The sequence below is a fragment of the Leptodactylus fuscus genome, chromosome 2 (genome assembly GCF_031893055.1).
Source record: "Leptodactylus fuscus isolate aLepFus1 chromosome 2, aLepFus1.hap2, whole genome shotgun sequence".
Lineage (NCBI taxonomy): Eukaryota > Metazoa > Chordata > Amphibia > Anura > Leptodactylidae > Leptodactylus > Leptodactylus fuscus.
The window spans coordinates 182,671,627-183,248,342 of NC_134266.1; the positions used below are offsets into that span (position 1 = coordinate 182,671,627).

The window sequence follows — 576,716 nt, forward strand, 5'->3', positions numbered from 1 at the left end:
CCTCCTCCTCCGCCACCGCCTCCTCCTCCGCCACCGCCTCCTCCTCCGCTGTTAGATTGACCCCAGCTACGAGTTGGAAACGTTGCAGCACTGGCGTTGGTAGACGTCAGCAGGCTGTGCTGAAGCTGATCAGCTTGGGGGACAGACAGCACACTGCCTCCGAGGTGAGGGATGCCCTCCTCGATGAGACGGCAATATGGTTTGAGCCGCTGCACCTGGGCCCAGGCATGGTCGTTTGTGATAACGGCCGGAACCTGGTAGCAGCTCTGGAGCTTGCCGGACTCCAACATGTTCCATGCCTGGCCCACGTCTTCAACCTAGTGGTGCAACGTTTCCTAAAGAGCTACCCCAATGTTCCAGAGCTACTGGTGACAGTGCGGCGCATGTGCGCCCACTTTCGCAAGTCGACAGTAGCCGCTGCTAGCTTAAAATCTCTCCAGCAACGCCTGCATGTGCCACAACACCGGCTTTTGTGCGACGTCCCCACACGCTGGAACTCAACGTTTCAGATGTTGAATAGAGTGGTTGAGCAGCAGAGACCTTTGATGGAATACCAGCTACAAAACCCTAGGGTGCCACAAAGTCAGCTGCCTCAGTTTCACATCCATGAGTGGCCATGGATGAGAGACCTTTGTGACATCCTACGGGTCTTTGAGGAGTCCACAAGGAGGGTGAGCTCTGAGGATGCGATGGTGAGCCTTACAATCCCGCTCTTGTGTGTTCTGAGAGAATCCCTGATTGACATCAGGGATAACTCAGATCACACAGAGGAGTTAGGGATAGCATCCGATCCGTCACAGCTGGAGAGTAGGTCCACACATCTGTCCGCTTCACTGCGTTTAATGGAGGAGGAGGAGGAGGAGGAGGAGGAGGAAGAAGAGTTGTCCGATGATGTGATGGTGATACAGGAGGCTTCCGGGCAACTTCGAATCGTCCCATTGTTGCAGCGCGGATGGGTAGACATGGAGGATGAGGAGGAAATGGAGATTGAACTTTCCGGTGGGGCCAGAGGAGTCATGCCAACTAACACTGTGGCAGACATGGCTGAGTTCATGTTGGGGTGCTTTACAACCGACAAGCGTATTGTCAAAATCATGGAGGACAACCAGTACTGGATCTTTGCTATCCTTGACCCCCGGTATAAAAACAACATCTCGTCTTTTATTCCGGTAGAGGGGAGGGCCAATCGCATCAATGCTTGCCACAGGCAATTGGTGCAGAATATGATGGAGATGTTTCCAGCATGTGACGTTGGCGGCAGGGAGGGCAGTTCCTCCAGTAGGCAACCAAGTTCTCACCGGTCCACACAAACGAGGGGCACACTGTCTAAGGTCTGGGACACCTTGATGGCACCCCCTCGCCAAAGTGCCGCCACAGAGGGTCCTAGTGTCACCAGGCGTGAGAAGTATAGGCGCATGTTGCGGGAATACCTTTCCGACCACAGCCCTGTCCTCTCCGACCCCTCTGCGCCCTACACGTATTGGGTGTCGAAGTTGGACCTGTGGCTTGAACTTGCCCTATATGCCTTGGAGGTGCTGTCCTGTCCTGCCGCCAGCGTCCTATCTGAGAGGGTGTTCAGTGCAGCCGGTGGCATCATCACTGACAAGCGCACCCGTCTGTCAGCTGAGAGTGCCGACCGGCTCACTTTGATAAAAATGAACCACCACTGGATAGAGCCTTCATTTTTGTGCCCACCTGTGTAAAGCACCCCAACATGAAACTCCATGTCTGTACTCAACCTCTCCAATTCCTCCGCATCCTCATACTCATCCACCATAAGCGTTGCACAATTCTGCTAATACTAGGCTCCCTCCACCCTGATTTCCCCCAACTCTGCTGGTTAGAGGCTCCCTCCACCCTGATTTCCACCAACTCTGCTGGTTAGAGGCTCCCTCCACCCTGCTTTCCCACAACTCTGCTGGTTAGAGGCTCCCTCCACCCTGCTTTCCCACAACTCTGCTGGTTAGAGGCTCCCTCCACCCTGCTTTCCCACAACTCTGCTGGTTAGAGGCTCCCTCCACCCTGATTTCCACCAACTCTGCTGGTTAGAGGCTCCCTCCACCATGAATTGGTCCAAACTGGGCTGTTTAGCGGCTCCCTCCACCATGAATTGGTCCAAACTGGGGTTTTTAGAGGCTCCCTCCACCATGAATTGGTCCAAACTGGGCTGTTTAGAGGCTCCCTCCACCATGAATTGGTCCAAACTGGGGTTTTTAGAGGCTCCCTCCACCATGAATTGGTCCAAACTGGGCTGGTTAGAGGCTCCCTCCACCATGAATTTGCCCAAACTGGGCTGTTTAGAGGCTCCCTCCACCATGAATTTGCCCAAACTGGCCTGTTTAGAGGCTCCCTCCATCATGAATTGATCCAAACTGGGGTTTTTAGAGGCTCTCTCCACCATGAATTGGTCCAAACTGGGCTGCTTAGAGGCTCCCTCCATCATGAATTGGTCCAAACTGGGGTTTTTAGAGGCTCCCTCCACCATGAATTGGTCCAAACTGGGCTGGTTAGAGGCTCCCTCCACCATGAATTTGCCCAAACTGGGCTGTTTAGAGGCTCCCTCCACCATGAATTGGTCCAAACTGGGGTTTTTAGAGGCTCCCTCCACCATGAATTGGTCCAAACTGGGCTGTTTAGAGGCTCCCTCCACCATGAATTGGTCCAAACTGGGGTTTTTAGAGGCTCCCTCCACCATGAATTGGTCGAAACTGGGGTTTTTAGAGGCTCCCTCCACCATGAATTTGCCCAAACTGGGCTGTTTAGAGGCTCCCTCCACCATGAATTTGCCCAAACTGAGCTGTTTAGAGGCTCCCTCCACCATGAATTGGTCCAAACTGGGGTTTTTAGAGGCTCCCTCCACCATGAATTGGTCCAAACTGGGGTTTTTAGAGGCTCCCTCCACCATGAATTTGCCCAAACTCTGCTGGTTAGAGGCTCAATCCACCCTGATTTTCAAAACAAATGTTGGTGCCAACCTCAACTTACTACAAGGGCCAAATTCACTGCTGGTGACAAGCTCTCCTCACTGCAAGTGCCAAATACACATGTTTCAAGGTGTTTTCCTACTGTCAGAGAGGTGGTATTGAGTGTGTAAAGTGTGTAGTTGTTAGGCCGTGATGTTGGGGTAATAGAGGGTCTTTGGTGTGTTAGATGCCCCCAGACATGCTTCCCCTGCTGTCCCAGTGTCATTCCAGAGGTGTTGGCATCATTTCCTGGGTTGTCATAGTGGACTTGGTGACCCTCCAGACACGGATTTGGGTTTCCCCCTTAACGAGTATCTGTTCCCCATAGACTATAATGGGGTTCGAAACCCGTTCGAACACACGAACATTGAGCGGCTGTTCGAATCGAATTTCGAACCTCGAACATTTTAGTGTTCGCTCATCTCTAGTACTCGCTCATCTCTAATCAAAACCTATAAAAAATAAATTTTATATAGCTAAAATTATATATCGAACAGGATACTGAAATTACTTTGAAAAAAACAAAACAAATAAAACTACTAAATATTTTCAAAATAAATACATCAACTTGAACAAATACATCAATATTGAGATACATATAAGAAACCACCCAGCAATATAAAAAATAACAAACCACAAGAATATCTATACATAGCCACTAAAGTACACAATATACTATATTTATAAAGCAATCGGTCTTTCTTTTTAATTCTATCATCATCATCATCATCATCATCATCACATGTAAGATCACTAATTTTCCTAACGTCATTAACGTGTTTAAGCACCATTGTATGTAATTTGCCAATCACCTGCTACGACCACCACAACTGCACAGTGCACTGAGCAACAAGCAGATAGCTTCATACATTGTGTAATGGCCACACTTCATTAACCTGGAACAACCACTACACGGTGCACCGAGCTGCCTGTGCAAGCTCAGTACCCTATCATAGTTCCACCAGCTCCTAAGTGGGGGGTGTCAGATGTTAGACCCTCATCAATCTGGTATTGATGACCTGCTCTAATTTGCTGTGATACTACAGCGATGTCTCTGCTAAACATTCCAGCAGAGGGAAAACAAGTTCCATTTTTTGAGATGTGAACCTTCTGGACCTACCGTAGATGATGTCCTCTCAGAGCTTTTGTGAGGAATAACTGCACTGAAATTTCACATCAATATGAGTTGACTGTAAAGAAGTTCCTTCATATAGACAGTATTTGACCATATGCTCTACTAGGGCATATAGATTATTTAGTTCCCTAGATAGGACTCTGTATGAGGCAGAGCGCTACCTTACCATATTCTGACACATCTAAATATCTTTTCCATTTTTTCTTGAAGTAACACAATAGCTTTTCTGGATTTTTAACTCCATTCTCTCTACATTATTCATGTGAGCATTTTAAATGGCATTTTAGGTTTTTTTTTCCTAGGCATGTATGTCTGTTTTTTGTTGTTTTTTTTTTTTTTTTTTGAACAATCAGAGTATTTTTTTTAGACTGACTGTGAATAACTAGAACTTGTACTATCTTTGCATGTTTTTCCGGCCTGATGGACCCAATATGAGTCTATGGAGTAAATTTTTGTTTCACTGATGTCAGAAACAGATAAGTGGGTTGGGTCACCAAAAAGGACCAATGAATATATGAATATATATATATATATATATATATATATATATATATATATATATATATATGAATATATATATATATACACACATAAACTTCTTAATACATTGTGCCACTGAATAGGTCATAATAGACCTTTGGGGGGGGGGGGTGCATTTTTACATTGTGTTTTTCTTTGCTAATTTCCCTGGTATTAGCGCTAGTTACAGGACCCAGCAGCTCCAGCAGCATACACATTACTCACTGAGTGTGGCGTATACTAGCTGCTTTTTTCCTATTAGCTGACATGGGGTTGTATAGCTGGCAGTGTAGCTACAGCTGGCATCAACAGATAATGCTCTGGGCACAGCTTCACTAAGACCTAACAGTAAGGTAATTCATGGGAGTGACCAACTTATAGTGAAGGACTTTTACAATGTGGGTGGTTAAAGGTTAGTTACATGTCCTAAGCAAAAATGTCACCCTTCATGCTTTTATTAGTAAATTACCTTTGAAGGCTATTACATTATTACAATAGACACGTCAGTAAATATAAAATATACTTTTATTCAGGATAATTACAACATCATTGACTTGGGAATCTTGACGTTAAACTCTAGACACAGCAAAACAGATAACAATGTAACAATTGTGATTACAACGCTAGGACTGATCCATTTGCATATAGTTCTTAAAGAGGACGTGTCAGCTCTCCTATTTCTGTAAATCTGCTCCATGAACTAAAAATTCAGAAGTGTTTTCTTAGTAGTCGTGTGGGTTGTGCTGCATGAATAAATAAACTACCAGCTGGGTGTTACTATTGTACTTGTCACCTGGGTGTATCTTAACCACTTCTGTTTTTTGTATTTGTAAGCCAAAGTAGGTAATGAAACACAAACAAATATTATAAGAAGAACTACTAGGCCTCTTCTGTGTGCTGACGCTTTGTTTTGGCTTGAAAATATTTATCAAATTACAAAGTGTGAATAAGGCCTGACACTGCAAGCTCATATTAGGCAGTGTCTAACTGTATAGAGACATATCCATTATCAAGGGATATAGAAACATATTTTTTTTTTCAATTGATTCATAAATTTCAGTGAGGAATAATGGATGAATAGCACAATGCAAACTTAGAATTAGAGCACCAGCATTGGCATCCCTGACAAGTCTGTATTAGCAAGTACTTGCACTCCCCATTAAATAGCAATGTGTCCTCCTTCTTTGCTCTATCTTTCTGTAATTTGAAATTGCAATAGATTATCTCCATTTAGACAATCGCTTGCAGAATTTCCAGAGCCTGGCAAAGTCCTAGAGTTAAAGAGATTGGGACCAGCTGATCGTGGGGAGACCTGTTGGCAAGCGCAAGATCAATTCTTCATTGAAGAAATTACTAAAACACTAAAACAAAGGATATCCAACCATGTGGATACCTGCACCTCTCCAGAGGGACACGTTGATATTGCTCTTGGTTGTCGTACTGGGGAGCGCCTTTATAAGGCCTTATACGTATTTAAAGGGTTTTCTAAACCAAACCACATCTTAACTGTATCATGCTAGCAATGTCGCTGTAGCTGTTATCTATATATTGTTTGTACAATTCTTTTATCATCATCTCTTGTCCTGGTCATCATAACATTGCTGAAATATTTACTAGCAATGCATATATTTGGTACTAATCTGTAACACGTCTCTGTTAATTGATAAGAAATCTGGTTCAAATGGAAGAATATGCCTTAAAAAACCGTACTACTAGTCACAAAGGACAGTGCACTTTTTTTCAGTGGCAGAAATTTTTAAGAAATATCAATTTAGTCCAGTCAAAGGGATCCAAATTATAACATGAAATCCTACTGTGCCAATGAGTATGTTTATGTGTGTTACTTAATAAGATGCCAGAATAATCATACATATTTGCTTGCAATAGATGTAAATTGTTTATATTGTAAAAAAGGTATTGGGCCTGTTCATAAAAGCTTGTTGATGCCCTCTAGTGGACAACATTCAGCATTGTTCTGTTGTGTAGTGCACAACACATAAATATAGCTGCTAACACTGAATATGGAATTGACTATATATTAAGGTCCAAAACTGAAGGCAATGTCATGTAATGTTACATTCATTTTATTTACACTTTTTTTTAGTAAACTCTATGTACAGTATAGAAATTGCATTTGCTTATTTTTTTCAGTTCAGCTAGTGCTGCAGCGACCATGAAGTGCAAATGATCATACTAAAATGATACAAGTTTACGTAAGAAACAATTCACATATAAAAAAGTAAAGATTTATCAGTACAGTGTTGCAAGCACTATGTAAGTACATAATGGTAATATCTGTCAGCAGTAAAAAGAGATATGTTGTAAATGAACAAACTATAACCAGGGTGTTGTTTTCCTGTGGTCTCTGGCTTTTCAGTCTAAAACAGGAATTTTTTAAGCCCTTCTTTAAGCAACTTTCCTTAAAGGGGTTCTCTGCAAATTTTCTTTCGATACTACAATTGTTTGCCAGGCGTTACCTATGGGCAATAGAGAAGTGAGAGTGGAATTTCACATGGGCCGAGGAAATTCCTATAGTATGTTACACCACACAGTATTTCTTGTTGGGAAAGTGGAATCCACCTTTTGACTAAGGTCCCAAGTGGCGAAATGCAACTAAAAAACACTGTGAAAAAACTGCAGTTTTTTGTAGACTTTTTGCTGTGTCTTTTTCAGATTTTTTCTTCCTCTATTAAATCTATGAGAAAAGTGCTTGCAATTTTGCAGGTAAAACTAACATGCTCCTCTTTTTTTCCACAATGTGTGGATGATATTATCCAAAATCTAATTCATTTTGTTGGTACAGTAAAATGCAACTTATTTTTTGCGTTTCTATCACTTTGCTATATCTGTAATGTAACTACATGTTAGATATTGGTCATTCACCTGGATAAACTTTGGTTCTACAGAACTAAACATAAACTACAACAATATTCTATAGTGCTCTAACTTTGGTTCAGATATTCGTTGTGGCTTTTCTATGGTTGTGTATTATGTTTTGGTTTTCACCCGCAACAGATATTATGTCATGGAGCTGCATAGGCAGCAATTCTCAAGAAATATTATAATAAGCTTTTTCCATTTACAATCAGAAATCCAAAAATACTTTTGTAGTGACATCAAATTCTCTTCTTTATAGGCACTGACAGAGGCTGGTGTGATACATATCTAGTGAATGCAGCCCATTGACAGAAGAAAATTTGATATCCATGATGCTTACAGGAAACCCTGTAATAGTTTCTATATATCACACACTGGTTCTAGTCAATATAAACCAGAATAGAGGAGAGAACTTGTGAAGTGCATCAGCCAGTTCATTCATGTCTTACTTGATTATTTTATTTTCCGATAAAAAATAATTCAAAGACCTTGCAGATAAAGTATAGGTAAAGGTATGTATAAATGGAATTCTGAATGATATTCTCTGCAATGACATTGATCCCAAAGGAATTGGTTAGCAAAAATAGCAATGACAATAGTTTAACAAATGTGAAATCAACTAGTGAGGTAATAAGTTAAAATTGAGCACCAATAATACATTTGTTAAATGTTTTCTTATAAAAAGATAATATACATACAATTCATTTTACAGATTTTTCATGCAAACTTGGCAGCGGCTTATATGATTTCGAATCAGGCCAGCTTTCAGTGTATCAGCAGATGGAGAGCTCTGGAATGTCTTGTCAATCGTTGTAAGCCAGAAACTGTATTTATTAGCAAAATAGTGGCAAGTTCCTCGAGCACCATTGCATTCAATGAATGGAGTTGCTCTGAAGTCTTCCAAGCAGCTGCCAGGAGAAGACAGAGATTGTCCGCCTCCCTCGTCACCTGCCGCTGTGTGCTGAGATAAAGATAGAAAAGTTACATTACATTTAGCAGCTTACAGTGTCAAATATTTTACAGCTGTGGTACGTATATGTGATAGCCAGGTTCCATCAGGAATATCATCTATTCCCGAACTTAGGCTAATTATCTACTTTAGCTGTAACATTCTCTCCTGTTGAACCCTATAAGGTGGAAACGCGTAGAGTAGTGCTGTCACCATACTCTCTCCAGCTGATTTTTGCATGTTTAGGCTAATACATGTACAAGCTATAGCCTGATAGGTGAGCATTTGTATCTGCCTTTGCTCACCTATATTCATTATTCGGCAGCTCTAATCCAAGCTGTGCTAGTTTAGTTCCCTGGTGAGAAATTACTTTTTACAAGAACTGGTGATCATTTTTCTGAGCCATCTCAGATTTTGACTACTTTTTGAGATCTTTCAAGAGTTGATATGTTTCTTTTCTGACCTAGTCTCATCTACAGTCAATAATGTCATGTTCTTGATATTCTGTGGTCAGAAAAAAAAAATTTAGGGCTCAATATAATATTTGTGGCTAGCTACACTTTTTGCGTAGTCACATTACCTGGCTCAGGAGCATGCTTTTAACTAATTGAAATTAAAAGTTATGCTTTATTTATTTCTTCCCAATTTTCTGTGAAACTCATGAAAAATGTGTTTTACATAAATGGACTTGCAGTTATATTATATCTATTTTTTATGTAGTTTGTGAGCTCCATATAGGACTAATAATCTACATTTTTCCCTATCAGTATGTCTTTGGAGTGTGGGAGGAAATCCACGCAAACACATGGAGAACATACAAACTCCTTGCAGATGTTTTGTCTTTGGTAGAATTTGAATCCAGGACTCCAGCGCTGCAAGGCTGCGGTGCTAACCACTGAGCCACCATGTTGCCCCATAATTATATTATATTAGCAAGAGAACATGTAGTTATTACAACAGCATTTCACCAACTAGAAAATACAAACCATAAGGAATGAATATCCAATCCACAAACTTCTCCAACCATCAGGACAGAATGGGATGGAAGCATCTTGGCTATGGACAGCAATGGCAACAGCAGGAGCCTCACAGACAGTACAGCGACTTATGTATGGTTTAATTTCTTCTTCTACTAGAGGCATCATTGGAAGGGGAGCTGTGGTTGACAGCCAGTAAGATTTGTCATTACGACTGGCATAGTAGCACACATCTCCTGGGTTGCAGTATAGGAAAGGCATTGTACTGAAGCGCTGCAGACAAGATCCAGCCAGACCTAGAGGAACAGTAAATATGATTATATAATGGGGATGCACGCATACCTGTTATCTTCAGGACAGTTCACGCTGGTGATGTCTACACAACAGAATCTGCCAGACTGTAGATTAACTCCACACACAATAATTTGTATGAAAGCTTTATATTCCAGACATCCTTTTTTCCACATATCAAGTCTAATAATGAAGAAGCTCAATAGCTTGGTGAGAGATATAACTAGACCATTGTAGAGTATTTCTTACATTTTACATTTTCAGCAGTCTAGCTGTTACAGTTAGTCTGAAAATTCAATTAAAACCTCAATTTACCTAAGTCTTGGTTGTGTGCTTTCTCCTGTCCTTCAAAATACAACAGACTGTAGCCGCTCCACAATTTACCCATGCCAAGTGGGCACATGGGCTCTTGGTCAGTTTGGCTGTGCTTCACCAGGAGATAGCCGATGTTCACACTTCTTCCCGGCATACCTGGCAACCCAACAGCACCTGGTAATCCAGGGTTTCCTGCCAAATAACCAATCTAGTCATCAATCTGTGCATTGCTGATATTGAATACCTCATTTAAAAAACCCCAGGCAAGCCCATAAGCATCTCTGCAACCATATATTGAGAGCTACAGGAGTCCAACTTCAGCATCTATATAGTAATAAAATAATAATAAGATTACATGTTACTGCTTCATCACAAATACAGATAATGTTTTGGCCTTAATAAGCCAAAAAAAGGACCTTATGGTGGATGATGGATCAGTAAAGATAGTATTTTATTATACCTTTATAGTCTGTACAGTACACAAATACAGTATGTTACAGTTAGCAAATAATGAATGTTATAGATTCAAAGAATGAATCTTTACTGCTGTATATACTAGTATATACATTGCACGGAACTTACACTACAAATCCTCAGCATGTGATTCACTCGCTCAGTTTTCTTCTCTCAGGGGGTGTTCACACTTGTGCCGCTGCCCGCCTTCTGTGATTCTGCTGAAAAACCAGCAAAAACTGCTTGGGGGATGACTTGCCAGTGGCCAGTTTAAAAACCCATTCATTTCAATGGATTTTTAAAGCAAGCCACCAATATCTGTATGCAGCCTCTTTTTGCATGGAAGCAAAGTCTTGCATGTTCGACTTTGTGTCTGTGCAAAAAAAAAAATGGTGTCACGACATGGAGGCTGCATACGGACACCAGTGGTTTGCTTTAAAAACCCATTCAAATGAATGGGTTTTTAAACTGGTCACCAGCAAGCCGTCCCCAAGCAGTTTTTCCTGGCTTTTCAACAGAATACCAAAAGGCGGGCAGCGGCACAAGTGTGAAGGCCTCCTTATTCAGTGTACTATATTAATATCATTACTATTTTTTTGTTTTTTTCCCCCACTTTTACTGCATTTTCTTTTATGTGTGTGTTTATTTTTCAAAGGAGTTGACTGGGCATAAAAAATATTTTTAAAATATGTCAGGGGACGTGAAACGCCCCCTCACCAAAACACGCTCACTTGTGCCCACTGCTCTGGTGCCTTCTCAAGGTGAAACTGCTCGCCAGTTGTGATGTCCTGAATCCCTTCGGCTGAAGCTAGTTGCCGCACATAACTGCTAAGGCCAATCAGCGGCCTCAGGAAGAGAACCCAGGACATCATAGTTAGTGACATCTCGTGCCCTTCGCTGATTGGCCTTAGCAGTTGCGTGCAGCCAGGATTTCTGCTGGAAGATAACAACAGACTGGACCGTGCTGGGAGGCATTGGAGCATCGGGAAAAGGTGAGTTTCATTTTTTTTCTTTTTTTTTTTCACTACCCCAGCTGATTGGAATAATATTTTTTTTTGTCTGGATAACCCCTTTAATGCAAATAGGTTTTCCTGTCATTTACAAAAAACACACAAAAAAGAATGACAAGGATAGGCTGCAAAGTTTGTAATTTAACACTTTGTTGGAAGCTAGAACAATTTTTGGTAGTTCCTTTCCACATTTATAAACATAAAAGCTACAACTTTTTTAAAATTTTTTCATAAATATCATGATATACGGTCTTGATTTTTTAAAAACAAATTAATACTTGAAGGAAAAGGCCATATACTTCATTTGTTTGATCTGTTGATGTGGTGTCAATCTTAAACCCCAGGCAAGATTTGTCCAGAGAACTATGGGGTTGCTAAGCTAAGTGCATTACAGTTTATCCCATGCAGGTCTACAGAGATGGCAGTCACTTTAAATGGATAACCTTGGAGCCATGATCTTTGTCTTGTTTTAAAGCCAAGAATCTTATCTGATCAATAAAGACCAAGGTCATGTCTGTAGCCTACATAGATTTTGAGATATCACTGAGTAAAGTGAAGCTGCATATACTTGAAGTTTGGCTTTAACCAATATACAGGAGAACACGTGCAGCTTACAGTCTGCAGGAGGGGAGATTGATTTTTTATTCTCCTGTCTCTACCACTTCAGATAACTCCAGGGGGATGAGATATAATGAACATCATAATAAATCCAGCCCCCTATTATTAGTTAGAAATTATACTTGCCATTTAACCCCTTATACGGAGCAGTCAATGCTTACTGCAGCACCTAAGTTGTTATTTTTAGTAACATTATATAAGTAAAATGTACTTTTACTTTTCTTATTTCTGCACCTATAATGTACTGACATATAGAAATTTAGTTTATATACCAGCACATTATGCTGATGTAGAAAAATAATAATATCACTGAGTTTCTCAAAGACAAAATTGCAGTCCTTGCTAGTGTTTCTGCCACCCCTGCTTGGTCCTAGTTTTGAGACCTGGAAGGGATCTGATCTAGTACATTATTAGTAAGCTTATTTACCTTTAAATCCTAAAGGACCCCTCTGTCCTATAGGCCCTTGGTCCCCAGGGAAGCCAGGAGCTGCAGACCTTCCAGGTATACCTGGCACACCTTGTTTACCTGGAGGACCCTGTAAACCTGGAAAGCAATTACATTTCTAAGTTAGATTTTGCTAATACTTGCATATAAATGGCATAGCATACAACCACTGTAAAATCCATTCCGTCCTACCAAATCTACCATTGCAGTGGCATGTTACTACCATAGCTGCCCAGGTTTAAACATTCCCTTTTTCAAATGTGAAATTTACACCGCTTAGGCTGGGTTCAACCACAGTAAAGGGCTATGTTACAAATAAGTATTACCTATGCAACAAAGTATGAGTCAAATTTCATATTTTTATTTAACAATAGAACATAATAAATTAACAAAAAAGGACCAATTGACATAAAATGTTAGGCAAATATGTCAAATGTAGCAAATACAAGGGACAGTTCATAACAGGCTATGTACATACCTCACAACACTTGACCCGAAGGGGTCCATCTCATATATTTACTGTATAGTAAATGATTTTACCTGAATAGGTGAATTTTTATTGATGTATCATGTTTAGTATGATGAATGTTACAAAGGTTACAAAGCCTCCCATTGATTTCAATGTGTAGAGCACGTAAGCCAGCACACATTGAAGTCAATGGGATCTATTTTGAAGCGCCTTGCTCTGACACGTGTTTAAGCAGCTTTCAGATGGAGTTTACATTGAAAGCAATAGGTAAAAAAGCCTCCCATTGATTTCAATGGGTAGCCCACGTAAGACAGAACCCATTTAAGTCAATGGGATTCTGTTTTACATTGCTCATTCTAAACGTGTTTATGTGTCAGAATGAGCGGAGCGTAAACTCCTTATGAAAGCTGCCTTACGTGTCTAAATGAGCGGTGCGTTACTCCGTGAGAACGGAGTCTTACAAAGATAAATTTGATTTATACCTTGGTGTGGTATTGCTAATTTCTGTTGATTAATTTACAGATGAAGCAAAGATAACCCAAACTTCTGAAATGAATTAAAGGGGTTGTCTGGGCAAAAATGTAATTTTTTTAAATAGGCCGGAGAGATAAAAAAATCTTTTAAAAAAATCATACTCTCCTTTCTATGGTGTCTCCCAGTGTAGTCCAGTCCTGCTATTCCATTGTTGTCTTCCAGTGGAAATCCCTGCCGCACGTGACCGCTGAGGCTGATCAGTGCCCTCAGCAATGAACATGTGACGTCTCTCCCTGAGGCCGCTGATACCAATCACCGGCTTCATTGGAAGGAATCCAGGATGTCACAGCAGAAGTTTCACTTCAAGAAGGTGCTAGAGCATCAGGACCGGACCACACTGGAGGACACTTGAGCACGAGGACACGTGAGGATGATTTTTTTTTCTTTTTTACCTCCTCTGGCCTATTTAAAAAATATTTTTTTTGCCTGGACAACTTCTCTAAACTGGTGCAGCATAATCATATCACAGAAGACAACAAAAAACAACAACAAAAAATGATGACATGTCATTGTAAAAATATTTCTCAAAGACTTTTCATTGTTTTTCTCCCTATCAATATGTCTGGAGTGTGTGAAGAAACCCACGCAATCACAGGTACAACATACAAATTCCTTGCAGATGTTGTCCGTGGCAGGATTTGAATCCAGTACTCCAGTGCTGCAAGGCTGCAGTGCTCACCACTGAGCCACAGTGCTGCATTTTTTTATTTTTTTATTTCTGTGATAAGATATCATGCTGCTGAAGTTTAACCAATTGCAGAGGTTTGGGTTAACTGTGCTATATTTCTGTATTTCTATCTTCAATGGCAGACCAACTTAAAGAGGTTATGTGGGGAAAGTACATTTTTGAGAGTGCATTCACTGCTCTGGAAACTCATTTTTGCTCATATAGATGAGGGTCTGCTGATATGCTGATTATATTTGCAAAGCACAATAGGAAGTTCGAAGTCTCGTTCCTCTGGCCCACATATTGAGGCTCTGACTCTCAGCTGCGTGAATGACCTTGCTCTACTCTTTGTAAATGCAGCTTGAGTAAAGCAGTGTCACAACATCAAGCCAGAGTAACGCCAGGAGAGGCTGAGCATAGAGATTTCCTGCACTCCACTACAAATCTAATAATTGGAATGCCAGGAGACCCTAATCTATATCAGTAAGAATTTTAATCCAGTGCAGTGAATGCCTCTGCAAATAACTAAGTTATCTGTTGGATTGGTGGTGAATATAAGTTTAGCTGTGTCAGAAGTATGTGTAAAAAGAAAAGTGAGGCAAATTTATCTCTGATGGCATACAGCAACTTAACTGCTCCTAAACAATGGAAGCCTAAATAAGCATGGTATCCAGCAGGTAGTCTCTTTAGTCCAATAAGTTATAGCACACAAACCCATGGTACCATGCAATTTGTTACTCTGGTAGGCTCATACATAAAATAAAGTTTTACTTCTAATATTTGTATTTTGATAACACTGCTGAAAATAGACAAACCTTTATCACCAGCAGGACCTAAGGGTCCACTGTCCCCCCTGATGCCTTCAGGCCCTATAATTCCTGTTATACCAATGGGACCTGGCTCCACATTCATTTTTAATGGTTCAGCAGGAAACCCAGGTGATCCAGTTTCACCCTGCACACCTGTAAAAGATTACAAAATTTAGATCATCCTAACAAATTCTCCATTACTTTGAAGACAATACAGTTCCATTTTCATTAACTTTACTGTACTGTACATAACAACTGTCATTACAGACATTCCAATTACAGCAGAGATAATTTATTTGATGAAAAAATAGAAAAAAGTTGGGGTGGGCATTCATCATTCGATAGTCGGCTGATGATACTTGACACTTCTCGTATGTAAAAACAAAGTCTTTTATTAAGTGCGGATAAAAATAAACATACAGGGAGGGAGAAAAAGCATTATAGGCACAAAAAATGGCAACAGCCGTTTCGCGTCTAATCTGACGCTTTTTCAAGCCAAAAATGCAAAGATTGCGTTTTTGGCTTGAAAAAGCGTCAGATTAGACGCGAAACGGCTGTTGCCATTTTTTGTGCCTATAATGCTTTTTCTCCCTCCCTGTATGTTTATTTTTATCCGCACTTAATAAAGGACTTTGTTTTTACATACGAGAAGTGTCAAGTATCATCAGCCGACTATCGAATGGTGAGTGCCCACCCCAACTTTTTTCTATTTTTTCTTTGAATAACTATGTGCTATGCATTAGGGGTTGTAGAGCACCACCTTTAGCGATGTGCAACTGGCATATTTAGCCAGGAAGAGGGCCTAACAGAGGAAAAGGAAAACGACCCAAGCTATAATGCTTTTGTATTATATATAGCTGTGCCTTTCAGTTTCTCTCTTTATAACAAATAATTTATTTGATACTCACCCTGTGGTCCCTGGTTACCCTTTGGTCCTTTAGGACCTTTTTGTCCTGCAAATCCAGGTACTCCGGGTACACCTCCACTCCCCTGCTCACCAGTTTGACCTTTTCACATAAAAAACTAGCGTTATATTAACAATATTATGCAAGAAGTACCATGAAGTAGCTGTGAGAATGTCATATATGTTACCTTTCCCTCCAGGATAACCATGGATACCAATAAATCCTTGTTGTCCTCTGTCACCTGGAATTCCTTTTAAACCAATCTGTCCTTGTAACCCAACTGGTCCTGGCTCTCCTTTAGCACCAGGGGGTGAGGGCATACCTGGTCTTCCTTGAGGGCCTGGGTAGCCTGAAGGTAAAATAACATTGCTGAGTACCTTTAGGGAAAAAAATCATTACAAAACTGAAATCCTAAGATTTCTGTTAGTAAAGATAGAAATACCTTGTTGACCTGGGGGACCCGATTGCCCAATATCTCCTGGGTTCCCTGAGTAGTTAGAAAAACCAGGAACACCACGAACACCAACTAATCCTGGTAACCCCATAATACCAGGGAAACCTAAAAAAACAACAGAATAAAAAACTTTTTATTGCTTTTTTTTGGCATATAAATATAGACAAATAGTTAAATTGCAATACATAAAGACAACATTTAATAAAGTAAGAATGCTAGTGGACTTCCAGATTATGCCATGCAAGAAGAGACTTTCTTTTTACAGTAATCCTCCAAAGCTCTGGTCCAACAAGCTTATGGCCTTAGAGTGCTAGAATACTAGATTTTAGAGTGTAGGTAGCGCCGCACCTCTAATGAGGCGAGGTGAGGCACCTGCCTCGGGAGGCGCATGGGAGGGGGGCAGCAGTCCAAGCGATTTTTTTTTTCTTCTTCTTTTACTTTTTTTTCTTTGAACCAGCGCAGGAGAGCTTCCGCTCTCCTTGCGCTGGTTCAAACGTCTACGTATAAGCGTAGGCGGCGTCATCACCGCTGGAAAGTCATCATACCACTGGAAAACCGACAGTGCGCTGACGACTTTCCCGATCTGTGCCCCAGGTGAAGAGCTATCGGTGCCGGTACCGTAGCTCTTCAGAGTCAGAACGGCATTCCTGACAGTCTGTCAGGAATGTCCTTCTTCCCAGTAGCACCTATAGCGCTGTACAGTGTGAGCGGGGAGGGACGCCCCCTCCCCTCCTGATAATACTTGTCTATAGATGAGCACTGTGAGCAGAAGGAGGGGGCGTTCCTTCCCGCTCACATAGTACAGCACTATAGGCGCTGCTGGGAAGAAAGACGTTCCTGACAGACTGTCAGGAATGCCCTTCTGACTGTTAAGAGCTACGGTACCGGCACCGATAGCTCTTCACCCAGGGCACAGATCGGGAAAGTTGACAGTGCGTTGAATTCAGCGCACTGTCGGCTTTCCAGCGGTATATAGAACTGCCTTTGCCCAAACCCATGAAAGGTCCTCTTTAACATCGGATCCCGGAGAGGTGAATAACAGTGTTTATCATGTTCCCTCATCTCCCCTGGGGCTCCGATTATTATACTCGGGGGTTTGAAAAGACCCCCGAGTATAATAATAGAGCTTCAAGGGTCCACTGTGGCCCCTGTAACCTCTATTATGCCCCACAGCAGCCCTCCTGCAACCTCTATTATATCCCACAGTCTATTGTGCCACTGTGGGGCATAATATAGGTTGCAGGGGCCGCTGTGGGATATATATATACCGTATTTTACGGACTATAAGGCGCACTGGACTATAAGCCGCATTGCCCATGAGTGCCTTATAGTCCGTCTCGGTTCATATATAAGGCGCACCGGACTATAAGCCGCAGTCCGGTGCGCATTATATGTTATTGAAAGCGGCGGCAGGCAGACTTTGCCAGCGGCCGCTTAACCCCCCGCGTGCCAGCCGCTTCTATTGGAAGCGCTCGGCAGGCGAGGAGGGGCTCTATCAGCAAAATCATGCTGATAGAGCCCAACCGTAAAAGTTAGATTAAACTACCCCCCCCCCCATTTTAAAATAAAAGCCTGAAACAGAATGTGAAACTTACCGAGCGGTGCAGGGTGGGCGGGCATTCAGGCCTCCTCTTCCTCCGATGTTCCGTCCACCTTCTCCGGCGCTCGCTAACTGATAATGGCCTGGGCGCATGCGCAGTAGCCATAGTAGAAGCATTATGATATTGCACATGCGCCCAGGCCATTATCAGATCGCGAGCGCCGGAGGAAGTGGTCAGGACATCGGAGGAAGAGGAGGCCTGAATGCACACCCGCCCGCCCTGCACCGCTCGCCCGCCCTGCACCGCTCGGTAAGTTTCACGTTCTGTTTCAGGCCAGCGTGACAGCAGGGCTGCCGGACACTTCCCATTCATTTCTATGGGAGCCGGCATGCGAGCGCTCCCCATAGAAATGAATGGACTGCTTTTTTCCATTCATTTCTATGGGGAGCGCTCGCATGCCGGCTCCCATAGAAATGAATGGGAAGTGTCTGTCCATTCATTTCTATGGGGAGCGCTCGCATGCCGGCTCCCATAGAAATGAATAGGAAGTGTCCGGCAGCACTGCTGTAACGCCAGCGTGTACGGCTGTGATACACGCCGGCGTTCCGTAGTGTGAATGCCCCCTTACGGTGCCTTTTATGTATGTATGGAAGCGGCACGCAGACTTTGCCACCGCTTCCATCCATATATAAGGCGCACCGGACTATAAGCCGCACTTACGATTTCTGAGGAAATCGTAGGTTTTTATGTGCGCCTTATAGTCCAGAAAATACGGTATATATATAAATATATATATATATATATATATATATATATATATATATATATATATATATATATATATAGGAGTTGGGTGCGCGGAGAAGTGAGGAGTCAAAGATGTCTGTGTTTCAAACTTCACAGAGTCAAGTCACAGCTGAACGAAGTGGTCATGGCAGTCCAAAGGGAAGAGACGGGAAATGTGGGGAGACATCTCCTGTGAGTATTACTGCATTGTATTTATTGTAATGTTCCCCCCCCTCCCACTGTCTGAGGTGGACGATCAAAAGATGAACAGCACCCCCCCCCTGGACTCAATCCAGGGGGGGGGGGGGGGAAGGCTCTTTCAATCGTCCGCCACAGGCAGCAGAGAGGCTAGGTTCACCACTGAGTGTAGAAAAGGTTTTCTTACTGGATTGTGACATCTTTTAAGGCCAACCACAAGTGTCTCAATCCACAGTTACGTAGTACTACACAACACAAATATGATACATTTAATGGCCTGATGCCACCCTGGGTAACCAGATGTCCATGTGCACTTATTTACACAATTAGACTTAAACTTGGCAAATCTACAATAAACTTTTGGCACCATTTTGGACAGCAGACCTTTAGGTTTCATGCTATTTTTCCAGTCTAAGCTTTTTATTGTTTAGTATTATTTATTGTGTGACACTGACCTGGCGCTCCTTTGTCTCCTTTAGCACCTATTGTTCCAGGAAATCCAACAACATTACTGTGCTCACCCTGGTCACCTTTTTCACCTCCAAGGCCTTTCGAGCCTGGTGAACCAAATGAGTCTGTGCCTGTAATAAAAATTACCCAAAATTTACATCTGGGACAAAACTGGGCGGCAGTAGTAAATAAAATGTTAGTTATGTTGTTTTTTTTTCATTCATTGTTGCAATTAGGAGTTTGGCTCAATGAGTTAATATGTCTGGCTAAGTTTGAGTGTGTCCTGGGTATAGTAATTTGCACAAACCTGGATTGCAGTTGGTCAATTAAATCCTTAGTGTTAATTCATTTATTGTCAATCTAATTAACAAGTCTTTGTGTGTAGCTAACAAAGTGGACACCAAGATTGCCTTCAGTCTGGCAGCAAGCCAGGCCAAAACTGTATAATAAACAAATAGAGAAATATGACATAGGTGTCATAATTCATGTTTTATAATCATTCATGTACCAAAATATCGCCATGGAACCCTAACCAGAGACTGACACTGAAAACCTGGACATTTAATATGAATAAACACCTCAATTTATCTCTGTAACTCTCTGAAACAGAGTATGAGTTAATCATCATGTTTGGTATGCCTGGACTTGCAAAATCATTTGTCATTACTTGCCGGTCATATCATACCTAAAAAAGGTACCAATTCAGAGTCATGGCATATTCCCAAAATATGTCCTATCTCTATGGATTTGGTGCATATAATTAGCCAGCCCCAGTCACAGATGTGATGTTGCAGAAAGGAGGCCAGATTAAGGGTCCATTCACATGGAGGAAAATGGTGAGGAATTTGGTGTGGAATTTCAGTGCTGAAAAAAAAGCCTCCCATCGACTTCAATGGGTTCTTTTTTTTGCTAGCAGAAAAAGAAACCCATTGAAGTCAATGGAAGGCTTTTTTTCAGTGCTGAAATTCCACACCAAACTCCTCACCATTTTCCTCCGTGTGAATGGACCCTAAGGGTCCTTCAAAAGTGGATTATGGACACAGACCTCTTGGTCAGAAACTTGAAGATATAGCCCAGTCTGTACATCTGTCCAATACTTCAAGCTGTACTCCATGGGCAAACTTGTAAGCAGCCTATATTTTATTTCATTCTTATTTTGTATGCTGTTTGCTTGTATTTATGTCTTTTTATTAGATCTTTTTTTTGTGAAGCCTTATTTTTTTATATTAAATCTTAAAATAAGATTGTGCTAGGCAATTGCCCTAAATGCCCTCACAAGTCTGAAGAGAGTACGGTAAATATCACTTAGGCTTGCTTCTTTTTTGTCACTTTATTCTTTGTTTGTCACTGTGTACCAGAGGGCACAGGTGTGAGTGGTCTGCGTATATTGGGTGTCTTGCCTATCATTATAGGTGGGTAGTAACAGCTATTTGAGTGTATATGCAGATTTTGGGGTTGCTCCTTTGTAACCTAATGTGATAGTTGAGCATCGAAGTGAGCATGGAAGCAGAGTCTCCCTTTATGGTCACATTCTGGGGGACATATCCTTGCATGATGGTTGGGGTGTATGGAATCCGAACTTGAGCCATACCAGATGTCCCTTGAAGTCCTCTTGCCCCCTTTAGACCTTCAAGTCCAGGGGATCCTCTGAATCCTGGAAAGCCTACAAAAGAATGAAATATAGAATTGTTCTTAACACAAGGTAAATTATCTGAAGCATACAAACTACAGTACTTCCATCACATTGAGATAGCGGATATGATGGTGCTTTCTATTTCTAACAATCCCAACCACATATAGCATTAGAAGGTGTTTTTTTTTAAGCTGTTGCATATAATGTTTTGTTTAATTTCCACTTTTGGCTACTAATATAAATTTATTTGCATTTCTTTTAAATAAAACATTCACTTTACATCAAAACTGCATGAAGGCGCCTGCTTGTAAACAGTATCAATGGCATTTTAACAATGTTGCAGGTGTCTACTTTCAGAAAATATATAGGTATGGGGGATTAGTGTAATTTTTAATGCTGCAATCTATGTTTTATTTGTTCATCTCAAAACTGAAACTTGCCCTGGAACTCAGAGGTGCAAAATAGCCAAAACCACCAGGAAGTGGAAGGGTTAAAGGCTATGGACACATTTGCATGTGAAAAATCAATGAACACATGTTTTACTAAGTTCCTGGAGTAAAAAAAAAAAGTTGCACTAATTTTTTTTATTTATTTTTTTTATTTTTATTTTTATTTTTTTATTTTTTTTGGGGGGGGCATTAAGCATTTCCCTTATTATTAGAACTGTGTGTATTTATGCACAGCAATGGCGTTCTGAACTGTACAATGCACTGCATGCCTAGCAGAGGGTTGTTTATAATAGGGGAAGGTCCTGTCTGAGGTCTTTTCTTCTGATAACAGGACATGACAGATTGCAGTATAGCAAAATATGAAAGATGCAGAAGACAAACTGTAAGAAATGTTTAATGCAAAACAATCTGAAAATGATTTATATTGTAATGGGCGCAAAGGGAAAGAAATATTGACAACGGTGTTCATCGCCTAAACATATTTGGCAAACACTACCATATTTGAATAATGACTATAAACTAGATCAAATACAACCATTGTCCAAACTTTTCTAAGATTAGCTTGCTGACATCATATAACTTATGTTTTATCTTGGACAATATCCGATATTGTTCTTTTACTACAGCAGGATGCTTTTTACCTAAATGTTTGCAACCACCCATGAAACAAACCCAGTTCAAGTATAGGATAAATTGATTCTCATTTCTGGGCATTAACCCCTTAAGGACACAGCCCAAAAGTGCGTTAAGGACCAGGCCTATTTTTTCAAAACTGACATGTGTCACTTTAAATGGCAATAACTTTGAGACGCTTTAACTTACACAAGTGATTTTGAGATTGTTTTCTCGTAACACATTATACTTCATGTTAGTGGTAAACACTAATCAATATTTTTGTATTTACTTATAAAAAAACAACAGGAAATTTGATGAAAATTTGTAAAAAAATTGCAATTTTCAAAATGTGAAATTCTCTGCTTTTCAGGCAGATAGTCATACCACCCAAATACATGAATAAATATTATCTACAATATCTCTGCTTTATATTGGCATCATCTTTTGATTGTATTTTAATTTATTTTGGACGTTACAAGGCTTACAAATGTAACAGAGATTTTTCAGATTTACAAGAAAATTCTCCAAACTCATTTTTTAGGGACCACTTCAGTTCTGAAAGGAATGATAAAGGCCTATATAATAGAAACACCCCCAAATCACCCCAGTTTCAAAACTGAACCCCTCAAATTATTCAAAACAGCATTTGGGATATTTTTTTAACCCTTTAAGCTTTTCATAAGAATAAAAATAATATGGAGGTGAAATTTAGACATTTTTTTCACTAATACATTCATTTAGACCTAAAATTATCACATTCACACAGGGTTAAACTAGAAAATGCATCTGACAGTTTATCAGACGTGCATGTACGTGATATAAGGGGTTAATGGCCAGATTAGCCTATTGTAAGAGAAACATGACAAATCTTATGGTCAAAAAGAGGATACATGGATGTAGACTGTATGCTGTCCCCACTAATATGTTATAAGATCTTCTTCTAAGAGAACTGCAATGTGGGTAGATTGCAATTCAATACATAAAATGAATAGAAAAATCAGTCTGTACAATGTCACCTACTGTAACTAGGATCTCTCTTTATGCATTCACATATCTCATACTGAAATGTTAAAAACTGAGAACTATGCTAAATGTTACCTTGTTGCCCAGGAAAACCTGGAATGCCAAAACTTCCTTTATCACCTGGAGCGCCAGGGAATCCAGGATCACCCTGTGGTCCAGGTAAACCCAGAAGACCTGGTAAACCTAGAAAAAGAAATAAACACAAACACTAAATACTTCAGCAAGTCAAGAGATCTGAACCTTACTAAACATGAAAAGACATCATATATAAGTTATTACTATGAACACAGACAATACCTATGCTGCCTCTTTCTCCTGGTTGTCCTGTTACTCCTTTCATTCCATCAATGCCTGGAAATCCTACAATTCCTTGGAATCCTTTGTCTCCAATTGTTCCTTTCAGTCCTGCAAAATTAAAATGAGTCCAGATATGCACTAGGTTCACGTCAGGCATATGCAGATTGTAAGTAATATATAAGCAACTTTTAACATTGATTATATATAAGGGGGCGTTCACGCTAGCGTCGGTGTCCGACAGCTAGTGTCCGATGCTAATGTCCGCGCAAAATCTTATATTTTATAAGATATAACCTTATATTTTGCATTGATTTAAATGGGACATCGGGTGCGTTCTTTATAGTCCGTGTCTGTCCTTAAGTGTCCGTTCACAAAGATGTCCGACTTTTCAAGCGGACAGCTAAATCCTACATGTATCTCAATGTATCTCAATATTATCATCTATGGAACTAATTTCTTCCATTTCTGAATACGGTAAGCTGTTTTCAATTTGTTGCTTTTACAAACAGCAAATTATTCTTTTAATCTTCACAATTGTTATGCATATGTTATACATATAAAATGGACATCCTGTTACCAGAAATATTCCAGTCATAATGTGTCATTAGAAGGAACATGCATGCGTAAGGGATATCCTACCCTGTAGATTTAGTCAACATACAGAAAATGTGCTTAAGGCTGAGGCCCCACATTGCGGAAATGCAGCTTTTTTTGTTGCAGATTTCGTTGCGTTTTTTTGTACCAAAGCCAAGAGTGGCTACAAATGGAATTGGAAATATATAGGAAGTCTTTATACTTCTAACTTCTGCTCAATCTAGTCCTGGTTTTGGTTAAAAAAAAAAACACAACAAAATCTGCAACAAAAAAAAGCTACATTTCTGCAAGCTGGGGCCCTGGCCTAAAGAGGATTTTTCGCCACCAGGTTCTTAGCATCTGTTAATAGATGCCACTCCATGGATTCCAGCATAATTGTAATTTTCTCTCTAGTCTTCACTGTTAGAAAGTACAAGAACAGTTAGTTTTGGTGCCTGATTCCTATTTAAGCTCTGTTATGTCAGAAGGGCAGTGTCAGGCAGGTGGGTGTGATTCAGAGCTCATATCAGAGAAAGCCAGTGTCAGAGCTCAGAATCACACCCCTTGTCTACTCCTGCCTGACACCGCCCTTCTGCCTAAGCAGCATATAAAAGGGATCAAAACTAACAGCACTGACTGCTCGGGAATGGTGGGGGCTAGAGAAATAATTCCAACTATGCCAGAATCATAGGAACATCAATTATTAATTGATATAAAGAGCTAGATGACTTAGATGTGGTAAAAGGTCCTCTTCAGCAGCTGAGAAAATCTGTGCCCACAAGACACATTAGTTTTCCTTCACTCCACTCCATTAAAGTCTATGAAATTGCCAAGTACAGCACTCTGTTATCTCTGACAGTCCCATAGAATAGGAAAGGTGGAACATAATGGCTGCAAAACATCACCTTTTCGTTCTCTGACAGCCACTATATAGTCTGTTACATATTCTGGTATGATGAAGGGTCTCACAGTAAGTAATATCACTACACCAGATACTTATACTTAAAAATTCAACAGGAGTTATTTTAAAAACTGTTATTTTCTTAGAAAAGTTTGACAAGGTAATGTTACTTTTACACAGTGCAGCACCAACCTGCTGGGCTGTTCTTGAAAGAACAATATGACTAGAGATCCAGTACCTCAGGTGTTTGGACTAAGAACACTTTTCTTTGCTATAAGGATGATTCATCTGCACCAATTGGAAAGTCTATTATATCCTTCTATTGAACTGTGTGTTCTGTGGAACGTTTTACTAAATGCAGGACCTGCATAATGCTACTCTATAATATCCTGGACATTTACTATGTCCATAACTTGCATATATATTTAGGATGTTGGATCATTATTTGTCGGGAAGGATTTTTTTTCCCCTGAAATCGAGCAATTGGCATAAGCCTCATGGGTTTTTTTTTTGCCTTCCCCTGGATCAACACTGTAGGGGATTGTAGAGTTATAGGTTCGATGTGATGGACTGATGGCTTCCTCCAACCTCATCTACTATGTAACTATTTGCTGCTTGCAGAATATGAGGATAACAGATAGAATTAGATGACGTTTATCTACATACCATATGATTATATTACTTTTGGGCATTGATTGGCATGTACCTGGTAATCCACTGTTTCCTGTCAATCCCTTGATTCCTCTCTCTCCAGGCATTTCTATAGTGTCTCCTTGTTCTCCTGTAATAAGAAATGCAAATCAGCAATAAATAATTTACCATACACTCAATTTTATTGTTACTGTAGTTCCAGAAATACCAAATCTAGATAGATCTTACCTTTATCTCCTAAAGTACCTTTATCACCTGGGAGGCCAAAAACACCAGGCATACCTTTCGAACCCTGTGCATGAAAACAATGAAGGGCAGTGCTCATGTCATATCCAAGCCTCATATACAGCTTTTGTTATTTGTGCATGAACAATATACATATGTAACACATCAGCTTTATTTAAGTTGCTCCTCCTGAGCAATCATGGACAGTGTTGTAAAAAATGTAAGCCATGTTTTGTACACCTATCAATGAGATGAACTTACTCTGGGACCAGTAAATCCTGGAAATCCACGAATGCCTGGTGGGCCAACTTGGCCTGGAACTCCTGGAAATCCAGAGTGTCCAAATTCTCCAAGTTCTCCTTTAATACCCTTGTCAAAGCTGGGCATTCCAGGTAAGCCAGGCTGTCCTGGCTGCCCAGGATGACCTGGCATACCTTTAGATCCTGAAGAGTGACACACATTTATTAATTTAGGTTATTCTTGTCATATTATAATACTGAAGTCAATATTTGTCTATGTATCCAAAATAAAATATTGTATTCATCATGTTTATTACATAATTGTCCTATACTTACCTTTAATCCCTGTGTATCCTTTCACTCCATAGTCACCCTGATCTCCTTTCTGTCCTTTCATCTCCATTAACATTTCTTCATCTATATGAGGTTTAGGTCCTGGTGGGCCAATTTCCCCTCGATTACCTTATGGATTACAATAAGAATAAAGGTTAACTTTTTCTTGTCACAGTATTTAGGCCTTATGTTCAGGAATCTAATTGATCTTAAAGTAGATGCCCAGGACTATGATACTGAGTACCACCTTCTTCTCAGGAAGTGACATCCTGTCCATGCTGCATATCAGTCCCATTCTAATAAATTGGGCTGAGCTTTAACATGGTCATGTGCACAAAGGTTGCGATGTCACTTTAGATAATTTGGTCAGCTAAGTGCACCAAAATTTTGGCTTAATTGCATCAATGTTTGGCTGTGCTGTGTAGTGAATAAAGAAGCTAAATCACTCCACTAACACAGAAGCTTCAAACAGCTGATCTGAGGGGGTGCCTGATGTAGGCCACCACTGATCACATATAGAAGCATAATATGAATACCCCACTTCAGCTGTCAATGACTGACCGAGAGAGAATTACAATTTCTTATATGTAGATATTTAATACTTATGCAAAGTGGATGAAAGACAGCAATAAAAGGTGTGGTAGTATTTATTCCATCATTTTCACAACTGACCTTTTGGCCCTGGATGCCCTGGAATTCCTTTAAGTCCTTGTATACCAACATTGCCAGGATGTCCTTTTGCTCCATTCCATGCAGTTCTTCCTTTTTCTCCTTTCATACCTTCAAATCCGGCCATGCCAGGGGAACCCTTTGAACCTATATAAAGTTTACAATGAAGTTAGAAAGATCCACAATTTGGGCATTTTTCAGACTATATCAGTGGATCACTTGGGAAAATAAATCCACCAACAAGTCTTACTTTTTAATTTTAGTAAATACTTGTATTCCTCATGAAATAACAATTTTGGAACAATTCTCTATATTGTACCATTGCTCTGTAATTCCTAGTAGACATTTACATATAAATTATTTAGAATATATTAATGGATCGCTTAGAGGGAACTTGTTAACAAATTCTGACTTGACTGTTTGTAAATACTTGTATTGCCAATGAAATAACAATTCTGCAGCATTTCTCTACATTATAGTTGGCATTTCTGTATAAATTGACAACTAGGAGTTACAAGGTGTGGGTGTGTCCCTACACAGTTTCATAATCTCCATAATCCGACTCACCAGTGCCAAACAGATTGGGGACATACCCCTTACACATAGGTACACCTGCTATCACCCAGTTGTCAATATTTATAAATTTCTAGTATAAAAAACACAGATAAATGGCATAACACAAAGTTATGAATAAAGATGCAACAGAACAGGACAATACAGGTAGTTATTAATTAGAAATGTCAGGATAGATGGAAAATCCTCTGTAATACAATGAAGAAGAGTAACATACCAATACTAAAAGTGTTTTCTAAGTATCTGACCAACAACATCACAGTGAATTGCAAAGTCAATAACATTTACCACATAAGTTTTTCTTAAGTTAATTAGATGGTAAAAAAATACATTAAGGCTGACTTCATTTACCTTTTGTACCAGGGTGTCCGTCCATCCCAGTCAAACCAGGAAGGCCTGGATCGCCAGGTTTTCCTCTTATACCAATAAATCCTACATTTCCTACATCTCCTGGTTGCCCTTTTATCAATGGTTGTCCAGGGTAACCTTTGAAACCGTCGTCTCCTCTAAGTCCAGGAGGACCTGTTAATGTGAAATGAGGTATAATGTAATCATAATGCAAGTATGAGACTGTAGACCAATGGTCAGGGTAGAGGTCACAGCATCATACATGTAAATCAGGTAATATTATACGGAGTAAATATTACTGAGCACAGCATATATCCATCATTAACCCCTAATAGAAGAATAACCAAACACATATTTCCCAACACAAAGACCATGAAATAAGTCATTACAGGGAGCGTTTCTTAATAAAACTTACACTGCATTATATTGCTAAAAAGCAGTATGGATTTTATGTCTAACAATAATGGACACTAGTCATAAGGTAGAGAATGTACGGTACATGTAATTGCTCCTACAGCTCTCACGTGTTTATGAATTGAAAAGTAATTTTGAGTCTTTCATACCATGATCCTGGGGAATGGGGAAAAGAAGGGAGGGTGAAGGCTGTTTAATATTACAGACAATTTGGGGTATAGGGAAGGGATGGCTTTACTGTGCATTGCACTTTCCTCTTTTCCTTTGAATTCAGTCTAGCTAAAGTGTGGCACTTAAAGGGGTTGTCCCATCACAAGGATCCTATCTATACTGCTAGTTTATGTGGATATAAACCTTTTCCTAAATGCATTGCTTTATCAAAACTGCTTTGTTTGGCCGCTATCTTAATTTATTCACTTCATTGTTTACACTCTGTTTCTATGGCCTTTGGGATTATCTGCTCATTTGTCAAGTGATGTAGCTGCCTGCTCTCAGGGGAGGAGGGAGGGGCTGGGAGCAGCTCTGAGCTGTTTGTGTCTGATAGGCGAGAGATAGGATTTCTGAGCTCTTATCAGTTGGTTTAATTGAATTTGGCTGATAAGGGCTGAGATAGGTAGTCCATTACCTCTGTATGTAATGCAAACTGACTCAAATCCAGCTCTGCTACATCAGCTTCAAACTGTGGTAATTCATTTACAACCAATCCCGTGCAAGTGAAACCCCGCCCACCTATGTACCGAGTAAAGCAGGAAGTGAAGAGAGCACAAGAGCCTGCAGGTTAGTGAACAAGTGTCATGGGAATACCCCTTTAAGTAAAGCAGTGATCTTTGATGTCCTCATCATGACTCGTGTCTGCTTTAGTTTTAGATTGTAGCACAACAGAAGTTGAGCAAAAGAACTTCTTATGCCTCTTAGACAAGAAAGGAGGCAGAACCATGACATCTCACAAGCAGAGAATTAGTTCTGGGGATGTCCACAGCTGGGATTCTGTTCCTTTTGGAATAGATTTATTGGTTTGGGAAAACCTGGCATAAACAATAGGCTTGTTGAAAAAGCCATGCATGAAGTTTAAGAGGACTACCCCTAGAGGGCAGCAAACAGAGGCACTGTTTTCCTATTTACAGCTTGGAAAACAGATTTGCATATTTTTTTCCCATAAGCAGAGATTTAGTAATTGTCTGTCTGCTCTCTGGTCACTGCTGTCTGCAGAGGAGAAATCTGATCCTGCACCAACCAGAAAGCACAGAGCTCACAGTCACTACTTGTCACTTCAGATGATTCTGCTCTGATGAATCTATAAAATAAGTGACCTACTCTTATGGACTAATTGTTTACGCTCTGCTATTACATCCTCCCATATGGTACAGTGCAAAGAAAATCTGTAATGCCTAAAAAGTTGACTCAGTATTACACTTTTAGGTTAAGGCCAAATGCTGCACGTTTAAACACCAAGGATAGGTTCACAAAAGACTTGTATTCTGTAGATTTGCTGACACACACTTGCATGGAATATTTTAAGAAATGTCATCCACACTCTGCTGGAAAAAAAATACTGTAGCTTAAACTAAACTGTGGTATGTCAGTTTATGCTGCAGGTTTTCCCAAGGGTTTATTCAGAAGAATAAGCAATTATGCGGGGATTTGCAACACTATGAAGGTATTATTTAGTCAATGTATAGAAAGAAGCTATTGTGTAGGGCCCCAGAGATCAAAGGGGCCCCATAGGGTGGAGTGTGTTATGGTCTTGTTGTCCAGCATCCAGACATGTACAGTGCCCCCTGGAGGCCAAAATGTAGGCAGCCTAAAACAGCAGCAAAGCAGAGGGGTGGGTGAGTGAATACCCACTTTTACAAGATCAAATATTCCAACAGGTAACAGCCTAATGTTGAGCTTTAAAAGGGAACAATGTACTGTGTAGGGGCCTTAAAAGGAGACAATGTAACATAAATTGAGTAATATAGTGTGTGGGTGTGTAATATACAGTTAAGAGTGCCATATACTGTGGGGTCAATAAATGGAGCATTGTATTGTATGGAGGCCAGCAAAGGGAATACTATACTGTTGGGAATATAAAGGGGGATTTTATGAACTGAAAATAGGTGGGGTGTCCAGGTAAAGAAGGAGTGTGGCCTGAGTATTGGATATGATATTGTTAACTAGTTTCTGTATGGGGATGTTATTCTATCATAGTATGGTATGGTGGAATAATCCAGACACTGCATGTTGGTGTTATTTAGTCAAGGTATATGTTGTTAAACAGTTACAGTATAGGTCTGTTATCAAGTCATAGTATGGTGGCATTTTTCAGTTACAGTACGGCAGTATTATACATGTATGATATGGTAACAGTATTATTTACAGCTGTATGGTGATAAATTGTAAAAATTGTTTTTAATATTATTTGGGATTGTGGCTAGAGCCGTTTTGATACAATAGGGGACCGTGCTTCAAACTTTTTGCAAGTGGGCCCCTTCCACATAATTTGATTTCCCCTTAAGTAGTCCAATATAAGCCCTCCATTCCCCTCAACCAATGTTACACACAAAAAAACAAAACCAAAGTATACTAGCTAACTTTGATCCCAAAGACCTGAATGCTCAGGCTGTAATGATGTCTGTGGCTTGGCACTCATAGCTTCTCTCTCCCACAGACAACATCAGCTGAAGGTTCAATATTGAAGCACCGAGCTATCAGCTCTATTGTGTTCAACTGATAGAGTTGAAATCACTGCTTGCCCCCCCCCCCCCCCCAGAACAGTGGGACAGCACCCTATATGCTGAACTGTCCTGCTTGATCCGGAATGGTTGAGGGAGCCCCTGATATCACGGTTGGCCCTATGGTTAAAGCAGCCCTGGATATAAATATGAAATGTATAGAGATTACAGACTCTGCTACATCATAGAGTGCCCTGTATTTCCCAATAGAACACAAGACTCTTGTGAAGTACAGTCCACAGTACTGAACATCGGGACCTAGTTGTGCTCTGAGCAACAATAAGCAGCAGGTATAAAGGTCAATGAGAGGCATTAAATGTATTTATCATATCAACAATAATAGTTTTTTTTATTAGATTATTTTATTTTTCACCTTTTTTAACAATGGTCAATTTTAGTACAGCTCAGAATCAAGTAAATCATGGAGATAATTGGCAAATGTTAATAGGCCTGTTAATGGGGTTTATTCAGGCTTAGTGTCTACCTGCTGAACTATACATGCAATCTGAAGCACTGACTTTACACCAACTTCGAACGGACCTTTAAACAAAATATGTCACCATGAAATACAGTGCAACCTGGACGCAATGTGCTATAGAGCAGGCAGAGCTGAGCAGACTGATGTACATTTGGTTTTGAAAAAAATTAATTTAACATATATTTATATTTATTTAATTTAAAACACTGCTGTTTAAAATGAAATAACATAGAAGTAACACAGGCAATGATATTCAGCTACTGTCAAGCACATTCTCAGTGTATTAGGTTTCCCTTTAAATCTAGGTCTTCACCTTCCTCTATGTCTGAAGTTGTACTTCTAGTCACTCCTAATTACATAAAAACCACATGCACTACCACTGCATTATGTCATCTTCAACCATTGGTAATGATCCTGCTCAAAATACTCACCATCAGCCTTGCCAATACCATTAACCTTATTCTGCTATTACATTTCTGGCTATGTGCTTGAAGGGACACTGCTGAGAAATAGTAGATACAGTATCTCAGTTACAGTGACACTGCCTGGAAACAGTGGGCACATAGTAGACCTCTGAAGGTGGGTACAGAAGGTGTGAAAACACATAATGATGTACATTTAGTGGTCACTATAATCTCAATTTTGGCATAATTTGTAATATATCTTTGGTATAATCTCCTTTTATATGTGAAGAAATTGATCTGTAATATATAAAATAAAGTAATCTCACCTGGAAGTCCAGGGAATCCGACTGTTCCTGCTGGTCCCTGTTTTCCCTGCATTCCCGGAAATCCTCCATTACCAGATGGTCCTGGTAAGCCTGGAACACCAGGAATTCCAGCATCACCTTGATAACCTTTCTGTCCTGGGGTCCCAGGTATACCATTAATGCCTAAAGAAAACAGTATAGTATCTCATATTGGGAACAGAAATGTATAATGTAGTTACAAATGTAATATTGATGACTATTGTGAGAATAAACAATCATTATAACATTGTTTGGAGTCTGAATGCCAGCGCTCCTCTTGGGCCATGATATAATCCCACCACTGCCTATTAAGATTGTGATGTCATGTCCATCTGTCAATCAGACAAGTGAATGAGAATGAGCAGCAAAAAAGAGGCACACAATGTATGGTGTCTAGAAATGAATAATGGCCACAGGAATGCTGCTACCCCTTAAATTGCAGATCAGTGGTAGTCAGAAATAGGTCATGAACATTAAGGGGGTTGTCCCTATAAGGATACTTACCTCCTATTCACATTATAGGAAATAAGTGTCAGATTTCTGGATGTCCAACAGACTAATTGATCTCTTGGAGGCTACAGGAACTTTTGGTGTAATTATTCTTCTGGGATATTAAGAGTCAAGTGCAATATCACTTCTTTGTTTCTAGAAAAGCCTATGCCAATCTACATGGGGATCTAAGTGTATATACAATCTGTGCGCATCTTAATAGTTCTTTTGACATAGACAACTGCTGGTTTGCTACTATGTTTGATTTGCCTTGATATCTTGGGGCGTTGGCAAGCACATTGATAATAAGCTCCGCCAAGAGAGACTGACACTAATGAAATTCTTATATTCTCTATGCTTGCTTCTTATTTTACCAATTCATTTATTTATCACTTGAAAATCTTGTTATTCTTTTGCTGTATTTGTGTAATATTTAGTAAAGTTGGTGTATTTTACAAAAATTACTGGTGTATCTGTATCCTTGATTGTTACTATCCATTGAATTTTCTATAGAACAAATATTTAGTTGTAAACCAGTAAGATACAAAACTGGGGTGGTTATGTAACATTTTGGAGAAATGTTTGTTATTTAAAATGATATGAACGAAGGATGATATACCTTGTCGTCCTGGGAAACCTCCTTCGCCTTGCTTGCCTTTTGGACCTGGGAAACCAGGAAATCCAAAATCTCCTTGAGTTCCCGAAGGTGCGCCCAAAACATCACCTGGACCACCTTTCTGACCATCAAATCCTCTTACTCCTGGATTACCCTCTAGGCCAGGTAATCCAGGCAATCCTGGTAATCCAGGAATACCACGGTTTCCTCTTATCCCTGGAAATCCTGCAAAAGAAAGAAAAGGTAGTGATACAACTATATTTACAAGAAAATTCTTAGTACATGAAAGCAGTTATTGCAGTGCTATGGAAACCTATTAAAAATAATGCTGATGAGAATTAGTAGAAACTTCTTGTTGACCCCAGATGCAGGAAAACATTGCATGAGTATGGAAGTGCTATGTGGGGACTACTGGATAATGGACTTTATTATGGTGGCACTGTAGCTGTTATGGCCATTTAAGGCATATGGAGGCTGACATTGCTATGAAGGCACAGTAGTTGTTAATTTGCTTTGGTTTCCCTATGAATGAAGGGCAATTGTTGCATTGTAAAAAGCATACAGACCACTATGCAATTTAAGCATAACATTTTTAGTCATTTCTATACACTGGAAAAACTAGACAGCAGATCACGTTCTTGTAACTTGGTGCTAGTCTTGATATTAAAAGATAACACAATGGTTTCCTGCAGTAACAGCTAGACAGGAGCTTAGTGCACACTGTGTTATCATAGCTCTATGTAATACTGTATGCAGATAACTACTAAGTTACAAGTAGCCAGCATGTTAAATTTACATTGATGCACAAGACTTTGGACTCTAAATCAGAAAAATGCACATAGGCGATGAGAAAAGAATCAACTAGCTAAAAAAGAAGCAATGCAAACAAGTTCACGTATATAACACTCTACAGTAACAAAATAATATTACCTTGTGGCCCTGGAAAGCTATCAGGTCCAGGATCACCTCTGTTTCCTTTAAAACCTTTCATGCCATCTAGACCACTTGGTCCCTGCTGACCTTTTAAGCCTCTGATACCTAATGTCATAGAAATAAAACACATATATGACAAATATATATATCACACTGAATCAGATTTTACTGCGCAGTCACCAACCGAACTTACACAACATAAACTGTTAAAAGTGTATGGAAAGTAAAGCATGCAATAGCATTTTAAAGTTCCTAGAGATGTTATAGTTCTTGTACACAATCCTCTATGGGGTGATATTTAAAAGGCTGGGTAAAATCAATATCTTAGAGAGAAATGGGGGTAGAATTTTTGTTTAAAACATGTTATACATAAATACATAGGTAAAGTAATGTTCCTACCATTGAATCCTGGTAATCCGGGTGGTCCTACAGCTCCTGCTGGTGCAGGTGGTGGCATTAAAGTACATCCATTATCTGTAAATACGGAGCTACTGTTATTTTTTGCAAATATTTTTAACTAATAAGATACAGACATTTCACTATGACATGCCATAATTATGTGATTGCTGGGGGTCTGATCTCTGGGACCCTCACAGATCTTCAGAATGAAACAGCCGCAGCACTACATCCCCATTTAAAATTTTCTGCACGACAGTTCTTTTTGCCACTTGCTATATTTCCCTTCCAAGATGGATAGGGTTTCCCACAGGTTGGGCTCCCACTTATCATAAAATGGTAGCAAAAAATTGATAAATCACATATTCTAAGAAGGTTGGACAGGGTCAGAGCTTCTAATCTTTATACTTTTATGATTCTGCTCACTCATCAATGTACACTAGCTTACCTGTTTGCCCATCTCGAGACTCCTTAAAGCAATCACCTGTAATATTAAATACAAGCCATTTTAATGTTGCTGGTGAAAAGTGAACAAATAATTCTTATAATCTTTATAACCCTTTATTTTTTTTTCATTTCAAATTTTTATTGCAAATTTTTAACAATACAACAGGGTCTGAAATAAAACACAAAGAAACACACACACACACACACACACACACGGATACACAAATATACAAACAATACCAACAAAATGGTTTGGGACCGTCAGAAGGTCCCAGGACGGTCCGACTATGGAAGGTGCTGAAGGGCAGAAGAAGAATGGAGAAGAAATGGAAAAGGCAGAAGAAAAAGAGGAGAAGCACTAAGGTGGGAGGAATAGAAGGAGAAAAAAAGGGAAAAAGAAGGGAAAAAAAGGGGGGAGGAGGGAGGATAATTAAAGAGGTTCTCCCATCTCAGCCTTTCAGCCAGGCTGTATGTAGTGTCTGCTTCTTACTTCCTGTATCTCTTTATTTACAGGACACACAGAACTTCTGCAGTTCAGATAGTCTGCAGATTCTTGTATAGAACGGACTCTGTGTTATCTGTGTGTTTACAAGGTGAGATAACAGACCAGGCTTTATCAGCAAAATGCAATTAGCTGAACAGATTGTCCTGGCGGCACTGAGTAAGTGACATCACTTATCCTATCTCCAAGGTCCGTGGTAATAGCAAAGCAGTGTAAAGAATGAGAGGAATAAATTCACATACCAGGGAAACAAAACAGAACTTCTAAAGCAATAGCTTTAGAAAAAGGCTTCAATTTACATAAGTTACCAGTATAGATAGGATCCTTGAGATGGGACAATCCCTTTAAGGTAGTGCAAATAGAGGGGGTGGGCAAAAGACAAACTGACTACAGGGTCCATGCTTGGTGGACTGTAAATCCGTTGCGGGAGAGCACAAGTCAACAAAACGGCAAAAGGAAAGTTGCATCTGCCTGTGACAATCACAAACAGAATGCAGTTCACAGGTCTAGGAGGAAGGTCCAGAGCCCAGGAGCGTCTGATATTCACCAGAGTGTTGAAATTCAAACCAATAGCCGTGCTGGCTGTGCGCTCAGCTTGGCTGCATCTCCGGAGTTTCCGAGCTGAGCACACGGCCAGCACTGCTACATGTAGGCATAGGAATGCATTGACCAGCGTTGATTGGCCGAATGCCATACAGAGTACAGCATTCGGCCAATCAACGCTGGTTCTGCTGGAGGAGGCGGAGTCTATGATCGGTCCACAGCAGTCTCCATTCTGGTCCGATCTTAGACTCTGCCTCCTCACAGACAATCAGCGTTGATTGGCCGAATGCTGTACTCTGTATGGCATTCGGCCAATCAACGCTGGTCAATGCCTTCCTATGGGAAAAAGTCAGCTCACGCATATCGCAAGCTGACAGGCATCCCGACCAGATAGATCCCCAAAGAGCTGTTTGAGTAACATTCCCACCTAAATAAAGGTAATCCCTAGCTAACCCTGCCTGTAGATCTGTCCCTGTCTCACAGTCACATAGTTCACAGTCTCAAATTAACCGAATGTTAAATCCACCATTCGTATAAATTGGAGGTCATCTGATTTAGCCAGCCAATTACTTTTTCCGATTTTTTTTTCAATGTCTCTGTTGTCGTAGTTCTTGTCCCACCTCCCCTGCGCAGTTATTGGTGCAAAAAAAGCGCCAGGGAAGGTGGGAGGGGATACGAATTTCTAGTGTGCTTGCCTCGTGGTATTCGATTGGAATCGAATACCTCGAACGGGCTGATATTCGATTGAATATGTATTTGATCGAACAGTGTTCGCTCATCTCTAGCCTCTGACTTTAAGAAGTTGATCTTAAAATTAAAGAGCTGCGAGTACTCTTGGAAGGAGGACATTAAAATGTGAGACATGGGAGGAAAAGAGGAAAAACACCAGATCATCCAACTTTATAGAGATGGGCAGAGTGGGCCACGCTGAAATATATGGATTTGCCCTAACCTATCACTAAAAATAATTAAAATAAAAGGCATAAGAACAGCAATATTTCACGGTGGTTACTTCGTGTATACTGCGGGTGTTATGGTGCAGAATAAATTTGATAGATAGCCCAAAAAATGGATCAAGGTTTAACTTGACTCCAATGACTAAAGTTCCTAATTTATTAATTGCTTGCTCTATTCATTGTTTTGCAACTAATATATATTCTTTTTTAATGTGATCTGAAATATGGACATGGATTAGATACCTAATTCAGTGATGAGTTCTTAAAAATAATTCACATAATGTTTGTGCAAGCATATTCTACTTGATGTAAAAAATGCACCAATGCAACAATTCTGTAGTAGGAAGTGGAGAGGGAATTGCAACAATTTAACAATTATGCGACAGTTTCATAAATCTGTGTGAACATAGTAGTGTGTTTTTCTTTGACAAGTGGCTAAATAACAATGCTATTGCTACCACTGGTTACAATGCCCTGCTTACAGATGAACATATTTTTCACTTTATCAGAATTTTGGTCTTTGGTAATCCGTTTTCTTCTTATCAGCCGGTAAGACGTTGGATTAATCAATCTGACAATTAATTGTGAGGTTTTTAGGAGAATAATGGGTTGTATTGTAAGGACAGACAACACAGCAAATCTGGCAAATCATCCAAAATTCTATTGATCAGAATGTACCTTGCTAAAAAAAAAAAAAGCATGCCCTTTTGTTATTTATTTATTGTAAGTTGGCACAAGTAATTTTCCTTCTTGTTTTGCCAAATTTTCTGGACATATGCCCATCTTGCCAATAGCATATGGACAAGATAAAGAAACTGCTATGCGTCAAAATGTGGAAACACCTTTCTCAAAATTTGAAGATAAGGGCTTGTATGTAGTATGTTATTACTAAGGTGATGCTAGGTTCACACTAGCATTAGGGTCTCTGTTCTGTGGTTTTTGTCTTCTGCATGCAGAAGTCGTAAACCTGTCAGATCGGATCCGGCCATGAGCGCCGGTGAGCGTTTTATGCTCTCCGCCGCGAAACCGTTTTTTTAAAACCGGACACAGAGTACTGCATGTCCGACTTTTAAAAAAACGGTTTCGCAGCGGAGAGCATAAAACGCTCACCACCGCTTACGGCTGGACATCTTTCAAACCCATTCAAATGAATGGGTATGAAAGAGTCCTGCAGGTTTCTGTCTCCTGCCTCTGTTTTGTGCATGAAATGGAAACCTGCAGAACGGAGACCGGGCTGTCTGGTTTCTAACCTATTTAATTGTTATAATAAAAGTATTTTTTTTTTTTTTTTTTTTTAAGCTAGGACCCGCTGCTTTGCATTGACTTTATCCACAACCTAGATATGTTACATTACTAGGTTAATCAGGACTCAAGCAGTTAAAAACTAAGAAGCCTATGTTATTTAGTTTCTCTGTCATGACTAATGTTATTCCCTAGTTTTCATTACATAATAACATTTTCCCACTTATGCCCAGTTAACATTAGCGTTCGTCCTCTGTCCGCGAGGAGTCAACATGAAGACCCCCCCGAACGGAATACCAACACTAATGAAAGTGCTGTGCAGTTAAGCACACGGAGCCCATAGACTATAATGGGCTCCGTGTGCTTGCCGCGCACTGGCCGCACAATTCATTCGTGCGGGCAGTGCGCGGCAAGCACACGGAGCCCATTATAGTCTATGGGCTCCATGTGCTTTGCAAGCGCATCGCTTGCAATTGCGATTGCATTCCATCCGGGGGGGTCTCCATGCGGACGGAATACAAGCGCTAGTGTGAACCAACCCTTATCTCAGAAAATCCCCCTGTGTGATGCAAACAAATCTATTGGCCTAAAACTTATTTTATCATACATTCAAGGAAATGAAAGTAAAGGACCAATACAGAATCAATGAAAAATAGCACTTGCAATTCATACCTGGTAAACCTGGCATTCCTGGAATTCCTGGCAATCCATTCAGCCCAGGAGGGCCTGGAAGGCCACGTATGCCTTTAGGGCCTGGAAATCCTATACCTGGAAGGCCAGTCTCACCTCTGGCTCCCTCAGGACCTGGAGGTCCTGAAAATCCAGGGTCACCAATTGGTCCTTTGGCAGCATCACCCTATAAGAGACAAGTGTTACAAGATTGTATGAATATTCTAAACATCTCAATGCTCTACACAGTTGCACACAAATTATAAAGAAAATGGTAGTGATAATACAAAATACAAGGTATTTAAAAGGGTTATGTAACTTCCAAACATTATCTGCAAAATGCAACTACAGCAGTGCTATATACTCACTGTTCCATTGTGCACCCTTTGCTTAGCTTTATTTCACTTGCAGATCCTTGTATCACTGTTATTTGCATGCAGTGAATCTGTAGAGAAACTACATTTCCCATGAATCACCTGCCTGCTCTGTCAGTGTACCCCTCCTTCCTCCACTCTCCCGTGTGCAAATTCCCTCCATGCTAAAGAGTCTGATTTGTGTCAATCGTTCCGTCCAGGGCCACTGCACTGGGCTCTACAGTACAGTACAGGGGCTCTACAGTACAGCATATGCTGTCCTTCCAGGCTGCCTCAGTTGCATACAATGATGAAGTAGGAAAACATCCGCTCCCTGCTTCACCATGTACCCTGTTTTCCCCTGGAGCTGCAGGCACGATGTGATGACTTACATCACTAACATCATGCCTGCAGCTCCCTGAAGACTCTGGACTGAGACAGCAGGGCAGTGAGGGGAGGGGAGTATTAGTGTTTTTTTTATCTTTCTTTTTGGACATTAAATTGTGGGGACAACTGTAAGGGGATGTATAAAACATTTTTGACAGATGGAAAAGTTCTATCAGTCAGATAACACATTTTCAACCACTGGAAGCTTTCAGATGGGTACGATAGCGGGTGGTGATGGGGTGGGGGGCCCACTTATGAAACCTTTACACTGGCACCACCAATCTGTTAAAATGGCCCTGCCTCACTTCTTCGGTCCATGCAGCATTGTGCTCTTCTGCGTATCTGATTAGGTAATATATCACTCCCAAATGCTTGCAATGCCTCTTGATCTTCTCTTTTGACCTTGTGTGTCCTCATGGGAAATGGATATTCAATAGTGTTTTTTTTAAATGCAGAAATCATTTTATTGGTCACTGTATACATACTGTATATATGCACATTTATTGCATAAGCAAGGTTTCAATAAATTACACTTGATATTGCAGCCACATATTCATCTCTATAGTCTAGGAATAATTCTGGTATCCTATCATGTGTTTGCTTTTGTTTGTTTATTAACTTTTGTTGGTCTACTCACAGGGAGACCTGGGACGCCAGGAATTCCATAGGATCCATCTTTTCCTGGAGCTCCTTCATATCCTGGTAAGCCAGGTAAACCAGGGTTTCCTGGGGCACCCTTTGCACCTTAAGGAATATGAAGTGTTTATTGTTACTTTAAGCAAACTTACCTACAGTACATACCTTGACAACACTCACTTGGTGCAATGGACAAAGCCCCCATTCACAGTACAAGACTAAGTACTGCCAACTTTGTAATGGTATATAAAATTTCCTCTCATATCAATGATCCTTTTTAAAATGGCTCCAGGTTCATGTAGATAGCCCATATAGAGCCTGAGATATTGGGAATTAAAGTGTTCCCTGCAAGCCTCAGCCATAATCTCCCAAAGGTGTGAAGAAGGAGGGTGGTGGGGCAGATAAGCTGATATAATGCAGAGAGGAGAATGAGAATAGATCCTCCTCTCTGAATAAATTATAAGTGACCGCATGGGAAGGATAACATGAACTTCTGTCACCTGTCATGCTATTACCTCTACTATACTGTACTTTTGCTCTTGGATTGTGATACATAGTGCTAATAGACTTTATGTAATAAACCCTTGAGCCTATTGAGACAATTTATTGTTGCATTGACCTAGATACTGTATTTACCCACTTCCAGATTGCACCAGCATGCAGAGTTGCACCAAATATTTAAATTCAACTCTGTCCCTATGTACTCTGTACCTGATCTTTATAGAGTAAAAGGTGCTGACCACCTCTACGTTACAAGCTACAGCAGAGGAAAATATAATACATTACTGGCAAGCGGAAAAAAATTCATTTTTTTGCCTATGTTTTTTTTGAAGAATACCTCCTTAACCACTTCAGTACCGGGCCAATTTGTGGTCCAGGACCAGACACATTTTAGGTTTATTTTGCATGTGCGGTTTTGAGGTCTGTAACATTTTTCCCGTATGTCTCAGTCAATTAATTTTTGCATCTTTTTTCGGGGACACATAGGACTTTATTTTTATGTTATCTTTATTTTCGAATGTGTTTTAATTTTTTTTATATCCAGGAAAATATAAACAAAATAGGAGGGAAATTGTGTCTGGTTTTCAATTAATTTATTTTTTTAAATTTAATAACACAAAGTGTCACTGAAAAACTTTATAATATAGTTTTTCCTCTCCGTTATGGTAATTTTTATTTTGTATGGTGTTGTTGGGGGTGGGGCTATAACCTTTAATAACGACGTTTTATTAGCGTATTATTTATTTATTTTTTATTATTATTTTATTTACATTTTTTTCAAACTTTTTTATCATATTTTTATTATTTTTTTTTCCAGATTGTGTCCCCATAAGGTGATAAGAGACCTTTGGGGACATCTGATCACTTATTTTTTTGTACTGGAGGCTGATTTCTCCTATAACTGGGGCTGGTACATTTAACCCCAGTTGCAGGAGAAATCCAGCCTCCTGCACACTGTATACACAGCTTACTGAGCTGATCTGGGGTCCTGTAGGACCCAGCAGCTCTTGTAAGACTCTGCTCCCGGCGGATCACGTGTCCGCCGGGTCAGAGGGCAGCTGAATTATGGCAGCGTCCATAGCTGTGTATACAGCGCTCATTGAGCGCTGTATACACAGCGATCGAGAAGGCAGGGGAGGTAATAAATCTGCCCTGTCTTCTCTCTGGGAGCTCTGGCTGAAGTTACAGCCGGCTCCTATTGAAAGCAGCTGCACGATCTCTGTGCAGCTGCTGTGTTCTGACTGGACGTACAGGTACGTCCTGTCAGAACTAGGCAACCACTTCCCGGACGTATATAGTCTATGGGCGGTCCGGAAGTGGTTAAGACAGCATCTGAATGAACATCCCATTATTTTTATTTAGTAAAAAAAAACAAGACTATATGAAATTGGACAACAGTGCAGATAAAGGGGCTCTATCACTTGCATGGCCTTTAGAAAGGTTATTCCATACATACCTTTTGTATGTAAATCACCTCAGTAGTTTTTGAATAAGTCCGTTTTTATCCATATGCTAATTAGCCTTCTCCGTGCACTCCAGAAGAGTCTCTGTGTCTCTGTTATTCTCTACATGTATGAGAGCAAAGAGATGAGTCACCAGCACAGCAGCCTCTGCTGTACATACACATAGAGAATAGCAGAGAGGGTGCACACAGACACTTCCGGTGAATGGAGAAGGCTAATTAGCATATGAATAAAAAAAAAAACTGACTTATTAAAAAACTACTGAGGCAGTTTACAAACAAAAGGTAGGTGTGGAATAGCCTTTCTAAAGGCCATGCAAGTATGTGCTTAGCTAAAAATGACTTTTCCCGATGATATATAACATATAACCCTTTAAAGGTTATATGGAGCCACATAATACAGTTAGGTGGAAGAGGCTAGTATGAGATACTGTATATAATACTAATACCTGGAAAATGTCAGACACCTAGGAAACCACGCTTGTAAACACTTAAAATTCAACATATGGTTGCACAGAAAGCACTTTACTTAAATGTAATATTTTTGTAATATATGCACTAATGATGTATCAGCATCATATTATTAACATTTCTCCACTACCCATCTTATCTTAGAATTATTCACTGTTGTATAAAGAATCATCATGGACATGCACAGTAAGTGTATACCTTTCTCTGTAGCAAACACCATGTCGCCCTTCTCTCCATCAGGCCCAGGAAGACCACTGAGTCCTGGAAGTCCCTTTAAAAAACATTGGTGAAATAATAAATTAAGCATGTTTATATTTTTGTATACTCACTAAACTTCACACAGAACTATTAAAATAGGAAGCAACAGGATGTCTAACTTGTTGCACCTTTTGCCATTGACTTCTAGTCTAAAAAAACAGCATGCATACCTTTTAACAGTGTGCAAAAATGTGTTGTTAAACCAAGCCTAAAATACCTGTAAACCCTAATTAAATATAATCCATATATAATACATATAGTGAAAATTAATAATGATAGACTAACCTGGGCTTGATTTTACTATTTTCTTTTGACACAACAGAGTATAACCAAAAGCAAGTCTCACCTCTATACCAGGTGCACCAGGCAAACCGGGAACTCCTCTATCTCCTTTTACTCCTTTATGACCAGGTTCACCAGGAGAGCCTGAAAATCCTACAGGTCCAGGCCGTCCAGCAGGCCCTCGTGAAGCCTCATCACCAGCAGAGCACCTACATTCACCTTGATCCCCTGTAAATCCACAACACTTTACAATTTACGTACACCCAAAATCACACATTACAGCTAAGTTCACATTTGCACCGGAGTCGACTCCATTGCAGAAACTGCCAGGAATCGGCGGAGAGAAAAGTCCTGTAAAACGGCAGACACCCGATGGATCCCATTATAGTCTATGGGATCTACCAGTGTTGACATGTAACCACTGGTTGGCCGGTCTTAGGCTAGGTTCACATCTGTTCTGGGATCTCCGTTGTTGGGGTTCCCCAAACAACGGAAAGCCTAGTGCAGATGTGGGTTTAGCCTAATAGTCTACAATTTATGATGACATTGGGTTGACACAGAGATAAAAGTGCTTGTTTTGTACAATGGTCCAGAAACCCCCCCCCCATAATATCAGAATATCGCACATAAGGCTACATGAACCAGCTGCATGCTTTAAGGCATAACTAAACTTTCAGGAAACTTTTGATTTTCTGACAGTATCTGTGTCATTAATAAATTTTGTAATATACTTTATTACATTTATTACATTATTTTTATTTAATTAAATTTTGGATCCTTTCTTTGAAATCCTGCATGTTGTCACCCTTTCCCTTGTTTCTGCATTGAGAGCTCACTAAATGTTACAGTGTATGGGACTATGGGCTGTGTAAGTGGTAGAGAAAATGAGGGGAGGGTTACCTCTAACAGTTATATCTCACACATTATAAAATGTACACACTTACTTTATTTGTCATAAGGAAGAGGAGATTCTTTTCTTTCATATGACACTACGTGCTATCTAAATTATTTACAGAAATATTACTGGTTGAAAACAGTTGGGATTGGGATTTTTATATCATATATTATACAGCTTCATAGAAATATCATAATCCCTACCAGTTTCTCCTCTTTCAAATGACACAAAAAGCAAATTTATACATTTTATAATCTCTGAGATATAACTGTTTGAAGTGACCCTCCTCTCATTTTCTCTACTATACAGCCCCTTCGCCATACACAGTAACATTTATTGAGGGGCAGGACCAGCTCTCAATACAGAAACAAGGGAAAGAGTGACAAAAATGCAGGATTTCACAGAAAGGATCCAAAATTTGTTAACAAAGTATATTACAAACTGTATTAAATGGGCTCTATCAGCAAAATTATGCTGTATGAGCCCCACATATGCGTGAACAGCCTTTAAAAAGGCTATTCAGGCACCGCTAATGTTATGTTAAACCTCCCAGCCATTTTAAAATAAAACAATAAAAACAAAGATGTGAATCATACCTTAGCGTGCACACTGGGCAGTGATTCACGATCTGACGTTATCTTCTGGCACGCCTTCCTCTTCTTTCTTCTTCTTTCGGCGACGCCCTCCCTTCCTGGCTCTTCCCCGGCTTCATCATTGTCTTCTTCTGGCGGTTCAAATCCGATTGGTTGAAATCCGGTGCCGTGGATTTGATCCAATTGGATTTGAACCACCGGAAGAAGATGACGATGAAGCCGGGAACGGAGGGCATCGCCGAAAGAAGAAGAAAGTGTGCCAGAAGATGATGTCAGATCGTGAATCACTGCCGAGCGTGCACGCTAAGGTATGATTTACATATATGTTTTTATAGTTTTATTTTAAAAACGGTGGGGGGGTTTAAAGTAGGATTAGCGGTGCCTGAATAGCCTTTTTAAAGGCTATTCACACATATGTGGGGCTCATACAGCATAATTTTGCTGATAGAGCCCCTTTAATCACATAAATAGTGCAAAATAATCAAAAGTTCTCTAAAAGTTTAGTTACGCTTTAAGGTGCAAGGAATGGGAGGTACTGTTGAATGAAGGAATCTATTTCTCATGAGTAATTTAAAGAGAGGTAAAATTAAGGCAGGTTGGGAAATGTGATAGGCCTGCCTGTGTGGGTGTGGATTAATACAGCTAAACTGTTGGAGGAACAATGACCATTCTATTATCATGGATCTTACAGTCCATAAAAACTGGACATGTTCCTTTTTTGGTCTTAGTCAAGTGAAAAATGGCCATGTGATGGCCATTTTCTGAATGACCATCACATAACCTTTGTAAAACTCATGACAGGCTAAGTGTGTAATTACAAAATTTCTGTTTTTGTATCTGTCAGTTTTTTGAGAGACGTTTAAAACAATCTGAAATCAATATTGCTATGTGACATTTATTTAAAAAATGGATGGCATGCAGCCATTATTCACTGTCGTGTGAATGTCGCCTAAGGGACTGCAAACAAGCACTGATAGACCCAGCACTTAAAAATTTAAGGTGGTAGATAAAGATGATGTGAATATAGGGATGCAGCATCCTGGAGTAGCTGCTATTTCCGTGTTTGTCTATTGTGCCTCCAGGTTATGTTGGTATGTCTTGTCTTATATGTTCTATGTTAAATGTGATTGTTATGCAGTTTTCCCTGTTATTTCGCCCCCCTTGCAGTTTGAAACCAGTGTCTTGGTTCAGCCCTGGCCAATCACAGGCCACTGGGCGGGGATATGGAAAGACTATAGTCTTTCCTGCGACCATTACAGGTCAGTCTAGAGATAGCAGCCACCCTGCACATCTCAGGTGGAGCAGACTGAGCTGTGTAGAGGGAAGACCCAGACTGGACTCTAACGGCTGCCAGTACAGCCTGTAGGAGGACTTCTTCATGCCCCAGGCTCATCCAGAGACAGCCGTGAGTCAGGGAAATCAATTGTGTATCTCTGAGAGACATTTGCCAGCCATGCCAGGAGGAGCAACGGAGTATCCTGACAGGAGTAATTCGTTCTGGCCTAGTATCCAGGTAACCAGATCCCTGTCAGGACTCCTTGCCCAGCTACAACCTCCATCATCTTCCATTGGGAGTGGCATGGGAGGAGTAGTGGAGGACTAATATTAGAGAGACTGTAACACCCCTGGACAGCCTCCTATGACCAAGGCAGGGGGATTGAACTGCAACTACTACCCCCATCAGCAAGCTGCTGATTTACCGTTTGTTCCAGTTAATAAACAGTTATCCCGTTTTCACTGAAACCTGGACTCCTGAGTCATGTCTGCTTCACCATCAGGGCCCTTCTGGACACCATCACACTGGCTCAGAGAGGAGAGTTGCCCTCTCCCAACTAGAAGTGCCCTGGGGAAATCACTGCTACGACCACCACCATCTAAAAGTGCTGCAGGACCCCCCTCGACTGTGTCCGGCTCTGGAGTGGGACTGTGATGCATGTGGAGTGTGCTCGGCCTTGCAGGTAGCACAGCCAACACCACTACTAGTCACATCCTTCGGTCTCCTCCACCGGGTTGCGGAAGGGAGAGAAACACTGATGACAGATTTTTTTGGATGAGAAAACATAAGTTAAAATAGTATTCTAAAGTGCAGCGACTGGCACAGGGTAGATGCATTGGTGTAATGACTGCACCGAAAGCTGAGATGTGAAATACCACACATATCTGTACTTTTTAACTGTAGATTTTTCTTCAGTTTTTCTTTTCAAATTACCTTTGATTCCTTTAAAGCCAGCAAGACCAGGAAATCCATTTGGACCAGCTTGTCCCTGAAGTCCAGGTGAGCCCTTGCGTCCAATACGTCCACCTATAAATATATACAAATAAAAGTAACTTAAAAAGAGCAATTTTTAAAATAATTAAAATATGGAAAAAGAAATTAACTATGTACTGTAAAAAGTTATTTTTTATTAGTTAGTTTTAGTTTTGTTCTCTAACAAAAGATCTGCTAGGAAACAAATCCAGGAATGAATGAAGAGATGGATATACATATATTTTGGGAGCAAAAGAAGCAGGTGAGCGAGATCTCTGACTCGCCTGGCAGAATGGAAGTCAGGAGATTCCAGTTTTCCTGATGCAGTCCAAGAGGTGGTTCCAAAATACCATACATTTATTGCTCATCCTTTGAAAATGATGACCTTTTCAGGTCGGAGCCCTACATAGTGGGAACGATTTGGCCGCAGCGTTTTACAGTACCTTCAAAGTGGATGGGATTCTGGATAATCCGATCCACACAGTGCAGAAAAATACTTGCAGTGGAAATGCTGCGTTTCAAAACTGTTATGTTTTTGTAATTCGCATTTTTTAAATTTGTCATTGATACCTACAGAAAGGCTGGCAGTTTCTGTAAAGGTACAATAGAGGTAGAAAGTTTTCTGTTAAAAACTCCATAGGAAAAAACATGATGCAGTTCTGTGTGGTATTTTCCACAGCATTTTTCAGTTGCAGCTCACTATGTGGGGCCTTAGGTTCATAGAGTTTAACACCATTATCTACATGAAATGAGAAACTACTACAACTATTTATATTTACCAGGGTATCCAGGTTCTCCAGGAGGTCCTCGTTGTCCAGGTTCACCAGGTTCTCCATCAAACCCCGGCTGAAAGGCAGAAAAGCCAGGATCCCCTTGATATCCCTTTTGACCTCTTTCACCTTTTAAGCCTGGATATCCTGGTTGTCCTATAAAAAAAAAAAAAAAAAAAAAAAAAGGTAAAATTTGCAGCACTGACTTAAAGGGGTTGTCCCATGAAAAGCATCCTATCTATACTGCTAGTTTATGTGGATTTAAGACTTTTCCTAAGTACATTGCTTTATCAAAACTGCTTTGTTTGGCCGCTATCTTAATTTATTCACTTCATTGTTGACACTGCGTTTCTATGGCCACTGGGCTTATCTGCTCATTTCCCAAGTGACTAGCTGCCTGCTCTCAGGGGGGAGGGAGGGGCTACAATCAATGGAGCTCCTCAGATAGGGGAGGGGGGAGGTGAGAGCTCTGGGATTACTGTGCGGTCTATCTTCAGCTTTTCCACTTATCAGCCGGTTTAATTGAATTTGGCTGATAAGGGCTGAGATAAGGAGTCCTTTACCTCTGTTTGTAATGCAAGCTGACTCAAATCCAGCTCTGCTACATCAGCTTCTACTTCAGCTTCATACTGTGGTAATGCATTTACAACCAATCCCTCATTACTGACTGCAAACAGCAGATAGCAGAGCAAGTGAAACTCCGCCCACCAATTTGCCGAGAAATCCAGGAAGTGAAGAGAGCACAGAGCCTTCAGGCTGCAGAACAAGAGTTATGGGAATACCCCTTTAATAAGATTATGAAAACAATATAATGATAATAATTCATATTTACCAGGGTATGGACTTGGTCTTCCCATTAAACCTGGAAGTCCAGTATCTCCTTTGTCGCCATTTTCCCCACCAAGACCAGGATTTCCAGGAAAGCCAACATCTCCTCTTGATCCTATGAAAAAGAAAAACAAAAAAAACTTGAAATGTGCCCAAACAAATCAAGATTTTCTGCAAAGAAAGGAGGAAACAGTAATATTTAGTAGAAACCTGTGTATGGGTAAATATCAACCATATCTTGTGCAGAATCTTCAGGTCATGATGCCAAAAACATACAAACCTAGCAATATACACAGGATAGAAAATATTTTCAAGACTTTTACGGTGTTAAATAAGAAAATAGAAATAATTTTGCTTTTGCTAATGGACAGTACTGGGGCAGTGTGGTAAAGTCTTTGGCTGGTTTAAAGGGGCTTTCCAGGCAGAAAATCTTTTTTTTTTTTTTTTTTTTTTAGAAAGGTGTGTTAGCGCTAGAGACGGGTTAATAAGTACACCCATATACCTTTAGCAGTTATTGGAGTGATTTCTGAGTGTCTCTGGTTTCTGCTGCTTCCTCTGTGCTTGTTTACATGATGTTTGCAGCTTCCTTTGTAAGCTGCTGCACTAACTCCCTCTCACTCAAATCGCCCCTCCTCCTCTCTCACTCCATCTCAGTAGCCTATTCCCTCCCACCTTGCCTGTCTTACCAAACCTAGCCCCTCCCACTCTCACTGACTAGTGATCCTGCCCATTTACTAGCCCTTCCCACTATCCCCGTCTTCCTAGCTAAGCTATTCCACCCACTACTAGACGACAGAAAGAGGGGGAGGAGCTGTTCCCCGGACACAGGAAGGCTTGGTAAGTATTGCAGGGGATAGGGCAGGGGAAAGGATGATAGTGTCATTCCATTTCAGAAGTGATGAAATGAAACATCACCGGATTATCAGAAAGAGTCCCTGGATCGGTCACATGACCGCTCCAGGGATAATGGTAATTAAACATTTTTTAATTGATGTAAACTAGAAGTTAGGTGGGGTGGAGGGAGTTTAGTTTAGGGGTTAATTTTAACTGATGCCATACTTACCTGTTAAATATGCTTCATTCCAGCATGGTGGACAACATCAGTATTTTGTTTAGTAAGCTGCAGCAATGACATGCTGTCTACACATACACTGTAGCCAATATGGGTATACTTTCTCAATCCAATTGTGATGCAAAAGTGTCAATATCTAAAAAGAATGGTCTTCCTCAGTGTTATTGTCAGAAACATCTATTTACCTTTTCGTGTTCCAGCATCTCTAATATACGTAATAGGACCTTGAGCGCCTATTCCACCACGTTCTCCCTAAGGAAAAGTAGCAAGAAACATGTTTAAAACAACAGTAATATTCTCCATTTGATTGGTGTCTTGCAAAGAATAGGTTCAGTACAGTTTTTTTTTTTATATATAAACATATAAGGGACGTTTTGTACTGTTTTATACTGTATATTCATTGTCACTGTGTTGTGTGTCATTACTATTTAGCGTAGTACCGTTCTCCTAACCAATGTAAGCTAACTTATATCAAGATCTTTTCCTTTCTGTCTGTTCTTTTGCATTGAACAGGAATCCCGTAGCTTGAGGCAACAGACAATACATTCTGACTAACGCTTTAATCATTTGTTCTACTCTATGTAGTTTATTAATTGTCTGTAAAAAGACAGGGGATTCCCAGAACACAGAGATCCCTTTGAAATATCCCTTTAATCAGACAACCAATAAACCTATTTTATTATCTTCTGCCTATATCCTGCTAGCAACTAACAGACCCAGTGAAGATTATGCAAGTAACTCTGAAATGTCCTGACGGAAATGTTAATACTGCCTGCTCGAATACATTCACCATGATACCTCCTGTGTCTCCTTCTTCCGCTAGATGAGTTACATATGGTTTAGTTAACCACTATGGCTCAAGGGGATTTTGTACTTTAACATGTGTTCATAAAACACATAAAATATAAAAGTCCTAGAATACATCTTTAGACTAAGGTGCCATGTTGCAGAAATGCAGCATTTTTGGCTGCTGTGTAAACACAGTAATTATAGTACCAGCAAAGTGAATGACACTTAATAAATCTTGTCCACACATTGCGACGGAAAAGTTAAAGAATAGCAAGCATTTTTCTTATATATAATATAGGGGAAGAAAAATACAGAAGAAAATGCATCAAAATTTGTAGAAAAATGCCACAGGAAAAAAAAAAACAATCTTTTAGCTACACGGGGACTTAGTTTCCAATGGTTTTAAGCTAAATAGGTCACCAGTGTCTCATTGGTGGGGCCCAGCAACCAAATCCTGCCCCAGCCAGGTGATCCAGCTGCCTCCAAGCATCAGAAGTTACTACAATGGACAAGGCCAAAAGCAGCTCTGCTCTTATTCACATAATAGAGGTGCAGTCTGTACACTGTATAGCAGTCATGCTAGAGTAATGCAGCTCTGCGCCTATTCCTTGAATAAGAGAAGAGCTGCTTCTGGTCCTGTCCAATGCAGCAGCTTCTGCCACTGGGAGGCAGCCAGTTCAGCTGGTTTTGGGTGTCAGATCCCCATCGATTGGATACGGATTTCCTAACCTGTGCAAAAGTCATCAGTAAATACCTGGGGGCTCGAAAATCTCTTTAAGAAATATACACCTAAAATGTACAACATATTTCTGGGGAATATAAAGCTTATGCATGTGATGCAGGTGACTGAGGTCTTTTTTTTTTTTTTTTTTAAATTTCCTATGCTTTCTATGTCTCTTGGTCTGTGAAAAGCAGATCACACATAGAAGCATCTGTAATGCATCAGCATCTGTGAGATCAACCAAACAAGCTGCCAAGCTGAACATGTTTTTTTTAAATAAATAAATAAATAGATAAATAAATAAGTAAGTACATCAAAATCAGGGGATATGTATACTAGAGAACTGACCACATGCTACTTAACACATAAGATAAAACATTTATTGCATTGAAAATGAATATAATCCTATTTACCTTCATTCCTCTGAAGCCAGGTGAGCCGGGAAAACCTTTTAATCCAGGCAGTCCCTATGAAGGTAGAAAACAATGAAAAGTAGGTGACTGGGTAACGCCTGTAGCTACATCTGAGACAAATGTTATAGTTCATCAGGCAACTTTAAATATCTTACATTTTGCCTGGATTCACAATAAGTATTTTGCTGCTTTTTCAGTTGCATATTTGTTGGTATTTTTGTGTCAAGATGTTACTTTAATGTCTACAGTCAAATATTGAAAAATGTACATACATAGGGAATTTAATAAGAGATGTATCTCAGAAAACTAGAGTAGATTTGCACCAAATACTCACTACTTGTTTTTCCATCCTGCTAACCACTTTTTAAGACGGCAGGCAATCAAGGCGGGATAGGGCAAGAAAAACAGCCAGAAAACTGCCTGGCTAGTGTACATTTCCTTTCTGGCACACAGCACTTCTCAAGATGTGCTAGTAAAAGACCAGATCCCAGCCATATTGGAATAAAACAAACATGTTTGGTTGTGTTTGATGCAGCTGGGAGTAATAAGGGCCCACGTTACAAAAAGCTGCTTTTTTGTTGCAGATTTTGATGGTTTTTTTGAGCCTAAGACAGGTGTGGATTTAGCAGAAGTATGAGGCTAAGGCCCCATGTAGCATCCTGCAGCAAAAAAGAAATGCAGGAAAAAATCCATCTGCAGACTTTCTCAATTATATCTATAGGGAAACCAACAGCGTTTCTGTAGGTATAATTGATATTCTAGGATTTCAAAAATTGCAACGGTTTTGCAAATCACAGCTTGTCTGCAGCGCATATATTTTTGCAAAGTGTGGATGGGATTCCCTGGAATCCCATCTCCTTGCAGTGACTGTAAAAAGCTGCTTTTATTCGTGGTGTTTACGTCACGTGTGGCCGCCAGCTTTAGATCTTTCTTTATATTTCTCATTCCTTTTGGAGCCACTCCTGGGTTTGGCTTGTAAAAACGCATAAAAACCCCCCTGCTTTTCTGCACATGTATGCATGTGCAGGATCCATGGAAAAACGACATACATGTAACATGGAAGATATCCATGTGCCATTCATGACTTTCATGAACCCATAGATTTCATTAATAAGTCAGGGCTGAAACATGGACAGGAACAAGCTTTTTCCTGAGTTCTGCTCCTGAGCTCATAAATATAATGGGTAATTGTGCTAGACATTAAACACACGGCTAGAACACGGATACAGCACACAGTATTAAAGTATAACAGCCTGGATGGTACAGACTTTCACTTTTTGAAAAGAATTATTGCACACAGAAAATGTCTATTCATACTATAGTCTGTACTATACAATACAATTTTATAATTTTACATGAACAAATATAGATAACATTGAGAATGATTGATACTTACATTATTTCCAGGTTCACCAGGCTGTCCATTGTTGCCAGAAAAACCCTACAAAAAGTATTGTTATTAGTAGTATGTTCAACTAATAGTGCAGATCATTTCTACTGTTTTCATTTGCTAAACTTCCATGAGTAGCAACAAAATATCCAATAAAATCATCCAAAAGCCACCAGAAGCAACAGCAGTCAGAGGCGTAACTTGAAGTGCCAGGGTGAGGGGTCCGAATGCAAAATTTGTAATGGGGCGCTTATGATATCTTGAGCCATTTAGAATAGTGATATACTTCATGTGGCAGAGGGACTTTTGGAGCCCCCTCTGCACCATCTATAGCTACACCCCTAGCAGTGATGCCTTTACCTGTTTGAACAGGTTTGTGGGGATTCAACAGCAAGCGTCAAGGTTGCTCGTTCAGTGAAAGGTATTTATACAGTAGTAGAATGAATTGTGAGTGACATTTCAGCTCTTGGATTTTCCTTAAAGGGGCTCTATCAGCAAAATCATGCTGATAGAGCCGCACATATGCGCAGTAGCCGTAGTAGAAGCAGCATGCTACTGCGCATGCGCCCAGGCCATTTTTTTTTTTTAGCAATGTCAGTTCGCGAGCGCTGGAGGAAGACGGGACCCGAGGACATCGCAGGAAGAGAAGGCGTGGATGAAGAAGACGGCGGACCCTGAATGCCCGTCCACCGTGCACGATGGGTAAGTAGATCACATTCTGTTTTAGGGTATTATTTTAAAACTGGGGGGTAGTTTAATATAACTTTAGCGGTGCCTGAATAGCCTTTTTAAAGGGGCTCTATCATTGGAAAAAGTCATTTTTAACAAAGTACATAGATAAATACAATAGTTTGGGAGTTACCAGCCGACCTTATATCTTCATTCCTTCTCCCCATTCAGAGCACATGGATACTAAGTCAAGCTGAATGTGTATGCTATAGGGTTTTGTGTACAACTATTGGTTAAAAGAGCACTCAGCAGAGAACTATCTTATGTGTATGGTCATTGTTACAGAGCTTCTCCAATTTCTATTCCACCAGACACACTGGTATGGAATGACAGAAATGTGACAAGGTTTACATCTCTGCTATGATGTGTACATTGCTTTAGGTCTTATTTTTATATTTTATATATATAGTATATTTTGATATACTGATTTATTTTCTAACTTATGATTTACCCTTGATCCTGGGAAGCCCATGACTCCTTCTTCTCCCTTTTCTCCATAAAAAGCACTTCGTCCCTTAAAACAGAAGTGTAATATAAATCATAAATACTGATTATTGCTATAACATTTTTACCCAAACATAGTATAATGTATAGTATAGTACAAAGTGAAAATAACAATAAGCAATATAACTCTACTTCTAAATATTATAATCACATAATATAAAATTTATACTTGAAAATATATGTAATTATACTGTTCTTGTGCAAGTCAAAGTTGAAATAGTAAATCGTTTATATGTATATTGTATTTATTTGCAGAAATTGTAAGATTTATCTTTGCGCAAATGGATTATGTTATTATATTAAATCATGAATGTGCTAGGGCCCCTTCACATGGCTGATACGCTGGCTGCTTTAGAACGTGTAAACGTTCCGTAGCAGCGGCGTCTAAAGCAGATCGCATTGTTTTCTATGGGAGCCGGCAGACGCGCGCTCGCCATAGAAATGAATGGGCTGCTTTTTCCATTCATTTCTATGGGGAGCGCACATATGCCGGCTCCCATAGAAAACAATGGGAACTGCTTTAGACGCTGCTGCTACGGAACGATTACACGTTCTAAAGCAGCCAGCGTATCAGTCATGTGAAGGGGCCCTTACACATGAACAGCAGGTAATATAAAATTACATAAAAGAAAACATTTAAAATATTTATGTGAAAGCAAATGTCTTACTTTGAATCCAGGATTTCCTTTCTCTCCTTTTTCACCCTTATCTCCCTAGAAAATAGTAACAAATAGACATTTCATTAAGATGAACTGTTGTCCATCTTGTACATGTGGCACATATGTAGTTGGTCTACAAACTTCACACACATTGTACTAGTATTAAAGGGAGACTTAAGGCTAAGGTCTAGAGATGAGCGAACACTGTTCAGAACAGCCTTTCCAAACAGCACGCTCAGAGGCACACTCCCATAGAAATGAATGGAAGCGGCCGGCACGCGGGGGGTTAAGCGGCCGGCTGCCGGCAAAGTCTGCGTGCCAGGTGCTTTCATTCATTTCTATGGGAGCGTGCTGTTCGGATCGGCTGATCCGAACAGTGTTCGCTCATCTCTACTAAGGTCCCATGCAGCGAATCACTGTAAAAAGAACACTGCGGAAAAGACTGTGGCAGAAACACGTCATGTATCCCCCGCAGCATTTTTCACAGAAAGTCTGCAGTTTTCCTTTCCAGACTTTCTGCTTCTATTATACCTTTACCGCCAGCGTTTCCATAGATGTAATTGACATACTGTGATTTGTGTTTTTGAATGGGATTAGGATGGGATTAGCCAGAATCCCATCAACTTTCCGGATAATGTAAAACGCAACATTTTTTTTAGAAAACATTTCTACCTACTTGATGACCATTTAATAACTAATGGTATGTTGACAAGCAAATTTGTTGCAGAAATTGAAATTACATAATCTGATGGGGATATGTCCAGTAGCATGTCAAACCCCATTCTGATTAATTGGAAAGTCACAGAAACTTCTGTAACAAAACTGGAGCATGTGAACATACATTAGGTTTTTAGCATGGCTTAAAGGGGTATTCCCATCACGCTTGTTCAGCAGCCTGCAGGCTATGTGCTCTCTTCAATTCCTGGTTTTCTCGGCACATTGGTGGGCGGGGTTTCACTTGCTCTGCTATCTGCTATGTTTGCAGTCAGTAATGAGGGATTGGTTGCAAATGAATTATAACAGTATGAAGCTTATGTAGAGGCTGATGTAGCAGAGCTGCATTTGAGTCAGTTTGTAATACATACAGAGGTACCGAACTCCCTATCTCAGCCCTTATCAGCCAAATTCAATTAAACCGACTGATAAGTGGAAGAGCAGGAGATAAGAGATCAGAAAAATTGGAGCTCTCACCTCTCCCTTCCCCTATCTGAGGAGCTCCGTTACTTGTCTGTGGCAGAGACATACACAGCTCAAGCTACTCCCAGCACTCAGCCCCTCCCTCCCCCCCTGAGAGCAGGCAGCTAGTCACCTGGGGACTGAGCAGATAAACCTTTGGTCCGGGGCCCGTGGTCATAGAAACGCATGTAAACAATGAGGTGAATAAATTAAGATAGCGGCCAAATAAAGCAGTTTTGATAAAGCAATGTATTTAGAAAAAGTCATGTATCCACATAAACTAGCAGTACAGATAGGATCCTTGTTATGGGACAACCCATTTAAGGCAAATATATCAAGTAAATTGTAAATGACAAATGCCTACTACTATGTGTACTGCTAAATATGCATATTTCAGTTAAGACCGTAATTAATTTTACATTGTGATCATCATGAAAAACACATTAATGACCTGAACCAATTTAATATCAAATGAAATAAGGGTCTTACCAGATAATCTATTAGGGATACGTCAGATGGCCTCACCAACTCTAGGTGGCATGGTGCGCCTGTGGGTCCTGTGGCTCCTGGTTCACCCTGCAGAAATCGGAAAAAAGAAGTGTTGTCCACATTTGTAGTATTGTTTTGGGACTGTATCATGATAAATAAGCAATTCCCTCATGTTTTTATAAGCAAAGAAAAATGTTTAGGAAAAAGTAAAAAGACAATGGAATGCAAATTAAAGAAAAAAACAGTGAAAGCAGATTTCATTGTGACAGTGGGGGAACTGGTACTGCAAGTAGCTCTATATCTTTTAAAAACTTCTTGGGAACATGGGGATTTTTAGTTTTTGTGTTTTCATTTTCCCTCACAACCTTCCAAAACTAATTTTTTAAAATTTTTTCTCTTCACAGTGTTGCACAAGGCTTATTGTTTTGCAGGACAAACTGTACTTTAAAAAGGCACCATTTCATATGTGTTGCAACGTACTGAGAAAATAGAAATTTGAGAAAGTGGTGAATTTGGAAAAAATGCAATTCTGCCATTTTTTATTTTTTTTTACATATTTCTCTTTTACAGCATTCACAAAATGGTAGAAATTACACATGACCTATTCTATGGGTCAGTATGATCACAGTAATACCAAAATTCTATAGTCTATTCATAATGTAATACCCTTATTACAATGATAAACTTTGAAAAAAACAAACAAGTGGATATGTCTCTGTGTAGATGTAGTTTTTACTGGCACCACTTTTAGGGAATGTCTGACATTTTCATCACTGGGAGTCACAGTGGGAAAAACACATCCAATCTTATATTTTTACTGTACCATTCTCCTCATGGGATAATATGTTCATATTTTATTAGTTCAAGCATGTTTTTGATTATTTTTATATGTATTCTAGGAAAGGGGTAATTGTTTTAATTTGTATGTTTGTTTGTTTTTTATAAATACGAATGTAATTACTATTGAACCCTGCCACAGCTTGAGTAAATGTTAAAGTAACTATTCACATGTCATGGTTACATCTGACCACAGCATTTGAGGAGTTAAATGCCTTTGATCAAAGACATAACTGATCACCAGTCCTGTTGCTGGTGATATGAAGTGGATATGAAATACGTAGATGTGAATGTAGCCCTATTTAAGGCTAAGGCACCACATTCCAGAAACACAGCATTTTTTGTTGCAGATTTTGCTGTGATTTTTTTGTTTTAACGGAAGTCAGGAGTGGATTTAACAGAAGGGAAACATATGAGAGCTTTCTTTATATTTTCCATTCTTTTTCAAGCCACTCTTGTCTTTGCCTTAAAAAAAATGCAGCAAAAAAGGGTCTAAAAGGGGAAAACAGCAGTAGGGAAAACAAATTGCCATTGACCGTCCTCCCAGGTTCACTAGAACATTATACTGGCTTTTGCAGGATCTGTTATGGACACTTTCACATGGACTCTATTTGATCAGTATTTTCCATCAGTGTTTGCTAAAAGTAGAAGTAAAAAAGTATGATGGAAAGTTTTGCACCTTTTTTGTCTTTTGGGCTCACTACTGTTTGTAGCTTACAACAAATATTGAAGTAAACTACTGATGAAATCCTGATCATATGATAGTTACTGTTAGAGTTAAGTCCTCCATCTTTGTATTTTGTCAGCCATCTTGATACCTTTTTTCATATAAAGTGTATGAGTATGTCTGTTTAAAGTTCAAGAGGCCATTTTTGGGTGGTTAAGGAATGCTGTGTAGATGAATCCTTATCTCTGTCTATCTCAAGGGTCTCATCTTTTGAAGATGCAGCTGACTATTTGTATATCTCTTATCTCTTTTACTCGATGTATACACTTAGAGTGTGTAGAGTGTATACACTTAGAGTTTATGTAGCCTATTCGTTATCTTCAAGGTTGGAATTGATTGGCACCAGCATGTAATCTTCTCTATCTTGCCATGATATATACATATAGACATAGTGTGAGATGTTAGTTCACACATAAGTATTTTGAAACTTTGTGTTTAAGGACAAAGTCCATCCTAGTCTGGAAAGCTGTAATGAGATGCAAAATACATTGGGCCTTTAGCCAATAGTCATGTGCCAGGTTTATGTTAAAACTACAATGTTATGTCATTAGAATAGTCCAACCTACTTTTGTCTGTATTGTATTTAAACTGCCTTTTTGTACTATTAAAATCAGAACTCACTTGATACACTATCAGCTGTGTGTGTGTGTGTGTGTGGCTTCTCCAGACCCAATGGGTGGTAGCCCATCTAGGCCTGTTAATTAATTATTTAATTTGGAACCCTGCAACATACTCTTATTACGGGGACCGCTTGATATCCCCAACAAACCTGACGCTTCCACCGTGGGGCTTGAGAGATAAGGAGAAGGTTTGCTGATCCCCCGGACGACCACAGAAGTTCCTGGAACCACAGATCCAACAAGGTAGGAGCTTTTCTCTTACCAGTTTGATCTGTGTTTCTAAAGGGCTTTTGTTTTTCCTGTCCGAGTGTGAGGTAAACGCATATGTTCCTTATATAGATATCTCAAGCTTTTATGCAAGAACCTAAGAGCAGTATGTTGTATGGGTGTTGCTAGATGGAAGCTTGGGCTGAAGTTAGCTTGGTGATCTGTTGTATTTTTTGGTATACATGGTATTTCTCATTTGTGTTCTGTGGAAAGTAAGTAGTCACGTGACAAAAGGGACATAGTGATCCCTGGAATCCTCTAAATGATCGTTAAAGTCTCCATTGAATAAGATACAGTATATGTTGTACTGAGGAAGTCTTATAGGAATTTGGGGCAGGATAAGACAGTGGGAAGGAGGAGAGAAAAGAATTCACACAAGAACAAGATGGGAGGGATACAGTCAGCCAGTTTGGAAATCAGCCCAAGTGATAGTAGAAGGGATAGAAGTAGAGCCGTGGAGAAAGGCTGTAGCAAATTGTTGAAGTCAGAATGTGGTTGTACTGGACTTCTGAATAGTATTCATTGATCAGGAACTGGCTCCACTCATGGATAGTTGGATAAAATTAAGTAAGGATGGTTACAGAGATAAGGTATTAAGTGTTTGTATATTTTCCTTAGTGTAAGGAAATGCATAGTGAGCACCCACTCACAGTCCAGCTAAAGGGTTAATGTGGTCTGCACATAGCATTGTGTTGGTAATTGCTATTTGAATAGTGACTAGATAAAGATATAGGGAGAACTGATTGGACATAAAATGTGTAAAAGTTTTGCTATGCAAGTGGAAACATGATATGTTTTGTGGTGAGGATCCTGCAGGTTAAGTGTAGGTATGTGTATACATATATGTATGTATATAGGCTTGAGTGTGGACACTAAGGAATTTCTAGAATGTCTATAGTGTCTTTTATTCAAGAAAGCTTTCCCAGTTTAAGATTTCTCCCCTCATGGTAATGTCTTTAAAAATTGGTGAGAAGATGAAGCCTATAACTAACTATGTGCTTATTTGTAGGAAAAGAAGACTAAGATTTGGCCGTCCTGAGACAATAAGATTTCTCACTGTACTTAATATTTGAAAAATTTGATTTTAGTTCAGACAAGTTCTTTTTGATTTAATGGACATTTGTTTGGTTTGTCTGGAGCTCCAGTGTGAAGTTTGTGTGTTTGTATGGAAGGTTCAGAGAAGTGAATGGGCCCATGTCTGTCAGTTTATGTACATGTTACATGTGTCTGCTATATGTACATGTTCTATTTGTCCATGTCTGTATTGTTACATTTTCAGTCTCCACAGGGAGCAGATGTAGATATAGACTGCTGATAACCCCACAGCGGTTGGTGACAAGTAGATCTGAAAGAGAGATAAAAGTTCTTTCCAAATGTTGAATACATATATGTGTGTTTTGGTCAATATGAGATGTACCTGATATATCATGTACATGTACTATGTACTCAGTTTTTATTGGTGCTTGTGAGTATCAAGTATATCACATGGGCTTTACACTTGTAATATAAATATTGGTTATGGGTTTATACTATAAATCTATGAATGTTAACAATCGGGAATTATTTTGAGGAAAAAGTTGAATCTAATACTTGTACAATGTTATTGGTCATTGTTATTCAGATGATCCTTCTGGTATGGGATCAGGCAATACATGTGAACTTTCTTACCACTAGGGGCACAGAACACCCCTAACATGTACATGCAGGTAAAGGTAAATTGAAGGTCTGCAAAACTAAAGTGGTGTTTCTGGAACATTGTTTGTGATAAGGTGCTAGATAGCTGTCTAAGTAAATTAGAAGTCACTCACATATCTGATCTGTAATGTGTTTTTGTGTATAAATTTTAGACTTGATCCCTTATTTAAAGCCTCTGCCTTCTCTGCTGATATATTTTTAGCATTTACTTACCTTAATGAATTGTTTGTAATTCTGGAGTGTTTAGAAGTTTTAGAGAACTGAATTTACTTGGGATTGTATAAATAAGCTGCTGGGATATGTAGTACTACAGGTATAACAAGTTTGGGAAAAGCCAAGGCAGCTGCTTCCATGATAAGATACTGGGTAATAAATTTTGCAGTGCAAACAAAGATAACAATGGCTCAGACTGCAGTGTGTCTTAACTACGTTTTCTAATGTAAGCTTTGCATTCTGTGCTGCACTACAAGTCCCATCTAAACCTGTTAACAATAGTTTCAGGGGAGGAGGGAAAAGTCAGATAACTTAAAAATTAATTTTATTTTTTGCTGATTTGGTTATGTAAATGATGAATCTATTGTTAACTCTGATGAGAGTTCTTTTATTTTAGATGATTCTTGATTTGGGAATGATGGTGGATTCTGCACCAGATATGTCATGGTCACTGAATATGAGGTAAACCAAGGGTAAAACCAAGCACAAGTAGAACCATTATAGAACTGTATGGGTCTCAGCTCATGAAGCTGAACTAGAAGTCATCACTGAGACAGGGTACAAGGCCTGAGGGTAGGTGTTTGATATAGTGGGACTATGGTCCAATCTGGAGAGCGAGAGCTTTCTGTAGGGTTAATGTTAAGCCTAAAAGGATTTCCAGGCTGTTCAGATAGTGATGGACCCTGCTGCTGCCCCCACACAGGTGGGTATAGTCAGAAGTGAAGGCACACACCAAGGCTGATATGAAAGAAAGTAGAGGTAACGTGTGGGCAGACACTGCCACTAACCCAGTTGCAAAGGCCTAGGGGATATGCTTTACTGATAATTGGTCATTATACTAGGCCCAAACCCGTTTTAGCTCTCTTTTCAGGTTTTACAACACTGAGGCACCAAAAATGGTCCAGGAGGAAAGAAGCCTTGGAAATAGCAAGGATCAAAAGAGAATGAATAACTCCTGGTGTCTGGTGGTAAGAGAGTATGTACTGAGAGCATCGTCCCCACTGATGGCATAAGCAGATTATTATTATTAAGTGTACTGTTTAGTAGTAGCCACGTGTGACCTGGTGAGCGGAGGCTGGGTGGCGGCAGGATTTAGCATCACTATAGTAAGATATGTGTGAGCCTGCATGACGTGTTAAACATAATATAGACCAAAAAGTAAAAAGTTTCTGTGAGCCATGCCCGGAGCCCTTGTACCTGTTCCAGAGATTGCAGGATAACTATATGATATAATTATAACTTTAGTAACTACTAAAGGTAAGGCGGTATAAGTACGTGCTTGTGTGTATAGTTATTTCTCTTCAGGATGGCCCGGGGCATATCTGGTGAAGAAAGCCATCACAAACGGGCTGCAGATAGACGGCTACTAAAGAAGTAGTGTGTCACTTGTATTTATATTTTCTGTAAGGTACCCTCCTGACAGAAGAATTGGTTTTAGCCCATAGCAAACTTACTTCGGGTCAGCCCCTAGGTTAGAGTTGTATTATGGTGTACTGACTGACTATGTGATGTCTTGGCAAAAACATTTGACTAATGTATAGTTTTGAGTTTTCTCTTCCCTCTCAGATTTTAAGTTAGTGGACGGGACCTATTCGTTTGAGCCAAGAGATTGATGGTGATAAAGAGACACATGAGAAAAACCTTGGACCCGAGAGTTGATGGTCCTTCCAAGTGCTGCTGATAACCAGTGTTTCTATGAAACTTGAAGGAAAATCTAATTGTATCCATGCTTCACATTACAAGGAAGTCTCCACACACACAGCGATGAAGATTCTCCTGATGTTACTGTTACAGATTATTCTGGCGATAAGCCTGCATAGAACATTTGACAACGAGTGGGACAATAAGTTTCTTAAACATCATATGATCTTGAACGAAGATCTGAATGTGTTAGATTGTAGAATATGTACTCATAGCCCCATATTAGCCTCAGTCATGTCATATAACTGTTTTCATGACACAACAGGAAATGTTTGAAGTATGTAGTTAAGAAGATACCACCTTATATTTTAGGAATGATACATAGTATAAGCAAGTGAATGTCAGTAAAGTCGCAGTAATAATCTTATGTTTCTTTTGCTTGTTTAAACTATTACAGTGTTTATGCAACCGGATGAAAAATACAAAACTTGAGAGGCCAGACGCCTAAGAAGGATTTTTTGAGATTCAGGTTGAAATGCAGAAAATACATGTAGGGAATCTGGGAAAATCCGGCAGTAGACATTAGGTCACTGAAGTACTTACATGTTAATTTCTGTATTCAACCATCTCAAAATGGGGGAAATGTTAGAGTTAAGTCCTCCATCTTTGTATTTTGTCAGCCATCTTGATACCTTTTTTCATATAAAGTGTATGAGTATGTCTGTTTAAAGTTCAAGAGGCCATTTTTGGGTGGTTAAGGAATGCTGTGTAGATGAATCCTTATCTCTGTCTATCTCAAGGGTCTCATCTTTTGAAGATGCAGCTGACTATTTGTATATCTCTTATCTCTTTTACTCAATGTATACACTTAGAGTGTGTAGAGTGTATATACTTAGAGTTTATGTAGCCTATTCGTTATCTTCAAGGTTGGAATTGATTGGCACCAGCATGTAATCTTCTCTATCTTGCCATGATATATACATATAGACATAGTGTGAGATGTTAGTTCACACATAAGTATTTTGAAACTTTGTGTTTAAGGACAAAGTCCATCCTAGTCTGGAAAGCTGTAATGAGATGCAAAATACATTGGGCCTTTAGCCAATAGTCATGTGCCAGGTTTATGTTAAAACTCTACAATGTTATGTCATTAGAATAGTCCAACCTACTTTTGTCTGTATTGTATTTAAACTGCCTTTTTGCACTATTAAAATCAGAACTCACTTGATACACTATCAGCTGTGTGTGTGTGTGTGTGTGTGTGTGTGGCTTCTCCAGACCCAATGGGTGGTAGCCCATCTAGGCCTGTTAATTAATTATTTAATTTGGAACCCTGCAACATACTCTTATTACGGGGACCGCTTGATATCCCCAACATTACCTAAAAGGAGGTCAGGGAATATCACCATGTGAAGATGGCCATCAGAATTTGTTACGTGCTATTTCCATTTATAGATGAAAGTGTCATGAATGGAGCTTATTGTCTCAGTTGACTACATTTTTCCTATTTATAAGTTAGGCTTGCTTTCCTGTCTTTTAAATATTCCTCTGACGAGTTTGGAAACTGATCATTTTAATGGCTGTCCATTTATTACTACAAATAATTCAATGATTAGATGGAACAGAACGCTATATAATAATATTATACTATTCACAGAACTTAAAATGTCTTCTCATATATATTAATTGAATACAATGTCATTTTACTGTTATAATTTTCATATTATATCTTAATTGTGGATAAAAGGGTTAACATAGGTCATCAATATCAGACTGGTGGGTGTCTGACACTAGGCAACTGTGTAGTGGCCATTGCTATTTATTACAGAACACACAGCTCCTATTAAAGTTAATGGGACTGAGCTATAATAACTCTGCACATCATCAGTACACAATGGAAGAAATTGTACAACAAATACCCAAGATAAAAAATGAAAGTGGCACACTGTACATAATAAATGAGAAATAAAAGCATAAACAAAGTGAAGATGTGATTACCAATAATTGGCATGGAAGGCCTGGGGGTCCGGGTCTGCCTGGTTCACCCTGTAAATGTAAAAATTAATATAATGAGAACAACTTCTTGAGCTAATATTTCTAATAACTTACTAAAACAAAGCGGGTTTTACTATTAATAACACCCATTCCTTACCCACAAGACAGGGGATAAGTGTCTGATCACTTGGGGTTCAACCTTTAGTATCCCATCAAGAAACAGGGTTTTCCGAGTGACTCGTGAATTAAGCGGTGGTTATCATACTCAGCCACCACTCCATTCACTTCACTGGGACTTATATAAGAGCAATCTCCATCAATCTTATCAAGGTCTCAGGGGATCAAACACTTAGCCCATCCTGTAGGTAGGGGACAAATGGTAACAATAAGAAAAATCCAGACAGGCAATTACTTTATGTCTTCAAAAGGACACATCAGCATCTTAATGTTTTATGTTCCAGAAAATGCAATAAATAAACCTAAGAACAGTAAAAATAGTAACCGTATTATTGTAGCTGAGAACCGAACTGAAAAACAGTAACTGGTCAGTTACTGGGATGGAGAAGTACTTTAAAACTGAGGCCCAGTTCACATCTGCATTCAGCAAATCAGTATTTGAAATCTTCAAAAACTGATTTTCAACTGTTCAGATTAGCCAATCGGGTTTAACCAATCCGGCCGGTTTCCGTCGTTTGCCCCGTAAAACTGGACAGGAGAAGGAAACCCGGCGGTCAGCTTTCAAACCCATTCACCTGTGTGGGATTGCAAAGGTGACCGCTCGTGTGCGTCTTCTGCCTCTCTGTGGGGAAACTGTTTTTTTAGCCGGACACAAAGTGCCAAGTGAATGGGTTTGAAAGATGATCACCGGATTTCCATCTCCTGTCCAGTCTTGCAGGGCAGAAGATGGAAACCGTCCAGATTGGCTAAACCAGAGACTGGGCGCACATATGAACCCGATCTTACAAACTGTTAGCAATCAGTTTGTGTCCGTGTAATCCGTCTGTGCATGCTCAGAATGAAAAAGGGAGAAGGAAAAAAACAGATTGGTCAAAAATGGACACAAACTAATTACAAACAAACAAAAAGTCGGACATGCAGGACTTTCTGTTTGTGCAAAAAAAAAATAAAAAAATAAAAAAAGGTTTTACTGTGGAGAGACTGAATACGGACACCAGCAATTTGCTTTAAAAACCCATTCAAATGAATGGGTTTTAAAACTGACTGCCAGCAAACCGTCCACTATCCAATTGCTCCGGCAATTAGGATGGAAACCCAATGGGTGGACAGGAGCGCAAGAGTGAACGCCCCCTAGTGATCGTCAGAAGCGTCCATTGCAAGATTTTAGCCGAACCGTTAAGAAATCCGTTAAAATTTCCATTCATTTCAAAGGGATTTTATGTTGTGTCCGCTAATGTCCGTTTTTTTCACAGACAATAAATCTTACATGCAGGACTTTTGTGTCCGTTAATAAAAATGGTTTCATGACTGATGGCAAGCATCTGTTATTTTTTAACATTACAGTCTATTGGAAAAACGGACAGGTGTCCCTTAGTGTCCTTTTTTTTACTGTTCGTCTTTTTCTGCACATGCTTAAAAAGCAGAAATAAAAAAAAGGACAGTAAAAAAAATGGACACTAACTGATCGTAACGGACACGAATTGATGCTAAAATGTTTTTTTTAATTGATCCATTAAATGGATCAGTTAAAAAGATGGTCACGTTAACATTAGATAGCATCACTCCGCACAGAGAATGAAATGATCCTGAAGTCTCTCTTTTTCTTCTTAGTTGCTAGGACTCCTACTGTAGTATCCCTTTCTATCTGCTATTCTGAGCTTGTATGTGTTCTTTCTTGAATATATTTTACTTTATTATCATGCTGCTGTAACACAATGAATTTCCCCATTGTGGGACAATTAAAGGATAATTTTATCTTATCAGTTAGCGTTTATTATTGTCTGTTATGATAGTGTCCAATTTTTTTTTAAATGGACACTTACATAACAGAATCCAGTAATCCAATGGTAGTGTGAACCCTACCCAATCAGTCTAAAAAAATGATTTGTGTTTGCAAGCAGTCAAATACTAAACGCAGATGTGAACCCAGCCTGACATTTCCTATGCTTCTCTTAAGGCAATCCACTGCTAGTGAGACATGCAGCAGAATTATTAAGAAACTTTGACCTTTTAATAACTCTGGTACAGCTCAAACCAGTTTGGTGGAATAAGTAATAGTAAATGTTATGGGTTGAAACATCCCCATCCTGCCCAACTACCTACCTTGCTCCACCCACTGTCATTTCCCACTTTTCATCCATTCATCTGCTGGCAGGAAATGCACCAGAATTACTAAGAGGCTCAGGCCTTTTAACAATTCTGGAACATTATGTGAGGTCCCATGTGCTTGAACTGAAATCTGAGCTAATTTTCAGGAGTAAGTAATTGTGATAAGCTGAGGCGTCTCCGCCCCCCAGATTCTTTTTAGTTCTACCCGCTGTCTTAAAAAGTGACGAAGGGGGCAAAAACCATTCCTATGCACATCTTAGGTATAAGTCATAGCACCACTACTACGACAGTTTTCTGGCATTGCAACAATTGCCACCCCCACAGACTTTATTTTTATATATACATCAACCACCCACAATATTAAAAATTCAAAACTGAGTAGGTTCATGTCACCAAATCAGCTATGACCTGTCAAGCTATGGGCTCAGTAACCCTGCAATCAAATCAAATCATTCAAGTTTCAGTCATGAAACTCTATGTGTTGGCTGGATTTACAGGCCTGAACAATATGTCAGGACTTCTATCAATATAGTTATCTATGCTGCCTATGGAGTCCCTGCCTTCCAGCGACATACTGCCCTATACAATAATCAGTACAGGACAATATGTCACTGGGAGATAACTATACTGGATGATGTATCTCCCCCCACATATTGTTCAGGCTGGTAAATCCAAAACATGGGCAGACTTTGCTCATTATTCAAATCAGTGTATCTGGGACACCCTTAACCTTATAGCAAGTTTAAGAGTTGTCTTTCCCTGGACCACATTTAGTAAGTACTAATTAGAGATGAGCGAACACTAAAATGTTCGAGGTTCGAAATTCGATTCGAACAGCCGCTCACTGTTCGAGTGTTCGAATGGGTTTCGAACCCCATTATAGTCTATGGGGAACATAAACTCGTTAAGGGGGAAACCCAAATTCGTGTCTGGAGGGTCACCAAGTCCACTATGACACCCCAGGAAATGATACCAACACCCTGGAATGACACTGGGACAGCAGGGGAAGCATGTCTGGGGGCATAAAAGTCACTTTATTTCATGGAAATCCCTGTCAGTTTGCGATTTTCGCAAGCTAACTTTTCCCCATAGAAATGCATTGGCCAGTGCTGATTGGCCAGAGTACGGAACTCGACCAATCAGCGCTGGCTCTGCTGGAGGAGGCGGAGTCTAAGATAGCTCCACACCAGTCTCCATTCAGGTCCGACCTTAGACTCCGCCTCCTCCGGCAGAGCCAGCGCTGATTGGCCGAAGGCTGGCCAATGCATTCCTATGCGAATGCAGACTTAGCAGTGCTGAGTCAGTTTTGCTCAACTACACATCTGATGCACACTCGGCACTGCTACATCAGATGTAGCAATCTGATGTAGCAGAGCCGAGGGTGCACTAGAACCCCTGTGCAAACTCAGTTCACGCTAATAGAATGCATTGGCCAGCGCTGATTGGCCAATGCATTCTATTAGCCCGATGAAGTAGAGCTGAATGTGTGTGCTAAGCACACACATTCAGCACTGCTTCATCAAGCCAATACAATGCATTAGCCAGTGCTGATTGGCCAGAGTACGGAATTCGGCCAATCAGCGCTGGCTCTGCTGGAGGAGGCGGAGTCTAAGATCGCTCCACACCAGTCTCCATTCAGGTCCGACCTTAGACTCCGCCTCCTCCGGCAGAGCCAGCGCTGATTGGCCGAAGGCTGGCCAATGCATTCCTATGCGAATGCAGACTTAGCAGTGCTGAGTCAGTTTTGCTCAACTACACATCTGATGCACACTCGGCACTGCTACATCAGATGTAGCAATCTGATGTAGCAGAGCCGAGGGTGCACTAGAACCCCTGTGCAAACTCAGTTCACGCTAATAGAATGCATTGGCCAGCGCTGATTGGCCAATGCATTCTATTAGCCCGATGAAGTAGAGCTGAATGTGTGTGCTAAGCACACACATTCAGCACTGCTTCATCAAGCCAATACAATGCATTAGCCAGTGCTGATTGGCCAGAGTACGGAATTCGGCCAATCAGCGCTGGCCAATGCATTCTATTAGCCCGATGAAGTAGAGCTGAATGTGTGTGCTAAGCACACACATTCAGCACTGCTTCATCAAGCCAATACAATGCATTAGCCAGTGCTGATTGGCCAGAGTACGGAATTCGGCCAATCAGCGCTGGCTCTGCTGGAGGAGGCGGAGTCTAAGGTCGGACCTGAATGGAGACTGGTGTGGAGCGATCTTAGACTCCGCCTCCTCCAGCAGAGCCAGCGCTGATTGGCCGAATTCCGTACTCTGGCCAATCAGCACTGGCTAATGCATTGTATTGGCGTGATGAAGCAGTGCTGAATGTGTGTGCTTAGCACACACATTCAGCTCTACTTCATCGGGCTAATAGAATGCATTGGCCAGCGCTGATTGGCCGAATTCCGTACTCTGGCCAATCAGTGCTGGCCAATGCATTCTATTAGCTTGATGAAGCAGAGTGTGCACAAGGGTTCAAGCGCACCCTCGGCTCTGATGTAGCAGAGCCGAGGCTGCACAAGGGTTCAAGCGCACCCTCGGCTCTGATGTAGGAGAGCCGAGGGTGCACTTGAACCCTTGTGCAGCCTCGGCTCTGCTACATCAGAGCCGAGGGTGCGCTTGAACCCTTGTGCACACTCTGCTTCATCAAGCTAATAGAATGCATTGGCCAGCGCTGATTGGCCAATGTATTCTATTAGCCTGATGAAGTAGAGCTGAATGTGTGTGCTAAGCACACACATTCAGCTCTACTTCATCGGGCTAATAGAATGCATTGGCCAGCGCTGATTGGCCGAATTCCGTACTCTGGCCAATCAGTGCTGGCCAATGCATTCTATTAGCTTGATGAAGCAGAGTGTGCACAAGGGTTCAAGCGCACCCTCGGCTCTGATGTAGCAGAGCCGAGGCTGCACAAGGGTTCAAGCGCACCCTCGGCTCTGATGTAGGAGAGCCGAGGGTGCACTTGAACCCTTGTGCAGCCTCGGCTCTGCTACATCAGAGCCGAGGGTGCGCTTGAACCCTTGTGCACACTCTGCTTCATCAAGCTAATAGAATGCATTGGCCAGCGCTGATTGGCCAATGTATTCTATTAGCCTGATGAAGTAGAGCTGAATGTGTGTGCTAAGCACACACATTCAGCTCTACTTCATCGGGCTAATAGAATGCATTGGCCAGCGCTGATTGGCCAGAGTACGGAACTCGACCAATCAGCGCTGGCTCTGCTGGAGGAGGCGGAGTCTAAGATCGCTCCACACCAGTCTCCATTCAGGTCCGACCTTAGACTCCGCCTCCTCCAGCAGAGCCAGCGCTGATTGGCCGAATTCCGTACTCTGGCCAATCAGCACTGGCTAATGCATTGTATTGGCGTGATGAAGCAGTGCTGAATGTGTGTGCTTAGCACACACATTCAGCTCTACTTCATCGGGCTAATAGAATGCATTGGCCAATCAGCGCTGGCCAATGCATTCTATTAGCGTGAACTGAGTTTGCACAGGGGTTCTAGTGCACCCTCGGCTCTGCTACATCAGATTGCTACATCTGATGTAGCAGTGCCGAGTGTGCATCAGATGTGTAGTTGAGCAAAACTGACTCAGCACTGCTAAGTCTCTGCATTCGCATAGGAATGCATTGGCCAGCCTTCGGCCAATCAGCGCTGGCTCTGCCGGAGGAGGCGGAGTCTAAGGTCGGACCTGAATGGAGACTGGTGTGGAGCGATCTTAGACTCCGCCTCCTCCAGCAGAGCCAGCGCTGATTGGTCGAGTTCCGTACTCTGGCCAATCAGCGCTGGCCAATGCATTCTATTAGCCCGATGAAGTAGAGCTGAATGTGTGTGCTTAGCACACACATTCAGCTCTACTTCATCAGGCTAATAGAATACATTGGCCAATCAGCGCTGGCCAATGCATTCTATTAGCTTGATGAAGCAGAGTGTGCACAAGGGTTCAAGCGCACCCTCGGCTCTGATGTAGCAGAGCTGAGGGTGCACAAGGGTTCAAGTGCACCCTCGGCTCTCCTACATCAGAGCCGAGGGTGCGCTTGAACCCTTGTGCAGCCTCGGCTCTGCTACATCAGAGCCGAGGGTGCGCTTGAACCCTTGTGCACACTCTGCTTCATCAAGCTAATAGAATGCATTGGCCAGCACTGATTGGCCAGAGTACGGAATTCGGCCAATCAGCGCTGGCCAATGCATCCCTATGGGAAAAAGTTTATCTCACAAAAATCACAATTACACACCCGATAGAGCCCCAAAAAGTTATTTTTAATAACATTCCCCCCTAAATAAAGGTTATCCCTAGCTATCCCTGCCTGTACAGCTATCCCTGTCTCATAGTCACAAAGTTCACATTCTCATATGACCCGGATTTGAAATCCACTATTCGTCTAAAATGGAGGTCACCTGATTTCGGCAGCCAATGACTTTTTCCAATTTTTTTCAATGCCCCCGGTGTCGTAGTTCCTGTCCCACCTCCCCTGCGCTGTTATTGGTGCAAAAAAGGCGCCAGGGAAGGTGGGAGGGGAATCGAATTTTGGCGCACTTTACCACGTGGTGTTCGATTCGATTCGAACATGGCGAACACCCTGATATCCGATCGAACATGTGTTCGATAGAACACTGTTCGCTCATCTCTAGTACTAATCAAAGCCACACAATATCTTAGATTTTGGACATTGTAAAAGTCTCTCAGATCAATTACAAGATAATCATGTTATTAACATAATGTTATCACTTTCTGGTGTATATGTAGGTTATTTATAACATTTCTAATATTGACATTTCTTATTTGCTCGGTTTCAATAAATTAAACAGACAATTAGTTTTTTACAAAATCACTACATGATATGCTTTTTAAGCATAGACCAAAATAATTATTTGCGTAAAAAAATGTTGCCTACCTGTTCTCCCTTCTGTCCGTAAAATCCAATACCTTTACTGCCCTTAAAAAACACAAAACAAACATCAAATTATAATGGAATGGTTCCTAAGCATTGACCAATAATAGTGTAAAATGTAAATATGGCTATCTTAATAATGGGAGAACCCCTTTAATCTATTCTTGTTATATTACAAGTAGCTGAATCCAAATCAATTAATCCAATGTATTGCACAAATATCACCCGCTTTATAATAATCCTCATAATTTATGCTAAACAGTTAACATGCTGTATGGACTACAAGCTGCTTCCAAGTTCAGTATTTTACATAAAGTAGGTTGTAATATTTTATGTACACTAAAATATTTGCTTGCAAAATGCAAAAATGAAAAGGTCTGTAACATTTTGATGTTCTGTATGCTAAATATCTTTCAGAATTTGTAGTTTTTTCACAGATGTGTAAAATAGTTATAACTGTTGCTTATTTTTATTGTAATGCTACCACAACAAATAAATGTGATGTGTGTCCTTATAGAACTTACTTGTGGTCCTGGTGGTCCTGGAGGACCTGGTGGTCCCTGCAGAGAAATCCAATGGTTTGTTATAATGAACAGAAAATCACTAATTGAGATTGAACAGATATGCAACATATTTAATCCCATCATTCATTCATTCATTCATTCATTCATTCATTCATTCATTCATTCATTCGTTGGATCAGGCAGTTCATGCATCTCGTACACATAAACGTAAACTGTATTTGAAAATACTTTGCTTTTAACACAATACATTTTCTAATAATATGTCTACATAAAAATTTAATTCACTTTGGAAAACATTTGATTTTTTCTATCTTATAGCATGCCTAAAATTGACTCTGGATAGGTGCTGAAACATTGCACAGACTTAGGGTGCATTCACACTACGTAACGCCAGCGTGTATCACAGCCGTACACGCCGGCGCTACAGCAGGGCTGCCGAACACTTCCCATTCATTTCTATGGGAGCCGGCATACGAGCGCTCCCCATAGAAATGAATGGGCTGCTTCTTTCACTACGAGCAGTCCCATTGAAGTGAATGGGAAGTGCTGGCGTGTACGGCTCGGCATGAGCAGAGCTTGCCGTATACGCCGGCACTTCCCATTCACTTCAATGGGACTGCTCGCAGTGAAAGAAGCAGCCCATTCATTTCTATGGGGAGCGCTCGTATGCCGGCTCCCATAGAAATGAATGGAGCTGCTTTATACGCCGCTTATTCTGAACGTGTTTTACGTTCAGAATAAGCTTCAGTATACGTAGTGTGAATGCACCCTTAGGTGAAAAAAGTACTGGACTTGTTCGCTGGAACTTCTTTTGGGTGCTGCCTGTTTCCTTTATCTTTTATTAATAGAGTAGTACTATATTATCTAGAAGCAATTTTAAAGAGTTCCCTCATTTACCAATTTTATTTTGGAACATTACTATTTTTGCCTGGGTCAAATGTACTTACAGCAAATCCAGTTAGACCCACTGGGCCAATAAATCCTCTAACTCCAGGTGATCCTCTGGGACCCTGAAAAATCAAAGGATTAGAACTGAAGAGAAGTAAACAACCGGAATGAAAATGTAAATTCTATAAATATTAGAACTTACGGGAACTCCAATAATTCCAGGTTCACCAGGTACCCCCTAAAAAGAAACACATTAATCTATAAGTAGCAACGACTGCATTAACAGCTGCAAATATACTGTGACAAAGCTTAATTTATTACTTATACATTTTGTGACATATTATAACTTACTGAATTTACAGGGAATTCTCATCTGTGCCTTTTATAGCTGAGACAAAAATACCCATTTTATGTCGTGGCCATTGGTACAGAAACAATCAAGTGGATTGTTCCGCACTTTCTCCATGACTCTCATGGGGGTACATAGGCAACGTAGAGCAGCCCACACTGCTTCTGTTCACCCAGCCACCTCTGACTGGCACTTACAGACTGATATTCCAATCTCAGCCACGGAAGGAATGCCCCTACAACATAACTAAGTATGCATTATAGCTCATCCACGTTAGCTCTTGTTAGTATATTTTTTGACCTATGGTTGGCCAAAAAAAAAATCATAATGTAAAAAATAATTTGACGAATCCTATTCATAATATAAAAAGGTCGTCAATGACATCAGTCTGGATCACTTCAGCCAGAAACAGATTTTGTTTTTACAATTCAATATGTGTCCATGTCCGGAAACCAAGTCTGATAATATTTTGTGCATATGATGATATTATGGGTCCCAAATAAGGCACCCATAGGGGTACATAAAGCAGAGACAAAGAGAAGATATTTCTCCTGGATTCTGTGCAAATTAAAAAAAAAAATTGTGGCATGCTTCAAAGCATACAGAATTATGGAGGTGCCATAGAAATATCTTGCAAGGGGACACAATACAGCAGCAGTAGGAGTCCCTGCTCTTCTATGTGGCTATAGCCTTTAACTATAAATATTTCTCAGAACGTATACTGTACATCAGGACTTTTCAATCTTTTTTTGACTCTGGCCTCACTAGTCAACCTTTTATAATGAACTTGAAGAGTAATCTGAGGCAGAAGACCACCTCAAAATTCTCTTCACTTTCTACCATGCGAACCTGGCCTTGGAATCCATGGTTTGTGCTGAAACTGAAGCTGACACTGGCAGGAACGTGTGCTTCATGAGACAATATGCTCCTCACCACTGAGGATTGCCTCACAGTTTGAGAATCGCTGCTGTACATAACTCAGCTTCACAAATACTGCAAGTACCACAAAGGCTTTGTAGCTGTAAATGATGCACTTACCCTAAGCTTAAGTTTCAAGTCAGCTGATATATAATAAGGTTCACCTTTCTGGCCTTTGGGACCTTGTTCACCCTGTAATAAAAGAAGTTTATATTTAATATATAGGAAGCAAACAACACAAAATTCTACTTATTAAAAACAAAACCAAACCAAGGTCATAGCACTTACTCAACTGCAAATGCATAGAAGAAGGGGCTCAGCATACAAGGTAGTAGTTTAATCACTAGTGGTTTGAATGTGATATGCTGTAGCATATTATAGAGCAGGAGATGCTGAGGTAGATATATGGTTTATGAATATTTAGTATAAATGGATGTCTTGTATATCTTAGCTTTTTCTAGGCTTAGAAACAGTGATCTAGTCGTCAGGCTGATCCTGTCAGCGATTGACCGCTCTTCATGTATGACTGTGTGTACACCTCTTAATCATTGATAGGATCACCTTCACGACTAGTTGACTAAGCATAGAAAGAGCAAAAATATAAATGAATAAAAGACAAGTTATGCTGAATCTTTTCCCACAAATATATACATGACAGTCACCCTTTTGGAAATAGCCGCGTGCACGCAGTGCGAATTTTAATGCAACTTGGGTATGGGATTCGCTAGAGTACTACTCACTTTGCTGTGACTGTAAAACGAACTACGGAGTTTATGACATGTGGGGCCCTGACCTAAGGAAGTATTATCTATGAAAATAATTCCTTGGAGAGAAAAGAGGAACTTGCTGTAGCGCTACCTTTTAAGTGATACAGCATTCCATTGGCTCTTTCCTTGATTTACTGTAGAAGGGTGAGGAGTAATATGTATGTAAGTACTGTTCATCTTTTTCTACGTGAGACAGTGTACTGCCACTACCAGATTTTCTTCTGTCAGTCTGATCTCTTTAATGGCAGGGTACCATTAAAGACAATCATATACTGTATTTTTTTTTTTTCTGAATAGGGTATAAACAGATTAAAAGGTACACAGAAGTATTGTGGTAAGTAAATATCTTAGCATTGTTCTAAATGTGATCCTTTATTTTAAACTAATTCCTGAATTGACATGGAAAATATTTCATACCATTACAGATTATAAAGTACTTACAGAATAGCCAACAGAACCACTTGGACCTCTTGGCCCAAAATCGCCAGCATCTCCCTTTGTCCCATTGCAACCATCCAATCCTGGTTTTCCTCTAGGACCGCCTTGTCCAACATGACCCTGTGCACATTATAATATAAAAACATTTACTGCAAACAGAAATCATGGTAAAATGCACATTTCAGTTCTGTTTTAGGAAAAGTTATTAAATTGTAATAGAGAATAATGTCATACGTACAGGCACGCCATTTGCCCCTGGAAAACCTGTGACACCACTTTGGCCCTGAAAGAAGAATTAAGGAGTCAGCCAATAAACGTTTGTACATCAGTTGACAAAATCAGATTTTATAACTAGTAAAATTAATCTTGGCCTGTTTAATATAACTGGTCATTCTTGCCTCAGAATCAATTATTTTATACTAATTATGAGAAGGTGAAAGTGCTGGAGTCCTGCTATATCATCCCCAGATTCCTGACTTATGTGTGGTCCAGTGCGAGTCAGGAATAGGTTTCAGCTCCACGTGTGGGTCCTGAGGCTCGTTACTGGCCCATAACAGATTGCAGAGCCTGCCCTTCAGAGTGAGTAGAGGCGTCAGGGTCTGTCCTGTAACCCTGAGTCCGGAGAGACAAATATTGTGCTTGTTTTTCATGTGGCTCGAAGTAATCCACATGTATAGTTATATTACTTCTGTTTATTTAGTCACTCGGACAAGCAGGAATTTATTTTATTTTTGCCTTAAGTTAAAGCTGTATTTTGTTTTGCTCATTTTTGCCTGAAGTCAAGGTTTATTTATTTTCCTGTTTTTCTAAATAAACCAGTTTGCTGCATATGTAGTGTCCCTGTCTTGACTGTTTGGGTCCTCACCACTGCTTCTACCAAGTTAACTTCCCCACATAATTTATTGGGTGTTATGTTTCATTCGTCCGAGAAAAATCGCTTAATGGAACTACCCCACCTTATTTTCATAGTAGAAGAACGATGCTTTACAATAGAATCAATCAATTTCTGGATGATTCTACAGAGAAGCATGTTTAGCCGTATGTTACACAAAAACGAGTACACTTATTTACACAGATGACAACAACCAATAAAAAATTAAGATGTGAAAGAAATTCAGTAATGATAGCGTCCCATTTTACCTTATCTCCAGTTGGTCCGGTGACCCCTGGATAACCTCTTTCACCTTTGTCTCCTTTACGACCTGGTACTCCTTCTATTCCAATAAGTCCGGGCGGCCCTGATACGCCTTGACCACCAAGTGATCCTGGTTGACCCTACGTAAAAAAATAAATAAAAATCAGCAATATGTTGTCTAAATAATGTTTTGACCACATATGAACAGGCAATCCTATAACATATCTACATTTTCAAATCCACTAGGACAAAACAACAATACACAGCCATTGTTTCAATTGCACCTATAAGGAAACTGCCAGCATGTCCATAGGTATAATTTACATGCTATGATTTCTAAAAACGCAACAGTTTTGGAAACTGCAGCATTTCCATAGCACATATTTTCCTGCAATGGGTGAAAGGGATTCACTAGAGTCCCACCCACTTTGCATGGAGTGTGTAATTTACGCCACTTGTAGCCCTGGCCTAAGAAGAGATGGCAGCATCCTCTTCTGATAACCTCACTGGATTTATTGAACTATGTTTTAGCTTAGTCTTCTAGCCTCAGTGTAAAATGGCTATCTCACATCCCTAAGTCTGTTATCCATCCAAAAGTGCCTGCAACTCTCCATCAACCTATTACACAAGTTACATATGTATCTGTCTCTATATCAGTGATGGCGAACCTATGACGTTAGCAATAGGACGCTGCACAGGATGCTGACATCATCAAATGCGTCCATATAACCTGAAATGTGCTGCTACGTTTATACACTGTGGTTGTCCCTGCTACTTTCTCCTTTTTCATGTAGCAGCCTGATCCTCATGCTAACAGTTATATTATTTATTCACATAGCCCTGTGATGGAGAACCTCAAAAAATAAAAAAATAAAACAAGATTAGATAATAAAGGGAGTGTTAGTAGCAGTACAAGCCCCTTTCAAGACATATGGACTGAGGTGTTTGGTATTATCAAACTCTCCCCCCCACCCCTCTGCTTTTCTTTACTAACATTCCCACTTTCTTCCCTCACTCTTTATTTGTAAAATTGTTGGTTTAATTTCTGCCTGGTGCAATATGCCGATGGACCTGTACTGTACTGGCTTATAAACTGTTCATATTGACTGTTTCTCTGGTATATTCTTAAAAAACTCAGAATGATCTATCTATCTCCCTATCTATCTATCTATCTATCTATCTATCTATCTATCATCTATCTATCTATCTATCTATCATCTATCTATCTATCTATCTATCTATCTATCTATCTATCTATCTATCTGTCCTATTTCGTACATCTGGATATAGTAGCATTCCCAAGTAATACTACTGCAGTTCTATTTTGTGCCAATAGATGGCAATGTAATATAACAGCACTCCAGCTTTCTACTACCTGTATATGTGTCAGCTCTAATTTGAAGGTATATATGACTTGGGGTGAGACTTTTTAGTAAAAAGAGTCAATCCTGACAGGACTCCTAACATTGAGTCCTCCTTTCTCCGCCCATACCCAATGACCTGACAGCTTTCCATTTATCAGAGCCTAGCATCTCTCCCTCTACAACATGCAGCCATCAAACAGGGCAGAAATCACTAGTTTTCTTTAACCACTTTAAGACTAGTCAAGTTTCCATGGTTTGGGACCTGAAACAAGGAGGGGCGTTTCTGGCTGACTGTCAGGAACGCCCTTCTGACATGAAGAGCTACGGTAATGGCGCCGATAGCTCTTCAGTGGGGGAACAGAATGGGAAAGCCGATGCACTGAATTCAGTGCACTATTGGCTTTCTACCATTGTATTACACCGCATGTGCCCGGACATGACGACATAAAGGTCCTCTTTAAGTTAAAAACATTATAGTATCTTTATTTAAGTAGGCTTGATAAAGGGAAACTGTAACTCCTGAAATATTGTACTGTTGCACTTAATAGATAGATGTTTTCACCTTAAGACATGTGATGGTGTGACCTCTGTCTACTTTTATGGGGGACTACATCCATGAGGTGCCATGTATTGGAGAATGCCACAGACCATGCAAAAGTATAACAGGGGCCCCTAAAAACATCTGACTGTTGTATTTAATCTTCAACTAGGATTTATGACTCAAAATTATAATATTTCTCAAGTATATGCATGTGTACCAGCCCTTATTCTCCCTTATCACACACATTCAATTGCAATTTCTATGAAACATTTGCTCAGCATACAAAAGATCTGATGTTCATTGTGCTGTAACACTTTTCTGCTTGCTCAAGGAAATTACACAATTGTTAGGCTATGTCTTTCAGATAGGAAACTCTAAACAAGGATTAAACTAGTTCCAAATCTCAAAATATCATGTTTTTCCCACATGTACAAATGGAAACATATGTAACCTGAATTTGACTTCTATAGCAAGTCACTATTTAAGGTTTGGATTTAAGACTATTTTAGATTTGGATTTAGTTTATACTTGTGTGAATTAAATTATTTATGAGGTCACGGCATATTGTATTAGAAAAGCAGGGACAGGCTGATACATGGTGAGAACTCCTATAAGAATTATAATGGCGTTCATTTCCTCCTTCTGTTTTTGAGAAACAATGGAGGAACTCAAAAATGTATTTTTAAACTATAGATTACATAAATAAGTTTGTATGTTGACATACTGTCCCGCAGCAAAAAAGTGCTATGGGAAGTAGGGGCAACATGGTGGCTCAGTGGTTAGCACTGCAGCTTTGCAGCACTGGGTTCAAATCTCATCAGGAGCAACATCTGCAAGGAGTTTGTATGTTCTCGCTGTGTTAGCGTGGATTTCCTCCGATTCTACAAAGACATACTGATAGGAAAAAATAAAAAAAAGTACATTGTGATCCCTATATGGGGCTCACAATCTACATTAAAAAAAAAAAAAAAAAAAGCGCTATGGGAAAAACGCATCACGGTTTTTCCTTCATCGCTTTCCTCTGCGGACTTTCTGGTTCCATTATACCTATAGGGAAACTGTCAGCGTTTCCATAGGTATATAATAGGTATAACCGCGACAGCGTGTCCGCAGTGCATATTTTTCCGCAAGGTGGGGATGGGATTAACTAGTGACCGTAAAATGCGGTGTTATTTTCCACTGCATTTCCACCGCGGACAAACCTCAGTGTTTACACCACATGGAGCACCAGCCTAACAGGTTATGACAACATATAATACTCTTCTATATAAAGGGAACATGCAGTCCAGTTAGCTAGTAGCATGTCTTAGAGCAGGAGGCGCAAACTGATATATACATTATAAAGGGAAAGATAACTTGCATGAGTGCTTAAGAAGTGTACCTCTTGGTGAGAAATTGTTGACTCCTCAAAATGCCTCTCTGACGCCCTCAAAGATTTTTGCCTAGTTGACAGCAACATTGTACTGATGTTAGCAGGATGATCATTTCGACAAATTGCCCGTCTTCTGACCTAGCTGTTAGGACGTTTTGGGTGCATTGGTTAGTGAGGGCATGCACACATGAAGAACAAGCTCCAGACAACCAGCACAGACCACCAGTAGATCCAAGCATTAGCACCTCCCACAGTTCATTGTCCTCCATATAGATAGAGGTGACATCTTCATTACATAGTACTGTCTCTGCGCAGACCATTTTAGATGCTTTGCCAAAGTAAATTTGGTGTCACAATGCTCATTATATGTCCTTCTGTTGCCAGCCAGCCACCATTCTGCCAATGACAGCTAGCAACTGTGTCGTGAACAAGAAACCTGGACTGCTATGGATTATAACCGTATTGTCTTTAGCAATGAATCCAGGGGTCAAGTATGGAGACTTTGTGGTGAGCACTTCAATCTTGCCTGTAACAACAAACTGTCCCCACTTCTGGCGTGATGATCTGGGGAGCCATCATATATGATAGTCACCTCTAGCAGTAATATGAAGGACACTAACAGCTCATCAGCATGTGCAGAACATGGTGAGCTTAGATGTGTTGCCTCTCATGGCAAGTCTTCCAACTGGTGTTTTTCCGCAGTACAATACTTGCCCATAAACAGTAAGGGTTTCCCAGAAACGTCTCTGCCAGATTGCAAAACTTCTTTGGCCTGTCCAGTTGTCAATTTAGCATTTATAGGACCAGCTGGGACACCTCCTACAAGTATGCTGGATCTTCAGGCCCAGCTGCAAGATGTGCCACAAGACACATTATAGAACCTGTATGCCCTCATGACAGATAATATCTCATCTTGTGGGGCAATATGGTGGCTTAGTGGTTAGCACTGCCACCTTGCAATGCTGGAGTCCTGGGTTTGAATCCTGCCAGGAACAACTGCAAGGAGTTTGTATGTTCTCCCCATGTTTGTGTGGATTTCCTCCCATTCTCCAAAAACATACTGATAAGAAAAAAAGTACATTGTGATCCCTGTGTGGGGCTCACAATCTACATTTAAAGAAAAAAAAAAAAAAAATATATATATATATATGTATATATAAAAAAGATATCTCATCTTGTATCCAGGATAGGGTTGGCGCAATACGATACTACAAGCTCCTTTCTGATGTACAGTGTTTCTCAATAAATTTATCCTTTCAAGAAAAAGTGAATAAATTCAGAGTTCAGAGCATCAATTTAGGTAAATATTCAGAATACCACTGAAATTCCTGGTCATGGAGTTTTTGCTGTCAACTTCAAGCTGGATCTTATCTGATTTGGCCACAACGTATACGGCAAAACATTTCTGTTGCTTCACTCATATATGCTATGTTAAGAAGATGCTTTATATTAAGGTATGACTGTTCCAATGTGTATACAACAGACAGGATAATATCATTCTGAATGAGCCATGTAGCTCATCCGCATACTGTACAATGTATACGTATTATCATCTGTTGCCCTAAAGGTCGGTTCACAAGACAGCCTTGATCACTTTTCTTGCGGATTCCATGGATGATTCAGTTACAGAATGAGAGGTGCAAGGCTCAAGCTTATTCGCTCCATTGTGTCTGGTGCTAATGGCCAGCAAGTCCATGGCGAAAAGCTGTTTTAGCTTTCCATTGTGGAATCCACAGAGTCAGTTCAAGAGGAATCTGAGGCAGAAAACCACTTCAAATTCCTCTCCAAATTCCTTTTGTGTATGCATATGCTTCATTTGTATAGCTCTCATGTAACTTATGTACAGAGCACAAAAGGCTTTATCTATGCCGATAAGTGAGCAGAGAGGGTCTGAGGTATTCTGTACTACAATGCATGCAGAAATCACTTCTGTGAGGGCTCAGCCAGACCCTGCTATAAGCTGTCAACAAAAATAAACCACAGTAGATAAGATTAAGAGCTAGTGAAAGACAGTGTAGTTCATACATAGAAACATAGTACATAGAGACATGGAGTGCTGACGTCTAATGAGCACCAAATGGATTATTAAGTCTATGCTATTAATCCCAAAAGAAATGAGAATATCAAATAGTATATCTGTACCAGTTTAAAGGGAATTTCTGGGTTTTTGTATACTGATGATGGCCTATACTGTGGATATACTGGAGCTTATAAGCTCAGAAGGTCTCTTGAAGCCGGGTCCCCACATAGAGTAAACAATGCAATTTGGCTGTATGTAAAGGAGATGACACCCTAATGTGAATGAAAGAACCAAGCAATCCCCAGTGGTAGAACGGATCTCAACCTGCCAGGACCTTACCCCAAGAAGCGAATACCATTAGCAATGACTAATGCATCCTATTTCCCTTTTACCGTTGAAATAAATATACAAGATTTATTGACCCAAGATTGCATTTTTATAATGAATTAGGGAGACTGAGACAATCTTGTCCTCCTTCCCTGTTAAATATATACTATTCACTGCTTCTGACACACTATACTGCAGAATCCTCCAATGTTTAAAATCTACATATTATTGTCAATTTCTTCAAAGAATTCCCTTTTGGGCTGAACTGCAACAAAAAGAAGAAAAAAAAAAAAGCTATGCTTTTCTAACCTCATAAAAAGCCGCCACAGCCTATTTACATGCAGCAGTTACTTTTAACACTGTTCACATTACTTTTTTAGTTTTGTGTCAGGGAGTGCACTAGTTTTGATGCCAACACTAGACAAGTAGTCTGCAGATTTTTATTGTCAGGACCTGGAGAAAAACCTAACATACCCCAATGTAAAGCAATAGGAACTGTCAGGATAATTCTATATTTGGTTAAAAAGATCCTGCATTTAATAGCTCTGTTATGAACGCTGGTAATGACTGTAGTGTGGACAGAGCAAAAACCAAAAAGATGTGTTAAAAAAAAGTTTAGCCAAATGTAACAGTAACTGAAATAAATGTGAAATATGGTGAATGGCTGAATGGTATACAATAAGATTCCAGTAAGCAATTGCCATCCACTCATTGACCATATACATCCAGGCAGTGACTATTTAAGGATATGACCCCAGGTAATGAGCCACCGCTAAAAAATACTGTGGTGGAAATGCACCATATATTAATTTCCACAGCGTTTTCACAGAAAGTCTTCAGAGTTTTCGTCTGCAGAATTTCTGCTTCTATTATCTGTAGGTATCCGCGTATCCGTAAGTATAATTGACATCCTGTGATTTACAAACACGAAATAGCTGCATTTTGGCAGCGGCTTTTTTCTGCAGTGTGGGTGTCTGCAGCTAAAATTGACATGCTACTTTTTCAAAAATGCAAACAAGCCAATTCACTGTGCAATGGAAAGCCACAACGGAATGATGATGCACTGCATCCACCCATGTGAGCTGGGAAAAGAGTGGAGGCGAAAGGCAGAAAATAAGGAGGAATCTGAGGCCTCAAATTCCTCTTTACTTTCCGACGTCTGAACAAATTCTATATAAATCTATTTATATGGCATGATCCACTCCAGTAGGTCTGGCTTAGCAAAAACACATGGTTGTATTTTTACTGTGGTGCGCAAAAGGGACCCACTGAGTCTCTGTTGCCTAAATTGCCCCACCACCTCAACCCTGAAATCTCCCCACCTCTGACCACGGCAAAAAAAAGTGTTTTGTTCCATCATGGCACATTTAAGCCACAACCCTTTTATCTGACACTCCACACCCCCAAGTCTAGCATGGCAAGAATGTTTATACCGGCGTCTACATTAAATCTGGGCCAATATGTATCTCCAATCATACAAAAACCCTACATAAGTTTACACCAACCTTATAAAACAATACATTTATAAGTAAATGGACGGCACAGTATATGAAATACATTGAAACGTGAGAATTATTTTTCACGGTAGCTCCATGGTATTTAACCCTACACCTGTTCTGAAGACGCAAATTTCAGTAACAGACTGAGAAAGCAGTTCTGCCAAGCAAATTGTTTTGTAGTAGTGTGTGGGAGGGTTCTCAAGCACTCACAAAACATCTAGCAGATGTTTTCTGTCAGCAGGCGTTGGGAGCTCCAAGGGCTACAGTACATCTGTCCTGGGTTTGATATTTGTGAGAACATTCTTTTCTACCAGAAGTGTTCCCTAATGAAATTTTAAACATCGCCAGCGCACAGAATGATAGCGAGATTCTCAAAATAAGAAATACTCGGATGACTAAGTCACTGCGGATGTGGAATGAGAAAAAATCCCTCAAGGAAAATGAAAACGGAAATGGGATTATTTTGAGGCAAAACCCATTAACCTTTATAGAACGATATGTGACGTCCTTGCACTAAGGGAATAAAATGTGGTAAACGCGATCCTTAAAAAATATGATCAGGATGTTTTCCTTCGAGTATTCCAGATCTAAAGATACAAAAAGAAAGAGTAGCACGGTTCCCATACTTCATGTGTCTGAGTCTCAACCATTTTCTTTCCATTTGGATTTTGCCGCAATACTGTCCCACCATCCTCAAAAAGGATATATGCTGGTTTATCTCAGCGGACCACACACAACTCTTGTACACAGCAGATTTGGAATTAAGACTTTGAGCAAAGTGTCCTGCAGAGTTTCATGTAAAACAACTCCAAACACAACTCCAAAGAGAAAGAACACAGTCACGAAACAATCACAAGGCAACTAAAATAACTTTTGGGGGATCTCAAGTAGTTGAACAATAAACTTTGGCTGGAGGTTAACTATGTATAGCAACTTATTTTGTGTTTACTGTCATTGTACCATCAGTATTATTATTATTGCTTAATTTCTAGTTACGGTAGTTTCTTGCCCTTGAGCTCAAAAATAGTCACAGCCTTCATGGTTAAAGTTTTGAAGGACATGCACAACTAAATTTGCATATAGATATGAAATCTCATGAATACATTATGAAAATTTTACCTTTTAGTTGGAGTTTACCACACATACCTTCCAAATTGAGCTTGCTGCCCTATTGTTCAAGTGTAATGGTATGTCTGACTCAAATATCTTCCATAGCTGTTGTTAATTCATTGGCATTCAGGCAATTTCTAAGTGCTCTGTTCATCACGGAGTAGCATAACCAAAAATCATTAAAAGACATGTACATGACTACAGGTGGCTCCAGTCAACTTGTGGATACGGTACATTGAAGAATAATTATAACTCCACCAACCTGAATTCTTTAGCAGTTATTGACCATAGAAATTTTATAATCAACATCTAAGACATTGGCTAGCTGCCGGCTAACATCAAATTGCATAGTGTGAATCCTGTCTTATTTGCTTTTTAACAATAGCGCCTTCTATTTTATGAAACTTTTTTACTTTTGTTTTGTTTAACTCCACTTTATTTTTTAACATTAGAGCTCATTCACACGGCGACACGGGACATGAATCTGGGACAGAGATGGAGGGGACATGAAACTAGGGGCAGAGATGGAGGGGGGACATATAATCTATGGGTGACTGTAGGAGGATTATACTGTGTGGGGGCACATGGAAAATGAATGAGAACGGGCGGAGTCAACATAAAAGTGGGTGGAGCTAAATTTGCCATGGCACGCTCCCCGCGCTGCACATTTTGTCCCTCTTTCAGTTCTTCCAATGTTGGGAGATATGTAAAGGGGCCATCCAGGACCTAGCTAATAATACTGTGTGCTGGTGCCACTATGGGGTAATAATACTGTGGGCAGGGCCACTATGGGGTAATAATACTGTGTGCTGGGGCCACTATGGGGCAATAATAGTGCGTGCAGGAATGCTGGGAGGGAGTTGGTCAGTCGGGGTCTTCGGCGTTGGGCGCAGGGGGTGGGGGGGCAGGTTAAAAGTTTGCCACGGGGCCCCGCCATTCCTAGTTACACCACCACATACACTGTTATGTCTTTCCCTAGTTGCTGTCATACACATTTGGTAACTTAGAGACAGGTAAGGGAAAGATGGAAGAAAATATTACTGTGCAAAGCAGTCTGTACTCATGGAGATCCATATATCTACATAGGACCCATAGTTATGATTTGTTGGGATACTTTTTTTTTATCAAGACTAAGTGGCTTCATTTGTTATTCTAAATGCACTGAAGTAATAGGAAAGGACATTAAGATACGGTATTCATAGGTTTTAAAGAACATGATGTGTGAGACATACAGTGGCTTTCAGCTTTTTTCTGATGCGCTATTGAAAGTACAAGACTGGACTAAATTGGGACAAAGGCAGGTGTAACGTCTCTGCCTGTTTGGGTCTCTGCGCCGCCCTCTGCTTGCACACTGCGTAAGAGGCATGTTCAGTTTGATTCCTTACTTAGGGTTTTTGTTGCTCTATCTGAACACTGCCAGATTACCTCTTCTCTGTAATTGAATTTCTGCCTCACCCATCTCCTGCACCTTGTTTCCCTCCGCTCCCCAAACAGTTAATCTTAGCCTTACTTGTGTAATTGACAGCCTATTTGCCAATCAAGCCTGGTGCAGGTTCTGGACTTCCTATAAACAGGTCATCTGCCCACACATGCTTGCTGGTTATTGTGACTTTGTCCTATCTAAGCTTCTACTTTCTCTTACTTATTGTAAGAGAAATCCCACATCATTGCAGCAAAGGCCTCTGGGAAGGTCGGGCATGATGTAAAAGGGAGCTCCCTCTAGTGGGTAGCATGACTGAGGCACTGTTTACTCCTATTTACATCATGGAAGACAGATTTGCATATTCTTCCCATGATCCCTGTCAGTGGAGCGCAAATGACTTAATAAGTCTCCACACACCTACATGGTGGTCTCTCCCTAAGGAGTGAAGATATCCCCTTCAGCAAATAAGCAATGCTTTCTTTGTTATATTACACCCTAGCCCTCCTTTGTCCTAATTTTGTCTATTCTTGGACAAACACCTTACAATGTCAAAGCTTGTCATGTTTGTCATGACAAACTAATTTGATGTTGCTGTCCTCAGTTAGCTTAAGCTACAAGTCTGAATTTGATCCTTGAGATGGAAATAACCATTTACAGTTAGGCAAACTGTATGGGTAGGAGTGGGATAGACTAGATTGACATCAGTTAAACAGGATCACTGTCAACTATGATGATGTCTACAGTATGTTTATGAAGAATATACTGTAAATGGATGACTACAATATGCTAACAAGAGGAAAATAATTTTCTATAACATCCTCATGGTATACTCTGCTTTTTGTATTACTTTATATTTACATTGAGTATCAATGCTAATACCTAATATCATAACAACAAGGCTCTTTATTTATATGTATATTACAAAATTTGTATTATATTCAGTTAGAAATAAGATGAAGGTACTGGAAGACCACACATGCCATTATTTTTCACTGTTTTTAGGATAAAGCATGCAAGACCTTGACTGTTATCATAATTTTCCCATGTTCCTTTTCAATGATTTAACTTTCCATTTCCATATAAATCACCAATCCAGCTGAAAATACATTACCCAGATTTAAGTTTCTCACAGAACAAAAATGAGAAATACTGCAAAAAAATTTCTTAAGCTACACAGTCAGCAGAAAAGTGGAACAGGAAGCAAAGCAGTTATTGGCTACTTTGTACAAAAGTATTCACAATTTCTCAATAAAATACTAAAGTGCTACAGACTCTCTACACCATGAGATCTGAAGCATATCTCCTGGAAATCTTTTGTCTTAAAGGGATTCTACCATTAAAACTTTTTGTGGATAAGATGTCGGAATAGCTTTTAGAAAGGCTATTCGTCTCTTACCTTGGAGACACTTCTCTGGCAGCGGTGGGGACGCCCTCATCGCTGTTTGAGCGCTGGGGCCCGCCCCCATCGCTGCGGGAGAACTCATTTGCATACTGGTGAAAACTGGTATTTCTAAGGAACGGCGCGGCGGAGACCACGTCTAAAGGTAAGAGACGAATAGCCTTTCCCTTTAATAAAGGCTGTATCTGGTACTACAGTGTACTGCATCTCAAGGAAATGGGACTGAGTCAACTGAAGGATCATGTGAAGTTGCTAAAAAAATGGATTGTTCTATGTCTGGTGATAAGTGCTGACACTCGCTTATACACATTTTAGGCTAAGGCCCCACTGGGCGGCAACGCAGTGCCTTAGCGCCGTGGGAAGTACCACGGGGTGAACGTATTGTGGTTCTTCCTGCACTGCTTTCAACAGAAAGTTCTGAGTTTTCCTCCGCGGACTTTCTGTTACAATTAGATCTATAGGAAAGCAGCCGGCGTTTCGGTAGATATAATTGACATGCTGCGATTTTCAAAATCACAATTTTATGCCTGAATAGCCTTTAGAAAAGTTCAGAGCATCACCAATCACAACCAACGCAACTGAGTGTCAGCCAAGTGAATAAGGGACTATAAATACATTCTGAATCTTCCAGGGAAATCTGAAGCCTAAAAGATATATCATATGCATTACTAATTCAAGTATGCAGGACTGAATTTTTCTTTTCTTTTTGAGCATGGCTCACACTATAATTGTTAACTACATTTCCGGGACTGTTTAAAAGCAGCTGAATGTATACCCAGGAATACTAAATACTGAAGAGGACATACATACAGGTCTTCCACACTCTTATATTTGAACCTGGGCTAACTAGACATTCTTGATAGAGTCCAACGTATATGTGTCTGATGAAGAGTCTTTGTACATGAATCATTTCTATATTGTAAAATTATATTTACACTTTAAGCAATCCAGAAATCTAGTGCTGTTTGAACTGGATAGCTAGTGCTCAGCCCACCTGGAAGCAGCCCCCATTCTTTCAATTACTGAGAGTTATGTTGTTCCACATAGTTTTCCTGACTATAAAACATTGGTTGATGTTTTCCCAACATAAGACACCTGATACTGTGGCTAAAATTTTAAAATATGCAATTTTATGCAAACAAATTTCAGCACGATTACTAGTTTAGGTATTCTGGAAATTGCGTCAACAAGACCCTGTTATGGAAACTTAACGGCAAATAATTTTGACCCTGCAGAATTTTTCTCAGTTTATATTGTATTTAGATGCTACTGTTTTTAAGAATAACAACTGCCTTCAAAAAAATATTGCTTAGTTTGCCAATAAAACTTGCTATTGTAAGCAGTCTTTATAACCCCAATTTATATATGAGACCTCCAGAGAAATCAATGCTCCTTGTACATTGTGAGTTTTGAGAATTTTAGTTTATGACATTCGTCCTTTGTCTCTCTCACTTTATTACAGGTCTGCCTTATCAACAGATCTCATAGCATTTGTTATGACCCTTGTGAATCTTGTAACATTCCTCTATTAAACACGATGACCTCCATTCATAAAGTACAACATCTGCACAGTATGATATCCAGAAATGTCAAACAGCCCACACAGAAATTCCTAAAATACTTACAGTAGGTTTTATCGGCCTTCATTGCTTTGATGATTGGTGGCCTGCTATTTTGATTTACTATCATAGGGTCATTTATATGATGGTAATCAAACAATAGAAAACAAAATAACTTGTCCGTTTCTTTTCCTTATAAGAGCTTTTAGAATTTCCATTTTGGTTAAAATTTTTGATGATTTGACATTGATGTCAGACTCCCGTGTCCTGAGCTTTAACCCCTTAGGGGGCATTCAGACTACCGTTGGTGACTGTCAGTAGTGTCCATAGCTATTGTCTGTTACAAGATTATAGCAACGGACACTAGCTGAACTGTCAGAAATCCGTTAAAATTTCCATTCATTTCAGTGGGATTTTATCTTGTGTCCATTTGTATCCATTTAAACCCAATCTGTCAGAAGTCCATTTTTTCAAAATCCTACAGGCAGGACTTTTGTGTCCATATGAAAAATCACCAAGTGTCCATTATTTTTTTAACATTGAAGTCTATGGGCAACAGACTTAAAACGGACAGTAACTGATAGCCATCTGTTACTGCCGTTATTTTGTATCCGTTGTTATCTGCACATGCTCAGAAAGCAGAAGCAAAACAAAAAAAGGAGAGTATAAAAAAAATGGAGACTAACTGATGCTAACTGATGCTAGTGTATTGCCTTCATAATGGAATACGATAGTGTGAACCCAGCTTTATGGATTTATAATGGACAGTAACTGATCCAAACTCATCCAAAAAAAATGACACTAACTGATGCAAACGGATGCTAACGTATCCGTTTTTTTTTTTTAAATGATCCATAAGTTAGTGTCCGTTAATGTCTGTTTGTTATGATAGGTGTCCGTTTTTGTTTTTTTAACGGATACCTTCATAACGGAATGTCTTACTGCTGCAACCAGTTTTGGCCTTTATAATGCAATCATTATTTTCTATTTTTCCCGCCTACCAAAAGCAATAAGTTTCTAATTTTATTGTCGTCATAGCTGAGTGAGGGCTTTTTTGTTGTGTTTTTTTAATGGCATAATTTGGGGAAACATAATGTATTAAAAATATTTAATGTTTTGTAGTTGGGAATAAAAAAATCCAGCAGTATGTGTGGTAGATTTTGGAAGGGGGTTAATATGCAACCTAACTCTATTATTGTTGAAGAGATATTGGCTTCTTAATGATTTATGGTATATGCACAATCACCTCTGTTACCTATGCCCAAAACAAGTGTATCCTTGACCCACCATTGCAACACTAATACCGAGGTGAATGAAGAGGCGTTATCAGAACTCCCATTACGATAAATATGCCATAAATATCTGAAATGGGAATATTCCTTTAAAGTTACTGTGTCAACCTGGATAAGCTTCTGTATTCAGAAGTTCTCTGCTTTGGTCAATCAGCAGCTGAGGAGGAATATATAAGATCACTTCCTCTTGACCTAGGTGCTGACTAATTGTTTACTGCTCCTGGTTTGGCTACATTACCTGTTACATTCATTGCTTCATACTGGCCCCTTGGCTTGTTCTCAGATTTCACTTTGCCTCTTGATTCTGATTGTGACGTGCCGTTTATATTAGTAAACCTTGGCTTGTTTCCTGGATTTCGTGTTTCTCTTCTGATTTGGTCTCTGGTATCATCTCCTATTACTGACCCATGAGTGTACGACTTCTCTTGCCTACACTGTGTAAGTGTTTGTGGATTTTGTTTTGGGTTCTGCAGTAGTGCATTTATTATTGGTACATCTATCTGTTTGGTGACAATTCAGATTCACCGCAATGGGAGTTGAGCTGAAATAGTGTGGTATGGCCACTACACAATGTTCATAGACACGGCAGACAATACCCCAAATAAGTAGATGACAGACCAGTTGAGGGAAATTCTACCCATGAAGCCAGAAGATATTAAGGTGCTATTATGATGGCCCCCAATCCTGAGGAAAGCTGATGAAGACACATCCTAAAGCTGTGAGACAGAATGAAGATACGGAGAACACTGGTAAACTGCATAGAGCCTATGTTAGGGAATTGCTTAGATGACAATTCCCCAGTAGCTGCTGGAGAACCCTAGAGGAAAGGGCACAAGAGACAGAGCCCTAAGCTGAAGCCCCCCACTGTCCCTTCCTCTTGACAGGCCCTATCCTATGTAATAGGCGGCAACTTGGAGACGATGCCTTCTTATATATGTGACACACAAAACGCAGACAAGACAAACAACAACAAAGGGAGGTCAGCTAGGGTTCGGTAGCAGTCGAGCAATGCAGTTCCAAATCGAAGTGCAAAACAATAGTCAATAGGAAAAGCCAAAGTCAGGAATAAGAATACAAGTAAAATAACATCAAGATAAAGCCAGCAAGCACAAGTGTGAATGTGAGCCAAGACTAAATAGGGGAGGATGAACCCGCCCTGGACCATGACAGGAAGGCAGGCTGTCAATCACAGGGCAAGACCAAATTTAACTACTTCATGGACAGAGGCAGACAAGGGCAGAAGACGGGTGTGGTGCAAATTCAATAAAAGAACTAGAGCCGTGTTCACACAGTGCAACCAAAAACTCTAAGGGTCAGTTCACCGCGTCTCTCTCTGGTCAAAACCCGCCTGCCACGACCATCGCGGTCGCGGCTTTCCCCTCCTATGTCGGCTCAAATGAATGAGCCAACACAGGAGGGTGCTGCCGCTAGGCAGAATCTGCGGTCCAGCGTGCTGTGGTTTCCGTCTGAAGATAGGACATGTCGCTTCTTTTCTCCGCTAGCAGCAGCCCGCTGCTAGCGGAAAAAAGAAGCCTGGCGGTCTGCATAGACCACCATTGTAAAGGGGCGGATTTTGAAGCGAAATCCGCTGTCAAAATCCACCCCTTTGCCCATGTGTGAACAAGCCCTAAGCAAGGAACTAAACTGCACACGCCTCCTGCACCACCGCATGCGAGCAGAGGGTGGCGCAGTGACCTGAACAGGCAGAGATGTTACAGCCTATGATTTTGTCAGACTGGTAGATTTCGAGTTTACATGGCTGTATAGTGTCTCAATTATCAAACTATTAGTCTTTTTACTAAAGAAATAAAGACTCCAGGTGTTCCAGGGATTCTATCTTTTATATTATTTGAACCTCTGCATCATACACTAGGTACAGCACAATACATGACATTTTGCCTGAAGTACTTCTTTAAAAAATGCACATTGTATTAGTGCAGTGTGTGAACAGAACTTGTTAATCCTCAATTGCTTAACATATTTTCATTTCATAGTAAAATGTATGAAAAAAGTGTAAAAAATACAACTTTCTTTATCTATACTTATAGTCTTAGGAAAATAACGAAGAATAACATGATATGATGTGAAAAATTCATAGAAATGCTCTCAAAAGCCTAGGACTGTGTTCAATGATTTAGATTATTTTCTTTGAATCTGCTGCTTTCAACAAAGCTTTGGTTGGCATGTCTACAGAAAAGAGTTCGCCAGTGTAGTATAAGCAATCTTTCTTGTTTTTTTTTTAATGGAGTCTATTACATCCTCCAAGCATATTGAATTGGAGAAAAAAACCTTGAAGTCTTATGCAAATTAGACAGTTTTTGCACTGAGGGTGGCCCTTCATCTCCAGGAGCACTGCTATTGCCACTCAGACCCTTACCATCCCAGGTCTGCTCCTGCCCATGCCGTGACATCACTCATCACTCCCACTACTATGAAATCACCCATCCTACCTGAGCAGCAAGACCAGTGATCCCAGGGCTGAAGGCCCATCCTCGGTGCACCAACTGCCTCATTTGATTAACCTTTTCGCTGCCAAGGGTCTCTGGAAATTTTGCACCTCCAGTAGCCAGAGCAATTTTCACAGTTTTGAGATGGACAAATCAAACCTAAATTGCAACATTAAAAAAGCATCCAACCCCCCATACCTATATATTTTCTTAAAGTAGACACCTGCAGCATTGTCAGAATGCCACTTGGTACTGTATACGAACAGGCACCTTCATGTAATTTTGATTTAAAGTGAATGTTTTATGAAAAAAAGCAAATAAATGTATATTAGTTGTTAAAAGCGGAAACCAAACAAAAAATTAAATTCACCAAACCTCCTAAAAATAAGAGTTCAACATGTGCAGAGTTCATACATATCACTATGGCCTGAACCCGAATGAACATGTCATCAGAAAATAGCTAGAACTGGAAGGAACAAAATTCTGCTTTGAAGCTGGAAATGTTAAAAAAGTATCATCCTATAAAATGTAGGGATTACACACCATGAAAAGTAAGTGAACCCCTAAAGCCTATATATTTTTTGAAAGTAGACAACCTGAAGATTACAAATGTCTTAATGGGTCATCGATAGCCACATCCACCTTCATGCAACTTTGCGACCAACACAAATAATTTTTTGAAAAAATACGCTAAAACACATATTTGCACCTAAAACTCATGTTCAATCTCACATTCATATACAAAATACTTTTAAAATAATAGCTTATGGTGTATACAATGTGTATATATACTATATGTACCGCAAACATCAACTACAACAAGAGCTCGGACTCCCAAAAACACAAATACAGAAGACAAGCAGGATTTTGCTGTTGTTCACTAATATGTTAAAAAGCTATACTGCACCTACCAAACTGTGACTGTGATACCAAAATCTAACTTTTTTCAGAGTACACAGCATACCGTATATAAAAACACAATTTAATAGTTTATATATACAACCACCTTCATTCAACTTTGCCGCAAACAGAGATTGCTAGCAAAAATTGCGCAAAAATTCAAATTTGCCACTAAAGTGCGGCTCAAGAAATCCCTTTCTGCAAACATAATGTACTGTCCATAAAACTGCAATATGTGAGGAGTTCATACATACCACACATGTATATATTTACAGGGGCGGGTGTTAAAGAAACGCCAAAATCGCAGAAATGCGCCATCCCATTTTGTGCATGCAAATTAAATAAGACTTTACATAAAAATGTTATTTTCCATCCCCCTATAATTATTTTAGCAATCTATACGTTCATCTCTAGTGATAATCGTTATTACTATTATTTTAGTGTGTAACGGACATCACTAGAGACGTATTTTACTGTAGAAAGCTCAGGTATAGACAGGACAGGGATTGGGTGAAATGTAAACTTTATTTGCGACTTTATGTATATGTTGTGTAAGTGTTTGGTGCGACTTTTTTTTTGGCTTGCGACCTGGACAATGGTAAACGTCTGGGTCACAGTGCCAAGAAACTTCCTGGTTATGTTCAGGAGGTATAACATAAGAATACCCCACTAGTAAAGCTCAGGGGGGAATTGCATTATAACTGTATGTGACAATCAGAGACAAATGTATAGTATACGCTCTGATTGGCAGGAGAAGGGTTAATAGGGACAATAGAGTCCCTGCCACCCCCCTCCTGCTGTCACATACAAGTTATGCAGAGAGAGAGATCTGTCTCTCTCTCTGCTGCACTGCTCCGTGTCCCTCGCAAATTGCTTGCTTAGACAGGAAGGGGGGACACTTTGGAGCTCTATATCTTTGGACTGCATCAACATATCTTGATGCTTTCAATTGCATTTTAAAGAGGAGAATCTCATCTTTAAAATGATATCAAAAACTCGATGATTGGATGTACAGTTTTGGAGAAATTCACTGTTGAAATGCTGTCGGGAATTGAGATCTGCAGTTGGATCTCAATGCCAAATAGTGGTTTCAACAGTGAATGGCTCCAAGACTGTAAGTATAATCATCAAGTCCCTGGTATCATTTTAAAGATGAGAGTCTCTTCTTTAAAATGCATTTTAAAGCATCAAGATATGTTGATGCCGTCCAGAGATATCGGCATTAGTAGGGAGGACGTACTAAGTACGTCCTCGGCTACTGAAGTGCCACCTTGGGAGCACGTACAGTGTACGTGCCTGGCAGCGAAAGGGTTAAGACTTGATTATATTAAAATTTATAAAATCTGACATACGTAACATGCAGTATTTATCACTGTAATATGCCCTGTAATGTGGCGGTAGCAGTTGAATATGCTTGACCGAGGTGGTAGACTCCCTTTAAGATATGTGTATGAAAGCGATTAATTAATTTTCTCATGCACAAACTTACGTGATTAAGAAAGACATAAAATTCTATAGACTATAACAGACATCTGGTAGTCTACCAATCCACATGTTCTCATATTTGATGAGGGGGTTGACTATGTTGTAGGGTGATGTTACGCTATTTAAAGACATGTGCAATGTGAATCGGAGGCTCAGAGATCACTATTAGTTCCTTGAGAGTCTGCTGAGTCGCACCCAGCATCCTTCATGAAACATGTAAAAGTCCCATGAGCCAAGTATAAAGCAAAGTTAAAGAAGATTGATCTTCCCTAAGCTATTCTTTAATTCATTGCAAACATCTTCCCGGTGACATGTAGGCATTCATAATTGCTGGCAGGAAGTCACATCTGCTCTATGCTCAGATACAATATCATGTAGCAGCTGAACTATGTTTCATGTGCTTAAATTCTTCTCATTGTCATGATTTTCCCACGTGTTAACAGTTGCTCTAAAAGTTTCCAGGTGTATGCACGCAACTTTGGTTTCAAGATTTAGAATACTAGCACAAGTAATTATCTTCTTTTTTATGGCCCTTATACTCAGATATTACATCATACACAACACATTTCTTCTTTGGTAAACTGTCATACTGTCTGGAATGTGTGGTCAATCAAGTTTTGTAAAGTACAGGCCTCACTTATCTATAGGAAACCTTTAATACTATTACCCAGTGCTCTGAAACATGCTATATAAAATCACAGTGACTATCAACAGGACAGTTCATCATGGTTGCTGATTCTCATCCTTCCTGAAAAAAGTTGTCATCCAAATGACAGAAAATATGTATGTAGAAAGCAGAAAGGAAAAAATGTAGAAAGGGAACTGTACTAATGAGACTCTAATGAGACTGCCTCCAATACACTGACCTACATTTTTATACATAACAAAGTACATTGTAAAATACATTACAAATTTGGCTGCATGCAGAGGTTAAACCCCAGTTCAACTCACAAAAACGCTTTCCTTCTGTCTAAGAACAATAAATGACCCTGCTGTTGCAAAAAGACACTTTCTCTGTATGTTCTGCTATTGTGCTCTCAATAACGTTCTGTCTTCTGTGACTATTCTGTTTATAATAGACACAACAGCTTTATAAAAATTAAAAAAAAAAACTTGAGAGTCTTCAGTAGTTGATACCTTTTTTAATGGCTAACTAATAATGATGACAGATTACAAGCTTTCAAAGCTCTCGGGTTCTTCCTCAGGTAAATTTAAAAATAATTTCTTTAGTCAGAATTCGAGTTCGAGACTTTCCCCAAAAAACTGTGATTCTCACGAGTGCAGTATTTGCTGTACTTACATATAAGTGGGCATTCTTGCTTCAATGTCATGGCTCACTAAGGCAGCTGTGACTGATAAGTTGGGGAAGATTTGTAGTACAAAGCATGAAAAGGTTGTAGATGTTTGCGCAAATAGGGTCTCTGCACAAACATTTGTGACTTTTTTGGCTTTTGTGCTGCCCTCACTACCTTTCTGGAAGGAGGCACGGCGAAGGGCATGGCAAGGCCAAAAGTCCTACCAGATTTATTATCCTTAACACTAGTTTACTGGTGTAAATAATGCCTTAAATGTACATCAGTCACAAGCTGGAATACATTTCAGTGCAGATGTGCAGCCCAGTGCATCTGATTTATGGAGAGGCTTGAGCGTTCTCATAAATGACGCACACCCTCCACCTCCTGAGGACCCTACGAGATCTTCGCCTCATAGCTATGGTTAATTTGGTTCTAGAAAATCCCATCCATACATTGAATGAAAATACATGCAACAGACATACTGCTTTTTCCAAAACCATTTTGGAAATCACAGCATATCAATTACACCTACAGAAATGCCAGCGGTTTCTCTATAGGTATAATGCAAGCACTGTTGCCACAGGGCTTTTTTTGTTGCGGGCCCGCTATGTGGGACCTTAGCTTTAATGTGCTTCTCTAAACAACTTGGTTTGGATAACAGGACCTTTCCCTTGCGGACTTTCTGCTTTAATTATACCTATAGGGAAACCGTCTGCAGTTCTATAGGTATAATTGACATGTTGCGGTTTCCATAAATGCAAGGACAGTAACATTGCGATTTTTGCTATGGCATTTCTACCATGGCTAAACTGTAACATTTACAACACGTGGGGCCCTGGCCTTAGTTGGATTATCATCATGAAACACATTTATTAGGTCATACCCAAATAATGAGGTCACTAGGAAGTGGCTATCTTTAGGTAGGCAAGGGGTGTAGGTGAGTTGTATGGGTGTCTAGTCAAGGGTACTACTGGAGTAATACATATAATGCACCTATAAACAGAAGTAATGATTTTATCCCTAAACTCAGCACTTACGCAGTACATTAAACAGTAAATAGTTCATTTTTTCTGCCTTAAAACATTCCATATAAATAACATTTAATTCCCATATAATATACATGGAATACTGTGGTGTCTCTGGAACAGTTAACTACATCACAGTCTGTCATTTAAAACTACGCCCACACACAATTCCTATGTACTCCCTCATTGATGTTTACCACAAAAGACTATTCATGTCAGGCAAACTCGTATGAATACACCAGATAATTCAGAAATGCTCCATCCATCCAATGTTCTTCCCTGCTAAACAACTTATTTTGATATAACTGTGGAAAATCTGCTTCTGGCATATCCATTTATTATTCTTGAAGTTCAGCTACAAAAAATATTCTTGCATAATACTAGTAATTCTAGTTAATTTTGGACAAGATTTTGGGTATCCATATTGAAGCATTTGCATGCAGTAATTTTATAAACAAGGGTGTAGTAGTAACTTGAATGGGTGGTGTGTGTGGGGGGTGCTGCTGTTGTATGTCCACAGGAGACTCAGACATTCATTTGTTCCTTCTATTCTTTTTTTTCTCTACAGTAAGTCTTTATAGCAGTGACATCATTGTCATGAATCCTTATGTCTAGCTTCATTGTTTGCTACCTTCCATTGTATCTTCATCCCCATTTATAAAGCAGCCAGGACCCTGTCTCTTTAATACCACTGATGTTAGTTACCACATTTGAAATGCAAGCACCATACATGAAATAAGCCCAGCTCACTGTAGGATACAATATGTGGGTGGGCTATGCTTTTGGGGGACATATGTGGATGGATCTGCAGGCATGTTAATACTGGATACAGTATGCATCTGTGGCATGAGGGTCTATAAAGCTGAAACTGTAGGTGAATTTCTGTCTGATGTGGGGGTATATATAGCTGGAACCTGAAAGCATATGTGGCTGGAACTCTTTGTGACATCTGTGTCTTGTGCTCTGCAAAAACAAACATTCATGAAAAGACAGTGAAAGCAGAAGACAACAGTTAGAGAAGACAACAACTGTGAGTCACTGCATTTAATTGCTGCTCATTCGGCTGCTGTCTGTTCTTGATCAGTACCATATTCACTTGTAAACTGCCAATAGTTAGTCTTTATAGTGATGTTATTCAGTCACAGTATGGAGGTATTATTGAATGTTATTAATGTGATAACACTTATTCAGTGTATAACTATGGCTCTGTTCACACTTTTGTTCAAGTTTCCTGTTATAACAGAGCAGCAGAAAAGGGGACAAAAAGATATACCAAATGGCAGAAAGTAAAATGAGACTCCAAATGACAATGTCAAACATTTGTAATGTGCTTTTCACACAAAGCGACTCAAACTTAAAGCACAGGGAGAATTGTGGAGCAAGGGAGTTAGTGACTGCCATACAGGTGCTCATCCCCAACACCCGCAAGGATCTGGTGTTTTATAGGAAGCCAAATATTTTCCTATAAGTACATTTTTGGCATGTAAGAGGTAAACACAGGAAGAACAAACAAAATCCATCCAGATGTTGCCCTTGGAAGGATTCAAACCCAGGACCCCAGCACTACAAGGCAACAGTGCTATCCCTGGGATGTGCCGTTAATGCTCAATGGATGCAGGCTTCATACCTAAGACCCACTCCTATTTCCAGAACAGAGGTCCATGACCCCCATTATCCACATGAGGTAAAGGGAGAGAGCTCTGTGAGAGATGGTTGTGCATGCACAGGTCTCCCCATTCAGTTGTATGGGAGTAACATGAGTAGTTGAGGTTGCCTGTGTCTGAGATAGGTGTAATTCCCAGAAGTGTGACCCACATTAATCATGCATTTAAGGCAAATACTACGGAAATACCCATAAATGCTGAAATGGGAAAGGCTCTATAACTATACATAATGCAATGAGTTTGAGTTTAGGCAAATGGAAGTTTCTTCCCTGTGTCTTTTTAGAGTTCAACCTATGGGGAAATGCTTTAAGATACAGTTTGGGTAGTCTGTGTTTTATGTCATTACGTTGTAGCAGACTTTGGCAATAATGTTGGTGTTAATATATACTTAATTTGATTCATGTGGCAAAATGTTGTCTAGAAATTGGGATACAACTGTAACATATAGTGGTTGTATTTCAGTCCATATTCAACAAGCATTCTTTCTAGGAAGAAAAACAAATAGTAAACCCACTTAAAACCTAAATAACAACAATAATGGGATGTTTATATTAGTGAAACAGAACAAATTTTCCTTAAGAATAAGTAAAATTAATGACACACGTGTTATGAAGTAAACAGCTGGAATATTTGGAAGCAGAGCAATGAGAGGATAATTAAAACCAGAGGCAAAGGTTGGACAAGGCTGCAGGATCCCATCCAATAAAAATCGAGATATTCTGAACAGTGGTTCTGTTTTCCTTGGCCACTCAATTGTTGTGACAGATATTGGTTCCTTTAAAACCAATTTTTACCACTTTAGGTCAATATAAGGTAATGGACTCGACAGCAATGACTTACTGGATATTGGATTATTTTTACAGACTTTTTACAGAAGAATATGGACTGTTTACATGACAATGATGTGGTCTAACAAACAATATCGTTGAGTGACAATATATTTCTTTCATCTCAGTCTCCATGTTTTTTCCATCATTCCCTGATTAAATATTGGTGTGAAGCCATTTACAAGCATTTGCCTTTTACATTAGGATCCCACAGTTAAAAATCTTAAAGGGCTTGTCCAGGTTTTAGGGTAGGCCTAAAATATTTGATCAGTGTGAGACTGACAGCCAACCCCTGCATTGGTCAACTATATGGAAGGGCTTTCGATGTCAATGGGAGCTGAGCTGCAGTACTGACAACCCAGCCATTATGTGGGGCACAGGGTTAGCTGCTTCTGGCCTTGAATTGTATTGGAAGTAGCCTGTGTGGCTACTGATCAGTGTGAGGGCCGGCTATTAGCCCTCTACCAGATAGTTAGGGATAGCAGTAATGCTGTTTACTGTCCTGTATGAATGTTTACTGAGGGTAGCCCTTTAGGTCTAGTCTGAATCATCTATGCAAAAAAAAAATCCAAAACAAATACCAATATTAGTGATGTTTTAAATACTCTTAAGATATTAAATGGTTCCATTATGAAGTACAGATTGTCCTACAAAAAGCTATCACAGTTCTGGGAACAGAAAGATTAAAAAGTTATAGCATTTGGAAGGTGGGGAGTTAAAAACCCTTTTACGCCACAGCCTTTTTTCTATTTTTGTTTTTTTATGATAGCTTTTTACAGGACAAATTGTACTTCGAATGCTGCCATTTAATAGTCCATACAATGTACTAGGAAGATGGAAAAAAACTCAGAATGGGGTGGAATTAGAGAAAAACTGTATTTGCACATTTTGTGTGTACAGAGTCAAACCAACACTACCTATATTCTTTGGGTTATCATGATTACGGCAATATCTAAATTATGTAGTTTTGGTATTGTTTTAGCACCTTAAAAAGGTCTAAACAATTTTTTTTAATTTTATTTTCTTGTATGCGCCATATTCAGATGCTCATAACTTTTTTAAAATATATTTTCACATATGGAGCTGCATGAGATATCTTTTTATGTGGGGTCAAATGTCCTTTTTAGTTTATACCATTTCGGGGAATGTCTGAATATTTACTAAATTTTTTTCTTTTTAACTTTTTTTCACCCCTACAGGTAGGTTCAACCTTTGATCATTAGACTGTTTGTCTGTTTGAAGAGTCACAGTATAACTACTGAGGTGTGCTAAAGTACTTACATTTCTCTGATAGGCCTAACTTTTGCTATTCAGGAGCAGAATTAGAAGGGTTAATGCCAGTTATTGGAGAGGACTCTTACTGTGGGCATTACTCCCGGGTCTCTGCTTTATAGAACAGCGGAGACCTGGCAGCTATATTGGTTGCTTTGCTTCAGAGCACATGGCATATTTAAGGACATCCATTGTACTATTATGGCATATATTGGGAAAGGGTTAAGTGGCTTTGCAATGTTTCCAAATTTGTTTTAATAATCTGAACTATGATGGATCCTTTTTAAAGTAAATCTCAGAGGACTTGGGAGGAAATGGCTACTTCTGATGTTACTAGATAAATATCAGGGCTATAGCTAAGTGTTTCTTCATCCTGGAAAATGTTTTATTCAGTGCTCTTAAATTATACATTTAAATACATAAAAATGGATTGTCGGCACCCCTTGAAATCCAGCACTAGGGCACATTACTTATTGCCCCTGCTCAGTGAATACAGTCCTTCCCTACTGTACATATGAAAGGAAAATAAAGCAGGATGTCCTATGATAAATACATGACGACTGGCTATTAGCCATGAGCCATGTGCTATCCCCAAAACATTAGCAGTTTGTTAGCAGCTGCCATACACCTTCAGGATACCAATGGACTGAAAATAAGAATGTATGAACTTAATACAAACATGAGGATGTTAGTTTGATCCATAATATACATAAATGGTTGTTTGGAAAACTAGTATAACAAGTGTATTAAGCAATGAAGAGATCAGAGAAATTAGGAGAATGCTGACATTCATATAGTTTAATCTGCAAAGGTGCTTTATTTTTTTAATGAAACTTATTTTTCAAGGCTTTCAGATTTCATTTATGTCTCTTGTCTGCTGAGATGCCACAGATACCAAGACATTTCTAATGTGCTAATGTATTGCCATATATAGAGCTCACTACTACTGTACTTCTATAAAAGGGATAATGCGTGTATGTTGCTTTATTACAACCTTTCTTAGAACAAAGATGAGAAGGATTCTCACTTAAATAAATAAATAAAAGTAAATGAGAATGAAAACTATTACACAACGCTAAGTTATACATAGCTTTGGTTCATTTAAGTTTACATGAAAATAGAGGCAAACTTACTCATTAGTAATGTCTGGATTTCATCACATTGTATGAAGGATTTTTACTATTTCAAAGCAGGTTAAGGCTGGAAACACACATGCAGTTTTTAGGCTAAGGCCCCACTGGGTGGAATTTTGTCTAATCCTAGCCCCACACTTCAGAAAAAAACTGCTGTGGAAAAGCTGTGTTTTTGTTTTTTTCAGCAAAGTGGGCATGGGATTCGCATGAATCCCATCCTCTTTGCAAGTACTACACAACGACGCAATTTTTCCCGTGGGGCCCCAGCCTAATATAACAGAGGACCATAATTCCTTAGGATTTTCAACATAGCCTTTCAATTACCTTTATTGCACATGAGAAATTTGAGCAAAACATGATGAAAAACTCAACAGAAAACTGATATGAATTTTCGCAGCACAAAACTGAAAAACGCGATGAAAAACGCATGTGTATGTGCGTTTTTTTCCACAACAGAAAATGTATAGTTATTCTTCTTGCTAGATACATTTCTGCCTTTGACTCCAAAATCTACATAAAACAGCACCTCATTCCTCTTTAAGGCTGGGGCCCCACGGGCCGTAATCGCAGCGCTAAAGCGCTGCGGAAAGAACCTAGGCGTGAACGCATTGCGGTTCTTTCCGCAGCACTTTTAAGAGAAAGTTCACAGAGTTTTCCTCTGCGGACTCTCTCTTAACATTATATCTACGGTAAAGCCGCCGGCGTTTCTGTAGATATAATTGACATGCTGCGATTTGCAAAGCCGCAATGACTTTGCAAAACGCAGCGTGTCCGCACTGCAATTTCTTCCGCAAAGTGGACATGGGATTCGCATGAATCCCATCCCCTTTGCTTGCCCCGGCCTTAAAGAGAAATGAGGTGCTGTTTTGTGTAGATTTTGGAGTTAAAGGCAGAAATGTATCTAGCAAGAAGAATAACTATAAGTCTTGCCCTTACATTACACATTCATTTTCAATCCACTTGTTTTTGGATCAAAGCACTGCATCATATAAGAGGATTATGAAGTCTAATTCACAAATATGTTCTTTAAAGAGAATGCATCATCTATATTTATTTCATGAATTACCCGAGGTGCTAAAAGCAGTGGCGGATCCAGGGTTTGCGGGGCCCTGGGCAATTGACTTTGGTGGGGCCCTACGCGCAGCGCGCCGCAGCAAATTAGGCCCTGCCCACTTTTATGTTGACTCCGCCCATTCTCATTCATTTTTCATGTGATTCCACACAGTATAATCCTCCTACAGTCACCCGTAAATTATATGTCCCCCCTCCATCTCTCCCCATTTTCATATACACCCTTCATCTACCCCTAGTTTCATGTCCCCCCCCTCTATCTCTGTCCCCAGTTTCATGCCATTCTCCCCCTTTTTCTGCCCACAGTTTCATGTCCCCCCCGTCTCTGCCCCAGTGTCATGCCGTTCTCCCCCCTTCATCTGCCCCAATGTCATGCCATTCTCCCCCCTTCATCTGCCCCAGTGTCATGCCATCCCCCCCTTCATCTGCCCCAGTATCATGCTATTCTCCCCCTTCATCTGCCTCAGTGTCATGCCGTTCTCCCCCCCTTCATTTGCCCCAGTGTCATGCCGTTCTCTCCCCCTTCATTTGCCCCAGTGTCATGCCGTTCTCGCCCCTTCATCTGCCCCAGTGTCATGCTGTTCTCCCCCCTCCATCCACCCCAGTGTCATGCTATTCTTCCCCCTTCATCTGCCTCAGTGTCATGCCGTTCTCCCCCCCCCTTCATTTGCCACAGTGTCATGCTGTTCTCCCCCTCCATCTGCCCCAGTGTCATGCTGTTCTCCCCCTCCATCTGCCCCAGTGTCATGCTGTTCTCTCCCCCTTCATCTGCCCCAGTGTCATGCCGTTCTCCCCCCCTTCATCTGCCTCAGTGTCATGCTGTTCTCCCCCTCCATCTGCCCCAGTGTCATGCTGTTCTCCCCCTCCATCTGCCCCAGTGTCATGCCGTTCTCCCCCCTTCATCTGCCCCAGTGTCATGCTGTTCTCCCCCCCTCCATCTGCCCCAGTGTCATGCTGTTCTCCCCCCCTCCATCTGCCCCAGTGTCATGCTGTTCCCCCCTCCCCTTCATTTGCCCCCCAGTTTCTTTGGGCCCCCTCCATCTTTGTCCCCAGTTTCATGCCGTTCTCTCCCCACCCCCTTCATCTTCCCCAGTGTCATGCCGTTCCCCCCCTCCCCTTCATTTGCCCCAAAGGTTCATGGGCCCCCTTCATTATGTTCCACCTTAATATTTAATACAAAACAAACACTTACACTCACCTTCTATCACTCACCTTGCATCGTTCCCCCGACGCTCCTCTCTCCAGTCACATACGCGATTAAAGCAGCCGGAGCTGTGATCTCAGCTCCTGCTTAGCTCCGGCCCGGCTTGCGTGTGTAAGCGTGATGTGATGACGTCATCGCGCCTACACACGCAAGCCGGGCCGGAGCTGATCTCACAGCTCCTGCATCGCGTATGTATTCAGCTCATCGGCGGACGGACGCCGATGAGCTGAAATCGTGACAGGCAAGTGCCGGGGGGCCCTCAGAGGCTCTGTGGGCCCCGGCACTTGCCCGGCTATGCCGAGGCTGACCGGGATCATTTTGTTAGGGCCGGGCCGCGGGGCCCCGCTAAGCGCGGGGCCCCGGGCGGTTGCCCGGCTCGCCCGGCCCTGGATCCGCCCCTGGCTAAAAGTATTCAGACACATGCTTTACAGTAGCATATGAACTAGACTTGGTATACTTGTAACCTGTAAAAAGGTGGCTGTGAAAGGAAGGAATGGAAAGGAATCTATTAGCCATCATGGAAATAAGTATTCTACAACTGCAAACTTATCAAAACATGGCCGTCCACCTGACAGATCAAGCAATGAGAGCACTGGTCAGAGAAGGTGCAAAAATCCAGAGCTCAGGTGGGAGAATCTGTCCACAAGACAACTACAAGTCGTGCACTCCACAAATCTGACCTTTATGGAGTGGCAAGAAGAAAACCATTGTTGAAAAAAGACATAAGAAGTGCAGTTTGTAGTTTGCCACAAGCCAAATAGAGGACACAGAAAATATGTAGATGGTTCTCTGGTCAGATGAGACCAAAGCTGAACTTTTTGGCCTAAATGCAAAGCGTTATGTGTGGTGGAAAAGTAACGCTGCCCATCAGCCTGAACACACCATCCCCACTGTGACACATATGGTGGCAGCATCATGCTGTGGGGAGGCTTTTCTTCAACAGGGACAGGGAAGCTGGTCAGAATTGATGGGAAGATGGATGAATCTAAATACAGGGCAATCCAGGACGAAAACCTATTACGGGCTGCAAAAAACTTGAGACTGGGAAGGAGATTCATCTTCCAGCAAGACAATGACCCTAAACCAGGGGCATAACTACTGGGGTAGTAGCAGTTGCGGCTGCCACAGGGTACGGGACATTAGGGGGCCCAGCAACAACCGCTACCGCTGTTTTTTTTTTTTTTTTTTTAAAGTAGGCCGTTACCGGCTGGAGTAAAAAAAGGCCCTACTTACTTACCCCTCCTTCCTCCAGGCAAGCTTCGGGTCTACTTGTGTGACATCTCTGACGTCACATGATGGGGCCTGCATCATTATGCGTTGCGATGCAGGTCCCGGGACACATGACGCCCTATACATTATTGAAGATGGCCGACATCAGCAGGGAGTGCAGCGAAGCCAGAGAGAGGTAAGAAACAATATTTTTTTATGTTTGTATTCCCCCCTGGGTCTCCGAATATTATTATCTGGGGTCTTTTCAGACCCCAGAGTATAATAATTGTTCATGGGTGTCCATAATGGGACATAATACTGTGTGCAGGGGCCACTATGGGGTATCATACTGTGTGTGCAGGGGTCACTATGGGGCATCATACTGTTTGTGCAGGGGCCACTGTGGGGCATCATACCGTGTGTGCAGGGGCCACTATGGGGCATCGGTCGGTCGAGGTCTTCGGCGTCGGTCGGGGAGGGGGGCCATGTCAAAAGTTTGCCATGGGGCCCCACCGTTCCTAGTTATGCCACTGCCCTAAACATACAGCTAGAGCTACAGTGGGATGGTTTAGATCAAAGAATATTCATGTGTTAGAATGACCCAGTCACAGTCCTGACCTAAATCCCATTGAACGTCTGTGGCAGGACATGAAAACTGCTGTTCACAGATGCTCTCCATCCAATCTGGCTGACCCTGAGCTATTTTGCAAAGAAGAGTGGGGAAAAATCTCAGTCTCTAGATGCCCTAAGCTGGTAGAGACATACCCCAAAAGACTTACAGCTGTAATTGCAGTAAAAGGCAACAAAGTATTGATATAGGGGGCTGAATACTTTTCACATGACAGATTTTTAATTGCTTAAAAAATTTGAAAACCATGTATCATTTTCATTCCACTTCACAATTAACTGCTACTTTGTTTTGGTCTAGCACTTAAAATTTCAATAAAATACATTTAAGTTTGAGGTTGTAAGGTGACAAAATGTGAAAAAGTTCAAGGGGTTACTTTGCAAGCTACTGTATAATAGAGATTTTACTTTTCATTTCAATTTTTGTTATGATAATACTAAGATGATTAATGAAAGGTTATCACTACAGAAGCTAGGCGGATCAGAGGTTAGAGTGAGAATTGTAGATTATTATTTTTTTTAATGTAGATAATGATTCTATTTTATTCTATTCTATATGATTGATGCTACATTGTGTATGCAGGGAAGGCTTCCATACATTGATAAGATGGTTTAAATTATTTCCAAGTTCAGAATGATTAGGATGGGTTCATATCTGCACTCGAGTACTTGGGGATTCCATTCTCCATTCTGCTTGAAAATTCCACAAGCAGGGCTTTTCTCTCTGCATTGTACAGGTGGAAAACTGGTGGACTCCATTATAGTCTATGGGGTCTGTGGGTTTCTGCAGCTAACCGCTTTTTAAGAGGATTGGGTCTCTGTTTTTTGGGTCCACAAGTGGACCGGAAGAACACAACCTGAATGCAGGTCTGAAGCTGCCACAGAAACACAGTTTTTTTATGCAGGTTTTGCTGTGTTTTTTTGTGCCAAAGTCAAGAGTGACCTGGAAAGGAATGGAAAATATAAGGGAAGTTCTTAGACATTTCCATTCTGTTAAATCTACTCTTGACTTTGGCTCAAAAGAATGCAGCACAATCTGCAACAAAAAACCCACTGCGTTTCCTCAACTTGGGCTTTGCGGGGCATTCACAGTACCAATATTAATGTCTATTGCTGTCTTCCATCATAGGATGATAGTAATGGATATTAAACTGTTGCAGAGAACTGACACAGACTGATTGTGTCCGTTCCCATTGACACTAATGTAAACAACATGATGCTATCTTCTGTCATGTTTGTCTAACTTTGTAATGGAAGATAAAGTCCTGCATGTACAACTTTATCTTCTTTATCTATAACATACCTTTGTTAGCACTGTAGCATTGCAGCACTTGGAGTCCTAGGTTCCAATCCAACCAAGAACAACATCTGCAAGGAGTTTGTGTGTTCTCCCTGTGTTTGAGTAGGGTACTCTGGTTTCCTCCCACACTCCAAAGACATACTAATAGGAAACTTAGATGTGAACTATGCTTGGGACAGTGTTGACAATATCTCTGTAAAGTGCTGTGGAATATGATGGCGCTATATAAGTAAGCTAAATAAATAAAATACACTCACCGGCCACTTTATTAGGTACACCTGTCCAACTGCTCGTTAACACTTAATTTCTAATCAGCCAATCACAGTGCATCGCAACTCAGTGCATTTAGGCATGTAGACATGGTCAAGACAATCTCCTGCAGTTCAAACCGAGCATCAGTATGGGGAAGAAAGGTGATTTGAGTGCCTTTGAACATGGCATGGTTGTTGGTGCCAGAAGGGCTGGTCTGAGTATTTCAGAAACTGCTGATCTACTGGGATTTTCACGCACAACCATCTCTAGGGTTTACAGAGAATGGTCCGAAAAAGAAAAAACATCCAGTGAGCGGCAGTTCTGTGGGCGGAAATGCGTTGTTGATGCCAGAGGTCAGAGGAGAATGGCCAGACTGGTTCGAGCTGATAGAAAGGCAACAGTGACTCAAATAGCCACCCATTACAACCAAGGTAGCCAGAAGAGCATCTCTGAACGCACAGTACGTCGAACTTTGAGGCAGATGGGCTACAGCAGCAGAAGACCACACCGGGTGCCACTCCTTTCAGCTAAGAACAGGAAACTGAGGCTACAATTTGCACAAGCTCATCGAAATTGGACAATTGAAGATTGGAAAAACGTTGCCTGGTCTGATGAGTCTCGATTTCTGCTGCGACATTCGGATGGTAGGGTCAGAATTTGGCGTCAACAACATGAAAGCATGGATCCATCCTGCCTTGTATCAACGGTTCAGGCTGGTGGTGGTGGTGTCATGGTGTGGGGAATATTTTCTTGGCACTCTTTGGGCCCCTTGGTACCAATTGAGCATCGTTGCAACGCCAAAGCCTACCTGAGTATTGTTGCTGATCATGTCCATCCCTTTATGACCACAATGTACCCAACATCTGATGGCTACTTTCAGCAGGATAATGCGACATGTCATAAAGCTGGAATCATCTCAGACTGGTTTCTTGAACATGACAATGAGTTCACTGTACTCCAATGGCCTCCACAGTCACCAGATCTCAATCCAATAGAGCATCTTTGGGATGTGGTGGAACGGGAGATTCGCATCATGGATGTGCAGCCGACAAATCTGCGGCAACTGTGTGATGCCATCATGTCAATATGGACCAAAATCTCTGAGGAATGCTTCCAGCACCTTGTTGAATCTATGCAACGAAGAATTGAGGCAGTTCTGAAGGCAAAAGGGGGTCCAACCCGTTACTAGCATGGTGTACCTAATAAAGTGGCCGGTGAGTGTAAATTTACTAGGTACATTTTCTCTTTAACATTCCCCTATTACCTGACTCCCCAGGAGAGCAGTAGGTGAAATAGGCAATTCATTTATGACAAAGGTATTTCTCTTTACAAGGAAAACTGACTAAAGTTTGTTGTAATATATAAAAACTAAGAATACATCTTCTGTACAAACCAGATGCTAATGCAATAAACTGGGAGACATATGCTTTGCAAAATTCTCACATAAATCCACCAACAGAGTATTGCATTCACCAATAGATTCCCATATCTGGAGTTGGGTATTGCATATTTTGGTATACTGGTTTACATCAAAAAGTAGTATTTAGAAATATGTCTTCAATGATGACTACTCTGCAGCTGTGATGTTAATTGTTCCCAGTTCTCTAGTTTTTCCTTCGAGGACATTTAATTCTCAACAGCAGAGGTAATGTACATGTTGCATAGTTCAGATGACCCATGGCGACAAGGGGCTAGATACTGTGGGAATTCATAACTAGTAGAATAATAAAGCAACAGAGAATAACTGTTTAACCTAAGCTAAAATGCAGTTGTCTCCATTTTACGTTTCTATCTCTGATATAAAGAATCCTTTTGTTGAATTTATTCCAGGAATGTGACAGTCTGAATTAAACCGAGGAAGTCAAAGATCATGAGAATCTACTGTCAATTCCCCAATGGATAGCTAAAAACCACACTACTGTGCAGTGAATAACCTGAAGAATTCTGCAGAACATGATGCCATTCAAGTTACTTCTATGGTTTCTGGAAATCTATAATGAAGTGAATGAGCTTTAATTTACAGCTATCAAAATGATACTATGCCATTGTAAAAATCATAAGTTCATCATTAAATAGTTTTTACGGAACTCGGATAGGACATCAGTATCAGATATCTGACACCCAGCAGCCCAGACAAGCAGTTCATGAGTCACAAGACCTGTTTGCAGCTCAATACAACTAGACAATGTGTGGCACTGTTCTTGGTAAGCAGTAACAAGGCCGCAGTGCTTATCTCAAGGCTGCAGTGCAGTGCTCATCCAAACGCTTATTAGCCATGGTTCCAATGCAGTGACATTGATAGGGAGTTGGACACAACATCAGTGTGTATGTAGCATCATTAAAGTGTACTAAACTACATGACAAAATCAGCACTGGCAAATTGAAATGTCAACACTCAGCATGTGGTTGTGTTATTTTGCTATAAAGAACATAAAATGTGAAACAATTGTGTAAATTCTATGTAGTCTTACAAGCAATTATTTTTGCCACATGCAAGATTTTTGTGATTTGTGATCCATCAGATGTCAGTCTTATTTAAACTGGACACAGTTTTGAATTGTTTCTGATTTTCAGTCTAGATTAGGTCAGAGGCATTATCCATTACAAGAATCCAAATTCTATGTCTCTCATTTCAAATAAGAATCCAGTGCAAACAGATGGGAGAATCTAGGAGAGTTTGCTGTGCACGGGTGTCGTAACTTTTCCTTCTGCTCTGTGGAGAGTTACACTCCATCACACAATTAATATATGAGGGACACAGGCCAACCCCTCTCCCTGCATAGTGGCCTCTACATACAGTATCACAGAGTTCAAACACTCTCCCATAGAAGTTAAGAGGTTGTGAGATGGACCACAAGAGTCCCACACATTCACTCTTCTCACGTTATCTTTCACTTTTATAATCATTCTTAAATCTAGCAGTAAATGTTATTAAATCTGTCTGACAGACCTGGAGTAATTGAGTCCTCTTGACAACTGTTTACAATTTCATTAAACTATAAAACTAACAAAACTACCTTCCATGTAATGTTAATGCGTCTACGACATTAGCATACCACCACCATGTGCTCGTCTTCCTCAGTCTGACACTGTTTAGCCTGAATAGAAAAGACGTAAGTCTTGTCTCAGCACATTCCTTCCAAGAATATTCATGTGTGTGACAGTCTGAAAATCTGCAGAACTGAGATTCCCACTTACAGAGTACATTCAGAAATTCTTGCTACTTGAACTGGTAAAGACTGATGCACTTTGCCAGATGCTTCAGAATCCTTCCCTTTTCTAGTAATAAGTGATGCACTTATCCTGCTTTCACATAGCAGGGGCTTTGTGTCTCTATGAAGGAATGACTTAGAAGTCACTTCCTAACTGCAGGCGCATTTCATGAAGTTACAACCTTTTCTACATTATGTTACCTACAAGCAAATATCAACATAGAAGTGGAAGAACAATCTTGTTATCAAAATTATTTTATTATTTACCATGAATCTAGCAATACAGTGACAACTATTTTTTACATATACAGATTTTTTTTTGCAAATATGTCCAACTACACTATACTTAGTCAATACACAGTTAAAATGTTTCAATGAACATATTTCTTTAAATACTCTCTTTCACTTTCCAACTACTTTGTTTAGAGCCTAAGTACTTTGTTGCCACTTGTACTGTAGTACAAGGAAGCGCAAACCTGGGAACCTCTGGTAGTAAAAAGCTATAGATAATGAAGGTAATTGACAAATTACAACCAACAAAACTGGTGATACTAAAACCGATAGCATAACTGGCTGGCCAAATCAATTTCAGAAAGCAAGAATAAAATGTCAGAAAATTAGAATATTATATAAGACCAACTCTAAAAAAAAAAAAAAAAAAAAAAAAAAAATTAACACAGAAATGTTGGCCAAATGAAAAGTAAGTACAGTGAATGCCCTCAATACTTGGTGGGGGCTCCTTTTGCATGAATGATGGCATCGATGTGGCAATATGGCATGGAGGAGATCAGCCTGTGGTACTGCAGAGGTGTTATGGAAGCCCAGGTTGTATGATAGTAGCCTTCAGCTCGTCTGTATTGTTGTTGAAAATCCCATCTCCAAAAAGCTTGTGGGCAGAGGGAAGCACGAAGTGCTCTAGAATTTTTTTTGTAGACGGCCGTGCTGACTTTGGTCTTGATAAAACACAGTGCGACTACACCAGCAGATGACATGGCTCCCCAAACCATCACTGATTGTGGAAACTTCACACTAGACCTCAAGCAGCTTGGATTGTGTACAGCAGCCTCTCCACTCTTCCTCCAGACTCTTGGACCTTGATTTCCAAATGAAATGCTAAATTTACTTTCATCTGAAAACACCTTTGACCACTGAACAGTCCAGAACTTTTTGATGATATTCTAATGTATTGAGATGCACTAGTAGCTCGAGTGTGCAAGGTAAGGTTATTAATGATTGAGAACTGTAACAAAAAGGATAAAACGTGATCTGTGACTTTGACTGAAGAACATTAGTAAAAGAGGAGGTGATTTAAGCACCTCAGGAGCTTACAGAGATGGCTGTGGAAAACATTTCCAGCAAGCTTCATTTCTGTAGGTAAACCCCATGTTAACAAGAAAGGTGAGAGGAGAAAGGCCACCTCACCACAATAAGAAGCCAGTGACAACAGAATTATGCAGGTATGCAAAAGTAATATGAAGGGACGGGTCTCAGAATACATATGGTAAAGCTTGATATTGAACCACAACAAAATTATACAATCAAAATAAATAAAGAGTGAGAAATTGGGGCTACAATATGCACAGCAATATCCAGGGGTTGGGCTGAGTAGGTAGGGAAGGCCCGTGATTGTTCCGGAATCACAGCAGCTCGCTGGGATGCCATATAATGAGAGTGTTGTTGGCATTCATGACGCCCTGAGCTCCACTTGAGGCGAAGTCTGTTGACTTCTGACTATCTTCATAGCTCTCATTGTTTTAAACTTTTGTGACAAATTATATTTTCTTTTTCCCACCATGTGTAAAATTGGTAAACTGCCAATTTGGATTAAAGGGGTTTGTTAGCATGCTGCCTGGAGAAGATCAGATAACATGCAGATCTCTTGTACACAATGGACTCAGTGTTATCTGTGTGTTTACATAGAGAAATAACAGATCTGGTTTTATCAGCAATCTGCAATTAGCTGAGATAATGCTGCTGGCAAGAGCAGTTTAATATAGTATAGGAACATAAATTCATAACAGTCATGAAGCCTTGTCATTTACTGTGATAAAAAGTAGCCTATGTGTTAATTGAGGTTACAAACTATCTATGTGCCAAATTTAATCCAAATCCGTTCAGCTGTTTTTGCGTGATCGAGTAACACACAAACATCCAAACTTTCACATTTATAATAATGCAGACAAAATGTCAATCCCCAGATGTGAATGAGGTGAGATGGGGATTGTTAACTGGTGGTTTAGAAACAATGAGACACATAATGAGGCATTTATTCAGAGCACTCTAATAGCCATACACAATAACTTGAGTGGAGAAGTAAAGAGAGGATTAAAGTAATAAAAATGCAGCAAGTGTGTGATGCTCTCATATGAACATTGACCCAAAACTTAAAAGAATGTTTGCAGCACGTTGGTATACTCATGCAGAAGGGAAATGAACATGTATACTACAATTTCTGCCTACAACAATTTCATTTGTAGACCATTGATTAAAATATATTTCAACAATTTTTGTTTATATTAAACACTTTCTCTTACCCTCTTTGTCTATGTAATACAACATATTAGGCAAATCAAATATGAAGAAAATTGACCCCTTCTTCTCAACACAGATAGATATGTGTACACATACAAGTACTGGGCCACAGTCCCAGTTTTTAGATTAAGTCGAGGTTCTTATACTGGTCTTCTATAGGGAATTTAAAGAGACTGAGACGATAAAGATGCTTGTTCATCTAAAACAGGAAATATTAAGTAACTGAATGATGACCATTTCTGTGTGAAATAAATGACCTTGGAATATCTTAATCCCAGCTGAATGTCTAAAGAAAAATATTCCTTTGTTCCCAATGGAGAAAAGTTCTTATGTCAAAAGACATAAAGTACATACTCAAATCAGACAGTCTTCATTCAAGACAGTACAGATACTGAATTTAGAAATGTCATGTAAGGACATTCCTCATAAAATACAATGTTATATTCGGCAAAGAGTTGTCAGGGAAACATACAAAATGCTAAATACTCAGAAAAAGTTAAAATTTTAGTGCCTTTGCTCATCTGCTTGATATTGGTAATAATATGTGTCCCATATTATGTCTTCCATTTTTGCTAGAAATAATGGATTACTATTTAAGTCCATATTTCCATAGCTATATATCAGCATGGCTCCTCTCTGATCATCTTAACATTTCTAACCAATATTGTAACATCTTTGCCCACTCAGACTTCGGTGCCATCCTCTGGTAGCATGCTACGGCACAGGAGGCATGTCCATTTATGATCTTCTGCTCCTGTTGTTTTAGCAATATTCAGCCAGTGCTATGAGTTCCTCTGGGTGATAAGGAGTTAACGCTAGTAGCCCTTTGACATTTTTCCTTGCCAAACAATCTTGGGGCAGATTCTTGTTATCCTTTATTACCCTCCCTTGCTTGCATGCTATAAGGCTCCCTGAGTGTGCTAAACATCACTCTGTTTCTCTGATTATCTAGTTCTGACCTTGCTTTTCCTTTTTGACTTTTCTTCTGGATCAGATTTTGTACTGTGCTACTCAATTGGTTCTGACCTTTGGCTCTCTTGATTACCTGTATTTGTTTGTGTTGCCTGAGTTTTGTGTATACACTTGTATTATAGGAAGAGACTATCGCCCAGTTGTCCTCTACTGCTTAGGGTAGTTAAGATAAGTAGGTAAACTTAAACGTGAACTGAAAAGTAGTATTCTAGGACGGTGGTCTTCTTATGGTAAGGTAAGCATAGTATACTAGTAAACATAGTATATGGTGGGACTGGTGAACCTCTCAAAGAGGTGATCTCTTGGAGAGATCTTACTGTATTATGCATACTAACCATCTTCTTTGACCACCCACCAGAAGACCGCTTTTTTTTAGGTGACTGTCTCAAAGAGGTTTTACTGTATAATGACTTAGCAAATTTAAATTGGTCTATTTATATAAAAACATAGATAGAATAGCAGTTTCAATAAACCCTTTGCTTCCCTAATCTGGAGTTTAGTATACATCTTCGAATGATATGGGCTTTGATATTCCTTTCTTACTGGCTCCAGTACTGAGCAGAAGTTGGAGAGATGTTTTTGTTGAAATAATTTCAAAGTCGTAAAATTCAAATTATTTTTTAGAAAATTCCTATTTAGAGAAGATGACAACTAGAACTAAGGAAATAACGATGTTGTCCATATTCAGCTTTTAATGCCAAATCCTGATTTTCTGGGGACTTGCTGTGACAGACAGGGCACGGGAATCCAATTCTTCTGACCAGTAATGAATGTGATGTAATAAATTCTAGTTCACACGTGAAAAAAGCCTAGCTGATTTTGTCACTGATTTTAAAGTGTCGCTTTTTTTGGACACTGTTTTTTGCATTGGACGCTGTTTTTGACACTGTTTTTGACGCTTTTTCAGTCACTGTTTTTTTAAGCTTTTTTTTGCACTACAAAAAAGTACATGATAAAAAACTGCTAGCAGTTTCAGTCGCTGTTTTTGCCAAAACAGCTGCAAAAATAAGCGACCAAAAACCGCTAGCGGTTTTTTCAGCGCCCCATAGACTCCAATTTATTTTTTCAGGCGTTAAACGCCTGAAGAAAGGTCATGTTGCTTCTTTTTCTGCCAGCAAGCTAGCAGAAAAAAAAAAGCTAGCAATTCACATAGGGCTACATTTTATGGAGGCTGATTTGGCCGCAAAATCAGCTGTCAAAATCAGCGTCCATGTCCCCGTGTGAACTAGCCCTAAAAGGGCTGATTTAAAATGATGAACCCAGGAGGAATACTCCAGGCTGAAACTATATTTCAGGAAAATAATACTAAGGAGATCAAAGTATGCATTTACTTATTATTATTATAATTATGTTCACATTGTACTATTGAATTTGGATTATTTCTCAGGTTGCTCAACTGGTCATATAGCTTAAAGATATAAAAACATAGCCCTTACAATATCTTCCCACTAGAGGTTTAAGACATACCAATAAAATATACCATAAATATTATAATGATCTAACTACTTTCCAAAGGTCAAATACTTCTGCTGGGAAAACCGCTCATATAAACCAAGCTGGGTCTATTTTAGCCATCGTCTACTGTAACGTATACATACAGTGTGAGATCAGCAGACAATATTAATAGATGATATACTCTTCCCCAACTGTTATTTGAGATGTTAATTTGTTGTTTACCTCACTTAACTCAAAACTGATCTAGATATCTGGCTAAAAGAGGGAATTAGAAGGTTGTAGACTAGCATCACAATATATGGAATGGACATGTACTCTAAGCCTCCACAATCATGCACAAGCCTCTCTTTGGTAGTAATGTGCCTTATAGGTGCAATCTGGGATTTATCTTAATCCTTGTGGAGCTGTAGGGACCATGTTCCATATCTGATGGAAGATTTATAGTCATTTTTTAAAAGGTCTTTGTCACTCAGCCACAGAGGTCAAGCTCCCAAATTAATGACAAGAGACTCATTCAGCGCACAGTCTTAGCCACTAAGATAGTATTGTAGAACTCCACTACATTACAAAAAACCCCTGCATACTATGAATTACAGAATATTCTGAATAGTGTTCAAGCAAAATTCAAACCAGTATGGATTCCCTGGATGTTTTTTCCTATGGGTTTTGATGCATTGTGGACATATTGTACGTTAGACAGATGAATTCATATGGATACTTTATGAATTCTTTTCTACATGCTCTGTTACAATGTTTACCCATCTCAACCAACAGTTACGCACAGTTACATTCACAGAAAAAAAAAGGTTATAGCTACTTTTATTGGACAACAGAAGACTGTACAAATAATTTGGCCATTAAGATATAGGGTGGTCATTAAAGAGATAAAGATTTTTATTTCATTCAGTTAAATGCTTTGAAAATTCACATGTTGGTCCACATTTACTAAAATGCTTGCACCTGAATCCTTGGCAATAATCAGTTTAGACAAATTTAGAAGAAGAACAGACCCTTGTTACTTCCTGATCAATTGGTTTTGCCAAGTCTTATAAAATACTAGATTTATTATTAGCATGGGGAAGTTTACTGGCACAAACTAAAGACACCAACTACATGGCTCAAAAAGAGGAGAGTATTTAGCTGGATGTACAACATGCAAAATCTATGACATAGCTATCACAAAGTTTGCATTCTGACTTACTGATCTACCTCTATGCTGTCTGACTGTTAGAGCAGGACGCATAGGATAAACATGCTGCAGAATTTCCTGCAGAAAATGTATGAACAATTAATCATAGTTCTTTCAGATGAACAATGGTAGTCTTAAATCTAATATATATGGCCAGCGTAAGTCTTATACACAGTGCTGCAAACATGACAGAGGATTATCTGCTATGCTAGCAAGCTTTTTTCAGTGTTTTCTTTTCCTTTTTTTTACACTGTCACTTTAAAATTGCTGCAATAAAACATAAGTAAAACTATATATGTATAGATATATGTATACAGATACAGTTGTGTTCTCCCTTACCTGTCCATTGTTGTGTGAAGAGTTCACAGTTATGTGATGGAGAAATAGGTGCACAGCTCGTTACAGTCAGGGCTCAGTAATAAGAGCTCTGTCCTGTAACAAGCTGTGCACCTACGTGTCCATCACATGTCCATAGACTGTCCATCACATGACCATTGACTAATTTTTCACCTCTGGAAGTAAACAATGGATCTATAAAACAGTGCAGAATTAAAACGTATATTGGAAAATTGTATAAACTTTTATTATACAAACAATAACATGTATTTTCTAAAACTGAATGTGATGGACTGTGTATATATTGTACTGTGCAGTTACTGTATCCTGTGTACATTGTACTGTGTAGTTATGAATTTTGTTCATTGTTGTGTCTGATTATAGTTTTCATCTTGTATCCGTTTTGCCTGGTTGTGTGTCTAATATGTAAGGTAATTCCAATTTACAATCCCACTGCTTCCACCAATGTTGTCTGGGATCTGAACACCCACACGTAACCCTGGATGTAACCTTAAAGTAACCAGACCCAACTATGTGCAACATTCATAACTGCACAGTAAAATATATATACAGATCACCACACCGAACAACCTCTTTGAGTATCCTATCTAAACACAACATGGTTTGATAACAAGTTATCACAAAGTGATATACCAATGATCCTACATATGCCTCTCATGCCCTTTGTTCACATGTCACAATCTATGTTAAAGCCCTCCATATTATTCAAATGTATTTTATCTCAATCTCTAAAACAAGGTTTTCCACCATTAACTTCCCTTTCAATACAGTCTTTTAAGAGTCAAAATGGTCAGTCTGCAAGTTCTAGATATAACTTTGTCAATGTCATGAGAAAGACTTTGTGAAGTTTGGAACAAAAATAAACATAAACAAAATATAGGCAATGGAAAAACTAAAGTCTTCTATGAGGGTTATGAAGGCAAACCCTATTTGAAGAATTCTTCTTTTAACAATCAATCAACACATTTACAAAACTGTTCCAGACGACATGAAAACCAGGCTCGCCACACCCACACAATTTTTAAAAAAGAGGATTTATGTGGGAAATCTTAGTCAGTTCTTCCACATCCTCAAAGGCATTAGCAAGTTACATTCACATGCTTCCTAGCCCATAGAGATACATGATAATAAACAAGTGATGTTGTTTATTGCAGAAAGCATTTAATCCTGAGGGAAAACATTTTAGAATACAGAAAGGCAGCGTTTCAGATTTCTGATAAAGCAACCAATACAATACAAAGAACACCTTAAGACTACATTCACATTGGCGACAAAGACTCCATCAATGTCAGAAGAGTCCTGCATGCATAGCGTTTTCATTCGCTGCTTTCACACAAGATGAACCCCATTATATTCAAAGGGGCTTGTTGGGCTCTTTATAGATCTGGCATTTTGGCCTTCCAACGAACCACAACAACAAACAGCAGACACTAATATGAACATCGTCTAATCCACTGTGTGCACATGTGATACTTTTTTTCCAAAGAATTTCTACTATTAAAAATAACCATAGAAAACTTTATTTTAAATTGCAACCACAAGTTGCATAAACAAAGCTAAAAACACTGGGGGAAAAAAATCAAAAACAAAGCAGAAACTCAGTGGTCAAACACAAAGCAAAAACTCTTGTTTTCCCACTGCTTTTTACATTTTAGAAAAAGCAGCATTTCCACTATGTGTTTTTCTGCAATGTTTGGATGATATTACACAAATTCTCATGCTCTTCCCTAAATGGAGGAGGGAATCGTTACTTACAGCATTGAGGCACTAATATTGAGTTTTCATCTTGAATAGAATATTTAAAAAGTTATATGGGAAAGCCACATACCTATATAACGTGCTCCAAAATTAAATAAATACTCAAGATCACTGGCAGGCTGACACCTGGTCCCCACATGGATCAGCTGGAGATGGCAGGGGTTTGAGCTGTTAGAGCAGTGACCTAGTGAGGTGAGGGCCTGCCCCAAGTGCACCAACTGCCTAATTAGCATAACACTGACATACATAACAAATCACTGTACTGTTCTCTGTTACAAGGTGGTGTCAACTGAAAAAGCTTGGGAGAAGTGGTAGACTCCCTTTAAAGGATTTTTCCACTATAGAACAGTATACGCCACCATTTCCACAATGGTGGCGTTGGCGAGTGGTCATCAGATTACCAAGTGACCCTTAGAAAAGGCCATATATATCTGATCATTGAGGTCTGACAGCTGGTCCCTGCACAGATCAGATGGGAATGCATCCAATCTATGTACTATACATTGTACAGAGCCAGATGCAGATGGCTCCAAACTCTATTTAATGGCAAGTTAGTGTTACTGCATTTCAGTTCCCATTGACTTCAATGAGAACTTAGATGCAGTATTGCTGCATGACCATTATACAATGACTGGAGTCATGTACTTTCAGCGCTGTATACTGTATAGTACGGAGATTGGATCCAGCCCCAAACAACTGATCTGTGCAGGTGTTGACTGTACAGCAACATGTTTTCTGTAAACGATTTTTCCCTTTTTCTCTTGCACCTATTCAGGGACCTGCAACACCAAAACAATCCTTGACCACCGCTATGCAGGTAAAATGTCCCTTTCTTTTTCATTGTTGATCTCTGTATAGTAGAAATGATCTGTTGTACTTAAATGCAACAAACAAGGGAGCGGTCACTGTGAGCAAATGTTTCTAGGAACACATCCATTCCCGGTCATTGTCTGCTAGGTCAGCTGATGTAAAAGGGCCTTACAGAATGTGACGTCACATGGATTATGAAGTGGAAGTGATCGTTTTAGGACAGGCATGAAGGCTACTTCAAGATGTATATGTTTTTAGCCAAAAAAATGCAAATATATAAAGTGGTAGAACAAAACCTAAAGAGCATTGAAAATAGTTGATAAAGTTTTTGGATGTGTTTTGTATTATGTCATAAGTAGAGATGAGCGAACACTAAAATGTTCGAGGTTCGAAATTCGATTCGAACAGCCGCTCACTGTTCGAGTGTTCGAATGGGTTTCGAACCCCATTATAGTCTATGGGGAACATAAACTCGTTAAGGGGGAAACCCAAATTCGTGTCTGGAGGGTCACCAAGTCCACTATGACACCCCAGGAAATGATACCAACACCCTGGAATGACACTGGGACAGCAGGGGAAGCATGTCTGGGGGTATAAAAGTCACTTTATTTCATGGAAATCCCTGTCAGTTTGCGATTTTCGCAAGCTAACTTTTCCCCATAGAAATGCATTGGCCAGTGCTGATTGGCCAGAGTATGGAACTCGACCAATCAGCGCTGGCTCTGCTGGAGGAGGCGGAGTCTAAGATCGCTCCATACCAGTCTCCATGCAGGTCCGACCTTAGACTCCGCCTCCTCCGGCAGAGCCAGCGCTGATTGGCCGAAGGCTGGCCAATGCATTCCTATGCGAATGCAGAGACTTAGCAGTGCTGAGTCAGTTTTGCTCAACTACACATCTGATGCACACTCGGCACTGCTACATCAGATGTAGCAATCTGATGTAGCAGAGCCGAGGGTGCACTAGAACCCCTGTGCAAACTCAGTTCACGCTAATAGAATGCATTGGCCAGCGCTGATTGGCCAATGCATTCTATTAGCCCGATGAAGTAGAGCTGAATGTGTGTGCTAAGCACACACTTTCAGCACTGCTTCATCACGCCAATACAATGCATTAGCCAGTGCTGATTGGCCAGAGTACGGAATTCGGCCAATCAGCGCTGGCTCTGCTGGAGGAGGCGGAGTCTAAGGTCGGACCTGAATGGAGACTGGTGTGGAGCGACCTTAGACTCCGCCTCCTCCAGCAGAGCCAGCGCTGATTGGCCGAATTCCGTACTCTGGCCAATCAGCGCTGGCCAATGCATTCTATTAGCCCGATGAAGTAGAGCTGAATGTGTGTGCTAAGCACACACATTCAGCACTGCTTCATCACGCCAATACAATGCATTAGCCAGTGCTGATTGGCCAGAGTACGGAATTCGGCCAATCAGCGCTGGCTCTGCTGGAGGAGGCGGAGTCTAAGGTCGGACCTGAATGGAGACTGGTGTGGAGCGATCTTAGACTCCGCCTCCTCCAGCAGAGCCAGCGCTGATTGGCCGAATTCCATACTCTGGCCAATCAGCGCTGGCCAATGCATTCTATTAGCCCGATGAAGTAGAGCTGAATGTGTGTGCTTAGCACACACATTCAGCTCTACTTCATCGGGCTAATAGAATGCATTGGCCAATCAGCGCTGGCCAATGCATTCTATTAGCTTGATGAAGCAGAGTGTGCACAAGGGTTCAAGCGCACCCTCGGCTCTGATGTAGCAGAGCCGAGGGTGCACAAGGGTTCAAGTGCACCCTCGGCTCTCCTACATCAGAGCCGAGGGTGCGCTTGAACCCTTGTGCAGCCTCGGCTCTGCTACATCAGAGCCGAGGGTGCGCTTGAACCCTTGTGCACACTCTGCTTCATCAATCTAATAGAATGCATTGGCCAGCACTGATTGGCCAGAGTACGGAATTCGGCCAATCAGCGCTGGCCAATGCATCCCTATGGGAAAAAGTTTATCACAATTACACACCCGATAGAGCCCCAAAAAGTTATTTTTAATAACATTCCCCCCTAAATAAAGGTTATCCCTAGCTATCCCTGCCTGTACAGCTATCCCTGTCTCATAGTCACAAAGTTCACATTCTCATATGACCCGGATTTGAAATCCACTATTCGTCTAAAATGGAGGTCACCTGATTTCGGCAGCCAATGACTTTTTCCAATTTTTTTCAATGCCCCCGGTGTCGTAGTTCCTGTCCCACCTCCCCTGCGCTGTTATTGGTGCAAAAAAGGCGCCAGGGAAGGTGGGAGGGGAATCGAATTTTGGCGCACTTTACCACGCGGTGTTCGATTCGATTCGAACATGGCGAACACCCTGATATCCGATCGAACATGTGTTCGATAGAACACTGTTCGCTCATCTCTAGTCATAAGTAAACGTAGACTTATATTCATTACACAAATTATAATATGAGACTTTGTATAAAATTACAAAGTAATGCAAAGTAGAGAATATTCATTAACAGTCTCAGGCTTTTGGACATTACTTCCCCACACGCTGACACTAACAAAAAGTTCAGCCATAAGGGACATGACAATGCAGATGCACATTTACATCTGTGTGTGACTAATTTTGTTGAGAAATCTATACTTTATGTGTTTTCCATTAATGTGATCAACCTCCGGCCTGTTAAACAGGTGCCTTCACACACACACAGCAGTGTCCCTGAAGATTATACAGATGATGCAGACTGTTCTGCCAGAAACTGTGAACCATGAACTAGAGTTCTGTAACTCACAGTCCACACCCATTTATTAACATGCAGAACAGAGATAGAGACTGGTGCAGAAAAAATATACAACAATGTTTATACACTTATGTGGTATCTTCACAGAGCTTCCCTACGTCTTCATCTTTCTGTTTGCTTTCCTCAAACGCATAATAGAGCATATTTGTAGAAGTATTTGTATATGGTATTACCATCAGCTAAACTGTTAGAATCATTAAAAGCAGCTCAGTTTTTGCTGTGCATTGCTTATTCCAAACGTTACAGATACTAAATACAGTGAAACCTCTATGAGCCAACCACTCAAGTTTACACAGAAAATGTTCTTTTGTGGTGGTGGTGGTCTTCTCAAACAAAAAAGTATCTAGAATGCAGGTTACCAAATAACAAAAGAGCCCCAAATTGTGTATTTTATGCTTAGCATCACATCTGCATAACACCAGGATTAGACTGACCCACCGGGGTCCAGCACCTACTGGCCCGGAGCTGCTTTTATAATAGGCTGTTACTCAATGGATAAGTCCAGCTGGTAAAGGCCACTATCAACTTACCGATCCCTGTTCCTGCCCACAGCCTCCTCCACTACCTCTTCAGACCCTACAATCAATTACATTGGTGGGCCAGAGACATCCCAGTCCATCAATGCATATCACACAGTACAGACAAACATGCAGATGTTATATATGCTGTATTTTTTCCATAAATGATTTTGGTGTAAAAAAAAATGTTCCGAGTTTCTGATGATTATTTTCATGTCAACAATCCCTAGGGAGGCGCTCCTTTCAGCCTAGAGGAAAAAAATATTTTTATGACTGGATTTGCTCTAAGTGGAATTTACTGATGCTGCTGGCATTCACACAAAACTATTGATCTTTTTGTGTTCTATGTCCAGACAGGATTATGAATCAAAGGGCCTTTTGGTACAACAGACAATTGAGACTTGGGGCAGTTGTAAATGAGAGTCTGGGTCAGTAGAAGTCTTGTTTTGTTACTGTCTGTAACAAGGCAACATGTTTAAAAGAAGCTATGGAGTTTCCCATTTTGAGCCTCTGCTAACTATGTAATAGCTCTTTGTGTTACTTTCTAAGAAATGTGAAATATCTCTTTATCACTAAAGTCAATAAGTGTCTGAACAAAAATATTTCTGTATCCTAGAATACCTAATCCATAAGTGTCAAGCACTTTACTCTTAAAGGTTCATACACCCCAGCACGCTCTTGAAAATGAGTCCTTTTAGATCATAGAATGAGTCGTGGAAAGATAATTTATTGGCATTGGGTTTTAAGGCATGTTTGTACAGGATTACATGGCATTATGTTAGAAAATGGCATCAAATAACTATTTTAAGAAACTCAACTGTATAAAATACATACAAGTAGCAAAGTAGTAAAAACCCAGTAATTTATCTTTATACTTAATATTCTCCTTGTCTTCCATCATATTTTATGTAGGTATCAACTATAGTTCTAAATGTTTAGGTTTCTTTGTAATCACAATGATAATTACCGTGTAAAAGTCTAAAACCATATACAGTACTAAGGAACTTTTGATTATTGCTGCTTAAAGTTATTCTCCTTGTTGAATGCTCGCCATACAACTTCTCTTTAAAGCAAATCAGCCTATTATCATAATTGCTTTAAGGCTAAGGCCCCACATAACAAAACACAGCACAAAAAATTCTGCGAAAAAAACAACGCCTGTCCACAGCAGTTTTCATTGCATTTCTGCAGGAAATTGACCTCCTGCAAAGTGGATGTTTTTGAAAATGCAGCTTTTCTGCTGTGGATTTTTTTCTCTAATGTGATGCAATGTGATGTGTTGCAATATAAAATGCAGCGTTTTTCGGAATGTGGGGCTTCAACCATGAAGAGGTTTTCCAAAAGTAGCAATTTATCTCCAACCAATCCTATGGATAGTATATAAGCTGTAGATAGGTAGGAAAGAGACCGATCACAAGAGCAGGAGGGTTTTTCTACCATGGCTGAATGAAGACGTAGTCAGAAAACACTCCTCTACTTGGAGATATCTGAGGGCTGGACTTTACCTATTTCTGAAAGAAAAACCCAGAGCCCCTGTTTATACGAGATGTGTTGCTGACTCTGTAAAACTCTAAACAAGGAATATGTGTGTATAATAATTGTAATAATGACAATTTACATCTAAAACTAACGTTTCAAACCATTTATTGATAATTGGTAAATCATAAAGGGAGAAGGAGGCTTAAAGGGGTCGTCCAGGGGGAAAAAATTTAATCAGGCTCAGAATGCATTAAAAACAAAAAAAAGAAGCATTACTCACCTCACCTAAACCTCTCTGCTTCTGTTCTGACACTTACCAAGCCCTCTGCCGGCCTTAATTTCCTAGTCCCAGATCAACTCATAGAAAATACCAATAAACACACACTGAACCAATAAATGGGCACAGTTTTGACTGACCTCAGCAAGTAATTGCCCAAAAAGGAATTTCCTGTGTGTCAAGATGGAACAAGGAAGTAGAGCCCAAAGAAAATCTGGTAAGCATCAGAAAGGGAGTAGTGGAAATCACTGAGTATTGTTTCTTTTTAGATTTTAAAACATTCTGAGCATGTTTTAAAATGTTTTTTCCCCCTGTGTAATTTATTTCACACAACTGGTAAAGCAGTTTTCCCACATTCTTCTGTCTGCAAAGGTAACCAACAAATCTTAGATCTGCTGTTAGAGGAATGAGATTGTGTGGTCTCTGTAATATTACTGGTAAATTGCCATATTCGGACATACAGAGGGTTTGTGTGTCCAAAATCCCCCTCTATAAACCAAAGTTGCTTGATACAGTCGCTTCCTCTTTGGAGGACTCAATGTGACCGTAAATGACAAGGTCCCCCTAGGCCAGCTGTTTTCTAAAAGTGGATTATCCAGTTGAATGGTGAAGCCATACAAGGACAGCGCACTTAGATTTACCCAGTCACATCATTATACAGCAATTTTATTGTAAGCATCTTCCTGAAATATCCTTTTCTTAGGGAACTCTGCACAGTTGAATAAACACTATATTGCATAGAAACTATTTACATGTCACAACACTGTAATTCATGTGAACTTATTAACTTGCACTTAACTAAGTAAGTGGGATAGCTTGTAATAATCTGACATCAATAGTGTTTAACTTGTGATGCTTCATAATATGTCATGGAAGAATTTTCAGTTCTTTGATATTTGTTTATTCTGGGAAGCATACTACTCTAAATTTCTGCCAACAGGACAAAGTAAGAGTTTGTGAGGAGACAGGGACTTCCTTGCATGTGTCTCACTTATGGGACTGTCACAGAACATTTCCCACAGCTTATAATAAAACCCCCAGCTTCTTGGCTATGAGTTAAGAACTGACTTAGAATTATGCTCTTATACATATTCACTATATTTTATAAACTATCATTCATTTTCTATTGAAATACACAATGCTGAAAAAGGTGAAAGACAGAACTATATTTTTTACGTAAATGATCACTAACTTTTTAACAAACTTCATATAAATGAATAACACAGGAGACAATAAGAAACTTTGTAATATATCTTATCAGTGTGACTGATCTACTCATGTTACCCGATTTCTTTGCTCCCACCCTCTGCTAAGCTGACTTTCACTCTACAACCAAAATAATATACTCACATCAATACAAATCAGTACTTCTCTATATATGTCCTGCATGGTCCTGAGCTGTTTCCTAGTAAGAGTTATGAAGCAGATTCTCCTCTATTTATTGTATTGTGAGCGGTGTCTAGGAGCCAGTTTCCTCCTCTAGCTGAGAGAGAAAACCAAACTATGGATAGCGCATGCAAAGCGTAAAACTTATAGAACTGCAGACTATAAGTAATTTAATAACTAGAAATTGTTTTACTCCCACGCACACAGTACTATTGATTTATGTAAAATTTTTTGAAAGGTTAAGTGAATTTTAAGGTGCCCATATATCTTTGTAGACAAACAAGCTGTGTGAGTAAAATGTAGGCTTAAATGTACATTATGAATATGGCAGGCCACACATTTTTGAGAGCATTAGTTGAACCCTCATTCAGTCAACAGCTATTCCTCCTTACTTCACCATACATGCTAGAACCAAGGCGTTCATGTATTTAATATTCTGATCTAACTATATTCTAAAAGAAACACCTCCTTCTAGGAAAGCAACTCGTTTTGGCTGAGCAAGATTGTGTTTTTAATGGAAGTCTACCACCAACGCATTTGATTCTGAACCTCTTAAATACTGTTGTAGGGACCATTATTGATATAGCGATCATACCTTTTTTCACGTTAGTGTTTGGTTTTTCGCCCCAAAAAATCAACTTTTAATTTATATGCATACTAACTGGTACCCGTGACTTCGTCTGCGGTGATTGTAGAAGTGGGTATATACAGGCGCGGGTAAGGTTTTCATACTGTGTATAAGGTATGGGATATGAAATGTAACTGTGTATCTTGTTTTTGCTGTAATTCTGAGAGCACATGAGACTTTTGTGTTGAATGTAATTTGTATTTCAGCTGCTATACGGTGTTGGTATAAACTGTACATAGTGTCTTTGGGACAGAGGTATTTCAGGTTAATATACTTCGATATACGACATTGTATGATTTGTTATTTTCCGCCAGTACATGTCAGTTTTGGGCACAGGATACTCTAGAGCAGCCACATAAAGTCTGGCCCTGTGCATGACAGTTTAGTAACTCCATGCGCCTCTTAGTAATAGCAATTAACCCCATCATGTCCCTCACATTAACCCTTGTGTAAGAGTTACTGATATGTGAGAGACTTGGAGGTAATAGTTAAGTATCTTCATTATTGAGGTTTATTAGTAACCCTTATATGGGGCCCACAGGGGTTAATATGAGGGACATGATGGGGTTTATTCCTATTAATATGAGGCACACAGGGGTTAATATGAGGGACATGATGGGGTTTATTCCTAATAATGTGAGGCACACAGGGGTTAATATGAGGGACATGATGGGGTTTATTCCTATTAATATGAGGGACATGATGGGGTTTAATCCTAATAATGTGAGGCACACAGGGGTTAATATGAGGGAAATGATGGGGTTTATTCCTAATAATGTGAGGCACACAGGGGTTAATATGAGGGACATGATGGGGTTTATTCCTATTAATGTGAGGCACACAGGGGTTAATATGAGGGACATGATGGGGGTTATTCCTATTAATGTGAGGCACATGGAGTTACTAAGACTAAACTAATAACCCCAAATGCCGGACATTAATGAGAACAGTAATCCTATGTACCTGTGTGTTTTTCAGTGTCACTTTGCTAGCAGCTTCCTCTTCTCCTCGGGGAATGTTAGCAGGATGCAGACCACTATAGCAGGCACAGACCTGAGCGATTAAGCTCCACCCCCTGGGTTTCCTGCACCCCTCTCAAAGGGGAGTGTCCTTATGCTTGAGCTCTAGCAGCCCACTGAAGAGACTCGGACTTAATTTAACTCTTGCAGTTCCTGGGCTGCTGGTGTGCCAGTGAAATATGGCAGCCAGTGCCACTCTTGGCATGCTGACCTCTGCTGTAGAGGGTAATATGAATTTTGTGGCTTGCTATGGTCCAAAGTATGTGAGATTGCAGAAATAGTGATGTGAGTTTGGGTTTTGTGGGGGTCCTGGGAAAAACGTATGTGTGCTATTGTGACGAAAAGTAGCCTATTGCGCAATCGAGTGTAGTGACTATGTTTGTGGAAAATTTCAGCCAAATCGGTGGAGCGGGTTTTGAGTGATTGAGGAACAAACATCTAAACATCCAAACATCCAAACACACAAACCCACAAACATCCAAACTCACAAACTTTCACCTTTATAATATTAATAGGATTGCTTCTGTGGCATGGCCACACCTGCCTATGTCCCCATTTTCACCTTTTGTTGTCACCCTGCTCTGTCCCCTAACATAAAAGTTGTCAAGCCTCTATGTACTGTGATCATAGGTGAAAACAAATGCTCCTGCAGGACCAGCCAAGTGTTGGTTTATTGAACAGTTTATGATTGTACCAGCACAGCACAGGCTTTAAAAGCATTATCACTAACACTGGCACGTGGAATTCTGCCTGAGAAAAATAACAAGATGCAAGTGACTTTATGAAACTATATTCTAAAATAGTTAATTCATCATATCAGTTATATTTTAAAGGGAGTCTACAGTATCATTGGCTATATAATTTATTAAATAAACATATCTTTACATAACCTTTAGAAAGGCTATTCTAGGCAAACCTTTCTTTCATTGATTCTCGCAGTCGTTTTTGAATTGGCCCAGTTTTCTTGATATGCTAATTACTCTTCATGGAGCACCAAAAGCCTTCTCACTGTTCCCCAAGCACAGTAGCATAATCAGCCTTCCCCAGTTCTCACCCCTTCTTTACAGACGATCCCTCCTCCTACAGTTCTTCACCTCTTCCTTCAGAGTAGCTAGTCTCATACAGCGCGATTAAAATCTCGCACATGCGCTGTACGTGACTAGCTGCTCTGGAAGCAGTGAAGAACCATAGGAGAAGGAATCATCTGTAAAGAAGGAGGCAGTGAGAACTGGGGAAGGCTGATGATGCTGCGATGCTCGGGGAACAGTGATAAGGCTTCTGGTGCTCCGTGAAGCATATCAAGAAAACCGGTCTAATTCAAAAACAGCTACGCAGATCAATGATTGTAAGGTATGCCTAGAATAGCCTTTCCAAAGGCTATGTAAAGATATGCTTATTTAAAAAATGATATAGCCAATGATAACTTCCTTTAAAATATAAATGTTACTAATAATGAATGAACTATTTTTAGAATATATAGTTTCATGAAGTCATTTGCATTAATTTTCTCAGGCAAAATTCCACATGTCAGTGTTAGTGATAACGCTTTTAAAAAGTCTGTGCAGTGCTGGTACAATCATAAACAGAGTGCCAAAATACAAGAGTCCTGCATACCATAAATTGTAAACTGTCACCACTTACTTGAGATAGGATGGCATTAAACAAACTTAAGACATGAAAGAGAGAACAGATTGTTTTGAATAGCTAAAGAGAAAGGCCTCATGAACACAATTGAGTGCGCAGACCGAGGTTCTTCTGATAGAGTGTCTAGTGCTCCATTTCAATCTGATGATTGTAGAGCTGGTCCTATGCTGCTCTGTGACATTGGAATGGAACCCCATTGAAATCAGTGGGGGACGGAGGCACTTGGATGACACTCAGGGCTGAGCTGTGAGGAACACCCCCTTACCCCCGACTGTACGGAATGTCTCCTCTGACAGTATAAGGCTATGAATGAGTACTGTAAGGAAGGGGGTCTTCCTCATTGGCCAGTAAGATTGTCAGGAACACCATTCTGACAGGGGGCTGAGATCGGTGCAGAAACTAACAGCACCAACATATTCAGCCCTGGGGCATATAACGAGAAAGACGTCAGCGCACGGTTGGCTTTCTAGTGGTGTATAAAACCGCATGTATCCAAGAACATGGAAGGTCCTCTTTAAATGCATCAAAATTCTCGAAGTGTCTAATGCTGTTTGATAAATCTGTTAGACTAACTAGTCTTACATTGCACCACTTATTAGTTGGCTTAGTTGAAGTCAAGAAAGGGGTAAAAATTTTCATGCATCTTTGGCACACATTGTAGTGCAAGGCAGCACATATTAAACCCTTTTCACATAAGCCACATAGCCTTCTCATACAAGCTGTAATTGTCTAAAAGGGTATTTAAAATACTTGAACAAGGCATGTTAAATAGTTTTTAGTGTGAATCACATGATAATTTTGACTGACTTTGCTTAGCACATCTCCACTAATATGTGTAACTGGTATATATAGGTATCACATGTCAATTTATGGTAATATATAAATTTACACCAGGCATATAAAATGGCTGCTAAACCATCAGAAATAGTACAATACTTTCATAAATTCTACACCTCTCTCTCATTACAGAATACACTGGAAGTGGTTGGTTTCTGGAACTGGTTATAGATAGAGGGTTTAGGTAAATGGTCAGCTAATTTATAATATTGTAAAAATAGTGATGTCATTCAAGAATAAGATGGTTCAGGAAGGTTTCACAATATTGAAATGACATGAATTAAGGTTTCTAGGTTCATAAAGGTCAACAAAAGCTGCACAGTAATACACTGAGTGAGGATCACGTTCTAGTGCCAAACTGAGGAAATAGTGGAAGGCTTCCTGCCATTTTGTTACAGCCAGTGTTGTTCCATACTCAAGACCATTTTTGATAGTTTACTGTCCTTTTAAGAATACAGAATGAACAAATTATCAAATACTTAATATCCATTGTTTCCATGGGGTTAACTACAGTATTTGTCTCTGCTCGCCTTTAAACTATCCATTTACTTGTGTGACTGACTGTTATTACCCCGGACAAACCCATACACTTGCATGCTCAGATCAGTGTGCATTTTACTGTCATTGGAGGAGCCAAACACATCTACTGCTGCCCGTAATATTAGAGTATCTAAAGTGTAGGCTAGCTTAAAGTGGAACATGGGATACTGACAGAGACTCTACTTGGGTCCATTTATATTTTTTTTTGCGGAATGTCACCATATACAAATGAACAGTCGTCAGCACATTTCTATAAATTAAAAAAAACATATGGCTACCCAACAGTAATGAAAAGAACACACTGGTAAACAGTGCTAATATGTTTGATGCATGCCCTAGGAAATTTCCATTTCAGTGCAAACAATGAATATGAACTGCAAATGTAATGTGAACATAGCCTTATTTATTTAAAGGGAGTCTGTCGCCCAGGAAACTCAATATCAAACTACCCATAGTGCTTTCTAAGAGACATTATGCTGAGTACCATTAAACCTTAAATAGTTCAACAGTACGCCATTCCTTTGAAAAAGCAGTTTATTAAAAATATACAAATGAGGTTCAAGTGCAGGTGGTGCATGTCAGTTTAGGTTTGAAAAGCTAGGGCTCTGACACGCTCCTTTGCATTGTAAGCTCTTGCAAGCAGGGCCCTTAATCTCATTCTGTGAATTGACTCTTCAGGATATGCTATAAATGCCTAATAGATTCAGGTCCCATCTCTGGGACAACTATCTAGATAACCAGGGGTCTCCTGATCCCCATTTGCAGCAGCAGTGAAGGGACACAAGTCTGTTAAATATGGGCATGAATATACTATAAATGTACCAAAAATAGCTAAGCAGGCAGACGTGTGGAAGACTTGTTACAGAAGGAATCCGCAGCAATTCTGCCTCTCAACCTAACATGTTTTCAGTTGAAAATCTTAATGCTTTAAAAACAATATAAAAGTAGACTGTAAGGCATAAAAAAAACTATAACAACATTTTGTGACATTAGTACTTACACGGCTGCCCTTCTCTGGGTAACACTGGCATCCTTCACTACAATCTCGTCCTCCACAAGGTCCCGTGTATGACTTGCCACCCTAAGAACAAAATACAATATTTATATAAATCAATAAATCAATTTATATAAATCAATTTATATAAATCAATTATATAAATCAATTCTTCTTATATCAAGCAAATGTATGCTAATATATAACTTTTCTTTTCTAGATTTCTCAGGACACACTGCACATAGAGCATGAGAATAGGGTTGGGTGAGTGCACATACTACCATAATAATGTTGAATTGTATTTTGTAAATGCACGTATAAAAAAATATTAGGATGTTGTTAAATGTACCATTTTATCTCATGTTAGTGCACGTGTTTCTTGAAACCACACGTGTTTTGCATTTTTTGATCTGTGTTAGTTTCTAAGGCTTAGTTCACATCTGTGTTCGGGCCAGTCCGTTCACTTCTCCACATGAAAAATGTGGAAAGAAAAGTCCTACAAGCAGCACTTTTCTCTCCACATTTTCGTGCGGAAACCAAGCAGAAACCACACGGACCCCATTATAGTCTATGGAGTCCACATGTTTCCTTGGGTAATCACTTTTTTATGTGGATTAGGTTTCTGTTCAGGGGTCCCCAAGCGGACTCCCCGAACAGAAACCCATGCGCAGATGTGAACTGGGTCTTAGACTGTTTAGGAAAATACAGAGAAAAGGATAGTTACACTGCCCCCAACCCAACATTTAGATATAGTACAGTTTTTTAGATGTCCATGTGTTGTTGTGAGGCATGTGAAGCATCATGGGATTCCTAGCAGAGTAAAGAGAAAAATAAATGTAAAAACCAAGATGATGTCTGATGAGAAGCTCTGGAGATGCTCACTTGTAGGGATATGAGAGCAGTATATTTGGAAGAAGCCTGAAGGGTGACACACAATCAGGTGATGGAAAGCGTGTTTCAGCTTGAGTGCTTCTTTAAGAGGGCATATGGTAGTAAATTACTTCAGTTACAGCATCAAACATAGTTGTACTGTTGACTTCTGCACAATGTAGGGATATCATAGTTTATACCCCAACATATTACACCTAAGCAAAGCCCAGCACTATAGGAAATGTAACAATAAAGCTAACTGAACAAATCTAAAAAGTTACTGTATCTTATGTATGTGAAGTATGAGGATAGGTAAAATAAAGAAATGTCATAAGTTTATTCTTCCAACATTCTTTTATTAATATTGAGGTTCTACTTAAGGTATTCAGAGCAACCATAATACACAGGATGGTTAAACCACTACACAGAAGTGTACATAAAAGAACAAAGCATGTCTATTGATTCTTGTTTTCTGTAAGAATGGCCCATTGTCTTTTTGCTGACTTGAAATACAATGTGTGAATTCAAAGTACTAAATATTATATCTTTAAGGCACATAAACTGTAATTTCCATGGTCTTGGTAAGAGGGGAGTACATTTTGTTCTATTATCAAGCCTTTATGAGTTGTCTGGAATTGTCTATAAATACTGCATTCCATGAGAATAGTATCCTTTATGTCATAAAAAGAACAAATGTTATAGCCAGAGTTAGATGTTTAGATCATGTTAAAATGTTTTGACTGTCGTGTTTGTTATAAAGTCACTACGAGGATGAGCCTAATTTATAAGTTGCATGTGCCTTTTTTATGTTTGGAAATGTTTATTGAAGATTTCACAAAAAATATGGCCACAATGTTAGAATATCCAGAGCAGGGAGAAATTGGAGCGGAGTGAATTGTTGCAAAAAAAAAAAAAAAACGCTGCGGAAAAGACTGTGGTGTATATGCATCATGTTTTTTTTTCTGCAGCTTTTTTCACAGAGTCTGCTGAGTTTTCCTCTGCGGACTTTCTGCCTCTATTAGACCTATACAGAAAAAGCCATTGCCGCCATTTTTTAAATTATAGCTTTTCCGCTGCAGATTATTTTCTGCAATGTGTGGATTGGACCCCATACATTTGCAGGTAATGTAATAGGCAGCATTTATTGCTGTGGTGTTTTTGCCTTAATACAGTAAACTGGCCCAATTTGCCCCATTCTCAGTTACTACTACCTTTCAGTTAGCTCTGTTGTGTTTACAGCTGGCTTTAGTAGCTCCAATGACATTATATATCATATTTTGGGTGGAACCCAACACCCCCACTCCAAGCACACCACGAGAGAAACCTCACTGTATTATTATCACTCTAACTCTTTGGAGGAACCTAAATCATATACATAAACTGAGGTCTACCACATCCACTTTGATCCCTGTCTGACCTAACATGGACGTTGACCCTTGGTTACAGCTCTCTTAATTCAGTTGGTAGACTTAAAGGACTAATGCACTTCTACAATATTTCCTCAGCTGAGTCAAATCATGCCAACAGTTTATTACAAAGTATAGTCCCCCTAACTCTAAGCATTACCATCTCTCCAATACCATTCACTTCGTTCAGTTAATACTAGCCCAAAAGACACCAGGTATCATCTCAACCTTACATGACCATATGACACTTCAAACTGAGATGGAGTGGGAAAGGAACTTAGATAGATGTTGTTATTCATATGGCAGCATTGCTGCACCACCATCTCTGAAGGAAGCCACAAGGTCTTGCTCACCAAGTGATCTATTAAAGCCATTCATAAAACTTACTTTGTTCTCTCTAGACCTAACCACATATATCCTCATGTATCACTTAACTGCTTTGAAGACAAGACAGGCAAGAGCCAAGATTAACCCTCCGTAAATGGTATGCACATGCCTTTTAGTAAATAAGGCACACTTCTACTCCAGAACACATGGGATCTAGAATGGAGTAGGAAATACCAGTCTTGATAAATGTCCCCCATTGTAATAAATCTATTACCTGTAACCATCATTTAATTTGTGTATACATGAGAAATGGCAATACATATGATCATTATATGACTTGTATTCTGCATTTTTCACCAGTTTTCCCTATATTTCAGCTTCTAATTGTTAGTTTTCCTTCAGCTCACTTATCAGCACAGTAATGGTTACAGTTATCATTTATATCTAGATAAGATACAGAATATAATACAGAATACAAGTCACAATAGGTGATTTCACAGCTTACCTATTTACCTATCTATACAATGACCTCTGCTTAGGTCACAGGCAAACTCACACTCAAATGAATAGGAAACAGGAAGTCACACAGTATTTTAGGCTTAGTGGCAAAAGTTGCAATTGCAAGATTTTTAGGATTTTTTTTAAAAAATATAGATGTTACTTTTGCAAAATGAAAAACAACACTATAATTCTTAAAAAAGTTGTTTGAGATAAAAATGTGATTTAATGAATAAGTAATTTCCTGGCAACGCACATTCTCTTTAAAAAGTAAAATGAGTGGGAGCTGAGTTGCAAAATAATAAAAATATGCAAGAGTTCCTCCATATCTGGGTAATTCTAAAAGTTAAATGTCATTAAGTATGCCAATAAAACTGTATATACTATCCACACTAAGCTAATAAAATTGCGAAAGTGAATCACGCAAATGATATATCGCCAATAGACCTCAGGCCTAGTAGTACACATCAATGTAAAACACTTGTAGTACAGTATAATCTTCTTTGGCCAAATAAGGTGTATTAGAATTTAATCATTTGTCCTATGAGTATAGCCACTGAAAATATCATATGTGGATATACTGTAATGTCCTTACTCATAGGAAGAAAGAAAACTGTGTGTGCAAAAAATGACCAGACAATCCACTGATCAATAAAATGGACCTGGTGCCTGTTTTATATGGTAACTAGCTTTTACCCGCGACTTCGTCTGCGGTGATTTGAGAATTGGGCGGACACAGACGTGTGAAAGTAGTTTAAAAATGTTGGTGGGCCAGTAAATGAGATATTGTATATTGTGTATGTAGTAATACAGACTATTGTTATAGGGTTTGAACCTGCAATCGTTTGAGTGCAAGTCTCCATAGGAGGCAGTGATATGTATATGCATTACAGTAGTTTTGTCCGTGTGTTAGTGATGTGTGATATGTATATGCATTACAGTAGTTTTGTCCGTGTGTTAGTGATGTGTGATATGTATATGCATTACAGTAGTTTTGTCCATGTGTTAGTGATGTGTTTGTGTCATTTATTTTATTCTTAGTTGAAGTTTTTTTGAGTGCCACTTAGGGGTTTGAACCTGCAATCATGTGATTGCAAGTCTCCATAGACGGCAATACACGCGTATTGCCGTCTATGGGAGATTGTGTCCTGTACTATTATTCCAAGCACAGACGTGGGAACTTGCAGTATGCTCCCGGCGGTCAGCGGAACAGGTCGGCTCGTGGGAGGTGAGCAGCCAGGAGCCGGCCTGCAACTTAGAAGGTATGGGAAAGGGGTCATTGAGGGGGGGGGGGGGGGGTTAAATGTTAATGGCTGCAAACCTTTGATTGCAAGGCTTCATAGACGGCAATGCACGTGTATTGCCGTCTATGGGAGATTGTGTGTGGGACTATTATCGCGGCTGTCTATAGCCCAGCCGCGATAGTAGGATTTAAAGTACAGACGTGGGAGCGTGATGTGTTTGTGTCATTTTATTTTATTCTTAGTTGAACATTTTTTGAGTGAGTGCAAGTCTCCATAGACGGCAATACACGTGTATTGCCGTCTATGGGAGATTGTGTGCGGTACTATTATCGCGGCTGTCTATAGACCAGCCGCGATAGTAGTCTTGTAAGCACAGACGTGGGAGCTTGCAGTATGCTCCCAGTGGTCAGCGGAACAGGTCGGCTCGTGGGAGGTGAGCAGCCAGGAGCCGGCCTGCAACTTTGAAGGCATGGGGGGGGGGGGGACACTTGTATTGTAAGGCCTCCGGGTGTAGCAGAGAGCCAGTTACTCTTTGGGGATGTTGTGGAGGGCCTGCCCGTATGGGCTAGCCGGCGGGCTGTGGGGAAACGCTAGGGCGGAGGAGACTGGAGAAAGAGCAGGAGCATGTGTGCCTGGAACTTACCGCTGAGCAGGCAAAGCAAGGTAGGGAAGGCAAGTTTGAGGGTCTGGGATGAGTGTGGAATGCCGGCATAGACTTGTGGCGGGCCAGGCTTTCTGAGCACTGTAGTGATGTGTAGGCAGGAAGTGTGCGTGTGGCCTCCTCAGTGCAGTGTAGTTCGCCTGGGGCTAGGAGTCCTGCTTTTGTGAGTGTCCTGCTAGGAAGCCATGTTGTTTAGTGGCACAAAAAGTAGCCTATGACTCAATCCTAAGGGAAAGCTAGGTTTGTGGAAATTTGCACGCAAATCCGTCCAGGCGTTTTAGCGTGATTGAGGTACAAACATCCAAACTCACAAACATCCAAACACACAAACTTTCACATTTATAATACTAGCTTTTATCCACGACTTCGTCTGCGGTGATTTGAGAATTGAGCGGACACAGACGTGTGAAACTGTAAAAGTGCTTTAAAAAGTTTGGTGGGATAGCAAATGTGATGTGTTATATTGTGTATGTAGTGATACAGACAATATGATGTGATATATTGTGTATGTAGTGATACAGACAATGTGATGTGTTATATTGTGTATGTAGTGATACAGACAATGTGATGTGTTGTATTGTGTATGTAGTGATACAGACAATGTGATGTGTTATATTGTGTATGTAGTGATACAGACAATGTGATGTGTTATATTGTGTATGTAGTGATACAGACAATGTGATGTGTTATATTGTGTATGTAGTGATACAGACAATGTGATGTGTTATATTGTGATGTGAGTGAGTAGAGTGAGGGCTACTCCTGAGGTGACAGTAAGAAGTGTGCAGGCAGGTTGAGGCAGGAAATGCCAGGCAGTGTGTGTGAGTCTATAGCTGATGTGTTATATTGTGTATGTAGTGATACAGACAATGTGAATGTGATGTGTTATATTGTGTATGTAGTGATACAGACAATGTGATGTGTTACATTGTGTATGTAGTAATACAGACAATGTGATGTGTTATATTGTGTATGTAGTGATACAGACAATGTGATCTGTTATATTGTGTATGTAGTGATACAGACAATGTGATCTGTTATATAGTGGAAATCTATATGTAAATGTGAGTGAGTAGAGTGAGGGCTACTCCTGAGGTGACAGTAAGGAGTGTGCAGGCAGGTTGAGGCAGGAAATGCAAGGCAGTGTGTGTGAGTCTATAGCTGGGGCTAGGAGTCCTGCTTTTGTGAGTCTCCTGCTAGGAAGCCATAATGTTTAGTGGCACCAAAAGTAGCCTGTGACTCAATCCTAAGGGAAAACTATGTTTGTGGAAAATTGCATGCAAATCCGTCCAGGCGTTTTAGCGTGATTGAGGAACAAACATCCAAACTCACAAACATCCAAACACAAACTTTCACACTTATAATATTAGTAGGATTAGTAGGATGATATCCCGCATCAATGTCTATAGTGCGCTCACAGGGAAGGAGTTATCGGAGCATCCATAGTTTCTGCCTCTTCACAAAAACTCCCCCTAATGTGCACAATAAGCACACTGAAAAATGCCACTGTCACATTTCATCAATCAGAAACTCATTAGGTCCAATGAATCATTAGAGGTGTCTTTAGTAAAGCAAAAAATAAGATTTAGAAGAGCAGCATAGTGTCCTCTGCCCCTTCCCCCCCATGAGGATGTTTATGCAGGAGATCTCACATTCACAACCCCACACAGAGGCTAACAAACTAACTATAGCCAAAACGAGCCAAAAGATATTGGAATATATGCATAGCATTATAAAAAAAACATGCATATGAAATCACTTCATTTAACCCCAGGGTTTGACCGTTTATAACAGAAGAGTCCATCTTGTTTCATGTTGCAAAATCTTCCGGTGAAAATCACCCCCCTAGGTGAGGGAATAACTATTGCAATCCCCTGGAACTTCAGAGCTGAGCTGCATTAGCAAAGTATAACCTCTACACAATGGACAAAGCCATCTGTTTTCAGTTACATACACTTCCGTACACTAAACAGACATTACCTGATTGGTTGAGATACTTAGAAGGAATGTATTGACAAATTATTTATTTATTGAAAGCAGATAGTGAAATGTATCACTGTCTTCTAATCTGTTTTTATTCTGTTTTCTGTACATGATTATGGGGCCTACCAGCTTCTCCTCTGCACTATTAACAGCATTTAGTGATAAGCTGTACAGTGTAGTCATGGCCATAGGCAGTAATATACTGGAGCTGACTTACTGGAGAGTTTTCTAGGCATGTTCTGTATAGGGAGGGGTAGTAAATGAGCTGTAATATCATCTATCTATCTATAGTGAATATAATAGTGATTCACTATTGGTGTTATGTGTATATATGTGAAGTTCTATTGTGATCCTGTCTGTGTTGTTTATAATGTAAATGAGGTTGCCGATGAATTAAAAAAAATGCTACAAAATGCCAAGTGCAAAGCTACTATTAGGCTTTAGTGGACAGAGTGAATATTGCATGATATTGTACTTTTTATCTATTATATAAATTTATAATTTAAATATTCGTACTTTAAATATAGTGAAATGGACACATGGCCATCAATATCAACTCTTGGAAAGTTGCTTTCAAACTTAAACTATTTGTATGGTGGAGGGTAGTTAGCACTGACACAGGCTATAGTTTGCTGACAGATCCTCAAGAGTAGCACAAGAAATATGAAGTTTGCAGCAGGCCTCTTCATAAAATCAGAAAAAAACACAAAGAGCACCGCGCAATACCTAGCGCATTATCCCTAGATAGTTGAAATCTTAATCACTGATTAGGGCAATAAATAATCACCTTGTGATATGTATTTAAAATGTAAAACAACAATATCACTCAAGAGGGTTGTTCAGCAGTAGAGATGAGCGAACACTAAAATGTTCGAGGTTCGAAATTCGATTCGAACAGCCGCTCAATGTTCGTGTGTTCGAACGGGTTTCGAACCCCATTATAGTCTATGGGGAACAGATACTCGTTAAGGGGGAAACCCAAATCCGTGTCTGGAGGGTCACCAAGTCCACTATGACACCCCAGGAAATGATGCCAACACCTCTGGAATGACACTGGGACAGCAGGGGAAGCATGTCTGGGGGCATCTAACACACCAAAGACCCTCTATTACCCCAACATCACAGCCTAACAACTACACACTTTACACACTCAATACCACCTCTCTGACAGTAGGAAAACACCTTGAAACATGTGTATTTGGCACTTGCAGTGAGGAGAGCTTGTCACCAGCAGTGAATTTGGCCCTTGTAGTAAGTTGAGGTTGGCACCAACATTTGTTTTGAAAATCAGGGTGGATTGAGCCTCTAACCAGCAGAGTTTGGGCAAATTCATGGTGGAGGGAGCCTCTAAAAACCCCAGTTTGGACCAATTCATGGTGGAGGGAGCCTCTAAAAACCCCAGTTTGGACCAATTCATGGTGGAGGGAGCCTCTAAAAACCACAGTTTGGACCAATTCATGATGGAGGGAGCCTCTAAACAGCCCAGTTTGGGCAAATTCATGGTGGAGGGAGCCTCTAAAAACCCCCAGTTTGGACCAATTCATGGTGGAGGGAGCCTCTAAAAACCCCAGTTTGGACCAATTCATGGTGGAGGGAGCCTCTAAACAGCCCAGTTTGGGCAAATTCATGGTGGAGGGAGCCTCTAAAAATCCCAGTTTGGACCAATTCATGGTGGAGGGAGCCTATAAACAGCCCAGTTTGGACCAATTCATGGTGGAGGGAGCCTCTAAACAGCCCAGTTTGGGCAAATTCATGGTGGAGGGAGCCTCTAACCAGCCCAGTTTGGACCAATTCATGGTGGAGGGAGCCTCTAAAAACCCCAGTTTGGACCAATTCATGGTGGAGGGAGCCTCTAAACAGCCCAGTTTGGACCAATTCATGGTGGAGGGAGCCTCTAAAAACCCCAGTTTGGACCAATTCATGGTGGAGGGAGCCTCTAAACAGCCCAGTTTGGACCAATTCATGGTGGAGGGAGCCTCTAACCAGCAGAGTTGGTGGAAATCAGGGTGGAGGGAGCCTCTAACCAGCCCAGTTTGGACCAATTCATGGTGGAGGGAGCCTCTAAAAACCCCAGTTTGGACCAATTCATGGTGGAGGGAGCCTCTAAACAGCTCAGTTTGGGCAAATTCATGGTGGAGGGAGCCTCTAAACAGCCCAGTTTGGGCAAATTTATGGTGGAGGGAGCCTCTAAAAACCCCAGTTTGGACCAATTCATGGTGGAGGGAGCCTCTAAAAACCCCAGTTTGGACCAATTCATGGTGGAGGGAGCCTCTAAACAGCCCAGTTTGGACCAATTCATGGTGGAGGGAGCCTCTAAAAACCCCAGTTTGGACCAATTCATGGTGGAGGGAGCCTCTAAACAGCCCAGTTTGGACCAATTCATGGTGGAGGGAGCCTCTAAAAACCCCAGTTTGGACCAATTCATGGTGGAGGGAGCCTCTAAACAGCCCAGTTTGGACCAATTCATGGTGGAGGGAGCCTCTAACCAGCAGAGTTGGTGGAAATCAGGGTGGAGGGAGCCTCTAACCAGCCCAGTTTGGACCAATTCATGGTGGAGGGAGCCTCTAAAAACCCCAGTTTGGACCAATTCATGGTGGAGGGAGCCTCTAAACAGCTCAGTTTGGACCAATTCATGGTGGAGGGAGCCTCTAAACAGCCCAGTTTGGACCAATTCATGGTGGAGGGAGCCTCTAAAAACCCCAGTTTGGACCAATTCATGGTGGAGGGAGCCTCTAAACAGCCCAGTTTGGGCAAATTCATGGTGGAGGGAGCCTCTAAACAGCCCAGTTTGGGCAAATTCATGGTGGAGGGAGCCTCTAACCAGCCCAGTTTGGACCAATTCATGGTGGAGGGAGCCTCTAAAAACCCCAGTTTGGACCAATTCATGGTGGAGGGAGCCTCTAAACAGCCCAGTTTGGACCAATTCATGGTGGAGGGAGCCTCTAAAAACCCCAGTTTGGACCAATTCATGGTGGAGGGAGCCTCTAAACAGCCCAGTTTGGGCAAATTCATGGTGGAGGGAGCCTCTAAACAGCCCAGTTTGGGCAAATTCATGGTGGAGGGAGCCTCTAACCAGCAGAGTTGGTGGAAATCAGGGTGGAGGGAGCCTCTAACCAGCAGAGTTGTGGGAAAGCAGGGTGGAGGGAGCCTCTAACCAGCAGAGTTGGTGGAAATCAGGGTGGAGGGAGCCTCTAACCAGCAGAGTTGTGGGAAAGCAGGGTGGAGGGAGCCTCTAACCAGCAGAGTTGTGGGAAAGCAGGGTGGAGGGAGCCTCTAACCAGCAGAGTTGTGGGAAAGCAGGGTGGAGGGAGCCTCTAACCAGCAGAGTTGGTGGAAATCAGGGTGGAGGGAGCCTCTAACCAGCAGAGTTGGGGGAAATCAGGGTGGAGGGAGCCTAGTATTAGCAGAATTGTGCAACGCTTATGGTGGATGAGTATGAGGATGCGGAGGAATTGGAGAGGTTGAGTACAGACATGGAGTTTCATGTTGGGGTGCTTTACACAGGTGGGCACAAAAATGAAGGCTCTATCCAGTGGTGGTTCATTTTTATCAAAGTGAGCCGGTCGGCACTCTCAGCTGACAGACGGGTGCGCTTGTCAGTGATGATGCCACCGGCTGCACTGAACACCCTCTCAGATAGGACGCTGGCGGCAGAACAAGACAGCACCTCCAAGGCATATAGGGCAAGTTCAAGCCACAGGTCCAACTTCGACACCCAATACGTGTAGGGCGCAGAGGGGTTGGAGAGGACAGGGCTGTGGTCGGAAAGGTATTCCCGCAACATGCGCCTATACTTCTCACGCCTGGTGACACTAGGACCCTCCGTGGCGGCACTTTGGAGAGGGGGTGCCATCAAGGTGTCCCAGACCTTAGACAGTGTGCCCCTCGTTTGTGTGGACCGGTGAGAACTTGGTTGCCTACTGGAGGAACTGCCCTCCCTGCCGCCAACGTCACATGCTGGAAACATCTCCCTCATATTCTGCACCAATTGCCTGTGGCAAGCATTGATGCGATTGGCCCTCCCCTCTACCGGAATAAAAGACGAGATGTTGTTTTTATACCGGGGGTCAAGGATAGCAAAGATCCAGTACTGGTTGTCCTCCATGATTTTGACAATACGCTTGTCGGTTGTAAAGCACCCCAACATGAACTCAGCCATGTCTGCCACAGTGTTAGTTGGCATGACTCCTCTGGCCCCACCGGAAAGTTCAATCTCCATTTCCTCCTCATCCTCCATGTCTACCCATCCGCGCTGCAACAATGGGATGATTCGAAGTTGCCCGGAAGCCTCCTGTATCACCATCACATCATCGGACAACTCTTCTTCCTCCTCCTCCTCCTCCTCCTCCTCCTCCTCCATTAAACGCAGTGAAGCGGACAGATGTGTGGACCTACTCTCCAGCTGTGACGGATCGGATGCTATCCCTGACTCCTCTGTGTGATCTGAGTTATCCCTGATGTCAATCAGGGATTCTCTCAGAACACACAAGAGCGGGATTGTAAGGCTCACCATCGCATCCTCAGAGCTCACCCTCCTTGTGGACTCCTCAAAGACCCGTAGGATGTCACAAAGGTCTCTCATCCATGGCCACTCATGGATGTGAAACTGAGGCAGCTGACTTTGTGGCACCCTAGGGTTTTGTAGCTGGTATTCCATCAAAGGTCTCTGCTGCTCAACCACTCTATTCAACATCTGAAACGTTGAGTTCCAGCATGTGGGGACGTCGCACAAAAGCCGGTGTTGTGGCACATTCAGGCGTTGCTGGAGAGATTTTAAGCTAGCAGTGGCTACTGTCGACTTGCGAAAGTGGGCGCACATGCGCCGCACTTTCACCAGTAACTCTGGAACATTGGGATAGCTCTTTAGGAAACGTTGCACCACTAGGTTGAAGACGTGGGCCAGGCATGGAACATGTTGGAGTCCGGCAAGCTCCAGAGCTGCTACCAGGTTCCGGCCGTTATCACAAACGACCATGCCTGGGCCCAGGTGCAGCGGCTCAAACCATATTGCCGTCTCATCGAGGAGGGCATCCCTCACCTCGGAGGCAGTGTGCTGTCTGTCCCCCAAGCTGATCAGCTTCAGCACAGCCTGCTGACGTCTACCAACGCCAGTGCTGCAACGTTTCCAACTCGTAGCTGGGGTCAATCTAACAGCGGAGGAGGAGGCGGTGGCGGAGGAGGAGGCGGTGGCGGAGGAGGAGGCGGTAGAGGAGGAGGAGGAGGGGGGTGTTCTTCTCGTGTCCCTGCCAGGAATGTTAGGCGGGGAGACGAGGTACACCGGGCCAGTTTGGGAAGCAGTCCCAGCCTCAACTACATTCACCCAGTGTGCCGTCAGTGAAATGTAGCGTCCCTGTCCGCATGCACTTGTCCACGCGTCGGTGGTCAAGTGGACCTTTGTGCAAAGCGCGGAACTAAGGGCCCGCCTGATGTTGAGTGACACGTGCTGGTGCAAGGCGGGGACGGCACACCGGGAGAAGTAGGGACGGCATAGCGAGGTGCCGCAGTTGCCATCAGGTCCAGGAAGGCGGGAGTTTCAACAAGCCGGAACGCCAACATCTCCTGGGCCAGCAGTTTAGCGATGTTGGCGTTCAAGGCTTGCGCGTGTGGGTGGTTAGCAGTGTATTTCTGCCGCCGCTCCAATGTCTGAGAGATGGTGGGTTGTTGTAAAGAAGCGCCTGATGGTGCCTTTGATGGTGCAGGAGAAGGAGATAAGACAGGAACAGGGGAGGATGAGGGAGAAGTCAACAAAGTGGCGGAGGCAGATGAAGTGGTGTCCTGGCTCGTCCTCTGGAGTGCATCGCCAGCACAGTCAGCAGTGGCAGTGGCAGAGGCAGAGGCAGTGGCAGAGGCAGTGGCAGTGGCGTGAACGGCAGGCGGCCTTTGTCCTGCCGTTGCTGCCTGCCACTGATTCCAGTGCTTGGATTCCAAATAACGGCGCATTGAAGTGGTGGACAGGTTGCTCTTCTCAGAGCCCCTAATCAATTTCGAGAGGCAAATTGTGCAGACAACACTATATCTGTCCTCGGCGCATTCCTTGAAAAAACTCCACACCTTCGAGAAACGTGCCCTCGAGGTGGGAGTTTTTCGGGGCTGGGTACGAACTGGAACATCTTGGGAGATTCCGGGTGTGGCCTGGCTTCGCCTAAGCTGCTGACCTCTGCCTCTGCTTCTAGCTACCCTTTTTGGTGCTGCACCTGCCTTAACATCCACACTACTTTCCCCGCTTGACATCCCCCCTGTCCAGGTCGGGTCAGTGTCCTCATCATCCACCACTTCCTCTTCCAACTCCTGTCTCATCTCCTCCTCCCGCACAATGCGCCGGTCAACTGGATGCCCTGACGGCAACTGCGTCACATCATCGTCGATGAGGGTGGGTTGCTGGTCATCCACCACCAAATCGAACGGAGATGGAGGAGACTCTAGTGTTTGAGCATCTGGACACAGATGCTCCTCTGTTAGGTTCGTAGAATCGTGACGTGGAGAGGCAGGTTGAGGGACAATGAAAGGAGCGGAGAACAGCTCTGGGGAGCAGGGACAGTTGGGGTTATTGTTCTGTGAAGCTTGGGAATTTTGGGAGGAAGGAAGACAAGACTGTTGGGTAATAGGAGGAGAGGAGGCAGAGTCTGACTGGCTGCTGGACAATGTGCTGTAAGCGTTCTCTGACAGCCATTGCAAGACCTGTTCCTGGTTCTCGGGCCTACTAAGGTTTGTACCCTGCAGTTTAGTTAATGTGGCAAGCAACCCTGGCACTGTGGAGTGGCGCAATGCTTGCTGCCCCACAGGAGTAGGCACGGGATGCTCTGTGGCTTCACTGCTACCTTGCTCCCCAGAACCATTCCCCCGACCTCGCCCACGGCCTCGTCCATGTCCCTTTCCGGGAGCCTTGCGCATTTTGAATTCCCAGTTAGAAATTGGCACTATATACCAGTAGCAAAAATTGTGGGTGCACGTAACCCCAATATATTCTTTGAATTCCCAGTCAGACAATGGCACTATATACCAGTAGCAAAAAATGAGGGTATTTATAACCCCAATATATTCTTTGAATTCCCAGTCAGACAATGGCACTATATACCAGTAGCAAGAAATGAGGGTATTTATAACCCCAATATATTCTTTGAATTCCCAGTCAGACAATGGCACTATATACCAGTAGCAAGAAATGAGGGTATTTATAACCCCAATATATTCTTTGAATTACCAGTCAGAAACTGGCACTATATGGCAGTAGCAAGAAATGAGGGTATTTGTAACCCCAATATATTCTTTGAATTCCCAGTCAGACAATGGCACTATATACCAGTAGCAAGAAATGAGGATATTTGTAACCCCAATATATTCTTTGAATTCCCAGTCAGACAATGGCACTATATACCAGTAGCAAAAATTGTGGGTGCACGTAACCCCAATATATTCTTTGAATTACCAGTCAGAAACTGGCACTATATGGCAGTAGCAAGAAATGAGGGTATTTGTAACCCCAATATATTCTTTGAATTCCCAGTCAGACAATGGCACTATATACCAGTAGCAAGAAATGAGGGTATTTGTAACCCCAATATATTCTTTGAATTACCAGTCAGACAATGGCACTATATACCAGTAGCAAAAATTGTGGGTGCATGTAACCCCAATATATTCTTTGAATTACCAGTCAGAAACTGGCACTATATGGCAGTAGCAAGAAATGAGGGTATTTGTAACCCCAATATATTCTTTGAATTCCCAGTCAGACAATGGCACTATATACCAGTAGCAAGAAATGAGGGTATTTATAACCCCAATATATTCTTTGAATTACCAGTCAGAAACTGGCACTATATGGCAGTAGCAAGAAATGAGAGTATTTGTAACCCCAATATATTCTTTGAATTCCCAGTCAGACAATGGCACTATATACCAGTAGCAAGAAATGAGGGTATTTATAACCCCAATATATTCTTTGAATTCCCAGTCAGACAATGGCACTATATACCAGTAGCAAGAAATGAGGGTATTTATAACCCCAATATATTCTTTGAATTACCAGTCAGAAACTGGCACTATATGGCAGTAGCAAGAAATGAGGGTATTTGTAACCCCAATATATTCTTTGAATTCCCAGTCAGACAATGGCACTATATACCAGTAGCAAGAAATGAGGGTATTTATAACCCCAATATATTCTTTGAATTACCAGTCAGAAACTGGCACTATATACCAGTAGCAAGAAATGAGGGTATTTATAACCCCAATATATTCTTTGAATTACCAGTGAGAAACTGGCACTATATGGCAGTAGCAAGAAATGAGGGTATTTGTAACCCCAATATATTCTTTGAATTCCCAGTCAGACAATGGCACTATATACCAGTAGCAAGAAATGAGGGTATTTATAACCCCAATATATTCTTTGAATTCCCAGTCAGACAATGGCACTATATACCAGTAGCAAGAAATGAGGGTATTTATAACCCCAATATATTCTTTGAATTACCAGTCAGAAACTGGCACTATATGGCAGTAGCAAGAAATGAGGGTATTTATAACCCCAATATATTCTTTGAATTCCCAGTCAGACAATGGCACTATATACCAGTAGCAAGAAATGAGGGTATTTATAACCCCAATATATTCTTTGAATTACCAGTCAGAAACTGGCACTATATGGCAGTAGCAAGAAATTAGGGTATTTGTAACCCCAATATATTCTTTGAATTCCCAGTCAGACAATGGCACTATATACCAGTAGCAAGAAATGAGGGTATTTGTAACCCCAATATATTCTTTGAATTCCCAGTCAGACAATGGCACTATATACCAGTAGCAAAAATTGTGGGTGCACGTAACCCCAATATATTCTTTGAATTACCAGTCAGAAACTGGCACTATATGGCAGTAGCAAGAAATGAGGGTATTTGTAACCCCAATATATTCTTTGAATTCCCAGTCAGACAATGGCACTATATACCAGTAGCAAGAAATGAGGGTATTTATAACCCCAATATATTCTTTGAATTCCCAGTCAGACAATGGCACTATATACCAGTAGCAAGAAATGAGGGTATTTATAACCCCAATATATTCTTTGAATTACCAGTCAGAAACTGGCACTATATGGCAGTAGCAAGAAATGAGGGTATTTGTAACCCCAATATATTCTTTGAATTCCCAGTCAGACAATGGCACTATATACCAGTAGCAAAAATTGTGGGTGCACGTAACCCCAATATATTCTTTGAATTCCCAGTGAGACAATGGCACTATATACCAGTAGCAAAAATTGTGGTTGCACGTAACCCCAATATATTCTTTGAATTCCCAGTCAGACAATGGCACTATATACCAGTAGCAAAAATTGTGGGTGTATATAGCCCCAATTCTATTGCTAGGGGACTTGCAGGGTATTTCTGAGGTGAAGGTGGGGGGGCACACCGTTGGAACAGGGATTTGGGGTGTATATATGGGGTATACGGGAATACACTGTCAGTGTGTTCCATTCAGGATCCTGGGAAAGCTGGGTTGCGGCGATTGAGCCCGTCAGTGCCACGTTACACTGACAAGCTTCTCCCTGGAATTGAAGTTATATGTAAGCCCAATATATTCTTTGAATTCCCAATGATACAATGGCACTATATACCAGTAGCAAAAATTGTGGGTGCACGTAACCCCAATATATTCTTTGAATTCCCAGTCAGACAATGGCACTATATGGCAGTAGCAAAAATAGTGGGTGTATATAGCCCCAATTCTATTGCTAGGGGACTTGCAGGGTATTTCTGGGGTGAAGGTGGGGGGGCACACCGTTGGAACGGGTATCGGGGGTATATATATCGGGTATACGGGAATACACTGACAGTGTATTCCATTCAGGATCCTGGGAAAGCTGGGTTGCGGCGATTGAGCCCGTCAGTGCCACGTTACACTGACAAGCTTCTCCCTGGAATTTAGCTCTTATAAGAGCTGTTGGTTGTCTTCTCCTTCCTATCCTAGCCTGTCCCTGCCTACCCAGAATCTAACCCCTAGCTAACTGGACGGAAACCTCCGTCCCCGGCGAATTGCAAGCTCAGAATGACGCGAAGCTGGGCGTCGCTGTTCTTTTAAATTAGAGGTCACATGTTTTCGGCAGCCAATAGGTTTTGCCTACTTTTTTCAACGTCACCGGTGTCGTAGTTCCTGTCCCACCTACCCTGCGCTGTTATTGGAGCAAAAAAGGCGCCAGGGAAGGTGGGAGGGGAATCGAGTAATGGCGCACTCTACCACGCGGTGTTCGATTCGATTCGAACATGCCGAACAGCCTAATATCCGATCGAACATGAGTTCGATAGAACACTGTTCGCTCATCTCTATTCAGCAGCAAGGATCCCCATAGTAAACAAAGTGCAATCAGGACCAGTCATCCAAATGTAAATACACAGGAAAGACGAAATAAAATCAATGGATCCGCGCTTACCCTTCCAACGATTTTTATTCAGCATACAATAGACAACACACAACGCGTTTCGGGACGCAGCCCGTCCCTTTCTCAAGTGTCCGTTTTTGTCCTTTTAAAACATTAGCAAAATATGCTCCTTTTATAGCAATATCGAAATACTGGAAGTGATTTGTCTCCGTTTCACTTCCGGTAAAGATCCTACCCAAGAACACCAAAAACAACTTCATATGCTGATAACACAGGGATTTCAAACAGGGGTATTGAATACCAAAGAAAGGGATTATCTCTTGATTAAGGACCCAACACCGGGTATATTTTACCACCTTCCCAAGATCCATAAAAATCTTGAGAACCCCCCGGGTCGCCCCATTATCTTGGGCATGAATGCCCTGACACGTAATCTGTCTGAATATGTCGATCTTCAACTTCAAAAATTGGTGAAAAATCTTCCGTCCTATCTGCGGGATTCATCAGCATTGATAAGCAATCTATTATCTGTTAAGTGGAAAGCTACATATTCCTGGGCAACGTTGGATGTTGCAGCTTTATATTCGAACATCCCACACGGAGAGGGTTTAAGTGCTATTAAGAATGCACTTGATACAAAATCTACACTACCAGATATTCAAAAGAACTTTATAATAGATGGAATAAAATTTATTCTAGAACATAATGTGTTTCAATTTGAAGAAAAAACTTACATACAAACCTGTGGCACAGCTATGGGGACTAATTTTGCCCCTAGCTATGCCAACCTATATATGGGGGAGTTTGAGCAAAAATTCATATACGACAACCCCAACTGGCAAAAACACATAATGTATTATCGACGATATATCGACGACCTCCTATTTATCTGGGAGGGTACGGAGGACTCCTTTAGCGAATTTATGATATATCTAAATGACAATAAATGGGGACTGGAGTTCTCAGGGAAAATAGAGAAGTCAACCATTGAATATCTTGATTTGGTTCTTATGAGTTCTGGTGAGAAAATAGAGACTAAGACATTTTTTAAAAAAGTAGACTGCAATGGTCTGTTGGAATATAATAGTCTCCATTATGCCCAATGGAAAAAGAACATTCCTTTTGGACAACTGAAAAGAATTCGTAGAAATTGCACCAAAGAAATAGATTTCTATGAACAGAGTGAAATTATGAGTAGGAGGTTCCAGGCAAAAAATTACCCACGCCGAATTATAGAATCGGCAAAATCTAGGGTAAAAAGGTTAACACAATTAAAGTGTTTAGCACCCAGGGATAAGACAACAAAGGTAGACTTGAGATGCAATTTTTTAACTACTTTCAACAGCCGACATGACACTATACGTACCATCTTGACGAAACATTGGCACATATTGCAGAGTGACCAATATCTTAGGAAGATTATCCCGAAAAAACCTAAGATGACCTTTAGACGTGCTAGAAATGTCAGAAATATTATAGCACCCAGTAGATTAAAAGCAGTCACCGTTAATCATCTACCTGAAGAACGAAATATTGATATAAATATAAATAGGGGTAGTTTTAGATGTGCACACTCACGTTGCAAATGCTGTGACTGTATTAGCCACAGTATTACTAGAATAACAAGTCGAACTACCGAAAGATCCTTTGATCTCAGATTCCACATGGACTGCTCCAGTAGGTTTGTTATCTATCTGGTGGAATGTCCATGTGGTTTACAATATGTAGGGAGGACCACTATGTGCCTGAGGACCCGTATCAACAAACATAGGTCAAATATACTGAATGGCTACCCGAAGCATAGTGTGTCCTGTCATTTTGCATTAAAACACAATAAAGATTTCGGTGGGTTTAGGGTTACACCTATAGATCATATTTCGGCAGATGAGCCCAATAGGTTCAGAACACTAAAATGTAGAGAGATCTACTGGATATATCAACTTAATACTTTATGCCCAGAGGGTCTTAATGAGATGTTAGAGGATGTAACGTTCTAACTCCTCCTCCCTCTTTATACTTTTGGGGTTAGTTTTATGTCCATTTAGTCCAATATAAAAATTTATATTTTTTGTATTATGTATGTCTTTTATGACGCTCATTATGTATAGATAACGTGATATTAAAACTGACTCTATGGTTTTCAGATGGTTATTTATATGCACTGAAAATAAGTCTAGAATCACGGGGTCCTATTACAAAGATGGCTAGCTATAAATTTTGAGAACAAGTTTAGAAAAATGAGGTCACTTTTTAAAGGTACGTTTTTTTATATCTTTATATCTTTATATATTTTAGTATCTATTTTTAATAGTCATATATTTTGACCTGAAAGGATTTATATATTTGTGGGTTAAATATTTGTTATTATGTGACAAACGTATGTGTATGCGTGTATATATGTGTGTGTATATTTATATATATGTATGTATATATTGCATTATGCTTTTTATGCTTTTTAAAGAACACTCAAAATATGTATAATTGTAAGTATTTATGTAGACTTGAAATACTAGGCAACTATTTGCTTTATTAGTCATATGTATTTGAGTCATATAAGATATGGTTAAATTAATCAATACTTTGGGTGTTCAAGCACTTCTCCTGATGCGCTTTACCTGTTATCTGGGAGTGAGTCGGTTATTTGTAGTTTACTTCCGACATATGTGCAGATTTGCATCATTCAGCTTAGCTGACTGGCGCATGCGCAGGTAGTTGGGGCGCAGTTGCGTTCCACCAGCCGTATGGTGAAAGCCGGACGTATACAATCTTCTTCCGGCGCATGCGCTCTTGACACTTCCGGTTTGGTGGAGCGCATATGCGTTCCACTGCGGACCCGATGGTGCGGTTCGCAGTGTATGTAGTGCTTGAGGGGCTTGTTGTAAACATACCCTCAGAATGAAATTCCGGAATGCCACCAATGAAGGTATTATACATTACTAAGCCATCTGTCTGATAATTTGAATTTGTGGTAAATGTTTGTATAGTTTGTTTACCGGAAGTGAAACGGAGACAAATCACTTCCGGTATTTCGATATTGCTATAAAAGGAGCATATTTTGCTAATGTTTTAAAAGCACAAAAACGGACACTTGAGAAAGGGACGGGCTGCGTCCCGAAACGCGTTGTGTGTTGTCTATTGTATGCTGAATAAAAATCGTTGGAAGGGTAAGCGCGGATCCATTGATTTTATTTCGTCTTTCCTGTGTATTTACATTTGGATGACTGGTCCTGATTGCTCTTCATAAAATCAGACACACTCCCAAGCAACAGAATGGAGATCTACACCAGTTAGGAACTGGAGTAGATTTCAAGTACAACACAGACACCAAAAAACTAGCGTGAGTTCTAATGAATATGTTGGGCTAAGGTTCCCTGGCTCTGCTCCACCTATATTCATGCAGTATTGTGAGAGTGTCACAGAACAGGGGTTGTGTCACATATTTGATTAAAGAAAGGGTCTTGCGTCAAATATGCACCACAATAACATCCCTCTATGCAAGAAAACTGTTGTACAGGGATTGGTAAATTTCCCCCATTCGATTATCCTGACCACATTGCAACAAAAGTAGCCATCACTGTGCAAAAAAGGGTTACAGGAGATAAAGGTTACATGTGACCCCAGCTTCCATAGTATCCTGAAAGAAACATAACCTAAAATACTCTCCTTCTGTTTAAGAGAACTTAAAGCTGCACTATGACAACTTAATAATGTTTTCAGTTTCTCAAAGGTCAGTTAGCTGCATAAACTCGGCGAAGGTACAAAACAGCTGTGAAAAAGGCATGTTTTTCACAGCCATTTTGCTTCTGAGGGGCACCTGTTTCCATGGATCCCTCATAGAATACAGCATATTCCTACAGGGATTCCTAAAAGCAGGTAAAATTTGGACATACACATGAATGTATTTTCATCATGCAGTCAGGTGACACCCGTTAAAAAAAACCTTATTACATGGCTGAGAATGATGTTTGTGGGAATGTAGGAACACTCAATAATGTCTTAGAACCTTTCAGGCTGGGTTCACACCACGTTGGCTCTTTGTACTGGAATTCCATTTCATTTTTTGCTCTTTTCGGGCAGAAACTGAGTGGAAGCCACAAGGGACCCCATTATAGTCTATAGGGTCCACGGAAACCAGGTTACCGGGTGAGTGGATTAGGTTTCCATTCGGAGGTCCTCAAGCGGACCCACCAAACGGAAACCTGAACGCAGATGTGAACCTAGACTCACTATGTGAATACAATTAATCTGTAATGTTAGATAATGTGATTGAATAAACAAATTTACAGTTATTATACAAAGCAAAAAAAACCCAGAGGGCTCTCCAGCATGAGATTTGTGGTTCTGCACAGGAACCAAGAATGCTGTTATCACTGTGCAAACAACTTGAACAATAAGATATAAACACATAAATATTTAACTTCCTCTAGGTTATCCAAATTATGTCAGCTGACCCATCTTTCACATCCATTTTATTAAGCCCTCGTCCTGTATTTATTTTGAGAATGTTTTCCATCACGCAGCTAGCAATAAACATGCTTGACAAACACCTGTATAATGAATAATAAACTATACATGCAGTAGACCGCAGCTGTGCTTCTGACGGTGATTTTGTAGGCAAAAACTAAACAAGCATCTGTTTCTTGTGCTCAATAAAATATGCCTTTGTTTGTAGCAGGATTATGTAATGTAGAGTCTAATGCTGGATATCGGATCACCCTTATTGCCCAAATTACCATGTACGGATAAGTCTTATTCCGGGAATATACCAAGAAAGTGACTCTGTTTACTGCTTGTTTATTGTCAAATGAAGACAATATAAACAGTTGTCAGACACTTCTAATGTCCCTTGAGGAACAAGAAGGAAGAAGAGAGATAATGTTGCATTTTAAATGATGTCCAACTGCTTCAATATTACCCCTCACATCTTAGCCTGGGGCCCCACTCAGTGTTTTGGCCGCAGTGGAAACAGTGCTGCGAATAATACTGCAATTTACATGCATCTGCATCTGGCATATGGCTTTATCCCATCCACACATTGCAGAAAAAAAATCTGCAGTGGAAAAGCTGGCACTTTTGAAAATCTCAGCATGTCAATGATACCTACGGAAACACTGGTGTTTTTCATATAGGTATAATAGGATCAGAAAGTTTTTCTGTGAATAACACTGAGGAAAAAACACAATGTCTTTCCACTGCAATCTTTTCTTTCCGGCTGCGTTTTTGTTGTTGTTGCTGTGGCTCTCTATGTGGTGCCTTGGCCTTACTGTGGGGCACTCATTAGATTTTCATGCATATCTGTGACATCTCTGTCCACTTGGTAGTTTCTTGCAATGTTGCTTTTTTATCTAATATGTTTAGCTTCTTGGTGGACCAGGGACGTTACTGTGCTACCTAGTGCAGCCATCCCCCTTTGCTATACCTGCACAAGCCTTAACATTATTCCAACTGCCAAGTCTTCTGTAAAATCTTACATATGAGCCAACCTATGCAAGTGCAGTACTTTGCTTCATTTTGGCATAGCATTACAGTCCAGTGCATGTGTTGGATTTGTAACATTCAACACATGTGCAAGATTTTACAGAAGAGAACAATGACTATGACTTGGGGTACAGCAAACACTGATGTGTGTAAATATAAAGATTGTCAAGCGGAACTATATAAAAATATTTCAGTTCTTGGCATACATGCTTAGCATTTATAATTTAAGTGTATCTATGTTTTTCCTTTGGATATGACTATGAACTACTGCTCTGTCTATGGTAGTATCACTTCGACCTTGCCTCTAGCAAATATACTTTATTAGTGCATGTGCCATTTTGTGCACCCAACTGGCCCATTGAAGGGGGCTCAGAGTTTGGGCGCAATTGCAGTCACTATGCCCGCTCAAAGGAAATAAATTTGCATTACTGGACAGAGAAGACAACTAATCATTAGAAATGGAAAAGCCCTTTGACGCAGGGGAAACTTTTTTGTTTGTGTTGAACTGAGGAAGACAAAAGAATAGGTGATCAAATACCTTTAAGGGTTATCAGGAGGTATCTTCCAAAAGATGGCACTAGATAAAGTTTTCCTTTTAAAGATTTCTAAAGAACACCAGCCAAGATAGGCCAGGTCATGTTGATGGTGGGGATGTTCTTCGAGTATGGACGACACATTTATGATGCTGAGGCTTAAACTTGACAATTTTGTTTTTGCTTCCACATAGCTGAACTAAGGATAAACCTAGAATGCTAAAGAGCTGTGCAATGCATAAGCTAATGAGGATGGTTGTATATGTATTCTATATAGGACTGCCAGCATGAAACCTCTGAAATGTAAAACACACTCCATGCCTGTGGGTCCTAACCACTAGAAAATCCACACTCAAAAGCCCATTTTTATTTATTTATTGAATTTAAGTTGTACTATGCTGTGAAGGTTAAGCACTCTGTCTACAATGTCTGCTATACCCTGTCTGAAATATGAATAACAAGACATATCTGCTTGTCTGCCAAAAATAAGGATTATCAGGCTTTCCTAGAGAAAAAAGGAGTCATCTGTTGTCTGAGTTTGTTTTTAGTCAATATTTTAAATACATCGGGAATGAAGATAAGAACATAAGGAAATATATTTCAAAAAGTAACAAATAAGCCATATCTCTTATTTGTACAATGTAAAATACGTGTGCACTATGGAAACTCATTGCTTATTTAACTCATTGGTAATAAGTTTAGTGCCAATGACCTTGCCACTTATTTCCATGATAAAATTGATAAGATCCGTCAGGAAATTACTGCCCAAGCCCCAGGTGGCAATGATTGCATCACCTACCATAGTAATGATCCCCTCACCAACCGCACTTCAGACCGTCCATTCTCATCTGTTACAGAAGAGGAAGTCTCCCAACTACTTTCTTCATCTCGCCCCACAACCTGCAGTAGTGACCCCTTCCCCTCGCACCTTCTCCAATCTCTGTCGCCTGCTGTCACTACTTACCTTACTAAAATATTTAACCTCTCTCTCTTCTGGAATCTTCCCATCCTCCTTCAAGCATGCTGTTATAACCCCCGCTTTTGAAAAAAAAAACCCTGGACCCATCCTGTGCTGCTAACTATCGACCCGTCTTCATCTCTAAACTCTTGGAACGCCTGGTCTATTCTCGTTTAATCCGCTATCTCTCTGCTAACTCTCTGCTTGATCCCTTACAATCTGGTTTCCGCACTCTGCACTCTACTGAAACGGCTCTCACAAAAGTCTCCAATGATCTCCTAATGGCTAAATCCCATAGCGACTTCTCTCTCCTTATTCTTCTGGACCTCTCTGCAGCTTTTGACACTGTTGACCATCAACTCCTCCTCACTATTCTCCGCTCAGTTGGCCTCAATGACACTGCGCTCTCCTGGTTCTCCTCTTATCTCTCAGACCACACTTTCAGTGTATCATTTGCGGGCTCTGTTTCTTCCCCTCTTTCCCTTGCTGTTGGGGTTCCTCAGGGCTCGGTCCTAGGCCCCCTGCTCTTTTCTCTCTACACAGCCCCCATTGGACAAACCATCGCCAGATTTGGCTTCAGGTACCATCTTTATGCTGATGACACCCAATTATACACATCTTCCCATGACATCACCCCTGTGCTCATACAGAACACCAGCAACTGTCTCTCTGCTGTCTCAAATATCATGTCCTCACTCTATCTGAAACTAAATCTTTCCTAGACTGAACTGCTACTGTTTCCACCATCTAACAGATCTGTCCCTGATATATCCATTGTAGTCTCAGGCCTTACTATAACTCCTAGGCAGCAGGCCCGCTGCCTCGGGGTCATGTTTGACGCAGACCTTTCCTTCACCGCTCATGTTGAATCACTCGCACGTTCATGTCATCTCCACCTCAAAAATATCTCCAGAATACGCCCTTTCCTTACCAGAGATACACTAAAGACACTTATTGTCTCTCTGATTCATTCTCGCCTTGACTACTGTAACTCCTTACTAATCGGTCTTCCCCTCACTAAACTCTCCCCTCTACAATCTATTCTGAATGCAGCGGCCAGGCTCATCTATCAGGCTAGACGCTACAGCGATGCCTCGGGTCTGTGCCAGTCGTTACACTGGCTGCCTATTCATTATAGAATAAAATATAAAGTTATCACTCTCATCCACAAGGCTCTCCATAATGCCGCACCTCCATACATTTCCTTCTTCATCTCTGTCTACCGCCCATCTCGTGTTCTCCGTTCACTCAATGACCTAACACTTACATCCTCTATTATCAGAACCTCCCACGCTCGTATACAAGACTTCTCCCGAGCTGCACCACTACTCTGGAATGCTCTATCCCGGACAATCAGATTAACTCCCAATTTCTACAGTTTCAAACGCAAACTGAGGGTGAATTCACACTGAGTAAACGCTAGCTTATTCTGAACGTAAAACACGTTCAGAATAAGCGGCGTCTAAAGCAGCTCCATTCATTTCTATGGGAGCGGGGATACGAGCGCTCCCCATAGAAATGAATGGGCTGCTTCTTTCACTCCGTGCAGTCCCATTGAAGTGAATGGGGAGTGCCGGCGTGTACGCTCCGGCATGAGCAGAGCTTGCCGTATACGCCGGCACTCCCCATTCACTTCAATGGGACTGCACGGAGTGAAAGAAGCAGCCCATTCATTTCTATGGGGAGCGCTCGTATCCCCGCTCCCATAGAAATGAATGGAGCTGCTTTAGACGCCGCTTATTCTGAACGTGTTTTACGTTCAGAATAAGCTAGCGTTTACTCAGTGTGAATGCACCCTAAAGACATCTTTTCAGACAGGCCTATCACAATTTCTAACGTAAACCCTTAACCCTCCTCTGTCCCTGCTCCCACATTTCCCCACATGGTATGATGTCATCTCATGCTAACTTCATAGGTCCAAGCTCCATCCACATGTTAAAGGACACGACTGTTGACGGCTCATAAAGTTTTATGTTTGTGTCAGACACAAAAGTGTCTGACCTCTGATAAGCAATGCCGCCCCTGCTACCTCTTGTGTCACCCCCTCTACCTCATAGATTGTAAGCTCTTGTGTACGATTATCCCCTGACCCTGGTCTATAGTCTCTCACTCTGCCAAATCAGTATCCCTACGTTATGCTGAGTATGGTCCAATAGGCCGAAACAGCGCTGTCCATAGCTGGGAATCTGTCCATTTTGGGATAGAAATACTAATTTGGCAATTAAATGCACATCATGATTAAAAAGACTTTTTAACTGAGTCATGCATGATGTTAAGGATGTTGCCCTCTAGAGGGCTGCGTACAGAGTGCACTGTTCTCCTAATTACATCCTGGAGAATAGATTTGAATCCTCTTTCTGGGGATGCAGAGAAAAATAGCAATGCCACCAGTTTTGTTTGCGTTATAAATTTTGTACTGTTCACCATACAGATTATGATAACCAATATTTATAGTTTTTATGTAGTTTATAGTTTTAGGGGTTTTTTTTATTGAAAAAAGTTTCAGTTTTGAAACAGCAATTACCCAGTGGACCCCATTATAGTCAATGAGGTCCACCATTGTCCATGTGTAACTGTTTTATACCAGTGTTCAGTCTTTTGTATGTTTAGTCCCCAGCAACCTATTAAAATTTTTCAAGAACATTAAGGTACTCTTTAAAGCCAAGGCCCAAGGGCCGCAGTGAAAAAGCACTATGGGAAAAACCGCGGCAGAAACACCTTGCAGTTTTTCCCAAAGCGCTTTTCACAGAAGATCTTCGGTGTGGACTTCCGCTGGAAGACAACAACGGACCAGCAGGACAGGTTTTGGAAATTGCATTGTATCTGCTGCGTGTATTTTTCAGCAATGTGTAGATGGATTTCACTAGAATCCCATCCACTTTTCAGGGAATGTAAAACACATCACATTTTTTTACTGCAACGTTTTTCATTGTGTTTTCACCACATTTTTTTCTTCTCTTACGAAATCTTTAAAGGTGATGCAAGTGTTTCCGCAGATTAAATTGACATGCTAAGTTTTTTTTAAAAACGCAGCTTTTCCCCATGGGATTCTGGGATGGTATTAGACAGAATCTCATTCACTTTGCTTGTATGGTAAAGTGTCTGTTCTAATAGTGACCTAAAATATCACTGAGCCTACTTAGAGGCTGCCTACATTTTTTATATGTATATAATTTTAATCACTGAAGTACAACTAAAACATTTATGTTGCAGAAAATTACAGGCAAGTATCAACAGTCATACATGGATGGATAGCGATAAACATATATAAAATCAATACAAATTCCCTGTTTATGTAATGTAATGCAGGTCACAGGGTTTACACCGGTATGGAAACAATTTCACTGTGTGACATTCATCATAGCCTGGGATACCTATGTCTATATCAACAAGAGCAAGAATTCTCAGAAAATGTAATTAAGTATACAGAAACCAGATGTAGTCATGATAAAGCTTGCTCAAGAAGATTTTCAAAACATATGTCATCTAGAAAGGAGAAATTTTTTTTAATGAACAAATAATCTTAAATTTAACAGGTATGAAATTACTCTATGTTACAAATTAAACAGAGTGGCCAAAAGCTTTTGGGTATGTGACATTCTGCAAGTTATCACATTAGCATTGTATTAGATGTACCACTGGAACAGGTGCTCAAGCAGGACCCTGAGGTACATATAAACACTGTAAAGATGCAGTAGTCAAGTGGTCTAGTTATAGGATCACAAGTCAAGTGACTAATGGTCCACTAATCCCCATCTCTGTTTATATAATGTTCAAGCCTCAGGGACCTCTTCTGGTTTCACATCTGGGTCTGGGTTCACATCTGCACCAGAGTCTCCATTACAGAAAATTCTGAAAATCAGTGGAGAGAAAAGTCCTGCATGGAGGACATTTCAGTCTGCTGGTTTCAGTATCAAAGACACCCGGTGGACCCCATAGACTTCATTGTCTGTTTTAGCAGTCTGGCAGTCTATTGTTCCGGTCCCTGGTGGATGATGGAGACCCGTGCACAGTCCTGGTTCGCATCTGCGTTCAATATTCCATTTGGGGAGTCCACTTGGGGACCCCCCAAACGGAAACCTATACACATTAAAAAGTGGTTATCTAAGAAACCACACAGACCCTATAGACTATAATGGGGTCTGTGTGGTTTCCGCTCGAAACATGCGGAGAGAAAAGTTCTGCTTGCACTTATACTCTGGACATGCAGTGTATGTGGACTCACACTGATGCAACATGGTTGCAACAGAAATGTAAATACAAAAGATGGCAATGGCACACTGCTAGTGCCAACAACATAACTGTGATACATACTATATATAAATACAAGAAAATTAGGCACAGATTTTGCTCAATTTGTATGAGCCCATCGTCCAGCAACATGATAACCTCTTAAGATGGAACCCTACACTACAAAAACTACCCTCTTTGTTTTTTTTTGTCGACAGTGACATATAGAGTGACATACACCCTGTTAATTATAGTCTACGGATGAGTATATGGTGTGAATATCAGAGCGATTTATCACATTTATTATACCACTTTTGTAGCGTAAAATAGTAGCAAATCACTGAGAATAGGTAGTTCAGGGTCGTGACAGTGTGTGGACGGCGTTTCCGCCCCAGTCATGTTCACTATCATTTTAGCCACAAATCTGATGTAAATGACAGCAGAATCCATGGCAGACCATGGGCTTATATAGATTTGTACCTTGACACAAAGTTGTTGAGGGGAAGCTCCTAATTCCTAAAAAGGTGCAGCCTCAACATGATTTAAGAGTGTCCTCCGGCTGATGCAGGGGACATCATGGCAGGCTTGCTTTTTGTATAAATATATAACTATTAGAGATGAGTGAACACTATTCGAAACAGCCATTTCGAATAGCACGCTCCAATAGAAATGAATGGACGTAGCCGTCACGCTTCCATTCATTTCTATGGGAGAGTGCTATTCGAAACGGCTGTTTCGAATAGTGTTAGCTCATCTCTAATAACTATGCGTTTTCTATAAAATTCTCCTTTACTAACATGCAACTCAAAGCTAGGTTTTCTACATGTCTGCATCACGTATGGAAAGCAACTATCTGAGATTCTATGAATTTCTACATTTTAGTGCTGTTCATATGTGGACATAAAAAGGGTAGACCCAGAGTTAATAAAAGTTAATGCAAACATAGAGAGGCATCCTTAAAGTGTGCCAGATATATCACATATTAAATATTTGCATTTTTAGATTGTCTAGTTTAAATTTAAATCACCTTTTAGATGGTTGACTTTAAGCCAGAATTTAAGAAACAGTATTGGCGTATTTTGGTGCTTTCGAGCCATGACCTCTTTTTTTGGGAAGCAATAGTCACATTTCTAGAAAATTGGAAACATTTTAGTCCAAATTAGATCAGCCAAAATACAGCAAGATCTTCTTAAGATGTGCCACAATTACATCACAGTGTCTTGTAACCACAATAGTAAATCTAAGCTAAAGTGTTTGTGGATTCTAAATGAATGTAGGTTTAGAATAGGAGTAAATGGGTTTGATCAGCATGTTGTTGCAATATGTAGATTGAGATATTTACTTGGATTTCACTTTTATGTCTTAACAGAGGGCATACATTTTTCAGAGTTGATTTCTTGTATGTTCATTCTATCAACACACAAATATGTACCCAAAGGATAAAAGTCACATCTTTTATATTTCAGTCATGAACCAGTTCAATATTCACCAATATTAAAAGTTTATAATGAACAAGATTTAACTGTTTGTAGTTGTCCCAACCCCCATCTTTCCTGCACTATTCATAAACCCGTCTATTCGCACTCCAAGTACAGTATACATATTTCAGCTAGCAATAAACAGCTTAAAGTGGATTTCAGAGCAGGATTTCTCAGAAAGGTACTGATATCTGTTAGTGAAGTATACACATCAGTTGCAATATTTATTAATGTTACAAATTGTATAACTTGATTTATGCCAAGTTTACACTTCACACAAGCATTTTCCATAGTGTAGTGTCCCAGTAGGACACTATAAGTGGATAAATAGCTGATGCTTTATATGTCTTAACATTTTACTGTATTTACATGAGCTTGCCTGGAGTCTCCCAATCTAGACATAGTTGTCCGCATTGTTATTTGCACTGCTAAATATTTTTTTCTGAGAAATATATTGTACTGTGCCTTTAATCCCTGGGATACATCATGTGGGTAAATGTACATCATTTTCTGAGAAAGGGAGTAGTAGAGGAAACTGCAATCTGTTCGTAAAAAGTAAGTCCTTATATGACTCTAAACTGAAAAGTAACATATTGTCCCAAATACAAAAATTGGCCCAGTCTTTGAGGGGTTAAGAGATAGGCTTTCCTTGTTCTGGTCAGTTAGTCAATTCTGAGGAGATGCATGTGAGAGGAAAAGAAATAGGGATCTGGGCTTCATACTCTTGACTAGGCCCCCACACTATTGGCCAGGTCTAGTGGATTAAGCAGTTTATAACATTGCATTTGAGGCCTGCACCTTGCACCTATGAATTGAAGGTTAGGATTTAAAGATTGGCACCCGGCTGTTGGAAAATGCTTATTAGCATATTGAAAGGAATATATTCAGGTAAACAAGTGTGTATTTCCAGCTACATTAGAGGTGAACCGCCTATCGACTGCACACTAACAGAAGGGGCACCCCATCTTCTACCAGCCTGGAATCACTATACTGGGTGTGCTCTGGGGGACTACTATAATATCTTAAGTCCAACCCTCTCTTTGCTGTGCTAGCTCTGCAAGTGAGGGAGGTTTATTAGAGAAAACCACTATTAGAGACAACCATTATGAAAATCATGATTCTAAGAAATGCTGACAGATGACTACTACCTCCATTCTGTCTACTACTACTCCCATCCTTTCCAGAAGAGAACAATGAAAGTTGAATTTTTAAACAGTGCTTGAAGGGATCCTATCATTAAAACACAATTTTTTTGTGATTAACATGTAGGAATAGCCTTAAGAAAGGCATGCCAATTTGTTTTCTTTTTTATGTCTATTGATGCTAATAATGGGTTAAGAAATGTACCTATATACTTTTTAGTGTGTTTTGAGTGATTTCTAGGTGTCTCTGGGAGCTAATGTCTCCTACCTTTGTTTACATCTTTCTGCCTCCTGCTATGTAAATATACATTTTATTATTATTATTAAAGGGGTTGTCCCACGTCACATACTTACCCGTCTTCGTTCCTCTAAAATCTTCTGTCTTCCAGCTTTGTCTCGTCATTGGTGGGCGGGTTCACGTATGCAAAGCCAAGCGGCGAGATGCCGCCGGCCCTGCGTGCGCGCTCATACACCAGTCTACCCTTCACAATGCGAATATAGACCCGACACCCTGCGGGTCTGTATTCGCATTGTGAAGGTTAGACTGGTGTATGAGCTTGCACGCAGGGCCGGCGGCATCTCGCCGCTTGGCTTTGCATATGTGACCCCGGAGCGGAACAGCATCGCTTCTGCCGCTGCTGGCTTCATGCAGGGCAGAAGCATAGCGATGTGCCTGTGCCGGCGTCTAACAGTCCCCAGCATCCGCCTATTACAGCGGAGTTAGATGCCGGCATAGGTGAAGCCAGCAACATCGCTATGTGCCTGCCCTGCATGAAGACAGCAGCGGCAGAAGCAATGCTGTTATTTCGCTCCTCCAAAACAAAGGTATAGTTTTATTTTCACTCCAAACAAAACAGTGCAGCAGCAAAAGGAAACAATACAAAAAGAAATACCTGCCCGGCTAGGCTCTAACTCAACATAGGTTACCTCACCTATAATAGCAGCCTCAATAGTAAACTGCAACAACCAGGACTTCTCCAACCATGTGACCTTCCTGCTAGTTCTCCAGCCAAGCTCTGTCCAAAGTCTTGCTGCTGGAGCTGACCTCTTAAGCTTCACTGATGAGGACAATTCACAGCAGCTGACACGCTGCAGAAACATCCACAATGTGTGGACTGGAAGAGGGGTGGAATGACAGGTCCCACTACCAATCCTACCTACCATTCCTAAAAATCCAGCCCAATACTGAGCATTTACCAAAATGCTCAGCAGACGGAAGTTGTCTGCTGAGAACAAACATAATTCCTGGAGTTTTCTCATCTCGCCCACCTAAGTAGTCTGGGCGAGATGTACAAACCCTGTATGGTAAAAATCCAAAACTAGAAATATTTCTCATATCCAGTAAAAAATCCTATTATTCTTGACTTAGGAATCTTTATTCTAGTCATCTTGAATGCAAATGTTTAAGATCTACCCACACTTATTATTATTCTAGTTTGGGGACTGTGCAAGTAATTCCCAAAAGCATAGATTTGTGTTTCTTGAAGTAGTTAAAAAATGGTTAAGAAGCATATTGAAGATTGTTATTTTGGTACATTGGTACATTGGCTTTGTTGATAACTAGTGAAATCCATTATTCTCTTTCTCAACAAAATATTTCCTGTGCCACTGGCTGCCACAAAGCACTAAGCAATAACATATCAGCAACATACAATAAAAATATTTAATATGATCAGAATCCTTTTCGTTTACATCCTGCATAAGCTGGTCTTTTGGGATCATAATAATAGCTACTACTTTATTAGAAAAGTGCTGGCATCACTGACTATCAGGACATGTGTCAACAATATGAGGTGTGAACCAAAATATAACCAAGATATTTTATTATCTAGAGACCACTGGCCTGTATTTAGACTTTGCTTCATACTTGGAAATATGGATTAGATCACATAGAGAAAACCAACTTTCCATGTTCCATGTTGAGCTATTAAAATGGATGAATGGCTTCCAAACAGCGTGTCCATGTCTTTTCTCTTCCACATGACATCTAAAATTCAGATGTGATTTGTTTTTTTTCTCATGATATAATCTGTGAAAGTCTACCTGCCCTTTAACATCAGCCAGCAGCGTGCTCTGCTAATATAAAACAGAAGTTAGTCAACTGACCTGTAAGGTTAAAGATTAGTCCTGTCTTCTAAAGTAATTTATTTCCTGAAGAAAAGCAACTTCAACTCTCATCATTTACCTTGCACATTATGAAGAAACAGAAATCTGATTTTCTTTTCTTGTTTACTATCCATTACTCTTCTTTATCTTCTATACTGCCAAGCTCTTGGATTCCAGAGGAATCCTCATGTAACCCTAACGGAAAAAGCCTTTCTGATCCCATAATAAAATGGGCATCTTTACAGCAATTTAACATCTTGTCCTTTATAGAGAGTGTTAGATATCTACTGTCTGCTCTATTTCTGGAAGAATATATAATATATAAGTGATGAGATAATATAAGTAGGTTGGTAGCCAGAGAAGCAGAGTATAAATATAGAATCGCGCAACACCATAGAAAGGTTTGTAGATGAATACCATACATTTTATTCTAAAACGAATAGGTAACCGAGGTGTGAAAGTCCTAAAGACACTCAATATAAATCATGTATTGATTTACAAAGAAAAGTCAGCAGTATTGATAATGTATTTACAGTTAATAGCAGGACAGAAAATATTTCCAGTTCTCTGTCACCAAATGCGATATCATGTCTACAGGCTTACTGACACCACAGGATCTCATAGACACGTGCAGTCAGTCCGTATGTCCAATCAAAGAACAATTACAGCATGTCCTAACCTGTACCATTTATCATGGATCACTCATACACTAAAGTCTATTGGGATCTGTGAAAAACAGGATTCACATGGATACATGTTCCTGTGAAATGTAAACCAGCCTATTCATGTTGGATAGCCGAGAATAAGTCACAGTTAATAGTCAAGTTTTGAAATTAAAGTCAGGTAGGAAGTCCTGCAATACAAACTGTGCACGCCCAGGGTTGATATTCCTTCTCTCACTCCTCTTAGTTCCCTGTTAGATATGTATGAATGCTTGTTCCCAGGCTTGGACTTCCTCACAAGGGGTCCTATGCTGGCAACCCCTGCAAGAGTGGTACATGGCACAGTACATACAAATAGCTAGCATAAAGCTTCTCACGCAGTTTATGCTCCTATATAACAAGCTAGGTAGAATATATAACAAAATAACCAAATTATTATATATATAGTAGATGAGGCAGGTTAACCACTATCTTCTCTCCTGGACCCTACCTACCTCCTTACAGTCACTGCAGGGCCCCATCACCAATCATCTTGCTCAAATAAACAATGGGGACTAGTCTAAGCCAAGAGCAAGTCATCAAGCTGCTGAGAGCGCTACAGGACAGAAATGGTCCAAGATAAGAGCTAAGTAGCAGACTAATAGTGAAAAAAATGTGTGTCAGTGCAGTTTTAGGAATTTGCGAATGGGAGGCAAGGAATAATTGCATTTAACAAATACTAGACCCTGTGGGGAATCGCTCAGGTAGATGCTTGTAGCAGTGCAGGAAACAGGGACACAGACACTGGATTGCACACGAGTTCAGGCTTTATTTACTTGTAGCACATACACTGCCTTTGCAGAGGCACAGAATAAACAAAACAAAACCCTTCTCCGCTGAGAAAACTAACTTAAACCTAAGGAAACTTTTCCCTGACTATACAGGAGACTGCCTACCAGTCTCCCACCTTGGCAACAACAACGGGTGGCACAGTACCTGCTTTGGAGGTCTGGTCTGGACAGTTCAACTCTGTCTGTGTGGTGCCACACTGCTAGTCTTCACACACAGACTATTATCAGGCCTTGAGTAGTCAGCTGACCTCCCTGATGAGGGTCTCACCATACACCCTTTAGGTGCCTGGCTGGAATATACCTGTCTTCCCAGACCACACCCTTCTCTCTCTCACAACCCCCAGAGTAAATTTAACTGGTGGGTCTTTATCCCCCCCCCCCCCCATCCAGGCCCCCCAGTCCAACACAGCCTATAATAGCAGTTCACTTGGAGAACATAGCTCTCTGTAATGAGAAGGCTTTGCTGCTGGTAGATAATACAAGTTTATGCTCCTCCTGCATGTCCTCTGCATCGACCTGTGTAAAAGGCCATTGCTAAACAAGCACATTTTGTACTGAACAGCGATTGTTAAAAAAATCATCTTGTCTAATAAGGTCCTTAGTCTTCATTGCTTAGGGGGCGTTCACACTACCGTCGGTGTCTGACTGCTAGTGTCCGCTGTTAATGTCCGTTCAAAATCTTGCATGGACATTAGCAGCGGACACTAGCTGTGTCCGTGACATTTTGCATTGATTTAAATGGACATCGGGTGCGTTCTTTTACTGTCCGTGTCTGTCCTTAACTGTCCTTTCCCAAAGATGTCCGACTTTTCAAGCGGACAGCAAAACCCGACATGTAGTTGCTCCCTTTTGCGTCATGCTCGACCTTCCAAGAGGCCTTTGTTTTGCAATGACGCTGGGATTATTACCAGGTATAGTCTCTCAATCGAGGACTAAGGAGTGACAATATCCCCTTAACACTTATAATGAAGTAATTTTTTGTGTTTTCCTCAGATCTCATGAGTTTTTATAGATTTTTTTTGCAAATGTCTCAGACAATTTGAGTCAGTGTCAAACCTGTGGCATGTACAACATATACTGTGGGGCTACCTATCTAACTCAAATTTCAGAACTTTAAGGCTAGAATGGTAGCACAAGATACTGACTTTGAACAACAAAACTTGGAGAATAGTATACCACAGAGGAGTACAATATATTTCATACTTAAACACTTAAGCATTTCACAAGGCCTACTGCAGCAGCTTATTGCTCTAATGAAGTCTTGACACTAATAGGATATAGGGGCAGAGGCTTTACTGAGCAGACAACCGCTATATAAGCTAAAGCAAACCTTTTCTCATTCTATCTAGTATTTGATGTCTGAATTTTTGTTGTTTTCCTCTAGTTTCCACTGCTGCAGTCACTGTCTGATATGGAAATTAGGCTAGAGTAGAAAAGAGGGTGTGATTGAGAGTTCTGACATTATCCACCTCTGACTGAACAGTGTCCAAGAGCTCAGAATTACATCCCCTTGACTGCTTCAGCCAATTGACAATGAGCTGAGGCAGCAATGCTCCCCTGGATACTGCAGTCTCTTTATGCAGCTCACTGGCAGGGGTTCCAGGTGTCGAACACCCACCATTCTTCATTTGACGACTTATCATTATCCTTATCGATTAATAAGCCTGGGTAACTCCTTTGAAGAGGGCCTTTCACCACCTCCAGCAACTCCAACTCTATGCATCCTTCACTGAGTGCCAATCTACTGACTGTTGGAAAATAATTTCTAGCCACTGCTGTTGCTGAGCAATCATTTGTGCAACTTGGCTATCCAGTGTCAGGTGGGAAATCCAAATTAGGACCACCCACTTGACAGTGGAAGTCTAATTAATCTATTGGTTGCTGTTACTAATGGCAGTGATTGCTCAAAAACAGTACATTCTAAAGAAAATTTTCCAACTGCACCAGAATGAGTGGAGTTGCATGTATTGAAGAGTGTAAAGAGTTGGAGTTGGTAGAGGTGGTGAAAGGTCGTCTTGAAGTGTCACCTATTAAAGGCTGCAAAAATAAAGAAGTTAAAGAGGATCTTCATCACCTCCACCAGCTCTAGTTCTTTGTATCAATTAATAGGGACAGCTCCACTAATTCCAGTATAGTTGGAATTTCTTTTTGAGCTCATCATTCCTGAGCAATTACCGTATTTTTCGGACTATAAGACGCACCGGAGTTTTAGAGGAGGAAAATAGGATAAAAAAAATTTGAAGCAAAAAATGGTAAAATATTTAATATATGGGAGTTGTAGTTTTGCAACAGCTGCAAGGCCACATTGACAGGTGACCCTGCAGCTGTACGGGGACGCATAGAGCGTTAATTTTGCGGGGCCAGATGTACTTTATAGTTATACCATTTTGGGGAATATCTATTGCTTAAATCACCCTTTATTAAAAAAAAACCCGGCGGTTTGGCACTTTTGATTTTGACGTTCACCATACAGGAAAACTATTAGACCGGGCATTTTCGGACACAGGGATACCTAATGTGTATGTGTTTGACATATGATTTTCTACTTTTGTATGTATTCTAGGGAAAGGAGGTGATTTAGAACTTTTATTTATTTCATTTTTTTATTATATATTTTTAAAGTTTTTTTTTTTTTTTACTATTTTATTGCCCCCCCCCCCGGGGGGTTTGAACCTGCAGTCATTTGATTGCAAGTCCCATAGACGGCAATACAACTGTATTGCCGTCTATGGGACATTCTGTACATTACCATTACGGCTGGTCATAGACTAGCCGCAATGGTAATATAGCGATGACAGGCCTGGGAGACTTCATTAGACTTCCGGTTGTCACCTGAACAGGTCGGCTCCTGCGATGTCGCCGCGCAGGAGCCGGCCTGCAACTTTACAGGTATGGGGCTGATGGGGACCGGCCCCGGGGGTGGAGGGGGGGTAGTTTACACTTTGGGGGCAAGGGGCCGCCAATACAGACCCGGCATCCGCTGTAATAGAAAGGCGGATGCTGGGGAGGGTTAGACGCCGGCGGCCTGTGGCATCGCTATGCTTCTGCCCTGCAGGAAGCCAGCAGCGGCAGGAGCGATGCTGCTATTCCGGCGTGGGGGGAGCGGAGGAGCGGAATAGCAGCATCGCACCTGCCGCTGCTGGCTTCCTGCAGGGCAGGAGTGTAGCGATGTCGCAGGCCCCAGCATCTGTGCCGGCGTTTAACCCTCCCCGGTATCCACCTTTCTATTACAGCGGATGCCGGGGCCACATTCGGACTATAAGACGCACCCTTCTTTTCCCCCCAAATTTTGGGGAAAAAAAGTGTGTCTTATAGTCCGAAAAATACGGTAACACTGTTAGTTTTGCTGCCAATTATCGCTAGGTTCACACCTGGGGCTGGGTTTTTGTTTATCATTATTGATTGCTCAAGAATGGTGTGCGCTAAAGAAAAAATCCCAACTGTGCCAGAATCAGTCAAGCAGTGCCTATTAAAGGATGCAAAATGCTGGTGGAGGTGGTAACAGGTTCTTCTTAAAGGTCTTTAAAACCTGTGGTTCTTCACCAAAAATACAGCGCAGTATTTATAATAAATCCATTCACTACTATGCAGCTCAATGATTTTGTTTCTATATAGAACCTGCACATTACCTTTAATTGACACAAAAATTGTCACTTATTAATTTCACACTAATGTTATATTTATTATTACATACTTACAGCATCAACAGTCTTGAACGCCAACACTGCTAACATAAATGAAAAGAGAATCCTGAGAAGAAAAAAAACAATAATATATTTTACAGCAGGGCTGTTAAAGGTCACTATTGCACTGAACATTTATGTCTTTACAAGTATCTTATACAGTATATTCTTTAACAAGCAAAAAAAAATTGAAAAAAAGACATTTTAAATCACGTACATCTAAATCCTGTACTATATGCAACAATGCTACTTAAACCTATTTATCTATTTCATTTCTTTAAATTAGTGCTAGTTATGAACCTCCACTTCCCTTTATAAGTAGATAAAGCTTATGGGGGGAGCATTTCCAAAGCAGTAGGTATTTTCTAATGCAGCATCCATAACTGCAGATTACACATGGCACTTAGACAGGGAATAAGACAGACAAACCATGGAAGAACACCAGGAAAACTTGAACCCAAAACAACAAGCTTAAACATATGGTATCATGGAGCTGCGCTGTCACATATTATCTTAGCAATTGTTTTCTTGCAGATCTCCCCTCCATCTTTACCACCAGGGCACACTATCCATACCAGACCCTCTCTTCTTTCTTTTCCTATGTATAGCTCTCACACACTTTTCACTCTCTTTAACCACCTTAATCCTTTTACTTCTTTTAGCAGTGAAACCAAACATAAGCATCCACATAAATCACTGAACCACCTTTGTCCTTTGTCCTGAACCACTGTCCATTTTGCTCCTATTAGCTGCTGGGGATATCTCTCCAAATCCTGGCCCTCCTCCTTTCACTAACTTTTCCTTTTCCTGCTAGTAGGAGCAAAATGCTCTAGGTGTGCTGAATATCTGTGGAGAATATCACGTGCACCTGCAGACTCCCTCCACTTCAAATTTATGACTAAAATGTATAGTTCTGCCCTTTACCTCACCAAACAAACCTATTTTACTGCTCTCATCTCTCTCCGGTAACCATTAAAGCCTCTTTGAAACATTTCACTCCTTACTCACTCCCAAGGTGCAGGTGCCATTTACAGACCTTAGTGCAGATGACCTGGCCACTTATTTCCTTGACAAAATTGATAAGATCCGTCAGGAAATAGCTGCCCAATCCCCAGGTGGCATTGATACCCTCACCAACCGCACTCCAGACTGTCCATTCTTCATACTGTCCTGCAGTAGTGACCCTTTCCCCTCACACCTTCTCCAATCTCTGTCACCTGCTGTCACGACTTACCTTACTAAAATATTTAACCTCTCTGTTTCTTCTGGAATTTTTCCATCCTCTTTCAAACATGCTGTCATAACCCCGCTATTGAAAAAATCCTCGCTTGACCTGTCCTGCGCTGCTAACTATCGACCCGTCTCTAACCTTCCTTCTCCAAAATATTGAAACACTTGGTCTATTCTCGTTTAATCCGCTATCTCTCTGCTAACTCTCTTCTTGACCCCTTACAATCTGGCTTACGCACTCTGCACTCTACTGAAACGGCCCTCACAAAAGCCTCCAATGATCTCCTAACAGCTAAATCCAATGGCGACTTCTCTCTTCTTATTCTTCTGGACCTCTCTGCAGCTTTTGACACTGTTGACCATCAAATTCTCCTCACTATGCTCCGCTCAGTCGGCCTCATGGACACTGCACTCTCTTGGTTCTCCTCTTATCTCTCAGACCACACTTTCAATGTATCATTTGCGGTCTCTGTTTCTTCTCCTCTTCTCCTTGCTGTTGAGGTTCCTTGGGGCTCGGTCCTAGACCCCTGCTCTTCTCTCTCTTCATATCCCCCACTGGACAAATCATCACCAGATTTGGCTTCTGCTACCATCTTTATGCTGATGACACCCAATTATACACATCTTCCCGTGACATCGCCCCCTGCACTAATACAGAACACCAGTAACTGTCTCTCTGCTGTCTCAAATACCATGTCTTCGCTCTATCTGAAACTGAATCTCTCAAAGACTGAACTACTACTGTTTCCACCATCTATTAGATCTGTCCCCGATATATCCATTGCATTCTCTGGCCTTACTATAACTCCTAAGCAGAATGCCCACTTCCTTGGGGCTGTGTTTGAATCAGACCTTTCCTTCACCCCCGTATCCAATCACTTGCACGATCATGTCACCTCCACCTCAAAAACATCTCCAGAATCCGGCCTTTCCTTACCAGAGATGCATTAAAGACACTTATTGTCGCTCTGATTCACTCTTACCTTGACTACTGTAACACCTTACTAATCGGTCTTCCCCTTACTAAACTGTCCCCTCTACAATCTATTCTGAATACAGATACCAGAAAAGTAGAGTGGGGGCACTCAGCATCACCAAATTTCATATAAAAATAAAGTTTATTAATATCCAAAAAGGGAACACAAACACAGAATGAAAAAAATGTGTCAAGGCCACAGGAGTGGACATAAAAACGTACAAATGGGAATGGAAGTAGGGAGGTTGCAAGGTGGAAATATATTTAAACAACAGTGTGTTAGAAACAACAATAGATATAAATTATACACCCCACGTACATGTGGTATGAAGTAAACAGTAGATCTTGATATGAGCAATGGTTAAAATCACATTATAATGTGCAACTAGAGGAATGTACCCTAAATGACAGGGAATAACATAGTCCAAAATCAGATACATAGTCACAACAGCCAGTAACAGCAGCTCAAAGATCAGTCAGTCAAATAATAACCACAGTGCAACCAGACAAGTGATGAAACCTACTCATAGTACCCATACCCCCGTAAAGGACCCCCGGAAGAAGGCACGTAGCCGAAACACACATTGGGGCCATGTGTCAGAGGACTTAGGTGTGGAGCCATATGTGTGCTATGAGTAGGTTTCATCACCTGTCTGGTTGCACTGTGGTTATTATGTGACTGACTATGTTATTCCCTCATTTAGGGTATGTTCCCCCTTTGCAGAAGAAGGCTAATTAGCATATGAATAAAACGGACTTATTCAAAGACTACTGAGGCAATTTACATACAAAAGGTATGTGTGAAATAGCCTTTCTAAAGTCTATGCAAGAATGTGCTTATCTAAAAATGACTTTTCCCAATGATAGAGCCCCTTTAAAGAGGACCTTTCATCACTTGGGACACATGCGGTTTTATTTACCGCTAGAAAGCTGACAGTGCTCTGAATTTCTAGCTTTCTAACGGTATATAAAACCGCATGTGCCCCAAGTGGTGAAAGGTCCTCTTTAAGATATTATTCGTCATCCACATGATAGGTGGCAAATGTTTAATCTGGAACGTCAACCGATCAACATCCCTATGTTGTAACTCCTTATCAGTCATAACCTACTTTTCCTTGTTCCACAAGGCTATATAAATTAAGTTACCTTGAACGATAATGCTTTTGGTTAGTGGGTGCAGGATATATATTGATACCAACATAAATATGTGTAGTTATATTGATTGTGACTACAAATGCTTCATTGCAAAAGAAGATACTAAATAAAGCATACATGATATCCAATATTATTGTTGAAAGAGTCATCTTTTTTTTAGGATCTGCTGTATTATACAGTGGTGAACTACTTTTTAGCAGGGAAGATGCATTACAGGACACAACTGTTCATCTTAGATTATTTAGAGTTCTATATCTGCTTACCATGACAAACTCTTCCATTGCTGATGGGTCCTATGGCATCTTCTAATGCCTCTGTTAAGCACCATCCTGCTTAAGCTACTTTTTCTTTGATTATCTATCAGACAAAAGACAGTAGAACACATAGATATTATTTAAATAACTTTAGTATATTTCCCCTTTATGGGACTATTAAAGGATTATCTTATTTTATATAACTTGAACATAATAACACGTATTCATACAACTAAAGAAAAGATTTCCATTATTAGCCAAAGTGCTTTAGGTTGCTGTCACACGATATAACATGCGGTGCTTCTCAGCATACCAGAATGTGACTGGTGGTTTCACTTAAAGGGATTCTATCATTAAAATGCTATTTTTTGTCCCTAACACGTAGGAATAACATTAAGAAAGGCTATTCTTCACCTATCTTTAGATGTCTTCTCCACGGGCCTCGGGCAGAGCCCACTGCGCATGCCCATGGCCATTTTTTTGTGGCCGCGTACCCCAGCTTACTGTGAAGGCAGACACAAGAAAATGGCCGCTTACACCAGTTTACTGTGTAAACGGCCACAGGAAAATTACCGTGGGCATGTGCAGTTGACTCTGCCCGAGGCCCGATGGCAGAGTCGACTGCGCATGCCTAGAAGTTTGAAAACAGCACCGGAAGAAGACGCAGGGAGAGGGAAATCCAGGTGAAGAGAGAGACGGCGCTGGAGAGTTCTCTCACAGCATTGTGGACGCCCCCAGTGCTGCGAGAAAACTCATTTGCATACTGAAGAAAACTGGGAATTCTACCGAACGGCAGCGAAGAGAAGACTTCTAAAGGAAGGAGACGAATTGCCTTTCTTAAGGCTATTCCTACATTTTAAGGGCAAAAAATAGCATTTTAATAATAGAATCCCTTTAAGTAACTGAAAGCACTATTTTATTATGGGTTTTCACTTATTACTGGCCATGGAGTAACCTGCAAAACCGCACCTAATGAGTAAAAACCGCGAATCACAGCTTTCACTTACTGATCCCACCCTAGAGTACAACTACAGCACTGCACAGCACCTCATAAAGAAGTTCCTCAAAGACAATCTAATTTTTGTTCAAAAGAACACAGTGTCTTGGGCATGCAAGTATGTTTCGCACATCCCATACCTCCAGTGGCGGATCCAGGGTTTGCGGGGCCCTGGGCAATTGACTTTGGCGGGGCCCTACTTACCGGGGGGTCTCGCACTTCTAACCTGTGCCTCCCAACTGTTAAAGTCTAGAAAGAGGGAATAAAACGTGCGGCGCGCTGAGCACGCCGCGGCAAATTAGGCCTTGTTCACTTTTATGTTGACTCTGCCCATTCTCATTCATTTTTCATGTGATTCCACACAGTATAATCCTCCTACAGTCAACCGTAAATTATATGTCCCCAATCCATCTCTCCCCCATTTTCATATACACCCTTCATCTACCCCTAGTTTCATGTCCCCCCTCTATCTCTGTCCCCAGTTTCATGCCATTCTCCCCCTTTATCTGCCCACAGTTTCATGTCCCCCCGTCTCTGCCCCAGTGTCATGCCGTTCTCCCCCTTTCATCTGCCCCAGTGTCATGCCATTCTCCCCCCCTTCATCTGCCCCAGTGTCATGCCATTCTCCCCCCTTCATCTGCCTCAGTGTCATGCCGTTCTCCCCCTCTTCATTTGCCCCAGTGTCATGCCGTTCTCTCCCCCTTCATTTGCCCCAGTGTCATGCCGTTCTCCCCCCTTTATCTGCCCCAGTGTCATGCCGTTCTCCCCCGTGTCATGCCGTTCTCCCCCCTCCATCTGCCCCCCGTGTCATGCCATTCTCCCCCCTTCATCTGCCCCAGTGTCATGCCATTCTCCCCCCTTCATCTGCCCCAGTGTCATGCTGTTCTCTCCCCCTTCATCTGCCCCAGTGTCATGCTGTTCTCCCCCCTCCATCTGCCCCAGTGTAATGCCGTTCTCCCCCTCCATCTGCCCCAGTGTCATGCTGTTCTCTCCCCCTCCATCTGCCCCAGTGTCATGCCGTTCTCCCCCCTCCATCTGCCTCAGTGTCATGCTGTTCTCCCCCCTCCATCTGCCCCCGTGTCATGCCGTTCTCCCCCCTCCATCTGCCCCCGTGTCATGCCGTTCTCCCCCCTTCATCTGCCCCAGTGTCATGCCATTCTCCCTCCTTCATCTGCCCCAGTGTCATGCTGTTCTCTCCCCTTCATCTGCCCCAGTGTCATGCCGTTCTCCCCCCTCCATCTGCCTCAGTGTCATGCCGTTCTCCCCCCTCCATCTGCCTCAGTGTCATGCCGTTCTCCCTCCGTTCATCTGCCCCAGCGTCATACTGTTCTCTCCCCCTTCATCTGCCCCAGTGTCATGCCGTTCTCCCTCCGTTCATCTGCCCCAGCGTCATACTGTTCTCTCCTCCTTCATCTGCCCCAGTGTCATGCCGTTCTCCCCCCCCCCCCCTCATCTCATTATTTTCCACCTAAATGTTTAACACACACAAAAAAACACACTCACCTTCCCTCTCTCCTCCGCAGCTCTCTCCCTCATACACATATTGTAGGCGCGATGTGACGTCATCACATCGCGGCTACAAGTGCCGGAGCTCAGCGTTAAAGCGGGAGCTGACAGCTCCTGCTTTAAACGCCTATGTATTCAGCTCATCGGCGTCCGTAAGACACTGATGAGTTGAAATCGGGACATGTGGACCGGGACCATTTTGTTAGGTCCGGGCAGTGCCGCGGGGCCCCGGGCGGTTGCCCGGCTCTGGATCCGCCCCTGCATACCTCCCATAGAAGTAAATGCAAAGACCTGTGCATATATATAGCCGCCCCTATAATCATTCTACACTTGTATGTAACAGTAATCTCACCAGGAGCAACTGGGAAATGTCATAAGTATCTGTGATAAGAATGAGAGAAGCTGCTCATGACTACTTTCATGATCCTTTTCCATTTGAGGCAGACTGTTGCTAGGTTGATCCTGCATTATGATATTTCTGCAAACTCCACCATAAGCATTAGTGGAGGTGAGTTAGTGCAGTTGCTGTTAAAGGTTTCTAGTCAACATGCGCTATCACTCTTCTCACTTGGGGCCAGTGGACATACCGTAATATGTATGAGTTTAAGTCAATGTCAGCAGATTTGCTTGGTTTTTCTGACATGTATGTCCAGCTTATTGCATGCCTAAACCTTTGGACTGGTGCCCCACATGGCATAAATACAGAAGTTTGGCTGCGGTGGAAATACTAGTTTTTTTGCTGCATGTGGTAGCTATAATTGAAGCAGAAAGTCTGCAGAGGAAATCTGTCAACTTTCTGTGAAAAGTGCCGTGGAAAAAACTGCGATGCGTTTTTTCAGCATGGCTTTTTTTGCTGCGGCCCACTATGTAGGGCCTTAGCCTTGAACACCTTTTGATTTTCTGGCAGCATTTGTGACATTAATTACTATTGCAGTATAATTTCTTAATTCATTTTTGATACCTTTTCATGAAAAGCTGTGCTTTTTTATCCTTTTCCTTGTTTCTCTATTGTGAGCTTAATCTGTACATGGCTTTTGACCAGAGTACAGGTGGGTGGGGTCTACTATAGTCTATTGCCATATACTAGAGTTTAGTATAATTCAAAGAAGCAGAGGTTTGGGGGTCACGTCAAAGAGTTATATAACTGTTTAGCCATCAAACTTAGAAAAATGGTTATGACGTTATCTGAAGTTTTATTTCCAGAAATACAACCAGTTAAAGACCAGTTGGGATTGTGAGAAGCTGCATATAAATTTGACAATCCCAACTGTGTTTTCAACTAGTGATATATGTGCAAAAAAATACAGTTTGTATCCTGATCTTGGTGATATAGAAAGATAAGGATACCGTCTTTCGCATGACATCAACTTATTCTACGTTTTACATTGTTCAGGATATAACTTGGGATATAACAGGATATAAGGGGTTTGACATAACCCCTCTAAGCCTCAGCTTATACAAGAGCATTTCCATACCCCAGTAAGCAACAGCGTACAGATTATGCTAGGTTCACACCTGCGCTCGGGTTTCCATTCTTTGGGCTCACTTGAGGACCCGAAAAGTGGAAACACAATATGCTTAAAGGAATCCTATCATTTAAACCGAATTTTTTCTGCTTATCACGTAGGAATAGCTTTAAGAAAGGCTATTCGTCTCCTACCTTTAGATGTCTTCTCTGTACCACCGTTCCGTAGAAATCCTGGTTTTCGTCGGTATGCAAATCAGTTCTCAAACAGCACTGTGGGTGTCCCCAATGCTGCGAGAGAAATCTCCAGCAACGCCTCCATCTTCTTCTGGAACGCCTTCTCCTTGTGTCTTCTTCCGGTGGTGGCTTCCAACTTCTAGGCCTCAGGCCTAGGGCAGAGCTGACTGCGGATGCACGCCGGCCACAAGAAAATGGCCACTTGTACAGCATTGTAAGCGGCCATTTTCTTGTGGCTGGCGGGCAGGCACAGTCAGCTCTGCCTTAGGCCTGAAGCCTAGAAGTTTGAAGCCACCGCCAGAAGAAGACGCAAGGAGAAAGTGTTACAGAAGAAGATGGAGGCGGCGCTGGAGAGTTCTCTCGCAGCATTGGGGACGCCCCCAATGCTGTTTGAGCGCTGGGGCCCGCCCCCCATGCTGCAAGAGAACTAACTTGCATACCGGCGAAAACCGGGATTTCTACTGAATGGAGGAGTGGAGAAGACATCTAAAGCCTTTCTTAAGGCTATTCCTACGTGATAAGCAGAAAAACTTTGGTTTAAATGATAGGATCCCTTTAAAAAGTGGTTACCTGCAGAAACCCACGAATCCCCCCCCCCAGACTGTAATGGGGTCCATCGGGGTTCCACTTAGAAAATCCATATTTTTCAAGCATAATGGAAGACAGCAGCGCAAGCGCAGATGTGAATCCAGCCTTAAAGTAAAGAAAAATAAAAAAAGGCAAGAGGTAAGGGATAGAGGTGGATTAAAACACTACATTTCACAGAGATGAGCCAAAGCGTGCTAATAAAGTATATTACAATATTTGTATGGGATATGGTGTTGGTGTTGTATGGGATATGGTGTTTTTTTTTTTAGACATGCAGTTTGGTAACATGTTTTAAGTAACCAATCTGTTACCTGTAACCAAATCACTCAAGCCAGGTCTGATTTGGCAAGGCAAGGGCAAAAACATTCACTCTTTACAAGGCTGTGTAGAAGTTTTAGCACTGTAAACTGTAATACCAAGAGCAGCCACTACACAGCCTTTGAAGGGATTTTCTACCTTTAATCATTATGGGGGAGAATTACTAAACCTTGTACATCAGTTTTTGTGATATACAAGACAAAAAAGTAGTAATTTTTTAGTGCAATACATGGTTTGGCACAAACAAATGATAACTTTTTAAAATCTGTGTTGCCTTCACTACTTTCCTGAAAAGAGGGTGTGGCAATGCTTAGAGGGGGCAGGGAAATCTGTTTTATATAGCGGGGGAAAATGTATGCCAGATATGAGCTGGTATGCATTTTCTCCCAGGCACACAGGCAGAGCATACATTTATAAGGATATATATATGAGATGTACCCTCTGCTGGCTCCAGGGCTATGTCAATTGGCATGAGTAATGACTGATTCAGCTTCAATACAAAATGATTATTTTATATTATATCAAATCATTAGTGATATTGTATAATTAATTAGATGCAGTTCAATCACTGTCTTTTTTGTGAATTAGAAGAGCTTTTCTGCTTCAGTCAGACCATGGCTACCACCAGCCATTTTCTAAGGAGTTGGATTTGGAGTAGGAGTGAGGTTTTGGAAAAATAGATCAGTTGGAGTCATTGTTTAGGCCTACTGTCACCATAGCCCTGCTTATACCTGGTCCATAAGATTTATGTTTGGGGTTACAGTGTTTTTGATAGAAAAAACAATACGCTAGATTATGTTATAAAAACCACCTATCTCAGATGGAAAGTAACACAGCAGTATCATCTTTGTGCTATAACAGTGAGGTACATTTTTTAAGACTGGCGTGTCATACACTGATCTTATTGCATCACAATTATTAAAAAGTGCACACCTCTTATTAATTGTGTTGCATCTTGGGCCTGAGGGTTCTCCAGAACTGTAATATAAGACAGTCGCATACAGTAGAAAAAATTTGTTGAATGAGACTAGGGGGCAACCCCCCCCCCCCCCCTCCAAAAAAAAAAATAAAAATGTTGATTTTCAGGTGCAAGCCATACTGTAATGGAAATATCACATATCTCGTACATTTGGACAGATATATAAGTCATATAGATCATGTGCTGGAGCCAAGAGCAGGTAGAACTCCCCAAAATCAAGTGATCACCGTAGACTGAGGTATCTTTACTGGGCAACCCCTCAAATCGATCCATAATGGAATTTTTTTTGTACTATTCATAAGCTCTAACCTGCTCAAGACCTAGTTCTCACTTTCACTGAGCTGCAGCTTGTTACAGTGTACCAGCCTTCTATAACCAGCCAGAATATTATACTGTATATTGGTTACACACCACCTCCCTGACTACTGTATATGACCCTTGGGGTCGGTAGTGGTGGTATACATATATCCTGACTACTGTATATAACCCTTGGGTTCGGTAGTGGTGGTATACATATATCCTGACTACTGTACATAACCCTTGGGTTCGGTAGTGTCGGTATACATATATCCTGACTACTGTATATAACCCTTGGGTTCGGTAGTGTCGGTATACATATATCCTGACTACTGTATATAACCCTTGGGTTCGGTAGTGGAGGTATACATATATCCTGACTACTGTATATAACCCTTGGGGTCGGTAGTGGTGGTATACATATATCCTGACTACTGTACATAACCCTTGGGTTCGGTAGTGTCGGTATACATATATCCTGACTACTGTATATATCCCTTGGGTTCGGTAGTGGAGGTATACATATATCCTGACTACTGTATATAACCCTTGGGTTCGGTAGTGTCGGTATACATATATCCTGACACCTCACATGCTGCTCTCGATAGAACAGAGTGGTCCATTGCGCCTTGTGCATTTACCTCACACCCTACAGAAGCGGAGGACATTACTACTACATCCCAGTATGTGAGGGACAAGTATAGCCCCCATCCCACATAACACAGCTGCACAGCTCCGCTATGGAGAAGCGCTCCGGGGTCCATAACCTCCCGGGGCAGTCACTTACCAGCAGCCTCTCATGTCAGCTCAGCCCGGGCACTCTGAAGTCTTCCCAGCTGTCTTGCGGTTCGCTCCGAGCTGCTCAGTGTGTTCTTGTGCTGGGGACTTGAGCTCTTCAGAACAGACTGGGGGTTCAGCTTCATTGAGGTCCTGTGTGAGGAGGGTGGGGGATGCAGTGGGAGGGGAGCTAGCGCCAACAAACTGCGAACTTTCCTCCGCGCTCATTTCACATTGCGCTCTTACAAGAGAGCAGGAAACTTTGTCAGGAGATGCTGCCAGGTCACTTACTGACATCTTATCAATACTGAGAGCCTAGGTACTGCTGCCATCCAAGAGACCCCCGTGTATGTGACGGTACAGAGCATGGCAAGGCGCTGGACCATGGGCTGGAAGCTGCTGGCACTGCTCTTCCTTATACTAGAGCTCATCAGCTGTGGCGAGGCTGCGGTAAGTACATGTCCTCCTCAGCCCTATGTCCCTCACTGGCCGCACTGACCACAGCGCTGACCACTGGCTGCACATCAATGCAAACCCCTAGTCAGGGTGCTACATATGTGCTAATAGGATCTGCAGTGCACTCATATAGACAGCATTTACATGCATTGGTAAAGCGAGAGTTACTGTGGCTGTCACTGACTGTAGTGATTTATATACTTGATGTTAGTTTTGTAGTAACTTTTTACAGAACAGCTGTGCAAATAATTATACCACAAGAAACTGAAACTTCTACTAGATATTGATCAAGCCTTGTGTAATGTTTATTTAATACCACTGTGGGCCATAGTGAACATAAATCTATATATAAGTTAAATGGATTACCTACTTTTTCATACTTTCCTATCCATAAGCTAGGACGCTTTGTGAAGGTCTGTTAGGACTGTCACAGATCAGCTGTTTTCCCTGTGACTGCACAAGCTACATTGCTCACTTGCAACCCTATCAATAGCAGTGGTTGTTAGTAGTGCAGCCTATGTCCTATAGACTTGAATTGGACACCTCTGCAGTACTCACCACTGTTACTATTAAAAGTGAACACTACAAGAAAAGCAGTTGATCTGTGGAGACCCCAACAGTCAGACCCCAGTGTTTTAAGATTGATGCCCTATGACATGAATAGGACATCGGTTTTGAAAAAATAAATAACCCCTTTAAGAAAGTTTGTTAAAGGCTCTGTTCACACTTGCTTTATTTTTTTACTGTCAGTTTTTCTTTGCCTTGCAATGGACAAAATAACAGCATTCTGCAATATTCTTTATCACTGATCAATATTATCAATTATAAACCACTGGAGGATACTAACCAACCCTCCAAATTTATCTAATGTCACATAATGTATGATAAATTTTGCACATCTACAAGTCTAGCAATTCTGTTCTGTTATGTTAGTCACCTTTTTATGCCACCCACTCACAGGAGTGAGATTTCGAGATTGCTATAGTTTTTGCACCTTTTTAAATAGTCACAGTTGATAAATCTGGAGTACAGACAGCTATAGAGATTAACCAAGCCCACTTTTCCACTCACTTTTCAAAAGTGAAGTGAGTGATGTAAGATGCAAAAAACTTTCAAAATTTTAGAGCAAATGAGCTCAAAAAGTCAAAATTCCTTATTTTGTGACTTTTTTTAACATCAGAATACTGGAGTGCAGAACTTAATGAATTACCCCCAATAGGTTTGCAGCTTTCTTTTGGCTAATTACACATCAAATGAAATGTTAGTTTTAAATACTCACCAAATTTATCAAAAAAATCATGCGCAGTTTGATGAATTTGGTGAATTTCCAGAAAAACTTATATTAAGACTGGGGTCCTAGATTGTGAAAATGCTGCGATTTGGCCATTTTTGGCTTTTTACAGTACCTGCAAAGTGGATGGGATTCTAGCTAATCCCATCCACACATTGCAGAAACATATCTGCAGCCCTTTCTCACTCTCAGCCTGCACACCCATGTACCCCTCTTGCTCACAGTCTGCACTCCCCATTCCCTCCTCTTGCCCACAGTCTGTATCCCCCCATTTCCCCCTATGTGAGCAAGAGGAGGGATGGTTGTGCAGGCTCTATGTGAACAAGAGGGGTACATGGGCATGCAGGCTGTGTGTGAGTAAAGAGGGTGATGTGGGGCGCAGACTGTGTCTGAGAAAGAAGGGGGAATGGGTGGTACAGGTTGTGGGTGAGAAAGTGTGTGGTGGAATGGGGGGTTACCCGCTCCACATCACCCTCTTGCTCGTACACAGCTTGCACCCCCATTCCCCCCACTTTTTTGCACCCCCATTTCACCTCTTGCTCATACACACCCTGCAACCCACGTCACCCTCACATACAGCCTGCATGCCCAAGTACACCTCTTGGGGAGGGGGGGGCATGTCAAAAGTTCGCCACGGGGCCCCACCATTCCTAGATACGCCACTGAATATAACCAGACTCATATTATGAGGCCGTTGAATTCTTTCAGCACTTCAAGTGGCAAAATGGCGCATTTTTCTGCTCTTTTGGCCACTAGTAGTTTAGACCTGTAGATGTACAATGCCATGCAAAAGTATTAGACAGATGTGGAACAACTGCTACAAAGTAAGAATGTCTTCAAAAACAGAAGTGTTAATAGTTTATTTTTATCAAATTGCAAAGTTGAGTGAATATATTAAGAGCAGGGGCGTAACTTGAGGTGGTGCAGAGGGTGCAGTTGGTTGGGGTCCAGGAGCCTTAGGGGGCCATAAGCCCTGGCATTAGTATTGAGATTGCAGCTTCCATCTGGCCATTAAACCAAGGAGACCCACAGATTACCCTAACCACACTAAGGTTGATTAAACTCCTTAGCACCCGTAACCATCACTATATAATAGATTATCAATAAAAATGAACTAGAAAACCCCTTTATTAAAGACCAATGATCCTACTGTATTATGCCTCCAAAATATTCATAAAACCCCCTAATGATCCCTTTGATGTCACTTTCTCTTTATAGTCCACTAATGACATTATAATATAATAATGCCCTATAATTATACCCCCAATTGCCCTAAAAAGAAAAAAAATAACAATCATACTCACCTACCTCTGATCCCTTGATGAATTGAGCTGCTTAAAAAGGTATTCCTGGGGCAACACGGTGGCTCACTGGTTAGCGCTGCAGCCTTGCATTGCTGGAGTCCTGACTTCAAATCCTGCCAGGAACAACATTTGGAAGGAGTTTGTATGTTCTCCCCGTGTTTCCGTGGATTTCCTCCCATTCTACAAAAGACATACTCATAGGAAAAAATGTACATTGTGATCCCTCTATGGGACTCACAATCTACATTAAAAAAAATAAAAATAAAAGGTTATTCCCATCTCAAGGATCCTATCTAAACTGTTAGTTTATGTAAATTCGAGAGTTTTCCTAAATACATAAACGCTGCTTAATTTGCCTACTATGTGAAATTATTCTTCCCATTGTTTACACATTGTTGTCAAAGTACCCAGCTGGTATCTCTCCTTATCTAGTTTTTTACTATTATAGTACGGGTGACATGACTCAATGCTCTCTAGAGGAAAGCGGTGGTGAGTTCTCAGGATTTTGCTTGCTCCCATAGCAGCTATCTCTGGCTTTTCGGTCTGGGCTATTAGGTCAGCTAATTGCAGTTTGCTGATAAAGGCTCAGACATTGTCATTCTCCCTACGTAAATGCTAAGACAACACTGTGTTTAAAGGGGCTCTGTCAGCAAAATCATGCTGCTAGAGCCCCACATATGCGTGAATAGCCTTTAAAAAGGCTATTCAGGCACCGTAAAAGTTATATTAAACTACCCCCCCGTTTTAAAATAATAACCTAAAAAAGAATGTGCTCTACTTACGGATCGTGCACGCTGGGCGGGCATTCAGGGTGTGTCTTCATCTTCATCCACGCCTCTTGTTCCTCCGACGTCCTCCGGTCCCGTCCTCCGGCGCTCGCGAGCGGACACTGATACTACTGGGCGCCTGCGCAGTAGCCATAGTAGAAGCCGCATGCTACTGTGCATGCGCCCAGGCCATTTTTTTTATATCAGTGTTCGTGAGCGCCAGAGGAGGATGGGACCGGAGGACGTCGGAGGAAGAAGAGGCGTGGATGAAGATGAAGACACACCCTGAATGCCCGCCCAGTGTGCACGATGCGTAAGTAGATCACATTCTTTTTTAGGGTTTTATTTTAAAACGGGAGGGGGTTGGTAGTTTAATATAACTTTTACGGTGCCTGAATAGCCTTTTTAAAGGCTATTCACGCATATGTGGAGCTCTAGCAGCATGATTTTGCTGATAGAGCCCCTTTAATGCAATTCCTGGCAGTATGTAATGGGTTTTTTTCTATCCAAAACTGGGTAATTTAACATTTACTGTGCTTATTATTTGATCTGCATTTCTATTAGATTTTTAGTAATCATACTAAATAATATTTCTTGTTAAAGGGGTTGTCCCGTCACAAGGATCCTATCTATAATGCTTATTAATGTGAATGTAAGACTTTTCCTAAATACATTGCTTCAGCAAAATTTCTTTGTTTGGCAACTATCTCACTTTATTCATTTTTTTGTGGCCACAGCCCTGACCTAGCTGCTCCTGAGTCAAGTGATATGTCTGCCTGCTCTCAGGGGGAGGGGCTAAGTACACGGGAGCGAGCCCAGAGGGGAGGGGGGGTAGTTTACCCTTTGGGGGACAGGTGAAGCCAGCAACATCGCTATGCTTCTGCCCTGCATGAAGACAGCAGCGGCAGAAGCGATGCTGCTATTCCGGGGCGGGGGAGCGGAATAACAGCATCGCTTCTGCCGCTGCTGTCTTCATGCAGGGCAGCCTTCACCTGTGCCGGCGTCTAACTCCCCGGCATCTGCTGTAATAGGCGGATGCTGGGGACTGTTAGACGCCGGCACAGGCACATCGCTATGCTTCTGCCCTGCATGAAGAAAGCAGCGGCAGAAGCGATGCTGTTATTCCGCTCCGGGGTCACATATGCAAAGCCAAGCGGCGAGATGCCGCCGGCCCTGCGTGCAAGCTCATACACCAGTCTACCCTTCACAATGCTAATACAGACCCGACAGGGTGTCGCATTGTGAAGGGTAGACTGGTGTATGAGCGCGCACGCAGGGCCGGCGGCATCTTGCCGCTTGGCTTTGCATATGTGACCCCGCCCACCAATGACGAAACAAAGCCGGAAGGCAGAAGATTTTAGAGGAACGAAGACGGGTGAGTATGCGACGTGGGAGTACCCCTTTAAAGGCAATTTCATGGCCAGTTTTAGACCGGTTAAGTGTGGCCCTGGACCCCAAATGCTGATATACCAACTGCACCATCATATTCAGTTAATTAAGAAGGCAGTGCAGCACTTTCAGTGGCGACCCCTTTATTAATGCCACCTTTCTGCCCTCAAATCAGTAATAACCAACCCCCTTATGCAAACACAATTAATAAGACCACCTTTGTACTGCCTAATAGATTTTTGCATCAAATCATCAATTATTATAGAGACGCCTTATAAATTATAGTTTCTACCCCTTTTAAATAATTGTCCCCTTATCTGTAATAGTTCCCTCTTATCATTGACAGTTACCCCTTAAAAATAATTCTTCTCCCTCGTAAATATTTCCCCCTTATTAATAATAGCCCTTTCATAATAGTCACCCTTATAAATTTTCCCCATAGGTGCCATATATAATAGGTCGCCATTTTTATATGTCTCTTATAAATAGTTTCTCTCTTATAAACAATAGCCCACCCTATAAATTATATTTCACCATAATAATAATTTCCTTTTATAATAGCCCCATATACATAATAGTTTCCCCTTATAATAGCCCCCCTTATATTTAACAGTTTCCCCCTTATACGGTATATATAGGAGCCCACCCTTATATATAATAGCACCCTTTATATATAATTGTTCCCTCTTATATAGTGTTGGACTGAAGGGCCTAGGGCCAACCAGAGGAGCTTGTTCTGGGGCCCACCCAAGAGCTTCCTGCTAATAGCCTACAAACGTGGCTCCTTCACTGACATCTTACATATGTACTGCCTATCCGCCATTACTGAGTATGTCCCCAGTATAGTCATCCCCTGTAGTACTGTGGAGGCCCCAATAACTCTATGGCTGGATCATGCACATAACTGTATAAGGAATGACACAGCCACGGAGCAATACACATATGTGCAAGGTTATAGTGAGGAAGCTATGATGAAGATATTAGCACACAGGGCTGCCAGCTGGAATTTTGAACCCCCCCCAATACCCGTACTATATAATGTTACACAGTTTAAAATGCTCCCCTGAGCAACCCATATTGGCCCCACATAGTATATAATGCTCCACAGGGGCCCCACACAGTATAAAATGCTCCCCTGAGTCCCCATATTGGCTCCACATGGTATAGAATGCTCCACTATGTTTAATATGCTACCCAGAGCCCCCACACCGCATATGCTTCACAGTAGCTCATACACAGTATAATATGCTCCACAGTGGCCCCCTACATAGTATAATATGCTCCTCAGAGCCTCCACATAGTATAATACTCCTTAGTGGCCTCACACAGTATTACATGCTCCCCAGCAGCCCCACACAATATAATATGGTCCACACAGTATAAAAGGATCCCACAGTGCCCCCCAATATAATTCCCAATAGTAGTCCCCACACAGTATAATATGCTTCACATTGCCCCAGTATAATGCTTCAAAGTGGCCCCCACACAGTATAATATGCTCTACAGTGGCCACATAGAGTATAATATGATCCTTAGAAGCCCCACACAATATAATATGCTCCATAGTGGCTACACACAGTATAATATGCTCCCAAGAAGCCTAACACAATATGATATCCTCCATAATGCCTCTCATACAGTAAAATAGGGTCCCCACAGTGCAGAATAAATCTCACAGTATAGTTGCCCCCCCACACTGCCCCCCCAGTATAAAGATCCACAGTTGCCGCACACCTTTATAATGCTCCATAGTGACCTCTGATAATATAATATGATCCTCAGAGGCCCCCCCAGTATATTGCTCTACAATGGCCCCACACAATATAATATTCTCCCCAGAGGCCCCCCCGCCAGTATAATATGCTCTCCACAATGTTCCCACACAGTACAATATGCTCCACAGTGGCCCCCTAAGTATAATGTTCCTCAGTGACCCCACACAATATCATATACTCTACAGAGGGCTCTCAGTATAATGCACCACAGTGGCCCTACACAGTATAATATGCGCTCTAGAGGGTTCATCCGTAAAATGCTCCACAGTGACCCCCCGCATTATAATATACTTTCCAGAGTGCCCCAAGTACAATACTCCAGAGTGACCCCACACAGTAAAATATACTCCCCATATCCTTAAGCTGCTTCAGGCGAACTTCTCGAAATGCGTTTTCACAAAAAGGCCTCAGCGAGGACGTCCAGAACACATGGCGTCAGCCACAGGCCAGAAATGGCCAGAAGATGGTGCTGGATCACCAGATGACAAAGAAAGGTGAGTAAAAATGTTTATTTTCACAGACCTCTCTGGGCAGGCATCTATTGGAAAGGGGCCATGTGGCACATGATGCTGGGCCGCTTTCTGTTATTGGTGTGGTTAGGCCCCAGTCAGATGCAGATCTCAGGGGCCTTTTTTTGTAACTGGGGCCCTGGGCAATTGCTGAGTCTGCCCCCCTAACACCGGCCCTGAATGAAGGAATTGACAGGTTCAGACAACTTTACTGCCATGTGTATGGACATCTTCAGATCACCAAAGGTGTGAAATCATTTAAGATAAGTAAGTTGCTAGTTTTAGAACTGTACTTAGTTTTAAAGGTAAATCTTATTCTCTCACAGTTTCTGTTGTGGACACTGCAGTAGCTATGTGGAAGTACACTGAGTTCCGGTCTCATCAATTCTTAATACATGATTTGGCTAGCATAATCTAAAGCATTGCCAAACATTAGATACTGGAGTTTCCAGTGCATCCTTCCAATACGTAAAGAATGATCTCATCTATTGTTGATATAGACAGCAAGTTGTTTTATCCCTGAAAATAATTTTATTATTCACATTATGTAAATTATGCTTTCAAAAATAACAATTAGTAAAAACGCAACAAAAGAAATTGAACAAAACCGCAACAAAATAAGCATGTGTGAATAAAGCTTTAGAAACTAAAATAATAAGAGCAAATATTGTATACTGTTGTTACGCTTTGGTGTTCATGTATTTGTATTGTATGATCTATATCTGTTAACTAGCCTAGCTGCACCTAGTATTCGCAAAAGCCAAAATATTAGGAACGGTACACACTTAATTACTGATGGTAAAACATTAATAGGTAATATATGTAAAGCATCCTAAGGTGCTAGCTGTAAAATGTAACAGGCCACTGGACCATGAACTAACAGTTGATTTGCAAATAGTTTTTCCATTGTAAGCAGTTTTAAAATGTAAATGTTCACGAAAGATTCCATTGTAGGTGCATTCAGAAAGCCATTATTTGTTACAGTAGAGTGTGCAATGATCACATTTTAATAAATATACTGTTAAATACTTTAAGTATAAAGAATTCCGCATTTGTATAAATGATAAAATGGTTATAGAAAGTTATGCAGATGTAAAGCATGTAAGGAATGTTGCATGTGTTTAAAGAGAACCTTTCATCACCTCCAACAATTCCAACTCTTTGGATTCTGCAATACATGCTGCTCTATTCACTCTGTAATTTGTTCTCTAGTCCCCACTGATCCTGAGGTATCAGTGCTGCTAGTTTGCTATGATCATTAGTCTCTTTACTGTCAGTTGGGTGGTCTTGGAACTGGAATAGACAGAGAGAGCCCACTTGACAGTAGACAGCCTAATTATATTTGGTGCTGAAATTAAAGGGGCTCTATCATTAGATTTTGGCCATTTGAGATAATCATATGCCTGAATATGATTATACCCGAGATTTCAATTTCCTACCACCAAGAATAGGGAATGCGCAGTAGCTCCTAAGGGAGCACTGACCTTCCTGCTTCTGCTGGACCTTTAGAAAATCGCCTATGCAACACAGCAAGATGGGAGATTCCGGGACTCTTTGCTGGAAATTAGCAGCTCTGGAGGTGGTTGGGCACAAAAACAAGGAGCTGAGCTTACTCCAAACTTACACTCGGGCATGCTACTGCGCATGCCCAAGATTTAAATTCCCTACCGCCAAGAATACAGACGCTGGAGGCGGTTCCTCGCAGGGAGGAGGACGACGACCTAGAGCACAAGCAATAGAGGTGGGCGTGAGGAAAGTATGACGCTGGGGAAGGGGGGAGGGGTGCAGGAAAGCCCAGGGTGCACGGGGGGTGGGGGGGGGGGTGTGTCTTTGATAAATTAGTAGCACCTGAATAGCCTTCAGGCATATGATTATCTCAAATGGCCAAAATCTAATGATAGAACCCCTGTAACAGAAATTATTGCTCAGGAATGGTGGAGAATAGATAAAAATTTCAACTGCGCCAAAATCAGTGGAGGGGCACTCTTTGAAGGATGCAAAGAGTCAGTGTGAGTGGAAATTATAAAAGGTCCCTGTCACGGGATGGTTAGAGTCTATACTATAGGCAATGTGTAATATATATTTCATGTGGAATGTATTCTCTAACCTGTTATATACATCAATGTGTAGTTGGCTGATTAGGGTCTAGTGTGTTAGCACATTGTATGCAGATACATCTAACTAGTGAGGACCAGTGAGGACAATGGGTGGAGATAATCTGATCAGTGTCTCCAAGAAGATGTTGGATGGTGCATTGTCCATAGTAGACAGGGAGTCTGCTCTCCTTGGTATAGGTGAGGGGGGAAGGATCTGTGACTCAGCTCTTCCCACCCACAGATATAGGTGTAACAGTCTTAGTATATAGTTGTAGCTAGCAGTTAGTATGTGTTAGCCGGCCTGTGCACAGCTCTGCAGAGAGCCAGGATTTAGTTACAGGACCAAGGAGCCAAAGCTATCATTGGATTGTGACTTCTGTGGACTTATTGTTATTACGGTTGATGTGACCGCCACCGGCTACTAACTTTGTGGATTACAATAAATTGCTGTTGTCTCCCGACCTCTTACGTCCGTGTTGATTCAAAAGACCATCCGGAGGAAGACGTGTATACCTTCGCTCCGTGACAACTGGTTGGCAGCGGTGGGATCAACAGCGGACAGCGAGATGGACTACAGCAGCTCAGCGATTAATGGAGCCACAACCTCAGAATACAGGAACTGGACTATGGCAAGTCTACAAGTAAGGGCCCGGGAACTAAACCTGAGTTACCAGGGAAGAACGAAAGATCAACTGATCGAGGCACTGGAGGAGATGACCCTGCAAAGCGACCATGAGGAGGGCTGCCCCCAGGAGACAGTAGAGATACGGGAGTGGCAGGTACAGACCCAAAAGAGCAGATGGGTTGTTTTGTATGAGGAGGAATTGGCAGTGCTGGGGCTAGGAGCAACTGCAGAGCAAAGGAGTAGAGCATTACAGAGGGCTCAGGAAACGGAGAAGGAGGAACAGAGAATGGCGCATGAAAAGGAAAGAATGGCGCATGAAATGCGAATGGCTGAGATAACTACGCGGAATTATAATCAAACGTCGACCCCCAGCCCAACAGTGAGAGAACCACCATATGTCTCCCATAAACACTTCAAGACCTTTGATGAAGCGGCTGGGGATGTTGATGGATATTTTCAGGACTTCGAACACCAGTGCCACCTGATGGAAGTCCCAGAGAAGGATTGGGTCCGGTATCTGGTGGGGCACCTACGAGATGGGGCTGCGGAAGCTCTCAGAGCCATGGACCCTAGTGATCAGCGGGACTATGAGGCCATTAAAAGAGCGGTGCAGAAGTATTATGCAGTCACTCCAGAGACCTACCGAGTTCAGTTCCGCTCTTTGTCTTACAATGGGGGAAGCTCCTTCCACATGTTCGCCCACAAGTTGAAGCAAGCATGCAAGCGCTGGCTAGAAGGAGAGGAGGCTGTCACAGTCGATAAGGTCCTCCAAGTCATACTTAAGGAACAGTTCTTTTCCCAGTGCCCCGCTGAGATCCGTGAGTGGGTGCTGGAACGGAACCCAGCCACAGTTGAGCAAGCTGCTTCCCTTGCAGATGAGGGCCTGACCATCAAGCCGCAGTGGAAGAGGTTGTTTGCAGAGGAGCGGAAAACTACCACAGTCCGCCAGACACCCTTCATCCAGCCACCCACTTTTCGTGCCCGGCCTCAGGATTACAATTCCCCCTCTACCCCTGCCCCAGCCCATCGGCCTCCAGCTATGAACAACCCTGTCCCTAGACAACGACCTACTGGAAGAATGCTAGAGCGCAGATGTTTTGGGTGCGGGCGGCCTGGACATTTGCAAGCTAGTTGCCCTGTTAACATGGGGGCACGGGCCACCGTGGCATCCCGACCTATTCACTACCTGGGAACCACCCCTAGGACAGAAAGTTTGGCCCCATTTCCAGATGACTCCATGAATGACCCATCTGTTCCACCTCCAGGGGTCTATGGGATTCAGCCTTCCGCCACACATCCCGCAAACCTTCAGCGGAAGCACTTGCAGGAGGTCCTACTGGATGGCCGAACAGTTGTTGGATTCCGGGACTCGGGAGCTATCCTAACGGTAGCGGACCCCCGAGTGGTTCGACCCGAGGCCCTAGAGGAGGGCCCTGGCCTTTCTATCGAGTTGGCAGGAGGTACTCGGAAACGTATTCCTAAAGCTACCGTGGAACTCGACTATGGTTATGGAACAAAATGATGCACAATTGGTGTGATGAGCGGGCTGCCGGCCGATGTTCTGTTAGGCAACGATATTGGAAATCTACAGTGCCACTTTGTGGGAGCAGTGACCCGAAGCCAAGCTCAGAGAGACGCCAACATGGATCGACCGGATTTTCTGCCAGATGCCAGCCCTTCAACCCTACAACTTTACCATTCAGTACCGCCGAGGGAACCAACACCAGAACGCGGATGGGTTATCCCGGCAGGAGGACATATGAGCTATAGAGACTGATGTGCATTCCCCAATTTACCTGTGTAGGCCAATTGTGTCATGCACATGTTTTGAGAGGGGGAGGGGTTGTCACGGGATGGTTAGAGTCTATACTATAGGAAATGTGTAATATATATTTCATGTGGAATGTATTCTCTAACCTGTTATATACATCAATGTGTAGTTGGCTGATTAGGGTCTAGTGTGTTAGCACATTGTATGCAGATACATCTAACTAGTGAGGACCAGTGAGGACAATGGGTGGAGATAATCTGATCAGTGTCTCCAAGAAGATGTTGGATGGTGCATTGTCCATAGTAGACAGGGAGTCTGCTCTCCTTGGTATAGGTGAGGGGGGAAGGATCTGTGACTCAGCTCTTCCCACCCACAGATATAGGTGTAACAGTCTTAGTATATAGTTGTAGCTAGCAGTTAGTATGTGTTAGCCGGCCTGTGCACAGCTCTGCAGAGAGCCAGGATTTAGTTACAGGACCAAGGAGCCAAAGCTATCATTGGATTGTGACTTCTGTGGACTTATTGTTATTACGGTTGATGTGACCGCCACCGGCTACTAACTTTGTGGATTACAATAAATTGCTGTTGTCTCCCGACCTCTTGCGTCCGTGTTGATTCAAAAGACCATCCGGAGGAAGACGTGTATACCTTTGCTCCGTGACAGTCCCCTTTAAATTTTGTTTCATTAAGGGGCTCTTCTCATCTCAGGAAAGTGCTGCCTGGATGAGAATCACTGTTCCAAGTTTCGACCACCAGGGTGCAATTTAAGTGCTGAAGGAAACAGATATCCTTAAGAGGTTGTCCAGTTTCAGACCAGTATTTAGAGACAAAGGTTATTATGAATGATGAAAAGTTATATGATTATACAATATACTTTCTCTATCAATTCCTCATGGTTTACTAGGTTTGTGATGTGATAGACACACTGACTTTTATCTGGAAATAAGCAGAATTAATGACAGCAAGCAGAGAACTAGAAAAGTGTGAGGCTTTGACACAGAAATAATGTTGGAAAATTGTATACCCTTTCATTATAAAAACAATAACCTTTACCTCACAATATTGGTATAAAACTGGACAACCCCTTTAATAAGGTATGTTAAGCTATGACTAAGGGACGTATCATATAGTCCCGAAACGCGTAAACTCCTTTTTATACATGTGTGGGACCCATGTTCATGTATTTGTAACCTTTTGAATTAAAAGTTATCTTTTAAAGTGGCATGCTGGAGTAACTTTTCTACCTTCATGTTACTAAACCTCTTATTTTCACCCATTTTATTCAATTATGAAAATTTGTTTATAACTGAAGGGTCGTGACTTTTTATATATTTTCCCATCTCTAACTTCCTTCATAAGTTTTTTATTGTTAACCTATATAGTCAGTATAAAGCCCTTCTATTATGTGCCTCTCCTTTGTGGACGAGAGACCATAGTAGAACTGTCTGCTCCAGATTTGTACCAATCTATTCTATGGAGAACAAACAGAATATTGCCAAAACAAACTCAAACCAACCATCAAGTATTGCAAATTGTTGGATGTTTGGTGGTTTGGAGTTGTTTATACTGGATTATGGTTGGTCATGTAAATTCAAATTGGATTATGTGAAAATAGAAATATACTAAATTTAATGGAAACTATCAGATCCAAGCTTAATGTGATCACGCTGAATTTTAAGTTAGAAATGTTTTGCCGTCAATACAAATGGAAGGGAATTTGCATTTTAGAGTAACCTTGTAAAGTATTGTTATTCAATAAAAGTTTAATTACAGAAAAATTGAATTATCAGCTTGTGATTGCACCACCTAATGTCTAAGGTCTGTACAAGTTATTCTAGTTTCATCAATAGTGCTATTTTTATGAGCTCTCGCTGCTTTCCTTAACCCCTTCCCGACATGCGCCGTAATAGTACGGCGCATGTCGGGTCTGTAACTATGGCGACCGCCTGGGAGCCGGGCGGCCGCCATAGCCGCCGGGTGTCTACTGCTTTAAGCAGTAGACAACCGGCTCTAATGCCTCCGATCGGTCCCCGGACCGATCGGAGGCATTAACCCCTCCGGCGCTGCTGTCATTAACCCCTCCGGCGCTGCTCCAGGGCCGACCCCCCGTTGCCATGACAGCCGGGAGCCTTGTTAAAGGCTCCCAGCCGGTCTGCAAATTCTCTCTTTTGCAGGCTGGTGTATACAGCCTGCAAAAGAGATGATGATTTTTTGCAATGCATTGCAATGCATTAGCATTGTAATGCATTGCATTAGTGATCAGACCCCCTGGGGTTCAACACCCCTAGGGGGTCTAATAAATGCAAAAAAAAAATAAAAAAAAAAAAAAAAAAATATAAAAAAATATAAAAAGTATTAAAAGTTCAAATCACCCCCCTTTCCCTAGAACAAATATAAAAGTAGTTAAAAACTGTGAAACATATACATGTTAGGTATCCCCGCGTCCGAAATCGCCCGCTCTACAAATCTATGAAAATATTTTTCCTGTTCGGTAAACGCCGTAGCAGGAAAAATAGTCAAAAGTGCCAAACCGCCGTTTTTTCACTGTTTTAATTCTGATAAAAATTTGAATAAAAAGTGATCAAAGCAATAACATTTCCCGAAAATGGTAGAACTAAATATTACACCCGGCCCCGCAAAAAAAGACGCCCTATGCATCCCCGTACACCTATGTATAAAAAAGTTACGGCAGTCGGAATATGGCGACTTTTAGAATAAAAAAATTTTAACACCGTTTTGGAATTTTTTTTAGGGGTCAAAATGTAAATAAAACCATATAAATTTGGTATCCCTGGAACCGTACCGAAACACAGAATATAGGGGACATGTCATTTTGGCTGCACAGTGAACGCCGTAAAACCAAAGCCCGTAAGAAAGTCGCAGAAATGCATTTTTTCTTCAAATCCACCCCATTCTGAATTTTTTTCCTGCTTCCCAGTACATTATATAGAATAATTAATGGTGGCATCATGAAGAAAAAATTGTCCCGCAAAAATTAAGACCTCATATGACTCTGGGAGCGGAGAAATAAAAAAGTTATGGGGTTTAGAAGGAGGGGAGTCAAAAACGAAAAACGAAAATCAAAAAATGCCATCGGCGGGAAGGGGTTAATGGAGGCATGGCAAGGGATGGGGCATGAATGGGGCCTCATCAGATATATGATCATTTACGCCAGTTTACTTAAAGGGGTATTCCCACAAACATAAGCATTTTTAAATTTGTAGATAATTAAAAGTTAAACATTTTTACAAATATAAGTAATTAAACATTTTTCAGAATTTTAAATATTTTCTCAAAATACCTTGAAGTTACAAGTTCTTGTCTTGATCAGTTGCCAGTGGATGCGACCATGATTTCTAAGGTCAGAAAATCAGCCATGATTTTCTTATTGTGGCTAAGATATCTTCTGATACATGTAGTGTCCCTGTCTGATCCCCAGCTACAGTAAGACAATCATGGCTGGGTTTCTGACAAATACCAGAGCATAGAAAGTTCCTGCATTTGTGGTCGTATCTATTGGCAACTGAATATGACAACAGACTTTCAACAGTGCCCTTTAAGATAGAGAAAAACTTTAAAATTCTGCAGAATTTTTAACTACTTATATTTGGAAAAATGTTTAACTTTTAATTATTTACAAATATAGATATGATTATGTACATGGGAATACTACTTTAAGTAAACAAAGCGTAAAATCTACACCAGCCATAAGCTTGCATAAATTTCAGTCGAGGCACACCGTCCTGTTAAAATATACTTATAGAAGTGAGGGCAGGTTCACATCTGCGCCCGGTCTGTGGGTTCCATCTTCTGCCGACAGGAGACGGAAACCTTGCAGTCAGTGTCTGCCCGTGGGCGGCCGTAGCATCCGTGAGCATCTTCTGGTCTCCGCGGTGAAACGTCTCCTGTCCAGTTTCTCGGGCAGAAGACGGAAACCTGAAAGTGGAGAGCGGGCGCAGGTGTGAACCCGCCCTAAGGTGCATCTTCAGGTGAGGCAGGGATTATCAAGACCATGCAAATCAAAAGCTTTTCTTGAAAAATCCCCCTGCTAGAATTTCCAAACAACTGAGTTTACTGACATCTCAATTTGGGAATATGATTTTCACATGTTCTAAAATACTACAGCATATATTTTGCTAAATCAAAAAGTTTTCAAAATAGACAAATTATCTGGATTCAGAAATGGAAAATTGGACTGTGGTTTATGATTTAGATGTGCCAGATGAAGTTTATTTGTGTAACAGGGTCTTTTTTTCTGTTATAGTCAGCAAAAATAATAAACAACGTTCATTTAAAAAAATTCTTTTTTTTTTTTTTTTTTTTTTTAGATCTGTTGCATATAGACAGAATTTATTTTATGCATCTATCTTTTGAAAAACATTTTGTAGAAAATGGAAAAAAAGGCTTACTTCTGCTATCAAAAGTAATTCTAAAAATAAAATGTGTCCATATCTATTTACAAATATTTGTTTTAATTAGAATTCCAGCGAAAAGCTGTCATATACTGTGATATACAGTACTGACAGTGTCATATTTTGAGAAAAAGAATACAGGCCTTTCACATGTGACTAAAAGGTATGTCCACAAGCAAGATGAGTATTATCTATTACCATATTGCAAGCAGATGGCCATCCGCTTATATAGACTCAGTGTTGAAAAACAAGGATGCATTCATGTCCATTTTTTTGTCAGACACAAAAAACATAGTGGATCACATGTCTGTGTCCACCTAAATATGTCTTAATACTGTGGTTAAAGGGATTGTGCACTTATTGATAAGTGTTCTGACTGGAGTGTGATGTTAGGTGTGGGGTGCTCTTGATTTTAAATGGATTGTGCCATTAAGACAACTTATTCCCTAGCGACATGACAGGGGATAAGTGTCTAATTGCTGGGTCACCCTGATCCTTCTGATAAATTGGTATTTAGGATCCCCAGTGATGGGATACTTATCTCCTGTCCTGTGGATAGGCAATACGTGTCCATAACAGCACAACTATTTTAACGTCAAGGGCACTCCAATCCCAACATCACACATCAGTTAGGATACCACCACAAGAGTATGCCCCAGGAACCTATAACCACCATCTTCACCATAAGTACACCACTCATCTATCACAGCATCGTCCCAGGCCTGTAGAAAGCTTGGTGGTAAAACACATAGCTGCTTCCATGACAAGACTGTGATCAAGTCAGAGTAGACTTATGAGAGTTGCCATGTGTTACTCCCACCATTATCACACTATGTTCCTTTCTGGGCACTGTACATGTGTATGGGGCTGTCCCATTTTTTCCCTGACTGTGTATGTAACGAAAAGGCTGAGGCCCCACATTGCAGGAAAAGTTGCTTTTTTGGTGTAGATTTTCTGCGGTTTTTAGAGCCAAACCTAGAACTGACTACAAAAGAATGGAAAATATAAGGGAAGCTCTTATACTTCTCCTTTCTGTTCAACCCACTCCTGGCTTTGGCTCAAAAAATGCAGCAAAATGTGCAACAAAAAAAGCTGCTTTTCTGCAACGTGGGGCCTTAGCCTATGGGAGAGTTCTATGTGTTTGGGAGGAGGGGGTGTCAAGAAAATAGTTATTAACTGAATGAGGGTTCAGCCAACAGCTATCTAGTTTGTATGGACCTAGTTATAAAGTATATCCACTGGTCTGATGACTGTAGTTTACAATCCTGGTTGTCTGGAAGTGATGATATCCCTATTGTCATACATGTGACCACTTCAGAAATCACTGGTCATGGTCACTGATCATGGTCAAACAATGACTGACCATTTCAAGTATAGGTCATTTCATTATTTAATAGGGTTTTCCAGCGCTTTTTTTTTTTTTTAAAATAAGATCTTAGACACCACCTTGAACCATGGAAGTACCATCTTTATAGAAGCCTTATTTGTATGGAGGTGTAACACTAACCATTCCCCCCCTTCTCTTGTAACTTGTAAGGGAATCTAATCCCTCATGTATAGGTAGTGAAGTATAAAAGTACTGCTACAGCTATTCATTTGAGAATGTCTTTTGTGACCTGGCCCAGTAGTGTTGCTGTAACATCTTTAATATTTTTAGTTAGAACCTGGTTTGCCTGTCATCCTTAAAGAAACTAGCTGAAAATAATTGATTTACAATACAGTTGTCACAACAAATGAGTTTACATGGAAGGATGTCATTAGTTAATGATGCTTTTAAAGAAACAGACTTGTAAACTAGAGTGTCTGGAGTTTGTTTCCTATCAAAGGCATGCAGCTTCTGTAGGCCAAGAAGCATGAGTGCTGTGTCTTTAATGTGGGAGAAAAACCTCCCACGAAAGCCGACTAATTCACATGATTCATTTTATTCCCTGAGTTGTTTTCTTTATTTTACCGCCTTGTTAAACACATTTTACATGAGTTTTGTACAACATATGTCCTTTCTTTTAGCCATGTGCTATGCATTATCAGATACAAAAAAACTGAGGTAAAATACATTTGATGGTCCTGGGCACAGGATGTTGTAAAGGGGACAGTTCAAGTTACTACAACCATGTCCCTAACATTATCCAGTTCACCTTTGGTCCCACCTTGTCCCTTGTGCCTCCAAGCAGTAAAAGTGCTTACTATACCTTTGTACAACACTGTATAATGTCCCCTTAGTGGCCCTCATACAACATAATGCCACTTTGTGCCCCCGACCCCCATATAATACTCCCTGAATGGCTCCCGTGCAGAATAATGCCCTCCTACTACCATAGTGTCACACAGTATAATACCTCCTTAGTGCACTCATCCACAAAAAATGCCCCTTAGTGTCCCCCAAACATAAGGCATGCCATAAGAAAACATGCCTTTCTTTACATGACTTAGATTTATTTTAGTTTTACTCAATGCCAACAAGTTATCACTATTCACTTGTTACATGTTGTGAATATAGTATATATTCATCATTGTTCACTGCACGTTCCCAATGGCTACCTGTAGCTTATAATTTGGCAATGGTCTAAGATCATTGTCTTCTGAAAACTTGGTAAGCAGGAAGCTGAAAATTTATGATTCTAATACAGTGAAGTGGCAGAAAGTAATAAAATATCATGAGGAAACATTTATCACAAGAGCAGTATGTTCAATAAACTGATCTAATGAGAATTAGTAGGGAAATAAATATTTCTCAGTAGTTGCTATGTTCCCGTTTGACATACAACTTTATTAATGACAAATACATTTTAGAAGTAATAGCGTTTTAAGTTATTTTTTCCAGCAGTTTTTCCCTCAGGACTTACTTGCGTAAGAAGAATTCAGGAACAACACCCCCATGTAATCTTGGCCAAGCAACCGGTGGTATTTAAAAGGGTTTTTTTTTTTTTTTTTTTTTTTTTAAAGGATTAATAACATTTTTTCACTGTACATCTAGAAAGTTCTACAACTTTCTGATTTATTTCATGTGTCAGATCCTCACCATTTTCAATATATAAGTTTGGTGACAGCAAATGAGGACACTATTTTTGACAGTCAGAGGATGAAAATCCAATACGTAGCTAGTCCTGCTCTCAGCCGAGAAGTGATACAATTGCGTCCAGTACTGACAATGCTCTGTAAGCTAAATCCACCAGCAGCAGTTGCATAAATCTTACTGATAGTTTGCTATTATGTACTGTATTAGTCTGGAGCCCATGCAATTTATCACACAGAGCATTGTCATGAAAATGTATCTTTGTGTCGGAGATATTTCAGAAGATATAAAAGATGACAATTGACAGTCTTCAGTAGTTGATACCTTTGAAGGGCGAACTTTTTGCCACCACTAAAGAAAGCGCGGATGTTCACTGCTATGTTATTATTTAGCTTAGTAATAACCAGTTAAGGCTAGGTTCACATCCGTGTCGGAGAGTCTGCCACAGAATCCACCAAAAATCGTTGGAGAGAAAAGTCCTGTACTTCGGTTTTAGTATAACCGGGTAGCCACTGTTTTAGTGCATGGGCTCTTCGTCGTTCTGGTCCACTGGAGCAAGTGTGACCCTAGTCTCAACTCTAAGGCGCCCTTCATTGTTAAAGGCAGACAGCCACGTTTTATGTTTAAAATTTGTGTCTGGGGATTTGGAGTTTTATATAAATAAAACTGTAAATTATTTAATAACTTGGCCGGTGCTAGGGTTTGTTACACAACAAAAAACATAAACAATACTTTCTGGTTTTCCCAACTACTGCCTCTAGAGCTGCATTCCTGTCCGCCACGCTGGTGTTTGCTTGCTCATATGCAACATGTCAATGCAGTGGCCAATCACTAATCTCAGCAGTCATGTGCCATATACTGCTATAGACAATAGCTGACTTAAGTTGAAACTTGCAGTATATGGGCACATCACTACTGCAGCCAAGAAGATAATGGCATTGCTATAGTGGTGGAAAGGAACAGAGCTGTAAGTGATGGAGGTCCAGTAAGTATTGCTTATTTTATTGTTGTATAGAATTCCCTAGATATGTCCAATGTCGTGAACAACTCCTTTAAGAAATTATACACCACAACTTTATGAATTTATTTAGAAAAAAAAAGTAACATGAGGAACATTCACTACACTCCTGTGTGATACAGAAATCTGAGTCTAGGGTTAAGGCCGCACGTATAGACAAAAGCACTGTTGGAAAAACCACAGCGGAAAGGCATCACGATTTTTCACACAGCGCTTTTCACAGAAAGTCTGCAGAGTTTGGGGCTTTTTGCTTCAATTATACCTATAGGAAAACCATAGGCGTCTCTATAAGTATAATTGACTTGCTGCGATTTCTAAAAATATGATGGTTTTGGAAATCACAGCATGTAAATTATACCTATGGAAATGCCATAGGTATAATTGAAGCGTGAAAAACCACGACGCGTCTATTGCCCACTAATATACTTTATCCCTATTCATAGGCATTGAATGAAAAATTATTTGATATCTATCTATAAATAGAAGCATGCTAAATCATTACTATTTCATTCTATTTAGCATACTTGGGGATATTTTAATGAATCATAGAGGATATAGATTTACTATACAAAATACAAAATAAAGCCTGTCCCGGATGACTTAGATCACTGTACTACCATAAAATGATAACAAGACTTTACTTTTTTTGTAACAAGAGTATGATAATGTGCCCATGTAGGTTGGGGTCTTAGCAATCCCCTGTAACATGAGCAGCGAGCATATGCTTGCAGATATTTACTTGGCCTGTTACCCCTTGAATTTCACCCTTATGATTACGTCAGTCTCAGGAGTAATACTGGAATCTATATAAATTTATATATCCAGTATAAACAATGCACCTTTATAGTTAAGACTCCTCAGATCTCTAGCAGACAAGTTACAACATTTCACTTAATATATGATATTCCAGTACCCCTATCCTGGCAAGAGTTTATTCCATGTCCTTATGTGAAAGTGTGCTGAATTTAAGAAAACAATAGAAAATGGATTATGTTTGATGTAATGCAAGAGGCGAGTTCTGGCCTGCAGTTTGGAAGTGGCTTTCCCTCAAACAATATCCTTAGCAGTACAAACAAACCTCCATTTTATTTGTATAAAAGCACAAAGGAAGCTCTCAGTATAGAGAAATAAACAGTTGTTCAAAGTTGGAATGTAATGTGGGGGCACAATTTGTATTGTACTTTCCGGGAGTCGTAATAATTCATTCCCAGGAAGGCTTCAAGTATGATTTTATTTCATCTGTCATGTGACATTTATTTTATTGTCACATGCTCTATGTCAGCTGCTTAAAGATTGTGATTAAATAAAACTTGGTCTCAAGTGAGATTGGATAAGTAAATTTTGTTATTCTGTAAATCTAATGAGATGACTAATGACATAAGAAATAAGATTAGCCTTCCGTCTATTGACATCCTAGTCACAACAGATTACTCCACCCATGTGATGCAATGCTAGGTGATAAGTCATGTTTGCATTTCTGCAAGGACTGTTAGATCAGTGTAGCTTAATAAAAATTCACAAACATCCTTTTAATGCATTTTATTTGAGCAGATGACAGTATATAAACATCTTTGTGCATATTGACATAATATACAACCAATTACATATACAGTTTTTGATGATTTTAGCTGACAGACTAACCGCCTCCCTACCAGGGGCATAGCTAGCAAAGACTGGGTCCCATAGCAAACGTTTGACTTGGGGCCCCCTTCCCCCAGCATAATGCCCCCTTTCCTAGCCCCATTTACACACACTATAATGAACCAAAGTGGCCTCCAGATGGTACAATGCCACATAGCAGCCCCTGCACACAGTATACTGTCACATAGTGACCCTTGCACACAATATAATGTACCATAGTGGCCCCTTCACTCAGTATTATGTCCCATAACGGGCCCTCCATTCCCCTGCAGCTGATGGCATGGGCACTGCTTTTTGTGCCTGTGTCATCACTTTTATCACTTCAGTGTATGATTTTGATGTACGCAAACATAATATATATTCTACATTTAGGAAATGTAATAATAAAATAAGAAATATTACAAAATAAGGTGAGGGTAATTATTGCCATCGATAAGACTATCTGTTTTAAAGACCTTATTCTATATGCTGTTAAAATATTTGGTTTCATTTACTGGAAAATTTTATAACCTGAAAATATAAGCTTTTAAACTTGTTAGAAGAATACTGTAGGATACTCATATACATAATATTACTCCTTGTGTAGAGCCTGATAGGGATTTGAGCTAAAGATCCTTGTGCCATAAGCCACTACTGGGCATAACAGAGTTTCACCTGAATGTTCCTTTAACAAAAATGTCCTACTACCAGTGGCGTAATACCACTGTAGCAGCAGAGGCAGCTGCCACAGGGCCCGGGACATTAGGGGCCCAGTGACAGCCGCTAACGCTGCTATCATTATACTCGGGGGTCTTTTCTGACCCCCGAGTATAATGATCGGCGACCCGGGAAAGGTAAGAAACATAAAAAAACACTATTACTTACCTCTCCATGATCCGGGCAGGCTTCGGCCTAGTCGTCTGACGTCTCATGACCCCGGCCTGCGTCCTGGGTCATTTGACATCTGACGTCAGGCCGACAGCGTAGTTGCTAGGAGATAGGTGAGTAACAGAGGTTTCCGATTATTATACTCTGGGGGTTGAAAAGACCCCAGTGTATAATAATTGTTTATGGGTGTCCACAGTGGGACATAATACTGTGTGCAGGGGCCACTATGGGGTACAATACTGTGTGCAGGGGCCACTATGGGGGATAATACTGTGTGGAGGGGCCACTATTGGGGATAATATTGTGTGGAGGGGCCACTATGGGAGGTAAAACTGTGCTGAGGGACCACTTTGGGGGATAATACTGTGTGCAGGGGCCACTATGGAAGATAATACTGTGTGGAGGGGTCACTATGGGGGATAATACTGTGTGGAGGGGCCACTATGGGGGATAATACTGTGTGGAGGGGCCACTGAGGGACATAATAGTGTGTGCAGGGGCCACTAAGGGACATAATACTGTGTGCGGGGGCCACTATGGGGGATAATACTGCGTGCAAGGGCCACTATGGGGAATAATAGAGCGCGCAGGAATACGTAGGAGAGGGTCAGTCAAGGTCTTTGGCATCGGTGTGGGGGGGGATGTCAAAAGTTCGCCACGGGTCCCCGCCATTCCTAGTTACGCCACTGCCTACTACCGCTTCATATAGTATAACTATCTGATTGTCGCAGATTCAGCTTCTCTCCTTTGTCACCTGCTAGCTCTGAGTGAAGGGAAATCTACGAAAAGGTGATGTAACATGACTGGGTGGCCTTCATAATGAATGTTCATTCATGTAATACATGGATGTGCTGGGTCTGCCTGAACAGTTTTGTGTAGAGTAAGGTCCAGATCTGGGGTTCTCACTTTATGAGGTCCATATTATCTATTAGTGCATATGAGCAAAGGTTTTTGTCTTGAGAAAGCAAATTTAAGTTTGTTCAACTCTGAACTTTCCACTGAAAATTTTCTGAAATATGACACAATAATGCATTGTCAATGTATTTACTGCTGTAACAAAGCAGCTGTTACAGTACATTTGTCATGCTATGGCAGGCTGTAAAGTGACTGCTGTGATCGCAAACTGGTCTCTGTCTTATTTTCTGAATCATCCTCACTTTAAAGCTAAGTTCCTGTAAGTTATTTTAATGTTGTGATGCGGTTGCTTGGTTGCTGGGGGCTAACAGCACATGCTACCTAGACATCTGAAAAGATTTCCAGATGCAATAGACCAGCTATAATTCCTACCAGAGCATATGCCTTTCTTCAGATTACTTGAGACCCCTTATTGGGACCCCTGTGAAAATATTGTCTTATATTTCCACACAGGACACCACCTGAATTAGGCTAACTTATATACACAATAAAATAGATATATAACATTGCTTTACTAAATATCATGAGAAGGAAACAAATGCTCCCTGCCCATAGGGTTTATATGAAAAAGGTGCATTAGAGAAAACATGCAAGAAATGGCTATTTGGGTGAAAGAACACTGACTAATGTGTTTCCATGAAACTGACTGAAAATTTAATACAGATGTTATTGAAATCTGTCAAATAAGTTAATTGCATTATATTTCCAAGAGCCGCTCTGGCACGGAGCAGTAGTTCGCACGAGTATTTCATTTCAGGCACTTTTTTTTTTGGAATATCAGCCAAGTCGTGTTTATAACTGAAGTGCAGTTTATAGTATTATAATACTCTTACAATGTGTACATTTTTTATAATATAAAGAAAAGACAGCATGATTTCTAGTAATGTAAATATATATATATATATATATATATATTTACATTAAATAATAAATCTCTTCTGCCAATGATTTAGTGAAATAAAGCATTAGTTTAGGTTTGTCTCTCCAGATAGTAAAACATACAGTATTGTAAAAATAAAAGTAATACCGTGTCTTAGGCTTCGTGTACAATGCTGTATTACAAACTCATGATATTACGAAGCCTATAACTTGTTTTGGGGCCATACTTTACATTCATGTGTTTCTGATTTTACATGGAAACATACAGAGGTTTTATTTCTCACAGGCCTATCCAAAAAAAAAAAAAAAAAACAATCGGCCACATTCACCATTGCATGCCTTATTAAGAAGATTTATCTTCATTTAGTAGTATTATTTCTAGGGGAGGATATGGTGCCCCTCACTAAGGCACCATATGTCAGTGCACAGAATGCCTACAGGATCTGTCTACACGTCAATGCTAGGAGTCTTATTTCAATAGTCAAAGATTTCTGCTTTTGTTTTATGGATATCCTTATGGCAATTTTCATTCTCATCTCTGGAACTTACTACTTATGGGTGGGTTAACATTATCATTATTGAATGTCTGTTGCTTTCATTCATCAATGTGTGAGAGCAACGGACATTAAGGCTAAAGCCCCATGTTGTCGAAACACAGCTTTTTATGCAGATTTTGATGTGGTTTTTTGACCCAAACCCAGGAGTGAATTGAGCAGAAGGTAGAAGTATAAGAACTTCCTATATATTTCACATTCCTTTTGTAGCCAATCTAGGCTTTGTAACAAAAAAACGAAGCAAAATCCACAATAAAAAAAGCTGCGTTTCCACAACATGTGGTCTTAGCCTTACAGACAGATTTAAACAGAACACCCTCTGTTGGGTTTCTGTCTTCATTCACCCACATGTAAAAAACTGAAGTTTTTTCTAGCATGTTTTTTACTTTTCTTCTGTTAAAGTGGCCATCATATTTTGTACATTGTAGTTAGTGTGAAGAGACAAGATGGAGCCATTTCTGTCTGTGTGCGTTTGTCTCCTATTGTAGGTCCTCAGCCTTTGGATATGTTCACACTACCATTATTACAGTTCATTGCTGTCATCTGTCATAGGATGACAGCAGCAAACTGTAATAATGGTAGTGTGAACATATCCAAAGGCTGAGGACCCAAGTTGTGGAATAGCTACTATTTTGTTGCAGACTTTGCTGAAACAAAAAATAAAATAAAATGGGAAATATAAATGAAACGCTTATACTTCTCCCTTCCACTCAACACACTCCTGGCTTTGAAACTGGATCCTTACCATGAATTCACACTGGTATAACTTGGTCCGTGCATTAACCTATCTGAACATCATGCTGGCAGAGGGACTTCTTGTATAATAGTTATCTATGATGCTAGGAGTCCCTGACCCCAACAACATGCTGTTTCATACTATAAACAATACGGGAAATTATGTCACAGGGAGGCAGGGACCCCCAGCATCATAGATAACTATTATGCTAGACGTCCCTCTCCGAGCATGCTGTTCAGATAGGTAAATCCACCCAATACATCAACCAATTTTCATGGGTGAAACTAGATTATATGAATTTAGGGTTAGCCTTAGGGGTCGTTTACACATGGCAGAAAATGAGGAGGAACTGCAGGGAATCTGCATTCAGTTGTGGCTTTTTGCTGCTGTTTAGACCCAGAGGAATGGGCCTAATGAGAAGGGAGTTTCAAGCTACAGACTGCACGGCAAGATCGAGCAGGATGCATTCTTTGTCTCGGCGAAATCTGCTGCTGATTTGGGGGTAGAATCCGACCCCAAATCAGCGTCAAATTTCTAAATGTGAACGACCCCTTAGTTTGAGCACTTCACAACAGCTGATACTTATTTTGTTCGGAAGGTAACCAGCAATGGTCAATGTTGACTGTAGTGGGTACTACAAGATAGAGAAAATGATGAGAATTATATGAATGAACTTCTAATAATCTTTTCCTTTGGGGAAAGGTTGGGGATTAATTTAAGAATCATAATTACAGAAGTAAAGCAGTAAACTAGTTCCATATGCTGAGTCTGGTAACTATAATATCAAAAGTTCAAAACTGGGACAGCATATTTCATTGTGAGCGAGGCCTCCAGATGAGTGTAGTGGAAATTATACTATTATATTTACATGTAGTTTTTCTTTTTAGTATTGTCAAGGGGCAGTTCAAATGTAAAATACATTTGAGAAATATTTAAAAAAAAACATTAAAAACATTCTGACCTCAAACATGTATGATTCCTTATTAGGTTAAAGAAGATAGTTGTTCTTCCCTTTTGTACTTTTTTTTCTGAAAGATGATATATTGATAATATTTTTCAAAAGTATTTAAACGTCTCTTTTTGAGGCTGCTGACACAATACACTTGATGGTTGCTACCCCTAACAGATGAGGCACAGAATCTTTTTGGTTTCAATTATACTCAAGGTAATGCTGATGTGTAATGTTGCAGAACACACCTATAGATTGAAATACTATTAGTAGTTAAAACCATATTCGAGAATTAGAATTTTATGTGCAGAATGTTATAGAACCAGAGATACAGCCATTTGAAGTGACCATCCCCTCCTTTGGTAAATGCTTCAGCTCTATACGCTGCATTGAGTACAGATGCAGGCACTGAGTCTCCCTGGCGATGCTTAGTTACAGCATTGCTAATGAGAACTTAACAGCCTGTTTTCTATTAGCAGAAAGTTTGAGAGGTTAATTACAAAAATGTTCACCCCCCTACCCCCGCAAACACTATTGCAAAAAACTAAATAAAATGGGAGTTACACTTTCAAAGCTGGCAGAGTACTAGATACAGACTATTTGGTTCATTTTTTCCAAAGTCATGATAAAAAAAGATCAAGGAATGACATCTGTGGGGAACAGTAATATCATTAGGCGAGTCATAAGTTCTAAAGGATGTGAAGCTTAAAGAGGAAAGGCTGCTAAACGGCTAAAGCACTTAATATGTGAATAGAGGAATGGGTGGAATAGGGTTTTAAATGGCAATACGTAACAAGTCTACATTTTTGGCAATAAACAAAAATATGCAGCTTGCTTTAGGGCAAATGTCACAGAACGTTTTTGGAAAGATCTTGCGACAATGTGAATCAGGAATTCCCTTTAGTTAGACACAACAATGGAATACAAAGAAGCTTTATTAATAGTACTAAGAGGAAATGTGTCCTGCCATCAAACACAATGAACTCTTATTCATGGCTTGGTACATCATTATAATGAAAGGAGCTAACCTGGTTACATTATTATTTGAAGTCAAGCTGAAAGAGTGTTTTGTTTTTTTAATTCCATACATCATTATATCCAAACTTGCAAAAAATGAACCTATATTTTTATTTTGAATGAATAAGTGATTTTATTCTCTTTAACGGTCAATAGATGATGCTGTAGGGTGCCGACGGACAGGAGACAATATATGACAATGTATAGACCGGAGGCAATATATGACCTTAACTCTTTCTCTACTAAAGATGGTTTACTAGATGTACTTTAAAGGGATTGTATCATTAGAATACCCTTTTAAAAAAAAAATACATGTAGGAATAGCCTTAAATGAGTTTTCTCGCAGAACTGGGGGCGTCCCCTGCACTCAGACAGCAGTCCCTAGCAGTTCCCAGTGCTGCTTGAAAACTCTCCAGCAATGGCCTCTGTCTTCTTCTCTGCCTCCGCCTCTTCTCTTGCTCCTCTTTTCTTCGTCCAAAAGCTCTGACTGCACATGTCTTTCAGCCATTTTCCTGTGGCTAAACTGGAAAATGGCCGACGGACATGCGCAGTCGGCGCTGTTGGAAGAAGAGAAGAGGCGCGCGAGATAAGAGGTGGAGAAGAAGACAGAGGCCATTTCTGGAGAGTTTTCAAGCCGCACTGGGAACACCCCTAGTGCTGCGAGAAAATTCATTTACATAAGGAAGAAAGAAGATATTTCTCAGGACCGCCTGCGCAGATCAGAACAATAAATATAAGAGAAGAATAGCCTTTTAAAGGCTATTCCTACATGTATTTATTTTAAAAAGGGAATTCTAATGATAGAATCCCTTTAACAGTAACAACAAACACATTGGTGCATATTTACTGTGTTAAATTGGAATTGTAACCTAAATTTGTTATAAGAATCTTCCCTGCATGCTATGCACAACATTGCACAGTGGTTAGCACTATTGCCTTGTAACACTGGGGTCCTGGGTTAGAATCTGACCAAGGGCAGCATCTGACATTTTATGTTCTCCCCATGTTTGCCTGGGTTTCCTCTAGGTACTCCAGTTTCCTTCCACATGCCAAAAATATACTGATAGGTAAACTGGCTCCAAATGCAAACAACTTCCTCTTGTGGGTGATGGGCATGCGTGTCTATATGGCATCCACTAACTCCCTACCCCACAACGATCTCTGGGCTTTGAGTCTCCACGAGAAAAGCACATTACACATGTTTTCCATTGTAATTTTATAGTCTTTTTTTTTTTTTAGCCTTTTATGACATAAAGGCAGGGATTAGCAGGAAATTGTGAGCCAAAGGTGGCTGGAAAAAGGGTAAGAGCTCAATATGTAACAAAGTTACCCATAATTGTAGAAAAAAAATGTGCTACAAATCTTTGTTGCAAATAAAGTCAACTAAATAGGTGATAGACTTAAACTAGACAATCCATAAATACACCATATACAGTCCTATGAAAAAGTTTGGGCACCCCTATTAATCTTAATCATTTTTAGTTCTAAATATTTTGGTATTTGCAACAGCCATTTCAGTTTGATATATCTAATAACTGATGGACACAGTAATATTTCAGGATTGAAATGAGGTTTATTGTACTAACAGAAAATGCGCAATATGCATTAAACCAAAATTTGACCGGTGCAAAAGTATGGGCACCTCAACAGAAAAGTGACATTAATATTTAGTACATCCTCCTTTTGCAAAGATAACAGCCTCTAGTCGCTTCCTGTAGCTTTTAATCAGTTCCTGGATCCTGGATAAAGGTATTTTGGACAAACAATTCAAGTTCAGTTAAGTTAGATGGTCGCCGAGCATGGACAGCCCGCTTCAAATCATCCCACAGATGTTCAATGATATTCAGGTCTGGGGACTGGGATGGCCATTGCAGAACATTGTAATTGTTCCTCTGCATGAATGCCTGAGGATTTGGAGCGGTGTTTTGGATCATTGTCTTGCTGAAATATCCATCCCCGGCATAACTTCAACTTCGTCACTGATTCTTGAACATTATTCTCAAGAATCTGCTGATACTGAGTGGAATCCATGCGACCCTCAACTTTAACAAGATTCCCGATGCCGGCATTGGCCACACAGCCCCAAAGCATGATGGAACCTCCACCAAATTTTACAGTGGGTAGCATGTGTTTTTCTTGGAATGCTGTTTCTTTTTGGACGCCATGAATAACACCTTTTTTTATAACCAAACAACTCAATTTTTGTTTCCAAAATGAAGCTGCCTTGTCCAAATGTGCTTTTTCATACCTCAGGCAACTCTATTTGTGGCTTACGTGCAGAAACGGCTTCTTTCTCATCACTCTCCCATACAGCTTCTATTTGTGCAAAGTGCGCTGTATAGTTGACCGATGCACAGTGACACCATCTGCAGCAAGATGATGCTGCAGCTCTTTGGAGGTGGTCTGTGGATTGTCCTTGACTGTTCTCACCATTCTTCTTCTCTGCCTTTCTGATATTTTTCTTGGCCTGCCACTTCTGGGCTTAACAAGAACTGTCCCTGTGGTCTTCCATTTCCTTACTATGTTCCTCACAGTGGAAACTGACAGGTTAAATCTCTGAGACAACGTTTTGTATCCTTCCCCTGAACAACTATGTTGAACAATCTTTGTTTTCAGATCATTTGAGAGCGGGCTGTCCATGCTCGGCGACCATCAAACTTAACTGAACTTGAATTGTTTTGTAGAAAGAAATGGTCCAAAATACCTTCATCCAGGATCCAGGAACTGATTAAAAGCTACAGGAAGCGACTAGAGGCTGTTATCTTTGCAAAAGGAGGATGTACTAAATATTAATGTCACTTTTCTGTTGAGGTGCCCATATTTTTGCACCGGTCAAATTTTGGTTTAATGCATATTGCGCATTTTCTGTTAGTACAATAAACCTAATTTCAATCCTGAAATATTACTGTGTCCATCAGTTATTAGATATATCAAACTGAAATGGCTGTTGCAAACACCAAAATATTTAGAACTAAAAATGATTAAGATTAATAGGGGTGCCCAAACTTTTTCATAGGACTGTATATCTTACAACATGGTGCTTCATAAGATTGTGTAGTCTAAAAATAGAAAAGATCAGTAAATCTGCCGCAGCATATTGACACAGTGTATATACTTGCTCGAAAACAACAACAGAAAAATATTCTTAAGGTTATAATAGTATCTAAAGATAGCATTTACCATAGGTTAAAAGGGTAAAAAGTCCCAATAGTGTAATTAAAGACCTCAACACAAGTAATGGAGTTTGTCTCCATTGCTTCCCAGTGCACTCAACATCTTTGTTCACCAGTTGCCCTTTTTCTGTGGATGAAGCCTATCTTTGTTTTTAGAGATACTGTTGCAGTTCCTTTCTAGAGCTCCCGTAGGCCCTGCTTTCCCCCTGGAGCTCTGGTATATGACTAATTCATACATGGTATGCTTCTGATATACACTACACACATGCATTAATAAACTCCATAGTACTCACTGCCTCCCTCATTTAGTTTGAGTGAATTTTCTTCCCCAGACATTGAGGCTAAATTTCATGGCCCTCTGCTGTGCATTACAAGACATTACGAAATAGAGTGGCAAGTCAACCAAAAGTGGGGAACAGCAAGAAAGAACTTGTCTGGAACTGGGCATTGTCAGGGACCTTCTTCTATTTCAATTATATTATGGCACTGAATGCGGTTTTATACAGTACAGTTTTGATACCACCTTGACAGTAGGAAGTGACTGTATGTTCTGTTGAAAACCTTTAAAAAACTACTTATACCCAATGTGATTCAGTGTCATGAAACAATAAAAAAGAGAGAGATCCTGCTTGATGATGTTACCCTAGAAAACAATGAGTTTTTGTTATAAATGACATATATTAGGGTCGGTACGTGTAAGCATTATTAATGTACTATGTGCAAGACATTTTCTGTTGCATAGAGGGTAATTGTACATTGCACTTTCTAAAAGTGACCATAAAGCTCTTCATTCATTAACTGGGAAATCTGTCTTTTGCAGTTGAATTGCCTGTTGACCTTTATGGGAAAAATTCACCCTTGGCCATTTTGTAAGAATGGATGCAGCGTCTTTAAGTCTGAGATATAAATGGTACTTTGTGTTAAATAGGAGATGGAACATTCCAAAATAGTGTTTGCAGAATGGGAGTAAGGAATGGGAGTAACTATGAATTTTTGTGATAGATTGCTTTTCAAAAAGAAAAATCATAATTGGATTTTATACATTAGTTCCATTTTAATTCACAGTGCATTGTCACCTAGACTAAAATTATACCAAACTATAACTTAGGAATCAAATATGTTTAACATAATATTTCTGGGTTTCAAAAGTTAGGTTCAGATATTCTTATTTGCAGTAAAATGTACTTGTTGTATTGATTCATGCTCTTTGCCTAAGTTCCAGTCTCCTAAGGCCTGGTTCACATCTGCGTTCGTTATTCCGTTCAGGAAGTCCGCTTGGGGACCCCCTGAATGGAATACCGAACGTATTGACAAGCGTTGCGCAATGAAAGCACATGGACCCCATAGACTATAATGGGGTTCGTGTGTTTTCCGTACGGTGTCCTCAGAGAACATGTGGAGAGAAAAGTACTTCATGAACTACTTTGCATTTTGCATGACTTGTGTGGATACCACATGGAGAACACACGGACCCATTATAGTCTATGGGGTCCGTGAGCTTTCATTGCTCACCGCTTGTCAATACGTTCAATATTCTGTTCAGGGGGTCCCTAAGCAGACTCCCCAAATGGAATACCGAATGAAGATGTGAACTAGGTCTCAGTTACTCTTAATTATTGTGAATGTAACTCATAACTATAGTGTTATATACAACTATAAAAGTTGGTGGAATTCAGAAGAACTATGCAGAAACCTCGTAATGTATCAAAATAAAACAGAATCTTCATTTTTTTTGCAAACTAGAACAGATAAATATAAAAAACTATTAAAACCTATTGTTAGGAACCTGATGCAACAAATAACTCTATAAGTCTTGGGCAACCAGAATCCCCAAGTGCTGGGGCAAAACCAGTCCTGGGTGTGCTACGCTCTCCCAACCAGAGCAGAACCATGCCCCAGAGTTCTTCACCAGAGCTCCTGATGGTGGAGTTGAACTTGGTAAAAGTCCAAGGCCTGGATCCGCAACTTCTTAGAGAACGACACACCCCCAGCGAACCCCAAGTAGGAGGACCCAGAAGGACACAGACACTAACCTTAGAGTGAAGTCCAGAGTAGTAGGATGGCTCAGGATGGCAGGAGTGCAGGAAGGTAATCCAGGGAAGGCTTGCAGCAACCAAAGGAGCAAATTCATGGTCAAACAAGCTGAGTCATTGACTGGAGGTCACGTGGTAGCAGAGGGAAGAGGCAGAAGCAAAGTCAGGAGAGCCGGGTCATTCACAGGAGGTCAGTTGGATAGCCAAATCAGGATCCAAAAAGGGAAGTCAGGAGAAATCCAAAAGGTCAATCAGAATCACGAAGAGGAGGTCTGTAAAGCAAGCCAGGTCAACAATCCAGGGAATCCAAATATAAGGACAGGAGACAGGTGACAGGGAGCAGGAATGAAGCAGGAGAGGCTCGTCGCTAGGGAGCTGATACCATGGGGGAAACGAATAACCAGCGGCGGGCCAGAGCCAGAATGAGGCCTAAATAGCCTCTGGTCCGCCGCTGACCCCCTGAACCCGGAAGTCTGGTCCCAGCACTAGAGGGAAACCAGAACCTCCGCAGACTCAAGCGGAGGCTCCGGCCTACCCCCTGCCAGGACCAGCCGCGCCATTCTGGCGCTGGACGCAGTGTGGGCTGGAAGCCTCCGCGCAGCACAGCGGAGGTCCCAGCCCCTCCTAACACCTATACTATAATTACCATACATGTATACCATTCAGAGCATAAGTAGATACCACATGCACCAAATACATATACCTGACCTGAATTACCAGGCACAGTCCATATACAAGAAATATACAGTCCTATGAAAAAGTTTGGGCACCCCTATTAATCTTAATCATTTTTAGTTCTAAATATTTTGGTATTTGCAACAGCCATTTCAGTTTGATATATCTAATAACTGATGGACACAGTAATATTTCAGGATTGAAATGAGGTTTATTGTACTAACAGAAAATGTGCAATATGCATTAAACCAAAATTTGACCGGTGCAAAAGTATGGGCACCTCAACAGAAAAGTGACATTAATATTTAGTAGATCCTCCTTTTGCAAAGATAACAGCCTCTAGTCGCTTCCTGTAGCTTTTAATCAGTTCCTGGATCCTGGATAAAGGTATTTTGGACAAACAATTCAAGTTCAGTTAAGTTAGATGGTCGCCGAGCATGGACAGCCCGCTTCAAATCATCCCACAGATGTTCAATGATATTCAGGTCTGGGGACTGGGATGGCCATTCCAGAACATTGTAATTGTTCCTCTGCATGAATGCCTGAGTTGATTTGGAGCAGTGTTTTGGATCACTGTCTTGCTGAAATATCCATCCCCAGCGTAACTTCAACTTCGCCACTGATTCTTGAACATTATTCTCAAGAATCTGCTGATACTGAGTGGAATCCATGCGACCCTCAACTTTAACAAGATTCCCGGTGCCGGCATTGGCCACACAGCCCCAAAGCATGATGGAACCTCCACCAAATTTTACAGTGGGTAGCAAGTGTTTTTCTTGGAATGCTGTTTCTTTTTGGACGCCATGCATAACGCCTTTTTTTATAACCAAACAACTCAATCTTTGTTTCCAAAATGAAGTTGGCTTCTCCAAATGTGCTTTTGCATACCTCAGGCAACTCTATTTGTGGCGTACGTGCAGAAACGGCTTCTTTCTCATCACTCTCCCTGACAGCTTCTCCTTGTGCAAAGTGCGCTGTATTGTTACCGATGCACAGTGACACCATCTGCAGCAAGATGATGCTGCAGCTCTTTGGAGGTGGTCTGTGGATTGTCCTTGACTCTTCTCACCATTCTTCTTCTCTGCCTTTCTGATATTTTTCTTGGCCTGCCACTTCTGGGCTTAACAAGAACTGTCCCTGTGGTCTTCCATTTCCTTACTATGTTCCTCACAGTGGAAACTGACAGGTTAAATCTCTGAGACAACGTTTTGTATCCTTCCCCTGAACAACTATGTTGAACAATCTTTGTTTTCAGATCATTTGAGAGCGGGCTGTCCATGTTTGGCGACCATCAAACTTAACTGAACTTGAATTGTTTTGTAGAAAGAAATGGTCCAAAATACCTTCATCCAGGATCCAGGAACTGATTAAAAGCTACAGGAAGCGACTAGAGGCTGTTATCTTTGCAAAAGGAGGATCTACTAAATATTAATGTCACTTTTCTGTTGAGGTGCCCATATTTTTGCACCGGTCAAATTTTGGTTTAATGCATATTGCGCATTTTCTGTTAGTACAATAAACCTCATTTCAATCCTGAAATATTACTGTGTCCATCAGTTATTAGATATATCAAACTGAAATGGCTGTTGCAAACACCAAAATATTTAGAACTAAAAATGATTAAGATTAATAGGGGTGCCCAAACTTTTTCATAGGACTGTATATTTTTCTAAACTTGTGCAACCCCTTAATAGTATAAAAACAATTGATACACCAGATAAGATGCCTAATGTACATTGCATACGTTGCTCATATACATAATAAAAGAGAGTAATACATTTAGCAGGTATTTTCTAGAATATACACTGTATTCTTTAGTTGTTATTGAAGCAGAATTATGCTGGGAATACATCTGGTGGTGAGCTTTATACTGCCAAGTTGGAGTACACAGTGAACTTTTCAATTCTTTAAGGAATCTTTACAGATGTCCTGGCAGAAAATAAAACCACACATTTTGTATGTTAAAGTGTAATGTCTAACATTGAAATGGACAAATGAGCAAGAACATAACAGTGAAAACCAGAGGTCATGCAGATAACTATTATATTATAGTAGGGACATCAGAAAAAAAAAGGTGGGAACCAGCGTACCTTAACGGTGAGAACAATAAAAAGACCATTCCCTTTATGTTTCAGTATAGATTCAGTATGTAATTTAATAGAGATGAGCGAACACTAAAATGTTCGAGGTTCGAAATTCGATTCGAACAGCCGCTCACTGTTCGAGTGTTCGAATGGGTTTCGAACCCCATTATAGTCTATGGGGAACATAAACTCGTTAAGGGGGAAACCCAAATTCGTGTCTGGAGGGTCACCAAGTCCACTATGACACCCCAGGAAATGATACCAACACCCTGGAATGACACTGGGACAGCAGGGGAAGCATGTCTGGGGGCATAAAAGTCACTTTATTTCATGGAAATCCCTGTCAGTTTGCGATTTTCGCAAGCTAACTTTTCCCCATAGAAATGCATTGGCCAGTGCTGATTGGCCAGAGTACGGAACTCGACCAATCAGCGCTGGAGGAGGCGGAGTCTAAGATCGCTCCACACCAGTCTCCATTCAGGTCCGACCTTAGACTCCGCCTCCTCCAGCAGAGCCAGCGCTGATTGGCCGAATTCCGTACTCTGGCCAATCAGCGCTGGCCAATGCATTCTATTAGCCCGATGAAGTAGAGCTGAATGTGTGTGCTAAGCACACACATTCAGCACTGCTTCATCACGCCAATACAATGCATTAGCCAGTGCTGATTGGCCAGAGTACGGAATTCGGCCAATCAGCGCTGGCCAATGCATTCTATTAGCCCGATGAAGTAGAGCTGAATGTGTGTGCTAAGCACACACATTCAGCACTGCTTCATTACGCCAATACAATGCATTAGCCAGTGCTGATTGGCCAGAGTACGGAATTCGGCCAATCAGCGCTGGCTCTGCTGGAGGAGGCGGAGTCTAAGGTCGGACCTGAATGGAGACTGGTGTGGAGCGATCTTAGACTCCGCCTCCTCCAGCAGAGCCAGCGCTGATTGGCCAGAGTACGGAATTCGGCCAATCAGCGCTGGCCAATGCATTCTATTAGCCCGATGAAGTAGAGCTGAATGTGTGTGCTAAGCACACACATTCAGCACTGCTTCATCACGCCAATACAATGCATTAGCCAGTGCTGATTGGCCAGAGTACGGAATTCGGCCAATCAGCGCTGGCCAATGCATTCTATTAGCCCGATGAAGTAGAGCTGAATGTGTGTGCTAAGCACACACATTCAGCACTGCTTCATCACGCCAATACAATGCATTAGCCAGTGCTGATTGGCCAGAGTACGGAATTCGGCCAATCAGCGCTGGCTCTGCTGGAGGAGGCGGAGTCTAAGGTCAGACCTGAATGGAGACTGGTGTGGAGCGATCTTAGATTCCGCCTCCTCCAGCAGAGCCAGCGCTGATTGGCCGAATTCCGTACTCTGGCCAATCAGCACTGGCTAATGCATTGTATTGGCGTGATGAAGCAGTGCTGAATGTGTGTGCTTAGCACACACATTCAGCTCTACTTCATCGGGCTAATAGAATGCATTGGCCAATCAGCGCTGGCCAATGCATTCTATTAGCGTGAACTGAGTTTGCACAGGGGTTCTAGTGCACCCTCGGCTCTGCTACATCAGATTGCTACATCTGATGTAGCAGTGCCGAGTGTGCATCAGATGTGTAGTTGAGCAAAACTGACTCAGCACTGCTAAGTCTCTGCATTTGCATAGGAATGCATTGGCCAGCCTTCGGCCAATCAGGAGGCGGAGTCTAAGGTCGGACCTGAATGGAGACTGGTGTGGAGCGATCTTAGACTCCGCCTCCTCCAGCAGAGCCAGCGCTGATTGGTCGAGTTCCGTACTCTGGCCAATCAGCGCTGGCCAATGCATTCTATTAGCCCGATGAAGTAGAGCTGAATGTGTGTGCTTAGCACACACATTCAGCTCTACTTCATCAGGCTAATAGAATACATTGGCCAATCAGCGCTGGCCAATGCATTCTATTAGCTTGATGAAGCAGAGTGTGCACAAGGGTTCAAGCGCACCCTCGGCTCTGATGTAGCAGAGCTGAGGGTGCACAAGGGTTCAAGTGCACCCTCGGCTCTCCTACATCAGAGCCGAGGGTGCGCTTGAACCCTTGTGCAGCCTCGGCTCTGCTACATCAGAGCCGAGGGTGCGCTTGAACCCTTGTGCACACTCTGCTTCATCAAGCTAATAGAATGCATTGGCCAGCACTGATTGGCCAGAGTACGGAATTCGGCCAATCAGCGCTGGCCAATGCATCCCTATGGGAAAAAGTTTATCTCACAAAAATCACAATTACACACCCGATAGAGCCCCAAAAAGTTATTTTTAATAACATTCCCCCCTAAATAAAGGTTATCCCTAGCTATCCCTGCCTGTACAGCTATCCCTGTCTCATAGTCACAAAGTTCACATTCTCATATGACCCGGATTTGAAATCCACTATTCGTCTAAAATGGAGGTCACCTGATTTCGGCAGCCAATGACTTTTTCCAATTTTTTTCAATGCCCCCGGTGTCGTAGTTCCTGTCCCACCTCCCCTGCGCTGTTATTGGTGCAAAAAAGGCGCCAGGGAAGGTGGGAGGGGAATCGAATTTTGGCGCACTTTACCACGCGGTGTTCGATTCGATTCGAATATGGCGAACACCCTGATATCCGATCGAACATGTGTTCGATAGAACACTGTTCGCTCATCTCTATAATTTAACCATTTTCTTTACTTGCAATGAGCATTACTCAAAGCCCTCAGTGAAATCTTTAGACCTTACAGACAACCTCTGTAGACTCATTCACCCCTGAGTATAATTCTACGGAAAAACTATATAAATGTAAAGGATGTAATTCTAAAAAATACCCAAATTATTATTATTATATTATTATTATTTATTTATATAGCACCATTAATTCCAAATTCGAAGACTATATATTATACTATAAAAAAACCTGCAGCTCCAAGTGAATATTCATAAAATTTACTTTAAATGATCGTTATAAAAAAAAAATCACATCATGCATGGGGAAGAAATCCTTGCGTATTTTGAGGAATTTTTTAAAAATTTTTGTTTATTATTGTTTCATAACTTCTGCTAATCACTGTTTTAGAGTCCAAGACAATTTTCCATCCACCAAGCAAAGTCCAAAATCTCCATCGGACTAGTTTATGTGAGGTGAACTGTTTTTTTCTCTTTGTCACATCTAATCAGTGACCCCCTGTTCTGCCTGAGCAACACACACATTAACATCAGTTTCAGTTAGTATCCGTTCATGTCTGTTATGATAGGCATGCATTGTTTTGGTTTTTTTTAACTAACACTACAAGAATGGACATCCAACGGTCGAATGCCCCCTCAAGTTAAAGGGGTAACATTGACATTGTAACTTGAAATTATTGAGATATGCCCTATTGTATAATAAATTAGTAATTATATGAGGATGGAAATAGCAAATCTGGCACTTCAGTCCAGTAAAATTCAATTAATTTTATTCATATTTTCCAAGTATTTCTGATAAAAATTCTTTGGATTTAACTAGACTGGTGTCAGATTTTCCCCTTTAATTATTTAGATTAGTGCCAAATGGTTGCCTAATTTATATGCACCACTGGTTTTGTGTATTTAAAGAGTCATCATGGGGGTTGTAGCTGTATTTTCAGACATAGGATGCCCTAACCCATACCTTGCAGTATATATATATATATATATATATATATATATATATATATATATATATATATATTTATATAATTTGACTGCTGTAAGTAGTGGCATACAGATTCTTCTACTTGTCTTCATGGCATTGTGCCAACTCCAGTTGAAGAGAGAAAAGAATAGCATGCACAAACTAAGTTTCTAAATTACTCATTGTAAACAAGAATGAGCAATGTCCTAAAAAACATGCCAAATATTCCCATAGAGACAAAAGAGTATGTTTTTAAGACACAATAAAATTTAGCCAAATAATGATTCAGATAAATAGATTGAAATCTTGTCACAAGCAAATAAGCCATCGTTAAACCATGCACGTAAGATAATTGTCAGCTGAATGCTCATTTTGCCAACAGCTATGTCTCTCTATTCTCTCATAGACATGCATGCTCAGCCAAGTGTGTATGTGTTTTAAATGGGTAGAGGGTAGAAGGTTACTGCCAGGTGGCTCTAGCAGTTTATGTCTTCAATTGAGAACAATTGAAAATGCCCTTGACTGGAGAGAGTCAGGGGATCCCCATACACTTTAGTGGCTTTTATCATTAATCTATTGTGTATGTGGACAGCTTTAGAGCTGCCTATGTGATCATATTAAACCAAAATTATCATGATGTTTTAAAACATAAATAATTTACATGTATAATCTATATATTATATCATCTATAAATGTAGGAATCTTGTTAACGTTTTGGTAAATGCTAGAAGAGGATAATATGCAGAAAACTCTTGCTAAGAGGAAGCTGTAATAAAAGATAAAGACATCCTTACAAGTGGCTACCAGATAGAAAATCACTGTTTGACCTAGATCATAATCGCAATTAATTGGACATTTTATCTCGATAATAATTACTTAAAGGCAGCCCCCCCCCCTTTTTTTTTAAAGACATGGCCGTACAGTATAATTAGTGGAGGCCCAGGTAGGTGATCAAAGCATGAGCTCCAGTGCAGGGGAGGTGAGTAACACTCTTTGTTATGTTTGCTCTCTGAAGAGACCCCAGACTATGATAATAGTAGTCCTGGTTTGGGCATGTTCAGTCTTAAGAAAACTGCAGATGGAGCCATGTGAATACTGTAATAACTAAACAAAATTACCTAATATTGCTTTAATACTGTATATTTTGTAGCTTTGTATAACAATTCTTTACTGAACCCTTGTCCCCAGGGGGTAATACTGTATTATTACCCTAAAACACATGATGGGCTCAGTGTGATAATGTGTGAACTCAAATATGAAGAAAGCAAAATCTATAGATGTTCTATCTGAATTTAAAGGGATTAAGGAGGACCGTGATACTGCACACAACTTCTTTTTCTCAGGAGGTGACACCAGGTCCATTGGTCACATCAGACCATTCAGATGAATCGGGCTGAGCTGACAGATGGCATATGACCAATGGACATAATGTCACTTCCGGAGAAGAGGAAGTGGAGTGTAGTATCATAGTCCTGGATAACCCTTTTAAATGGCCGTCCTGTAAGACAATGCTAGCCAGTGAATTATCATGTAGTCAATGACTGAAATACTGTACACTACATGTGTTTATACTTTTATATGCAAATCTATAAATAAAGACTTGTTTTATAGTTTTTTTTTTTTCTTTTAAGTCAGGTTCTACCATTATGAGTCAGGACCTTGGACAGCAGTGATAAAACCACCACATGGCTTAGCTGACCAAGTGTTTATTGGTCTATTCTCCATGGTGCCTTTGTTTTATATTATTTAAATTATGCAATGCTAAATCCAACCTTGGATTATATTTTGGTAACTATACCAAAGATTTTAATCTGTGATTTTTAATAATTGAAGTATGTAAGAGCTTTGTGGACTAGAGAGATAAAAACAGTCTTTCAACTAGTCGTGTTGTGTGTAGAGCACTCCAGTATACAGCATACATTTCCTACAAAGGAGTTCAGTTTTGAAGCGGAGTACATTGTCAAATAATAAAACCCTAACATATTTCCTATTTTTTAATTTCATGTAATGTATATTGGGTAACATTTTATTCCATGTTTAAAAAATAAATAAATAAAAAAGGCAATACCAAAATGATTGAGGAAATAGTGCCAGGAAAGTTAGGTTTATGTCTGCATTTTCTACAGTCACTTGAGTATACACAGTTCTTTTTTCCTTTTTTATGATGTTCCTTTATTTACATAGAAATCCCTTTGATTTTGAGTGAAATATTTTGATATTTTCCGGTGCTCATCAGAACATGGTTGCTCAAAGCTGAAGATACTATGAGTCTCATAGTAATGATTTACATAACACTTATTATGTAGAATGTGCTTGTATTCTCTGCGCTGGAGGTCTTGTTGTTTTCCTTACTTGTAGGTCAGAAAAACACATGTATTTATCTATACACATATGGAAACCAGCGGTCTACAGTTTAGTGTTATGTAACAAAGTAATGTTAACCCTTTCCCGCCGTGGGCATTTTTCGATTTTCATTTTTTGTTTTTGACTCCCCTCCTTCCAAACCCCATAACTTTTTTTTATCTCTCTGCTCTCAGAGCCATATGAGGTCTTAATGTTTGCAGGACAAATTTTTCTTTATGATGTTACCATTAATTGCTCTGTACAATGTCCTGGGAAGCTGGAAAAAAAATTCAGAATGAGGGGGATTTGAAGAAAAAGTGCATTTGTGCGATTTTCTTACGAGATTTGTTTTTACAGTGTTCACTGTGCAGCCAAAATGACAAGTCATCTATATTGTATGTTTCAGTACGATTCCAAAGATACCAAATTTATATGGTTTTATTTATATTTTAACCCCTTAACAAAAATACAAAACTGTGCCAAAAAATGTTTTCTTTAAAAGTCGTCATATTCTGACATCCGTAACTCTTTTATACTTCCATTTACGGGGATGCACAGGGCATTTTTTTTTGCTGGGTCAGGTGTACTTTTTAGTTATACAATTTTGGGGAATTGTTATTGCTTTGATCACTTTTTATTCAAATTTTTATCAGCGGCAAAACAGTAAAAAAACGACAGTTTGGCACTTTTGACTTTTTTTCCCGCTACAGCGTCTACCGTATAAGAAAAATATTTTTATAGATTTGCAGAGTGGGCGTTTTCGGACACAGCGATACCTAATATGTAGGTGTTTCACAGTATTTAAAGGGGTATTCCCATGTACATAATTGTTTTTTAATTTGTAGGTAATTAAAAGTTAAACATTTTTGCAAATATATGTAATTAAACATTTTGCAGAGTTTTAAAGATTTTCTCTAAATATCTTGTGGTCACTGTCTGTTGTCTTGATCGGTTGCCATTGGATACGACCATGAAAGCAGGAACTTTCTAAGGTCAGAAAATCAGGCATGATTTCCTTATTGTGGTTGGGATATCTTCTGATACATGTAGTGTCCCTGCCTGATAATCCGTCCACAATAAGAAAATCATAGCTGGGTTCCTGACAAGACTCAGACCATAGAAAGTTTCTGCATTAGTGGTCGTATCCATTGGCAATCGATCAAGATAACAGACTGTCACCACTAAGAAAGTTAGAGAAAATCTTTAAAACTCTACAGAATTTTTAATTACTTATATTTGCAAAAATGTTTAACTTTTAATTATCTACAAATATAGATATGATTATGTACATGGGAATACCCCTTTAAGTACTAGGGAAAGGGGGGTGATTTGAATTTTTAATACTTTTTAATTTTTTAAATATTTTTTTACTTTTTTTTTTTTTTTTTTTTTTTTGCATTTATTAGACCCCTAGGGGTCTTGAACCCCAGGGGACCTTATCACTAATGTATTGCAATGGATTGAAAAAAAAAATCGTCATTTCTATTGCAGGCTACATAGAATAAGAAAAGCATTGCAGAGGGCCGGGGAGCCTTTACAAGGCTCCCGGCTGTCATACCAACGTGACGTCGGTCCCAGAGCTTGCTCCAGAGGCCGGCGATCACAGGCAAAATGGTGACGGCAAGGTTAATGCCCGCGATCAGTGCGGGCACTAGCATATGGTGTCTGCTGTATGAAACAGCAGAAACCAGGTGGCTATGGTGGCCACCCGGCTCCCGGCCAGCCGCCATAGTTAACACGCCGCATCCACCGTAATAGTACGGCGGATGTTGGGAAGGGATTAAAAGGCATTGTCTGATAAACAGATGCAGATTCTTTAACTTATTACAAACCATGAAATTACAATCTACTAGTATATACTTATTACTTCTACTTATACTCCCTCTAGTACCCCATCAGTGCACATTTGCAGGGTGTCCATGGGCCATCATGGCAGTCATTGGTCTAAACAAGTTCTGCCATATTGTAGTGAATACTTAATTTTATGGTTAAGTCTTCCAAAATATATATATAATATATTAAATCTAAATATTAAATAAATGTTCAGTAATATATACCGTAACTTATTAATACTTTTACTTTTTGGTAGAGTTGGAAGGGACCTCAAGGGCCATCGGGTCCAACCCCCTGCGAGTGCAGGTTTTCCTAAATCATCCCAGCTATATGTTTATCCAGATTCCGCTTGAAGATTTCCATTGATGGAGCGCCCACCACCTCCCGTGGCAGCCTATTCCACTCTCTCACTACCCTCACTGTCAGAAAGTTTTTCCTAATGTCTAATCTGTATCTCTTTCCCTTTAGTTTCATCCCATTGCTTCTTGTACTTCCTTGTGCTACAATGACATGGTAGCGACACTTTGAGAGGTAGATTCCCTTCCCGAAATGATGGACCTTTATTGGACTTGCCACAGTCAGATCTATTCACAGGACAAGTGAATGTTCTGCTGCATCTATTTCATGACACTTGTTTACTTCTAGACCCCAGCCTGGAGTAAAGGCAGTCAACCATGGTTCTTTAGTGGTCACCTCCACTGGTTTTTTTTCTTCTCCTCATTGATGAAGGATGACTGTTTGTGAGTCGGGATCACTTCAACCGTAACAAGCTATTCAATAGAGAAAATCCAAAAGTTTAGTTACCCTTTAAATGATATTTCTTATTTACTAAGTGTTTCATTACCTCATTGTTGCAAGATATTGGGGCAGTAATGCAACACAGCACTTCAGTAGCATGAGACATTTAATGCTATGACATAATAGTGTCCTATGAAAATAGTCATGGAGGCCATTATTTATGTTGGGAAGTTTTTGTAAGTTTGCCTTCCTATTCTTCTAAGAGGAAATTTCACATTCCTCAGGATGCAGGTGGAAGTTCCTTCCTCCTAATACAATTCTATTTTATTTGTTTAAGTCATGTTCTTTGGTTTTTCTTTATATGGCTAGTTAGCAATAGGATCTTCCATATATGCCCTTAATTTTATGCACTGACTAGATAATAAATAATACCACTATTAACAGACTACATGACTACACGTTTTCCATTATTCAGGTTTTCTTTTCTTTTTTTTTTCTCTTTTAAACAAAAGTTGATGTATATTGCAGACAGTATACAGTAAGCTCCCCTGCTCCCACCAGTGGTCAGTGCTGGGGATTTTAGAATGAAGATCAGTGGTTCTTAACTGGGGTTCGATCGAACCCTAGGCCCTACGCACGGTTCATTTTGTGTACCGGTAAAAAAACATATACCTATGTCTTGAATTTGGAAAAAAATCATATTTGATTTATCACTAAAGAAAAGTTCGGTGAATGTGCATATGAAACTGGTGAGTTCGGTACCTCAAACAAGGTTAAGAACCACTGATTTAGAGGTTAAAACAACATGGGGTTTAAAAAGGGAGATTCTCTTTAAGGTTAAATTCACACAGGTAAGTTATATAATTATATTATGTCAATGTTATTAGAGATTTGTCTGCAGTTAGTTCCAGCATAACTGCAAAAAATAGGGTACAACTAAAACCCACTACAGATTTTTTATGATGTATTAAGGCCATTATGGGATTAAGCTAATGGATATTTCACCCTGGTTCTTTGAGAGCTCAAAGGCTTTTACTTTTGTTCATATACTATACAGTATTTTTATGTCTTTTTTAGCATCACCTAATACTGTCTAATATTGTTTATAGGAATGGCTATTTATGAGATGGAAATGTATACAGTATATGAACTGACAGACACTTTCAAGACTTAAGGTCATAAAACTAACAGCTGGTTTCAAATATATGCTTATTCATGTATGTTCATTTAGCTGGCAGTATGTCACAGTCACTAAGACTGTTAGCATTAAATAAACAGTAAACTATAGGGTCAGGAGTCTATACTGTGCTTATAGCAGACTAATGTATTTAGGTCTGATTAATACACCTATAAACATACAGTGCAGAAAACATATAGAGTATATTCCATATACTTCACTAAATGTATTGATTTAATTTGCTATTATAAAGAAACTGAACTTTATTTAAAGAGGACCTGTCATGTCCTCATGAAAGTGCAGTTTTATATCCCGCTAGAAAGCTGCAGAATTCAGAACACGGTCGGCTTTCTATATATGTACCCTAGTGGAGATTATATCGGATATTATATCGGGGATTATATTTCGGCGGTGGCTTCAAACTTCTAGGCCTTGGGCCTAGGGCAAAGCCTACTGCGCATGCCCGCCAGCCACAAGAAATTGGCCGCTTACAATGCTGTGCAAGGCCTAGAAGTTTGAAGCCACCGCTGGAAGAAGACACAAGGAGAAGGCATTCCAGAAGAAGATGGAGGTGGAGAGTTCTCTCGCAACATTGCGGATTTCCCCAGTGCTGTTTGAGTGCTGGGGTCGGCCCCCAGTGCTGCGAGAGAACTCATTTGCATACTGGCGAAAACTGGGATTTCTATGGAATGGTGGCGCAGAGAAGAGATCTAAAGGTAGGAGGTAGGTAGGTAGGCTATTCCTACGTGATAAGCAGAAAAAAATTCGGTTTAAATGATAGGATCCCTTTAATTGGATCTTGTGATAGCTGACAAATGGTCTGGGAAAAAGTCTTATTTTCATGGGAGACAACAATTCCAAACATATAGGGAAACCGCAGAGGAATGCCTTTATAACAACATGACCCTGTATCTTTACATAAAATCTAATAGAAGGGGCCACACGGTGGCTCAGGGGTTAGCACTGCAGCCTTGCAGCGCTGGAGTCCTGGTGTTCAAATCCCACCAAGGGCAAAAAAACATCTGTAAGGAGTATGTTCTCCCCATGTTTGCATGGATTTCCATCCCATATTCCAAAAAAGACATACTGATAGGGAAAAATGTACATTGTGAGCTCTATGTGGGGCTCACAATCTACATTTAAAAAAAAAAAATCTAATAGAAGACCTATTTTTTATACATCTGGACAAATTGGCATGTACTATAATTTTATAAATATTGGCCATAGATAAAATACTGAGCATCATTGTATCACACAGGGGTGACTGATCACCTACTTTATATATGACTAGCAGAAGGACCTGGCTTCACACGGGTATATTTAAATTTTTTGCTTGTGTAGTGGCCCCATAACAATATGTTAGTTGCTATGGAAACCTGGTGTAAAGCTGTTTATATGTGAAGACTGAAGAACCTGCGACTTTCCATTGGTCCACAAGCATCATATGATCATGTGTATCTCAGTTTGGATGTCAGTGAAAAACCTATGATCGGTTGATACCTGGAGTAAAGCCGTGTGTCTGTGACCTTGTGTACCACTGTCATCCACAGCGCCCCTTTAACCCCTTCCCGACATGCGCCGTAATAGTACGGCGCGTGTCGGGTCTGTAACTATGGCGACCGCCCGGGAGCCGGGCGGCCGTCATAGCCGCCGGGTGTCTACTGCTTTAAGCAGTAGACAACCGGCTCTAATGCCTCCGATCGGTCCCCGGACCGATCGGAGGCATTAACCCCTCCGGCGCTGCTGTCAAAGGCGCCGGAGGCGCCATCTTCCCGGCGGCGCATGGGCGCCGCCATTTTGGCAAGGATCGCCGGCTCCTGGAGCATGCTCCAGGGCCGACCCCCCGTTGCCATGACAGCCGGGAGCCTTGTTAAGGGCTCCCAGCCAGTCTGAAAATTCTCTCTTTTGCAGGCTGGTGTATACAGCCTGCAAAAGAGATGATGATTTTTTGCAATTCATTGCAATGCATTAGCATTGTAATGCATTGCATTAGTGATCAGACCCCCTGGGGTTCAACACCCCTAGGGGGTCTAATAAATGCAAAAAAAAAAAAAAAAAGTAAAAAAAAAAATAAAAAAAATATTAAAAGTATTAAAAGTTCAAATCACCCCCCTTTCCCTAGAACACATATAAAAGTAGTTAAAAACTGTGAAACATATACATGTTAGGTATCCCCGCGTCCGAAATCGCCCGCTCTACAAATCTATAAAAATATTTTTCCTGTTCGGTAAACGCCGTAGCAGGAAAAATAGTCAAAAGTGCCAAACCGCCGTTTTTTCACTGTTTTAATTCTGATAAAAATTTGAATAAAAAGTGATCAAAGCAATAACATTTCCCGAAAATGGTAGAACTAAAAAGTACACCTGGCCCCGCAAAAAAAGACGCCCTATGCATCCCCGTACTCCTATGTATAAAAAAGTTACGGCCGTCGGAATATGGCGACTTTTAGAAAAAAAAATTTTTAACACCGTTTTGGAATTTTTTTTAGGGGTCAAAATGTAAATAAAACCATATAAATTTGGTATCCCTGGAACCATACCGAAACACAGAATATAGGGGACATGTTATTTTGGCTGCACAGTGAACGCCGTAAAACCAAAGCCCGTAAGAAAGTCGCAGAAATGCATTTTTTCTTCAAATCCACCCCATTCTGAATTTTTTTCCTGCTTCCCAGTACATTATATAGAATAATTAATGGTGGCATCATGAAGAAAAAATTGTACCGCAAAAATTAAGACCTCATATGACTCTGGGAGCGGAGAAATAAAAAAGTTATGGGGTTTAGAAGGAGGGGAGTCAAAAACGAAAAACGAAAATCAAAAAATGCCATCGGCGGGAAGGGGTTAAAGAGGGCCTTTCACCGATTTGGGCACAGGCAGTTCTATATACTGTTGGAAAGCCGACAGTGCACTGAATTCAGTGCACTGTCGGCTTTCCCGATCTGTGCCCCGGGTAAAGAGCTATCTGTCCCAGTACCGTAGCTCTTTACAGTCAGAAGGGCGTTTCTGACAGTCAGTCAGGTACGTCCCTCTCCACAGCAGCACCTATTGCGCTGTACAGTGTGAGCGGGGAGGAACTCTCCTCTCCCCTCCTGATAATACTCGCCTATGGACGAGCACTGTGAGCAGAGGGAGGGGGCGTTCCTCCCCACACACACTGTACAGCGCGATAGGCACTGCAGTGGAGAAGGACGTTCCTGACAGACTGTCAGAAATGCCCTTCTGACTGTAAAGAGCTACGGTACGGAGACTGATAGCGCTTTACCTGGGGCACAGATCGGGAAATCTGACAGTGCGCTGAATTCAGCAGTGAAGAAAAATGGCTGGGTTGTTATGGAAACCTGAAGTAAAGCTTTGCGCATTTGGAGACTAAGTGCCTGCGAGCTTCTATTTGCTGATAAGTGACATGTCACTGTGTGTATGGCAGTTGGAATAGCTTCTTTAGAATAATGCAGATAATTTTTTGAGAATACTGTATCTCAGGAATGGTACGTCCTAGAGAGCTGAGGCCCAGTCTAAAACCCTCCTGGATACCTGATGTACCTGTGTGCCAAATTTGGTGAAGGTTGGTCTAGTTGATTAGTCATGCATAAAGAACAAACAGACACAAAAGAAACAGACAGAAACTCATATATATATATATATATATATATATATATATATATATATATATATATAATGGCATAATCTTCATGATTGCTGTAAAGAAGAAAAAAAATATTTTGGTTAGAAATGCACACCCCAAAATTTACTGGCATTTACCTCAGTACTATATTTTTTTACTGTACTGTGACAATCTGATAGTTGTATCTCTTGCTGTAACTATGGGAGCTACAGACACAGCATCCCAGTTACTTAGGCAGCCATATAATATTCCAGGTCATTACTTTGCAAGAATGGCTTTGGATGGTATAGGGACAAACACTATTGATCACAATATTTAATTTGTCCCCAGTAACCACCTAGGTTGTGTCTAGTTTTTGTCTATAGGCAAGATGCATTGTAAACTAAGAGAAACTAGATATCCTTCTTTAGGTTGTTGAAAATAAAAATGTTCATAAAGCAGAAAAAACACATAAGCGGCACCACGTCTGTATTATAGCCTAAACCGCCCACTATAAACCGTGCCCAAATGGTAATGTCAGGTGCTGGATGTTCTTTTTACTTGCTACCAACCGGATGGTGCTCACTGCATAAAAGATGTAGAATTATTCATGCACAAAAAAATAAATAAGCAGGGCGGTGAGTGTCCTGCTTATAATTTTTTTTTTTTTTTAAATAACTTTTCTTTGTTTATGGTACACTACATAAAACTTTATATGATATCATTTTACAATGGCCTAATGTCAATCTAATTCCAAATGCAACAAATGTACAAAGCTTTTTTTTTTTTTTGTTACAAAAGTCTTGTCTTGTACAAAGTAATCAATCCATAGTAAAGAAATCCATAACAGTATTTCTATATATGTTACTAAATTTCTAGAATAATCATATTTAACTATTTCTGAACAATATGAATAACATATCCTTATCCTTCAGCTGAGAATGGCTTACCTCTTTAGGTACGCTGTCATTTACTGACCTTCACATACAATTATTAACAGCGATGACCTCTGCTCCCATTCCGCATCACTGAATGTTTTAATATGCAGTCGTAGCAATGTATTACTCAGCTGTTTATTTGGAAAGCATGAGGAGATTGCACACATTTGTCCTTCAAAATGTTTCTAGTTTAATGCACTCTCAACTCATAAACTGTATATATGCTTTGGCATTGACATTTTAATAATCTGAGATTTCTTCAGTCTGTACACCGAAGTCTAAATCCCTTATAAGTGTGCTTAAATCCACACTCATAAATGCAGGAATTTTCTATGGTCTTGCACTTGACAGAAACCCTACCATGATGTCCTTATTGTGGCTGGGTTATCTTCTTGTCCATGTAGTGTCCCTGCTGATAACCTGTCCATAATAAGGAAATCATGGCTCGGTTTATGACAAGTGCCAGACCACAGAAAGTTCCTGTATTCATAGTCGTATCCCCTGGCATCCAATTAAGACAAAAAACTGTCGACACTAAGATGGGTAGAGAAAGTCTTTATAATTTTGCAACATTTTTAATTAATTACATTTGAAGAGCTCAACGGAAAAATGACCTAAGTCCAAAAATCAATATTGTGAGAAAAACGAAATTTAAAGTTTTAGCCTAAAGCAAACGGGCATTATTGTGGAATATATCTATCCAATGTAATCAGCTAATGAACACCGTTAATCCTAATCATAAATTGTATTATTTATTAAAAAAATTGCAGCTTCATGTATAAATATATATTATTTATTTAATATTATTAATTAATTACTACTATTATTTATTATTATTATATAATAATAATAATAATAATAATAATAATAATTGCATAACAGAAATAAAGGCACATCTTAAATATGGCTTACACATCGAAGGCGCTACAGCACACGTATCTTTATGGTTGCCGCAGCAGTCGGCTTAAGTGCAATCTTATGCTAATATCGTCAAATATACCATAAAAATTATTAAACGATGAAGAATAATAATTACCTGCCTCCCTTTTCGGCGCTAAATATGTGCAAAAGTCGATTTAGAGCCTTTTAAACAATAAGACAAAGTTTTTACACTAATATAAACAACAGACCGGAAGTCACGATTTCAATGAAAAAATGACCAACGAGAGTGAAGTAAGTAAGTTTGTATTGGACTTAGGCCATTATTCCATTGAATGTAAATTCTTCTGCATTGAAATATATGGACTTAGGTCATTAATCCTAGGTACCTTGTAAACCCAATGCATAGAACGAGGTACAAAGAAGCTTTCTAGGTAATAATTTGAAATATGACAAAATGTGGACTTAGGCCATTTTTCCGTTGAGCTTTTCATTTGCAAAAATGTTTAACCTATTATCTGTGGTTACGTTAATGGGAAAACCTCTTTAATACGTGTATCTCTAGTATCTACTGCCTTTCCTTAAAGGGGTTTTTCCAGGCAATAAAACCTTTTTTTTTTTTTTTTTTTTTTTTTTTTAAAAAAAAGGTCTGTTGGTTCTACTATTAATGGGTTAATAAATGCAGTGTTTTGAGTGATTTCTGGGTTTCTCTGTGAGCTTCGGGCATCTGTTTACATGGGTAGCTTCCTGCTGTCCTGTCCTACAACAACCATAAGGCATTGCTCTTCACTCAGATCCCCTTCTTTTTCCCTCCCACTCCCTCTTTCACACCCCCCTCCATGTTTCCCTAGCTAGCCCATGGACTACTAGCCTTACCTAACTAATTGCAAAGTCTTGGGAGGCTGGCTCCTTCTCCTCTTCACATTCAGCGCACTGTCGGCTTTTCCATTATGTGCCCTGGGTCTGGAGATATCGGTACTGTTACTGATCTCAGCCCACTGTCAGAAGGGCGCTCCTGACAGTCTAGCTGGGCTGTGAGGAATGTTCCCCCTGACAGTACTCGTCCATAGCTCGGTACTGTTAGGAGGAACATTCCTCACAGCCCAGCTAGACTGTAAGGAACTCCCTTCTGACAGTATTCTGACATCAGTAACAGCACCGATATCTCCAGCCCGGTGGACATAACAGGAAAGCCGACAGTGCACTTTTCAGCACACTGTCGGCTTTCTAGCGGTGTATAAAACCGCATGTACCTGAGAATATGAAAGGTCCTCTTTAAGTTAGTAATCGCTGCTTCTTTGTCCCATATATATTTGATGAACTGTGCAAAGTCTTCCTATTTTGTTTAGTTTTCATATCCAATGGTTTGTAAAGAAATACAAATATTGTAGGGTATATTTGTGAACAAATTGAAAACTACATATGAGGAAATCCATGCTAGAGAATCTAGGCATGTAACTAGGACGGCAGCCAGGTTATTTCACAGTCTGTCTTAGTAAAGAGGTTGCTAGAAATTCCTGAGATAAGCAAAGCAGTAGATCCATAGTTCCTTATTTGGACGAGATGCTGGCAAGTTGAAGGCCTTATGATACACACCACATTAAAGTGATTTCTAATCAGGTATTTCAGAAAGGACTGAAAATGCAAAAAAAATGCTTTTGGAGATAATAGGAAAAATATGGCGTGCTGGTGGTCACATTCATCAGCAACAGTTCATGCAGATAGGAGTTCATTTATCAGCTGCTATGAATGGCTGCTAGTGCTTCGGATTATGAGGCATGATAAGAATGTACACAGGATTGCGTCACAAGCTGTTTCTACCATAGTAAACCATTTGGAAAGATTTAGGATTTGTATGCATAAATGGATTTTAAAAAGGAATGATGCTTGTTACGTGCATATATCCTGCATCTATCTCATACATCTATCTCAGGCCAGCTGAGTTATAGTGCTATAATAAAAACAGATGGTGAAAGCTGCAGAGGGCAGACTACTGTGCTTGTCAAACCCTCTATGCATTCCAATGAAAAGATAAGATCAATTACACAACATCATTAGGCTATTTTGTTTTACTTTTCATAGAGAAAACCAATCTTTATTGTGCTAATAAGAAGGTTTATTTGTCGGTCTTTGCTGCCAGGACTTCACCGTGGACTGTTATGTATGGCCTAGTAAACCCATTATTGTTGTCTTATACTATGTTATTGCACATTGATTAAACATAAAGTGAAGGTTTAATATTCAGCATTTAAGTTTCGCGTTTTTTTTTTTACATCTTATGTCTCTATACAATACTATGTTGCATTTATTATCATTGTCTGACATATCGTGTATAAATAAGTAATATGAATATTCTTGTTTTCTCTTTCAGGCATGTAATGGATGTGGGACTAACAAATGTGACTGTAGTGGAGTAAAAGGACAAAAGGTGAGTGTGCTGAATCTTGAATCCTATGCTTCTAATACCAAACCATGGCAAACAGGGCACACAATATTGAAAATGACAGAAAAAATGTGTTATTTCAATAATAGAGAGTGTCCTGAGTAATGCCCAGGAAATGCTTTAATGGCTATGGGCACCTTTGTCAACTTTTTTTTCCTGTTTTTTACTTTTCAGATTGGTTTGTAGTAAAAAACAAACAAACAATAATTCTTACAGTTTTCCTTCTATTTTGCTATATATTGCAAGCTTCCCTGTCCTTTTTTCAGCAAAAGCTATCAGACAGAAGGGACCCCCCACCTTAGTTTTTAAAAACCAACCTCCTCCATCTGTAATATTTCCATACTAGAGGCCCAAGATGGCAGTTTCTCACCATTTCTCTGGTCACAGTGACTTTGGCACTAAATCCTCTTACAGGCCTTGGGATGGCACAAATGATTAGTGGGTCACATCTAGGTGATTTAAAGGGGCCCCAGAGCATTCCCTGCTATGGGTCTCCTGCATGTGCATATCCTGGGACTCGTCCTTGCTTTCCAGCCTTTGTTAGGAGGATGCAAGGCATGTTTCAGCTGTGGATACCAAGGATTCTTCACTGATGCACCAGTGTAGTTGTTTGGATATAAGTAACCACTAACTAACCTGAAGAGCCAAAACTCTCCCACAAACTATAGCATTCAACTAAGACTAACAAAAAACCATCCAAAACCGAAGCAAAAGCCTGGGGCTGCCTAGTAATGGCTAAACCTTTCTCATATTCTAGAAATCTCAAAGCAGGAGCTAGGTCCATTTAAAAAGCAGAAGAAGAATGGACAATTAACTCTTCAGCAACCAGCAACACTAGGAAAGTGCAATACCAAAATTAATATATTATAAAACTTATTACATAGCAATACAACAGTTTACTACTATCAGCGGCCCTTTGTGGTTCATACTGCATAGTTTTGTCAGAACATTGATAAATCTATCCAAATGCCTTTTGGTTATCATTGAACAGACAGAGCACAGGATGTGTTGTCACAAAGACAGGACAAGAGAAACTGCACAAAAACTTCTCACTTCCTGTATATATAACATTTCAGATAGTTGTTATCTTAAGGGGCTATTCCTGTCTTAAATCAGCACTGCAACCCCATAATCGAAGAGGGTCACAGACTTTGGATGACCACTGGCATATTTAGTCATTTCTGTAATATTATAATAAACTTTTAAGGTACTTTAAAACAATTATTTCAATTTATAAACCTCATCCACATATCGCAGGCAATTTCTATGTGGAAAAATTGGCATTCTGCGACTCTTCTAATCCAATCTACTACAAATGATTAATTTTGGTAGCAAGGGTAAAATCCTTAGTGCATATGCAGCACAATCCACAGCAACGTCTGTATATATAACACATTCAGATTTTGCTGTGGATTTGTGGTGAAATCTAAAAAAAAAGAAGAGTTAGTTCTATTATTTCTGTAAACAAGACCTAATACCATTTACAATACTATTTAAAGGCAATGGGAGTTTTAATATTTGAAAACATTTAGTTTTCTCAAATAGATTTTATAGTTACAGTTGTAACCACTAGAGGGCCCTATTTGTGACTGTGAGCAAGTGTTCTTGCTGAAGTACTGCAATGAGATGGCCAGTTACTTACTAACATTGGAAGAAAGTGCCAAGACTGTACAGGATGTAGTGTGCTGGTACAAGTCCATGAAATTCATTGCTATTCAATAATCAGAATTCATATCTCTGTTCCATGACACTATGTTAGTGTTTTGAAGCAGCTGTAAACAGTGAAGTTACACTATTTAGCGGTATGAAACATCTGTGAACCATAAACTCTCCAGTAGATGGGTCATATTAGCTGTGCAGCTGGGTAAGAGCTCCCTGCTCACTTGTATGCCCCCTGACTATCAATACACAGTGCTGTACACAACGTATGAGAGGCCAATGGCCATATAAGAAAATATGCAGATGTTTGTGCACACACAAATACACAAGATACATACAAAAAGATGCTTTAGGAAACATTGATATTCATGAATTAGCCCTTTTCTAGCTTGAATCAAAGTTAATCCAATTTGTAACTTCACTTTAGTTGGTAGAGATTGTCTGTCCATGATGCCAGGTATAGTTCTGCTGATATTGTCCCTTTATTAGTGTCTTGTTTCAAACCAAAACACAAGTTTAATTCTTTGTAAAGAATTTCCAGTAAACATCATTGTTGTCATGAAATTGATTTAAAGTTGCAAAATTCCCAAACTGTGGAATTCCATGCACGATAATGCAAAGGGATAATCCTGGCAGCTGGCTGGCTGAGATCATACAATGAATTTTTCATATCAGTATTCCAGCTGCATCATTTTGCAGAAGACTTGAAAGATGTTTTGGCACATTCACACACATTAATACCAATGTCTGGACAGCTAATTTGTCATGGATTATTCTGCTGGCTACACACTATATCCTCTGGTTCCATATTGAAATGACCATAGTTTAATGCAAGCATAGCCAAATGTGTTCTTCAGCACAGAAGTGTATACTGTATATACAGTATATATATATATATATATATATATATATATATATATATATATATATACTTTTTACATTTGCATATCCATATATTGTATGTTTCAGACTGTAGGTGGTGCAGGACCATTTTAAATCAGTCCTGTGTAAAAGTATGTTCTACTGTGTGAACAGAGCTTAATCTTATTTTTTTAAATGTCAGATTGTTTATTTAGCTATTATACTTATGATAAAAACCAAGGTATTGCCCCAAGGGAGTACCCACCAAAGATTTCATTGTAAGGAGCCTTTTATGTCCTTGACCTATTAAGGGCACTAAAGGTTACACATATTTACGTTATTGTCTGCCTTGTCCCTCACAATACACAAGGAACCACATTTGAGTTGTAAAGCTCATAAGAATGGCAAGCCAAATCTCATTATTACATCTATTGCTATTGTATAATTTATCTTTAAAAGGGTCATTTTATTTTTGGTTCAATATTTACTCATTGTTTTGTACTTAAAGGGGTATTGTAGTATAATTGTCTAATAAACTTTATGAATTATAATTATACTATTATACCCGTTTAAGTCTTGTTGTTGTCAAGATCGCACAGGTGCATGGGTTGTTAACATTGCATTTCAGCTTATCTGAGTACAACGTCTCTGCCTGTTTGGGACTCTGTGCCAACTTCCGCTCGCATGCTGCAGCGCAGGAGGCCTGTTCAGTTTCATTCTTTGCTCAGAGTTTTTTGTTGCTCTGTGTGAACACTGTCCTATTTCCTCTCCTCTGTAATTGAATTTCCACCACACCCATCTCCTGTACTTTGTTTCCCTCTGTCCATCTAAGGGTAAGTTCACACAGGGTATTTTGGACTGGAAGCTGAGGCGGAGGCCGCCTCAGGGTCCGATCCAAAATACAGGTAGCTGCGACTGAATGCCTGTGCAGTGCATCGGCATCCAGTGGCGCACTCTGCTCTGGATTAGGCCCAATGAATGGGCCTAGTTGGGAGTGTCTTCAGTCTAAATCGCGAGGCGAAACGGACTGAAGAATGAGCATCTCGCTTCTTTTTCTGGGAGCCAGAACAAAGTGGATCCTGGAAAAAAGTTCTGACCGGCTCCCATTCATTTCAATGGGAGCCGTCTTTTTGGTCAGGATTTTGAGACGGATACGGCCTCAAAATCCTGACCAAAAATCTCTGTGTGAACTTAATCTAATGGTTAATCTTAGCCTTGCCTGTGTGATTCAGTGAAGTAAAAGGACCAACAACTCAGATTCGGTGAATAATCTGGTTTGAAAGAACTGCGCTCCCCTTGTTAGTTTGAACAATATCAGCTTTATTAGTAACAAACTAACACAACGCGTTTCAGGCGTCGGACTAAGGGTATGTTCACACATCAGTATGCCATCCATCCGTTTGAATTCAGTTTGAAAGTTTAAAAGTAGCAATTGTAAACAAAGTAGAGATAAGGAGGACATAAGGACATTTATTATATCTCCTTATCTTTACTTTGTTTACAATTCCTACTTTTAATCCCCTTATCTGTCCTCTAGAGGACTGAGAACGTTTGCTATCAGCATAAAAAGGTTTCAGTATACAATAAGGGCTCGTTCACATCTGCGGCCCGGTCTCCGTACTTAGGTTTCCGTTTCCTGCCTAAAACACAGGCAGGAGACGGAAACCTGCAGGAGACTTTCTCACCCATTCATTTGAATGGGTAAGAAAGCTGTCCGGCCGTGCGCGGCAGTGAGCGTTTTGCGCTCTCCGCCGCGAAACCGGGTTTTATAATCCGGACACAGAGTCGGACATGCAGTACTCTGTGTCCGGATAAAAAAATCCGGTTTCGCGGCGGAGAGCCTAAAACGCTCACCGCCGCGCACGGCCGGACCCAGTCTATGGTTTCCGTCTTCTGCCATGCAGAAGACGGAAACCATAGAACGGAGACCCCAAACGCAGGTGTGAACCCAGCGTCAGTATGTGCATCAGTCCGTTTTGAAGTGTCAAACTGAATTCAAACGGACGGATGGCATACTGATGTGTGAACACACCATAAGCCCTTCTTCAGGTCTAATAGTTTCTCTGAGGATCCATAAACCAGGATCTGTACAGACTTGCCACTACGGACAAGCTCTGAGGCTTTCAGCGGGCAAAGATCGTTGACAAGTAGAACAGTATGGGAAGCAGGTTGGGACAGGGGCTGGGTCAAGTTTAGCTCAACTAGCAATTCCCTTACACTGAGTTGTGAAATAGTATGTCAATCGCAATACTAGTATGTCAATCGCAAGACCAGGATAACTTTTATTAACGTGTACCTCTAGTTACAAACAACTTTTCTTAAATGGATAGTGCAGGTGATTATAAGAAATTTAGTAATAAAACTTAAACTTAATAATAAATCTTATTAAGGAGAACTGTTTCACTTATTAGGCTGCTCTCCTCCTTACCTTTATTCTTGTGATGAGGAGGGGTCTCAGTATGTGTAATACACTTGTCCACCTGAGCATAACTGACATCAGGGAGTGAGGGGACTTTGAGGGAGATCTCATCAGGTTTGACAGTGTGACTAGGTGTGAAGCTGCCCAATGCCTCCCCATGACTACTTAGGTTAAGTTATGACATTAGCATATGACTTTTTATTCTTTTAGACATTTATAACTTCACTTTTCTGCAAAATAATGATTACAGAGGGCAGAAATGGAAAGAGAATTAGTTCATCTCCATATGATGGAGCCTTTATATGATGTAAAAAAAAACCTTGACAAGTTCCCTATAAAGATTTTTGAAATACAATGACAAAACAGAACATAATTTCTGTGATCTGAGGCTACTTATAAAAAGCAACATAGTAATCATCAGAGACACATGTAATAATGTAACAGAAAAACTACAATAAACTGTCTCTCGCTGTGGCCTAATAGTGTTATTTACAGTGTTATCAGTAGCACAATGGCTACATGCTCTGTGAGATATATACACATCAGCAGCACAAAAATCACTATTAGTTTGGTGTCCAGATTTTTAGCTCATATTCACTTCTCATGGTTCGTTCACACTAGCGTTTAGGGGTCTCCGTTCCCCATAGGCAGAAAGAAAAGTCCTGCAAGCAGTGGACCCCATTATAGCTTACGGTAACCGCTTTTTAAGCAGATAGGGTTTCTGTTTATTGGATTCCCAAGTGGACCTGAAGAATGGAAACCCTAATGCTAGTGGGAACCTAGCATCAACTGAGAGAAGGAATATGCTCTTATTCACTGGCATTAGAAATAGCCTGAAAATAGTGAGGAATTGCAACAGAAACTAATATATTTTGATCAGAAATTTGCAGAACATTTTGTTTATTTACATAAAATGAGATGACATTTTTTTTACTAAGTATTATTCCTGTGTTCTGTGGGCTTTTCTGTTGTCAGCCAGGAATTACCTTTATTTCCTTCATTTACAGCCCTGTCCTGGGGGTGGACAAGTAAAGTGATTATCCAGATGCAAGAGTTATTTAAAGCAGAAATAAGTAGATTTTTTTCCTGGTGCTTTGTCCTGTTTAGTGAGTCAGTTGAACATACACAATGTTCCTTAAAACTGAGGAAACCAGGAAAACATGTGTCAGCTAATCATTCTAACAGAGCAGAGATTTTATTGTCATTTACAGATACATCCTCTGTCTGTATCCCTTTGTATTGTTTGCAAACAGCACATTGTAACAATAGATGTGACTCCAGAATGGAGTCCTGTGAACATCACACAGATCTGGTTACAGTCACAATATAAAGCAGCACATAGAGGCATTGGTGCAATGTTGTCTAAATGGAGTCAGGATTCCTGTTCAGTGCAACAGAAATTATGTAGCAATCACATATCCATATACTGTATAAGACAGAAGATGAAAAAAAAGTTATGTTGCAAGTGTGTCTGTGTGGGGTCTTAGTCTTAAAGGGAATCAATCACTAGAACAGTCCATGTTGAACTAAAAAGTAGATAGCCAGGCTTCACATGAATAAAATGATTTTTTAACTTATTAACCTATAACTATATTATTGAAGCTGTATAAGCTCATCACCAGCCGATATCTGTAAATTACATCTCTATTAGTAGTCTGAATAATTAGTGACACACAATACATTTTTTTTCATTACTTCATTATTTTTCATTCCATCCTATTAGTACATATGATTAAAGTTCTTTTGGTGGCAAGCACATAGACTTCTGTAAGTTCTATTTTAATAAATAGGGCAGTCACAGTAATTTTTGTAAAAAACAAAACCCTTCCCTGTGTGAATATAACCTTAGATAGATAGACCAAACTATAATTAGCTTGGTTATATGATATAAACAAATGCAGTCCGGTATGGATAATCGTAGGTTCATTTCTATGTTCTGTGCACCCTCTTGTGGCCAAAATCAGGAATTGTTGATTACCAAGTAATTCTTTAGTTTATATATTTAGATGTGTCATACTTCAGATTTTGACATTCTAACATGGAATAAAAAATTTTTCTAGTACTTTAAAAAAAAGAAGTTTTTTTTATTACTGGACACAAAACTGTAGTGAGAGTTTATTATTATAGCGTTATGTCATTTCGGATTAGCTGCTATCCATGAATATTCTTTTGATGCAGTCTCATAATGGCACTTGTTAAAGAGTAGGTAACTAACAAAGCAGCTTCTAGAGAACAGTATAATGTGTGTATTTGTGAACTACTGTTCAAGCATACTTTCTAATTTGTCAACATGTTTCTATCCGCTTTGTAAGGGTGAACGAGGATTACCTGGTCTACAAGGCATTATTGGGTTTCCTGGGCTTCAAGGACCAGAGGGACCTCCTGGACCACTGGGACAGAAAGTAAGCTATATACTTAGCTTTTTTTCTATTTCAATTTTGTCCCACCTATAGTAAGTGCTACATATTGAATATTCTCTATTACAGGGTGACACAGGTGAACCAGGACTTCCAGGCACAAAAGGAAACAGAGTAAGTCCTAGTTAACCTAAAATGATATTCCTTTTATAAACTATTACATATTGTAAATATGACTTACAGTTGTAAAACTATTATGTAACCTATTGCTCAGAATTTTACATCTACAGTGTATTGTTACCTACCTGGAAAGCCAATTGAGAGACCCATATTGTACGTGTATAAGTGCTCAAATCCTTAGATATTTTAGAGTGTTAGGAGCTGAATTCTGTGATAAAAACACTTTCTGTTACTTGAATCATCCAAAATAAACATTATTGTGTCTAGATATTTCTGTTATGTGTTTGGTGTGACACAAATGCTGAAAAGTACTTTGTTGTGCTATGCAGACCAGTATAACCAATGGAGAGGCCGTAGCCCTAGGCCAAAGCGTCTTGGCCCCTTCAAGCAACTTATTGTTAGGGATGATAGCAGACGTATCACCAGATATCTGATATCAGTGATCTATCCTAAAGATAGACCATTTGTTTTAAAACCTGGATACATTCCTTAATACTGGGAGAAGCCCTTTAAGACCTTTGCTCTTTCTGTTGGCTGAGGAATGACTTTGATATGTATTTTATATTCATATTATATGTCACATCACAATATACGACAGCAGAAATGTTCACCCGTATGCTATCAATAAGGCCTATGTCTTTAATTTTCTCTCCCTCTGACTCTCTCCCTCCCTATTTGATTAATTCTACTGTATAAAGCTTTGTTATTATAAAAAAAAATCTGCTATCCTGTGCATTTTATATTCAAAATGGTCTGCAATGTGAAGCAATTCAATCAGAAAAGCTATTGTTTTTTCCTTTCATTCAATCCAGGGGCCTCCCGGATCTGCTGGATTTCCTGGAAACCCTGGTCTCCCTGTATGTATTATTTTCATTCTGAACAAATAAGAAGTACTTCATTGCATATGAAAATGGTATTTTAATATTCTGTATAACTTTATATCTCTAAAGGGCATACCTGGTCAAGATGGCCCACCTGGCCCGCCTGGTATTCCAGGCTGCAATGGTACAAAGGTAAATTATGAAACAGACTTAGAATACATTTTTCTAATTCAAACAGTTATTTGTAATAATATTTTCAATTAATATACATTTTCTATCTTGTTGATAGGGTGAAAGAGGACCATTGGGGCCACCTGGGATACCAGGATTGATAGGCTATCCTGTAAGTACTTTATATCTATATGGGTCACGCAGGGGTGAACCGACCTTTTTTGCCGCCCGAGGCGGAGGACAGAAAGCTGCCCCCCCCCGGAGGAGGGGACAGAGCGAAAGGGGCGGGGCTGAGTGAACGGGCTGCGACGGAGCGGCGTTAACAGGCAGAGAGCAGGCACGGAGAGGACTGCTCTCTGCCTGAGCGTGAGGGGAGGCCGCTGGAGCAGCGCTGCTCCAGCGGCCTCCCCAATCCACCGCTCGGTGACGCTAAGCCAGTTAGGTAAGCAAAAATGCCGCCCTCCCCGGGGCCCTGGCATAGCGCCGCCTGAAGTGGTCGCTTCAGGTTGCCTCATGGGAGGTGCGGCGCTGGGGTCACGTACATTTATGTTTAGCAAAAATCACAAAATCGGGACTATATTAGTAAGATGGTACTTGCTTACTTTCTTGGATGGTTAATTTTACACAATACTTGAATATATTGTTCTAATATTATTAAGATTATTATCAATGGTGCTGAACATTTAAGGGTTTATATACAATACACAAAATACATAATACAAGTACAATAACAATAGTGACCACCTGATATAGTGGGATAGAGGGCTTTGCCCATGGACTATCCAAGGATATAAGGCAAAGTACAAACATGTTTCACTAGAAGTATAATTTTATGGAAAGATTGTTCATGTAATGATAGACTGCAGCGTACACATATTGGACAGAAATATTAAACACGGCGCTATCTCTTTAGACGTTGAAGGTCTGTATTTAGTCGGTAAATACAATCAATCAATGTTAAATTTCATAAACGATTGGTTCGATTGACCCATTTTGATCAATATATAAGTAATAGATATCTTAACATCCAGGAATACCCCAGTGACTAAATAATATTGTGCTCGTCTAGTGATGCTTACTATCGTATCAGTCCAGACAGTGTTCACCTCTATATATCTAAAATATTTAAATACAGTCATTCTACTAAAGCTCTGTATATTTCAGTGACTCTATAGGTTTCATAGTCAACAGTGATGGCTCATCACACTCCTTAGTCATGGTTTTGGGCAAGTATGTGAAAGAAAGCTGTTGGATGATGGATTGGTTAAAGCAAAATGTATGAACACAGATTACAATTCATAAAGGTTTACATGTTAGTAACTACTAGAGATGAGCGAACAGTAAAATATTCGATATTTGTTTTGAATAGCCCCTCAATATTCGACTATTTGAATGAATATCGAACCCCATTATAGTCTATGGGGAAAAAATGCTCGTTTCAGGGGATCCCACTCTTCGACTCAGGAGAGTCACCGAGTCCACTATGACACCCCAGGAAATGATGCCAACACCCTGGAATGCAACTGGGACAGCAGGGGAAGCATGCCTGGGGGCATCTAACATGCCCAAGTCACTGTATCTCCAGTGTAGACGAGCTGAGCGCACGGCCAGCACTGCTACATCTCGGCATAGGAATGCATTGACCAGTGTTGATTGGCCGAATGCCATACAGAGTACAGCATTCGGCCAATCAACGCTGGTTCTGCTGGAGGAGGCGGAGTCTAAGATCGGTCCACAGCAGTCTCCATTCTGGTCCGATCTTAGACTCCACCTCCTCACAGACGAGCCTCCGGCAGAACCAGCGTTGATTGGCCGAATGCTGTACTCAGTTTGACATTCGGCCAATCAACGCTGGTCAATGCATTCCTATGGGAAAAAGTCAGCTCGCGCATATCGCAAGCTGACAGGGATCCCGACCAGATAGAGCCCCAAAGAGCTGTGTGAGTAACATTCCCACCTAAATAAAGGTAATTCCTAGTTAACCCTGCCAGTACATCTATCCCTGTCTAGTTCACAGTCTAAAATTAACCGAATGTTAAATCCACCATTCGTATACATTGGAGGTCACCTGATTTAGCCAGCCAATTACTTTTTCAGATTTTTTTTTTTATGCCTCCGTTGTCGTAGTTCCTGTCCCACCTCCCCTGCACAGTTATTGGTGCAATAAAAGCGCCAGGGAAGGTGGGGGGGGATACGAATTTTTAGCGCGTTTGCCTCGTGGTATTCGATTGGAATCGAATACCTCAAACGGCCTAATATTTGATCGAATATCTAGTCGATCGAACAGTGTTCGCTCATCTATAGTAACTACTAAAATTAGGTAATATAGATACAAGACAGATTCTTTTTATGCAAACAAGCTAAGTTGACTGAGGGCATCAACAACATCTGTGATCTTTACATTAACAAAAGTCGCCATAAACACTGTCTTCTGTTGACTATATAAAGTAGAGCAGGTATGATGGCTTTGTTCTTCCTCCTGTTTGTCTGCTATATTAAGGGTCCCAAACCGCTGGTCCGCGGACCAGTACTGGGCCGCAGGGCATGTTGCATCGGTCCGCAGGGCCGGCGTTAGGGGGGGGTCACTCACTTTGCAGCGGCTGCTAGGCTTTGTAGTTACTTCTAGCTGCGCAGCGGCCGTGCAAGCAGACTCCGGGGAAGGCTCTGTGAGCTGCTGTATGAGAGGTTATAGCCCAGCCTCCTCCAGTCTCCAGCTCAGCAATGGGTGCGGGGCCGTGTGAAGCCTTGCTGCTGCTACAGCTCAGCTTCTGCCATTTGCATCCTGCAAAGTGTCCCCCAGGAGGAGGAGAACAGCTCCGTAGAGCAAAGTGAAAGTGAAAGAGAAAAACCACCAGGCACCAACTGGGGGGAGGGGGGGGGGCTACTTCTATTAATGTCAGGAATTTGGGGTTATTAAACTAGTTTTAGTAACTTCATGTGCTTCACATTAATAGCAATTAACCTCATCATGTCCCTCACATTAACCCCTGTGTGCTTCACATAATGGTTACTAATATGTGAGACATATGCAGGAACTAATAAAGGACCTCAATGATGAAGATAATTATTACCTCCATATGGCTCACATATCAGTAACCCTTATGTAAAGCACACAGGGGTTAATGTGAGGGACATGATGGGGTTAACTGCTATTACTATGAGGCACATGGAGTTACTAAGCTGTATTGTACATAACCATGTAAAAAATTCACAACTGAGGATAAAAGTATGGACCCAGTGGCATGAGGGCTGGTTCACATCTGTGCCCAGTCTCTGCTTTCAGGTTTCCGTCTTCTGCCCGAGAAACTGGACAGGGGACGGAAACCGGCAGTCACTCTTTAAACCCATTCATTTGAATGAGTTTGCAAAGTGTCCACCCATGAGTGTTTTGTGGTCTCCACGGCAAAACCGTTTTTTTTTAAACCCCCATGCTTAACCCCGCCCCAACCACACCCCTTCCCCGCCACCATCCACACCCTTTTCCACCCCCCACCGGGCCATAGAAAAATTGTCTTGCTGAAACTGGTCCCTGGTGGAAAAAAGGTTGGGGACCACTGTGTTATATCATCCAAATAGGTGCCCCTTATAAAATTAATAAATGGGCTAATACATCCATTGCTAATGCAATTTGATAATGTGCAAACAAATGGTGACTATGTATGAACCTTTTACTTAAAATGTATATATTTTTTATATAATGTTGATCTCTTCACTTGCTGCTTCTGTCTGTAATTAACCAATTTTTTTTTTTTTTTATTTTTTTTATTTTAGGGCCCTCCAGGTGTACCAGGAATAAAGGTATGTAGCATTGCTAGAATACATTACCTGATGTGGGTGGGTTTCATTTGAAACACTTCAGCCAGGTGGAAGGTGCAAACTGACTTGTATTAGAAAAGTGGTCTGAGAGCTATGTGCGTAACAGAAAAATGGTTTGATCCACATTCATAGTGAAAAACGTGCACATCTTGGTCCTAAATAGAGAGACCTAGGAGTATAATAAAGATTTGAGGGAAATTAACCCAAAGAATCTAGGGATTTTTGGAAAATTCATAACAAATACAACTCATTACAAATCAGTTCACTCATCTCTACTCCTAGATAAGGCAGCGTTCACATGACCCTTGGATTCCATTATGAAGGTGTCAGTTTAAAAAAAATCAAAAAACGAACAATAGCTACGGACACTGCTGACGGTCACCAACGGTAGTGTGAACGCCGCCTAAGACTGTTAGCATTAAATAAACAGTACACTTTAGAATTAAGAGTCTATACCAGGGGTCCTCAAACTTTTTAAACAGTGGGCCGGAGGGAGAGCAGGTCGCACAGACATCGGGAGCGGTGCCCTCCAACAGGTAAAGTGAAGTGCGCTCCATGGCCTGGCCCAAGCTCCCCAGGAGCTTCATTATAAATGCACGCCTGCCGGCGTTGTCGGCGGGGCCAGACAGAAGTGCTTGGCGGGCCACATGTGGCCCTCGGGCCGCAGTTTGAGGACCCCTGGTCTATACTGTCCGTCAAGAATCCATTTGTTTCAAGTATCCTGCATGTAGGATTTTTTTGTCCACTGGAAAAAAAATAGACTTCAGACGGATTGGATGTAAATGGACACTAATGAAAACAAGATAAAATCCCATTGAAATGAATGGAAATTTTAACGGATTACTGACGGTTCAGCTAGTGTCTCTTGCTAAAATCTTGTAACGGACAATAGCTACAGACACTGCTGATGGTCACCAACGGTAGTGTGAACACCCCCTAACTGCATCTAGCATTGCATTATAGCTCCATTTAACAGTGGTATGATTTCTTTAAAAAAAAAACAAAACAAAAAAGAAACATGCTTTATTATTCTCCTGGAACTACATTGAAAGTTTTATGGCAATTGTGTAATAACTAATGACTGAGAACCATATTGAACTGCAAATGCTTTCCTGAAATGACCTAGTAAAATGGCATACTGTTGCAGGACTAGGAGAGTAATATTATGAGCATTATGTAAAAAAGGGAACAAAGAGGAGTTCATAGGTAATATATATATACATATATATATACACTCACCGGCCACTTTATTAGGTACACCTGTCCAACTGCTCGTTAACACTTAATTTCTAATCAGCCAATCACATGGCGGCAACTCAGTGCATTTAGGCATGTAGACATGGTCAAGACAATCTCCTTCAGTTCAAACCGAGCATCAGTATGGGGAAGAAAGGTGATTTGAGTGCCTTTGAATGTGGCATGGTTGTTGGTGCCAGAAGGGCTGGTCTGAGTATTTCAGAAACTGCTGATCTACTGGGATTTTCACGCACAACCATCTCTAGGGTTTACAGAGAATGGTCCGAAAAAGAAAAAACATCCAGTGAGCGGCAGTTTTGTGGGCGGAAATGCGTTGTTGATGCCAGAGGTCAGAGGAGAATGGCCAGACTGGTTCGAGCTGATAGAAAGGCAACAGTGACTCAAATAGCCACCCGTTACAACCAAGGTAGCCAGAAGAGCATCTCTGAACGCACAGTACGTCGAACTTTGAGGCAAATGGGCTACAGCAGCAGAAGACCACACCGGGTGCCACTCCTTTCAGCTAAGAACAGGAAACTGAGGCTACAATTTGCACAAGCTCATCGAAATTGGACAATTGAAGATTGGAAAAACGTTGCCTGGTCTGATGAGTCTCGATTTCTGCTGCGACATTCGGATGGTAGGGTCAGAATTTGGTGTCAACAACATGAAAGCATGGATCCATCCTGCCTTGTATCAACGGTTCAGGCTGGTGGTGGTGGTGTCATGGTGTGGGGAATATTTTCTTGGCACTCTTTGGGCCCCTTGGTACCAATTGAGCATCGTTGCAACGCCAAAGCCTACCTGAGTATTGTTGCTGACCATGTCCATCCCTTTATGACCACAATGTACCCAACATCTGATGGCTACTTTCAGCAGGATAATGCGCCATGTCATAAAGCTGGAATCATCTCAGACTGGTTTCTTGAACATGACAATGAGTTCACTGTACTCCAATGGCCTCCACAGTCACCAGATCTCAATCCAATAGAGCATCTTTGGGATGTGGTGGAACGGGAGATTCGCATCATGGATGTGCAGCCAACAAATCTGCGGCAACTGTGTGATGCCATCATGTCAATATGGACCAAAATCTCTGAGGAATGCTTCCAGCACCTTGTTGAATCTATGCCACGAAGAATTGAGGCAGTTCTGAAGGCAAAAGGGGGTCCAACCCGTTACTAGCATGGTGTACCTAATAAAGTGGCCGGTGAGTGTATATATATATATATATATATATATATATATATATATATATATATATTTATATTTATAGTGTAGGGTAAGGAAACAAAGCAGCAGCAACAATTACAATGCTATCTCCATTGTCATCAATCCTGTTTTGTCCCATGAGACATCCAATGTAGTGTCTCCCCTTTCTCCTAAATGTAATGGCGGGAACTTTTGAATTGTCTTTCTGAGCTTTAATTGATATCAGATAAGCAAATTTCAGGTCCTTTATCAGAGCCCAGCTCAACAATTGATCACCAAGCTGAATAAAAGGGACAAGTGATCACGTAGTCCAGTCTTATCTGTTAGATTTCTGCAAGAATTTTTTTTAGGAATCTTTTAAAACTTCTTGCAGATGTAGGACACATGCAATTGCTTGTATTACAACTCCATTTTTCATAAAGCCATAACAGGGTTGTCACAAAGGTGCATGAAGCCTCTACTATCACCATGTATGCCTCCAATATCCCCCATGCAGAGGATTTTTTCTATTGGATTACACAAAAAATATTAGAATCTATAGGCCATTTCCTATGCATAGGGCTTTCCCATGTACATAAGCCCTAACAGATATTTTGTCTTAATTTTCACTCCCATTCATTTCTTGATTTAGTGTTAAGTTAACTTCCATTATAGTCCAACTCATTTAATCTATTATAATACGTTTACTTTTTCCAGGGAGACCCCGGAGATATTATCGGTATGCAGGGATTAATGATACAAGGAGAGAAAGGCTTACCTGGAATCCCTGGAATACCAGTAAGTTAAATGCACATTATGATGGATTGTAATCAATAGGTTTACATTGTTATTTCATTTTATAACTTTACTATTTGTGTTCATAAAGGGCACACCTGGATTACCTGGTTTAGAAGGACCAATAGGACCTCCCGGTCCACCAGGACGTAGTGTAAGTACCTATTTGAAAAACAATTTTTTTTTTTTTGTAGCATTAGAACTTAAAGCAGTGGTCCAGGAAGTATGACTATGGGATAGGCCATAAACATCTGAATGCTGGGGGTCGGCAATATGCACAGTAATACATTTGCAAAATATCATTTTTATACAGTTAATTTTGGTGTATATAGCATATTTTCTCTAGTTCTAGGTTCAACTATCTTAAACAACCAATTCAGTAGAAGAAGTGACTTGTTCAGTTTTCTTTATATCCCCTCCTGATTTAAAAATGTCCAAGTGTTACAAAAAGTGTTGAAACTATCTATCTCCAATCTACCATAAAAGTATTAGCACTATTCATGCTTCATATATTGTCAATACATACATTCATTATTTTATATCTGTTTTGTTTCAGGGACCACCTGGTCCACCTGGGCCACCAGGATCAAAGGTAGGTGTACGTTATATATTAAAAAATATCAGTCAATTTTAATATAAAACAATTTTGAAAGTCTATGTTTTGCCTTCATAGGGTACAATGGGGCTAAGCTTCCATGGACCACAGGGTGAAAAAGTGAGTAATTTTCTTTATTATAAGTATGAGAAAGCAGGAGATAAATCAGTAAGGGACTAAATCAATTGTCCTCTTTAATAAGCAACTTCGTTTGTGTCAAAAAATGTGCCAAAAATGTACCAATTATTTCATTTTATGACTTCCTCACCACTTTAGAGAAAAGTGGGCCTAGCAGGGCGGAGATCAAAGTGACCCAGGGTGTGATTACCTCAGCCTGATCGATGTACTATATGATTTACTGTAAGACCTACCTATGTTTCTGTGGTGCCTCATATTTGATAAGAATCACTAATTAAGTCTGCTGTATCTGTTTGCAGTGGAAACAATATTTAGGCCTGGTTCACATCTGTGTTCAGTACTCCATTCGGGGACTCTGCTTGAGGACCCACTGAACGGAATACTAAACAAATTAGAAAGCGGTGAGCAATGAAAGCACACGGATCCCATAATTTATAATGGGGTCCGTGTGTTTTCAGCGCATTGTCCATACAGAATATGCGGAGTGAAAAGTAGTGCTTGAAGTTTTTTTCTCTCCGTATGTTTCGTGTGGACACCGTATGGAAAACACACGGACCCCATTATAGTTTAAGGGGTCCGTGTGCTTTCATTGTTCACCACTTTAATGCATTCGGTATTCCTTTTGGCGGTCCCCAAGTGGACTTCCCGAACGGAATACCGAATGCAGATGTGAACCAGGCCTAACACCGATGCACGATCAGCCAGTATTTATTAATTCTCCCCAATGATTACTGCTAATTGCTATGTACTTACCATGAAGCTATGACGAGAACAAGAAAAGCATGACCAGCAGGGTGTGTTTATATGTTCAGGTTTTTAGATGCAGTTTTTTAAAGCCAAAACCAGAAGTGGAATGAAAGAAAGAGAGGTAGCTACTGTCCTTTAACCTTTCACGCCTTTTTATGACCCAAACTTGGTTTTGGCTTCAAAAATGGCCTCTGACATTCTGAACATGTAGATATACTATTAGGCTAGATTAACACAGCAGGAAATGAAGAGAAATTCCATTTTCCGCTACCGTATTCTGCCACTGGATTGCCACAACAGAATGCCGATACAGGGGATCAGAATTCCATTGCAGCTGTCCTTGCTGGTTAGGCTCAGACAATTGGGCTTATTCGGCAGGGACCTCCGAGCCACAGAATCAGTGGCGAGATCAAGCAAGATGCAAATTTTTTCAGTGTCCCACTGCAATTTTACCCTCCCATTAAAACCAATGGGAGGCAGATTCAGGATAGAATTTGCCATCAATTTGGGGGCAGTATCTGCTCCCACACCCGTGGCATATTCCTCTGTGTGAACCTAGCCTCAGTGGCAATCCACAAGCGGTTACTACAGCTCAGCTACAGTGTGTAATATAATCCTAAATTTTATCATCTCTGAAAACAAATAACATTGAATGTATTAGCTTACCATCATTAAAAGGTATGTTCCAGGAATGGATGGACAATTCGGGAATTACCACATTGCTCCTCAAATGTATATGGTGTAGTGTTTCTAAATTGGATGATAAGAGGACCAGATTACTCTCACATTTCCCGTTTCCATTATCTGTTCCTTTATTTTTAATTAAGTGTTCATCATATAAATTTAAGACGTAACACAATACAAGAATGCTTGTTTCATGCTCACATATGGAAAAATACTGCTAATATTGCATTGAATATTTATCATGAAACTATTTTATTATTTTATATGTGCTATACAACACATTTCATTGACAGCTTTGAGAAAAAAAATGCTGATTTTGTAAATATCATGTTTTTTTCTGTCTTTCTTTTGGCAGGGTGAACCAGGACCACCTGGGCCTCCAGGTCCACAAGGCCCAGCACCATTCGAGAAAGGTTCAGAGTGGTATCGAGAAAAGGTAGTGTACCTTTCTATAGAACACAAATTATTTTTGATATACAATATGGCTATTTCATGCAAGAAATACTACATGGTCCTACACTGGAGCCTCATGATCTGGTTATGTAGTTTTTGTATTATTATAAAGCCATTTTAAAAAAAATCATTATCAGAATATTCACTGTAGTTACATAAATGTGACAGAAAATGTAGTATGAGAGGAGCCTAAGATACATATAACATTGAACAGGAGTTAATATGATGTTCCTATATAATATCAATTGTTAATATGCAAGTCATTGAATTACGATCTCCCTGCAGTACCACTCATGTACTTTCTTTCACTGGTTGATAAAAATGAACATGGAGCAGCTCACATAACGTTCGTATTTCTAACAATGTTTCATGTGATCTTTGTCCTTGCCATAGGGAGAAAAGGGTATGCAAGGTAATAAAGGAGACCAAGGTAACACGGTAAGTGCTTTCTCAAAGTGTTTCTAAGATTTCTGTTTTTGTAACATATAGCAGCATATAAAATTTGTTAAGGCATATAGTTACCTAGTTCAATAAAAAGAGGAAGAATAACAAATAACATTACAACATTTATAGAATTTTTTTTACTATTGTATGGGACCTTTTGATTCAGTGAAAAGTGCAACGTTTTATGCTGCAATTATATATATTTTTATATTTTAGGGTGAGCCTGGATTAAGTATCAAAGGTGAAAAGGGTGAACCTGGAAAAGCAGGGCCCAGAGTAAGTGCTTTCAATTATATTTTCATAGTGACAGTCAAAGATATCTGTATTGTACATGTAGTACATGATTCTTATTTTATGTTTTCATGTTTTTTACATTTTTTTTCATACTTAGGGAAAACCTGGGAAAGATGGTGAAAAGGGAGAAAGGGGATATCAAGTAAGTATTTTATCCCATAATAATAATAATAAACAGAGCACAGATAGTTTGATAGCTTAGTAGATAGATAGATAGATAGATAGATAGATAGATAGATAGATAGATAGATAGAGATAGATATAGAGAGATAGATAGATATGCAGCAGAGTTAAGACAAACTTCTCCAATTAGTTAAACTGCTGCAGTGTGATGTCTTATCACAGAAGACAACAAAATTAGAGATGAGCGAATTTTTAAAAAATTCAATTTGGCTTCTTTGCTGAATTTTGCAATACGATTCGATTCATTACAAATCCAAAATGCATTAACAAGCAGTTATTTCCTGTCTGCAGAGAGCCTGTATAGTGATGTAGAACATTGTGCCTTGCCGTAACACTCATAGGGAGTCTGCTGTGGTTTTTAATGATGTCCCACTAGGGGACCTGAGCCAGCAATGCACTGATCGCTGGTTCAGCACTGTAGACTGCATTACACGTGTATCGCAGTCTATAGAGGAAGTCAGACTATGCAGACGCATAGACATCTAAGGGGTTAAAACCTCTGATCAGAGCTGTGCTGCGACCTGGGGTTATGGAGGAGGGTGTTAGCTGTCAGTTACAGCCACACCCGCTCCCGATGCTGTGGACAGTTGCAAAGGGGTTAAAGGGCTGTAACGTCACAAGGCTGACTGGCTGCTGATTGGCTGCATGCATAGCATTATGGGTGATCTTGCATTCCCGGAGTTCCTTGCCCCATGTTATAACATCTGCAGCAGCCATTTTATCAAAAAATGCGATTCGTTACCACGAAGCGTGAAGAAATCCGGATTCTATGCAAATTGAATATTTCATGAAATTTGGATCGAATTCCACTTCGTCAGCTTCGAGTTGCTGATGTCTAAACAAAACCAAAGAACAGTTATTGATAGATGGATAGACAGACACATGGATAGAATTAGATACTCCTGCTTTATGGGTTTGGATCATGTAGAAACAGATAAAATGAAACACGATACAATATACAATAAACATTACTAAAATTATATCAAAAGTCATTGAAATGTATGAAATGAAACAGAACTGTTGATGTACAAATTCAGTGCTTAATGTTTTACTTAAACTATTCAGGGTGTACCGGGTGTACCAGGAATTGATGGAATTCGAGGACAGGATGGACAAAAAGTAAGTACAATGCTCAAGTACTGTGTGCACAAAGTTAAAGGTGACATCGGGACAAGGCATTTCCTTAGGTTCCTTTTATTAGCCCAAGAATCTGGGGGAAAAGACTGTTTGGAATAAGTGGGTGTTTTAAGTCAAAACTTTAAGGACGATCCCAGCATCTTATTACTTTGTTGCCCTATCCCTCTTTTTTTGGGCTTATAGTAACACAATAGGACTAGAGTATCAATTTTTTAAAGCAACAGTTTAATAATCACTATAACAACCAAAATAAATCCATAAATTCCACAATAAAGCGATATTCTTTAGAAGCATTACTTTACTTGTTAAGTATTAAGTTCAATTGTAATCTTGTGGTAATTCATGTAGATTACTGTACAGTATAGAGTGTTCATTGCACAGTTTGTTGTACTATTTGTTCCCTCGCTAGATACTATATCAACATGTAGAATTGTAACTAACATTTAAAGTGTAACTTTTTTTATCTTTCAAGGGAGAAAAAGGTGACAGTGGACCACCAGGACCACCTGGAGTAGTAAGTTGGGAATTTTGAACCCTTCCATAACATATCTATATTAATTACCCTCAGACTTAAGTGTTCTGACTAATTCCCCCTTTGCAGATGCTGAAAATAACAAAATATACATACTTGGCTGGGGATCCAGCTGAGTGTCCATCCAGGGTCTTGGTCTTTCTTTTTTCTTTTTTAATGTAGATTGTTAACCACTGAGTCACTGTCTTGCCCTTTCCCCCTGGTCTTTCCTGACCTTCTGCCCATACATGAATGAGTCAGCCAATCAAAGGCCGAGTAGTGAAGCTCTGTGTGAACAAAACATCACTGCTTAACCACTGTTTGGTCTGTACATGAGCAATGCCGGCACCTGAACAGAGACTGTCTGTTCACTGGGAATTTCAATATGTATATTTTGTTATTTTAAGTCTCTGTAGGGGGTGAAAAAAATGAGATGAAATATCCCTTTAAATTGTGAAAATCCAAATTAAAGAGCATAAATAACTAAATGTCACAATAGAAATGCAGTGATCTTTTTATTATTTTGGTGTATTTTAGGTAATACACGATGGCCAACAAACTGTTACTGGAGAAAAAGGAGATACTGGACCACCTGGTTATCCTGGTAGCAGAGGCGAAAAGGGTGCCAAAGGTAAATTTTTATAGAAGTCAGACTACACATTAAGTGCACATAAGGTTATTATGTTACACTATCAGATATCTAAATTTTGGTCTCAAATTTGAGCAGCATTTTTTAATATTTCTCTTATTTTTAAGGTGAAACTGGATTAACAGGAACTCCTGGAGCTCCAGGTACTGTACCAATTAAAACTGCATATAACATCAACGGCTACTCTCCAAGTACGCCTGGGAGGCACAAGGGAAAAGTGACACCTCCTGCAGTTCAGGAAGAGTAAGGGTCAGTTCACACGGAGTTTTTTGGCAGCGGATTTTGCCACGGAATCCACCTCAAAATCCGCTGCCAAAACCAGCTCCCTTTGAATTCAATGGAAGCCGCTCTCTTCTTTTTTCCACTAGCTAGTAGCGGAAAAAAAATAAGTGAGATGACTCTTCTTGCCGTGGCGCAAGGCTCCCTCCTGATTAGGCCCATTCATTTGGGCCTAATCTGGAGTGGAATGCTTCAACAGGATGCTGGTGCACTGCATCGGCATCCCGTCGAGGCTAGCCATGTGTAATGTTCACACGTGGAATGCAGAATCCACCGTGTGAACATACCCTAAACTCTTCTTCTGTTTATTACAGATTGAGTCTTTCCAATCCTTTTTGTACCTATAAACCAAAATTATATTGGGATGGGAGAGAGGAGTCAATTTGTAGAGCTGTGCCAGGAAGCAAATATGTGCTGCAAAGGAGTGTTATCTAACAAGTAGTAAAATGTTGCGTCTGTTGAAGTCTAAGATTATGAAGCTTTGGATTCAGAAATTTTGGGTTTGATGACATATAAGACAATAAAAGTGGCAAAACTCAGTTATCTGTGTCTTTCAGTACATTTTGTGTGAAATGCAGTCTGTATGTTACAGGAAAATATATTATGTTACAAAAATATTAAAATATGTAAAGACAAACTCTGAAGTGATTGTTCATATAAAAGAAGTGGATTTTAAAATGTATAACTTTACTTCAGTTGATGACTATGAATATTGTTTTTGTAATTTGCAGGTATATCAATCAATGGGCAACCCGGGGTACCTGGATTAACAGGGGAGAGAGGTGAAAAGGGTGAACCTGGACTTCCTGGAATATCCTTAACTGGACAGAAGGGCAGAGATGGGCTACCTGGACCTCCTGGTTTACCTGGCCCACCAGGTCCAATAGGTAAGGAACGAATACTGTATAGTGTGATTGCTGATGTTTCAAGCAGTTAAACTGACAAAAATAGTCTCCTTGTCTATCTATAATGAATATCACATAGTCAGTAGGTGCTGGTGCAGGTTTGGCAGTATAGTTTGATGGATCGAATGCATACCAGGACACATATTAATAGTTTGATGAAACAATACTTCAGATTTACAACTGCTTCAGATTTATCATACATAATATGTATGATACAATAAGACACACACCTATGCATCATCCTAGCTATGGTATATGTATGCCAGTATTTTAAGCCATAGAGTTGCGTAAGTTGATTATTTGATGCATATTTTGTAAATTCTGTTTTACATCATTATTTTTTATTAATGCAACAGATCCAACACAGGAATGTATTCCTGGGCAACCTGGTGAATCTGGACCCCGTGGAAATCCAGGACAACAAGGCTTCCCTGGGGAACAGGGTCAGAAAGGTATGGATTGTGGATTGTGTCTGGATTCTTTGTTCCTGTGGTAGATGAGATATGTTCAGCCAAAATTACCATTTTTCTTAGGGACAAAATTTGCAGGAGACAGTCCTGAATCAAAATGGACTGTTTTATAGAACACTAGCAGAATACCCACGGCTTCGCTCTCGGAAAATATGTTAAATTATTGGTTATGCGAGCTAAAGTAAAATTTTCAGTGTCACACTGAAATTGACATTTTCAGAGCGCTACAGTAAATCTTTTTTTCCACTTTAAATTTTTATTATTTTGGCATTTTACTAATTTGTTGTAACATTGATGTGAACAACTTTTTTTTTTCGTTTCAACATTTTTATTGATTTTATATATTAAATGCCTATTATGTAGTATAAACTATTACAACAATTTTTTAAACTATTTTTTATCAAAAATTAAAATTTATGCACCTTACACAAACATATAAAACATTTACACCAGAGGTGTAACTACCGGGGTAGCAGGGGTAGTGGCTGCCACAGGGCATGGGACATTAGGGAACTGGACGACAGCTGCTACCACTGCATTTTTTTTTTAATAGGCTGTTACTGGCTGGAGTTACTCCAGACAGTAACAGTCCCTATTTGCTTACCGATCCTGGCAACGGCCGAGATCGGTAAGTTACACCGCGGGCCCCACAAACAGTATTATTATACTCGGGGGTCTGAAAAGGCCTAAATTTAGGGGCCCCAATCTCATGACGGGGGGACGCTAGTGAGGGACGTGCCAAATTTCACTGAAATCGGGCGAGAATTGTGGATTTGTATACAGCAGACTACTACAGATTTTGAGTTTTATCTATATAGATTACTGTAAAACCTTGGGGATTGTATATCAGGATTTTTAAAGATCTGGATGGTTTTCTGGCCATTCTTCCTAACAGAAATTGTTCATACTGTTAGGATGGCACATGCATGGTTACTGATCTAAAAAAATCAGCTACAGGGCAGAAAAAGAAAGAATCTAAGTATGCTTGTCCTGGAAGACGATGAAGGATTTATCCAGCGACAAAAGAGCTCAGTAGTAGTAAAGAAAGGGGAAGTTTATTGGGCTTTTTCTAGTGACATATACTGTACAATTTGGCTTCTTACTTTCAATAGTCAACAATGATATTTTGCTGAGTATTTTTATTTGAAATAGAGGAATACCCCTTTATACAGAACACCAGAAAAATGAGTGTGTGTCTTAGTCTTTTTAGACACCTTGTCCAGTGTTGCACTCTGGTTCTCCAGCAGTGGTCTTTGGGTTAGGGACATTACACCTTTAAGATGTCACATGGCTATGAGAGCCCGTGAACATGACATCTCCTTCTGAAGGATTGTCTGCAGGCCCAGCGCAGTTATACACTCTGAGGTTAAATCTGATATCCTTTATAATGTATTACATCCTCATTGTACAACACCCCATTTTAGGCATCTTCCGCTCCGCTATTTATTATTGTAAGATGACACACTCATCTTTCTCATATAGAGGGTCTACAACAGCTGCTAAAGAAACTTTTCTTAACCTCTTCATATGCTATGATGTAATATAACATAATCAATCATCAAGCAGGTTAGTGCTAGGATAGGATAGTGTAATCCCCTACTGGGGCAGAAAAAGAAGAGGACAAAACTACATATTCAAATAAATAAGCATAGCCAATCCACTTTTTCCCATCAAATGCTGATGCCCCATGTTGTGGAAATGTGCCTTTTTGTTGCAGATTTTACTGCGTTTTTTTGCCAAAGCCAAGAATGACTTCAAAAGGAAATACCGATACTTCTACCTTCTACTAAATCCACATCTTGCTTTGGCTCAAAAATTACAGTAAAATTTGCAAACAAAAAAAGTTACGTTTCTACGTTTGTGGCTTCATTTGTGCTCTGCCCCCCCCCCTTTTTTTTTTTTTTACAAAAAAGTTTTTTGTATAAAATATTAAATTTATTTATATATTTATACATACATTAGTGAGTATCAAGCGCTGCGGAAAAGACCGTGCCGGAAACGCATTGCGTTTTTGTCTGCAACACAGAATGTCCGCCGAGTTTTTCTCTGCAGACTTTCTGCTTCTTTTACACTTATATGGAAAACACCAGCACTTCCATGGGTATAATTGGCATGCTACAATTTTAAAAAAAACGTAACGTTTTTTGAAATTGCAGCTTTTCCGCTGTGGATATTTTCTGCAATCTGTGGATGAGATTAGCGAGAATCCCACCCGCTCTGTAGGTACTGTAAAACACTGTGATTTTTGCCAAATCGTGTCCTTTTCGCAATGAGGGACACACAAATGTCCTTAAACCTCAATTAACTGAATCAACATTGTAAAGAAGAGTGGGCCATAGTTCCACCAGAAAGATATGAGTTTGATAATATCATACAGAAAGGAGTGTCAGAAAAGGAATAACACCAGTGCAATGTGTCCCCATATGCCTCTTGTGTCACAGTGTCATTTAATCATTTTAGCATTTCTTGTGTGTTCGCATTGTCAGATATAGTGTTTTGACCTTGCATTAATGTTTACACAAACTGTTATGTATATGTATTACCTATCAAATGGATGTCTTCTTTGTGTATCTCTATACCTTTTCTGATAGATCCTTCTAGATATATATAGTCAGTATACTGTTGAAGCTCTTTATGGATTATACATTTAAAATGATGATGTTAATCTAGCCTTGCAAAGGCATTAAAAATGTTCCTTTTCTTTAAAGGTGACAAAGGAGATGCCTGCCCTGCGTGTGACACAATGCCATCGCCACTACCTGGGCCACCAGGGCCTCAAGGTCCTCCTGGGGAACCAGGTATGATTTCTGTGTAACTTTACACCGACAGCTCACAGTGATTTCTGTCTCTGTCATTCACATCTATTACATATACACACCATGCACAGTTCAATGAAGAGTGGTACAGATTAATTTTCAGGATATGGTGACATTACAAATCATTTGATACCTGTATTTATGCAGGTGAGGTACAACATGGCTGAAGCTCCTATGTATCTTACATTTATGTACTTATGCATCATTGTGACTTTTAGTAGTAGTCAACCCAGTGATCAAATGATCGCTAAATTTCCAGGTTCTTTATTTTTAGATGCACGGAAGTTTCACCTGCTTATACTTTATTACTGCAGTGGCTTCTACATATGGCTTTGAAAATGAATTGCCGACTAGGTGTTCCAGGTCTTCTAGGGCAGAGAATGCTCTTACAACCAAGGTCATTGATACTGGAAGAAGGTCTAGGTTATTGCTGGCTAATAAAGTGCACCACAATTTGGTGTAGTAAGATTAATTTTCTCTTGAATAGGTATCTCTTTAAAAGGTGAAGATCATTGCCCAATTAATGTTGGCGCAATGATTTCTTAGCAGCAGTATTTGCACCTGAAAGTTGCATCACAGGAAGAGTTGATTGATGCTCTCCTGTAGCACAATCCTTTGATGTTACATGTTATCCAGGCTGCCAAGGGGGGAGATGGCTCATTATTTATGGGGCATTCATGCACTTCATAGGATCAAGAGGGATGGGTGACTTGTAGAAGCGTGAGGTCTGCTTGCTGCTGGAGGGCTGCTTGGAGGAGATAACATCTAGTGAGGTCAGGAGAGCTGTTTGAAACCTTTTGTAGGCAAGTCAGCTGGTTTAGAAAACTGGTGCACCTCAGTGAACACCTCGAACAAGAGCTTTGTGGTGATAGACTGTGCATTCCCCACAATAGTAGAAGGCATTATCCTGGAGGCCTGTAAAAGTAATGCCAATAACCCACTGTGTGTGTTTTTCTTATGAAATCTTATAATGAGGAGAACTGCAATGTAAACCTTGGCATTTTATGTGTGTCCTTGGTCTGTTAGTGGAACACCAGATGACCTGCGGAGGCTGTGTGTGGGCGGTAGCTCTGGCACATCAGATGCAATAGGAAGAACAGGGTCAGCTCCATTGAGTGCTGGTAGCTGCCCTGCTACAGGTACCTATTACAGCCCCATGGTTCCATACCTAGTTGCGTCAGATTGTAAAAAAAACAGAAGTATTATTGTAGAACATTTAGTAAGATCTGGACAACCCATTTCATTATTTTTTACTGTAGCCTTATTATAATTCATACCTAACATGCAATGCAAATCCATATATTTCAAGGGAAAATACCTGAGGTGAAACCAAAAACATAATTTTATTGCAATACTACTATTAAAGAGTGTTTTTAATCAAAAAAGCATTGATTATGATGACAGGTCTTCACTTTCACGTTGGTAAGGGTCCGACACCCTGCACCATCACCCATCAGTTATTTTCTGCAGTTGATACACAGAGAATGGAGCAGAAAGCAGAAAGCTTTTAACGCTGTGTAATGGCTGAACTGAGTAACTGCAGCTTGGCTCCTGTTCATGTGATTAGGAGCTGATTTGCAGTTACATGGACCGGCTTCACACTCTAAGAACATCTGATGAGTGGGGATACAGTTATCATATCCTAAACAATATGATATTTATGACTTATTGTTAGAAAAAAATTTTTTAGCTCAGAAAACCCCTTAAAACTCAATATAATTTAATTCTGTGTCTGAGAAAGAAGGGAATTACTAATTTACAACAGTTCCAAATCCTATAAGGGTATTATGAAATTGATCAACATATGTTTTAACTAGACATGGGTGACCCGATTGTTTACAGGCCAGGTTCGACCTGAATATTCCGAATTGTTTAGTTTTTAACAAAGCCAAGCAATTGGTGATTGTAGTGATGAATATATTGTGTAGGAAAAAAACAGAAGAGACGTGTCTTATGATGTGTCAGTTTCATCTGTTTACATAGTGTTTACACATAGTTTGTAGAGTCAGTGAAAAGCTGATTCCATCTGTGCTATTCTGAAACAAATCTCCATTATGTAGGCCAGGGCCCGACATGGAGCACCAAGACCTTATTGGTCAATCTCACTTTACATCACCATGGCTCATACAACTTCTTATTCCTAACCACTTCCGATAACTGATGAAGGTCTGATGCAAAACGGAAACATTTTGTTTCTGGCTGTGTAAAATAATTGGAGTGTTTTTCACAAAATATTCAAAAGAAATGCTACAGTTTTTCTTTATATATTCAAATATGGATTGCGTCCCCCTCTGTTGTACTTCTGAACTGCTGAGTGCCGTATTCGCTACATTTATGGTATCTTTTGCAGATAGGACCTGGCAACTGGGTCAGGATAACAAGGAGACACTAGATGAAGAGGGTGGGGGCAGTGTTGATTGTAGCAATTCTAGCTAATACACAGCCGAAATATCCAATAAACCTGCCATGGGCAAATCTAAGGGAATCTTGCGGTATCAGGGTGGTAGCACTGGTGATGATAGTTTCAGACACATTTCTGCAGCTGCTGGTGTTGATGGCAGCAGTTACATGCAGTCATTTCCAATGTGGTAAATTTTTTGTACATTGCCATCAATTTATGTTTTAGAAATGTGCAAGATCTGAAAACAGAAACTCAACCATCGTGTCATCTCTATGTACTCACATGAAAAGGCATCACCATCTTATTTGACTAAATAGACTTGGTAGTGACACTGGCACGGATAGTGAGCAAGACCGTTCTATTCCTTTTTCTCATGATCTTCCTTGTAGGCAGGCCACATCTACACCTAGCATTACCAACTTCATTACTAACTACTTCTTCTCCTCCTCCTCTTCCATGCCAACATCAGTCATTCATAAGGGAGTGTGTGTTCAGTAAACAGCAACATGCGCCCAGTCATCCAGTGGTCCTGCAACTTAACACACACCTAGCCAAGGTGCTGGCAGTGCTGAAGCTGTCGTATCAATTAGTGGATTCCATTGCATTTCACCAAATGATGATATATGCCCAACCTCAGTGGAGGATTAAAGATGAGTGAACACTGTTCAGAACAGCCATTCCGAACAGCACGCTCCCATAGAAATGAATTGACGTAGCCGGCACGTGGGGGGTTAAGCGACCGGCTGCCGGCAAAGTGTACGTGCCAGCTGCTTCCATTCATTTCTATGGGAGCATGCTGTTCGGACGATCAGAACAGTGTTCGCTCATCTCTATGGAGGATATCTAGCCACCATTATTTCTCTAGGGAACCTTTCTATGGAGGGCACATCCATCTCCTCTGGATCCTCCTCTCTGGACTGCTTCCCACCACCATTTTTACCAGGGCAAGGTGTTGCTTCCACTCCTTACCCCTCATTTTGTGAATCTAAGGTGAAGTGATATCATGCAGTTTTACAATTAATGAACCTGGATCAGATGAGCCACACAGCAGAGGAACTGCAGCACTGTACCCTGCAGTATACCGCTGGATGGCTCCTTGCCAACTCCAACTTGGCAGAGTTGCCAGCAACAATAACACATTTTCCCTGTATGCCGCATGTGCTTAAACTGTGGGGAGTCTATTATATTATGTAGGGCCGCTGTGGAGCATTATACTGGAGGGGAGCACTGTGTGGAGCCTATTATACTGTATGAGGCCACTGAGGAACACTATACAGTGGTGGTGGTGGACTCTGGGGAGCATATTATACTGTGTGGGGCATTATACTGTGTAAAGGCTCCGGGAACCATATTATACTGTGTGGGACCACTGTAGAGTATTATGCCACGGGGGACTGAAGGGAGCTCTTTATATTGTGTGAGGCCACTGAAGAGCATTGTATACCATGTGGCTCTACTGTGGAAAAGGATATACCATGTAGAGTATTATACTGTGGAGTGGAGCTGGGGAGCACTATACTTTGTGGAGAGCAATGGGGAATATTATACATGCTGTGTGGGTAACATGTGACAGGAAACATCGGGAACCCCACAAATTTTGATAGTACTAGGCCCCAAAATTCTTGATGGCAGCCCTGTGTGCTGTCTGCATCATATCTCTCTGACTAAAATCTTGCGCATGTATGGGATGCTCCTTGACCAAGTCATTGCCCATACAGTACTGTGCATGAACTAGCCATGGAGCCATTGAGGCATGCGTGGCATGCACAGTACTATAGGGGATGACAATACTGGGAAAATACTCAGTGCTGTTTCCCGGATAGTCAGCATCAAAGCAAGATTTTAGTGACACTAGATCAAGTTTCTCAGATGGGCTCTAGACCCTTTAGTTCAACATTGGGCATACATTTCACTTTCACTTTGACATAACTTTGGCTGTGTTTGCCTTCAAGAACTAGAAATTGAATAGATAGATTCCTAGGAGCCCTGACAGTGTTATACACTATGTTTTAAACTTGAAATCTGAAACAAATGTGTGACCTGAGCCACCGAAATGGAGCAAATTTTGAGAGGTTTGCTCACCTCTAATTTTAACCAAAACCAAGATTTCTCTTTTTTATTTTTAATTCATTGTTTATTAATTATTTTTCTCAAGGTACTTCTGGCCAACCAGGAAGTAAAGGAGACAGGGGAGAACCAGGCTATGATGGCCCTCCGGGAGTTCGTGTAAGTAGTCAATGTGTAATTGTCTAACCGTAGAAAAATGCATGAAAAAGTGAGTGGAAGTATCAGACACACTACGCAACTATTATTATAATATTATTATAACTATTATTGTTTTAGGGACTACAAGGTACTCCAGGTCTTATGGGAAGACCTGGAGCAAAAGGATCACCCGGCGAAGTTTATTTTGAACCAAAATTGAAAGGTGATAAAGGAGATTCTGGTTTACCTGGGCTGCAAGGTAATCCTGGAAGAGAAGGAAGACCTGGAAGAGATGGCCAGCCAGGACAACCAGGTCCTAAAGGTGTTTCGGTATGAACATTTTATTTCTACTACATGTTTTCCAAGATTAAAGAGAAGTCTGATATATCTCATTTTAATTTCATGAATTAGATGGACGTCTGTAGAGGAACATTTATGCGCTTCTTTATATATTTAAAATGTTGCTTCTATTTATATCTTATATAACATTATATTTTAAAAACCATTCTTGGAGGCAGCCATACATACAAACTTCACTTCTCTACATAATCTACCAGGTTATATGCAATTTGTGGCTACTACAATGAGTGAAATGTAATTGACAGAGAAATGTCATAACTTATTACAGTATCAAGAAAGAGATGCAATATAATACTCACCGCCATAAACCAGAGGCTGATGGGGAAGATGCACCCACAGTGTTATCTGAGTTTTATGTTATAGTTTTTCAATCCTACCATGTTTAGGCATCCAACAGTACAATAATTATACTATTAATGCCTATGATAAAGAAGTTAATAAAGCAAAGTAAGCAAGCTCATACAGCAAAGCTGACAGGAGAGGTACAGTAAGCAACTAAGCATCAGCTATCTGTGAAAAAAAAAATTATATAGATATTCACATACACATTAAAAAGCCCAATATGTTGAATATAATTGAAAAAGGATTTAAAAAAGTGTAAGAATAGATCCAAATCTGACAGAACTTACAGTACCTTAGCAGCAAAATGAAGAAGTTGATAAAACTGTCATCTGCATACTGTGAAAAAATTCAACAGTTTTAATTGCTTGATGGTGCAGATTCTAGATGTCAATTTATTCTTTGCGTTTTCACTTTAGGGTGCACAAACACATAGCAGTTAGGCTATGAAATCAGCATTAAAAACTGCACCATCTGGTGAGATTTTTACCACCAGGATTTTAACAATCTTCAGCCAAAGCCAATACCAAAACACCATCCAAAATGACAACACCCGAAGCTGTTATTTACTACAAGCAAAACTTTTACGTATAGTTTAATAAACACAGAGAGATAGGGTCAAAAATATTCACATGCTTGACTATTTATGAGTTTATTGCTTTTTCTATTTAGGGAACAATTGGAGCCAAAGGTGAGCGCGGACCACCTGGAGATAGTGGATTTCCTGGGGCACCTGGACAGCGAGGTTTACAAGGACCTGCAGGTTCTGGTCCAACAGGACAACCTGGAGAAAGGGGAGAACCTGGAGTACCTGGATTTTCAGGGTTACCTGGTAACCCAGGTATGTGTAATAATGTGTAGTTTTTTGAATACTATACAAATGCCCTTAGAGCCTTTCAAACCAGCTGAGTTATTGATTACATTCTGCTATTTTTTTTTTCCTCTTTAGGAAATAAAGGTGAACCTGGAAAATTAACTATTGTAAGTGGACCACCAGGACCAATGGGAAGTGCAGGTTCCCCTGGATTACCAGGAGAGCAAGGTATAGTAGGCTATTAGTTTGATTCCTTTTTAAGGTGGAGATCTATGGTTTCTTCCACATTCAACTATCCTCCAGTTTGGTTAAGGATTCCAATTCATCCTGAAACCAGTTCAGTGGCATACTAACAACCGAGTTCACTCTGATTGCGGGCATTGCACTGTGCAGTAGCCCCCCAAATTGAATAAATGTCCCCATGTACCGTTGAAATGTACCCTTACCATTGCAGGCCAGCTCCTTTGTGGTGAGATAAAAGAAGCCGACCTGTTCCTATGACAACTGGGAGCTTTATGAAGGCTCCCAGGCTTGTCATAGGAATATTACTATACTAGTGTAACAAATCTCCCATAGACTGCAATACAGTTCAATCAAATAATTACAGATTCAATTCTCCTAGGGGGCTGATAATATAGTAAAAAAAATAAAAATAAGTTTTAAAAAAATAATATATATATATATATATATATATATATATATATCTATATACACTAAATCACCCCACCTTTCCCTAGGATACATATAAAAGCAAGAAACGATTATTAAGCACATACACATTACATATCCCTGTGTCCGGAAATGCCTGGTTTGAAAATATTATAAAAATATTTTTTCCATATTCATTCCAACTCTGATAAAAATTTTAAAGAGGACCTTTCATGAGTTGGGGCACATGTGGTTTTATATACCGCTGGAAAGCTCGTCCATAGAGGAGTATTATCAGGAGGGGAGGGAGGCGTTCCTCCCCGCTCTCACAGTACAGCGCTATAGACGCTGCTGTGAAGAAGGACGTTCCTGACTGACTTACAGGAACGCCCTTCTGATGGTGAAGAGTTATGCGGCACAGATCATGAAAGCCGATAGTACGCTGAATTCAGCGCACTGTCGGCTTTCCAGCGGTATATAAAGCCGCCTGCACGCCAACTCATGAACTCATGAAAGGTCCTCTTTAATAAAAAGTAATCAAAAGAATAGACATTCCCAAAAATGGTATAAGTAAAAAGTACACCTGGCCCAGCAAAAAAAGATGCCATAAGCTTCCGTGTACACAGAAATATAAAAAAAAGTTTCATGTGTACAAATATGTCATTTTTTTTTTTCTTTTTGCAAAGTTTTGGATTTTTGTTAAGAGGATAAAATATAAATAAAAGTATATCAATTTGGTATCCCCGGAATTGTACTGAAACTTAGAATACAGGTGGCATGTCATTTTGGCTGCACAATGAATGCTGTAAAAACGAAGCCATAAAAAATTTGCACAAATGCACTTTTTCTCCAATTCCAATAAGCACTCGTATGCCTCTGAATGGAAAAGTAAAAAAGTTGTGGGGTTTGGAAAGCGGGGAGTCAAAAACGAAAACCGAAAATAGAAAAATGGCACTGGCAGGAAGGGGTTAAAGCACACTGTCCCTGGATGGATATTACATTTCATATTAAGTTAGTCTCTACAGAATATACACGAAAATGTAACAGTGATCAGAAACACTGGCAAGCTATTTGTTCAGCATGTATTGCCATCAATCAGTAATAGAGCCCACATAGTGCCCACAAAATATTTGTACCAGTCATAATGCCCCTGTATGCCATATTTATGAGTCTGGTACTGTATTTACTCTAAAATATATATTGATATATGAAGTTTCTCTTCTTATCCAGTCACTGATCACAAGTGTATCAGAATAGGGCAAATAATAGAATATTGTTTTATTTCTTTTTGTACAGTAGAGTAACATTAGCTCATACATCAATGTAAAGTATTGTGTTTAGGTTTATTTGCTTTCTCTAAATATTAAGAGATATGAAAACAAAGCAAAACTCTAAACTTTTATCTTCAGGTGAGAAGGGTGCACCTGGATTTCCAGGACGAATTGGACTTCCCGGAGAAAAGGGTGATATTGGTGTTGAAGGGAAAGGACTTCCTGGGCCTCCTGGTGAAAAAGGTTTGTTCACTCAGTTATATTGCTTTCTTCTTGTACCTGTCTATGCTCAATTCTCTCCTTGGAATAGTTTTACAGTGAGTAGTATTTCTTAGCCATTGGATTACACAATTTTACCATTTGCTTTTTTTTGTTTTTCAATAATGTTTGTTTAAGTACTATCATGGTGTCTATCATAATGATATGTGTATGATAGTGGTGTATGAGCGACACCATGATAGTACTTAAGGGTTAAATTACAATGACATCTAAATTGTTCTGTTTCATCTCAGATTTTATTGATGATTATTTATTAGTTATTTTTTATGCACTTTAACTCTATTGGGGAGATTTATTATACTTTAACAGCCATTTAACAGCCATACTATAACAGCCATTTCAGTTTGATATATCTAATAACTGATGGACACAGTAATATTTCAGGATTGAAATGAGGTTTATTGTACTAACAGAAAATGTGCAATATGCATTAAACCAAAATTTGACCGATGCAAAAGTATGGGCACCTCAGCAGAAAAGTGACATTAATATTTAGTAGATCCTCCTTTTGCAAAGATAACAGCCTCTAGTCGCTTCCTGTAGCTTTTAATCAGTCCCTGGATCCTGGATAAAGGTATTTTGGACCATTCCTCTTTACAAAACAATTCAAGTTCAGTTAAGTTTGATGGTCACCGAGCATGGACAGCCCACTCTCAAATGATCTGAAAACAAAGATTGTTCAACATAGTTGTTCAGGGGAAGGATACAAAAAGTTGTCTCAGAGATTTAACCTGTCAGTTTCCACTGTGAGGAACATAAGGAAATGGAAGACCACAGGGACAGTTCTTGTTAAGCCCAGAAGTGGCAGGCCAAGAAAAATATCAGAAAGGCAGAGAAGAAGAATGGTGAGAACAGCCAAGGACAATCCACAGACCACCTCCAAAGAGCTGCAGCATCATCTTGCTGCAGATGGTGTCACTGTGCATCGGTCAACAATACAGTGCACTTTGCATAAGGAAAAGCTGTATGGGACAGTGATGAGAAAGAAGCCGTTTCTGCAAGCACGCCACAAACAGAGTCGCCTGAGGTATGCAAAAGCACATTTGGACAAGCCAGCTTCATTTTGGAAGAAGGTCCTGTGGACTGATGAAACAAAGATTGAGTTGTTTGGTCATACAAAAAGGCATTATGCATGGCGTCCAAAAAAAACAGCATTCCAAGAAAAACACTTGCTACCCACTGTAAAATTTGGTGGAGGTTCCATCATGCTTTGTGGCTGTGTGGCCAATGCCGGCATCGGGAATCTTGTTAAAGTTGAGGGTCGCATGGATTCCACTCAGTATCAGCAGATTCTTGAGAATAATGTTCAAGAATCAGTGACGAAGTTGAAGTTACGCCGGGGATGGATATTTCAGCAAGACAATGATCCAAAACACTGCTCCAAATCGACTCAGGCATTAATGCAGAGGAACAATTACAATGTTCTGGAATGGCCATCCCAGTCCCCAAACCTGATTATCATTGAACATCTGTGGGATGATTTGAAGCGGGTTGTCCATGCTCGGTGACCATCAAACTTAACTGAACTTGAATTGTTTTGTAAAGAGGAATGGTCCAAAATACCTTCATCCAGGATCCAGGAACTGATTAAAAGCTACAGGAAGCGACTAGAGGCTGTTATCTTTGCCAAAGGAGGATCTACTAAATATTAATGTCACTTTTCTGTTGAGGTGCCCATACTTTTGCACCAGTCAAATTTTGGTTTAATGCATATTGCACATTTTCTGTTAGTACAATAAACCTCATTTCAATCCTGAAATATTACTGTGTCCATCAGTTATTAGATATATCAAACTGAAATGGCTGTTGCAAACACCAAAATATTTAGAACTAAAAATGATTAAGATTAATAGGGGTGCCCAAACTTTTTCATAGGACTGTATTTAATAGGGGAATAAAAATGGAGAGAAAAATGCTATGTAGTTTTTGCTATGTAGTTTTTGTTTAAGTGATAACTTTGTTAAGATTTGGGTGCTTGATGTTAATTTTACAGGTTATCAAGGTATGGATGGTGCACGGGGAATTGATGGTATCCCTGGTCAGCCAGGTCGTGATGGGTTACGTGGTGAACCAGGTGCACCAGGAGCAAAAGTAGGTAACAGTATCCAGATACCCTGAAATGTAAGCTAAAATGCTTAGCTGATTTCTGAGTGTTAAACATAGACTATATGTTTAGATTAGATCCTTAGCTGCAAGAAATACTGGACACAGCATGATATGATATTGTACACTGCATGTCAATTGTACACTGTAGGTCAATAAGATCATGCTGCCCTATCTAAAAACGGCATGTTGCTGAAAGTGTCATGAAACATGAAACATATACTGTATGTGTCTATTGGGAGAATATGTTAATTACATCAATGAAGGCAAGGAAGGGTGGAGGAGAACAATACATTAGGGTAAACTTCCAAAGATGATTACACAGTGACAGTGTATAAGGCATTATTGTACTTAAAGGGGTGTTCCAGTTCTTTTTTTTAACCCCTAGATAGGCTTAAAATAATAAAGACTGCATACACCCCTGTAAGTTCACCAGTCTTTGTTCTACCTGCATACGCGTGTGTCAGCCAATCATTGCCTGAGCAGTGATGCTCCATTACAGCAGTTATCACTGTTCAGCCACTGTTTACCTAACAAATTCCTATGCTGGCCAAAGGTTAAGAAGACTGGCATCCCAAATGGAGACTCTCTGCTCGCTGGATGCCTAGCTGAATGGACAGGTGAGTATCTATTGTTGTTAAGCTTAGCTAGGGGTTATAAAAAAGAATCAGAACACCCCTTTAAACATAAAATTGTCTATACTGTGCTGTTGTCACCATCCTAGATAGGAAGGCATGATATTATTGTAAAAAATTACAAAATTTGCATGTTTCCCAATTTTTGTTATACTTTGAGATCACTAGCTTACTACAAGACCATTTACCACCTTAATTTTAGGTGTTAATTTCAAAAGCTTTGACTGTATAATTAATAAATAAACATTTTCTTTGGAGTACAGACGGAGGTGGTCATCTTGTAAAGTTCACTTTTAAAGAAAAAAAAAATTCAATCAAGGTTGACTTTAATAACGTTTTAAAATATTCTTTAAGAGAATATGTTGACTATATGAAAGGCAAAATCTGTTTCATTGTTTATTTTTTTGCTTTTATTTTCTAGGGTGAGCCAGGACTGGGTCTGCCCGGACCTAAAGGATTGCGTGGGCCTCCAGGTCCTTCTGGACCCATTGGAGAAAAGGGAAACACTGGACTAACAGGTGTCCCTGGAGAACAAGGACTTCCAGGAGTTCCAGGACAGTCTGGGGCTAAAGGTGAGTTCTGTGCACAGTATATGATGTAAGTCATTGAGTCATTTACTTTTAAGAAAATTACTCCTGTTTAAAATGTAATGTCAAACCAAGTATTATAAAAATATTTCTTCTAAAAAGGTGACACTGGACCAGCTGGAGCACCTGGCTTAAGAGGTAACCCTGGTGTACCAGGCTTTGGTCCACCAGGAGAGCAAGGACCTCAAGGACTACCAGGATCCCCAGGAGTTCCAGGTAACTTGACCATTTATAGATATTAATCTGCTGGGAACAAATATAACATAGAAATTCATGTTTATTTATATTTTGAAAGGCAGAGGAACTAGCAGCTAATCCAGATGAAATAATTCTTAAAATTCGTCTTCCCATACCTTTCAGTTTATTGGGCGATTTTCTGTTTATTTATGCTCCCAGATACTTTGTTACAGGAGGGATTTTTTTTTATCCGCATACTATAATAGATGTATGTAGTTAGGGATTTGAAATAGACCCTATTAGGTAGTGTTGTAACACACCCAGGGACTCTTGGTGTTTGGACAAAAAAATTTCTGTAAAGGAAAGTGTTAGCTGTGTTTGCATTGGCAGCTTTATTACACCCTATTTGGTTATCACGTTTCTACTTTTACACAGAGTGGGACTTTATATTTTACATATTAAAAGTTAAGTTCTATGCCACTCCATATCAGTGACTTTAGATTCCATACTCTGGGCATGTTCCTTTGGCTCCACCTATTAAATCCTTAAACATCATATGCATTTGTACTACTAATCTATGTTGTCAAGCAATGCATTATCTGTTACGCCTTGTTCACATCTGCTTTTGTATTCCGTCCGGGAAGAGTCCGCACAGAGAACCCCCAAACAGAATACAAACGCAATTGCAAGCGCTGTGCTGTAAAAGCACACGGACCCCATAGACTATAAAGTGTGGACATGATTTGTGCACAGCAAGCTTTTTGCTTTTACAGCACAGTGCTTGCAATTGCGTTTGTGTCCCGTTCGGGGGTCTCCATGCGGACTCTCCCTGGACAGAATACAAAATCAGATGTGAACCAACCCTAACATCTATGCCCCAACTTTCACTTATGTTATGTACTACCATAATGCTCTGTAGCCTCTAAACTTTTAAAGCCTTATGTTACCAGGCTTTTTACTCAGTTGCTGAAACACAAATAGTTTCTAATCAATAGATAATGTAGAAATGCCTAGAATTTTTAAAATAAAGGCATCACATATATCTTGCTGGGTCAATAAGTAAAATACCTTTTTTAATTTCACAGCTTTATTATGCTAATTTTAATAAAATCCATATGTCACTGTAATAGTGTATACTACTGCGATTCATAACAATAAATCAGGAGTCAATATTTGTTCAATATTTAATTTGTGACGTTTCTATACTCTACAGGCCCAATAGGAGCAAAGGGAGACCAAGGCTTTCCTGGTCTTCCTGGAGCTGACATGCCAGGACCAAAGGGAGACAAAGGCACAACTGGCATGCCTGGCATAATGGGTATGCCTGGTGTACCAGGGATTCAAGGTCTGCCTGGAAATGATGGGGCTCCAGGTCTACAAGGTAAAATGTATACAATTTTATGCAGATTTGTAAATGTATTCCAGTGAAATAGAAAAGATACATTAAAAATGTATTTTTAGGACATAAAGGAGAAATGGGTTTGATGGGCGTTCCAGGAATCCGAGGCCAACCAGGTGCTCCAGGAAATCCAGGCCTACCTGGAGAAAAAGGTAAATGAAATTTAAGTTAGATGAGCAGCTTGAAAAGAATAGCAAGGCTAGGAATCACCTTGCAGCCAGGATTCAGAGGCACAGTTTTAGAAGAATAGAATAGTTTATTAATCCCAAAGGGAAATTAGTTTCCTTACAGCCAATAAAAACATAATATGAACAATAAGATATGAGCCAAATAAACAATACAAAATAACATACACTCTAAGGGTGCATGCACACTACGTAACGCCGGGCGTGTATGAGAGCCGTACACGCCGGCATTACAGCAGACTGCCGAACACTTCCCATTCACTTCAATGGGAGCGCTCGTAACAGCGGCGTTTACGAGCGCTCCCATTGAAGTGAATGGGAAGTGTTCGGCAGCCCTGCTGTAACGCCGGCGTGTACGGCTCTCATACACGCCCGGCGTTACGTAGTGTGCATGCACCCTAATAATGCATAAACAAAAAGGCATCAACAAGGGCTTATACAGAATTATTGAACAGTGTGATGGTTGAGGGAATAAAAGTTCTTTTAAGCCTCTCCCTAGAACAGCGTTTCCGTAGGTATAGTTGACATGCTATGGTATACTAAAATGTGAGCATTTTGGAGCTCACAGCATTTTTCTCTCCAGATGTTTTTTCTGTAATGTATGGATGGGAATAGCCAGAATCCCATTCACTTTGCAGGTAATGTAAAATGCAGAATTTTTTACCGCTTTGCCTACGCCAACTTTTTTGGCACAAGTTGATCCATACTTCTAGCACTTTTAGCTTAGTAAATTCACTGTATATTATATGTTCTATTACATGTGCAACTGCTTCATATTGCAAGTAATTTTTCCTCCCTTGTCCTAAGTGTTTTTTTTCCCCAAGCAATAAAGTAATGCTAAGGTCTCATTTAGTGGGAAAAAGAAGAATGTGGCAGAAATACATTGCATTTTTTTCCACAGAGTTTTTCACTGAATTTTCGCAGAGTTTTCCTTTGCAGACTTGTCAATTATACCCCCGGAAACTATATTATACCTCTGTATAGGTATAACAGGGGCATAAAGTCAGCAAAGGACCACATTTTTTTCTGCATCGTTTTTTGCTGTGCTTCCCTAGGTGGGGCCTTAGGCTAAGATCCCACATAGCGAGCAGCAGTTAATAAACCCTGCAGAAAAAGATGTGAAAAACTTTTTCTTCTGCAGACTTATTGAATCTAGAGATGAGCGAACACTAAAATGTTCGAGGTTCGAAATTCGATTCAAACAGCCGCTCACTGTTCGAGTGTTCGAACGGGTTTCGAACCCCATTATAGTCTATGGGGAACATATACTCATTAAGGGGGAAACCCAAATCCGTGTCTGGAGGGTCACCAAGTCCACTATGACACCCCAGGAAATGATACCAACACCCTGGAATGACACTGGGACAGCAGGGGAAGCATGTCTGGGGGCATAAAAGTCACTTTATTTAATGGAAATCCCTGTCAGCTTGCGATTTTCGCAAGCTAACTTTTCCCCATAGAAATGCATTGGCCAGCGCTGATTGGCCAGAGTACGGAATTCGACCAATCAGCGCTGGCTCTGCTGGAGGAGGCGGAGTCTAAGATCGCTCCACACCAGCCTCCATTCAGGTCCGACCTTAGACTCCGCCTCCTCCGGCAGAGCCAGCGCTGATTGGCCGAAGGCTGGCCAATGCATTCCTATGCGAATGCAGAGACTTAGCAGTGCTGAGCCAGTTCTGCTCAACTACACATCTGATGCACACTCGGCCCTGCTACATCTGCAGCATCAGATGTAGCAGAGCCGAGTGTGCATCAGATGTAGCAGAGCCGAGTGTACATCAGATGTAGCAGAGCCGAGGGTGCACTAGAACCCCTGTGCAAACTCAGCTCACGCTAATAGAATACATTGGCCAGCGCTGATTGGCCAATGCATTCTATTAGCCCGATGAAGTAGAGCTGAATGTGTGTGCTAAGCACACACATTCAGCTCTACTTCATCAGGCTAATAGAATGCATTGGCCAGCGCTGATTGGCCAGAGTACGGAATTCGACCAATCAGCGCTGGCTCTGCTGGAGGAGGCGGAGTCTAAGATCGCTCCACACCAGTCTCCATTCAGGTCCGACCTTAGACTCCGCCTCCTCCGGCAGAGCCAGCGCTGATTGGCCGAAGGCTGGCCAATGCATTCCTATGCGAATGCAGAGACTTAGCAGTGCTGAGCCAGTTCTGCTGAACTACACCGTGTGCCAGTCAGCCCATCTGATATAGCAGAGCCGAGTGTGCACACTCGGCTCTGCTACATCAGATGGGCTGACCGGCACACGGTGTAGTTCAGCAGAACTGGCTCAGCACTGCTACCAATAGGAATGCATTGGCCAGCCTTCGGCCAATCAGCGCTGGCTCTGCCGGAGGAGGCGGAGTCTAAGGTCGGACCTGAATGGAGACTGGTGTGGAGCGATCTTAGACTCCGCCTCCTCCAGCAGAGCCAGCGCTGATTGGTCGAGTTCCGTACTCTGGCCAATCAGCGCTGTCCAATGCATTCCTATTGGAAAAAGTTTATGTCACAAAAATCACAATTACACACCCGATAGAGCCCCAAAAAGTTATTTTTAATAACATTCCTACCTAAATAAAGGTTATCCCTAGCTATCCCTGCCTGTACAGCTATCCCTGTCTCTTAGTCACAAAGTTCACATTCTCATATAACCCGGATTTGAAATCCACTATTCGTCTAAAATGGAGGTCACCTGATTTCGGCAGCCAATGACTTTTTCCGATTTTTTTCGATGCCTCCGGTGTCGTAGTTCCTGTCCCACCTCCCCTAAGCTGTTATTGGTGCAAAAAAAGCGCCAGGGAAGGTGGGAGGGGAATCAAATTTTTTTGGAGTTTGCCACGTGATGTTCGATTCGAATCGAACACATCGAACAGCCTGATATCCGATCGAACATGTGTTCGATAGAACACTGTTCGCTCATCTCTAATTGAATCTATTATACCTATACAGAAAACACCAGAGTTTTTCATAGGTATAATTGACATACTGCGGTTTGCAAAAATGCTTGCGATTTTTGCAATGTGCGCCCTCGGCCTAAAGCAATTTTAAGTTTCCTCCTTTGCTCCTCTTCCTACATGACAGAGATTTCTGACATGCTCAATATTTGTTTGTACTGCATACATTTAGGTTCAGATGCTGTAACAGCAATAGAGCTGTGCATTGTATGAGAGATGGTTTGTTTCCAAAGTGAATTTGTAGGTGAGTGATAATGACATCTTCAGTGGATGAGTGATTCAGTAGGCGAGTGCCTAAATGGTAACATCTAGACGGAGAAGTGAGGATTGATTTGTGGAGTGAGCATGCAGAGAACTGTCTAACTTGGCATTCATACAATAGAGTTTCACCCATGAAACACGGTATGTGTTTTGGCCAGTTTCTAGTACAAGACAGTATGTCGCTTGGAGGCAGGGACCCCTAGCAGCATAGATAACTATAATACTAGTAGTCCCTGTCCCTGCACACTGTTCATGTGGTAGGTCCAGCCAACCCATGGATCAAGTTTCACAGGTGAAGCTCAGTTGTGTGAATGTGGAATTAGACCCCATGCACATGACTGAGTGTGCATCTGAGTTAGGGCTAATTTTCCAGCAAAATGGAGTCAGATGACACTCGGAATGACATACAAGTATCATGTGAGTGTATTCCATTATACACTTAGCACTAGAGGGGCTTCTGCTGTGTTCTGTTCTGATGAAATGGACACCCCTTCGATGGCACACTCACATGTGCATGAATCCTTAGACTTTGTATATATCAGGGATCAGCAACCTTCAACTCCAGGGAGTTGTAGTTCTACAACATTTGGAGTTCTGAAGGTTGCCTACCCCTAATATACATGAATTTCAAGTCCATTATAATACTAGATGGTTGGATATTTATTATACTAAGCTTTTTTAAGTCACCGAATGCCTCCTAAGTAAAAAAAAAATAAAGTAAATAATTCAACATATGTAAATCTGCTTTATGTTTTGTATTGTGCTTTTGAGAATTAACATCCTCCACCTTGTTAGTATACCCCTTCCATCTACGGAAAGTGGTTTTTAATCATTATTATTGAAAACTTTTAGGTGATGCTGGTCTACCTGGGTTGCGTGGAGAGATAGGATCTGAAGGTTCAAAAGGTGAAAAGGGTGAACAAGGATTGCAAGGCCTCCCAGGAACAATTCCCTCCATGGAAAACATGAAGGGTGAAAAAGGAGATCAAGGGTATAAAGGTAAAGTAATTCATGGCCCTGCATCTTTTAGAAGTCAAATGGTTACATTTTTAATACATACCATTTTACATGATACTGAAAATTGTGTGTTCTGAACTCAAAAGGAGTCATAAGATTTATTGCTAGACCAAGGGCTTATTCAAATGACCGTTTTAAAACAAGGAGCGTAAATGTCCGTTATTTTTTACAGATCATCATAATTTGGTTGATGCCATTGGCTAGTAGATGTAACTTTTTGAGGGCCACAGATCCATGTCAATCACTCAAGAAGTTGGACAATTGGTTTAATGAATTATCCTGTATACATGACCCATGTTTGGATAAATGTCTTCTGACACAGAACCCACTGAACTAAATGGGCTGTGATCTGAATTAAAATAAATTTTAAATATTCTATACTTTTTATTAACATTTAAAAATTATTTTTAGGGGAAGCTGGGCCTGTAGGAGAAAAAGGATCACATGGTGATTTGGGATCTACTGGAATGCCTGGAAAAGATGGGGAACAAGGAATGCCGGGAAAGCCAGGTAACAATGTTATGTTAAACAAAAAGTCCAAATAAGCAGACACTGTCACTCACCATGTAATGGAAACCAAAGGGTGCATGACCTCCCAAGTCTCTGGACTCCAAAGAGAAAAGCTTTCATGTGAAGGTAACAAATTGTTGAGGTCCGCAATGCTTTGGTCCAATTAAAATTCAACTTTTAATAAATCTTCTTAAAAATCCATAATAATGTGCATGATATAACAGAAGAAAAGAAAAATAACAAACAACAAGTAAAAAACGTTTTTTACTTGTTGTTTGTTATTTTTCTTTTCTTCTGTTATATCATGCACATTATTATGGATTTTTAAGAAGATTTATTAAAAGTTGAATTTTAATTGGACCAAAGCATTGTGGACCTCAACAATTTGTTACCTTCACAACAATGTTATATGTATTCTTGGTATACGGACAAGAATTATTGAAAGAATATTGTCTTGTAACACAAATGAATGGTACATTCTTACATAATTACAGGACCCAAAGGAGAGAAGGGTCTTCAAGGATCACCAGGAGTTCCTGGGTCTCCTGGACAAAAAGGTTCTATTGGAGAAATGGGTTTGCCAGGTAAAATTTTAGTGAATTTGCTTTTATAATTGTTTATTAAAATTTACGTACAGTCATTGTGGCTGTACTTAAATTTGAGTTTTTTTTAATTTCTATAGCATAAAATGTTATGGGAACACAAATTTTATACTTAGGTGTCAGTGGACCAAAGGGTGAACATGGTATTCAGGGCACTCCTGGTCTGCCTGGAGTTATTGGAATCAAGGGTGAAAAAGGACTTAAAGGTGAAGAAGGTGTTCCAGGCATTGGCATTCCAGGACCCCCTGGTATAAAGGTAATTACAAGAAAAGCACATTCATACAATTGCGGTTTCTTCATTATGCTGTGATATAAAAAGAATCTGCATTTCTGTTTTCTTACGCAGTACAGATGGGGAAGATTTTTCTCTGTTCTTATAGTGTATTTACAAACTGACATGCTGAAGCCACGTTCAAGAGAATAGGGCTTTACAGTCACACCCAGGTATTATTGTAATTGATGACCTGTGGATAGGTCATCGGTATCAGATGGGTGGGGGTGAGACAACCAGACCCCACACCAATCAGCTCATTCGCTTGCAGGAAGCCATATACAATGTATATGGCCAGAAGTAACTTGGCTCCTATTCAAATGAATAGGAGTAAAGGTGCAGTTAACCGGTGCCACCACTACAACGTATGGCTCTGTACACTGAAAACAGTTTCCGGCTCCATACTCTATAGTGGTAGCTCTGGAGAACTGCAGCTCTACCTCCATTCAAATAAGAGCATAGATGGTTCCAGTAATATACCTTGTATGCCTTCTGTACCCTGGCAACCAGATCGGCGGCTAATCAATAGTGCTTGATATCAATAGTGTTTCATAAATTGTTGATAAATGTGGTTCATTGGAGCAGAGACACTCAGATAGTGTCGCAATATTATTAAATCTCTTAATATAATTTAATTACTACTATTTACAATTTATTTACCACTATTTTACAGCAGTTAAAGTTACAGAGAATACATCTATGATTTTTTACCTAAAACCTTGTCTTTGTCAAATACAAGAAGAATATTTTATGCAGCAGTTAAGACAAATGTTATTGCCATCTCTTGTGTAAATAGATAGTGCTGCTGTTAAGCAGTGAAACTCAACAGAGGAGGATTTCCTCCCAACGTAGTTTGAATCAGCCTGTGCAAAAGAGCATTTATCAATGGGGGGGGTTTCTATCATCTGCACCTCTTTTGGACATATTTTTAGCAGGTGTACCATTTTCTTTTAGTTTAGTATTACTGTTGTGTCTATTTATGATGTAGTCACACCTACTTGTTAAATGTTGAGGCATGTGTTAATTTAGATGCGCCTTTGTAAGCCGTGTGCTCTTGCTTCCTTTTTGTTCAAAATGGCACAATTGCTCTATTTTTGTTGAACAAAGGTGCAATTACTCCTTCTGTTTCACTTGACAGGCTTCATGCATTTGTCTTTTTTTTGCCCCGTTTTAAGGACGCAAGTCAGAAATACAGTGTGAGGCTAAAGCCCCAACTAGTGAGCCACAGTGAAAAATCAATGCAGGAAAAACGGTGGGCGAAACGCATTCACAGAAATTCTGTAGAGTTTTCCTTAGCAGATTTTCTGCCTCAATTATACCTATATGGAAACCACCAGCATTTTCATAGGTATAAGTGACATTCTGTGATTTCCAAAAACAAGACAATTTTAGATATCACAGCATTTCATCTGTGGGTGTGTTTTTTCAGAGACTGTAAAACGCTGTGGTTTATACCAAACTGCGCCGTTAACACCACATGGGGCTCAGGCGTCCATTTAAGCCATGTCTCCTTTTTCTGGCTAAAAGCAAAAGTGGCAAGGTCAATATAACATGTGGAAAACATGCTTAATAAATAAGTGCAGGACAGAAAAAGACCACAAAAAGGGGCAATTTACAGGGAAAAAAAGACACAAGTAGCTTAATAAATGTGCACCAATGTGTTTTATTGTTAATGGTTTTTAAATGAAATGCTTGCTTACCTAAAATCAGAGGTGTTACTAGTGATCATGAAACCTTATAACAAAATATTGAATGCCCCCCATTGTAACAGATATATAATATACATGTATGATAAATTATTATTTCGTTCTAAATTTGTTTGTAAAATGCATCTAAATGTAGGGTGATGCTGGTGCTGATGGTCTTCAAGGTTTACCAGGTGAAAGGGGAGAAAAAGGTGACATTGGTGTTCCTGGAATGCCTGGGTTACAAGGACCAAAAGGATCAGTGGGCCCTGCAGGGTTTCCAGGTGATTAGTGCTGCCTCTTTAATTGAATATTTTGAGTGAAAAAGTGCAACTTTAACTTATGTTGTTACATACACACCAATAGGTAACCCAGGTATACCTGGAGAGAAAGGAGCAAAGGGTTTCCCTGGACAGGATGGTTTCCCTGGATCAAAAGGAGAACCAGGTAAGAGGCATGTATGACTAAACAGGCTTACATCCACATGAACACACAAAAAAATGACCTGTAAAATTAAAGCTGGTTTCTGGGATAAAAATGATGATGACCGGGGCCACACGGTGGCTCAGTGGTTAGCACTGCAGCCTTGCAGCGCTGGAGTCCTAGTGTTCAAATCCCGCCTAGGGCAAAAAAAAAAAAAAAAAACATCTGCAAGGAGTTTGTATGTTCTCGCTGTGTTTGCATGGATTTCCATCCCATATTCCAAAAAAGACATACTGATAGGGAAAAATGTACATTGTGAGCTCTATGTGGGGCTCACAACCTACATTTAAAAAAAAATAAAAAAAATGATGATGACCTATCCTAAAGATAGGTCCTCAATATCATATTGGTGGGATTCAAAGAACTAAAGAATACAGAGAATGGAGCAGAAAGCAGACAGCTCTGTTCTCTGTGTAGTGACCAAATCATGCCTGCTCACATTCACTTGAATGGGAACTAAGTTGTAGTAATTCAGTTTGGTCAGTACACAGAGCTGTCTGCCTCCTGGTTTATTCTCTAAATACCAGCTGTTGAGAACAGCTGATCAGAGAGGGTGCTGGGTGATGGATGCTCACTGGTCTCATAGTGATGGGCTATCCTTAGCATAGGTCTAAAATATTTTTTACCAAAGAATAGAATGGTTAAAACACAATTTATTAACAACCAATTAAAATAATGAAAAGTAAATTCTTAAAATGTGTCCTGTTTTTGGTAAATGTTTAGGTCAACCTGGAATTCAGGGGTCTCCTGGCTCAATTGGAGAAAAGGGAGAACCTGGTTTAGATGGGATCCCAGGAACACCTGGTGAAAAGGGTGAACCAGGTAAGTCAAGTTGCATTATGTTTTAAAATTGTCATATTTCATAATTTATTTGAAAACTTTTCTGTTGTTCTTTTTCCATAACTAGAAATATTGGCTGTCACTACTATTAGATTAAGAATAATGCAAAAACTTCAATTTCTGGGATTTGTAACAGTTTTCTTGAACAAAAATATAGCTAGTAAATCATAAAATATAACAAAAATGGTATCAGGTTTAGTGAGAATGATTAATTGAGCCTAATGCTAAAAATGCATGTGATATCGCTTCTCATTTCACCATTAATGTTTGTCTGGGTTGGATGGTTATTTTGATAGGGAAATCTGAATAAGCCACGAACATCTGAGGGAACAATTGATCAGACATGCTAAACTGCAGCAGGCCCTCTTTTATATGCAGATGATATTGAGCTCTATAAAGAAGTCAGCACAGAGCAGGAAAGTCTAATATTACATGCTAGAAGTTTGGGTGCTGAAATTACAAATTCATTTTAATGTGGATCAATGTAAAGTTAAGAACATTGTGAAAGAGTAACATTAATCTAAGCAACTCTTGCCAAATAAAATCATGGAATGTATGAAGAAGGGTATAGATGCCTATGTCAAGGAACTAGTTTTGTCTCTAAACATATCACTAGTCAGACCACATGGAATACTGTGCACAATTTTGGGTAGAATATAAAGGTGCATTGAAGGGCGACCAAGGCATTTAAGGGAATGGATTAGGGTACAAAACCTGCTTATCAAATTTGGGGTTATTCAGTTTGAAAAAAATGGTTGCTCTAATGGCTGACACCACATTTCCTAAGGTATCATCATTCCTATTGAATTCATAGGCAACCACTTATCGACTCAGTCACAATGGAAATACTGATTTCCTGGTAGAATAAAAAAGTGATTAGGGTCATGATGAAAAAAAAGTTTACCTGCTGCCTTCACAAAGAATGCAATTCTAGTAGCGTTATTACAATATAATATATTTGGAAATAACAATAACTGTGTCATTGATAATATTGTAAAAAGCCCCACAGTATTAAGGCCCTCTCCTCGAGCTCCAGTTTAAACTGGCGAAAACTAGATGGGGACATTAAACTGTAGGAGCTGGAACTCTGTCCACACAGAACAAGATCCATGAAGGTGCACGTCACACAAAAATACCAAACAGTTGAATAAGGTTCATTGTTATCCTCCAATCTATATTTAAGTAAAACATAATTATACAGTAACATTGTATGATTCAAAAACACAGGAAAGTATATAGGTATGGATGTCCATGGCCAGCTGACAACAAACTTAAAGTGATTGACCTCTTTCAGACCAATAGTGAGAGACACATGTTATTGTACAATAGAAAGATAACCATTTTCCAATATATTTTCTGTATCAATTCCTCACAGTTTTCTGGATCTGCGCTTGCTGTCTTTCATTCTCCTACTTCTAGTGAATAAAACTCTGACCATGGTCATGTGATATGCACAAAGGTTCTCTTAAGCCACATTTCTGGAAACTAGTCATCAGAACGTCTTCGTACAATCAACATCACTCTGATAGGAAAAGTAGCATAACTATACATGTGACATATATTTAAAGGGTTTGTCCAAGATTTTTTGTTTTAAATTAGATCAGGGGAGGTGGAAAAACACAAAACAAAACATACTTGCCCCCGGTGCTTTGGTGCCTCCCAGTGCAGCCTGGTCCTGCAGGTTCATTGTTTCCTTCTGGGGAAGTCCCTGTCACATGTGACCACTGAGGCTATTCAGTGGCTTCAGCGAAGGACATGGGAAGTAACTACCTGTCCCGAGTCCTTTCCTTAGGCCGCTAAGGCCACTGAATGGCCTCAGAGGTCACAAGATGGGGTGTCACAGAGGGTGAGGACTTCAGGCTAAAGAAGACAGCCGAGCACCAGCACCAGACTTAGCTTACATTTCCAAAACAAGTCTTCACGCAAGATCTGGACTGGGTAGGTTCTAAGTAATGATCATAGTGAACATTCTTGAAAGAAACATAGTAACAAGACCATATGTGAAAATATTAAAGTAAGCTATAATATCATGGAAAATAATATATTATCAATTAATTACTAGTAAAGACTATAATGTTTGTTTGTTTTTTCATGACCAAACTGTATTATCCACACTGGCAATTTCCAAATTGTGTAAAAACACATTTTGTATGTAATGTGTGCTCTGTACTGACGGTTTTAATAAGTGTATATTGTATTGATTTATTACGGAATTAAGAATTTTTATCATATAGTTTATTGTTCCACATCTTGTATCTACGGTTTTAAAACAATGCTTTATAGTTATATTTTTATGTAATTTAAGGTTTACCTGGGAGAGGAATTCCTGGATTTCCTGGTGAACGTGGTGAGAAAGGTAAAAATGTGTAGAAATATATAATACAATTCTAATAACATCGGTCTAACTAGTGTGATGTAGATCTCAGAAATATTTTTAGAAATTTCCAGTCAGTTCTCTTGTATTTCCAGAAAAAATACTATAAAGTTATGCATATGGCTTAACCGGGGCACTCTAGTTACAATTTTTACATAGCCATATTTTTGTTCTGGATTTTAGGCCAGATGCAAATCTCAGGCTTACCATCAGTTTGATAAAGTCAGCTAGAAGTATACTGTGGACCTAGTTTTGTAGCAGTAAAATAAGTGCAAATATGATCCCATGTTATTATATATGTATAAAGTGGGTCTAAAGTTGCATTGTCTATAATGAAATTATTATGGATTACATTGTTGGTAAAAAAAAAAAAAGTTAACTTACTGTACACAAGAATTAAAGCATATTATCTAGGAAAGGATTAGATTACAAAACAGTCAAAAAAAAGAAAGAAAAAAAAATCCGATCTAGCAATGTGACCTAAAGAAGGCATCACAGTTTATTAAATAATATTTCTCTCCACTATGTTTCAATATTTTATTAATGCTTGTACTTATTATTATTATTATTATTGTACAATAGGTTTCAAAGGTGATGCTGGATTACCTGGCTCACCTGGAGTCCCTGGATTCCCTGGCATTAAAGGTGATCAAGGATTTCCTGGAAACCAAGGCCCACAAGGTCCACCTGGTGGCCCTGGACTTCCTGGAATTGCAATGGAAGGACCAAAAGGTGACAAGGGACAGCCTGGTCCTCCAGGATTTCCAGGTAAGAAATAAACATTTTTAAAATTTGTATGGGATATTACTAATGTTTATTGTGTACATTGTATTGTGTACTTCCAGTCACACAAACAAAACAGGAGCAATATAGTCTCACCGGACTCAGTGTTATAGGAAAGAACCATACACCTCCTTTCACCTCGCGGAACTGCCCACAATGCAGGTGCTGCAGCCTTTTTTTGGCCCTGTAATCTACAAGGATCTACACCTGGGCTGAGACCTACTCCAGATCCACCCAGGACCACACATATGTTAGAAACCTGGGGCTGATATATCTGGACTTCAGCACTCTGCCTGTCACCATCTCACATACGTCATAACTTTGTACTCATTGTTGCTTTCTAGAAGTGGTGACTGAAGCTTGGAAGTTGCTCAAACCTTTCTTGCTTTGAACATAGTTATCTAAACTGTGAAAATATAAAGCTACTGTATTTGTAAGTTACATCCTATTCTGTCCAAAGGTTCTCCTGGATCTGCGGGTTCTCCTGGAGCCCCAGGACTTGACGGACTAAAAGGAGAAAAAGGTGATAGAGGATGGCATGGAGCCCCAGGTTTTCAGGGAGCAAAAGGTGAACCTGGAATTCAGGGTCTTCCTGTAAGTAATAATCCCACTTTAAAAGTAATTTTCAGAAGATAATTATGTTAATATGCAGGGGTGTGACTTGAAGGGATACAGAGGGTGTCCCTAGGAGCCTTAGTCTGTTTCCATTATGAGGAAACTAGTGCTATAAACAATACGTTTTAGTTGAGGGACATTGGAGCCCAGGAGCTTCGTGTTATGCCTCTGCCAATATATAGAAGGTAACTAATTACTTACTTTTATTTGTAGGGAGATGCAGGTTTTCCTGGTCAAACTGGAGACAAAGGAGAAAGGGGCCCTCAAGGAGTGCCAGGATTTCCAGGTAAAGTGAAAATGGTACATTGTCATAAATAGGTGAAGAAATTTCATGGTATTGTTCATATGAAATATGAAACAATAAAAACTAACATTGCCTGGGTATCCATATGGCTGAGATAAGGGTAGTTTCTAATAAATATAGACATGCCCATGGCTCTGAGACTGAGAATGCACATCAACAATAGATCAAATGATCCCACCAGGAGGCAATAAATTTCTTAGTATTATTGTGTTTTTATTCACACGGTTTCTACAATGCTGGGTGAGATCAAACAACATTGTAGAAACCGTGTGAATAAAAACACAATAATACTAAGAAATGTATTGCCTCCTGGTGGGATCATTTGATATATTGATTACGGATTGGGACCCTATCCCACCATTTATCCACCAAAAGCCATCACACTCCTCTGTGCACATCAACAATAGGGCACATTAGTAGATACAAGGAACCAAAAAGCAAATTTAAATAAAAATGAGTCAAAGAGAAACAAACAATGCAGGTAGGGAGGGGTGGGGAACATGGGAATGTAAAAAATTATGAATGCTGGAATGCAGAGGTGGATAAAATGTTACTGGTTTAAGGCCAAAATGCATTAGATCGCTAAAGGGTAAAAGTGCACATAAGTTACCAGCGCTATGTGACAGGAATATTTATTTGAGTCATAAATTCAAATTCTGCAATAAAAAAATGAGACATTTTAAAGAGGGTTTTTGTAATGTGACTGTTAAAGGAGCTCTGCAGGGTTCATAGAGTAGGGATAGGGAGGTTATTTTACAACATGGAGCAAAAATAAAACCTAGGATGTTAAGCCTCTAACTAAACAAAAATTGTCCCTTACGATGAGACCTGGGACCTACCAACCAATACCTCACAACACATATGATTCATCTATTTTCTATGGTTATTTCTCCCGCATGTATTGGCATATCTGTCCTTTCCTTGATTGGGTGTATTGTGGGAACAGCTCACCATCCTCTTGTTGAGCCCTCCCAAATGACATTTAATGAACTTAATTGGACATTTCAAAATATGGATTGGTGAAAAGAATGTAGTAAGAACGGAAATATGTGTGGGAACCCACTGTTCTCTCCCCCCAGCTCCAACAACCAGGCCCTGTTCTCTGTTTCTCTACTGTACTCACACTGGGTGCCTGATGAAGGGATGCAAGGTTATTGGAGAGAAGGCAACAGAACAGGATGTATTTGGGATATAATACCTGATATTAGACATGTAAATTGAGAGATGGATCTATTAGGCTTAATAGACAACATTAGTTAAAATATATTGCTTTACTTGTCCTATTTTAGGAGTAAAAGGTTCAGAAGGTCCTATAGGAGACAAAGGACAAATTGGAGATAGAGGAGAGCCTGGTCCAAAAGGTATGTAAATCCATGATATTTGCCATGTGCATGAGATTACAATTTTCACTATTACATGGATAGAAATGGAGTGGCTGCACAATATGACTAAAAATCACCTGTTTGCTGGGTGCCTATAGACAATGTAACAATGCAAGGTTTTTAAATAATTTTAAATCCCAGCTGACATGGCCTCTACACAGTGTACAGAGCTGTCTACATCTGGCTCCGTACAATGTAATGGTTCCAGTGCAGGCAGCTAGTGGGGTTGCTATTTGTCTTTACTCCCATTGATCTTAGGTTTATGAGCTATGGATAGGTCATCAGTATCATAAGGCTGAAGAACTCCTTTAAGGTCTATATTGAAATATAACAATGCATTACAAAACATACAGTGTGTTTGGTTAGTGCTATTTGTGTGGCCATGATTTTTTTTTATAAGGCTTTGCTTTGGACATGATATTTCTGATGTTTTTCTTATGGGTTCTTTCTTTATAAGACTTGTAAAACGCCAAGAAAAATGCATGTATAAAATTTAACTAAATACAAAACTCCATAAAAAATATTGTAAAAATGCCTGTTAAATTTTAAAAATCACTAGCATTTGTACATGCAAATGTAGCAGCCCTTATAGGGTATGGCTGTCTACACATATGCATTATGGCTTTCAGAGTTAATGGAAGCTGACGAATCCTTAAAATGATGGACGTCAACAACAGCACATGCTGCACTACTTTTCTGTCATATGTGACAGAATGTGTTAGAAGGGTTCTGGATGGAGTCTCCAATGATATGAACTGAGACTTATTCCTATTTAACAAAGCAATTACATATCTCTTGGATTGCCATAAATAACTTATGATCAGTGGAGATCAGATCTCTTCGTTAGTAATCCAAATAAGATGGGGTTATAGCACTAATTTCCTTTGCCTCCCCTTAAATATTTTTTCCTTTTGAGCAGTGATAGTAGTTATTTAGATAGATTTTTATCCATAGATTTTTATCCCCTTATTACTAATTTCCTTGAAAAGTCACTACTACTTTCAAATAGTGTCATATTTCTATATTTATCTGCAAGTGAATAATAACTAACTATACTATGTAGCATATTTTTGAAATACATGATGGTTCACAGTTTGTTCTTCTTAGGATCACAAGGCCCCCCAGGCCCTACAGGACAGTTTCAGATATTCAAAGGAGAACCTGGCCCTCCTGGACTACCAGGTCCTTCTGGTCCAAAAGGATTTCCTGGTTTCCCAGGTCCTAAAGGAGAGCAAGGTTAGTGAATTGATTTATTTAAGTCAATCCTATATGAATAGAATACTAGCTTTTGTATATAAATATTTCTCCTACTTTTCTATAGGTCCAATCGGTGCAGTTGGTTTGCCTGGTCCAAGTGGTGTGCCAGGAATAAATGGTATCCCAGGGCAAAAGGGAGAAATAGGCCCCGTTGGCCCAACTGGTATGTTATTGTATACTTTATTTTTTCTAAGGAAAAAATATGACCCATTTAATTTTTGTATCTAAATAACATGTATCACAAAAAAATGTACATATAGACGTTTAAAACTGCCTCGACCTTTCTATTTCTAGGTTCAAGAGGTTATCAAGGTCCACCAGGTCAAGATGGTGTACCTGGTCCAATGGGCTTACCTGGTCCAGCTTCTATGGCTCATGGATTCCTCGTAACAAGGCACAGCCAAACAATTGAAGTTCCTCAATGTCCTTTTGGAACAGTTCCAGTCTATAGTGGCTATTCACTGCTCTATGTACAAGGAAATGAAAGGGCACATGGACAAGATCTTGGTAAGAGATTTGCTCTGAATGTATTTTCTAATAAGATTGAATTTTCAAATACAGTTTCTGCATTAGTGTTACTAATCCTGCCAAACCTGTAGATTTACTATGAGCTACATATAATGATAAAGAATTGTTTAAATTTTAGGTGCTGCGGGAAGTTGTCTGCGTAAATTCAGCACAATGCCCTTCCTTTTCTGCAATATTAATAATGTATGCAACTTTGCATCAAGAAATGATTATTCCTATTGGTTGTCCACTCCGGAACCAATGCCAATGAGTATGGCACCTATAACTGGGGAGAATATCCAGCCATTCATCAGCAGGTAACCAAGTTTTCCTGTTTAATATTTTATTTTTAATTCAATAACTATACTATGCGTTCATTACAGAGAACTTGAAGCAAAAAGCCTAATGTTTGCAGATGATTCATCCCCTTAAGGAAACACGTAAAAACCCCACTTTTTGTGGTAACGGCATTAGGATTAGATTAGATTTTTTTTTTTATGGAAGAAAGAATAGAGAAGGGAGAAAAAAGAGAAGGGAGAAAGAAATAAGAGAGAAGGGAGAAAGAAAGAAGGGAAAAAGAAGAGAGAAAGAAGAGAATAGGAAGGAAGAAGAGAGAAAAAAAGAATATTTTAATCATCTTTGAATTTTTTGGACATCAGAAAGCTTTTAATTCTAACAGCAATTTTCCAAATTTAAAAGAAATCCAAACCCCAAACCCATTTTGTTACGGAGATTTTGTTGGAACAGTGTTTGGGTGGCATGTATCTTTACAGAGCCCTTAAAATACCAGAATACTGTAAATTCCCTAAGAATGGACCAATTTTGGAAACTACACCCCTCAAGCAATCAAGGGGTGTAGTGAGCATTTTAACCTCACAGTTGTTTGGAGCCGATGGTGAAAGGTTCTTTTTAACCTTTTTGGTTAACTATGATCTTTTTGAAATATAAGTTAGCATTGGTTTCATACGTGCCAAAACTGAAAGTGGACTTACTAGGTTTGCTTGTATTTTAGTACTTTGATATAGGTTTTAAGTTTTTACTCTTTATCAATGATTATTTTAACAGGTGCAGTGTGTGTGAGGCCCCTGCAATGGTAATGGCAGTTCATAGTCAAACAATTCAAATACCCCCATGTCCAGATGGATGGTTTTCATTGTGGATTGGATATTCATTTGTAATGGTGAGTGTTTTGGGGCTTTCCTGCCAATATTTAATGCTATAAATACGCTAAATGTAAACTTCATATTCTAATGTACAATATATCATATTTATTATTCTAGCAAACCGGTTCAGGTGCTGAGGGTTCAGGACAAGCTTTGGCATCACCAGGGTCTTGTTTAGAAGAATTCCGCAGTGTGCCATTCATTGAGTGCCATGGGCGAGGAACTTGCAACTACTACGCCAATACGTACAGCTTTTGGCTTGCAACAATAGAGAGGAGTGAAATGTTCAAGTAAGTTGGAAAAATCTACCTTAAGGCTTGCTTGTAGGGTTAAAATATGAGATCTGATCTTCACTAAGTAAACTGGTGTACTTATGTATGACTTCCAGCAAAGAAAGTTCACAACTATTCTTTTGGATTAAAAATAAGAAGCATGGGAAATCCGAATAACCTCGTCAACTGTTGGTTAGCCAACTGGTGGCTCTTTATTGCCTTAGAGCTAGTTTGGCACACAGAGGGTGACAGAGTTATTATATATATTATATATATTATATATTTTACCAATATCAACAAATACTGGAAACCAATGTTACAAAGACCGTGAAGCTTAAAATATGCAAAATTTAAATTATTTATATTTGCATAATTATTTAACTCTGTCTAAAAAAAAAAAAAAATTGTCTAAAAATTTAAATATGGGAAACCTCTTAATTTTTCCATGCAACAGTATAACAAAGACACATGACACATGTTTAATAAATAATTATAATTTATACAGGCTAATTTATTATCAATTTTTATTTTCCACAGGAAACCAACTCCGTCAACTCTCAAAGCTGGAGATCTACGTACATACGTCAGCCGCTGTCAAGTATGCATGAGACAGACTTAAAGACCAAAGTTTTACAACATATGGTGCTATTTGCGTTATACAAGAAGCCAAATACTATATCGGTGTACCTCACTATTGTACAAGAAAAACAGTAAAGTGCGTTATAGGAACTTACATAACTAACTCTGTTCTTAATGGTCCTTGTCCACTCGAAAAGAAAGACGGCTAAGAGTAGATTATTTTATTATATACATGGTGGCACTTTGAAATTACATAATGTTTATAATGCACTGATACTTTCCAGCAACAGAAGCTGAATCCTTAATTCATAAGGTGCTAGGAGATATACAGTGCCTTATGCTGTTGACTCCTCTTATTTTTGTACTATATTTTAGGTTCTGTTTAAGAAATATAAATATTTGATAAAATCATTGTATGTTTTTTGATAAATATATAAATGTCCATTACCTGTACAAAAATAGGGATGTTATAATTGACAGCACACAACATAAGATTCATTTTACAGCCTTTTGGAATGTATTGTCATGTATTGTTACATGAAGCTGAATTATAATGTCTGAGATACATTGTTACATTTCTGTTTCTCCATAGCATTCAGCACATTATACATCTGGAATTTAAAAATTATTATCATTCATTTATATGATATAGCAAACCACATTCCTAAATATACATTTAAAAGGCAGATGCTCGATACAATACTTACATATAATAAAAATACAATTTTCCAGCACTGAATTTATAGTTTAGTAATTTATGTCAGCAACATAGTATATACTAATTTCCTTAATTAATATGTACATTTTTTATAAATCTATATATAATGTAACATTTATGGGGCCAACTCCCTGCTGTATAATGTGTGTTTACAAAATGATTCTACCACTTGCAGTTGTATAAATAAGAATTTCATGGAAAATGATATGCATTTGCATTGGGTATTTTATGTTTTGACAATGAAGAGGCCAACAATGACTGGGCTTACATACTGTGGAATGGATCTATGAAAACTGCCTAAGGCTGAGGCCCCACGTTGTGGAAAGACAGCAAGAATGGTTACAAAAGGAATGGGAAATATATAGGAAGTACTTGTATTTCTACCTTCTTCTCAATCCACCACTGGCTTTGGCTCAAAAGTCGCAACAAAATCTGCAACAAAAAAAGCTGCATTTCTGCAATGTGGGTCCTCAGCCTTGGTCATAGAAACCAATTACCGTACGGCTTTTATTTTTTAAAAGGGTAATATAAAATGAAAACTGTGTTGTGATTGGTCACTGTTGGGAACAAATAGATTTTTTTCAGCTTCATACTGTACAGGTATGGCATAATTGCAAAAGACACTCCTATTAACCATAATAACCCCAACCCTTCACTGTTTATATTGTACTATCAAAGGTATCAGGCAGGTTAACTGCATTTTCCAACCAATGAGACAGATCTACATATACAGGTTTAGACTGATATTGGTCTGACAACTGTGATTGGTGACTAAAGGCTGGGTGTGTAAAAGATACAATACTTCCATACTGAATTGGCTACATACAGTATAATATCATGTCTAGTTTGATGTCGCTTGATCCACTTGATGGGAGGATTCAATGCAAATGAAATTATCAGTAACCACTAATACTGCATTTTATAGCAAAAATCAATAAAATCTGAATTTTACCATACTATATGGAAGCATTTTATGAGGAACATTACCAAATTATGAAAAATTAACAATTAACAAGGTAAGAGCTTATTACATAAAATACATCCCTATCTTAAGTCAACAACCATGATAAAGTGTACTCTTAGCATACAGTAATACCATTGCTATACAGTACATCAAGAGCCATGATGTTCACATCCACTGACCATGACAGTATATGAGTAGCACTTTCAGAACTCTAGGTGAACAATAGAACCTGATGCATTTTGGCTTAGATATTTGATGCTTTGAGGTCTGTTCATAAAGTCTTGACAGGGAAGAAGAGCAGTGCAAAAAGTAAACTACGTTTTAGGTATCATGTAGATGGCTGAACAGTGTGGACAGAACATGTACATAGGCTTATAAAAATAGCTGCTGTCTTTTTTAATTGTAGTGAATCTTTTTTAGCCATCATGCACACAGGAGAGAAGTGCATGGACGCACATTACATGCTTCTATATCTGTATTATGGAACTATTTTACCCTGTGTTTCACAATATGATGCCCTGTACAGTGCTGTGTTATCAGTGCTATAAGTCTCCCCTAGAAGAAATACTTCTAGAAGAGAATAGCTCCATAATTCTGCGTCTGATAGTACATGCCAGAAGTATTAGCACACAGAAGTACATGACAAGCCTACAGTTTTTAGGTTCCATATTTAGGCTCTGTACCACATCGCAAAATCACACACATGTGCATATGAAGCCTGATTCTTATTTTCCAGGTTAAGCAAAAATAATTGTAATAAAGGGAGTCTGTCAGCAGGAAAATTGTTATTAGATTAATGACAGTGCCTTGGAGAGCTGCTTCTACACCTTCCAAAGAGGCCTTTCTTATTCAGCGTTGCAGCTCAATTTTCATGAAAATCAGTATTTTAACCTGATGTAAATTTGCTGAAAAGTACTTTAGGAGCATTTCTTCTTCTGCTGGGACGTCACTCTTTGCCCAGTTCCTTCCCCCATTGCTTGAATGACATTTCCCACTTTACTCCAGATAATCACCCCTAACTCCAGATAGAGTGCAGAGTACAGCACAAGATGAAACATTCGTAAAGCCCTTTTCAGCTAATTTACATAAGAAGAAAATGCTGAATTTTTATGAAAACGGAGCTGCAATACTGAATAAGAAAGGCATAGTTGGAAAGTGTAGAAGCAGCTCTACAGGGCACTTTCTGACAATGATTATCTTGCTTCCTGCCTCCCATTAATTCTAGGAGAGTCAGTACACACAATGATTTTAGACCTGTTGTCCAACATTGCCTCCAACATAAACCTTATTGATGATTTAACAGTATGTATAATCTGGTGGTCACACCCTTACTCATGAAAATAATTGACGTGACAAAACAGTCTTTGGAAATGATAGCCCTTTTAATATGTGGCTCAATTGTCCATGTTGTGGTAAATTCTAAACAATAATCTGAATAGAATTTCATGGTATAAATGTTATATTGCTCTATGGGCTCAGTGATTCTGTTGTCAAGTAATGGTAAAAATGACCCTCAATAATAGTCTAATGTTTTTCTTTGTGCTACTGGACTCCTCACCAATGTGCCTTAATTCTGTATGTTTAGTGAGTGTTATTTTTAATAGAAATTCCAAACCACTCTTTCTTGTTATGGCGCCTTATATGTGTTCTTGATGTGCATAACATAAAACATTCAGTTTTTTATAAATACTTGTGTATTTTTTTACTGACTGACTACATTAAATGTACTGTTAAATGTTAATATAATATTAGTAAGGCCAGATTTCTCTGCTGGTTTCAGTGTAAAAATGGCGGAAACCCGACAGACCCCATTATAGCCTGTTTTAGCAGTCTGGGTCTAGGTTTTTGATTAGGTACCCTGTCTGACCCGAACGATGCAGACCCATACACAGATGTGAACCTAGCCTTAGCTTGTGCTCTTAATCCAGAAGGCATGGTACTTTAATCTAATCAAATGTCACCCATGTCACCTAAATATCCATCTACATGAAATTTGAACAGGATCAGATATTATATAACAAAGTAATAACATTAATAAGGCTAGATTCACAATATGGCAATTACGGCTATGGGTTGCAAAACTGTCCTCTGATTGTTCTTGGACCCTGGTGTTTCCTCTTATAGGTTAAGGCCCCATGTAGGAGGCCACAACAAAAAAGCGCTGCGGGGAAAACCGCAGTGGCAACGCATTCAAGATTTTCCCATAGTGCTTTTCTGTTTGCATTATACCAATAGGGAAACTCCCTTTGTTTCTGTAGGTTTAATTGACATGTGGTTATTTAAAGAAACAACAACAGTTTTGGAACTCACAGTGTATCCACTGCACATATTTATCCGCAATATTTGGAAGTTATCCCATTGACATTGCAAGGACTATATGGGTGTGTTCACACAGAGTTTTTTGGCAGTGGATTTTGACGCAGAATTCGCCTCAAAATCCGCTGCCAAAAATGGCTCTCAGTTACTTCAATGGGAGCTGATCGCTTCTTTTTTCCGCTAGCAGTAAAAAAACGCTAGCAGAAAAAAGAAACAAGGTGACCTATCTTGCTGTGGCTGACTCAGCTGCGGTGTCCACGGCGCAAGACTTGCTCCCAACTAGGCCCATTCATTTGGACCTAATCCGGAATGCCGCACCAGAATACCGGTGTTCCGGCGTGTGAACATGCCCTAAAACACGGTGGTTTTTACGCCACGTGGGGCCCTGGCCTTAGGTTGAAGCCCTACACTGTGCAAACACAACGGGAAAAAATGCAACAGTTTGCAAAACCAGTAAAGTGAATGAGATTCTGGCTAATCCAGCCACACATTGCAGAAAAAAAAAAAGCTGCAGAAAAGCTGCGTTTTTCAAAAACACAGCATGTCAATTATACCTGTCTGAAAAATTTGCATTCTCCCTATAGGTTTAATAAGATAATCTGCAGAGAAAAAGTCAGCAAAAATGCAATGAAAAATGAAGCCGAAAAGAATATGATGCACTTTTTGGTAGCATTTTTTTTTTTAGCAGCGTTCCACAACGTGAGACCTTAGCCTTAATCTCTATTTTAAGAAGAACTATTCTTCATTGTGAGAATGGACTGGGTGGAAGCGTCCTTACAGAAAGAGAAAAAAGTGGAGCCCTTTTTCTGAGTATGGGTAAGCTTTGTAGCTAGTCTAACAGTCTCCATATGCCTATATATTAAGTGTGACTGATTCTATTTTGATTTTGTACACCAACCATATACCCAAGATTAATTTTAATTAGATCATAATATAATTTAACTAGACTTTCCTTTAATTAATTTGGAGGCCAAGATCCAGAGAGGAGTTTGGTTGCTTTGTATGTCAAGTATAATATACACACACTTAACCTTAATTCATTTGAGGCCAAGGCCCAGAGAGTGGTGAGTCATTATAGTATAGGGTCCTATGCAGGGGTGAACCTGCCTTTTTCGCCGCCCGAGGCGGACGACAGAAAGCCACACACACACACATACACCCCCGGGAGGAGGGGGCGGAGGGGGCGTGGCGGAGCGAAGGGGTCGTGGCGGAGCGGCGTTAGCAGGCAGAGAGCAGGCACGGAAAGGACCTGCTCTCTGCCTGAGCGTGAGGGGAGGCCGTTGGAGCAGCACTGCTCCAGCGGCCTCCCCAATCCACCGCTCGGTGACGGTGACGCTAAGCCAGTCCAGGACAGCTTGTCCTGGACTGGCTTAGGTAAGCAAAAATGCCGCCCTCCCCAAGGCCCTGGAATAGCGCCGCCTGAAGCGGTTGCTTCAGGTTGCCTCATGGGAGGTGCGGCGCTGGTCCTATGTAAAGATGTCATCTAGTAGAACCACATTTTAAAATATGCTATATACAGTAAATTAAACAGGGGGAAACTGGAGGCAGACAGCTGTCCCCATGGTTTAAAAACCTCCACCAGTTTCCCCCAGTTGAATGCCACCCTTCATCTGCCCCCCCCAGTTTAATGTCCACTCCTCCATCTGTTCTCAGTTTAATATCCCCCTTCCACTGCCTCTAGCTTAATGTCCTCCTTCATCTGCCACCATCTTAAATCCCCCCTTCATCTGCTACCAGCTTAATGTTCCCCTGCATCTACCACCAATTTAATGTCCCCCCTTCCTTTGCTGCCAGTTCAGCTGCCTCCTGCTGAACTGCTTTCTGTATCTAATATGTTGTTTTTTTAAAGTCTACAGATGCATATTTTGGTGAAATTCTAAAATATTCAATAAATAATAATTAAGAAAAAAATAATGGTAGATCCAGGGACCTTGATCAGGTCCACAGTTTTTGTAGAAATGCATCAGTGCACCTCGTCCTGCAGTGCGAGGGGTGGTGGTGGGGGAGGGGGGGGGTCAGCGGCTCTGAGCACTGAGAACCACTTAAACGCCTTGAATCACTATTGACCCTGTATTTATTGAAACACCCATGATCCAAGTTATCATGGATTAAGGCTGTTGAAGCAAGGGATTGGTTATATGCTACAATTGACATCTAATATAGATGATGCCTGTTCAGCTCCTGAGGGGTGTCATGTCCATGATGTAATAATATTTAATTAACAATGTGACTCTTGCCATAATGGACTATTACACCATGGGAAGGATGTAACTACATAGTGTTCAAAGCAGCAAAGAAAATGAGAGTACTTTTTGCATTATCTTACATTGTAAAATATTGTAACCATCCAGTAGGTGGCGCTAGTGCTCTGCTTTGTTTTTGTTTTTATCATGGATTAGGAAATCTAATTACGCTGTTGAAGATCTATGTGCTGTAGTACAGAATAACCGTATTCAGTCTTATAGAAAAAATATTACATTAATTGGCTGCATTAAGATGATTTCATATGATTCTAAGCTATACACATAAAAAAAAACCTTTAATTTTATTATATACACATATATATTTAGGCATTTAGGCACAAAGGCATTTAAGCCCATTATGGCTCTAGTCAGATCATCTTTTTTACATAAAATTAGCACATCTGTATAATGGATGCGATAAACGGTTACAAACGGATAGTCATCCGTTTACATAGAAATCTAGAAATCAATTTAAAAAAACAGTTCTCTTTTTGCCTATTGTTTTGGACGGATACAAAAGTATGAAAGTATGTTATACTACATTTTTTGTCTTTAAAAAAATCCGACAGAAAGAGATCAGGTATTTTTTTTTAAATTTATGACTATGTAAACAGATTATCATCCAATTGCGTCCGTTTTTTTGTATCTGTTAAACAGATGTAAAAATTGTGACCTAAATAAAGCCTATAATTGCCGTTTTTGTGCAAATCTGAAACTATAAATATTTAAAGACATGTCTCACCTATAAAGTGAATGAATATATATATATATATATATATATATATATATATATATATATATATATAAAACTAGCTTATGCCCACAACTTTGTCTGCGGGTTGTTGGAGTGGATGATCCGCTTATATTAAAGGGGCTCTATCAGCAAAATCATGCTGATAGAGCCCCACATATGCGTGAATAGGCTATTCAGGCACCGTAGAAGTTATATGAAACTCCCCCCCCCCGTTTTAAAATAACACCCTAAAAAAGAATATGATCTACTTACGCATCGTGCACGGGCATTCAGGGTGCGCCGTCTTCTTCATTCACGCCTCTTCTTCCTCCGCTCCCGTCCTACGGCACTCGCGAACTGACACTGATATAAAAAAATGGCCTGGGCGCATGTGCAGTACCATGCGGCTTCTACTACGGCTATTACATTTTTTTTTATCAGTATCAGTTCGCGAGCGCCAGAGGAGGATGGGACCGGAGGACATCGGAGGAAGAAGAGGCGTGGATGAAAAAGAAGACACACCCTGAATGCCCACCCAGCGTGCACGATCCGTAAGTAGATCAGATTCTTTTTTAGGGTTTTATTTTAAAACGGGGGGGGGGGTAGTTTAATATAACATTTACGGTGCCTGAATAGCCTTTCACGCATATGTGGGGCTCTATCAGCATGATTTTGCTGATAGAGCCCCTTTAAAGAGGACCTTTCACAACTCCAAATCGGTGCAGCTTTCTGCCCCATGTTATAGATGCAGCTACACATACTTTGGTGCACTTTGAATTATGTCTGTAGCCCCCTGGCGCCCTGTATGTTAATTAAGGGCTTCACTGTCAGAACGGCGTTTCTGACAATGAAGAAAGCAGCTACGTCAGTCTAACACTGTCCAATTAGCAGGACAGGATTCACAGGATTTCTGACGGATCTGCATTAGATGAACACCCGGCCTAGGTGTTACCTCAGTCTTACTATAAAAGTAAGGGAAAATTTGTTATATGCGTACAATGTGTGTAACTGTGTCATATTTAAACTATCTGTCTAACTATCTATAAAAAAAAACATGAAAATCCTACCATTTACCCATATGCTTACAACCAACATATCAGTAGAGATGAGCGAACACCGTTCGATCGAATATCAGGCCATTCGAGGTATTCGATTACAATTGAATACAAGGCCGCAAACGCAGTAAAAATCCGTATCCCCCTCCCACCTTCCCTGGCGCGTTTTTTGCACCAATAACGGCGCAGGGGAGGTGGGACAGGAACTACGACAACGTATGACAACGTAGGCAGTGAAAAAAAAATGGAAAAAGTAATTGGCGGCCGGAATCGGATAAATAACAATTTAGACGAATGGTGGATTTACCATTCAACTAATTTGGGACTGTGAACTATATGAATGTGAGACAGGGACAGATCTACAGGCAGGGTTAGCTAGGGATTACCTTTATTTAGGGGGGAATGTTACCCACACAACTCTTTGGGGCTCCATCTCGTCGGGATCCCTGTCAGCTTGCGATATGCGCAAGCTGACTTTTTCCCATAGGAATGCATTGACCAGTGTTGATTGGCCGAATTACATACAGAAGTACGGCATTCAGCCAATCAACGCTGGTCAATGCATTCCTATGCCGAGATGAAGCAGAGCTGAACCTGCTACACACTCAGCTCTACCGATGTAGCAATCCGATGCAGCAGTGCTAAGTGTGTAGCAGGTCCAGCTCTGCTACATTGGACACTGCTACATCGCCAGCACTTAAAGTTGAGCCGATCTTGACATTTCAGGATCGTTTATAAAATCCAATTTCCAATCATTCGGAGATTGGATTTTAAAAACGATCCTATTCACTACACAGCATGTAGTCCAAAAATTGTTGGACCCCACGCTGTGTAGTGATTAACTCCCCACTGTTGTCCACTTACCTACATAGCTGCAGCTCCCAGCTCTTTTTGGTCCGGTCCTCTTTCCACATGTCTTCAGAGTGCCCTGCCCCCGCCTCCCGTGACTAGTATTATGGAGAAGGCGGGGCTTAGGAGAGTGTGGGCGGGTACTGGAAGGGGAGACATGAGTGATGCACTCACGTCTCCCCGTCCACACTCTCCAGCTGCACTAAGCCCCGCCTACTCCCTGCATCTCTACAATACTAGTCTAGGGAGGCAGGGTCCTCTGTCCTCTTCAGAGCGCCCTGCGCCCCGCCTACCTAGACTAGTATTGTAGAGATGCAGGGAGTAGGCGGGGCTTAGTGTGGCTGGAGAGTGTGGGCTACATCGGGCCATGCGCTCAGCTCAACTCCGGAGTAGTTGAGCAGAGTGTGCAGTATCGGATACTACTCCTGTCACACACATCTCGTGTGTAGCAGAGCTCAGCGCACACTCAGCTCTACTACATCTCTACAACAGAGTGTAGAGATGTAGCAGAGCTGAGTGTGTGCTGAGCTCTGTTACACCAGAGATGTGTGTGACAGGAGGAGTAGTTGGAGGGATGGTTGGGTGTAGCAGAGCTGAGCTCTGCTTCATCTCCGGTGTCCGGAGTAGCCGAGCTAACCGCACGGCTAGCTCTGCTTCATCTCGCCATAGGAATGCATTGACCAGCGTTGATTGGCCAGTGTACAGCATTCGAGCCAATCCACGCTGGTTCTGCCGGAGGAGGCGGAGTCTAAAATCGGACCAGAATGGAAACTGCTGTGGACCAATTTTAGACTCCACCTCCTCAGGCAGAACCAGCGTTGATTGGCCGAATGCTGTACACTGGCCAATCAACGCTGGTCAATGCATTCCTATGGGAAAAAGTCAGCTCCGGCATATCGCAAGCTGACAGGGATCCCGACATAATAAAGGTACTTGAAGCCCCCAGACATGCTTCCCCTGTTGTCCCAGTTGCATTCCAGGGTGTTGGCATCATTTCCTGGGCTTTATTAGTGTACTTTGTTACTCTCCTAAGTCGAATGGTGGGATCCCCTGTAGCGAAGCATTTTATCCCATAGACTATAATGGGGTTCGATATTATTATTATTATTATTATTATTATTTATATAGCACCATTAATTCCATGTTGCTTTACATTTGGGGGTTACATACAATACACAGAATATACAGGTAGATATAATACTAACAGTGACCGATTGGTACAGTGGGGTAGAGGGCCCTGCCCGCGAGGGCTTACAATCTATGAGATATTCAAATAGTTGAATATTGAGCGGCAATTCGAAACTAATATCGAATATTGAACATTTTATTGCTCGCTCATCTCTACATATCAGTCTATGACTACAGGCTTTTTTAAAGCTCTGCGTGGAACCTACTATACTGATATATATAGTACATAAGTGAGAAAAAGGAGAAAGCTACAGCTCACCCTGCTAATACTTCATGTAGAGCAGTCCAGTCAAGTAATCATGCCCAGAAACAGAACCCTCAGATTCCCAGGGTATTGAATCAAAGTGTGAAACCTAGCACCAAAAAGAGTAAATAAAATGTAACTTTTAATTCTCATATTACATACTTATATAGATCAGATAATATGCACATGCTTGTAGACAACAGACTCTGTGTTATCTGTGAGTTTATATAGAGAGATAACAGACTCCGCTTTATCAGCAAACTTCATGTAGCTGAACTGATTGTCCTGCTGACAAGAGCAGTGAGTGACGCCACTTGTCCTACAGATCCATGGTTATAGCAATGCTGTGTAAACAATGGGAGGAAGAAGTTCACATAACAGGCAAACAAAGCAGCATTTCTAAACCAATATATTTAGGAAAAGTCTTCAATTTACATAAGCTACCAGTATAAAAAGGTTGCTTGAGATGGAACAACCCGTTTAAAAAACAAGATTTAAAATATCCAAACACCAGTCTTGTTGACATCATAACAGCAAGGTAGTTACACAAACCCGGAGATAAAATCCTCCGAAAGGCATAAATTCCAAAAACACAGCAACAGAGACCAAAATAAGTGACTGAAAGTATGATTCATAAACTAAAATGTAAAAAACAAGGGACAGGATACCTTATCATGAAAACATATAAGTTGGAACATGGCAATACAAAACTGTCATATCAAAAAAGATATAATAAATAAATATATTCTAAATATAGAAAACCTCTACAACTAATATATATGGGATATGAATATCCCATATGTAATCACCAACACCATAACAGATTGATATTCCATCCCGATCTGAATTTCTTGGTCAAAAACCTCTTCAGTTTTCTAATTAAAAAAAAACAAACTAAATAACCAATTTCTATTTCAATGTAAACTATGCCACATAAGAAATGAAACATGAAAAATGTAGACAGTTCCCAAGATCAAGACAGCATATAACCATCTCCCGAATTCGACTTCCAAGAGAGTATACATATATTATGGGTATACATACACCATAAATTCTCTAGACCGGTATCAAAAAATGGAGAATATGTAAGACACAACGTCACATGTGAACTTGAACCAACTGCATTTATGGGTGAATACATTATGACATCATAACCCCATGATAGGCAAATTCAGAAATATGTGATGGAAAATGAATATACTGCATATTTGAGCTAAACCAAATGCATGAATATATTCCCTACATAAAGGAGAAAAATAACTTACACTAATATTCTATATGTTTATATATTGTAAATTCTGATGTCTAATAATATTACTATTACTGCATATAACACATATATGATAGTGATATGCTTCACGAGAAACCTTTTAATAAATATAACAGAGATCTGACCTTATATTCAATCCCTATGGATATCTAGTATTTAAATACAAAATCCAGAATTGTTCTCTCTTCAATAAAGATTTTCGCCAAACTCCTCAAATTGGTTTTTATTAGAGATGAGTGAACGGCGTTTGGTCAAATTGATATTCGATCGAATATCAGGCCGTTCGAGGCAAACTCACTAAAAACTCACTAAAAATTTGATTCCCCTCCCACCTTCCCTGACGCTTTTTGCACCAATAACTATGCAGGGGAGATGGGAAAGGAACTACGATAACGGATGCATTGAAAAAAAATCGGAAAAAGTAATTGGCTGGCTAAATCAGGTGACCTCCAATTTATACAAATAGTGGATTTATGATCCGGGTCATATGAGACTGTAAACTATGTGACTGTGAGACAGGGATAGATATACTGGCAGGGTTAGCTAGGGATTACCTTTATTTAAAAAAAAAAAAATAGAGAGAGATCGGGGTGGGCACTCACCGTTCCGTAGTCGGCAGACGATACTTGATATTTGACACTTCTCATGTGTAAAATCAAAATCCTTTATTAAGAATAAATAAAAATAATACAGGGAGGGAGAAAAGCATTATAGGCAAAAAAAGGTAACAGCCGTTTCGCGTCAAGTACGACGCTTTTTCAAGCCAGAAATGCAATCATTGCATTTCTGGCTTGAAAAAGTGTCGTACTTGACGCGAAACGGCTGTTGCCTTTTTTTGCCTATAATGCTTTTCTCCCTCCCTGTATTATTTTTATTTATTCTTAATAAAGGATTTTGATTTTACACATGAGAAGTGTCAAATATCAAGTATCGTCTGCCGACTACGGAACGGTGAGTGCCCACCCCGATCTCTCTCTATTTTTTCTATGGGCTTGTTGATACATATTAGGGGTTGTTGAGCACCACCGTGAGCGGCGTGCAACTGCAATTCTTTGCCAGATAGAGGGTGTTACAGAAGATTAAGAAAACGACCTATGATTAATATTTACACATAGCTGTGCCGTCTATTTTTCTTCTCTCTATTATAATTCCTTTATTTAGGTGGGAATGTTACTCAAACAGCTCTTTGGGGCTCTATCTCGTCAGGATCCCTGTCAGCTTGTGATATGCGGGAGCTGACTTTTTCCCATAGGAATGCATTGACCAGCATTAATTGGCCAAATGCCATACAGAGTACAGCATTCTGCCAATCAACGCTGTTTCTGCCGGAGGAGGCGGAGTCTAAGATTGTTCCACAGCAGTCTCCATTGTGGTCTAATCTCAGATGTAGCAGTGTTGAGCGCACAGCTCTGCTACACCGGAGACATAGCAGAGCTGGCCGTTTGCTGAGCTCTGCTACACCCGAGATGTAGCAATGCTAAGTGTGCGCTGAGCTCTGCTACATCCAGAGATGTAGCAGAGCTGAGTGCCGGAGGAGGTGGAGTCTAAGATCGGTCCACAGTCCGATCTCAGATGTTTCAGTGTTGAGCGCACAGCTCTGCTACACCTGAGATGTAGCAGAGCCGGCCATGCGCTGAGCTCTGCTACACCAGAGATGTAGCAGAGCTGAGTGTGCGCTGAGTTCTGCTACACCAGAGATGCAGCAGAGCTGAGTGTGCGCTGAGCTCTGCTACCCCAGAGATGTAGTAGAGCTGAGTATGTGCTGAGCTCTGCTATACCAGAGATGTAGCAGAGCTGAGTGTGCACTGAGCTCTGCTACATCAGAGATCTAGCAGAGCTGAGTGTGCGCTGAGCTCTGCTATACCAAAGATGCATCTCTGGTGTAGCAGAGCTCAGCGCACACTCAGCTCTCCACAGCGTCTCCAGGCTCAATTAATCCATATTTTTCAACTATCTTTCCAAAGTGCAAATTACTATATCATGTTCTGAATAAGATATGGCTATGTTACTCTTGCATGTACAATAAAAGCACAAATAATACACATAGATAGAGTTAATGAAATAATATTGGCTAATTAAAATACTTAAATGGTGAAAAAACAGCAGAGAACTCATGTGGTAACAAAACTTTAATTCCTGTGGCATACGTCCCTACTCTGCATTTCTTGTAGGCCTTAAGATTCTTTTTATATATGTCGTGAGAGAGTGAAGGGTGTGGTCTGGGAAGACAGGTATGTCCCAGCCAGGCAGCTAAAGGGTGTTTGGTAAAGGCCCACACCAGGGAGGTCAGCTGACTAATCAAGGCCTGATAATAGTCTGTGTGTGAGGTCTAGGACTGTAGCACCACACTGACAGAGCTGACCTGTCCAAACTGAATCTACAAAGCAGGTACTGAGCCACCCATTGTTGTTGCCAAGGTGGGAGTCTGGTAGCCAGGCTTCTATATAGACAGGGAACAGTTTTTCTATGTTTAGTGAGTTCTCAGCCGAGAAGGCTTTTGTTTTGTTTATTCTGTGCCTTTAAAAAGGCAGTGTATGCAGTACAAGTGAATAAAGACTGAACTTGTGTGCAACCCAATGTCTGCGTCCCTGTTTCCTGCACTGCTACCGAGCATCTACCTGAGCGATCCCCCACAATGTGAATATTGATAGACTTCACATATAGTTACAGCTGGAGTTTTCTACTGACACCACATCCTGGTCTACTGAAACCATAAACTTTTTCTTATATGTATAAGATGTATGAAACTTTTCAATGTTTAAATATCACAATAAACTGTTTATATGTGACCACTTTTATGTGTACAGCTAAATTCTAAAATTGATCTATCTACCGTATTTTTCGGACTATAAGACGCACCTAGGTTTTAGAGGAGGAAAATAGGGAAAAAAAAATTTGAAGCAAAAAATGGTAAAATATTTAATATATGGGAGTTGTAGTTTTGCAACAGCTGCAAGGCCACATTGACAGGTGACCCTGCAGCTGTACGGGGATGCATAGAGTGTTTTTTTTGCGGGGCCAGATGTACTTTTTAGTTATACCATTTTGGGGAATATCTATTGCTTAGATCACCTTGTATTGAAAAAAAACCCGGTGGTTTATGATATATGATATATATATATATATATATATATATATATATATTTTTTTTTTCTTGGGACAGGAGGTGATTTAGAACTTTTATTTATATTTTTAAAGCTTTTTTTTTTTTTTTACTATTTTATTCCCCCCCGGGGGCTTGAACCTGCGGTCACTTGATTGCAAGTCCCATAGACGGCAATACAACTGTATTGCCGTCTATGGGACATTCTGTCTATTAGTATTACGGCTGGTCATAGAGATCAGCCGCAATACTAATACAGCAGTGACAGGCCGGGGAGCCTCATTAGGCTCCCGGCTGTCACCCGAACAGGTCGGCTCCTGCGATATCGCCGCGCAGGAGCCGGCCTGCAACTTCACAGGTACGGGGCCGGTGGGGACCGGCCCCGGGGAAGAATGGGCCACCGATACTGACCCGGCATCCGCTGTACTAGAGAGGCGGATGCCGGGGAGGGATAGACGCTGGCACAGGTGCCGGGCCTGAGACATCGCTGCGCTCCACTGTCCTGCATGAAGCCAGCGGCGGGGGGACGGAGAAGCGGAATAGCATCACTCCTGCCGCTGCTGGCTTCATGTAGGGCAGAGGAGCGCAGCGATGTCTCAGGCCCCGGCGTCTATCCCTTGCCGGCATCCGTCTCTCTATTACAGCGGATGCCAGGCGCCACATTCGGACTATAAGACGCACCCTTCTTTTCCCCCCAAATTTTGGGGAAAAAAAGTGCGTCTTATAGTCCGAAAAATACGGTATCTATCTATCTATCTATCTATCTATCTATCTATCTATCTATCTATCATCATCACGAAAGAGTGTCATACTTTAGGCTACATTACAGTATTGTGAAGAAATGTATTTCATACTGTACTTCTGCAGAAGCCTGGAAGGAACACAAGGACATTTTGTGATTACAATGTTCTTTCTCTCTGTTCTTGAGAACAAAGGGTTGTACTTGCTTCTATTTGTGTTCAGAGTACTATGGGTAAATTTAGCATCTCACAGATGTGCCATGGCAGACTGCTATTATCTTTTTCTGTATTTAGCATCTCATTGTTAGGTGCTGCAAATCTTTAATTGTTGCTGTTTTTGCTATGCTATTTTACTATGTGTTTACTGAAATTATGAGTACTGTGGATGTGTGCATGCTGAATTTTACAATATTTACTGCTTCATGACATAAGCACCTGAGCATATAGACCTGGATTTAGTTCATAAAAAGGTCTATATTCATATCTACACGTAAACTTAGGGTAGGTTCACGCTACTGTTCACACTGCTCCATCACATGATGAGAGCAACAGACATTAAATGACAGATGCAGGCAGAAACTTTCTTCTATCATGTTTTTTACTTTTCTGAAAGTCGTGCATGTAGGACATTTTCTTCTATTACAAAAGTAAACAATCATGGAGGAAAATAGTGTTCCTTATGACAGCAATTGATATTAATAACAGTAGTGTGAACATGGAAATTAAGTTTTACAACATTTTAGGAATTATTCACACATGAATATCTATCGGTCTATTCACATATGCGTTTATTGATGGGCAGTTTTTCAAGGCTATCAAAAAAATCTGATATACTCTGCCTTTGTCCTTTTTGATGGACAAAGATAGCCATTTAAATAGTCCCATAGACATTCACAGGTATTATTTATTTATTTATATTATTATTATAATTAATTAATTATTGGGTACTGTGAATAACCTTGGCTTTTCTAAAATATCAGTATAACTTTATGTTCAGATACAGTTAGGGCCAGAAATATTTGGACAGTGACACAAGTTTTGTTATTTTAGCTGTTTACTAAAACATGTTCAGAAATACAATTATATATAATATGGGCTGAAAGTGCACACTCCCAGCTGCAATATGAGAGTTTCCACATCCAAATCGGAGAAAGGGTTTAGGAATCATAGCTCTGTAATGCATAGCCTCCTCTTTTTCAAGGGACCAAAAATAATTGGACAATGGACTCTAAGGGCTGCAATTAACTCTGAAGGCGTCTCCCTCGTAAACCTGTAATCAATTAAGTAGTTAAAAGGTCTGGGGTTGATTCCAGGTGTGTGGTTTTGCATTTGGAAGCTGTTGCTGTGACCAGACAACATGCGGTCAAAGGAACTCTCAATTGAGGTGAAGCAGAACATCCTGAGGCTGAAAAAAAGGAAAAAATCCATCAGAGAGATAGCAGACATGCTTGGAGTAGCAAAATCAACAGTCGGGTACATTCTAAGAAAAAAGGAATTGACTGGTGAGCTTGGGAACTCAAAAAGGCCTGGGCGTCCACGGATTACAACAGTGGTGGATGTACGCCGCATACTTTCTTTGGTCAAGAAGAACCCGTTCACAACATCAACTGAAGTCCAGAACACTCTCAGTGAAGTAGGTGTATCTGTCTCTAAGTCAACAGTAAAGAGAAGACTCCATGAAAGTAAATACAAAGGGTTCACATCTAGATGCAAACCATTCATCAATTCCAAAAATAGACAGGCCAGAGTTAAATTTGCTGAAAAACACCTCAAGAAGCCAGCTCAGTTCTGGAAAAGTATTCTATGGACAGATGAGACAAAGATCAACCTGTACCAGAATGATGGGAAGAAAAAAGTTTGGAGAAGAAAGGGAACGGCACATGATCCAAGGCACACCACATCCTCTGTAAAACATGGTGGAGGCAACGTGATGGCATGGGCATGCATGGCTTTCAATGGCACTGGGTCACTTGTGTTTATTGATGACATAACAGCAGACAAGAGTAGCCGGATGAATTCTGAAGTGTACCGGGATATACTTTCAGCCCAGATTCAGCCAAATTCTGCCAAGTTGATCGGACGGCGCTTCATAGTACAGATGGACAATGACCCCAAGCATACAGCCAAAGCTACCCAGGAGTTCATGAGTGCAAAAAAGTGGAACATTCTGCAATGGCCAAGTCAATCACCAGATCTTAACCCAATTGAGCATGCATTTCACTTGCTCAAATCCAGACTTAAGGCGGAAAGACCCACAAACAAGCAAGACCTGAAGGCTGCGGCTGTAAAGGCCTGGCAAAGCATTAAGAAGGAGGAAACCCAGCGTTTGGTGATGTCCATGGGTTCCAGACTTAAGGCAGTGATTGCCTCCAAAGGATTCGCAACAAAATATTGAAAATAAAAATATTTTGTTTGGGTTATGTTTATTTGTCCAATTACTTTTGAGCTCCTAATATGTGGAGTGTTTGTAAAGAAATGTGTACAATTCCTACATTTTCTATCAGATATTTTTGTTCAACCCTTCAAATTAAACGTTACAATCTGCATTTGAATTCTGTTGTAGAGGTTTCATTTCAAAACCAATGTGGTGGCATGCAGAGCCCAACTCGCGAAAATTGTGTCACTGTCCAAATATTTCTGGCCCTAACTGTATATATGTATATTTGATGGGCTTCAACAGACTGACATTGCCATTATTTAGAGACCTTAGGGCCATGAAGAATGGCACTATTTTGTAAATAAGGCCTTGTTCACATGGCAATGAAAAACATCACACGACCATTTTAAGTACAGATTAATTTCAGTGTGCCTATTCACATGTCCAATTTTTTGACAGATCATTTTTCCCCAGACACGGACCCAAGAGAATTCAATGGATCCAAACAGCAGTTTACATCCATTTAATTACGTGTTTGGTAAAAATTGCATAAATAATTGTGAGATACATTTTTTCCTTTAATCCCTAGTGAATGTGTGTAGGACTGATAAAACATGCTATTGAAAAAAAATTAAATGTCTAAATTTTACCTCTATATTAATTCCCATGAAATGCATAAAGGATCAATTAACTTCCTAAATGTGGTTTTGAATTATCTGAGGGGTGCAGTTTTGAAAATGGGGTGATTTATAGGGGGAATTTCTAATATATAGGCCTTTATAATCCCCTTCAGAACAGAAGTGGTCCCTAACAAATGGGTTTGGGAAATTTTCTTGCAAATCTTGAAAATCACAGTTAGGCCCCTTGTAGACGACTGTGGCTGTGGTCAGTGTGCTATCCGTGTATTTCACGGATAGCACACTGACCCATTCTTTTCTATGGGCGTGTACACAGGACCGTAAATGTCACGGGCTGCAAAATATAAAACAGGCCCTATTCATGTCCTATTTTGCAGCCTTTGCTTCTTTGGCTCCTATTCATTTAAAGAGGACCTTTCATGTTCTCAGGGTTTAGGGGGCATTCACACGATGTAATACGGCACTGATTATGACACGTAAACGCGTGTCAGAATTAGCGCTGCAAAACAGAATCCCATTGACTGAAAAGGGTTCCGTTTAGTGCGCGTAACCCATTGAAATCAATGGGTTAAAAAACCTCCCATTGATTTCAATGTGTTACGCGCGCTAAACAGAAACCATTGAAGTCAACGGGATTCTGTTTTGCAGCGCTGATCCTTACACGAGTTATCATGCAAGAATCAGTGCCGAGTTACATCGTGTGTATGCTCCCTTATGTATCGCTAGAAAGCTGCGTTTTTTCCTACAGCTCTTTTTGGGTGCGACTGGCTATGTGGGGCGTTAGCCTCATGTTTGAAACTAGGTTGTGTGAATCTAGGCTTACATGGGGCGGGGAATTGAAAAATGCAGGAGAGAAGCAATGAAAAAGGCAATTGATTTGCTGCATTTTTTTTTACTTCAATGGGAGCCGTTCACTTCCTTTTTCTGCGAGTGGTTTCTTCCCACTCGCGGAAAAAAGAAACGAGCTGCTTTTTCTTGCCACGAATTCCGCAGCTGAATCAGCTGCGGGCATCCGCGATGCGATACTCCCTCCTGACTAGGCCCATTGATTTGGGCCTAATCCGGAGCGGAATGCTGCGACTGTCGGAATGCCACAACAGTCGCAGCTAGCCACGGGAGGCGTTTTTGGACCAGATTCTGAGACGGGTTCCTGCGGCAAAATCCGGTCCAAAACACCCCGTGTGAATCCAGCCTTAACCTAAATGTTTTTTTTTTAGAAAAACAAAAAAAAACCCCACAAATGTCCTGCATGTGTCTATGTGAAGCCCCCCCCCCCCTTAATAGCAGCATGTGATTGGATTTGTTAGCATGTTACAATATTGTATTGCATTGGTTTCATGAAAATTGAAGTAAACAATCTCCCAATGAATTTATGTCACGCAAAGAGATTACTACTACATGCTTGATATTTCAGAATGTGTGGTCATTGTTAATGTCCTTTGTTATAAATTCAGTGCTTTAAGCAGGGTGGATATCCTGAAGGGACAATATATTAGATTCTCTGCATTGTACAGATAAGGATGTAGTTCTGGTGCTAGATGAAACATTTGGCACTGTGACAATTTTTTGGAGCTGTCAAGCAGATGGCACAAACATACCATTTGCATTTTACTAATGCAAATCTAAGCAATCAGACATCGCCCTTATCCAGGAAGTGATGATAAATAGGAATACTATCAAAACGCATTAATGCTTTTCCAACAGTTTTTGGCAATAATACAGTAGATGTATTACGCAAGCAAAATATAAAATACAGATAGTAGTACTGTATATAAGTCTGGCCAAGGAATATGAATTGTATAGCATATCAATATTTCTTTTTCTAACTTCAGGACAGGAACTAATATCTGATTGATCACCCAGAACATATGATATGATCACCCAGCTATGTACGTTGCATAACATTATGAACTGGTTCACATATATATTTCAGTATTTTTTCCATATCTGATATGTGTGCAGGCAGATAAATGGCTGTAGGCTACATTCTTTACATTTCCGAACTGTGAATAGACAAATCTAGTGGATGAATTGTGAACACCTGCCTATACTGCAGATTCATTAACACAAAGCCACTGGCATTTCATTCTCATTCATCTGCCATTGATAGTTCTGCATAGAGGAGCGAAACAATTAACTAAAGAATATACAGATTGGCAAAGGCAATAAAAATAGGCATTTGTATGCAGGGAAGAAATGGCTCCTGACATGTAAATAAACTACAATACCAAAGCTGCATGTCCCTATAGTAACACATGATGATTGCAGAATTCTAGAAATGATACATATGTATTTATTGTGGTCCATGCAATCTTTCTCCAAATCAGGCTTGAAGTGTAGTTTTTGGATGTTCTGTGGATTTTCCTGGACTGATTTATATGAGGCTGAGTATAAGGAAATGGTTTTTATATAGTTTCTAAAGCCAAAACCAGGTGTGGATCATAAAGAGTCCAACCACGAAAGGACAGATGGTACTCCTCCGCTCAGTGATCAACCTCTAGTGGAGACAGACTATGCAACTGCTAGTGGGTTTGTGGATCTGCTTTAAGCCTTTAGTGACCAGTCTGTAGTAGCCCTTGATGACCAGCCCATTTTTTAAATTTTTATTTTCTCACATATTAAGCCCTATAGGTTTTTTCTTGAATTTTCCACCAATGTATGATGGTATATTTTTTGAGGGACAATTGGTAGTATTTAATAAAATTATTTTGGGGTAGATATACCTCATTTAACTTTTATTAATTATATAATAATAATATTAATTACAGTTGTTTTTTTTTTTTTTTTTTAAATGCTTTATTTAATTTATTTACACTATTTTTTTCCCCACAAGGGGACTTTAATTTGCAATCTTCTGATCACTTTTATAATGCATTGCCCTACTTATGAAGTGCAATGAATTGTATTGCCGGACATTTTCTGACCAGCAGTCTATTGGGTCATATATTAGGCTTTCATGATTCCCCCAGCTGCCATGTAAAGGCAAGGGACCCAATTGTTGTGCTGATGCCTCCAGGAGAGAGCCCCACCTGTAGTTTGGCGATCTTGGTCGATGGGAGTATTTGTGGCTGAATAAGTCTATACATCTATAAAGTCCTTACTTCGGTCACTAATGGATTAAAAACTTTTGATGTTTTTGTTTGTGAAGGGCAAGTGCTGATTGGTGGAGCCGCCTGTCAGTCACTGGTCTGCTGTCCTGTGTAGGCTAAACATTTTTTTCACCAAGCACTTTCCTAAATATCGGAGATCTGCTGACTGGCCTGCAGGTGCACAGTCCACTAAACTGAAGACAGGACCTGAGAAGAAACGTGGAGAGAAGCCATGAGCTTCACTTCATATGAGCAGCAATTCATTCACACCTGGTCTTTCAGTGAGTAAAATGCATTATGAAGTATATTACATTACACAACTAAGGCAGGAGTGTGTAATAAACAGTACTGTGTTATACAATAGGCTCTGGTGTAAGGAGAAGGAGTACACACTAAAGTTTTAATATATAAAGTTTATGATAAAGCGTAGGTCCCTTTTACTGGATATACATTCTTTTAGACAGAAGGAAAAACAGCTAAAAGAAGGAACCTTCCATATGTGCACTTATGTACAAATATAATATATATATATATATATATATATATATATATATATCTGTTACAACAGGGGGGGGGGCATGATTACTAGTTATACTGAATGCATTCCCGATTTTTGTTTCAAAAACTGTATTAAAAATGTATAACTTCTTAGCCTTTATAAATCGTACCAGATGTGGGCTTCAATATGTAACATGGTAACATAGCTGACGAGGATGGATAAAGGCACAGGTCTAATAAAATAGTTAGAAAAAAAAAAAGCTTTAAAAATATATAATAAAAAAATGAAATAAATAAAAGTTCTAAATCACCTCCTTTCCGTAGAATATATATATATATATATATATATATATATATATATATATATACAGTAGAAAATCATATGTCAAACACATACACATAAGGTATCCCTGTGTCCGAAAATGCCCGGTCTGCTAATAGTTTTCCTGTACGGTGAGTGTAAAAATCAAACGTGCCAAACCGCCTACCCGTCGGACAATGATGGTAGTGTGAACGCCCCCTTAGATTTAATTTTTTTTTTAATGTAATTTTTATAAAGGTGACACATATTGTTGTGTTGTTGGGGGTGGTGCTAGAATCTGTGACAAGGGCGTGGTAATGGCGTTTTTTTTCCCTCCATTTATTTATTCTTATACATTGTGTTCCCATAACGTCATAATATACCTTTGAGGGACATTTTAACATTACATTATTTTTTTCTCCTGCAACTGATATACTCCTTGTTTATATCCTTGCTAGGTTAAGCGTGAACCACTTAAAAACATACAAGTCAATGGCAGTCTGGAACTGGTCAAAGAAGTCCTTTTACCATCTCCTCAACTCTAGCTCTTTGGATACTTATATAGGTGCCTGATGTACTAATTATGCTCTTTACTGCCAAGTGGGCATTCTGAAGTAGAAGGAGACTGTCAGAGCTCAGAACCACACCTTCTTGTCTGTTCTGGCCTAAGAACCAAAATTAACTGCACTGATTGCTTAAGAACAGTAAGGATTAGAGAATAATTCCAAATGCAGGGGAATTAATGCAGCAATGCCTATTAAAGGATTTAAAGGACTTCAGCTTGTGGAGGTTGTGAAATGGCCTCTTCAAGAATAAATATCTGATTCAATTATCCGTAGAGAGACCGACTCTTCACTCCAATCTTATTGGAAAGCATACTTTATGTTTTTCAGTACATTTTGGGATGTGAACACCTTTTTCTATACAAGAGGTAAACCTTGATGCGTACCTAACAATGTATGGGGCTGATGCAGTTACAATATTGAAAGTATTGGATAATGTGAAAACAAAAAAAATAATGTCAGAATACATTCTGCTGGGAATATTTCAGTAAAGGTTTATTTTTACACATTCCTCCAACTTCCATAATACTAAAAAGGGACACTGACATGGCTGGTGTTTTCCGAGGTCATAGTGTTCGAAACATACTTTTCCTTTTTGGCACCAAATATGGAAAAACTATTTCAGAAACCTATTTAAGTAATAAATGTGTATTTAGAAATATAAACATTAAGACTTAAAAAAACATCCCTCAATGAGAACTTGAACCAACCCATCTCCCACTTTCTGCTACTTAGTGTATGCCAGACTCTTTAGGAGTCTAGTAAAGATTTAAGAAAATCTTCTTTTAATCCCTTGAAAAGGTATTTCAGCCAGAAGAATTTGCCAGATAACTCCTTTAATGACTGACAGTGCATGATTCATAATATAGCTTGTCATTAAGGCCCAACCAGACTTAGTCTTAGTCTGGTCTTACACAACTGTATTGGTTTTGCAGTCTGCAAGTTGCTGATCAGCAACTCTATATTTCATTCGAAATAGTCACTCCGCAGACATACATGTCCAGCTGTCTGGGGCCCATACTCCGGAGGACAGCACTCCCCTGAGGTAGCGATCCGGTCCTGTAGTGTGTCGGCCAGCTCCATCCTTGCGTCAGTAGCTATCTCAGGTAGGCCTCAGCTGGATCCCCGGCCTAAAGTAGTTATAATTCTACAGAGCCGACTAGGGGGCGTGGCTAACCAGCAAAGAAACTTTCAGTACCAGCCCAGCACCTTGTGTTAGCTTATGGCCTGCTGTACCACACAGATCCACAGACCCTCTCATCCAAGCTCTGCTCCAGCTCACATCCATCCATCCTCCTGCACCCATAAGAGATATGCAAGCACCTTGTGTAAGCCTGTGGCCTGCTAAATCAATCAGGATTATAGACCCTGCAACTCCAGACCTGCAGCTTCACAGATCCATCCATCCATCCATCCATCCATCCTCCTGCACTCACAAGAAAGCTGCAAGGTAAACAACTCTTCTGTCTCCTCCTGGCAATTCACTGTGAGGGGGTAAGGGAGTGCTGAGCCCCTACTCCACCATCAAGGGGGCTCCTCACCTTGCCCCCTTATTACAACAGCTTCATACGTCTATATTATTGTCCTAAAGACCTCTGTGTATGTGTGTTGAGCCCCTACTCCGTCACCGGGGGGGCTCCTCACATTTACTGGCACTGAGGCCTGGGCGAGGACCTAAAACTGCTCAATAGATTTGCTTCCATGACCCAGAACAAGGGTCTTTTCTCTGTTGTTATTATTAAGTAACCTGGCAATGACTTAGCCCTCTACGGCTCGCAGATGATCTATTGTTTGCCCTGGCACCATTCCTTCACTCCTGCACTACTTGGTGGGCCCCGTTTACCTCGGACCCTCTGGGGTTATCAATTACTACACCTTGTTTGCCTCCTTTACCGACCGGACTCTCACCCTACAACACTGATTTTACTGATTATACTGCTTCTGACATGTCCAGCAGAAAGCCTTCATCCTCCAGAGCTTCTAGAAAGCTCTCTGAATTCTTTTCACAATCTCAAACGGCCGTCTTCTCATAAGAGTGCCTCCTGTTCTCCTGCAGAGGCTTTGCCGCCATCTCGAGAGTTGTCTCACCCAGATGTGGCAATTGACCTTCTACTGCTCGTCATCCGTCAGCAGATAGGGGAAAGCAGGGTCCAAGCGTGTCCCCTCAAGGGTTACCAAATAGCAAAGGCCCGGTCCGTAAAAAGAACAACCAGGCTATGATTCCTGCTTCTACTGAGTCCTCTTTCTTTAATCATTCTGAGCCTTCTGACTTTCCATCATCCTCAGACCCAGTCACTTGTGATAGCCTAAAAGGGAGGTTATTGCTTTTACAATCGGGGATCAGTAAAAGTGTGTCCTCCTCTCTGGGGAAATTACAGCAGGATATAGAGGCTGTTGCGGAATGGACTGATCACATAGTAAGAAAGATGGAAGAGTTCTCCACGGCGCATAATGAGCTGGTCGATGCCCACAACACCCAGAAGTCCGCTGGCTAAAAATTAAAGCTACAGACTCTCAGGACCGCTCTTCACAACATTAAAGTACATGGCATTCCTGAGGATATTGCTTCTGAGGACCTGCAGGCCTATCTCCAACGATTATTTAAGAAGTTGCTGCCCCACCTATCTGAATTGGACCTTACCCTGGCCAGGACTCACCGCATCCCCAAGGCAGGTTCTGCCCCTGCTGAAGCTCCAAGAGATGTTTTAACGAGAGTCCATTTCTATCATGTTAAAGATTCCATCCTCACAGAGGCTCAAAAATGTGGTACCCTCCCCACGCCTTTTTCAATGATTTCTTTGTATCCCAGTCTGTCAGCAGCCACTATGCAAGCTCGGCGCGACCTTGCACCCATCACCAGGATCCTTAGAGAACATGGCCTCAGATATCGTTGGGGATTTCCCACCAAGCTCCTGATACCTCGCAACGGAGTAATCCACTCTGTCCCTTCACTGGAGGCTGGGCTGTCCCTTTTGCGCAAATGGAAATTGTCCCCTGCTGATTCCCCCTCCATGGCCAAGGATCCCTCCCGTCCTTCCCATGTGCCTAAGGACTGGCTTACGGTAGATAACTCGCAGTGACTTGCCATATCTCTGTAGAGTGGTGCCAATGGTGTCTTACTTCTGCCTTGCAAATGTTCACTCTCACTGAGTGCTAAGATACCTGATTTCATCCCCACTCCCTATGCATATAGATTATTCAGTGTTTTTTGACACTATGATGTTGTGTTTGTATTTTTCATTATCCATGTATGTTATTTGGTTTAACATTTGCTTAATTTTCAGGTTTATGCTTCACTTATCTATGCTCTGTAAGGTGCCCAGGGTGGGTTTAGTTGCTTGCCTCTTTCCATTCATTCACAATGGTACTCCAGGTCTCATCCCTAAATGTCAGGGGCCTGAATAGTCCCTTTAAGAGGAGCTCAGTTTGGAGGGAAGCCCGCCGTCTCCATTCTGACATTCTTTTTTTGAAAGAAACCCATATCCACTTAGATAAGAGTCCCAAATTCACAAATCCCTCTTTCCCCCACATATTTCAAACCTCTTGTAAAGCCAAGCGCAAAGGGGTACTGATTTCGATCAGAGATTCGGTAGCTTTCTCCTTGGAATTAGTCCTGTCTGATCCTAAGGTCCGGTATCTGGGCCTTAACTGTTTAATTAACAATGTCCGATATACTCTGGTCACAGTATACCTCCCCAACCACGGTCAAACTTCCTACTGGAAGTCTATACTCACTAAAGTGCAGACCTTTGCAACCGGAATGTTCATAATTGGGGGTGACTTTAATTGTTTGGTTGACAAATCCCTGAACTCCTCTAATCCACTCAGGCGTTCCCTGATTTTGACTTCCTCCTTGGTAGACCAGGGACTATATAACGTTTGGCGATGCCAACACAGCAGCCAGAAGGATTATAGTTTCTTCTCCCATGCTTCTTCCTCCTACTCGAGGATAGACTTTTTCTTGACTGACAAGGTCGAATTGATGCAGTCGGAGTCGACCTCTATGGGACTAATTACATGGTCAGACCATGCTCCGATTTCTTTGATGCTTCGTGAGAAGTCCTCTACTGCGTTGCCTTCTCAGTGGTGCCTAAACGAATACATTTTGGACCACCCCTCCCATAGTGAACGTCTCAGTAAGGCGTTGTCGGAGTACTTTTCTCTTAACGCCCCCACCGCCACTGACCCGCACATCCTTTGGAATGCCCATAAGGCGTACATGCGGGTGATTCTCATTCAGACGTGCGCACGTGTCAAGAAAGAACGCTCTAGGGAAGTTGATGCGGTTCTTCGATCCCTGACCTCTTTGTCTGCGGCCACCAAACTTAACCCTAACCCTGTACTGTCTGCTGAGATTAGGAATCTTCAACTCAAGCTGCAGGGTTTGCAGGCGTATCAGCAGGATTTGGCCTTCAAAAGGTTCCAGTGCCAGGCGTATGTACATAGTAACAAGGCGAGCGCCTTCCTAGCCAGAAAAATTAAACAGGCCAGGCCTAAATCTCGCATAGCCTTTTTACTTAACAGCCAAGGGAGTAAAATAGTTGATCCACGCCATATAGCCGATCAGTTCCGTTCTTACTATAGCTCTTTATACAACCTTAAGGTTGTTACCCTTCCTAAACCTGACAAGCCCCCCACAATACCGGCCAATTTTAGGCCCATCTCACTTTTAAATGTAGATGTTAATTTATATGCCAAAATTGTAGCCGAGCGACTGTTGTGAATCCTTCCTGAGTTAGTTAAACCTGATCAGGTGGGGTTTGTTTTGGCTAGGCAAGCCCCGGATGGAACTCGCAGGTTTATCAACCTTGTCCAAAAGGCTGAGTGGAACAGAGCACCATCATTACTGTTAACTTTGGATGCTGAAAAGCTTTTGACAGAGTCCACTGGAGCTACCTTGACAGCCTTTTGCACAGGTTTGGTATGGATCCTGTCTTCAAAGCCACTATTGACTGGCCTTATATTCCTGTCCCTCGGCTCGCGTGCTCTCCTCGGGGTTCCTGTCCGACCCTTTCCTCATCTCTATTGGCACTCGCCAGGGCTGCCCCCTATCTCCTATCATATTCGCTTTGGTGATGGAACCGCTGGCTGAGTATATTAGATCTGATAATCGCATTGAGGGTGTCGCAAACAACACAAATTTGGTTTGTACGCAGATTAAGTCATTTTAGCGTTGTCCTCCCCTGGTCCCTCCCTGTGTGCTGCTAAGAACGCCCTGGAACTTTTTGGGAGAATATCCTATTACAAAGTGAACTCCACTGTTATTATTTTCCTTGCATTCTTTTTCCTTTCCTGTATTTGAAAAAAATTTTCTCAATAAAAACTAAATTTAAAATAAAGAGTTTATTACAGTGAAATGCATGTGGATGGGGTTTTAAAAAATTCCACCTTCATATAGAGTGAATTTTGCACAGGGAAAAACAAATATCCGGCAGATTTTCAGATCTGCAGCATGTCCATCTCTTCACTACATGGGGTGAAATCTGCAGCAAACTCCATATACTTGTAGATCCTGCTGTGAATTTGCTGTAAATGTGCAGTGAGTTCTGTAGCAGAAAACCATCTTGTTAATGAAGAACAATCAAACACATTCCACATTGCCTGCGTTGGTGAAGCATCGTGAATGATTTTAATCAGAATCTGGATACACGTTCTTGGATTTTGTGTGATATTTTAGATATTCCTTTGAGCTTTGACTTGTTAGTTCTTCAAGTAGGGACCTGTTCATTGTGCCTCTCCTTTTGATTCATGGTTTTGCCAAGTTCTTGACACATGTTTTCAGACCACGGCAAGAATGTAAATGCCATGTTTTTTTTTCTGCTATGACAATGGCACAACACCACAGTTTCCCATTAAAAATCAATGGGTCTGTTATGTTGCCATTTTGACACACATTTCAGCATACCACAGTGGGGACAGATCATCAAGACCAGCGTATTATACATCAGTCTTCATGTACCTTGTGAAGGAGGAGGCTTCGCTGGATTCATGATGAGGCAGAAATCTGCACCAGCTAATAGCTAACGTAGATTATGTAAGTGGTAGTAAATATGGTGTAGGTCGTTGGTTTCACCCTGCCCTGCCCTACACTTTTAGAAAAGTGCTGAAAAAAATGCCACTTTCAACTATTTCTGCTGCAGACTTTTTTCTGCAATGTGTGTATGGGATTAGCCAGATTCCCATCCACTTTAGGTACTGTAAAATGCTGCAATTTTTTCAGTGTTTCCTCCGAGGCCAAAATGCTGCATTTTTACATTGTGAGACCCTGGCCTAAAGGTAGTTGATCCTTCACCACCTAACACAGAAAAATGAAGAAAACTTGCTGCTGGGTTTCTCAACAAAAAGACAACTTGTGCTGTTGTCCAAGGAGATGACCTCTTTAAGGCTAAGGCCCCAAGATGCGAAAACTGGTTGGTTTTTTTTGCTGCAGTATTTTGAGCCAAAGTCAAGAATGGCTACAAAAGGAATGGTAACTATATAGGAAGCTGTTATACTGCTAAGGCCAGGGTCCCACATGGTAGAGACACTGTAGAAAAAAAGTGTGGTATTTTACAGTCCCTGCAAAGTTGATCGGATTCTAGAATATCCTATCCACACATTGCAGGAAAATACGCAGAGAACACACTGCAATTTCAAAACCGTTGTGGTTTTGTAAATTGCAGCTTGTCATTTATACATATGGAGACACCGGCAGTTTCCCTATAGGTATAACTGAAGCAGAAAGTGTGCGGAAGAAATCTCTGTGGATTTTGAGGGAAAAGCGCTGCGGGAAAAACTGTAATGTTTTGCTATGGTGCTTTTTTGTTGCAGCTCGCTATGTGGAGCCTTAGCTTTAGGCCCACGGGGAAAAATTGCGGCGTTGTACAGTACTTGCAAAGTACTGTACAACGCCCATGCCCACAAATCCCATGCCCACTTTGCGTTTAAAACCGGTGCGGTTTTGGAAATCTCAGCATGTCAATTATATCTATGGAAACACCACTGGCTTTCCCGTAGATATAATGGTAACAGAAAGTCCGGAGGAAAGCTCCATGAACTTTTTGTTCAAAGCGCTGCGAGAAGAACCGCGATGCATTCTTGCCGCGGTTGTTCCAGCAGCGCTTTAGCACGGGGTTTCCGATGTATTCATCTCATATTTTTCATCCTACCCTTGACTAATTTTTTTTTTTTTTTTGGGGGGGGGGACCCTTTGTGTAACTGTGATACTTGAGCTTCAGTCTTGATACCGCTTCATAGTTCCTGATGATCTATAGTGAGTGAAATCTATTTGTTTGCCGTTGTTTAGTACTTGTGACTCGCTGCACACTGTGCTCTGATTCTATGTGGCAGATGTCATAAAAAGACTCATATCGCATCTCCAACCACTCTGCAGAAATAGACAGACAATATCCTGCTTAGCCCAAGGTTTTGAGGCAAAGTAAATCTGCTTATGTTAGGGTGAAGGAAAAGTTGAAAAGGTCACACTTCTAGAATAGCAAACTGTTTACTGTACCTTTTCCACCCATAGTTGTAGACAGTAGATGTAATTGACTTTGTTTACTAGTGACATTTGTGAAACATTATCCTAAGCTTATTATTTTAGGTGTGATTCTACAGTAGGAAAAAGAATCTCTGTTCCTTTTGTAGCCTTATTAAATTCCTTTTTTTTTTCTGTGTTTTTTTTCTCCTCCCTGCCTTATTAATACTATAACTCTTTTCTTAGAGTATGTGGGCTTCATTTTTTGGTGATACAAATTGTATGGCACCATTTAATAATTTGGAGAACGTACTAGGAAGCTGAAAAAAAAATCAAATGGAGATATTTCATACAGGTTTCATTGAGATGACTGTATGAAGTATGGGCTTGGAGGAGGGGGCTGTGGAAAATGTAGAAAAAACAGTTCTCGTCAAGATGCTATACAGCACTTTACAGCACTCTGTGCTCTGTATCATGCAGTGATGAATAACACATCCATCCCCTGTTTCCACCATCATTGATATGCCTTGTGTTCCCACCCACAAAATCTTATATACTGTATATAACATCAGTCCACCTACCTCTGACTATTGGTTGAAAGTCTGTCAAGTGGCACCAGAATGTCACATTAACTCACAAGACATTGGTCTCTTCTGTATTTTTACTGTGCAATTCATGTAACAGCAGCCATTTTAGCTTGTCCAATAGATACTGTCATTTATTTGGTTTCATTAAAATTGAACAATTTGGAATACTTGGGTCAAACCTGGCTCGTTCTGAATTGGTTTACCCATCTTTAATACTGTCCGTGTAATAGACAGTCACCCGGTATGTCCTCATTTTAGAGCAGTGGATATAAAGATGGGATATTCCTGTAACACTGTGTTTACACATGGTATATTTTTGCGTTTTTTGGCGAAGCAATAACACAAGTTCCAGATGAGCACATTTTCCATAAAATCATGTTGAATATTCCTTAAAAATATCTTTGCTGCAAAGAATACGTATTGTTGCTGAGATTTTGAACTGCACCCCACCACTCCAGCTACACAATGTGTGAATGAGGCCTCAGAATTATATGTCAAGCTACAGATGTAGCATTTGTTAACATTACCATTGTTAGCATTAACGTGATTCAACTCTGAAGTCACGATCTGACAAAACTGATGGCCAATGCTTTCCCTTTTCCCTGCCCCTCCTCCTGATTTGGCGCTAAATTGAAATGGACAAGAAGAACTGACGGCCACTATTGTCTTAGATTAGCCCCTCTGAATTCAATGCCAAAGCTCCTGCATATAAGTAAGCAACATAACTAAATAATAATTGTGGCCTGCACACAATATAATCAATCCTTAGTGTCCCACAGACGGTATATTGTCATATTGTGACCCCCGCACAGTATGATGCCTGATCTGGATTAAGCCCAGTTCCAAGCATTGCTTACTGGTCATGAATGGTATTGCAGTTCTCTCATTAGAGTGAACCTACTATTAACTTATTAATATAGTCCCAGAAAACCCAGAAAAGACATTCAGTGTCACAATAAAGCACATATGTTAATTATTTTCCTATCAAAGCTTACTTCTGATTGGATACAAAGAATTTCTGTGCGTCTTTATTATATCCTACTACCCAAGGCCCTGTCTTTCATGTGTAAGAACGCATTGGATGAGTTCTATCTATTGAGCATGTTAAAAAACATCAACATCACAACGTCAGTCATATAAGAAAATAAGTGCAGTAATTGGTAGATTCAGTACAAGTTACTTGCTTAGGTTTCTTACTTTCAAAAACATATTGCAGAACTTTGCTCTTGTACTATCTGATATATTGGAAAATAGGGAATATAACAAGAAAATAATGAATTGTCATGAAAACACATATGAATTTAACCAGTGTTGTCGAAACTAACTCCTGTATTAAAAGCTGTTGGAAATTTCCAGGTATAAGAAAACTCTGTGATTATCATATCAATCCAAAGTATAGCTGTATTACCTTTCCAGGTACATTTCCATGTCTTTGTGTTTAGTTGATGGTGTTTGTCACAAATATTTCATATGTATCATGCAAAATGCTGGTTGTATTACAGTAAATCAGCAATACATTTTATATAGCTATCGACAACTGATCATCGCCAGAATCACTGTCATTACATAATAATTAGAGATGAGCGAGTAGTGAAATATTCGAGATTCGATATTCATTTTGAGTAGAGCCTCAATATTCAACTACTCGATCGAATATTGAATCCCATTATAGTCTATGGGAAAAAATGCTTGATTCAGGGGAAACCACTATTTGACTAAAGGAGAGTCACCAAGTCCACGAGTAGCAGGAGGAGAGTGTTTAGGTGGAGCACTGTGCAGTTAAAGCGCATGGATCCCATAGACTATAACTGGTCCGTGTTCTTGCAGCACACTGCCCGCACAAATGATTTGTGCAGGCAGTGCGTGGCAAGCACACGGACCCCATTACAGTCTATGGGGTCCGTGCACTTTAACTGCACAGCGTTTGCAGTTGCGCTGTTATTCCATTCAGGGGGATCCTCCTGTGGATTCCTTCCGGATGGGAGGCAAGCGCTAATGTGAACCGGCCCTGACTTTTTCTCATAGGAATGCATTGACCAGCGTTCATTGGCCAAATGCTATACAGTGTACAGCATTCGGCCAATCAGCGCTGGTTCTGCCGGAGGCTTGTCTGTGATGAGGCGGAGTCTAAGATTGGACCACAATAGAGACTGCTGTGCTTCAATCTTAGACTCTGCCTCCTCACAAACGAGCCTCCGGCAGAACTGTATAGCATTCGGCCAATCAACGCTGGTCAATGCATTCCTATGAGAAAAAGTCAGCTCCCGCATAACCGCAAGCTGCCAGCTCTCCCGACTAGCAAAGACGAGCCTGCTGCAGAACCAGCGTTGATTTGCTGAATGCTATAGCATTCGACCAATCAACGCTAGTTCTGAATCAAATCTTTACTGCCAGTAGCATTTGAACGAGTACGAGTATTTCGAATAACGTAGTATTCTATTGAATACCTACTCGATCGAATACTACTTGCTTATCTCTAATAATAATACATATTACCAGTGACAATATATGATATGATGAGAACATTGTATCAATGACCTAGAGTACCAAACCATTGGGCTCAGAGTTCTTACATTTCCTGAGTGTGCCCTTCTTCTGGTATACATCTTTCTCTAGACTCAAAATATTATTAAATCTTACATTGAGCTGGGATAATCTAGGAGGTTTAGAATCCTTCCAATCCAAGGCTATGAACTTCCTGGCTTGATATAGAAACCTCAGAATCACCAACTGTTGACTCTCCATCACAGTGAGGGTGCTAGTGAATGTCACAATGATCAATCTCCCCCATGAAATTAATTCCATGATGCTAAAAGGCCCATATCTTCTGGCAACACAAACTAATTTGAAGACTATCACCATCTTCAGAACATTCCTATTCAACATACCCCATTCTAGATAACATATAAGGGGTGTTATATACTCTGCGTAAATAGAATACCTGGGGCACCTGATGCATTTCACTGAGAAACAGCGTCCAGAATATCATTCCACTTCTCTTCACCAAAGGACCCATATACCACAGACATGTCAACTCACTTAATTTTCCAGCCCTACTCACAGCAGTTAATATTCACTTTCACCTGGCCAGCTGCTTTATTAGTATTAACTGCCCTGGTCTCAAACCACAGATACTGCTCAGCACAGTGAATATTAATGAATATTAATGAGGAGGTTGCTGGGTGATCCTCATTCAATTTAAGGATTAAAAAGAATAAAAATAAATATACAGTATATTTTTAAGCATCTAATGTGCTGTAACATAGAGATATATCTTTATATGCCAACGAGAGATGAGCAAATCGGAGTTGTTTGGAATATGGGATTCATCTCAAAGAAACTAAAATGGCTGCTTCTGATAAATTATTATATGTTGGAGTCTCTCCATAAAAGTTGGAGGCCAAGGAGAGGTGACAAGATATCCCTCCCCCCAAAAAAACCTCCACACACTTATGCTCACCTTCTGTTACCCGTTTTAAGCCTCCTTGTGTTGTCTTGCACTCTGTGTCTTCCACCTCATGGCGCCTGGCATTTTTCTGTGGTATCAGGTAACCAGGATCACCATTGAGGTCTCAGATTGGGCCAAAATGGTGAGATGGGCACGCCAAGTGAACTGGATCATGACATGATCACTTTTAGACAAAAGGCATAATTTCATCTTAGTTATGGAGTCTCTCAATATATATAAATGACTGATCTACTTCTGAAATACCTCTGAAATGTGTTTCAATCCATCCATGTCCATAAAGCAATGTCCTACACAAGTTGTGATATTTTGTTTCCTTTTTTGGTCACTTACTTGCCCAGTTCTACAATCTACACGCAAACAAATGCAATTATAAAGAAAACCATATTTTGTTGAATGTGTAAAGACAATACATTGTGGATAAACTCTAAGAAAAAGTGCGTATGTTCACATTATTTTTGTCACAAAAGTCCTGATCCATTGAAAAATTGTCTTTTGTGACTATAAACCGGACCCAGTGGTATTGGATTAATTATTTAATGCTATTGCTTCTGTTAGAACAATTCTTCAAATATGACAATGTTAACAGGATGTTTTTCATTGAGATTAGGAAAGGATTATCCATTTAGACAAACTGCCAGTGACTCATCTCCCATCGCTGCATTATAGAAATGTGCAGTTTATAAGAGCCTGAACAAACTTGTGTTCAAATGTAAGAAACTACATAATGAGCTTTGTTCCCTTTGTTTGCAGCCAAAGCTCTTTATAGAGGCAGAGAAGGCAGTTAATGAAGAGGACTGACAACTACTCATACAATGAAGTGTATGAGCCTTGTTTCCCTACTTATACTTTGTCAAACACATGCAAAGAAAGGAAGGCATTAAATGTTGAATTTGGAAAAAAAAAGTATGGAAACTTGGCATACAATAAATCAATAGTAAAGGTGATTATTGGTCCGAGATCAAAAAAAATTGGGGCACAGGCAGGGGATAAGAAATTGAGTGTTACTTGTTGAGTCACATTCTGCTCCATTGCTGTCACCGCTGAGAACATTGACTAGCTACAGCAGTTGGTTGTTGCAGCAGAGAAGTGGCATTGGAGCAGCAGAAGAGTCAACAGGTAAGTACCACTTATTTTGTTATTTTACACCATCCCTTGCCTGTGCCCAAATTCTGTATGATCTCAGACAACCTGCATAACATTGTTGTCTAAAAAAAACCCTCATTCAACCTAAAACCTTGAGGTGTAATTGTTGACCACAGTATCTAACTGTTATTTAGTTGGGGAACGTTTTGTCTTAATTATGACCTTTCCATGGAGTGAAAAAAGTTTTTCAGTTCTTCAGGTGTTATAAGTAGAGATGGGTGAACCTTTCAAGATTTGTTTCATTTCAAGTTTGGGTTGCTAGGGTCCAAATTTGTTTTGGATCAAACAATTTTGGTACAAATTACACCATAAATGGCTTAAAAGGATGTGTATAACACTGTCAGGGCTCCTAGGAACCTATCGATTGAATTTCTAGCTCTCCAAGGCAAACAAACCTGAAGTTATGTCAAAATGAAAGTGACATGTAGGTCTATGAAAAAATTAATGGTAAGTAGTGGATACAAACTCTTAGTTTAACTATGCAATGTGCTACCATTCACTTTAATGCATTTTTATATTTAAAAGACTCCAAAAATTACCCTTTTATTGGGGATTTTTTTTTTTTTTTACACACAGCATTTATATAGCAAAAAACTAATTTAGAAAATTGAGCCCATTTTGATGACTTGTAAGTGCTACAGGATTGTTGTTATTTGGGGATACAAGTTAGTGGCAGCGAGACACTTGAAGAATTGTCTTTTCCAAAAAACATAAAACAAAACACCAAAAAATATCCATATAATGGGAGCAAATGTAAAATTAAAATGAATTTGTTCTTTTTGTTTTTTTATGCCAACACTGTGGTACCAATAGTGTCCTATTATGGAATGTGAAGGTGGACCAGGTCTCAGGACATGTCTGGCTGAGTGATGATGGCTGTGACAAGATGAGTGGCATTGCAGTATGGAATTATATGATGGACCAGGTCACAGGACAGGTCTGACTGAGTGGTGGCAGAGTTGGTAGCTGTGACAATGTGTAGTAGTGCGACAGGACATAATATGATGGATCCGGTTGTAGGACAGGTCTGGCTTAGTAGTGTTAGTAGCTGTTTAGGAGTAGCAGCTAGCATCTGTACAGTAGATGGAACATCATGAAAAACAGAGCTGGTGATGCCACTATTCAGAGGCATCAGCCACAGGTTTTTAGAGATACTCACTGATCTGTGCCTAATTTTTTTTTTTTTTTTTATATTTCCAACCCACTGGCTAACACGGTACAAGAACGAACATTTTCCTTATACTAATCAGTTTTAAGAAAAGTAATTTTTTCCATGCTAATTGTAACACCTAAAAGGACAAATCTGACCACAATGTCAACTGTAGCACTGAACACTCTCTCATCCATTTTTTTTGAGACATAAGAATGTGCAGAGACTTTTCTGAACATGAGGAACATCTCTTTTAAGCCACTGTGCAAGTTAATAACGAGTCCCATACAGGCACAATGTGTTATTCATTCTAACTGCAGTGCAGCAACAATATTGGGGCCATTGTCACAGGCAATCAGGGCCGCCGATAGGCCAGTACTACTGGTACTGGCGTCAGGGGCCCGGCCAAATTGAAAAATGGGGGGGGGCCCGGTTTTGGCCCGCTACCGTGTGCCGGCCCCCTGGCGCCCGTAGCAGTCATTGTGTATGTCCTATTTCAACTCAGATCTGCATCCAGAGGACGCAGATCTGAGTTGAAGACATATGCGGCTGAAGCAAGGAGCTGACACAGGTCAGCTCCTCGCTTCGCCGCTGCGTGCCTCTCTCGCTGACACATATCTGGCTGAAGCGAGGAGCTGACCTGTGTCAGCTCCTCGCTTCACCGCCGCCGCTGCTACTGGCTTGTAAACGCAATGTGATCACATTGCGTCTAAAAGCCAGTAGCCGGCGGCAGCAGCGAAGCGAGGAGCTGACACAGGTTAGCTCCTCGCTTCAGCCATCGCGTCTACAAGCCAGTAGCCGGCGGCGAAGCGAGGAGCTGACACAGGTCATCTCCTTGCTTCGCCGCTGTGCGCCTCTCTCGCTGTCACATATGATGCTGAAGCGAGTAGCTGACCTGTGTCAGCTCCTCGCTTCGCCGCCTCCGCTACTGGCTTGTAGACGCGATGTGATGACGTCACATCGTGTCTATAACTGTGCTCCAGTGAGAGAGAGGCGCGCAGAGAGCTGCAAGGGAACGAAGGAGAAGGTAAGTCATTCAGTGTAATGTGGAACGTGAAACTGGGGGCAGAGAAAGGACGGCATGACACTGGGGGCAGAGATGGAGGGACATGAATATGGGGGCAGAGATGGAGAGGACGGCATGACAATGGGGGCAGAGATGGAGGGACATGAATATGGGGGCAGAGATAGAGGGGACATGAATATGGGGGCAGAGATGGAGAGGACGGCATGACAATGGGGGCAGAGATGGAGGGACATGAATATGGGAGCAGAGATGGAGGGGACATGAATCTGGGGGCAGAGATGGAGGGGACATGAATCTGGGGGCAGAGATGGAGGGGACATGAATCTGGGGGCAGAGATGGAGAGGACGGCATGACAATGGGGGCAGAGATGGAGGGACATGAATATGGGGGCAGAGATGGAGAGGACGGCATGACAATGGGGGCAGAGATGGAGGGACATGAATATGGGGGCAGAGATGGAGGGGACATGAATATGGGGGCAGAGATGGAGAGGACGGCATGACAATGGGGGCAGAGATGGAGGGACATGAATATGGGAGCAGAGATGGAGGGGACATGAATCTGGGGGCAGAGATGGAGGGGACATGAATCTGGGGGCAGAGATGGAGGGGACATGAATCTGGGGGCAGAGATGGAGGGGACATGAATATGGGGGCAGAGATGGAGGGGACATGAATATGGGGGCAGAGATGGAGGGGACATGAATATGGGGGCAGAGATGGAGGGGACATGAATATGGGGGCAGAGATGGAGGGACATGAATCTGGGGGGCAGAGATGGAGGGCATGAATCTGGGGGTAGAGATGGGGGACATGAAACAGGACAGAGATGGAGGGGACATGAAACTGGTGGCAGAAATGGATGGGCGGACATGAATCTGGGGGCAGAGATTGGGTGGGAGACATGAAACTGGGGGCAGATGAAGGGTGTATATGAAGCTGGGGGAGAGATAGAGGGGGGACATATAATGTACGGGTGACTGTAGGAGGATTATACTGTGTGCGGGCACATGAAAAATTAATGAGAATGGGTGGAGTCAACATAACAGTGGGTTTGGCTAAATTTGCCGCGGCGCGCAAAGGGGATTGTTGTGGCATCGGGTGTGCGGCACTGCGGAGAGGGAACATCTGGGGCAATAATATATAATATATAAGTTTTTAGCTGGAGAACTACAAAGCACACAATAGCTCCAAAGGTATGTGTGCTTTGTATTAATAATGATGTAGGCTGCTATGTTACTAGCATAGCAGCCTGTTTGGGGGTGGGACTTTCACTTTAAAGGAGTGTTCACATTGCATTTTTGGCCTCCCTTGCCGGGATACGTTGGTAACTAGTCACAATCAGCTCCCCACTTATCCCTGCACAGAGAACTGCAGGCCCCCCTTTTTTTTAATGGCCAGTTCTTCGTGCAGGGATAAGTTGACAGCTGATTCTGACTGGTTACCAACGTATCCCGGCAAGGGAGGCCAAAAACGCAATGTGAAAAAGCCCTGAGGATTTATTAAGAGAGCTCTTATAGATGGTGTTGGCTCTCTATAGGCGCGGTCACACGGAGCAGATTTTACCTGCAAATAGAATCTGATTAAGCCTTGTAAAGCTGCTAAATAAAGGGAAATGTAATACATAATGGGTATGTCGCAAATTAAAGTAGTTTTAAAATGGCAGCGGGGGGGGGGGGGGGGCCCAGACACTTAGGCTGTATGGGGCCCCAAAATTCCTGATGGCGGCCCTGCAGGCAATGCTGCTCAGTTGGAGTTGGCAAGAGCCATCCAGTGGGATTCTTGCATGTGGTGACCAAGTCTTCTCATACGACCTCAAAAGTTTCAAAATAAATCCTTTGCTGAGGTTTCTTCCAACTGTTCTTCTAATCCCATCATAAGTGTATCCTTGTTCATACAAAATTACTATTTTACATTAAACCCATCAAACTTTTTGCCATTTAACCAACTTGATGACAATGACTTTCCAGCCATGGAAAGCCTGTTCATATCAACTTAAAGAGGACCTTTCATCAGATTGGGAACAGGCAGTTCTATATACTTCTGGAAAGCCGACAGTGCACTGAATTCAGCACACTATCGGCTTTCCCAATCTGTGCACCGGGTAAAGCGCTATTGGTCCCGGTATCATAGCGCTTTACAGTCAGAAGGGCGTTTCTGACAGTCTGTCAGGAACGTCCTTCTCCACAGCAGCGTCTATCACGCTGTACAATGTGAGCGGGGAGGAACGCCCCCTCCCTCTGCTCACAGTGCTCGTCCATAGACGAGTATTATTAAGAGGGGAGGGGGGCGTTCCTCCCCACTCACACTGTGCAGTGCGATAGGCGCTGCTGTGCAAAAGGAAGTTCCTGACAGACTGTCAGGAATGCCCTTCTGACTGTAAAGTGCTACGGTACCGGTACCGCTAGCACTTTACCCGGGGCACAGATCGGGAAAGCCGACAGTGTGCTGAATTCCGTGCACTCTCAGCTTTCCAGCAGTATATAGAGCTGCCTGTGCCCAATCTGATGAAAGGTCCTCTTTAAGGATATTGTATTTAAATTTTTCTGCTTATTTAGGTATAAAACTTACATTGTACATTAAAATACCTTCCCAAAAATAAAATTTTTTATGATTTTATTGTAAAATGGTGGAAGATGAAAGCTGTTACTCTGCAAGTTTCTTTCATGCATATTGCACTTATATCTTTACAAGCCAACTTCTCCACAGCTAGTCATCAAATACAATAATATACTTCTCTTTCTCTTTGTTCTGCCAGGATTCAACGAATAAAAGAGCCCCTGTTTATGCGGTGCCAGTTTGTCAAATAATTCAATGTTTTAAAGTCAATAGTGCTCTTATTTTCTGAAAGTAAAAATACACAGCTCGGGTCCAAACTGGGCCTTTGGTACCAAGAGGCTGAATATCAATGAACCAAGAGGGAATTGAATAATTCTGTAGAGTTTTTAAAGAGGATCTTTCATGTCATTGGGCACATGTGGTTTATATACCGCTAGAAAGCCGACAGTGTGCTGAAATCAGCGCACTGTCGGCTTCCCCGTTATGTGCCCCGAGACAAGAGATTCGGTGCAATTTCTGATATCTCTTCACTGTCAGAAGGGCATTTCTGACAGTCAAGCCAGGCTTTGAGGAACGCATCCTCCTGACAGTACTATCTGTAGCTCTGTACTGTCAGAGGGGGCGCTCCTTAACACCCAGTGATGACACTGAGCTGTGAGAAAAGCCCCCTAGTACTAGTCTATGGTGTGTCATGTTTCCATCTGCTATGTACAGTGGCCTGATGGAACATCAGACTGCCGTTGAAAAGTATTGCCTTTTCTTTGTCCCATTGGAACCAATGAAGTCCTGTTATTTATTCACTGTTCTCCTCTGCAACAGTAGCGATCATTAACTATTCCCTGTTTTTTTTTTTTTTTTACCCTTTTCAGTGTCTATTACCACCTACTTTGTAGAGTGGTCTCTGGGTAAGGGCTAGTTCACACGTGAGTATAAGGGGAGGTTTTTGACAGCGGATTTCGCGTCCAAAACCTCCCCTTATAATGGTGGTCTATGGAGACCGCTGGGCTTCTGTTCTCCGCTAGCGGCGAGCTGCTGCTAGCGGAGAAAAGAAAGGACATGTCCTTTCTTCAGGCGGAAGCCGCGCAGGCTCAGCCGCGCGGCTTCCGCCCCCGGCAGCTCCCTCCTATGTCGACTCATTCATTTGAGCTGACAGCAGAGGGTTAAGCCGCGACAGCGATGGTCGCGGCGGGCGGGTTTTGACAAGAGAGAGACGCGGCTCGCCGCGTCTCTCTCTGTGTCAAAACCCGCGCGGGCAGTTCACGTGTGAACTAGCCCTAAGAGCTGCAGCTGTTTGTTTCTATCACTTGCCTATTTGAGCTACGGGCGCCAAGCTATATATGTTTTCTCCTGTATTGCTGTTGTAAACTTTGCACACATATGTCTATAAATTGATTATAACATGGATTCTTCATTGTTATTTTTTTAGTATAATTTTTTAATTATAAATATTTGGGACTTTTAATAAATATCTTGGGTATTTTTTGATTGCACTTTAGCATTGCTTAGTCATTGTGCCGCTTGTTGTTCTAGCACTTTGAATGAAGTGCAGTGCGAGCGATGATTCCCCTATAGGCAGAAGTCTGTTGCGCCTGTCAGCTGTGACGTGGACAATGCCTTAGTACAGCCTATGTACACTGAGGCCTGATGTTTTACTGTCATGGCAGAGTGGAAAAATTTGCTATATGGAAATTTCCTGTGCTTTTCAAGCATCTAGTCTAGGATTTCACTGCAACCAGAGTGGTTACTTGCCTGTGTGGTAACTAGTGTTTCCTAGACTTTTCCCAACTTTTTGGATCTTTTAATTTTTATGAAAAACCCTTTGTGTAAAATTCGATATTTTGTTTAGAAAAGAAAGCAACACCTTGAATTGTTAAATGTGTAGTAAAAGAATGTGTCAATTGTATAAAAAATTAAGGCTGCGCTATAAGAAAGGCATATTCTTGTGCATATAATATTGCCTATTTTGGATTGTCGCGACATGAAATGTTAAGTGATGACAGACTAGCTGACGTCTTCCATATTTAACTAGAATTATGTGTTAAAAATAATGAATGAAGTATCAGTCTAATGGGTATTTTTAAACTGAAAGTATTCTTTGGCAGAAACAACTATACTCTGCGAGTTTGGCAACGCTCACTGAACCATGGCATGAAAACAAAAACTCATGAATGGGTTATTTGGCATAAAGTAGGTGACAAAACTGTTTTTAATTCCAATTTACAATAATCTTGAATTCATTCCTCATCCATAAATACATATTACATCCTCAATACTCATTGACGTTGTAGAATGTATTACGTAAAATAAAGCATTATACAGATAAATCAAAAAGTCATCAGAAGCAAATACAAAAAGGGAATTGGAGGGAAGGAAGAGAAAGAACATTGAGACCATAGATGGAAAGAAGCACAAAGCAAGGAAGGATTAAGGGATTGATACTATAGCAATTTAAAGCGTAACTAAACTTTTGGACAACTTTTGATTTTCTGGCAGTATTTGTGTCATTAATACATTTTGTAATATACTTCTTCAAATGACATTCTGCATCTTTTTATTCTTCCCCTTGCTTCTATAATGAGAGTTGTTCTTATATATTAATGACATTTGTTAATAACGTACATTACAAAATGTATTAATGTCACAAATATTACCAGAAAATCAAAAGTTGCCCGAAAGTTTAGCTATGCCTTAAGGCTTTATTCAAATGTCATGGTTTTGGTCAGTGATTTGCATCAGTCATTGCAAGCTAAAACCAGGAGTGGATCAAACACACAGGACAAATGCAAATCTGTCCATTACACCTTATCTTTATGTAGTCTCCACTCCTTATTTTGGCTTAAAATCCCTGATGCAAAACAACTGCTGAAAAACCGAGCTGACAACTTAGTCTCTTGTTTTTTTTTGCTGTTTTACACAGAAGAGACCCAGTGGTAGTGCCCATGAGCAGAGACATGTCTGATATGGATGTTTAACTCTTCAGATGCGACCACAGGATCTAAGGGATTGCTTTCATTACATTTTGATTTCATGGCAAAATAGCAGCAGTTTTCTGTGGCAAACCTTAGTTGTAATATAAGGATTACCATATGCCACAATTCAGTAGGTTCAAGTTCCCTAGGGGGAGACTAAAATGTCTGAAAAGTGTGCCTACTGTTGGAGGAGGTTGTGGTTCACAGGACCCACCAGCCAGAACCGTTTTATCTCCAGGTATTTGAGCCTCATGGACTTCATAGAAGCTAGCCCCCATTGCCATATTGTGAGAGGCAGAGAATTGTATGTTAATTTGGAGTGAAGAAATCACCATAAGTCACCATCTTAAACTGGGCATCTTTCATCTGAAATCTGGGAAATGCCATCATAGAGGAAACTACAATTCCAATCAGGAAGCTGCAATATTTATATGGTTACAAGCTCTCACAGTAAAGGTACATCTTGTTTCAACTGCACCACTGCCCCGTGAGTCATTCCTGCACTTACCATTATGACTAGAGATGAGCGAACACTAAAATGTTCGAGGTTCGAAATTCGATTCGAACAGCCGCTCACTGTTCGAGTGTTCGAATGGGTTTCGAACCCCATTATAGTCTATGGGGAACATAAACTCGTTAAGGGGGAAACCCAAATTCGTGTCTGGAGGGTCACCAAGTCCACTATGACACCCCAGGAAATGATACCAACACCCTGGAATGACACTGGGACAGCAGGGGAAGCATGTCTGGGGGCATAAAAGTCACTTTATTTCATGGAAATCCCTGTCAGTTTGCGATTTTCGCAAGCTAACTTTTCCCCATAGAAATGCATTGGCCAGTGCTGATTGGCCAGAGTACGGAACTCGACCAATCAGCGCTGGCTCTGCTGGAGGAGGCGGAGTCTAAGATAGCTCCACACCAGTCTCCATTCAGGTCCGACCTTAGACTCCGCCTCCTCCGGCAGAGCCAGCGCTGATTGGCCGAAGGCTGGCCAATGCATTCCTATGCGAATGCAGACTTAGCAGTGCTGAGTCAGTTTTGCTCAACTACACATCTGATGCACACTCGGCACTGCTACATCAGATGTAGCAATCTGATGTAGCAGAGCCGAGGGTGCACTAGAACCCCTGTGCAAACTCAGTTCACGCTAATAGAATGCATTGGCCAGCGCTGATTGGCCAATGCATTCTATTAGCCCGATGAAGTAGAGCTGAATGTGTGTGCTAAGCACACACATTCAGCACTGCTTCATCAAGCCAATACAATGCATTAGCCAGTGCTGATTGGCCAGAGTACGGAATTCGGCCAATCAGCGCTGGCTCTGCTGGAGGAGGCGGAGTCTAAGATCGCTCCACACCAGTCTCCATTCAGGTCCGACCTTAGACTCCGCCTCCTCCGGCAGAGCCAGCGCTGATTGGCCGAAGGCTGGCCAATGCATTCCTATGCGAATGCAGACTTAGCAGTGCTGAGTCAGTTTTGCTCAACTACACATCTGATGCACACTCGGCACTGCTACATCAGATGTAGCAATCTGATGTAGCAGAGCCGAGGGTGCACTAGAACCCCTGTGCAAACTCAGTTCACGCTAATAGAATGCATTGGCCAGCGCTGATTGGCCAATGCATTCTATTAGCCCGATGAAGTAGAGCTGAATGTGTGTGCTAAGCACACACATTCAGCACTGCTTCATCAAGCCAATACAATGCATTAGCCAGTGCTGATTGGCCAGAGTACGGAATTCGGCCAATCAGCGCTGGCTCTGCTGGAGGAGGCGGAGTCTAAGGTCGGACCTGAATGGAGACTGGTGTGGAGCGATCTTAGACTCCGCCTCCTCCAGCAGAGCCAGCGCTGATTGGCCGAATTCCGTACTCTGGCCAATCAGCACTGGCTAATGCATTGTATTGGCGTGATGAAGCAGTGCTGAATGTGTGTGCTTAGCACACACATTCAGCTCTACTTCATCGGGCTAATAGAATGCATTGGCCAATCAGCGCTGGCCAATGCATTCTATTAGCGTGAACTGAGTTTGCACAGGGGTTCTAGTGCACCCTCGGCTCTGCTACATCAGATTGCTACATCTGATGTAGCAGTGCCGAGTGTGCATCAGATGTGTAGTTGAGCAAAACTGACTCAGCACTGCTAAGTCTCTGCATTCGCATAGGAATGCATTGGCCAGCCTTCGGCCAATCAGCGCTGGCTCTGCCGGAGGAGGCGGAGTCTAAGGTCGGACCTGAATGGAGACTGGTGTGGAGCGATCTTAGACTCCGCCTCCTCCAGCAGAGCCAGCGCTGATTGGTCGAGTTCCGTACTCTGGCCAATCAGCGCTGGCCAATGCATTCTATTAGCCCGATGAAGTAGAGCTGAATGTGTGTGCTTAGCACACACATTCAGCTCTACTTCATCAGGCTAATAGAATACATTGGCCAATCAGCGCTGGCCAATGCATTCTATTAGCTTGATGAAGCAGAGTGTGCACAAGGGTTCAAGCGCACCCTCGGCTCTGATGTAGCAGAGCTGAGGGTGCACAAGGGTTCAAGTGCACCCTCGGCTCTCCTACATCAGAGCCGAGGGTGCGCTTGAACCCTTGTGCAGCCTCGGCTCTGCTACATCAGAGCCGAGGGTGCGCTTGAACCCTTGTGCACACTCTGCTTCATCAAGCTAATAGAATGCATTGGCCAGCACTGATTGGCCAGAGTACGGAATTCGGCCAATCAGCGCTGGCCAATGCATCCCTATGGGAAAAAGTTTATCTCACAAAAATCACAATTACACACCCGATAGAGCCCCAAAAAGTTATTTTTAATAACATTCCCCCCTAAATAAAGGTTATCCCTAGCTATCCCTGCCTGTACAGCTATCCCTGTCTCATAGTCACAAAGTTCACATTCTCATATGACCCGGATTTGAAATCCACTATTCGTCTAAAATGGAGGTCACCTGATTTCGGCAGCCAATGACTTTTTCCAATTTTTTTCAATGCCCCCAGTGTCGTAGTTCCTGTCCCACCTCCCCTGCGCTGTTATTGGTGCAAAAAAGGCGCCAGGGAAGGTGGGAGGGGAATCGAATTTTGGTGCACTTTACCACGTGGTGTTCGATTCGATTCGAACATGGCGAACACCCTGATATCCGATCGAACATGTGTTCGATAGAACACTGTTCGCTCATCTCTAATTATGACCCTTCCGAACTCCACCACACTGCTCAGGGTAAGAGATGACCCCTTTACAACTGGAAGCACCTGTAGAACAACTACCACCACTATCCGGAACCATGCAGGCCACCCTCCAGCTTCCACCAGTGTCTGGACTGGGAGGTGGGCTGGAGGAGATGACTGAATATTCCCGCCCTACCTGTGACATCACAAGCACAACTACTACTCCCATACTATGACACCACCCTTCCTAGTTAAGCAGCCAGAGTATTGCACAGGAAGCTGAAGGGCTGCCCCTGGAACATCAATAGCCTCTTTTGCATAACATTTCATTTTTGTTTTCTCATATTTACAATTTGTACATACATAACAGAAGTATGTTGTTTATCTCTGTAATGTGGTCAACAATGCATTGGCAGCAGGTGAATATTCATAGTGGAAGTGGTAGATTCTCTTTAACCCCTTTCCAACATCTGCCTTACTATTACAGTGGATGTCAAATCTTTAAAGATGGCAGTTGCTCTGCTGCAGGGTGGCCACAATAGCTACCGGCTCTCCACTGTACTCTACAGCAGAGATCTGGCGCTAATAATCGTGATCAGCTTATAGCACATTATATCATATATACCATATATACTGTGTGTATGTATATATACTGTATATATATATATATATATATATATATATATATATACATATAATGAGTTTCTGTCTGTCTGTCCTCTATACGCGACCAAACAACTGAATCGATCTTTAAATTTGGCACACACATACGTCAGTTGTCCGGGAAGGTTTTAGACCAGGCCTCAACTCTTTGACGTACTGTTCCTGAGATACATTATTGCCAAAACAATGACCTGCATTAGGCAATTCAAATCTGCAAGTCTTTCACTCATGTTCCAACTGCCATACATACGGTCACTCCACATGCACACAGCATTACTCCAGGTGTATCCAACACTGATATCTAAACTGAGAAACACACAACAGAGAATTAGATACACAGCTCAGCACACAGTATCGCACATCAGAGGATTAGATACACAGCTTTGCACACATCAGAGGATTGGACACAAAGCTTAGCACACAGTATTACACATCAGGGGATTAGATACACAGCTCAACACACACCATCACACATTAGAACTTTACTCTGTTTCCATAACAACCCAGCAAATTTTCTTCACTGCTGTAGGTCAGCTTTAAAGGGGCAGGGTGCTGTTGATGACACTATTACACAAATACACATACACACAGCTTTACTCCAGGTATTCATAACAACTGATTGCAGGTTTTTCACTGATATCCAAACTGAATTACACATGATTACATGACGCTTATGAACACACACAAATGACCTACAAAATAAACCAGTGCAAAACTGGGCAATGCTTATGGAGCTACCACACAAACAAAAAATTAAATTTACCCATGCAAAGTTGGGTCCTCCTTCTAGTTTCTTATAATAGTTTCTTTGGAGATAACTTGTAGTTATCTGTGGTGGGTCCAAATTCAGCAATAGTTCATCTGGCTTTGCGGCTGGCACTGGTGAAGAGGTTTGGGTGCCCAGCATCTATCTCTCAGCACAGTGTGAGATTTAGTCAGCTTATTTGCTGCAGTAATAATATCATAACATGGGGACCTGTGTGCAGAGCAATGAGTCTGCCAATGCTGGAAATGAAGGCCAAGGGAAAGGTGAGAACCAGTTTATTATGTTTGTGGGCCCCTCAGCAGCAGTATTAACTACTTCAGGACAGGGCTATTTTCTCTGGTTTAGGACCATACATATATTTTCGGGGTTTTCTTACATGCGATTTTAAGGGCTATAACATTTTTTTCTCTTGGATTATTCAAATAATTTTAGCGCCCTTTTTATAGTGATGCATAGGGCTTTTTAAGCATTTATATTTTTGCTTGTTTTTCATTTATTTTAATATCCAAGAAAGCATGAACAAAAAAGAAAGGGAAACATTTCTGTTTTTCATATATTTTAACAATACAGCTTTAGCACTACAAAAAAAAAAAAAAAAAAGAATTTTTCTGAATTTTTTTACAAAGGTGACACATATTGCTGTTACCTTGGTGGGGCTAGAACCTGTGATGTGGGTGTAGTAGTGGCATTGTGACCCCCATAGGGTTCAAGACCCTTTGAAGACATGCAGCCTCCTATTCCATATTGCATCACTGATCTGGGTCCTCTAGGACCCAGCATCTCATACAATTCCCAACAGGCACGAAGTAGAGTTGCATTGTGGTGCCTTATATAGCTGTTCAATGAGCAATGTTCATAAAGCGACTAGCAAGGCAGGAAGAGTAATAAAGCATCTCTGCCTTGCCTGAAGTAGGTCTGGCTGTAGTAACAGCTGGCACACCAATGTTAAAGCTGCATGATTTTGTGCAGCTGCTTAACTTTGCAAGGTTGAGTGGAGACCATCCAGACATGTGTAGTGTTTAAATAATAGAATGATGAATTGGAACGCCCCTTTCATTGTAGAGGTTGGGAGGGCATCTCTCGCTCTTTGCCTGGGAAAGTCGGGCATGATGTTCAGGGTGCTTCCCATAGAGGGTGGTATAACAGAGGCACTGTCTCCCTGTTTACATCTTGGGAGACAGATTTGCATATTCTTCCCATGTTCCCTTGCAGTGGAGCAACTATGGCTGTATAAGTCTCCACACACCTGAAAAGGTGGTCTCTCCCTAAGGATGGACGTTATCCCCATAATCTTTGCCTGGGGACATAGAAAGCCAGTTTGTGTGAGAAACGCAAGTAAGCAAAAGTTTGCTTGATGTTGTTGTGTTTATGAGCTGGCAGGAAGCTCTCAAGCTGCTAGCTCGGGATGTTTAACCCCTTAGCGACCCTTGACGTAACTGTACGTCATGGGTCGCATGGGGATGTATGGAGCGAGCTCACACGCTGAGCTCGCTCCATACACGGCAGATGCCGGCTGTATCATACAGCCAGGACCTGCCAATAACAGCAGCAGTCGGTGCCCGAGCCGACCGCTGCTGTTAACCCTTTACACACTGCGGTCAAACATGACCGCAGCGTGTAAATAGCGCAGGCGGCATGGGCGCCGCCATGTTTCCCCGATCGCCGCCCTCCTGAACGTCACATGAGGGCGGTGATCGGTTGCTATGACAGCCGGAAGCCTATTGAAGGCTTCCAGGCTTGTCTCTGCCCGAGATCTATTAGACGATGCCAGAGGCATTGTCTAATAGAAGTGCTGCGATTTTGCTATTCACTGCAATACTGTAGTATTGCAGTGAATAGTATGGGCGATCAGACCCCCTAGGTTTCAAGGTACCTAAGGGGTCTGATCATAAATGTAGCAGAAGAAAAAAAAAAGTTTTTAAAAGTATTAAAAAAATAAAAAAAATATAAAAGTTCAAATCACCCCCCTTTCCCTAGATTAGCTATAAAAGTAATTAAAGAACATTAAACATAAACATATTAGGTATCCCCGCGCTCCAAAATGCCCGAACTATTAGAATATTAAAACATTTATCCCGTACTGCGAACAACGTAGCGGCAAAAAAAATAAAAACAGCCAAAAAGCGTTTTTTTCAACACTTTGCCTCTTATAAAAAATTGAATAAAAAGTGATCAAACCATCAGATCTTTCCCCAAATGGTATCAATAGAAACGTCATCTTGTCCCGCATAAAAAGACACCACAACCAGCTCCATACATGGAAATATGAAAAAGTTACAGGTGTTAGAACATGATGACACAAATTTTTTTTTCTATTTTGCAAAGTTTATCATTTTTTTAAAAGTATCAAAACATTTCAAATACTATATAAATTTGGTATCACCGCGTTCGTACTGACACGTAGAACATAGGTAACATGTCATTTGTACCAAACAGTGAACGCTGTAAAAATTAAACCCATAAGAAAATGGCGCAAATGCATTTTTTCTCCAATTGCACCTCATTCTGAATTTTTTTCCAGCTTCCCAGTACATTGCACAGCATATTGAATGGTGCCATTACAAAGTACAATTTGTCCCGCAAACAATAAGCCATCATGTGACTCTGTGAACTGAAAAATGAAAAAGTTATGGCTCTTGAAATGTGAGGAGGGAAAAACGAAAATGCGAAACCAAAAAATGGCCTGGTCCTTAAGGGGTTAATGCTTAGTAATTGCCAGACAGGCCAGAATTTTCTATTGTTGCTGTTTTTGTCTTACTTTCTGTAAACTTGCAACCTTATCAATAAGACATGTACCGTGTTTCCCTGAAAATAAGACAGTGTCTTATATTAAATTGTCACTCTAAATATAGGACCTGTCTTATTTTCGGGGGACGTCTTATTACAACCGGCAGTCATGCCGGCACTTCCTTAGTGGAGCGTCAGCATGACTGCCGGTTGTAGGTAGTGTAGTGTAGGGGAGGGGGAAGGTATCATACTTACCTTTCCCTTCTTCCTAGCAGCGCTGGTGCTGCTCTTTGTCTCGGAAGTGGTGAGCGGGGCTTAGCGAGGCTTTGGGGGGCGGGGCTTAGCGGAGCTTTGCAAGACTTCACTGACACAGCAGCCATGCTCTGTGCTCCGTGTGCACAGGAAAGCCGGCTGCTGCCTCTTCTGTATGGCAGCTGCTGTCTCTGCCTCTGGGATGAGCTGGGAGAGCTCATCCTACAACAGCAGAGGCAGCAGCCGGCTTTGCTGTGCACACAGAGCACGGCTGCTGTGTCAGTGAAGTGGAGCTCGCTAAGCCCCGCCCATGAAAGCTCCACTAAGCCCCGCCCCCGAAACCCCACACACCACTGCCGGGCATGCCTTATTTTCAGGGGATGCCTTATATTAGGCAATTCAACAGAAACCCCCTGCATGCCTTACTTTCAGGGGGTGTCCTACTTTCGGGGAAACACGGTACTAGTGTCTGCTTACACGTCACATCTGCTGCTCTTTGGTCTTGTTCTTTGGCCTTAGCAAATTAATCTTAGTTAGCTAGCAAAGTGCTGTTGTGTTTTATTGTGTATGATTTCGTATTGCAGCACAGTATACCTGTGCATTTATTTCATATTGTTTGGCAATGCTGCATGCTAATGCTAATCCTAATCCTATTTTCTGCGTTATTTTTATGCAAGATATATAAAATATGTAATATATAATATTATATATATGTATGTATGTATATGTGTGTGTATACTATATATATATATATATATATATATATATATATATATATATATATATATATATATATTATACCACTGCTAATTTGTTCCCTACCACAGGCTGTTAATATAACTTACATCATTCCAAATGGCAATTGACATTTTCATTTTCTCTTTCCATAGTCTTATTATACATTATTATGTTATCTTACTGTACTACCCTCACGTGTTAATGTTATCAGTTCCAGTTATACCAAACTAGGTAGTGAAATCTCTGGGACTGCCATATAACAATTCAATCAAAGAGGAATATAGTTTTGATATTTTTAATTAAATCTAAATCATGTTATTGATGTTATGAGCAAGAGACCTTCTGCCTAACAATAAAATAGGATCAGGCTGTAGAGTGCTTATTATTTTGTAATATCTTAAAAAATCCTGGCTGACTTGAAGATATAGAGTATGTTTCCTAAGCAAAGGTTAGTCAGGATATTAAAACAAAACTTGAAGATGCAAAATTAAGCTATCCTTACATGTGGTGATTTATACAATAATCTGCGAGCAAAAATATCTCTAACTACGAATATGATGGAATTTACTGCTTTTACAAATTAAATACATTTATACATAGATTTATATACAGCATGTGCGGTTTCTTTATATAGAGTCAATACTTGTATGCCTACTTTTGTCTTCAGAGATAAATGGTAGGCACACAAGGCCAACATTTAAAACATTCCCAGCCCTTACTATATTTCACATCCAAAAATGAACCCTGAGTAGTACACTTGAGTTATATTGAAATACACAGTGTCCTTAGACAGTTTCGCAAATTCCCCACTTCAGATGGAGAATATAGCCACTTAACTCCACTCCATCTGAAATTTCCCCAAGGTGGGACTATTAAAGGATTATCTTATCTTATCTTATCTTAGAAGTGGTGGGAGAACTGGAGCTCAGAATCTGTTTTTTTTCTTTGGCTGTTTTATAATCCATTTCTTCTATGATACAAAATATCCAAATTTCATATATATTACATGGGGCTTTCCGGGGTTGCCAGTGATTAGGCTAAATGGAGGAAATGTAATAAAATAAACCTGCTAAATTTCCAACAGCTGATGTTCCTGCAGCAATGACGTGCATTTAATCCATGTGACTACTGCAGCCAATCACAGGTCTCAACACTCGCATGCTGGTTAAAGCGATTATGTATGTAGACAGCATATCACCACTATAGAAAAACTAGAACAGAGACAACACAATCGGCAGCTCAAGAGCAATGAGAGACTCATTGGTTCTTTTTTCATTTTAGACTATTGCGGGACAAATAGTATTTTGTAATGGTAAAATGTATGCCATATGATGTACTGGAAAGCTGGAAAAAAAATTCAGAATGTGGTAGAATTGGAGAAAAACTGTGTTTGTGCGTCTTTCGTGCAGGCTTTATTTTTACAGGGTTCACTGTGCAGGCAAAATTACATGTTACTTGTATTCTTTGTTTCATTATGTTTATGTTATACAAAATTTTATATATATATATATATATATATATATATATATATATTTACATTTTAATCCTTTAAAAAAATTAGCAAAGAAATATGTTCTTAGTCTGACACCAGTATCATTCTTATATTTTTGTGTATGAAGATGCATAAGAAGTGTTTTTTTTGTGAGGCTAGATGTAATTTTTAGTAATACTATTTTGGGAAATGTCTGATGCTTTGATCACTTTCTATTCAATATTGTATGGGGAGCAAAAAAGGAAAAAAAAGTAGACTGATCATTTTTGGAAACAGAAATGTATCATTTGTTTGTGCTGCAGTGTGAAGCAGTCGGTCACTGACAGTACTGCCCAGTGCTGTCACTGTCTCATGCATGGGATGGGAGTTATTCTCCAGCATGGAGCTCACCACGGACGGTATCCTTCTGTCACCCACTTTATGCATGTATACTGAGTCTTTATTCATGCATGTATGTGTGTTGTACTAATTTGTCCAGAATTTTTGACAAAATCTGCAACAGAGGATTCTGGTGTATGTTCTGATGTAGATGTGAATATAGCCCTACTGAGCTGCTTTAAAATTATACCTTTAATTCCATAAACACACAAATGCTGTGTAGGGAGATATTGAGCAACACACTGATAGTGGGAATAATAAAAAATATTTACTCTACGATGATCTAGATTTAGTCTCATATAATTAATATGTCCATTTTATGTCTTGTCCACTGTTGGAATTGTTTTACTATTTCATTACACTATTTGGTAGATACATGCTCTTGTACATAAATGTGACATTCCAAAAACAACCTCTTGATGGCAGTACAGTCAGTGAAGTTAATGGCTCCAGGAGCCAATCACAGCATATAATGTTCCCAAACGTAATATTTTAACAATTAATGTTTTGTCTGTGGCTGACTAGCGAAAATTCATAGTTCATGTTACTCTGCTATGAATTGTATGGCTGTTAATATTATGCTGGTGCCTGTCTGGCTCATTTGGATACATGGATATAAAGTTTACTTTAATATATAATCCATAGACAGAAAGACTCCAGAATTATAAGAAAACCAATGACATAAAAGCACTTGGAGAGAGCATGGCAGCAGCCTGTGTGTTTGTATGTGTGTATGGAAAGTGGAAAGGGAGGAGGGGGAGGTGTAAAGTGAATAACAAGTTTAATTTGCTGAATAAATTCAATTACAACACGTATGCCTGGAGACAGAGAAAATACAGCATAGTAGCATACTGTGCAGAACAGCATCATAATCTCTGGGAATACTCTGAGACAATTTGTTCCATACAGTACACTTCAGAAAACTTTATGAAAACCTTATAAATAGTTCTCAGTGTCTCCACCCTTCAAGTACTTTGATGCATCTTCCAACAGACATTACCTTTATACATTTATTATCTCCTGTTGTACAAAATGTTTGTGTGCTATTACATGACACTACATCTCCTCTATTGCTGGATCTTTGAAATTCCTATGGAACATAAGGGCAGTTCATCTTGAAAACCAACACTTTATTATTGTCCCAGAGCATCTAAAGTGGAAAATAAAGCAACTTTATATTTAATCTCCTTTTTTGTGTATACAAGTCTTCTATGCTGACTGATGAATCTCCAAGGCTATAGAGAACAAATAAGCACTGTGTGTCCTCACCTTACAGTCATACTCACTATCTGTCCCTTAGTTCTTCCTTACTTACTAAATGTATGTTTTTAGGAAGTAGAGGAAAGAAGAGAGTATGACTATCCCTAAACCCTGGTCCCATCAGTAAATACCCACCATATCTCTCTTCCATCACCGATCAACCACCATCGAATCCTGCAACCTATTAACTGATCCCTGTACCTCCACCGCTCCAGTTACTCTTTGTAGTGCTCTATGGAATGCACATTCTGCTTGCAACAAACTTACTGACATTCAAGAGCTGTTTATCTGTTACATACTATCCTTCCTGGGTCTATGAGAACCATGGATGACTCCTTCTGACACCGTCTCACTTGCTACTTTATCTTATGGCAGCCTTCTCTTTTGAAAGCCCAAGATTACACTTTTATCCACATGCATACAAAGTGAGAAAGGTGCCCCACAAAAAAGTGCACAAGGATGTAATCTACGGCAAACCCCCTCTTAAAAGGGAAATGTCTACGAACCATGTGAGCAAAAAGGACATAAGTGGGTCAAGGACTTCTGTTAAGGGGATTCTATAATTAAAATCAAATTTTTTTCCTCTATCACATGTTGGAATAGCCTTAAGAAAGGCTATTCTTCTCCTACCTTTAGATGTCTTCTCTGAGCGGCTGTTCGGTAGAAATACTGGTTTTCGTCTCAAATGAGTTCTCTCACAGCACTGGGGGCGGTGCTCAGCTCTCAAACAGCACTGGGGGCATCCCCAATGCTGAGACAGAAATCTCCAGCGCTGCCTCTTTTTCAGGAACGGCCTCTCTGCGCGTCTTCTTCCAGAGCTGGGTTAAAACTTCTAAGCATGTGCAGTTGGCTCTGCCATCGGGCTTTGGGCACAGCTGACTACACGTGTAGAAGTTTGAACCCAGCTTCGGAAGAAGACGTGCAGAGAGGCCATTCCTGAAGATGGGCAGCAAACTTCCCTTCCTCATCTTCCCTTCATGCACTCTCGGCCAGTGGCGTAACTAGGAATGGCGGAGCCCTGTGGCGAACTTTTGACATGGGGCCCCCTCCAAGAGGGGTACATGGCCATGCAGGCTGTTTGTGAATAAGAGGGTGACGTGGGGTGCAGGGTGTGTATAAGCAAGAGGGGAAATGGGGATGCAAGCTGTGTGCAAGCAGGAGGGTGATCTGGAGGGGGGAACCCCCCATTCCACCACACTCTTGCTCACTCACAGCCTGCACCCCCATTCCCCCTTCTTTGCCACACACAGCCTGCGCCCCCAGGTCACCCTCTTTGCTCACACACACCCTGCACTTACATGTACCACTCTTGCTCACACACAGTCTACACCACCCAATCCTTCCTCTTACTCACATAGGGCAGAATAGGTGGTGCAGACTGTGAGTAGGAGGGGTACATAGGTGTGCAGGCTGTATGTGAGAAAGGAAGGAATGGGGGTACAGACTTTCTCACACACAGCCTGCACACCCATGTACCCCTCTTCCTCACAGCCTATAACCCATTCCCCCCATTGTACACTGACCTGTACAATCCAGATAGCTCCACCCATAAAAGACACTGAGTCTGTTAGTAGATTAAAGGACCTTTGATGACATCATGATGACGTCATGTCTCAGGTCCTTCAATCTACTAGTATAGAAGCTGGCACAGGGCCTGGGGACAGCGGGCAGGAGATAGAAGTTTCTCCTGCCCGCTGTCACTATGCAAGTGCCGGGAGGCAGCAGGGGCCCGGACAGCAGGTGGCCCCTGCTTGAGTGCAGTAGTAAAGGCAGCAATTGCTAGCTTTACTACTGTTAAAATATGGACTGTGGAGGAGGCAGCTTCTCTCCATCTTCAGGCAGCACCCGGCACCGCAGTAAATAAGGCCCGTTACGTGTTGGCGTTACTCCAGAATGTAACGGCCTATTTAAAAAAGAAAAATCCGCAGCGGTAGCAGCTGTCACCGGGCCCCCTAGTATCCCGAGCCCTGTGGCAGCTGCTACCACGGTAGTTACGCCCCTGCTCTTGGCATCTATGCTTCCTTCAACCTCCAAATGACCACTTCACCATCTGGCTCTTTCACTTCCTCATCCTCATTCCTCATCTGACCTCCCCACTATCATCATAGGGTGACTTCAACATCCCTATTGACACATGACATTCCGTTACTTCAAAACTCCTATCACTTGCTTCTGCCTCTTTCTTAGTTGTCAATCACATTCACCCAAAGAGGGATACATGCTAGACTTCATTTTCACCCACCTCTGTTCTCTAAGTACCCTTTCACTACCATATTTTTATCTAACCACAACTTACCGCCCCTTGAGGAAATTTGTCATAATGACGGTGAAACACATGTAGGGTCAGTTGCTATTTGCTTGAGGGATAGTTCAGCCATTTTGACATAGTAGCCCAAATCAATTGTACCTCGTGTTGAGCAGGTATATGCTCTGTGATATACACTAGTATGCCAGACTGGAGTTGAGTTAGTTATTGCTACAGACACTTATGGCCATCAGCTGCTAGCTCCATAGGGTTATATGCAGACAGCAGTGATATGTATTACTTATTTTTGCCATCAAATATAGCACCCGCCACCCTCCGGATCCATAGGAGATCACGATAGTGCTGTTAGCTTGTCTGCAATTCCATAATGATATTTGCAGACAGCGCTGATTTAATTACTTATCTTTGCAGACATATGTAGCACTCGCGGTCCCCTGGATTTATAGGAGATGGTGTTAGTGCCAATTGCTAACCTTTGTCTGCCGGATAGACAAGCCCCAGAACAGACTTCGGCTGTGTTCAGATACTTGCCTTCTCCTGAGCACAGTGTAATATCATAAGAGTTAGCGGCTACTATATACATATTACTGCAGCTCTGAGCTGCTCTGCTGCATTTGGATATTTGCGATTTTTCTAACACAGAGTGATACCATTAGAAATTGCAGCTATTGAGACTTCAGTGCTACATTTTTACAGGATCCCTGTCTATGCAATTTAGGGTTATGTGTCATAGTACGTTATATATTATTCAACTATAGTTCACTGGCTGGGCAAGTTACAACTATATTTATTTAGGCATTAATGGGATCAAAATATATTTTATGGTCTGGCTGGCACAGAATTATATTTAGGGGTGAGGGTTAGGGGACACCCCACTTTTTTTATTAGTATCCCTGGTTTCCAAATAGGGTTTTATCAATTATGTTGTTTATAATATTTTATATAATTATTTCCATAGCTAGAATATGAATTGTTTTCATTTCCCTTATTTCATATTTTTGCTGTCTTTTCTCTTTCTACTTGATATTTACCTTTCCCATCCTTTTTAAACTACTCCCCCCCTCAGTCCAGAAGCTAGTACAGCCACATAGGAACCTAACACATCTAGACATTCACCTCTCTGATATTCTTTTACCACTCTCCACCATCCTGGGTTAATGAAGTAGAATCAGCTGACTTTTTTTTTTTTAATGTAAATTGTGAGCCCCACATAGAACTCACAATGTACATTTTTCCCTATCAGTATGTCTTTTTTGTAATATGGGATGGAAATCCACGCAAACACAGGGAAAACATACAAACTCCTTGCAGATGTTTTTTTGCCCTTGGTGGGATTTGAACACAGGACTCCAGCACTGCAAGGCTGCAGTGCTATCCACTGAGCCGTGTAGCTCCAATCAGCTGCTATTTTCTATAACAGCACTATGACTTCAGCTCTTGATTCTATTGTCCATCATCTTTACTAGTACTAGGCAACTCAACATGCAACCCTGGCACATCAATTTAACAATAGAGATGAGCGAACAGTAAAATTTTCGAGGTTCGATATTCGTTTCGAGTAGCCCCTCAATATTCGACTACTTGAATCGAATATCAAACCCTATTATAGTCTATGGGGGGAAAATGCTCGTTTCAGGGGTAGGCAACGTTCGATCAAATTATCCTTACCAAGTCCACGAGTGAGGGTCGGGCTGGATCCTCTGAGCAGTCTTCTCCTTGCAGCATCCCTGCGCCATTTTCTGGCTCTGAATTCACTCTGCCAGGCATCGGGCCTGGGCAGAGCCGACTGAGCATGCCCGCACTACAAGCGGACATGCACAGTCGGCTCTGCCCAGGCCCGATGCCTGGCAGAGTGAATGAAGACCCGGAAGACGCCGCTGGGAAGCTGCACGGAGAAGACTTCTAAAGGTAGGTGAAGAACCAGCATTGACTGGCCGACTGTATAGCATTCGGCCAATCAATGCTGGTTCTGCATCGAACTTTTACATTCGAATAGCGAGTAGTACTCGATCGAGTACGAGTATTTCGAATACTGTAGTATTTGATCGAATACCTACTCAATCGAGTACTACTCGCTCATCTCTATTTAACAACAAAGTTGCCAGAGTTGTTGCACGGAAATGGAAGAAAACCCACTGCAAGGATGAAAAATAGGACTATCTGATTACTGTTATTTCGTCTCTACCGCACAAACCCAGACAATTATTTAATTGCCCCCGCCACACCATTCATCTGTCAAGGACTTTGCCTCACGATTCAAACAGAAAATAGACAACATTAGGGTGCATGCACACTACGTAACGCCGGGCGTGTATGAGAGCCGTACACGCCGGCATTACGGCAGACTGCCGAACACTTCCCATTCACTTCAATGGGAGCGCTCGTAAACGCCGCTGTTACGAGCGCTCCCATTGAAGTGAATGGGAAGTGTTCGGCAGTCTGCCGTAATGCCGGCGTGTACGGCTCTCATACACGCCCGGCGTTACGTAGTGTGCATGCACCCTTAGGCTGAGTCCCCACAGTGCGGAAACGCTGCTTCTTTTGTTGCAGATTTTGTAGCGTTTTTTTGAGTCAAAGCCAGAAGTGGATTGAGCAGAAGGGAGAAGAATAAGAACTTCCTATATATTATCCATTCCATCTGTAGCCATTTTTGGCATTGGCTCAAAAAAAAAACGCAGCAAAATCTGCAACAAAAGAAGCTGCGTTTCCTCAACGTGGGGCATCAGCCTTAGATAGATAGTTTTTCCTGTCCCCTCAACCATTACATACAACTACTCCAGTATTACTAATGAAAACTTTCCTTCCTTCTTTTCAACCTTCAACTGACCACTTGTATTCTTGACCCAATCTTACTGCACTTGATCCCCAACCTTGCCAATGTGTTTATCTTAACCCTAACCCACCTCAATCTTTCACTATCCACTGTCACCTTCCCTTCTCCCTTTAAACATGCAAGTATCACCCCCATCCTTAAGATGCCATCTCGTGACGTGACCTCTTTTTCGAACTACTGCCCCATCTCACCAAGGTCACTACTGATCTTCTTATAACCAAAGCCAAGCTACTCCAGACACCTCGCAACAGGCATAGATGAAAGCACTAGCCAAATATTCAAGATTGAGGATACCAGTAAATTCATGTTTTTATAGCACACTACAGTTATGTTAACACTGGACGCTAGCAGCACCCAAAAGACCAAAGTGACTTAGATTGGGATCTGTCACATTTTGCAGAGGTGTCCAACATTTTATGGAGAAAAAAAACCAGCCCTGCTTACAGTGCCATCTTTCCAAACACTGGCATAGGCCATAGAGCCTCCAATTTAAGTGTGAGCATAGCCTTAGATAATATATAGCCCTTCCAGTGAAATATGTAATCCAAGTTCCTCCAACACAATTCCATTCAATAGAAATGGAACATGTATGCTATTAGAGTCATTCTAAAATGAATACTATGTACACAGCTGTGAGGAATGTTCCACATACATATATACATGGCCAGAGTTTATTTCTCTTATTCATGCACTCAGAAGATTTAATGTACCCTGGTCCTATTAAATCAGTTGACAGTTACAATTACTGAGCTTATTCTAAGATCGTTGCATAAATGTTATTGTAGACATCTCAGGTTGAAGTATCCATTCACATTTGCAGCTCTAAAAGTGTTTGTTCTTCTTGTGTGATTTATAGACCTTATTCCCTGTTACATTAACCTTATGCTCCTCTAGGTCAGGTGCTAATAGATATACAAACTCCCTAGCAGTAAATGGTTTAATCATATTAGACACAATCAATTAAAATTGGAAACTTCTGAAAATGAATGTGTCCACATACCTGACCATATCGGAGCTGCCAGCAAGCGAGAGAACAAATATAATTGTATAAAAGCAGTAGACTCACATAATATGATTTATTCATTCAAGTACGATGTTTAATTTAAATGAAAATTTAATTTACTTCTAATAATGCATAATATCATGTAACCTTCGACTCTTTTTTTAAAAAAAACACTGTAAAAACACTGCAGAGAAAAACGCAATGTGTTTCCACCTCATTTTTTATTCCACAGTGTTTTGGGCTAGGTTTTTTTTGCTGTGTTTTGATACATGGGGCCTTAATCTTATAGAAAGTTAAAGCTTCATTTGACTGAACTTTCTTTAAAGCCTTATGTCTCTCTGCTGTCCTTCCTGGCTGCAAGAACACATTGTGGCCCAGATTTAGCCTTTACATGCCTTCCCTTATTCGTAAGACGGTGTACAGACGAAAGGGCCTTTGTACGGTGCCTTTGTGTTGACTATTGCAAGGATATTGACCCATGTGTGGATGATGTAACAAGTCACCTCAATGAACCAAATAGAGTCAAGTTGTATACAGTTCCCCAAGAATAAAAACATATTGCTGAGAACACTTGAGAGATGAATCAACCATGAAAATCATGACTAAAAACACCATAGGAAAAATGTGTTAAAACACTTTGTGACTGCTGCCTAAAGCTGTCTATGAACCAGCAGAGCTTACTACTGGGGAATGTGGTACAATCTGTGCAGTCAAAAAAATTGTGGCCAACACAAAGGATAAATGGAGGATTATGTAGATAATCTGTTTTCCCTTAGTCCTAACAGCTGTACAACATACAGGGTATTTTCTGCCCCTGTGTGCTAATACGACAGGCGGAATATTTAATTAGCATAATAAATGCAGCCTAGCTCCCTATAAGAAGATCTAGAGCCCTCCCCCGTGCGTGTTTTTTTTTTTTAACAAGTAATACATAAAATTTAGGGAGGGAAAGCTTGTGCTGCTGTTAGGACTAAGGGACAACAGATTATCTACGTAATCCTCCATTCCCTTACATCCCCAACAGTAGCACAACATACAGGGATTTGACAAGTAATACCCCTAGGGAGGGTCCACCATCTCACAGCCTCAAGAACCGCCCGCCCAAAGGCGGTGGCTTCAGTAGTATGGGATGACAATCTATAATGGCATACAAAAGTTAAACGAGATGACCAGGTGGCTACCGCACAAATCTGTTCTACTCTCCGCCCAGGAGGTGGAAACGGCTCTTGTAGAATGAGCCTTTAGAAAGGACAGAGGAGGTTCCCCTTGAATCTCAAACGCTAGCTTGATGGTCTCTTTAATCCAGTGGGCAATAGATGCTTTTGAGGCCTTCAGCCCCTTCTGATTGCCGGCTGTATTTACTAGAAAATGCTCGGATCTTCTAAAAGCTCTGGATCGGTCTATATAGATCTGTAGACAACGCACCACATCTAGCTTGTGTAACCTCTCTTCCTCAAAAGAGGAAGGATCCGGAAAGAAGGTGTAAGGATTGGAGTCAGGGTCAGGCAGTGCAAAGTGACACAGCTGGAAAGCAACACTGTGCAGCTAAGGACAAAAGGGGTCGTAGGCCCTGCGGCTATGACTATGCTGTAATATCTGAGATGAGGCAGACCAATTCACTTCCTAATTGAAGTGCGCCTACCACGACTCCTTACGCTTCTATCCCGGCGGCTAGGATAAGGGAAGAGGAGGCCCTGAAAGTCCTAGGGACTGGAGTCACGGGGGTCACACCTAAACAGAAAGCACAGTGTAAATGCAATGCAAAACAAAAGACTAAACAGCATGGAACCAGGGAGGACCACAAGTCCCAGCAAGACACAGAAGAGAAGGCGAGGTCAGACGAGCAAGAGGTCGAGCCAGGAGATAATAATAAAGGTACCAAATCAAAAGACAAGGGATAGTCACAAATACAAGCCGGGATATAAACCAAGGAACAGACCGAATACAAACAGACAGGGAATCAGACTGAGCAGGGGAACCAGGAAACACAAAGTGAATGGCTGGCAAGGATCCATGCCTGGGTGGGGATTAAATAGCAGCAGAAAAACACACCTGATGGCTAATGACATGGAGACTGAAAGCAAGGAAAAGATTAACCCTTAATGACCTAAGCACACCCAATAGAACTCCTAACACGTCTCCCAGGGAGACGCCGCGCAGCAAGGAGACCGCGGCGACTCCGTATCCTGACAGAAGGTTGGTAGAACCACCAACTGAGATAAATTCTCCACAGAAGGCACCTTTGGCCTGAAGGTTGGAAGAAAGTGAAGCTGCACCCTATCTTCGAAAAACGAAGTATAGGGGTACTCAGATGAAAAGGCTTGCAGCTCGCCAACCCTCTTTGCCAATGTAATGGCGAGGAGAAAAATGGTTTTATACATCAGATGTTTGAGATCTACTTCTTCCAAGGACTCAAATGCAGGTCCACAGGGAGAGGATAGGACTGTTCCCAAGTCCCATTATTATGCCGGGGCGGCCACTGCAAGCCTAATTCTTGTAGCACCTCTTAGAAATGCACTTATTACTAAGTGCTGAGATAACTGCCTCCCCAGATAGGCAGAAAGGGTGGTCAAAGGTACCTTTATAGTGGTTGGAGATAGCACTTTATCTAGGCTGTTCTGTAGGAAGTCCAAGATCACCAGCACTAGGGGATCAACAGAACTCAAGTCATGGTCCTGACACCACCTCTTGAAGATTTTTACAATTCTTCCTTGGCAGGTTTTGAACCCACAATGTTGTGGCCGCAAGGCTGCAGTTCCAACAATCAAGCCACGGAGCCACCGCACTCCAGGACACGCTAGAACCTGCCTGTATACACAAGAAGGTAAAGTCCTACAAGTCCAGAACCAGAAGGGGCAGGGCTTAACGGCACAGCCAGAAAACTGGCAACTCAATACACATACAGATAATAAAACCAATGCCACTATCATCCTCCCCCCTCCCCCGAGCTGCACTGGCAACCAAGGGCCTCCAGCTCCCAAAACCATTGTTCCGGCTCACCGCAAACAAAACATTCTCACTTCCACCCTGGAACTTAGCACTATGCCACAGGTTCCAGATTATTCCCACATACCTGACGGCCGCCGACCCACCTCCAGTTCAACTTCCTAGTGGACAAGGAGCTCCAAGCAATGCCAGCAGAAGCAGGGAGGGATGTTAAAATCAGGCAAGGTTATTCCTGAACATGGAGGACCAAAGCTAGGTCCTGTCCTACCACACAGGACAGAAAAAACACGCAAGGGGGAGGGCTCTAGATCTTCTTATAGGGAGCTAGGCTGCATTTATTATGCTAATTAAAAATTCCGCCTATTAGCACACGGGGCAATAAATAACCCGTACGTTGTGCTGCTGTTGGGGACGTAAGGGAAATGAGGTTCCTGCCAAAGTCATGTAGCACCAGCATTAAAGATGCTGGCAGGGAAACCAGGGGAACGTCTAAAACTTCTAATTTCTGTGGGACTCTTGAGATGAGATGTCCCGTAGCTAGCTCGTAAAACTGTGATTTCTTAAAAATAAGGTAGATTACTTTTACTATTATTTCCATACTGCTGAACTAATTATGTCAAATCAGTATATTACAGATACATTGAAGTATATGTGACTAGAGGATTTAGGTAGGTGTGGACAGAGCATGTGGATTTCAGCTACACTTGGGGATTAGTCTAATGTAATCTAATGGATTAGTCTTTTTATGCACCAAAGAATCCGGAGTATTTCTCCATTTTTACCTGCAGGTTTTGCAAATACCATTAAGACTGTAAAAATTGTGGGCATGGATCTGATTTTAGCTTCTGATTTATAGAAGAACAGCAAAAAGTACACTGTACAGATGATTATATGATATTATGATATGATATTATGATATGATATTATGAAAATTGTACTTATGTGAATACAAGAAAAGAATAGTGTAAACCACGTTGCTAGAGCTTGTAAGTGAAAGGGATAAAAAGGAATATAACCAGCACAAACAAAGGTGTTGGTTAACATTTTGGTGGACCACACCAAGGTGCATAGGTCGTGGTGGGGGAAAGAAGGGGGACCTTACCTAAGGGAAAGCATATCACTTGCACCCAGTGGGGTGTCAAAGCTGGAGACAGTATGATAGACTTGGGATATTGGACTTATTGACCAAAGGAGACCAAACCTTATCTCCTATACCCGCCCTTAGTTTGATAATGGAGTTAATTTTTTCATGAAGCATAATAGGCCAATTACCTCCATCAGGGTGAGACTTAGTTTCTTCTAATTAGAAGTGATGTGATTCTTGCTGCCATCAGTATATATTATAGCAATTTATATTAAGTGTATCAAAGAGTAATTGGCTTAAAGCCAAGCAGAAAAACTGGATCAGGCAATGGGATCAACTGCCCTAGGAGTCTTTCCACCAGCCTATGAATGGATGTCCAAAAGTAATGGGCTAGAGGGCAGGTCCACCAAACATAAATAGTATCGCCCAGGGCTTTACATTCCCAGAAACAAAGGGGTGAAACCACAGGATAAATACCGTGCAATCGAGAGGGAGCCAGATATGTTCTATGTAAAAATTTTAGAAAGGGCTGCAAAAGGGTGATCTGCCAACTGCCTCAGTCCACTGAGCTGGGGTAAGGGAGGTCTTTAGGTCCTATTACTAGGAGGTCATGAAGTTCAACTTGGGTGGGGCATTCAGTCAACCATATATGAAAGAAAGCAAACCTTTATCAGCTGCCCTATATAAACATAGTCTCTCAAAACTAGATGAGGCAATTTCGGTGTTAAGTGGGGTGAATAATCTCAAAAAAATTAAAGACCTGAGTAGTCCTAAAATTCTCTGAGGAAGTGTGTGCAGATGAAGAAATCTTTAGTAAAGACCCACCATTCACAGATGAAATTGTTGAGAAACCTGAACCTGGTGTGTCCACCAAAAAAACACCTCAAGGGATAAGCCAAGAGGGAAAAGAGGGTTATTGAACAGAGGGATAAGAAGCAATATTGGGATCTGTAACTTAAGGCTAAAACTAACTTTCCGTCACAGCTGCAGCATATAACTGGTCACCTTAGTGTTGCTGATAGTGGGTGAGAGGCAGGATGTGAAGTCCAAAAGAGAGCTGATAAAGAGGCCAGGATGACTAGGGCTGATTCATGGGCCACACACTGTTGACAACCTGCTTCATCATAAATGGCACAAATTTGAGAGCGTCTAGCAACAATGTAATACTTATAAAGAACCGAGAAGACGCCCAGTCTTTTATGATTGTACATGGTCTGCCTCCGGATTTGTGGATGCTTATATGCTCATATAGAATTAAAGATTTCCCTGTATAGGCCTGCTAAAGAAGAGTAGGTAACCGGGGTCGGGACAGTGTGGAAATGATAAAGATTGAGAGGTAAGGTGACCATTTTAACCAAGTGACTCCTACCAATATAGGAAAGAGTGAGGAAAGAGTGGGGCAATGCCAAGCTGTGAGGTTCTTTAAAATGATCAATATGACATAATTCCATCTAAATGGGTATCTAAGGGACTACATAAGTTTACTCCTAGGTAAGGCAAGTACTAGGTAATGCGTCTGAAAACTTAAATATAGGGTTATCAATTTTTGTGTGGCTGAGGGGACATTAAGGTACAGGGACATAACTTTAGGGCCCAAGAATCGCACAATCTGCTAGAAAGTATTAAGGAGATTCGGGAGTGTAATAAGGGGTTCTATGATAGTAAGCAACACAGCATCAACAAACAGGTTGGTCTTGTATTCATGGCTCCTGATCCGTACACCTGCAATATCAGGGTGAGAGAGGATTGCAATAGCTAAGGGCAAAAGTGAATAATGCTGGTGATAAAGTACAACCCTACTTACTGGCACCAAAATTTGAATAGGCTGTGGGAAATCGGTCAGGAGTTGCAAGTAAGCTATGGTATTGCAGTAAAATGCAAGGAGTACCTGGTGAAAATGGCCAGTTATGACCACAAACTTGAGTATGTGATCCATTCAGAGCAAAGTCAACCTGCGGTAGTTGAGTGGTGATCAAAGTCATTTTGCTTAAGGTGGTCATGGATTCAGACACACCTGTAATACAGATGTTAGCTCTCCAGAATCTGCTTTCCAAGTACTTCAATTTCAGGTCAATAGTTTAAAATTTTTGGGCATACTCGTTGAGGCATCCTTTATCTTCCTTCAGAATATCCGCTACCTCATCCGCCCATAGATGTTTGATTTTAGTGAGGAGGGTGACGGTGTCCAAGTCAGAATGCCCTGGTGTCTGTCATGGATTCTTGATCAGACGTAGTGAGGGAGATAGTGCTACCATGGAGGGATCTCCCTCTTGTGGAGCCCGTCGGACATAGTGATCTGAACAGTTCAAGAAGGGTGGGCCAGACAGATTAGTCCTCTCTAAGTTTGTGAGTTTATGGTTTTAAGAGGAGCATTCTCAGAAAACAAGCTGGTAGATGGGCAGGAACCAGTGAAGAAACAGGCTTATGGTGCAAACAGGGAAGCCGTGGTGGATACCTGAAACATTAACTACAGATGATTAGCACACTGGAAGTATGCCTAATAGCAAACAGGGGCTCCATGGCAAACAGAGACATGTCCCATTAAATTTTCAGTATGCCTCCAAGGGTCCCCGCCTCCCGCAGGGGATATTATAAAATAAAGCAAGTCCAAGGTTGTCACCTTCAAAACAATAGCAATGTTGGGTGACTGTAGCATATTCTGTCCAGGCTCAGAGAGAACTTTAAGAGTCAGCAGGAAGAGGAAGGCTAGAGATATCAGGTGGATAAAGAAATAAAGGAGGGTACTTAATGGAAGTAGGAGGGAGGCAGGAAAGAAGTGTGGCGTCCCGGTGGTAGAATGGTTGGAAGCAGAAGCAAGCTTAAGAAGACAGAAGACTCGGGAGCAGAGTAAGAAGAAGCCGTGGGTCAGCACATGAAACAGTTCAGCTGGATTGCAGCCCAAGTAAGAAGATGGCAACCTGTCCACGTGTTGAAATGGCACACAAGGTCCTTGCCTTTGGAGTGTGCTTTCCACCCCCGTCGGGTGCTGCCCATGGGGTCAGCGATGTTTAGGCAGGTGGGCAAAGGTGGGGAACCCAGATGGGGGATCCTAATAACCGGAGAACTAAGAAGTCCAGTGTAGGAGCTCAGTGAGCAAGCGTCTGGCAATCAACAGCATCAGGACATGCCACTATCAGATGCCTTTTTTTACTATTATTTGCAGAAGTGTTGCAAAAAATTTGAGGCCATTTGAAAAAAAAGGCCTCACTAAGTATGTGTTTTATATTGTAGATGAACAGTTCTGTAAATATGCCTCGGTGTCTTCTGTCTCTTCGGGCGCCAATAAAGCACAGGATGTAAGGACACTAAATACCCTGTTTGGAAAATTAGAAATTTGTTGGGGAAATATAAATATCACTTATAATAAAATGAGTGCGTCAGCTCTTCACATCCTCTAGACAAAGCTGAGTAATTAGATCCCTTCTAACCAAAGCGCTTTAGCGTGGCTTGTTGGTTATTTCCATACAAACATGTCTAGCTGTCTCTTCTGTTTACACTGCCATCATGTTGAAAGGATTTCCAGGGATAGAAAGTACAGAACCATTTCAATTACATGAACCCTTTCCATAGCCTATTCCTGGAAGAAACATAAGAGGATTAAATCTAATTTTGTACACTACAGTGCTTGTGTGACTGAAATAAAACAAAAACAACAAAGAAGCCGGGTTAGGTTTAGGTCGGCTGACCTCACCTAACGAACTGCATTGATGTAATCCACTGTCATTATATAATGACTACTACTTCTGATTACTCCCATTCTTACTTATGATGAAGACTGCTACTAAGATACCAGAATTAGATGATTTTCTATTACTAAAATATATAGTCCATATTATGAGAATGAAAGAATATAATTTTTTTTTTACAGTTGTATACATAGACCTAACTGGAAGTCCATGAGAGCCAAACTGTAGTCTTCCATTTTTTTCTTAACTTTTAGTGGGTCCCTTGTAGGTTAGGCTAATGACTTGGGTATAGCACTTGCATCCACACATTGTGGCATTGAATAAAACTCATGGCCAGAATATTCAGACCTGGTCTTACAATCACCCAAAATGATTGTTTTATTCTGACATTACAGGACCTAGTAAGGCTGATATGGCGGTTCTCTAAGAATGCCTGATAGGACATAACCAATGTCAGTTTACATGATATATATGAACTACAGTCATGTAACCTATGTGATGATCACAACACAAAAAATATGAACATATACTGAATACTGAGAGATCCAAATGTTCTTTTTATCAATACTGAGACAATGTTACTAAACCTCTGTGTTAGCATGATTGAACATGTTCTTTATATGCCCTAATGTATAGGATCTTTAAGGCTAAGTTCACACCTGCACCCAGTCTCTGCTTTATGGTTTCTGTCTTCTGTCCAGTTTCTCTCAGTGTTCAGTTTTCAAACCCATTCACTTGAATGGGTTTGCAAAGAGGCCACCCGTGAGTGTCTTCTGCCTCTCCGCAGAACCGGACACAAAGACCTGCATGTCCGACTGTGTCCGGTTAATAAAAAAAACAAACAAAAAAAAATGGTTTCACTGTGGAGAGGCAGAAGACGCTCACGTGCGGCAACATGTGAATGGGTTTGAAAACTGACCAACATTATGAATAAAACTGGTTGCAGGAGGAAGGGAATGTATAAGCTGTGCAAGCGCATATCAAAGCATACCCCAGATTTAGAGTTTATGAGGGAAAAGACACCAGTAGTGACCCCCCCAGTATGAGCCCTGAGTTAAAGGAGCTACTGGGAACATAGCGGGAAATCTGGTGTTCCCAATGTACTCCTCAACTTGCAAATTGACTTTTCTCCATCCGCTTTGCATTCACGTATGGGAAAAGTAATGTTCACAATGCCCTTTGATAATTTCTTTGAGGGGTGCAGTTTTCAAAAGGGGGGGGGGTCATTCCACTTTATTGGCACCTCAGGGGCTCTGCAAATGTGACATGGTGTACAGATACCAAACATCTAAATCTACATTCTAAAAGCCACATAGTGTTATTTTACATCTGCACCCTGCTGTGTGCCCAAACTGCAGTTTATGACACTGTTGTTCTCAGGATAACATATTTATCAATGTCATATGTGGGTACAAACTGCTGTTTGGGCACACAGCTGGGCAAAGACCGGAAGGAGCGCTATTTGGAGCACAGATTGCAGAGCCCTAAAATGCCAGTAAAGTGGAAATTTATCCAGAGATTTACCCAGCAGTACACTGAATATTATTATCTCCCAATACAGATGGTCTCTCACCTTGCTCAGTTGTGAATATGGTCACCACTACCTTAGGGCAGAAAGGAATAATTGTGTATCTGGGCTTGATATAGCTGCTGGATCACCGCTATCATGAGGATGTCCAAGACAGTACCAAGAAAAGACTGTTCTACAAAAGAAAACAAAGAAGATCTGCACTTTACCCATGTCCTTGTGGAAGGTTCTCTTTATTGACTCCAGTACACAACGCGTTTCAGAGTACAAATGACCCTTTCTCAAGCGCATATTGGGTAATAGCAAACTCCAATTAGCTGAGCTGATTGTCCTGACCGAGGAGCAGTAAATAACTTAGCCCCCCCCCCCAAAGAGCAGTAAGCCGTCCTCCGACCTGTGTTAACACATATAAACAGGAGGACCAAGGAAACGATGTGTTAACCATAACAGGAATATTCTCACATAGCAGGCAAACAAAGCAACATTATTAAAGCAATTTAGGAAAACTCAATAACATCCTTGAGATGGGAATACCTTTTTAACTATATGTAGAGCATACATAAAAATGTCAATGATTATCCGTGTTTGTGTAACTACAACTCCAATTCAATAAATGTTTCCATTTGGTACCTCTCTATTCACTGTAAAGCTGTTCCAGTAAGTTGCAATAGTATATCTTGTATGGATGGATAGTCACCTCCTCACTATCCTGACCATGTACTGTATTTTTCAAAGCAAAAAATCAATAGCAACAACTCTGTGTTGCAATTTACTGGGAGGTGGTGTGAAAGTATAAGAATCTCGCATACGTCTCTTACTTAACAGATGCGTAATAACAAATGAGTATAATGACAGAAGTAATTGTAGACTTAACTCACAAACACAAAGGCCAAAAGGATAAAGTGTTTAATGGAATTCAATAACGCACAGTTTTACACAAATGGTCACGTTTAGTGAATTGGAAGAATCAATTTACTATAAGGATTTCCTCACATGAAATCCGTGTAATGTATAGTACTAAAACTAATGTTTGGAACATTCATATATAATATACGAGTTAAAATTTGACACATTTTCATCAGTTTTTATTTTTTTTAAGTAGATTTTCATATTTTATTTTCTGAACATATTTAGAGGATAGTCATTTTGCTCAAAGTTTTGTTCTGTTAATACTAGTTCAGAAATATACATACAGCAACCACAGACTATAGGAAAATTCTTGGGGAAGATTAATTGAATTCTGTGGATATTGCACTAAGAATATTTCATGACCTATGCAGTTACTTGTGGGGGAGAAGAAAAAGGTGTCTTTATCTTCTCCTGTCAATGGTGGATCCTGCTTCCTACATTAAGGGGCTCGCACTATGCGAGGGTCACCAATGTAGCATTATACAGAGTGGGGGCCACTACGTGGACATTATCCTTTGTGGGAGCCACTAAAACAGCATTACATTATGGGGGTGTGCATTATACTGTGTGGGGACCTCTAAGTGGTCATTGTACAGTGTGTGGGCTACTAAGCGGCATTATACTGTGTGGGAGAAGCTAAGGGGACATTATACTGTGTGGAGTCTTTCTAGACTTTTCCCTCTTTGTATCCACAGTGAATATTTGTGTCTTATGTTTTGATATAAAGATTAGAGATGAGCGAGTAGTGTTCGATTGAGTAGGTGTTTGATCGAATACTACGGTATTCGAAATACTCGTACTCCATCGAACACTATTAGCTGTTCGAAGTTTAATGTTCGATGCAGAACCAGCGTTGATTAGCAGAATGCTATACATTCTGCCAGTCAACGCTGGTTCTTCTCTTACCTTTCTGAAGTCTTCTTCGCGCTGCGTCCCCGCGTCTTCTTCTGGGTGGAATTCACTCTGCCTAGGCATTCAAGCAGAATCCAGCCCGACCGTCACTCGTGGACTTGGTAAGTATGATTTTATCGAATGTTGCCTACCCCTGAAATGAGCATTTCCCCCCATAGACTATAATGGGGTTCGAAATCCGTTCGAACAGTCGAACAGTGTGCGGCTGTTCGAATCGTTCGCACACTGTTCGACTGTTCGAACAGTGTTCGCTCATCTCTAATAAAGATATTTTTATTGATTAAAGGGGTCTTTAGGGAAACAAAATGCAAGAAGTGGTATAAAATAAAGTGTATTTTTCTTAAACCCTTTATAGTGTGATGTCTTTTATTTTCCATATTATTATCAAAATTAAAAAAATCCTAAAAATCTTACAATTCCAACTCCTACCACTAAGCCTAAATTAGTTTGTGCCTTCCTGTACCCTGGATACAGACCATAGGCCTGGGCCATATACACAATGGTCTGGGGCAGACTCTATTGTAGACTTCTACGGTATTGTTTTCTACACATTCTGTAACCTCTGTAGAGGTCAGAGGTCATTATAGGGAGGGGGGAGTAAATATGATGTAATACCCTCTATTGTGTCTGGTGGATTCTATGTCTTCCTTTTCTATACATGATAGCTGTGATCTGCAGTATGCTGATAAGTGAAGTGGCTGCTGCAAAGAATCTTCTACAGAAAATAGGAAGACTCGGCATATTATATGGCCTAGTAAGTGGACAAAGTCAGAAGATAATGATTTTTAGAATTTTTAAAAAATCTAAATAACCTAGAGAAATTTTAAATACTACACTAAAAATTCTTTAAAAATATGATTAACATAAAACATAATTTAAAAAAATAGGTAATTTTCCGGCACATTGCACAGAGTGGTTTTAGATTTTGTTGCCGTTACTGAGAACTGGCAAAAAACATTATTTACTTATTTTCTGTTGCTTAAACAATGCAAATATATTCTGTATTGCTGTATTCAGTTACTCATATCATCACTGTGACATTTAAGGGGGCATTCACACTACGTAACGCCAGCGTGTATCACAGCCGTACACGTCGGCGTTACAGCAGGGCTGCCGAACACTTCCCATTCATTTCTATGGGAGCCGGCATGCGAGCGCTCTCCATAGAAATGAATGGGCTGCTTCTTTCACTGCGAGCAGTCCCATTGAAGTGAATGGGAAGTGCCGGCGTGTACGGCTCGGCATGAGCAGAGCTTGCCGTATACGCCGGCACTTCCCATTCACTTCAATGAGACTGCTCGCAGTGAAAGAAGCAGCCCATTCATTTCTATGGGGAGCGCTCGCATGCCGGCTCCCATAGAAATGAATGGGAAGTGTTCGACAGCCCTGCTGTAACGCCGGTGTGTACGGCTGTGATACACGCTGGCGTTACGTAGTGTGAATGCACCCTAATGTTGCTTTATCAGATACATTCAAACACATACTGGGCTAGTGAGAATTTCATAGCAGGTAAATGGACCTATCAATGTGTTTTTGGTGTGTGGGAGAGTACTGAGTCCATGGAAACAAGTGGTGAAAATGAGATATTTCCGCTAGTCGGATTCTTGAATCTTGGCCTGCAAGGCAGTGGTCTTCGTGATCCCACTTGGAGCATAGGAAATTCTCATTCAACTAGTCACATTCTAAAATAGCTTGGTTTTTTTACAAGATTGTGGAAAATGTCTTTTCAAGGACAGGGCTCCATGTGGCGTAAACACCACGGTTTCTGTTATGGCGAATTCCATCCACACATTAAAGAAAAATATGTGCAGCGGAAACGGTTTTGGAAATCGCAGATGTCAATTATACCTTTGGAAATGATAGTGGTTTCCCTATAGATATAATGGAAGCAGAAAGTTAGCAGAGGAACTTTCTGTGAAAAGCACCACCGCTATGAAAGAGGCAGTGGGGGATATTTATAAAGTTTGGAGTATTCAACACCAGTCTTCATATTTTGTGAGTCAGAGGAAGAGTTGCCTCAGCTTGTAGTTTACGACTTTATGAGGTAAAATCAGATATAGCTGAAAATGACATTTTGTACAAGATCTTTAGTTTATACTTTCAGAAGGATATACAAATTGTGCAAGGGAAGCTTAGACTAAAACAGCTTGTACAGTACGGGATGAGGTTCGGCGTTATGTAGAAAAACAGGTGAATACACATTCTTTTCTAATTTGGTAGTTGTTGATGTTACTTGAACACTTTACCCTCTATCTGTGCTGGTCACTGTGTTCTACAAGTTGTTTATTCCAAGGTGACACATAGCTAAGAAATTCTACATATTCTGTACTTAATGGCCTTTCACATCCAGCCTTGGATTCACTATATAATTACTTTTATAGTACTAGAAGGTGAAGTAGATCAGGACATTTTAAAATAAACAGATTCTGTTACATCTTAAACTGACCATAGCATAAGATAGCTATCTCTCCTGCTTCCTCAAGAAACATGCTGAGCCGAGTGTGCATGTTTTATTTCAATGGAGATAGAGGAATAAGTTTAGGTATGCTCAAATGCAACAAGCTTAATCCTTATTTTTCCCTAATCTGCTGTAGGAGAACTGTCAGAAGACCCCTATATACATTAAAAATGTTGACTGATCATGCTAAAATCCTTCTTTCTTTTCATGTAATCACGAAAACATTCAACAATGTTGTGATCAGGGATCTGTGGGGGCCATATCATCACTTCCAGCACTCCTTTTCTCAAGGGTGGTCACACCATATATTGTTTTGATTTAGATTTTTCTTTTGTTCATTTGTTTAATTTTGTCAATTGACAAAATAAACGTTTAAAGGGGCTGTATCATTGGGAAAAGTCATTTTTTAACTAAGCACATACTTGCATAGCCTTTAGAAAGGCTATTCCACACCTACCTTTTGTATGTTAATCGCCTCAGTAGTTTTTGAATGCTACCGTTTTATTCATATGATAATTAGCTTCTATCGTGCACTCCAGAAGTCTCATCGTGCACCCTCTGCTATTCTCTCCTATGTATGTGTACAGCACAGGCTCATCTCCCTGCTTGCACACACACATAGGAGAGAATATCAGAGAGGGTGCACGATGAGACTTCCTATGCTTGCTGGAAACTAATTAGCATATAAAAACATCACAGTCTCCCTCTATGAAAAGCAGTATATTTACTATGTTGAAATCATGGAGTCAATAAAAGTGAGATTCCAGCCAAAATAGCGAATAACAGAAGATTATTTATTATTTAGCAGAGCAGACAAAGCTGCAAAATGGGGAGACACCGAGCAGTAAACATAGTGTAGATCTGTCGAAATATCCAAGAACAGTAACTGTAATAGACAGAAATGAAGTAAACAATATGGCCCCTTACCTCGGTGCATTGTGAGAAAGTCACAACAGCTGGATAAGCTTTGTAACAGGTGAATGATGGATTCCCAAGTCACTCATGATGAAATCAAACCTCTTTATAAGAACGAAAGTACAATGCGTTTCAGTGACTGGAACCCCCTTTTTCAAGTGCAACAATATTAAACCTATAAGTAGGCTTCTTGAATAAACAGAAACATGTAGACTATCAAGAAGCCTACTTATGAGTTTAATATTGTTGCTCTTGAAAAAGAGGATTCCAGTCCCCGAAACACATTGTGCTTTTGTTCTAATGATAAAGAGGCTTGATTTCATCATGAGTGACCTGGGAATCCATCGTGCGAACCTCTGAAAGTGTCATATAAACTTTTAATGGTAAATTTTTAATTTCTAATAATTATGTTTTTCATCTGAATCAAATGATTGGAACAAAAACTAGCTGACTGTTCACACAATTTAGTGTTTGTTTCCGATAAGCTACGTAAGACAAATTCCATTCTGTATAAGAATGAGAAAAATTCACCCATATGTAAAGAGGATATGACGTTAGTCTTGTTTTGTTACATAGACAGTACATTATGTGAAGCAAGCAAAGCTAGAAAATATTACGCATGGCCAAGAGGGTCACCAGACTGTGGAATCCATCAAAGAGTTTAATCCCATATGCAGTGTTCCCTAAAGTGTACAACAGACCATTGCCTTAGGAATAAGTGCTGACACACTTGACCTCAAGATAGTGACAGATGTGGCTCCTGGTTTCTAGTATCTGTGCATATATACTGTACTAGAGGGAGGACCCGGCTTCACACGAGTATATTTCATTTTTTGTTTGTGTAGTGGCCCCATAAGAATTGTCCAGTTTTGCACTGGTGTATTTTGCATATTGTTTGTGTGTGTGTCCATAAGCATCTCATTTTGGATGTCAGTGAAAAACCTGCGATCGGTTGTTATGGATACCTGGAGTAAAGCTGTGTGTATATGACCTTGTGTAAGAGTGTTATCCACAGCGCCCTGCCCCTTTAAAGCTGACATGAAGCAGTGAAGAAAAATGGCTGGGTTGCCATGGAAACCTGGAGTAAAACTCTAATATGTGGTACTCTGTGCAGGCCTGTATGAAATTGTGGAAAAAGTAGGGCCAGTCAACTATAAGGTTCACCAACCAGGGAAAAGGAAGCCTTTTCAAATCGACCATGTGAACTTGATTAAGCCCTGGAACCAGAGGGAATCCTTGGTGGCCTCAAATACAGAGGTGGGTGATTCGTTGCCACCAATCCCTCCAGTCCCAGTGAAAGAGACCCTCTCAGTGCTCCAACAACAAGAGGCAAAAGAGTTCCTGCAGAAAAATAGACACAAGTTCTCTGGCCTACCAGGGCGTACCCACCTGATAGATCACCATGTAGAGACAGAACCTGGGAGGAAAGTAAACCTCAAACCCGACAGAATACCAGAGGCACATAGAGAGGTAGTGTCAGCTGAGGTTAAACGTATGCTGGAGTTAGGTGTAATTGAGGAATCCAAAAATTAGTGGTCTAACCTAATTGTATTGATACCAAAGCCCAATGGTACTTGGAGGTTTTGCAATGATTTTAGAAAATTGAATGAGATTTCCAAGTTTGACGCTTATCCCATGACCAGGGTTGATGAGCTGATTGAGAAGTTGGGTAGTGCCAGGTACATAACCACACTGGGCCTTACAAAAGGTTACTGACAAATACCTTTGTCTAAGGAAGCCAAGGAGAAAACTGCCTATGTTGTTCCAGAAGGTCTGTTCCAGTACAGGGTTATGCCATTTGGTTTGCATGGAGCTCCTGCTACCTTTCAGAGGTTGATGGACCAGATCTTGCGGCCACATCGTGACTACGCAGCGGCTTACCTGGATGATGTGGTCATTCATAGCCCAGACTGGGGAAGTCACCTCTGTAAGGTGCAGGCAGTACTAGACTCCATAAGTGAGGCAGGCCTTACTATCAACCCTAAGAAATGTGCTTTAGGGCTAGAGGAATCCAAGTACCTGGGCTATGTCATTGGCAAAGGGGTAATAAAGCCCCAAATCAATAAGGTGGAGGTAGTACAAAACTGGCCAAGACCACTGACCAAGAAGCAAATCACAGTGTTTCTTGGCATTGCTGGCTACTATAGGAGATTTGTGCCAAACTTTGCCTCTATTGCAGCTCCTCTCACTGACCTGACGAACGGTGGGAAGTCAGTGATGATCCACTGGACACCAGAGGCAGAGGAGGCGTTCCAGAAGCTAAAGTTAGCTCTTTGCCAGCAGCCAGTGCTGATAGCCCCTGACTTTAAAGAAAATAGTTCTTGGTGCAGACAGATGCCTCAAATGCAGGTTTAGGAGTGGTGCTGTCCCAGGTGATAAATGGTGAGGAGCATCCAGTAATGTACCTGAGCAGAAAGCTGTCCCCCGCTGAGAAAAATTACGCCATAGTGGAAAGGGAATGCTTGGTCATTAGCCAGGCAGGGATTTATTTTTGTATTGTTTCCTTTTGTTGCTGCACTATATTTTTGAGTGAAAATAAAACTCTACCTTTGTTTTGGACTAAAGAAACTGGACTTGTGTGTCTATGCCACCCCACCTAGCAACCCCAGACCCTGACAGTATCTTTACTCCTGCTGAGATTCTATTTCTCAGATAAAGTGTTTAAGACTCCTATTAAAATGGGCCCCTTCACATGGAGTGAACGCGTGTGTATTTTGACTTCAATGACATTTTACATGTGTATTTTGACGTGCATTTTGACGTGTTTTTTTACACGTGTAAAAAAAATGCCATTGAAGTCAATGGGAGTCTGATTTTTACACGTATATTTTGCCAAAATACACGCGTGTTTACTCCATGTGAAGGGGCCCTTACACTTATTGACTCTAAGCTGCACTTACTGTTGCCTGTCACTATAATACAGGAGAGTGGCTATAAGGGGTGAAGAGGTAGCAATAGTACATCGTCCTGGAGGCTTAGGGGGCCCAAAGACCTCTCTTGACAACATAAGAAAACAGTATTATAGATAGCACATGGTACTTATTTAACACTGGGACTCAGGAATGGAGGGTGTAACTCGGTGTGTGGACAAGGGCACACCGCTAATGAGACTGAGTGCCCCACGTAACGTCTGAGACATTACGATAAAAGCCTGCTAGGAGTAACACCAGATCCAGGAGAGGAGATTAACAGTGATTTTTATGTTTCTTCACCTCCCCTGAGTCTTCAATTATTATACTCTGGGATCTGAAAAAAACTCAGAGTATAATAATAGTTCATGGGTGTGCAACTGTTGGGCATAATAGAGGTTGCGTGGACAACCTCTATTATGCCCCACAGCAGCCCCTGCAACCTCTATTATGCCCCACAGCAGCCCCTGCAACCTCTATTATGCCCCACAGCGGCCCCTGCAACCTCTATTATGCCCCACAGCTCATTCCGAGCCATACACGCGAGCGCTTCCCATTCACTTCAATGGGAGCGCTCGTAGAGAAAAAAGCAGCCTATTAATTTCAATGGGGAGCGCTCGTATGCCGGCTCCCATTGAAATGAATGGGATCTGCTTCATACAAGCTGATTCTGAATGTGTTTTAACATTCAGAATCAGTCACCGTATCCGTAGTGTGAATGCACCATATGGGAGCTTTAAGGTGCATTTTTCCTAATATGTGGAAAGAAGCACTATAGGTGGGGCACCTGATACAAATTTTTCATTGGGGCCCAGGAGCTTCATGTTATGGCTCTGCTATAGTAGTAGTGGAATGAAATCAAATTCCAAGAAGCCTTTAGATAAGTCATAGGCTATTAGGCAGAATTTGGAATATTGCTGTTTCTAAAGGTTAAACTATTTTTTCTTAATAATGCCTAAATGCTTATGCAAAATATTATATCACAGCTAAGTACAATTTCGGTACATAATGCAACACACATTATTGTGGTCTTATTAGTCTTACAGAGCCCTAGAGAGATTTTTTTTTTTGTGGAAGTCTGTATGAAAAAAAATCTGCCATGCCATTAAGTTGCCATATTATGAAGCCACTTACATATTATTTACACATTATTACTCTATTCTTTTTGCATCTCTGTAATTGTGTGCATTGATTATTACTTTGTAATGTATCTTTGTGTCTGTGCTTGAACCCAACAATTTGTTAGCGCTATATAAATAAAATGTATTATTATTATTATTATTATTATTATTATTGTGCCATTAGTGTTAGACTGAGAGAGAAGCGCAGAGCCTTCATATCAGCAACATATACCTAGTTTTGTGGTTATCATGATGACTTCATGAAAAAATAAGTACCGTATATACTCAAGTATAAGCCGACCCGAATATAAGCCAAGGCCCCTAATTTTACCACAAAAAACTGGGAAAACTTATTGACTCGAGTATAAGCCGAGGGGGGGAAATGCAGCAGCTACTGGAAAATTTCAAAAATTAAAATGGTCGGAGTTTTTGGGTGCAGTAGTTGCTGGGTGCTGGGAAAGGGGAGGGGGTGTTTTGGTTGTCTGTCTGCTCCTTCCCTGAGCTTGAAGACTGTTTTTTTTTCCCTCACTTGGAATTCAGTCTGGCTGAATATAGGGTATCTGCAGTGCTCCTAACCCCTTCCCGGCGGAATAGGAGCACTGCAGATACCCTATATTCAGTAGACCGGGCACTTTCAGACACAGGATACCTAATGTGTTTCACAGCAATTTTCTACTTTTGTATGTATTCTAGGGAAAGGAGTGATTTAGAACTTTTATCTTTTTATTTTTTTTAAATCTTTTTTTTCTGCACTGTTTTATGGGAGATTCTATACATTGATATTGTGGCTGGTCATAGACCCCCCCCCCAAGAAAAAAAAATATTTTTTTTTTCTTTTTGCTGAGTATAAGCCGAGGGGGGCTTTTTCAGCACAAAAACTGCGCTGAAATATTCGGCTTATACTCAAGTATATACGGTAAATAGCAAAAATAAATCCTTGAAGCATGTTGTGATTACATCATTACTGTCAATATTTGTATTGCATCTGCATTTCTTTTATATCGACAATTTATTAGCCAAATTGGATCTCAACAAGAAATAAAACTTGAAATTTTGATAATATATCCTCATAAAGGATAAAACAGACACTGGATAAAGACTGGCTGTAATTTTAATGGACAAAATATCTAATAAATAGCTCACATTTAGAACACAAATAATATTTGGGCTATTTTACAGCTACCAGAAATTGTTTCACAAGGAATAAAACTACACTATTGCAATTTATTAAAATTTTATTTTTACAGAACAATTTTCCACATAGAGGAAAACATTTCAGAAAATTTTTCCTTAGGGAAATTAAGAAGGATTCCTCTTCATGTACTTGAAAATACATTTTATTATTGGATTGAAGGTTTCTTACAGCTGTATCCTTCTAAACGTATTTATTCACTGCCCTAATATACAGTGAATTAGCAATTTTTTAATTCCCATTTAAAAAATCTGTTGTATTTATAAATGAACCTAGTTTTTAGCAGAACTAAAATACAATTCATGACAACAGAGTGAAGTATGTTATTTTGGGAAGGGGGAAGGGGCTGCTGTTTTAATATGGCCACACACAAATGTTTCCATGGTAACTACTGACAGCTCAAAGAAAAATGGAAAATTAAGCATTTTGATTATGGTCAGCAAAACAAAGCAGTTGCACATTGTAAACCTTCAGCTGTAATGACGAATTATGTTGTGTATTATTTTTGAGGCAGGATTTTACTTCTCAGGGTCTGAATCTGCAAATTACTAAAATATTTAACTTTGAGGTTGATGTGAAAGTTGATTAAAAAACAAGATCTGCATCAAACATTAAAGTACAAAACTAAAAAACAGAATAATAATTTTAGATGTAATTTCAGTCATTCAGTAATACATTAACATGTCATCTGGATATGTCCATTTGAAAGTGTATAAACATTACTAAGAATGTACATATCAATATCAATATGGGTAGAATTGACCAACAAAATTTATCATGCGTTATATATTTAATGCCCATTTCTTTTCATGATCATTTATTCTATTTTTTACAACTGTATGTGATAACAAAAATCACAAAAATATAACATGTAGAAAATATATACAGACAGATACATAATGATGAAAGAACCTGTAGTCATACATTTTTTGGAACTTTCAATTGATAAAATCTGGGAAGTCAATGAAAATTTGCAGCAGCTTTCTACTAGGGAAAATGAGTGATTGTGTCTGTGAAAGCTGCAGAATATGGCGGCACGCTACAAGCAAGAGAATGAAATAAATAAATATTCTGCTGTATAATTATGGTATATAAGTCTTTAAAGATTACACCATAACTGATGTATGTTTGCTGTTTTACACTGACAAAGACCAGTAGTGTCCGTCACTGAAGACAACTAAGATCATGTGCAATTAACCACTCAAATGCCATGGTCAAATTGGACTAATTAGCATATGGGTGAAAACTAAGAATATCTAAAGAACGGCGGCAAGGAAAAGACATCTAAAGGTAGTGGAAGAATAGCCTTTCAGGCCCGTTCACACGGAGTAAACGCGCGTGTATTTTGGCAAAATACATGTGTAAAAAATACACGTGTAAAAATTAGACTCCCAATGACTTCAATGACAATTTACACGTGTATTTTGATGTGTATTTTGACGTGTTTTTTTTACACGTGTAGAAAAAATGTCATTGAAGTCAATGAGAGTCTTATTTTACACATGTATTTTTTACACGTGTATTTTGCCAAAATATATGTGCGTTTACTCCGTGTGAATGGGCCCGAAAGGCTATTTCAATGTGGGTTTAGTTAAAAACAGGATTCTAATGATAGAAGCCCTTTAAATATCTCTTTCTCTTACTAAGGAGGAGAGGGATGAAGTGCTGGAGTCACCCATGTATGTATCCCCAGTAGTGCCCAACAAGCTTATTTAGCTCTATATAAGTCACCAATATTATCTCATCCCAGTTAGACTGTTTAAAATGGGAAGGATTCCTTTCTCTCAATGTCATCAATGGCAGGCTCTGGATGCAGATTTTGTGCATTTAATGTGGTCATGTGGCTTTAGCATACATTTTGGTTGGAAGTCGCTGATTTTATTATGTTGTTGGTGACAGTACAGTCATAGTGCCACTAAACCCTTATTTATTGAGTGTCCTTGATGAGGAGAGGTGGCAACACCATATGCATATGCTTGTACTTGAAACTCTATTCCTTTCATATAAGGCCAATGGTGTGAGATGGATGTGAGATGGATGAAGGGAAGGGTTGAGCCGATCTTGAAATTTCAGGATCGTTTTTAAAATCCGATTTCCAATCATTTTTCATTTGAACCCGTTCCCGATCCCAATGCAAGTCAATGGGGTTTTTTTTAATAATCGAAGATTGGATTTTAAAAATGATCCTATTCACTACACACCATGTAGTCCAAAAATTGTTTCAAAATTGTTTCAATTTTTGGACTCCACACTGTGTAGTGATTAAAAAAAAATCCCCCCTGATGTCCGCTTACCTGCACAGATCTGCTGCCGCTCCCAGTTCTTCTTGGTCCAGTCCGGTCTTGGTCTCTCTTTCACAGGCCTTCAGAGCACCGCCACCTCCCTAGGCTAGTGTTAGAGATGATGGGAGTAGGTGGGGCTTGTTGTGGCCTAGGAGAGTGTGGGCGGGGAGACGTGAGTGCATCACTCACGTCTCCCCTCCTAGTACCCGCCCACACTCTCCTAAGCCACAAGCCCCGCCTTCTCCCAGCATCTCTATAACACTAGTCCAAGGAGGCGGGGGGCGCAGGGCGCTCTGAAGGCATGTGAAAGAGAGAGAGGACCGGACCAGAAGAGGGTAGCGGCAGCACTTCTGTGCAGGTAAGTTGAGCGAAGTTCGCGAGTAGATAGATACAACTTGTCTAGTAGATAGACAAGTCAATGTACAGTAGTATCTATTTAATCATGAACTTGCCTCGTCGTCCTTACAGCAGCGTAGCACACAGTGATTTACCGCAGCCTGCCAGTCTTCTGCTTCGTCCCTGTTTTACCGTATATTCAGCTGAGTATACGGTAAAACAGGGACGAAGCAGAAGAGTGGCAGGCTGCGGTAAATCCATAGGAATGAATGGACGCAGCTGGCACGCAGGGGGTTAAGCGTCCGGCCACTTCCATTCATTCTGATGGGTGCTAAGCTTTTCCTACAATGATTGGCCAGTAGCCAAGCATTGTGGGAAATAACCTCCGATCTCGATCCCGCCCGAAAAGATCGGAATTCCGATCGCGATCGTGAAATTTACTCGATCGCCGATCGGAATCCGAACATTTCCAATCCCAATCGCTCAACCCTAATGAACAGATGATCCCCTTCTATATCCCAATGACGAAACATGATCAATACTTATATATAAACACACATACATCTGTTCTGTATGAAGTGATAATGAAACATTTAACACGATGTCACCCCATTACTCTCTACACATTGAATTGCTCTCTACAGCTTGCTAAATTCAGCTCTCTCAGAGATGCATCTATAATCCACTTTGTCTGTAGGTGAAATGTTCCAATATGTAACACAAAAGAGATGAAGCTTTTACGAGTTTATTAATGGTATTACTATTGGTATTACTAAATCATTGTATGTATTGAATATGATATCTTCCTTACCATGTGTATTCCTAACTGTATCATACTTCTTTCCTTCCTGAGGTATACTATAGAATTTATCTCAATACAGTACACTTGTTAGTTTTTTTTTTTTGTTACAATTGGTTGTGTTTAGAAATGTTTTTAATGTTTTATATTCTTCGGTTAAGAGTTTTAAAAAAAAATGCTGCGTAAAATCTACCCCTGATAAAGCTAGTCCAGAAAGACACAGCTAATAGATATCTTCATGTTAATTCTGCCTGTTGGGATATTAAAAATAAAGAGAAATGAATGATTGGTAACTTCTGTGTTGTTGTTTTGATTAGAAATAAAAGATAAGCTAAGGCCTCATGCACATGTATTTGTTTTTCATGGCTAGGATTCTGATACTTACTTTTCTATAGCCTCATACACACGACCATATATTTTCATGACCCAGGGGTTTGGCATTAGGGGCAAACACCCAAGTGGTCCTTCTATCCAGGCAAACCTTTACAGTGACAGTATGCTGGTAGATATCAGCTCTACACAGGGCTCTACAAACCATCTAAGTATATACAGTACAGGTAATGTCTCTGACTATAATCATTCACATTTCTTATCTCTTCTATCTAAAGTGATATAACTGCTTGTTGTAGCTGTAACTTGTCTCTGTAAAAGACTTTGGCTTCTCACGTTTCCAGACTTCCGACCCACATTGTCTTCACCTACACATTGTTATTGTCTCCAGCCAGCTGCTACCCCCAATTATGAAATACATGATATAAAAATCCTCTAGAAATGAATCCTACCCCTATATGTATCTTTAAATGAACAATGCCCCTGTGTACCCCCTTAATTGATAATAATTCCTGTGTGCCCCCTAAATTTTAATGCAGGCAATAGGTGATAAAGATGACACTTATCTGCGTCCTCTCCTCTGATTCTGCACTGGGCCAACCATCACTTTCACTGCTGCTCTATACATATGAATATGGAGCAATTCTAGTAATGATGTCAAGTTGACGGGACTGCTGCAGTCAATCACTGTGCACAGAAGTGCAGTAATTTACAGTGTTTGGCTGCGATGATCCTGCTGACATAAAATCACCCCTGCAGCCACTCTGTATACAAGCAAAGGTAACAGCCGACCTAGCACAGGTAAACAGGGGAAATATAAATTATAACCCTCAACTGCTGTGTGCTTTAAAACTTATGCTGGAACAACCGATTAAATTAAGAGTGCCTCCCAATTATTAATATTGATATTTGTTTGCGGCACTTGGTCTCAATGTTTCTCAATGTGGGTGCTTCCTAAAAGGTTACAACTAGAGATTAGTGAGTACTATTGGAAACGGCATTTTCTAATAGCATGCACCCATAGCAATGAATGGAGCCGGCCAGCAGGCAGATGGGGCTGGCGTCCTGCTGATTAACCCCCTGCGTGCTGGCCGCGTCCATTCATCCCTATGGGTGGGTGCTATTAGAAACTGCCGTTTCCAATAGTACTCACTCATCTCTAGTCTCAACCTAATTCAGAGAAAACAAATTGGAGCACTCCAGTGATGAGTTATAGTAATGATTTAATTGTGAATTTATTAAATCAATGGAAGATTCATACAGAGAAGTTAACGTTTTCGGCTATAAAGTCTTCATCAGGTTGTGTTGTTTCAAAGAGATATGCAACATGTTGTGAGTATAATTGTGACATAATCAAAATACTGTAAGATATTTATTACATATCTGAATATACACGATACATCATTCTGTAATATTCAAAACATTTCTAGTATGTACGATATGATATGCTGATGCTTTAGTTTTTGCTAGCACACCTGTAGGTTGCAAGACACTACAAGACTACGTTCTATAGGTTATAGAATGGTAGAGCAGGAAGCCAACAACTTCTTGCACTAGTATGTATTTCAACTGTATAGGTGTCCGGTTTATATTTTTGTGTGCTTTTGCAGCAGCCTCAGTCAGTGGGCCTAGGGCCGCCCCCTCCCCCCTACCGGTTCGCTACACCTCTGACCTAGTGCAAGCAGCACTTTTCTCTCTGCATGTTTCATGTGAAAATTGAGTAGAAGCCACACAGATTTCATTGTAGTCTATAGAGTCTGTGTGGTTTCTTAGGTAACCGCTTTTTAATGTGTATAGGTTTCCGTTTGAGGGGTTCGCAAGCGGACTGCCTGAACAGGAACCCAAAGATAGGAGGAGGGCTTACGATGAAGGATGGGGTACTTTTTGGGACATTTTTTTGTGGTTAAGGAACAATAGTGCTGATGCAAGATATTGAACTATCAGCTGAGCATAACATCACTTCGCACAGAGAACTAAATGGTCCTGCAGTTAGTCTTTTGCTTCTTTCTTTTTAGTTGCTATGATTCCTAGGATTTCTCTATCTGCCATGAGCTTGTATGTGTTCTCTCTTGCTATATACTACTGTACTATCCATGATGCTGTATCACACTGAATATTACCATTGTGGGACTATTAAAGGATTATCTTATCTTATCTGATGTGAACTGAGCCATAGAAAAGTTTCAGTATAACTTATTATTTATGTATTGGATAGACACGTCTTGGACTACAGATCATAAAAAACATGGTTTATGACAATCTGCCTGCAATGTATATTTTGGTCTGATATATATGGCAAATTACCATACTTTGACTTATTGTAACACCGTATTCAACAGAACTTTGAAAAAGATAGTTATTTGACTACTTTAGCAAGTAAATACTCTTTTACCCCTTTAGAGGAATAAAAGCAGTAGTTTAAGTAGAAAACAGATGGTTGAATATAAAAGTTTTGGATATGATGAGGCATAAAAGCAGAACATTTAAGCTACTAAATGATGAAGATGTAAAAGTGCATTAAAGATTTATAAGAACTGCAATAAAAATTTAAAAAAGAAGTCTAGTTAGCAAACCTTGAAGTGGAAAAACATATTGCTAATGGCAGTAACGAAATGTCCATAAATGTAAGTATATACACAAGAAGGAGAAGAAATTTGATAATACAGACCTAATAAAAGGAGAAATACTGAAATATTGCAAAGCACAAAGAAAAAGATGACATCATAAAGAAGCATATTTCTTTTTATCTGTTTTTGCAAGTACATTTTTAGATAGGATCCTGGACTGTGTAAAAGCAATACAAGGTACATTCCCATCTCAGTATTTATTTACAGAAATAGAATATGCCATAAAATACCTGATAGATGCGGGTCCCACGTGTATCTCTAAAACGCCGTCCGTTCCTGAAAATGAATCTCTACATTCACTTGTGGGACACATTCCTTTGAAGATGGCAAACAACTTGTGCAACGCAGCAGATCTTATTGTAAGTCAATAGTGTTTGTCAGGCACTTATGGTGTTTGGTGCACATTGGATATGGGAGTGCTTTGTATTTTCACTTTATAAAGGGAACCGTGACAGAGATGTGCTACAATACAGAGATGGTAACCGCTCACATCAGCATGTATTTTGCAAGAGGTGCAGCAGATTACTTGAGAAAATCTAATTCTAGACATGCCAAGTTCATATGCGATGTTTTTATTTATTTACAACCAAGGTCAGACTGGCCTACTATAGTGGCAGGTGAACCTCCAGTGGGACTAGGCTCGGCCACAATAGTAGACTTCATGGCTTCAGCAGTAGACTTGCTTTGTAGTTAATTATTTGTCAATAAGGCCTATTATGGAATCAATCATAAATGATCTATTATAGCTCAGTAATCCTACATGTGCAATAATAAAAAGGTTTTGAAGCATTTAACATGCACATGTTCTGTGTACATGGAGAGTAGGCCCTTAGAATAACTTCCTATGGCGGGTCCAAAGAAGTGGATACTATTTACAGACTCTTTCCTATACAACTATTTTTTTCTCACAATTCTTTAGCTGCCACTTTAGCTCTTACACCTACCATAGCTGATGAGTAAGACAGACTGGTCCAGAGAATAGAAAACGGCAGCAAAGAATGGCTAGCCATACACATGAGATATGTTGGCCAAATGCTTTCCCGGGGATCTTCCCATACACTTACTTGCTTGACTCAGTTCAGCATAGCCTGTGTATTGAATGGAAAAGTGGAGGGAACTACTGCTATACATTTCTGGCATCTCTATATTTCCCTAAGGACAAAAGGAACATCCAATTGAAATTCAACTGCCCAAGCTTTCTCTCTCTTTTTGTTGGAGAGCTGGAGGGCCCCCTACAAATTACATGGTTGGCCGTTGTCACCAAAATTGATATTGAACATACAAAATATCAGTGTACAGCTACACCCCAAATTAATCAACCGAGCTAGTAATGGCTATGGATGGGGAATCCAACTGCACCTTTAGAACTGACATACACAACCTCAATACTGAACATGGTTTCTTTTGTCTATACCCCCAAAATTAATAGGATTAGATGTTATCGTTCAGTCTGAGGAAAATGCACTTAAAAGAAAACTTCATAAGTGCTTCAACAATGCACTATCAAACCATATTCCTTGTTCCTGATTTGTCCAATGATAGAAGCCAGACCTTTTCAATGAAGTAAATTGCCCTCCTCAAATTTAATCATCTGAGGTGAATGCCTGACTCTCAGATGCCAAACTATCCGATAACTCCAGGAAAGAAATCCTCTGCTTCAATTATATCTATAGGGAAACCACCGGTATCTCTGTAGATATAAATGACATGCGGTGATTTCCAAAACCGTAACGTGTGTCCACACTGCTTATTTTACCTTAAAGTGGGGATGGGATTCGCTACAATCCCATCCACTTTGTTGTGATTGTAAAATGCCATGTTTTTTTTCCATGGCGTTTCTGCCGCAGTTGAACCACAGCATATACACTTCATGTTGCAGAAACGCAGCTTTTTTGTTGCAGATTTTAATGCGTTGTTTTGAGCCAAAGTTAAAAATGGCTACAAAAGGGATGGGGAATACATAGAAAGCTCTTATACTTCTCCCTGCTGCTCAATCCACTCCTGGCTTAAGCTCAAAAAATTGCAACAAAATCTGCAACAAAAAAAATCTGCATTTCTGCAATGTGGGGCCTCAGCCTTAAAGTGAGTTTTTGCTGAGTTTTTCTCAGTTTTTTTTCTTCCCCTACTAAAAGTATAAGGAAATCACTCGTGATTCCTCAGCTAAAATTAACATGATGCATTTAAAACAAACAAACAAAACAAAATGATTTCTCCTTCCCATACAATATGCCCACTGACTGTATAATTCCAACTGATTATATATCTGGGTGGTTGGCATCTATCCCTGCAAGGATTTTCCAGTACATCCTTGCAGAGATAAGCAGATGCACAAGGTCCTACAACTACAAAACAGCTGGACAACCGAAGGAGAAGGCAGAGACCTAGATCAGCTCTGCAGTTTAGCTCAGTAGACTTTCTCCTGTTAGGCTTCATGCACACGACTGAGTGGTGGGGACGATTTAAAAACATAAAGCACTTGGCTGACACTCCAAGATGCCTTTTGTCCCCTATTGACTTCAACTAGAGGTTCCATTCTGTTCTGATGCTCCGTAATCTTTAGAATGGAGCAATGGAGCATTGGACCTGCCTCCCACTGGAGAAGACCTGACTTCCACTGGAGGAGCCCTGACTTCCACACTCTTGTCGTGTTCATGAGACCTGACTGGGGCTCATCTATCAGACCCAGCAACAGGGGCAATCAGCAAAAAATATGTTCATATCTCCCCCAAAGTGGGGAGGGGCAAAAATGTATAAGTGCTGTTGACATTCTGTAGCATTAATCGCTCCTTGTTGCCATTTGCATAGGTCTTTGCAGTGAAGTTCTTCTTGTTCAGGTAATGTTTATATCACACAAAGGCAAAATATTGCCAAAAATAAGAAAAAAATGGTGCATTGAGGAGTTGGCTACAACTGACCACATTGCTGCCTTCTTGTTATTTACTGTATACTGAAGAGGGTTTAAGCAGAGTTGTAAAGTGAACATGAAACAGTGTTTTCCCCATGGACAGATGAAAGCTTAGCATATGTAATGTACAGTAAGCACAGCAAGTCAAGGTCACTTTCTTTCATCTTAAACTTCCCGATGCCTTATGCTAATAAAAAAATTGAAAACTTCAAAAAAGCAAAAAATTGATTTACAGTAGAGATTATGTATCTTATTCTTTAAGTTTATGTATGACACCGTTCTGATACCGAAGAACTATCTAATCAGATATTCTTTAGAATTACCCATAAACCTCTGTTACCTGTATAAGGCTGGATTCAACATTTTAAATGCTGCAAAATGAAAAACACTGAAATAAATGCTTGTAAAAATAAAGAGGGGACTTATACTTTTCCTTCTGTTAAATCCACTCCTGGCTTATCTAAAAAAAAAAAAATGGAGGAAAACACTCTTTGGAAAATACAGCATATTAATTCTACCTGTAGAACTATGAGCGCTTTCCTTACATATTTACATAGCGGAAGAAAAAATCCAGAGAAAAACACAATAAAAAATTCTGTGGAAAAGAATATGACATGTTTTTGTGGTGTTTTATTTCAACAGTGTTGGACGTCCAACTATGGACGTTAGCCCTGAATAGAGCCTTTCAGCAGGAAAATTGGTATCAGACTAAAGACAGTAAGGAAGCCTGCACATGATGTAATTCTGCGCTCATTCTGATCATAAAAACACGTTCAGAATGAGCGCGCAAAAAGCAGCTCCCATTGACTTGAATGGGAGCCGGCATACGTGCGCTCCCCATTGAAATCAATGGGAGGCTTTTTTCCCTATGCTTTCAATGTGATACACGCGTAATGCATTGAAAGCATAGTGTGACAGGACCAGGGGAAAAGTGGTAGAAGGAGTATACATTTCTCCCAGGTTCCTGTCATACACAATCTAGGTGCAGCTGAGCATAGCTCGTGGGTCTTACCAAAACCCTGGTAAAAAGTTCTGGCTTCTGGAGTAGGAGTATTGGGTGTGGCTCTACTCGACTCAACCACTCCAGGATTTGAGATGCGTGGGGTAATTCCTGGTTTCATGAAAGTGTCTGTATAAAAGGGCAGTCAGCCCACAGATATATGGCTCTGTCTACTCCTGGGGAAAATACTTATGAGTAATACTGCTGTATTTTGTGTTTAGGGAGCTGTGCAGAAGGCCTAGCTCTCATAGTTAGTTAGTGCTGTTGAAGGTAGAAGCCGGACGGCTAGGATTTTATTTTGCATTGTTTCTGTTTTGTTTTGCCTGAAAAATCCTAATAAAACTGGTTGCGGCCAGTTGCACCACACTTGGCTGGATTGGACTTTCATTTTGTGCCAAAAAGTGCTCAAGACAGCGATCCCTGAGCTAATCCCGTTACAATAGGGGAAAAAAGCCTCCCATTGATTCCAATGGAGAGCGCACGTATGCCGGCTCCCATTCAAGTCAATGGGAGCTGCTTTTTACGTGCTCATTCTGAACGTGTTTTTACAATCATAATGAGCGCAGCGTTACATCGTATGAAGGCTCCCTAATGGGTAGAGCTGCTTCTACACTTGTCAAATATGCCCTTCTTATTCTATTCTATTAGGCCATCAAAAATAAACCCCATTAACCAATGAATTGGTTTAGCAAAGCGTAAGCAACATACAGAAATAAAATGTACAACTCGCTTTTTAGCAGAAACTAACTTCAGTAAAATTAATTACAAACTAAGCCTAAGTAAAATATGATTTCCGGTAAGTTCTGAAATGATACATTGATCATGAAGTGTCACTTTTCCTCATAGTGTCTATTAATTAATCTAAGATACTTTGCTAAGGGATGAATGTACTCCTCAGAGCACCTAAATAAGAACATCAAAGCCACAGTCTTGTGTATACAAGAGCCAAATTTTAATTTTCAAAAAATAAATTAATTTGGAAAAAATGATATATACTTAGTTACAGGGGAAATTGAAGATCTGTTGGGTCTATAGTAGTGTCTTGCATGCCCAACATTCAGATAAGAAGCTTCATCTCTGAAATATGATCCAAACAGCAAAGCATGCAGGTGAAAAGTGAAGCGAGGACCATGAAAGGGCATACCAGTGCCCTTCCTGTCTAATCTTTTCTATTAAAGACCTTGTCTTTTCAAGGTAAGAGTGTAACAGAGGAGAACTAGAAAATCAAATTGTATGTGTCAGCAGGTGAACAGAAAGGCTGCGATCATAATAATTACGGTACAGAACGTTACAGGCAGATGTAGGTTTGTCATTTAGAATTTTCCACCTCCTCTTTGTCTGAGTAGAACACAGTGTACCATGAAAGCATTAAACACTTGTTCCTTTTCCTCACAGGATTATTATCACAGCCTTTGTGTGGGTCATTGCTGTGACTCTTCATGAGTATTCCTTATCTTTCTGAAAATGTCATCCTGCCACCAAAATGAGACGGGATCAATGCAGTTACTCACATCATCTGTGACAAAGTCATCTGTACTCTAAGCTTTCCTCTGTGCATGGCATGTTGGCTCTGTCATGACAGTAATACAAAATAAATCTGTTTTTTTTTTTTTTTTAACTTTGCATTTCATTTTTTTGGAGGAAAACAGAAGGTACGAGGAAAGCTGTTTTTTGGGACTTGAATAATTTTAGTTTTATGCTAGAAAAACAACTTAGTCATGTGGAATGTCAATTATAAAAACAAACTACTAAGAATATCACTGTGAATTACTAGTTCTATGATATGTACAGTTAGTAATTAAAGGGATTCTATCATTAGAATTCCCTTTTTTTTAACTAAATGCATGTAGGAATAGCCTTAAGAAAGGCTATTCTTCTCTTATCTTTATCATTCTGATCCTCTCCACCGCCGTTCCTGAGAAATATTTTCTTTCTTCCACATGTACATGAGTTTTCAGACAGCACTGGGGGCATCCCGTGCGCTCAAACACCAATGGGGGCGTCCCCTGTACTGTCTGAAAACTCTCCAGCGATGTCTCTGCGTGGAGAAGATATCTAAAGGTAGGAGAAGAGTAGCCTATTCTTAATGCTATTCCTACATGTTAATAGTAAAATATGGGATTCTAATAATAGAATCCCTTTAATGACAAGGTTAATTTTATTAACATTACAGGGCTTCTCATGGATTAATGATCCCGTAGATGTCTTCCTAATTACATCATAGAAGATAGACTTGCACATTCTCAGTCAGCTCCCTCTATTGGTGTGCATACTTGAGGCACTGACATCCTAATTACATCATGGAAGTCAGATTTGCATATTCTTCCCATGTTCCTTTGCACAGTGGAGCGCTCATGGCTTAGAAAGACTCCACACACCTAAATGGTGGTTCTCTCCCTATGGAGTGACGATATCCCCTCAACCCTACATAGGCATACGGAGACTTACAAGTCATTCCTGCTCCGCTAGGGATTCTGGGTAAAAAGTATGCAAATCTATTCTCCAGGATGTAATTAGTAGATCAGTGCCTCTGTATGCTGCCCTCTAGGACAGGTAAAAAGGTTTCTAGTTTTTAACCCTAACAGTAATTCACCATCACAAATTTTTTTCTTATTTATTTCATAGGGCTACTCACACTTTATTTGAAAATATTTTTTTTTTTTTTTTTTCTGTCTTTAGTACAAATGTATCTCCTATTTACTTAACTCCAATTTGGTGTATGACTCCAATATCTCATGAAGCCACTTCAATACAATAGTAGGACATTCTAGATAAAACCTTCAAAGGCTGCAAATAATAAAACAATGGATGCTCACGTCTAGACATATAATATCATAAAACTTTATGGATTAGAAATGCTAACTTGTAACACAAATATCTGGACTGGTTAAGCCAAGAGGATAGTAGCTGGTGGTGAAGTCCAGTTCTCATGCGTCCAGGACTGGACAAAAAGTTATATTGAATCTAAAGACATACCGTATTTTCCGGACTATAAGGCGCACATAAAAACCTACGATTTCCTCAGAAATCGTAAGTGCGGCTTATAGTCCGGTGCGCCTTATATATGGATGGAAGCGGCGGCAAAGTCTGCGTGCCGCTTCCATACACACATAAAAGGCACCGTAAGGGTGCATTCACACTACGGAACGCCGGCGTGTATCACAGCCGTACACACCGGCGTTACAGCAGGGCTGCCGGACACTTCCCATTCATTTCTATGGGAGCCGGCATGCGAGCGCTCCCCATAGAAATGAATGGACAGACACTTCCCATTCATTTCTATGGGAGCCGGCATGCGAGCGCTCCCCATAGAAATGAATGGAAAAAAGCAGTCCATTCATTTCTATGGGGAGCGCTCGCATGCCGGCTCCCATAGAAATGAATGGGAAGTGTCCGGCAGCCCTGCTGTAACGCCGGCGTGAAACAGAACCCTGAAACAGAACGTGAAACTTACCGAGCGGTGCAGGGCAGGCGGGCATTCAGGCCTCCTCTTCCTCCGATGTCCTGACCACTTCCTCTGGCGCTCGCGAACTGATAATGGCCTGGGCGCATGCACAATATCATAATGCTTCTACTACGGCTACTGCGCATGCGCCCAGGCCATTATCAGTTAGCGAGCGCCGGAGGAGGAGGACGGAACATCGGAGGAAGAGGAGGCCTGAATGCCCACCCACCCTGCACCGCTCGGTAAGTTTCACATTCTATTTCAGGGTTTTATTTTAAAACGGGGGGGGGGGGGGTAGTTTAATGTAACTTTTACGATTGGGCTCTATCAGCATGATTTTGCTGATAGAGCCCCTCCTCGCCTGCCGAGCGCTTCCAATAGAAGCGGCTGGCACGCGGGGGGTTAAGCGGCCGCTGGCAAAGTCTGCCTGCCGCCGCTTTCAATAACATATAATGCGCACCGGACTGCGCCTTATAGTCCGGTGCGCCTTATATATGAACCGAGACGGACTATAAGGCGCTCATGGGCAATGCGCCTTATAGTCCAGTGCGCCTTATAGTCCGTAAAAAACGGTATTTCAGCGCTACAAACTAGCAAAGTACGTCAAAACTTAACCCCTAAAAAGTCTTTGCCCTTGTTGCTGTAGTGATCGGTTTCACATGCAATGTCATCCTATTCATAATGATTAGAGATGAGCGAACACTAAAATGTTCGAGGTTCGAAATTCGATTCGAACAGCCGCTCAATGTTCGTGTGTTCGAACGGGTTTCGAACCCCATTATAGTCTATGGGGAACAGATACTCGTTAAGGGGGAAACCCAAATCCGTGTCTGGAGGGTCACCAAGTCCACTATGACACCCCAGGAAATGATGCCAACACCTCTGGAATGACACTGGGACAGCAGGGGAAGCATGTCTGGGGGCATCTAACACACCAAAGACCCTCTATTACCCCAACATCACAGCCTAACAACTACACACTTTACACACTCAATACCACCTCTCTGACAGTAGGAAAACACCTTGAAACATGTGTATTTGGCACTTGCAGTGAGGAGAGCTTGTCACCAGCAGTGAATTTGGCCCTTGTAGTAAGTTGAGGATGGCACCAACATTTGTTTTGAAAATCAGGGTGGATTGAGCCTCTAACCAGCAGAGTTTGGGCAAATTCATGGTGGAGGGAGCCTCTAAAAACCCCAGTTTGGACCAATTCATGGTGGAGGGAGCCTCTAAAAACCCCAGTTTGGACCAATTCATGGTGGAGGGAGCCTCTAAAAACCCCAGTTTGGACCAATTCATGGTGGAGGGAGCCTCTAAAAACCCCAGTTTGGACCAATTCATGGTGGAGGGAGCCTCTAAAAACCACAGTTTGGACCAATTCATGATGGAGGGAGCCTCTAAACAGCCCAGTTTGGGCAAATTCATGGTGGAGGGAGCCTCTAAAAACCCCCAGTTTGGACCAATTCATGGTGGAGAGAGCCTCTAAAAACCCCAGTTTGGACCAATTCATGGTGGAGGGAGCCTCTAAACAGCCCAGTTTGGGCAAATTCATGGTGGAGGGAGCCTCTAAACAGCCCAGTTTGGGCAAATTCATGGTGGAGGGAGCCTCTAAAAACCCCAGTTTGGACCAATTCATGGTGGAGGGAGCCTCTAAAAACCTCAGTTTGGACCAATTCATGGTGGAGGGAGCCTCTAAAAACCCCAGTTTGGACCAATTCATGATGGAGGGAGCCTCTAAACAGCCCAGTTTGGGCAAATTCATGGTGGAGGGAGCCTCTAAAAACCCCCAGTTTGGACCAATTCATGGTGGAGGGAGCCTCTAAAAACCCCAGTTTGGACCAATTCATGGTGGAGGGAGCCTCTAAACAGCCCAGTTTGGGCAAATTCATGGTGGAGGGAGCCTCTAAACAGCCCAGTTTGGGCAAATTCATGGTGGAGGGAGCCTCTAAAAACCCCAGTTTGGACCAATTCATGGTGGAGGGAGCCTCTAAAAACCCCAGTTTGGACCAATTCATGGTGGAGGGAGCCTCTAAAAACCCCAGTTTGGACCAATTCATGATGGAGGGAGCCTCTAAACAGCCCAGTTTGGGCAAATTCATGGTGGAGGGAGCCTCTAAAAACCCCCAGTTTGGACCAATTCATGGTGGAGGGAGCCTCTAAAAACCCCAGTTTGGACCAATTCATGGTGGAGGGAGCCTCTAAACAGCTCAGTTTGGGCAAATTCATGGTGGAGGGAGCCTCTAAACAGCCCAGTTTGGGCAAATTCATGGTGGAGGGAGCCTCTAAAAACCCCAGTTTGGACCAATTCATGGTGGAGGGAGCCTCTAAAAACCCCAGTTTGGACCAATTCATGGTGGAGGGAGCCTCTAAACAGCCCAGTTTGGACCAATTCATGGTGGAGGGAGCCTCTAAAAACCCCAGTTTGGACCAATTCATGGTGGAGGGAGCCTCTAAACAGCCCAGTTTGGGCAAATTCATGGTGGAGGGAGCCTCTAAAACCCCCCAGTTTGGACCAATTCATGGTGGAGGGAGCTTCTAAAAACCCCAGTTTGGACCAATTCATGGTGGAGGGAGCCTCTAAACAGCAGAGTTTGGGCAAATTCATGGTGGAGGGAGCCTCTAAACAGCCCAGTTTGGGCAAATTCATGGTGGAGGGAGCCTCTAAAAACCCCAGTTTGGACCAATTCATGGTGGAGGGAGCCTCTAAAAAACCCCAGTTTGGACCAATTCATGGTGGAGGGAGCCTCTAAAAACCCCAGTTTGGACCAATTCATGGTGGAGGGAGCCTCTAAACAGTCCAGTTTGGGCAAATTCATGGTGGAGGGAGCCTCTAAACAGCCCAGTTTGGGCAAATTCATGGTGGAGGGAGCCTCTAAAAACCCAAGTTTGGACCAATTCATGATGGAGGGAGCCTCTTAAAACTCCAGTTTGGACCAATTCATGGTGGAGGGAGCCTCTAAAAACCCCAGTTTGGACCAATTCATGATGGAGGGAGCCTCTAAACAGCCCAGTTTGGGCAAATTCATGGTGGAGGGAGCCTCTAAAAACCCCAAGTTTGGACCAATTCATGGTGGAGGGAGCCTCTAAAACCCCCGGTTTGGACCAATTCATGGTGGTGGGAGCCTCTAAACAGCTCAGTTTGGGCAAATTCATGGTGGAGGGAGCCTCTAAACAGCCCAGTTTGGGCAAATTCATGGTGGAGGGAGCCTCTAAAAACCCCAGTTTGGACCAATTCATGGTGGAGGGAGCCTCTAAACAGCCCAGTTTGGGCAAATTCATGGTGGAGGGAGCCTCTAAAAACCCCAGTTTGGACCAATTCATGGTGGAGGGAGCCTCTAAACAGCCCAGTTTGGGCAAATTCATGGTGGAGGGAGCCTCTAAAAAAAAACCCAGTTTGGACCAATTCATGATGGAGGGAGCCTCTAAACAGCCCAGTTTGGGCAAATTCATGGTGGAGGGAGCCTCTAAAAACTCCCAGTTTGGACCAATTCATGGTGGAGGGAGCCTCTAAAAACCCCAGTTTGGACCAATTCATGGTGGAGGGAGCCTCTAAACAGCCCAGTTTGGGCAAATTCATGGTGGAGGGAGCCTCTAAACAGCCCAGTTTGGGCAAATTCATGGTGGAGGGAGCCTCTAAAAACCCTAGTTTGGACCAATTCATGGTGGAGGGAGCCTCTAAAAACCCCAGTTTGGACCAATTCATGGTGGAGGGAGCCTCTAAAAACCCCAGTTTGGACCAATTCATGGTGGAGGGAGCCTCTAAACAGCTCAGTTTGGGCAAATTCATGGTGGAGGGAGCCTCTAAACAGCCCAGTTTGGGCAAATTCATGGTGGAGGGAGCCTCTAAAAACCCCAGTTTGGACCAATTCATGGTGGAGGGAGCCTCTAAACAGCCCAGTTTGGGCAAATTCATGGTGGAGGGAGCCTCTAAAAACCCCCAGTTTGGACCAATTCATGGTGGAGGGAGCCTCTAAAAACCCCAGTTTGGACCAATTCATGATGGAGGGAGCCTCTAAACAGCCCAGTTTGGGCAAATTCATGGTGGAGGGAGCCTCTAAAACCCCCCAGTTTGGACCAATTCATGGTGGAGGGAGCCTCTAAAAACCCCAGTTTGGACCAATTCATGGTGGAGGGAGCCTCTAAAAACCCCCAGTTTGGACCAATTCATGGTGGAGGGAGCCTCTAAAAACCCCCAGTTTGGACCAATTCATGGTGGAGGGAGCCTCTAAAAACCCCAGTTTGGACCAATTCATGGTGGAGGGAGCCTCTAAACAGCCCAGTTTGGGCAAATTCATGGTGGAGGGAGCCTCTAAAAACTCCCAGTTTGGACCAATTCATGGTGGAGGGAGCCTCTAAAAACCCCAGTTTGGACCAATTCATGGTGGAGGGAGCCTCTAAACAGCCCAGTTTGGGCAAATTCATGGTGGAGGGAGCCTCTAAACAGCCCAGTTTGGGCAAATTCATGGTGGAGGGAGCCTCTAAAAACCCCAGTTTGGACCAATTCATGGTGGAGGGAGCCTCTAAAAACCCCAGTTTGGACCAATTCATGGTGGAGGGAGCCTCTAAAAACCCCAGTTTGGGCAAATTCATGGTGGAGGGAGCCTCTAAACAGCCCAGTTTGGGCAAATTCATGGTGGAGGGAGCCTCTAAACAGCCCAGTTTGGGCAAATTCATGGTGGAGGGAGCCTCTAAAAACCCCAGTTTGGACCAATTCATGGTGGAGGGAGCCTCTAAAAACCCCAGTTTGGATCAATTCATGGTGGAGGGAGCCTCTAAAAACCCCAGTTTGGACCAATTCATGATGGAGGGAGCCTCTAAACAGCCCAGTTTGGGCAAATTCATGGTGGAGGGAGCCTCTAAAAACCCCCAGTTTGGACCAATTCATGGTGGAGGGAGCCTCTAAAAACACCAGTTTGGACCAATTCATGGTGGAGGGAGCCTCTAAACAGCTCAGTTTGGGCAAATTCATGGTGGAGGGAGCCTCTAAACAGCCCAGTTTGGGCAAATTCATGGTGGAGGGAGCCTCTAAAAACCCCAGTTTGGACCAATTCATGGTGGAGGGAGCCTCTAAACAGCCCAGTTTGGGCAAATTCATGGTGGAGGGAGCCTCTAAACAGCCCAGTTTGGGCAAATTCATGGTGGAGGGAGCCTCTAAAAACCCCAGTTTGGACCAATTCATGGTGGAGGGAGCCTCTAAAAACCCCAGTTTGGACCAATTCATGATGGAGGGAGCCTCTAAACAGCCCAGTTTGGGCAAATTCATGGTGGAGGGAGCCTCTAAAAACCCCCAGTTTGGACCAATTCATGGTGGAGGGAGCCTCTAAAAACCCCAGTTTGGACCAATTCATGGTGGAGGGAGCCTCTAAACAGCTCAGTTTGGGCAAATTCATGGTGGAGGGAGCCTCTAAACAGCCCAGTTTGGGCAAATTCATGGTGGAGGGAGCCTCTAAAAACCCCAGTTTGGACCAATTCATGGTGGAGGGAGCCTCTAAACAGCCCAGTTTGGGCAAATTCATGGTGGAGGGAGCCTCTAAAAACCCCAGTTTGGACCAATTCATGGTGGAGGGAGCCTCTAAAAACCCCAGTTTGGATCAATTCATGGTGGAGGGAGCCTCTAAAAACCCCAGTTTGGACCAATTCATGATGGAGGGAGCCTCTAAACAGCCCAGTTTGGGCAAATTCATGGTGGAGGGAGCCTCTAAAAACCCCCAGTTTGGACCAATTCATGGTGGAGGGAGCCTCTAAAAACACCAGTTTGGACCAATTCATGGTGGAGGGAGCCTCTAAACAGCTCAGTTTGGGCAAATTCATGGTGGAGGGAGCCTCTAAACAGCCCAGTTTGGGCAAATTCATGGTGGAGGGAGCCTCTAAAAACCCCAGTTTGGACCAATTCATGGTGGAGGGAGCCTCTAAACAGCCCAGTTTGGGCAAATTCATGGTGGAGGGAGCCTCTAAAAACCCCCAGTTTGGACCAATTCATGGTAGAGGGAGCCTCTAAAAACCCCAGTTTGGACCAATTCATGGTGGAGGGAGCCTCTAAACAGCCCAGTTTGGGCAAATTCATGGTGGAGGGAGCCTCTAAACAGCCCAGTTTGGGCAAATTCATGGTGGAGGGAGCCTCTAAAAACCCCAGTTTGGACCAATTCATGGTGGAGGGAGCCTCTAAAAACCCCAGTTTGGACCAATTCATGATGGAGGGAGCCTCTAAACAGCCCAGTTTGGGCAAATTCATGGTGGAGGGAGCCTCTAAAAACCCCCAGTTTGGACCAATTCATGGTGGAGGGAGCCTCTAAAAACCCCAGTTTGGACCAATTCATGGTGGAGGGAGCCTCTAAACAGCTCAGTTTGGGCAAATTCATGGTGGAGGGAGCCTCTAAACAGCCCAGTTTGGGCAAATTCATGGTGGAGGGAGCCTCTAAAAACCCCAGTTTGGACCAATTCATGGTGGAGGGAGCCTCTAAAAACCCCAGTTTGGACCAATTCATGGTGGAGGGAGCCTCTAAACAGCCCAGTTTGGACCAATTCATGGTGGAGGGAGCCTCTAAAAACCCCAGTTTGGACCAATTCATGGTGGAGGGAGCCTCTAAACAGCCCAGTTTGGGCAAATTCATGGTGGAGGGAGCCTCTAAAAACCCCAGTTTGGACCAATTCATGGTGGAGGGAGCCTCTAAACAGCCCAGTTTGGGCAAATTCATGGTGGAGGGAGCCTCTAAAAACCCCCAGTTTGGACCAATTCATGGTGGAGGGAGCCTCTAAAAACCCCAGTTTGGACCAATTCATGGTGGAGGGAGCCTCTAAACAGCCCAGTTTGGGCAAATTCATGGTGGAGGGAGCCTCTAAACAGCCCAGTTTGGGCAAATTCATGGTGGAGGGAGCCTCTAAAAACCCCAGTTTGGAACAATTCATGGTGGAGGGAGCCTCTAAAAACCCCAGTTTGGACCAATTCATGGTGGAGGGAGCCTCTAAAAACCCCAGTTTGGACCAATTCATGATGGAGGGAGCCTCTAAACAGCCCAGTTTGGGCAAATTCATGGTGGAGGGAGCCTCTAAAAACCCCCAGTTTGGACCAATTCATGGTGGAGGGAGCCTCTAAAAACCCCAGTTTGGACCAATTCATGGTGGAGGGAGCCTCTAAACAGCTCAGTTTGGGCAAATTCATGGTGGAGGGAGCCTCTAAACAGCCCAGTTTGGGCAAATTCATGGTGGAGGGAGCCTCTAAAAACCCCAGTTTGGACCAATTCATGGTGGAGAGAGCCTCTAAACAGCCCAGTTTGGGCAAATTCATGGTGGAGGGAGCCTCTAAAAACCCCCAGTTTGGACCAATTCATGGTGGAGGGAGCCTCTAAAAACCCCAGTTTGGACCAATTCATGGTGGAGGGAGCCTCTAAACAGCCCAGTTTGGGCAAATTCATGGTGGAGGGAGCCTCTAAACAGCCCAGTTTGGGCAAATTCATGGTGGAGGGAGCCTCTAAAAACCCCAGTTTGGACCAATTCATGGTGGAGGGAGCCTCTAAAAACCCCAGTTTGGACCAATTCATGGTGGAGGGAGCCTCTAAACAGCCCAGTTTGGACCAATTCATGGTGGAGGGAGCCTCTAAAAACCCCAGTTTGGACCAATTCATGGTGGAGGGAGCCGCTAAACAGCCCAGTTTGGACCAATTCATGGTGGAGGGAGCCTCTAACCAGCAGAGTTGGTGGAAATCAGGCTGGAGGGAGCCTCTAACCAGCAGAGTTGTGGGAAAGCAGGGTGGAGGGAGCCTCTAACCAGCAGAGTTGGTGTAAATCAGGGTGGAGGGAGCCTCTAACCAGCAGAGTTGTGGGAAAGCAGGGTGGAGGGAGCCTCTAACCAGCAGAGTTGTGGGAAAGCTGGGTGGAGGGAGCCTCTAACCAGCAGAGTTGTGGGAAAGCAGGGTGGAGGGAGCCTCTAACCAGCAGAGTTGGTGGAAATCAGGGTGGAGGGAACCTCTAACCAGCAGAGTTGGGGGAAATCAGGGTGGAGGGAGCCTAGTATTAGCAGAATTGTGCAACGCTTATGGTGGATGAGTATGAGGATGCGGAGGAATTGGAGAGGTTGAGTACAGACATGGAGTTTCATGTTGGGGTGCTTTACACAGGTGGGCACAAAAATGAAGGCTCTATCCAGTGGTGGTTCATTTTTATCAAAGTGAGCCGGTCGGCACTCTCAGCTGACAGACGGGTGCGCTTGTCAGTGATGATGCCACCGGCTGCACTGAACACCCTTTCAGATAGGACGCTGGCGGCAGGACAGGACAGCACCTCCAAGGCATATAGGGCAAGTTCAAGCCACAGGTCCAACTTCGACACCCAATACGTGTAGGGCGCAGAGGGGTCGGAGAGGACAGGGCTGTGGTCGGAAAGGTATTCCCGCAACATGCGCCTATACTTCTCACGCCTGGTGACACTAGGACCCTCCGTGGCGGCACTTTGGCGAGGGGGTGCAATCAAGGTGTCCCAGACCTTAGACAGTGTGCCCCTCGTTTGTGTGGACCGGTGCGAACTTGGTTGCCTACTGGAGGAACTGCCCTCCCTGCCGCCAACGTCACATGCTGGAAACATCTCCATCATATTCTGCACCAATTGCCTGTGGCAAGCATTGATGCGATTGGCCCTCCCCTCTACCGGAATAAAAGACGAGATGTTGTTTTTATACCGGGGGTCAAGGATAGCAAAGATTCAGTACTGGTTGTCCTCCATGATTTTGACAATACGCTTGTCGGTTGTAAAGCACCCCAACATGAACTCAGCCATGTCTGCCACAGTGTTAGTTGGCATGACTCCTCTGGCCCCACCGGAAAGTTCAATCTCCATTTCCTCCTCATCCTCCATGTCTACCCATCCGCGCTGCAACAATGGGACGATTCGAAGTTGCCCGGAAGCCTCCTGTATCACCATCACATCATCGGACAACTCTTCTTCCTCCTCCTCCTCCTCCTCCTCCATTAAATGCAGTGAAGCGGACAGATGTGTGGACCTACTCTCCAGCTGTGACGGATCGGATGCTATCCCTGACTCCTCTATGTGATCTGAGTTATCCCTGATGTCAATCAGGGATTCTCTCAGAACACACAAGAGCGGGATTGTAAGGCTCACCATCGCATCCTCAGAGCTCACCCTCCTTGTGGACTCCTCAAAGACCCGTAGGATGTCACAAAGGTCTCTCATCCATGGCCACTCATGGATGTGAAACTGAGGCAGCTGACTTTGTGGCACCCTAGGGTTTTGTAGCTGGTATTCCATCAAAGGTCTCTGCTGCTCAACCACTCTATTCAACATCTGAAACGTTGAGTTCCAGCGTGTGGGGACGTCGCACAAAAGCCGGTGTTGTGGCACATGCAGGCGTTGCTGGAGAGATTTTAAGCTAGCAGCGGCTACTGTCGACTTGCGAAAGTGGGCGCACATGCGCCGCACTTTCACCAGTAGCTCTGGAACATTGGGGTAGCTCTTTAGGAAACGTTGCACCACTAGGTTGAAGACGTGGGCCAGGCATGGAACATGTTGGAGTCCGGCAAGCTCCAGAGCTGCTACCAGGTTCCGGCCGTTATCACAAACGACCATGCCTGGGCCCAGGTGCAGCAGCTCAAACCATATTGCCGTCTCATCGAGGAGAGCATCCCTCACCTCGGAGGCAGTGTGCTGTCTGTCCCCCAAGCTGATCAGCTTCAGCACAGCCTGCTGACGTCTACCAACGCCAGTGCTGCAACGTTTCCAACTCGTAGCTGGGGTCAATCTAACAGCGGAGGAGGAGGCGGTGGCGGAGGAGGAGGCGGTAGAGGAGGAGGAGGAGGGGGGTGTTCTTCTCGTGTCCCTGCCAGGAATGTTAGGCGGGGAGACGAGGTACACCGGGCCAGTTTGGGAAGCAGTCCCAGCCTCAACTACATTCACCCAGTGTGCCGTCAGTGAAATGTAGCGTCCCTGTCCGCATGCACTTGTCCACGCGTCGGTGGTCAAGTGGACCTTTGTGCAAAGCGCGGAACTAAGGGCCCGCCTGATGTTGAGTGACACGTGCTGGTGCAAGGCGGGGACGGCACACCGGGAGAAGTAGTGATGGCTAGGGACGGCATAGCGAGGTGCCGCAGTTGCCATCAGGTCCAGGAAGGCGGGAGTTTCAACAAGCCGGAACGCCAACATCTCCTGGGCCAGCAGTTTAGCGATGTTGGCATTCAAGGCTTGCGCGTGTGGGTGGTTAGCAGTGTATTTCTGCCGCCGCTCCAATGTCTGAGAGATGGTGGGTTGTTGTAAAGAAGCGCCTGATGGTGCCTTTGATGGTGCAGGAGAAGGAGATAAGACAGGAACAGGGGAGGATGAGGGAGAAGTCAACAAAGTGGCGGAGGCAGATGAAGTGGTGTCCTGGCTCGTCCTCTGGAGTGCATCGCCAGCACAGTCAGCAGTGGCAGTGGCAGAGGCAGAGGCAGTGGCAGAGGCAGTGGCAGTGGCGTGAACGGCAGGCAGCCTTTGTCCTGCCGTTGCTGCCTGCCACTGATTCCAGTGCTTGGATTCCAAATGACGGCGCATTGAAGTGGTGGACAGGTTGCTCTTCTCAGAGCCCCTAATCAATTTCGAGAGGCAAATTGTGCAGACAACACTATATCTGTCCTCGGCGCATTCCTTGAAAAAACTCCACACCTTCGAGAAACGTGCCCTCGAGGTGGGAGTTTTTCGGGGCTGGGTACGAACTGGAACATCTTGGGAGATTCCGGGTGTGGCCTGGCTTCGCCTAAGCTGCTGACCTCTGCCTCTGCCTCTAGCTACCCTTTTTGGTGCTGCACCTGCCTCAACATCCACACTACTTTCCCCGCTTGACATCCCCCCTGTCCAGGTCGGGTCAGTGTCCTCATAATCCACCACTTCCTCTTCCAACTCCTGTCTCATCTCCTCCTCCCGCACAATGCGCCGGTCAACTGGATGCCCTGACGGCAACTGCGTCACATCATCGTCGATGAGGGTGGGTTGCTGGTCATCCACTACCAAATCGAACGGAGATGGAGGAGACTCTAGTGTTTGAGCATCTGGACACAGATGCTCCTCTGTTAGGTTCGTGGAATCGTGACGTGGAGAGGTAGGTTGAGGGACAATGAAAGGAGCGGAGAACAGCTCTGGGGAGCAGGGACAGTTGGGGTTATTGTTCTGTGAAGCTTGGGAATTTTGGGAGGAAGGAGGACAAGACTGTTGGGTAATAGGAGGAGAGGAGGCAGAGTCTGACTGGCTGCTGGACAATGTGCTGTAAGCGTTCTCTGACAGCCATTGCAAGACCTGTTCCTGGTTCTCGGGCCTACTAAGGTTTGTACCCTGCAGTTTAGTTAATGTGGCAAGCAACCCTGGCACTGTGGAGTGGCGCAATGCTTGCTGCCCCACAGGAGTAGGCACGGGACGCCCTGTGGCTTCACTGCTACCTTGCTCCCCAGAACCATTCCCCCGACCTCGCCCACGGCCTCGTCCACGTCCCTTTCCGGGAGCCTTGCGCATTTTGAATTCCCAGTTAGAAATTGGCACTATATACCAGTAGCAAAAATTGTGGGTGCACGTAACCCCAATATATTCTTTGAATTCCCAGTCAGACAATGGCACTATATAGCAGTAGCAAGAAATGAGGGTATTTATAACCCCAATATATTCTTTGAATTACCAGTCAGAAACTGGCACTATATGGCAGTAGCAAGAAATGAGGGTATTTATAACCCCAATATATTCTTTGAATTCCCAGTCAGACAATGGCACTATATACCAGTAGCAAGAAATGAGGGTATTTGTAACCCCAATATATTCTTTGAATTCCCAGTCAGACAATGGCACTATATACCAGTAGCAAGAAATGAGGGTATTTGTAACTCCAATATATTCTTTGAATTCCCAGTCAGACAATGGCACTATATACCAGTAGCAAAAATTATGGGTGCACGTAACCCCAATATATTCTTTGAATTACCAGTCAGAAACTGGCACTATATGGCAGTAGCAAGAAATGAGGGTATTTGTAACCCCAATATATTCTTTGAATTCCCAGTCAGACAATGGCACTATATACCAGTAGCAAGAAATGAGGGTATTTATAACCCCAATATATTCTTTGAATTACCAGTCAGAAACTGGCACTATATGGCAGTAGCAAGAAATGAGGGTATTTATAACCCCAATATATTCTTTGAATTCCCAGTCAGACAATGGCACTATATACCAGTAGCAAGAAATGAGGGTATTTATAACCCCAATATATTCTTTGAATTCCCAGTCAGACAATGGCACTATATACCAGTAGCAAGAAATGAGGGTATTTATAACCCCAATATATTCTTTGAATTCCCAGTCAGACAATGGCACTATATACCAGTAGCAAGAAATGAGGGTATTTATAACCCCAATATATTCTTTGAATTCCCAGTCAGACAATGGCACTATATACCAGTAGCAAGAAATGAGGGTATTTGTAACCCCAATATATTCTTTGAATTCCCAGTCAGACAATGGCACTATATACCAGTAGCAAGAAATGAGGGTATTTGTAACCCCAATATATTCTTTGAATTCCCAGTCAGACAATGGCACTATATACCAGTAGCAAGAAATGAGGGTATTTGTAACCCCAATATATTCTTTGAATTCCCAGTCAGACAATGGCACTATATACCAGTAGCAAAAATTGTGGGTGCACGTAACCCCAATATATTCTTTGAATTACCAGTCAGAAACTGGCACTATATGGCAGTAGCAAGAAATGAGGGTATTTGTAACCCCAATATATTCTTTGAATTCCCAGTCAGACAATGGCACTATATACCAGTAGCAAGAAATGAGGGTATTTATAACCCCAATATATTCTTTGAATTCCCAGTCAGACAATGGCACTATATACCAGTAGCAAGAAATGAGGGTATTTATAACCCCAATATATTCTTTGAATTACCAGTCAGAAACTGGCACTATATGGCAGTAGCAAGAAATGAGGGTATTTGTAACCCCAATATATTCTATGAATTCCCAGTCAGACAATGGCACTATATACCAGTAGCAAAAATTGTGGGTGCACGTAACCCCAATATATTCTTTGAATTACCAGTCAGAAACTGGCACTATATGGCAGTAGCAAGAAATGAGGGTATTTGTAACCCCAATATATTCTTTGAATTCCCAGTCAGACAATGGCACTATATACCAGTAGCAAGAAATGAGGGTATTTATAACCCCAATATATTCTTTGAATTCCCAGTCAGACAATGGCACTATATACCAGTAGCAAGAAATGAGGGTATTTATAACCCCAATATATTCTTTGAATTCCCAGTCAGACAATGGCACTATATACCAGTAGCAAGAAATGAGGGTATTTGTAACCCCAATATATTCTTTGAATTCCCAGTCAGACAATGGCACTATATACCAGTAGCAAGAAATGAGCGTATTTGTAACCCCAATATATTCTTTGAATTCCCAGTCAGACAATGGCACTATATACCAGTAGCAAGAAATGAGGGTATTTGTAACCCCAATATATTCTTTGAATTCCCAGTGAGACAATGGCACTATATACCAGTAGCAAAAATTGTGGGTGCACGTAACCCCAATATATTCTTTGAATTACCAGTCAGAAACTGGCACTATATGGCAGTAGCAAGAAATGAGGGTATTTGTAACCCCAATATATTCTTTGAATTCCCAGTCAGACAATGGCACTATATACCAGTAGCAAGAAATGAGGGTATTTGTAACCCCAATATATTCTTTGAATTCCCAGTCAGACAATGGCACTATATACCAGTAGCAAGAAATGAGGGTATTTGTAACCCCAATATATTCTTTGAATTCCCAGTCAGACAATGGCACTATATACCAGTAGCAAGAAATGAGGGTATTTGTAACCCCAATATATTCTTTGAATTCCCAGTCAGACAATGGCACTATATACCAGTAGCAAGAAATGAGGGTATTTATAACCCCAATATATTCTTTGAATTACCAGTCAGAAACTGGCACTATATGGCAGTAGCAAGAAATGAGGGTATTTGTAACCCCAATATATTCTTTGAATTCCCAGTCAGTTAATGGCACTATATACCAGTAGCAAGAAATGAGGGTATTTGTAACCCCAATATATTCTTTGAATTCCCAGTCAGACAATGGCACTATATACCAGTAGCAAGAAATGAGGGTATTTGTAACCCCAATATATTCTTTGAATTCCCAGTCAGACAATGGCACTATATACCAGTAGCAAAAATTGTGGGTGCACGTAACCCCAATATATTCTTTGAATTAACAGTCAGAAACTGGCACTATTTGGCAGTAGCAAGAAATGAGGGTATTTGTAACCCCAATATATTCTTTGAATTCCCAGTCAGACAATGGCACTATATACCAGTAGCAAGAAATGAGGGTATTTATAACCCCAATATATTCTTTGAATTCCCAGTCAGACAATGGCACTATATACCAGTAGCAAGAAATGAGGGTATTTATAACCCCAATATATTCTTTGAATTACCAGTCAGAAACTGGCACTATATGGCAGTAGCAAGAAATGAGGGTATTTGTAACCCCAATATATTCTTTGAATTCCCAGTCAGACAATGGCACTATATACCAGTAGCAAGAAATGAGGGTATTTGTAACCCTAATATATTCTTTGAATTCCCAGTCAGACAATGGCACTATATACCAGTAGCAAAAATTGTGGGTGCACGTAACCCCAATATATTCTTTGAATTACCAGTCAGAAACTGGCACTATATGGCAGTAGCAAGAAATGAGGGTATTTGTAACCCCAATATATTCTTTGAATTCCCAGTCAGACAATGGCACTATATACCAGTAGCAAGAAATGAGGGTATTTGTAACCCTAATATATTCTTTGAATTCCCAGTCAGACAATGGCACTATATACCAGTAGCAAAAATTGTGGGTGCACGTAACCCCAATATATTCTTTGAATTACCAGTCAGAAACTGGCACTATATGGCAGTAGCAAGAAATGAGGGTATTTGTAACCCCAATATATTCTTTGAATTCCCAGTCAGACAATGGCACTATATACCAGTAGCAAAAATTGTGGGTGCACGTAACCCCAATATATTCTTTGAATTCCCAGTCAGACAATGGCACTATATGGCAGTAGCAAAAATAGTGGGTGTATATAGCCCCAATTCTATTGCTAGGGGACTTGCAGTGTATTTCTGGGGTGAAGGTGGGGGGGCACACCGTTGGAACAGGTATCGGGGGTATATATCGGGTATACGGGAATACACTGTCAGTGTATTCCATTCAGGATCCTGGGAAAGCTGGGTTGCGGCGATTGAGCCCGTCAGTGCCACGTTACACTGACAAGCTTCTCCCTGGAATTGAAGTTATATGTAAGCCCAATATATTCTTTGAATTCCCAGTGAGACAATGGCACTATATGGCAGTAGCAAAAATAGTGGGTGTATATAGCCCCAATTCTATTGCTAGGGGACTTGCAGGGTATTTCTGGGGTGAAGGTGGGGGGGCACACCGTTGGAACGGGTATCGGGGGTATATATCGGGTATACGGGAATACACTGACAGTGTATTCCATTCAGGATCCTGGGAAAGCTGGGTTGCGGCGATTGAGCCCGTCAGTGCCACGTTACACTGACAAGCTTCTCCCTGGAATTTAGCTCTTATAAGAACTGTTGGTTGTCTTCTCCTTCCTATCCTAGCCTGTCCCTGCCTACCCAGAATCTAAGCCCTAGCTAGCTGGACGGAAACCTCCGTCCCCGGTGAATTGCAAGCTCAGAATGACGCGAAGCTGGGTGTCGCTGTTCTTTTAAATTAGAGGTCACATGTTTTCGGCAGCCAATGGGTTTTGCCTACTTTTTTCAACGTCACCGGTGTCGTAGTTCCTGTCCCACCTACCCTGCGCTGTTATTGGAGCAAAAAAGGCGCCAGGGAAGGTGGGAGGGGAATTGAGTAATGGCGCACTTTACCACGCGGTGTTCGATTCGATTCGAACATGCCGAACAGCCTAATATCCGATCGAACATGAGTTCGATAGAACACTGTTCGCTCATCTCTAATAATGATGTCACATAACCGTTGGTGCCCATTGCTACAGTCCCAAGACCCCATATTTCTGATATTATTTTTAACTCATAATAGTAATTTGTTGAGCAAGTAAAGCTCAATGTGTTCTTCTGTGGAACATTAATACATAGGGTAAATTTTATGTAAGCATCTTATTCTCATTACCAAGAACACTCTGGGAACATTTTGCATAGAAGCTCACATTTTTAGAGCGGATCACCATAGTGTTCTCAATAAATTATTCCTCTTAGCCATGAAAATATCTAGACTTCTTACACAGTGTCAGCTTAGTTCATTAAGCCTGTGAAGTGTATTAGTCTACAAATATCATCTCATACCCCTGTAGTATAACAGCATGAACACAGTGAATATATTACATACCGTTCCCCAGAAAGATGCTTCATAATTTGACACTATAAAGAGAACAAGATAAGCTATGTACATTATGCTAGGCACAACGTCCTGGTGGTTGTGAAACTCGAGATTTGTAAAAACATGCGTCTATCAACAGGAAAGCTTTTAAACTCTTTGTATTTGACAGGTGGAACTGTAACAATGTGAATATGTGTTCTTTTACTTTTCCACTGTCAACTTTAAGTTGATGAGAAATCTTTGTATTTCTTGCTCAGCTGCTGTTGTCGATTTTATTACATTGTTACCTATACTCTATTTGCTTGCATACCTTTAGATAGTGGTCTAAACTGATGTCAATCTCAGCCATCTCAAAATTGCTTGGCAAATGATAAGAATAACTTGGAATGGAATTGGCATGTCTAAGTTCTGTTCAACAAACTACACAGCCACAACATAAACTCATTAGACGATATATTGTCATCATGAAGGTAACAAGTAAAATATGGCACCATTACAAAGAAAATATACACAGCGATGTCAATGGGTCAATGCACACAGTTTTTGGGCGCAGATTCCGCGCGAGCAAAAAAGGAACCCATTGAAGTCAATGGGAGGCTTTTTTTTCATGCGTATTCTGACGCAGAATCCGTGCCCAAAAACTTAGTGTGCATTGACCCTAAACACAGTAATGACACAGTGCAGAGAGAATATGCTTAATGATGTCACAATACAGGGATAATGTTCACTATGATATAGCAGAGGGAAAATGCACACCCAAAAACATTACTATGTATTTACACTTTAACATCACAGAATATGAAGAAAGTAATTATAATAATATTAAATGCAGGTATTATGATGTAATGCAGGCACATTTTGTTTTTCACATCCCCTTTCATCATCCATAGATATCATTGTCTCCATTGAAATGGGCCCTCTTATTTCAGGGGCTCCATGGCAGCTGCTATGTCTGTTACCCTGGTAGTTATATCCGAATTTGTACATAGTTTAGTTTTATAACTTTCCAATTGGGCAATTTTCTGGCAAAAGCTCAGTGTATAAAAGCATTCAGGTATGTGAAGGAGTTTTGTTGTTCACCTCACTCACAAGAATGGTAAAGAAGTTTTTGAATGACTTTGTTAATGAATTGATTACACAAAACAATGTCATTTGAGTATCTGAGATTCTGTAATTTGTACTTGAAACAGTCTCCAAAGTCTCTAGAGCTTATAGAAAATGGATGGCAAAATAAAAAAAATAATCCAGTGATCACCAGTTCTGCAGGTTGACAAGAGACGACAGAGAAGATTGTCCAGACTGGATGAAGCCAACAGAAACGTGACAGTAAGTCAAATAACAATGCCTTACATCAGAGATATTCTGGAAAACATCTCTGAACACATAGCCAATATGTTACACCTTGAGGTTGATGGACTACAGCAGCAGAAAACCCAGAAGATATCAATCACACCTGAAAGCTAAGAAAGGAAAGGGCTTAAATATATGGTTTATTAGAAAAAAAGTAATTTTTCATTTACACGTCCTAGTGTTAATATAATATGTGAAACAGTTTTGGGGGTCAAAATGCTCACTATACCCCTTGATATATTCTGAGAGGGGTGTAATATCCAAAATGGGATCACTTCTTGGTGGTTTTCATTGTATTGGTTTGGTTTCCATGTTCATGGGAAATTGTTTAACAAACTTTGGAGTGCTTTTTCTTCTTTAACCCTTTACATGAAAAACTTGGAAATAACTTTTACTAATTTTAGTAATTTTTTTAATATGTCCCAGTGTTACTAAAATCTGTGAAACAACTGTCAAAATGCTCACCATACCCCTTAATAAATTCCTTGTATACCCTTTTATAAATTCCTTGAAGGATGTAGTTTCCATAATGGGGTCACTTTTGGAGGGTTTCCACTGTACTGGTACTTTACAGGGCTTTGCAAATGACACATGAAAACTATTCCAGCAAAATTTGCCCTTCAAATGCCCTGGGGCAGGCTGCTGTGTGGCCAAACAGTGTTTACATTCACACATGGCTTATTACTGTGCTCAGGAGAAACTGCAAAACAAATTATGAGATGTATTTTCTCCTTTAAATGTTTGTGAGGCTGGTGTGCCATATTATGAAAATGCAACGTTTTGGCTGCAGCAGAAAGTCCACAGAGGAAAACTGCGGTATTTCTCTGAGAAATGCTGTGGAAAAAAACATGATGTATTTCCACCGTGTTCTTTTCCATAGCATTTTTTTGGCTGCAGCTTGCTTTGTGGGCCTTAGCCTCAATGTGTAAACTTTAGGGCTAAATGAACGTATAGTTGCAAAAAAATTTCACCTCCATATTGTTTTAATTTTTAAAAACACTTAAAGGGTTAACAAACATCTCAAATGTGGTTTTGAATTATTTGAGGAGTGAAGTATTGAAAATGAGGTTTATACAGAAGACACCCAGTGCTAGTGCCCACTATCGGTGCTTGAACCGGTCGTGGACATTAACCACTTCGGCACCTCAGTCAAAGCTGACCGAGGCACCATTTTCATGGCAGAGTATTGGTGCTGCCATTTTCCCAGTGATTGCCGACACCTGGAGCAAGGCTCCCCGGCCTATCATTCACTGGCTTCTATTGCAGGCTACTCTATGTAGCCTGCAATAGAAGCCCCGGTATTTTGCAATGCGTTGCAATGCATCAGCATTGTAATGCATTGGATTAGTGATCAGACCTCCTGGGGTTTAAGACCCCTAGGGGGTCTAATAAATGCATAGTTACTGAAATACTGTGAAACACATACATGCTAGGTATCCCTGTGTCCGAACACATCCGCTATACAAATCTATAAAAATATTTTTCCTGTACGGTAAACGCTGTAGTGGAGAAAAAAAAGCCAAAAGTGCCAAACCATTGTTTTTTTCATTGTTTTGCCTCTGATAAAAATCTGAATAAAAAGTGATCAAAGCAATAACAATTCCCCAAAATGGTATAACTGAAAAATACACCCGGCCCCGCAAAAAAAAAGATGTGTTATGCATCCCTGTACACGGAAGTATAAAAAGTTACGGGGGTGTCAGAATATGGCGATTTTTAGAAAAAAAAATATTGGCACAGTTTTGGATTTTTGTTGAGGGGTTAAAATGTAAATAAAACCATATCAATTAGGTATCCCCAGAATTGTACTGAAACATAGAATACAGGTGACATGTCATTTTGGCTGCACAGTGAACGCCATAAAATCAAAGCCCGTAAGAAAATCAAACAAATGCACTTTTTCTTCAAATCCACCCCATTCTGAATTTTATTTTATATTACTGCAGCAATCTGGCTCACACAGCATAGATATTCTCATTCACTCCTATGTATGATATATATCTCTATCTGCCTCTATTTATCTATATTGTGACATGTGGCATTGTACAGTGTCCATTTTGCAAGGATGTCACAGACGTGTGTCTTCCGTATTTTCACTATGAAATGCATGCCGCGGTGGCCGTTTCAGTTTGTCTGAGACAAATTGCCATTTCATCATTTTAGTTAAAAACCAAACAATTTGGAATATTCGGGTTGAACCCAGATAGGAATTAAATAGTTCATCAATCTCTATTATAGCACCTTGCTCTGTGGCTCTCACTATAAGCAGGACATTTGCACATTTTGGAACAGATTAATTTTTCAGTTATTCTAAATATAAACTTGAATCACCAAAGTCCATGATGTGTGATGCTACTGTTAATACAATAACTGCTAATAAAATTAGGTGCCTACTCATTTGTTTTACCCATGAGATGTTCAAATACAAACTTTAAGTTGTAGATACAAATCCAAGTGACTCTCGGAAAATTATTTGGACCCTTTGTATCTATACATGCCAAATTTCTGAAGTAAAGTGCTAAATCTGGAGGATGTCCAGGCACAATATTACTTACTGTATATCCCAAATGTCCCTCCTTTCAACCTAAACCATCTGTTCTCTTTTCCTTCCAAATTTTCTGGTTTTGGATCAGAGTATTACATAAATAAATACCTCTCTTGGCAACCAATACTGCCTCTCTGGCTTCTAAGTGAAGTAGCATAGTTTTGCCTTTGATATTGAATATTGATAGCTGATATCTCTACTTATCTGTAACGAATATATTATGTTGCAATTGACTAGTCATAGCAAAATATAAAATGTAAAGCAAAGGATATAGTCTGAGACATAGCCATAGTATTCTTCTAGAGACATTTATTCTATGAAGTACAATGCAAAGGTTTTAAGCACATGTGGAACAAATGGTGCAAAGGAAGAATGCTTTAAAAGCTAAAAGTGTCAATAGATTAATTTTGTCAATTAACAAAATTAAGTGAATGAATGGATACAAATCTTCTTGGTTATGATGTAACTAATAGAGATGAGCGAACAGTGTTCTATCGAACTCATGTTCGATCGGATATTAGGCTGTTCGGCATGTTCGAATCGAATCGAACACCGCGTGGTAAAGTGCGCCATTACTCGATTCCCCTCCCACCTTCCCTGGCGCCTTTTTTGCTCCAATAACAGCGCAGGGTAGGTGGGACAGGAACTACGACACCGGTGACGTTGAAAAAAGTAGGCAAAACCCATTGGCTGCCGAAAACATGTGACCTCTAATTTAAAAGAACAGCGACGCCCAGCTTCGCGTCATTCTGAGCTTGCAATTCACCGAGGACGGAGGTTTCCGTCCAGCTAGCTAGGGCTTAGATTCTGGGTAGGCAGGGACAGGCTAGGATAGGAAGGAGAAGACAACCAACAGCTCTTGTAAGAGCTAAATTCCAGGGAGAAGCTTGTCAGTGTAACGTGGCACTGACGGGCTCAATCGCCGCAACCCAGTTTTCCCAGGATCCTGAATGGAATACACTGTCAGTGTATTCCCGTATACCCGATATATACCCCGATACCCGTTCCAACGGTGTGCCCCCCCACCTTCACCCCAGAAATACCCTGCAAGTCCCCTAGCAATAGAATTGGGGCTATATACACCCACAATTTTTACTACTGGTATACAGTGCCATTGTCTGACTGGGAATTCAAAGAATATATTGGGAATACAAATACCCTCATTTCTTGCTACTGCCATATAGTGCCAGTTTCTGACTGGTAATTCAAAGAATATATTGGGGTTACGTGCACCCACAATTTTTACTACTGGTATACAGTGCCATTGTCTGACTGGGAATTCAAAGAATATATTGGGAATACAAATACCCTCATTTCTTGCTACTGCCATATAGTGCCAGTGTCTGACTGGGAATTCAAAGAATATATTGGGGTTACGTGCACCCACAATTTTTACTACTGGTATACAGTGCCATTGTCTGACTGGGAATTCAAAGAATATATTGGGAATACAAATACCCTCATTTCTTGCTACTGCCATATAGTGCCAGTGTCTGACTGGGAATTCAAAGAATATATTGGGGTTACGTGCACCCACAATTTTTACTACTGGTATACAGTGCCATTGTCTGACTGGGAATTCAAAGAATATATTGGGAATACAAATACCCTCATTTCTTGCTACTGCCATATAGTGCCAGTGTCTGACTGGTAATTCAAAGAATATATTTGGGTTACGTGCACCCACAATTTTTACTACTGGTATACAGTGCCATTGTCTGACTGGGAATTCAAAGAATATATTGGGAATACAAATACCCTCATTTCTTGCTACTGCCATATAGTGCCAGTGTCTGACTGGGAATTCAAAGAATATATTGGGGTTACGTGCACCCACAATTTTTACTACTGGTATACAGTGCCATTGTCTGACTGGGAATTCAAAGAATATATTGGGGTTATAAATACCCTCATTTCTTGCTACTGCCATATAGTGCCAGTTTCTGACTGGTAATTCAAAGAATATATTGGGGTTACGTGCACCCACAATTTTTACTACTGGTATACAGTGCCATTGTCTGACTGGGAATTCAAAGAGTATATTGGGAATACAAATACCCTCATTTCTTGCTACTGCCATATAGTGCCAGTTTCTGACTGGTAATTCAAAGAATATATTGGGGTTACGTGCACCCACAATTTTTACTACTGGTATACAGTGCCATTGTCTGACTGGGAATTCAAAGAATATATTGGGAATACAAATACCCTCATTTCTTGCTACTGCCATATAGTGCCAGTGTCTGACTGGGAATTCAAAGAATATATTGGGGTTACGTGCACCCACAATTTTTACTACTGGTATACAGTGCCATTGTCTGACTGGGAATTCAAAGAGTATATTGGGAATACAAATACCCTCATTTCTTGCTACTGCCATATAGTGCCAGTTTCTGACTGGTAATTCAAAGAATATATTGGGGTTACGTGCACCCACAATTTTTACTACTGGTATACAGTGCCATTGTCTGACTGGGAATTCAAAGAATATATTGGGAATACAAATACCCTCATTTCTTGCTACTGCCATATAGTGCCAGTTTCTGACTGGGAATTCAAAGAATATATTGGGGTTACGTGCACCCACAATTTTTACTACTGGTATACAGTGCCATTGTCTGACTGGGAATTCAAAGAATATATTGGGGTTATAAATACCCTCATTTCTTGCTACTGCCATATAGTGCCAGTTTCTGACTGGTAATTCAAAGAATATATTGGGGTTACGTGCACCCACAATTTTTACTACTGGTATACAGTGCCATTGTCTGACTGGGAATTCAAAGAATATATTGGGGTTATAAATACCCTCATTTCTTGCTACTGCCATATAGTGCCAGTTTCTGACTGGTAATTCAAAGAATATATTGGGGTTACGTGCACCCACAATTTTTACTACTGGTATACAGTGCCATTGTCTGACTGGGAATTCAAAGAATATATTGGGAATACAAATACCCTCATTTCTTGCTACTGCCATATAGTGCCAGTGTCTGACTGGGAATTCAAAGAATATATTGGGGTTACGTGCACCCACAATTTTTACTACTGGTATACAGTGCCATTGTCTGACTGGGAATTCAAAGAATATATTGGGAATACAAATACCCTCATTTCTTGCTACTGCCATATAGTGCCAGTGTCTGACTGGTAATTCAAAGAATATATTGGGGTTACGTGCACCCACAATTTTTACTACTGGTATACAGTGCCATTGTCTGACTGGGAATTCAAAGAATATATTGGGAATACAAATACCCTCATTTCTTGCTACTGCCATATAGTGCCAGTGTCTGACTGGGAATTCAAAGAATATATTGGGGTTACGTGCACCCACAATTTTTACTACTGGTATACAGTGCCATTGTCTGACTGGGAATTCAAAGAGTATATTGGGAATACAAATACCCTCATTTCTTGCTACTGCCATATAGTGCCAGTTTCTGACTGGTAATTCAAAGAATATATTGGGGTTACGTGCACCCACAATTTTTACTACTGGTATACAGTGCCATTGTCTGACTGGGAATTCAAAGAGTATATTGGGAATACAAATACCCTCATTTCTTGCTACTGCCATATAGTGCCAGTTTCTGACTGGTAATTCAAAGAATATATTGGGGTTACGTGCACCCACAATTTTTACTACTGGTATACAGTGCCATTGTCTGACTGGGAATTCAAAGAGTATATTGGGAATACAAATACCCTCATTTCTTGCTACTGCCATATAGTGCCAGTTTCTGACTGGTAATTCAAAGAATATATTGGGGTTACGTGCACCCACAATTTTTACTACTGGTATACAGTGCCATTGTCTGACTGGGAATTCAAAGAGTATATTGGGAATACAAATACCCTCATTTCTTGCTACTGCCATATAGTGCCAGTTTCTGACTGGTAATTCAAAGAATATATTGGGGTTACGTGCACCCACAATTTTTACTACTGGTATACAGTGCCATTGTCTGACTGGGAATTCAAAGAGTATATTGGGAATACAAATACCCTCATTTCTTGCTACTGCCATATAGTGCCAGTTTCTGACTGGTAATTCAAAGAATATATTGGGGTTACGTGCACCCACAATTTTTACTACTGGTATACAGTGCCATTGTCTGACTGGGAATTCAAAGAGTATATTGGGAATACAAATACCCTCATTTCTTGCTACTGCCATATAGTGCCAGTTTCTGACTGGTAATTCAAAGAATATATTGGGGTTACGTGCACCCACAATTTTTACTACTGGTATACAGTGCCATTGTCTGACTGGGAATTCAAAGAATATATTGGGGTTATAAATACCCTCATTTCTTGCTACTGCCATATAGTGCCAGTTTCTGACTGGTAATTCAAAGAATATATTGGGGTTACGTGCACCCACAATTTTTACTACTGGTATACAGTGCCATTGTCTGACTGGGAATTCAAAGAGTATATTGGGAATACAAATACCCTCATTTCTTGCTACTGCCATATAGTGCCAGTGTCTGACTGGGAATTCAAAGAATATATTGGGGTTACGTGCACCCACAATTTTTACTACTGGTATACAGTGCCAATTTCTAACTAGGAATTCAAAATGCGCAAGGCTCCCGGAAAGGGACGTGGACGAGGCCGTGGGCGAGGTCGGGGGAATGGTTCTGGGGAGCAAGGTAGCAGTGAAGCCACAGGGCGTCCCGTGCCTACTCCTGTGGGGCAGCAAGCATTGCGCCACTCCACAGTGCCAGGGTTGCTTGCCACATTAACTAAACTGCAGGGTACAAACCTTAGTAGGCCCGAGAACCAGGAACAGGTCTTGCAATGGCTGTCAGAGAACGCTTACAGAACATTGTCCAGCAGCCAGTCAGACTCTGCCTCCTCTCCTCCTATTACCCAACAGTCTTGTCTTCCTTCCTCCCAAAATTCCGAAGCTTTACAGAACAATAACCCAAACTGTCCCTGCTCCCCAGAGCTGTTCTCCGCTCCTTTCATTGTCCCTCAACCTGCCTCTCCACGTCACGATTCCACGAACCTAACAGAGGAGCATCTGTGTCCAGATGCTCAAACACTAGAGTCTCCTCCATCTCCGTTCGATTTGGTGGTGGATGACCAGCAACCCACCCTCATCGACGATGATGTGACGCAGTTGCCGTCAGGGCATCCAGTTGACCGGCGCATTGTGCGGGAGGAGGAGATGAGACAGGAGTTGGAAGAGGAAGTGGTGGATGATGAGGACACTGACCCGACCTGGACAGGGGGGATGTCAAGCGGGGAAAGTAGTGTGGATGTTGAGGCAGGTGCAGCACCAAAAAGGGTAGCTAGAGGCAGAGGCAGAGGTCAGCAGCTTAGGCGAAGCCAGGCCACACCCGGAATCTCCCAAGATGTTCCAGTTCGTACCCAGCCCCGAAAAACTCCCACCTCGAGGGCACGTTTCTCGAAGGTGTGGAGTTTTTTCAAGGAATGCGCCGAGGACAGATATAGTGTTGTCTGCACAATTTGCCTCTCGAAATTGATTAGGGGCTCTGAGAAGAGCAACCTGTCCACCACTTCAATGCGCCGTCATTTGGAATCCAAGCACTGGAATCAGTGGCAGGCAGCAACGGCAGGACAAAGGCCGCCTGCCGTTCACGCCACTGCCACTGCCTCTGCCACTGCCTCTGCCTCTGCCACTGCCACTGCTGACTGTGCTGGCGATGCACTCCAGAGGACGAGCCAGGACACCACTTCATCTGCCTCCGCCACTTTGTTGACTTCTACCTCATCCTCCCCTGGTCCTGTCTTACCTCCTTCTCCTGCACCATCAAAGGCACCATCAGGCGTTTCTTTACAACAACCCACCATCTCTCAGACATTGGAGCGGCGGCAGAAATACACTGCTAACCACCCACACGCGCAAGCCTTGAACGCCAACATCGCTAAACTGCTGGCCCAGGAGATGTTGGCGTTCCGGCTTGTTGAAACTCCCGCCTTCCTGGACCTGATGGCAACTGCGGCACCTCGCTATGCCGTCCCTAGCCATCACTACTTCTCCCGGTGTGCCGTCCCCGCCTTGCACCAGCACGTGTCACTCAACATCAGGCGGGCCCTTAGTTCCGCGCTTTGCACAAACGTCCACTTGACCACCGACGCGTGGACAAGTGCATGCGGACAGGGACGCTACATTTCACTGACGGCACACTGGGTGAATGTAGTTGAGGCTGGGACTGCTTCCCAAACTGGCCCGGTGTACCTCGTCTCCCCGCCTAACATTCCTGGCAGGGACACGAGAAGAACACCCCCCTCCTCCTCCTCCTCTACCGCCTCCTCCTCCGCCACCGCCTCCTCCTCCGCCACCGCCTCCTCCTCCGCTGTTAGATTGACCCCAGCTACGAGTTGGAAACGTTGCAGCACTGGCGTTGGTAGACGTCAGCAGGCTGTGCTGAAGCTGATCAGCTTGGGGGACAGACAGCACACTGCCTCCGAGGTGAGGGATGCCCTCCTCGATGAGACGGCAATATGGTTTGAGCCGCTGCACCTGGGCCCAGGCATGGTCGTTTGTGATAACGGCCGGAACCTGGTAGCAGCTCTGGAGCTTGCCGGACTCCAACATGTTCCATGCCTGGCCCACGTCTTCAACCTAGTGGTGCAACGTTTCCTAAAGAGCTACCCCAATGTTCCAGAGCTACTGGTGAAAGTGCGGCGCATGTGCGCCCACTTTCGCAAGTCGACAGTAGCCGCTGCTAGCTTAAAATCTCTCCAGCAACGCCTGCATGTGCCACAACACCGGCTTTTGTGCGACGTCCCCACACGCTGGAACTCAACGTTTCAGATGTTGAATAGAGTGGTTGAGCAGCAGAGACCTTTGATGGAATACCAGCTACAAAACCCTAGGGTGCCACAAAGTCAGCTGCCTCAGTTTCACATCCATGAGTGGCCATGGATGAGAGACCTTTGTGACATCCTACGGGTCTTTGAGGAGTCCACAAGGAGGGTGAGCTCTGAGGATGCGATGGTGAGCCTTACAATCCCGCTCTTGTGTGTTCTGAGAGAATCCCTGATTGACATCAGGGATAACTCAGATCACACAGAGGAGTTAGGGATAGCATCCGATCCGTCACAGCTGGAGAGTAGGTCCACACATCTGTCCGCTTCACTGCGTTTAATGGAGGAGGAGGAGGAGGAGGAGGAGGAAGAAGAGTTGTCCGATGATGTGATGGTGATACAGGAGGCTTCCGGGCAACTTCGAATCGTCCCATTGTTGCAGCGCGGATGGGTAGACATGGAGGATGAGGAGGAAATGGAGATTGAACTTTCCGGTGGGGCCAGAGGAGTCATGCCAACTAACACTGTGGCAGACATGGCTGAGTTCATGTTGGGGTGCTTTACAACCGACAAGCGTATTGTCAAAATCATGGAGGACAACCAGTACTGGATCTTTGCTATCCTTGACCCCCGGTATAAAAACAACATCTCGTCTTTTATTCCGGTAGAGGGGAGGGCCAATCGCATCAATGCTTGCCACAGGCAATTGGTGCAGAATATGATGGAGATGTTTCCAGCATGTGACGTTGGCGGCAGGGAGGGCAGTTCCTCCAGTAGGCAACCAAGTTCTCACCGGTCCACACAAACGAGGGGCACACTGTCTAAGGTCTGGGACACCTTGATGGCACCCCCTCGCCAAAGTGCCGCCACGGAGGGTCCTAGTGTCACCAGGCGTGAGAAGTATAGGCGCATGTTGCGGGAATACCTTTCCGACCACAGCCCTGTCCTCTCCGACCCCTCTGCGCCCTACACGTATTGGGTGTCGAAGTTGGACCTGTGGCTTGAACTTGCCCTATATGCCTTGGAGGTGCTGTCCTGTCCTGCCGCCAGCGTCCTATCTGAGAGGGTGTTCAGTGCAGCCGGTGGCATCATCACTGACAAGCGCACCCGTCTGTCAGCTGAGAGTGCCGACCGGCTCACTTTGATAAAAATGAACCACCACTGGGTAGAGCCGTCATTTTTGTGCCCACCTGTGTAAAGCACCCCAACATGAAACTCCATGTCTGTACTCAACCTCTCCAATTCCTCCGCATCCTCATACTCATCCACCATAAGCGTTGCACAATTCTGCTAATACTAGGCTCCCTCCAACATGATTTCCCCCAACTCTGCCGGTTAGAGGCTCCCTCCACCCTGATTTCCACCAACTCTGCTGGTTAGAGGCTCCCTCCACCCTGCTTTCCCACAACTCTGCTGGTTAGAGGCTCCTTCCACCATGAATTTGCCCAAACAGGGCTGTTTAGAGGCTCCCTCCACCATGAATTGGTCCAAACTGGGCTGTTTAGAGGCTCCCTCCACCATGAATTTGCCCAAACTGGGCTGTTTAGAGGCTCCCTCCACCATGAATTGGTCCAAACTGGGTTTTTTAGAGGCTCCCTCCACCATTAATTGGTCCAAACTGGGCTGGTTAGAGGCTCCCTCCACCATGAATTTGCCCAAACTGGGCTGTTTAGAGGCTCCCTCCACCATGAATTGGTCCAAACTGGGGTGGTTAGAGGCTCCCTCCACCATTAATTGGTCCAAACTGGGCTGGTTAGAGGCTCCCTCCACCATTAATTGGTCCAAACTGGGCTGGTTAGAGGCTCCCTCCACCATGAATTTGCCCAAACTGGGCTGTTTAGAGGCTCCCTCCACCATGAATTTGCCCAAACTGGGCTGTTTAGAGGCTCCCTCCACCATGAATTGGTCCAAACTGGGTTTTTTAGAGGCTCCCTCCACCATGAATTGGTCCAAACTGGGCTGGTTAGAGGCTCCCTCCACCATGAATTGGTCCAAACTGGGGTGGTTAGAGGCTCCCTCCACCATTAATTGGTCCAAACTGGGCTGGTTAGAGGCTCCCTCCACCATTAATTGGTCCAAACTGGGCTGGTTAGAGGCTCCCTCCACCATGAATTTGCCCAAACTGGGCTGTTTAGAGGCTCCCTCCACCATGAATTTGCCCAAACTGGGCTGGTTAGAGGCTCCCTCCACCATGAATTGGTCCAAACTGGGGTTTTTAGAGGCTCCCTCCACCATGAATTGGTCCAAACTTGGCTGTTTAGAGGCTCCCTCCACCATGAATTGGTCCAAACTGGGGTGGTTAGAGGCTCCCTCCACCATTAATTGGTCCAAACTGGGCTGGTTAGAGGCTCCCTCCACCATTAATTGGTCCAAACTGGGCTGGTTAGAGGCTCCCTCCACCATGAATTTGCCCAAACTGGGCTGGTTAGAGGCTCCCTCCACCATGAATTGGTCCAAACTGGTTTGGTTAGAGGCTCCCTCCACCATTAATTGGTCCAAACTGGGCTGGTTAGAGGCTCCCTCCACCATTAATTGGTCCAAACTGGGCTGGTTAGAGGCTCCCTCCACCATTAATTGGTCCAAACTGGGCTGGTTAGAGGCTCCCTCCACCATGAATTTGCCCAAACTGGGCTGTTTAGAGGCTCCCTCCACCATGAATTTGCCCAAACTGGGCTGGTTAGAGGCTCCCTCCACCATGAATTGGTCCAAACGGGTTTTTAGAGGCTCCCTTCACCATGAATTGGTCCAAACTTGGCTGTTTAGAGGCTCCCTCCACCATGAATTGGTCCAAACTTGGCTGTTTAGAGGCTCCCTCCACCATGAATTGGTCCAAACTGGGTTTTTTAGAGGCTCCCTCCACCATGAATTTGCCCAAACTGGGCTGTTTAGAGGCTCCCTCCACCATGAATTTGCCCAAACTGGGCTGGTTAGAGGCTCCCTCCACCATGAATTGGTCCAAACTGGGGTTTTTAGAGGCTCCCTCCACCATGAATTGGTCCAAACTTGGCTGTTTAGAGGCTCCCTCCACCATGAATTGGTCCAAACTGGGCTGGTTAGAGGCTCCCTCCACCATTAATTGGTCCAAACTGGGCTGGTTAGAGGCTCCCTCCACCATGAATTTGCCCAAACTGGGCTGTTTAGAGGCTCCCTCCACCATGAATTTGCCCAAACTGGGCTGGTTAGAGGCTCCCTCCACCATGAATTGGTCCAAACTGGGGTTTTTAGAGGCTCCCTCCACCATGAATTGGTCCAAACTTGGCTGTTTAGAGGCTCCCTCCACCATTAATTGGTCCAAACTGGGCTGGTTAGAGGCTCCCTCCACCATGAATTGGTCCAAACTGGGTTTTTTAGAGGCTCCCTCCACCATGAATTTGCCCAAACTGGGCTGTTTAGAGGCTCCCTCCACCATGAATTGGTCCAAACTGGGGTGGTTAGAGGCTCCCTCCACCATTAATTGGTCCAAACTGGGCTGGTTAGAGGCTCCCTCCACCATTAATTGGTCCAAACTGGGCTGGTTAGAGGCTCCCTCCACCATGAATTTGCCCAAACTGGGCTGGTTAGAGGCTCCCTCCACCATGAATTGGTCCAAACTGGGTTTTTTAGAGGCTCCCTCCACCATGAATTTGCCCAAACTGGGCTGGTTAGAGGCTCCCTCCACCATGAATTGGTCCAAACTGGGGTTTTTAGAGGCTCCCTCCACCATGAATTTGCCCAAACTCTGCTGGTTAGAGGCTCAATCCACCCTGATTTTCAAAACAAATGTTGGTGCCAACCTCAACTTACTACAAGGGCCAAATTCACTGCTGGTGACAAGCTCTCCTCACTGCAAGTGCCAAATACACATGTTTCAAGGTGTTTTCCTACTGTCAGAGAGGTGGTATTGAGTGTGTAAAGTGTGTAGTTGTTAGGCTGTGATGTTGGGGTAATAGAGGGTCTTTGGTGTGTTAGATGCCCCCAGACATGCTTCCCCTGCTGTCCCAGTGTCATTCCAGAGGTGTTGGCATCATTTCCTGGGGTGTCATAGTGGACTTGGTGACCCTCCAGACACGGATTTGGGTTTCCCCCTTAACGAGTATCTGTTCCCCATAGACTATAATGGGGTTCGAAACCCGTTCGAACACACGAACATTGAGCGGCTGTTCGAATCGAATTTCGAACCTCGAACATTTTAGTGTTCGCTCATCTCTAGTAACTAACTTTTACTTTGCAGATTGTCTCAGGCTCTGTCAAGCTTGGTGTGAGCATGAATTTTCAGTTCTCCATAGATATTGAAGCCCAGACTCAAAGAACATTTATAGACTTGGGGGTTGGCCAAGTTGAGGGACAACTAATTTCAGAAGATAGAAAAATCCAAGGGATGCCGAGAATAGAGGGCTGAGTAGGAGCAATGAGCTTCTCCATACGTTGAATTGCTGTGATCTCCTATATTCCAACACACTGGGGAAAGGGGAAGGGGGTCAGGTCAAGGATTATTTGTTTTGGGTCTGGGTACTCAAGTATAGATACTCCTGTTATTATGGAGAGTTATTAGTACTGTTGATCAGAAACTTTGCAGGCCAGAACACACCCTACAGATGTGTATCATAGCCGTAAAGCTGAACCGTATCTCCAGAAACAGGACAGCTTCCCGGTACTCAGGTAGGGATACTCCTGTTACTATGGATAGCTCTTAGTACTGTTGAACAGAAACTTTGCAGGGCAGGAGACACACCACAGATGCAACTCCAGCAACTGGAATGGGTAGAGTTGGGTAAGTATGCAATACCACTGGATTAAATCTTGTAGCTAGTTTCTTCAGTCTTAGCTGCAATCATGGCCCTATGGTAAAGGGAGAAGTATTTGGCTCATTGGGTAGATGTAATGTTTGACCAAACTCAAATTACCAGGCTACACAAAATTGGGGAGGGTGATGACCACGATCTGAAAACAGTAAGTGTTATAGTGCTGTAAGAGCATAAGGTACACAGTCAGATGCTAGACATATTTGCTGAAATGGTGACAGTGTACGACCCAGACAAAATGGAAATATCTGTGCTTACCAATAGAAGATCCTTTTCATTGATATCCTAACACACAAGGCGATTTGGGGGGGTCCCCTTTATTAAGTGTATATATAGCATAAACAAACAGCTACAGATCTGACAATTTATAGGAATGTACACTTAAATGAACTACATAAAGTCCCAGATAAATGCAAATAACAATTCACAGACCTTATTATACGGTGTGCCATATCAAAACATTTATGAATAGCTTTAAAGCAATAGTGGGCATAAGGATGTATAAATCATTGAGTAATTAAGTCGGCATGTAATAAAATGAACTGCGCATGCGCAGCTATGTAATATCCATAGCTACACCTTGCAGAATCGCCCTTGACAAAGGTAGCAAGTTCTACCAATACTATCCAGAAGCCTTGTTCTACAGGAGCAGAGTGACGATCAGGAGGTGTGAGTTCCTATGGCTACTCTTAAAGAGGACCTTTCACGTCATTGGGCACATGCGGTGTAATACATCGCTATAAAACCGACAGTGTGCTGAATTCAGTGCACTATCGGTTTTCTCATTCTATGCCCCCGATGAAGAGCTATCGATGCCGTTACCATAGCTCTTCAGTGTCAGAAGGGTGTTTCTGATAGATTTATAACATAAAGAATAAAACATTATTCAAATGTAACATATTCGTTTAAATGTCCCACCACTAGCAATCACATGATGGAGAATGGTAAGGACAAGGAGAGGAGCAGCAACAAAATGTTAGTCATAAATTTCCAGATGTTTCTATCAATTATGTGTCCTTGGGCACATGCGGTTATATGCCAAACTGCCTGTAGTCAATTTAAAAAATAAAATAAAATATAAAACAACCACTTTAAATTCTAGCTGAGAGTGGGTGCTAGATCTTTCCCGTGTCTAGCATACCTTAGCTATAGGTCTGCCACAGAGACAAGTGTCCGCTAGGGAACTATGATCATGTTAGTGGTTAACAAAATGTTCAAACAAGAGAAATATATTCTTCCAGATCCTTTTGTTCCCTGATGACAGTCCTCAACTGAGGGGTGTTTAGGGTCTGTAGGCATTTTGATACCATCAGCTCAATTAGCCAGGATCCATCAAATATACACATATTTATTTAGCGATGTTATGCACAGCACTGTTTGCGATGTAAATACTCCTCCTCACCCCAGCTGCATCCTCTTGGCAGTCATGCTACATTGCTAGGCAAACGGCACCTATCCGAGACATGAAAATCTTATGGTCTATTTCAATTTACATTTGTTCCAGTTTTACTTCTGTGTCATTCTGTGTCCACTGCATGACACCCAGGTGCAACAAAGCAATGGTTAATTCTTCCCGGTTCTTCATCTGTTTCTATTGAACTGTTCAAGTTCTGCTACATAATTTTAGGTACTTTTCTTATTACTTGCCTATATACTAGCTACAACTTAGTGTATAGTTCTTGATACGGTTATGTCCTCTTAATGTTCTTTCCTTGCTGTCTCAAGCTACTTATTTTGGTGTAGTTTCTATGTGGCCCACATTTAGAGCAAGGCCCTTTCTTGCGCCAAATATGTGTCACACCTATTTTTCACCTTGTTTTCCACATTATGTAAATGTGAGCATTGCAAAACAGGAGCGGAGTGGTTTGTCACATATGGACTGTCCTAGCATGTGACATTGTCAGGATCAACTCACTCCAGTCACTTAATTGTGCAATCACCCTTCACTGAAGCTGAAAATTGAGTATAAATCGCACCCCAATACAGTCTCAGCTCCCCAACTACACATTGCCACCACCATTCACTTGACGGGCTCAGCGGAAAATGCACTAAGATGTACAGGTGTCTCTCCATCAGTCAGACACAAACACATCTCAAAAAGGGTAATGGGTTCATGGAGCAACACAAACTAATGTTAAATTTAATAATTTAATACTCAAAAGGTTCAGTGCTATATACAGTATAAAAAGAGAAGATAACCAAGGACACAAAATGCAAACAACATTAAACTAATAGGAGAAAAACAGAGTAATACTTAAGAGTCTTTGGTTCCAGGAAGCTTGGAGGATCTTCTGATAGAATTTGAAACACCTAGCCTTGTTAGCTGATCTCTACAAAGGTGTTTTGGTGGCAAGGTAAAACAGTTTCTTATGGTTTGTGCTTAAGCACACCTCCCTGTCAGGTTGCCCCCTCCTCCTTGGGATATATGTTTACATATGTATGACCAATATGAATAAGAAAAAATACATACACAATAATACATAGCATCTTTCATCACCATCGGTTCCAATGTTCCTGATCCTGGTAAGTGTTACTTCACTCTTTCCTAGTGTTTCCTAGTCTTGACTACACTTCCATGGTTTCTGAACTGTTTTTTTTGGTGTCTACCCTTGGCTCCATTCTAAGGGCCCCTTCACACGGCGGATACGCTCACTGCTTTGGAGCGTGTAAACGTTCCGTAGCAGCGGCGTCTAAAGCAGTTCCCATTGTTTTCTATGGGAGCCGGCATACGTGCGCTCCCCATAGAAATGAATGGAAAAAGCAGCCCATTCATTTCTATGGCGAGCGCGCGTCTGCCGGCTCCCATAGAAAACAATGCGATCTGCTTTTCGATGCCGCTGCTACGGAACGTTTACACGCTCCAAAGCAGTGAGCGTATCCGCTGTGTGAAGGGGCCCTAAACGATTCTCCTGTGCTGTGAACATATTTATGTCTAGTGTGTTGTATCTACATATCTATGTTGCTTCGTCCTTCCAGTTCAGGATTCACTTTCTAATCAAGCCTGTTCTGTATTCTTCTTTTTCTACATTCTGGTCTGTTCCATTCTTCATATTCCTGTCATGGCTATGTAGTTCTATCCATGTCTGTTCTTGTCTTGTCATTTCTGTTGCTTCTGTCTGCCAACTAATGACTATTCCTAGATCCACAACCTGGAGATTCTCCTGCAGAGAAATCCATTCCTCCTTGTAGGCATTAAGGCATATTTCCTGAAATGCCTAGACGTCTCCTGCAATAAGAGAAGATCGTGCAAAAGCTGCCAAATCTTCCAGGCCTTGGCATCTGTCTGCAATATCTATGTGACGTAGGCACAAAAAGATGAGAGGCCTGCATTTTTTGCTCTTGTGTAACAAAAAAGGGTGTGGTATTCCCAAAATGGATGTGGTTTTGCAAGGAGGGGACATGCTCGTAAGTTTATGAACCCTAAATCTTCTGCAATATTAAAGGACAATTGTCTGATCCCTTGGACTCCTACAATAATTAGAATGTGGATTCTAAGTCTCTCATTATCCTTTTTCACATATAATATACAACCCTGCATCTGAATGACAGGGAAAAAAATAATGCAAATTAAAAGTCAATACAAATTATGAAGTAGGTCTGACACTGCTGTTTAGTTATTGCTAAAAACTGCAATTTTGCTGCTGCAAGAGGGCACACAAAGTACAAGTTTCAAGCTGGTTTTGTTGTCAGCAGGATATAAGCGTCTGGTAGAAAAGCACATAAACTACTGCAGAAAAAATGTCAGGTTCTGAACAGCATATTGACCAAAGGATTCTGCAGAGTCACATAATGTGTTTGTATATATAAAGTGGCAATATTTTAGAGACATATGCAAAGTGCATATCTTCTGTATGAGAATAATAGCTTGGTTAAAGCAGTTATGTGATCTAGTATGTGTGTAATACTGGGGGGGGGGGGGGTGTATGTACTGCATGTCACAGAACCTCTGTCATCTGTTACACACGAACCATAGGGTAACAGTAATACATCACAATAAAGTACTACAGTTGCATCTACCAACATTACTACTGGAGTTACACTGTTTGCTTGTCCATGCTGATACAGTTGTGAGCAGTGGTGTAACTAAAGTCTTGTGGGCCCTGGTGCAATCTTTTGTCTGGGGCCCCCTATCTCATCCCTACAGGGAGTTCTTGATGGTGATTGTTACATATACTAACGGGTTTAATCAAATTTAGGGTGCATTCACACAGAGTAACATGCCGCGTGACCTGGCACGTATATGCCGTGTGAGATTTTGAGCGCCGTATACGCTCCCATTGATTTCAATGGGAGCCTGGATCGTATACACGCGTTTTTCTGCAGCAGTGATTTTGCGGCCGCAAAATCACGACCGCAAGATAACGCGGCGTATACGATCCAGGCTCCCATTGAAATCAATGGGAGCATATACGGCGCTCAAAATCTCACATGGCATATACGTGCCAGGTCACGCGGCATGTTACTCTGTGTGAATGCACCCTTAGTGTGGTTAGGGTTATCTGTAGGTCCTCTAGGCTTATGGGCCAGATGGAAGCTGCAATCTCAATACTGATGCCAGTGCTTATGGGCCCCGGTGTGACTGCACCCTCTGCACCCCCTCATGTTACGCCCTTAGTTGTGAGTCTAGACTGCACATTTGTCCTAGTCATCTGTAAATCACAAAATAGTTTGTGTTTTATTAAGCGTCAGTTTGTGTGTGTCAGTTCATGATGGATCAGTCGATGGATACTGTTAATCTCCTCAGGTTGATGCCAAATCGCAGTAAATCGGTCTTATCAATTTTATAATGTGTCTCTCAATTTTTGGATCAATGAAAAACAGATTAAAAACTAATTCAACCCAATATTAATTTGTCACAAATTTTTGAATAATTTGCATCAGTTTTATAATCTGGTTCTGTTTTCAGAATCCAAACACCTGGATACCTGAATAAATGAAGTTATATTGGGCTGTCTTCACACATGCTATTTTTCATAAAGTTTATTTTATGCAGTGTTTTAGATTATCATAGGAGTGAATACAAAAGAGTGGAGAGATTTTTAGTTGTTTTTGGATCTTTTCCAGGCTAAAAGTCCTTCTCCTAAGGTCAAATTGACACAAGCATAATATGGGAGCATTTTTTGGCCATATTATGGTTGCATAGCCATTATAGTAAAGCACTGTGTTGGGTTTATTCTGATTTTTGGAAATAGTTTCCTTGCATGAGAGACATACTGTAAGGATGGATTCCACAATTTCAGATACAGAGAGATGTGCACCATTCACAGTTTTACTATTCATTAATTCTGTTTGATTTAATTGTAAACTATGTCGGGTTTTTTTTTTACATTTTTCTTGTCCCACAAGGGGACTTAAAGCTGGGATATCCTCAGTGCAATGTCCTCTAATACATAGTATTGCAGAACATTGGACACTAGTTCCTATGCTGTGTCCCGGCCTCCTTGCTGCTATGGTAACCCCTTGGAACTCGCGATCTTGTCACAGGGTGTCCAAGGGGTGACAGGGAAGGTGATCTTGCCCCCGGATGTCATAATCACTATTGATTGTGGCATCCAGGGGATTAATCCACTATTGTCGGAGTATCTTCCAACTCTGACAGATGTTGCCGCCCATTGGCTTCTGTGCCTGCTGTGTTAAAGTGCTGTAAGATTATGCATTAACTAAACGGGAAGAGCGGCAAGGGGTTAATAAATTTTGTAATATACTTTATTACCAGATAAAGTGAATGCTGTCCCCTGCATTTCCTTTTCTCATGGTGCATGGAGCATAGAGTATGGAGGGCTGTGTCAAATGAAGAGAAAATGAGGGTGGGGAGGGTCACTTCAAATGGCTATATCTCAGGCATTTGAAAAAGAAGATTCTCTTTTTCATATGGTACTAAGTACAGTACTATGCAGCTGCATACAAATATCTCAATCCTGACTGGAGATCATACTGGTAGAACTTCATCCTGATTATCCTCTTTTATACGACACCAAAAGCAAGTTTCTCTGTTTTATAATGCCTGAGATATAGCCATTTAAAAAGATCAGCCCCACCCTCGTTTTGTCTTCACTTCACACAGCCCCCTACTCTTTACGCAATGAGAAAATGAGAAGCAAGAAACCACTCTAGAATAGAAAAACATGGGAATGAGTGAAAAAATGCAGGATTTCACAAAAAGGAGCCAAATTGTGTTAATAAAGTATATTAGAAAATGTATTAACCCCTTCCCGACATGCGCCGTAATAGTACGGCGCATGTCGGGTCTGTAACTATGGCCGCCATAGCCGCCGGGTGTCTACTGCTTTAAGCAGTAGACAACTGGCTCTAATGCCTCTGATCGGTCCCCGGACCGATCGGAGGCATTAACCCCTCCGGCTCCCTGGTCAAAGGCGCCGGAGGCGCCATTTTCCCAGCGGCGCATGGGCGCCGCCATTTTGCCGGTGATCGCTGGCTCCTGGAGCATGCTCCAGGGCCGACGTCATGTTGCCATGACAGCCGGGAGCCTGTACAAGGCTCCCAGGCTTGTCTGCAAATTGTCTCTTTTGCAGGCTGGTCTATGCAGCCTGCAAAAGAGAGGATGATTTTTTGCAATGCATTGCAATGAATTAGCATTGTATTGCATTGTATTAGTGATCAGACCCCCTGGGGTTCAACACCCCTAGGGGGTCTAATAAATGCAAAAAAAAATTTTTAAAAAAAGTAAAAAAAAAAATAAAAAAATATAAAAAGTATTAAAAGTTCAAATCACCCCCCTTTCCCTAGAACACATATAAATGTAGTTAAAAACTGTGAAACATATACATGTTAGGTATCCCCGCGTCCGAAATCGCCCGCTCTACAAATCTATAAAAATATTTTTCCTGTTCGGTAAACGCCGTAGCGGGAAAAATAGTCAAAAGTGCCAAACCGCCGTTTTTTCACTGTTTTGATTCTGATAAAAATTTGAATAAAAAGTGATCAAAGCAAGAACATTTTCCGAAAATGGTAGAACTAAAAAGTACACCCGTCCCCGCAAAAAAAGACACCCTATGCATCCCCGTACACTTACGTATAAAAAAAAGTTACGGCTGTTTTTTTTTTTTATGTAGATTGTGAGCCCCACATAGAGCTCACAATGTACATTTTTCCCTATCAGTATGTCTTTTTTTTGGAATATGGGATGGAAATCCATGCAAACACGGGGAGAACATACAAACTCCTTGCAGATGGTTTTTTGCCCATGGCAGGATTTGAACACCAGGACTTCCAGCGCTGCAAGGCTGCAGTGCTAACCACTGAGCCACCGTGTGGCCCAGAATTTTTTTTTTTTAACACAGTTTTGGATTTTTTTTAAGGGGTCAAAATGTAAATAAAACCATATAAATTTGGTATCCCTGGAACCGTACCGAAACACAGAATATAGGGGACATGTCATTTTGGTTGCACAGTGAACGCCGTAAAACCGAAGCCCGTAAGAAAGTGGCAGAAATGCATTTTTTTCTTCAAATCCACCCCATTCTGAATTTTTTTCCAGCTTCCCAGTACATTATATAGAATAATTAATGGTGGCATCATGAAGAAAAATTTGTCCCGCAAAAATTAAGACCTCATAGGGCTCTGGGGGTGGAGAAATAAAAAAGTTATGGGGTTTAGAAGGAGGGGAGTCAAAAACGAAAAACGAAAATCAAAAAGTGCCATCGGCGGGAAGGGGTTAATGACACAAATGCTATTAGAGAATCAAAAGTTATGTGAAAGTTTTGTTACACTTTAAGGGGTTCCTAGCTGTAGGGGATAAAGGGGACATTCACACGATTTAATGCGGTACTGATTCTGGCACGATAACTCGCGTAAGAATCAGCTTCTTAACCCATTGATTTCAATGTGTTATGCGCATTAAACGGAACCTATTGAAGTCAATGGGATTCTGTTTTGCAGCGCTGATTCTGAGAGTTATCGTGCCAGCATCAGCGCCGCGTTACATTGTGTGAACACCCCCTAAGCAGACATTTCCTTTGATGGTTCCAAGAAACTGCAATTCAGCATTGTATGCCATCATGCACACTTGGTGATCTGAGTGTGCTTGTCAACAGGAAGACCTACAATCAAGGTCCAATCACTATCTAATGACTACCCTAAATTGTCAGTAATCCATTGGTATAGTTGCCATGGAAGCAGCTAATGTGAACAAGGACAAACTGTATACATTAAACTGTATCACTTAAATGCCGCACGAATATTTTTATAAATGTAGTTAGAATAGAATTTCTTAAGGTGAGAATGTAAATGGTTCATGTAATATTAATTACTTAAGTGCCGAAGAACATAAATCAGGAATGTACTTTGATGTTGCTTTGGAGTTTGTTTACATCAGCTCTAAGATTCACCCTTTAGATGACACTAATCCCTTGGGTTAATAGGTTAAATTCACTCAAGTCTCAACAGATTAAAATAGTACGTGATATCTTTAAAATAGCAGCCGACGGGGAAGCACATTATATTGATCAACTTATCCCAATCTCTCCTAAACTCTTCTTCAATTAGCATAAAACATTATTAACTTAATAACTTACATATTAGCCTTAAAAGTTAAACTTTTTTTTCTACATGAACATTATGTTTTAAAGCCATTTATTTTAGACCCAATTATGTAGCGCTAATAAATTCATTACTGTGTAAAGAACAGCTTGCCCTCGCCTTCCCTGCCAACCCACCTGTGATCACATATTCACTCCAGAAGAAGTTATGGTTAGGAAAAAACTTGTTTATGAGGGGAATCTGGGATATTGTATGAAAGCATACAGTGAATATCTGTAGAGGTCTATGACTAAGTGTTATTTTTAAGGTTTCAAATATGACAACGTATCTATAATAATAATCCTTGCTTCAGATGTATTAGAAAACACAATAGCCTACTCTGCTTAATGCAACTGTATACAGACAATAAATTCATATACTGTATCACTATTAAGAACAGCAGGTGTCCTCCAGTTGTTTCCTCATCTGTTATCTATTCATTTCTTGTTGGTGTAGTTGCAGGATAACTAAGTCACAGCGAAAAGACATGACTGCTGATGGGTTTCTTTGCTGGTTATAGTGCATGCACTGTGTGTTATATAGAATAAATTTCTATATGCTACTCAGTGGTGTAACTAGGAACGGAGCCCCCCCCCCCCCGCGCGCGACTGACGCCCGCTGAAGACCCTGACTGAATCCCCCCCCCCCACATTCCTGCGCTCTCTATCATGCCCCATAATGGCCCCTGCCGACACAATTATGCCCCATAGTGGCCCCTGTACACAGTATTATGCCTCATGGTGGCCCCTGCACACAGTATTATGCCACATAGTGACCCCTATACACAGTATCATGCCCCATAGTGGCCCCTACACAAAGTATTATGCCCCATAGTGGCCTCTACACACACTATTATGACCCACTGTGGAAATCCATGAACAATTATCGGAGACCAAAGGGAGGTACTAACATAAAATACAACGTTACTTACCTATCCACAGCTCTGCTGCAGTCCTCAGTGGTGTCGGCCATCTTCAATGGCGTCTGGGATGTCACATGACCCGGGACGTCACATGACCCGGGACGCAGGCCCCGGTCATGTGATGTCAGGGAGAGTCACAGAAGTAGGCCTGAACCTGCCCGGAGAGGTAAGTAACACGGTTTTTTATGTTACCTTACTTCCCCTGGACCTCCGATCATTATACTGAGTATAATAATGATGTTTGTGGGGCCCGTGGCGTCACTTGCCGATCCCGGCCACTACCAGGATCAGTAAGTAAATAGGGCCCTTTTTTTTTCTCTTTTAATTGGCCTATTAAGAAAAGGAAAAAAAACGCAGTGGTAGCGGCTGTCCCTAGGCCCCTAATGTCCCGGGCCCTGAGACAGCCGCTACCCCTGCTACCCCGGTAGTTACGCCACTGATGCTACTGTCAGTATACATTAGAGATATGTTTAGGAACAGTGGGGGCCACGTGTCTAGTGTTACAGTCATCATTTACAGCTATATCTAGGGAAAGATTCATCAAAAGCTATAGTCATGTTCAGTTATAGCCTGCTTAGTCATCTGTTCATCTTACCATCCACATCGTGCTTATGTTCCATCATCTCAACATCACCACTATCCAATATTCCATCATCTGATTACCATCACCATTGTGTCCCTGTCATCTATTGAGGAGTTCCTATTTCCTTGTATTCTTGTTACCTGCTAGTATCCTGATACATACTTCACATTACTTGTTTATTCAACTGTGTGTTGGCTGCACAATGTCACTCTAATATAAGTCCAGGAGATAACTGAGTTTCAGGAGACATTGTTAGCACCCAAGAAGAGGGGATTTCTATAACTGTCAGTCAGCATTGTGACAGCAGGTTAAAGGCAATTGCAATTACAATTGCATCCATCTTGAGAATACATTATGAACCTTTTCTAACATTGGTCATACACATTAGAATGCAGATAACCAAACTATTATTAGTTGAGCACTGCATGTATAACAAATGGGATAGGGGAAGAGAGTGCTTCCAGACCCCACTAGTGGCAGATTATCTCTCACAGAACAAAAAGTTTGGGCAATTGAAATCCAACTGCCTAATTCTTATATTTCAGCAAATATCATTGGTTGGAGAAATTGGAGGATCCCCATATACAGCAGATGGTTGGCTGGTGCGGTCAAAATCTGGCAAACAATTATCTAACATGCATGGTCAGTAGAGATGAGCGAACAGTGAAATATTCGAGATTCGAGATTCGTTTCGAGTAGAGCCTCAATATTCGACTACTCGATCGAATATCGAATCCCATTATAGTCTATAGGAAAAAATGCTTGTTTCAGGAGAAACCACTATTCGACTAAAAGAGAGTCACCAAGTCCACGAGTAGCAGGAGGAGAGTGTTTAGGAGGAGCGCTGTGCAGTTAAAGCGCACGGACCCCATTATAGTCTATAGGGTCCGTGCGCTTTAACTGCACAGCGCTTGCAGTTGCGTTGATAAAAAGTAAGCTTCCTTGTAACCACAAGCTGCCAGCTCTCCCGACTAGTAAAGACGAGCCTGCGGCAAATCAACGCTGGTTCTGCAGCAGGCTCGTCCTTGCTAGGCTGGAGAGCTGGCAGCTTGCTGTTATGAGGGAGCTGATTTTTTTGTCGTAGGAATGCATTGACCAGTGTTGATTGGCCAGTGTACTGCATTCAGCCAATCAACGCTGGTTCTGCCGGAGGCTCGTCTGGGAGGAGGCGGAGTCTAAGATCATACCACAATGGACACTGCTGTGGTCCGATCTTAGACTCTGCCTCCTCACAGTCGAGCCTCTGGCAGAACCAGGGTTGATTGGCCGAATGCTGTACACTAGCCAATCAACGCTGGTCAATGCAATCCTATGAGAAAAAGTAAGCTCCCTCGTAACAGCAATCTGTCAGCTACCCCGACTAGCAAGGACGAGCCTGCTGCAGAACTAGCGTTCATTTGCCGAATGCGATACACTGTACAGCATTCGGCCAATCAACGCTGGTTCTGAATCGAATATTTACTGCGAATAGCTAGTAGTATTTGATCGAGTACGAATATTTCGAATACCGTAGTATTCGATCGAATACCTACTCAATCGAGTACTACTCACTCATCTCTAATGGTCAGCTTAAGACTGTTAGGATATATACACTCACCGGCCACTTTATTAGGTACACCTGTCCGACTGCTCGTTAACACTTAATTTCTAATCAGCCAATCACATGGCGGCAACTCAGTGCATTTAGGCATGTAGACATGGTCAAGACAATCTCCTGCAGTTCAAACCGAGCATCAGTATGGGGAAGAAAGGTGATTTGAGTGCCTTTGAACGTGGCATGGTTGTTGGTGCCAGAAGGGCTGGTCTGAGTATTTCAGAAACTGCTGATCTACTGGGATTTTCACGCACAACCATCTCTAGGGTTTACAGAGAATGGTCCGAAAAAGAAAAAACATCCAGTGAGCGGCAGTTCTGTGGGCGGAAATGCGTTGTTGATGCCAGAGGTCAGAGGAGAATGGCCAGACTGGTTCGAGCTGATAGAAAGGCAACAGTGACTCAAATAGCCACCCGTTACAACCAAGGTAGCCAGAAGAGCATCTCTGAACGCACAGTACGTCGAACTTTGAGGCAGATGGGCTACAGCAGCAGAAGACCACACCGGGTGTCACTCCTTTCAGCTAAGAACAGGAAACTGAGGCTACAATTTGCACAAGCTCATCGAAATTGGACAATTGAAGATTGGAAAAACGTTGCCTGGTCTGATGAGTCTCGATTTCTGCTGCGACATTCGGATGGTAGGGTCAGAATTTGGCGTCAACAACATGAAAACATGGATCCATCCTGCCTTGTATCAACGGTTCAGGCTGGTGGTGGTGGTGTCATGGTGTGGGGAATATTTTCTTGGCACTCTTTGGGCCCCTTGGTACCAATTGAGCATCGTTGCAACGCCAAAGCCTACCTGAGTATTGTTGCTGACCATGTCCATCCCTTTATGACCACAATGTACCCAACATCTGATGGCTACTTTCAGCAGGATAATGCGCCATGTCATAAAGCTGGAATCATCTCAGACTGGTTTCTTGAACATGACAATGAGTTCATTGTACTCCAATGGCCTCCACAGTCACCAGATCTCAATCCAATACAGCATCTTTGGGATGTGGTGGAACGGGAGATTCGCATCATGGATGTGCAGCCGACAAATCTGTGGCAACTGTGTGATGCCATCATGTCAATATGGACCAAAATCTCTGAGGAATGCTTCCAGCACCTTGTTGAATCTATGCCATGAAGAATTGAGGCAGTTCTGAAGGCAAAAGGGGGTTCAACCCGTTACTAGCATGGTGTACCTAATAAAGTGGCCGGTGAGTGTACATGTAATGAAGGGGAGAAAGCTGCAATGAGCAGCTCTGCCTCTGAGAGACCCTTTCATGTTATATGAATTTTGGAGGACCAACGTATGTGGTATCAGTGGTGTGTGAAGAGACCCCAAAGTATAATAATTTCACTTACAGTTCTATCTGAACAAGTTCAACCTGAAACAAATCTTTGAGCTGAACAGTCTAATTCCAAAAAAGAAACAAATCTTCAAAGGCCCATCCATTTAAGAAAAAAAACAGGTTATGGACTCTAGATTTTAAGGACACGTTGATCCAGGGTTTTTATACTGACTGCCAGATTTGGAGTTGGGAAGGAATTATTTCCCCTAAAATAGGGCAATTGGCATGAGCCTCATGGGGTTTTTCGCCTTCCCCTGGATCAACACTGTAGGGATTGTAGGGTTACAGGTTGGACTTGATGGACTAATGTCTTTATCCAACCTCATCTACTATGTAACTATATATATATACAGTCCTATGAAAAAGTTTGGGCACCCCTATTAATTGTAATAATTTTTAGTTCTAAATATTTTGGTGTTTGCAGCAGCCATTTCAGTTTGATATATCTAATAACTGATGGACACAGTAATATTTCAGGATTGAAATGAGGTTTATTGTACTAACAGAAAATGTGCAATATGCATCAAACCAAAATTTGACCAGTGCAAAAGTATGGGCACCTCAACAGAAAAGTGACATTAATATTTAGTAGATCCTCCTTTTGCAAAGATAACAGCCTCTAGTCGCTTCCTGTAGCTATTAATCAGTTCCTGGATCCTGGATGAAGGTATTTTGGACCATTCCTCTTTACAAAACAATTCAAGTTCAGTTAAGTTTGATGGTCACCGAGCATGGACAACCCGCTCTCAAATGATCTGAAAACAAAGATTGTTCAACATAGTTGTTCAGGGGAAGGATACAAAAAGTTGTCTCAGAGATTTAACCTGTCAGTTTCCACTGTGAGGAACATAGTAAGGAAATGGAAGACCACAGGGGCAGTTCTTGTTAAGCCCAGAAGTGGCAGGCCAAGAAAAATATCAGAAAGGCAGAGAAGAAGAATGGTGAGAACAGTCAAGGACAATCCACAGACCACCTCCAAAGAGCTGCAGCATCATCTTGCTGCAGATGGTGTCACTGTGCATCGGTCAACTATACAGCGCACTTTGCACAAGGAGAAGCTGTATGGGAGAGTGATGAGAAAGAAGCCGTTTCTGCAAGCACGCCACAAACAGAGTCGCCTGAGGTATGCAAAAGCACATTTGGATAAGCCAGCTTCATTTTGGAAGAAGGTCCTGTGGACTGATGAAACAAAGATTGAGTTGTTTGGTCATACAAAAATGTGTTATGCATGGTGTCCAAAAAAACCAGCATTCCAAGAAAAACACTTGCTACCCACTGTAAAATTTGGTGGAGGTTCCATCATGCTTTGTGGCTGTGTGGCCAATGCCGGCACCGGGAATCTTGTTAAAGTTGAGGGTCGCATGGATTCCACTCAGTATCAGCAGATTCTTGAGAATAATGTTCAAGAATCAGTGACGAAGTTGAAGTTACGCCGGGGATGGATATTTCAGCAAGGCAATGATCCAAAACACCGCTCCAAATCCTCAGGCATTCATGCAGAGGAACAATTACAATGTTCTGGAATGGCCATCTCAGTCCCCAGACCTGAATATCATTGAACATCTGTGGGATGATTTGAAGCGGGCTGTCCATGCTCGGCGACCATCAAACTTAACTGAACTTGAATTGTTTTGTAAAGAGGAATGATCCAAAATACCTTCATCCAGGATCCAGGAACTGATTTAAAGCTACAGGAAGCGCCTAGAGGCTGTTATCTTTGCAAAAGGAGGATCTACTAAATATTAATGTCACTTTTCTGTTGAGGTGCCCATACTTTTGCACCAGTCAAATTTTGGTTTAATGCATATTGCACATTTTCTGTTAGTACAATAAACCTCATTTCAATCCTGAAATATTACTGTGTCCATCAGTTATTAGATATATCAAACTGAAATGGCTGTTGCAAACACCAAAATATTTAGAACTAAAAATGATTAAGATTAATAGGGGTGCCCAAACTTTTTCATAGGACTGTATATATATATATATATATATATATATATATATATATATATATATATATATATATATATATTGCGGAGTGTGTCAGATCCTGGAACACTAATTAAAGTGATGTTACATAGTTACATAGTATAGTTTAACTAAGGTACCTGTCCATTGAGCACAAAAAATAGGAGAACAAGTGGCTTAGGGAAAGGAATATGGCAAACCAGGAATAGGCAATATGATTAAAAAAGACATTATCTATCTGTTAAATCATGCTAGCTGCAATGACATTTATTTTTTTATTGCACTACACTTTTTACTGCTGGAAGTGAATATTTTACTCTTGATAGACCCCTTCAATGCTTGACATACAATGTAGCAGTGGGAGGAGTGGCAGAGCATACTGTAAAATATCCATCTAATCTGTGATTATCAAATCACTGTCATAGACTAGACAATGGCAATGATAAATTATGAGATTCCAAGAAAATACTAAAAATATGTCAGCTTTCATTTAAAAGTAGAAAATACAATACCTCAAACTACCCACCATAACAGGAAGCTTTGCTAAATGGTGCTGTTCTCATTGCCTTTAAAGCTGATAATAAAAAGGTCAGTTCAGTAAGAAAGCCACCATAGTAGATTTACACACAGTGAACCAGATAGATGAGAGGCATTCATTAAGGGGGGGAGGCTTTGAGTACTACAATGAAAGTGGTCATGCTAATAAGATATACATGACTGACAGTAATACTTGTAATACCGGCATATGGCAACATCTGCTACATGTTTTGTATGAATTTTTCATCAGTCTTAGTCAAAATATTGTTATTCATATTAGTATAACTTGAGGCTAATATTAATACTCATCATTTAGTACCATTGTTATTACCTGAATCATTTTTAAAATACATTTTCATTTTACATACGTAATCTATTATCAATATGCCGTCTACCAGAAACGTCCACATATCTCGACTAAGGTGTCTTTAATTCTTGAGTGATAAAATGACACATAACAGGCTCTTTGTATGTTTCAATCATAAGATTTGGCCTAGATTAACCATTAATTTCCCCATGAGTGTTATTAACATGGTGTCCAGAACAAGAATCCTGCATCACTACTACGACTACATGTCTTATGTTGACATTCGTATTAAAGAGTGTCTGTCACCTGACAAAGCTCTTCAATGTCTCAAGAAAATATAAAAGGTGCATTAGCACCAGCTAAGTGACCCAGGAGGAAAGATTCCCTGCATGGTATGCAAATGAAGGCCCTTCTGGCGCAGAAGACTCACATGTCTCTTTCTGCTAAGCAGATGCAAGGAGCCGTCAAAGGCCAGGAGCAGCCACTGTCTCCACACAAGCAGGGTATCTGCAGATGTGCAGAACAGATGCCTTTTAATATACTTCTTCCAAGATCTAAAAACTTGCTACACTGTTCCATTTATGCTTTCCTCAAAATGTAAAATCAAATAATCAGCATTCTTTTCTAAAATGATAATGTAAAACGGCTATTACTTTCAGCTCAGACAATGTTAAACATTGTGAAGATTGAGAGTCCTCAGTAGTTAATGGCTAATAAAAAATGATGACAGATTGAAACATAGTGTTAAACATTCTAATTTCCGTTATGTTAAAATATGGTCCCAAGCTAAAGATTGCCTAAACTCTGTTGTATAAGTGTGTTTGCGGTTGCCTTCTAACAGGTCCACGCAGCAATACACTGGGCTCTTGACCTTCTCTAAATTACTGAAAGTAGGATAAGTGTAAGGTCGCCTGAGCACATAGGCTGTCTATGACATAAATGCTGATCAATAATTCAACCAACAGCTCACAAATAGCTCATCACACAACCCACATGTGTCCTTCTACACCTTTTCTCCTGGTGTGATATGTATGTCATAAGATATCCAGCTTTTTAATACATGTTTTTTGATACTCTGTCACAAGATATCAATCCTATAAGTATGACTACCCAGTGGTTGTGTCGAGAATTATAGCCTGTCTGTCATGAGCAGTGGATTGTGGAACCACTGTATTATGAAACCAGTTTGACTTGGGGCCACCTCTAAGGGCATAATCCCAGCAGACTTTCCGGTTTTCACCTTTTAACCCCCAGTGATCTTGTCTTCACTTTGGGGAGTCAACCATACTGCAAGAAACAGGGTAAAAACACATAATACACACTAAGGGAGCCTTCACACGGAGTATACGCTCCGCTCATTCTGAACGTAAAACTAGTCTTAGAATGAGCGCATAAAAACCAAATCCCATTGACTTGAATGGGTGTCAGCATACTTGTGCTCCCCATTGAAATCAACGGGAGGCTTTTTTCCCTATTGCTTTCAATGTGATACGTGCGATTCAAGTCAATGGGATCTGGTTTTTACGCGCTCATTCTAAGACTAAAAACGGGACAGACAGGGATTCAGGCTAAAATCAGGAGCCGAATTAAACACAAGAAACAAGAGCAGGACTACAGGACAGATAGCACAGTTATATTGCAGAAAGTCCTGAGGCTACACATATGCAGTTATATAACAAAATGCCCAGGGACTACAGGTATATTGGCATATATTGCAGAGATAAAACACACACAATTTAACAAGCATAAAAAAAGGCAAACAAACGCTCCAGCAATAAAACAACTGAGCACCAGGAATGGAAACAGAACTCAGACACACAACTATCAAATAAGACATGTTGATACCAGAATAAAACACAATGTATGCGTAGATCACAACACGTTGCTCAGACAGAGAGGGACTAAACAACACATATTTATATAGTAAACTGGAGAAAGTTAGCAAATGCAACAATAATTGAAGAGAAAGGAACAGAAACACAACATAGAGGTACTAACTAAACTTCTAGGACTTCTATCAAGGGCAGAACACAAGTGAAAACAGAGAACTGGCGTTACACTGTCAAGGATTTTGTAACATGTCACAATAGTGAAATGAATTGGTTTCATGAGAATTTGGAGTTCTTAAAGTGAGTCTGTCACCAGAAAAGTTCCTATTAAGCTATAAGTATATAATGCTTTTTCTGATATTTTATCAGTACCTTCGATATGCTAAGACATTTTGTTATTTTGTGATATGCGAATAACTTCTTTGGTTGAACAAGTATATCACCATTGCTCTCTGCTATGTTTTTTTTTTTTTTTTGTAGCTTGTAACCCCAATATGGGGCTTACAATGTATATATTTTGTTTCCTATCAATATGTCTTTGGGAGGAAATCCATGCAACCACGGGAAGAACATGAAAACTCCTTGCAGATGTTGTCTCTGGCAGGATTTGAACCTAGGACTCCAGTGCTGCAAGGATGCAGTGCTAACCACCGTGCTCCCTGCTCTCTGCTATGATTGACAGTTCCTGTCATAGCAGAGAAGCTGGGTGGAGAGACTGGGCACTAGAAAGCATAGCTCTTTGGCGCAATGAGGGTAACAGTGATACCTTTCTTGCACCAAAGTGTTCATTACAATAATAATAATAATAAAATTTATTTATATAGCACCAACATATTCTGCAGCACTTTGCAAATTGTAAGGTTCAAGCACAGACAAAAAGATACATTACAGAGTAATAGTCACTTCACACAATGGGACTGAGGGCCCTGCTCGCAAGAGCTTATAATCTATAGGGCAGAGCAGGAGGCAAATTATATGGAAAATAAGGAAAAAGCTAATATCTCAGCAACTAAGGCAACAATGAGGAAGTAGAATAATATTTTATTCATGTGAACCCTGTCTATCTGACTGGGCTTATAGGGTCTGTTCCGGTGATATACTACTTTTAACAATATTCAAGTTAAGGTAAAGGTAGGAGTCTTGGGATGTCTGGCAGTCTAATGGGAATTTAATATATGGACAGCTTGCGCATTTAAAGGGGTTGTGTCGCCAGTAAGCCTTATTTTGAGAAGTGATAGCAGATCTATACTAATTCTTTATTTCTAGGACTGCATTATTTCACCTCATCATTCATTTCTGCCTGTTAGTAACAGAAGTTGCTATTTTTGTCTTTTTCCATATTTGTGATGAGTTTTCCACAAAAGATAGACAATAGACAAATGATATTCTGTTCTGTATACCACTGTGATTTCTAAAAGGTTGAATCATGTATTCTCTGAGACCTGAATCATTTTGCTTTAGCAATTGTGGAATAAATATGTAGTATAGTAATGAAATCCAGTATAGATAATACATATGTCAAGACATTTCAGCTAAGAGAGGACATTTTATTCGACTATTTAGACTTTGATAATAGATAGAGATGAGCGAACACTAAAATGTTCGAGGTTCGAAATTCGATTCGAACAGCCGCTCAATGTTCGTGTGTTCGAATGGGTTTCGAACCCCATTATAGTCTATGGGGAACAGATACTCGTTAAGGGGGAAACCCAAATCCGTGTCTGGAGGGTCACCAAGTCCACTATGACACCCCAGGAAATGATGCCAACACCTCTGGAATGACACTGGGACAGCAGGGGAAGCATGTCTGGGGGCATCTAACACACCAAAGACCCTCTAATACCCCAACATCACAGCCTAACAACTACACACTTTACACACTCAATACCACATCTCTGACAGTAGGAAAACACCTTGAAACATGTGTATTTGGCACTTGCAGTGAGGAGAGCTTGTCACCAGCAGTGAATTTGGCCCTTGTAGTAAGTTGAGGTTGGCACCAACATTTGTTTTGAAAATCAGGGTGGATTGAGCCTCTAACCAGCAGAGTTTGGGCAAATTCATGGTGGAGGGAGCCTCTAAACACCCCAGTTTGGGCAAATTCATGGTGGAGGGAGCCTCTAAAAACCCCAGTTTGGACCAATTCATGGTGGAGGGAGCCTCTAACCAGCCCAGTGTGGGCAAATTCATGGTGGAGGGAGCCTCTAAAAAACCCAGTTTGGACCAATTCATGGTGGAGGGAGCCTCTAACCAGCCCAGTTTGGGCAAATTCATGGTGGAGGGAGCCTCTAACCAGCCCAGTTTGGGCAAATTCATGGTGGAGGGAGCCTCTAAAAAACCCAGTTTGGACCAATTCATGGTGGAGGGAGCCTCTAACCAGCCCAGTTTGGACCAATTAATGGTGGAGGGAGCCTCTAAACAGCCAAGTTTGGACCAATTCATGGTGGAGGGAGCCTCTAAAAACCCCAGTTTGGACCAATTCATGGTGGAGGGAGCCTCTAACCAGCCCAGTTTGGACCAATTAATGGTGGAGGGAGCCTCTAACCAGCCCAGTTTGGACCAATTAATGGTGGAGGGAGCCTCTAACCACCCCAGTTTGGACCAATTCATGGTGGAGGGAGCCTCTAAACAGCCAAGTTTGGACCAATTCATGGTGGAGGGAGCCTCTAAAAACCCCAGTTTGGACCAATTCATGGTGGAGGGAGCCTCTAACCAGCCCAGTTTGGGCAAATTCATGGTGGAGGGAGCCTCTAAACAGCCCAGTTTGGGCAAATTCATGGTGGAGGGAGCCTCTAACCAGCCCAGTTTGGACCAATTAATGGTGGAGGGAGCCGCTAAACAGCCCAGTTTGGACCAATTCATGGTGGAGGGAGCCTCTAAACAGCCCAGTTTGGACCAATTCATGGTGGAGGGAGCCTCTAAAAAACCCAGTTTGGACCAATTCATGGTGGAGGGAGCCTCTAAACAGCCCAGTTTGGGCAAATTCATGGTGGAGGGAGCCTCTAAACAGCCCAGTTTGGGCAAATTCATGGTGGAGGGAGCCTCTAAACAGCCCAGTTTGGACCAATTCATGGTGGAGGGAGCCTCTAAAAAACCCAGTTTGGACCAATTCATGGTGGAGGGAGCCTCTAACCAGCCCAGTTTGGGCAAATTCATGGTGGAGGGAGCCTCTAAACAGCCCAGTTTGGGCAAATTCATGGTGGAGGGAGCCTCTAACCAGCCCAGTTTGGACCAATTAATGGTGGAGGGAGCCTCTAAACAGCCAAGTTTGGACCAATTCATGGTGGAGGGAGCCTCTAAAAACCCCAGTTTGGACCAATTCATGGTGGAGGGAGCCTCTAACCAGCCCAGTTTGGACCAATTAATGGTGGAGGGAGCCTCTAACCAGCCCAGTTTGGACCAATTAATGGTGGAGGGAGCCTCTAACCACCCCAGTTTGGACCAATTCATGGTGGAGGGAGCCTCTAAACAGCCAAGTTTGGACCAATTCATGGTGGAGGGAGCCTCTAAAAACCCCAGTTTGGACCAATTCATGGTGGAGGGAGCCTCTAACCAGCCCAGTTTGGGCAAATTCATGGTGGAGGGAGCCTCTAAACAGCCCAGTTTGGGCAAATTCATGGTGGAGGGAGCCTCTAACCAGCCCAGTTTGGACCAATTAATGGTGGAGGGAGCCGCTAAACAGCCCAGTTTGGACCAATTCATGGTGGAGGGAGCCTCTAAACAGCCCAGTTTGGACCAATTCATGGTGGAGGGAGCCTCTAAAAAACCCAGTTTGGACCAATTCATGGTGGAGGGAGCCTCTAAACAGCCCAGTTTGGGCAAATTCATGGTGGAGGGAGCCTCTAAACAGCCCAGTTTGGGCAAATTCATGGTGGAGGGAGCCTCTAAACAGCCCAGTTTGGACCAATTCATGGTGGAGGGAGCCTCTAAAAAACCCAGTTTGGACCAATTCATGGTGGAGGGAGCCTCTAACCAGCCCAGTTTGGGCAAATTCATGGTGGAGGGAGCCTCTAAACAGCCCAGTTTGGGCAAATTCATGGTGGAGGGAGCCTCTAACCAGCCCAGTTTGGACCAATTAATGGTGGAGGGAGCCGCTAAACAGCCCAGTTTGGGCAAATTCATGGTGGAGGGAGCCTCTAAACAGCCCAGTTTGGACCAATTCATGGTGGAGGGAGCCTCTAAAAAACCCAGTTTGGACCAATTCATGGTGGAGGGAGCCTCTAAACAGCCCAGTTTGGGCAAATTCATGGTGGAGGGAGCCTCTAACCAGCCCAGTTTGGACCAATTAATGGTGGAGGGAGCCTCTAAACAGCCAAGTTTTGGGAAATTCATGGTGGAGGGAGCCTCTAACCAGCCCAGTTTGGACCAATTCATGGTGGAGGGAGCCTCTAAACAGCCCAGTTTGGGCAAATTCATGGTGGAGGGAGCCTCTAAAAAACCCAGTTTGGACCAATTCATGGTGGAGGGAGCCTCTAAAAAGCCCAGTTTGGACCAATTAATGGTGGAGGGAGCCTCTAAACAGCCAAGTTTGGACCAATTCATGGTGGAGGGAGCCTCTAAAAACCCCAGTTTGGACCAATTCATGGTGGAGGGAGCCTCTAACCAGCCCAGTTTGGGCAAATTCATGGTGGAGGGAGCCTCTAAACAGCCCAGTTTGGGCAAATTCATGGTGGAGGGAGCCTCTAACCAGCCCAGTTTGGACCAATTACAGGTGGAGGGAGCCGCTAAACAGCCCAGTTTGGACCAATTCATGGTGGAGGGAGCCTCTAAAAACCCCAGTTTGGACCAATTCATGGTGGAGGGAGCCTCTAAAAAACCCAGTTTGGACCAATTCATGGTGGAGGGAGCCTCTAACCAGCCCAGTTTGGACCAATTAATGGTGGAGGGAGCCTCTAAACAGCCAAGTTTGGACCAATTCATGGTGGAGGGAGCCTCTAAAAACCCCAGTTTGGACCAATTCATGGTGGAGGGAGCCTCTAACCAGCCCAGTTTGGACCAATTAATGGTGGAGGGAGCCTCTAACCAGCCCAGTTTGGACCAATTAATGGTGGAGGGAGCCTCTAACCAGCCCAGTTTGGACCAATTAATGGTGGAGGGAGCCTCTAACCACCCCAGTTTGGACCAATTCATGGTGGAGGGAGCCTCTAAACAGCCAAGTTTGGACCAATTCATGGTGGAGGGAGCCTCTAAAAACCCCAGTTTGGACCAATTCATGGTGGAGGGAGCCTCTAACCAGCCCAGTTTGGGCAAATTCATGGTGGAGGGAGCCTCTAAACAGCCCAGTTTGGGCAAATTCATGGTGGAGGGAGCCTCTAACCAGCCCAGTTTGGACCAATTAATGGTGGAGGGAGCCGCTAAACAGCCCAGTTTGGGCAAATTCATGGTGGAGGGAGCCTCTAAACAGCCCAGTTTGGACCAATTCATGGTGGAGGGAGCCTCTAAAAAACCCAGTTTGGACCAATTCATGGTGGAGGGAGCCTCTAAACAGCCCAGTTTGGGCAAATTCATGGTGGAGGGAGCCTCTAACCAGCCCAGTTTGGACCAATTAATGGTGGAGGGAGCCTCTAACCAGCCCAGTTTGGACCAATTAATGGTGGAGGGAGCCTCTAACCAGCCCAGTTTGGACCAATTAATGGTGGAGGGAGCCTCTAACCACCCCAGTTTGGACCAATTCATGGTGGAGGGAGCCTCTAAACAGCCAAGTTTGGACCAATTCATGGTGGAGGGAGCCTCTAAAAACCCCAGTTTGGACCAATTCATGGTGGAGGAAGCCTCTAACCAGCCCAGTTTGGGCAAATTCATGGTGGAGGGAGCCTCTAAACAGCCCAGTTTGGGCAAATTCATGGTGGAGGGAGCCTCTAACCAGCCCAGTTTGGACCAATTAATGGTGGAGGGAGCCGCTAAACAGCCCAGTTTGGGCAAATTCATGGTGGAGGGAGCCTCTAAACAGCCCAGTTTGGACCAATTCATGGTGGAGGGAGCCTCTAAAAAACCCAGTTTGGACCAATTCATGGTGGAGGGAGCCTCTAAACAGCCCAGTTTGGGCAAATTCATGGTGGAGGGAGCCTCTAACCAGCAGAGTTGTGGGAAAGCAGGGTGGAGGGAGCCTCTAACCAGCAGAGTTGGTGGAAATCAGGGTGGAGGGAGCCTCTAACCAGCAGAGTTGGGGGAAATCATGTTGGAGGGAGCCTAGTATTAGCAGAATTGTGCAACGCTTATGGTGGATGAGTATGAGGATGCGGAGGAATTGGAGAGGTTGAGTACAGACATGGAGTTTCATATTGGGGTGCTTTACACAGGTGGGCACAAAAATGAAGGCTCTATCCAGTGGTGGTTCATTTTTATCAAAGTGAGCCGGTCGGCACTCTCAGCTGACAGACGGGTGCGCTTGTCAGTGATGATGCCACCGGCTGCACTGAACACCCTCTCAGATAGGACGCTGGCGGCAGGACAGGACAGCACCTCCAAGGCATATAGGGCAAGTTCAAGCCACAGGTCCAACTTCGACACCCAAAACGTGTAGGGCGCAGAGGGGTCGGAGAGGACAGGGCTGTGGTCGGAAAGGTATTCCCGCAACATGCGCCTATACTTCTCACGCCTGGTGACACTAGGACCCTCCGTGGCGAAACTTTGGCGAGGGGGTGCCATCAAGGTGTCCCAGACCTTAGACAGTGTGCCCCTCGTTTGTGTGGACCGGTGAGAACTTGGTTGCCTACTGGAGGAACTGCCCTCCCTGCCGCCAACGTCACATGCTGGAAACATCTCCATCATATTCTGCACCAATTGCCTGTGGCAAGCATTGATGCGATTGGCCCTCCCCTCTACCGGAATAAAAGACGAGATGTTGTTTTTATACCGGGGGTCAAGGATAGCAAAGATCCAGTACTGGTTGTCCTCCATGATTTTGACAATACGCTTGTCGGTTGTAAAGCACCCCAACATGAACTCAGCCATGTCTGCCACAGTGTTAGTTGGCATGACTCCTCTGGCCCCACCGGAAAGTTCAATCTCCATTTCCTCCTCATCCTCCATGTCTACCCATCCGCGCTGCAACAATGGGACGATTCGAAGTTGCCCGGAAGCCTCCTGTATCACCATCACATCATCGGACAACTCTTCTTCCTCCTCCTCCTCCTCCTCCATTAAACGCAGTGAAGCGGACAGATGTGTGGACCTACTCTCCAGCTGTGACGGATCGGATGCTATCCCTAACTCCTCTGTGTGATCTGAGTTATCCCTGATGTCAATCAGGGATTCTCTCAGAACTCACAAGAGCGGGATTGTAAGGCTCACCATCGCATCCTCAGAGCTCACCCTCCTTGTGGACTCCTCAAAGACCCGTAGGATGTCACAAAGGTCTCTCATCCATGGCCACTCATGGATGTGAAACTGAGGCAGCTGACTTTGTGGCACCCTAGGGTTTTGTAGCTGGTATTCCATCAAAGGTCTCTGCTGCTCAACCACTCTATTCAACATCTGAAACGTTGAGTTCCAGCGTGTGGGGACGTCGCACAAAAGCCGGTGTTGTGGCACATGCAGGCGTTGCTGGAGAGATTTTAAGCTAGCAGCGGCTACTGTCGACTTGCGAAAGTGGGCGCACATGAGCCGCACTTTCACCAGTAGCTCTGGAACATTGGGGTAGCTCTTTAGGAAACGTTGCACCACTAGGTTGAAGACGTGGGCCAGGCATGGAACATGTTGGAGTCCGGCAAGCTCCAGAGCTGCTACCAGGTTCCGGCCGTTATCACAAACGACCATGCCTGGGCCCAGGTGCAGCGGCTCAAACCATATTGCCGTCTCATCGAGGAGGGCATCCCTCACCTCGGAGGCAGTGTGCTGTCTGTCCCCCAAGCTGATCAGCTTCAGCACAGCCTGCTGACGTCTACCAACGCCAGTGCTGCAACGTTTCCAACTCGTAGCTGGGGTCAATCTAACAGCGGAGGAGGAGGCGGTGGCGGAAGAGGAGGCGGTGGCGGAGGAGGAGGCGGTAGAGGAGGAGGAGGAGGGGGGTGTTCTTCTCGTGTCCCTGCCAGGAATGTTAGGCGGGGAGACGAGGTACACCGGGCCAGTTTGGGAAGCAGTCCCAGCCTCAACTACATTCACCCAGTGTGCCGTCAGTGAAATGTAGCGTCCCTGTCCGCATGCACTTGTCCACGCGTCGGTGGTCAAGTGGACCTTTGTGCAAAGCGTGGAACTAAGGGCCCGCCTGATGTTGAGTGACACGTGCTGGTGCAAGGCGGGGACGGCACACCGGGAGAAGTAGTGACGGCTAGGGACGGCATAGCGAGGTGCCGCAGTTGCCATCAGGTCCAGGAAGGCGGGAGTTTCAACAAGCCGGAACGCCAACATCTCCTGGGCCAGCAGTTTAGCGATGTTGGCGTTCAAGGCTTGCGCGTGTGGGTGGTTAGCAGTGTATTTCTGCCGCCGCTCCAATGTCTGAGAGATGGTGGGTTGTTGTAAAGAAACGCCTGATGGTGCCTTTGATGGTGCAGGAGAAGGAGATAAGACAGGACCAGGGGAGGATGAGGTAGAAGTCAACAAAGTGGCGGAGGCAGATGAAGTGGTGTCCTGGCTCGTCCTCTGGAGTGCATCGCCAGCACAGTCAGCAGTGGCAGTGGCAGAGGCAGAGGCAGTGGCAGAGGCAGTGGCAGTGGCGTGAACGGCAGGCGGCCTTTGTCCTGCCGTTGCTGCCTGCCACTGATTCCAGTGCTTGGATTCCAAATGACGGCGCATTGAAGTGGTGGACAGGTTGCTCTTCTCAGAGCCCCTAATCAATTTCGAGAGGCAAATTGTGCAGACAACACTATATCTGTCCTCGGCGCATTCCTTGAAAAAACTCCACACCTTCGAGAAACGTGCCCTCGAGGTGGGAGTTTTTCGGGGCTGGGTACGAACTGGAACATCTTGGGAGATTCCGGGTGTGGCCTGGCTTCGCCTAAGCTGCTGACCTCTGCCTCTGCCTCTAGCTACCCTTTTTGGTGCTGCACCTGCCTCAACATCCACACTACTTTCCCCGCTTGACATCCCCCTTGTCCAGGTCGGGTCAGTGTCCTCATCATCCACCACTTCCTCTTCCAACTCCTGTCTCATCTCCTCCTCCCGCACAATGCGCCGGTCAACTGGATGCCCTGACGGCAACTGCGTCACATCATCGTCGATGAGGGTGGGTTGCTGGTCATCCACCACCAAATCGAACGGAGATGGAGGAGACTCTAGTGTTTGAGCATCTGGACACAGATGCTCCTCTGTTAGGTTCGTGGAATCGTGACGTGGAGAGGTAGGTTGAGGGACAATGAAAGGAGCGGAGAACAGCTCTGGGGAGCAGGGACAGTTTGGGTTATTGTTCTGTAAAGCTTCGGAATTTTGGGAGGAAGGAAGACAAGACTGTTGGGTAATAGGAGGAGAGGAGGCAGAGTCTGACTGGCTGCTGGACAATGTGCTGTAAGCGTTCTCTGACAGCCATTGCAAGACCTGTTCCTGGTTCTCGGGCCTACTAAGGTTTGTACCCTGCAGTTTAGTTAATGTGGCAAGCAACCCTGGCACTGTGGAGTGGCGCAATGCTTGCTGCCCCACAGGAGTAGGCACGGGACGCCCTGTGGCTTCACTGCTACCTTGCTCCCCAGAACCATTCCCCCGACCTCGCCCACGGCCTCGTCCACGTCCCTTTCCGGGAGCCTTGCGCATTTTGAATTCCTAGTTAGAAATTGGCACTGTATACCAGTAGTAAAAATTGTGGGTGCACGTAACCCCAATATATTCTTTGAATTACCAGTCAGAAACTGGCACTATATGGCAGTAGCAAGAAATGAGGGTATTTGTATTCCCAATATATTCTTTGAATTCCCAGTCAGACACTGGCACTATATGGCAGTAGCAAGAAATGAGGGTATTTGTATTCCCAATATATTCTTTGAATTCCCAGTCAGACAATGGCACTGTATACCAGTAGTAAAAATTGTGGGTGCACGTAACCCCAATATATTCTTTGAATTACCAGTCAGAAACTGGCACTATATGGCAGTAGCAAGAAATGAGGGTATTTATAACCCCAATATATTCTTTGAATTCCCAGTCAGACAATGGCACTGTATACCAGTAGTAAAAATTGTGGGTGCACGTAACCCCAATATATTCTTTGAATTCCCAGTCAGACACTGGCACTATATGGCAGTAGCAAGAAATGAGGGTATTTGTATTCCCAATATATTCTTTGAATTCCCAGTCAGACAATGGCACTGTATACCAGTAGTAAAAATTGTGGGTGCACGTAACCACAATATATTCTTTGAATTACCAGTCAGAAACTGGCACTATATGGCAGTAGCAAGAAATGAGGGTATTTGTATTCCCAATATATTCTTTGAATTCCCAGTCAGACAATGGCACTGTATACCAGTAGTAAAAATTGTGGGTGCACGTAACCCCAATATATTCTTTGAATTCCCAGTCAGACACTGGCACTATATGGCAGTAGCAAGAAATGAGGGTATTTGTATTCCCAATATATTCTTTGAATTCCCAGTCAGACAATGGCACTGTATACCAGTAGTAAAAATTGTGGGTGCACGTAACCCCAATATATTCTTTGAATTCCCAGTCAGACACTGGCACTATATGGCAGTAGCAAGAAATGAGGGTATTTGTATTCCCAATATATTCTTTGAATTCCCAGTCAGACAATGGCACTGTATACCAGTAGTAAAAATTGTGGGTGCACGTAACCCCAATATATTCTTTGAATTACCAGTCAGAAACTGGCACTATATGGCAGTAGCAAGAAATGAGGGTATTTATAACCCCAATATATTCTTTGAATTCCCAGTCAGACAATGGCACTGTATACCAGTAGTAAAAATTGTGGGTGCACGTAACCCCAATATATTCTTTGAATTCCCAGTCAGACACTGGCACTATATGGCAGTAGCAAGAAATGAGGGTATTTGTATTCCCAATATACTCTTTGAATTCCCAGTCAGACAATGGCACTGTATACCAGTAGTAAAAATTGTGGGTGCACGTAACCCCAATATATTCTTTGAATTACCAGTCAGAAACTGGCACTATATGGCAGTAGCAAGAAATGAGGGTATTTGTATTCCCAATATATTCTTTGAATTCCCAGTCAGACAATGGCACTGTATACCAGTAGTAAAAATTGTGGGTGCACGTAACCCCAATATATTCTTCGAATTCCCAGTCAGACACTGGCACTATATGGCAGTAGCAAGAAATGAGGGTATTTGTATTCCCAATATACTCTTTGAATTCCCAGTCAGACAATGGCACTGTATACCAGTAGTAAAAATTGTGGGTGCACGTAACCCCAATATATTCTTTGAATTACCAGTCAGAAACTGGCACTATATGGCAGTAGCAAGAAATGAGGGTATTTGTATTCCCAATATATTCTTTGAATTCCCAGTCAGACAATGGCACTGTATACCAGTAGTAAAAATTGTGGGTGCACGTAACCACAATATATTCTTTGAATTACCAGTCAGAAACTGGCACTATATGGCAGTAGCAAGAAATGAGGGTATTTGTATTCCCAATATATTCTTTGAATTCCCAGTCAGACAATGGCACTGTATACCAGTAGTAAAAATTGTGGGTGCACGTAACCCCAATATATTCTTTGAATTCCCAGTCAGACACTGGCACTATATGGCAGTAGCAAGAAATGAGGGTATTTGTATTCCCAATATATTCTTTGAATTCCCAGTCAGACAATGGCACTGTATACCAGTAGTAAAAATTGTGGGTGCACGTAACCCCAATATATTCTTTGAATTCCCAGTCAGACACTGGCACTATATGGCAGTAGCAAGAAATGAGGGTATTTGTATTCCCAATATATTCTTTGAATTCCCAGTCAGACAATGGCACTGTATACCAGTAGTAAAAATTGTGGGTGCACGTAACCCCAATATATTCTTTGAATTACCAGTCAGAAACTGGCACTATATGGCAGTAGCAAGAAATGAGGGTATTTATAACCCCAATATATTCTTTGAATTCCCAGTCAGACAATGGCACTGTATACCAGTAGTAAAAATTGTGGGTGCACGTAACCCCAATATATTCTTTGAATTCCCAGTCAGACACTGGCACTATATGGCAGTAGCAAGAAATGAGGGTATTTGTATTCCCAATATACTCTTTGAATTCCCAGTCAGACAATGGCACTGTATACCAGTAGTAAAAATTGTGGGTGCACGTAACCCCAATATATTCTTTGAATTACCAGTCAGAAACTGGCACTATATGGCAGTAGCAAGAAATGAGGGTATTTGTATTCCCAATATATTCTTTGAATTCCCAGTCAGACAATGGCACTGTATACCAGTAGTAAAAATTGTGGGTGCACGTAACCCCAATATATTCTTTGAATTCCCAGTCAGACACTGGCACTATATGGCAGTAGCAAGAAATGAGGGTATTTGTATTCCCAATATATTCTTTGAATTCCCAGTCAGACAATGGCACTGTATACCAGTAGTAAAAATTGTGGGTGCACGTAACCCCAATATATTCTTTGAATTCCCAGTCAGACACTGGCACTATATGGCAGTAGCAAGAAATGAGGGTATTTGTATTCCCAATATATTCTTTGAATTCCCAGTCAGACAATGGCACTGTATACCAGTAGTAAAAATTGTGGGTGCACGTAACCCCAATATATTCTTTGAATTACCAGTCAGAAACTGGCACTATATGGCAGTAGCAAGAAATGAGGGTATTTATAACCCCAATATATTCTTTGAATTCCCAGTCAGACAATGGCACTGTATACCAGTAGTAAAAATTGTGGGTGCACGTAACCCCAATATATTCTTTGAATTCCCAGTCAGACACTGGCACTATATGGCAGTAGCAAGAAATGAGGGTATTTGTATTCCCAATATATTCTTTGAATTCCCAGTCAGACAATGGCACTGTATACCAGTAGTAAAAATTGTGGGTGTATATAGCCCCAATTCTATTGCTAGGGGACTTGCAGGGTATTTCTGGGGTGAAGGTGGGGGGGCACACCGTTGGAACGGGTATCGGGGTATATATCGGGTATACGGGAATACACTGACAGTGTATTCCATTCAGGATCCTGGGAAAGCTGGGTTGCGGCGATTGAGCCCGTCAGTGCCACGTTACACTGACAAGCTTCTCCCTGGAATTTAGCTCTTATAAGAGCTGTTGGTTGTCTTCTCCTTCCTATCCTAGCCTGTCCCTGCCTACCCAGAATCTAACCCCTAGCTAACTGGACGGAAACCTCCGTCCTCGGTGAATTGCAAGCTCAGAATGACGCGAAGCTGGGCGGCGCTGTTCTTTTAAATTAGAGGTCACATGTTTTCGGCAGCCAATGGGTTTTGCCTACTTTTTTCAACGTCACCGGTGTCGTAGTTCCTGTCCCACCTACCCTGCGCTGTTATTGGAGCAAAAAAGGCGCCAGGGAAGGTGGGAGGGGAATCGAGTAATGGCGCACTTTACCACGCGGTGTTCGATTCGAACATGCCGAACAGCCTAATATCCGATTGAACATGAGTTCGATAGAACACTGTTCGCTCATCTCTAATAATAGATAATTATGTATCAACTTTTATTACCTAATTTTTAGAATCATTGTTTTACTTATAAAAACAAACTTGAATTTCTATTACCATTGACCCCTGCCATTGATCCCATAATATATATAATAAAATATTCTAATATGTTTATAATTTTTTCACATGTATTACCTCTATTAAAATGTAATTTAAAAAATTTAACACAGACAATACGCTGCAGATTTATCAATGTAAACTGATCTAAAAAAATAAATCCTACGGTTCACCATTCCTGCCATGAATATCACATTTCAGAAATACTGGAAAACATTACAAATCCTACAGGGAGTCATATAGTTTGCAGTTTCCGATCAGTAAGCAGTAAAGGGCTAGTAAATTATTGTATGTTATCTTCCATTCCATCCTGCCCCTGTGCTAGGCAGGCAGAGTGCCATGTTATATGCTGTTATGTCCAACACAATGATTTTCCAAAAGAATACAATCTGATTTCTCTTTTACTGCTTCTTTATGACCTTCTGAATGATTCAAGATAATTTGTGTGAGTTTCCAGATGAATCAGCAAAATTGAAATTATTGTACCTTTTTAGAACTGCAGTCTACGTACACGTAAGAAGACCAATATTTTTAATCCTTGTATGTCAGCATACAAAGTAAATCTTTCCATCACAATGCTTTTTCCAGGCTATAAAAGCCATATAATACTAAGAGATAAACAAAGCATCTATTTTAATGTTCTCCAGAATTGATCTGTCCTTCTAGGTTTTAGGTTACAGATGACCAAATGTTTTGCAAAATTTGGAGAATACAAAATTTTAAGCCTGTTCTGGGCAAAAACTGTAAGCAGGTTTAAACAGATAAACAGTAATAGACAGAAAAAGAGGAATAAAGAAGAATAAAGATTTTAGTCTAATTTTATAGTATTTGCTACAGAAAGTACTGTATCAATCCCAAGCAAACTAATAGAAGCAAAGAAGTTAATAAATTGTATTCCTTTTATATAAAATTATATATTATAATAAATTACCTGATCATTTAGTGACATGTAATTCTACGTTCTCGTCTGCACTGGAGTCCATTTGCAGAGACTCCATCACAGAGTGCATTAAAAAACGCCAGACGAAAAACTGCTATAAGTCTTCTTCATCTGGGGGTTTCATGTAAAAGAATGGACACCCAACAGATCCCATTATAGTTAATGGGGGTGTTATACCTGTCATTCGGGGCATGAGGAACCAATTCCATTGTTTTTATATTTCAACTTATTTTGTATCCCATAAAATGATCACCTTTAGTTCGGTGGTTATACCCAAAAGCAGCACATTAGGTGCTATATCAGAGCGCCACAAAACATTGCCACGTTGCAATAAAGCCCTCAATTGGCCCCTTAAAAAGATATATAGTCAGTCATTAAAGGATTAAATTACATGTGAAACATCACATATATTATACAACTAAAGCTAGGGTCATACCAGTGGTATGGAAAATGGATCATAAATGTAACTCAATGTCACCATATCACATGCTACACAGTGAGAACCTACTCTAATATCATTCTCAATAAATATGTGTATATATTTAATTTGCTGACTCTTTCTAGGTTATTTTGTGTACAATACATAATTATAAATGAAAGGGGTTGTTCCATCTCAAGGATCCTATCTATACTGCTAGCTTATGTGGATTCAAGACTTTTTCTAAATACATTGCTTCAGCAAAACTGCTTTGTTTGTCTACTATCTGAGGTTATACTTCATTGTTTACACTGCGTCTCCATAACCACAGACCTGGGGATGATCTTATCTCTCCACCCAGGACAAGTAACGTAGCTCCCTGCTCTCAGGAGGGAGGGGGAGCTGAGTGCTTGGTGCTTGTATTTCTGAGCTCTTTATCTCTCTGCCGAGGACAAGTGACGTAGCTCCCTGCTCTCGGGGGGGGGGGGGGGGGAGGGGAAGCTGAGTGCTTGGAGCGAGCTTGTATTTCTGAGCGGTTTATCTCCCGCTCTGCCAGTTATCAGTCTACTAATTGAATTTTGCTGATAAGGGCTGAGACAGGGAGTCTGTTACCTCTGTATGTAAACACAGACCTAAACTTGAGTTTGTTGCAAGCTGACCCTTGGTCCTGTAGCATGTATGTTTGTTTTTCTCTCCCACCCCATGTAGTATAATAGTGAAACCCTGCCCATCAATTTACCGAGAAAACCAGGAAGTAAACAGAGCACACAGCCTGCAAGTTGGTGAGCAGGCGAGGTGAGGAAACCCCTTTAAACCCAGCTTTGCTATATCTGTCCTATAAGGCTAGGTTCACATCTGCTCTGAATTATCCGTTGGAGAATCCTTTTCAGAAATTGCCAAAAATCAGCAAACAAAAAAGTCCTTATGGAGAACTTTTTCCTGAACCACTTTCAGTTATGAAATGGTGGACCTCTGGTGGACCCCTTTATAGTCAATGGAATTAGCCATTCTCCATGTGTAACTGCTGTTTTAGCAGTCCAGCAGGGGACCCGAACAATGGAGAGCCCAGAGCTAGTGTGAACCTAGCGTAATTTGTATATCACTAGAAATATTGTTAATCTATCCAATATAAATGCATTATACAGCCTTGTTAAATTTTCTTTTACTGATTGACTACATTAGAGAAAACTAAGATTCCTTAGGCAAACTTTTCCCGGGTTTCCGTGCCCTGTTTTGTTTTTCATTATAGCATATGTGTGCAGTGGTCCATATACTATTCATGTTCTCTTCTTTGAGCATAGTCCATATCCTTCAACATTATATCTCATCCGCCAAGACACAGCTCAACAAGCTATATTTGCCAGTAGAACGGCTGCTAGCTTATTGTGCCTTCACCATTATCAATACACTAATATTGTGATGGTAAAATGTCCCCTTTTTATCATTCATTCAAATACTATATAAATTATTATAGCGGCAACATGGTGGCTCAGAGGTTAGCACTGCAGCCTTACAGCGCTGGAGTCCTGGGTTCGAATCCTGCCAGGAACAACATCTACAAGTAGTTTGTATGTTCTCCCTGTGTTTGCATGGATTTCCTTCCATTCTGAAAAGACATACTGATAGGAAAAATAAATAAATAAAAATGTACATTGTGATCCCTATATGGGGCTCACAATCTACATTAAAAAGAAAAAAAATTATCATAAACTGCATCAAAACCTTCAAAATGAAGCATGACATATATCATACATTTGGCAGTTTTAGCTATCCACATGCTGTAGTCAGGTCTGCAGGATAATGCCATATATCAACAATAACAATGTGAACAAGTTAACCTTGTTCACTGCAGAATACAGCAATTTCTGTTGTACTGATGTAATCCACACCTTGCTCCTTCTACTTTGTAACCTAGGCAATGCAATGTAGACTAAAGGCATGATTATTAGTGATACATGACTATACCTCATGCCTCAGATGTCTTGGTGTTGGCTCACTGAGCATCTATATGGTTCATTACAATATCTCTGTACTACAACATAAATGAATTCAAACATTTCTCAGCCTCATAGACCAATGCACTTCACACAGATTTACATCAGTGCATTGCACTCAGGCCTGAAATGGACAAAAAAGATGGCACATTAATCATGTGTACGTGCTTATAGCCGTTCTTTTCCCAAGATCACATCTAGTGGTCACACTGATGGTGTACAAGGCACTTCCAACATGGGCATGTGTTTACTAAGAAATATATAGGATTTCTTGAAAAACAATTGCCAAGTGTATCACCCTGTCAATTCAATCTTGAAGTAGTTGTCAGTAATATCAAAGGTTCCACTAGCAACACTACACTTTTCTTAAGACTATAATTCATGATTGCTCTGCTGTCAAAGGCTGGATTCACACATGTAGTTTCAGTTGCAGATTTATATATATATATATATATATATATATATATATATATATATATATATATATATTAACAAAAGGCAAAAAATGATCATGGAAGCAGAAAAATGTATGAAAAAAGACAACTTGTTCACATATGTGTCAGAGATTGATAGAATAGCCATATATGCAACTTTTTTCCATAAGTAAGACAGACGCTGTGGTGGAACTTGATGGAACTTGATGGAACTTCTAAAAATTGGATGTCAAAATTTATTGTTTTTTGTTCATTTTAAAAGTCTTGTCACCAAATTACCCAAATGAAAACTACAAGTTGTTCTTTAAAACATAAGCCCTCATGCTCCTCCAGGGAAGGGACAGGTTCTGGGTCTTTTGATCAGCATTTTGAAAACAAATTAATGTACAAATATAAAGTGTTTTTTTTCCTAAAGCACAAAAACATTAAAAAAAAACTTTTTAAAGCTATATTTACATGACAGTGAAAAAATGGATGCTTTACATTCATTTTTTAATGGACGTAACACCACAGCATTGCATTCAATGTCTGTGAATAGGGGCATTAACATGACCATTATTTTTGTCCATTTTCCCAGACCCTTCCACAGATCAAATGTATTGGGGATTCATGAAAACATTCTCTCCATGGGTGAAAATCAAGTGAATGTAGCCTTAGGGCTAGTTCACACGTGAGTATAAGGGGAGGCTTTTGACAGCGGATTTCGCGTCCAAAACCTCCCCTTATAATGGTGGTCTATGGAGACCGCCGGGCTTCTGTTCTCCGCTAGCGGCGAGCTGCTGCTAGCGGAGAAAAGAAAGGACAGCTCCCTCCTATGTCGGCTCATTCATTTGAGCCGACAGCAGAGGGTTAAGCCGCGACAGCGATGGTCGCGGCGGGCGGGTTTTGACAAGAGAGAGACGCGGCTCGACGCGTCTCTCTCTGTGTCAAAACCCGCGCGGGCAGTTCACGTGTGAACTAGCCCTTAGGCTGATACATTTTCTCCCTGTACGCTACAACATTGTTTCAGGCTAAAGCCACACGTAGTGTGATGCAGCACTGCGGAAAACAGTGGAAGACCACGGCAGAACTCATTACTTCTTTTTCCACTGCGCTTTTCACAAAAAGTCTATAGACTTTTCCTCTGGGGACTTTCTGTTTCTATTATACTTATACGAAAAACGCCAGCGTTTTCGTAGGTAATTGACATGCTGCAATTTACAAAAACGCTACTTTTTTAAAAAATGGCAGCATTTCTGTTGTGTGTATTTTTCTGTGAATGGAATGTGTGTATGGGATTGTCATCCACTATGCAGGTACTATAAAACACTGCATTTTTTGCCGCGACTTTTCCATGGCAGCCAAATTGTGGTGTTTACTCTACATGAGTCCCTGGCCTAAATTACATTACCAAGGTAATTAATTATAAGTATAGAAAAGACATAGAGACAAACAATACCCCAAAGATAGTCATTATTACCTGGAATGTAAAATGTTATAAATGGAACTTTTAAGCCATTCCTCATCCCCCAGATGAAACTTGGGTGTGAAACTCATGTCGGGCTGCAGCTTTACCTTTGGTCTGTATGTTTGTTATACATTAAAATTATTTAGAACCAAAAAATGAGTGCACTTAAAAGTAATTTTTATTACTATCTAATTAAAATGGCCTACATGCCATATAGAACTATAAAGAGTACTATAAAGTTAGTTTAAATACTGGGGGTTCCCATACAGAAATACTGGGTATAGGGTAACCAAAATTTTTCCTTATCTTTATCTCAAACACACCTCCCAAAAGATAGCCTATTCTAAGTGGTGTTCCAAATTCTGCTATGATAGCCCCCTATTGTTGCTATTGCATAGCACAGTGTAGCTGAGAGATACAGCTTTAGGTCAGCAGGATGCCTGAACCCCAACATGTACTAGAGCCTATATTTCTGTATTTCTAGCATTTCTGTAATATAGTATAAAGGCTTATCAGAGGTATAGGTATATGAAATAGATTATGCCTAATTGGATTTTTTAGATTTCTCGCATAAGCTCAGGCACTGTTCAGACATTATACTATATACAGAAAGACATTAGATGCTTTAAGTCTTTATTAGAGATGAGCGAGTAGTACTCGATCAAGTAGGTATTCGATCGAATACTATGGTATTTGAAATACTTGTACTCGATTGAGTACCACTCGTTGTTCGAATGTAAAAGCGATGCAGAACCAGCATTGATTAGCCGAATGCTAATTTCCCCCCATAAAGTATAATAGGATTCGATATTCGATTAGAGTAGTTGAATATTGAGGGGCTACTCGAAACGAATATCGAACCTCGAACATTTTACTGTTTGCTCATCTCTAGTCTTTATGTTAAGGAGCAGTGAGCATGGTTGGGGGTCAGGCTCACATACCTAGTTATCATTCCCCGGGATTGGTTGGCGTTTGTTATATATTAACATGACATTCCTTGTTTATGCTGCTTTAACTCTTACAAATTGATTCTTTCACTGCTTTATATTTATATGGCTTTGGGAATGTCTTAGAATTCCATTTATAACACCTTACTCTTATTTATACGTACATACGTCCTGAGTGATGCTGCCTATCTTTGGGGGGTGTTTTTCGTCTCTATGCCTTATATATACCGTATTTTACGGACTATAAGGCGCACTGGACTATAAGCCGCATTGCCCATGAGCGCCTTATAGTCCGTCTCGGTTCATATATAAGGCGCACCGGACTATAAGCCGCAGTCCGGTGCGCATTATATGTTATTGAAAGCGCCGGCAGGCAGACTTTGCCAGCGGCCGCTTAACCCCCCGCGTGCCAGCCGCTTCTATTGGAAGCGCTCGGCAGGCGAGGAGGGGCTCTATCAGCAAAATCATGCTGATAGAGCCCAACCGTAAAAGTTAGATTAAACTACCCCCCCCCCCCCGTTTTAAAATAAAAGCCTGAAACAGAATGTGAAACTTACCGAGCGGTGCAGGGTGGGCGGGCATTCAGGCCTCCTCTTCCTCCGATGTACCGTCCTCCTCCTCCGCCGCTCGCAAACTGATAATGGCCTGGGCGCATGCGTAGCCGTAGTAGAAGCATTATGATATTGCGCATGCGCCCCGGCCATTATCAGCGAGCGCCGGAGGAGAAGGACGGAACATCGGAGGAAGAGGAGGCCTGAATGCCCGCCCGCCCTGCACCGCTGGGTAAGTTTCACGTTCTGTTTCAGGCCGGCGTGACAGCAGGGCTGCCGGACACTTCCCATTCATTTCTATGGGAGCCGGCATGCGAGTGCTCCCCATAGAAATGAATGGACTGCTCTTTTCCATTCATTTCTATGGGGAGCGCTCGCATGCCGGCTCCCATAGAAATGAATGGGAAGTGTCTGTCCATTCATTTCTATGGGGAGCGCTCGCATGCCGGCTCCCATAGAAATGAATAGGAAGTATTCGGCAGCCCTGCTGTAACGCCGGCGTGTACGGCTGTGATTACACGCCGGCGTTCTGTAGTGTGAATGCCCCCTTACGGTGCCTTTTATGTATGTATGGAAGCGGCACGCAGACTTTGCCGCCTCTTCCATCCATATATAAGCCGCACCGGACTATAAGCCGCACTTACGATTTCTGAGGAAATCGTAGGTTTTTATGTGCGCCTTATAGTCCGGAAAATACGGTAGGTATTTTAACTTACAATGTTGTAACGTAATTGAATAAGATGTGCTGATAGTTTTTATAATTTATATCTTTTGTGTTTCTGTGAGGGTAGCTTTGTTTCAATAGCACAGAACTTTTGATGGCGGTTTCATATTTGCCCCATTTATATGAATTTGATTGTTTAAAAGTTATACAATACATCATATGTATCCCAAAAAGATACCAACAGAACAAGCATCTTGGCCCACCATATACAACCCCTTACAGAACAAAAATAAAGTTATATTTTTTGAAATGCCGAGATGAAAAAGCTTAAACGTCTTCACATGAATGAGTATCCAACTAGGTCACATTCTTAAAGAGTTAACTATCTGACCTAGCTTCATATTTCTGAAAAAGAAAAACAATGATCCAACACACAAAAAAGTTGTTAACCACTGACAGATCTGGAGTGTCATAAGTAATTCATCCATGTAGATCTTACTTAATGCTCAATAAAAATTTGATTTACAAATTATTTCTCTGGAAATATGAGCCATTTGCTTAACTTTATCTTGTCTTTCAAGTCAAATGCCTCAGTAAATTCATAAAACGTCTTCATACATGAACACCAGTAAGTTTTAATAAAGCGGAAGCCGCTGGCAAGGAATGTCAAAAATGAGAAACAACAGAAAAAGAAAGAGTAATAAAAAAATGTTAGACCAGTGTAAAGTGAAGGAACAAGTGCTATTATTAGAATGCTTTCTGCTTTGCCAACCGTGGATATATTTTTTATAATATACAGAAGATAAAAATCGAAAATATTTAAAAATATATTTTGCCATCTCTGTGCTGGATAATGATATTCTCTGGAGAGGAAATGGTGCACATAAACAAAATACGGTTGCAAATATACGTCATTGGAGATGTCTGTTTATTTATTACAGAATTATTATATTATATTATTATTTTAAATATTTATTTAAGTTAAATACTATATGCAAGAAACCACGCAATTCATAGCTAGAATAAATCTCCATGGATGTTAGACATAAGAATTGACTCAGTGAGGTACACATGCATTTCTATGGTCTCCGACGCATTTTTTTTCGGCCGTTTATCCGTGCTATATACAAAGAATGCAGATTATGAAAGATGTCCTAATTTTGCCTGCATTTGCGGCAGATACAAGTGTAGAGGATCATAAAAGTCTTTTTGTGGATCTGTGATTGCGAATGATATGCGGACATGGTTTTTGTGCATTGCGGATCATTAAAACCAAGTGAAGGAGGCCTTAGGCTTGACCATATTAAGCATGTTGGCTCAGTGGTTAACACTGTAGTCTTTCAGTGTTGGAGTCCTAGGTGCAAATCCAGCAAATGACAAAATCTATAAAGAGTTTGTATGTTCTCCCCATCTTTGCATGGGTTTGCTCCCACACTCCAAAACATACTGATAAAAGATTTAGATTATGAGCCCTATATGTCAGTGTTACCGCATTTGTAAGATTTTTGCAATTTTTTTTAACTTTATCTTCCATTACGTCACCTTTCCATTACAACACCTTTATCTTCAGTTAAAATCCCTCCAGCTTCATTGTCTTACAATTTTTTGCAGTTATGATTACAATGTGTAAGTCAAATACTACAGTTTGCTACAATTTTGCTGCTTGTTTTTTTTTTGTTTTTTTTATCGAAGAGAATTTTACATGAAGATCTTTTATCACTACCTACAAACATATAGCATCACCTCTTCAATATGGTCATTTCCACCACAAAACTGTTATATAAAATCTAGTATATTGCTGTGCATATCCCAAGAAATATTGAATATTGAGAATATTCTTTTTCCCTACCTTCAGGCTATATGCTGCATAATACTCATGAATGATGTATGTTCCAGATGTGTTCTTATATAATTGGTACAATTTATAACACAAGTTTATATTTTGGAGTACTTTTGTGGATTATACAAAGAATGCAAATTTTTTTTACTGTAAATTTTCTCTAAGCATAGCATTGCCAATTGTCCATGACAGCAAAGTCAGAAAAATATTGTATATAAAGAGCTGGATAATGTTTCTATGGTCATGAAGCAGAATACAAGCCTGGTATGAGAACTGCTGAGAAATTGAAGGAGATCTAAAAATTGAGTAACAGGTGCTTCATTGTTTTTGATCATTTTTTGCAGCATTTTTTCACAACGCTGTAGGCTGCCAGGCAATGCATTGGAATTTCCAGGTCCTGCATTATTTTGCATTGCAGGACATGCCCAGCAATTTATATTTATATGCTATGACTTCTGGTGTTTTGCTGACTCAAAAGATTGAGCCAGGAAAGCACCAGAAGTAACTTTTAAGTCTGTACGTAACACATATTTTTTCCTTTTTTAAAGTTTTACATTTTGACATTTTTTGAGGTTTTTTTTTCAAAGTGCAGCAAACTCTGGGTTTGGCATTTTTTCCAGACTTTACTGCTTAAAAATAACAAAACGAAAAAACATTTTTTTTCAACCTTCCATTCATTTCAGTGGGCTTTGCAAAGCGAAAGTCACCTGAAGATATATAAAGATGTTTTCTTTGGGGCCACACGGTGGCTCAGTGGTTAGCACTGCAGCCTTGCAGCGCTGGAGTCCTGGTGTTCAAATCCCACCATGGGCAAAAAAAACATCTGCAAGGAGTTTGTATGTTCTCCCCGTGTTTGCATGGATTTCCATCCCATATTCCAAAAAAAGACATACTGATAGGGAAAAATGTACATTGTGAGCTCTATGTGGGGCTCGCAATCTACATTTAAAAAAAAAAAAAAGATGTTTTCTTTTCCCCTCTAGCTGGAAATATCAGCTAGAGGTAAAAATCTCTGTGACTTCCATTGAAATGAATGGGAGAGTTGGGAAGCATTTTTGAGGTGGATTCTGCCTTAAGAAATCTGCATGCAAAAAACTTAGTGTGAACTTACCCTTTCTGGTAGGGTGCAGTTAGGGATACAGGTCTTCTGCTAAACAGTTAGTATGCTACGCAGATTTATTTCAGCCCCTTTTTTGACTTACATATATGGCAGCTCTGACATGTTTAAATGTATTTGAGAAGTCAGTCAGTGGGAGGAGGCTCCCTCTAACCCCTGAGCAGCCCCCCTCAAAATTAAAGTTTGGGTGCTGTTTAGTTGGTATGGCAATCAGGATCCTTGTGAAGGCTCCTAGGCTTGCCACTGTAATATTCACATTAAGCCTTGTCTATGCTCTACAGTTATGGCAGTGGTGTTGAACTGAGAGCAAACACCTACTAATATAATTCTGCATATGACTACCATGAGGAAGCTAGAGGATGGGAGAAGTAGTAGCTCTGTTATCAATGGTTGGTCAAGGATACTCAACCTACTCCTTCAGCCCTGCCAAGTTGTGGGGGCCTGCAGTGTACCTGAAGGTGGTAGTAGTTTTCCCAGGCACTTTTAGTTGGAGAGGGGTCCTCTCTTCTCCTGAACCATATAATGATAGTCAGAAGGACCCTGATGCTATGTGCAGGAATGACTTAGGGTATGTTCACACAGAGTTTTTTGCAGGTGGATTTTTACGCGGAAACCACCTCAAAATCCACCTGCAAAAATGACTCCCATTCAATTCAATGCGATTGCCTTGCTTTTTTTCTCGCTAGCGATTTTTTTCCACTAGGGGGAAAAAGAAGCAAAATGCCCTATCTTCCTGCGGATTCCGCGCCTAAATCAGCAGCAGTGCCTGCGGCTCGAGACTCCCTCCTGATTAGGCCCATCCATTTGGTCCTAATCAGGAATGGGATATGGTTGTGGCTAGCTGCGCAGAGAAGTCAAACGGCGTAAAAGGTTTCCGCTGTGTGAACAAGCCCTTAGGAGGCCACAGTGCAGTTGAACCAATGATGTAAATTACTAAAGTAACAAGGAACCAATGCAGATTCCTAGATTTTTCCGAGCTCCTCTGTTGTACCAGATTTGGTGATAGATATGTCCAGGAATAGGTGTTAATTCAGTGCATTTTTTTTCACTCCAATTCTATTTTACCTCTCCCACTATATGTATGGGGCTGTGCATGAATAAGTGCTTCTAGTACTTTGTCTACCTGTGGTCAGGCTGTGGGGTTCTGGGAAACTTGCACTTCTCATCCATACTTGGCACTTCTCTCCCTTCAGGGGCTTGACAGCTATTCTTCTCTGTCTGAGGTCTGTAGTGATTGTACATGGGTTGAGCTCTCAAAATATCTCCACAGTTCTCTATCAATTCCTCTATATAGGTCTTTTCTGCTTCACTACCAGGACTAGACTCAACTAACTACTTCTCGAGACGTCCAGTCTTCTTCCCTTAGCCCTAGCCAGTGATTGGCCAGGATAAGCTAAGTTCTCCTGCAAAGGAGGGGTGTTCCAGATTCACAGTGGACTGCTCCATAACAGGGGAAAACAACACAAAAGAAGCTGCAAAACACATAAAACAATATATACAGTGACAGTGGCACAAAATATAAAAACCGCATAAACAAGTTTAATTGTAGTGTCACGTCTATGGTTGGCATTGTTTGAGGAAGAGGAGGCATTACAAGGGATTTTCTTAAAGATGGCCCTTATTCCTTATAACACAGGCGGCAACATACCAATGTATTTATACTGGAACATCATATTTAACAAGCTTCTGCACTGCTTTTCCTGACATGTCTGAATGTGTTATATAAAGGGGGCAGAATTGATACCCCATCAATTTTTTGATTAGAAATCTGGCAGAAAACAATGTCACTGCCAAACTCTTCAGTCTCTACATAAGCTACTTATTTCTTATACACATATTTCCAATATTTACCCAGTATGCACATCATAACTTATAATGATCAACAGAGTGTGAAGATCTCATTAAATGATTAAAAGAGAATGTGGACCTAGTCATAAATATAATCCTTATCCGACACAAATTGTGGTTAATCTTATGGTTTTAACATAGGAAACCAAGTACCAGTGTCTGTTCAAATGAACAAAGAACAGTTTGGAGCTAGTAAAATATGTAACTTACAGTGTCTCTTAGTAGTTTGTATCCCTTTAAACAGTGGCGTAACTAGGAATGGCGGGGCCCTGTGGTGAACTTTTGACATGGGTCCCCCCCAACTTTTATGCCCCATAGTAGCCCCTGCACACAGTATTATGCCCCATAGTGGCCCCTACACACACTATAATGCCTCATAGTGCCCCTGCACACAGTATTATAGCCCATAGTAGCCCCTGCACACAGTATTATGCCCCATAGTGGCCCCTGCACACACTATAATGCCTCATAGTGCCCCTGCACACAGTATTATGACCCATAGTGGCCCCTGCACACAGTATTATGAACCATAGTGGCCCCTACACACACTATAATGCCTCATAGTGCCCCTGCACACAGTATTATGACCCATAGTGGCCCCTGCACACAGTATTATGAACCATAGTGGCCCCTACACACACTATAATGCCTCATAGTGCCCCTGCACATAGTATTATGCCCCATAGTGGCCTCTGCACACACTATTTATGTTCCTTTGCCTCTCCTGCGCCTTCAATCATTATACTCAGGGGTCTGAAAAGACCTCTGAGTATAATAATAGCGTTTGTGGGGCCCGCGGTGTCTCTTACCAATCTCGGCCCCTGCCAGGATTGGTAAGTAAATAGGGCCCGTTACTGTCTGGAGTAACTCCAGCCAGTAAAGACCTATTAAAAAAAACCCAAAAAAACGCAGCGGTAGAGGCTGTCGCCGGGCCCCTAATGTTCCGGGCCCTGTGGCAGCTGCCACCACTGCTACCCTGGTAGTTAGGCCCCTACATTTAAACATTTTAGCATCTATTTGACTCCACAAATAATTCATAACTATCTGTAAGTCCGGCCTCCACTTCTCCGTTGAATGGAGGATTACATTATGTTAGACCAGGCCTTTCCTGTGTAACTTTACATTTTAGGTTATCTTGCAATAGCATAAATTGTTTCCCAACTTGCAAAGTGTTACATTTTTTTCAAGTATTTCTCTATATTGTGCGGCATTTACAGTTCTATGAAAAAGTTTGGGCACCCCTATTAATCTTAATCAGTTTTAGTTCTAAATATTTTGGTGTTTGCAACAGCCATTTCAGTTTGATATATCTAATAACTGATGGACACAGTAATATTTCAGGATTGAAATGAGGTTTATTGTACTAACAGAAAATGTGCAGTATACATTCAATCAAAATTTGACTGGTGCAAAAGTATGGGCACCTCAACAGAAAAGTGACATTAATATTTAGTAGATCCTCCTTTTGCAAAGATAACAGCCTCTAGTCGCTTCCTGTAGCTTTTAATCAGTTCCTGGATCCTGGATGAAGGTATTGGACCATTCCTCTTTACAAAACAATTCAAGTTCAGTTAAGTTTGATGGTTGCCGAGCATGGACAGCCCGCTCTCAAATCATCCCACAGATGTTCAATGATATTCAGGTCTGGGGACTGGGATGGCCATTCCAGAACATTGTAATTGTTCCTCTGCATGAATGCCTGAGTCGATTTGGAGCGGTGTTTTGGATCATTGTCTTGCTGAAATATCCATCCCCGGCGTAACTTCAACTTCGTCACTGATTCTTGAACATTATTCTCAAGAATCTGCTGATACTGAGTGGAATCCATGCCACCCTCAACTTTAACAAGATTCCCGGTGCCGGCATTAGCCACACAGCCCCAAAGCATGATGGAACCTCCACCAAATTTTACAGTGGGTAGCAAGTGTTTTTCTTGGAATGCTGTTTTTTTTTGGATGCCATGCATAATGCCTTTTTGTATGACCAAACAAGTCAATCTTTGTTTCATCAATCCACAGGACCTTCTTCCAAAATGAAGCTGGCTTGTCCAAATGTGCTTTTGTATACCTCAGGCGACTCTGTTTGTGGCGTGCTTGCAGAAACGGCTTCTTTCTCATCACTCTCCCATACAGCTTCTCCTTGTGCAAAGTGCGCTGTATTGTTGACCGATGCACAGTGACACCATCTGCAGCAAGATGATGCTGCAGCTCTTTGGAGGTGGTCTGTGGATTGTCCTTGACTGTTCTCACCATTCTTCTTCTCTGCCTTTCTGATATTTTTCTTGGCCTGCCACTTCTGGGCTTAACAAGAACTGTCCCTGTGGTCTTCCATTTCCTTACTATGTTCCTCAGTGGAAACTGACAGGTTAAATCTCTGAGACAACTTTTTCTATCCTTCCCCTGAACAACTATGTTGAACAATCTTTGTTTTCAGATCATTTTAGAGCAGGCTGTCCACGCTCAGCGACCATCAAACTTAACTGAACTTGAATTGTTTTGTAAAGAGGAATGGTCCAAAATACCTTCATCCAGGATCCAGGAACTGATTAAAAGCTACAGGAAGCGACTAGAGGCTGTTATCTTTGCAAAAGGAGGCTCTACTAAATATTAATGTCACTTTTCTGTTGAGGTGCCCATACTTTTGCATCGGTCAAATTTTGATTTAATGCGCATTGCACATTTTATTAGTTATTTGTTATTAGATATATCAAACTGAAATGGCTGCTGCAAACAACAAAATATTTAGAACTAAATATGATTAAGATTAATAGGGGTGCCCAAACTTTTTCATAGGACTGTATATAAATGGCACTTATCACATGGAAAGTGCCATTTGCAGGCGGCATATCATACACTACAAGGATTTGAACAGATGTATAATTGTGTGTGAAACAGTCAGCATAACTTGTAATCTAGATATTAAAAAGCACTTTCTATGTTGACAGTTCGTGAAGGTGGTACTATCAGTGACTGACAGACAAATAGTCACTTAAACTTGTCTGATCATGCCATACAATGTTTGATAAATGTAAGCCATTGTGAGTTTTTGTTCAAGCAAAATGTTGAAACAATGGGTTGACCATTTTGGTCAGCTATTTTTCTGAAGCGTATGGACAGCATAAAGTATGATGTATATTTTTAACTAAGTAAACGCACATACTGGCACATATTCTTTTATTCTATCTGTATCTTTTTCTAACTCCACCCCTTTCTGATTTTTTTTAGATCTTTAGATTATTAGCATCTATGTAGCACACTCCATCTGCCTTATAGACTACATGCTACACCGTGTTAAAGTGTCATCCCTGTTATTAATAGACTTTGTGGTAAATGCCAAGATGTGAATATACTGCAGACAAAAGGTCAATTTTAACTTCATCCCTTTAAGCCATGAACAATATAGCTAAAATGTCAGCATATATTGCCCTGAATTCTACAATGCTGATATTGCCAGCAAATACAAAAAAAGGAATCAAGTACAGTATGCTTTGCACCTGTGGTTGGTTCCTTTATTAAGAGAGCTATAGCTAATATAAAGGGGTTATACCACTAGCTGAGAATCGGGGGTGCTTTCCTCCCCGGTGCACATTCAGCCTGACCATAGCCAGGCTGAATGTAGATGTGTATGGTGGTGGACAGTACTACCATTCACTTTAATGGGAGTGCCGAAGGTAGCCAAATGTTGTACCCCGGCTATCTTCAGTGCTCCCATTGAATTGGAAACATCATCCATACCTACATTCAGCTTTACTGTGGATCAGTTGAGTGCACAGCAGGGGGGAAAAGGATCCCCTTCATTCTCAGTAGAGATGAGCGAGTAGTATTTGATCGAATACCTCCCCGCCATAGGTATTCATGTAAACGGACGAACACCAAGGGGTTAAACGCATTGAATATTTGAACCCCTTGGTGTTTGGCCGCTTACACGAATACCTATGGCGGGGAGGTATTCGAATGAATACTACTCGCTCATCTCTAATTCTCACTTCTCTGCCTCCTTTTCCCTACACTTCCTGGTTTCTAGCTCATTTCAGCATGGCACAACTGCTTGCTGTAAATGGCACGGTTATATCTGGTTTACAAACACAAATAACAGAAGCTCTAGTCAGGAAACGTATCTAGCCCCTTCATAAACTGAAGGCAGTATGTAGAAAGAGGGAGAGAAGAGGAAATGTGTGTTTGGGAGCTGGGACTGAGTCATGACCTGGGAACAGGTCTGTAACCCCAAAGGAGAGAGAATGGCAAATGGAACAAGACAGATAAAGCAATGTATTGTGTAAAACACTTCAATTAGCTTAAGCTGCAAGTTTGAACACGATCCCTGAGACTGAATACGTCATTGGGCTATGACCCCACGTAGTGTCCTGCAGCAAAAAAAGTGATGTAGGAAAAACCACAGCGGCAATACATTGTTTTTCACAGAAAGCTCACAGAGATTTCTTCCGCAGACTTTCTGCTTCAATAATACCTATAGGGAAACTGCTGGAATTTCCGTAGGTATTATTGACAAGCAGCGATTTCCAAAACCGCAACGGTTGCATGTATTTTACCGCAGTGTGGGGATGGGATTCACTAGAATCCCATTGCCTATACAGTGATTTTAAAATGCCATGTTTACGCCACGTGGGGTCCGGGCCCTAAAGAGGCTCACTGGAACTGTATCAACTGCATCGAAAACTGAGGTGCTTCTGCTAGTAATAACAGTGCTGATAATTGAGTGATATTCTATAAAAGGGAGATGTAATAGTAGATGTAGACTTTAAACAAGCATGAATGCTTTAAATGCTGTTTGCTAACCAAAGTTAGCTATGAACTCTATGATTCAACTAATGTAGGCCAACTCAGAACATTAAAATCTGTTTTGGATTAGTAAACCTGTTTGTACAGCTTGTTATCTTTAAAAATCATTAAATTGCAGAGACCTAAGTACAAAAAGTCCGGGCATGAAGCAAAACAACAGCCTTTATTTGTGCAGAGAGACTGTAACTAATGGCTGTGACACCAGCATTTCATTATTTCTGAAGATTTTAAGATTTCATTGAATACACACTTTTCAGTAGGAGTAATATAGTGTCCTAAAATGATAAGTTCATGTATTATTGCAGAAGGTACCATTATACCATAGTAAGCACTTCAATGGAGACATCTGCTAGAATTATCACCTTTAACAGAATTTTGCATAAACAAGAATATTCCATATGACATCAGAGACACTTTATAATATATTGCAAAACAATGTAACACTGTTCTGATAACAGAAATACAATGGGAAAATTTCTAGGCATGTTCATACGTTTTATGACGTAAAAGTGGTGTCTTTTGGGTGCTGAGCACCAATTTGTCCTCCTTCCGCCTTGTTAAGCACTTTCGAAAACAGTGGGCAGAGCCGGGCAAGGTTCAAGTCAGTATGGAGTGGAAAGCCTCATTTGAATTGTTTTACTTTTCTCTAAAAATTATACCCCCACTGTTAAAAACTAGAGTGTATTGAGTTTCTGTTTCCAAACTCTACAAATAAAGATATATTCACATTGCAGTCAGAGATCCAGACAAATATATCTATTATTTCGATAGGGACCTACTGGGCGAATGTGGCCCAAAATAGTCTAGCAACTTGCAAACATAACCCAAATATACAGAATAGCCATGAAGAACAGAATCAATGTAAATATAGCCTTAGGGGGCCCACATTGGGTTTTAGCTACGGGGGAAAGACTGCAGCAAAAATACCTTATAATACCTGGAAAGTGGATGGAATTCAGCCTAATCCCATCCATACATTGCAGAAAAATATCCGCAGCATAAATAAAGTGATTTCAAAACATGTAATTTTTTTGTAAATGGAAGGACGTCAATTATACCTATGGAAATTCTGGCGCTTTCCATATAGGTTTAATAGGGACGGAGAGTCCGCAGGGAAACTCAGCTTTTCTGTGGAAAGCACTGCAGAAAAAAACAACTTTCATTAATGAATAGTACAGGTTACCATATCAAACTTTATAACATAAGAGGCTGATGGAAAATAAATATAAATGAACATATAACAAGGGTCTACACCGTGTGAGCCAGAAAAGTCTTAACACTGCTATATGGCAGGATAAGAGTCTCCTCCACACACTTCTACTCTCCATAGAGTTCTGTATGAGATGTATATGGAGACTGGACTATTATGTGAACAAATAGTAAAGTGGAGAAGGAAATAGATTTATTTAATAAGATATATTACAAAATTTCTTATATTCACCTGTACTATTCAGTTATAAAAACTTGTTTTATAATTGGAAGTACCTGTATAACAAAGAGAACTGCATTTTACTACATACCGGTAACATGTACATATTGCACGTAGCAGGTACAACATCAATACTAGAACGCTATACACATACTTCTACTACTTGTATAATAAAGCTTTAGGAAAATAATGTTCTTGACATATGTCATTATTTTACAAAGTACTGTGATGTATCTTTTCTCAGGGAGTTTTATGATTCATTGAATAAATCAGATTTTCTTGTAAATTAAATATACAATTTAAAGATCTTGCATTGAGAATATGAATCAAGACATTTACAATACAACATCTTGTACACAGTTTTCACATGATTTATATCACTTCACCTTCATAAATCTCTCATCTCAAAGGTACAGCATGCAAATGTACTATTTTACTAGAGGGAATAGGTACGACAAATTGCATTATCTCAGTTTAATCCATTCATACTTTAGTCTGCTCTTAATGCTTTTATTGGCTTCTTCAAAATAATAGGGATAAACCAGAAAATCACAAGTATCTTTTTCTATTCAACTCATATGATGAAATATTTCTTATAAATTTATAATATAAAGTACAACTATCTCTATTGAGTCTGTTTAAGAAATTACATAAAAGGGTATTTAGGAAAGGAATTTATATTCTAATTATTATACATGATATTATATACATAAACTTTCCAAGGTTGTTTTGTCCAAGGCTGTTCTGGTACAGTACATTTAACCAGCTGCAAAGATGATACTGTTGTCATACTCAAATATTTGCATGCATATACATTAAAGGGGTTGTCCCATCACAAGGATCCTATCTATACTGCTTGTTAATGTGGATTTAAGACTTTTCCTAAATACAATGCTTCAGCAAAACTGCTTTGTTTGTCCACTATCTTACTTTATTCAATTCTTTGTGGCCACAGCCCTGACTTAGCTGCTCATGAGTCAAGTGATGTATCTGCCTGCTCTCAGGGGGAGGGAGGAGGGGCTAAGTGCACGGGAGTGAGCCTGTGTAACTAGCTATTCCTGTGTCTACACCATGTGACTTAGCTTCCTGCTATCAGATAGGGGAGAGGAGCTGCTTTCATTTCTTCTGTTCTCCCGGTTATCAGGCTAGCTAATTCAATTGTGTTCATTATGGCAGATGAATGTATGTAACACAGAATGGAGTTGCTGCTGCCTGTACTTCATAGTCCAATATGGGTGGGCGGAGCTACACATGAATTTGGGGGCGGAGCTAAACGGCAGGTTGCATGTGAAACCCCGCCCACCAAATGATGCAAGAAACCAGGAAGAAAGAAGATTTTACAGCATACTGATGAGTATGTGAGGTGGGAATACCCCTTTAATATGAGGAAGATATAAGATACGATAACATAGGATAAGATAAGATGATAAAATAATATATCCTGTGGTACTGTATATGTTATGTCAATCTGTATCAGAGGCCATGTGGTACAATCCTGTCTAGAGGCATAGCTAAGCCCAGGGCCCTGTTACCCGGGGCAAGGTTTCAGTTTGCCCCATAAAATGTAACTCTGGTTGTTGCCAATGAACTCCTCCCACCCAGTTTCATTAATGAATCATACATTACTGATGATTTTACTTAAAGCTAATTATTTAGTAAACTAAATAGTAAAACATTGAAAAAAATATATAAATTGTGAATTACCATAATCATATTCAGCCACAAAATTATTTTATAATGGACATGCGTAGGAATAATTGACATTTCTTGGAGCTTTTTTGTCAAAGAGTTTGCACAACCTTTTTACTTTGATGTACTTTACATTATAAAATGGGGTTTATCCTAGCAGGGACACAGCTAGAAGGACCTGGACAAAGGAAAGTTTAGAAGCAATGTGAAGGCAGCAGCACTTGAAGGAGGACAGATGTGACTTAAAGGCTTCTTAGGGTCCATTCACATGGAGGAAAATGGTGAGGGATTTGGCCTGGAATTTTCCACACTGAAAAAAAAGCCTCCCATTGATTCCTCTAGTGGAAAAAAAGCTAGAAGAACCCATTGATCCCCATCAATGGGAGGCTTTTTTTTCAGCGTGGAAAATTCCACACCAAATTCCTCACCATTTTCCTCCGTGTAAATGGACCTTTAAGCTCCACATTGTAGAAAAGCAAATTTTTTGGTGGACATTTTGTTGCAGTTTTTTGAACCAAAGCCAAGAGAAGAGAGAAGTATAAGCGCTTCCTTTATATTTTCCACTTCTTTGCAAGCCACTCTTGACTTTGGCTAAAAAAAAAAAAAAAAAACACAGAAAAATCTGCAATAGAAAAAGCTGCTTTTCTACAATGTACAGCCTTAGCCTAAAAGTGTAAAAATTTAAAACTTCTTACATTTTTTTTAGCAGATGAAGAGTTCAGTTGAATATAAGAAAAATAACTTTTTCAAAACAAAGTTTTCTTTATTTTACCATATTTTTGTATGATGAGTCAATGTTATTATTGGTGCTATTATGAGGTACAAATTACTCTTTGATCACTTTTAATTAAATTTTTTTGGAGAGGGGAGAAGTGACCTAAAACATTGATTTGCTCATTTTGATTTTTTTTTTTCCAATACAGGGATAAAAAAAAATTTATTCAGTTTTTTTAGGCATTTTCAGATGATGTGATACCCAATATAAGTATTTTTTGTCTATTTTTATTTGCTAAATAGGGAAGGCGCTTGTAATGGAATTGCAATAGGAGCAATTCCCCAGTAGCTGCTGGTGAACCCTGGGGGGAGGGGAAAAACAGACAGTGAGCCCCAAGCTGAATTCCCCCCACAGTCCCTTCCGGCTTGCCAGTCCTATCCTAAGCAATAGGTGACAACTTGTCGACGGGCCCTTCCTAAATAAGTGAAAACACAGAATGAAGACAAGACAAACATCAACAAAGGGAGGTTAGTTGGCCGAAGGCCAAATAACAGTCGAGCAATGCAGTACAAATTGTAATCCAAGAGAATATTCAAAGGGTTAGTCAGGATTTTGAAGTCGTATCCGCCCAAAAAATCCTGTGTGAATTTACCCTCAAGGTTCAGGGTCTGGTAGCAGCTGATACCACTACATCCTCCATAGATATGCTCTTGCCCTCTAGGGAGTCTGAGCAGTCAAACAACATATTATATATGCTTTTGATAGACTCTCAGTGGTCTTAAAAACTGATTGATAGTGAGTGGATGCAGAATGAACCCAATATGGATTTCACCTCATAAACTGCAATGGCCTTGATGCTATGGGCACAATTAACTATGGTATCTAAGTGGTTAACAGCTATGATTGGTGATAGTAGTATTGGTGGCTATTACTGGCAGTACCTACTGTATAACACAGCCGTAGCCCTTGGAAAATAAATAAGGTTCTGTTTCCGAGCACTCTTCATGTCCCTTTTATGGCATTATGACATGCATCAAAGGTTGGAAAGAAGCTAATTTTAATGTCATTAGCTATTTCTTTTTCTGTGGCTATTTTAAAAATTTGATCTAATTTTTACATTTTCTATTTAGATCTTGACCAGCCTGAAAGGATTTCTCTGATAAATCATACAGTAAAGACCTGGTGGCAATGCCCATCACCAAAGTTGGGCAATCAAAGCTGACTGAGGCACCATTTTTCTAGCAGTACATGCAGGGGTGAACTTACCCCTTTCGCCGCCCAAGGCGAACTACAGAAAGCCCCCCCACCCACGCCGGGAGGAGGAGGCGGAGTGGAGGGGGCGTGGCAGAGTGGAGGGGGCGTGGCTTAACACCGTTCGCAGGCACGGAGATGACCTGCTCTCTGCCTGAGCGTGAGGGGAGGCTGCTGGAGCAGCGCTGCTCCAGTGGCCTCCCCAAACCACCGCTTGGTGCTAAGCCAGTCCAGGACAGCTTGTCCTGGACTGGCTTAGGTAACCAAAAATGCCGCCCTCCCTGAGGCCCTGGCATAGCACCGCCTGAAGCGCTCGCTTCAGGTCGCCTCATGGGAGATGCGGCACTGAGTACATGGACACTTTGTCGAGGATTACAATCTCTCAAACTGAGATCTGGGGATGGTGATCTATTACTATGACACCCGGGTAACTATCGAAGGCTCCCAGGTTTGTCATCACTACACTTCTATTACAGGCTGCACTAGACAGCCTATAATGGAAGTATAGTGATTTTACAATGCATTACAATGGTTTAGTATTAACGTGTATTGGATTACTGATCAGACCCCCCAGGGTTCATCAAACTACTTCCCATAGATCAGATATTGGAATACCTAACCAACTAAAGTAAAACCCTCACTCATATTAGACATTCGTATGTCCAAAAATACCCGTTCTACAAACGTAATAATATGGTGTACATATTTCCTAGACTTTCCTCCTTTGAATTTTTCCCCTAGCCATTTTTCTTCTCTAGTTGGACCAGAGTGACATGATCTTCTATCCAATTAGATTGTGTCACAATATATACTCACCGGCCACTTTATTAGGTACACCATGCTAGTAACGGGTTGGACCCCCTTTTGCCTTCAGAACTGCCTCAATTCTTCGTGGCATAGATTCAACAAGGTGCTGGAAGCATTCCTCAGAGATTTTGGTCCATATTGACATGATGGCATCACACAGTTGCCGCAGATTTGTCGGCTGCACATCCATGATGCGAATCTCCCGTTCCACCACATCCCAAAGATGCTCTATTGGATTGAGATCTGGTGACTGTGGAGGCCATTGGAGTACAGTGAACTCATTGTCATGTTCAAGAAACCAGTCTGAGATTATTCCAGCTTTATGACATGGCGCATTATCCTGCTGAAAGTAGCCATCAGATGTTGGGTACATTGTGGTCATAAAGGGATGGACATGGTCAGCAACAATACTCAGGTAGGCTTTGGCATTGCAACGATGCTCAATTGGTACCAAGGGGCCCAAAGAGTGCCAAGAAAATATTCCCCACACCATGACACCACCACCACCAGCCTGAACCGTTGATACAAGGCAGGATGGATCCATGCTTTCATGTTGTTGACGCCAAATTCTGACCCTACCATCCGAATGTCGCAGCAGAAATCGAGACTCATCAGACCAGGCAACGTTTTTCCAATCTTCAATTGTCCAATTTCGATGAGCTTGTGCAAATTGTAGCCTCAGTTTCCTGTTCTTGGCTGAAAGGAGTGGCACCCGGTGTGGTCTTCTGCTGCTGTAGCCCATCTGCCTCAAAGTTCGACATACTGTGCATTCAGAGATGCTCTTCTGGCTACCTTGGTTGTAACGGGTGGCTATTTGAGTCACTGTTGCCTTTCTATCAGCTCGAACCAGTCTGGCCATTCTCCTCTGACCTCTGGCATCAACAACGCATTTCCGCCCACAGAACTGCCACTCACTGGATGTTTTTTTCTTTTTCGGACCATTCTCTGTAAACTCTAGAGATGGTTGTGCATGAAAATCCCAGTAGATCAGCAGTTTCTGAAAGACTCAGACCAGCCCTTCTGGCACCAACAACCATGCCACGTTCAAAGGCACTCAAATCACCTTTCTTCCCCATACTGATGCTCGGTTTGAACTGCAGGAGATTGTCTTGACCATGTCTACATGCCTAAATGCACTGAGTTGCCGCCATGTGATTGGCTGATTAGAAATTAAGTGTTAACAAGCAGTTGGACAGGTGTACCTAATAAAGTGGCCAGTGAGTGTAGATAACCTACTGAAAGTTTAGACTTGTTAGAGTTTACAACAATATCTACATTTTTCAATCACATATACTGTGACATTGTGCCATAAATTTCCCAATAATACAACAACCTAACAGTGTTTATACAAATAAGAAATGAAGGCTAAATAACATTTAAAGAAATCTTGAGGAAAGGTCAACCTGTTGGGATTTGAAGAGGATTAATTACAAGACTGACTCTTATCCTTCTTTATACGTCAGTACAGCAACTTGATATGGGCATTAGGGACATTTCCCTATCATAACATTGCACATGGGTAAATACATAGTTCCTAGAAAAGAACAATGAAACAGAAGAATAGCAGAGAACACAAACATACCAGTTTTACATCTTAAGAAATGCATCTAGTTTCTACAAAACATTACAATATTACATAAAAAGTATGGTGTCACGTTAACACTACATACTTTATCCTATGTTGTGCAATGTGAACTGTTACTATGAAAATTCCTAAGCACATTGATAAGTCAATATTAAAAAATAAAAATAAAAAATGTTTTATGCCATTAAGGACATTTATCCCCTATTCAATCTTAATATGCATGAGACTTTTAGTGGGAATTCACCATCTAAGCCCCAGTGCTTTATCTCCCGCCGCACACTTGTTTCCTAGAATGCTCAGAAGTGAGGAGCCATAGTGCAAGAAGGTATATATAGTGCCAGGGAAGTGTAAACACGTGGATACTGCTGAAGCGACGGGTTACTTTGACATTACTTGAATACAACATCTATTAACCTGTATACTGATCGGAGGCCCAGGGGAGGTGAGGAAACATTGAAAAAAAACTCATTTACTTACCTCTCCTGCGCTCTGGCAGGCTTCAGGCCTGTTTGGTGATGTCACAGCTGTCACGTGGCACAGGCCAGCATCATAATGAATTGCGACACCGGCCTGGGTAAGGTGATTTCTGAAGAGATCTGCGGGGAGTGCACCACAACCAGGGAGAGGTAAGTAACATTGTTTTTATGTTTGTACCCTCTCCTAGGTCTCCATTCCTTATACTCTGGGGTCTGAAAATACTTTGGGAGGCCCCCATGTCAAATGTTTGCCCCACCATTCCTTGTTACGCCACTGGTACAGACACTTTTCTGGCCATGAGTAGCACCTCCTATATGCCTCTTCTAAGCATTTATACAGTGGCACACCACAAAATTTAGCACATTTGCTATGTAGACAATGCGTTATTGTACCCAACTGATTTACAACCAAAATATTGTAACTATGTTGCTGGCAACACTCCCCAGTTGTGGGTGATGTGAATCCATCTAACGGGATACTAACAGGAGGATACAGCGGAGCAGTACCTCCATCCTGTGGCTCTGAACAAGGCTCACTAGCCATAAAACTGCATGGTGGCACTTCATCATGCAGCGATGATTAAGGGGTGGTGATTCTGAGCTCTAACATTGTCCACTTCCGATTGGAGATCTGAATCACACATGCTTTCCTGTTTCTGGACAGTAGAGAGCCTAAACAGTATATCAGGAGCCAAAAATAACTTAATTGATTACTAAGGAACATTGAGAGCTAGAGAAAAAAAATCCAACTGTGCTGATATCAATGAAGGGGCAACTGTAAGCAGATGCTAAGAAATGGAGATAGTGGAGGTGGTGAAAGGCCCTCTTAAAATAGGCTGAGCATTCCAAAAGACATACTAATAGGGAAAAAAATGTACATTGTGAGCTCTATGTGGGGCTCACAATCTACAAAAAAAAAAAAAAGGCTGAGCATCAGCTGAATGAGTATAGGAATGTTCATTCTTAATCAATTACCAGTGTTAGGTCGGGTTTATAGATTGTGAATGCAATACATACAACATGCAGTCGAGATGCCTCTGAACCCAGGATTCAGATAAGTTTAACATTTTTTTCTTTTAATGGCCATGGCGTACAGAAGGGTGGACTCGGCTGTGAAAGAGCAGCAGGCTTCTTCGCTATGCCTAATGCAGGCATGCATCATCCACACTATAATGCTGCTCCCTTGCTTATGCTGAACACTAGTTGCAGCCATTTTTGTATTTACAGGTAAGTGTAAAATTCTACTGCCACTTCTGCGCACTTTTAAGTGACATATAGGTGTCAAACTGGAGAGATTTGGGTGGCCAGAAGCCTTGTGCCAAGACGGCCATTCAAAAAGGCCATATTAAAATCCTCTACTAAAAAAAACCTTCTTTATTGCCCATATCAACCAATCACAGTGTAGCTTTCAGGGATTATGCTATTTTACAATATTTGTCCTTTATATTCGATGCTCCTATTGAATTGAATTGTAACAGGGATGAGTCTTAATCCACCAGGGGTTTGGCTGCTATTCCTGTGGCTGCATTGCTGCGGTCTCAGCAGTCAGACCCCATGAATCAGAAATTTCTACTATGGATAGAGGATAAATATTGTCTGGGCATAACCTCTTTAAGGACTGAATACTAAATGAACGCTGTTCTGTGATTGGTTGATATGGGCATAAATATTCCTTTTCAACAGCTTCATAAATCTTCTTCCTTGTCTTTAGTGTTGGATACACTGAATGCTGTCTCATATTTCTCTGGACACAGGGGACATAGACTGGTAAAATATGCCTTTTCTACAACATGAAGACAACAGTGATGCAACACTGATGCAAATCCCATACTGATCAGCATTATACATATTCTTGTAGGTTCTGCTGTCATATACAGTCCTATGAAAAAGTTTGGGCACCCCTATTAATCTTAATAATTTTTAGTTCTAAATATTTTGGTGTTTGCAACAGCCATTTCAGTTTGATATATCTAATAACTGATGAACACAGTAATATTTCAGGATTGAAATGAGGTTTATTGTACTAACAGAAAATGTGCAATATGCATTAAACCAAAATTCGACCGATGCAAAAGTATGGGCACCTCAACAGAAAAGTGACATTAAAGGGGTTGTCTCACGTTGCATACTTACCAGTCTTCGTTTCTGTGAATTCTTCTGTCTTCCGGCTTTGTCTCGTCATTGGTGGGCGGGGTGACATATGCAAAGCCAAGCGGCGAGATGCCGCCGGCCCTGCGTGCGCGCTCATAGACCAGTCTAGCCTTCACAGTGCAAATACAGACCCGACAGGGTGTCGGGTCTGTATTCACATTGTGAAAGCTAGACTGGTGTATGAGCGTGCACGCAGGGCCGGCGGCATCTCGCCGCTTGGCTTTGCATATGTGACCCCGGAGCGGAATAACAGCATCGCTTCTGCCGCTGCTGGCTTCATGTAGGGCAGAAGCATAGCGATGTTGCTGGCTTCACCTGTGCCGGCGTCTAACAGTCCCCAGCATCCGCCTCTCTATTACAGCGGATGCCGGGGAGTGTTAGACGCCGGCACAGGTGAAGCCAGCAACATCGCTATGCTTCTGCCCTGCATGAAGCCAGCAGCGGCAGAAGCGATGCTGTTATTCCGCTCCTCCGCCCCCCACCCCCCACCCCGCACGGAATAGCAGCATCGCTTCTGCCGCTGCTTGCTTCATGCAGGGCAGAAGCATAGCGATGTTGCTGGCTTCACCTGTGCCGGCGTCTAACAGTCCCCAGCATCCGCCTCTCTATTACAGCGGATGCCGGGGAGTGTTAGACGCCGGCACAGGTGAAGCCAGCAACATCGCTATGCTTCTGCCCTGCATGAAGCCAGCAGCGGCAGAAGCGATGCTGTTATTCCGCTCCTCCGCCCCCACCCCCCACCCCGCACGGAATAGCAGCATCGCTTCTGCCGCTGCTTGCTTCATGCAGGGCAGAAGCATAGAGATGTTGCTGACTTCACTTGTGCCGGCGTCTAACCCTGTATTGGTGGCCCCTTCCCCCAAAGGGTAAACTACCCCCGCACCAGGCTCGCTCCCGTGCACTTAGCCCCTCCTCCCTCCCCCTGAGAGCAGGCAGACACATCACTTGACTCAGGAGCAGCTAGGTCAGGGCTGTGGCCACAAAAAAATGAATAAAGTAAGATAGTGGCCAAACAAAGCAATTTTGCTGAAGCAATGTATTTAGGAAAAGTCTTACATTCACATTAACAAGCAGTATAGATAGGATCCTTGTGACGGGACAACCCCTTTAATATTTAGTAGATCCTCCTTTGGCACAGATAACAGCCTCTAGTCGCTTCCTGTAGCTTTTAATCAGTTCCTGGATCCTGGATGAAGGTATTTTGGACCATTCCTCTTTACAAAACAATTCAAGTTCAGTTAAGTTTGATGGTCGCCGAGCATGGACAGCCCGCTTCAAATCATCCCACAGATGTTCAATGATATTCAGGTCTGGGGACTGGGATGGCCATTCCAGAACATTGTAATTGTTCCTCTGCATGAATGCCTGAGTCGATTTGGAGCGGTGTTTTGGATCATTGTCTTGCTGAAATATCCATCCCCGGCATAACTTCAACTTCGTCACTGATTCTTGAACATTATTCTCAAGAATCTGCTGATACTGAGTGGAATCCATGCGACCCTCAACTTTAACAAGATTCCTGGTGCCGGCATTGGCCACACAGACCCAAAGCATGATGGAACCTCCACCAAATTTTACAGTGGGTAGCAAGTGTTTTTCTTGGAATGCTGTTTTTTTTTTGGACGCCATGCATAACACCTTTTTGTATGACCAAACAACTCAATCTTTGTTTCATCAGTCCATAGGACCTTCTTCCAAAATGAAGCTGGCTTGTCCAAATGTGCTTTTGCATACCTCAGGCGACTCTGTTTGTGGCGTGCTTGCAGAAACGGCTTCTTTCTCATCACTCTCCCATACAGCTTCTCCTTGTGCAAAGTGCGCTGTATTGTTGACCGATGCACAGTGACACCATCTGCAGCAAGATGATGCTGCAGCTCTTTGGAGGTGGTCTGTGGATTGTCCTTGGCTGTTCTCACCATTCTTCTTCTCTGCCTTTCTGATATTTTTCTTGGCCTGCCACTTCTGGGCTTAACAAGAACTGTCCCTGTGGTCTTCCATTTCCTTACTATGTTCCTCACAGAAGAAACTGACAGGTTAAATCTCTGAGACAACTTTTTGTATCCTTCCCCTGAACAACTATGGTGAACAATCTTTGTTTTCAGATCATTTGATAGCGGGCTGTCCATGTTCGGGGACCATCAAACTTAACTGAACTTGAATTATTTTGTAAAGAGGAATGGTCCAAAATACCTTCATCCAGGATCCAGGAACTGATTAAAAGCTACAGGAAGCGACTAGAGGCAAAAGGAGGATCTACTAAATATTAATGTCACTTTTCTGTTGAGGTGCCCATACTTTTGCACCATTCAAATTTTAGTTTAATGCATATTGCACATTTTCTGTTAGTACAATAAACGTCATTTCAATCCTGAAATATTACTGTGTACATCAGTTATTAGATATATCAAACTGAAATGGCTGCTGCAAACACCAAAATATTTAGAACTAAAAATGATTAAGATTAATAGGGGTGCCCAAACTTTTTCATAGGACTGTAGTATTATACCGCACTACTGTATCATTAAATACATACGCAAATCATGCATTATGGATACTTAGAGCTCTTTGAATATGTTATGATATATTAAATTTCACAGTGAAATATAATGGATCATATAGTTAACTTTATTTTAATGAGAGGAAAAGGTTGTATTAGCAAATGAACACTCTCTATGACATAGCCAGGCCAGGCATTTCCTACCATTATAGCCACAGACTGTAGTTTCCACTAGGGTCTCACTTTTAGTCATTTTACTTACTGGAAACTATTCGATTACATTTTTATATTAGAAAGTCTGCTTATCCCGCCAGGCTTGCCTTGGTTTTCCTGGAACACAAAAAGGTTTTCTCTTTCTCAGACTTGGCCATAGAAAGAGAATATGTTAGGTAAATGTGGTTCATGCGTTAAATACACACACACACACACACACACACACACATATATATACTCTCTCTCTCTCTGTATAAATATATATATACACACACACACACACACTGTTATTTTTATTTATTTTCCATATACTGTTTTCAGTAAATACAGGTTGTTTGTCATTATACACGACAATATGAAGACATACACTTGGTCAGGGAGTCATAGCATACAGTTGGTTCCTACAAAGTAAAATGAAGATTTTCATTTTGACATCTCCATTTCCCTCCCGAGAAAGAACATATACCGTATGCTGCAATCTTACCACAAATGCAGAAGTGTAAATTCTGTATCAGGGCCTCAGCCTACAATGTGACATTCAACACTGAAGTATTTTTATGTTGTAGAGGTAGCGTTGGGATCTCTCAGATACTATGTCCTAGCTACAACGTCTCTGCATCCCTACACAACTGCAGTTATCAATACTGCATGCCAAACATACATGCATAAAAAATTGTTATTATACACATCAAGTAACAGCCTGGCATTACTGGGGTGGGAAGGGGTCCTCTCAGCCTAATAATACCAGCCTTTGGCCACCTCAGTGTCCAGTCACTTTAGATGGCTGGGTAATGGACTTGGTGGTAGTGGGTACTAGGGTCATAATTGGGGGGTTTGTGTTAGCCTTTTTACCAGCTAACACGAAACCCTGCCTTAGTAATGGATGCTATCAGACAGTGGCCATTACTAAGGCAATAATAAAGTATTTTTTAAAAAACACAACCAGAGACATAAGAAAAAGTTTTGCTGAAATAAAAACTAATAAAAAAATAGAATAAAAAGCAATGCTCATTAAAGAAGTCCAACAAATCAAACTGAACCCAAATGATCCGGCATAACCTAAAAGACAAAAACAAATACACAACGCAGTATAGATAATAATGCTGACATAACTACAGCCCTCTTCTGTGATACCTGAAGAGAAACAGAGCTCAATGAACTCTGGTTTCTATTTTGGTACAGGGGACTTATACGAGATAGAATTCTGTCTCATCTGAAAGGTCCTGTGCTTGAGAATGAGCTAGTACATGGACTCCTGCTAAAGGTACATGGAGTCCCTGAACTGCATATGCGACTGTTTTTACTACCAGTCACATTGAAAGTGGGTCAGTAAAGTGACTCACTGTCAATGTGACCAGGAATAACCTAATTACATTAAAGTGTTAGGTAGGGATAGGGCGGAAGAGGCAAGGGCGGTCAGATCTTCATATGAATTTCCAGGCTCCTGAGATGCAAATATGCAAATGAACACAGAGACCACCCAACAATTCAAATGAATAGTGGGCAGTAACAGTTAATATTATATGTAGTGTAGTATTCATGCTAAAGGGCTCTATCTGTGATTGTTAACTCTGCTACATCTGTAGTATAGGGGAAAACAATGCACTTATCTCCATGTCTGAATACATTCTACATGGAAATAGTCTTTACGTAGTCTACCCATAAATTGAGGAGTATTTTAATTATCAGAAAGTACTCAAAGTATATGTAGTATATAAACTTATATCAGCCTTTTAAAACATGTACATAGTACATTAACTGCAATTTAAGGTGAGACTACTGTGCATATAGAATATTAAGAAAAATCTGTTTACATAACCTAATAATTGATTTCAATCAAATGAGATGTCACATAGAACTAGAGTCTAGTGGTTTGATGTCACAGGATACTTCTATAGTACATGGATGCATCAGATATTTATTATTACAATAAATACATTTCTCCAAGTATATAACATTAAGTCAAACTCCATTTTGTAGAGAGGAGACTAACAACAAAGATAGTCTCTTTCTTATGAGGATATGGCAAGTCAGTTCACTACATAATCAGTCATTGATTTTAATGACAACAGTGCGATGCCTAATTTTTCGCTTGGTGGCGCTGCAGGGAAATTGAACAGTTGCTGTCAGGTTTGTCAGAAGTCAGACTCCCTGTGATCACATTACAATCCCTTTAAGGCACCGTTTGCCTAAGATTGTTTATGGCCTTGATGAGAAGTGGAATTTTTCTCTCACTAACACATCATCATGATATGGAGAACATGAGTTTAGAGTTGTGTATATATCAGCTGGGAGGTGAAGGATGTGTATATTTACAAAGGATTACTGAGTCACTCCACCCAGTGACAATAATTAGTCATGCTTTGTTTACATGCTCCAATGTTAAATGGTATGTCCTCCTCCATAGACCCAATTACCATCAAATGTGTGGAGCAGAGATAAACACTACATTTCCTATATATAGTAGGGCCTCAATGTCAGATCTGCAGGTGCCAGGCACTAAGGTTGCCACCTTGCCAGACTTGACTGGCTAAGCCAAGGACACAGGTATCCTGCAGCTACAACCTTCGGCTGTATTGGTATTCCTGTTGTACTGTTATATCTATACAGCCCCCATACATATAGTGGGAGAGGCCAGCTAACACTCGCTGATAATAGTAGAAGTCTGTAAGTGTTTTCTTTCAGAGCAAGGACAACCACCCCACACCATGCCCACAGATTACGCCCACCACAAAGTGACTAAATAATGGCATCATGCTGTTACCCTCTAATACAGCTACAACAGGACTACACAATACCACCTCACTGTGACCTAATAACACCACCATAGTATTACCAAATAACACCACCACAGTATGCCCACACACTACACTACCCGTTCCCATGGAGTAAAACGCAGCTCATTTAGACACGTAAACACGTGTCAGAGTGAGGCGCTTCAAAACAGATCCAATTGACTTCAATGAGTGCCGGCTTACACGTGCTACACATTGAACTCAATGGGAGGTTTGATAATGAAGGAAAGAGGAGCAGACAGTAGATGACAATAAAAGCTGTCTTGGGGAGACAGAGTCTGATTTGTCAGGCTGTCTACGCACATTAAATAAAATATTTCCAAAATGGGCGTTTTTGCCCTTTTTGACAAATTATTTTTTTAAACTGTTATGAGACTTTTGTTGTGTTTGAAGATGTGCAAGGTTAAAAAATTCCAACCATCGCAAGCTAAAACTACATGACGATAAAATTGCATTACATGTGTATGGCATGATCATTTACATTTTTCCTATTATGTGTAAGCACATTGTTTGTTTTACCTGGCATGTGGCTGAACAATGAATCAGACCCATTCTAGCAAACTCTCATGTAAGGTAGTGAGTTCCAAAGTATGGAGGATGCATCAAAGATGATGATGAAAGGAGTAGGCTAAAAGGTTTTGGGAGGGCTGGAGTTTATACTTGGCTCTATATGTCTTCATTATTTTAAGAATTTAAGGTGATATATTGATGACCTATCCTCATGATGGGTGAAAGTCTGATACACAGCACCCCCCTCTATTCTCAACCAACAGGTAATGCACAGAAAATGGAGCAGGAAGAAGACATATACTGTGATAAACTCCAAGCACTGATCAGGCAAGAATGAGTTGGCTCAGAAGCTTCTATCCAGCATGCCAAGGTGAACTGCAAAAGTCATGAAAAATAAGGGTCAGCACTGTAAATCTTAAGTCTTTGAATAAACTTGATGTCTTTGTCTATACAAGTTTACAACTTTTGAAATGATTATTATTGTCCTTCACTATACCATAGAAACAGCTGGCTATATGATCTAAAAAAACTGAAGCCGAGTGTAAGTTCTTGTGAGCAGGCCCTTACTCCTATTGTTTGATGTTTATTTCCTTGTCACATTGTAATGTCTCATATTGTCTGTTCATGTGTCCTCTGATTTGTAAAGTGCTGCAGAATATGTTGGTGCCATATAAATAAAGTTATTATTATTATTCATCAAAGCAGCAGACTTTTTAATATCAAAATCTGTTTCTCAATACTCAGCTATGACTGTACAATACATTTATCCTGTTGTAGTTTTTTTAAGTTCTTTATATGTACAAAGCAGAAAACAAATCACATCTAAACTGCATGTTAGTTGGCTTAGATAAAACACTAGTTTTGTCTCCAAATTATTTAAAATATATTGTTTCACTTGACAGATTTTGAGTCACTTGAAAGCTACATTCCTGAAATAGCATTTCATTTCCAATGTAAATAACTCAATCATTACGTTCACACAGTTTCTGAGTGCATTTATATAATGCAGATTCTAGTACAAAAAGCAGTTACTCTCTAAATAAAAATAAACTTAGGCTTCTGGAAACTTCAAGATATAGTATATTGGATATCATCTGAGATTCAAGACTTTTGAGAAACCTTGCTGCAATGTTAACAAGGCGTTTAAAAAAAAACTAAACCTCAGAAATCACCAATACATACATTTTTACAATAAGCCTACACAACTTTCAGTAAATTCCAAAAGCAAGCATTTTTTGCTAAAATCTTGCAGGAATAGAGCCCTTTTCTACCAGACTCCTCCATCTCTGACTGCAGACTAACAAGGTCCAACAGCATGGTGTCACTGACACTGGAAGTTTGAGAATAGGCGGGGGGTCTTAGTTCCTATTGACTAAGAGAGTGTGTTAGCTCTTCTGTCCTGAAGAATCTGAAGCTGGTTGTCAGTGCAGCTCCAGGGCAGGAATCACCCATGAAATACACCATATGGACAAAAGAATTGGGTCACCTAGACATCTTGCCTACATGAGCTTTTATGACATCTCATTCTAAATCTATAGGTATTAAAATAGAGCTGGTCCCCCTGCAGGTAAAACAGCTTGCTCTGTTCTGGGGTAATTTTGTTGTGTGACTTTGAGGATTCTTGCCCATTCATCTAAAAGAGCTTTTATCAGGTCAGACAGATGTTGGATGGGGGACCTGGGTCTGCACTCTGACAGGGTTGAGCTCAGGACTCTGTGTGGGTCAGTCAAGTTCTTCCATACCAGACTCACCCAACCATACCTTTTTGTACCTTGCTTTGTGAACTGGGACACAGACATACTAGAACAGAAAAAGAGCCTTCCCAAACTTCTCTTAGGTCACATAATTGTCCACAATGTATTGGTATGGTGAAGCATTAAGATTTGTTTTTATTATAACTGAGGAGCCAGGTCCCAAACTAGGTGGCAAGTGACTCAGAGGCCAGAGAGATATTGGAGCAAAGATGCAGAGTTAAGGGAAAATAAAATATTGTAAACTGAGTAACAGCAGATTTAGTATCAGAAGCAGAGTTAAAAATAAGGCAGGGGTCACTAAACAGACTAGAGCATGCTGGGATTGGCTGGAGGGTTCACGAGTGTGTCTGTCAAACTTGACAATTACTGAGAACGACGGCGATTGCAGACCGCTTTCATTACAGCATCCCTAACAACATAAGGTGTCCGGCATCCATGGAAACCCAATGTGTTTGTGCAATAAACCACCAAAACAACCTATATAGAATCCCCCACAGATAATATTTACAGTAAAGGCCCCTCCAAAACAAAATAGATCTATATGTGTAACAAATCCCCTCTCCCCCACATATATTAATTAAAAAAAAAGCCTCCTACAAGAAGGAGCTATGAAGAATGACCCCTCCCATGTATACCATGCGTAGCCCCTACTCCACATGTACATCAAAGCCTATACACACACACACAAACCATGTATAGTAAAGTCCCCTCCCTCACACAATCTATATATAAGGCCTTTTTTATTAGACATGTTATTTATAGTCCTCTCTTTCCTCCTCCGACACAGCACATAAATAAACAGAAATTAAACCGCCGTTTTTCTTACCATATTCCTGGAGGAGTCTTTATAGCAGCAGCTGAGAAGGAAGGAGAGATGTGTGCAGTGTAATTACACATAGTATACCGGCCACCACTAGGTACACCACCCTTTTACTTGCCCCACATGGTAAAATGCCCCCTTTTCACAGTGTAATGGTGCATAGGGTACCTCAGTCAAAAATTGCCATTGGGCCTAGCCTTTTCATGTTACTCCCCTTCCAACTGCAAGTCGAAGTGGTATGTAATTCAGCTTTGAACTCTGACAACATTATAAACAGTTTATGTATAGCGATACTGCACCAGTTATAGTATAATGTTAGGGATGCAACTATAATGGTTTTACAAGAAAGTATCTAGCTAAAGAAGTGGGCAGTTTGGAACTATGTCTAGTTGTTGTTCTAACTAAGGATAGGTTCACTTCTGTGCTGGAGTGTCCATTGGAGACTGTGCTGCAGAAAGTGCGGAAAATCAGTTTCAGTATAAAAATGATGGACAATGGTGTTTGCAGGTTTTAGCGGTCTGGCTCTCTGTTCTTTGGGTTCCCCAGTGGACTGGAATGACAAAGAGCCCAGCACAGGTGTGAACCAACCCTTAGAAATATCTGTAGGTTAACAAAGTATAAAGTGAGTACCAGCACTAGAGCATGTTTAGGGAACCAGCCTCGTTTCAGCTCATTTTCTCTGAACTGCAGGGTTTGGCAGAGTTAGATTATGTCTTCAGGCTCAATAAGATGAATGATTAGGCGTTATGGTATTGAAGTGCATGGGACCGAACTGGAATACACAGTGCACAGACAAGAGTAGGACAGGGTCTGATGAAACCCCAACCACATATTTATGACGTACTTTCCTTGTAATCACCCTGATCTAAATGTACAGTTAGATTCCTGGTATGTGTTATGTACAGTCAACAAGATCTCAAACTAGGGAAATCGAGCGGCTCACTGTAAACCAGTTAGTAAATCAGCAAAACATAGCTCTAGTCCCACACTTCTCAAGGTTGGTCATAGTTGTTTTAATGTGCCCTTGAAAGTACACTGGAAATGATTTTTGATAAGTGATCTACATATATTTAGTACTGTGCGTGCCATTAATATTTCAGGTGGTTAAAGATTACTATTATGTATCTAAAGCCATATCATTTGCTTCATGTATGAAAACTTGTATCAAGTCATATTCAGAACAAGTCATGTGGTAGCATGTGATAGCTGCACATAAAATAATAATAAATGGGAAGGAATGAGGAAGGAAACCAATCCATCAATCCATATGCAAATATCTGTCTTTAATGAGGAAAGACGTGAAAGAGACAAACAAGGTAGAAACAAAGGGAGGAAAACAGCAAAATATACAGTAATAAAGGTTATCAAAAGAACAGTTTTCATTGCTATTACATGTTTAACCACCAGCAGGGGTGTAACTACCAGGGAAGCAGCGGAGGCAGCTGCCACAGGGCCCGGGACATATTATAGGCCTGGCGATAGCAGCTACCGCTGTGATTTTTTTGTTTTTTAATAAGCCGTTACAAGCTGGAGTAACTCGCTGCCAGGATCGGTAAGTGACAGCACGGGCCCCACAAGCACTATTATACTTGGGGGTCTTTTCCGACCCCCGAGTATAACGATCGGAGAGGTAAGATAACATAAAAAAACTGTGTTACTTACCTCTCCAAGCTCCGGCCAGGCTTCCGCCTACTTGCGTGACGTCATATGTCCCGCGACGCGGGGCCCCAGTCACATGACGTCCCGAAAGATGTCCGACAGCGATGGAGAATGCAGCAGAGCCGGGAGATAGGTAAGTAACAGTAGTTTGTTATGTTTGTATCCCTCTGTGTCTCTGAAAAGACCCCAGAGTATAATAATTGTTCATGTGTGTCCACAATGGGACATAATACTGTGTACTGGGGCCACTATGGGGACATAATACTTGTGCAGGGGCCAATATGCGGTACTATAGTGTGCGCAGAAATGTGCGTGGGGGGGCAGCGTTAGGGGTCAGTTGGTCGAGGTCTTCAGCGTCGGTCGGGAGGGGAGCCATGTCAAAAGTTTGCCACGGGTCCCTGCCATTCCTAGTTATGCCACTGACCACCAGATAACCACAAGATTTATGTTTCTATATGGTTTTAAGAGTTGCCTTTTATGGAATTGCTATGTGAGCAACTCCCAAATCTGAATTGGAATTCCAATTTGAGCCATTTCCTAATATGCCAGAGGCAACAGGAAAGGTCTACTGTCAGTAAGTAAACAGCTACCTATGATCCAATACCAGCTTGGACTGCAGAGTCTAAGGCACCTCCGATGTACTCACCAGAGCCAGTCACAAGGCAGGTTGGAGTTTGCAAATCGGGACCAAGGTTGCCAAGCAAAAACTAGGAACCAGAGAATAAAAGCACCTGCATAGAGAGAGAACCAAACTAGAAACCTTATGGTATAAGCCAGGTCAAATCAGGGGAGTGTGGAATAGGGAAAACATAAGCAGAGGTGTCAGAGTCCAAATCAGGTCAATTCCAGGAGGTCACAGATACAGCCAAATCATAAACTGAGAGGTAAGGCTTCATGGACACGAACATGTATTTTGTAAATGTGCTAGCCATCTCAAGGCTTTTTGTTGTAGATTTTTCTGCATTTTTAGAAGTCAAAGTCAGGACAATATTGAATAAAAGGCAGAAGGATGGAAGTTGATGGTAGTTGCAATTAATAACTCAGGAGGCATGGGGCTGCAGGTGAAAGAATTTGCACTTTTCTGGACACTGTGGATATGGGGTGAGCCCGGTGATGATTTATCTAGTCATGAATTCCCAACATAAAATAAGTGTGCCTGTCTCTCTCTGTCTGTCACTCTCTGTATAACCCATGGTAGCCCTGTTAATCCTGCGGCCCAACAGGGTCTGTACTCTAAGAACAGAGCAACAGTATATGAAATTAACTCTTCCTCTCACTAAAAACACAGTCGGGAATTTCAACTTAATATGCAGCAGAAGTTACTGCATATAAAATCATATTCCTAACTGTGTTTTTAATATCTCAGTAATATCTCAGATAGCTAGTTCTTAAAGCTTGCCATTATATGAAAGAATCTCAGCTTTCGTACGTTGCCAGAAACATTTCTCTAGGTGCAGCCTATTGAATGACCATGCCCTCTGGCCGAGTTCAGTTGGAGTATTTTGGACCGGAATTTGATGCGGAGGCTGCCTCAGGTTCTGGTCCAAAATATGGGTAGCTGCGACTGGATGCCGATGCACTCCGATCCGGATTAGGCCCAAATGAATGGGCCTAGTCGTGAGGAAGGAGTGTCTTCATGTGGATACGCAAGGTGAATCCGCCTGAAGAATGAGCATGTCACTTCTTTTTTCCAGGAGCCAGAATAAATGGCTCCCGGAAGAAAGAACTGACTGGCTCCCATTGTGAACTCGGCCTTAAAGCATTGCTGATGAGAACGTTACAGCCTGTTTACTACTAAAAGGGAGTTACTATTTACTATTAAAATGTTCATCAAACATCCCCTGACACAATAGCGGAAAAAAAAAAAGTCAATGAAATGTGAGTTACACTTTAAGGATACTTCTCCCGTATCCCTGTCTAATCTCTGGGGCTTCAACCACCAGGTTCCCCAGTGATGGGAACAGAAGACTGAAAGTCCTCCAAAACCTCACATGACGATCACATCACATCACACATCACATCACATCACATCACATCACATGACAAGAATTAACTAAAAAAAACAACATTTGTTAGTCTTATTAGTTACTCTCTTCTATGTGTAAGAGATTTCGGAGTTGAGGCTTACCTCTATGATATACATTTGTCCAAATGTAACAATTCCTAACAATAGGAAATGTCCACGAGTGGTCTACTATATTAACTAATAAATTATGCATTATGTAATGGAGTGCCAGTTCACTTCCATGATCGGTTCTCCAGTCACTGCTATGGGGTTATAGGGACTGTAATCTCTGGCAGTGCCCACAATCCCTTATAGGTGAGCTGAGCGATGGTCAGTGGTCAAACCCTAGCAATCCAACACTTATTCCCTATTCCGTGGGTAGGGGATAAGTGTCCTTAACGGCACATCCACTTTACTGTGATGCTACATAAGCATATGCTAAGCATGCAATACCAAGATTTTAGGCTGGCTTTTGAAGCATGCATAAAGCATTATTATTTGTCAAGGCCTGCACCCACCTGAGGATCCTATGCTACGCTGGTGGGCCTGTCAGACCTGTGTCAAATTTGATAGAGAAATTTCTGCAAACCTTATTTCAAGAAATTTCTGCAAACCTCCCATTCATCTAAATGGGGCTTTCACAAATCCTCCAACCCAAGGCAACCAAAACAATTCATTGTTTGAAAAAGTTTCAAAACACTTAAGATAAAAATTAAAACAAAGCTTTTATTTAACTATTATCTTGAACAAACTCGAGGAGAAATGCAAATACATGTTACTTTTCACAATAAAAGCAATTTTCATTTGTTTTCATGTATGTCTCTTGTACGTATTATGGTGAAATATCTATGGTCATTTATATACAATGGTAAGATATTTGTTAAAGATTGAGTCATTGATGAAATTAGAAGTGAATGCAAATCTAGAGTAAACTTCTTCATGTGCTTTGATGTAGTAACATTTTCCTTGTACACAAGGGATTCAGATTAGTAGATTGAGGGCAAAATAAATTAAGCTTGGAATTTAAGTGATTATAGAGATTATGGGTTAATAATATACAAAGGACAATAGTGCACAAAAGTGTATATTCTATGGCACATTAATTGGGTTCTAAAGGTCAGTTGTGTCTCCCGCCGCACATTTTCTGATCCATTCTTACTATTAATGATAATTACATTAAAACCGGTGTGCTGCCACAATTTCTTGCCTCAGTAAGAGAAGCCAAGAGCTATTTCCAACGTTCTTGTCACCCATAATAGGGGCACTAGTGCTGATTGCATTTGGAGATCATTTTCCTAAAGCTAATACTTGCAAATTGCTTCTCTACAGTTAACAGCTTAAGACTGAAAGGTGGAATAATGTGCTCTTGTTTTTTTCTGCTCCATTGACCTCCCACTTGTATAATTACATTTAATGTATAGATATCTAACTATAGTGTCTGTAAGAGGTGAGCAATCCAGAGAGACCAATGTAGCATTGTCTTGTAAAACATTTTATTTCATTACCGCACAACATGGATGCTGTAGTGCAACAAATTGAATGGCTTCTTTTTTACTTAAGCTTTGTGGCATCATATCAGACACTAAGAGCAAAAGTATGACTCCTTATATAAGACTTACAGTACAAAAACTGAACTTACAATTATATTCCAGGAATATATAAGAGAGCATCACACTATATATATATATATATATATATATATATATATATATATATATATATACTGTGCTATTGGATTTTTGTCCTTAGTTTGGTTCTTTAATGGGTTAATCCACAGTTTCCAAGTCCCTTTATAATTATTTACTCCTTTAAGATAATTGTGCGACACTTAACATATTCCTCAGTGTTGTAGTATTCACTTTCCCCTTGTGGGGTGTATACCTTCACACTCAGACTCTGTCTGTGCTAATTGGAAAGTGAAGAAGGGACTTTCTCCATTGAAAAGGGGAATTGTAACACCAAGGTGTCAGTTTTATATGTGCATTTCCAGGAGGAATAACAGGGGAATTACATAATGTGGATGTAAGGGAATTGCTAAGACAGCAATTCCCAGAACTGTTAAACCCTGGGAGGGGCACAAGAGACAGTGAGCCCTAAGCTGAAGCCCCCCGCTTTCCCTTCCTATTGCCAGGCCCTATCCTAGGTAATAGGCGACAACCACGAGGACAATCCCTCCCTGAATATGTGAAACACAAAACGCAGACAAGACGAACAACAACAAAGGGAGGTCAGGTAGCCAGGGTTCGGTAACAGGAGAGTGATGCAGTGCCAAATCGGAGTCAAGAGAATAGTCAATGAGAAAAGCCAAAGGTCAAGTATAATAGTATAAGCAAACAGGGACAGTAAGAGCAGGTATGCGCACGGCAATAACAAGCACTGGTGTGAATGGGAACCAAGGCTAAATAGGGAGGAAGAACCCGCCCATGGAGTTCACAGAAAGGCAGCTGTCAATCACAGGGCAAGGCCAGATTAACCGCTTAATGGACAGAGGCAACCTTGGCAGAAGACGGGTGTGGTGCAAATCCAATTAAGGACTAGAGCCGTGTTCACACAGTGCAACTAAAAACTTTAAGCAGATTCTCAAACTGCACACGCCTCCTGCGCCGCAGCATGCGAGCAGAGGGTGGTGCAGTGACCCGAACAGGCAGAGATGTTACAGTACCCCCCCTTTTATGAGGGGCCACCGGACCCTCACCAGACAAACCAGTTCTAGAGGGATTCTGAGTTTTCCCTGCCTTGTATTTTGGTTCTGCTTGAACCACAGACGCTTGAGAACCAGGCAAACATTTTTTATTCATCCGGCGTTTCTGATACCACCAGGTTTTAATACCGGAGGAGCGCTCCCAACTTTTAGTAGCTGAGACCTTCTCCACAGTGACACAATCTACAGAATGTAAAGCAATAGAGTGGGATGAGCACTGATCTCCCCACTTTACCAACTCCTTTTTACCCCAATCCAAAATAAGGTTATGGAGCTTCAGCCAGGGGAACCCCAAAATAACATCAGCAGAGAGATTCTCCATAACAAAAAGGCTTATGACCTCTGAATGTGTAGAACCCACTTGCAAAGAGATCAAGGGGGTTTTAAACCTGACTTTACCCCTGGCCAGTGGAGTAGAATCCGCTCCAGTAACAGACATAGGTGTATCAAGTGGCAAAAGCTCAATGCCCAAAGATTCAACAACTGAATATTTAATAAAATTTGCTGCAGACCCAGAGTCAACTAGGGCCTTGCCAGAAACAGATCTGTCCCCAGAGGACAGAGACACAGATAACATCATCTTATTGTTATTCGCACCAAATATCTGGTTGCCTGAGTGGTTCCCTGAGAAACGATCCGGGAGTAACATCTTGACTTTATAAGGTGCCAAAACAGCTGGGGATGATGCAGCAGCGTCAGTTAGGGTCTGAACCTGTTTAGCTAGCTCAGCTACCAGGCCGGTCAAACCTTCCAACTTGGCTGCAAAGCACTGAATAGGATCCATGCTGTCTGTAGGGAAGCAATGGATGTAGGTTTTTTGGCTTGTTATTATGTAAGGGAATTGCTAAGACAGCAATTCCCAGAACTGTTAAACCCTGGGAGGGGCACAAGAGACAGTGAGCCCTAAGCTGAAGCCCCCCGCTTTCCCTTCCTATTGCCAGGCCCTATCCTAGGTAATAGGCGACAACCACGAGGACAATCCCTCCCTGAATATGTGAAACACAAAACGCAGACAAGACGAACAACAACAAAGGGAGGTCAGGTAGCCAGGGTTCAGTAACAGGAGAGCGATGCAGTGCCAAATCGGAGTCAAGAGAATAGTCAATGAGAAAAGCCAAAGGTCAAGTATAATAGTATAAGCAAACAGGGACAGTAAGAGCAGGTATGCGCACGGCAATAACAAGCACTGGTGTGAATGGGAACCAAGGCTAAATAGGGAGGAAGAACCCGCCCATGGAGTTCACAGAAAGGCAGCTGTCAATCACAGGGCAAGGCCAGATTAACCACTTAATGGACAGAGGCAACCTTGGCAGAAGACGGGTGTGGTGCAAATCCAATTAAGGACTAGAGCCGTGTTCACACAGTGCAACTAAAAACTTTAAGCAGATTCTCAAACTGCACACGCCTCCTGCGCCGCAGCATGCGAGCAGAGGGTGGTGCAGTGACCCGAACAGGCAGAGATGTTACAGTGGAGTTCTAAGAAAATATCTGGCAGAATTGGTATTTCATGAGGAATGCAAGTACTTACTTAAATAGATATGTTGGGAGAACTGATAAGTCCTCAATGAAGGATTTCTGTTTTGTCAGATTTGACCTTGTAAAATGCTGACACTGCAAGGCAGAGTACTTGTTACGCTGGGTTCACACCAGCGCCTGATCTCCGTTTCCAGGTTTCTGTCTTCTGCCGACAGAAGATGGAAACCTGGCACACTGTGCCCGGCCGTGAGCGCCAGTGAGCGTTTTGTGCTCTCCGTGGCGAAACCTTTTTTTTTTAAACTGGACACAAAGTTCTGCATGTCCGACTTTGTGTCCGGTTAAAAAAAACCTGTTTCGCCGCGGGGGGCACAAATCACTCACAGACGCTCATGGCCGGACACTTTCCAAACCCATTCAAATGAATGGGTTTGAAAAATGACTGCAGGTTTCCATCTCCTGTCCAGTTTCGGGCAGGAAACAGAAACCTGCAAAACGGAGACCAAGGCGCAGATGTGAACGAGCCCTTAGGTGTAGCTATATTGATGTCTTCATTGAAAAAAATCACTGTGAAAAAGAACTCTGATGCAGAGGGTGCCACACCCACAAATGTGTGTTCTCAATAATCCTAAGGTGTAGCAGGCACCCCGATTTGGTTGGTTGTATCTTGGTTGGATGCTACTGTTACTCAGAGCCGATGGGAGGGCCCACTTGTGTAAGGGGACATCCCAGCATTAATGTTGTTTTTTCCATTTATTCTATCCCTAACATAGTTATATCTAACAATCTCTCTGCTGCCCTTGCCTCTTTCCGCAGTTTTGCTCATCCCTTTTAACTTCACATGTGAAATATAATTAACCCATGAACTCATTAATTTGTTTTAGAATTCAATCAGCATATCTGGAATAAACAGAACAAGGTTTTGTGTATATCTTAGGCAGCAGAAGATGGTAAGCATCTCATGAAACTGGTATTTTCAATTGGAGTTTCATGTCCTGGGCTCTTTCTTCTTCTTCACTGTAGTAAAATAGTAGGAAAAAAAAAACGTGTGAGGGCCAAACAGTTTGTTCTCGATTTTTATAAGATATTCTAATTGTGATAAAGAATTTGGACGTGGAAACTCGAATGTATTTGCTTGCACAAAATGCTTCAGAATTACCATAAACTCAAGTTCATCAATCTCCTGGAGACCATTAGTGTAATGGGTTTCATGGTAATGGGTCGATGATCAGTCACAACAATATGCTCACTACATTGTTAATGAAATAAATACCTGTCTGTACAACAATTTATTAATGTTAATGAAATATGTGCCATCTCAGTCAATGATTTCAGTATACTGGATATGACCAGCTATAGGGCGTCTATACCAAAGGATATTGTCATATTTCTACGTATATATGAAGCACTAGGACGTGGCCGATCTGTCTTAATTTTTTTTTTTTGTTATATTTTAATTTTACACTCTTATATAAGGCTTTTTTTTAAAATGGCAAGTCCTAGGGCCACTCATTTCTTTCTACATGGCGTAATGGCACGATCCACTCAAAGAACATCTACTTACACACAGACTTCCTGAGCTCCCCCTTAAGGCTAAGGCCCCATGTAGCAAACAGCAGCAGAAATGTATTGTGTTATTTTTCACAGGATTTTCCATTGCCGGAAAATCCTGATATTATCTCCTTCAGTTTCCTAGAAATTTTGACATTAACCCCTTAACTGAATTTCAATATTATCAATAATTTCATCCATCTAGAGACAACTATGTATGTTACACTTGAATCCAACAAGGTAGCAGTTAAACAATCCACTCTCTTAACACTGTTAGTCATTTTGGCAGTGCAGAAAATATTTTTGTATGGGTGCATTCACACTAAGTATACGCTGAACTGATTCTGAACGTAAAACACGTTCAGAATCAGCACGTACAAAGCAGATCCCATTCATTTCAATGGGAGCCGGCATACAAGCGCTCTCCATTGAAATGAATGGGCTTCTTTTTTCCCTATTGGTTTCAATGTGATACGCGCGTAGCTGGTAACTCTTTGCCACTCATAATAAACATGTAACTATAAAGCACTTAAGTCAGCATTTCTGTGCCTATTGTAACACACATGTTTCATCATTAAGATTTCATTAAGATTTTGGAGCTTCAGTTCCCTTTATAAGTTTACTATGGGATTAAGGTCTGGAGACTGGCTAGGACACTCCATGACCTTAATGTGCTTCTTTTTGAGCCACTCCTTTATTGCCTTGGCTGTATGTTTTGGGTCATTGTCCTGCTGGAAGACCCAGCCAAGACCCATTTTTAATGTCTTGGTGGAGGCAAGGAGGTTGTCACTCAGGATTTTATGGTAAATTAGTCTCTGCCCGCGCCTTCATCTGCATGTTGTTGGCGTAGATGATCTGCCTATATTCAGCAAATTGCTGTTGTCAATGGTTTGCTTACTCCGGCGTTTCAGCAGCTTTTAAGCTGGATTGCCGCTGAACTCATTCTTTGCACTGTGCCCAAGATTGTTCCAGCATCTCAGCAGCTCGCTGGGAAGCCATATAATGAACGTGTTGTTGGCGTCGATGATCCACCTGCTCTGGCATTTCAGCAGCTGTCAAACTGGCCTGCCTCTGAACTCGTTCCTTGTGCTGTGCCCGTGATTTTTCTGGCATCTCAGCAGCTTCTGGGACACCATATAATGAGCGTGTTGTTGGCACCGATGATCCCCCTCAGCTACGCTTCTGTTGACTTCTGGATACCTTTATAGCATAGATGTCGTTGTTTTAGAATTTTGCAACAAATTAGATTTTCTTTTCCCCCTCATGTTTAAGAGTAGCAAACTGCCAATTTGGATTAAGGGTGTTTTTCCATCCAGTGTGTCAGCATGTTGTCTGGAGCTGATCAGATAATATGCAAATGCAGGTACACAATGGACTGAGGGCTAGCTGAGTGTTTACATAAAGAGATAACAGACCTGGCTTTATCAGAACATGAGATAAGCTGCTGCAAGAGCAGTTTAATATTGTGATGTCACCAGAAGAGCCCAGGCACATGATATCACCAGGAGAGAGCCAGATGCTGCGTCGAGGCCCCAAAGAGGTGCAGTAAGGAGAGAATAATTTTTTTTTTTTTTTTGTCACCTCCACCTAGGTCTCCACCTCTTTACACCCCACGCAATTCATGTTGCCACATCCATTTTAGTTCATCTGAGACAAATTGCCAACTGTTTGGTTTCATTAAAAAAGGAACCATTTGTAATATTTTGGTTGAACCAACTCAGTTGACCCATCTCTAATTAGGACTTACCCATTTTAAACTGAGGCCAACCTGGGGAGCAATTACTGTGGGTTACTCCTTCAGATGATATCAATGATGGAAGCTGCAGTTGGACATACATTAAGACTTATATTACATGCCTGCCATTCAACTATATAATTGATATATAATACCTGAACACACGATCACATGACAACAATTAACTAAAAAAACAGCATTTGTTAGTCTATTAGTTACTCTCTTCTATATGTAAGAGATTTTGGAGTTGAGGGCTTCCTCTATGATATACATTTGTCCAAATGTAACAATTCCTAACAATAGGAAATGTCCAGGAGTGGTCTACTATATTAACTAATAAATTATGTATTGTGCTTCTCTGCGTCCTAAATAATCTTTAGCATCTATGTATGTGTATCTAATAAGATGTGAGCACAGACTTAATTCATTTGGTAACTGTGATGAAAATGAAATGATAAACCACAAAGGGAATCCACACACTTCTGACAACTGTCAAGAAACAGCCAAGGCATGAAAAGCTAATCACAGGCATGAATTATTTTACTAGCAATCTTGCGCAATAAAACCCCGACATTAACCATCCTCCCATATGTTAAATCAAGAGCTTTGATTGAACAATGCAATTCCTCTACTAAAATTGTTACTTAGAGGCTATATTTTATACATTAAACATATGTAAAAATAAAACTCAGGTGATGAGGAATGATGTGCATCTTTAAGGCAGAAAATGAGCTGCATTATTTGCAAATAGCTGTATCCTACTTCAAAGGGAAACATGAAATATAGCAGGTGTGAACTGCATACAGATGACTGCTATTTTGCATAGCATTTAACTTCCTGGTATAAAATGTCATTATATCATAATAAATTGTCATGTGTACAAGTAGATATCGAACATATACTTGGCATATACATGCAAAACCATTAAAATAAATTGATATATGAACACCTATTTCAAAATATTATATTTTTATTTCCTTATTATACAGTACAAATATTTATTGTAACTAGGTTATAGGATGCGTGTTACATTAGTTTATTTGTCAGTAGTTTAGTGGTTATTTGGTATATACCACCAGCAAAATGTCACCTGTATATACTGAACATGTCCATAGGCATGAGTCCCCATTGACAAAAGAAGGGCTATAGGAATTATAGTTGAATATGCTTTTTAATGACAGGTGACCAACAAAAAAGACATACCATGAATATGTTTCTTTGTGTCACTGGGCCTATGTCAAGGTTTTCAATACAATACACTTGTATATATGTTAGAAATCTAATATTCTGCTTCTCCGCCAAGCTGCCATCATCCCTTTAAAGAGGACCTTTCACCATATCTGGGCACAGGCAGTGTTATATACTGCCAGAAAGCTGACAGTGCGCTGAATTCAGCGCACTGTCGGCTTTCCCGATCCGTGCCCGGTGTAAAGCGCTATCGGTCCCGGTACCGTAGCGCTTTACAGTCAGAAGGGCGTTTCTGACCATTAGCCAGAGACGTCCTTCTGCCTCGCGGCGCCAATCGCGCTGTGCTGTGGAGCGGGGAGGAACGCCCCCTCCCCTCCTGATAATGCTCGTCTACGGACAAGCTGTGTGAGCAGAGGGAGGGGGCGTTCCTCCCCGCTCCGCAGCACAGCGCGATAGGCGCCGCGAGGCAGAAGGACGTTCCTGGCTAACTGTCAGAAACGCCCTTCTGACCATAGAAGAGCTACGGTACCGGCACCGTAAGCTCTTCACACCGGGCACAGATCGGGAAAGCCGACAGTGCGCTGAATTCAGCGCACTGTCAGCTTTCTGGCAGTATATAACACTGCATGTGCCCAAAAGTGGTGAAAGGTCCTCTTTAAGTGTAGCAGTACTGGAGGAGATTGTGTACAGCATGTGCTTTTATCACACGCCCAGCATTTTAGCATGGCCAGGCCTAGCTGTCAACTCCGTCTGGATCTGCTCAGCCAGTTAGATGTTTGAGACCAAGAGCCAATCAGAGAGCTGGGTCAGTGTCCAATCCAGGGCCGAGGTGGGGTTATAATTGAATCATTGCCTGTGATTGCTTTATGTCTTGTGGCTCTATGTGTTCTCAGATTTCATTCCCAGAATCTCACCCTGATTTAATGATTTTAGGTTGCTTTCCTGGTTTAACACCTTGCTTGTTAATTTTGCTTATTCTGAGCCCTCCTTAGCTCGACCTTGGCTCTGAATACTAATAATTCCCCTACTTATATTTAATCCTGGATGGCTGTACTATTCTGTTTTCTGATACCTTATTCTATAGGAACAACCTCTGTCTCTAGTATCCAAATCCACCATACCTCTCAGTAGGCTCTGCTGAGAACCAAGGGTTAACTTCAACCAGTAGCAGATCTTCCGCTGTAGCAGCCGTAGCAGCTACTACAGGCCCTGCTGCATTAAAAAAAAAAAAAAAAAGGCCATAACCTGCTGGATTTACTCCAGCAGGTAATGTGCCCTATTTACTTACTGATTCCCACTTATACCCAAGACTGCCTCCACTTTCCGTATCGTTCCTGCAGATACAAAATTTACAAATTTTTCTAGACTTCAAGAGTGTTTCTTCAGCTTTATGTCATGTTACATCTTTTACCCATAAATCCACCATGGTGTAACTGCATGTTATGGATTAGCACATATCACGCCTCCATGATATAATGTTACAGCAATCACATGGACATGGTACCTGTGTCAGCACAGTGACCACGTGAGCCCATTGCTGACAGCCAGTTTCAACTAGGTTTACAGTAAAATATAATAAACTAAGGCTAAGGCCCCACGTAGGGGAAAAAAATGCAGCAGAATCACATTGTTCATCATTTCTGTACTAGTCCGTCACCAAAATGGAAATCTATGCCATGTAGGAGCTGGCAGAGATTTACAATATAACTCACGTAGGAAAACTGTTGTAAGCATGTAGTAGCATGTTTGGTGTGAAAAAGGACCATGTGACAAATGCGTGCCTCAATATCATCCCCGTACACCACTTTTCTGTAATGAATTCCCCTCCAGTAAGTCAATAAGTTATAGGTTTCCAAAAATGATGCCTTTGATGAATGCAAAAAAAAAAACCAAGCCATTATAGAGCTATGCCTTTGGAAAATAAAAAAGCCACAGTGCAAAACCAAAATACTAATCCTGGAGGCTCAGTACTTAAGGGGTTAAGTACAATCCTTAAATATTCAGTAAACAATTTACTTGAGTTTACTTAAGTAGAATTTTCATTATATCCAACTTTCTAAATGTCTTCTGTTTTCTTCTGTCTTCAGCTAGCAGGGACAACAGTCTTGAATACACTCATAGATTGTTTTCTCTAGTCTGGTTTCCATAGAACTGACAGACTGAAGATTTATCTCATTTCCAAAATGAAAAGAGACTGTGAGTGTGGGGGCTTCAGCAACCTCTTCAACTAAATTATTTGCTATAAGTCTAAACAGACGCTTATGCAAGTTTTTATTTTTAACAATAACATTGCAAATAGAGCTCTTCTCTACTACTTGTTGCCAAGGGATCCCTAACTCCCAGCTATTCGAAAAGCAGACTATCCTGATAGACACTTGAAAAAAAACATATTTTGTAAGTTTTCTATGAAAAGAGACTAAAGGAATGGGCAGCTAAGTAGTTGTTATACAGCAGAAACCTTTATACTTGAAGTACGCCAGCTGCGAGCAATCCTCTTCACTTTTTGCTACATGTTTTCTTTGCTACTATAGGCTGTTGTGAATATAGAGATTTTGAGAACATCCCTCTCGCATTCCGGAAAAAAAAATGATATTTTTTATGCTTTTTTAAAGAGCTGCTTAAGTGAAATCTTCATAGAATCCGAAAATTGCTACAAAGAAGTTAGGAAAAGGGAAGTTTGTATTTTAGAATATAAAGTATTGATTTCACCTTGTCACACATTCTAATCATGCATCAATATCTATATTTAATCCCCGTTAAACTTTGGATCAATGTGGTCATGTGTTTGTCTGATTTTGGCAATACCATTATAAATTTTAGTACATTCTCAACATCTCATCCCACCTATGGTGTCCATGAAGATCAATACTTTCCAGGGAAGATCACAAAATGCTAAGAGTTGTTAAAATCAAGGAACTCCGCGGCTTTCTTTACTTACACATGACCTTAAGGTAAAAAGAGGTATAGGAAGATAAATCATTATGCAAACTTTTAGGCTAAGGTTCCATGAAACATCCTGCAAAAAAGTTCTGAGGTGTCAATGCATCGCGGTTCTTCCCACAGTGCTTTAAACAGAAGATATGTGGAGTTTTCCTCCACAGACTTTCTGCTAGCAGAAAAAGGAACCCATTGAAGTCAATGGGAGGCTTTTTTTCAGCGCTGAAATTCCACACCAGATTCCTCACCATTTTCCTCTGTGTGAATGCACCCTTAGGGCCCCTTCACAAGGTGTAAGCGCTCGGCTCATTCCGAGCCATACACGCAAGCGCTTCTAAATACTTCCCTTTCACTTCAATGGAAGCTTACGCCAGGTGAATGCACTCTTAGACTCAGTTCACATTTACAACAAGCTTCAGGTATTGACTGATCTATTTTGAATTGATCCATTTTTTGACCTATCAGATTTTGACTGATCCAAAAGCATTTGCATCCTGTGAAGTAATAATTGCATCATGTAAATTCATGTTATTTTATCAATTGGGCCTTTATAAACGCAGATAATGGGCCTGTATAATAGAACTTTCAGACACAGAATCTAAACTACAGTGAAAACCTAACTGGATATTAAAAGCCAGGACTAAATTGGGCAACATTGTGAGTGACCTTCCACTTTATTTACATACTTCCTTTTCTAGCTGTTATATAGTCTGTCTTGGTTTAGCACATATTGTACATTAAAAAATAGCATTTAGGAGTTTTGTTTTCCTTAAAATGTCCCTCATGTCGTTCTTAAATGTGGATGCCAATGTCTGACAGTGTAGATTGTAACATTGTGTGTCTTCTATGTATTGAAGTCTATGAATGTCCATCTGCTTGTATTTGCTTCAGTAAATGTTATTCGGAGCTCATTGTTCAGAAAAACTTCCAACAGGAAACACTCCATGTAATTGGCTTCCTGATAAACTTGTAAAAATAGTAAAGACTTTATTATCATTTTCATTGCAGGTGACACAATATCGAACTTCAAGGATCCATTTACACAGTTTTTTGGCAAGGATTTTGACACTGAATCCATATCAGAATCCATGTGGAAAAAACGCCCTCCCTTAGAGTTCTATGGGTTCTGCTCACTTTATTTTTCCACTCACTGAATTTTTCCGCTAGCAGAAAAAGGCTTCCTTCAGGCACATTCCGCCTGCAAAAACCAACGCAGTCAATGGGTGGTGGAAAATCCATGTAGAATTGACAAAAACCGCATGCAAAAACCACTAGCGGGTTTTTCAAGGTCCATATACTGTGCTGGAAGAAAAAAAACATTTCCTAATTCCTGAAGTGGGTTTTTTTCCTCGCCAAAAAACTCCATATGAATGGACGCCAACAGCTATTAAATGGTCACTGATGTTTCAGACAACTTAGTCTCATTTCATAGAGTATGTGATTCTGGAACAAAATGTAATGCACTTTAATTTAAAATGTTGCTGTTTTCACCTGAAAAACCTCTCTCTCCCTTAGAGTCTCCCTTAGAGCTAATTTGCCATTCAATCTTTTGTTACAAAGGAAGTCCCTCCATAATACTGAGATAAGCAATATTGAATGGATACTAGCCAGAGACCAGAGACACTGGCCTGGATTTACAGGACAGTTCATTTAACTCTTCATACAGTGAATGTAATTCTCCTTACAGGGGTATTATCATTGAGAAAAGTCATTTTTAGATAAGCACATACTTGCATAGCCTTTAGAAAGTTTATTCCACATATACCTTTAGTATGTAAATTTCCTCAGTAGTTTTTGAATAAATCAATTTTTATTCATATGCTAATTAGCTTCCTCCATGCACCTGAAGTGTCTGTGCCTGCTATTCTCTGTGTATGCTAGCAGGGAGATGAGTCATCAGCACAGCAGCCTCTGCTGTACATACACATAGAGAATAGCAGGGAGGAGTGCACGGTGAGACTTCCAGGGCATGAAGAAGGCTAATTAGCATATGCATAAAAACAGACTTATTCAAGACTACTGAGGCAATTTGCATACAAAAGGTAGGTGTGGAATAGCCTTTCTAAAGTCTATGCAAGTATGTGCTTATGTAAAAATGACTTTTCCCAATGATAGAGCCCCTTTAAAGCCTGCAAATCTCGCAGTTTACAATGATATACTTGTATCTAGTTTTGGCTGCTTGTGTGGTTACAGATGGAATGGTTCCTTCTTGCACACAACCTTTAGCTGAAAGACAAATATAATACTTTATTAGCATCAGAAATGCTGATAGAACACCATGTATGAAGGCTTATACAGTCATAGAACAGACTTTCCAGCAAGACACTGCAGATATTTCAACTTTACATGAAAAGTCAGATACCCTTTTAAGACAGTGTCAACCAGAGACACTAGCCTGGATTACACATTGTACCATCTACTGGTTTTGTTTTAACCCCTTCCTGCCATTGCCATTTTTCTATTTCCTTTTTTTATTGCCTGCCTTCAAAAGACATAATTTTTACATTTTTCTCTTCACAAAGCTGTATGAGGGCTTCATTTTCTCTATCTATACCTTCAAGGTTCAGACTGTAATGTGTCATGCTTATATATCGTATACTGGTGACATCACAATTCCAGACGTGACATCATAATGCTCTGCATTACGCAACAGGGGTCATAGCATCTAATAAAAGTTATGTGGCTTTTTTTAATAAAAACTTTATCAATTTAACACTATTAATAAATTCAGTCATTATCTAATCGATTATAGTTGTTTTTTCTTTTTTTCATATTTATAAGAATCTAAATAGTGTGTTTTTCTGAATGTCTGTAATGTTTAAAAAAAAATTAAATAAAAATATGAAAATGCAAATTATTACATCAATGTTCAAAAATTAGGTTGTATCAATTGTATATGTCGTGTATATAGTTATGTTTATTGGAGTTAGTATAGTTGATGTGTTTGAAGGATGTCAGGATGTAAATGGAACTAGATATAGGCGAATTTCTAAAGATTGAACAAGTTCTGTACGAACCACACCATAAATTGGCTTAAAGTTTAGTGTAGAACACTCTTAAGGGTTCATAGGAACCTATCCATCTTTAAGGCAAACGCAGCCACACAGTGAAAGTGACATAATTATACAATAGGGTCTCTTCAGACCCCAGAGAATAAGTGGGGGAGCCCCAGGAGAATTATAAAAAGTAAAAATCATTCATGCTCACCTTCTGTGACCTCTTTTGGGGCTCTTTGCGGCTTCTGTGAGGTCACGTGCCCAGTGCCACTGCTGATGCCCATGGTATGGTAATGTCCCAGTGACCTAACAGTCAGGATTCCAATACTGATCCTTTGTATATGATTATTGTATAGTGCAATACTGAATAAACTTTTCAAAACTTAGCATTTTTGTCTGTGCTCACTTTGTATGGCGACATTAGCTTTATAAATTGTTTGGTGGTTTAGCACCTACCTTAAAAATATAATGCAGAGGCGGCACATGATTGTGTGGTTTTCTTTCCATAAGGAGGAAATAGGGAATATAGATTGTGATCTGTATATGGGACAGTAATTGACAATGTCTGTAAAGCGCTGTGGGATATGTTGGATCCTGAGCTATACAAGTGAGAAACATAATGGAGCTGTGTGCTGTCACATAAAGCTGTGTGCAAAGGAAACCAGTGAAGAAGGAGACGGGAGGGGTGTTATGGTCTGGGGATCTCTGACCATGGACTGGCCCCTGACTGATAACTTCTCAGTCAAGTAAAAGAGAAAACACAAAAGAAAAAACAAAAATCAGGAGTATGAGCAGTTTGGAATAACTAGTGTATGATACTCCTACACCCTGCCTTGCACATTAGAAGTAGCTGTAGACCCGACTAACTTGCCTGAGTGGGTGCGGACGCAGCCAGAGAAATAACTCACCTATTAGTGAAACAGAAACCCCTGACTAGTTTCACATTTATGAGGAGAGGGAAGATACAGAAAAAGCCCCTCACAGGTGACTGACTGGACTAATGGTGAATATGAGGAACACAAAGTATAGTGCAGAAAATAAACGTGAAACACAGAAATACTGACACTATGCAAAGGGATAGGAAAAACAGAACTTAGTATCACACACCAAAAACCCTACAAAAACCCAGACCTCCAAACAGAAAATAAGACTAGTGTTCCCTGCACCCGGAACAACTATGTTTGGATAAAGGAGCACAATACTTAACAAAAAACAGGATCATGTAAACAGGCAGCTAAGGAAGCTGAATGGGCCAGGACTCAGATGCAGATGGAATTGCAGGCTTCAGGCAAACAGATCATGTCTAGGACACAGGAACTGAAGACTAAGACCGGCAATTGACAGCATGCAAAGTGGAGTTTAAATAGCTAGAAGCAGGAGTATTCAGCAGGCCAATTGGATAACACAACTCGGAACCGCCCAAAACCTGAATGGAGTCCTAGCACAGCAGAGAAACTTAACGCCATCAGAGGCCAAGACACACCACAGCAATGATCAGCAGTGCAGCGCAGTGCACGATCCATGCAAGAGTGCAACTGCAGAAACCACATGCCTAGTGTGAATATTCCCCTACCGCGCATTGAACGATTCACGTGCAGAATGCCGTTCAGACACTCCACACCTGAACCTAACAGGCTGAGACGGCGAAGACTGGGTCATAACAAGGGGGGAGCTGAGTTGAAGCAGTGCAGGTGAAAGGAAAACCCAGAGGTAAAATGGCCCCAGAGAGAAAAGTCTGATAATAAAAGAGGCTGTAAAATGTGAATTTGTTCTCATGCTAAATGAATGAGAAGGAATTGTCAATACAAAAAAACTCTCTCTGCATATTTCTTTCAGTTGTAGAGCTCTGAAAAAGGCTGTATCTGTAGATGTAAATCTAAAATTGTACTATTTACAACGAACAGGAGCTCCATGTGTAGAATTTGCTGAAAAACAAGGAAGTGGAATGGAGGAGAGACAGGAAGGCAATTAAAATCCTGAGATAAAAAAATACTTCTATAGAATTACATGAGGGGTTTTTTAGCTCCACAAGCTTTAAATACAGTTCCGATTGTTTTTAAATATCTAATGTTTTATTGGTTTACTGCAGTGCCTTAAACTGTTCTATTTGGCTTAAAATGTGACGTAATTAAATATACCTGGCTAGTGAAGACCTAAGGAGGCCATATGGCCTGGTTTGACCTAAAGCCTAAAATAAATGTCATCCAAATAATAATTTAGAAGAAAAATGGTCAGATATCTCCATAAATATGTTTATCTTTCTTTGCTGAAGAGACAAATTTATTCTTTGGAAACTTGAGGATACGGGTAAATGAGTAAATTATTCTATGGGCAGCTGCCAGACACCTGCTTAGCTTGGAGTGAAAAATGGAACTGAGAATACAATTTTAACCAATCCATACATTTTTTTCTATTTCACACAGATCATGGGGACCAATAATTATTAGACTTTTGGAGGACTGTGTCAATAAAATGTTAGCCTATGGACAGAATTACATCCACTGACATTTTGTTACAATCTTCAAATTTGAAATCTTAGCAACACAAAATTTATTATACATATTTATTATACATATTTATTATACATATTCCACAGTGCTTGCTTTACAGATATTGTCATGAGTCTGCCTGCTGTGCTTCATCTGCAATAAGACAAAAGATAGCTTAGCCATGGGGATATGGCCTAACTATTTGACACTGTAAATGTAGAACTGAGTCCAAGTCATAGGGATCTGTGTAAATAAGTACCTGAATACTAGAACCCTTAGTGGAGAAGAATGTTTTTAATGGCCATCTAGGAAATTGAGGTCCTGGACAATAGCCTAGTTTTCACCCTCTAAAACCAGCCCTTGATAAAGATTACAATTCCTACAGAACACATTACAAAAGTATAAGCACTTCTATGTAATGTTATTTTGATTATTAATATCTATGTGCCTATAAGAAGAGCAGCCTGACAAAAACAAGAAACGTTAAACTGATTTGTCCAAAGGATACATCTACTAAGGTATTTTTAAAGATAAAAGCATAGACGGGAATAGCTCATGAGTAGCTTTCATCAATTCCATATTTCAAAGTAAATTCTAATGGCATAACCTTAGAAGAATGACATACACCAGAAAACACAAGATCATTTCCCTACTTAATTCTTACATGTAAATAATGCTGACCATAAATCAATACATCTTCAGTGTCTCCCTTTCTCACTTAAATTCCTGTTACTTTGACTTTCTGACCTAAACTTTGATCTTTGACATGAAAGTTGGCCAAAATGAATTGATTTCTGAGTGTGAAAAGCTGTCACCTTGATAAATTTACCCTTTTATTGTCTCAGAGTTTGTGTGAAGTATCAGGCAAAAAAAATAGCACAAATAATGATTAATTTAATCCATTTTCATGTCAAACGAGATTAATTGTGGATAAAGGATTCCCGCTTTATCATTAATGACATCTATTCCATGTGAAAGTGTGAATGGATTTCTAGTCTGGGAAAGGGGTTTCACAAGCAAGTATGAAAAATGGATTGTAACCTTTTGTGAAGATCCCTTTTTATTGATTCCTTCTGATATGTAAAATATCAGTAAAATCTTCTCAGTTTGGATTTACTAATCACAAAAAAATCTACTTTGTTTTCGATAAGTGTGGATTATTTTAGAATGAAAAGGTAATTTCAAAATGTAAATTCCATTATGTAAAAATCCGATAAAAAAATACAAATTATAGCTGCTTAGAAAGTGTACAGACACACACATATACAATATATACAGTACATCTGCCAATATAAATTTCTGAAGAGAGATTCTGGGATTATGAAGACATAGAAGATTCTAGTAAATGTATTAGCAGATTAATGCATGGCAGTAATAGCTGCCATGTAAACAAATAGCTAAATGTAAATTTTTCCTAAATTTGGTGGACCCATGTTGTATTTTCTAATAAGTAATATTTTTAGAAGTTGGCTTAAACTGATTGTAGAATGAAACATTTGGAGTAAGACGGGTTTGTTTCAAGCTTGTTCCAACAAGGGTTCTGAATTTTGTTTTATGGCGGAAAAGTTAGCCTGGTATATTATTCTTGTTAACAAAATTACTAGAAAACCTTACGTAGATGAGCAGCCTTTCATTACAATTATAGTCATCATTGCCATGCAAGATACAATCCCTTTTCATGATGTCAGCAAAACTATGCTATGTATAAACTCCGTTTAAGGCTAAGGCCCCATGTAGCGAGCCACAGCCAAAAAGTGATGCAGAAAAAACAGTATTAGGCCGGAACCGCTGTGGTAAAGCGCTGCGAGAACAACCGCGGTGTGAACGCATTGCGATTCTTAACGCAGCGCTTTGAACAGAAAGTTCAGAGTTTTCCTCCTCTGACTTTCTGTTACAGTTATATCTATGGGAAAGCCACCGGTGTTTCCGTAGATATAATTGACATGCTGCGATTTTCAAAACCGCAACGGTTTTGGAAATCACCGCTTGTCCGCGTTGCGATTTTTTCTGCAAAGTGGGCTTGGGATCTGCATGAATCCCATCCACATTGCAAGTACTGTACAACGCCGCGATTTTTCCCACGGCGTTTACGGCCCGTGGGGCCCCGGCCTTAGGCTGAGGCCCCACATTGCAGAAACGCAGCTTTTTTTGTTGCAATTTTGTTGCGTTTTTTTTATTCAAAGTCAAGAATGGATTCAAAAGGAATGAGCAATATATAGGAAACTTTTTCTACACAATCCATTCCTGGCTTTGGCTCCAAAAACTGCAATAAAATCTGCATCAAAAAAAGCTCTAAGGGCCCTAAGGACTAGTTCACACGGGGTAAGAGGGGCGGATTTTGAGGCAGAATCCCCCTCAAAATCCTCCCCCTCTCTATGTAGACCGCTAGTGTTCTTTTTTCCGCTAGTGGTTTGTTCCAGCTCACGGAAAAAAGAAGCGAGTTGCCCTTTCTTCAGGCGGATTCTGCGGCTGATTCAGCCACGGCATCTGCCTCGCCACAGAACCCTCCGGACTAGGCCCATTCAGTTGGGCCTAATCCAGAGTGGAAAGCCACGACGGAATGTGCACACACGGAACCCCCGTGTGAACCAGCCCTAATTTATTGTATTTATTTGTAAAAAATAAAAACTGTAAATGTTTTAGAACACATAAGGCACATGGGTAATATAAAACTGGAGTTTAAAGAAGTAAGAAATAAAAAGATGAATCCATAGATTTCTCTGAATTTCTTTGAATAAAAAAAAAAACTGGAATAATTTAACATGCACACAGTTTGCTTCATTTTATATTCTGATACACTTGGACTTAAAAATATATAAATACATCTCTATTTTACAGTAATAATCAATCTACTAAATTGATTCCAGTGTTTCAAATATAATAGGTAACATTTTTGGACTTCCATACAAAGAATGAAACTAAAGCATGCAAGGCCCAGTTGTTGATAAAAGAACCAGAAATTTAGGTTTATGCAAAAACTAGTTGTGAGCAGTAAGGTTTTATTCTAGTTTTGATGAGTGAGAGATATTTGCCTACATTTTAGGGATTAAACTTGCAATGATGGATTGAAAATGTCGGAAAAGGGGCACTTTGTTTCAAAGATCCACAGATCAGTGGAAAATGTAATAGATTTGTATGTCAGGAATGAGTAGCATGCATATCAAGTTACTGACACATAAGTGTGTTGAACATAAATCTTTTATAGAATCCAAATTTGGCCACTAATTCAGCATGACAGACTGTGAAACTGAATGGGAGGTTTAAGATAAAGCTTGCATGACTTTTATCTACTACTTATTTATTCCTTTAGTTTTATTTTTTTATTATATATTTTCAATTATAATTGTTTACTTATTAATATTATACAACTTTCTGTATGTTGTGTTTGCAAATCTGTGCCTGATTTGATTAGCTGTTAATAAGGAAACATATGTTTTATTTTTCGTCTGGATCTGCCAACTAAAAATTAATTTTTAAATATAAGTATGAACAAAGATTTGCCAATGACTAGGTATGTACAAGTTAAAGGAGTTGTCCAACATTTTTTTTTTTTTTTTTAGAAAAGCTATTCTGGTATACAGAAATATAAAACCCTTTAAGGGTCCATTCATTCGGAGTATAATGGTGAAGAGAATTTGGTGCTGAATTTCAGCGCTGAAAATAAAGACTCGCATTGACTTCAATGGGTTCCTTTTTCTGCTAGCAGAAATTCAATAGAACTCTATTGGGAGGCTTTTTTTGGAGGCTGATTTTGAGGCAAATTCCTGACCAAAAAACTCTGTGTAAACTCAGCCTAATTTTCTCTGATAAACCCTTTAAATTTCTGGATTGTGGAAATAAAGTATTGGGTTAGTAGGATTTGTCATACTATCGACATCATCATAAAACATATGGCAATATGTGTTTCTATGCACACGTCATTTGGCAAAAATTCATTTCCAAGAATTGTCTACTACAGCATCCCTGACAATGGCAGAAATATACATATATTAAGTTGCTGTCTTTTGTGTTCTGAAATTTTTTTTTTTTACAGTTTTAGGCGAATCCCATGCCCACTTTGCGGTAAAAACTGCAGCACAAACATGCTGCGATTTCCAAAACTGGCGCGGTTTTGGAAATCGCAGCATGTCAATTATATCTACAGAAATGCCGGCAGCTTCCCCATAGATATAATTGTAACAGAAAGTCCATGGAGGAAAACTCTGCGAACTTTCTGTTTAAAGCGCTGCAGGAAGAACCGCAATGCATTGCCGCTGCGGTTTTTCCCACAGCGCTTTATAACTGTGGGTCGTCCCGTGGGGCCTTCGCTTAGGCTGAAAACACAGCTTTTTTTGTTGCAGATTTTCCTGCTTTTTTGTGAACCAAAACCAACAATGGGAACAAAAGGAATGGAAAATAAATAGGAAGTTCTTCTACTGTCTTCTTAATCCACTTCTGGCTTTGGCTCAAAAAAACCCCCAGCAAAATCTGCAACAAAAAAACTGTGTTTTGCAATATGGGTCTTTATCCTTAGCCTCCTCAGCCAAAAAAATATCACTTAACTGCTCATTGTCCTGACAGAAAGAAGAACATATAACAATGGTAGCAGCCTGGCTTCTGTGGCTATAAAGCCATGCAGGCATTAATGCTCTGTGACTGAACAATTTATGACACTTCTATGGTATTTGAACATTCTGCCATTGTTTTGCGTTGTATTGGATGAGACTAGGCTGATATGCAGTAAACTTCATCTCCATCCATCTGTCAGCGTCGATCTAACAAAGGGTCAACTAAGATTACATACTTATTTTTCTCATGTTAAATGATCAAAGCAATAATATTCCATCTCAATACCACCCCAGATGGTTGTGGCTGCATGTAAACATCGTATCTATGGCTTACTTTTTACACTCATGTACATTGTATATATGATTGTGTACTATATAGCACACAGCAGTCACCTTCCCTTGTTCTGCCCCAAAATATATGGCTCTCAGATGTACAGTATGTTGTAGCTACCTGCACAATGTCTAGACGCTGAGCACACATGAGCAAGTTTGCAATGTGACTGCAGGCATTAAGTGTGGGGGATGTTACGCTTTTAATTTTTAATACATTTATATTATTAAGTCTTATTTTATTAAACAAACGCATTTATGAGGTGAAAAATGTATATACCGTATTTTTCGGACTATAAGACGCACTTTTTTTCCCCCAAATTTGGGGGAAAAGAAGGGTGCGTCTTATATGCCGAATGTGGCGCCTGGCATCCGCTGTAATAGAGAGGCGGAAGCCGGAAAGGGATAGAAGCCATCACAGGTGCCGGGGCCTGAGACATCGCTGCGCTCCTCTGCCCTACATGAAGCCAGCAGCGGGAGCTGGCTTCATGCAGGGCAGGGCAGCGATGTCTCAGGCCCCGGCGTCTATCCCTCACCGGCATCCGCCTCTCTAGTACAGCGGATGCCGGGTCAGTATCAGCGGCCCCTTCTCCCCCGAACCTGTGCCTCCCCCGTACCTGTGACGTTGCAGGCCGGCTCCTGCGCGGCGATATCGCAGGAGCCGACCTGTCCGGGTGACAGCCGGGAGCCTAATGAGGCTCCCCGGCCTGTCACGGCTATATTAGTATTGCGGCTGGTCTCTATGACCAGCCGTAATACTAATACACAGAATGTCCCATAGACGGCAATACAGTTGTATTGCCGTCTATGGGACTTGCAATCAAGCGACCGCAGGTTCAAGCCCCGGGGGGGGGGAATAAAATAGTAAAAAAAAAAAAAAAGCTTTAAAAATATATAATAAAAATATGAAATAAATAAAAGTTCTAAATCACCTCCTGTCCCTAGAATATATATATATAAAAGTAGAAGATCATATATCATAAACCACCGGGTTTTTTTCAATAAAAGGTGATCTAAGCAATAGATATTCCCCAAAATGGTATAACTAAAAAGTACTTCTGGCCCCGCAAAAAAAAACACTCTATGCGTCCCCGTACAGCTGCAGGGTCACCTGTCAATGTGGCCTTGCAGCTGTTGCAAAACTACAACTCCCATATATTAAATATTTTACCAGTTTTTGCTTCAAAATTTTTTTTCCCTATTTTCCTCCTCTAAAACCTAGGTGCGTCTTATAGTCCGAAAAATACGGTAATCCCCAAAAATCCCTATATAATACTGCAGGCAGTGCAACTCTGACAGTCTGCCATTAGCCCTAGCCTAATTGCAAAATTTGCATACAAAAAGCTGCCATATGTCAGAGAGTAAATTATCCTGTTATTCTTCACATACCATGCTATAGACATGAAGAGTTATAGATTTGTTTTCTGATGGGAACCGCATAGGAAAATTTCTGCAGATTTTATTGCTCATTTTGCATTTTAAGGCAGGGATTGGTAGAAAATTATTCTTTTATGCATTTTCTTATCAGATCCTTGAGGATTATAATTATGCTATACAATAAAATGTAACCTTTATTGTGTGTGATCATCTCCTCTATTAAATGCATTTTAGGTTTCCAATGTCTTGCAATGAAAGCTGATTTTGTGCCATATTTGGGTTTATTTCGGCATGGTGTTTAGGGAGCCTTAAGAGGAAAGTCTCCATGATAGCATTATTTACATGAATAAGATGATAGTCTTTACCAATATATACTTATTATTTTTCCATTCAGGCAGCATATCTTATTTATCAAGACATTTATTAAGAACTAGAGGCTTTGATATTAAACAAGAAAAGCAGCAATGTATTTTGCTGCATGAAATGACTACCACCAAAGGACCTTAAGGGTCCCTTCACATGACGTAAGCGCTCGGCTCATTCCGAGCCGTACACGCGAGCGCTTCTAAACACTTCCCATTCACTTCAATGGGAGTGCTTGTAAAGCTGGCTTTACGCACACTCCCATTGAAGTGAATGGGAAGTGTTTAGAAGCGCTCACGTGTACGGCTCGGAGTGAGCCGAGCGCTTACGCCGTGTGAAGGGGCCCTAATAGGAGTGTCCCCATCAATATAACTACAACAGCCCTCCACTTACTGAGATAAGCCGTTTAGAGCTACTATATCAACCTTTGTAAGCACTCAGAGAATTGTAACTCAGTTCTCAGTTAACCCTTTCAGGATCAGATCAATTTTTGTTTTTGCATTTTTAGTTTTGTCCTCCCTCCATTCCAACAACCATAAATTATCCATTCACAGAGCTTATTTTTTTGTGGGACAAATCGTATTTCATAATGGTATTTAGCATTCTGTACAGTGTACTGGGAGGGTGGAAAAAATGCTAACTGTGGTGTATTTGGAGAAAAATGATGCCATTTTTTTACAGCATTTTTCTGAAAAGCTCCCATTTTTGAAAATCGCATCATGTCAATTACACCAGCGGAAATGCTGGCGTTTTTCCTATAGGTTTAGTAAGGAATGAAAATCTGCAAAGAGAAACTTAGCAAGTCGCAATGAGAAATGCTGCAATAAAAAAAACAAGATGTGTTTCCGCTGAATTCAGCGCACTGTTGGCTTTCCCGTTAAGTGCCCTGGGTGAAGAGATATCGGAGCGTTTATCGATAGTTCTTCACTGTTGGAAGGGTGTTCCTGACAGCTCCCCTCCTGACTGTACTGTGTGCAGAGCTATACTGTGAGGTGGCATTCCTTACTGCCCAGTGATAACACTGATTAGTGAGGAAAGCTCCCCTCCTCCTGACAATCCTCATCCATAGACTAATACTGGGGGTGGGGGGCGTTCCTCACAGCTCAGGGTCATGGCTGGACAGTAAGATTCACCCCCTCTGACAGTATAGTGCTGTGGACAATACAGAAAGGAGAGGCGTTCCCAGTTAATCATTATGACTGTCAGGAATGCTCTTCTGACCGTGAAGAGCTAGGGAACGGCACCGATAGCTCTTCGCCCTGGGCGCATAACGGGAAAGTCGTCTGTGCGCTGAATTCAGTGCACTCTCGGCTTTCTAGCGCTATATAAAACTGCATGTGCCCTAGGGCATGAAAGGTCCTCTTTAAAGTGCAATAAGTCCTATGTGGAATCTGGGAGTGATGAGCTATTTAGAAAAGAAGACAATGAGGTGATGAGGAGTAACAAACAAACGAACTGAGCCACAATTACACAAACAAACACATAGGACAAAGAGACAAAACATACATGAAAAGATCAAGATATAGGTGAGGAAGAAAGAAGAAATTAAAGCAGAGTAGATAAAGTGAAGCAGAGAAGGAAAGAAGAGGGGGGGGGGGGACATGTGCAAATTTTCATCCTTCACCATACTGTGCAGAGTGAGCTGTACATGCACACTGCAGAATGTCATTTCATCTGCTTTTCTAGCGCTATGTCTAGTTTTAGCAGTTGCTGGACCGCTACATTGCAGAGGAAGAAAGGCATCCAAGCCAAGGAAAAGCAGACAGCAGTATCTGAGCAGCAGCAATAAGAGATGGGAAAACATAGTCTAAGCAAGTTCATATGGGAAGCCTACACACTACAAGTTCATTGATGAGGAACATAGATCGATAAAGATATGGTAATAAGGACATTTAAAGGGGTTGTCCCATCACAAGGATCCTATCTATACCTCTTGTTAATGTTGATTTAAGACTTTTCCTAAATACACTGCTTCAGCAAAACTGCTTTGTTTGTCCACTATCTTACTTTATTCAATTCATTGTTGACACAGCCCTTGACTTATCTGCTCAAAAGTCAAGTGATGTATCTGCCTGCTCTCAGGGGGGAGGGAGGAGGGGCTAAGTGCAGGGGAGCAAGCCTGTGTTTCTAGCTATCCCTGTGTCTACACCACATGTGACCTAGCTTCCTGCTCTCAGATAGGGGAGAGGAGATGCTTGCATTTCTGAACTCGTCTTCTGTTCTCCCATTTATCAGGTTAGCTAATTCAATTGTGTTCATTATGACAGAGACAGGCAGTATTGTGCATATAGTGTTGTTTGAGGACCTTTGATGACATCACAGGCCCTTCAGCCGCCCCATAGGAGCACGCTATGTGGTGGGCGGAGCTAAACGGCAGGTTGCATGAAACCCCGCCCACCAAATGACGCAAGAAACCAGGAAGAAAGAACATTTTACAGCAGTGAAGACTGGAGCGACGTGGGAATACCCCTTTAAGGGGACTCTTCAATAATTCTCTTAAGTGATCAACAATAATGGCATTGTTTGCCATTTTTCCCCATCTTTTGGATACCCTTTTAAGGAATAGTGTCCAATTGTTTCCATTATGTTCAGTTCAGATTTACACTAATGGGGCCTTGCCAGGTTTCATCTGGGCCATCCTGCATTTTTAGCCAGCAACAGTTGAGCTCTCTGCAGTATTAATCTTGCTGTGAAACATACCAGAACCTAACAGATGTCTTTAAAGTAATTGAAGGATTTCCCAGTAACCTAGCTGTCATTGATCAGTTATAAGCAGAAGCCATCATGACAGAGTTAATACAGGCAGCTAGAATTATATTTACCATCCTTATTGTATTTGATTAAAACAGATTTTCAGATATATCTCCTTTGATTCCATATACTGTATATAGGGCTGCTTTTGCTTATCTCAGAAAATAAATACAAAAACACATCCCAATGTCTGAATATATTTCTTTAAAATTCCAGCAACTGTAATTAAACCATTTACATATTCTGAAAGCAAAAATCAGCGGTTTTTCTAGTGCTCTGTTATGGCAACCGAGCAGCCATGCATCTGGCATTCTGCTATTTATAGTGCTAGTACAAAACTGTGCTTGATTCCGGGTTTTTACTACAATAAATCTACACACAGCATGGAATTGTAAAGGCCACCAATGAAGACGTATTGTCCACTCTTCAGTCAAATGTAATATATTATTTCTGAACAATGTATTAAAGAACAAGAGAGTACGCCAAAGTGCAAGGACATAACTAGAATTCTTTTTCACCCCAGCATGTTGATCTGATGTGTGGGCCCCAGTAGTTTGCAAGGGTTCAAAAATATCTATTCACCTAAAATACGAGAATTGTATTGTATTTCAAAGATTTACCGTATAAGATCATTTTTATGTAAGATAATTTAACTGTAGATAAAAACTAACACCACTATGCAAGGAACAAATATTATTACTATATAAGACCTAGAACAAAACCTGATATATATATATATATATATATATATATATATATATATATATAAATATATATATATATATATATATAAATATATATATATATATATATATATATATATATATATATCCAATAATACCACTATATAAGGGACAAACAACATCACCAGACCATGTTCACATATTAACACCTAACCATAATGATTAAATATTACCACTATATAGGTACTAAGTACTACTGCAACCCTATGATACCCTACGTGGGTATTATCTCCACATCATAACTATACAAAAGCACAAAATTACCACCATACAAATGGCATATACTATAATGGTAGCTACCAGTTCTAAAAAGGCACTCTACAGACAAGTAGTGTCTGTAGGCGTTTATACGTATACATCCAGAGACCGTTTGTAAGGTCAGACGTGGATGTCGGATTGTAAAGAAAAATGGATGTCCTTGCCATGGAATTCCACTTTTGTTTTTTTCCGTTTATATGGATCTATGAACTGTCCAGGAGAATTGTCAATTACAGAGCACACCAGAGCACCCTGGGAGGAAGGATGTGTGTGAGTTTTGTTGCCTGGGTCTGGCTTACAGCTAGTTCACGCGTAGTTTTTCGATCCGGATTTTGACGCGGAATCCAGGTCAAAATACAGGTAAAAAAAATGCCTCCCATTGAATTTAAAGCGACCTGTCCTATCTTGACGCAGATTCTGGGGCGGAAACTGTTGCAGTATCCACGTCAAGATAATCCCTCCAGACTAGGTCCATTCATTTGGGCCTAATTTGGAGTGGAAAGCTGCGACTGTCGGAAGCCACGACAGTCGCGTGTATCCATGGCAGGCGCAGGCTTCCTGCGTCAAAATCCGGACCAAAAAACTATGTGTGAACTAGCCCTTACAAAACTTTCCAATGATGACATCATATAAAAAAACATCATATAAGCAATGCCCACAAGAAATTTGCACACATGCAGTTTCTCTTTAATTCTACCCTACTATTATTTTTTTCCCAGCCTCCATGTATATTGTGTAGAATATTAAATGGTACCACTGCAAAGTAACATTTGTCCCACAAAAACTGAACCCTCATAGGTCTCTGTAAATGAAAACATTAAAAAAATGATGGCTTTAGGAAGGTGGGGAGTCAAAAATAAAAATTGAAAAATGCTTGCGGAAGGAGGGGGCTAAAAAACAGGAACATTCATAGAACCCATGGGACCTGCTCCCCTATTGATCCCCTGTCGAGTCACCCACAAAGGATTCGAATAATGAATCAGGACTCGTTCACATCTGCGCCCGGTCTCCGTTCTGCAGGTTTCCGTTTCCTGCACAAAACAGAGGCAGGATACGGAAACCTGCAGGACTCTTTCTCACCCATTCTTTTGAATGGGTTTGAAAAGTGTCCGGCCATGAGCGTTTTATGCTCTCCGCCGCGAAACTGTTTTTTTTAATCCAGACACAGAGTCGGACATGCAGTATTCTGTGTCCAGATTTAAAAAAACGGTTTCGTGGCGGAGAGCATAAAACGCTCACCACCGCTCACGGCTGGACCCGGTCTGTGGTTTCCGTCTTCTTGCATGCAGAAAATGAAAACCATAGAACAGAGTGCCGAACGCAGGTGTGAACCTAGTGTTAGAAGGGCGGTTCTGAAATCTGAAACAACAGATAACATTATAAAACTTTAAAATGACACAAGTTGGTTCAGTCAAGTTATGTGTGGCCATCTTGTTTCCCAGCCCCAGGGGATTAGAAAGGCTGTATCTGTAAGTTAGATTTTTCTGTTTTCTATAACTGTTTGATAGTTTATGCCATTTTTAGTTTGTCTCCTTTTGTAAGCACTGAACTTTTCATATTTAAGTGTTTATTTATTTTAATTTTACAGATCAATTGCCTTTTAATGTGTGTTTTGCTATCTGACTGTTGGAGAATCGTGTGCATGTGTGTTGGGTACCTACTGCCCCAAATTAGTAGGTGGTGGCAGTGTACATCTGCAGTGCGTGGACTGTGTTGCGGTGTGATTTATGCACAATTTGCAGCCCAAATGAAGGATAAGAGTAGGATTGTGTGGCGTAAACTAATCCCTTGCAGTTGCACCTATATCATATTGTAGAATGGTACCTTCATGTCAATGGAAAAGATGGCCTGGCTCACAATATCTATTATAGTTCATACCAAAGTGTTCAAGATCAGGGCTTTTACAAATGTTTGTAAAGGTAGATTACATGGACAGCTGCTGGATTTTGGCAAATTTAATGAATGAAACACCTGCATACATTGATCAAGAGGAGTGTCCTAATAGTTTTGTCCAGATAGTGTATGTTTTGTCTTTTTCCCTTTAGGAATACGCTTAGGATGATTTATTGTTATAACTGCAATGGAGACATCCTTAGCTAAATTATATTCATGGAAGCGGCTAGAACATAGAAAATATGGTAAATAGGTTTAAAGATCAAACATATAGTGGACAGTTTGTATCATAAGCAGCTATTTAATAATTTACAGCATACTTCCAGTGATAAACAACTTTTCACACAGGAATAGTACAGATTAATATCTATTTTGTAAAATATCTCATTAAAGAAATATGTTTCCTTCTACACTATTTGGGCAAAGTTACTCAAATCATTGCTGATATTTTACTCTAGTATTCTGAACTCTTAACATTGCTAGACTGTAGATAAGAGGCATGTAGTGCACAAAATGAAGTAATAAATCAATTAATCAAACTCCACCCCTCCTTCACCATAGATCTCTGTGTGTAAGGCTACATGCACACAACCATGCAGGTGTGACCGGGCTATGATTAAATGGAACAGACAGCAAAAAGAAAAAAAGGGACTCTCAGCATCTCCTTACAGCATCTGTCTAACAGAGATGTGGTCCTTGGATGAACTTAAATGGGGTAATGCTGCAATACCTGGCTAATACTAAATGTACTGCAAACTATTCTGTGAATTCTAAAAATAGACTATCATTTGTAAAACACTAAAAAACAAATAACTAATCGTTGAAGGTCTTACTGATGAGAACCCCATCAATCCTAACAATGGCTGAATGTAGGCATACCCCAGTGGCGTAACTAGGAATGGCGGGGCCCCATGGCGAACTTTTGACATGGGCCCCCCCCCAAACCGACGCCGAAGACCTCAACCGACCCCCTCCTCAGAACTCTATTATGTCCCTTAGTAAGCCCTGCACACAGTATTATGTCCATTAGTGTCCCCTGCATACAGTATTAACCCCAATAGTGTCCCCTGCACACAGTATTAACCCCAATAGTGTCCCCTGCACACAGTATTAACCCCAATAGTGGCCCCTGCACACAGTATTAACCCCAATAGTGGCCCCTGCACACAGAATTAACCCCAATAGTGTCCCCTGCACACAGTATTAACCCCAATAGTGTCCCCTGCACACAGTATTAACCCCAATAGTGTCCCCTGCACACAGTATTAACCCCAATAGTGGTCCCTGCACACAGAATTAACCCCAATAGTGGCCCCTGCACACAGTATTAAGCCCAATAGTGGCCCCTGCACACAGTATTAAGCCCAATAGTGGCCCCTGCACACAGAATTAACCCCAATAGTGGCCCCTGCACACATAGTATTAACCCCAATAGTGTCCCCTGCACACAGTATTAACCCCAATAGTGACCCCTGCACACAGTATTATGTCCCACTGTGGACATCCATAAACAATTATTATACTCTGGGGTCTTTTCAGACCCCAGAGTATAATAATCGGAGACCCAGGGGGAGAAAAACATTTAAAAAAAAAACAGTTGCTTACCTGTGCCCGGCTCCTAGGCTGTCGGCTGCCAGCTGCCGCTCTTGTCCTGCATTAATGACGTCGACGTCACATGACCCGGGAAGCAGACCCGGGTCATGTGACGTCAGAGACATCAGACACGAATGAGGGAGGCCGGAGGCAGGATCGTGGAGAGGTAAGTAACACTGTTTGTTATGTTCCTTATGTCTCCCGGTCCGCTGATCATTATACTCGGGGGTCTGCAAAGACCCCCGAGTATAATGATAGTGTTTGTGGGGCCCGCGGTGTCACTTGCCGATCCCGGCCCAGCCAGGATCAGCAAGTGAATGGGGCCCGTAACGGACTATTTAAAAAAAAACAAAAAAAAAACGCAGCAGTAGCGGCTGTCACCGGGCCCCCTAATGTCCCGGGCCCTGTGGCAGCTGCTACCACGGTAGTTACGCCCCTGGCATACCCATTCAGGACAGTATGCATTTGTGCTTCCATTCACTTCAGTGGCAGTGCTGGAGATAGCTAAGGTACGGCACTCGACTATCTCCAACATTCCCATTGAAATGAATGGTAAATGGATATGTCCTGTCCTGTACAGGCATACCTACAAACTGGATTTGGTCAGGCTAAATTCACAATGGGGCAAAACACTTCCATTCCATGCTTAGAGGAAAAGTACTTTTCATAGAATAAGCCTTTGTAAGTTCAAAAAAGAAGGGCACTTTATGAAAATGGGTTCTCATTTATAACTTGCAATAGGATACTATGGCTACTGTATACCATACATCAGCATATGTTGCCCACAGAGCTCGGTGTTCTGTGATATATGTTTTTTGATGGTAACCATAGAATCTAGCCACTGAATATGGATGAACTAGCTCCTAAAATGAACCCTAGCTCACTATGAAAGGGAATGATTAAAACGTAACCTTTATTAATAGTTACATAGTATCATTAAGAATGACTTATGTCCATAAAGTTCAACCAAAGGATACACCAATGTCATTAGATGGCAGTGAGGTCAGCTATAGTAACACAGAGATGGAAATTACCACCTTCCCAGGATACAGCCCTGAGGGGAGCAGGTTAGTTATTATAATCCTGGCAGTTCCTGATGTGTGTGCCACCAGCATTAGTGCGAGCACACTACTTATGTGAATTTCATCATATAATAATATTTTATTATACACTAAGTTTGTTGACATAACTTTATCTGTATGTGTTGCTATCTGACCCCTGATGAGCTTCAAGCTCATATGTAGGGGATGTCCCCCACTCAACAGGGAACAGCTAGTGGGAGATTGTCCCCTACCTTTACCATGTGATGTGGCGGATCTCATGATAATGTACTAGTGCAGAAGTTCAAGTAGAGGTGAGCAAACCAGTTCAGAACAAACTGGTTTTGACCTAAAATTTCCAAATATTTCATTTTCAAATGAAAACTGGACAAACTAAAATGGTCACCGCCACATATGACAAGAGGTAGAAGAACTTCTAGTATCTCCTGCCTATCATGATTGGTCAGTGTAGAGGTTACCATGTTGATGTAATTTTAGCATATAAGATACTGCACAGAATATCCAACGGAGAAGTCACGCAAATTCCAAATTGTTCAGTTTTTAACAAAACCAAATAAATGGCGATTCGTCTTTTGAACTAAAATGGCCTTCGCCACATGTATTGCACAGGTAAAAATACAGAAGACACATGTCTTGTGAGTCATTGTATTGTTCTGGCACCAGTTAACAGCCTCAGACTATAGTCAGAGGTAGGCAGACACCTTACAGTGCTGATGTCAAATACAGTTAGTATATAAGATTGTGTGGGCGGGAACACAAGGCATATCAGTGATGGTGGAAGTATGGGATGGATGTGTTATTCATGACTGCATGATACAAAGCTTGGAGTGCTGCAAAGTTTGTAATAAAGCTAGAATTAGAACACAGTTTTAAGGGTTGTCCCATCACAAGGATCAGCAAAACTGCTTCAGCAAAACTGCTTTGTTTGTCCACTATCTTACTTTATTCAATTCATTGTTGACACAGCCCTGACTTATCTGCTCAAAAGTCAAGTGATGTATCTGCCTGCTCTCAGGGGGTGAGGGAGAAGGGGCTAAGTGCACGGGAGCCAGCCTGTGTTTCTAGCTATTCCTGTGTCTACACCACATGACCTAGCTCCCTGCTCTCAGATAGAGGAGGGGAGCTGCTTTCATTTCTGAACGTCTTCTGTTCTCCCAGTTATCAGGCTAGCTAATTCAATTGTGTTCATTATGGCAGAGACAGGCAGTCTCTGTATGTAACACAGAATGGAGTTGCTCCTGCCTGTATTTCATAGTCCAATATTGTGCATATAGTGTTTAAGGACCTTTGATGACATCACAGGCCCTTCAGCCACCCCATAGGCTCATGCTATGTGGTAGGCGGAGCTACACATTAATTTGGGGGGTGGAGCTAAACGGCAGTTTGCATGTGAAAACCCGCCCACCAAATGATGCAAGAAACCAGGAAGAAAGAAGGTTTTAAAGCAGTGAAGACTGGTGAGTATGTGACGTGGGAATACCCCTTTAAGTAAGATGTAATCAATTACAGGAAGATTAGTGTTAGAAATCATACATAAGAGTGAGAGACACTATGAGTTTGTTCACATCTGCTTTTGTATTCCGTCCGGGGAGAGTCCACATGGAGACCCTCCGAATGGAATACAAACGCAATTGCAAATGCTGTGCTGTAAAAGCACATGGACCCCATAGAATATAATGAGGTCTGTGTGCTTGCCACACACTGCCCGCATGAATCATGAGGACAGGAAAGTAGATTGTGAACTACTTTTCTATCTGTACGATCCCTGCAGAGATCTGGTGGTAAGCACATGAACCCCATTATAGTCTATGGGGTCCGTTTGCTTGTACTGCACCAGCGCTTGCACTTGCGTTTGGTATTCCGTTCGGGGGGGATCGCCATGCGGACTTCCCCAGACGGAATCCAAACGCTGATGTAAACAGGGTATATCAATGCGGTGTAAGCTCAGCTGCAGTGCTAATACAGACAAAGGAGTTAACCCTTTCATTGCCCATAATCTAATTTTGTTTTAGTATTTGTCTTGTTTTGCAATACAGCAGTTTAATCCATCTACAGATTGGTTAAAATAGTTTTACTGACAAAATCAGTACTGTTAGTAAATAATCTTTTCTTATGGGGTTATTTGGAAAACAGTTTAAATTTTCTTTGTTAACCCCTTATTGACATTCACTTCATAATTACAGGGTTGGGTTTTTAAAGATGGTGGCCACTCTGCAGCAGAGCACCTGCCATAGCTACTGGATCTCTGCTGTATTGTACAGCAGAAATCCGGAGCTAATGACCCCAATCAGAGTTCATTCTGATCACAGACAGTGTATATCGCTGTCACCTCTCAAAGTAAAAAAAAAACAAAAAAAACACTGGCTCTGTACCTTTGACATGGCTCCTGCACACCAAGCCCTCCTCTTATTATGATAGCCGGGAGCATTTTGAAGGCTCCCAGGCCTGTCATAGTAAGATAGCTATTGAGGCTGGTCTATGATCAGCCTCAATAGCTATACAGCGGAAGTCCCATTGACTGCAATAAAGTTATATTGCAGTCTATGGGACAAACAATCAAAAGATTGCAAGTTAACCTCTTAGCGACCCTTGACGTAACTGTACGTCATGGGTCGCATGGGGATGTATAGAGCGAGCTCACACGCTGAGCTCGCTCCATACACGGCAGATGCCGGCTGTATAATACAGCCAGGACCTGCCACTAACAGCAGCGGTCGGTGCCCGAGCCGATCGCTGCTGTTAACCCTTTACACACTGCGGTCAAACGTGACCGCAGTGTGTAAACGGCGCCGGCGGCATGGGCGCCGCCATGTTTTGCCGATCGCCGCCCTCCTGAACGTCACAAGAGGGCGGTGATCGGTTGCTATGACAGCCGGAAGCCTATTGAAGGCTTCCAGGCTTGTCTCTGCACTAGATCTATTAGACGATGCCAGAGGCATCGTCTAATAGAAGTGCTGCGATTTTCCTATTCACTGCAATACTGTAGTATTGCAGTGAATAGTATGAGCGATCAGACTCCCTAGGTTTCAAGGTACCTAAGGGGTCTGATCATAAATGTAACAGAAGAAAAAAAAAAGTTTTTAAAAGTATTAAAAAAATAAAAAAAATATAAAAGTTCAAATCACCCCCCTTTCCCTAGATCAGCTATAAAAATAATTAAAGAACATTAAACATAAACATATTAGGTATCCCTGCGCTCCAAAATGCCTGAACTATTAGAATATTAAAACATTTATCCCGTACTGCGAACGGCGTAGCGGCAAAAAAAATAAAAACAGCCAAAAAGCGTTTTTTTCAACACTTTGCCTCCTATAAAAAATTGAATAAAAAGTGATCAAACCATCGGATCTTTCCCCAAATGGTATCAATAGAAACGTCATCTTGTCCCGCATAAAAAGACACCACAACCAGCTCCATACATGGAAATATGAAAAAGTTACAGGTGTTAGAACATGATGACACAAATTTTTTTTTCTATTTTGCAAAGTTTATCATTTTTTTAAAAGTATCAAAAAATTTCAAATACTATATAAATTTGGTATCACCGCATTTGTACTGACACGTAGAACACAGGTAACATGTCATTTGTACCAAACAGTGAATGCTGTAAAAATTAAACCCATAAGAAAATGGCGCAAATGCATTTTTTCTCCAATTGCGCCTCATTCTGAATTTTTTTCCAGCTTCCCAGTACATTGCACAGCATATTGAATGGTGCCATTACAAAGTACAATTTGTCCCGCAAACAATAAGCTATCATGTGACTCTGTGAACTGAAAAATGAAAAAGTTATGGCTCTTGAAATGTGAGGAGGGAAAAAGGAAAATGCGAAACCAAAAAATGGCCTGGTCCTTAAGGGGTTAAAGCCCCCTAGGGAGAGAGAGGGCTAATAAAATATACTGATGAACAAAAGGATAACAATGCTTTTAACTTTTGATTTCAGGTTCCATATCTCACCATCCACTATAGCTTTAAAAGTGAGACTACCATCATTTTTTAGACAATGATCCTGGCCATCTCATATATAAATTTGACTTACAATTATTTAGCATATGATTAGTTATGAAGTGGACGTGGCTCGTATGCTTTGTAATAGAGAAATCACAAATGTCCATGAAAGCACTGTGCGATGCAGGTTACTCAAGTCTGGAATGGTTCCCCCCCCCCCCCAAAAAAAAAAAAAAAAAGATGAGTTCAATGTCTAGTTCTTCCTGCCTTTATAAGATAAGAAGAGAAATTGAACGTCCACTCACCTTTCTCTAAATAAAATGAAACACAGTTGTGTGTGTGAAATTAATATGTTCATAGGCTAGTAGGCTGATGAAGTAGACATTGAAGAAACAGATGAAAATATGTCTATTTTTTTTTTTTTGCATTTTTATTGTCCATTTAGTGTAAATAAAAGAAGCTTTCAAACATATATTGTTCTTTCATTTAACATTGCAATGCTCTTCGGATCGGAGATTCTTGTGGAGTCATGGTTTCAGAGTAGTACCAGACTTGTTCATTTCTTAGGTAATTGCATGAGAAGCGAATGTGCTGTGATCCTGTATAAATGCAAATGATTAATATGGCTGCAGGCTTTCATTTGAAATACAAAGTGAATGGTAATGATCTTCCTTTTATTCACACATTTACCACGTACCTGCAACTCATGCCAGGGATACAAATGTGTGGGCTGGTCAAGGAAATTAAATTCTTTGGAACATAATGATATATGATACTACAATAAAAAGTCAAATCATATGTGTGAACTGTAACTCAAAAGGAAAATTTTCTCTATAGTCCAAACACTGTGAGGAAAAAATAATCTTCCCTTATATTTTAGTTAACTCCATAAAAGTAGTGCACTGTTCTATACTGCTTACTAAGAATGCTACATTTAACACTATGTGAAATCTAAATTTCCTAGGCTGGCCACACACATTGGATAGAGGTTAGGGGACAACCATCTTTCTTTGCAACCACCATACACGCTTGTACAACTTGAACTGGCCAAGCCGGCAACAATACAGAGAGTAGCTGCCAGACACCTCTTGGTGTCTGGCTTAATAATGTGTGAGCCTCTTCCCTAAGACATCAATCGCATGTAGGAAGGGGCTATTCATAAAAAATATTTTCAAAAATGCAGTGTGTTCCTCGGTATACTGCAGCGATAAAAATTGGGTATTTTTAGTTCCACCTCATCTGTAAGTTTCTCTGAGGCTCATACATGGTTATGTAGCCCTGATCTAATAAATAGCTATAGGGAAGTCAAACACAAACTGAGCATGCTCGTCCTGAACAAAGATGGGCTTTTCCTAGTGACATCTACATTTTTACCAATTGCTTTCAAGGTGATATTTTGTGAAGTACTTTGATATGAAATATGACTATTGTTGTGGGAATACCCCTTTAAGTTTACCATCCACCAATATCCCCAAAGTCTTTTTAGTGGTAGTTTTACCCACTAGTAAAACTACACTGAAAAGACTGTATGCCTGATCCATAACTTAGCGAGTGCTAGTGTACTGAATAAAGACACTCACTGATGAGCATATGGCCTCATCATATGAGTGTCCATATTACAATGTGCTTCCTAGCCTGAGCACAGGTTCTGACTCGAAATGACGGCATCATATTAACCTATTTTGCTGTAAGTTTGGGTCAGAAGACCCGCAGTCAGGTGGGGAGTCACTATGCTACAGTGCCTTGCAAAAGTATTCATACCCCCTGAATTTTTTGTTACCTTACAACTAGAGATGAGCGAACGGCGTACTACTAAGATGCTCAGCTCGGCTATTCCTTAGTGGAATAGCCCAGCTGAGTGTGTTAGTAGTACTAAGGAATAGCCAAGCTGAGCGTGTTAGTCTGCTGCATATCTGCCAGCTCCCCTACACACTCAGCTTGCTATTCCTTAGTACTACTAACACGCTCAGCACAGCTATTCCTTAGTGTAATAGCCCAGCTGAGCATGTTAGTACTACAACCCCCCCCCTGGTGTCCGCTTACCTGCAGCTCCCTGTTCTTGGTCCACTGCGGTCCATGGTTCGGGTTTCAGAGCTCCCTGCCCCCCTCTCCCGGACTAGTATTATAGAGAAGGTGGGGCTTAGGAGAGTGTGGGCGGGTACTGGGCAGGGAGACTCCCTGCCCACACTCTCCTAAGCCCCTTCCCCTCCTGACTAGTGTTATAGAGAAGGTGGGGCTTAGGAGAGTGTGGGCGGGGGGTTTGTAGTACTAACACGCTCAGCTGGGCTATTACACTAAGGAATAGCCCAGCTGGGCGTATTAGTAGTACTAAGGAATAGCAAGCTGAGTGTTTAGGAGATGTAGGAGAGCTGGCAGATATGCAGCAGACTAACACGCTCAGCTTGGCTATTCCTTAGTACTACTAACACGCTCAGCTTGGCTAATACACTAAGGAATAGCCGAGCTGAGCGTGTTAGTAGTACTAAGGAATAGTCAAGCTGAGCTAGTCATGTTAGTAGAGGAGGAGTAGCTGGAGGGATGGTTGGGTGTAGTGCAGAGCTCTTTCACCTGTCCGGAGTAGCCAGGCTAACCGCACGGCCAGCTCTGCTATATCTCGCTATAGAAATGCATTGACCAGCATTGATTGGCCAGTCTATGGCATTCAGCCAATCAACGCTGGTTCTGCCAGAGGGGGCGGAGTCTAAATTGGACCAAACTGGAAACTGCTATGGATCGATTTTAGACTCTGCCTCCTCAGGCAGAACCAGCGTTGATTGGCCGAATCCCGTAGGCTGGCCAATCTATGCTGGTCAATGCATTCCTATGCGAAATAGTCAGCTCCGGCATATCGCAAGCTGACAGGGATCCCGACATAATAAAGGTACTTGATGCCCCCAGACATGCTTCCCCTGCTGTCCCAGTTGCTTTCCAGGGTGTTGGCATCATTTCCTGGGGTGTGATAGTGGACTTGGTGACCCTCCTGAGTCGAATGGTAGGATCCCCTGTAGCGAAGCATTTTCTCCCATAGACTATAATGGGGTTCGTTAGTCAATCGAATAGTCGAATATTGAGCGGCTGTTCGAAACGAATATCGAATCTCGAACATTTTACTGTTTGCTTATCTTTACTTACAACCACAAACTTGAATGTATTTTATTGACATTTTAAGTGATAGACCAGCACAAAGTAGCAGATAGTTTTGAAGTGGAGTGAAAATGATACAAGGGTATCAAAATTGTAATCAAATAAAAATCTGAAAAGTGTGATGTGCAAAAGTATTCAGTCCCCTACATCATTACTTTATAAAGCCACCTTTTGTTGCAATTACAGCTGCAAGTCTTGTGGGGTATGGCTCTATCAGCTTTGCACATCTAAAGACTGAGATTTTTTTCCCATTCTTCTTTGCAAAATAGCTCGAGCTCAGCCATATTAGATGAAGGGCGTCTGTGAACAGCAATTTTCATGTCTTGCCACAGTTGCTCAATTGGATTTAGGTCTGGACTTTGAATAGGCTATTCTAACACATGAATATTCTTTATCTAAACCATTCCACTGTAGCTCTAGCTGTATGTTTAGGGCCATTGTCTTGCTGGAAAGTGAATCTCCTTCGCAGTCTCAAATCTTTTGCGGCCTCCAATACGCTTTCTTCTAGGATTGCCCTTTATTTATCTACATCCATCTTCCCATCAGCTCCGACCAGCTTCCCTGTTCCTGTTGAAGGAAAGCCTCCTCACAGCATGATGCTGCCACCACCATGTTTCACAGTGGGGATGGTGTGTTCAGGGTGATGGGCAGTGTTATGTTTCTGTCACACATAGCACTTTGTATTTAGACCAAAAAGTTCAACTCTGGTCTCATCTGACCACAGCACCTTCTTCTACATGTTTGCTGTTTCTACTATATGGTTTGTGGAAATGGCACTTCTTAGATCTTTCTTTCAGCAATGGTTTTCTTCTTGATACTCTTCCATAAAGGCCAGATTTGTGAAGTGCACGACTTATAGTTGTCCTGTGGACAGATTCTCGCACCTGAGCTGTGGATTTCTGGAGCTTCTCCAGAGTGACCATGGGCCTCTTGGCTGCCTCTGATCAGTGCTCTCCTTGCTCGATCATTGGATGATGGCTTGAACAGTGTACCTTGGGATTTTCAAAGCTTGGGATATGCTATTATAACCTAACCCTGATTTAAAATTCACCACAACTTCATCTCTGACCTCTCTGGTGAGTTCCTTGGTCTTCATGATGCTGTTTGTTTACTAGTCTTCTCTAACAAACCACTGAGGCCTTCACAGAACAGGTGTATTTATACTGAGACTAAATTACACACAGTTGGACTCTTAACACATTAAGTGACTTCTGAAGGCAATTGATTGCACTGGATAATATTTTGGGGTATCAGAGTACAAGGAGCTGAAGACTTTTGCACGTCACACTTTTCAGATTTTTAATTGATTAAAAATTTTGAAAACCATGTATCATTTTCATTCCACTTCACAATTATTTGCTACTTTGTGTTGGCCTAGCACTTAATCATCTTAATAAAATACATTTAAGTTTATGGTTGTAAGGTGACAAAATGTGAAAAAGTTCAAAGGGTATGAGTACGTTTACAAGCCACTGTAATCTGTGAAAGCACTTATACCATGTTCATACCAACGTTAGGGTTTTCCGTTCTTCAGGTCCGCTTGGGGACCCAAAAAATGTAAACCCAATCCACTTATAAAGTGGATTCCCACAGAACCCAAAGACAATAATGGGGTTTGCTGGGTTTCCACCCAAAAAATGCGCAGAGTAAAATCCTGCTTGCATGACTTTTCTCTCTGCATTTTCGAAGCAGAATGGTGGATGGAATCCCCAAATGAAGATGTGCACCTAGCTTTACTTTTAGTTTTTCTGGTCTCTTATATGTATCCTAAGACCATGCCCTCTGTCAAGTTCCAAATGCTGTTTAACTGTTTGCCATGACTAGAAGGTAATCAGATCGCGAAACGCATAGGCAATTTTTCTATTCATCCCTGCACATGGATTTTATTCTGAAGCATGACACTTCACTAATAAAAGTCAAGTTTTAACTTCCTATGTTCTAGGATCATGAGTGCTGGATAACTACTACTTTTTCCTTTGCTTGCAACGTCTTAGCCGAGAAAGTCTCTCCTACTTCAACAGATCCGATTGAAACACTGTTCTATACACCAGCGGTACAGGTGAGTGATTACATTTTCTCTTCTTTTTATAAATGTAAGACTTTATATATACACTCACCGGCCACTTTATTAGGTACACCTGTCCAACTGCTCGTTAACACTTAATTTCTAATCAGCCAATCACATGGCGGCAACTCAGTGCATTTAGGCATGTAGACATGGTCAAGACAATCTCCTGCAGTTCAAACCGGACATCAGTATGGGAAAGAAAGGTGATTTGAGTGCCTTTGAACGTGGCATGGTTGTTGGTGCCAGAAGGGCTGGTCTGAGTATTTCAGAAACTGCTGATCTACTGGGATTTTCACGCACAACCATCTCTAGGGTTTACAGAGAATGGTCCGAAAAAGAAAAAACATCCAGTGAGCGGCAGTTCTGTGGGTGGAAATGCGTTGTTGATGCCAGAGGTCAGAGGAGAATGGCCAGACTGGTTCAAGCTGATAGAAAGGCAACAGTGACTCAAATAGCCACCCGTTACAACCAAGGTAGCCAGAAGAGCATCTCTGAACGCACAGTACGTCGAACTTTGAGGCAGATGGGCTACAGCAGCAGAAGACCACACCGGGTGCCACTCCTTTCAGCTAAGAACAGGAAACTGAGGCTACAATTTGCACAAGCTCATCGAAATTGGACAATTGAAGATTGGAAAAACGTTGCCTGGTCTGATGAGTCTCGATTTCTGCTGTGACATTCGGATGGTAGGGTCAGAATTTGGCGTCAACAACATGAAAGCATGGATCCATCCTGCCTTGTATCAACGGTTCAGGCTGGTGGTGGTGGTGTCATGGTGTGGGGAATATTTTCTTGGCACTCTTTGGGCCCCTTGGTACCAATTGAGCATCGTTGCAACGCCAAAGCCTACCTGAGTATTGTTGCTGACCATGTCCATCCCTTTATGACCACAATGTACCCAACATCTGATGGCTACTTTCAGCAGAATAATGCGCCATGTCATAAAGCTGGAATCATCTCAGACTGGTTTCTTGAACATGACAATGAGTTCACTGTACTCCAATGGCCTCCACAGTCACCAGATCTCAATCCAATAGAGCATCTTTGGGATGTGGTGGAACGGGAGATTCGCATCATGGATGTGCAGCCGACAAATCTGCGGCAACTGTGTGATGCCATCATGTCAATATGGACCAAAATCTCTGAGGAATGCTTCCAGCACCTTGTTGAATCTATGCCACGAAGAATTGAGGCAGTTCTGAAGGCAAAAGGGGGTCCAACCCGTTACTAGCATGGTGTACCTAATAAAGTGGCCGGTGAGTGTATGTCTAAGGGTCTGTGTGCACTATTTGGTTTTTGAACAGCATACACTGCAATTCATTTTGTGCATGATGAATAACAACAACATGAATGAATTTTTGCACTACAAAAAGCTGAAAGCCATCTATGATATTTGTTGATAAAGTTGCCCTAGGAGGCTGCCTGATGAAAGCTGTTATACTCATCACTTCCCTTCCTTAGTGCTGAGTATATGTTCTGCATATAAAACTTGTGATCAATACTAACATACAGTACCTTATTGAGCCAAGCTCAGTAACTGCTGTTGAAAGAAGGTGGCAGTGCTGCTAATGGGATAAAATGCATGCCACTTCACTACACAACACAGCAACATTGCTAAACCAATTCTAAACAGTCAGCAAATAGTTTACAGTAAGCTGAGCTGTGCTTTTGTCTTGCAGCAGTCCTCCGATACGACACCCATCAGCAGTAAAGCTTGTTAGTAGGAGTTCCATATACTGTAGTTTCCAGCCTGCTCATGCACTGCAGAGCCAACTTCTCTGCAATCTGCTATGTAAACCAGTTATGTAACGGTATCTATACATGGCAATGGTAATATTAAATAAAAATCAAAGCTACAGGGAAAACGCCAAGTGAGAGGTAAGCAATCGCGCAAGGTAAAGGCAGAGATTACTCAAAGTATCTCCTCTATTTGCTTCAGCTGTGGGACGTAAAAGTTACATGGGTTTTCATCAGAAGTTGAAATAGCTACAGGATTTTTCTGTGCAGTCTGTTATATTGGTGTTTAGGCCTCCATACATGATTGTCTGCTGCTAATAACCCCATTATGGCTGCAACACATTTACTTTTGAAAAAAAGAGGGACAAAATGTGCGGCGCGCGCCGCAGCAAATTTGGCTCCGCCAACTTTTATGTTGACTCCGCCCATTCTCATTAATTTTTCATGTGCTCACACACAGTATAATCCTCCTACAGTCACCCGTAAATTATGTCCCCCCTCCATCTCTCCCCCAGTTTCATATACACCCTTCATTTGCCCCTAGTTTCATGTCCCCATGTCCTCCATCTCTGTCCCCAGTTTCATATCCCCCGTTTCATGTCCCCCCGTCTCTGCCCCAGTGTCATGCTGTTCTTCCCCCCTTCATCTGCCCCAGTGTCATGCCGTTCTCCCCCCTTCATTTACCCCAGTGTCATGCCGTTCTCCCCCCCTTCATCTGCCCCAGTGTCATGCCGTTCTCCCCCCTTCATTTGCCCCAGTGTCATGCCATTCTCCCCCTTCATCTGCCCCAGTGTCATGCCGTTCTTCCCCTCCCTTCATCTGCTCCAGTGTCATGCCGTTCTCCCCTCCTTCATCTGCTCCAGTGTCATGTCGTTCTCCCCCCTTCATCTGCCCCAGTGTCATACCGTTCTCCCCCCTTCGTCTGCCCCAGTGTCATGCTGTTCTCCTCCCCCTTCATCTGCTCCAGTGTCAGGCCGTTCTCCCACCCCCTTCATCTGCCCCAGTGTCATGCTGTTCTCCCCCCTTCATTTGCCCCAGTGTCATGCCGTTCTCCCCCTTCATCTGCCCCAATGTCATGCCGTTCTTTCCCCTTCATCTGCCCCAGTGTCATGCCGTTCTTTCCCCAACCCCCTCATCTGCCCCCAGTTTCATGGGCCCACTACATTATGCTCCACCTTAATGTTTAATCCAAACACTTACACTCACCTTCCATTGCTCCCCCTCTGCTCTCTCACTCATACACATAATTGTAGGCGCGATGTGACGTCATCACATCGCGGCTACAAATGCCGGAGCTCAGCGTTCAAGCAGGAGCTGAGCCGTGACAGCTCCTGCTTTAAACGCCTATGTATTCAGCTCATAGGCGTCCGTAGGAATTGAAATCGGGACATACCTCCCGCCGACCGGGACAGGACACCGAAATCGTGAGTGTCCTGCGGAAACTGGGACAGTTGCGAGATATACATTTTACATTTGTCTTTGAGGCTGTGGGCGTGTACAATAAGGAGCAAACTGCTTCTCCTTCCCTATTCATTTTAACTACAACTAGTAGAAACTGGTTTCTTTACATGTAGTTCTGCCAAGAGTAAAATAAAATAAAAAGCAAGAAAAATATTCGAGAAAAGCCCAAGTGACCATAATATAGGCGATCAAGAGACACTGGACTCCAGATCAAGGTTATGATGCAGCTGAAAATCCCTGACACAGAAAAGGATAAATCTGAGCCAACTAGGAAACCTGTGCGCTGTACATAACTAACATATCATCAGTAAAAATATGAGCATCTATTTAGAAATAAATATACTTTTTTAGGCAGAAAACAGCAATATTCTTATTTATATGTGCATTATATTTTGGTCCAGAATCACAAGCAATGGGACTGAGTTGTCTAAAAGTTAGTGATCATTTACGCATATATAGTACGTATGGTAAGGTTATCATAACATGTGTTAGTTTTCCTCATTTTAACACATCAGTAGCTTTTTCTATACCAATGAAGATACCTAACACTGAATGAAAACGCAAAGCGAATGAGGGTCTTCGAAAAATGCATGCATTAATCCAAGGAAAAGCAGGACCCTAAATTCTCAACTACCTGTCCAGCAGGTAGTTAATAGAATTTTAATTACAGATATGATAAAGTGACCTAATCCTAGGTACCCTTGTATAAACACATGCTCAAAAGGATTCATCTTAATGGAAAGTAACTGCACATAAGTAGCTGGACATAACCTGCGCATACACATTACACCAACATCACACAATCCTGTTGATTTCGGGGATATCTTCCAATAATGTGTATTAGTTGTAGATTATGGGCAAAAAATACTGTATGGTGTGGCGGAGGAATTTGAGTCAGTTTCCTGACCAAAAAACTCTGTGTGAACGCATCCTAACTGTAGTGGCAAGCTATGCAGAGAAGACACCCTGAGACCAAGGCTCCACATGGTGTAAACGCCGCAGAAAAAATGTGACATTTTATAGTCACTGTGTAACTACAGAAATTTTCTACATCAGTAAGTAAAGAAATTTTCTTGTCTTTATGCGGAAATATAAAGTATTCAGCAAGCTCAGTGCATGATACTCTACTGCTTTTACTTCTGCATTAACCCCTTCCCACCGACGGCATTTTTTGATTTTTTTTTTTACTCTCCCCCTTCCAAACCCCATAACAAATTGTTCTTCATGATGTTGCCATTAATTATTCTGTACAATGTACTGGGAAGCTGGAAAAAAATTCAGAATTGGGGGATTTAAAGAAAAAGTGCATTTGCGCGATTTTCTTACGGGATTCGTTTTTACGGCGTTCACTGTGCAGCCAAAATGACATGTCACCTGTATTCTATGTTTTGGTATGATTCCAGGCTTACCTAATTGATATGGTTTTATTTACATTTTAACCCCTTAACAAAAATCCAAAACTGTGCCAAAATTTTTTTTTCTAAAAGTCGCCATATTCTGACACCCGTACCTTTTTTATACTTCCGTGTATGGGGATGCATAGGGCGTCTTTTTTTGCAGGGCTAGGTGTACTTTTTAGTTATAACATTTTGGGGAATTGCCATTGCTTTGATAATTTTTTATTCAAATTTTTATCAGAGGCAAAACAGTGAAAAAATGGCGATTTGGCACTTTTGACTTTTTTTTTTGCTACGGCGTTTACCGCACAGGAAAAATAATTTTACAGAGCGGGCATTTTCGAACACAGGGATACCAAATGTGTATGTGTTTCAAAGTATTTAAGTACTTGTATATGTGTTCTAGGGAAAGGGGGGTGTTTTGAATTTTTAATACTTTTAAATTTTTTTGTATTTTTTAAATTCTTATTTATTTATTTTTGCATTTATTAGACCCTACGGGTCTTGAATCTAGGGGTCTGAACACTAATGCAATGCATTACAATACTAATGCATTGCAAAAAATCATAATTTCTTTGGCAGGGTGCATAGAGCAGCCTGCCAAAGAAAGTGACTGCAGACAGGCCGGGGAGCCTTGTAAAGGCTTTACAAGGCTCCCTGTTGTCATGCCAACGTTACGTCGGCTCTGGAGCTTGCTCCAGGTGGCGGCGGTCACCGGCAAAATGGTGACGCATGGGAAAATGGCACCTAGATCAGCTTCGAGCGAGGCACCAAAAGGGTTAATGCCCACGATTGGTGCAGGAAGCGACCGTGGGCATTAATGCATGGTGTGTGCTGTATGAAACAGCAGACACCAGATGGCTATAGCGGCCGCCCGACTCCCAGGCGGCCGCCATAGTGAAACATCCGGCATCCGCCATACTATTACGACGGATGTAGGGAATGGGGGTTAAAAGGATTCTATCATTAGAATCCCATTTTTAACTAAGCCCACGTTGGAATAGCCTTAAGAAGGGCTATTCTTACCTTACCTTTAGAATTCTTCTCAGTGCCGTCGTTCGGTAGATATCCCAGTTTTCATTGTTATGCTAATGAGTCTCCCTGTGCTGCTTGAAAACTGTCCATCTACATCTTCCCCCGCCTCTTTTCCTGTGTCACCATCACGTATTCATCCAAAGGGCGAAGAATGGGAGAGGCCACAGGAAAATAGCCGACGGACATGCTCAATCGGCCATTTTCCTGTGGCCAAACGGTAGAGGACACTGGAAAATGGCCAACGGACATGCGCTGTCAGTGCTTTGGATGAAGATGTGACAGTGAGCGAGAGAAGAGGCGGAGGCAGGGCAGAAGATGGAGGCAGCGCTGGAGAGTTTTCAAGCAGAACAGGGGACACCTTCAGTGCTGTTTGAGCATGGGGGAACACCCCCTGTGCTGTGTGGAGACTCATTAGCATAACGACGAAAACTGGAATATCTACCGAACAGCGGCGCGGAGAAGAATTCTATAGGTAGGGGAAGATTAGCCTTTCTTACGGCTATTTCGAAGTGGGCTTAGTTAAAAATGTGATTCTAATGATAGAATCCCTTTAATGAGGTATTTACCTTTGCAATATTAACAAAGAAACTGCTATGGTTACAAAGAGGTTAACATGTGGAGGTGTTTTGCCGGGCAGCACTTCCCTATGGAATTAGACTATATACAATTCTGTAGGATTAACGTAACCAATGAAGATAACAAGACATTAAAGTAAAAGCTCCAGCCAATCCCTTTGAAACACTCCCTTTTATCTTCAGATTAACTTCAAGACTGAAGCATTTTTCTGTTTAACATATGATATTCAGTTTGCTGAATCTGACTGCAAGCTCTTCTGGACTGAGGTGTCACACACTGGAGACGAGCCCCATGCATAATGCATAAGGTTGTCATTCTTCCAGGGCGCTACATGTGTGACTGCAGCCATATATGGAGTGGTTGGGAATTCTCTCCAGCCCACTGCTTGTTTGTGGGTTTTGTGAGGGGGTGGGGTGAGGGTGATGTGCTATCCTATGCTCAGTAAGACAAGTGCTTTCCTGAGCCATCATCACAGAGAGCAAAATGATTGTTTGCCTTATGTGGGAGATGAAAGCAAATCCCGCCCCGTTGATGCACTATGGAAACTACGCTCATTCAAAACAGATGACTTCAATAGAACTCCATGCAAGGAGAAAATAGAGGGAACACAAACATGTGTCATAACAAGATCCCACAGGCGATCCAGTGACCTAATGGTGGTGTGGTTATATACTTCTTAGGTGTGGGGATACATGAGACATGGCCATTAACTAATTACAAATAGATAATGTAATGTCTTCGGTCACTACTGGTATTATGCAAAAATACACAGCAAAAACAACTCAAGTGAATCCGCCTTAGGCTAAAGCCCCACCTTGCCAAAACCTGGCATTGTGCAAAGTGAATGGGATTCTGGCTAATCCTATCTATACATTGCAGAAAAAATCTGCAGCGGAAATGCTGTGATTTCAAAAACACCCTTGTTATTGTAGATCGCAGTATGTCAATTATACCTGCAGAAACACTGGTGCAGTCCGCAGAGGAAAACTCTGTGAAAATGCAATGATAAACACTGGGGAACAAAAAGTGATGCATTTCCGCTGTGTTTTTTTGTTGCGTTTTGCTACATGGGGCCTGAGCCTTAGGGTAAATTCACACTGAGTTATTTGGATTAGAACCTGAGGCGGCGGCCACCTCAGGTTCCGACCAAAGAACCGAGTAGCCGCGACTGAAAGCCGATGCACTGCACTGGCATCCAGCCGCGCACTCTGCTCCTACCAATGAATGGGCTTAGTCCGGAGGAGGGAGTTTCTTCAGGCCGAATCGCAAGACGACTTGGCATAAGGAATGAACACCTCGCTTCTTTTTTTCCGGGAGCCGGAAGAAATGGCTCCTGGAAAAAAGACCTGAGCGGCTCCCATTGAATTCAATGGGAGCCATCTTTTTGGTCAGGGTTTTGAGGCCTCAAAAGCCTGACCAAAAAACTCTGTGTGAACTTACCCTTATAGAGGTTCTAGGATTATATAATAATAATTTTATTTATAATGTGCCGACATGTTCCACAGCACTTTACAAATCAGAGACAATAGACAACCTTACAAGGTGACAAAAAAAATTAACACAGCAAACAGGAGTGAGGGCCCTGCTCGTGAGAGCTTACAATCTATGAGATTTCAGGTTCACCAGTACAGGATCATAAAGTCCAAGTTTCACAATAATACACGACAAAGGGGTAAAATTGGAAGGTCATAGCCACAACTTTATTGAATACTTTCTTTATTCTTTCAACAAATCAGTTAAAAATCACAAATCCTTCACAAACTACTGATCAGGATGGACCAAAACTTTATGGGTTAACCACAAATACATGCTTAGCTGTTCTACTGAAGACTATGTGGCAGTGCTGCAGTACAAACACTGGCTGCTATAGTTTGTACGGTGAGTGGGCAATGCAGTTTGCTAAATGTATCTTGTGGGCGGCCATTTTTTTGTGGCCACTTACGCGAGCATGCGCAGTACGCTCCTGTAGTTTTTTTGGCTGCTGGCATGTGAAGCCAGCTCTGTCCGAGGCCCGCTAGCAGAGCCGACTTGCGCATGTGTTTAATTTTGACCCACCGCAATGCTGACGAAGATGTACGCGGCGCTGGAGAGAATTCTCTGGCAGCATTGGGGACGCCGCCAGTGCTGTTTGAGCACTGGGGCCCGTCCCCAGTGCTGCGAGAGAACTCATTTGCATACCAAGAAAAAACGGGATTACAGGCGAACGGAGGCGCGGAGAAGAAAACGAAAGGTAGGAGAAGAATAGCCTCTTAAGGATATTCCGACGTGTTAGAAAAAAAGCATTTGAATGATAGGATCCCTTTAAGGATATTAAAAACAGCGATTACCCCTATAGCTCCCATGAGGCCTCATTTTATGGAAACACAGCTTTTTTTTGTTGCAGATTTTGCTGCATTTTTTTGAGCCAAAGGCAGGAAAGGATTGAACAGAAGGTAGAAGTATCAATACTTCCTACGGATTTCCCATTCTTTTTGTAGCTGTTCTTGGCATTGCCTCAAAAGACTGCAGCAAAATCTGCAAAAACCCCCAATCACTGCGTTTCTGCAACATGGGGCATCAGCCTTAAAGTTTAAATAGATAAAAAAAAAAAAAAACAAAAAAAAAAAACAGACTGCAGTATTATTTTTTTACAGCTAAGGCTATAGCTCCACATTGGGAAACACAGCTCAAACCTCTCCAAACTAAAAAAAGGCAGGGGCCCCACAGGACAGAAACGACGCAATTTGCACCGTGGGAAAAATCATGGCGTGTTACAGTAAGCGCAAACTGGATGGGATTCCCATGCCCACTTTGCGGTAAAAACTGCGGTGCAGACACGTTGCGATTTCAAAACCGGCGCATTTTTGAAAATCACAGCATGTCAATTACGGAAGCGCCGGCGGTTTCTCCATAGTTATAATTGTAACATTAAGTCCACAGAGGAATATTCCGTGAACTTTCTGCGGGAAGAACCAAGATGCATCCCCAACGCGTTTTTTCCGGCAGCACTATATTGCTGCAGGACGTCCCGTGGGGCCTTAAAATCTTCTTCTACGTGGGATTAACCTAGCACTGGAAAGTGTGGCTCTTGCTTTGCAGGTTCAGTGGGGCACATTTCAGAGGTTTTCCTGGCTAAAAGATATATTTTTAAAACAGGTTGTGGGCAGGGGTGAACCTACCGGTACCTTTTTTGCCGCCCGAGGCGGACAACAGAAAGCCTCATGGGAGGTGCGGCGCTCGTGGGAGATGAAAAAGAAATCATACTCACCTGTGCCTGACGCTCCAGTGTCTTCCCAACGTGATCTAGTGCTGCTGCTCTGGTGTCTTCTTGAATTGAAACTCCTCGCCGGCTGTGACGTCCTGTATCCCTTCCTCTGAAACTGCAGATTGACCACAGCGGACACTTGCTGAGGGCAATCAGTGGCCTCAGAAAGTCACCCTGGGACGTCACAAGTAGTGACGTCACGTCTCCTTTGCTGAAGCCACTGTTTGGCCTCAGTGGTCACGTGCGGCAGGGACTATCACCAGAAGACAATGGTCAGGATCAGACTTCACTAAGAGGCACTGGAGCATCGAGAAAAGGTATGATTTTTTTGCAACTCCCCGGCCTATTTAAAATATAACCTTTTTGCCTGGACAACTACTTTAAGCTACTTACGGCCTTTTCTTGCTATTATCTGCCCGTTTTTTTTTATCTATGGAGCATTTGTGCTTTTTTTTACAGAAGTTATGCTGTGTATGCCACTTTTGCTTTTTTGTTGAGAAAAGGGTGTGTGGCCACTTTTCACTCTGAATTTATGACACATGTGCACAACATTTAAAGAGGACCTATCATATCTTCATCAATGTGCGGTTTTATATACCGCTAGAAAGCCAACAGTGCGGTCAGCTTTCCCAGTATGTGCCACGGTGCTTGAGCTATTTCCCCATTGTCAGAAGGGCGGGCCATATCTCGAACATTGGGGCACATGCCGGAAAAGTAGACGGTGCTGAATTCGGTGGCTTTCTACCGATATATTAAACCGCACATTGATGAGGACATGAAAGGTCTATTTTAATAAGGCACCACAGTAAAACTAGTTTAAATAAAGGCACACCTGTAAAACCTATGGCTAAAATAGGGGCAGATGATAAATACCCCACAGTAAGTCCATGCCATACGCTTTTGGTAACTGATATTGCTGTAGGGGAATCATATAAGCCCTGGTAATAGAATCTATGTGTAGGGTGTTTCGGCAGCCAGATTCCCAGGGATCATCAGCTACATTGGGTTGTCCGGTGAGGCGTGGTGATCAAGGGGTTAAAGCCTGTGTGTTCCCAGCAATGCAATGTGCTAGTAGTACTAGCTGTCTGCTGGGAGAAGCATGACTCATTTTGATCCTGGTAAACAAGTAGGGAGCCTCCCATGTACATTTGTTTACAGACTGCAATGCTAAACGTCTTTCCCATGGTCCTACAGCAGATGTGCTTACTGCAGAGCTGCATGAATATGAATAGGTCAGGACTGCAGCTCCATCCAGTATATAGGCACTGCAGCAGCCCCTCTACTCTCTGGGTGGTATTCTGCCACAACAAGCCCTGATTAATGAGGAGGGGGAGGAGGAGGAGGGGGATCTTCAGCCCTACTACTGAGCATTAACCACTTGCAGCCCAGAGTGCTGCTTTGCAGTACAAACATGAATCACTGCAGCGTAGCAGTCAGCAGGGACATAGCTGCAGAGTGCCAGGCTGCAGCACTGCCTGGCGTCACAAGGGTTAAAGGAAAGCCCCCGCTCACTAGCCAGCCCTGTATTGAGGAGGGGGTCGCACCTGATCATCTATTCTACGCAGTCACCTCAGCACTGTCTGCATCATGGTCACGACGCAGCGAGTGACACAACACTATGAGCTCTCCCCCTCGTGTGAGTCACTTCTACCAGTAGATATGAGTAAGGGGCACACGCCAGGAACCCCGACTCATTTTCCTACGTTGGAAGTTGACAGCTCAGCTAGTGAGGTGGGGGTAGACAGTGGGCGTGGCCGCGTCTGCCCCTCCCCCATACCCTGAGCCGCCCCTTGTGGTGCTTCAGCTCGCTCGGATTTACCCTGCTGTGTATGAGGAGCCGCGGTCCTCTCAGCTAAACCTGCAGGCCATGAATGGGAGTAGGGTGGGAATAAGGACATAGAGTAGACGCTTAAAAAACAACCTGCTGACATGTTCCGAGTGAGTCCCAGTCGCACATGCCTTGCTGGTTGTTCACACACTGCTTCTTTGGCTAGGCTCAAATGTTGCGGCTTGAATGTCGCGTCACTACACGGTGCGACCGAGTCCCAGTCAGACTAGCAGTCCTCGCACACACGTGTTACGCATCGCACACGCAGCCTCTCTGTCCATCATTTACACTGCAGAGCTGTGTTTGTCATGTGCAGGTACCGTGCACCAATGTGTAGTGTACACAGCTCCTGCGATGCACGTGCGGTATCGCACAGCTCACTACCTGCTCGTCAGAACACTGTCACGTAATGACGCAAAAAATAATGAAGAACGCATAATAAATGTCCAGCAGCAGCGGCAGCCTGGCCCCGCCCACACATGCTAATGATCACATGGTCGTGACATCACGAAAGGTCCTTGAGCCCCTCCTCCCCCGCCCCTCGCCTGTGTGTGAGTGTGTGTTTTCACTGTCGGTAACTTGGTACGTCACATGTTGTTTTGCTTCTCTACTTCAGTCAGTGGATGAGATGCGCTATTTACACAGCGAGCGAGCCCAGCACAGCGAGCCCATGGCCGGCAGCCGGAGCTGAGGAGCATGGCTGCCCCTGACAGGACGACTGATGCTTGTTTATTCCCGTGTCACCGCTGCAGCGTCTGAGGCAAACATGTTCTTAAGGAGCTGAGGACTCTCCTTGAGGAGCGCGGTAAGGTCTGCTGCTTGTCTTGTGTATCTAGCATTACTATGGCTCTATTCACTTGTTTACTGCAGCACTGATCTGCCTGTAGCCATGTACTGTCCTCGCCATGAGCTGTACATAGGCACAGACACATAGCAAGTCTATATGTGTATCTATAGATGGGGAGAATGGCTTTATATGTATATATATTACACACACACATGCACAGATAGTCACAGGGACCAGGATTCTCCTTGAGAAGCGCCGTAAGGTCTGCCACTTGTCTCGTGTACACGTCTACATATCATTACTATGGCTTCATTCAGAGATCCCCCTATTTTCTGCAGTAGTGATGCACCGTCCTGTCTAGGATGTAGCATGATGAATAGTTCTGTGTATATAGACTCTATAAATAGATGTACACAAACATGTATATGTAGGATCTGCAAATAGTAAGAGTATCCGCATGTTCTGCACGTATCTACGTCACACTATTATTATTAATAATATATATTGTAAAGGCAATTACAAGTAACCTCCTCTATTTACTATGCCTTTACTCAAGTCTTCTTTTTTATTCTTGTTGAAGGTCAAGGTAGAGCAGGTGGAAAACTACAAATATATTATCTGTCATCATCCCTGCGACTGTACTGAAGCACAGCAGCGGCTGAGAAGTGCGGAGAGGATGGCCAGCCCTCCCACTCCAGGACAGTCAGTTCTCCCTGCTGCTGGCTCGAATCTCAACCACAACAACAACAACAACAGCAGCAGTGTAAAAAAGTGTGGCTATCTACGCAAGCAGAAGCATGGCCACAAGCGCTTTTTTGTGCTCAAGGAACCTGGAGAGGGGTGCCCTGCTGCCAGGCTTGAATACTATGAGAGCGAGAAGAAGTGGAGGAGCAAGTCTGCAGCAGCCAAAAGGGTTATCTCTCTGGACAGCTGCCTTAATATTAATAAAAGGGCAGATGCTAAAAACAAGTACCTGATTGCCCTTTACACTCGGGATGAATATTTTGCAGTGGCAGCAGAGAATGAGCAGGAGCAGGAAAGCTGGTATCGGGCTCTCACAGAGCTGCTTGGCACTGGCAGAGGAGAGAGAGACAGAAACGGCTGTGCAGGTAGTGGGGGATGCTGCTGCTCTGGAACTGCCAGCTGCAGTACAAACTGCAGCAGCCACCTAACACTGAGCGAGGACCCAAACTATGGACTGATAACACCAGCCAATGCAGCTTACAGAGAGATTTGGCAAGTAAACTTGAAGCCCAGAGGCTTGGGCCAGATTAAAAGTCTGATTGGGGTGCATAGACTTTGCTTGTCTGCAAGAAGCATCAGTTTTGTGCGCCTGAATAGTGAAACGCCCTCAGTGACTCTTCAGTTGATGAATATTCGACGATGTGGTCACTCGGACAACTACTTTTTTGTTGAAGTTGGCCGTTCTGCTTCCACTGGACCAGGAGAGATCTGGATGCAAGTTGATGACAATGTGGTTGCCCAGAGCATTCATGAGACTATTTTAGAAGCTATGAAGGCCATGAAGGAGTTGGCAGAATTTAGGCCTCGTAGTAAAAGCCAGTCTTCTAGCTCTAACCCTATAACGGTCCCAGGCAGACGGCATCATACTCAGTTGCCTCCGAGCCAAACTGGATTGGCCAGAAAGACCCGTACAGATTTTCCTCCCGCTTCTTCTAGCGTACCCATCAACCAATCTTCCAGACTCCGCACTGCTAGTGAAGGAGATAACTTAAGTAATAAGACAGTTGTAAGTAGTCCATTAAGTCCTAGTATTCTCCGAGCGCCACTAAGCCGTTCCCATACATTGAGCTTGGGTGGTCGTAATGGGAAACTTTTTCCAGCACCAGGACCCCTTCAACATAGCCGGTCCATGTCAATGCCAGTTCCACGGTCTCCACCATCAGCTGCAAGCCCGATTAGCTTATCTTCTGGAAGCAGTGGTCATGGGTCTGCATCTGACCCTGTTATCCCCCCAAGATCTTCTAGTTGCAATGCCTCAGCATCTGGGTCACCTATTGACACAGGTTTCATGTCTTTGGATGAATATAGTTCTAGTCCAGGAGATGTGGCACGTGCATATTTAAGTTGCAGAAGCGGAACTCCAGATTCTGTTTCAGGTACTCCACCCCACACAGGGGATATTAATGGTTACATGTCCATGGATAAACCGTTTCCAGGTAGCTGTGCATGTCTGTCTCGGCGATTAGAATGCTCAGCTCTGGAAAAGTGTTCCCGAAAAAGAACCTACTCCTTAACCACCCCAGGAAGACAGAAAGTAACAACTCCTCAGCTTTCCTCTGCTTCCCTTGATGAGTCTACTCTGATGCGTGCCACATATAAGGGAAGTCCTGGTCTATTGTCTTCATCTCCTAAACCATGCCACCCCTATCCAGAGGACTATGCAGATGTGGAGATTGGGCGTCATGAGGATGATGGGTATATGCCAATGAATCACAGGGCAGCTACTGTTTCTTCTTCCACAGATTATGTTCCCATGAGCCCAGCTAGTGTGTCAGAACCTCAGCAAATCCTACATCCACGTTTCTGCACTGAGTCCTCTGCAGGTTCTCAGGAGGATTCACCAGATGGTTATATGCCTATGTGGTGTGGTCCAAAAGCACGGCCAGTACCTGTGCACCATCGGCTGTCACCTGCAGAGTCACTCTCATTTACTCCTCCTGATTATTTCTTCATGCAGCCTAAAAATAATTGTTGCTGTCAACATCACACAATGCCATCTCAGACAAATAGCCCTGCCGATGCAGAGCCATATGTAATGATGAGGTCCCCTGCTTCGTCTTCTCCACATAGTCGAGCCATCTCTCGACCTTCCCGACTTGCATTGCGCACACTTCCCAGTATGAGTGAGCATCCTCCGGAACCACCTAGTCCACCTGAAGGGGAATATATTCATATATACTTTGGAGAGGCAAGATCCCAAGATACTCTGCCTTTGCCTCCTCCACCTGCCCTTTCAGACTCTACACCTCAATCTGCTGCTGGAAGTCCATCATCTTCATCATCTGGATCTGAACCTCAACAATCTCCAATTTCAGACTACATGAATTTGGATTTTGGTCCTTTATCGCCAAAGTCAAAAGCCTCATCATCAAACTTGTGTCCAAATTCAGACTATACAGAAATGAGTCCAAGGAAGTCTCCACCACAATCATCTCCTGTGTCTTCAACTGATACTCAAGCATTACCTATAGACAGTACCATTTCTGGTGTGCAACGCCTTACTCTGCTCATGGACCAGATGAATGGGGGCTTTAATCTACATAGTCCTCCCCCAGATCCCAACAAAGGTGCAAAGGTTATTCGGGCAGACTCACAAGGTGGCCGCCGTCGCCACAGTTCTGAGACTTTCTCATCTACTACTCAAGTAACTCCTGTATCCCCTTCCTTTGCACATAGTCCGAAGAGACACAGTTCAGCTTCTGTGGAGAATGTGTCCCTTAGACCTGGAGAGACATTAGAGGCTGTTGAATGTGGTAGTCCCATGTGCAGGGAAACCTCAGCTGGATTTCAGAATGGACTGAACTATATTGCCATTGAGTTGTCGCCCGAAGAGCGAAACCTATTGCTGCTAACACAAGCCTCTTCTAGGGGACACTTACCTGCTCTTGGACTTGCCAGTATGGACATGGGGTCTTATCCAAGCATAGATTTCCTTGGACATAGGATGAAGGGTGCCACCACTGTCAGAGGTGAGGCATTACGTTTTTTTGAATGACTATTTGTAATATGTTATAGTAACTCTGTAGGGTGAAGAACTGTCTATATACAGTACATAACATAATGTGAATACTCTTCTGTTTACTAATGAAATGGTCAAGATGCCGTGCATAGTGTGACAGCTGTGAGCTACTTATTGAGTGCATTGATTCCTCCGTACCATAGGACAGTACAGCTTGAAGTGATACCATCTCTTGTAGGACCTGAATTAAACAGCAGTATTTAATGCAGTTTGTTTTAAAGGGGTTGTCCACTAGGACAGAAATAGCAAAAGCAGTCATCCCCCACTGTCCAATTGATTCCCAGCTCCCCCGCTAGTCTTCACTTCCTGCCCCATAAGAACGCTGCAGCCAATCACTGGTCACTATTGCTGCAGCGACTGCAGTGGTCACTTGTCCATGTAGGGAGCAGATGGCTATATTGTTTTTCCTGACTGGCAACCCCTTTATCTGTCAGTAATGCTGGTTGACCATATTTGAGAGTGTGGTCTGGTCATTTAGTTATCCCATAGCCAGTGCTACTTATTATTTAGAATGGAGCTAAGCTGTCCATGGGGTGCAGCTAAATACTTCTTCTCCCCAATATATACTTGCCTTTAATTCTTTCAGTTTTGATTCAAAACCTAAAAAGCATCCATGGCTGTGTTTACGGAGACCTCAAGGCTTTGATGTCGTTTAACCTCTATCCAGATGGTACATAGACCATTCTCTCTATTCTGCCTGTCAGTGACATGGGAACCAAGAGGTCAGCCATCTCTGTCAGCACTGTTCTTCCAATGCATTACCCCAAAACATAGCCCCTGACACAGAGCTTGGCTTGTTTTCGAGGCTCTATGGAGTTCTACAAGTTCTCCTACCCCATTCTCCCTCTTTAAATGTGAATGGAGAATGTGTTCATCCATATCACATGACTGGTTGTACTAAAAAGGAGCACATTTAGTTTTTTGGCACATAATGATTTCAATTGCCATGTAAACAGTATCCTTGTAAGAGATGACTTGGATAAAGGGCTGGGACGTTGTCACTGGGAAGTTCTTTTCTCTCAATGAATGTATGTTACACAAGATGAAATTCATGTGTCTGAAACCGGTTTCATAAAGCAAGAGTATAAGCTCCGGAAGTGCCATGTAATCCTCTTTTGTAAGGGAAAGGTTAAATAAGCGGAATATTTCCACTCTGACTGCAGATAGTGTAGACTTATGGAGGGGAAAGTGTGAATGACTCCTTAGTCTGCCGTCTACAGTTACATTGTAATTCGCATATTGTTTATTGTGACCATTTCTGAATGTCTTCTTTCTGCCGCTCTTTGCTTGTCAGTGTCACCGCTTTCCCTGCTCCACCATTGAAGAGCGGCTTGTCAGAGATTAGCATTGAACGGGGAGGGGTTCATTATTGTTTTGCTTTGTAAAAGACTCTTGTGAATTGCGTACTAGTCGTGTTTTTTGTTTTTTTTTCTTCTCCAAGGGGACCTGCTAGTGGTCTGCCCGCGTAGTAAATAAAGGATCTCGGTCGCAAGCCTGCATAGCATATAATGAGAAATATTAAGAAATTCCACCTAAATGAAAGGTGCTAAATATGCAGAAAATCAGATTCTTGTAGGGCAGCGGTTTCTGTAGTAATTCCATAACGCCTTATAGGAATTCTACATTTTATAATTGAAGAGATTTCTTGACAGCCTCTGCTTTACCTCTTTGTACAGTAATTCTACCCTTCCCCCTACTTGTTTACCTTAAACTTCCCCCCCTCCTCTGAATCCAGGCACCAGACTGTGCTGTACTCTTCTCATTCATCCTTCACTAGAGCTCAAAGCTGTGGTTGGATTCAACCCACTAGTGCCAACAGCCTTGGCATGTTAGTATTCTCAGCACTAGCTGAAATTGCTTTAGTCTTTCTATGTATTTTGGATATGTAGTATTGTAATGGATCAAGTTCCAATATTACCAAATGCCAATTCTATTTACACTTGATATTTCATTGTATGATCTGTCTTATTATCTTCTTAGTGTCTAATAGCATCTCTATTTTCAGCTTTCACTATATCAATATTTTCCAAGCAGGACTCATTGAAATCTCATAAGGGCTGCTCACGTTTTTAAAGGGTTATCCCCATGTAATAAAATGATGGCTTATTGCTAGGATATACCATTCACTTATGACCGGTGGGGGTCTAATTCTTAACCCTCTCTGATCTTGAAAATGCAAGTGCCACATTTCTGCTTTAGTACTGTGCCCCCTTTCATTTCTATTTATTTTTTCTCTTTTCCCTGGCCATGATCTAACTAAATTGGGCCAACTGCACAGCAGAGTAGTGGGTGCTGCTTTGCAGGAATAGCTTAGAAGACACCTGGATTCTCAGCATTGGTGAGGGGTCCAGAGGTTGGACAACTACCACTCATAAAGCAATAGCCTATGCCAGCTATATGTATTGCTTTACAAGATGGAGCTCACAGTTATTGCGACAATTATAGAGGTTTCCCGGGGGGTATTTTTTGGTAAGGGTTCACCATGGTTTAAAAAAGGCTGGAATTTCTGCCATACATTGAGAAAATGCAGCGTTTTATGCTCTCAATCTGATTCTAAAAAATGGCAATCAAAAGGCAAATGCTCAGTCATCAGTTTGAGCTTGGTACGTGAGTCTATATGCTGTAGCTTGTGGCCTAAAGCCCTTCCCAGGCATGAATAATCCTTATTAGCTGAGCGTAAACTGATTTGTTTAGAAGTGTAAGCACATGGCAAGAGCGCAGAATGGACAGATCCTATCCCAGTAATGCAATTCTTGTGGATATAGTTCACTATGGTTCAGGTTATTTTACAATATTAATTAATTCAAGGAATTCAGTAAAACCATATTATTAGTGGAAATACAAAGGGTGGGGGGATTAAAAGTAAACCTTTTTACAAATCTTTTTATCTACGAACAATTGTAGAGGTCCAAAATGAAAAGTAAAACTTCACCTTACAGGCTGCTATAAAATATATAATATTTTCACAAATTTCATTTTGGCCACTTTCCCATAATCCTCTTCTGATCTCTTGTATCCTGAGCGGTATTATCAGAATTCAGGGTTTGTCTCTGCTGACAAGGTACTGGATGTTAAATTTTGGGCAGTCCTGCAAAGTCCCTACCAATAAACCCTTTAATAGCCATATATACCAGCATTCAAGTCCCTGTAAAACTGGGTTCCCACAACTGGGCCAGAAACAACCAATGACCTTTTTGTACATTGGTCTGGTATCTGTAGCCGGCCAGAAAAACATTGCATCTAGCGTTTTTTCCTTTCTGGACACCATGGAAAACCATTCTGGCTTCAGTTTCCCTCCATGCAGTTGTGATCCTACCTTAAAGCTCTATTGCTACTCTTGTGTTGCATTTTCTCAGAAAGTGCAGTCAGCAGAACTATTAATGTTTGGCAAAATGGGAATGTACTGACAGGCCCAATACAAGTCAGTAGGATCCAGAATCCAAGGAAGAGATCCTTAGAAATTTAGCATATTACTGTGCCTTTACTTTGCTTACTAACAGATGGGGAACACTAAAGTGTAAAAGGAGACTCCTAACCTCAACATGATTTAGTAGAAGATTGTTTTGTTACTGCTGAGATGCATTATGTATTATGTGAGCGACAGGCTAACACCCTGAAATCTCATTAAAATTGTCCAAGAAACCTCCGCTTAATGACCTTGGCTCATTGTTTGTGTTAGCCTATTATAAGGGATCTTTCCCTTTAATATTTTGTGCTCGGCCACATAATCCCTGATCATTTGCCTCTAGACACTGTGACTGAGATTGGGATCTTGACAGAACAGTAACATGCCCTTATATAGAACCTTCTATTGAGCTGAAATCTAAGCAGTGCATTCTTTAGACCTGGCCATGTCACATCTATGGGACTAGGAGAAGCTTGGGCTCAGGCTGCTCTGCAAGTACTCTGGATTTGGGGATGTTAGTATGTCCCCCTCATTGTGGTGGAGGCATATTGTATACACAAGAGAATGAGACAAGACCACACTTTCTACATGTGACATCGTCTATACTGGAGACAAATGACTTGTAACATATAAGAAATTGATTGAGAGTGTAATATGAGCTGGACATATTTTTACCTTTCTGTCTGGTCCAGATTGTCTATTAATGATATATAATGTGCCAGCCCAGTCACAGGCAGAAACAAAAATCTGTTATAAAGTGGAAATGAAACGAGTCAGACTAAATGCTTGAAACTGGCCTTATCTAAATGTGTACTATATGGTGGTACACACTGCTTTGTATTGCACCAAAGCCTAGCATCCTATAGAACCTGCCACCAGTTTCTACATGCTTTTTTTTTTCATCACATTTTTTTTTTTTTTTTTTAAATCCCTTCATCACTCTAGGAACCAGTTTTCCCCAAAACGCATCAGGGGGTGTGAACGTAGCTCAACTGATTCATTTTTGAAGCGCAAGATCCAAAATAAATGCCTGTGGTTGTCTGCTGGGCACATTGAAGGAAATGCATAAGGCCTGGACTCCTGACATTGGCAATAAATGGGCCTGATGGAGCTAGACAGACCGTTTATGTGTGGGGCCCTTACATGTGGATTTTGTTTAATATTTAATATTCCAAAATACATGGTTGGATTATATATTTCACATTAAATCCATGCAATACCCCAAAATAGGATGTAAACTATGAAACCATAATATTCTTGGTCAATCGAGGTAATAAGACACTAATAAATGCACATACATATAATCCAGACCTAACAGAAGGCCCTGTCATTTATATACATACCAGCTTACATATACTATAACATTTAGACCAATACAACCAGAGCCTTCCCCAACTATTGGTCTGTATTCACATTATACTTTGATATATCTAAGTGTATTTATATATGGAATATTGTTCAGAGTATAAGAATATAATTTGTTTTTATTTGTTGCCTAGTTTGCTTTCAGTGCTTTTTGTTTCTGGTGACTTTTACTGAATTTTACCTGACTAGTGCAGCTAGATGGTTGGGCACAGAACTTGCAGTCTTGGGTTCCTCCAATACAAACAATTACACTTTATATGATTTATTTGTTCTGTTACTTGTCCATAATGCACTTAAGAAATGTAAAAAAAAAACTCCAGGGCAATGGGTAAAAACAATCTCCCATTTCTGTTTAGTGTTATACATTTTTATATTTGACAACCAGTGCTATAGTAGGGGATGATAAAATGCAAAGAAAGACTTGTCTTTTGTTTGTTAGTCAACACTTTGGTGTCCTTTTTGGTAGTAGTGTTTTATTTATTCCAGAAATTTTAGAGGTGTTCTTTACTCTGAGGAGGAATGGTCACGGGAATAAAGCCTGACAAGCCTCAGATTGTGTTTTGTGTTGTGAAACATGGCTGACATGTGACTGAGGGATGTCCTATGCCGCAGTCATGCTAACCATTCTGGTCTGGCTTGTACTGTCCTGTCACAGCAGGATGAGTCTGGTGTGTGAGCGCTTCAGCTAGCACTGCACAAAGATCTTCTCTTTCCACCGTATTATTCCCTGGTTTTACAATGGACGTCCTCAGTGATACAGTGTACATTTTTGTTTAACTCTGGCAACATTGTTTCAGATGATAAATAATAGATTGGCTTAATATGGTAATTCCTAGAGCTTGTCTGGGAGGTTGCCATCACTGTCTGGTTCAGCAAGAGGCTTAGAAAATTGGTTGCACATTTGTAGGAACATCTGCGTAACTGGCATACATCAATGACCACAAAAAGCAAGAGCCTTTTCTTTTTTTCCTAACATTTCTGCAGCCAAGCATAGACAACACTATTTATTACATAAGCTTTTTTTTTTCTCTATTTCACCTTTTAGGTGATTCTTTTACTATTTTTGTTTAGCGAAGGGTGTACTGACATCTTTACTAAATCTTTTCAAAGTTCTGCTCCTCTATACAAGCAAAAATGGCAAAAAACTAATGGAATTGCTGGATTAGACTCCATTGACTACAGTGGAGCTTCCAACTCAGATGTGAGCATGGCCTATTGTAGAACGTAAACTTGTACAAGCCAGGAGTAGGGTATGTTCATATATGCGGCGTATCCGTTTCATGGGGAATAGTTTATATACTAATACATACATTTTAGGCCTAAAATTCCTGATCTCTTGGTTTTGCAGGGGTTTAGAAGTGGTTGCTATATATTGGGTGTTTCTGACTGATCTAAAAACTGAACTGGGGAAAAGATGAGAAGATGAAGCCATTCTGTATTTTGCTACTGTAAATATGATTCTCGTGAGGGTTAAAAAGCTTAGTGTTTCTGGGTAAATACAGTCACATAGCAGCGTTTAGGATAAATAGTGTCAGGATATTGTGAATAGAGTGTTTGTTCTACATTCAACCTAGAACAATTGTTGCTTAAGGCATAGGAAGTGCTTAGCTTGAGGATTGCCTCCGATTACTTTGAAGATATCAGGACAAGCTGACGTTCACGCACTCGAGTATAAACAGCGACGTGCACGTTACATATATTGTATACAAGAAGTCACCGTCAATAGGCCATCAGAGGACTTCTGCACAGAAATTCTGTCTTCCGTCCTTTTGACATGGCGTTAAATACTGAATTTAACGTGTAATGGTCTGATCCAATCTTATAGAACACAAGGGTGCTTAAGTTTTGTTTTTTGTTTTTCTTTTTTTTTGGATGTTTTTGGCTGTTTAAGTTTGTGAAAAAGCAAAGCTGTATATAGCCACTAATGCTGCCGAGCTATTTTCCCAACCATGAGAACTTGAAATTGGAATTTATGATTCATAACTTTCTTCTAGCGTTTGACAGATGCTCCAAACTAGCTTGTGAGGAATGCAGGCGGGTACTAACTTGAAGACTGTTTCAAAGAGAGGTGATGTATAATAAAAAAGACTTCAAAGAGCAGCGAGAAAGCAGCAATATAACCAGCAATAGCACAGCCATTAGTCTGCTAGCATAGACAATGAGTTGCCCACACTCCTGGATAGGGCTAGCTTGTTTGATATATATGTTGCTACCTATTCATCTACTTAGTGATATGTAATGACACTCCTTGAGACACAAGTTGACTTCTCCTTGGCAGCAGCGTCTCTGACAGATGTAATCTACAGCTTAGTGTTTGCTAAGGCTTATTATCCATACTCGATTCCATGGTGTAACATATACAGTATATGTAGTGCTAGTTGTAACACATCATAAGCAAGGTCAGATGAGACTAACTGCAAATGAATTGGGCATGGCAAGGGTACAGGATGTATAAGGAAGGTCATATGACATTTGGAAGGTGACTGCTAAAACAGCAAAAAAAAAAAACAACCCATGGCATATGGTGTTTCTTTTTACTGGCTGGGGTGTTTATGAGCTGTATAGCACCCAATGCAGTATCCACATCCTTTATATCTGAATAAAAACCCCTCATAATGTAGTCCTTGATCATTAAAAATAGCTGCAATGAAGGCGAGGAAGGATGCTGCCCTTAAAAGACCCCGGGCTTTGCCTGTGAGTTCAGGATTAGACTGTGCTGAAGCTCAGCATGTGCACACTGCCAAAATTGTATTCAAGGTCACTGCATGTCTGAATGAAGTGAGCTAATCTGTTTTATTGGGAGTGTAAAGGTACTTGTTCTCAGTGCATGTCATTATGCATGAGCAGATGTGAGGACTGCAGGTCAGGGGTCAGTATTTTTGGCTTCATCAAGTAGGAAGAGAAGTGAATGAGTTTGATATAGTTTTACAATGCTATCACGCCCACACTGCTTCCTGTCTGTAGACTATAATGCAATGTAATATTTAGGACTATGAGACGCTATATACACCCTCATTGTATGAAAGGTGTCTGAGAGTCCCTTGTGAGAAAAGAACATTACATATGCTTGAGCCCTTTACATTTGTATGTCCTAAGACTTACTGATAGGAAATGTAGATATTGTATATTGTGAGCCCTTTGTGGGACAGTGACTGACATTTATATGTAAAGCGCTGCAGAATATGATGGCACTATATAATTAAGCAAAAAGGAAATTCTATTGTATATTATATATAATATGTTTCTGTACATTGGCTTTGGTTCAGCAAAGGCCACTAATATTGATTATAACAATGTCCTTTGACGATAAAGCTTCAGAAATCCGTGTTGAACTCCACCATGATGCTGTGTATATCAGACTTATCAGAACTGCATTGACATCCAGTATTTGGTTTTCTTATCGATTATTGGATTATTTTCCATTTTTCTTATTACTTGTCTGCCTTGCTGCCTGCATGAATAGAGAACAATCCATGTGAGGTGTAATGGTAAAACCTCCATTGCGCCTCCTGTGATTGCCTCGCACCACCTCTACATTATTTATGGAGGAGGATCTTCCATCTTAGAATTTCTTCCAATCAGCGGAGGGTTAGTGTTATTGTTTACATTGGCCCCATCCATATCTTGCAGGAGAACACTTCCTTCCTCAGCAGATGGCAGCCTCAGGGCCATGCACCTGCCATGACAAGCAAGTCACACTAGTAATCTACCCCAGCGCTGCTGCTGACAATAGGCTAATGATTGCATGCCATCTGCCTCCCAGGCCTACGACAAAATAGAGGAAGAGATTTCTTCTTTCCACAGACAATAATGACAATGCAAGTGAGATTACAGGACAGTGCAGGGCTTGATCCAAGCTCAGGACTGTCACTTTCATTTGGCAGTGAAGGACCCCGGGGAATTTTCTGCAACCATGTGAAATATTATTTATGGGTACATTTCATTCAGTCTTGTGTGTGTGTAGGTATATATGAGAGTCAAATTATCTGTATGTAGAATAGTAACATTTCTGTTGGCTCCTTCTCATGTCCGCGCTTTCCACACAAGTTTGCTGTCTCCCCAGTCATTGCTGCGCAAGGTTGAACGTGTTATGTGAGTGTGAGCAAAAATGGCGGCCTCACTTGTGATTTGCATGAATGAAGAGCAACTGGGATTAGTTTTTGTGATCTGCGGATGTGTCTGGTATCAGTAGACTTTGAGCACAGTGGGGAGAATGTGTTTTGTCATGAAGTATAGGAAGCCTGCACAAGTGTCAGCCATGAAGAGGGTGCCAGAGGCCTGTCCACGGCTTACGACCACATTGAGTGTGCATGTCAACTGATTTTGCTGGATAAGACGCGTGACGGTGGATTATTTAGACAAAGATTCACGACTAATAAAAAGGGGAAGATAGAGAAAACAAATGTTGAAAATTAGTGGAATGTATTTTGTTTTCTGACAGTTGATTTCAAGCAAGTCCTATAACTAGATTGCATATATATATCTATATAATATATTTAGATACTATCTTTACTTTGTGTACCATGATCCTTTCTAATCGACATTCGGAAAATTCAAAGAAAGCAATCCAGCCTTCACCCTCTTGTCCCGACTATGGTGCACACTTTAAGGCCGGTCAAAGTACAGTTGCAGAATATTTGTAGTAAACTGCTTGCAGACTGGAATGTGTAATCTTGTGGAGCAGGTTCAAAGGGTTCAGAAAAACAAGCTGGAATTCATCATTTCACCAGGTCGACATTGCACGCACTTGCTGGAGGAAACCGTTTTGGGTTTCCTTTATGTAACATAAAAACACTAAATGCACAAGTATGTGTGTGTGTGTGTATATATGTATATATATATATATATATATATATATATATATATATATATATATATATATATATATATATATTATATACATTTATACACACACTGTATATTTATATTTTTGTATATTTTAGTTGTGTATTGTCTGAAAGTCTGTACACATTACCTTGAAAGAGAGAGAGAAAAAAAAAAGGATGAAAAAATGTACTTTAAAAATTGGTTCAGATTGGTAGGTATAATTTGGGATTCCATGCCTTTTTTTTTTTTTTTTGTTATATCGGTACAGTTACTTGAGATTAGCTAAAAATAACCTCCAGACTGGAGGTGCACTCTCATGTTACTTAAGGTTCTAGTTTAGACAAGGTAGCGCTATGGGTTCCTTGAAATAGGCCAAGATGTTCTTGCTAAATTTAAAAAAAAAAGTTGAAACTTCACCCAGAGTTTGTACAGTATTAAGTCGGATTATATGACGCATGGATTAGGCATTGTTGAGCAGCTTGGTTTAATGGAAAGGGTCAGAGATGGTGGCATTAGTGTAATGCTGAACTGGCTGATACCAGTATCTGCAGGGAAAGTTCACTGTAACTCACAAGACACAAATAAGGCCCATGTAATATGACTTCCCAAAGTCACACACTTGTGACAAACTCTGCATAGTACTCTCAGTAGGGGTTGATAGAATTTACTGGCCGAACTCTCATAGATGGTACGGGCCCTAAATGCTGAACATATTTCGCCATTAGTTGTAGACTATTACATATGGAGCTGAAGTCTGTAGGCTGAGTGACACGTAAGATCGAGGTTACTGCAGGATAAGTTTCACATCCCATTCTGCACATATTTGCTGAGCAAACTCCAAGCTGTCGTTTGAACTTCTCATGAGCCATGTTGTGTTTGTGCCAGAAGCCTACAAGGAGCACTCTACCATAATAGCACGCATTCATTCATTCCTACATACGTAGATGTTACAGGGCACCTGTTTAGTTATTTTTTTATTTATTTTTTTAAAATAAAACTCCAGTTTTTTAGTAGTCTGGTGTCTGCTATGAGTCGCATTAAGAGTATAACATGAAAAACTATAAATATTCAATAATGTCGCTGAAAGTTGTCCTTCTGGTACATTTAGCATAAGCTACTACTCCTGTCAAACATGGGTTTAAGTGGCTGTTCCCTTTGGATGTTGTCTTTTTACTAGAGACATAACATCTTGTGGCTGCTGAGACATGTAGTGATCAGCTGTGGTCTGCGAAGAAACCTGGCAGCAAGTATTTTAATTCCACTGCAGTAGATCTATAAGGAAAATGAAGCGTTGTGCAGTTTACATTGAGGCTGAGTTACTCAATGGCTTATAGGTATGCATGGTGGCTCAGCGGGCCCTTGTCTGGTAGTGCTGGGAACCTGGGTTTAAATCCAACTTCTTACAACCACTGCATGGATTTTGTGTATTCTGTTTGCTTGGTTTTTTTTTCGGGCGTCTTCATTCACTTTGTCACAGTTCCTTGTGTATGTCTTTGAGACTAGATTGTACCCATTTCTCTATTGACCCTCCTACAAATTTTTGAACTGACAACTAGGTGTTACCAGTTGTATGTCCCTGTAATACTGTTTAATCAGAGGTACCAGTGCCAGACTGTGGACAAGCACCTTTGACAAAGCAATGGTAACGCCCAATTCTCAATTTATTCTTGAACGGCACAACACCAAGCTGTAAGATAAGACGATAAAGAATAGTTAGAAATACAGGTATTTACTAAGGAGGTATTCAGACTTCCGCTCGCCCTGACTCTGCCGAAATTGCAGAAAAATCACTTGGAGAGGGCTTGCATATGGTCAGTTTAAAAACTCATTAATTTCAATTGGTTTTTAAAGCAAACCGCTGGTGTCCATATGCAGCCTCTCTGCCGTGAAACCGCTTTTTCTGCACAGACTCAGTCGGACATGCAGGACTTTGTGTCTGTGCAAAAAAAGCGGTTTCACGGTAGCGAAGCCGCATACGGACTCCGGCGGAATCATGACGAGCGGAGCAGCAGTGCAAGTATGAACGCCACCTAAAACGGATATTTCAGCAGAGTGAAGTTTCTGGAACTAGACCTTTTGAGCATTGCTTACCAGATTGGAGCAGCCTTTTCGTAGCCTCCTCCACAAATATTTGCATCAGTAAATCTCCAAATTTTTTTATTTTTTTTTTAAGAACTTAGACATGCATTTAGCTCCAGGTTGACATGAACATAAACACCAATGCGAGAACCAAACAAGCTTAAATGTTTTCCTTTGAATGGAAAGCTATTAGCATTTTTCCCTGCTCTTATGAAAAATAGATGTTTTGCTGGCTTCTGGTGATGTGTGTCTTCATTGAGAGCCCTGGGGCTGACACAAAGCTAGACTGTCAAACTGAGATTGTGTTTGCATAGTAATCTAACCAGAGGCTAATTGCTAAACCCTCAGTGATGGGCTGGGACGCTGCCGCAGCCTAGGACAGCCTTCCTTTCATACGCTCTCCCAGTCCTCATATACATAGATTTGTTGAAAATACAGACATGGGTCATTTCTTTCAAAAAAAAAAAAAAAAAAAAAAGCAACGCACTTTTTTTCAGCATTGGATTTCTGGGAAAGACTTTCCTGAGCAAAAAAAAAAAAGATCTCCAAAAAGTCTTGGGCGGTTCTAGTTTGTTGGTTAGGTGCATGCAAGGACATCTGGAAGTTTGACAATGTCCTAAACCACTCCGTTCAGTGAAGGCTACTGTACTAGTAAAGCCCATTACTTAGAAAGTTCTCCTTGAAGTGTGTTTTTGCTTTCGTCATTAAAACCGAGTGACTCGATAAAGACGTATTAAAGCCGTGTTTGCATAGTGGCTTTATTTTCCATAGTTTGCCTTTGTCTGACGGAATCTCCTTCTGTACACAGAGTGAAGGTGATAGTCATTGACTGTTCCAAGCCATGAGGCTCGAGATGTTCCCACGTCATCAGAGATGGATCTGATGCAAATATTAATGTATTGTTGACCAAGGACATGATAAATCAACATCACATTCATTGTAACTCCAAGTGATATATAGCATCTAACTCTTGTGTATAGCTGAGCAAATAGACAAACTTTGAGCAACTCCTTTGGCAAACTGTATCTGTCAATGCAGAATTCGGACAGGAAACACGGATTTCCCTATTTTCCTTTTGTGGGACAGATGGGTAACAGTAAAAGCATCAGGCAGCTGTTAACCTGTGTCTGATCAGGAGGACAGTAGGAAATACCTTAACCCCTTCAGCTTCTTCTGCTGTTGTCCTCTGCATGCAGGTTAGGGCAATGACTAGTAACACTGGGATGTTTTTATTATGCCCACTAGTGATACCTTATAGTGGTTTTATTCTGTCGTTTACACTAACCTGGCCTTTAAATAGTTAAGGGTGCTTTGGATATTTTGTAATGGGTTTCTATATGAATGTTTGGATCTTGTTTCCTTTGCATTTCTAGTATTGTTCGTGTCTCATAGACGGCACAGTGAGTGTGATTTCTTAGTGGATTAGCAGGTTCAGGTGAGACATGCCACCGCGTTGCGTGCTGTAACCTGATCGCAGGTGAATAATTCACAAACACTTCTGGAAAGCACTTTAGGGAAACAAATATTTTCAGCCGTTCTAGTGAAGTGTAATTTACATGCTTACTTGACTTTAGAATAAACCACTGCAACATGTTCCTTTTTGCATTTGCACTGAAGAGAAGCTTTTTTGGAGGAAAACCATTTCCCATAAATTTTTAGCTTCATTTTTGTTGATTATTTTATGTCGGAAATAGTTTTAGGATGTTTTTTTACATACTGTAGGTTAGTGTACTTTTTATAGTTGTATCCATATACATTAGATTAATATTGGGTGAATTCACTTGTTCTTAGCAGGGTCACTTGACCATCTACTGCGTTTTCCGTTTCACTGACTCTTTCCCCCTCCCCAGTGGCAGATGTTTAGGGGAGGGACAACAAAAGGACTGGAGGTGTTGGATTTCTACATGAACAATTATTTGTTGTTTTTTTTGGTGTTTTTTTTTTTAAACTTTTTTTATTTTAAGTGAGAGAACCAGAGCTGACTTACAGCGACTTATTCCCCTCTTCTCATTGAAAACACATGCACGCTCCACTGACTCCAAGGTGCATGTGTGTAGAGGGGTTAGAGAGATAACTTGGCCAAATGAGTATTCTTTTAAAGGCAAGTTCACATGGGTTTTTTTGGTCCAGAACTCCGCCTCAGGTTCTGGACCAAAATACGGGTAGCTACGACTGGATGCCGGTGCAGTGCACCGGCATCCAGTCACGCACTCCGCTCCGGATTAGGCCCAAATGAATGGGCCTAGTCGAGAGGGAGGCGAATCCGCCTGAAAGAATGAGCATGTCGCTTCTTTTTCTGGGAGCTGATTTCAATTGGAGACGTCTTTTTGGTCAGGATTTTGAGGCGGATACGGCCTCAAAATCCTGACCAAAAAACCCCTGTATGAACTTACCCTAACAGTTTCCAGAGCTGTATGGTCGCCTTACCAGATCTCACAGGAATTTGTTTCCACTACAGGCCCTTGTGATTAACCAGTCGGTGGCAAGGAAGCTGTCCTTATTTATATGTATACTGCACTGACCATATACTAAAGTTTATTTATTAAATGTACCTACTAAGCCTGAAAAGCGACTAACTATTCCTGCCTTTTATTTCAGATTGAAGGCGTGAGCTGAAAACCTCACCACACTACAGAAGTTCTGCGGGCCTACATTGTGACCAAATGCTGCTAAAGTCTCACTCCTTCCGCTCCTGCGGTTTGAATCATTTCCGCTCAGGTACACAAGTGGTGGACATGCTTCAGAAAGCTACCATGACACAAACCTGCTTCTTTGTAACTGAATGGCATTATTTTTCACATGGATGACACGAAGACTAACCATGTACTTTAAAGTCCACAATGAATGACGAGGCCTTCATCAAACTTCCTTATTTATTATTCAGTAGACTGGGACATGGCAGTAACATCAGACTTATTGGAAATGAAGAGTACCAGTTGCCCTACCTCAGAAAACAAATAAAAATAATAAATTAAGAGGATTTTTTAAAACTTTGGTTGTGCAATGAAGATTCTGAAGACGTTGTTCAGCATTATTATATGATAAATTTACACTACATTGCTTTATGGATCAAAATGATTGGCTGCACAGTTTACTTGGGAAATGGACATACCGTGGCGACAAGTGACTAGGGAACTTTTTAAAAAGAAGAGATGTTTTGGTGCACACATGCTGTTCACGTTTCGAAAGTGGACCAAAAATATTACTAATGGACATATTTTCCTGATATGCTAACAGCTGCATGTACTAAATGGTTCCTTAGAAGTTCACTTTCTCTAGTCTAGCAGATTACTATATGTACAATAATAGTAGCCAGTGAAAAATGGGGATTTCTTTTAATGGTGATACATAGGTTGTGAGGCTCAAGCAACCAGAGATTTTAGGCGCTGCCACCTACTATTGTCATGTCCTAATAACTTCCTCACCTTTTAGGTACTTTTTAGTGTATGCTACATTGATTTTCAATATTGATTGTAAGAATACATACACACATACAGGCGTACACCTAGCTGCATTGCTCTTAACCAAAAATTTCCATATGTTTTACATTGTGGAGTGTTTTATCCTAAGTAATGCGCTGTTACAACACTGAAATGATCAGCCTGGCCACTCGGCATGGTTCTTCCTGGTTGAACAAAACACTGCAGTAATGTCTTGTGGAGGCCACAGAGTCCCTGTTTGAGATGTGACTATTTGCATTATCACAAAGCAGCACATGCACTTTTTGTTGGTTTTCGGTATACTGGAAAATGCACTGTTTGCAACATTACATGTCTCGCAAAGTGCTGCATTCTCAAATATCAATATTTTACAGCCTATTTTTAGATAAAAATTTTATGACAAATCTTTAACGAAAGAGGCCATAGCTTGTTTTTATCTGGTACAAATAAAGAGCGTGCCCATTTTTATTGCAAGAAGTTTCCTCCCAATCTTTAATGTCACAATCTTGCTGAATGTCTGTGATTATATGATTTTTTTTTTTCTAACATGCAAACAATCTGGGATATCAAGGCTGACGGTGGCGGGCAACAATTAATGGACAAAATCATTTGCTTGGCTTTGAACAATGGATTTTGCCTACATAATGATTCAGTGGAAAAGCTTCATGTCTTCCTACTTGCTCAACAAAAGTCTTACTAACAAGGATTGTATTGCCAGACAAAAGTGAATGTAAATTCATATCTTTTTTCTATTGCTCCTTTTTATAGTTTGATTCTTGTTGGAAGAGGAAGGTAGTGCTTCTTAAAATCATGTACAAGATATTGGCCTGATTATGTATAGTGTAGTTTTCTATATAAATATAATGTAAAGATGTTAAACTTTCTAAACTATTTTGGCCTAACTCCAAATGAATTAGAATGAATATTTGCTACGTACAGACCATAACGGCACTGATCATTGTTACCTGCTGACGTCAATATTTCATTTATACTGAAAACGCGTCGAAATGTCTCGAAGATTGATTTACTAGAATAGTTGGGCAAAAGAGGCTTAAATCGGGTTCAACTCTGCTCTGCATAAGGCATATGCAATATAGAACTCTGAAGTTTAGTTTACAGAATGCAACCAAAATGTACAGGTTTTGCAGAAACACCATAATGTATATTTAAATCTTTGTATGTTCTTGCCCAGTGTCCCTTAAATTTAAAATATTTTGCTATTGTAAACTTAAAAGTTATCAAACAGTATTTTATTCTTTCTCTACTGGGTACATATTGTTTCTGAATATCAAGACGTTAAATATTTCAATCATGATATGACAAGAGACTTAACTTATCTTGCAGTGTCTTCCGATGTACAGTACTAAAAAAATATATATATATATATATATATATATATATATATATATATATGTGAAATTCCTATAAATTAATGATAAATGATTTGATGCTGCTGGAGACAACAAACAAAAATAGGGTAGTGCATTGTATGTAGTCTGTATTGATCTTGGATGCTGTCTTAATAGCCATATGCAATAAATACATTATTTATGATAGGATGTTGAGCGTGCTTTCTGTGGATTTGTAACTTCGAAAATGATATTCTAATAATTTATTCTTACATTTTGATTATGACGACATTGGGATTACGGTGTGCACCGCTACAGTTAATGTTTGCTATAATTTATTATATTCATTATTAAAACAAAATGACAAACGGTACTATGTCAGTTCTATATAGTCCATATATATATATATTTTTTGTTAAGCTTTTACCATTTGCTGTTCATGCTGATGAGCATTTTCTTTTGCCACCTTTTTATAACAATAAAGATATGGGTGAATTTGTAAGTAAACCGTTCTCATCTGCTCTCAGGTTTCACTTTTTTTTTTTTATTAGACATTAATGGTGTAAAATTTATCACTGGATTTACTCAATGGTTTAAAAGTAAAACTGTCTCTGCGCCCCATTGCAACCAATCGTAGCACAGCTTTCATTTACCGGTGCAGAATACAAAATGAAAGCTGTGCTGTGACTGGTTGCTTTGGACATGTAAGACACATTTGCTTTATTACAGTTTTAGTTTATCTGAACCAAAGTCTGTAAACTACTCCTGCACCTCATCCATTACTTTGGTCCCATTTAGAGATGAGCAAATAGTATTCGAAACTCTAGTTTCGAATACCTCGCTCCATAGGAATGAATGGAAGCAGCCGGCGCTTAACCCCTTGGTGTTCAGGCGCTTCCATTCATTCCTATCGGAGCAAGGTATTTGAGACTAGAGTTTCGAATACCATTTGCTCATCTCTAGTCCCATTTTGTCTTATATGGCAATTAAAACTGATAAATATATGAAGATAAAATGTTGTGCGTATCCCAGGAGATCAGCCAAGCTCTTTCCCCTGTATCCTGTCTGAAGATTATGAAGATCTGTCCTCTTTTCTAAACTTCACCCTGTCTATTCTACAACTAGGCCAAAGATGGCCATTCACATAAGATGCAGACCTTTAGCAGATTCAGCTAAACCTGATGAAATTTGCTTGGAATCTAATGTTTCTGGTGGTTATATAGTTAATAGTAAATGCTACTGACCTAAAATAAACCGGATGTGCCAGCGATCTACAGCTAAGCATCTCTTGTGCATGGGCAATTTTAGATGAAACATATTCAGGGATGATTAACCCTGTGTTCTCTTCTGGATTTTCTACAAATTTGCTTGGGGCAGGATCATGGAACAGGGGTAGACCACCTTTGCCACTCCAACTATTTGTATTGTAAAACTACAACTCCCAGCATGCATACTTGCTCATCTGTTATTGGAACTCCCATGGAAGTGACTGGAGCATGTTGGGAGTTGTACTTTCACAGCAGCTGGAGAGCTAATTGTTGCGGACACCTGATGTAGAAACTGCTAACATTGAAGCCTAAAGTTTGCACAGATGCAAGTGATCCAAGTAGTCAGTCTACGGAGACTATTACAGCTGAGACTGTGCAATGAGGAAATCTACAAAAACCCAGCACATAAGGTTATACGAGTATAAGACTACATGCAGGTAACACATTTATTCCTATTTTATGGCAGCATTTGCTAATTTACACTTCTTTATAGAGACATATTTTAATACTTACAGAATATGTTTACTCTGTGAAATTACATTTTCCCATCTAGCCTTTGACCTTGGGGTGGTGAACCTGATATATTTTTTAGTAGGTCCCAAATGCAATCCTTGACATAAGTAAGGGGAAAATAAATAACTTTTATATAGCATCAACATGTTCCGCTGCACTATATAAAAGAGGGTACTGAACAGACAGTATTTGACATTATAATGTGACAAAGAATTAATGTGTCAAACAATAGGACTGTGCTTGCGAATACTTACAATCAATGGGGAAATGGACAGACTTAAGCGGTAAGGGAGCCGGTTTGTTACCATGGTCCAGCCATCTTTTAGCCCCTTCCCATAGCAGGCATTTTTTAAATTAAATTTTTGACTCTCCACCAAACCCCATAACATTATTACATGTATTTCATTATTTGTTTATTTTTTTTTTAAATTACAGAGCGCCTTGGGGAAAATGGCGCCTTGGTTAGCTTTCATCAAGGCACCAAGGGCCTTAATGGATGCGATCTGTGGAGGCACTAAATACAGGCAGATGCACTAGGACTTTTCTATATAATAAAGATCCTGATGGGTCATAATATTTAAGTATCTGACATCTGCTATACAATTATGGTGGATGTTCGGAAGGGTTAATAAATAAGGTCATATAACAAGCTGAATGAGTCCATTACCAAATAGTATCTGTGAATATACAGGTACTAAGTCCATGGAGTACAGAGTAACTTCTAAATGGAGGGATCAGCTTCTGAGGATAGAGGATAGCTTAGGCTAAGAAATGATAGCTTAGTAGGTATAGAACAATGTGATCAGGTCATAAACGTATCTAAACAGAGGTGATTTTAGGACATGTTTGAAGTTGCCGTAGTTTGGTAGTAATCTCATTGTCCTGGGTAAAGCATTTCAGAACACCAATGCGGCGTGAGAAAAGTCTCAGATTGGGTGGGATGTTCGGATAACAGAAGAAGCAAGTCTAAGGTCATTAGCAGAACAGAGAGGACGGTTATGGGAATAGGTCGTGACTAGGGAGATGTAGGAACACATATCACATCAGGGCAGATGGAAATAAGTCATAGGACAAATGAGACAAGACCAGACTCATGGGCACACAATGTAAGTAACAAAAAATAAGACAGTATACAAGGAAAAGCATATACAATCCAATATACACCAATATCTGTCAATAATGTGATCAAATAACATAGATAATATAATGCTTACTATCCCTATCACTATATACATCAAGAATGTATGTACCCAACTGAAGTGGCCAAGGCACTAAAATTACAACAAAGATCTTCTCAATCATGACAAAAAATAAAATGTAAAGTACCTAATGACATGGTCACAGATTTAATGGCCCAGAGTCCGAGAGCGCCCACCTCAATGCGTTTCACTCAAATACAGGGCCTATATACCTCCTGAGGAAGCCCTGTGTCCTCAGACTTATTTCCATCTGCCCTGCTGTCATATGGTGTTTTTATCATTATTTATGAATTTTTGATTAATTTATACATATTTTTTACTATATAATATGTGGTTGTTTTCTATTTGGCTGTTTTTCTTTTTCCGTTTTTTTTTTTTTTTTGTCACTTAGAACTGAGGAACCCCAACAACATGGGGAAGCGGAGAAGAAATGGCATCGGTGAATGATACACTAAATGAGCAGTCAGAAAGATAGGAAGGAAACCAAGAGAGCGGTGTCCCTGAGGTCTAGATGTGTTAAGGATAATTACAAACTAAGTAACTTGCTCAACCATCAAATATCTTTTTGCTAGTGCAGCAGAACTAGTGTGTGGTACTCGAGGTCTGTAAGTAAAAGTTAAGCTGCATACAAAATCCTTAAAGGGTTGGCCACTTTTTTTTTTTTTTTTTTTTTAATGTAGATTGTGAGCCCACATAGAGTTCACAATGTACTTTTTTTTTCCCTATCAGTATGTCTTTTTTGGGAATATGGGATGGAAATCCATGCAAACACGGGGGGAACATACAAACTCCTTGCAGATGGTTTTTTGCCCTTGGTGGGATTTGAACATCAGGACCCCAGCGCTGCAAGGCTGCAGTGCTAACCACTGAGCCGCCATGTGGCCCCTGGTTGGCCACTTTCAGACCAATATTGAGAAACAAATGTACAATAAAAAGTACTCATGTATACTCATCACATGACCATGGACTGTAAATCACATGACCATGGTCAGAGTTTTATCCACTAGAAGTAACAGAATGAATAACAGCAAGCAGAGATCTAGAAAATTGTGAGGAATTGATACAGAAAGTATATTGGAAAATTGTATATCTTTTTATTGTACATTTGTTTGTCAATATTGGTCTGAAAGTGGCCAACCCCTTTAAGGATTTTGTTAAGCTATGAAGTGAAGATGGTGTATTCCACCAGTTTTGGTTTTCTCACTTGGCTTAGTTATCTACAGTTGGTAATACAAAATGTTTGCTTTGTAGTATATTAACAAGACACCAGCTACCTCTAACAAGCCTTTTGTAGTTCTTTCAGATACTCAGCAGAATAATGAACCTAAAGGTCAGTCTAAGTTCAGTTTATGCCTAAGGTATCACTAGTCTTAGTCAGAGTTCTCTTGTTCATACTTCCTTCACTCACCTTGTGATTCTCATTTTGCGCTTATGTATCTTAGGCATAAAAAAAAATAAAAAAAAAAAAATAGAAGTTTATCAAGACAGCCGTTTTCAAGCCCATCTTCATAATCCCACCGCCAGTGCACGATGTGCCGCATACATGACGAGCCATGCGCCTCCTCATAGATGAGGTGCACCCTCTGCCCGGTTTGTGAGCCTGGAAGGAAATCTATGCCAGTTCATAGCTGGCATTGATTTTCAGCTTTAGTTTGCCAGGTTTTTTGGGCCTGTTCTTGTATGCTCTCACCATGTCCCCTTTTAGGGAAGTAGCAAGGGTGGCGCATTATGCTTGGTAAGGATTGAAGAGACTGAAGCGCTCATCCAAGTGCTGCCCTAAGAGCTGGTCAGTGTCGAGTGAGTCTCGAGCACCTGATGATCTTTAATTAATGACATATCCTAAGGATAAATCATCAATTACTGACTGAAAAACTCCTTTAAATCGGCACCCAGTCCCATTGTCAGGTTCTGGTGACAGTAATCTCTATATGGGGGCTTTAATTCTGTTTTCACATTGGGCCATGATTGCCATCAAAAATGGCTACAATGTAGTGTGGAATCTGTCTCAAGATGAACACTTATGGGGCTCAGTGTGCCCAAAGGACTTAACATAGGTTTCTTCAGCTGCATTCAGCAAATGTTACATAATCTGCAATGCAAATGTGAACATGCCCTAAGATACCTGGATATTGTAATAGCATAATAATGTTATTATTCCATGGAAGGAGAAAAGAGGAGGAAAGTGTGATATTACACTCTGTGTACCGATGACCTTGACATGTGTAGCTGAGGCCTCTAACCTTCATTGTACAAGGGTATTGTGACTTTTATTTTATAGTTTTTGATACGGTCTTTGCTATGCTCTAGTTCAGATGGGTTACGTTATTGTTCACTGTAAATGTGTCATTTTCCTGTCCAGTCACTAAAGCAGCTACATTTACAGATCACTGCTCTATCATTTGTCAGAAAGGCAGCACCATTATAGTCTTTCTAACAGAGGAGCTATGGTCCTAACAAAGATTAAGTGTCATGTTCATAATTGAACAATATAGAAAGAAAGCAGAAATAAATGAAATGGTTGTTACAATTTACAGTAAGTTGCTATTTAAATCAATATGTCTTTGGAAAAGCAATTTGAAATAGCTTAAAAATAATTGATTTTATACAGGCATCAATCACATAGACATAGCTCCATAAACACATTGCCGTGATCTGCTAAGCAATGCCCTATATGACTCCATGTTTGATATAAGGTACACTTAAACAGTAAAATAATCATTTTCAATTTACAAGGAAGCTAAATAGCGAAACAGCGACTCAATGACAGGAAAAAACTGCAGGAAAGTTACTTTAATGACAGAAAATAAAAATAAAATTACAAGAACAATGTGGAGCACCTGAATTATTATGAAACAGTATAGGATTCTTACAGTGTATATCAGTGGCGTAACTAGGAATGGCGGAGCCCCGTGGCGAACTTTTGACATGAGGCCCCCCCGAACCGACGCCGACACCGAAGACCTCGACCGACCCCCTCCTCCGCACTCTATTATGTCCCTTAGTAAGCCCTGCACACAGTATTATGTCCCTTAGTGGCCCCTGCACACAGCATTATGTCCCATAGTGGCCCTGCACACAGTATTATAGCCCATAGTGTCCCCTGTACACAGTATTATCCCCCATAGTGGCCCCTGCACACAGTATTATAGCCCATAGTGGCCCCTGCACACAGTATTATAGTCCATAGTGTCCCCTGCACACAGTATTATAGCCAATAGTGGACACCCATAAACAATTATTATACTCTGGGGTCTTTTCAGACCCCAGAGTATAATAATCGGAGACCCGGGGGAATAAAAACATAAAAAATTACTGTTACTTACCTCTCCCCCGGCTCCTACTCTGTCTTGTCCGCTGTCGGCCCTCTTCTATGATGTCGGACGTCACATGACCGGGGAAGCAGGCCGGGTTCATGTGACGTCAGAGACGTCAAACAAGTAGGATGGAGGCCTGGCAGGATCGTGGGGAGGTAATTAACAGTGATTTTTACGTTCCCTTACCTCTCCCGGGCCTCCGATCATTATACCCGGGGGTCTGCAAAGACCCCCGAGTATAATGATAGTCTTTGTGGGGCCCGCGGTGTCACTTACCGATCCCGGCCCAGCCAGGATCGGTGAGTGAATAGGCCCGTAACGGCCTATTAAAAAAAAAAACACGCAGAGGTAGCTGCTGTCACCGGGCCCCCTAATGTCCTGGGCCCTGTGGCAGCTGCCTCCGCTGCCTCTATGGTAGCTACGTCACTGGTGTATATGCTATCTTAGTGTTTCAGCCAGGCTGCCTGCAGTAAATGCTTCTCACTTCCTATATTTCTCCTCCCTCCCCCCTCTTCTGAATGGGACACACAATCCTTCTGCAGATCATTTAAAATATGCAAATGCTTGTTTAGAATGTACTCAGTATTATCTGTGTGTTTACATAGAGAGAGAACAGGCTCGCTTTATCAGCAAACTGCAGTTAGCTGAATGATTGTACTGTGGACAAGAGCAGTGAGTAAGTGATGTCACTTGTCCTATAGGTCCATGGTTATATCAACGCTGTGTAAACAATGGAAGGAATAAGGTCAGACAGGTTATCTCCTTAGATTTCTCCAAATACAAGCACAAAAGAGTCAAAAGAATCCTCAGAAGTGGTTTGCTCTGTCAAAATTGGTAGTGTTGGCTAATGTACATCTAATATATATGGCTAGCATAAACAGGACTTGTTAGCTCTCCAAACATGTCTTGTTCTAAACCCCCCCCCCCAAAAAAAAAACATGATTTCCACATTATATAACAATTTTGGAGCATCTTGTCTTAAAACTTTGAGTTGTACCATTCTTCTTAGAAAGGTATGTGCATTCTCTCCCTGTTAAATCAATGCTAAACCATTTAAGAATTTAATCATAAATTTGGAGGAGGGAAGAACAGAGGAACAGCACGATAGGAATCTTCCACGGATTTGGGGGTGGATTCCGCCACCGAATCCATGGCACATTCCATCCCGAATCTGCTTGCCAATGCTTTCAATGGGAGGCAGAGATTATAGCAGGATACTGAAAAAATCTGCGTCCTGCTCGATCTTGACATGAATTCCGTGGTTCAGGAGTCCCTTTAGATTAGGCCCATTCATCTAGGTCTAATCAGTAGAGGAAAGCCACAATGGAATACCAATGCACTGCAATGGCTTTGCTTTGTGGCAATCCCACGGCCAAATATGGTGGTGGAAAATGAAGAAGAATTTGTCTTAATTTTCCGCTGCGTGAGTTTAGCCTCTAAGAAGATGCTTCCATTCCATATAAGTACAAATATTTTCTAAAACAGATATATCAGGTTTAATGATGGGCACTATTTAATCCCTCTGTGCTGTACATTTACTATATAGCAGAAAGGTCTTTAATCCAAGGCTGCTGTGCCCAGGATAACCGCTTAACAGTTTTTAGAGAGTATGTCTCTGCCAATATAAACCGGCACAACATATCGGGTACTGAAATGCTGTATTTTACTGGCAATTCGGGGTCTCTGCAAAAATGGGATTATGTCCAAAAACAAAATTGTGGTCCAAAAACCAAACAGTACCCCTTCCCTTCTGTGCTCGGCTGTGTGCCAAAATAGAAGTTTATACCCACATATGTCATTGTGAATTACTTTATCCCAGGTACAACAGTGTCATACATGTGGGCAGAAGCTGCTGAGTATTCAGTAGGGTGCAGATGTGAAGGAGTACTATGTGCTTTTGGAGCGCAGATGTAGATAAATTGATTTTTAGACACCTTGTCACCTTTGCAGAGACCTTAAAATGGCCCCTAAAAAATGGGGTCACTACTTAGGAATTATGCCTATGGGGCTTTGCAAAAACAATATGGCATTCAAAGACCAGTCCCTCTACTTCTATACTGCAAAAGTTAAAAATCACAGTGCTCCTTCCCCTCTGAGCCCTGCTGTGATGCCAAAACAGTGATTTACAACCACATATACATCTTTTTTTGTACCTGGGATAAGCCATTCAAATGTGTTAAGAATGCATGTTTCTCTTGATACAAAGTGAGCTCTACCTATTGGGCACTGAAACTGCATATTTAAAAAAAAAAAAAAAAGTTTCAATTTTCACTTTGTACATAGATTTTTGGGAAGCACTCTTGACCTCAAAATGATAATAACCCTTAATAAATTCTTTTATGGGAGTAGTTTCCAAAATGGGGTCACATTTTGGGGGTTTCCATTGTACTAGTACTTTAAGGGCTCTGCAAATGCAACATGGCATCCGAAAATTATTAAATGACAGTGCTGCAGTTGACTTCCAAAAATTATTCCAGCAAAATCTGCCCAACAATTGGAAAATGTCTATTCAAAGCGTATAAGGTATTGCCATTTTCAGGAGAAATTGTGTAGCCGTGCTGTTCAATTCTCCTGTAACCCCTTGTGAAAATGAAAAATTTGAGGGTAAATACACAGTTTATTGGGGAAAAAAAAGTAATTTTTAATGTTCAAGCCCGTTTCTTAATAAAATCTGAGAAACAGTCATGATCTCAAAATGCTCACTATACTCCTTGATAAATTCTGTGAGGGGTGTATTTTCCAAAATGAGGTCACTTTTGGGGCTATTGTATTGATACTTTAGGGGCTCTGCAAATGCGACATGGCACTTGAAAACTATTCCAGCAAATCTGCCTTCCAAAAGCCATATTGTGTTCTTTCCATTCTGAGCCCTACTGTGTTCCCATACAGCAAATTACGAGCACATATGCGGTATTGCCTTGTTCAGGAGAAATGATGTAACAACCTGTGGAGTGCTTTTTCTTTTTTGATAAATGTGAAAATCAAAATAAAGTGACTTTTTGGTAATTTTTCATTTTCATGTCCCAATGCTTATAAAAATCTGTGAAACACCAGTAGGGTCAAAATGCTCACTATACCTCTTGATAAATTCCTTGAGGGGTGTAGTTTCCAAAATGGGGAGTATTTCAATTGTGCTGGTACTTTAGGGACTCTGCAAATAAGACATGTCATCTGCAAACTATTCCAGCAGAATCTGCTGTTGAAATGCCTAGTAGCACTCCTTCCCTTTGGCGTGCTTCTGTGTGCCCAAACATCAGTTTACAGAAATAACAGAACAAGCAAACAAGAACATACATACACATGTGGACAAAATTGTTTGTACCCTTCATTTATGAAACAAAAACCCACAATGGTCACAGAAATAACTTGAATATAAGAAAACAAAAATGAACAAATGAAAGTCAGACATTGCTTTTCGCTTCAACAGAATTTTTTTTACAAATAAAACTCATGATACAGGCCTGGACAGAAATGATGGGTCCCTTAACTTAAAAAAGGAACCTGATACAACAATAATCACTGTAAGTCCTAGGCAACTAGAATCCCCAAGCACTGAGGTAGAAACAGTCCTGAGTGTACTACGCTCTCCTAACCAGAGCGGAATCAGGCGGCCCCGAAGCTCTTCACTAGAGCTCCTGATGGTGGAGTTGGTAAAATCCGGGGCCCAGAACCGTAGCCGTCCAGAGAGTGCCGCACACCCAGCAAACCCCAAGTAAAAGAGGACCCAGAAAAACCCAGACACTAAACTCAGTAGGTGAAGAGCAGGTGAGCACGGAGAGCAGACGTCTGAGGTTTGCCAGGCGGTAATAACAGTACCGTAGGAAGATCGTACAGGCCAAGTTGGTAATCCAGAGGTCAATACAGGTTCCAGGGAAAGTCAAATTCTGTTGAAGCATGGTTGAAAAGCAATGTCTGACTTTCATTTGTTTATTTTCATAGAGTTTTTATATATTATTACTTTTGTCAGATTCAAGTTATTTCTCATTGTGGGTTTTTCTTTCATTAAACGAGGGATACCAACAATTTTGTCCACTTGTGTATCAATGAGGCACTCAACGCAAAAGTATATGAAGATGAAAAGAAATAATTTTATTGGCATGAATGTAGTAAAAACAATGAAAATTGTGGTATACCCAATCCACTGGAATATCAGTTCAAAAATCAGTTATGAATAGATTCTGCTATAAAAAAAAAAAAACCAGTGGTCCAGATATACAGCAATGGCCAAAAGTTTTGAAAATGATACAAATATAAATTTTTACAAAGTCTACTGCTTCAGTTTTTCTAATGGCAATTTGCATATACTCCAGAATGTTATAAAGAGTGATCAGCTTAACAGCAATTACTTGCAAAGTCAATATTTGCCTAGAAAATGATCTTTATCCCCCAAAACACATTTCAACATCATTGCAGCCCTGCCTTAAAAGGACCAGCTAACATCGTTTCAGTGATTACTCCATTAACACAGGTGAGGGTGTTGATGAGGACAGGGCTGGAGATCAATCTGTCATGATTAAGTAAGAATGACACCACTGGACTCTTTAAAAGGAGGCTGGTGCTTGGCATCATTGTTTCTCTTCTGTTAACCATGGTTATCTCTAAAGAAACACGTGTAGTCATCATTGCACTGCACAAAAATGGCCTAACAGGAAAGAGTATCCCAGCTAGAAAGATTGCACCTCAGTCAACAATCTATCGCATCATCAAGAACTTCAAGGAGAGAGGTTCCATTGTTGGCAAAAAGGCTCCAGGGTGCCCAAGAAAGACCAGCAAGCGCCAGGACCGTCTCTTAAAAGTGTTTCAGCTGCGGGATCGGGCTACCAGCAGTGCAGAGCTTGCTCAGGAATGGCAGCAGGCAGGTGTGAGTGCATCTGCACGCACTGTGAGGCAGAGACTCTTGGAGCAAGGCCTGGTCTCAAGGAGGGCAGCAAAGAAGCCACTTCTCTCCAGAAAAAACATCAGGGACAGACTGATATTCTGCAAAAGGTACAGGGAGTAGACTGCTGAGGACTGGGGTAAAGCCATTTTCTCTAATGAATCCCCTTTTCGATTGTTTGGGACATCTGGAAAACAGCTTATTCGGAGAAGACGAGGTGAGCGCTACCACCAGTCTTGTCTCATGCCAACTGTAAAGCATCCTGAAACCACTCATGTGTGGGGTTGCTTCTCAGCCAAGGGAATCGGCTCTCTCACAGTCTTGCCTAAAAACACAGCCATGAATAAAGAATGGTACCAGAATGTCCTCCAAGATCAACTTCTCCCAAACGTCCAAGAGCAGTTTGGCGATCAACAATGCCTTTTCCAGCATGATGGAGCACCTTGCCATAAAGCAAAGGTGATAACTAAATGGCTCAGGGAACAAAACATAGAGATTTTGGGTCCATGGCCTGGAAACTCCCCAGATCTTAATCCCATTGAGAACTTGTGGTCAATCAGCAAGAGACGGGTGGACAAACAAAAACCTACAAATTCTGACAAAATGCAAGCATTGATTGTGCAAGAATGGACTGCTATCAGTCAGGATTTGGTCCAGAAGTTGATTGAGAGCATGCCAGGGAGAATTGCAGAGGTCCTGAAGAAGAAGGGTCAACACTGCAAATATTGACTTGCTGCATTAACTCATTCTAACTGTCAATATAAGCTTTTGTTACTCATAATATGATTGCAATTCTATTTCTGTATGTGATAAAAACATCTGACAAACACACATAAAAACCAGAGGGCAGAAGATCATGTGAAAATATAATATTTGTGTCATTCTCAAAACTTTTGGCCATGACTGTACATAGGAATAAATGTAGTATAGTGCTAAAGTGCCAGTGGTCTTGTAACTATAAGAGACCGTAAACTTGTCCCTGTACTACAATATGTATGTAAATGTGGAAAATCTACAAAACAAAAAAAAGAACACAAAAAAGTGCAATAAATGAAGCAGACAAAGCATAATTGCATATAAACACAGTACATATGCATAATGATAAGAGACCATAATAAGGTACAAAAATATGCAACATGGAATAGGTAATATTACCACTGTAGCATGAGAATCAGAGAGTCGCTGCAGAAACATCCCCACATGTCTGGCCTTTACCAGGGCTTCATCGGATAACTAACACGCCATAACATACATGTATATATGAAGGGGATAATTATTACATGATGTGCAATGCATGGAGGATGCCAATATGACTCTAAACAGGAGGCCGGATGCCAATCTATATTAGACTGTGCTGATATGTGAAAATAATTATATTGCAAGACATGGAATAACCAATCAGACACCGCACATGCGATTTGATGTACCACAATACAGATAGCGCAAGTGTTTTCCAACTGGTTTATGGCTGAGCAGAAATAACACATGCCGCTCAGATACCCGCCCCTGGTATGACAAATGGATGGGGCCCAATGTGCATACGCACAAGCCTAAGGAAATTGCAATATGCTCGACCACTAGTGAACCAGCTATAAGCACATATGGCATAGCCCAGATTTATTATAGAATATACATCATAAAATCATAAATTAACATGAAACATCAGTTTACATCCACATGTGGGGTATTTCTGTGCTCAGGAGAAATTGCATAACAAATTTCTAGATGCATTTTCTCCTTTAACCCCTTGTGAAAGTTTAAATTCTAGGGCTAAATGAACGTATTTTTGAACAATTAAAATGTCTAAATTTCATCTCAATGGTTGTTTAAATTCCTCTTAAATGCTTAAATAGTTAACAACCTTTACCACTAACTTGAAGTACAATGTGTCATGAATACAAGCTCAAAATCACTTGGGTAAGTTAAAGCATCTCAAAGTTACTGCCACATAAAGTGACACATGTCAGTTTTGAAAAATGGAGTTGTGTCCTTAAGACGTTTTTGGCCGTGCCATTAAGGGGTTAACAATCCATGCATTACATGGGAATACAACAGGGTCTGCCATCTTACGTGTCCTTTATTAGTATGCAGTATATTTTCCATGCATTCAGGAGATCACATGTTAAAGTCCTCTACTGGGACAGAAAAAAAAAAAAAAGAAAAAAAAGTTAATTGGTAACTTTCAGATCAATATTGAGAGACAAATGTTATTGTTTGTAAAATAAAAGATTGTACAATTTTCAATATACTTTCTGTATCAATTCCTCCCAGATCTCTGCTTGTGGTCATTCATTCTGTTTACTCACAGTGAATAAAAATTAGTCGGTGGTCATGTGATGAAGAGCTGCACAGGTAATGGAGTTTATTTAGAAATATTGCTGTCTGAAAAAACCTCTCTAACCACTAGGTGTCTCCTTGTTGCTAATTTGCTGTTCACTCCCTGCTACTAGGGAAATTCAGTCCTTAATTATCTTTAGCAGCAACACTGAGTGAAGTGCGGTAACTGGTTTTCTTCACACAATGAATTTCCTCAGAGCCTCCAAATGTCTATAAGATCTTGTAGCTTAGAATGAAATAAAAGCCTACTATGTACTTCTACTTCTGTCTGCTTGTGTTACTGGTGATAGGATGTTATTCACAGACAGCAGGTAGCATCACTGGCTGTGCTCATAGATTTCTCTTCTTCTGTGTCAAGGATCTTTTTAGCT

General features: G+C 41.2%; 3 protein-coding genes across 3 annotated transcripts; 2 read left to right on the top strand and 1 right to left on the bottom strand.

The window, feature by feature from the left end:
• Positions 1–5,124: 5,124 nt before the first annotated feature.
• COL4A2 (collagen type IV alpha 2 chain) lies at positions 5,125–182,259 on the bottom strand. The gene is made up of 49 exons (XM_075265276.1): positions 182,125–182,259; positions 174,960–175,053; positions 171,351–171,402; positions 132,872–132,952; positions 76,871–77,005; positions 75,969–76,013; positions 75,734–75,850; positions 74,646–74,717; positions 73,461–73,496; positions 73,318–73,380; positions 72,371–72,406; positions 71,850–71,891; positions 64,666–64,713; positions 56,668–56,754; positions 55,012–55,056; positions 54,291–54,353; positions 53,117–53,161; positions 51,721–51,774; positions 49,983–50,049; positions 48,730–48,840; positions 47,907–48,053; positions 47,089–47,181; positions 43,456–43,619; positions 43,050–43,122; positions 40,419–40,525; positions 39,045–39,228; positions 35,131–35,166; positions 34,686–34,760; positions 34,284–34,391; positions 33,357–33,578; positions 32,231–32,392; positions 27,898–28,068; positions 26,977–27,120; positions 26,308–26,433; positions 25,994–26,175; positions 25,736–25,799; positions 25,563–25,637; positions 23,383–23,490; positions 23,161–23,268; positions 20,957–21,028; positions 19,371–19,496; positions 16,379–16,495; positions 16,124–16,285; positions 15,940–16,038; positions 15,038–15,184; positions 12,535–12,651; positions 10,027–10,218; positions 9,430–9,716; positions 5,125–8,455 (listed from the first exon to the last, which is right to left on the bottom strand). The coding sequence occupies exons 2-49, from the start codon at positions 175,022–175,024 to the stop codon at positions 8,201–8,203; spliced, it is 5,187 nt and encodes a 1,728-aa protein (XP_075121377.1). The 5' UTR covers positions 175,025–175,053; positions 182,125–182,259; the 3' UTR covers positions 5,125–8,200.
• Positions 182,260–182,334: 75 nt separating this feature from the next.
• COL4A1 (collagen type IV alpha 1 chain) lies at positions 182,335–296,082 on the top strand. Its single transcript, XM_075265277.1, has 52 exons — positions 182,335–182,564; positions 235,576–235,632; positions 242,899–242,988; positions 243,073–243,117; positions 243,936–243,980; positions 244,074–244,136; positions 244,234–244,287; positions 247,887–247,913; positions 251,076–251,156; positions 251,245–251,307; positions 251,710–251,745; positions 251,827–251,868; positions 253,673–253,753; positions 254,164–254,208; positions 254,431–254,490; positions 254,606–254,650; positions 255,757–255,810; positions 256,301–256,342; positions 256,877–256,970; positions 257,096–257,131; positions 257,999–258,154; positions 258,529–258,624; positions 261,351–261,440; positions 266,015–266,085; positions 266,203–266,394; positions 267,436–267,604; positions 267,713–267,805; positions 269,635–269,739; positions 271,769–271,866; positions 272,935–273,085; positions 273,203–273,316; positions 274,491–274,658; positions 274,739–274,828; positions 278,922–279,068; positions 279,498–279,596; positions 280,091–280,180; positions 280,315–280,454; positions 282,312–282,438; positions 282,521–282,601; positions 283,361–283,459; positions 285,783–285,833; positions 286,434–286,619; positions 287,095–287,228; positions 287,463–287,535; positions 288,843–288,914; positions 290,043–290,171; positions 290,257–290,355; positions 290,487–290,699; positions 290,839–291,016; positions 291,765–291,879; positions 291,980–292,152; positions 292,672–296,082. Exons 1-52 carry the CDS (start codon positions 182,481–182,483, stop codon positions 292,751–292,753), a joined length of 5,025 nt encoding a protein of 1,674 aa, XP_075121378.1. The 5' UTR covers positions 182,335–182,480; the 3' UTR covers positions 292,754–296,082.
• A 246,288-nt stretch (positions 296,083–542,370) lies between these two features.
• Positions 542,371–563,337, top strand: IRS2 (insulin receptor substrate 2). The gene is made up of 3 exons (XM_075265278.1): positions 542,371–542,627; positions 543,190–546,322; positions 560,648–563,337. The coding sequence occupies exons 2-3, from the start codon at positions 543,286–543,288 to the stop codon at positions 560,650–560,652; spliced, it is 3,042 nt and encodes a 1,013-aa protein (XP_075121379.1). The 5' UTR covers positions 542,371–542,627; positions 543,190–543,285; the 3' UTR covers positions 560,653–563,337.
• The last annotated feature ends 13,379 nt before the right edge of the window (positions 563,338–576,716 follow it).

What these genes read in the sequence shown, in the direction of transcription:
- COL4A2 (XM_075265276.1), bottom strand. Translation starts at nt 175,024, where the DNA reads ATGGTGCTTAACAGAGGCATTAGAAGATGCCATAGGACCCATCAGCAA. An exon ending in CTGGCGTCCCAGGTCTCCCT is followed by an intron (nt 39,229 to 40,418) that starts GTGAGTAGACCA and finishes TGTCTCTTATAG; the next exon opens with GGTGATGCTGCCAAAGGACC. An exon ending in AGGAGAAAGAGGCAGCATAG is followed by an intron (nt 23,269 to 23,382) that starts GTATTGTCTGTG and finishes TTCTTTTTCTAG; the next exon opens with GTTTACCAGGTCTTCTGGGT.
- COL4A1 (XM_075265277.1), top strand. Translation starts at nt 182,481, where the DNA reads ATGGCAAGGCGCTGGACCATGGGCTGGAAGCTGCTGGCACTGCTCTTC. An exon ending in CAGGCTGCAATGGTACAAAG is followed by an intron (nt 244,137 to 244,233) that starts GTAAATTATGAA and finishes TCTTGTTGATAG; the next exon opens with GGTGAAAGAGGACCATTGGG. An exon ending in GAGAGGAGTGAAATGTTCAA is followed by an intron (nt 292,153 to 292,671) that starts GTAAGTTGGAAA and finishes TATTTTCCACAG; the next exon opens with GAAACCAACTCCGTCAACTC.
- IRS2 (XM_075265278.1), top strand. Translation starts at nt 543,286, where the DNA reads ATGGCCAGCCCTCCCACTCCAGGACAGTCAGTTCTCCCTGCTGCTGGC.